Source organism: Callionymus lyra, chromosome 1, assembly GCF_982586985.1.
Source record: "Callionymus lyra chromosome 1, fCalLyr1.hap1.1, whole genome shotgun sequence".
NCBI lineage: Eukaryota > Metazoa > Chordata > Actinopteri > Syngnathiformes > Callionymidae > Callionymus > Callionymus lyra.
In genome coordinates this window covers 7,668,536-8,147,011 of record NC_141818.1, presented here as the reverse complement: position 1 = coordinate 8,147,011, position 478,476 = coordinate 7,668,536, and the positions used below count along the sequence as shown (strand labels likewise).

Here is a 478,476-nt window from a genome sequence, read left to right as displayed (position 1 = left end):
TTCGCTGTTGTTGGTTTTTCAAATTGTTTTTTAATATGTGTATTGTATGTCTTTATATATGTTTGTATGGTAATCATTTTTTTTATGAGCTGCTGCGACCATTTAAAGTGATAGTTAACCCATAATTCAATGTTTTTTTTACTTAGATTAGTTTGATTTACCCTCATGTCGACTAAGATTTGTAATCCGTTCCTTTTTAGAGTTATAGGCAGTTATCTAGAAAAAGTTCAAGACAAAAACAACTGAACTCCAGTTTAAGTTTGATTTATTTTACATTTTTATTTTCGCTTGACGGCCCCTGTATCCATTGTGGCCCCTGAGAAAAAATTGTTTTCCCACGACTGAATTACAACAAAATGTAAAGTACAAGGAACAGAAAATGTGTCAGCAATCGACCATGGAAATGATTATGATTCACCCCCCAAACATTTTTTTCTTAGTCAGAAATAGATCAAATTGATTTGTTGCTTTCTATCACTCATCAATCCGTTAATTTGTTTTTATAATTAAATACACAAATAATATTTTCTAACTTTGTTTTTTGTGACATATGTTGAAATATAATTGTATTTCATTGCAATTTGTGCCTTGTTTTAAAGAAGAAAAAAAAGTGTTTTAACTATCACATTTGCACTGTAATTTGTAGTCTGTGCTTCTATAACACCAACAATTTCCCCCTTTTTAAACAAAAACGTATTTTGTACTTTTTCTTATTCATCAATAGTTAATAGTTGTATTTTTTGCTAATTTTCCTTCTATTTTTTAATTAACATGCATATTTTTGAATTGAAGGAAATATTATTTTAATAATATTTTCTCCCCTTTTTGTGATTTATATTTAACTATATTGATTCTAATCTAATTTCTAGCAATCTGTGAGTGAAAAACATCTAGATAACCACCTGAAAGACTGATATGACCTCCTTGGCAGAGGCAACTATTGCCATGACGGTCACCCATCCATTGGACGAGTTGACTCAAAAGTTGCTGAAGCGCCTTCATTATCGTTTTAAAAGAAAATCAGGTGGGATCAACAATGACGCGCTGCCAGACGGCCCAGTGGGTCCACATGTCATGCCACCCCACTGCTCCACGGGGTCACAGCTGACTAAACGCTGTCATTATGGAATGTGCCGGGCATTATCTGCCGCCGAGCCATTCATCCGGAACCCTTTGTCGACCCGTTCCTTTTTGTTCTGCGGCAATTTCCCGGGGATCTCTGTGTGCACAGCGAAAACTCTGTTCTGCATGGGACGCGAGTGAAAATCAGCATAATTGCTCTAATTGCAGCCAATTTCTCCCTGAATGGCCCCCGCTGTCACGTCTCACAACAAGCTGGGGGACAAGAATATCTCATGGTCCCGCAGACGGAGATGAAAGGAGCGAGCGAAGAGGGGGGAAAACACCCACCGATGTTTGTCCATTCACCGCCCGGGAAGGGCTTGTAATCTTAAAGAAAGAAAAACACAGTTTAAACGTATACACGTTGACCAATCAAGCAACCAGGTCACGAAGGAGCCCCCGAGCGTCAGGGGCCCCACGACGTCTATTCAGAGCCGGAGAATGTCACGCTGTCCTGCGTATGACGGTCTCCTCCGAAGAAGAAGATCGAACCGAGTGAACCCCAACAAAACGTCTTTGTCGTGGGCTGAGAGCAAGAGTGTCAACAGACGGTGAGGGGCATTCCTGAGCCGCCGAAAACTTGGGAAAACTCCAGTGATGCAACACAATTGAGACGAACCCCATTCATGGACACACAGCTGGTTTGGACGGTGAAGCGTCACTCGCTTCTCCTTCGGTTTGACTGTTTTCTCTCTTCCCTGGATTGTTGTTTTTCCATGTTCGATGAACCTAACAGATCTGAGTCTGATTCTGTTGAGGTTTCTGCTTTTCTAAAGCTGTAAAATTGGATCTTGATGGAAAGGGATATAATTTTGAAGGGTGAGTTGGAAGGTTTTAAGGGTTCAAAATGGCTATTTATTTAATTATATATTGCTTTTCATAAGAATAAATGTTTAGCAACGTGTAAACAACAATGAGTGTGTCTTAAATGTTTGTCTCTATTGTATCATCAGTGTCTGTTTGTACAAAACTCTCTTTTCATTGAAATATTAACAATAGAAACGTTTTTTAAGCCCCGCCCACTGACACTGTTTTCCTGGAGTTTGGACCACGCCCACTCTGCTGTGATTGGTTGAACATCGAGATTTCTCACCACAAGTCGTCAATCCCAGAAGTCTCCACCTCCAAGGGACTCATTGTATAAACAAAGTGGGGCATGGTTATAGCAAGCTGGAGGTGGAGTGAAGTCATCATTACATCATAGTGGACTTTACTCTCGTAACCTCTCGTTCGTCCAGATTTCAGACGTACTGTAGATGACCGTCAATAAGTAAATGATTCATTTCTGAACATATTTCTGGATATTAAAGCAAAGATAACTGTAAAAAAAAATTAACAGTAGTTTTGTTGAATGTTACTAATGTCAACATAAAAATAAAGTTGGTGTTTAATGTACAAAGTTGATGAATAAAACTTCATTCTAATGGCTTTAAGTATTTTCTTGAGTTGAAACGTGAACCAAAACTCTCCCCCAGACCCGACGTGTTGTTTCAAACTGGGTGGGCTTTTCTCAAGAGTTTGGGTTCAACCTTTCAACTTCACTTTGACCTCTGACCTTGCAACCCTTCAGTCCTCGCTCTAACACGACAATAGCGCCCGTCACTCACGGATCTCAGTCCAAACTCCCTCTTCATTTTTCCACATACCAGTCGTTTTAATGATGGAAACTCCGGCTCGGACCTGTTTTCTCTTATCTTGAGCAATGAGAAACAGTTCATCTGATGAACGCATCAGCTAAAGGTCGTGGTGATAGAATCCAGTAAAACATGAGTCACTCGTGTGATGTTCAGGTCAAAGTGTGACTGCTTTATGTCGTCTGCGTTTATCTGACACACTTTTACAAGGTGCGTGAAGAGGCGAGACTCTGCCGCCATCTAGTGGTGAACCATGCGCACGCACTGCTCAATCATAACTCAATGTTATTAATCCAACAGGTGTTTAGAATTATTCCAAAACAAACGCTTTAAAATGGTTTCCATTGACAGTGAATCGGTTTTACTCTGGTCTGCTTCCAGTAAACACATCGTTTGATATTTTTTTGCAAACTACGTTGAAAACTAACATTTTCTCGGAAACATTATAGAATCCGATTGATGGGTTGCACAACATTCTCACTGCTATAGCATGAAAACGAAATTAAATACATTTAAAAGTAATAATTAATCAGAACTTTCATACCAAAGTAATTTTCTAGTGAAGAACAGCAAAACCATGCCAATATTTTAATGGAAAATATATCAATGAAAGCAGAATACACTTCAAATAAAAAAAAACCAAGAAGTACCAACTGCTTAGAACCTTTATTTTCAGGGCAATAAGAATTAAAATTAAATTAAAATACAAATTTAGATGCACAGATCTGTCTTTGAAGAGAAGGCTGTAAGCGGGAGACGAGTCTGCCTTTCAGAGAAGAAGATGGAAACGGGTGGAAAATACAGATGGTTATAAAAATGAGGTCTGGAGAATGAAACAGGAAACAAGGTAAAGATACAAATGCAGTTAGTAATAAACCCCACCCCCCCCCCATTTGTAACGTCCTCATGTCGTCAGTGCTAGAAGCTCTCAAAGGTTTTGGTGTCGCCGGGAAGCTTAACGTTTTTTTTTTCTCGCCATCATCGTCCTTTGCTCTCGTTTTTATGTAACATTTAAATCTGTAGTTTTGGAAAAGTAAACAAAAGTCCTTCAAAAATAAAATGTAGCAACCACATTTTAAGGTCTACAGTTACATATACAGTATATATATATATTTATATATATAAATACATACATAAATATCTTACATGTACAACCAATTTTGCAAGGGGGGGCGTGAGAGGACCTAGGGCAGGTGAGGACTTGTGAAGGTGGGGGGAACAGGAGGGCTGCTCGTGATGGTCATGTCGTCTTCAGGGTGTGTAACCGGTTGTGTACATGTGTCGGCGGGTGTTAGAAACATTTCTCAGTTTCCCCAGTAGGGGGAGCTGCCATAGCTGGATTTGCTTCCTTGGGTCTTCTGCTGCATGCTGCTGGACTGGCTCCGCTGGACGCCACCCTGAGGGGACCCAGTCACGGTGAGACACCGGACCCGACCGACGGTAAAACTCTGGGCGCCACACGTACCTGTCCGTCCTGCGTGAGGTGGTGGTGCAGCAGCTGTGAGTGGGGCTGTTGGTGGGGGGGCAAGATGTGGAGGAAGGGCGGGGCGTATCCCGGAGCGCCGCCAGGGTTCATGGGCCCGGTTCCACCGAGGGCGGAGGGCAGGTTGAAGGGAGGCGGTGTGCCCGTGTGGAAACCCTGCTTGTCGAACGACTGCAAAGAAATTAAAGAAACCTTTTAGTTCGTTAAAACCTGATGGCCGTATTTACTTCCAAGGGATAATGATTTGAGTAAATAGTATCTTGAGTTTTCTATCACTTCTATAAGTTGATTATACTTTTCATCCATGATCGTTCGTTCTTTAGGGGTGTTAATACGACCATTTCTATTCCCCCCCCATAATATTGTATCGATATTTGAAAGCAATATATCGATTTCTTTTATTCAAAAATGGGGATTCAAATTTGTTTTACAGCTCAATAAAGTGTTAAAAAATAAAATAAAGATCTCATTTTCTTTTTACAAATATTCAGAGCTGTGTTCATTTTTGTGTTGTAATTAAATGTCCAGTCACTAGATGGCAGCAGTATCACAACGAAACCCCATCAACGACCAAGGACGAGAGGATACAGTGACTCAAGCAGCTATTAAAGCTGATGTTTGGACACAAGTTGGTTTCAAAACCAATCAAAGCAGTTACGACTTCATCAAGAGTCATGTGGTCTGTAAATTTTGCAACACCAGAGTCAAGTACACTATATATCCTTGTTCCTGTATGATGTGTATCGTGTCGCAAGATTCTTGACAATACACACACCTCGTTTGTTCACACCAAACGTGACAATATGTGGCACACTAGGACCAGAATGAAACCAAGTTGTCCTTTCAAATAAAGTTTTTAAGTAGCGATGCACTGATCCGATCCAGTCCCTAGAATTTAGAATGGATATTTAAAAAAATTAAAAAGTACTATCGGCAGATCCGATCCAGGTAAAGTGATTGTTTGGGGGAGAAGTCGCGCAACAATGTTTTACACCATTAACCTAATTTAGAATTTAAATAAGCATCACAAATGAAAAGAACATGAGCAGCTCTAAAAATACAAGAAAGACGAAAGGGAGTAAACTTTGCCGGCTATTCTGCAAAGATGAGAGAAGCTTCAAGACTGTATGAAATCAAACGTTTTTTCTTTTTAAAAAGGGCTCAAATAGTCCTTTACGTGAAAAACTGTTCTCACATTAGAGCAAGTTAATATTTGAAAACTGGTACTGGTTCAATATCAGTCCATACTCAATTAAAGTCGGGGCATCCCTAGTTTTTCCAGAATCAACCGACCTGTGTTTTGCTGTAGATGGATCCACTCATGTCAACTCCTCCTTGGTTCCCCGAGCCTGACAGTCCAGGTGCTGAGACGAGAACGGTGTGAAGGGAGGGAGGAGATGGGAATTGACAAGAGGGGAGAGGCAACAGAAAAAAAAAAAATTGGAGGCAACATGGTTAGATACGAACAATGTTTGAACAACTGCCTCCTAAGTCGAGACCCTAAACTGGTTTTGTTAGTAGAAGGTGAACAGCCAGTGGGAAGGAGCAGTATGAGCAGAAGGAGGCGCACGAGTGTGTCTCTTTCCTGGTCAATAGTTCACTTGGGCTCGCAACAAGTGCAGTCACATACATGCAAATACACACCTTCCTCCAGAACACTGGGCTGCAGAAGCAGCTGACATGTCTGTCATCAACTCCCCCCCACTGAATCACACCCGCCGACCTTCTGTGCGCTTTTTCATTGTGCGTTGATGTGGTGTGTGCATGTACCTTTCCCTGGGCCGCTGCCCGCTGACTTGGCCTGAGACTGGGCAGAGCCTCCGTACCCTCCCTTACTGTACTCCCCACCGTGGGCTTGAGACAGGTCGTCAAAGGCTGAAGTTGGAGCAGTGATAGTGCAGAAGAGGGTAGAAGGCACAGCCAGCAGAGGGAGAGGAAAGAAGGTAAGATGAAAGGAGGAAAAGAGGTGAGAGAAGAGAGTGGGGGCAGGGGAGAGAGAGGCAGTCAGGTAACCTGACTAGTATGGCCATCTGTTTTTTTTGTTTTTTCTTAGCTGTGTCCGAAACTCTGCAGGGGATTTTAGATTTGCATGCAGCACAAGCAAAAACACACAAAGGCCCAATCCCATACACATGCAGCATGTGGAGGAAAAACTCTTAAAGCACTCACTGGTCTTAATCTTAGCAACGAACTATGAGTTTCAATCATTTTTATTGACGCCACAGTTCTGATATTTCTGTTTTCTTGTCACTAGTTCAGAACCAAGAACAGCTAATGAAGTCAAGCCCACAAATAAAAACTAAAGTTATTGTCACGACGAACTAACATCAGAGTTGCTGCTTGTTATCACAATTCCCGATTTTTAGGGGCTACCTTCAACTGGCATTTTAAAACACTCGTCATTGATTTTAACAGCAACAAATGTTCCAAACTAGTATTGTGTTCTGGACAAGTGCTCCAACAACAGTTCATTTCTAGAGTTACTTCATTCAACGATTTAAAGTATGTGTGAGAAGAATCGTCCTCCTTTTTTTTTCATTATGTAAAAGTATAAAAGCTTTTTCATAGTTTGAGACAAATATTTAATTAAAGTCGTTGTTAGAATTGAATTTTTTTCCAAAAGTAAATAAATCTTTCTTTGCTCTTTTAACATTTAAAATCTGGTGAGACAACAACCCTCTGATCACCGTAAAAAAAGGTGTTTAAAATATTCACTTAACCATCAATAATATACCGTGAAAGTTTTTCATTGTTACGCCGAGATCAGGATGATGAGTAGAGTCGTGATCTTACCTGTGCTGTATGCGTGTTGTGCGTAATTGGGCTGATGCTGTTGGTGGTACTGACTGGAAGGGTTAGCCATGCCCATGTTGGGTTGTTTGGCCGAAGCTGGAGGTACGAAAACGGTCGGCCCGTACTGGAAGGCCGATGGAACTCCAGGCATACCAGGGTAGTAGGGCAAACCTGCAGCGCGGAGAGACCATGTTAAGGAACGTGTACCATGGTTGCAATTTAGATCAGAAGGGTCGATCCTTACCAGTGTATCCGTAACTCGGGGGCAGTGGAGGGTTCATGAACGCCTGGTTCTGCGTCTGCTGACCCTGGTTCTGACCTTGGCCTTGACCCTGTGCACCCACCTGTGGTGCTTGCGGTGTCTGCGACTGAACGTTTGCAGACGACAGACTTGTCGGAGGAGCTGGAGACGAGGAGTCATTTCTGCCAAACTTTGTTGCCTCACCTTGACCGCAAAAAGAAGATGGATGATCATGTTGGACGCATGTCAAAGACCCCCCACTCACAAAGGAACATTTATACGAGATATTAAAGTTAAAATATCCTCAGAAACATACCAGCATATAGGTTGCTGGCAAGAGCATCTCTTCCTGGCATGGAAGCTGTATTCCCAGGGAATGGTACACCATAGTACTCCTAAGAAAGGAAAAGGCTCTTTAGAGTCTGGCTTCTGCTGCATTGAAATCTGCAGGTCCAGGCATGTTGACAGACTTACCAGCTGAAGACGAGACAGCATTTGCAGTTCCTCATATCCATAGATCGGCTGTAAGATTTTAAAAATGTACATTTAAAAGGTTGCCAGTAAACAAGGAATATAGCAAATAAAGTCACAATTTCAACTTAGTTACCGGGTAGGCAGGAAGCAAACCGGGCCCCATGATGTACTGGTTCGCAAGAAGAGGAGGAACTCCTTGAGCCAGGTTAGGAGGAGCTTTACCTGTAGACATAATTATTTTAATTCATGTTGAATGTGACTTCATTTTGTCTTTGCTTCTCCGTTTTTAATGAACTCATTTCCAAATCAAAGTAAAAACCAATACATGTTGGAACATACCAGAGTTTGCCATCAGTGGTGCCGCGCGAGCACTTGCAGCTGAAGGTGTGGTGTTTGTGGACATATTTGTGCCGTTGGGATTTAGACCCGGTGCCACGGATGAGTGAGGAACATTGACGTTTGAGCTGATGATGGCTTGAGCCGATGAAAGACCGGGATTGAGAACCTGAGTAGATGATGTGAAAACGGGCAGATTGCTCTCCTCGCTGGTCATCTGAAGAGAGAAGAGGAGAGTTCGCGTTTGTCATTCTACGCCGAGTCAATAACTTTAAGTAGCTTTCAACAGTGGGTTAAACCGTACATACAAAACACACCGTGATTTCAACAGCATATTTTGTGATTATTAAGATTTGTAAAATATGTTTTTAACAAGGCCTTGCAAGCTATTCAAAATATTTCCAAAAGAATACTGACGAACAAAAGTATAGTTTGACCAGTATGTTATCACTTTTCTCTTCCAACAGTCTATAATACATGTATCCAAAACTTACGGGTAAAGAAGAGCTCGTCGTATGGGCCAGTCCAGATGAATGAGACGCAGTAACATGACTGGAATTAACATGAAAAAAAGATACATTAGTCATAAATCACAACACGAGGTAGCAAAGCCTAGAACAATCAGGAGATTCAGTGAAAGATTGTCTACACAGAAAGTTGAGATATGTGCTTGTAAACATCATCATCTTGGGAGAGAAAATCTCAACAACTTTCACAGGCGACTCACCTGGTGAGCGTGGGAATGGATGCAGAGTGTGACGGAGTAACTGCGGGGGAAGGGATGTGGTGAGCAGTGTTGCCCTCACTTGACATAATGGGCGAGTCGTTTTTCAGTGTCTTGGACGATGTAGCCGCTATAAAGCAGAGAGAACTCATGAGTCATGGATAAAATAAGAGTGAGAAAATATTGGATTGTGCTTTTGTAACGAAAAAAAAGGAACATTTTGAATCAACTCCACTTACAGTCTTGTGTGTTCGGCATCTTCATGCCACCGTAGCCATTCTAGATGGTTAGAGAAAACATTTAATAAGTGATGCCTTTTTCAAAAACCTGTTCAGATAATCGTCATCCTTACTGTGAGGGGCACAGAAGTTTGGGCCTCTTTAGTCTGAGGGTAGCTCAGATGAGGCGGCAGGGACCTCTGGAGGCTGCTATCCAGGCGATTTCCAGTAGGAGTCGTGGACAAGGGAGGAGGTGCTGAACTTTGAAGACTCAGGGAAGCAGAAGGTGTAGCACTTGGCAAGCCCAACGATGGTGAAGGGAAGCTAGGATCCGAGACCGATGACTGTAAGCTGTTCATGTGGTCACTGATCAAAGCAGAGGGAGAGAATTAGAAATGCGGTAATTGGTAGCAAAAAACACAAAAACTCAACCTCATAACCTCAATACCTCATTGATCCAGGTTTAGGGAAGAGGCTGCTTTGCAGCTGCTTGGCTGGGACAACAGATGGTACAGACATGGGACCTTGAGTTGGGACTGGGTCCCTGGCCAGATCAGCCTGCATCATTTCTGCCGTTGCAGCCCCCGCCTCAGATCCAAAGTCCAATAGAGCTCCAAACTGAACATTCAGCCCAGATATGTCAGCTGAGCCTGGCATTTCCACGGCTTCAGATGGAATCTGATGATTGACATTGCGGTAACGACATTAGGTGAAACGAATCATTTCATGCCAGCGAAGAGTAAGATAGAAAAGGAACCTTTGACATCGGCGGAACTCTTCGTCTTTGCGTTTTGAGCTGCCTGAGAGGAGGCTCTGTGATGGGAGGTTCCATGTCCGGCAGCTTTACTCCCGGAGAAGGTCCATCTCTTCCAGATGACTCGTGACCTTAGAAGGTAGATTAAAATTAAAACAAGTTTTACACAAGAGCATGAACACCATGTGAGCAAAGTAAAATATATACTTTAATTTGCATTCAATCATACACAGAATTCCATCCTGGTTTTAAATATTTTTTGTCGTTTATAAAATTGACTTAGTGCAAATGTTCTTTAACAAACGTTACCGTTAGCAGAGGTTGAAGGAAAACTCTGCTTTCCTTCAATCACAATAAAACAGTCACGAGAAACAAGCTCTCCTTTAAGGAAATTAGACAGCGCGCTACCTGGAGGTGTAGGAACTTGAGGAGCACGCGGGTGAGTTTGGACTGGAGGCTCTGCGGAGGACATCATTGATGACTGTTGTCTCTGTGCTAGCTGGCTGAGCACAGCTGATGGTTCTGGCTCAAGCTTCATCTCCACTGCAGACAAGAGAAAACGATGAAAAAGAAATCTATATATTTAGCAGCAGTTTAGGCCATGACAGTTACACTTACTGTGTACGTTATTTACGGGTCCGTTCTCAAGCCTTCGGGTCTTGGTTTCCAAAGACTCAGAAGAGGCAGGAGCAGGGCTTTGAAAGGGAGGTGAAACTGATTCTTTGGAAATGTTACTGTTGGTGGCCAGTGGCTGGTGGGTTCTTGGACCAAGACGAGAGCCATTCAGTTGTTCGACTGTCCTGATGTCAGCGGTGGGTGCGGGCTTTGGTGCATTTAGAGACCCAAAATCTGAACCCAAGACTGACGACTAAAAGGAAAAGCATGAATATCAGATAAAGAAAACCAACAAGAAAGACAAGTTATGTCAGTTAATGTACCAGGGCAGCGTTTGCGTATGTTGTCGAAGCAGAGGCGGCATGGGCGTAACTGTTGGCTGTAGCATGTGCATAGCTGTGAGTTGCAGTTCGTCCATTGTGGTGGGAGTTGGTGAATACCAGACTCTGACCCAAGTCCTCTGCAGATGGTCCATCTACAATTGAACTCAGGGCTACTCCAGGCTTTGGCAGTTCAGCACTGAAAAAAAAAAAAAAAAGTTTAGTGAGCTTCAATATAGTAGTATAGTCTGAATTATCAGGTCAATTCCTATCAAAAACGACTCACTTATGTCTGGCTGTGGAGTTTCCTGGAGCAGAAGAGGCGGTGAACACTTTGGTCTCAGACAACTGAAAGTAAAATAAAAGATAAAAGCAAAACGTTGAATTCACCTGTATTATTAAGCAAAAATACATTTAGAACTGCAGAAATAAGTTCAAAAGGTCAAACATACATCTTCATTCCAGTCTTCTGATGCCCAGTCTTCCAGATTGCCACTCCACGCTCCTAAATATCAACGAGAGTTTAACATCAACAACACGCCTGTCTTAAGATATTTAAATAATTTAAAAAAAGCCAACTTCAGTGAATAAATCAATATTTATTTGGATCCAGTTACTTAATCCAATAAAAACACTTTTAAATTAGGATCGAGCAGAACAAATAACAAGAACAATAAAAAATATGCATTAATCAAAACTGGGCTTGCGGGCCAAATATAGAGCATCATCGAATGGCTCATACCTGGTTCATTGCCTTCTCCATCCCAATTCTCATGGCGACCACCAGAGTTAGCCGAATAGTCAGCTGGATTGAAGGTTCTAAATGTGAAGCAAACGTAAGGGGTAAAAATTAGTGAAAGAAATTAAAGAATTGTAAAGGACAAGTAGTTCTGTCAATATGAGGTTCAGACACTTGTTTCCACACGTTTGTTTAAGATATGTGCTTGAATGAACATCACTACCTCAATCTTCACACTTAAAAACTTAGACGTGTTTTTACCCCATGCCTTGGTTGGAAAACCTGTTTCCAACAGCTGCTCTTCCTCTTCCTCGAACCCCAACCCCTGTGCAGACAAAATAGACAGTTTAGGGAAATGTCAAAGTCTGAAGACTGCGTCTTACAAGTTGCTAAAATGTGGAAAGAACGGATTATAGGAAAATAAATGCAGCTAATATTTGTTTAGATTTTTTCCATTCTTGGGATGATAATATTGAATTAAATGTTTGAGACAATGAGCTGATTTTACCTCTTCCCCTTCCTCTCCGTCCACGGTCTCCCCCTCGCTCACCAGGAACCGCTTCAAACCCATTTTCTTCTGAACGACCTATTACACATGATTGTATAGAATTATGTTTATTAAATCATAAGTTACTTAATCATCTCTTTAAAAGGACGATGAGATAATTGTTCACCTTCACGCCCTCTGCTGATTCCTCTGCCTCGCTTGCTGGACCCTCCACGACCACGACCACCTTCCCTCTCAACTCCCTTCTTTTCTCTGCTTTCTTTGATGTCAACTGGGCCACCTTCTTTCCCAATGTTTCGCTTCTTTCCCACCGTCTCCCAGGAGTTCTAAAAGAAACATTTAAACAATATTAAAAGACTAAAAATTGTCATAGTTGTTACATTACTTTCACCAAAATCTTAAGTTGCAAAATTGAGAGGAGTGTGTCAAGTATGTCTCCAAAACCTGTTCACTCGACCTCACTAGTCAGTCACAACTAAATGCTGAGCATCCAAATATTCAGTCCAGAGAGTGCAAAAATGTTCTCTTACGATGTCAGATGTGCTCTCCAGAAGGAAATTGATGGCTCTGTTGACGTCTTCATTGCAGTCATGGAGGGCAACCATGCACTCATCTTGAGTTTTCCCAGTTACCTCTATCAGCTGCAGATGCGAAAGAAAACAAATAGAGATTCATGATTAACAAAAACTAAAAGACAGGAAATTCCACTATTTACATGTAGATGTTGCAACTATACCTGTTTGACCTTGTCTTCAAAGACAGCATCATTTTTGTCATAGGTCACCTGGGCCAAACGAATCTGTTCTGCCGTGGCCTTCATGGTGGAGGACAAAATGTGACGGGGGGGAAAAATACATATATATTTAGAAACTTTCATTACAGTTGTTGGCAAACAAAAAAGGAAAATCTAAAACGAATCACATCACTTTCCCCCAAACAAATATAGAAAAACCCCTACACTTTCACAGTAAGTCCTCTCGTTTTAGGTGGTAAACAGTGTGAGAAATGTTTTAAAAACACTAAATTCTCTGTGCTCAAATGAAAAAAACAAACAACTTAGGCCACTAAGAAATCCATATCTACATTTAAGAACATTGAGATGTTGACACCAACCTGAATCTGTTTCTGTGGTTGTGTTGTTTGTGTGGAAGTGGGCAGCGTTCTGTCCCGGTTTCCCCGGGCTTGATTGCTGACCACAGATGTCATCATATACAGTATATACAAAACAATGTATGTACAAAATAGAAAAAAAATCTGGAAAGGAGAGAGATCACAGAAGTTGTTAATGAAGCTTTTAATGATGTTGAGGGAAAAAAAAACGAAACGCATCAGTGTCCGAGACAAAAGGTACACAAGAGTAGTGAGGTGCGGTGTTTTGAAGTTTTCCATGTAAGACTATAACCCCATCTGTCGCCTTCGTCACTCATGTTAAATTTAGCCGACCGATGGGGGACCATCCAAGTGTCGTCTTACAATCCTCCCAGTGTTACCACCACACAAACACAAGGGTTGAGACACCGGCGGATGTTTATAGAGGCAAAAAACGAATCTAGACCATCCATCACATTTTAACTGTTGAACGCTTTACTTAAAAGATAAAAGAGTCCATTAATAGTATTTGAAAGTAGTTGTTGACATATTTCAGACATGTTGTGTAACACATTAAAAGTGTAAAAAAATTTACAGTTCTACGCAATAGTGTCTCAATATATATGTATATGGCATTTTAACAGTGTGCGCCTGGACAGACAGGTTAGTGATATGTACGCAATAACAAAAAAAAAATATTCGTGGTTCATCGCAGACGAACACTCATAGAATACAGCATTGGTATTGTAGTTTGGATGTACTACGACCAAACATTTTGAACGCTGCGAGTATGAATCCATCGAATTTAACCGAATTCGAAACAAAAACAAATCCACGCAACGGCGACTTTGTTTCGCATTAGCACAAATGCTAACGTTAGCAGGGTTGGCCCCTGCCTGCCTTTTGTTCAGTATACGATTCGCACAACAGACAACCGCGTCCATAAACACTCAAGCGTCTGCGCCACGGTAAACTCGCCACCATTAGACACGTATTCTATGTTTTTCGAGGGAGGATTGGCGGATGTGGCGCAAAATACCCGCTAAGCTAAGTCTAATGTTAGCATTGTGCTAACTGCGCCGGCATGTGAAGCGAAGGCCTTCACGGATACAACGCCAAGTTAGGAGATCTGACGATAAACAACCACAAACACCGCAGCAGGAAGACTAAATACAACGCACGGGTTCATTTTGAACTCATAAACCGATACGTGGATGAATTTCAAACTTTTTCCCCACGAAATGGAGACAAAAGAAGAATGTTTTCGTTTCTTTACCTGCTAACACGCTTCGCTCAGCCAGCAGCAGTCGTCACGTGACCCACCGCGCCGATGTTGAACGATGTGAAGAGCGCACAGCCAATCAGGAGCTCCCAAAAGGGTCAGATGGTTTCGAAGCGCGACTTGAGGCGGGCGCGCGCAGCGAGAGCGCGCACTGCGATGTCAGACGTCAGAGGTAATCGAATATTTATGGTAAAACGTTTTAACCAATTTAAAATATCATTATTCACTTAAAAATGATAGTCGAAGGTAAATCTGTCCATTTTAGTTGTCATTTAACATGTGTTGGCTTTTATTATCTTTAATAAATAAGTTAGTAATTTATATTTGCTTAAATTCGCTCCCTTTCAAAATTATACTGACATATACAGGTTATATATACAAAGTCTTGAACTTGCTTTGATCCTGTAATTTAATTTATTTTAATGTCCAGCCTAACTGTACAAATAAAGGTATACATGGATGATGCTATTATAAAAGGCACATTACTAGGTGAGTATTGGCAAGAATCTGACGATACGATATGTATCACGATACAGAGGCAACGATAGTACTGTAGTTAGTAACAAGGATATATTTGTAGTATAATGTCAGAGTACTTGACTCTCGTGTGGCAAAATGACTGCTTTTACTTGTTTTGAAACCAAGGAATGTTAACACATAGGTTTTAAAAGCTGCTGGAGTCAACTGTATCCTCTCGTCCTCAGTCATCGCCGTGCTGCTGCAAGATTAAATCCTGTGGATTTCAATGTTTATTTATCTGCGGAGGTTATGACTGATTTCATCTAGAGGCCAGAAATGAATCGCCGTGTCTGTGGAGTGTTGATCTTGGATCAGGTTATTGTTGATCGATGATCGACTCATAATTCTTGGTTGATCTTGAACCTTTATTACAATATAAGGAGCATCACTTCAGCTCCTTTCATGTCTCCACATGTGCATCCCAAGCAAACACCCTGACACACCTGGGCAGGTGCATTGTTTTGTTTCTGCTTAATCCAGAGGGCGATCTATCCTTTTAAAATATTTATTGAACATAATAAAGATTGTAATTGTTATAATTCCTTTTTTTGTCCTGTGGTAACGCAATAATCTGCATGTCCGGTACATTATGACCAGCTAAATTACTGCGGTCAACTTATCCCAAGTTCCAATCAGTCTAGAGTAGACTACTATCCTATAAAATATCATTACATTTTAAAGTGGAAAATTAGAGGTATTGATATTTTAATATCCTTTTTTTTTTGCTGTATTGTCAAATATGACAAGTTTGAGAGACTATAAATCAAATAAAAACCAAGTTCCAATCAATGACTGCAATATATTTCTGTTTGCTGTAGATCATAAATACATTTATTTAAAATTTATATAAAGAGAAAATGTTTACAAAAGCAGTAACATGTAGACCTGAAAATCACCTCATTCGTGAACTCCTTTTCCTTGATCAGTGATGATTTTCCTGACCACACCATAGGAACAGAGATGGTTGACAATTGCAGGGGACACTTCACTGGCTCCGCAACAACCCACTTTGTGAAGAGGTCTAACATCGTCATGATGTACTTGTGTTCTCTTGCCGTTTCATGGATCGGGTCGATCAGGTCCAAGCCAACCACATCCCAAGCTTTGTTAACCTAGTGGAATATTGGTCATTATTATTATTATTATAAACATATTTAAACACCTTTATTGAATTTGTTTAGAAAAAAATATGCACACCACCTTGATTGGATGCAACATTGGTGTCTGGATCTTATTGGGGTCGTTGAGAAAACATGAATATTTTCATGTGTTTAAGTTCTTATGTTACATCCTTTTTTAAATGTGTCCAGTAGTAGCCAGCAACAACATCAATTTCCAGTCCCACTTTTCATCCTCGTACAAAATCACCAGACGGAAATATTGCTGATGTCTTCCAGTGTAGAACAACCGACCATCTTTAGAAAGACATACACAAGCTCAATAAACAAAATTAAAAAATAACATTCCACAATCTTAAAAAAAAAAACAAACGAACGAAAATAGTGTACAGTCACGCACACACACTATTGAAATGAGGAGCTTCGCCCCGACCAGACATCACATCCTCGTCAGGCTTGCAACCCTAGAGCTTCAATCCGACCATTAAGTGTATGTACTACATGGTCCATATTACGAGCTTCATTGTCCTTCTGGCTTGTATTACAGTGAACTTTGTCTGTGGCCAGAAAATACAAAAAAAAAGCCAGTTGAATTGCTGATGTGTTACATGCTAGTACAGTGTTTCATCTGGATCCTGCATGAGTTCAAATCTCGCCACACAGTGAAAGAAGCATGAAAAGTTTCTGACAAAAACAAAAACAAAATCTCCTGATTGTTTTCTGGCTGAAGAGATGGAACCACCAATAGTGGCCCCCTTTAACAAGCCCCTGGACTGCTGAAGATTTTTGGGGGGGGTTTCAAGGAACTAGCACAACATTAATTGTTGTAATTGTGTTAAAACTATTTGAATTGTGTCTTCTATCCGAAAATACATGCATTGATAATCGAATAAAAGTGGTTTAAGTTTTTTATTTTTTAGCTTGTGTCTTTTCACAGATGTAAGTAAGGAAGTCTAAACAATTACTGTTAAAGTGGAGCATAGTTCCGCGAACATTGAGGCTGCACCTTTTTTTTGTTGTTGTTTTTTTGGATTGTGACATTTGCTGACTGTTTTTAATTTGTAGTATGTTACTCATATAGTTTGTACTGAATGGATTAATCATTTGGATTGAAATTTGCGGCTGTTTTTGTTTGCATACTGTTTTGATCTCGTCTCATTCTGAGTTTCTACATTATCTATTACGAAAAGTTGTTAAAGCGTTTGTGTCTCAGTCAAATTAATTACTTTGTCTGCCTATGTTTGTATAAATACTTAAACAATATGCTTGAATACATGTTTTTTTTAAATCCCTTTTCATCAACTTAGAGTGTTTATTTGGTTCATATCTCACTCCAGTTTTCTGAATAGAATATGTTTTAATAAATTTAGAAATGCAATAAGTTTGTCTTAACTCATATGTTGCCACTAAATAAGTCAGTCTTTACGGATACTAAACTCAAGCATTTCAGTTTAGAGATTCAGCATTCACACTGCATTACCTTCTGGAAATGCACATTTTCTAATAGTACAAATATATCCTTGTTACTACAGTATCGCAATCTATCGTTACCCCTGTATCGTGATACGTGTCGTATCGCCAGATTCTTGCCAATACTCACCTAGAAATGTGCCTTTTATTATGGCTTTATTCACATATACCTTTATTTGTACAGTTAAGCTGGACATTAAAGAAGTAATTAAATTAAATAATTTACTTATTTATTATTGATAATAAAAGCCAATACATGTTTAATGTCAACTAAAAATGGAAAGATTTAAATTCTACTATTATTTTTAAGTGAATAAATAATAATAAAGTTTTCCATAAATGTTCGATTCAATAGTGCGATTACCTCTTCGCAGTTCGTCTTTCGTGCGCGCGCACTCAAGTCATACTTCGAAACCATCTGACCATTTTAGGAGCTCCTGATTGGCTCTCCGCAGTCCTCGCTTCTTCACAGCGTTGAACAGCGTGATCACTGCTGCTGGCTGAGCGTGTTAGCAGGTAAAGAATTCATCCACGAATCTTTTTAAAGATTTCAAAATGAATAAGTGTGTTGTTTTTAGTCTTCCTGCTGCAGTGTTTGTGGTTTCCAGGTCTCCTAACTTGGCGTTGTAGCCTTCGCTTCCCAATGCTAACATTAGACTTAGCTTAGCTGATATTTTGCCCCACATGGGGCAACCTTTGCTAACGTTAGCATGTGTGCTAATGCGAAAATAAGTCGGAGTTGAGTGGATTTGTTTTTATTTCATATATTCGAATCACTCGCAGCGTACATACGGTTACACTGGTCGTAATATATGCAAACTATAGAAATAATCCTGTGTTTTTCTGTAGTGTTGATCTGCAGTGAACCAGATACAAGTTACAACCATGTGGTTCATGTGTTCTAGGTCGACCAGAAGAAATGGGGTTGATGTGGTTCCTGGTGAGAGAGGGGGAGAGGTAAGATCAGCTCATTGTCTCTAATATTATCTCAGTAATCCTAATCAACTTTGAAAAATTGAAAACGAATATTAGCTGCACTTTATTCTCCTATATTTTTTCCCCACGTGTTAGCAACTTGTAAGACGAGACTTCAGACTTTAACATTTCCCTAAACTGGATATTTTGTCTGCACAGAGGTTGGAGGTCGAGTAAGAGGAACACCTGATGGAAACAGGTTTTCCAACCAAGGCATGGGGTAAAAAAAAACGCATTTCCTCAGTTTTTAAGTGTAAATATTGAGGTAGTGATGTTCATTCAAGCACATATCTTAAACAAACGTGTGGAAACAAGTGTCTGAACCTCATATTGACAGAACTATTTGTCCTTTTATCTTTTAGTTCTTTCGCTAATTTCTACCCCTTATCTTCTCTTCACATTTAGAAACCTTCAATCCAGCTGACTATTCAGCTAACTCTGGTGGTCGCCATGAGAATTGGGATGGAGAAGACATCCCTTATTAAATGTTTTCTCTAACCAACTAGAATGGCTACAGTGGCATGAAGATGCCGAACACACAAGACTGTAAGTGGAGTTGATTCAAAATGTTACAAATGCACAATCCAATATTTTCTCACTCTTATTTTATCGACGACTCATGAGTTCTCTCTGCTTTATAGCGGCTACATCGTCCAAGACACTGAAAAACGACTCGCCCATTATGTCAAGTGACGGCAACACTGCTCACCACATCCCTTCCCCCGCAGTTACTCCGTCACACTCTGCATCCATTCCCACTCTCACCAGGTGAGTCGCCTGTGAAAGTTGTTGAGCTTTTCTCTCCCAAGATGATGATGTTTACAAGCACATATCTCAACTTTCTGTGTAGACAATCTTTGACTGAATCTCCTGATTGTTCTAGGCTTTGCTACCTCGTGTTGTAATTTATGACTAATGTATCTTTTTTTCATGTTAATTCTAGTCATGTTACTGCGTCTCATTCATCTGGACTGGCCCATTCGACAAGCTCTTCTTTACCTGTAAGTTTTGGATAAATGTATTATAGACTGTTGGAAGAGAAAAGTGATAACATACTGCTCGCACTATACTTTTGTTAGCCAGTATTATTTTATAAATGTGTTTAATGGCTTGCTAAGCCATTTTTAAAATATATTTATAGTTCTTAATAAACACAAAATATGCTGTTGAAATCAGGGTGTGGTTGTATGTACAGTTTAACCCACTGTTGAAAGCTACTTAAAGTTATGGACTCTATGTAGAAGGACAAACTTGAACTCTCCTCTTTTCTCTTAAGATGACCAGCAAGGAGAGCAGTGGCAATCGCATCATCTACTCAGGTTCTCAAGCTCTTCACAAGTCACAGCTGAAGACGGCAACATCGAAAAACAGGAAGTCTCCACATGTTGTTGGAGACAATAAATTGTTTTTTTTGTTTTTTGCCACACGTTGTCTCCCCCTCGTCACTTGGTGTATGTGAATTGCCACAGACACTGAAAAAATAATACGATCATTAGAACGTCAAGTTCTCAACAAGAGACGGTGCTCAATTTAAAAAAAAAAAAAAAAAACCACTTCCGAGTCACTCAACTAAACCTTTGACAAATGTTGTCCTGCATCGAAACATTATGAAAGAGTTGAGAGCTATGACGATGTAATTGAATGAATTGATGATCAATAAACATGCCTTTGAAACGGTACCGAGTGACTGTGATAATGATCTCTTCATGATTTCCTCCAGCTTCTCCACGTACAACTGAAATGACTGAAAGTCAAGCAGGAGAACAAGCGTGACTCAGAATGATTCATCGACATTTTAAAATGAAAATTAAACAAGAACTGACTCGGCAACATGTTACAAACCATATTCTCCTGCTGACTCGAGCTTCTCCTCCCTATGACACACAATCTCCATCTCTTTCAACTGCATCATATGAGCCTGGATAATATTGCACCTAAAAAAAGATGTTTTGTAAATATAGTCAGAGACCCCTTAATGTTTGGATTATTTGTGGCAATGATACTCACTGAGCTCGATCCATGGTCGACACATTTCCAAGTTTCTTTTCCTGATTGTCAAGGAATTGAAATAATATTGGAAAGAATCTGGTGATACGATAGGTATCACGGTACAGGGGCAACGACACAATGTATTGCGATACTATAAGGATATATTAGTATTGTTGGAGTACTTTACTCTGAGTACTCTGGTGTTGCAAAATGACTGCTTTTACTTGTGAAACCAAAAAATGTAAAAAATCAGTTTTAAAGGATGCTGGCGTCAAGTGTATCCTCTCGTCCCTAGTCATCACCGTGCTCTTGCAGGATTTAATCCTGAGGATTTCAATGTTCATTTATCTGCTGAGGTCGTAGTAACGACTGCTTCCATCAAGAAGCCGGAAATTAATTGCAACACAAAAATGAACAAACTGCGTGAATATTTGCACGTTAATTGTAATATATACGTATATTTTAAACAATATAACTATAACGAGAACTATTAAAACAAACTATGGCGAAAGGTGCTTTAAAAAATAAAAAATACTTAATTACATAAAATATTATTTGCAAGCCAAAAATAATTAATAATAATTCGTTTTTTTAATACAGCACTGGTGAATATCGATACAGTATCGTGGAAAATAATATTGCGATGTATCGCCAAATGTACAAACATACTGACAACTGCATAAGATGAATGTTGATTGAATTGGCGGCTGGGCATTAAAAAAAAGCATCTTTATTTTAAGTAAACGTCACTTTATTGACTATAGTTCAGTCAAAAACACATGAAGATGAATAATTAAAAATAAATAATGAAATAAATATTCAAATGGGTGAAAATAGGATAAAAAAAAGATCATCCTCCCTTTGGTCTACAGGTATGGCTGCAGCTTGTATCTTATGTCGTGGACACACAGAGCTTTTCTCTTCATGATTTCCTCCAGCTTCTCCACGTACAACTGAAACGACTGGAGCAGGAGGACAAGCGTGACTCAGGATGATTCATCACGTTTTTTAAATGAAGCAACATGTGACGAACCATATTCTCCTGCTGACTCAAGAGCTTCTCCTCACTATGACACAGAATCTCCATCTCTTTCAGCTGCATCACATGAGCCTGGACGATACGCCATCTTTAAAAAAGAGAAAGATGTTTTGTAAATATAGTCAGAGACCACCTAATGTCAGGCTGGATTATTTGTGGCAATGATACTCACTGAGCTCGATCCATGGTCGGCACATATCGAAGTTTCTTTTCCTGATTGTCAAGGTTTGTTTCCAAAGAATGGTTCATGTGAGAAGTTGTAGCAGAGATTCCGGGGCAGAGTTGATGGTTGCTTGAGCTGCAATACTGTGTTGCCTCTGCATCAGTACTAGTCAGGCTTGTTTGTAGAAGACACCCCGAGGACGATTCAGGAACTCGTCTCTGCGATCGCATTATTTTTTCAGCGTCTGATTCACATACATCCTGAGTGACGGGAGTGTGGCGAAACCAAGTCCACGTGTTGTCTCCACCAACACGTGGACTTTGTTCCTGTTTTTGTAATGTTTTTGTCTTCGGCTGTGACTTGGAAAGAGCTTGAAGAGATGAAGAAGCTGCAGGATAAGGTTGTTGAACTGTGTGGCTACTGATGCTTTTGTTGGTGCTGGAAGGTACTGCATGATTATCCTGTGACACACATGTGTCAGATAGATCATATGTCCATCTTTCCTTTTCCTTCTCTGCATCTCGACATGTTATTCCTGCTTCCTTTCCTAGCGATTTCCCATTCATATGCACGTCTCTGTCGACTCCAAACCTCACTTGAACTTCTTTCCAAAGAGCCCTCGGATGTTCTTCCGACCGTTGTTTGTCATCATTTTGTCCATTAAATGACACTATTTCATCGCAATCCATTGCTTTATCTTTTCTGCACGAGGAGGGTCTCCCTGATGAGCTAAGAGAAGACGAGAGTGATGAGTGTGCAGAGCAGGAAGTGGAAGACGACGGGACGAACTGCTGGAGTTGCTGATGATACCATCGCAGATGTTGCTGCTTCTCTTCCTCCGTCTTGTACGCATCCTGTGATTCTTCTTTGATTCCGTATTGTCTCTCAGTTTTCCATCCTTCTCGTCGGAGAGGATTCTCCAGTGAGCCTGCGTTTCGTTGCACCGTTTGTCCTCGTCTTACTTTCCGTCTCTTCAACTCCTTCACCCTGGAACGAGGATGCTTTAAGTCACTTCAGACCTCAGGTAGAACTGGAACTCACCGGTCAGCGTATCTGAGCGTGTTGAGCGTGGGCTCCGTGGCCGACTCTCCGGGGGAAATGTTGGCGATCATGCACGTCATGGCGTCGCCAACAAACGAGTCTTTCAAGACCTTAAAAAGAAAAAAAACAAACTCTTGTCCAACTTCATGTACTGGTCCACACACCCGAGTGTCACCTGAGTGAGTTTGCTCTGTCTGAAGGGTGTGTGCGACAGCTGCTGATCCAGCGACCTGATGCATTCTTTCAGCTGCAGGAGACATGAAGTTGAATTCCACTGTCGCTTTAAGAGAATCTCAGCATTGACTCACAGCCAGGAGACTCTGGTTGATCTCGGCTCCTTCCCTACGACTCCGCTTGTTTGGATCCTTGCTGTCTCTCGCTCTCTCGCTTCCCGCCAAGTCGACAAACCAGATTCTGTAAATGACACACGTTATTAATGCCGGAAGATCTTAAAACTTATTATATAATAAGGAAACAGAAAACGTTCCACAGCATGACATCATCACCATACGTTTGAAGCTCGCTGACAAGAGAAACAGATCTTGTAGATAAAACCAGAAACCTTTGGTATTTAATCAATTAAGACAGAAAACATTATGAAGTGTTGGAAATAGTTTCATCCCGGTGTGGTTGGAATTTAAAATGTGATGTTCTGCTATGAAAATTTAATTATAAAGTGCCAGTTAATGTCTCAAATAAAAGATACTGTTTCCTTTACTAATAAGAACTTTTCAAACCTTAAAAAAAATGAAAACGTTTTGAATCTACTTAAATAGAGGTATTATGTGATGACATTATAAAAACAAATATATACAAAATATTGTATATTATTCCATATGATATACATTTTCTATTAAAATATATTTTAAAAAAAAGGTATTAAATTGCTTTTATGTCTCAATGTGTTTTAATTATGTTTTAAAAGGATCATAACGGTAACCTTGAGTGTCTATAAATGCGGCTTTTAGTGAACACTAGAAGTCCCAAAGAGCAGCCATTTGGCTTTTCTACCTATAAAACCCAAAGGGCAGCCGATCAGCTTGAAACCACCTGTGAACACTCATTTTCTTATGTAAACGATGCGATCACTGTTGCACTATAGGAGGGAACATGGTGAGAGGGAGTGGGCAGGGGAGGGGGTGTGGGAATTATAGAAAAAGTGGTTAAGGTTCAACCTAAATAAGGTCAGGGTTGGGGTTAGGGCTGGGACTAGGGTTAGGTTTAGGTAAATCAAGGGGAGGCTGAGTAAAAAAAAAAAAAGGAAGGTCAGTTACAAAATTGAAACAATACAGCTAAATATTTGAGAAAAGAATATTGTCATAAAATAATAAATGCATATTATTGGGGGGAAAAAGGTTCGGTTCAGGCTGGTCTTGATCCCTTGTCAGGGATGTTGGGGTCTGAGTCTCTATCTGGCGAACCAATTGTGTTGAATGGAAACAAGGTGTAAGAGAGAACAAAATGCTTCCTCCTGTAGTGTGACAATGATCGCTTCGTTTACATAACACAATTAGTGTTCACAGGTACTCTTCGGGTTTTATAGATAGAAAAGCAAAATGGTGGGACCTCTAGTGTTAATTGTATTATAATTATTATTATATACAAAAACGTTTTTTAGTCTAAAAATGAATACATTTGACAGCTTATGCATGGTATTGAAGATAAAAATAACTATTTAGCGGTTGGTTTGTAGCCCTAGAGCAGCTTTAACTCCTGGTCTGTCAACCTTTCATCCTGACAAAAAACACAGAAGTAACAATATACTCTCACCTGCCCTCTGTCTGATGGTTTGGACGTCTAAGCTGAATCTGAAGCAGCGCGTGTGAGCGAGAGGACTGGTTATTCACTCCACTCTCTCCCTGAGTTCGCGACTTTGTGCCGTGAGTGATGACCTGGGAGGCAAGAAAACGGCAAAATATTTTAGTAAAAAAGCAGGAACTAACGTTTTAAGAATCTCTAAGCAAGAGTATGAAAGTCTCAAACCTGCAGCAGAGAGTCCTCCGAGTCGACTCTGACTTGAGCCAGACCTGCAATGTGGACCACATGCTCGCCGTCCTCTCTGGAGAACAACCTGCAGAGGAGGGAAACAATAATCATGGCTTTTGGGGTGAAATGAGGAGAAAGAGCTCCTCTTTCCTTTTACCTTTTCCTGTGATCCAGCAGGTCATACAGGCGACCGCAGTAGATCTCAAAGAAGCTGACGTACACCATCAAAGGACGGGACGCCTGTAGTGTTGAAAGATGAGCGAAGATGTCTCGAGCTGCTAGAGAGTACAAACCCGGGACGCCAGAGGTGGAACCCAACATGGTGTGAGTCTTCCCTGCACCTGTCTGGCCGTAGGCGAAGCAGGTGGACTGACCACTGGAGACACACGGAGAGGAAACAAAACATTGTAAGAATTAAATCAAATCACACTATAAAGACGGAGCCATTCTAACGATTTTTTTATGGCCGATGTTGGATATTTCATTAAAAAACTGTTTTTTTCACAGTTCTGTACAGGGCCGGGTCTAGACAGGCATGTATGAGGGGGCAGCCACAAATCTTGAGGGAGCATTGTGCTGTTACTTACTTAAGTTTGAGGGGGCACAACATTTATTTGAGGGGGCCAGGCCCCCTCTTGCCGCTGCCTAGACCCGGCCCTGGTTCTGTACTGTTTATTGTTGTTTATATATTTGTCATAATTTACTTCATATCGTGCTTATCATCTTATTATTTTATTTTTTATTATCATTGTTATTAGTACTTTATAATTGTAATTTATTATTTTTTTGTTATAACTCTTTTTTTTGTATTGTTTTATTATTCATTTGTTTTCTTATTTTTATCATATGTACTTTTGTGTCTTAATATGTTTGTATGGTCATTATTTTCTCCTAATGTCGGAATTAAAAATGTTGGATACTGGAAAATAAGAAATATTTATGTGTTGGATCATACACTACAAATGTAACATTTATATTCAGTTTTTGTTTGATGTCACTGCATTTCTTCGTTCATTTGGATTTTTCCAGGGTTTTCCTTTTTTAAATCCCTAATTTCTACATCTTAATATTTAATATTTGTATCTATATTTTATATATCTTCAAGCTATAACACTCGTGAAATTAAATGTTGAACATTTCTAGTCAGTGAAGGTTTAGAAAAAATGCTGAGGCATGATAATCAGAAATATATTGGACTGAAAAAGAAACCAAAACTGTTTTTATGAGTCATTGAAACAAAATTATCACTATCTTACCCGCTCAGCGTGTGCTGCACCAGAGGATAAGCTGTTTTCAGATACACGTCCTTGTTGGTGCTTCCATCGCCGAAAACATGGTTAAAATAAAACTTGTGCTGCAAAAATAAACAACCTTAAGATGAAATAATTCTAGATTTTTTGTTGAACTCAAATAAGGACCATTACCTGTTGTAAGTACTGAGTTGAATCAAAAGCTTCTTTGCTCTCATGGACGATCACACAGCCTCCGTTTGCAACCGTCACAACATCTCTCTCTCCTTTCTGACTCTCTTTGTACGGGAGAGGTTTCTTCCTCACACACACTCGTATCCGTGGCTCCCCTGTTCTTCTACAAGGAAAAAACATTTAGGATGAGAAAACGTTACCAAAAAAAATAGAAAACTACGACTTACTTGTTGACAATAGGGACGGCGTGAGGAAGTCCGTAGTTGTACCCAGATGTTGGAGGAGACTTGTGAACCAGTGGTGGGTGACTTTCAGAAGTCATTTTGATGTGATACTTGGTCACGGCTCCTTGTTTCCACAGGATTCTTCTTCTGTATTGAATCGGTGATTTTCCGGATTTCCCGGGAGTTGAACTTCCATCCATTGAGCCTTGTTTGGAGTAAAGATGGTGATGAACATCAGGCTGGTTGTTGTTGTACATCCCATAAAGACCAGGCTGGTATATTTTACTGCACCCTGGCTTTTCCTCCCAATGACTGAATTGAAGACCTTGGTTGAAATACTCACTGCTTGACGATTTCTCCTGAACCTCACGATTGAAGCGTTTCTTCCTTTTCTCTTGATCGTATTGAGGGTTTTCCAAATCCAGGCTCTTGACAAACTGAAGTAAATTGTAAAGGTGAACCCTGTCCTCCATGCTACGTATCCCCAGCATGGGATGGTCGTGTGGGGTCAGCGAAAGATGTGCAGCTCGACAGGCTCCCATGGACGTGAACCTTCAGCAAAACACAGAAGGTGAAGGTTGATAGAAGAAACAGTTTGCATAGTCGGCCTAAAAGTGTGACTTCTTACCTTTTATAACACGGCTGTCAGACAATCGATCAGAACGCCATATCCAACACTGTCTTCTTCTCTCTCTACACTGTCTTTGTAACAGATTTACCTGCAGATTAGAGTTAAAATAACTTCATCTAAAGTAAAGTGCGGTTGTGCAGGTTTCTCTAGAGCCAGAGGTTGGTCACTGTCAGTAACGTCATGCTGCCCTGTAGAAGCCAAAAGCACAACACACTGCTGTGATGCTGAAATCGGACACTCTTTCAGCGCAGAGCCACTGCAGTTGTGACACATATTTCTTGCAAATATATATAGCGTATGCTGGCCAGCAACTGCTGCTACTTAGACTGATGCTGCCATTTGCTTGGCAGCTGAAAGAATCCCATGGAAGGTTAAGCTTTTTTAATTGAAAACAACACAAATGACATAATACTGCTGCACACATGACTCTTGACAAAGTCGTAACTGATTTCCTTTGTTTTTGAACAAAGAACATAGAATGTAGATCAAAATAAGAACATAGATCAAAAGGAAATAACGCAAAGAAAATTATACAAAGATTAAAGAAAAGGAGAAAAAGAAAAAGAAAGAAAACAGACACGCATTATAGGATTGTGTGTTAACTGTTAGACAGACACAAATCAAAATGTCTATACAATTAGTTATAGTTTCATTTAAATTAAACATTAAGTATATTATCACGCAAATTAATTAAACTATTAAAATTTGGTAATAAAGGTTCTATGTGGGACTTTCCAAACAAGCTATCAAATAAACATATTTGCACCTTTTACATTTAAAAACAGGCCTTGATACAATCCAAGAGCTGCACTTTTTAGCTTGAAATTGAGGCCAAGGCAATTTATTTTAATACCTACCGACAACAACGACGTAGGTTGAATATTTATATCATTGTTTGGTGATAAAGAGGTTGAATACACTCATTTTTATCTACGATTCAGTTTCTTTTGCATGTAAAGCTGGACAATGAGGTTTAAAGTCTGACATTTTTAAGATCGTAACCATCGCTTTGATCTTTCACTCCATATTTAACTTTTAGGGTTTGCTTTGGTTTTATTTAATCTTTGTTCAGTGAGTATTCATTTGGTTCTATTAAATAATGTTTCATGTAACATCTTAATCATTACAAATTTAAAAATACCGTACCTTTTCTAGGTCGTGGACAGACACGAAAATAAGCTCTCGATGTGCATCAATATTTAAAATAAAATAACCAACTTCCGTCCACGATCAATCTCCATGACAACATAAACCGTTCGTCACGGTATATAGTTCCGCCTCTGATCAAACAGACAAAAACAGTTGATAAAGTGATACAGTAGCCGAAACCCACTCAGCGAGGCATGAGAAAGGATAATCCCTTGAAAAGCTTAATCCTAAACAAACAAACGAGGCAAAATAAAAGCCCTTCACGACACTTGACCCAGTGAGCACCGACTGACCTGTATTAGATGGAATTTATTTATTTGTTCACTTTTACAAATATAACAGGTCAAGTTGTTTAAAACATGCGACAAGTTCTGTCAAGAGCATCACTATTGACAAGAGAAATTAAACGTATCAGAAAGCGAATATTAAAAAAAAGAAATACACCTTTTATGCGGAGGACTTAAATAAATGCAACACAAAACATTCGCTTGAACTTCCGCATTCAGGCTAAAACACAGGTTGCGTGAAATCGCCTTTAATGGATATAATGGAGGTAAACTCTTCACAGAAGTTGGAACTTGATCTACAGTATCAAGGGAATGTATAGTAGTATTAAGATAAATGTATTATCATTCGCATGAAGACGCGTCACCATGGCAACATACATCTACAGTTTGTATTAAAAGTAAGTAATAATGACGTCACAACGTCGTTGTAAGTAATGATTTGAATACGCGCTTAAGATACTGTTTTATCTCAGTAGTAACACAAATATTGTCTTGTTTTAAGACTCGGAGGATCTACAATACATGGGTTGATGATACTACACTTTGTGACCCTGGTCTGGAAAAGCGCTATACAAATAAAAAATACTTACTTACTTACCAACTATTGAAAAACAACGAAGCTTCTATCTTTACAACTTTTTTATTTGCATGGTTATTGACCTATTAAAGATGTCAAGACATTCTACCATTGTATACCTACCTTTTACACTGTAAGTAATAAAATGAAAAGAGAGGGTTTTACTCTTTCAAATGAACAAATGATTGTCTTTCTTGTGTACAGGAAGTAAGAAGTGGTCAGTATGTCTTCAGAGGAGTCCTCTCAAACCTCCACCTCGCCCCCACCGGATTCTCACTTCATAGGGAAAAAGAAAGATGTCGTACAATCGGGTAGAGTTACCCAATTGGTGAATGGCTGCAGAGATGTACTGGTCCTTTACCACGAGGGTAACTTTCATGCGATGGACAAGCGCTGCTATCGTAAGTTCTCGCTCACTTGTTATTACAATAACGCCATGAAAAATAACATACGTTTACCTGTTGTGTCTTGATTGACACCCACACCTTTTGTCCATAGATGCAGGTGGTGCCCTAGAGTTGGGCGACATTGAGGTAATGCTATGTTGCTTTCATTAGTTAGAGTGAACACATTTAATATATCGCTTTATAAACGGCTCCATGCATTTGTATAGCTGTCTCTTCTGCTGCTGTGGCTGATCTGAAAGTATATTTGAAGTATATGAAATATAAAAAAAGTTTGCAAACATAAGTAGTATTTCTCTTTTATGCAACAACAGGAGTTCAATGGCCGGCAGTGCATCGTGTGTCCGTGGCACAAGTACAAGATCACGCTGGCAGAAGGGGAATGTCTTTACCAAGCGGTGGAGAATCCCACCGCCAGACCCCTGAGAACATACTGGCGCTCAAAGGGCGTCAAGCAGAGGATTCACAAGGTCACAGAGGTCAATGAGGATCTATACGTCACCCTGAGTGACTCCAGTGAAGCCATCGAGTCGGACGGCTACCAGACAGAGAGATACAGGACTGGTTTTCTCAAGGTTGAGTCCAAGACGTAGCTCTTCTATCAAGGATAACGGTTAAAAAAAAAAAATTCAAGATGAATGTGATGGATTGTGATTCAAAAATAAATATGTATTCTTGTTATGTTTGCTTTTTTAAATGTGTTCAAAATGCCTTTTTTATGATGGTTGGACCTCATTCATAACCTAATCCAGGGATAAGGGTTAATGAAAATAAGACCAGAAGATATAATTTAGTGATTATATTTTGTCAAGTGTATATTGGCAAAATGAAGCCACGACCTTCACTGCAAAGCTTAGACGAGCCCAATTCTAAAAAGAAACAAAGCTGATTTCACTTAAAACCATATTTCTCGAGCTGAATTGTAATTTGTGAAAACAAGTGGCAAGTAGTCAAATTTGATTCCTCTTAGAAATTATGATAAAATATGAGGGTAAAAAACAATTATGCACAAATGTTACAATGGAAGAACATCAACAAGCAATGCTACATAAGAAAGGATACACAGACAGAATTATGTGTTTTTGTCTTTGGTACGAGTCAATAAACATGAGACTCAACATTCACGTGAACATTAGACATTATTTATTTTGAACATATTCCAATGTATTTTTCCTTCTGTATCCTTCCGTCTGTAGTTCAAGTACTGCTGACAGGGAGTCGTATCGTGAAAGTCGTGACTCTCTTCCGGGCCTGGCTGTGAGAGAGACTCGCATTAAACCTTCATTTTTAATTTCCAAAACCGACTGTACCGTTAGGGTAGATCCTGGACTCGTCCTCCTCCACAGATCCTGCACCTGCTCCGCCTCCTACAGACACCAAAGCAGACGTAAGTTAAAAATCAAGAACACAAATACATTTAAACATGACCTTCACCCTAAGAGATAACACAAGGGTTAAATGTTGTCATTTTTTTTATTACAATTTTGCACGAATCAAATGACCTTTTTAACTTCTCAGAAACATGTAACCTTTTTTATCTCTGGGTCAAGGTGACCCAAAAACAAATGTGTTTGAGGTATCCCTTGTGTCATCTCTGGGTCAAGGTGAACGACCTCCACCACTACATATTTATTCATGGCAGACAGGGAGGTCGTTCACCTTGACCTAGAGATGACACAAGGGATACCTCAAACAGATTTTTGTTAGGGCCTTTGGGTGACCTTGACCCTGAGATAACAAAAGGGTTAAAACGATTGTTGGCTTTACCTTTACTTATAGATAAAGTCCATGCACTGATCCTTCTTCACGAAAAGCTCTATGACTTGGTTGTAAAAGTCTTCCTTATTTTCTCTTAGCTTCGAGAGTCTCTCCATCTCGATGGATATCAGGGCCAAAGAAGAAAGATGACCTTGATCAGTTCTGTTCCTACTGTATGTTTTCAGTCTTTTCAACGCGGAGGACGACCTCTCCACCGATGCCGCCGTGGCCGGCAGAGTGAGAGCCAGCTGCAGCAACTTCGCCGCCTCCGGAACCGTCTGGATCAGATCCTTCTGGGCCAAAAATCTGAGCAGCAGCGCGGGCGACTGGCACGCGTTCCTGACGGTCCGCGAGCTGTACAGCCCGACCAGATCCGACTTCAGCCTCGCCAGGTCGAAGAACCGCTCGTACTTGGACAGGCTCTGCAGTTTGGCGTCGTCGAAATGTTTGGAAATGTCAGGAAACGTGGCGATGTCCACCAGGCCCAGGAACGACAGCTCGCCGAAGTGGTCGAAGCGAGTGTTCATCTGAGCGCCGACGTTATCCAGGATGTCGTGGTACAGCAGTTTCTTCTCGTCTCGGAGCGACTCCTTACGAACGATGTGCGTCAGGCCGAGCGCCGAGCACTTCTGCTCGTACTGCTCGTGGAAAACATCAAACTCCTGCTTCATGTGTTCGATGACCGAAATGGTGTCGCTGATCCGTGCACAACAGTAGACGATGTTCATGACTTTGTTCTGCAGGACCTCGCACAGGGCATCGGTTTCCATGAAGACGGCCTCGTAGACCATGAGAAGGAAGCAGGTCGAGGGTTTTGAAAGCCACAGATCGTACCCCGAGGCCATCATCAGAGTTTCATGGTCCCAGCCGTCAGGATTTTCCTCCATGACGCGGAACATGACGCGCAGATCCGAGTAGAACGTGCTTATGGTCTGCAGCATCCGGGAGCGTGAGCTCCATCCTCTCGGCAGCCGTCGCTTCACGACATCTTCTAATAAGTGGGTGCGTTTTGAGGAACTGCTGTAAAACAAACCCAGTCCTTCGACGGTCTTAAAGAAAGCTCTGGTCTCGGGCATACACTTGGCCGCATGCATCAGCACCAGGTTCAGATTGTGTGCGTAGCAGTGCGTGAACATGGCCTCGGGTGCCTTCTCCTTGATGGTGTGCACCACCGCGTCCAGCTCTGATGACGTCACGGCGGCGCCGTCGTAAGTCTGAGACACCAACTTCTCGACACAGTTGTATTTCTCCAACACTCCAAGGACATGGGCGGCGATGGTGGGAGCTCGCCTGTCGTCGCCCACTTCATCGAAGCCCAAAAACGCCTCCTTCACTTCATAGCCATCTTTCTCTAAAGTGACATAACGTAGAATGACAGAAATCTGGCTTTTATTGGTGACGTCAGTGGTCTCGTCCACTTCTACGGCAACAAACGAGGCAGCGTTGATCTCCTTCTGAATCTCGTTTCTGATCACATCCGCCACAGCTTCCACCAGATCATCCTGGAACCTCTTGGACGAGCCGGAAAACACGGTGGATATTTCCAAATGTCTGGCTAACGTCTCGTTCTTCTCGGAAAAGGCGCGTAAAAGTTCCACGAAGTTCCCACGATTAGAAGAGTTCTCGTCGTTAGCACGGAATGCTAACCCATGGTTAGCCAGGAAACAGGTCGCGTTGATAAAGTCCTTTAAAACCTCCCGGTTCTCCTTGACCTTGGCGTTGTGGATGCTGATGTTGAGTCTGCGGTGCTCGTCCAGCGCCAGGTCGATCCGTGGGTTCCCGAAGGTCTTCAGGGAGATCTGGCTCTGGATGTGCGTGTTGGAGCGCTCGTGTTTGCAGACGCTCCTCGGCAGGTTCTTCAGGTCGCAGTAGCCAGAGTTGGTCCAGGCGTTGTCAGAAGGTGAGAACAAAAGACAAGGGAAACAGAAGAGTTTGTTTCTGGAGGTGCAGCCGCAGAGCCAGTCCTTGCGTCGGTACCACTCGGTCTGGAAGTACCGGATCGTCTCCTGACCCTTTTGGAACAAACCCTTCAGGTTCGGCGTCGGTCTCCCGTCACGGATCACCTTCTGTTTGGACTCGGAGTCCAGTTTGGAGAAAGTCTTCAGCCTTGGAACACAGTCTTCCATTGTGATGATATCCATGTAAACATCTTCAATCAGTTATTTAGCTTGGCGCCGGGGTCCTATTTTGACGTCACTTCCGCTGTCACGTTCACTTCCGGTACGTGGGTAAAGTAAACTATTGAAGGTTTCTCTCAACAAAAACCCGAAAAGAAGAAACAATAATATCAATGTTAAGATTTGGACACACGAAAATGTTACTAAAATGAAATTCATGTCGGGAAATTGAGAAAAATAAAAAATAAATGGAACGTGTTGTAATTTAATGTCCAACATATGGAAAAAAAAAGGTAAATAAACTAATAATTTAATTTTGGATTATACATTTAGACTTGAAATAAATATTAATAAGACCTTCTAGTGATAAGTGTAACAGTTTGGTACTGCAATATATTAATAGTTTTCTTTTAAATTGTTTAAATCGGTAAATAAAATAAAGGAATATGTAAACCACGAATATAAGTAATAATAGCACGTTTAAATACTTATTTGTAAATTAGCAGAAATTGGATTCCGGTCCACACTCCGTACCAGTAGGTGGCGATAATTCACCTCTACGTTGTTTACCAACTGTCATAAAACGAGAAGAAGATTCTCTCAGACACTCGGACGATTGGAGTTTAAAAAAATAATTTATATAAACTAGTTCGTTACCGAAGGTAAAACCTCTTGGAAACGTCGTTACATAATACCTGCAAAAGTATAAGGAAACGGTAAATAACGTGTGTCGCAGCGTGATGACGCACTACTTTCGGCGTGGAAGCTAACAAAACAAAGAAGTCAGTCCAGAGCCATATTATCTTTTAAGAGTATCAATGAATTGTGTTTTTATTATTAAGGATATTGAAGGAGTCTTGCTGTAGATGAAAAAGAACAAAAAGATTAAAAGCGGCTACGACTCGACATGGCTTCAGGTATTATAAGTTAAAGTTTTTTTTTCATTGCTTATGTTTCTTGGCTGTCAGACGTCATCAACAACAACCTGTTTTCTGCAGATGATGAACTAAATCTGCTGGTCATAGTTGTGGATGTCAATCCAATATGGTGGGGTCAGCAAGCTCAGAGAGAACCAGAGGTAGTACTACACAACTTATCTCTCTTGTCTGAAGTACCATGTTTGTAATCTTAACAACGCTGTCTCTACAGTTCACGCTTTCTAACTGTATGGATGCAGTTCTCGTGTTGGGGAACTCGCACCTGGCTATGAGCAGAACCAACAAACTGGCCGTCATCGCCAGTCACTGTCAGGGCAGGTAAGTCGGATTGAGACGTGTCTGACGTGCGTTCAGTTTTTAACCGCATTGTTTTCGTTTCAGCCACTTTCTTTACCCCACCAAGAACTCTCAAAGCGGCTTGAACGGCGAAGATGCACCGACGAGCGGTGATGGGAAGTACGAACTCTTGTCGGTGGCAAACGACATCATCGCCGAAGAGATCAGGAACCTCATGTCAAATGGTGAGTCATTTAAATGGTTATGTTTATATTATAAATTGAATGTTTGAAGTGGCTGATTGTTTTTTAAATGGCAGTCGAAGTGAGGGGGAATTCCACGGACACGTTGATTGCCGGATCTCTGGCTAAAGCCCTCTGCTGTATCCTTTTGAAAATGTTTAATAGCTTCACTGTTCTTTGTCTGTTTGTGGTTGGCCTGACTTAACAGTTTAATATTCAGACATTAACAGAGTCACAAAGGAAAACGAAGGTACGCACCAGTGTCTGTAAAACCTTATAATAATGACTATTAATTAACTAATACTATTCTAATAATAATCACTATATTCTAATGTTTTTTTTATATAGCTGGTCATGAGATGAAAACAAGGATTTTGGTAGGAATTCATTTTGAAACTTTCAAGGCAAAGCTTTTAAGGGTTTAAAGCTTCATTTTGATTGACAGGTGGTGAAGGCAGCGGATGACTCCGCCCTCCAGTACATGAACTACATGAATGTGATATTTGCCGCACAGAAGAAGGTGAGAGACTTTTGTCTGATGATGTTATTCTCGCACCGTCTATGTTTAACCGGAAATGTCATAATTCTCATCAGAACATACTGATAGATGCGTGTGTGTTGGCCACGGACTCCGGCCTCCTGCAGCAGGTACCATTCATTTTATAAACTAGATCATACAATCAAACACTGAACCATCTTCGCTCTGCACAGGCCTGTGATATAACTGGAGGACTTTACCTGAAGGTCCCCCAGAAAATTGCTCTTGCTCAGTATCTTCTGGTGAGTTTAGAAAAGTTGAGGCTCAGATTTACAGGAATGTTTGGTCTCGAGTGTTTTGTTCTTCGTTCAGTGGATGTTCCTGCCCGACGCGGAGCAGAGGTCACAGCTGGTTCTGCCGCCACCCGTGCACGTGGACTACAGAGCTGCATGTTTCTGTCATCGGAACCTCATTGAAATCGGCTACGTCTGCTCCGTTTGTTTGTCAAGTAAGACACTAAAGCGCAAAACTTGTACATTAAAGAAAACTTTGTGACTTTCTTCTTCTCGTTTGTAGTCTTCTGCAACTTCAGTCCCATCTGCACGACATGCGAGTGAGTAAAGCTACACAAATCTAACTATTGATCAAATGAAGCGATCACCACGGCATCCGTCTAACATCTTCATTTCTTGCAGCACCGTCTTTAAAATCCAGCTTCCTCAAATGGTCAAAGCGAAGAAGAAGAAGCTCAAGATAACGTAGTGCTGTCAGGGAGTTTGATCATGTTTGGTTGATTTGTGCAAAATGAATCAAGATTTTCCCAGAATTTTCTGTATTCAAACATAAAGCGGTATTATGGGTTGTTTTTTTTTTAAACATGCCGATAAAAATATTTTCGTTTTTTCTTTCTGAAATAAATCTGTAAAGAAAGCTCATATGGACATGAATGAACACTTTTTTTTAAAGTAAAGTTTGTCAATATGATGCATCTTAAAATGTTAAACAAAAGAAGAAGCCCAAACTTTTCTTTAGCTCTCTTCCAAATTTTGATTGGATATTTTTTATGAAGTAATAAAATCTTCTTTCTTAAATTTTGCCTCTCTTCATTATTTAGTTTTTTTGTTTCCCCTTCATAGTAACACTTGTAAGGTGGAAACGGATGATTTTACCAATTAGACTTATTGAATAACTGTTCTTTGTAGTGAACAAAAACATATTAAAGCTTGAGAATGCAATGTAAATAGACGATGAAACAGCAAATGGACAAACTGTTTGATGCCAAAAACGGTTTATTTCATGTTTAGATTTCCAACTAAGTATTTCAAAATGCGGTGTTGTCAAGAAATCCTAAATGAAAGCCAAAACCAAAGTGTATACATAATGGTTTAAAAGTGAAACGGGGCAGAGTTGTTTTTTTTTTTACACAAAATGATCACTGAGAGATTGGAACAATGTTGCACCTGAAAGAAAAAAAAAACTGTCAATATTTCCTTGACTAGTTGCTCAGTCCGGTCACTAACTCTACACTCACCCCAGCAGACCTCTGCCGGACCAACGCTGCGGAGTCAAACTCATCTGAGCTTTCTGTCCGTTTCGAATCACTGAGACACGCAGAGGTTTCTGAAACGCAAATCAAAGCTTTTGTTAATGTACCTGATCGTTAAAGACTGCTGGTTACAGAAGGTATTACAATGATTAAAGATTTAAGACAAAAATATTAAACCAAGATGAAGCAAAACCTCTTACCCCTTCACTGTGTTGCACCGCTGAGGCAATGTTCTGGAGATTCTTAAAGTTGTTGGTGGTCACGGAACCAAATTCAATAACTTCATCTCCCACTTTAAGACCCTTTTATACACAACATAACAAATATTAGCATCCAGGCAGATCTAACTACTTAAACAAGCTGAAACCACTCACGGCTCCAGAGGCAGGAGAACCCGGTGTGACGGCGTCCACTCGAGCAAACGGTACGGGAAGAGTGACCTGGATGTCCATGGCTTCGGCCATAGCTTCCACCTCGTCCTGGGCTCGCTTGGCTTTCTCTCTGGCGTGCAGCTGGTGCAGCGCTTCTTCTATCTCCACCATGATGGCTTTGTGGTCATTTTGCAAACCTGAGAAAATTAAAAGATAAATGTTCCATCACCATAAAGAAAGACTAACATTTAGGTAGAAGGTTAGGTAGAACTTTATTGATCACGAAGACTTATTTTTCATTTTATTTATTCATTTGGAATCGGTCTAAGCTTTAGAACTGAAGTTAGGGTTCTAAAGTGTAGGTGTTAATTTGTTCTTACAATTGACAAATCTGTTGCAATTGTTCTTCATTTCCCACAATTTTTTCTCTGGGTATGAATCTTACTTTCCCACAAAAGTAGTGACACAACTATGATAATATTATTCGTGGTTAAGTAAGTAAGTAAGTAATTTTTATTTGTATAGCGCTTATCCAGACCAGGGTCTCAAAGAGCTTAAACAATCAAAACAATATTCAATAAAGTATATACTTTAAAGGGCAAGATAAAACTGATAACACAGGGGCGCATTGGAAAGCACCAGGCTTCTGAAAATGCTTTTCCACCTAAAGACAAGAATAAAATACTAGTACAAACTCTAACTGCTAGTAAACGAGCGAATTAACTAGTCAGATGACTCTCTTGTTGACATGCGCGGCACGTCGGTTACGTGGTAAACAAAACAAAACAACTTACATGAAATATTGTGTCTCGCATTTCGAACTTGGTAAAGGTTGACGTCTGCTCTGGGGAACCCCTCCTCATCCACGAGTGGGGTCTGTAGACCCACACCCTGCTGCTGGATGAGAGTATAAACATTTAAGACAGATAAATAAATAGATCTGATCAATATCATGGAACTCACGTCCTCCAACACATCATGGTAGGCTTTAATTTGCTCTTCGATGTCGTCTTTCTTTTTAATAAGACCTCGAACGTCCTCCATGGTTATTTCTGGAGTTTCTGAACTGTTTTCCCAAATCATCCTCTCGACATCAGGAATCAAAACATCCACCTTACTTCCGGGCTGTCTTCTTCTCCTTCGTTGTCAGCGGTTTCGCTTTCTAGTTCAACAACATAGTATCGCCCCCTGCAGGCAAATGCTCGAACATGACGCCAGTAAACGTTGACTGAATGACGTGGTTGAAGATGATATTGTTTGTTTTCGACCATGATATTGTGGGAATTCACTTTTAAATAGAGGGTTTAAAAGCATCCAATTTCTCATGGTTGCCAAAGAAATGTTTTTCTGATATCTTGGATTTTTCTAACAGGCCAAAATGTGCCTTTGCGACCCTTTGCTAGTTTTGTTTTGGCCCCTATGAAGTAAAACTATAAAACTGTCTAGAAATGTTGATGAGATGAGAACTAGTAATGTTTTTTACTTTATAAAATTATGCAATATTATTTTAATTCTGAATATACTTTCATAAAAATAACAAAACCCCTATTTTTTTCCTATTTCAAGTGTTAATTAATATTAGTTTGAACAACTAATGCTCTGTTTTTGTGTGTGAAAATGTACTGCCCTTCAAAATAAACAATTGTATACAAGTAAGTAAATAAGTGATATTTGTATAGCGCTTTTCTAGACCAAGGTCACAAAGCGCTTAAACAATCAAAACAATACCCAATAAATATATGCTTAAAAGGTCCAGACAATACCGAGACGAACACAGCCTGCACGAATAAAAGTGTTTTAAGATAAGAATTATATGTATTTACACAGATATTTAACAATTACATAAACCCTCACTTGTTTATTAATGTGTGATATTAAATAAAAATGAATATAAAATTAAGTTATTCAAATCAAAAGTTTGTCATTTATTTTATTCCTGTCATCCCCACAGTATGTCAAGGACGACCCAATATGACTTTATACCAAAAAGTCTGGAAAATGTTACAAAAAAAGGATCATGCAAGTCCACAAAAGTACAACACACTACTACAAATTCAAATGAAATTATGACTTTAATATACAATATTTGACATATTCTTTATCTCAGTAAGAAATAGATGTAAACAGAGGGTAACGTTTATAACAAAAATGACATCAATCTTGACTCTTCATTTAAGGCAACACAGCTGTGTTAGTGCGCTCACCACCCTTCATGTAATTTCACAGCATTTTATATTCAAAGGCACGTCATAGTTTTAACATTTAAAAATGCGTATTAAATATGCTTCATGTATAAAGGTAGTGGACCCTGAGCAGCTCAACTTCCAAACAGTCCTTCTCGTTTGAAACGGCCTTCACCCATCAACAAGTGCAAACATTTATAAGTCTTCTTCTAGGTCTCCATGTGACAACTGCTCCTTCACATCCCACCTCACAATAAGCTTGTGCACGAGATGATACAAACGCTTTCTTAAGAAGTTAGTGCCAATCATCTGTAAAAAGGTCAACAGTCTGTTTCATTAGAGCCGTCGTACTGGTCGAGGACAGTCTGTTGCTCGTTCCTCTCTGCAGCCGGCGAGTCTTGATTCGGACGAATGTGTGACAGATTCACTTCCATCTCCTTCTTCACCAGAGAGAACTGAGCGGCGACCTCGTCCAGCTGCACGTGAACGGTCTGGACCCACTTCTGCAGCTGCTTGTTGAGAGCGTCCACGCCCTGGTCCAGCTTCTCCTGCCGACCCGCCAGCTCGTCCAGCGTGCTTTGATTCTCGTTGGCCATTTGCTGCCTCTGGCTCTCGGTGGCCGGACCTCGCTGGCGCGACATGTAGCCCTCGAACTCCTCCGGGCTGAGGTTCAGCGCCGGCCCGTCCAGCTTCTCTATAAAGGCCACGGCACATGACTGCAAGAAAGAGACACAAAAAAAAGAATGAACCTTTCGTCTTTTGCACCCTAAACTTAAAGTGATAGCTCACCCAAAATTCACTCACTTTCTACTCACTCTCACGCGACTAAGGTAGAATTTTAAGAGCAACCTGTGACTATTTGGAGCTACAGATAGTTGTTCATATAATGGTGCTCACTTATGTTCATCAAACAAGACACACTGAAAGGGAAACTGAAACTTAAATAGTAAGTAAGTAAGTAATATTTATTTATATATCGCTTTTCCAGACCAGGGTCACAAAGCGCTTTAACAATCAAAACAATACTCAATAAAGTATATACTTTAAAGATCAAGATAATACTGAGAACAACAAAGGAGTTCCAGAAAAATAGATGTTGGACTCTATAGTATTGTACCTTCTCAGATGCAAAACTAATAGACTCAAGGACTCATTCATTCCTCCGGCTATTATATTGTACAATTCTGAGTTCGGGGGCAGGAGTGGAGTGAAAGTATCTTGACATTCTGTTCTATGTTAATCTCTGTATCCTTTGTCTTTGTTATTTTTCTTTGATCTATGTTCTTTAACTTTAGATTTAGATCGTATCATCTTGTTCTTTCGCTTTATTTCTCTTTGTTCTTATTTTTATTTGTATGAATAATTGCTGTATTGCTGTGTCTAATTGGAAAAAAAACAATTCCCAAAGGAGACCTCCTGAGGGATCAATAAAGTTCTACCTACCTACCTACCTACCTATCATCAGTATGTGTCTGTTTGTACAAAACTCTCTTTTCATTGAAATATTTACTATAGAAAATTATCTTAAGCCCCTCCCACTGAAAACTAAGTTTTCTCAAGATGGAATCTTGTTTACCATAACCACACCCACTCTGCTGTGATTGGTCAATCGGTGTCATCAATCCCGGACGTCTCCACCACCAAGGGACTTGTTATATAAACAAAGCGGGGCGTGATTACAGGTGGCTGGAGGAGGAGTTAAGCCATACTGGACTACGCTCTTATAACCTCTTGTTCGCTGAGATTTCAGATGAAGAAAAACTTTATAAAGTAATAACTTCAAAATATTTTCATGATGAGGAACATTCTGCTTCCTGGAGAGGAAGACTTCAACATTTGAAAGATGATAGAAGAATTAATACCTCCATACTATTGCCTGTTAACATCCATCTTGTATTGAAGCGCAGAGATAAGAAATTCTTTAAATACGTCTTTATTTTGAGATTGTTTTTAGCAGAAGTTCCCAGTCGTTCTGGGTAGAACTCGAGCAGGTTCACTGACACAAGCTTAAAATACAGTTAGACTTATTTAGTGGCTTTTTTCAAAAATCTTTCTAATGTCTATGCTTTAACGCAAGATGGACGTTACAGAAGAGCAGGAGGTATTTGTGTATAAGTGTTTTTTTGGCCAAAGAAAAGCCTCATTCGCGACTATTATATTAAGGACATTCATTTTTCTGCCTGTGACTCCATAAAGACGCAGACAATCCCAACCCTTAGTCAACACGAGTGTGAGGAGAAGATTTGAATTTTTGGCTGCCGTACCACGTCAAGACAACTCACCAGGTTGGTGAAGTAGTAGCCGCTCTCCCCGGCCATGAGGCTGTGAGGGAGTCCGAAACGAATCACGTACTGCATGTTGGAGTGCAGGCGCGGCGGGTTGGCCTTCAGCACCACGTACACCAGCCCCGACAGGAAGTCGTCGGCGTTGGCGGGCTCGCTGGTCGTGCTGGACAGAGCTTCGAACACATGCTGGCTGCACTTGGACACGCACGCCAGCTTGTCCTGAGGCGCTCGCTTGGCATCCATCTCTATTATAGCTTTTTTTTCAAAAGAGCGACAAGATGTCAATGTTACAGAAAAGCAACAGGGATCAGGAGCACCAGTACCTGTTATAGCCGGCAGGAACGGGTCGGCGGTGTCCGAGGTGTTGGTGTCGGGGAAGGGAACGCTGAGCATCAGAGGAGTGATCCAGTTCAAAGATCTGTGGAGACACCAGTCGGTGACCGACGGAGCTTTTTAGCGGCAGTCGTAGAAATCCTACCGTATCCTCCTCTGAAGAGCCAGATCCTTCTCTTCATCGTCGCAGCTGTCGTGGCAGAAAACCCACTTGTGCAGGCGAGTCATTATCAGCTTCTCCACGTGTCCCATCAAGTGATTGATCTGAGGCTCGGGGAGGCCTGAGGGGAGGAGGACACGCCACGAGAGCAACACTGGTCAACACGCAGCTGAAATACCGGAGAGACCGAAGCACTCACTGTGGAAATACTCAGAGAACGACTGATAGAAGTCATGCACCAGATCAGACTGTTTCTGGATGGGCAGGTGCTGAGAGGACACACAAGAAGATTCATCAGCAACAGCATCACTGAGTGAAATAATGGTGGGAAATTTAATCTCCTCAGGGGCCAATATAAAGGAGCCATCAAGCAAAAATAAGGAAGTGAAAAGTATAAAGTCAGGTATAATTCAACCAGATTCCTTAAAAAAAAGAAATAAAACCTTTTAAATGCTACATAGGGCTTGGTATCATTTTTTAATTTTCGGTACTGATACTGATACCTTCGCTTCGACACTGGTTCCTGAACAATACTTTTTCGAAACAAACTTCATGAGATCAATTTGAACAAAACGAAAAAAAAAAGACAAATCTTGAGCTTGAACTTCCACTATAAGCAATTTTCTTACTTAAAAAATAAACAAAACATCATCTCCAGTGCAAAACAAAACTCGCAAGACAGAAAATATAAACAAACAAAAAGGAAACACAATCATTATTTAAAGAACACAACAAGGCGTCCATGAGAGCCACGGAACAAGGTCAAGGACAAGAGCAGGTGTGTGCCGACAGAAGCAGCTCAGCTGGAAACAGACCAAACTGGTTTCATCACAGTCTGATCGACCGAAAACACCTCACAAAATAAATCAATCAGAAGAGAACTTTGTAAGCTGGTTAAATGGGTCGACTTTCGCACTAGTTATATCCCTTTACTCATATTTCTGGAGGGTTAATGACTTGTTGATCTAGTCAAGGCCGGGGCAAAGTCCGGCCCTAGGGCCACATGGGGCCCTTTGACTGTATTTATGCGGCAAAAGTATTTCAACATTTAATAACAGCATAGCATTTTTGTTTTTGGACTAATTTTCCTCCTTTTTCCTTCTCTTTTTTCCCCCAAAATCATTTACAAATAAATTGAAGAAATGTTAATAAAAAACATACCTATTATCAAATTTTACTTTTTATTTATATACATACGTTTTAAATGGAGCTTATACACCCCCTGAGGGATCAATAAAGTTCTATCTATAGGGCTTTGTTTTCATTTTTTCAGTTGTGTTGCTTCTTTCTATTCGCTTGACGGCCCCTTACAACAGTCACATTATATACTGTGGATCCTTGTAAATGTAATTTCCCACTATGGTCTAGTCATTGTTAAATATACCATGTTCTGATCTAAATAAAGAAGCTCAAGATTTCCTTTTCGAATTGCATATTTACTTGCAAAGCAGGTAAGTCCACCTCGGCTACTTGGGATCAGGACAGAGACACCCAGTGCGTCGCCGGATTATCTCTGCATCATTTTGCATTATTTTGTTTAAACAGAAACCTTGTTGAAGATCATGAACATGCAAAGAGTAGCCGAGCTAGAGCTGTCAGGTATACAAGTTTGCTGTTTACCACAGATACACATTCAGCTTGAATGAGATGACACGCTGACTACGTTTAGTTATAAGATTATTGTAATGAAATCACCATCATGTTACATCACTCAATGGAGGAGAGTTATATAACTAATAATTGTGTCAAAAGCTACACTCAACTCATTATTTACATGCTTGAAAACAACCTGAACTCAAAACAAGGAAGCAGGTAGTTCACATGACTGAGCCTTGACGCTAATATTTACATGGTAGGCTTCCATGGTGTTTAGGAACGCTGTGCAGCGGGACTGCATGCGCTGAGACGAGGAACTCCGGAGGATCTTCAGGAAGCCGGTGAAGTCTCCAGGCTCCAGGCTCTGGTAGACCTTCAGCACATTTTGGTGCATTTCGGAGGATTCTGGAGATGAAATTAAGACAGAATTAGTCATAAAAGTCAAGCGGATTGAGGGTCGCTTAACTAAATTGGATTTGTAAAAGTGCAATTTTATCATAATGTGCGAAAACCAAAATACCCTGCGACCATGTGACTGTAGCTGAATTGACCTTTGTACCGCATGTGTTTACTTTCAGCCTCAGCAGTCTGTGGCGCTCTGACGTAATGGTATTAAGAGTCACATGTTTTTGGGGTTAATGTGGTCGTTTTAACACTCAGGCTGTCAGTCAGAGGACTGATGCTGCTGTGAGAGTCCTTCTCATTATTTCAAATTGATTCTTTGCGCGTCTCCTTGCTCTACTTTGCTATTCAAATAAATACAAACTTAAACTCCAAGGAAATCAATTGGATTTCCGTTGAGAATATGGTTTATTTATTCATTAAATACCATGATTTTAATCATCAAACGCAGCTTCAGCATTTCACAATCCTCCCAACCCACTCATCACCACCAACATCCAAGCTAACCACGTGTTGTGCAAACGTCACCAAGCAAACGTATCATCAACCGGTTTTAACCGGCAACATCCTACCTGGTTTGGGAGGAGATGGGGTTCCCCAAAAAAGTCTCCTCATCGTGTTGATACGACGACCCTTCTCGGTATTTTTCTTCTCCTCAAATTTGGAGAAGGTGGGTGGAGTCGCGTCATTACTCGGCCTGTGAGGAGGAAGCACAGCGTTGGCTTGAAGATGACATTGAAGGAACGGACCTTAAGTAGTAGAGGCCAGAAGCATTAGAGGATAATGTGGGTCGGACGAGAAGAAAAGAAAAGGGTTTCGTTGCAGACAGAAAAATGTGACGAAAATACTGAAATATCTTCCCCTACCTGGTGCTTTGTCTCTGAGCTTCAGCCGGACGCGCTCGGTCTCTCCAGCACTTGGAGCAGAAGCCTTGCCACACCGGGTTCCCATAATAACCACAAGCGTTCTTGCAGAGAAGCTCCTCCTGCGTCACTCGGATTCCTCGCTGCTTATCGGCCCACATGGTCGAGCCGGGGCGCACGACTTTTTCCTGTCGGACATGTTTCGGTATCAACCATCAATCGGGAAGAAACAAAGTGTCTCCTCCATCTTTCAGCCATCACTCTCAACAGGAGCCTGAGCTCATACACACTCAAACAACCAAACATTGACACTTCCGTCCCCATCTTTATCTAAGTGTAGCAGTTCCTACAAATAAAGGTTAACGTTACAATAGAGTTGAATTACTGTTTGGTATCTTAATTCTCTTGACTCTTAACAGAAGTTATAGTAGTCGTCACAGAATAAAATACTCAATGACATCCTGTCAAAGATAACTTGTCATCTTTACTCCTCCAAAGAGTGGACGAAAGACATTCAGAAACTGTTTATATTGGAGGATTTAGGGCAATAAAAAAGAAGTTGATAAGAAAAGCTTTAGTGACAAAACTTTTGGCGTCAACAAATCTAGTGTAAACTTTAAATAATTTAAATTTCTATACAACTTTCCGTGGATATTTTATTATTTTTAGTTTCGTAAGTTAACATAATTAAATAACTAAAAAAATATAAAATAAGATACCACTAACTTGTTGTCGAAAATAAATTAAGAGCTAATACGTGTCCGGCAGTAATGACGTCAGCAAAGTCGGATTTAATCTCATTTAAAGGGAATGTGTTGTTATGCAATAAACTGATGTCGCCCATTAACATTTAGCTACTTTTTTTACCCATCATTTCTTACTTTAAATCGCCTCGATAGACAAACATTAAGGGTAAGAAACATTAAATGTTGACAAGAAAAAAGAGTGTTAAATAAAGTATGAGTTCCTCACAGACTGTCAGCTGATCTGTGAACACACCGGCTACTGTTAGCTCACTCGGCTAGCTACTGTTTGTTCACTTATATTTGAATTATTTATATAATTTAATGTACAGAGTTGTCTTGGTATGTTTGGATCAACTTACCCGTATGTAGCGCTCAGAAATAATCCGAACACAGGATGTAAATCGTCGCGTTAAATACTTCCGTAGACTAACGATGAACAAACGTCAAACATCTATAAATAAACTTAGAATGACGATATAAACGAGTTAAAATAAAACTGTTGCTCGACAAAAAAATCAGAGGAAGAAGTGGAACCAGACCTGCGTTGAGTTCAACTTCAAACCCGTGCAACCGGAAAAGCCCGGCGAGGACACGCGTCGTGACGTCAGAATTTCAAAATAAAAGGTTTAAGACTTTAATTAACTTTAATTATTTTCGCACCCAAACAGTCACGTGTCTACATTAAACACGGGCTGCTGCTTAAATTAGAATACGAACAATAACAATGAAAATACTTGATCTTTTTTTTTTTTTTTCATTTTAAAGTTTTCATATTGAAAAACATAACGTACCGCGCCACCCAGTGTTTAATGTCACACACTACAATATTATTATAATGTTTAGGTGGTAAAACTATGGCCTAATTCAAATACTTACAGCAACATTGTGTGTCGAGATCTGCCCTGAACAGAACATTGTTCTCAGTTTGATATTTATCAGTGTCTTACTTGTCACAACATCTTTGCTCCAGACAGAATGTTAAAATGTTGTTTTGTCAATTATTGCCTTTATATGTGATGCTTTTGTTTATACGCGTCTTTGTTTGCTGGTGTATTTAAGCCTTTATGTCTTTAAGTACTTTGTCAATAAACTAAAGGACATATATATTGCTCATTTCAGGCACTGAGTTGACGTTAGATCGGAGTGGTGGATTATAGTAAGTTTATTTAAATTAAATAAACACCAAACATATGTTTTGAGTTATTTGGAGCATAATACAATTTAATTGAATAATACTACAGAGGTCAAAACTATTCAAACGTCATAAACAAGTTGGATAAAAGCAAAAAGGTTTTCAGTTCTCCATGTGATCTCACACAACAAAGGCAGTTATAGATAAAACCAATGTGCTGCTGACAAGTATCACCTTTATCTTTTAACCATCATTCTAAACAGGTACTAAAGCTTGACCCACAGTCAAACTAAACATTTGCACTTCAATCTCCTCTGTTTAGATTTTAGTGAATCCTATAAATAAAGTTATAATTACAATATGTAATTGAATTACTAGTCATGATTGAATAGAATATTAAAAGAAAATGTAACATTTTAACCCCTTTGTATTGTGTGTGCCTACAAGATAACTTGACCTTAAATAAGAGGTCTCTCCAAGTTTTCCGGACACTGACCCTACTTTAAAATGTTTGAAATTACGGTTTTAGTTTTGCACGATGAAACTAGATTAATGTTAGTTAGTATGTATAATGTAGATAGGTTTTCATTGGAATACTTTTTGTTCAACTAAGTTGTTCTCCAAAATACATTTTAAAATTTCAGAGAGCCCCATCAGGATCAGTCTCATAAACATATATATTTTTAACTATGTTATCAAAAGTGTTTTTCGTTTCTAATGTATTTTAATCATTTCACGAACATAAATTCATAAACTTCACTTTCATTTCCTTTAATTGTCCAATTTGCAAAATTAAAATTTTATAAAAAATTAAAAACAATTGAAAATACGTTGTTAATTGATATTGCATATTAAATATTTACAGTATAAGTATTAAAAATGTTGTTCTGCTTTCCTCAAATTGTGCTTTTAGTTTGAAGGAGCGGAATACGCGTTTGTACGACGGTAACTAGGCAACCCAACGACACATACACACAGAACGGATATAATTGTTGGTGTTTTGAACATTTTAAATCACTATCAGCTGATACTTTATTATCCCATCTTGCTTTCATTTGACTTGTTTATTATTCCTTCCAGCAAATACATGACGTCATTGGTCTGAGGTCTCAGCATGTCTGACCCTGAACGTGAGAACCAGGGACCCACAACAAGTTCTCAGATTCTCCTAGCGGTGAAAAAGGAACCACAAGAACCTGAAAACCCAGATGGCGGGGTTGAGGAGGGGCAGAGTGGACCCAGCACTGGCATTAAAGAGGAAAGAGTGAGAACAGACAGCGACTCTCATGTCTACACTGCAACCAGAGACTCGCTCTTCCCGAAGAAGAAAGACCAGCCGAGGACACATGCACTGGTACGTTAACAAGTGTGTGTGTGTGAAGAGATCCAGCACTCTTTGACAAACACCGTCTCCATCACCAGACCCTGGACTGGGTGTTTGGGGTCAACCGTAGTCTCCCTTTCTTCAGCCTTCAAGACCACAACCAGCTGGTGATCCTCTACGCTGCAGCTCATGTCGGGATCATCTTCAATCACACACTCAACTCTCAACACATACTTCAGGTAACATGCGTTGACATGACGACAATTCTTAATTCATATACATGTGTATTTATATACATGTTCTCTTCAGGGTCACAGTTACCCCATCACCTGCATGTGTGTCAGCGAGGACAGACGCTGGATAGCTACAGCGGACCAGGGGCCCCGGAGCATGGTGATGATTTGGGATTCATATTCTGGGTATTTGCAATCCTTGAAAAAGTTTTATTTAATCATTTTAACACTTTGTTTGATGGTTGAATTCTGGGGTTCTTTCAGGATTCCTGTACAAACAATGTTCGACTGCCACCCTGACGGTGGCGTGATGTCAATGGCCTTTTCGAGAGACAGCAAATACCTGGCCACGCTCGGGAACGAAAATCTCCAGGTGGGTCCAGATATACTGTACTGTGTATTTGTTGACTAAATTGTAAATATAATTAGTTTGCATCATCTTTAACAATGCTATAATCTCGTTAATAAACATACTGTCTATGAGGACAGAAAAGGTAAATAATTAGGAAAGCACTGGGGCAGTGCATACCTCTGCCAAGGAGCTCATTTTACATTCAAATCAATAGATCTAACCAAGGATTCAAACGTAGTTGTTGTCCAGTCACATGAATCAAGAAAATAAAAACCAAAAGTATATATTTTTGTTTGGAACTTAATGTATTTTTCTTCTTCTTCTTCCTCTTCTTCTTCTTTTTCTTCTTCTCCTTCTTCTTCAACAAGGGTATTTATAATCAGTTTTCTTCTCCCTCTCCGACCAACAGTGTGTCTGTATTTGGGACTGGACTGATGACGCAGAAGAACCAATGTGGTCCACAGAACTCAGCCCTCAGTGTGGCTTTCAAGTGGGTTTTAACTTTTAAGAACTTCAGTCAAACATGAATTACTTTTTTTTCTCTCCTCAGAGCTACATCTTATTCAGCCCAAAAGACAACACGCAGCTGCTCAGCAATAGCCACAACAAAGTGTTATTATACACCACAGTAGGTTTTATTTTTGCAGCGTTTCTACTTCAAATAAAAAACACGTCTTTTTCTATTTTCAGTCCGATGGAACTTTGAAGTATTATTTCCTGAAGGTTATGAGGGTAAGAGATGTTTATTGTACTTCGATCGAGAGCCTTTTAATGACGAGGATTCTTGTGTTAACCGATACAGGGTTATGACATCACCGTGCCGGGGTTGGACGACACCGAGAACCCTGAGCCGCCACAGGACTTCTACAACATCGTGGCCATGGCCGGAGGCTCCTTCAGCCAGTCGGTGTTTCACTGGAGCAAACCCCAGATCCTGACCGCGTCCGCCGGGGGCAGCATCGTGGTCTGGGACCTGATGGAGGATTTCGCCAGCAACGAGAAACTGACCCGAGCTTGCGTCAACATCATGTCCCTCCAGAACGAGCCCATCACGTTCCTCACCATCACGGACAGGTCAGTGGAGCGACGGGTGTTGATCGTGTGTTTGGAGTTTTGATCGCCTTTCTGACACGACAGCTGCATCGTGACCGGAGACACGAGAGGCTTCATCACCTTCTATGACGAGAACTTCCTGTCGTTGGCTTGGTACGAGAAATTGAACTTGGACGCGATAGTCTCCATCTCCTTCTCCAAAGAGAGCAAAGACGGATGCTTGGACGACTGCACGCTGGAGACGGAACCAAGACCCATCAGGTATGTAAGAAACACATATTTTATCTAAAATATTCACTTGCTTATCTCGTCCACCTGCAGGAATTTTGTCGTGTCGACCATAAGCTCCATAGTCGTGCATGTCAACGCCAAGAAAGGGGTGGCTCAGGTGCTCCTCAACGAGGAGAGCGAGCCGCTCCACACCGTGGCCTGCCACCCTAAGGAGCCCCTGGTGGTCATGGGTGACCAAGGAGGCGTCTTGAAAGTGAGGGATTACAACCGCAAAGTGACGGTCAAGAGTCGGATCTTTGAGGAGGATAAACAGATCGAGTCCGTCGCCTTTGACCCACAAGGTGAGAAATCGGGACCACCCGAACAACCCGAATGTAGTACAAACTAAATGACGAGTGATTTAAAATATTTTCCTGTAGGGTCGTACTTGGCAGTGGGATTCAGTAGCGGAGTTGTTCAGATTTTGAATCCGAACACTTTGGAAAGCAATCCAGATCAGTTTTTCCGTTACACAGAGGAGAGCATCAGCCACGTTGTTTTCTCAGCCGACTCCAAGTATCTTGCCACGGCGGTGAGTTTGCAACCCCGTGATTTATGTCATGTGGTCAACAGTGCAAGTAGCGACTGCTAAGAATGATTGAATCCAAGAACATCTAGAGAAGAAAAGTAAAAATGTAGCATCATGCTGCTCTGGCTCAGTGATCCTTAAAACAGTACTGACAGTGATAATTTCACCAAAATTCAAACTCATTTTCTAACTTACCCTCATGTCGACTATGGGTTGGGAATATATTTATAGCAATCCGTGTCTTTTTGAAGTTACAGGCAAATATGTCTACATGATGGTCGCGAACTGAAGCTCAATTTTCTTTTTGGACGAAGCTAATGGCTACTGTTCGCAACCGTCAAACATTTTTCCCTTCAGCGTATGTTGTTTGTAACACGCAGGACAGCGGAAAAGCAGTGACCGTGTTCTGCCTCCGCGCTCCTGAGAAGGAACCTCCGCGCTGGGAGTACCTGGGAAGAAACCGTGCGCACTACAAGCCCATCATCGACCTTCTCTTCGGCGTTCACGAGGACAGCGAGAAGCCCAGGCTGCTCTCTCTAGGAATGGACCGTGTCTTGGTAGGTCGTCTGAAGACATTCATGGAATGATTGGCATGAAACTTAAAAGAATCCTTGTGTCTGTCAACGCCAATCTAGGTGGAGTACGACCTTGAAAACAGCAAACTGGACGATCTACTCGTGTCAAGCTCAGTGAGGATTGAGCAAAGCGCCGTCCCGACATGCATGACTTGGTACCCGCCGCTGTCCTCAGAGCGCTCCCTTCTGGTCGTCTCGGACCAGTACAAGATCAAGCTCTTCAACAGCACCAGCAAGATGTGCAGGTAAGCCGAGCTCAGATGCTTCCTTTCGTAAGTACTAGTTGACTTTTCTTTTTTGACCGACAGAAACACATTCCTCGGCCCGAAATATGGATCCCCCCTGAATAAAGTAGCTGTCATCCCCGTTTCCAAGGAATGCAGAGAGAACTCTTATTACTTGGCGTACATTACCCGGGAGAAAGTGAGTGACTTCGTCTTTAGATTCCAACATCAAATCACTTCTTTGACTAATGCTTCTTCTTTTTTTCTGGTGACACAAAGCTGGGCCTCCAGATGTTGCCCCTGGATGGAAACCCCTTCAAGTCTATTGCGTTGATCTGCCATCCTGCGGGAGTATCAGCGTTTGCCTGCTCCTACGACGGGCGCTTCGTTTTCACTGCAGGAGGATACGACCCGTCCGTGATGTCGTGGGAGATAAGCCTCAAGTAAAGTTGTACAAAATTTAATAATGATAAATAATAAGGCTTTCAAGACCTCTATTTGAAATTACAGTGCATTGGAAGCAGCGGCGTCTTTAGGAGGAGAAGAGTTGGCACCATTTTATACTCTTTTAGATGGAGGGAGAGAAGGCAAGTTGTTTAAGGTGAGTTGTTGGAAATCTAATGGGATTTAATTTGAATTAAATTCAATGTTATTTCAAGTGTCATATCGTAAAATTATCTCAAGACACTTTAACGTTTAAAGGGATAGTTCAACCAAAATTCAAACTTCACTGATTTTCCACTCACCCTCATATTGACCAAGGTTTTCAGTGTAATCCAATTATTTTTGGAGTTATAGGCAAAAATGTATGTTCATTTGAATGAAGCGAATGACGCGTCAAACACAGTTAAATGCATCCATATACCTCCATAGTGTTAGTCTGTAAAATCCATCTTGTATTGAAGCTTCGACATGAGGATTTGTTCTGATAAAAACTTAAATAAGTCTATATTTAAATCTCCCTTGTAGCAGAAGCTTAAAGAATAACAAGCAATACAGACCAAAAGTACTCCGTGTAAGCTCTCTTAAAAAGTTTTGGTTCAACTATAGCTTTGGGTAAGACTATATTGGAGAAAGAAAAAACAGACCCCAGCATTAAACGAGTGAATCACAGTGAGTGAATCACAGTGGGACAGTGGCGAGGAAAAACTTCCTTTTAGGAGGCAGAAACTTCAAGCAGAACCAGACTCAGTGTTGACGGCCTCCTGCTGTGACCGGCTGGGAGGGTGGATGGGGGGCAGGAAAGAGTGAGGGAGGATACAATGAGAGAAAAGAAGGAAACTTTATTTTAAAAGGCTTCATCACGAAGGTTGAATAAAGCTCTGTTTTTTCCCTTGTAGGAGATGGAAGACTTCTTTTACTACTGCCAGATCCACCATCAAGGCGTGGGCTCTATGGAAACTCGGCAAGTGTCGACCAAGATTCCTCTTACAGAGGTTCCAGCACTCATGCGATCTCTGGCGTACTTCCCTACTGAGGAGGAGGTACCATACATCATTGTCTCCGAGAATTTGAACTTCATATTCCAGTAACTGATCTGGGTTTTTCGTTGTCTAGATAAAGGATATTCACAACGAGGTGAAGTTTAGCAAATATGCTGAGACTGGAGAGTACAACAAAGAAGTGGACCTCGGGGAGTTCATCAAGCTGTATGTCAACCACAGGCCGGCTTTTAACGTCTCCAACGATGTCCTCGCTCAAGCTTTTCAGGTCCTCGGGACATCGGACGGTTCAGAGTTCCCTGCTCTCGACAGGCAAGAGCTGCTGGAGCTGCTTCAAGTGCGAGGTATGTGTGGGGAGTTGAGGTTTTAGTCAACTGTTATACCATATTCGAAGCTTGGCAAAACCACAATTTGAGATTGATTTCTTACAGGAGAACCTATGTCAGCGGACGAAGTGGCAGAGTGTTTCACTTCACTTTTAGGTCTCTGTGAAGAAAATGATGAAACGGAAATCTCAAGAATCCCAAAGGATTATTCACGTATGTTAAAAAAGTAACTGATATCTTTATCTTAATTCTCTCCTGTTTAGATTGTGTTTTCTTTGTGTTTTTTTCAGGTGGGAAACCCGAAGGCTCTCTTCAAAATGTCATCTCAGATAAGATCACGTTAGAGGAATTCATAAATCATATCCTGGGCTTCCCCTTGCCGGCTGAATCGACGACGTCATCATCAACGAGAATGATGAGGACGATGCAAAAGTCTGATGTTGCTTCGTCTTCAGGAACCTCTCGTATCTAAATGCTGTTTTTCTTTCTCTGATAAAACCTCTGTCTCCCAGAATACGTGTATTTTAGTAAAATGATATAATATCATGTTATGTTTCATTGATTCATGAAATTTAATCTATTCATAAGGTTGCGAGGTACTGTCAAACTAGTGGCCCCTGTGACTAATGAAGATGCCAGTCTTTAAAGATAAGGTACTGAGATTATGGATGTCAGAATCACACAGATGTTGAAGTTAACAAACAAACACAGAAATAATTAAGATAAATGGAGCCTTAAAAAATTAAAATACCGTATGAAAGTCACACTCATATTTCCTGTTTGGTAAATATACATTTTATTTGACCTGCAACTTAAAAGATGTTGGCCCCTTGACTTAGAGACACCATTGAACCACTGGAGCTTTTTAGACTCTCGTGAAAATTCACACAAGCAAAGGATACCAGTTTGATACAAACCCAGATTTGCCTAAAATGGATTCCAAAATCTCAATAATAATACAATTATTATTGTTATGAGGGAGAATGAAATTGTTGTCAATAATCATCAAATTTCTAAAAATTAAACTTCAGACAAGAACTTCTTGCTAAGATTGAGGTGAAAATTGAAGATCGAGGGAATGATTAAAGGAAAGTTGGTTTCATAGTCAAAGTTTACAATGTTAAGGTCTCAAGAAATCTCTTACTTATTAGGCTTTCGAACGTTCTGCTCAAACATGGTATATCAGTGCCATCTGAATATTGATTGATTGAATTTAATGTGTCATCAGTTTGTGTCTGTTTGTACAAAACTCTCTTTTATTTAATTATTTACATTAGAAAATGTACTTAAGCCCCGCCCACTGAAAACACTTCACTCTGCTGTGATTAGTCAAGCAAGGTTTGTCAGTGCACGTCATCAATCCCAATCTACCTCCCAGGGACTTGTTCTATAAACAAAATGTGATTAATGGCGTGATTACAGTGAAGCCATTATAACGTCATAATGGACTCCACTCTTGTAACCTCTCGTTTGCCAAGATTTCAGATTTATCAAGTTATAACTCAAGACATGGTCATGATGAGAGACTTACTGGATCTTGGAGAGGAAGACTTCAACCTGTGTTGATGTGAGTGAGTCAGGAGAGTTGGGTTTACACTTTAGTTGACCTCTACAAATATAAATTACTTACTTACGGTTCAGGACCAGCGGAGAGAAATCCTTCCAGGCTGTTGCTCCTAAGCTTTGGAATGATCTTCCTCTCTCTTTGCGCTTGATGGATCTACTGACTCCTTCAAGAAACATCCGAAGACTTTCTTATTTGTGCAGGCTTTTCCCTGACTTTCTTGGACACCTTTGTTTTTCTCTGTGTTATCTTAATCTTTTAAGATAACACCGAGATTGTCTAAGTGCTTTGTAAATATAAATTACGTACTAACTTAAACATGTCAAATGTTAGAAAGATAATCTGATTTAATAATTTCTAAACTGAAAGGTGGAATTAGTTTGTATGAATGATAATCCAATAATTTGTATATCGAATGTGAAAACATCCTCTGGTTAACATGTGCAAACTGACATGTGTTCTCGAGAATTCCACTTCAGTGTGTTTGATTAATATTGTGGGTGGGGCTGTCCTCGACCAATCAGGAACGCGCTCGCTCTGGCACTTCCTGATTCACAGGCTCGCTCTTCGTCAGCTGGTCCGTGTCTCTACGTCAGCTTTCACGCTACACGGCAAAAGTTCACTTCACTTATTCACCCCAACAAGCGACCCTTTTTTTCTGTGTTATGACCGCTCCGGAAAAAAGTCTTCAGGTTATGACAGCGAGCTGCCATTTTTCATCCGACCTGTTTCAACTGTCGTCATGAGTGCGAGAGCGTCTTAGCTTCGGTGGCTAACGTTAGCTATTTGTCTGTGGGGGGGGAAACATGGCTACTACTACAGCCGAGATGTCGGTGCAGCGGTACCGCCGGACCCCGAGCTTGAGGAGGCAGGACCAGGACCAGGACGACGACTCGGATGGAGAGGAGAACCATCTGAGCCCCGCGAAGCCGGACCAGCTGGAGACCCAGATCATCCACAGCGGACACTTCATGGTGTCCTCGCCGCACATCGAGCACCCCTCGAAGAAGGGCTACGACTTCGACACCGTCAACAAACAAACCTGTCTCACGTATCGCTTCGGCAAGACCAGCTCGTCTCACTTCTCCATCGACGCGTCTCTCACCAAACTCTTCGAGTGCATGACGATCGCGTACAGGCGAGTGTTTCCCCTTCTTTCTCTGGGCTTTCTGTGTTGGTTATGTCGCATCAGATAAGAAAAGCAGTAGATAAGCAGTGAAAACTTCCAAAAAACAAACAATTTTTGGAGACAAACATGTTCCATGACTGACTTTAGTGTCATTCAAGTATAAACGAACTTGTGTTTTGCTCAAGACAAAATTAGTTAAAAATAAAAGATACAAATAGTTAAAAATGTATTTATACATATAGAAATATTGCCATTGTTTTAAACACAACATGGGATTTTCTGTGTGTGGTGTCACGTCAGATAAGAACGTCAGAAAAGGAATAGATAAGCAGTGAAAACTTCCAAAAAAACGAACTAAAATAAATCCATTATTTTGAGACAAACATGTTCCATGACTGACTTTATTGCCATTCAAGAATAAACAAACTGTCGTTTTGCTCAAGAGAAAATTAGTTCAAAATAAAAGATACCAAGAGTTAAAAATATATGTACACATATAGAAATATTGTCTTAAACGCAACATGGGATTTTCTGTGTGTGGTGTCAGTACAGAATAAAAGATAGAAATAATATTTAAAAAAAAGGAAGAGAAAAACAGAATCGAGCACCAAGGCAGCCATTCTGTGGCATATATATGTGCCTTGAAATAAATAAATAAATATTAAAGTAATTAAGTAATTTTTATTTGTATAGCGCTTTTCCAGACCAGGGTCACAAAGCGCTTAAACAATCAAAACAATATTCAATAAAGTATATACTATAAAGGTCAAGATAAAACTGATAACACAACAGGAGTTCCAGAAAATCAAGGAAAAGCCTGAACAAATAAAAACGTCTTAAGACTAAAAATAAATAAATAAATCCACCTATAATATGGCCAATGTACGACCAATATGGTCTTGTAGTAGTAGATTTCGATATAGCAAGTGTGTATCCGAGACTGATCAGGGGTCAGTTTCAGTTGAACAGTCTGGATGGAAAGTAAAGCTGTTACAGAAGCTGGTAATTCTGCACCGACATTCTAACCAGAGCCCAACAGGGGAAAAACAGTCCATGGTGAGGGTGAGTGGGATCTTTAACTGCATCTTTGGTCAATTGAATAAAATAAAGTTTATGTGTCTATACTTGATATGGTCTGGTTAGTTATTCTCTTAATTGATCTTACATATTTAGCAGAATATGTAAAATACACAAAAAATGAAGAAGGAAAAAGTACAGTCTTGTACAAATGTAAAATAAATAAAATTAAAAAAAAGGATAAAAATCCGGAGTATAAAATATGAACGAAAACTTGTTGGTGTCCATGGAGCCTTTTTGAAATACAAGCAGCAAAGTTGATACTTCTCTGTCACTACAGAATGTGAAAGATTGGATAAAGCCAAAGGGCACTGCCAGGAATAGTTGGGGGGGTCATGGTTGCTGTTTTTCTGCTCTTTCTTGCTGTTACTTTATAGTTGTTTCTACTTTATTGTCAATGGTTTCATTCACTTAAAGCTGAAAGAACTGAAACATGAAGAGTTTAAATGATCTGCTGGTGTCCGGATAATTGCATTTGATTGAAATAGAAATGTATAAAAATTATCTTTTGGCTCAATACTGCCCTAGTTTGCATGAGTGATGAATAAAAAGTAGTTTGGCACTCCTTCCTTCGCGTTGGGTAAGAGCACAGTCATTCTGGTAAGTCAAGATAGTTTAACCTCCGTCTGTTTCCTGGACAGTTTGTGTCTTGAAGAGAATATTTGAAAATGATTTATCGCTGTTGACATCTTCCGCCTCACGGTCTTGCTATTGTGACGCAAGTTGTTCAAGATGTTTACTTCTTACACGCAGCGACAGAAACCGCTATGAAAGCTTGTGTTTACTTTGGTAAGAGTTTCTTTGGCTCTTGCAAGTCTGGAGATGTTTCGTTCCGTTTGGCTGGCTTTCCTGACGGCCTGGAGAATTTAGGTTCGCGCCGACATTGACAAGTCATTTCTCACCCGCATGTCTTTCATGCCTCTTGAATTTCTGGACTGTAAACTCCCGAAAACACCAACAAAGGTTTATTTGAATTTCTGAATACATTATCACACAAGTTCATTGAGTCTTAAACTGCTCCATTGTTGTAATATTAGTTATAATATAAAAAAAAACATTTATGTGGCTACATAGATTTATCTAAATAATATGTACAGCGTAAGAAAAAACTATTATTATCTAAAACTTATAATGGGTGAATCACAACTTTCGCAGCATCTTCAAATATACATCATAACCTTCCTATGAAAAAATGTTTCAAAATGAACTTTGACCTATTTAGAACTCCTCCTAAAATAGTGTTTCAAAGAGGTCTTTACAAAAAAAAAACAAAGGTGAAACATTAAGGTGAAAATAACCAATAGTACTTCTGTATTACAGTCAAGTCAATCTTCCTAATGGTAATAAACCGATGTATTAGTTTGTGTGTTCGTGCTTCCAGCTGCTCCGAGGATTCCCTCCGACTCTACAAACGGCTCCGGATTCATTTCACTCGTATGACTAATAATAGACCAGGAAAGCTCTGTGTTGTCATTCAAGGAGAAGGTTTTTTATTTGAACAGTCTCAAAGGTTCTTATATAAACAACCCTTATATCACAGCAGAGTGAAGAAAATGTACCTTCAGAGTCGGTTGTGTTCGTTTCTTGAGTAGCTCCAAAAAATGTCTGTTATATTTTTCTACACTTGTTGAGGGCAGTTTTTCTTATTCTGTTATTAATATATTTAGTTTACTCAACTGTTTTTGTTGTTAGATTGGACTGTTATTTTCTACAACTGTTGAGCACAGCTTTTCTTATAGTTATCATCATATTTATTTTATTTAACTTGTTTTATTTTTAAGTGGACTGTTATATTTTTATTCACTTGTTGAGGGCAGTTTTTCCTGATATTATTATCAATTTTTTAATTTATTTAACAGTTTTTGTTGTTAAAGTGGGTTGTTTTTTTTACACTAGTGTTTGATAGAGCCGACTGTTCTATTTCTACACTTGTTCTGCACAGTTTTCTTTTATTATTATTATTATTATGATGATGAAAACTTCCTGAAAAGGAACAAATATTTGTTAAGTGTCAGTAAAATCCTAAAATAAAAAAATACTTTCTATAGTTTTCCTTAAACATGCTTCAATAACTGGCATTTTGAAGAGGATGGACATGACCTCAAATCATACAGTATCCATGATGGATCCTTAGTTCTGTCACATAATTCAAAGAAGGATAGGACGTACCTTCTGGTAAACCACAAGTCTCTATGATGTTTTAACTGAGTCTACTGTGCCTTCAATTTAAGTCACATGGACTTTAGATTCAACAAAGTTACTTCCTGTTTTTCACCTCAAGTTGTCTATTGACTGATGGTTGTTAAATTTCATGTGTGTGCTTTTTTTCTCTCACTTTTTTCCCTGTCAGCTTCCTCTACTGTCATATGTCATCCCTTTAGGACGGATACTCCATTCTTCCATAGTGGGGGAAATATTTGAAAGATGCATCACTTTCTTTCACACATTCTGATTTCACTATCTCTGGTTGTTTTGTCTAAGAAGCTCAATCTAGGTCTTTCTATTGTAGAAATTAAGAAATGTCATGCGTTTGTTTAGAAGATGGTTCAACTGTGGGAATGTTTCTCCGAGCAAAGGAGTCGCTGACAAAATAAATAAGTCCCGAGTCTGTGTTAATGTTCTAATGTTTACGCTTCTCTCGCTCTGTTATCCGTCCAGTGGGAAGCTGGTGTCGCCGAAGTGGAAAAACTTTAAAGGTCTCAAGCTTCTGTGGAGAGACAAGATTCGTCTCAACAACGCCATATGGAGAGCCTGGTACATGCAGTGTAAGAGAATTAATCACTCGTCATTCTATCTAAAAAATGTATATTTACTCATGGCTCTTTTTTTTATTCAGATGTGGAGAGAAGAGAGAATCCTGTGTGTCACTTCGTCACGCCTCTCGACGGCAACATAGACTTCGATGTCAATCGCTCTGCTGAGGTAGAACACGAGCCACGACACTTAAAAAGAAGGAAGTGTCTCGATTATAAACATGTCGTTATATCACTTGCAGATCACCAGTGATGGGAAAAGCTGGAAAAGGAGAATTGAGATTGTGATCCGAGAGTACCACAAGTGGAGGACGTACTTCAAGAAAAGGGTAGGGAATCTTTAATCTATATAAGTTAGGGGTGTCAACGTGTACACATGTAAACGGTTACACATGTAAACAGTTACACATGTAAACGGTTACACATGTAAACGGTTACACATGTAAACGGTTACACATGTAAACAGTTACACATGTAAACGGTTACACAGATATCAAATAATTTGTTTAAAAAACACCTTTTTCCTCTCTTGGACTCTTGGAGTGATACTATGTTGACTTTTGGCAAATACTACGGAGTAATACTATGGTGACTCTTGGAGTACTACTACAGTGACTCTTGGTGTAATACTTTGGTGACTCTTCGAGTAATACTACAGTACTCGTGGAGTAACACTACAGTGACTCCAGGAGTAATATTACAGTACAGTGACTCGTGGAGTAACACTACAGTCAATTGTGGAGTAACACTACAGTCAATCACAGAGTAACACTATGGTGACTCCCGGAGTAATACTACAGTACGGTGACTCACGGACTAACACTACGGCCAATTGCAGAGTAACACTATTGTGACTTGCAAAGTAATACTGCGGTGACTCGCAGAGTAATACTGCGGTGACTCGCAGAGTAATACTGCGGTGACTCGCGGAGTAGCATTAGGCATGAAGTGATATTACGAAAAGAAATACTACAGTGATTTGTGGAGTAATTATACTGTGACATGCTGTGTGTCTTCATAATTTACATTTTGACGGATTTTTTGAGTGCCGTTGAGTGCCGAGTACCAGATAAGATCTGTTCGAAGTCAGTAGGTAAAGCTAAATACATTAAAACATAGGGCGCACTGTCAATTTTTTAAAATAAAATGTAAGCTTTTGAAGTGTGCCATATAGTCAGAAAAATACGGTAAATTAAGTTACGTGGCTATTCCTTATGTTGGCTATAATTCTGTATCTATTTAAAGTGGATCTACAAATATAATTAACTTGTGTATGATAACTACTGGAAGGGCTTTGCTGTAATGTGATTCGAAGGTGTTTAAATGGAGATAGAACTCTCTAGCGGTCATAAAACGCAACTACATGGTTACTAACGGTTACAAGCCTCGACTACACGTGTCGAAAAAATGTATACGGTGACACCCCTTATTTAAACATTTTGGCAAGCAATGTTTGCTCTTAACTTGCTTATCTATGTATATAAAACAAAACATTTCGATTTTATGTGCAAGATTACATGTAAAGGCTTTTCTCTGCACTGCTCAAATCTGTTGCATTTTTTTTACAGCTTCAAAAACACAAGGATGACGACCTCTCCAGCTTACTTAAGGTACCCTGTCTGAATATATTATATATAAGGTATTAAACTAACTACAAGAAGTCACAAAGCAGCGTGCCAATCTATTTAATTAAAAAAAATTTGAGGAGTGTGCACACGATAACCTGCTTAAACTTGTTGGCATGCTTTATCACCAAATTAAATCAAAGTCATTTCTTGGCTTTCCGTCCACATCACAGCATGTCACTAACCTGCTTGCTGGTTGCCTTTTTCTTAACTGCACCAAGGTTCCGGAGGAGCAGTTTACGTTGTTCGGGGAAATCTCTCCAGACATGCTGCGTGTCTCTTTTTGTCAGGATGAGGAAACGACCTTACGTCGACCCGCTCGCAGGAACATGGAGCCGCCGGTGCCCATGGAGATGGATCCTCTCTTCGATATGGACGTTCTGATGTCCGAGTTTTCCGACACGTTGTTCTCCACACTGGTCTCCCACCAGTCCATACCTCTACCCAACCCTCGGGAAATCGGTGAGAGTTTATCTTTTTTATATTGTTGATCAACTTTGCTTCTTCTTAAATGGGCTCTTAATGTCCGACCTGGACCACATCAATGAGAACTTGAGACCCCTTTTCAAGAAGAGGTTTTTCATACATAATTTATTTTATTGTTATTAAGGGGTGTGTGTTACATGTCATGATACAGATGCAACAATACTATATATTTTGATACTGCAGGAACAAGGATATATTTGTAGTATTGTCCGAGTACTTGACTCTGGTGTTTCAGAAAATTTACAGACCACATGACTCTTGATGAAGTCGTAACTACTTTCATTTGTTTTGAAACATAAATATGTCCAAAAATCTACTCAAAAAGCTGCTGGAGTCGACTGTATCCTCTCGTCCTCAGTCATCGTCAAAGGATTTCATTTTTGTTGTCGCAGCGGAACATGTTTGATTCCTGCCATCTGGTGGCCAGGAGTTAGATTGCAACACAACAATGAACAAACGCATTGAATATTTTTCCTTAATTGAAACTAAAATAATATTTGGATGACTTTATCTTAACTCACTTAATGGAAATGTAAACCATACAAGAAGTTTGATTAAAAACTTAATTTGATTTTTCTATTTTCTTTTTGTTTGATACAATGCCCTTTTGTTATCTCAGGGTCAAGGTGACCCCAAAGCCCTTGACCCAGAGACAACACAAGGGATACAACAAACACATTTATTCCTTGACCCTGCGATAAACATAAGGGTTAATAATATATATATATTTATTTTAAACATCCCTTTCGTTCTCGTTGTCGTCTCCAGCGCATGCAGGGAACGCAGACATGATCCAACCCGGACTCATCCCTTTGCAGCCCAACCTGGACTTCATGGATTCCTTTGATCCACTTCAAGGTAGAAACCAGGTTCTCGCTGACGTAGTGTCGCTCGCACACTAATCGTTCACGCAGCTACCCGGAGCCTAACACAGGAGTAGTGTGATTTATTTTACTAACCGTTAGCTAACATAGAAAACTCTTGTTTCAGACTTATTTCACAGCCTCCGTCCGTCCACCTTCTCCTCTGTTCCCCTCTCTGCACCGTCTGTCTCTCCCCTGCCCAGCAGCAGCAGCAGCAGCAGCTCACAGGTAACACCACGGCGTCGTCCCTTCACCAGAGTTTCTACACTTTAACATAATAATAGCAATAACACCACAGCTGGCTGCTTGAGTACTAAAATGAAATACAAGCTCAAAGATGAGGCTAACACAGTAATTATATTTAAATAAATATATTTTTGAACTTTTGATTTCATATGTAGAAATTCCCTTAACTTACAAAAAAAGGGTACTAGGTGAGACATTTAAACCCATCAAAAGTCTACTAGATTATTAATTTCGTTGGTAGTAATTGTAGATCTATAATCCTGACTTTAGTTGAACATCTCAACCAATTCTTTTTTTTTCTACCCTTTATAAAAGCTTGGGGCCATTTGACTGTAGTTTTGTGTGACTCTAATGAGGTCAACTGTCAAGTCGATGATGACAATTGCTTTTTTAATTTTATTTATTTAATATTGATTTCTTGTCTCTAAACATGACAATAGGATTTTTTGTTTCAGGACTTTTGTTCTTTGCTTGTTCTTCATTTTTGTATTTATTGCCTCTCAAACACTTAGATGAAGTAATGATTAATTGAGGATGACATATATATACTGTATATAAATATATTAAATATAATAAAATCATATTTTTTCAAACAATATTTGTCTTAATTGTATTGCTTGAATTTATACTTTTGTCTCCATAAGTTTTGCTTGACGGCCCCTCACAACACTTAACATACGTTGTATTATCTTTTTTGATAATTCAAATAGAAAATGTTTTTTTAATCTTGGGAATATAAATAAAGAGTTTAAAGTAGGGGGTGGGGGGGGGTCACCAGAGGTCAATTGTTGTGGAGAGTCGGCAGCAGAGGTTGGAGTCTTTCATAATTTTTTTTCTTAATGTTTTAGACAAATATGATTTCAATTTTGATGTTGAAAGTTTTATAGATTGTTGTGTGGTTTCACCATGACTTTGGGCCATCGTTGTCTATTTAATGTGTTGTTTTATTTTAGAAATCTGTTCCACCTTCACTGTATATTCAAAGTAGTATAAATAATAACATTTGATGATATATTTATTCCTTTAACAATCTACCGTTGAACATAAATGGGGTCCCTTGCTCTGCCAGTGCTCATAAAACCTTTACAATAAATGGAGGGCCACAGAATATCATGTCAATGGGAATTTAAAAAAGTCGATCACCTAGCTGCTATTTCATAGCATAGCTCCACTTGTTATATTAAATAATGTTGATTTTCTACAGCAAACATAGTTAAAAGTTTTTAAAGGGTTTAGTCGCGACTGAACGTTATCTCAAGATCAGGTCAGTAGATCAACGATGTTGTCCTCCAAACCTAATGTGAGATGTTAATTTTCTTGGGAATTCAAACTGATGATTAAAAATGTTTGCAGTCGCTCTTCCTTTGGAAGTCAATGTCCTGCAGGTCAAGCATGACGTCCGTCCGTGTGTCTCCTGCAGGCTCTTCTAGCGCCCTCTATGCAGCTCGGCAACAACTCGTCTTCCATGTCCCGGGAGTCTGTGGGCGTCTCCGTCGACGCCTCCTACGTCCCCGACTACATGTTTCCTGGGCAGGAGGTCCAAAGCACTCAGGAGCCTTCGGTGTTCCAGCAGTTATCTCACGCCTCGCTCGCTGGACCTAACCTGACCCAGGTGCCTTACGCCCCCTTGACCTTGGACGGCCCATCTGGCCTCGATGAAACGCTGGCCCAGAGCGTGATCACCCACACGGCCTCCTCCTCCACTCCTCCTCCTCCTCCTCCTCCTCGCGCCTCCACCTTCAGTCAGAACCTAGAGTACCCGTCGATAGCTCCTCCATCACAGTTCCAATCCCTGGCCTTGTGTCCCGCCCCCCCCACGCACAGCACCCAGAAGTTTGCCCGTCCCCGGCCTGTGAGGTCGTCCAGCAGTAAATCCCGCTCCATGCCCCGGATCACTCCTGCGAACCCCATCTCTTCACCGCACCTTATCCTGACAGGTCTGTGGTTTCAGGACTAAACACAGAACTATTTCAAACCAATGAATTAACTTGTATTTATTTACAATCGTGAGTAGTATTTTTCGGGGAGTTTAAAAGTGGGGCGTGATAGCTCAGACGGTAAAGTGGTTGACTCGTGGTCTGAGAAGTTGCGGGTTCAACCCCAGCTTTGAAATGATTGTGTCCCTGAGAAAGACACTTTAGCCTGACTGCTCCGTGTTGGTTGATCTGGCGCGCTGCGTCACAGCCTACTCCCATCAGTGTGTAAATGGATGAATGTGTAACTTGGTGTAAAGTGCTTTGGCTGCTAAATCAGCGTAGAAAAGCACTATATAAGTAAGAGCCATTAACCATTTACCTAAATGAGCAAAGGAAATGAATTAATTAATTGTGTATTTGTGTGAATGTTGACTTCAGGTTTTAGTTTTTTCTTATTTTGTATTGTGAAAATGAGTTTTTCATGTATTCTAGTGTGTTTTTATGTTCAAAAACATATTCATTAACATTTTTTATACATCAATTTACAGCTTTGTCATGAAATAAATCATGAATGAAGGTCAATTGTAATTAATCTTGCTAATGAAATTAACATTTAAAAATATGTAATATTTATTTATGGATACTTATTTATTTATTTATTTACATCAACAACTTTATTACTCATTGAGTTTTGATTGTTTAAGTGCTTTGTGATCCTGGTTTGAAAAGTGCTCTAAAAATATAAATTACTTAATTTCTTATGTTTTTTTTTTTTTTTTTTAAAGGTAAGTATTTGATTTAAGTGCAGTTTCTTCATTACGAAGAAAAACCAAGAAAGTTAATCTCAAATTCTCACCACAATAGTAAAAAAGTATTTTAAATTAAAAGATTGATTGGTCTTTACAACTGTTTTTAAAGTCTTTTTCTAAAAAAAAAAAATCATTTTTTTCTTCTTTATGATTTCAGCTCCTTTTCCCGGCAATTCCAACGCGATGATCATGACTCCGGCTCATCTCAACGCAGACGTGGTTCCCAATGCGAGGGTGATGATCTCGTCTTCTCACCTGGGAATGGTATTGATTTAAGCATCTTTCCCGCCGCCTGTCCTGGTAAAACATGTTTCACTTTCGGTTCATTTCAGAGTCCAGGTTTTCATGTCGTGCCTCAGACTTCCAAGTCGCCTCAGGTCATCGCACCCAAAGAAATGCCGTCGTGTCCGAGTCCTCCGAACCTGCAGCCGTCCACAAGCATCGGTAACTTCATTCTCTGAACTCTTGGTTACAGTTTAAAAAACAAACATTGAATTTTGATCTCTTCCCACTAAAGTATCCAATCAGCCGGGATCGGGTCAGGGGTCACCCCTGCCTTTCGATCAAGTCCCAAGTCCGCAGTCCCTGATCAGCAGCAGCGCCATTTTGATCAAGAATGAACCGAAACAGGTATTTTTTTGATCTTTTAAATCATTAATCGACACTTAAATTGAGCTTATTGCTCATTGTTGAGTTGCTGGATCTGTTTTTCCTTTCTCCATGATAGTCTTAATTAAACTGTAAAGTGTCTTGAGATAACTTTGTTATGATAAGACACTTAATTAAAAAAAAGACACTAGAATTGAATTGAAAATTGAATTAAATTGTGATCGAAGCAATACAAATAATATCACAAAATTACAATGGTTTTCACACATTTTGGTCATTGTGTAATACTGGGTAAAATAATGCACCGGTCTTGCTATCTTGCTTGTTTTAAACTGGTTCGGGGGCCCACATTGGCCCTCCAAATCATTTAATGTGGCCCGAGGATGGTAAAGTAGATCAATGTTTAAGTTGATATTTTGACCTCTAAAGATGCCAGTGATTAAGACAGAAGACTGATTATGAGTTTGTTTGAAGGAGAACAAACGCAGAGATAATATTAAGATAAATTGAGGCACATATGATGAAATGACAAAATGAAAATCATGAAAACTTGTAAGATTATTTGTGTTACTTAATTCGATTTTAAAAAATCAATAAGCATGACATTCTCTTTATTTCTCTTTGTATTTTATTTTGATTATTTTTTTATGAAAAATTGCTGTATATGCTTTGGATAATTTGGTAAAAAAAACAATTTAAAGTTCTACCTAATCTATAAAAAGAATGTTATTTTAAGTAATTTTTCAAACTAGTTTTTATGTTTCCTGACTGAACCAAATCCTGGGTCTTGACACGACAAGACTCCTGCGTAAGACTGGGATCTCTTCGAGTTTTGTTTCCATTGACGGTGGTTCCTGTGCTTCAGGGCCGGAGGACGGCGTTCTTCTCCGCCGAGCAGAAGAGACAATCCAACATCAACAGTGGCTTCAAAACTCTCCGAAACCTGGTTCCGTCTCTGAAAGCACAATCCAACGTTGGTTCCTGATTCATGATCAAACAATAGTATTTGATTTCGCTTGGCTTTCTGACCTTCTTTTCGTCATGCGTGTCCAGATAAGCAACGCAGTCACGCTGCAGAAGACGGTGGAGCACATCGAGAGGCTTCAGCAGGAGAGGCAGCAGCTGCAGGAGGAGCTCAAGAGACTCCGAGAGGAGATCGAAGCCAGAAACACGTCCATAAAGTAACTACAGGTCAATTATACATCATGTGGAAATTAATTTAAAAAAAATTTTCTCCAATGCGCAGTCAATATCTGGAACAACTGCCTGCCACAGGAGTTCCAGTCGCTCGGAAAAGCTCTGACCTTGTGCGCGAGAAGTTCACAGACTACGTCCACAAGCAGACGCTTCACGACTGGAAGTTCTGGATCGTATCCTTGAAAGCAAAAACAATAATCAGGACTCAATAAATACAAACTAGTGGTATGATTTAATGATAAAATGAACGTGGTTGACCTTGACCTCCTCGTCTCCAGTTCAGCATCATCATCAAGCCGCTCTTCGAGTCTTTCAACAGGATGGTGTCGACGACCAGCAGAGCAGAACTGTATCAGACCACGCTGCAGTGGCTCGACAAGCACTGCTCACTGCGCGAGCTCAGACCCAGTAAGTAACACTTCATGGTTGTGGCAGAAAGAGCTGATGCCATGTTCCATATATTTATATTTATATTTATATCTATATCTATATTTATATGTATATCTATATCTATATCTATATCTATATTTATATCTATATCTATATCTATATCTATATCTATATCTATAACTATATATTTATATTTATATTTAGGTTAAATAAAATGTTTGAATTGTCTTTTGACAGTTTGCAAAATGTCAAAAAAACAAAGCTTGAACTGTGATTTAATAGTATTTTCGGATGTAATTAATTTCTATTTCTATTTTATTCGTTTATCTTTTTTATTTATTTAACCCTTGTGTTATCTCAGGGTCAAGGTGGCACAAACACAAAGGGATACCTCAAGCACGTTTTTCTTTTTATCCCACTGGGTCACCTTGACCCAGAGATAACACAAGGGTTGCTTAATATTTTTTATTTATTTATAAATATCCATTTTTTTGTATCATTGTGTTGTTTGCTGCTAGATGTAGAGACCACAGAAATAATTGTATTGTCTAGACAATGTTCCTTGACCATAAAGAGATTCTATTCTATTAAATTACTCTAATGATTAATACTTTTTAAAAAAAATTATCTAATAGGTTTATTTCTCTGCCACAACTACCGGGGACCTTATCTTACTTGAAGTACAAAATCCTCCTCCTCCTCCTCCTCCTCCTCTTCTTTTTCTTTTGGCTGCTCCCTTCAGGGGAATCAACCTCCTTCATCTAACTGTCTGCACCAACTATCACTCTCTCACCTCCGGGCACATTCTGCATCCCTTCGTCGACCTCACTCCAGAATGGTTCCTTCTCCTCTAATTCACATCCCACCCGTGGGGCATAGCCACTAATAACGTTTAACATTACACCTTCAATTTCAAGCTTCAGACTCGTCAGTCTATCTGACACTCTTTTCACTCACAGGGTATTCCTAACAAACTCCTCTTTTAGAATAAACCCCTTCTCCATTTCTCCTCCTATCAATACCATAGTAGTACAACTTAAAACCTGCACCTAAGATACTCGCCTTGCTACTTTTCCACCTGGTCTCCTGGACACACAGTATATCCACCTTCCTTTGAAGAAGTACAAAATAAAAACATTAATATTACGAAACACTGAAAAATGCCTACAGAATATGAGCTAATATATCTTTTTTTATGCGTCAAAGGGTCAGTTCTGAGTGATAAACGTTCTTCTTGTTCTACTTCCAGTGGTGTTGAACACACTCTGCCACCTCAGCAAAAGCACATCCATCCTGAGTAACCCCGGTCTGCTGCCGGAAGAAGCCATCCAGGCGATCGCTCACCCCAACCTGCCTCAGCGCCCGCAGGAGAGATGAATCCACAGGATTACTGTCCACTTTTGAAACATATTTTTCTGGTTCATTTGTTGGAAAAAATACAACGCCTTTAATGCAAAAAAACATTTGTGTTCTACTGACACACATTTGTTTAATTTTGAAGACTCTTCTTTGGTGACAATTAAAAATATCGTCACCTGCACTATCTGATGTTTCAAGGTGTCCTGGCGTTACCGCTGGTTACAGCGTGGTAACGTCCATCTTACAATTCACAGCATTTACAGAAGCACGTCAGAAATGAAAGTTTTGATGGGAGAAGATGAAGAATAAAAGTAAATACATTTAAAAGTTAGTGTTTCTAAAGGAGACGTAGCTGTAACGTGTTCATATCTCAGGGTTGAGCTTTTATTAAAAAATATTTGTACTCAATTTTCTTCAGATGAACAGTGTTGTTGTTTTTTTTGTTGTTCGAATCAAAGGAGGAAGTCATTGAATGTTTGATTTGTTTGACTTCATACTGGGCCGTCGGCGAAGCACACGTGTTTACAGTCGATCGTCGATCACTGTGGTCTTTTGACTCAAAGGTTCTTTTGCAGTCGTGGAGCCGCGAGATCCTCCGACAAAACTGTTTACGACAAGCGTGCCTGCAGTCCTACGGTGCTTTGATCAACCTCTTAATGTCTTTCTACATTTCTACAGAACAAAAAATGGATCGTATATCTGTGCACTCGAGAGTTTTGTAGACTGAAGCGACCGGTCATTACAATGTCAATGACTTATTTTTCGACTACTATGTTTGTGAATGTTTGCTCTTGAAAAAACTTCATGGAGATGATTTGTTTGCCGTTTTATTTGCTCGCACCTCCATACAGAAGTAAACAAATATTTGGCATTCTACACTCTTGGCAGTGACATGTGGGTGTTTTATACTGGATGACCGTGGGAGTGTTTTTCTGTCGAACTGTAGCTGTGTGTGTTATTAAATTGTTGTTTCCTTTCGAGTGTGTCTTCGTCCTTAAACCAATTAAATTAATGAAACTACTGAGTTCAGTAGAAAGACAGCCTTAGCCAGTTGAAACTATTATGTACTTATTGATTCAAATATTCAACTGATATAGCAATTACATTTTTTTTAATCGTGTATTTGTGTGAATGTTGACTTCAGGTTTTAGTTTTTTCTTATTTTCTATTGTGAAAATGAGTTTTTCCATGTATCCTAGTGTGTTTTTATGTTCAGAAACATTAATTAACATTTTTTATACATAAATTTACAGCTATTTCATGAAATAAATCATGAATGAAGTTCAATTGTAAATAATCTTGCTAATGAAATTAACATTTAAAAATATGTAATATTTATTTATGGCTATTTATTTATTTATTTATTTACATCAACAACTTTATTACTCATTGAGTTTTGATTGTTTAAGTGCTTTGTGACCCTGGTCTGGAAAGTGCTCTAAAAATATAAACTACTTACTTACGTTTTTTTTTTGTTTTTTTTTAAAAAGGTAAGTATTTGATTTAAGTGCATCATTACGAAGAAAAACCAAGAAAGTTAATCTCAAATTCTCACCACAATAGTAAAAAAGGTTTTATTTCCGTTTTGTTTGAATGTGTAAAAAACAACAAAACTAACATTTCAATGAATAAATTATTTCAATTAAAGTAGACAGTGATTAACAGGCAACAAACCTTTTCACTCAAATAATGAAGTAACAATATAAACGCTATAAATAATAAATATAAATGAGTTTTAAACAGTATAAATAATTCTTTAAATACTAAGAGGTCTGTTGTTATAACAAATATCACCAACAATGAAACGAAATACGGATGCTAAATAAATAAATAAATAAGCAGAATTAAAGTTTTGGTAACTGAAAGTAACAGGTGACCGGGTCATTCAGAAAACACTCCACCCATCGTCGAGTCGAGTAAATGATCTGAAGTCCCAGAACCTTCAACTCATAATTGCCTGAAGCTGAAATGTTTCTGTGACATTCATTCAGCATCGCTGTCCCATGCGTGGCCTTCACCACATTTTTGAACTGACGCTGGAAGGCGCTGGTGTTGGCGATCAGCTCTTGGCTGCGCTCAGTGATGTTCCTGATGATGGGATGGAGGTGGCGGCAAAGGTAGTCGCTGAGGGCGCACATGGAGGCTCGGATCACTGTGGAGTTCCCGGCCGTCAGAACGACCCCCTCGACGGGCTCGAGGCTGTTGTTTTTATACGCCTTCGGTGGGTCGTCACCGAACATGAGCCGCACCTGCAACCAGGGATGTTGTCAGAGACAGAGATGCTGCTATGAGTGGAACAGCCTTAAAAAAAGAAACCCCTTTGCACCCAAACTTAGCTCAGCAGGGCGTCTTTTGTCAACACATCTCTGGTCTTAGATACACTTTTTTTTTTTTGTTTAATGTTGGAGGATTTTTGTGTCGTTTGATCTGTGAATATGGCCAGTTTTTGTCGAATGTTGTGTGTTTTATTCAAAATAAATATTTTGTTTATCCACAGTGTCAGATCTGCTCTGCAGTAATATAAGTGTAATAATGTTAATTCCAGCTTATATAGTTATTATTATGTTTGTGCTTGTTTGATTTTTGTTTATTATTATTTATTATTGTTTTTTGTATTGTCTTATCTTTGTTTCTCTGCAAGAATTGAGTGGAGCGAAAAGATGAGTCTATTCTATGTTAATCATTGTATTCTTTGTCTTTGTTATTTTTTATTGTTCTATGTTCTTTATCTTTAGCACTTTCCTTTTATAGTTCTTGTTCTTTGATAATCTGATCTTTGTCGGTTTTGCCACCGCTGTGTGTGAAAAACAATTTCCCGAAAGAGACCTCCAGAGGGATCAATACAGTTTTATATATATATAGATATATATATAGATATATCTATATATATCTATATATATGTCTCTTATCAAAGCTCTTACATATAGTGTGTTCTTTTGCTTTTTTAAATTACCTAAAGTTTTTGATTATATATAAATAATAAGGTAAGGTAAGGTAAGGTAAAACCATCTGACAAAATACAAAGATGGAGTTTCTTGCTTGTACTGCATAGTACTTATACATCAAATGGAGGACCGTGATAATATCATCTAAGCTGTGTTTTTTAATGGTTGCCAAGCAACAAAATGTTGTTTCCAGTTTCACTGCTGTGTTCTTCTGTGCGATAACAATAAGGAATAAGGAAAGTCTTAAGAGCCGCACATTTGAGCTCCGAGCTACATATAGTCAATCTTACTCCAGGTTGCATTTTTGTGGAAATAAACTTGAGAAAGCTGATGTGTACATTAGAAACATTGTGGTTTACAATACGATAGGATGTCGGAAAAAAATATATACAAATAATACAGTTTCTAGTTATCATTTTCTCTAATCCCCAACATCCCTATTACATGATTACAACTTGAAACGTGGTCTATAATATATGACTGCTTACGCTTTTATTTATTATTATTATTTATTTATTATTATCCTGACTGACTATCTTCAAGATTGTATTTCTACTTGTAAAATCTATGGGGATTTCCATTGGGTACATAAGGAAGTTAACATCAACAGAATTCAAGGATGGAAAAGTTCCGAAAGTCATGCCGATGGTTCAGGTTAAGGTAACACTTTAAAAGTAACGTCCAGAGATACTCACATAGTCCTTTTCTGCGCTCATCAAATTGCAAAGCGACAAACTGAGTCGAGGAATCTCACTGAGAACAGGTCGAGAGGCCACTGTGTACAGGCTGGACAGTGCCGTCCATAGGAGGAGCTCTAGACGAAATGCGAGAGAGTGAATCCACGTTAAAGCGTCTTTTAAATCAACGTACAACAAGTATATACTCGCTTTCTTTATCACTGAAGCAACACAAACTTTTCTTTTTTTTCAATAGAAACTGTGAGACATTTTTCTATTTGACTTATTAGACGTTACTTTTGAGGATTAGTTCAAGGTTAGGTCATGTAAAAATAATCTCAACTTACCTTTCCACAAAGACATCTTCTTGCACCTCTTCAGTGAACACATGCTGATTTGTATTTTTATTCTTGCGTACCTTGAGTTGGCGGATGATGATCTTATCACATTATGAGATTAAAATCTTCTTCCTTGTTACTGTTGCGCAACCCTCCATCACTCTGGTGGAAACCCAGAGTCACGGAGCTTGTGGCCAAAAACGGAAATATTGCTGTAATCTTATCATTACATATAACATCACTTTTAAGAATAGTATTCGTGCACAGAAGGTGATGACGTCACTTTTTAGAAGATAAGCTCTTCTCAGTTTTACTCTAGGGTTGCTGGGAACTTTTTGAGGTACCTTATACTTTCAGAGCAGGTTTTATTTTAGTGTAGGAAAATATGGTATGAGAAAAAAAAACAAAGGAAACAAACACACAAAAACAAAATTATCACACATTCATGCATTTTTATTTTTACAGCTTATTGTAAAATAAACTTATTAAATCAATTATAAAATGTCTTTAATACAACAAAAATGTCACAATTCTGACTTCTTGTGAAGCGCAGATTGAGATAAATCATAAATAACCTTCTGCTTTGAACAAAGAAAACAAAAGTATTTTTTTAGAGAAAAAAGAAAAACACAATAGAAATACTTTCGAAGTGATTTAATGAGAAATAGTTAATAAGAAAAATAACGACGTTGCTATCAATATTAGCCACAAAACGGGAGCTAGCAAAGCGTTAGCCTCGTAGCTTGATTTGTAGCTAGCAAGTTTATAACCATCATGGATTTTGTATTTCTGCTTTTAAATACAATGACATGAATATATATATATATATATATATATATATATATATATATATATATATATATATATATATAAATAAAACAATTCAAATCATTGTTTGTTTTTTAAATTCATAAAACCCGAACAGCAAGCATAAAAACGCCATTAAAACATGAAGACACATTAAAAACATAATTAAAACAAAGTGATTAGGTGCAATAAACAGATTTAAATAAGCGTGTTTTAAGACGTGATTTAAAAAGTGTAATAGAGTCCATATTTCTCAGTTCAAGTGTCAGTGAGTTCCAGAGACGGGGATATAAATATATATTTATTTATTATATATATATATAAATGTGCATTGGAAGACACACATCTTGTATTTAAGTCACAACGTACAGGTAATAGACTAGTTTTATTTTAACACAATATATAGCGATTGAACCTGGAACACAAACATAACGATTACGTCATAAAGTCAAAAGAATGACAAATAAAAGGAAGCTAGTCAATAAAAGCGAGTATAAATAAAACATGTCGTAAAATTGTTACGACGAAGACAATTAAAACAGGTGAATGAAATAATGATTACGGTATCCATTATATTGGGGTTTATGTTTTTGTTTAGACTAAAGTACAAACATCAATAAAAATAAAAAAAAGTTCTACTTAAAGAAGGACAATTAGTTAGTTTACTACTGGATCTTAAACAGTTGTATTTTTTACAGATTAAAACCTTTTTTTTTAGGGAGAATACAAGTTCTCAATACTTTAAAACAGCTTCGGTCTTTTTTGAAACACTAACAAGTGGGGGCGGTTGCTAGGCAACCATAATACACAAAGGATCTCCTGACCGAAGAGAGCTTCAAATGTTCCTCCCGGGGTGGACGGCTCCACAGACGTGATGGCTTCTCGCACCATCACTCTGAGCGATGTGCTGGAGAAACTGATCCGGCGTCTGTGCCTCGGCGACTTCCCGTGTGGATGTGGCAGCTGGGTGAGTTGAACGCTCTCGGTGGTGAAGCCTCCACCGTCTCACACTCTCTCCTCGCTCTCTCAGAAGAAGAACGCCAGGGAGGTCACGGAGGCCACGGAGATGCCGAGCGAGGAGTCCGAGCTCCTGGAGCTGCTGAGATGTCCTCACTCTCCGTGGAGGTCGGACGCGCTGTGGAGTCCCGAGGCCGCCGCGCTCAGGCGTCTGGCGGTGGTTTCGTCCAAACCGCTGGCCGACGCCTTCGTCTACAACTACTTCAAGAAGCTCCGCATCGTGGACAAACACGTGAGCGTGACCTTGAACCCAGTCATGATGTGACACCATGTTAGGATCACAAACCAAGTTTCCTGCAGCCCGTCATCTTCATCTTCATCTTCATCATCTTCATCTTCATCTTCATCTTCATCTTCATCTTCATCTTCATCATCATCATCATCATCATCATCATCATCATCATCATCACCTTCATCTTCATCTTCATCTTCATCTTCATCTTCATCTTCATCTTCATCATCTTCATCATCATCATCATCATCATCATCACCATCATCTTCATCTTCATCTTCATCTTCATCTTCATCTTCATCATCATCTTCATCTTCATCTTCATCATCACCTTCATCTTCGTCTTCATCATCATCATCATCATCATCATCACCATCATCTTCATCGTCATCTTTATCTTCATCATCATCATCATCTTCATCTTCATCTTCATCTTCATCTTCACCTTCATCTTCATCTTCATCTTCATCTTCATCATCATCATCACCATCACCATCACCATCACCATCACCATCACCATCATCTTCATCTTCATCTTCATCTTCAACTTCATCATCATTACTTATGTATAAATGAATGTCAAAATGTATAAATAAATGTATAAATAAATGTATAAATACATAAGAAAATGTATAAATAAATGTTAAATAAATAAATAGCAATTTGTCAAAATGTCCAAATAAATAAATGACTTCTGATTTAATTTTCTTCAAAGAATGGAGCTGATTTACGTATAAATACACATTTTGTCATTTACACATTTGACATTTATTTATACATTTATACATTTTGTTACATATTTATATATTGTGTTACGTATTTATACATTAATACATTTATTTGTATATTTAATTATAAATGTATACATTTATTTTGACATTTATACATTTAATTGACATTTTTTTAATACATTTTGACATTTATTTGTACATTTTGACATTTATTTATACATAAGTCTTTCATCGTCCTTCATACACACCCCCTCCTCTGTTACAAAGTTTGGAGTCACATCACTCAGATGTATTCCACCCCTCATGGAAAATGGCCAAACGATTCATTGTTTGAGGAGAAAATTTAAAGATGAATTTAAATATAATATTTATTTTTATATTAAACAGTATTATTTAAACATTTCTGACATGGATCACATACTTACATTTAAATAGTGCAGGCGAGCTCCCGTGTTAATGTTTATATTTTAGCTTAGTTATTAACACGTTATCTGCAGACGATCAGGGGCTTATTGAAGCGTCTAGAAATGAGTTTAACAGAAAAAAAAGGTGTAAATCAGTAACTTAAAGAGTATTGATGATGAAGAGGATGAAGATGATCTGATCATCTGAGTTTCATATGAATGTGTGGCGTAACACACGCGAGTTCTTATTACGTTTATAAAATAAAAAACGTTTTGTTTACAAATGACAAATGAACAAATCATGTCATTTATGTAGGTGTGTTTTTCAATAGATCGCTGCGATCACGTGATCACGGCTTCAGCTGCTATAATTCTGCGGCTTTACTTTGATCAGACGTAGTTTCACAAAAATCTCCCTGGTCTTGTTAAAAATTGTTGCTTTTGGCAGTTTGATTGTTGACCTTTAAACAAATATTTAGGCCTGCATTGCAAAGGAGGTTGAGGGCTATAGTTGTGACAGTATTATTTATTTTAAATGTTTCTCTATGTTTATTCTCGTCCTAGGTTCAATGTTTAAGCAAAACTAAAATCTCTTTATTGAAAAGGTTTTACATTACATTTCTGAAAAGATGCTGAATTGCAATTTTTCAATATTTATTTCGGCCCGCGACCTTGTCCTAACTTTTATTTTGGCCCACTGTGTATTTGAGTTTGACACCCCTGATCATCATCATCATCATCATCATCACCATCTTCATCAGCTTCATCATCATCATCATCTTCCCCATCATCACCATCTTCATCATCCTCATCCTCATCCTCATCCTCATCCTCATCCTCATCCTCATCCTCATCCTCATCCTCATCCTCATCCTCATCCTCTGCATCTTCATCTTCATCTTCATCTTCATCTTCATCTTCATCTTCATCTTCATCTTCATCCTCATCCTCATCCTCATCCTCTGCATCTTCATCTTCATCTTCATCTTCATCCTCATCCTCATCCTCATCCTCTTCATCTTCATCTTCATCTTCATCTTCATCATCATCATCATCCTCATCCTCATCCTCATCCTCATCCTCTTCATCTTCATCTTCATCTTCATCCTCATCCTCATCCTCATCCTCATCCTCATCTTCATCTTCATCTTCATCTTCATCATCTTCATCTTCATCTTCATCACCTTCATCATCATCATCATCATCACCATCACCATCATCATCATCATCACCACCATCTTCATCTTCATCATCTTCTTCATCATCATCATCATCATCATCATCATCATCGTCATCATCATCATCATCCTCATCCTCATCCTCATCACCATCACCATCACCATCACCATCACCATCACCATCACCATCACCATCTTCATCCTCACCCTCACCCTCATCCTCATCTTCATCTTCATCTTCATCTTCATCTTCATCACCTTCATCATCATCATCATCATCACCATCATCATCACCACCATCTTCATCTTCATCACCTTCATCATCATCATCATCGTCATCATCATCATCATCCTCATCATCCTCATCATCATCATCTTCATCATCATCATCTTCATCTTCATCTTCATCATCATCATCATCATCATCATCATCATCATCATCATCATCATCATCATCACCATCACCATCACCATCATCCTCATCCTCATCCTCATCCTCATCCTCACCCTCATCCTCATCATCATCATCATCTTCATCTTCATCTTCATCTTCATCTTCATCTTCATTATCACCATCTTCATCATCATCATCATCATCATCATCATCATTATATGCAATATTTAAAACGTTATTTATTTATTCTGTTCTACTATATTGCACTATTTTCTAACTTACTTACTAGATATCTCAAATCAAGTCCAGCAGTGTGCCATTAGTAGACTCAGGGAAAAGTGTCTCAGGAAGTGAGAACAAAATAAAACCAAAATAAAAGTGTAACATAACAAATTATAGTCACACTTGTCCAAGCATATTAAGATAAATCAAGACATTATACAACAGTAAATGTTCTTCATTCCTGGACCCATGATTTATATAAAATAAAAATAGTTTTACTTTGGGAGATCACTTGAAATATGGTGACAGTACAAGAACAACTTGACCATTTTAAATTTAAATTTAAAACTCTAGTTTTTGTCCCTCATGCTGTTTTCAGGTGTCGACAATCGATGATGGGTTGTTGAAGTTCTCCAAGCTGGAGCAGTTGATTTTGAGTACCAACAAAATCTCTCATATCCCTGTAGACAACCTTCCTAAGAGTCTCCGGGTGAGTCTTCTTTCTTTTCACAATTCTTGTGTCACTATTATTTCACGAGCTGAAAACTACATTACATGCTATAATTCCAACGTAGCTATAGCTTCTGACCCAAATAGTGTACTTTTAAGTTTGAATTTATGCTCCGCCGATGGTTGTTTTTCCGTCTAAGGTCCTGGATCTTCGTGCAAACCTGCTGTCCGACCTCAGCAGCCTGAGCAGGAGCACCCCTCCACACCTGTACTACCTCGGGCTCGGGTCCAACAGTCTCGGCTCTTCTGACGACATGAAGTATTTCACCAAAGATCTCTGGTCAGAAAACACACAAACATGAATACACATTTAGAATGACCTGATCGGCCGAATAACTTAAAAAACTATTCATCCGTTCCAAAAGTATTTTTCAGGAGAACCGAATGAGTTTTTGAACTCTACTGCCACCATCAGGTCTTGTTAAGATGATATGACATTTTTTATTAATGATATCAATCACTATTAAGGGGATATAATTGTAATAAATGAATATATTATTGGCAGGGACTCTTGAGGACTTTCCTGGTTCACTTCTTAAAAAGCCCATTTACGAAGGGTTCGTTCCACTGTGACATATTTCTTTGAAGATTAACTGACTGTTGATCAGATAAACTGGAAGTTGCCTTTATTTCACTAAAGCTCAGAAACAGGCCAAACTGCATCCGCAGCTTTATGACGTGTTCTACTTTGTCTATGATGTCTCTGCTGAGTCAGCACCTGTGGGTTTCTCATTCGGAGGTAAAGTGAGGTTAGTTTGACCCAAATTTAGCACACATATCTTGAAAAGTGTTAAAGACAAAGGAATTCACTTCCTTTCCGTTGTGTGTCAATCTACCGCCCGCCTCTGTATTAAAGTGATGTCATTGGCCCCTGGGTTATACCAAAATGATAAACCTCTCCCTTTCCACAGGGGTTTTTCCCAATGTATTTATACATGCCATTGTGAAGCCTTTACTCAAAAATCCAGGCTTAGACCCGACTGACCTCAGTCATTTCAGGCCTTATTTTTAAGCTCCCTTTCTTGTCCAAGATCGTTCCTGGATCAGAGCGTCATCCTTGAGAAGTTTCAGTCTGGCTTCCGTAAACATCACTCTACGCTCTACGACAGCTTTACTGAAAGTGTTCAGTGACATCATGATGTTTTTGTTTTTTTTGGCGCAGTTTCAGTTCATTTGCCAATCAAATGAGGTCGGAATCGGCGGATCTGTTGTGTGCAGTCCCTCAAGGTTCTGTTCTGGGTCCTTTATTGTTTTTGCTGTATTTTATTCCCCTCGGTAAAATCATTCAGAGATTTCCTGATGTTTCTTATCACATTTTTACTGATGACATCCAGCTCTGCTGCTCTTTTGATCCAACTGAGCCACAGAGGCTGAGCAGCTCAGTCAATTGTTTGATAGAAATCAATGGCTGAGTGAAAATGGTTTCAAACTTTGGTTATTGCTCCTAAAACGGATAAAACTGGAGTCCGTTTCTGTCGCTCCAACACGACGTCACGTCCGGGCCTTTACTTTGCTTTATGGAGAGAAAAGGTCAATGCAGAGTGTAGCGGATCGTTTATTCGTCGCTTCAAGTCAAACAAAGATACAAACTTTTACGATCGATCGGACACGCTCTTTGCCGGCAGCTCTACAGGTCAATAGCTGCGGGAAAGACGGTCCAGTACTATAGAGCATCGCTATATTTAAGGGAAAGTTTCCTGTCCAGGGGGTCTTCTCTTCCGGGGCAGATGGTTCTTTCTAGTTTGTCCATGTCTCGGGTCACCTGGAGAGCAACTTCCTTGCTTCCCTGTTGCATGGGCGGATGCCTTTGTCTTCCAGCCCCCCTTTTTTGGGTGTGTTCTGCTTCGCTCTTTGTTTCACGCCCCCAGGTGTGACAGATGTTAGAGTATTCGCTGTTATGACTCTACTTCCGCTCCAAGCTTATCTTGAAACAGTCTATCAGTCTGGAGTGAAATGTTGGTTGTGAATGTGTATTCAAACGTTTAAGCTCTTAGATGAAGCTAGTAATTTATACTTTATAATTTGATTATCTTTTAGCATTAATTTAAGTATGGCGTATACGTATAGTGTATAATAATTTTTAATCTAACACTCCTGATGATAAAGCTCTAGGGTTGAGTCAATACTTGGGTGACTTAGGTCAGTCTGTCAAACTGAGCCTGAGAAACCTGGGTGTTGTATTTGATAAAGACATGTCTCTTGTTCAACACTGCAGAAAACTGAACATAAACTGTTTCCTTCAACTAAGAAAAATCACTAAACTTAGGAAAATGTTAATCTTAAGAAACTTTTATTCGTGCAGGCTTTTCCTTGATTCTCTGAGACTCCTGTGTTGGTCTCAGTTTTATCTTGACCTTTAAAGTATATACTTTATTGAATATTGTTTTGATTGTTTAAGCGCATTGTGACCCTGGTCTTGAAAAGCGCTCTATAAATATTAATTACTTACTTACTTACTTACTTACAAATGCCAATCGGAATGTAGTCTGACCTGATGTCAGAGTAGCCTTTTAAGCTTTGCGATTGGATAATTCTTCGAAAAACAATGTCAGCATGACGTTATGTCTGAATAACCACAATAGATTGTGTTCAGAGAAAGGTAGTGAGACATTTAGACTGTTTTGCTTTGATGCCTTGCGTTATCTTGGGGTCAAGGTGACCCAGTGGCCCATTACAAATGTATTTGTGGTATTCCTTTTGTTGACGAGACTATAAGTATAATTGTTGATATCCAAAATCCAGATTCGGTATCTTACCTTAAATCTTTCAAAGGTCACCATGAACATTAATCAACTTTGATTCGATGGGCCACTAAAAAATGGGGGCTGGGCCTTAAGTTTGACTAATGTGTTCTTAAACCTCAGCTGAGAGAGACAAATAAATAACACTGATTTTCATTACCATTACCACGAAAAACATGCTTGTCTTGGATATTTATTATTTCTTTTTTTTTTGCTCAAAATTGGTGAATAAAAACAATACATTTTATAAGTTGAAAAAAGGGGAACAGAGACACACAAATCTCAAACTGAAATCTCAGTGAAAAATAGCCCATTTTAAATATAATGTAAGTGTTTAAGGGAAAACTTAATAATATATAACTTATAATATAACTAAAAAGTTATTCAAGAGGAAAAAAACCTTATGGTTAAATTTGTTTAAAGGGTTAAGTTTTTACTATATCCCTTTAAAATCCACTTGACTTCCTCATTCAATAAATACTTTTACTTGAGAAATAAAATATACACTTAGGAAGTGATTAGACGGTGACATCTTCCCGCCCCCTCTGCGCTCCCCCAGGCTACTGCTAACAGGTTCTTACGAGCCTGAGATCACTTAGACAAACCTTGCAATAACTAGTCATATCCTTTTTTCACAATATGTGATGTTAAGGCCTATTATGACGTGGTCAGGTATTTTCTCACCTTTGGATGAGTCGTGGGAAAACGTGAACAGATTGAAGCTAAAGGGAGTTTTTTTTACTTTAAAATGTAAAAGTGCGTAACATATACTAAATAGTAAAAAAAAACAACACGTATAATATAAATACAATATAATTGTCTTCTTCTTTAACAATAGTGTGTGTTCATACTCTTTCTTTTCTTTGTGACTTCAGGCCTCAGGTTGTGTGTCTGGACCTGGGCGACTGTGAATTCATGGCTCAGCAGGAACTGTTGAAACACTTGTGCAGTCTTCCCCGCCTCAAGTGCCTGATGCTGCAAGGAAACCCTTTCACCTTGAGCCCCTCGTACCCCGGCCTCACTATAGACAGTCTGCCGCACCTGTCCATTCTGGACGCCCTGCAGATCCTACCTGAGACCAGGCAGCGCTTCAAAGGCCTGGCCCAGCGAGCAGGCGAGTCACCGGTGAGCGTGTGCCTCGACACCGGGTATAACTTTGAGTCCTGAGCAGGTCCCATGACGGATCTGGCCTCGGTCACGGTGTGTGTGGGCACCATGAGGGATCTGCCGGATCCTATGATGGATGTGGAGGAGGACGCTCCTGAGTTTCCGGTCATCTCTTACAGCAACTATGTTACCTATAACTTCTTCAACGATGGAACGACAGCTGAGCCGGTAAAGTTGTGTATATTGTTCTCACAAACATAAAAGGGACAAAAAACTTTAAGCAGTCGAAGTCGTAGGACAAATAAAAACAAACAACAATGTATATTTCCCTAACAGGACATAGGAGTGAAATTTTAAAGTCATATTTATCTTCTTTAAGGATTCAGTTTTGTTAATTATCTATAAATAATATAATAATATATAATATAATAATATCTTTGTTTGTGTACTCTAACATTAACAAAGAGACCCAGGAGCCAAGTCAATATTAAAATACAATTTAATACAACAAAAACAGCCGAAAGATATACAACAATCAACATTAAGAATGTCTCCAAATAGCAACAAATAATCAAACGAATGAGGAAGTCAAAACGGGGTGGCATGATCAACTCAAGAAAAATTGAACAAAGAAAGAATAAAATAAAAACGACCAAGGGAGTGAGGGAAGGTTGTGACACCTGGCAGAAGTGCAAAACGAGCCGACGCCGGTCTATGGAAAGTCCTGCGTGTGTATATAGGGCTGGATGACGAGCAGGTTGCCGGCAGCCATTAGGAGGTCCTGCAACACACCGTCTGGAACTGCTCCGTCAACTTCCCACAAAACAATGGCTAACAAAAGACAACACATTAACACTATTATAATAAAGGTGGGAAATGAAATGAAAGTAACTTTACAAATGCCACACACCGAATATAGGTCGGAGAACCTTAGATGAGGAGATTTGTTGCACAGTGAGCTCATCACGTCCATATCTTTAGGATCAAGAGCCTGGCGTTGAAACAGCAGCAGAAGAAGAAGAGAACCAGCAACCGATCGACACGTTTGAAGAACCCTGCCGACTCAGCACTAATGGTAATGACTCGATCACACAAGGGGACAAAAAACTACGAGAATTCTTAGTCGCGGGCCAAACATAATACAAACAGTATTTATGTATTTTCTATTAACAGTAAGTATAAATCCTATGGTGAAATCTCATTCTTGGAGGCTCAATTCATCCTCATTTATGTGTTTTTCCTCCAACAAACACATACAACTCCTTCCCTTTAAGGAAGGACCAGAAACAAACAAGATCATTCACACTTTCAAAGAATAAAACTGATGTTAAATGACGTTTTTATTAATCACCATATCAACATGAACAAGATATGGCCCCCGGGCCATGAGTTCTAAACCGTTTGTTTTAAGAGAGAGAAATAAATAACAATAATATTCCTCAATTAAAAAGGATTTTCTTTGAAAGGTTCGACTAACAAGTAAGATTGTTGTCTTAACTTTTGCCTATTACGATTTAAAGTGCTGTAAAAGCCAAATATTGTAGTGCATTGTGGGTGTAAATTCATACCGGATATGATTAAATCATGTTCTCAACCATGTTTATTTATAGAGTGTACGTGTTTAAGGAAAATATGTAATTTGGTTTTCTGGTTTAATTCTAAATGTTTGTTCTGTAGTTTGTATGTTTTCTAAAAGGAATATCATCATATATCAACATATATCAACATATATCAACATATATCAACATATATATCAACCACACCAACATGAATCATATCTAAGCGAGTGGTTTCAATACATGTTTCTCTAAGTGTCTCCACACAGAACAGAGAAGCTGGCCTGGGCGGAGAGCATGGACTTGAGCGACACCAAGACCTACACCATCTCCGACCTGAGTGGCTTCAAGATGTTCCTCAAACAGAGGCTGGTCCTTGAGATAGTGCAGGAGAAGGTAGGAGACGCTCACAGAGAGACACACAGATGCTTGACCAGACTTGTCTTTATTCAGATAGAGTCTTGGCCGGCGACTCCTGAGGAGGTGGCAGCATCCAAACAGGGCAAACCAGGAGGGAAAGAAGTACGTGATGTTTCCATTAGAATGTATTGATGTGGCCTTTTTTATGGTGTAGACATTTTTCTGACACCTAAGTAAGATTTTTGTCTTATTTTTATTATTTATTATTGTTTTTAGGAGTTAATACACCTTATTATAAATTAATATGTCCTTATGTGAACAAATATATTGAATGTTCTTACATAATGATATATGTACAGTATATGCAACATGTCCATCTTTAAAGGAACAAAATCCCTAAACAACAATTGAAATAATAATCAAATAAAATGTATTATACACTTGCAATATCGATGAGGTTACACTCTTTTCTTTGACCTTTCACCTGGTCTGAGTCGCCCATAAATAAACAGGCAGTGCTTTTTTGTTTTCATTTTTTTTATTCCTGATCCATTAACTTTCTGTTAATATTTTCCTTCTGCAAATCTGAATTCCACATTTTCAGACTCTGATGACTCTGTGGAAAAAGAGTTTTTGTATTAAATATGTCAGAAATCATAACTGTTCAAATAAAATTGATGTTAAATCAAAATATATCGTATTATTTTGTTAGTTCTTATGGGAGATTAGAGGTTCAAGCCCTCAAAATGTAGGATTTTTCTTTTGTCCTTCAAAATGGTTGATAGTCTGTCCCCAAAAATTGTCAATTAAACAAATTAAACCAAGATATTTTGATTTTTGAGTTTCAAAATATCTTCAAGATACTTGAAACAAATGTATTGAAGTTAGTTGCCTTGAAATCCATATGTTTTAAGTTTTGCTGAACATTTTTTATTGTGGTCACCAGGCGTCAAAAGCGCCGAAGGACAAACAAAAGGGAAGGAAGGCCTCGGCCATAGACCTAGTCCCGGGACCCCCCATCACCTCGGTCCTCTGCTCCATCCAAATCCCCCTCCACGACCTGCTCGGTGGAACCCAAAACATCGACACCATCTGTGACTTCGGCATCCTGGATCCGGAGCCCAATGAGGAGAAGAAAGAAGAGAAGGAAGAAGAGGAGGGTGAGGAGGAGGGACCTGAAAAACCTGAACCGGCAAGTGTCAAACTCTTCCATCTCCTCCAAGGTCATCGTCTTATTTTGACTTTTTATCTGAAAGGAAATTAAAGAGGAAGCCAAGAAATCAAAGAAGAAAGGAAAAGCAGAAAAACCGGAGAAGAAAAATGCAGCGAAAGGTAAGAGGACTGTAGATGACAGGAAGAAGAGGTTGACCTGTCGTGGTCTTCAGGCAAACAAAAGGGGCGCAAGGATGCGGTGGAAGCTCCTGCAGAAGACTCTGTGCCCGAGGAGGTGAAGCCGGTGACGGTTGAGTTCAGTGTGGAGCTGCGGAGATGGAGGTCTGCGTCCGAGGCCACCGTCGATCCAACAGAAACGTTGTTCTGTGGTTAATGTTGAGTCAGAGACTTCATTCTAATTCATTTAAACCTGACAGAACCTGAATAAATAAACATAGAAATATTACATGTGGAGAATTTATCGTTATCAGGAGGAAGAAACCTGGAAAGAACCAGACTCAGATCAGGCAGTTAATTGTGAACTTCAATCTAATCTTCATCCAAGATGAGGATCAGCTCCTCTAAATCAGAGAGTTCTCTGTTCAGTTCAGGTTAAAGATTAATTTTAAGATTAAAGTTCTTAAATTAAAATGTTTTCAAATATTATTATAAAAATTGAAGGAAAAATAATTAGATATTATTATTTAATGATTTGTAGTTTGATGTTAGGATGAGAAATAAAAGAGAAAGAACACACTAACCAATGTAAAAATGACATTGAAAACATGATAGTTATGATTGTTCAAAAAAAGATTAAAGTTAAAGTAATATTGAAGGAATGAAGCATACAATGATGATAAAATGATTTCAAGGTTGAGGTTAGATTATAAAAATGAATAAAAAATGTAAACGAATAATGAACTAGATTTTTTTTCTCCTTTGATAAAAAAAACCTTTATTTAAAAATGGCATCTTCAATATTAACATTTGTTTAATGATCTGAAACATCCAATAATAAGACATAAAGTCATACACTTTAAAAGAGCCACAGTAAATGTGAAGCTCATTCCCTGGAACAACAGTCTTGATATCAGAGAAATTATGTTTTTTTTATATTTTAACTCGTCCTTCATCGACACGTTCAAGTCCTGCAGCTCCACGTTCAGCCTCAGCTCTTCTTCGGTGGCACAGTCAAGGTCAGGAAGTCCTCGGCCAGGACCACGTCGACGTCCTCGTCGCCCAGAGCCTCCTCCGCTTGTCTCTTCAGCGCCGACACGTCGTGTTCGTCTCCGTCCTTCACCAGCGAGCCGGGCTTGAACCTCTGGCTGAAGTGGTACAGCACCAGCCGGCGGGCGCCGCAGGCCCGAGCCACCGCCGCCGCCATCTCCGGCGTGCTGTGGCCGTGGTCCACCGCCTTCTCCTTCTGGTCGTCTCCCAGCGTGGCCTCGTGGACCAGGACGTCGGCTCTGCTGCAGACCTTGGCGTAACCGTCGCCCAGCGTGGAGCTGCAGTCGCCGAAAATACACACTTTCCTTCCAGGTATGTTCTCGTCCAGAACCTCCGCAGGCAGGAGGACGCGCCCGCTGTCCAGGGTCACCGACTGACCCGCCTTCAGACGCCCGTACAGCGGACCAGGACTCACACCTGAGAATCATTCATGACATTTGCATCAGATTTTGCTCGTATTTTTACGTGTACTTTCTGCATTTCTTTTTATGTCTTGTTGTTGTTGGTCAAATTGATGGCTTTTAAATTTTTAAATTCTAGTTTATTATCAGCTTTCAAGCCTTATTGTTTATTTTTATATGAACCCAATGTTTTGTCTTTTTGTGTATCTGAGGAGTTTTGAATTTATATTTCTGTATTTCTTATATATATATATATATATATATATATATATACACATTGGAAATGTTTTCTTTATCTCTTTTGTTTCTTAGTGTTCTTACATACGTAGGTATTTAAGTGTTTTCTGGTTTAATTCTTTATCTGCTTTGTTTTTTTGTTTTTCCATTTATTATTTTTTTTTTTTTGTGTTTTTTTTTTTAACAAAATCTTTTATCATTATTCTGAATTATGGGGATTATTTTGTTATAGATTATTTATTTATTTAATCCATCCATGTGGGACAGTTGTTAGTCATCTGTGTGTTTGTCTAATTTGTCATCTAAACTTTATTTATTTTTATTTATTAAGGGTGTATTTTTTCATTAAATTAGGTGTTTTATGGGCAATTTTTCTGTTTATTTACAGGTTTTTTAAGAATTGTTTTTGTAACGTTTTTTTGTCTAATCATGTTTACTTTCCATGTTTGTTCTGTAATGTTTGTACAGCAAGTTATTTTTATTTATTTATATTTACATGTTGTAGGTATTGTAGGTATAATATCCAAACATTTTTAAATTTCTGGTTATCAGTATATTTTAAATGTTGTTTTTTTGTATTTTTTCTGATGTATTCCGAGAATAAAATGCACATAAACATAATCAGGAATAAAAACAACGTCACATCACGTTGAAAAGTAAAGATTCTAATCATTAAACTGGTTCTGACTCCACACAGGGGTCCACTGACCCACCTAGTTCTTTGAGGAGCTCCGTCCTCAGCCTCCCGGGTCGGTCGTGCTCCTGGACGCAGAAACCGAAAGACGGGACTCGGTGGAACAACCTGAAGGCTCGGACCAGGAACTTGTCGTCCTCGAACAGGTGGTAGCAGTCGTCGAACTGGTCCAGAGAGATGGTCCTCCCTGGACCCTCCTGTGGGTGCAGAGGTCCGGTCTCTGTCGTCGCCTGAGAGGAAAAAGAGACCAAACTTGGAGTCACAAAAGGGAAAAGAATATGAAGAAGAGGAATATAACATTTTTAAGCATTTCGTTTTCAACAAATGTAGTATTTTATACATGAAAGCTGAGCTTAAACCATCGCTGACCTGCAGACTGAGCCGTCCCTCTTCAGGACTCTGGTCCAGTGTTGGTTCCAGTTCATGAACTACACAAAACAAACGATAAAAAAAGACGTCGTTATGTTGTCGTTGCTATGGCGACGTAAAGTGGCAGCTCACCTGCGTAAGGGAAGAGCAGCTGAGACCCGGTGAGGCCCAGAGTGACTCGCAGGAAGTGGCGAAGCCCTCGCGGCCCGTAGATGTCCACGCAGTTCAGGCTCTGCTGCTGGTCGGACATGAGACTGACCGTGCAGAGGAGACCAGGAAGTCCAAACAGGTGGTCGCCATGGAGATGAGAGATGAAGACTTTGCTGATTCGACCTGGTAAAAAAAAGTATTTAAGATTGTGGTCAGAGAAAAAAAAGTTGCAACTTATATTTCAAAGTTAGTAAAGGGAGGATAATCGGTTCATTTAAGTTTCATGATAATGTTTTAGGTAAAGATAATTAAGGTAAAGATAATTATAATTTTAAGTTAAGTAAGTAATTATTATTTGAAGAGCGCTTTTCTAGACCAGAGTCACAAAGCGCTTAAACAATCAAAACAAAACCCTTTTATAACCACCGACCATAACAAAAAATGATATTTTAAATTTAAAACATCAGATGCAACCAATTGTTCTTCTATATACACAAACTATTTATCATAGTGACATAGTGAGTCATGTGACCAATGTTCTTACCACCAAATAAATGTCATTTGAAAATGAATGCAGACAAATCCAATAGAAAAAGAAATGACACGTTGATAACATCATAAACTTAATTATTAGTCCATATGTTTAAGTTGGTCGTGAATCCTTGTCAAGTTTAAGATAAGTTTTACATCATAAAAACTTACCGGCTCTGATGTTACTCTTCATCAGCTGCGTCTGAGTTCCTTCGCCGCAGTCGAAGAGCCAACAGTCGCCCTCCGAGCGAAGCACCAGAGCAGAGGCTCCGCGGTGAGGAGACGGATAAGCCGAACCGGTACCGAGGAAGGTTATGTCCATCGTCATGTTGACCCGAGATTGAATGGTTTACAATGATTACTCAGAAGTTCACGTGAGCCGCATGATTAATGGGCGACTGTTTACAGACGCTTGATGATGACGTCACTGGAGTGACGGCGATGACGTCGGCGACTGTCGGCGACTCATTTTTTTAAACGTATAGATTAATTAATTAATATGTCTGTTTAATATATTCTGACCACCCTGGTTCCATTTTTTTTAAATATGAAGTGGCTTCATCGAATTTTGGGTGAGAGAGGTAATAAATTATAAAATAAAAATAACAATGTCAATTTTCAACAGGAAATTCTCCTGTTCATGTATGATGTAAATGTTTGTTATATATTATATAAAATGCTATTACATACGATCGTTTGGAAAAACTATTTGTATTTACAGTGAACAATCCTATGTGTTTACTATTTACAATTGACTTATTTTATATTTATTTTTGCAGAGTTGCATCTTATCTATTGTATTTTTCCTATTATAAAATATAAATGTCACTCGATTTCATGGCTTTTATTAAAAACCAAAAACCACAACTTAAAAATGTTAATTTTTTTAATTAAAAAAATTAAATATAAATAAATTGCCGTTATAAAAACAACGACCTATTCTAGATAAATCACACTGGTGAACATATAATATTTATGTTTATTAATTGTTCTCCGGTCTTATCATATATATCCATAGAGAAAAATGTGTAAAAAAAACCAACGTATTCTTTAACAGCAGGTCAGTCAAGTCAGGGATCAGTAAAAAAAAGTGGAGCTCAGCATACAAACCTTAAGGCATTCTTCTTTATTCTTCACAAAAACACGGCTTAGAAAAACAAACAACATAAAGTACAGTCACATGGGTCGACGTCATAAATATAACCAAATATTTCGAGGTCTGTTCGTAAGTTGAAGCAGAACACGGTGTAAGCTAAAGCTGTGCGAAGACACCAACACTGCAGTCTGTCCTTCAGTAGTACTCATGTACATGATAGATAGATACACTTAATACTTCACGAGGCACTTCAATGCAGCTGCTCACTGCTGACACATTCAACCTAATACACTCATTAGACTGATATTAAAATATCAACAAAGAGCAAGTGTGCAATTGTTGGAAGTGATTTTTAATAAAATACTATTATTATTTGATGAAGTAATGAATAAATAAAAGTTTTTGTTCTATTTCAAATTGTTGTCTTCATTCAAAAATATATAAATTTTCTCTATAGTCACATGATTAGATTTAAACTGCACTAGAGAGAAGGTCCCAGTGTGATAATAGGACGTTTAAAATCTCTGCAACAATAATATGATTTATGTCTAGTTGTAAAATACAGCATTTGAACATATGGAAATAACTATAAGCATCATTATTGTTATTATGGGAAATGAGGGACAAAAGAAGCCACTAAAGGAGTGTTTGTTTAGGAGCTGAAACAGCAACACTGACATCATCGAAGAACATATAAACGGCAACAGAATCAAACAAACGGAGTGAGTACTGAGTAGCTGCAACACTGAGCTTCAAGTACATTTCACAACATGGTCTCTTGGTCGAGTCCAGACGCACAAGCATCTCCTTCCCTTTCTTCCTATTGTTCACAGAGATATCACCTGGTGTTAGAAAGAAGTACTGCACAATGTACTGGTGATTGTAAAAATACAAATGATTAAAGATTAAAGAAAATATTTTTTGGGGTAGCATAAAACATATATTTATATATATTTTAAAAGTTTAAATCAACTAACCATTTAACACTAAAGCGATACATGGATGTGAATTTGAATACATACATTTATTTAATTAATTAATTAATTAACTATGTCCATATTTATAGCGTGAATTTAAATTTAATGGAAACAAGATGATATTTAATGTTGCATGTGAACGACAATGTTCTGTTTAATTTTAATATCAATTAACTTTTAGCAACTTTAAACCGGATGAAAAAGAGAATTCTTTAATAAATTTTCCTTTTATAAAAATTTGCTGTTTCTAAACACCAGGGGGAGCTGTTGTGTAGAAGAGTCGAAAAGAGCTGATTTTTTTCCCCCCTCTGACCAGTCACTGTGCGATCTAAACTTCATCAGTAAAAGGGGGAATCAATACTTCCAAGAATCATTCTTAGAAGAAGCAATGGGGGGGGGGGGTGGATCAGTCGTTCTTAGGGCTGAAGCTGACCCCGGGCCAGTCGTATGTGTCCGGCAGGAAAGAGTCGTACTCTGTGTTCCACACCGTCGCACGGATGACGGCGTCCTTGTCCATCGGCTCAGGGTAACGGAACGCCATCCCGTTAGCGTAGACGAACTCCACCACCTGTGTGGACAACATGGAGGAGCCACCAATGTTTGAGACGGTAACTGGTTTGAGGTCTTTGAACGAACTTCATCAGTCGCCAACTAACATGTTTCTTACACTCACTCGTGAACAAAAGCATCCTTTACACTTAATACAACAACAAACCTGTTTTACACTGGTTTAAACACACTTGTTTGACTGACCTTGACAGCCATCTGCACAGAAACCTCTCTGATGTTGGACAGAGGCGGGTAGAGTCGTCCTTCGTCCAGTTCCGCGTCGGTCAGTTGCTCGGCCAGAGTCTGTGGTGAAGGTGAAATCAGATTTATGTATAGAAGCTCTTCGTTCAGACACGAGGAGCTCGTAGCAGTGGGATCACCGACCTTGGCGGCCTCCAGGAAAACCCTGTCGCTGATGTGTCGAACTCCACTGAGGATGACGGCCAGAGCCACACCTGCAGAGACGGAGCAGCAGGAAACCACAGTCGGAGTTGAAGTGAGAGTCATTTGTGACGTTAATAAACTATTGCAGCAGCAGTTACACCTGAGGCCAATATATTCGCTAACTCGCCACATTATATACTCCGACTCAGGGTCATGGTGACCCGAAAGGCCCGAAAACTAATGTGTTTGTGGTATTCCTTGTGTTGTCTCTGGGTCAAGGTGAACGACCTCCATCATTGTATATGTATTTATAGAAGCCACAGAGGTCATTTACTGTGACCCAGAGACAAAACAAGGGATACCTCAAACACTTTTTTTTGGCCTTCGGGTCACCTTGACCCTGAGATAACAAAAAAGGGTTAAAGATTGTAAAAATAAATCATAATAGAAACAAGGAATTAACATATAGGGGAAAGAAAAAAAAAGGAAAAATAAGTTGAAATATTAAAAAAATGAAAATAATTAAAATGGCAACTTTCAGAAGCATTTCTACACGACCAGCTAGAAGGTTTTACTTGTGAGGGCGCATTTGTAGAGCAGTACTTTACCAATGTCTGAGTTGTACACATTGTGCTGGTGTTATAAGTTACTAAAATCATAAAGGAGAGTAAAACGAGGAAATCCATGAAAGTTCAACTAATGTGAAAACACAACTCTCTTGACTCACTCACGTGTTTCAAATGTCTCCCCAAGATGCAGTAAGTCCCTCATCAGGACCATGTTTTGAACTTATTACTTTATAAAAGTTCTCCCTCGTCTGTAATCTCAGCGAACGAGAGACTACGAGAGTGAAGTCCATTATGACGTAATAATGGCTTCACCCCTCCTCCAGCCAACTGTAATCACACCCCACTTTGTTTATACAACGAGTCCCTTGGAGGTGGAGATATCCTGAATTGATGACGCAAGATGTCCAGAAAAATTAAGAGGTAATTAATGTAAATATTTCAATGAAAAGAGAGTTTTGTACGAACAGACACTGGTGATACAATAGAGTCCAACATCTACTTAAAACACACTTCAATCAACACATTAGTTGAACTTTAAAGCCAGAGAAACGTGCAAAAGTCTTGGCCTCACCTGGAAAGATGTAAGCATTGTTCCCTTGTCCAGGAGTGATGACCCGTCCGTCGGGCAGCGTGACCGGGTCGAACGGACTACCACTGGCGAAGAGACAGCGACCCTGTGACGGAGGGAAGACGGCGGTTTAAGAAAGGATCGTTTTTTCACGGATGAAAGCAGCTCAGCGCGTACATCAGTGAGCGTGTAGGCGTCCTCGGCTGTGCATTCGGCTTTGGTCGTGGGGTTACTGAGCGCGAAGATGATGGGTCGCTGGTTCAGATCCCCCATGGCTTTGATGACATCGTGGGTGAACAATCGTCCTGCTCCTGACACGCCTGGTCACGGAAGAAGGAGATAAAACACATTAGTAAATATGGTCAAAACACACATGATGTGTGTGGAAATGGTTTGATTCGATGAGCACCGATGATGGCTGTGGGTTTGATGGTGTTGACAGCGTCCAGGAAGCTCTGGACGTCGCCTGGACTGTCGTGAACAAAAGCCTCCTGGTTAGAGTCGGTTTCCTGCTCTCTTCCCTAAAATATAACAGGTTTATTCCAGTTAGTTTAAAATTCAGTTTATCATGTTCAATTCAACTGGACCGACCTTCACTAGAAGCCCAAACTTATCGAACATCCAAATGTGCGTCCTGGCCTCCTCCTGACTCATCCCGGTCTCCATCATCGCCATGACGATCAGGTTAGCGATGCCCAGAGCGGCCTGAATGGGGAAAAAGTTTTCACTCAAAGTCCACGACACAACGTCGCCACAGGGGGGCAGCAGCACCACAAACCTCTCCGGCTCCCAGGAAAAGCACCCGGTGTTCGGTGATGGGTTTGCCGATCGCTCTCTGGGCCGACAACAGACCCGCCAGAGCCACGGACGCCGTTCCTGCGACACAAAGGCATCTTTTAACGAACACGCTCCCGTGAACACTGACGTATGTCAATCATCATGTTTATTCAGATAATGTCAATCAAACACTAGGGACGGGAACCACTTATTGTGGCCCGACAAGATGGTTTCCTCAAAGTAGATGAATGTTAATTTTGTGATGAATAAATAAGTATAAATGAGATTAAAAAAACATAGATTATTGACAACTACAATTATACAGAGGCACCCAATAACAGTAAAACTGAGGCAGTTGTTTGGAAAGGTTTGAACAACAAATACGAAGATTAAATTAGTTTTAAATATGAAAAGAAAGTTTTATTTCCTGTTTAGTTAAGTTTGTTTGTCCCAAGACTCACACTTTTAGAATATTTGGGCCCCTTGTGTGATTGACACCTCTGAATTTGAACATCAGCAGTTATTAACGCAGTTTTAAAACTCCAAATAGTCATTCTTGTGGCCCGCAACCACTTTAAACTAGTATAGAATTTTGGTTTTACTCTAAGATACAAACTAGACGACAAATAATGCATGTTCATTTCAGTACCTGTGATATGATGTCGTTCAACAAGTCTTTAGTCAGTGGTGAAAGATTCATTTTGGATCCTGATTTTGTAGTTTTTTTTAAGCCTTTTGACGACAATACTTTTATGTTTGGACAGAGAAGCTAATGCTAAATTAGCCATTGACAGTTAAATAAGACACTGAACTCGTCTGTCTTGTTTCGAGTGTAAGAATTTGGCCCCTTGCTTGATGGGACTTTGACAAAGCACCTTGAATATCGTCGTTGAAGGTGCAGTACTTCTCCCTGTACTTCCTGAGGAAGCGGAAGGCGTTGTGATTCCCAAAGTCTTCGAACTGGATGAGCGTGTCTTGTCCATATTTGTCCACCACAGCCTCCATGAACTCGTCGATCAGGTCGTCGTAGGCCTGGGAGCGGTCTCGTCTCTGGTACAGGCCCATGTACAGCGGGTCCCTCAGGAGCGCCTGGTGCAGAAGGACCATTAACCCCCCCCCCTCTGAATAAAAGTGTCACCCCAGACCACTCGCTTCCTACCTCGTTATCAGTGCCGACGTCGATCACCACCGGCAGACATTTCTCGGGACGGATGCCGGCGCAGGCCGTGTACAGGCAGAGCTTCCCAACAGGGATGCCCATGCCGTAAACTCCCAGGTCCCCGAGTCCTAGAATCCGCTCTCCGTCAGTTACCACGACAGCCTGGGGAAGGGTCAAAGGGTGAAGCATTAGGAAAACCATAACAAAAAGAATATAAAATTATTAAAATCTGGGGTCTCAAACTTGCGCATGATATGCTGCTGCCTCCCTTTAATATTGTTTTGATTGTTTAAGCGCTTTGTGACCCTGGTCTGGAAAAGTGCTATACAAATAAAAATTACTTACTTACTTACTTTTTTGTTGAATTTTACGTTTTTTTTCAAATGTTATCATTTATATATCTTTGATAATATAATTTAAAATGAAGGGTTTTCTAAAATAGAAAAGAACAACAACATGAAAAATAAAATTATGTTTATTATTATAAATATAATAAAATTGGACTCTAAAATAACTTCAAAATCCATAAATCACAACAATACTTTGATACAACTCATTAAAAATAGAAAAAATATATATAAATTAGTATTTAATAAAATAATAAAATATGTATATATTAAAATAATATAATAAAAATACAAATCAAAATGGTTTCAATAAGAAAAAAAAAACTGCTGAAAAACCTTCCAGTCTCCACAAGACTATCCCACCCATAAAACAAAGTTTGTGATTAAACTTGTCATTTCCAGACTCACTGAAACATTGGTCTCGGGCCAGTTGTCCAGAATGGAGCGAACGTGTCCTTTGTCCTGGATGGAGATGAACAAGCCCCTGTGAGGGAGAGAGAGAAGGTGAGTATCGTGGATCTGTTCTGTAACATCTGAGGAAGATACTAACTTCGGTCTTCTGAAAATGTGTCCGTAGTGTGTGCAGGCGAGACCCACTGTGGGCGTGTAGACGATGGGCATCAGCTCCTCTATGTCCTCCATCAACACTCGATAAAACAGCCTCTCGTTTCGCTCCTGGATGCCCATCAAGTATATGTATCTGGTAAAAGGGGGAATTGGTGATGAATTAAACTAAGGAAAAAGTGACAAAGGTAAACTTACTTTTGTAAAGGGTCCGTCATCTTCTTCAGATTGTTTTGAAAACGCATGGCTTGAGTGTCCTGAGTTTCCACTTTCGGAGGTAAAAGACCATGTAAGCCCAAGATCTGACGCTCCTGTAACGTGAAGGCCATTCCCTGGAAGAGAAGACAAATGAGAGGTTTTGAAAAATGTAACGTTGTCACATCTAAACCTCATTCTAAGGGAATATTGGCTCTGGCTAGATGAGTGTCGGGCATTTGTTTTGGAGAATTCCCCGGTGATGATGCCGTGATGACTCCTGGAAAAATCCATTAACACTTGGAGTGGATCCAACAAAGGGGCAGACGCAGGATTCTGTGTCTATTTCTGGCAAAATGTTGCATTTATCACGACTATAATTCCTATAACATAATCAACAAAGTGTCTTTCTAGAGTACTTTTCAGCGACATTTATTATTTCACCCTTTTCTTGGAAAGCTAATCTTTATTTATATATAGTATAACGCTCAAAACAATTCCTTCACTACTTCAACTTAGATATTATTGTTACCACCTACTTGTGAAAAGTTAAAAAATGGTTTAATTAATTCTTAAAAATCAATTTTAGTTGAACGTTATGATCAAGACATATACAACAGGGTGACCTTTCGAACCCACACAATAGAGAGTGGGGGGGGGGGTGTAGTCTGAGGGACGAACCCCCATAAATAAACCAGTTTTACAATCAGAGAAAGGAGAGAAGCTGTTGTGGGAGGCTCTTTCAAGGAGCCAATAAAGTCCAGATAAAGCAGAAACTCCCTCTGGTCCAACATATGGAGATGGAACATCTGCTGTGGAGGGTGAAGGGTCTGTGTACGGGGGGCTCCCCTGGTCTATAAGCTGAGTCATGCTGACGACGCACTTTAATTCACTGAGCTCTGCATCCTGATTCCTCTTCTTCTTCCCGTTTTAAACGTAAACTTGCTGAGTTTAATGAACCATTTTAGACGTTAAAACCAGTTAAAAGATGAAGTGGTTGATGACAATAATTATTTATTTTTTGGACCAAAAGTGAGCTTTTTAGGTATTTGACTTACCTGGTCAAAGTTTAGGTAATTTTGACTATTGGAAAATATATTATTTATACTAGTTAATTAAGTTTAATTCATTAACTGACAGTATTAGCCAAACACTTCCATTAGCAAGAGAAACATTCGAAAGTCTGCTGAATATAACGAAATCGGGTTAAGAAAAAGTTAACAGAAGTCTAGGACTTAAACATTTTAGGTTAAGTTACACTAGTTAAACAAGTAGGTGGTGGAGTTTTGCACCGAGAGTTCATGCGTGGCGCGACAAACCGGAGCAACTTTAAGGTTGGATTTATATTTAGCACAACACATGTTGGTCCAGTCTAAAAAAAGGGCCAAACATGTGAAGTGACCGACCTGTGGCTTGAGACTGAATGACGTTGAGAAAGTTTTCAACAACATTACTCTAGTGTACTATAAAAGTATTGAGGAAGTGAAGGTGTTACTGTATTTGCAATATAACTGTACATATAGTTGAATAAGCAAGGGTTTGTATCAGTTTATTTTCTGTCCATGACTAACAATTATCATGTCATTACCATTCAATTATGTGCTTCAAATTCTTTGGTAATAAAATGTTTTTTTCTTGCAGGTCACACCATAAACTGTGGGTTAAATAAAACATGAACGCTGCATCTATACTGGTGAGCCGAGGAGTTCCTGTGCTTTAACTAGATTAACTTATTTTTGAAGCATAAACAATTCAGAAAGTGGTGAATAAATATGAATTCATGCATTGAATCATTACACTAATCCCTTCACAAAATGAACATTTACATATAAATTGTATAATAAACCAATAAATAAAGGTTTAACTGTAGATTCATAGATAATAAAACAGTCACTAATAAGGGGAACAGTCTCTAGTCTAGATTTAGGTTGTTCTTATTATTTAAACCTATTTAGTGATTACAGATTTAGAAATACTAAGGCATTGTTAATAAGAAAAAATAAAACTTTATACACTATTTATTATAACAATTAAATTGTTTCTTATTTAAAATAGTGCTGGAAATGTAGTTTATTATAGGATGATTTTAATCTCACAAAGGTGGATTTTTATCAAGTTGGTATTTTGGTTCATAATCATCGTTGTAAATAATATATTTTAGGACTTAACAAAGTATTGCTTGATCCGATTGTAAAACAATACGTGTAAACTCTTGTGATGCAGTTTATGCAACAATGAAAACAATCACACACTTGGATTACAGTTTTTGTTTTTGGAATCTTTCTTGTCTGTCGTTCAGGAGAAATCTGCTCTACTGTTATTAGTTTAAACAAATTGGTTTTACTCAAAACAGTTTTGTATCACAATCAACATCATGAACATGCTTAAAACATTCACAACTCAAGCGTAAACTCTCTGGAAACACATTTTTCCCCCACAATAAAACCTCTTTAAAATAAATCATTGGCGACTTCAACCTTTGAAGAATGTCATGGCTTCCCTGTCTCATACATTTTGACACGGCTGCAGGCTATTATTACCTCGGAGTATAAACAGACATATTATCACCTGCAGCAGATAACACAGTTTGTTGCCATAGAGAAGAATGTTTTAAATTGAATTAACTTTATTAATACATGCCATAAAGAGCATCTTATTGAGAGAAACTGTCAAAAACGGTGATCACTCGTTCATCGCTGCATAAACAATAAGGACTTACTTTGTTGGTGCGAGGGTTCAGCATGAGGGGTTTCCCCTTCTCTTTGGTGTGAGCCCACCTGCAGGCGGAGACACAAGGCCTCAGAGAAAGTGTTGTCCTCAACCTGGACAACATGGCGGACGCACGGTTCTCTCGGTGCTGAAGTGGAACTGGAAAGGGGAAAAAAAAAGAAAGACAAGAAGGAAAGATTAGGAAAGACAAACTGTTACTTTCCTGTTTGGTAGATTTAGAGGGATAACGAACGAGTCTGGGAAAGAGAGAACATTATCATGGAAGGGTGTGAGAAACAAAAATTGATACATATAATTATGGCCATTTTTTTGACTATACGTATAAATATTCAACAGCACTGTATTGGTACTTGTTATTATTATGGTTTATATTCAATAAAGTATGTATAGAATAATACAATAGTCATTTTTATGTACAATCAACATGAAAATATTAACGTTGTTTGATTCCTTTTATGTTGCAATTAAACTTAAACATTCCGTCCTTGGCAGCTAAGGGGACTAGGAAACTATGACTGAGGACAAGGGGATACAGCAGACTCCAGCAGCTTTTAAAGATGATGTTTGGACATATTTTGGTTTCAAAATAAAGTATGGTAGTTACAACATCATCAAGAGTCATGTGGTCTGTAAATTCTGCCACACCAGAGTCAAGTACTCAGCAGTACTCAGCAGTACTCAGCAGTACTACACATGTATCCTTGTTACTAAAGCATCACAATATATTGCATATCGCAATGTATCGTATCGTTTCCACTGTATTAAGATACGTATAGTATCACCTGATACTTGCCAATACACACCCATAGAGCACGGACAAGGTAGGAATTTTAAATCTAGGGTAAAAGGTCAATATGTATTTGACATTAAAGGTAAAATACAGGTTCAAGTATAGCCCAATATAGACAATGGACAATATTGAAAAGTAGTGCTAGTAGTGCTAGTAGTGCTAGTAGTGCTAGTAGTGTTAGTAGTGTTAGACTAGAAATAATAATAATAATAATAGAAAAATTATAAAGAGTATACTATGCAAAAAAAACGTAACACACTGGTATAAACTGAGTACATCATCAGAAACGCAACAATGCTTTTGAACGACACGAGTCACGTAGAATCTTGATTGAAGGATTAACAACGACATCAGTCACAAATCCCACGAAGATCCAAGTAAATTGGTGCACGACTTAAAAAAAAACGAAGCTGTGAGAGATTGTTGTAATCCTCTACAGGATGAACTCGCACATGATTAGACACAATGACGGAACGTTACATAACATTCACCCATTTACTCTACGTATTTGTCTGCTCAGCTCAATATTGACCGACAAGACAGAAACACAATTGTAGACGACACACCATGCATGTGATCCGTCTCTGCCGGGTAACATGCATGTATTGTCTACTCAAGGAGAAGGCAGCGGTAAATTAGACAACATTTTTTTATTTGTTTTTAGACACAATTTGTCAGGAGGGTAAACAAGGTTTAAGTTCAGATTTCAACAATAAGCTCCTTAACCAACATACGCCTGTCTATATGATCATCTTTTGTTTTTAAATACACGTTTGAAAATCCTATTATTCTTAATTATTTATAATCATTTCCATAAATAGGACTAGTCAAAGAAACAGTTGTGAGCCTGTTATAAATTAAACCTCTGAGCTGATCAATGAACCTCTTAAATAAACGTTTTCTTATATCTTTCCGTGAGGTCAATGTTCTGTAATTTCACTTGATAAGATAAGCAAGTGACAGAAAATCAAACTCAGGCTCAGATAGTCATTGAAGATGCATTTGGAAGGAGAGGAAAATCGGGGAAATGAAGACAAGCACAAATAAACTGTAAATATAATTTGCTAGTGTTTATTTTCGTAGTGATGAATGGATGATGATAATGTAAGTAAGTAAGTAAGTAATATTTATATAGAACTTTTCCAGACCAAGGTCACAAAGCGCTTAAAACAATCAAAACAATACTCAATAAAATATATATGTAAAAGATCAAGATAACACTGAGAACAACACAGTCAACTTTTGTACAAAACCAGATTGAATCATGTATAATCTACTCAAATGTGAAATGTTAATCTGGCTCTTGGCTGAGAGGAAATGATTTAGACAAATAATAGCTTTATTGACCCAACTGGATGTAACGCAATAAAAAAAAGTTGTAACCAGGAAATGACTCAAAAGTTAACCGAGTAAATGTATTACTCAACATCCTATTCTACTGGCACCATTTGAAATAAAATATACTCTTTACTGTAAGAGTCGAAGCTGCAACCGCTTCAGTGTTTTGATAGTCCTACTATTGTGATGTTTAAATAAATAAATAAATACATTTATAAGAAATTTTCAAAAGTAAATAACATAAAAGCTTACTTATCACTGTTCACTTTTTAAGACTTTAAAACAATTAATTTAGGACACTTTAACGCCAACTAAGGGCCATATTTTTAGATTCATGCATGATATACATTTCAATACTTTTTAAGGATCTGCAGGAAACCCTTGTATCATAAACAAGAATACAGAAGATAATGGTATTGATAATGGCCTTACTCTTGTTACTATCTTTTACATTTATTAAAACACTTGTCACATACAGGATACGTCTTATTGGTAAATCAACATTAATCAAATAATAATTTAAGAGAAACTGTCGATTTATCAAAATAACTTGCACTGTAACCGTTTTTAGATGTAGTTATCATGGTCAGTCAATTCAATAACATAGTAATATTTTCATGTCTTTTTATATACGTTTCAAATGTGTCCTATTGCGTCATGTATTACCAGAAAACAACGGTCAATAATGACGTCACAGTGTCATCCTGGTCTCACACATGATGGTGAAGAAGATCCAGTAATAAGTTGCTGCATCACAGTCATCACAGCAGTCACATGGTTCCATTCTGCAGTGGTTTTCTAAGCTTTCTCAGTAAACTCTTAACGTTTTCAATGATACACTCAATAATAAATCAAAAATATCAACATTAAAGCAGTGCTTTTAGACAGCTAGTAAGTTAGCTTAGCAATTTACGACAAGTGCATTTGTTAACAGGTAGTAAAACTGAATATTACTGTTTATATATGTAGATATATGTAAATATAATAATAAATACGTCACTGACAACACAAATGAATAGAATAGTGAGAGGAATGAATGACAAGATAAAGATGCGCCGCTAACAGGAAGTTCTTCAATGACATTCACAAGGATGAAGAAAACGTGTTTTTATTTACCTGCTCAGGTCTGGAAGGTTCCGGGTCAGCGAGGTGGTCTTTGGTTAGATCCAGGAGAGCTATTTTAAAAACACATTTCTCAGCTTCTCTCCGGCTTCAGCTCTGACTCTGACTCTCCTTCACCGAGGACTCACGAGTGGACGCCGCTCAGCCAATCACAGGCCGGGGTTTCCTTTCGTCTACCGTAAAATATGTAATACGCAAAATGTCGCAGCCGTAGTGACAGCGCAGTTCACTTTTACTAGAATCAAACTCAGACAGACTGAAAATAAGATGCAGATAAAGAAGGAATAAAACGGATTTATATTCCTACTATATATCGAAAATGTACCTTGAAGCGATCGTGGTGATTTCAGTCAGTCAAGGTTTTGAATGTTTTAATTTGTTTGACCTTTATAAAAGTCATAATAAATCACGTGTAACTAATAAGCATCGGATTTAAGAAAAAAAATAATAATAATAATAATAATAATCTCTATTTATATAGCGCCTTTCTAGACCAGGGTCACAATAGCATTTATAACTACAAATGTGTGTTTTTTGAGTGGTAGAGGTCTAACAAAAGAAAGTTGCGGGTTTGAGTCCATCTTCAGGCAACTGAATGTTTTTCTTTTTCTTATGTATTACCTTTATTTAACCAGATAAAAAATACTCTTTGAGATCAAGCGCGACCTGTTTAAGAAAGACAGCCGCACCCATCATAGGTAACCACATTAAGGAAGACAACAACTACAAAACAAAACACTGGAATACAAGAGAGAAACTAGACAAACATAAAGTGCAGGAGTCACAGTAAGAATTTAAAAAACATAGGCTTTGTTCAGTGAATTTAACTTTGTCTGACTTTTAAGATGGAGCTGAAATCTCCCAGTGAAAAAAAAAGTAGTAAAAGCAGTTTTAGTTCAGTGTGGAGAGTTTTCTAAGAAGAAGGGAAACTGAAAGGCATTTTTTTCTGCTGATTTAGCAACTTTTTTTATCAACGTTTGCAAAAGATAAAGCAAATATTTCTCAAATTTTTGAAATTGTGAAACCAAAACCATGAATCATAAATCTAAATTTAGACGTTCAATTCATATTACAATTTTAAATCCATTTTTTAATATATATATATATATTCAAATGTTAAATCTAAATGGTTTTGGTCTCACATTTCTTAACTGTTCTTAATTTTTGACAGACAGACATAAGAACAATGTAGAACAAGGTAACAATGTGGCCGGACGAGGAACGCAGAGACAGAGTCTTTATTGATCAGTGCGTCAGAACAGACACACAATACATTTTTAAACACCCTTGACACACCCTTTCCCACAATCCACTGGGTGAGCGAACCCATCCCTCAGTGCTCGCCACAATATGACCAAATATGAATCTACAGTAAAAAAAAAAAATCTATATATTTAAACGTTTTTTTTGTTTTTATTAGTTTTCCAGAACATAACAATAATTTAATTTTAAGCCAAAAAAAACCCATAGCTGTGTACAAATGCATATAAAAGCTGATAGAACAGTTTCCCTAACGTCCCCTAATGATTATTCAACCAAAACAATAAAGAAACAGTTGAAACAATAGTGATTTAAAAGCCATGCAGGGACAAGAGAAAGATACATTCAGGATCAGCATAGAGTCATACAGAGGCACATTGTCACGTCATAAAAAAACACTTTTACTCAGTAACCACATTACATATGCTTGTGATGTTATTGCTAGAATAACCTTCCCTAGAAAAACATTAAACCAAACGTTTAATTGAGTTCAAAATCCATTCCTGAAACTATTAAAAACACAGATTGTATCTGAAGAGAACATGTGTTTCTATCTGCAAGTCGTGTGCTTTTAGTGTTGGTTGTGAAGGACGTGGCGTGTACCGTGGCTCAGTATTCTTGAGAGTATGGCTCCGGAAACTTTGTACAACCTGATAAACGGTCATTGAGCTTCTTTAACGCCGTATGTATCATTAGAAAGATCCTCTTCTTCTCCCGTCAGCTGGACTTTAATAGCATCGTAACGTGATATGTGTGATATTTACTCGATCGTTGATAGATGTCCAGAGTTATTGCTACATTCTCCACATCATTGATCCTCTGCTGATAGCAATCGATTGGTATTGAGACGCAAATATGCATCACATGATGACCTCGCTTGGTTTATCAGACAGTTGTAAAATATCAAAGCAGTGAAACATTGGAGAGAAATCAAACACATATTCAACTCATAACTCACAGCATCGCACTTCAAATAATATCGTTACTGAAAGCTGTTAATAGAAATAAATATATTTTACAACTATACAAGTTGAAGTTGGAAAGATCAGAAAAGGTAGTTTTTATAAATTCATTGGTAAATACATTCAGGCTGATATTTTTTTGATTATCTGCTGTTGTTAAGATAAGCCTGGAAGACGACTGATTCTTCCGGATGATGAATTCACAGGCATTTCGGAAAGAGGAAAATGCTTGATTTAAAAAGCACTTTGAAATTTCAACTCTTACTAATATGATCATTTTAATAAAGGAAAATCAACTTCTTGCCGTGTTGTGTCAAAATATAGCAGTTTCCTTCTGAGCTGTGAAACATGGATAAACCTTAAGAGTTGGGGGTCTTTGGAGAGGGAGCCCTGTGTTCAGGAAGTCTGGGCACCTTTCTATTAATGCTCATCTGTTTTGCTTCCTCCTTCCAACTTCCCTCTTTTCCTTTCTTCCCGTCTGCTTTGTCCTTATTCTGCCGACACAGTTTGAGAGCTCGAGAGATGAACACGTCCAGGTCGAACAGTCGCTCTTTCTGCTTCACGGGAAGCGACTCCAGGCACTCGACGGGCGTGGGACTCGAGCAGCTGGAGGACAGGGGTGGGGGATGCGATGCAGGTGAGTTGGGGGGTGACGCCGACCGTGGGGGGTGCGGGGAAGAAGGTGATGAAGGGAGGAGAGTCGGGGGAGGATCAGAGGAAGTCAAAGCAGGGATCGGGCTCAGTCGTTCTTTGTCATAGTTGGAGTAGGACTCCTGCACGACCTCCATGAAGTGGAAGACGGGCTGTGAGAGGTCAGTGGGGGAGAGAGGTAGAGGGGGAGACGACGGGTAGCAGGAGGGTGAGAGAGGCTCCAGAGAAGGGATGGAACTGGGTGAGTGAAGCCGATTCTGCGTGCTCTCCACCCAGCGGGTGATCTCTCGGAATAAATCCTCGGTTTCCTCCTCGTCGTCCTCGTCACATTTCAACTCCCCGACGTCCTCCACGCTGCCCTCGAGGGGCTCGGCGGGGGCGGCGAGGTTGTGGGTGTTCTGCTTCCAGTGCGACAGGTCCAGGATCAGCCGGGGTTCGGAGTAGTGCTGCGGCCGCCCTTCTCGCCAGGCTATCTTGTCCAGGTAGGAAGGGGAGCCCACTTTGTAGTCACAGGAGCGACCGCAGTCCAGGTCTCCCGGTCCGTAACCGCAGACCCGGTCCAGCGAGGAGTGGGAGTTCTCCAAGAAGCGCTCGGCGGAGCTACTGTGGGAATACTTCCTCGGATCAACCTGCCGTGGTTTTGCAGGAGATAAAAACAATACACACAATAGAAGCAAAGTATTATTTAGGGATAATATTTAGACAGACCAAAAACAACTTAATAGAACACGGGCAAAGTGCATCCCAGGGGCCACATGCGGCCCTATGACTATATTTATGTGGACCTCATGAGGTCAAAGTAGAACTGATCTGCGTATGTTAAAAAAATATATATTTTTTTTAGTATTTCTTGATCCTCAAAATAAGTTAAGTAAATATTGAGATTTTAGAATTAGAAATGTTTTATTCTTTATCTTCTTAATTTTGTAATGGCTTTAGAAATAACATATTGGCATAGTTGTTTCTTCTTTTTTGTTTTTTAAAAACCTCATCATATTTCGGCTCATCTTTTCTCTTTTCGATGAAAAAAAAGTGTACCTTGGCTCGAAAAAGGTTAAAAAAAAACAACTGAACTACATCATGTTCATATAACGTTTAGCTAAAACAAAATACTACACAAAAAAAAGAAAGAAATCAAACCTTGAATTTAATATGCAAACGATTTACAATTGGATATTGGTATTGGATTAGTTTAGTTTTTTTTTTTTTTTTTTAAACTTATAATAATATAATTAAATAAAAATAATATCAATTAAATATATTATATAGTTAAATCCAATTAAACGTTTCATTTATTTTTTAGTGTAAGATCATTTAAACAAATATTTATGCCTTTGGAGGATCAACACGTCGTGAGCCAAGCACGCCCCATAGTGGTTATAATTAAAATATATATTATTTTTTTAAAGAAAAATTATTTACAGAAAGGATAAAACGTCGCCAATCAGGCAACAGTTTATGCAGTTGTTTGTTTGAAAATGTTGCAAAGTTGAATATTTGTTTTCAGGAATTTTCCAGATCGATATGAAAAGAGCTCACTTGGAAGTCATTCAATTTTGTTGCTAGTCCAGATCACTTATTTTCTTGGCAACTAAGCACCTTGGCAGAGTCATGCACCTTAATAGTGCTTTTTGAGTAATATAAATATACTTCTAATGACCTTATAAACATGCCCTAGTGATAATATTACGTCTCATAATGATTTATTAGTAGTTAACGACAACGATCTACCTGAGCTTCCTCCAACACTGAGGCACAACTGGCCCTGGGGTCCCTCTGCACCTCCTCTTCCTCCGTGGTGTCGTCTACATCCGAGGTATTGTGGCCCGGAGGTGCACAGCGACACCTTCCACCCGACTGCTGCCAGCACATGTCTGTGGACAGACTGCACAAGAGTGTTTAACATCCTCTCTTTGAAGATGAAGGTTTGACGACTCACCTGTCCCAGTGGAGGCTGGAGGCCTGGCTGTTGCTGCTGCTGAGGCCGTGCTCCGTTATCAGGCTGTCCTCCAGCTCGTCCTCGATGTGGAACGGATGCATCGAGGCCGGCTCGTCTTCCGTGCACGAGTACTGCTGGAGGAACGGGTGGCACAGCGCCGCCTCGGCTGTCAGTCGATCCATGGGGTTAAAGGTCAGGATTTGCTCAAGGAAATCCACAGCTGAGAGATCCACGAAAGAAAACAGGTACATATTAAGAATGTGGGTTTAAACAGTGGGTTGGAAAGTACTCATAGAATTAATTGAATCATAATAATAACAATAATAAAAAAAAGTGGGGGGACGCAATGAACAATAAATATTGATCTAGTTTACTCTCTGTTCATTCATAAAACTAATTTAGCACCTTGAATTCTATTGAGAAAGAAAGTTTAAACTTTAAAACCAGCTCCTCACCTTGTGCATCCACTTCAGGAAGCAACTTAGAAAATGGTTTCTTGACCCTCGAAACATGACTGATATAGGAAGGCATTACCTGGGAACACATGGACGAGCATTTTAAACATAAATGTCGGTGATGATTAAACATTCTTTGAGCAGCAACAGGTCAGTCCATGAGGCATCACCTGCAGCAGGTCCCGTCTGTCCTCCTCCCTCAACACTGGCACTGTGTCCAGAATCAGCTGCATCTGCTCCAGCTCATGAGCTCCTGAGGGAGCAACACATAGACAGGGATCACCATCTTGAACTTCAATACAAGAGATAAGAGGGGCCAGAATAATAGCTATTCTTATACAACACAGTACTTAAACAGTACAGCTAATTAAATTTGCCACAATTGCTTCCTGATTAATTTTATGTTGTTACTACCTTCCAGTCCTGTTCTGACTGTTTTTGCTGACAATGGATGATGGAGGTTCCTGACGATGTTCGGCACTCGTCTTGAGCCCACAGCTGTCAGCAATTTGGCAATCTTCACAACCCCACACGCTGTATTTTCTGCTGCCCAGCGTCAGCTTGTTGCTCAATTCCACAAAGTAATATTTGATTCCTCCTTGTACCCCCCGCTGGTTTATTCCTGGGCATCTATGATTCCTGGCAGTTTCACAATCAGCTTCTTTAGTCGCTCTGTTCTTTGGTGAGTTTTTGATTTACTTGGTTCTCTTTGTGTTTATCCCTCAGTGGACCATGTGTCTCGCCAACATCTCATCTGGAATTCCTCTTTTGTGTTGAGATCCACTTTGCCTCCATTTTGTGGATTCTTTGCGGAACTTTGTCTTCGTTGAGCATTTTGTGTTAAATTTGTTGTCTTTTTGTGTCACTTTTGTAAATTCTCTGCACTTCGTTATTTTATTTTAGTAATTTATCGCAAAACGCTAGACATGTGGGCGGCTGTGTGAGAGGTAAGTTACACATCTTCATACTTGTGTCATTATTTTGTATACACTGTAGCTATTAAGTTTCCAGCTCAGTAATATATATAAAAAAAAAAAAGATTAATAGCTGTATATAAGTATTAATCAGTTTGATCTGACAGAAAGTAGATAAATCGATGTACAAATGGAAATGGAAATGGAGCGCTGCGCTTTTATAAACAGCAGGTGGTGCTAGAGTAGCTATAACAAGCAATAGGATGGGTATGTAATGCATTTAAACAAAATGATATTGTGCATTGTTAAAGAATGACTGTGGCCTCCAGCTCTGAGAGCCTCAGTCTGAATCCAGACAAACATCTCAAAAGCCGGATGTTTTACTCAAACGCCGCGACGCCATTGAGCTGATGTGTCCTCACACGGTTGATGGAGTCCAGCTTCAAACTTCATCCAATTTGAAGAGTGACATCATTGTTATTCTCATCACACAAAAACACAGCTCGCGGGACCAAAATAAACAGTCTCTGATGGAGGACAGTCGGCAGACTGTGACCTTCTCTTGACATTTCCTACTGTCAATTACATCCCTCAATGATGAAAAACGCTCCTTCCTGACAGCAGTGATGTCACTGCACTGGGCAGGGAATAGAAAACACCCTTGACAGACACCATTTCACACCTTCCATCTGGATAATATAACCAGCTCTCATTCGTGAATGTGGGAGGACTTTGGAGCAGCAGAGGGCACACAACCTACTGAAGTAGTTTTGTACTTTGTGGTTTGGGTTGATGGGTTTATGTTCAATTAAAATAAATGGTATCAAACAATGGTTCAAACTTGGCTGCACATCATCAGTGTTAGAAATGTTCTGTGGTTAAAACATGTTTTTTGTAGCAGATTTAAATTTAGCATCAATGATCAATAAGTCAAATACATTGTTTGACATCCTTTTATTGAAGTTAAAGATAAAGACTGAAGCTGCATTCTATTTTTGTGACAGTATATAAGGGATCTACCATTAGCAGGGGAAGTTTATGTTACTCTGCAGGACTGTCCGAGATCTGCATTTTTTTTACTTTTTCATTATTGATTTCTTAGCAGTGACACCAGTTATTTATAGATAAGCTGTAGTTATTGATAAAGCTTTTTAACTTTGTTTTCTTTTAATTACTTTTTACACGTTTTCTATATAAATAAAATACAATAATAGTGATATTAATCGTAAAAAAGTATTCATTTTTGTCTTTATTTTGCCTTTGATACATTGTTTTGCCGCATTCCTTTATTTTTCATTGTATTTAAACTAATCATTTTCTTTCTTTTGAATTCAACTTTTTTTTACTTTCTTGATTTTATTTTTAATCTAAATAATAATAAATAATGAAGTAAGTAAGTAAGTTTTATTTCTAAAGCACCTTTCACCGTCTAGTCTTTCACGGTCATATGGCACTTAAACAACAAAACAATACTCTTTTAAAAATACATACAAATTTTAAAACTTTAATAGGTCAAGACAGTATATGTTTTTTGTCTTTTATCTATCATATTGATATTCTTTTCTTATTTCCTAGTATAATGACCATCATCTGGGATTTGTACTTCAGTACTTCTGAATGTATTTTCAACTTTATATTTTCAAGTTAATTTTGTAACCTATTAAGATCTTAATGGATGGTAATATTTGTCTACTTGTAAACATGCACTATTTAAAAATTTGGCAGTGGTATCTTTATTATTATATAGTTGACGTGTTAGCTTTTTTAAAGAAAGTGCCGCTGCAGAACACTAAATGCTTTTACTTAATCATCCATGCTAGTAGTTGCTAATTATGCTAACAGCTAACTCTGCTATTATGGATTAAAAACTCAACAACGCATCTTAAAACATGGTTAAAACTACTTTTAAATATGAAAATATATATTTAATAAATATATATAAGAATCTGCAAAGTCACAACATACCTGCAAACAACATGCGTCCAGTTAGCATCTCAGCTAATATGCAGCCGGCGGCCCACATGTCGATGGCCTTGGTGTAGTTGTTTGGAGAAAGAAGAAGGCGAGGAGAACAGTACCATTTGGTGACCAGACCCTCCGACAAGTGGCCCTGCGGAGCAGAACAACAACAAAAAAAGAGGCATAAACAACTGCTTCCCTTTTACAAGCAAGAGCGTGTGAAGGCAGTTATTTTTGGCATCAAAAAAAAGGGGAAACGGAGTCTCGCTCGGGAACGTTGGAATCAAACCCAGATACGTTTCTTCATTTACTATCAGAATGTGAAATATTCTCCTTAATCTCTGAGAGCGCTTCTGATACTTTGATGCTCAGGATATAGAACGACTTCAGCTTCTCATTAAAACGTCTCTGACACGCTTTTCTTTTTTGTGAATCATCCGCCGCATGAATAATACACACTTGGAGTACAAACCAGTAACAAATATAAACTATTAAAAATGTTGCAGCGAGATCAAGAATCGACACAAACCGAATGATCTCTTCAAAGCTGCGCTCATTATTTTTTATTTCATTACAAAACTACACTGCTGTCGCACAACTTGGCACTTTGTGTGTAATTAATTTTACTGATGTCAATCGCTTCCAAATGATACCGTTTTGGCTCCGACCACGAGCAGCTGTTCTCAAATATCACAGCAGATGTTTGCCAATGATCGTCCAAAAAAAACAAAACAACGCTGTGATCACAAGCATCCTTTCACTGCCCTTCAGTCATCCTTCCTTCACTCCGACAGACCTCTCCAGTGGGCTCTACACAGGGACCACCAGAGGGGATTTTTCATGCTGAATTCCAGACATTGTTTTCCACATTAAGCAAACAGTGAATCCAAAACATTTGGAGCGGCGAGGGAAATGGCTCAGACTCTTTGTTTTTTTCCATTATCTGAACATAAGTCTTGCTCTCATCCTGTCCTGCTGTGTGTCAGCGGATGACGCAGCAGAAACCGATGCTGACGCTCGATTACATTCTGACAAACTCACCTGACTTTGTTCGGAGCTACGTTGTCCGATCAAAGGACGCTGGAATATAAACAAGGCGAAGTGTTGGTGCTTAGAAAAATGAAAACTATCGGCTTCGTCAAAAATAATAATGTTTTATTGAACCAAAGACATGGAATGTGTTGCATTGGGATCACATTTAGTCAGGTTTTAAAGTCTAATTTGTAATTACCTGTTTTTAGCTATATTTTTTATAATAGCTTATATTATTAAAAGGTATATTCATTAATGTTTTTTATCAATGTTTTTTATTTTACTTTGTCAAGATGTGACACAGCATACTAAATTATAGGCTTTAGTTGTGTGTTTGTTTGTGACAGAATAACTAAAAAGAAAAGATAATTTAATACATTTTAAATTAAACATTTTCCTTGTTATTTGCTTACTTGTTTTTTTATTCTTATTAACTTGTACGTCTTCCAGTATGAACAAAACCAAAAATGTTAAACTTTATAAAACAGAGACTTCGGTAAAATCACTAAAATAAATTTTACAAAAATAGTATCAAATGTGTCAGTATTAGTGATTCAAGACTAGTGGTCTGAGAAAATATTGATAAAGCAATATATCGCAAGGTTGTTTTTCATGATACTTTATCAATATTCAACAGCACTTTATCAATTCTTCATTTGGCGTATTTATTAAGTTAAGTTATTGTACGATTTTCATAAAGTGTGTATCAAATGAAATACTATTTTTTTATTAACAATTAACATGTAAATATATACCGATTTTTTTTCATTTTTGTGTTGCAATTAAACCTCCAGCCACTAGATGGTGTCATTACATCAACACCAGAGTCAAGTACTCGACAATACTACAAAAATATCCTTGTTACTTCAGTATTGTATTTGTATCCTATCAGACTCTTGCCAATACACAATCCTATTCCAGATATTGCTGGCTCTGGAATGTAGCAGAGCTAACATCAGTGATGCTAAGCTAAGTGCTGATGTTACTCATCCTGCATCACTTTGACTTTCATCTCCTGAACGTCGACTTTACTTCGGAAAAGTTGAGCCTCCGGAAGTGAACCTGTCGGCGGCTCATCAAACATCATTTTGAAGCACTGCAGTCAAAACAGCGTTTGCACACTGATCACGACAGCGGGAGCAGCAGGGAGTTTCATCTCGTGAGCTATTTCTGAATTTCAATTCCACCCCCAAAATAACCACCAAATTATTTTTTTGCTTTTGCATTATTGACGCAAGAATGGAAGTTACGATTGTTCTTCTCTCTCAGGTGGACACTGGTGGGAGGTCAGATGGAGATCAGATAATTAAATAGATCTTTATATGTCAGTTTCTTCTCAGGTTAAATCAATGTTTAGATGATGAGTGTTCAAGAATGTCACTCAATTCTTCAAACTGTCATTTTTCTCTGCACTTTCCTTCACCTTGTTTAGTCTTTGAAAACTTGATCCTGTTCTGTTCTTTCTCCCAAATCACCCCATGTTCTTTTTCATTTCCAAGCACCCCCGTGAGTGTGTGTGTGTGTGTGTGTGTGTGTGTGTGTGTGTGTGTGTGTGTGTGTGTGTGTGTGTGTGTGTGTGTGTGTGTTGGCAACCAGCTGATCCTGTGTCCTGCACTGTTCCGCACCGACAAGGATCAGCTTTCATCCGAGCTCCTCACATAAGAGGCGTCTAGTGTTACAGCTTCACTGGTGCGACGACAATTTACACGTAATCAGCGAAGGACTAATCTCTCAGCGGGTTTCTAGCTGACACACACACACACACACACACACACACACACACACACACACACACGAACACTCACACACACACACACACACACACAAACACACACACACACACAGACACACACACACACACACACACACAGTGTGAGGTTTAATGAAGCGCGTTAAACCTGTGTGATAACAGATAGAAAGATATATAAAACATATAGACTGAAAACACTATAAAAACAGCAACACTGTAAAAAAAACATCTGCCAAGAAGCTCATTTCACTCCAGTTCATAGGAGCACCAGAACACAATAATAATAAAAACTATTTAAAAATTAAAATCAAATAACAAAAGTAAAATATTAAATTAAAATACATTTTTCAGGAATTTATTTGACTTGATGGAAATTACCGTTTTCTAACTGGGAACAAAATGTTTAACCCCATCACAACCTGGTTATAAATAAAATATGTTGCCAATTAAACCAATTGTAAGTGAAATTTTATGACATAGTTATTATTATGGGCTGCATCGATGTTTGTCACCGTGCCTCATGAATCCCGGAAGTCTCCACCTCCAAGGGACTCGATGGATAAACAAAGCGGGGCGTGATTACAGCTGGGTGGAGAAGGAGTGAAGACATTATTACATCATAATGGACTCCACACTCGTAACCTCTCATTCGCCGAGATTTCAGACAGGGAGGAGTTTATATAGTAATAAGTTCAAAACATGGTCATTATGAGAGACTTAACTGCATCTTGGAGAGACATTTGAAACATGTGAGTGAGTCAGGAGAGTTGGGTTTTGGAGTGAAGCCATGATTACGTCATAATGGACTCCACACTCGTAACCTCTCATTCGTCGAGATTTCAGACAGGGAGGAACTTTATAAAATTTTTAACATGGTCATGATGAGAGATTTACTGCATCTTGGAGAGGAAGATAATGACGTTTGAAACATGTGTTAGTCAGGAGAGTTGGGTTTTCTCATGAGTTGCCCTTGAATGTTCTTAAGTGCACCTCAAAATCCGAGAAAATATGGTAACCGTCAGCATAAATAATCATTAGAAACACTAATAATTAAAAAAAACGATCTTACCTTGTGGGAATAGTGCGGGTCGACCACTCGGGCCAGACCGAAGTCCCCGATCTTGAGCAGGAGCTGGTCGGTGTTGACGAAGATGTTGGCAGGCTTCAGGTCTCTGTGCAGAACGTTGGCGGAGTGGATGAACTTCAGTCCTCGCAGCAGCTGGTAGAACAGCAGCGTGGCGTGACCTGTGGACGCCACAGAGTTACTCGCTTGTTACTCATGAGCTCAAGTAAAGGGAGGCGTTGATGACCCCGGCGGTCACAGCCCACTCCTGCTCTTGAAGCCACTTCAGGTGGAGAAAGAAAGATGGAGAGGAGGAGGAAATAATGAAGGCTCAGGGGCCAAATATGTCCCGCTAAGTAATTTTATGTGGTTTATGGTTGGCTTGAATGAAAGTGGATTATTGTTCATGTTGATATCGTGATGTATTTAGATACTTGTTTTTGTTATCAACAATTATTGGAGACCTTGACTGCTAGAAGATTTTGGGGCTTTGTATAGTTGAGTTTTGACACCCCACGGGGGAGTGGAAGAGTAGATGTAAGGAGGCGAAGAAGAAAAATGAAGAGAAAGAAGATGATCGAAAGAAAGAATAGATATTGGAGAGACAGAAGAAAGGAACGAAGAAGAGGGATGAGAAGGATTTAAAGGAGTAAATGAAGAAAGAAGTTCTTATGTCCGTTGATTCTCTCACCGGTGGACAGCGGTCCCTGCTCCAGCAGCCGGGCCAGGTCCGTCTCCATGCACTCCTGGATGATGTACAGGGCGCTGAGCTGGGCCGGGTCCTGAGGCAGGGGTCGTCCGTACGGCGCCAGCACCTCGTGCACCCGGACCACGTTCTCGTGGCGCAGCCGCCGGGTGATCTTCACCTCCCTCAGGGCGTGCTTCACCGTCACCGGGTCCCTCATCACCAGCTTCTTGATGGCCACGCGCTGCCCGGAGCGCTGGTCCGTGGCCGACAGGACCAGCCCCGTGACGCCCTGGCCCAGGGGTCGGAGGTCGACGAAATGGCCGCCGAGGTCGAAACCGTGCAGGAAGAGAGGGGTGTCTTGCCGGGCCATGATGGCTCGATCTGGAAGCATATGAATTCACGGTGAAACTTCTTTCATAAACTACAGCAAAAGTGAAGAAAAGCGACATAACCTGGTAAATATTTACCATTTTCCTCGTGACACTGGATGAGGAAGTGATTCTCTGCTCCACAGATGTTTGCAGATGTACATTTAATCTCTCGCCATCTTCCTCACGCACATGTAGTCGTGTTAACACTGGTCTGGGCTGGCGTATCCATAGTAACGGCTCTCTGGGAGCGGCGGACTGGCGCGTCGTCGACGACTCATCGGACAGAGGCGGGCGGAACCGACTCACTTCGGCTCGGGTCGGAGGGAGTGGGCGGGGCTAATTGGGGTGGAGATCAATGGGATTCTGTGGGTTCCTCCTCGTCCTCCATGGCAGCAGCAGCTGTCTCATTCAGTCGTACCGTCAGATCCTGAGCAGTGTGTGCAAATGAGTGCATGTGTTTAATCCTCCCGCTAATCCGCTTCCTGTTGCCTTCTCATGAACGGAGGGATTCACCCGGGCAGCATCAGGTCGCCGTGGTCACAATGGATGGATCCTGCTATTAGCTACATCACTCGTCGGCACATCTGCTGCTGCAGGACACACAGGAGACCATGAATGAAAGTCAACAGAGTTTACTGACGGAGATACAGGAGACTTTGTTTGATGATACTGGTGATGGTTCAACACTTGAATCGGAGAGGACCTTTTATAGGCAATTCTTGATGTATAAAAGTATCAATATTGTCTGCTTTTGTTTAACTACTATTGATGACATCATAATGGCTGTTTTGTTTCAAAAAGATAAGACAGCTTTGACATTTAAAGAGAACATGTCTTCCAGAAATACATATGCAGTGGTGGAGGTCGTTCACCTTGACCTAAAGATGACAAAAGGGATACAAAAAATTAGTAATTGTGGGCCTTTTGGTCACATTGACCCTGAGATAACACATGGGTTAAGGTGCTGTCATGTTTCCTGTTAATGGTGCTTTATTTTGTTCGTCATCTTCCTGTTCTGTGTTCATGTTTTACTGTGAGAGTTCAACTGAGGTGCACACAACTGAGATGAGATGTGGTGGTTTCTTCCCCTTCTTAAGGAGCTCAGGAAAAAGAATAAATTGCCAGATGATGGCGTCTCCTGACTAGGTTTGACTCATTTCGACATTTCTTTTTTCTCTTTTAAGTTTGCTGGTGTGAGTCCAGTCTCCTGCTTTTCTGGGTTGTTTTTTTGGGCCAAGTTTGTCCACATTTTTTGCCTGTGTGTATTTTTATTTATTAAAGAAAGTTTTTGACATTACTCATGTTTGTGATTGCTTCTGCTATTGGGACTTTCCACAGCTAAGCAAATTAACTTAAAACTTAGATACAGTTGTAATATAATAATACTACTTTATTGTAATCAAATATCAACAATATTAATTATTAAATAATGATAAACAAACATGTCAATCAGATACGATATGTTAAGGGTTCCATAAATACAGTCAAGTGGCCAGACTTTTTCCCATGTGTTCCAGATTGACTTGAGATTGCATTTTTACTGACTAGCTAAACTACACCTTAGTTAAAATGTTCCTTCTCATTCTGTTAACGTTACACATTATTTGCTTGCTTAAAACCTTGGCTCCTACAGGGGTTTATTGACCATCAGGACGGGAATGAATCAAAATAAATTTTTCATATATGTTTTTAAATAAACAGATATTTAACAAAAGCATAATCTTATCTTGTAAATACTTTATATTTGATTTAAAAAAATTGAATTAGATATATATAGAACTATATATATATATGTTTGGTTACTCTACGTGGTAACACTATGTTTCCCAAATTTCTTGATCAAAATGACTCATTTGTTTAGTATTTATATTAAAAATTCATTTCCGAAGCTGTTTTCGTACCATTTTGATTATTTAAATGGGATTTCAAGCTCCTAAAATATGTCTGACCCGAGAGCAGTAAAAAGTCGTCGCCAGGCAACTATGTTTTAGTGGTGACGCCTGCAATGTCTTAGATAAGTTATGTCAGATATAATTGGTCGTTAAAAGTGCATTTTTAATCTGATCCGAACCAGATATTTGTAGTTGTACGTCAGGCACGTGAAGGTACCACCAGGTGATTGACCACAAATATGGGGAGCAAGCCTTGATGTTCTCCATTAGTCCCTCATTCACGGTACCAGGGTTCCTGGTGTGAGAGGTCCGACCGGTATCTCCGGACCTCAGGCTCATCTGAGTGTGGAGTGTAAGGCGCACAGACAGAAGGAGCTGACTAGTCGGTGGGAGGTGCAGCTCTGGACTGGAGTTGATAAATAATGCATCACCACTGGAGATGGCTCCTCTCACTGCCTTTATCCATCAGCTTATGCAACACGAATCAAATATTTTTGAGAAGATAAAGCCGCGGCTTCTTTGTGAAATATAAATACACGCCTTTGACGGTTATTTTTACCCCGAACAAACAGAAACATTCTCACAGATAATCATAGGTGATAAAAAATATGATTTTCTTTCTCATTCATCCAGGAGACATTGTCAGTATGATATTTGACAAAGGTTGTGAGGGACACAGTTTATAGTTTCATTTTTTTAATTGAATTTTAAAACTTGAAATATGGAGAGAAAAATAAATAATAATAATAAAAATAATACATTAATTATGTAAGGGGACGAATATACATCATATCAAGATTAATTCGGAAATATTTTCTATTTATTTACCAATAATTCTTTCACTATCTTTACAGGAAGTTATTTAACATTAACCCTTTTTAAATGAATTATCTCATACATGTTTGCATTCTCTATGCTATCCTCACAGTTATTCACCTTCTCTTTATTTTTTGTGCATATTTTTCTCATTTTTTCTTACTTCCTCTTCTTTTTTCAATTATTATCTATGTTTTCTATTCTGTCCTTGTATCTAACATGAAGCTTTGATACGAATCTCTTGCAGAGCAATAACCACTATTTATATCTAGATTCAGTTGGACGTTCCAAGAAGCTGCTAATGTATCTCACAACTATGTTGAGGGTCTTGGTTCACATGAATGGAAAGAAGACTCGGAATCAATTCTTAGAAATTACATATTAAAGTCACTATCATTCAAGCCAGTTTCTCTGTCAATATATAAAATAATAAAACACAATGTTAATCTCATTGAATATCACTTGAAAAATACTAAACTAACGACTTTCCTGATTTAACATTTTGAATTTTAGATAATGTGTTAAGTGCCTGAAAACTTCAACAACAAAAATTGTGAAATGAAAAGACGAGTTTATTATTAATTTCTTCAATAGTAGAAAATATGTGTCAGTCTGAAGATAATGAATTCAATAATTAAAATAGTACAATTAACAATACATTTATTAGAACAAGTCAACAATATTGTTTTAATCTTACTAGTATATCCACATATATTGTTCACATGTTGTTGTGTCTAACAGTGTGTGTTCATGGAGTGTGTGTTCATGGAGTGTGTGTTCATGGAGTGTGTGTGTGTGTGCTGGTGCAGCTGCCTTTGTGTTGACACTGTTACGCCCCGCTGACACAACAAAAACACTCGCGAACGAAACATCTTCTCAGAAACAAAGTGAATAAATGTGTAAGGTGTGAAAAGCTTGAACACGACCCTCCATCTGTCTCTATTCTAACTGGAACAAGAAGCTCCGGGACTCACCGGAGATCCGCGGAGATCCAGCCGCGAGCAGGAGAAGGAAAGACTGAGAGGAAAAGTCTCTTCTCTCGCTCCTTTTCTGGGATGTATTGAGAGAGTCTGGACGAGGATCTGTGAAGATGAAGCAGCGGTTGTTATCTGAGCTCCGCTGCTGCTGAGCAGATCTCAGTCTCACACACACACACACACACACACACTGCAGCAGCACCGATGAAGTACCTCCTCGCATCCCCTCTCTCTCTGAAGCCCCCTCCTCTCTTCCACTGCCTCCCAATGGGACACTGACCTCACTGGACCTCCCATCACACCAACTTATTAAGAATAAATAACAATATTGATCATGTTCGACAACATCAGAAATAATTATTATACTCACTTGAAATACATTAAAAAACACCAACAATAAAATGAGGACTTGTTGTTGTGTCTAGAGCTGGGCGGACAAGCAGCAGTTAAAAGAGATACAACTTCCAAAAGAAATATGAATATGTACCTTGTTTTGTTATCATAAAACATTTCTTGAACGTTTAAATAAAACACATTGGATCGTTTTTGTCACAGATTTTTTTTTAAAACAAAAGAAATCTCCTTGGCAGCAGCAACAATAGATGTTGGATGGAGTTTGAAAGTAAAAGGTAAAGGGATTTTGCTGTGATGAATAGATGATTGTTGGATTCATAATCGATGAACTATTTATGGATGGATGAGTTTTTTTCTGGTTGGGAGTCAATTAATGAATTATGGCTGAGCAATGTTTTTCTAGCTTTTCTTTCTAGCCCATTCTTAAATAGTATATTAGGGTCTTGTTCACAGGTGAGGGACGCTTGCGAGTTCAATTTCTTCAAGGGTCACATTATATACAGAGGTTATTACAAGGGGCCGTCAAGCATAAAGAAGAAAGGGACAAAAACTTGGAGAAAAAAAAAGAAAAGAAAAAAAAAAATGAATTAATTATTTGAAATCTGAGTGTATATTACTTCCTTTTTAAAATGTATTTTAATTAAACATTTAAAAAAAGAAGCATATTTCATATATTTATTATTAGATTATTAGATTATATATATATATATATATATATATATATATATTATTATATTTATAACATTTTAGATAAAATACATCAAATGCAAAAAAGCAACATTTTAAAGTGTTATTTAATGACTTTAATTAAAAAAATTACCCATGAAAAGGACAGCTGAAAGGGAAAAAAAGAGTGTTGAACTACTGATAACATTGTAAGAGAACCATCTGAAATATTTACACATGGTCAGTTTAACTGTATTACCTCATGCAGGACACATTCATGAGTCAGACGGTCGCATTTGGCCCCACGGGCCACACATTGTTTAGGTCTGGGTCGGTGCAAGTTCTTTCACTCATAAGGAACAAATGGACAAGTGGTTTCATCTGGGAGGAGGACTTGGTGCAGACCCGGGACAAGAGAGCTTTTGTTGTGACCTTGTTCGACTTAGAGGAAAATTCTGAGGGAAGTTAAGTCCAACAACACAACCTGAGCTGAGAAGAACTACAAACACTTTTTTACACGAGCAGAAGAAAGAAAAACAATTTGATTCAATTTCCTCCCTCGATCAAACCCAACATTCTGCAGACAAACAAGAACAAAAGTCATCTTCGGTCGAGTCGTCTGCTGGTTGGAGTCGAGCGGTTCGTGTCCGCAGGTGTGTTTTCTTGTCGAGTGATTCGTCTCCAGCAGTAAAAGTTCAGCAGGCGAGTCGTTGTTTGTCGACACCGAGGTCGTTCATCATCCTGACTCAGCCTGGATTCCTTCTCCCGGAGGAGAGGATTAATGAATGGAGGCTTTTTTTTGTTTTGTTTTATGAAAGAATGTATATCGATAAAGATGAATTACAATCAACAGGAAGTATCGATGCTGCGCTCAAACTAACAACATCCAGTGATCGATGCTGCGAGGAAATAATAATCCTCTATTCTCCTTCAGTGCAGATACACACCACAGTCATTCATTCATTCATTGAAGCACAAGTATAGAAGTACATCAGTGTCACCAGGATATTGAACATTACAAAAGTTCTAACTTTGCGTTTTTTTTAATTGAAATTTTGCTGTATTTGAATGCATCTAATTATTTAATTAAAGTTGAATTATTTGATCAATTAATTTAAAAATATATATATTTATTCAGAATGAATTATTTATTTTATGCATATAATTTAATATTCTAATTCTAATTACACAAATATTTCTTTTGAATACAATATTTATACACTTGTTGCCTTTATAATTCAATCAAACATGTTGTTATAAAAGTGCCAACAAATAGAGTTTGATATTGTGATTTCAATAACACAACAAAACAATCATATTTCTACATTCAATAAATAAACAATAATTCATTTTCTTTTAAATTCAATCTACAATTGATGGCACAATTATACCAACATTCTATATTGAATTAAAATGAAACCAAATGAATGCCAATGAAACAATGATGAATGCAAAACATGTATTTTTGGAATTACATTATTAAAATCTATGTGTACAAAAAAAATGTTTTTGAATTCGTTCTTTTAGGGGGCAACATTTTAAAAGTTAAATTCAACCATCAATATTCTGTACATTCAACACACGGATACACTTCCATACACGAGTGACATCACAAACACATTTAATTCTCAGTAGATCCAGGTGTGAGAACAATTTTTATTTAATGAAAAAAGTAGAATCTGATGTAAGAAAGTAACATATTATTGAAATAAATGACCCCTGTAAGGTCACGCCCCAGGTTGAGGTGTGTATCTTGGGGTCCGGCGACTGGTACCTCCCTGCTCGTCCAGATGCTCCCCTTGAGATTGAGAGAGAAGCTCCGACATCCAGAGCTCGAAGGGCGACTGGCTAATCAGTTTTTAACCGCGTCCTGCTTCCATCTGTGCAAAACTCCAGCCTCGCAGAGGCAGGAAGAAACAAAGACCCAAACTTAATAAACTCATGATGGAGCACTCTGAGATACTGAGATGGCTTTGGCTCTTCTCTGCCGAGCAAAGTGAGATTTACATTTGTTTTGTAGTATCTGACCTTGAATAGACCCACAGCTTGCTAGGATACTAAGAATTTATACCACTCTGGTTTCCTCCCACAGGCCAAAAACATAAAAATTCATTGCAACTCTAAACGGTGTGTAAGCGTGAGTGTGGATGGTTGTGTTCCCTTAAACAGACACTAGGGGTGTAAGAAAATGTCTAAATGGCGATATATTGCAATATTCTTTTCCACCACAGCACTGTATTGCTCATATATATATCGATATATATATGAGCAATACAGTGCTGTGGTGGAAAAGAATATTCAGTAGACCATCAAAAACAGAGGGAGAGGAAGATCGTTCCAAAGCTTAGGAGCAACAGTCTGGAAGGATTTCTCTCCTCTGGTCCTGATCCGTGTTCAGGAACCATCAGTAGATTCTGATCCACAGACCTCAGAGCCCGAGCTGGGGTGTAAAGCTGGATCAGATCACTGATGTAAGGAGGAGCCTGACCATGAATAGATCTGAAAGTAAGAACCAGAATTTAAAAATTGATCCTGAAAGAAACTGGCAGCCAGTGAAGAGTTTTAAGGATCGGGGAAATGTGAGTTCTTCTACTAGAGCAGGTCAATATTGTCGCTGCAGAGTTTTGTATTAACTGCAGGCGAAACAGCTCCTTCTTGTTTAGACACGAAAATAAACTGTTACAATAGTTGATGTTATTGTGTGGTTTTGGTGCTTTTCGGTGTCATCTTATGTCACGTTATGTGAAGTCTCGGCTGCTGGTCTCGTGACGATTGAGATCCTGCATCTTAATACGCAGAAAAAAAACGCTCGCCCACTAAACTGATGCATTTACTTTCCAGCATTTGATACCATCTCATAAATCTGGACGATGGCTGTAATTTACCAATTAAATTACTTTCAAACATCGCGGCCGCAGCCAAATCTTGATTTATGAGAAGCTAAAGGCAGAGATGAAGTCCTCGTGGGCAGTTCCAGACGTACACTCTGAGATGAAACCATGGCAGCCACTCACATCGGGAGAGACATGGAAGGATATCAACACTGTAAAGACGAACAAACGTAGTTTGTCAAACATCTTATCGTAGGAATCACTTTGTAAAAATGTGTGACAATGCTTAGCATTTCTTTAAATGATGTTTGGATTTAATCCTTTCAGTTGGTCCTGGGTTTTCTGATGGCTCTACTCTGAGTCTCTGATGGCAGCTTAATCCTTAAAATGCCATAATAGCTACAATCTGAAACCTGAAATAAGCATCTGCCGCAGTTATACCTGCTGTACAAGCAGGTTTAAATAGAAATACTGCACTGCTCCAGTTATCTGTGGAGGATTCTTCATCCTTGGATCTGACTAATGGAGACATTTCGTGGTGGGAGGACACACTCACAGAAGCTCGCCAGCAAGTGGTGGTTCCTGGTGGTCATTATTCATGTGTCTGGTCCGAGGAAGGTGGACGTCAGGAAAGAACACAACGGCTTATCTTCAAATAAAAGCAGGTATGTTCGTATATGAAATACCTCGGAGGGCTGCGGACAAGACCAAGGAATCTTGACAACAGTTTCTCATAACAAAAGAGTTGGAAGGGACTGGGGTGGAATTCTAATTCTGCGCAGCATCGCCTCCTCGGATTACCTCAGGGGTATCAGATCCTCCGCCGGGCGGGAGGAGAAATAAATAAATCAGAGGTCAGACGTGGCGACAAAGAAGGGTTTGGACTCGGTGACCTACAAGAACAGTGGAGTGAGACGGAGGAGTGCGACGTGTCTGCCTTATAAAAGGACCAGATAAGACCTTTTTCATCAGTGAGGCGGAGACAGACGAAAAAAATGTTTGTCTCTTTGGTCTCTTGGGAGCTCTGTGGATGTTTTCTGTGAAGGCCATGAGCACGATGAAACATCTTCTTTGACACGGAGATAAAATTCAAGTCGCAGGGTAGATACCAGACGAGCCATCTACCAAAGTGATGCCACTTTTTATGTCTTTCTTTTCAATTATCAAATTTAGATTTGCATCTGTAAATGTTATGATATCAACATGATCCTTCATCTGATTTAATTTTTAATATAAAATTATTGACCCATGTAATGTACATAAAGCAGTTTTTAGACTAAATTCATGTTTTTTTTCAAAGCATTTAATTAATGTTGTTTATTCAAATTTGTTATTTACAGAGTAACAGCAGCTAAGATAACTAAGATAGTAAATATAAATTCTCTCTTCCCTTTTCATTGCAGACAAAACATTAAACTGAAAATATATATATATTAAATTGTGTGGGGTGGTGGCTGTTTAGGACCTCGGCTCCTGCAAGGGTTTAAGTAAAGTCAAAAGAAACTTGGGTGGTACTGGTTGGTGTGTGAAACTGCCGGACAGACGTATGTTATTATCTCAATAATATAAATGAGCGTTTGTATTTTAAAGACCTCGTAGACCAGATTATCAGGAGGATTATTAAATTAATAAAGATTTTGTTAAACATGTGATGTTTTTAATGAATTAAGGTAAGTGGTCATTTCACATCTTTTTGATTAAAATGACTAAAGGTGTGAATTTCTATTTACAATGGCCCTGAAACATGGATTACGTGATTACAAACACTTTATTTAACAGTTTGGAATATTATATTTAAAAATAGAAATGAAATCATCTTAACCAAAAGAACATTTTAATAATGTCAATGGCTAATGTAAGATTGTGCTTAGTTCAAAGTCAAATGAAAAAGTTCGCAGGATTCAAAAGCTGTTGCTCTGCCACTAAACAGTGACAAAGGACGGACGTGATGATGTGAATATGAACAAGGATGAGGGGAAAATAGAAACAGGAGACAGCAGAGAGGAAGAAGACAAGGTTGACAAGGTTATCCTAAAAGGCGTGAATCAGTAATTCTTCTGTGAGAAGCTCGAGCACGTTTAAATCCCCACTCACCTTGGAACCGTGACGCAGCATCACTGACAGTTTCTAATAATGAATAAGTTACACTCTAAACAAACAAACACTTAAATTCTCTTGAACAACTTATTGGATTTTAAAACTGGCAAAGGTGACTCTTTGATATCGATTATCTTCTTAATAAAAAGTGAAACCTTTAGAGGCGAAAACATTCGAAACGAATTCGTTTGCCGCCACCTGCAGGCTATCTTGTGTTACTACGTGCATAGTACAAAACTGAAGGCAGGCACTACAAATAAGTAGTGAGATAGACATTTATATGTTAATAGCCTCTGAGGAAATGGTGACAAAATTTCAAGGTTTCTCTTTGAGTCGGTGTGACCCAGATTTTGTTTACGTTAAGAAATTGGTGACAATGGTTCATTCAGAAGAACCAGTTTCTGCAGCCAATCCTCCCTCAGGTATCTGTGCCCTATTAGAACGCCCTGTTCCAGAGAGATGTCCTAACCGTCAACCAAGTTACATTTCTTATTGTTGGCCCATTGTTTTCATGAACCGACACAAACGCCGGCGAGAAAATGATCTCTTGTGTCGTCCGCATGTGCAGAACTCGTTCTATCAGCAGAGAGTCAGGTGGTGAGCGTGAGATAACGTTGGTCACAATTTGTGTCACGCTCCGAGCGAAACACACCATCTTAAAGAGAAAAAAAAAGAGCAAGATAATCCTGTACTTAAGTCTCTCCCCTGTGTGACTTCTTAAATCGTTCTCCATAGAATCAGATCGACGCCGCAAAGATGTGAAATATTTCACTTTTAATTTAGAAAGACAATAAAAACAACCTGAAAGTCATGGGAATCAGTTCAACTGAGGTGCAAGTCAGGCACTTAAACAACACAAAAGATGTTCTTGTTGGATGAAGACAGTTATGATTACGACTATTTATTAAGTAGAGTCCCACAATTTTTTTGTTCAGAAAGGCTAAAGAATTGACCTACATTCTAAGAGGGAGATCCCCAAGAATCAAGTGAATTTAAATAAAAGCAGTGAAAAGTTTATGAGAGGTTTTCAGGCGTAGAGAGGTTGGTATCCGGTCCTCCGGCTGTTGGAGTTACAGGTTATTACGCAGACGCTCAACATCCCGAAGAACTGGAAGAAGAAATATGGGTCGTTAGACAAACATTTGTAAGTAAGTAAGTAAGTAATTTGTATTTGTATAGCGCTTTTCCGGACCAGGGTCACAAAGCGTTTAAACAATCAAAACAAAATTCAATAAAGTATATACTTTAAAGGTGAAGATAAAACTGATAACACAACAGGAGTTCCAGAAAATCAAGGAAAAGCCTGAACAAATAAAAACGTCTTAAGATGTTTCTTGAAGGAGATAGTCAGTCGTATCTGCATTTATGAGGAATAAAAACTAGATTTTAATAAGGCTAACAATGTGGTGACAGTATTGAGTGTAAAATAAATGCAGTGCAAGAGGGAAAAATCTTGATGCAACATTAATCGAAACCAAGTAAGTGTTTACGACATGAACTTTGACCTTCAGGGTTTTAAACGAATCAATTATTCAAGGTACAGTCAACAGATAATTCCGATGTAATCAAGGACAATAGCACTTCCTGTCGCAGGCCAAATAAAACGCTTTGTCATGTTACAGTTTAACCCATTTCTGAGCGTTTCCAACACAAAGTGTGTCATCAGGATGATGGTCACGGTTACATTCCAGAGCAGCGTCCTTGAGTAACACTGTGAGCTTGTCTTCCTGCGCTGAAGCCACTAAGTGAATTTAGCCATTAAGAGATTTGTTGCTTCGTTTGTCTCTGAAGAGAGTTTTCAAAATGATTAATAAAGCTTTCGCGTGACGGCACGTTCTTGTCCTGGATTAACCGGACACACAGACGATCTTTGGACAACTATTTAACTGACCATTTAGAAGTTTTAAGTGCATTTATTTTATAAAATGTTTAATTCAAAATATCCATTCTTTACCTCAGGGATCCCTAACCCTTTTTGTGGCCATTAAATGCAAACCAACCTTCATATAAAGACATTTTTCCACTAGTTAAGAGGTTCATTTTATCAGTAAACTTGACAGAAATTAGCATCTTGACGTGTCACAGACTAATTTTACTTGATTAGATCAAGGAAAAGGGAGAACAAAGGGGGGCAGAAGACCCCCATAACAACTCAAATACTTTTACATTTTGATTTAGTTTAAAATATATGTATCACATACTTAGTAAGGGAGATTTCAAGAAATTCAGCTCCTTTCTGCAGATGTAATTTAAATAGTATTATCTATATCTTTAAACTTCACTTGAGTCAGCTTTGTTCTCTCGTGGAAGCTACAGGGTCCTACAGAACTCTACAGAGCTCAAAATAGCCGCCATGAACTGATCTTTGTCTGGACCAATGTTTAGTTTTTGGAATTATTTCATTTCTTCGTCTCATTCCAAAGAAGGGTTTGAACTAAATCAGATCTCTGTGGCGCAAATATTTAACAAGTTAAAGCCTTAAATTCTTCAGAATCTATCGTGATTGGACGAAAGTTGAGGCTAGCACATTTCTAAATCCAAGAAAGAAAAGAAAATATTTGGCTTTTGCATCTTCCATTTCAAATATTTTTCCAGGTCCACGCCCAATACTACAGCTAGTAATTAATAAGGATAATTAAATACATTTGTATTGCAGTTGTCTGCGCCAGTAGTGTCATTTACTTCTACATGTGATCAAACGATGAAAAATAAAATACCACTTTTTACCTTATAGGTTAATGATATAATGTTTTTGTTGTTGTGTTTTCGTTTGAACATTATCCATCATATCGGCCTATATTTTAAGATTCCTAGTGTGGACGTTTAAATGAGGAAAATATAATATAAAATGAGTGTATCTGTGCTTCAAATTGTAGGATGATGCAACAAAACACTCGATGAACGTCTCTCCTGGTTACCAAGAGCAACAGTGGCTTTGATGTTACCTTGATGATGGCGAATCCCAGGATGACCATCATGGCGTAGCCCAGCACGTCCTGTAACACCCGCTCCAGTTTGGTCTCGCAGCCCTTGAACATGAATAATAACAATGAGCACAGAGCCATAGAGCATTCATGGGCAACAGCTCATCACCTCCAGGTTGAGCAGGTCCAGCTGGTCCAGTTGTCCCGTGCAGCCCGTCATGTTGCTCTTGCAGCAGGTGACCGGAACCGAGTTGTTGTGGCTGCTGGACCAGGGTGTGGAGCTCCAGCTGGTGTAGTTCTTCACTCCGCAGCACTGCAGCTGTGGCAGGACAGAGACGTGAAGATTTTATGAATGAAAAGTTTCATTTTTGAGCGTCAACTGCTGTGATTTACCACTTGAAATGAAAGAAAAGTCGTTAAAAAGTCGAAAAAATAATTTGTTGTATCATGTTTTTATCTGTATGAAAAGTAGTTTAAGAGAATAAAAGAATAAGAAATAAGACATAAAACCACCCAAAAATTCATTAATAACATTAAATAACAATTACTTGAGACTATGATGCAGAGAAATCAAACTAATATAATAATATTTATTAAATCATATTGTGAATTTAACTATAAAACACAGGATTTTACAGATATTCTGGGAGAATGTAAACACAATGTTTGGAACCATTCTGGGCTGACGTGTATCTGAAGCAAATAATGTTGGTCGCAGGTAAAAAGAAAAAATTGGTACAAACATTTACCTTTAAACTCAGACTACAAGAAAATGTGTGTGTAAAATGGAATTTATATGAAACTAATACTACTAAGTTACTTGTGGATTTTGAATATTAGACATTTGTTTTCTCTCTCCTTTTCATTGGAGATTTAATATTTGAGTTAAGCTTTTTGTTTTTTTTAAAGAAAAAGATTCAGGAGGTTATTAATAAAAAATAATAATATTAATGAAACTAACACAAAAATCGGAATTGTTTATATTTAGAATATTTTTATCCTCATTTATTAGTAGTGATGCGCTGATGAAGCTTCATGAAGCAGTGTCATTATTTTCACAGCCACTAGATGGCGGTCTCTGCATTATTTTCCTTCGTTTTGAACAACTGTTCTAATGAAACATGACGTCGTTTTCAAACTGATGGCGCCACCTACTGACCTCTAAACAACATGACACTGTTTCACGAGGCTTCATGAGGCCCATCACAATTTAAATACCGCTTATAACACATTTAAAAACTTTTATAAATAGTTTTCTTTTCAAACAAGAAGCAGGCTTCCACGATATAATCAAAACGATTGATGTACAATAACACCGTCTACTATTGTGATGTCGATATGACATTTGACAATAAACAAATTTAGATACAGTTCCAGCCTCTTATATATTGCTTTCAAAAGTATTCTTTTTAATAAAAAACAACTAAATATTAAATTTGTAATGAGCTAAAAATAAATATTCTGAGCTTCAATTCTGCATAATAAAGTTTAAAGTTGACTCTCTGCCCCTCACATCATGTGCTTTAAGAAAGAGGAGTTTCACTTCTATAAATATGAACACAAAAAAACGGAAGTGAGAAGAGGCAAAGAAACATGTGACACAGAAGCGATGAAGACGAGTGAAAGCAAACCTGAGTCTGCAGGTAGTCGACGGCGATGGATTCTGCGTTCTGTCCGTCATACTTCTCGAACGTCTGGTTCATGGAAACCTCCAGATCTCCGTTAATCTGTAGAGAGTGAAAAAATTGTGAGGTTAAAAATAAAATAATGAACGTGTTCACGAGATGTGACTCACCTTGCCCTGATAAATGAAGCTCAACACCAGCGCAGCCACCTCCGCAGCAAATATCACCATGATGATCAGGAAGAACTGGAGGGGAAAAACCCGTTAAAATAAATCGAAAGAGTCTGGGTTTTTTTCCACTTACAAAGCTGAGGCCCAGTTTGGACTCTCGGATGGTGGCGCAGCAGCCGACCAGACCGAAGATGAACATCAGCACGCTGACCCCGATGATGATGGCCGCCGGGATCATGGCGTACTTGTCCTGGATGAAGGTTTCAAAGTTCCCATAACTCCTGATCACGTAGGCGCCGACATAAGCCAGCGCCGCCCCTGCTCCCTGCAAACCAACAACCAGAAAAATGTTATTGTTGCGACACAAGCATCTGAGAAGAAGACAATAATATCAATTTGATAAAATAAAATTGAATAAATAACGGTATATAATAAGAGACATAACCATAAAGTGGCATTTCAATGATGAACAATTCACTTGGGTAAAGGATATAACAAATTTATGATGAAAAAACATATGAATATTAATAATTTATCAACTTAACATGAACTCATCATGAAGCTAAACCTTGGATTTGCGAGAACAATCGCTGTGTTTGTCTCTCGTCAGTCTTGAGCAAACATGAAAACAAGGCCAGTTGTTTGCCTTCCTGAGATAGCATGTGATCAACAGGGTCAAAGTTCACTGATGATTTGGATCGGGGATCAATAAAATCTATTAAGTATAGGAGGTTTATTGAAACTCCAAGTCACATTTCATTAAGTTGTTAAAAAAGAGTTTTATGGTTCAGGCCATATAATCGGATGAAAAAAACTGAGGCGACTCGAAAAAAACAAAAGCTCTTTCTTTGTCTGACTTCAAAAGCCACCAGTTTGTGGTAAAAACTATGAATAATTTAAAAAAAAAACAACATGACAGATTGATGTTTTTAATTCTCTACTGTACATGTAAAGGAAGAAGATCTTAAGACTCTCCATCTCTGTGAGGAGCTCAGATATAGATTGGCAACAACTTCAGGAATGTGTTTTTTTTGTGTAATGATTTATCCTCCAGTTGAGCCACATGACTCGCTTCTCTTAATCACACCACAATCACGGGACCCGGAGAACCACCTCTCAATCCTAATCTCTGCACAAACTCTGATCTTGTGCTCATGAAGCAGCACAAAGAGGCTTACAAAGACCGGCGCTCCGCCTCGCTGGAATGTCCGGAACCTTCCGCTGGAGCGCTCTTGAGATGATGGTACGACACAGACCTGGGTCTCCTTAGTGTTCTATAAGTTATCTGACACCAATGATTCCCGAAGACCCTCAAATCAAAAGTAGTTAAGATGTGACATGAATGTGGACGTCAAGTAAATAAAGAATAACAGATAAAAATCTGGGAAATTTTGATTTCTAAATCACCATCTGGATCCACCAAATATTTGAAGGCGAGTCACTCTCAGCAGTGAAAAAAGTTCTTAGTGTTCTGATTGTGTGTGTGTGCGTGTGTGTGTGTGTGCGTGTGTGTGTGTGGGGGGGGGGGGGTGTGTGTGTGTGTGTGTGTGTGTGTGTGTGTGTGTGTGTGTGTGTGTGTGTGTGTGTGTGTGTGTGTGATGAGCTCATTGCCAGTAATGCTAGTTCAAATGCTAAGAAGGTACAATTCTGAGTTCGGGGGCAGGAGTGGAGTGAAAGTATCTGGATGTTCTGTTTTATGTTAGTCTTTGTATCCTTTGTCTTTGTTGTTTTTCTTTGATCTATGTTCTTTATCTTTAGACTTAGATTGTGTCATCTTGTTCTTTCTCTTTATGTTCTTCTTATTATTTTTTTTTTATTTTTTTTTTTTATTGTTTATGAAAAATTGCTGGCTATTGGAAAAAAACAATTTCCCGAAGGAGACCTCCTGAGGGATCAATAAAGTTTTACCTTACCTTACCTTACCTTACCTTAACACATGCTCTAGATAAAAATGGGTAGATATTAGTGGGTTCAAAAAAAGGAAATTACTCTTAAATGCTTTTCTACATTTTGGCCATGCTTGTAAACTAAATAATAAAGTAGTTTTTGAGACAACAAAGCAGTTTATTTTCTTTTTTTAACCTTTTTAATATACCCATTTTAATATTAAAGTCTCTTATTTTATTTTATTTTACAATGAATCCAAAACACCACGAAGAAAAGTCCTGTGTTGTTTGAGCAAAAACTTTGTTCTGATTCTGGAGAACTCGGTCGGTGGAGCAGTTACGGTCAGAAGTGGATGATGTCATAGTTCCAGGAATAAACAAGTGGACAGATTTTGACTCGTCAATCTCTTCACTGCTTTAAATAATAATAATACACACAATTCAAGTAGTTTAAGTTCAAGTGAGTTCAGTTGAAAATGGTTCTTATTTGTTCATTGGATTATTGTTCTTTAGCACGTTTTTCAATGATTAACAACTAAAATACTTTGATTCTGTTTTTTAAATACTATACGGACATGACATGGATTAAACACTATAAAATACTACATTCCTGTGTTGTGTTTACAACACTGGCAATAAACCTGTTCTCTCTCTCTCTCGCCCTCTAAAGACTTCTCAAATATTTATTTTTGATTGTGTTTTTGTTCAAGATTTCTGAGAGTTCTTTTAAAGGCGGCAAACATAAAAGACTAAAGGTTCATGTTTGCACAACAAAGACTGACTGACACTGAAATTAATCTGATTGTACAATACACTCGAAAACAACATTTTTGTCCTGGCTTAAATACATGTATATATATATATATATATATATATATATATATAGAGAGAGAGAGAGAGAGAGAGAGAGAGATGTGTATATATTTATATATAAACATTAGTATTTATTTAGGAAGTTGATTCATTTTCACTGGTGACGCAGAGAATAAGGAGACACTCTGTGTGTCCATTTCAGTTTGTTTGTTTGTTTTCAGGCTGAAAACTGTTTTTTCCGGAGTGATTGAATTAGACTGAAAAGCTTGATTGAATTTATATTCGACAGGGAAATGAAAACAGACTGACGGAACAGAAGAAAAAAAAGGCACCAGTCAAGCTGTGAGAGTCGAGATTGAACTGGACCAGGTCTGATCATATAAAGTACATAAATGAAAGTTCGTCATAAATGGACTCACCCAGAACACCAGGCTGAGGAACAGGAGGACGGTTTTGGACGTGAAGATTCCGCAGTCCATGGTCGGTGTCGGAGGAGAGCAGGATGAGAGGATCGACTCTGTAGATCCGACTTCTTGAGTCTCTCCACTGACGCTGTAGGCGATCACAAGCTCCAGTCGGTGCGTGACGTCACCAGATCACATGTCTGTAGGCGCACGTTCAGCTGACGTTGACCAACGTATATTCGATCATTTCGATATTATCGTTCGAAAGAATACATATAACCAATATTTCTGTGGCTTCAAACTAACCTTCACTGTGTACTTGAAAGAAAGAAGAAATTGGTGTTAAATCTATTTAGAGAAAACACACTCAAAACACAAATATCTGTGTCTTTAAAATGTGTTAACGTTGGTGTGTACAAGAGGAGTATTTATAGTCTATGTAGTATTCATGACGATGACATCATCTAAGGATAGGGTTACTACAGGTAATTCATGTTAAAATGTCCTCAATTGATTTTTTTTTTTATTATTGTATTCGTTTTTGTTTTTTATACTTAATAAGAGATTTACGGGTTTAGATTCCAATCTTCAGAATAATCGTGTGATGTGGACAATCTTAACTTATGAGTTATCAACTAGCTAAACTAGAAAGTTAATAATGCAGTATAACATTGTACTCATCTCCAATAAATGATACTTTCTAAAAAAAAAAGAAACATACAAATACAAAAATAAATAATGTTTATTATTAGGTTTAGAACGAGTTATCATTTTGTTATAATATAATTCTTCAATGCTGAATAAATATATGATTTAAAAAGAAAAATGAATGACTGATAATACTATATAACCTAAGGTTGATAACCTTCAACACTATCCAGTCCACTCTGCTGCAGGACAAACTGACACGGATGCATGTGGACCCTGGTCTGGTCTCCTGGATTACGGATTATCTCACTGATCGACCACAGTATGTCAGGCTGAAGGACATCACGTCTGACACTGTGGTGTGCAGTACAGGAGCACCTCAGGGGACAGTACTGGCCCCTCTCCTCTTCACCATCTACACTTCAGACTTCTGCTACAACTCAGAGCTGAGTCTCGTCCAGAAGTATGCTGACAACACTGCCATTGTTGGATGCATCAGGGACAACAGCGAAGACGAGTATAGGAGTCTGATACGTGACTTTGTGGACTGGAGTGAGAGGAACCACTTGCAGCTGAACACCTCAAAGACCAAGGAGCTGGTCTTGGACTTCGGGAGGTCCAGGACAAAGCCACGTCCAGTGTCCATCAGAGGCGACGAGGTGGAGATAGTTGACCTCGGCGTGTGGATGGACAGTAAACTGGTCCTGCAACACAGACCATGTATATAAGAAGGTTCAGAGTAGACTGTACTTTCTGAGGAGGCTTCGATCATTTAATATCTGCAAGAAGCTCCTCTGCATGTTCTACCAGTCTGTGGTGGCCAGTGTCCTGTTCTATGCTGGTGTGTTGGGGTGGAAATGTGTCCAAGAGGAGTGTCAACAGGTTGGACAGGTTGATCAGGAGGGCTGGCTCTGTGGTTGGAATGAAGCTGGACTCACTGGTGACAGTTGCTGAGAGGAGATCATTGAACAAACTACTGTCCATCATGGATGATGACAGTCATCCTCTAAACACTGTCATCAGTGAGCAGAGAAGCAGATGCAGCACGAATGCTCCTCCCATGATGCAACACTAATAGACTCAGGGACTCATTCATTCCTCGGGCTATTAAATTGTACAATTCTGAGTTCAGGGGCAGGAGTGGAGTGAAAGTATCTGGATGCTCTGTTCTATGTTAGTCTTTGTATCCTTTGTCTTTGTTGTTTTTCTTTGATCTATATTATTTGTCTTTATCTTTAGACTTAGATTGTGTAATTGTGTTCTTTCTCTTTATTTCTCTTGTTCTTATTTTATTTTGATTTGTTTTTTATAAAAAATTGCTGTATGTATTGGCTACTGGAAAAAAACAATTTAATAAAGTTTTACCTTACCTTACCTTACCTCACCTTAATAAAAGCAAATGTGTTATGTTTAAAACATCTTGGAGGTGAATAAAATGTTTCTAAAGAAATTCCATCTTAGTTTTTTTATTACATGTTTTATGTTGACGATTGGAATCAATTAAATAGATTCTGTAAATCTCCAAGTAAGTAAAAAAAACAACTGACATTTTAATCTGAACGATCTGCAGTAACACTATCTTTAGATGATTTCAACATGATAAATAATCCCCAAATCGTTTCAAATTGGTCTTTTACTAGTTTAAAAATCCACTGACACAAACATTTCCTCTTGTACCCAGCATGGTAGGAAGCCATTGCAAATAATTATGGGTATTTACCTTATGGTGGATGTTGACTTTGGTGCTTCTGTGATTTTTAAAACTCAGGTGTTTTTGTTCGTCACTTTTACGTTGATTTATGAAACACTTATGAGGCAAAGTTGAGTCATTTTCTCAAACCAGGTGTTAAACCTGTGAGATTCTCTCTCGCATTAACCGTTGATCACGTTTTCATTCTTCTGACGTTGAACGACAGTGAGAAGATCCGTCTCTGGAGAGAGTCCGCGCGTAATTACGCACCGACGGTGGGTTTCGTCATCGATGACGTCATCCAACCCTCTCCGAAGGAGCGACGCGGGAATGAAAGGACGCGCGTGTCCGTTATGTGCGACATCAAAGGCCGTGCGCGTGTATTTAGCGGATGAATCCGTGGAGAAGAAACTCAAATTGAGCTCGAACCAGAGAAGTGCGCCGCAGCAAGACTGACTCCTCACAGTTCTCACCAGGTCTTCATAAGTTCCACCACCGACCCCCCGCTGAGATAACGGTGCGTGGACTTCAGCTGAGAAGATGTCTTCCGTGGCTCTGCCTCTGTCCCCGACCAGACTCTCGAGGAGGTCCAGCACCACCACGCAGCAGAGAGTCCCAGCCAGGACCAACCTGAACGACCGTATCATGAACGTCATGTCCTCGTGCACGGACCGGACCGGGATGTCTCTGGTGGCCCTGAAGAGGTCCCTGAAAGATGGAGGCTACAACGTGGACACTAACAAGACCAAAATTCGTGGGGCCATCAAGCGCATGCTGGACAATGACTCTTTGGTCCAGACCAAAGGAGCTGGAGCTTCTGGATCCTTCAAGATCAACTCCAACCCGTCCACCTCTGCTGGGAGGAACCGGGCTTCCAAGAAGAACCGCCAGGCGAAGAGTTCCAGGAAGGCCACGAACAGAGCAAGATCTGCCCGGTCCTCCTCGTCGGACAGGTCCCCTGATAGAGGGAACACGGCCTCAAGGAGGTCCAAGAGGCCTGTGTCTTCCAGGAGGGCCACATCTGCAAAGAGGGCCAGGACCTCAACGAGGCCTACAACTTCCAGGAGGGCCACGACCTCGAAGAGGCCTACAACTTCCAGGAGGGCCACGACCTCCAAGAGGCCTGCAGCTGCCAAGAAGCCAAAGAGCAGAGCCAAAGCCAATGTGCCCACCAGGTCCAGGACCAGGTCCACTGCAAAGAAGTGACCACCTACACGCACTGCTGCAACACATACGGACATTGTCTACATTTCACATGAAGAGCTGGACTACAACACACCTCCAGTCCACTATCTAGTCCTGTTGTTTCAGGGTCTTTTCATCTTGTGTTTGTCTGGAACAATAAAATCACATTTCAACACAAATATTGTATTTTTCTTTTAATGTCAAAAAATTAAGAAAAGATTATTATTGTTGTTTCATAAATGTTCTTAACTTAATTTGTTTTTAACTATTTTGGATGAAATAATAAAGCCGTAAAAAAAAAAGAACATTCAGTCCCGAGACTAAAGACAGACTCACAGTCTTTCATTTTTAATAATACATTTATGTAACTTATAATACATTTTCAATCCAATTCACTTTTAACTTTGAATTACAACAAACAGGGAAATGATTCAAAACTATTTATTACATGTTACATTTTTAAAATCCCAAAATTCAAAATTCAAAACTAAAAAAAGAATCTTAACTTAGTGGCTCAACAGCGACGTCTGCCAGGCATGAGGGAGATAAACTGTTGTTGGGCGTAACCAGCTGTGCTCATGTTCTTATCATTTGCCGGAAAAAAAACATTAAGGATGTTTATTTCTCATCCTGTAAACGGTGAACCTTTACATCAATTATTATTAAATTATTAAATAATAGGTTGCAGGAAAGATAAATTCCACCACTACTTTCTTTCCATAAGTCAGACTATTTAATAAAATAATTAGTTTAATGTGTTTTCCTTAATATTGTTTTTAATATTTGTACTTATTTTAATGTAAATCAGAATTTGTAGCCAGTGACAATTTTATCTATTCTAGTTAACTGCTGTTACTACTTAAATGTCCCCAATGTGGTAAATATAGATGTAAATCAATCAGAAATTATCATTTTTTTTGTTTAAGAACTATAATCATGCAAAGACTAGATTGTTTTCATCTACTATGTAGTCTCGGCGTTGCAGATAAATTGTTTATAGCACCCTCTAGCAGATATGATCATTAACTTCATCTGGTAATGTTTTTAAAAGAGGCTTTGGGGGAGTTCTACGTTCCCCTTTTTACATTATGAAGTGAATTATTTATCATATGAAGAAGAAATATCATAACTCTGAAATAAAATACATCAAATTTCGATTAGATTGAAACATACTAAGTCAAGGAGATGTATAACGCCACATTGTAATTGTAAGTGGTCGCAAATGGAGGCAGAAGTTCGAAAAAACAAAAATTAAATTGGTCTAACATCAAATTAATCGAACATATTTAAGACATGTGAAATAAAGAAAATTTCTATCATTTCACAAAGACAAAGTCAGGTATATCAATTATCTTTTTTGATAGAATGGAGGAAAAAACTTTGCATACTTGTCCATTTACTGTTATAAACAATCAGTTTCAATTACTCAAGCTGTTTGAATCTGTCATGACACTGTTATTGACTAGAGTTAACTCAAGATTTTGTGGAACATCTGCACTGATATCATCTCCAGTGCGATCCACACTCTCTTGCTGCACACAGTTGTTAAGAAATCACAAAGATTTGATAGATTTTAACGTTTTTATTTTTTCTGATTTACGAGGAAATCCACTTTATTGTCACAAATAGTGTTGAAATCACAAGAGAAAGACAATTATATATCAAATATGGCTGTCACAGTTTCCAAAAATACGAATACAAAAGCTGCTCTCTCGTCTAAACGTATTGCTGTAAACGCTGTCGCAAACCTGGGCGAGCGGCTCGAGCAAACAGATTTTGGCCTTAAGAAGAAGATATATTGCATTGTTGTTGGAACTATTGTGATCTTCGACAAACAAAAAAATTAAATGTGATTCTCAAATTTCAACATTCAAAGTGAAAACGTCATGCTAAGAACTGGTGATGATCGTCTGTAAGTGACGTCACAGTTTATCGTCGAGGACTTCTAAAAAGACGAGTCTTTCTTCTCGGAACAAATCTATCGGGAGATGACTGAGCCGTGTCGTCGTGGGCCGGAACTCAAACCAAACTGTGACCGCTAGTGTGTGCTTGTTTTGTGTCTTTAGTCGTGGTCTCGCTCTCTATGTATCACTAACACTGTCCACCCATACTAGTTATTTTTTACACTAACTACACAAGAGGCCTTTTGACCCGCTGGACCCGCCGATGCCGTTCACTGGATGATGTGGTAGAGAGTGACGTTATAGATGACCTGGTGACCGTTGTTCCAGGCGTACAGCGACCTGTCCCGAGGGTTGTAGTCCAGCATGGACAGGTGGCTGTACTTGTTGGTCAGAGGAATGTCGATGTATTCATAAGTAGAGGAGTTGGTAGAATATGCATAGTAGACTTTGGTTCCGCCTGAGTATCCGTTGGTGACGTACAGAGTCCCGCAGATCATGAACGCCTCACCTGCGCTGCGTTTGGGGTGGTTGGTGGTCCAGCTCCGGATGATCTGCAAGGTGGTCGGGTTCAGCTGACTCAGGACGATGTTGCCGGCGTTCTGATTGGTGGCGTAGACGGCCCAGAGCCCGCCCTCGTCCACCATGAGGTCGATGTCGGAGTGACCCCCCCAGGCGTAGTGGTACATGTTGTTGTAGCCGGCGAAGTCCAGCTGACGGGAGCGGCTGATGAGCGAAGTGCTGAAGTCGAACTTGATGATGGTGTGACTCTGGAACTTGTTGAAGTAGATGGAGCCGTTGTAGACCACCTGACCGGTGCCGGACCACGGGTGGGGCAGCCGGTGAGACGTGAAGGTGTCCGTGTTCATGAAGTCGTGTACGGACTGGTATTCCCTCACGAAGCGGTTGTTGTGGTAACCGTCCATGTACCACACCTGCGGGTGAAAGGAGAACACTCGCGGTCAAATTGGACTCAAACTTCTCTTTGCTTTCCCAGAAGTAACATGTTTGTAAGGAACGACTCACTCGGTTGTCTCCAGCTGGAGCGAGCGGATCCGTCATCCATGAGCCGAATCTGGATCCAGAAGTCTTGATCGTGATCGGTTCTGATATTCCTGTCAGTTTTCCACACGCTGAAGAGAAAAACAACAGTTGCCGGAAAATAAGTTTATTCAAGTGTACTATGAGTCTAATCATGTCCTACTACTATTTAAGAAGTACCTGAAGTTTACCTTTGACAGCCCTGAGCAGAAACAAGTCTATGGAAGTGTTTAATAAATATACTTTTTTATACTAAAATGGAAGTAGTATACAGTAAGTATACTTTTGACATCCTTAAGCAAAAATAAGTGTATTCAATTTAACTGAGTTGACTTGTTTTTACACTATATTGAAGAAGTATACCTGAAGTTGACACAAAAAACTTCAAAATAGTACACTAATGTATACATATACTCAAGAATACTTAATGAACTTCAAGTACAGTATAAAGCTTTTTCTTCGCGCACCTGTTTTAATGTATACTAGTTTAAAAGTATACTTCTGTGATCTAGACTGTAGACTCAGGGTGTATGTATACAGTAGTACACTGGTATTCTACCAGAGATGAGTAAACTGGAAGGTATACTTCTGTAAACTTGGAATTAAGTACAAATTAAAAAAAAATCAAATTAGCAAACATTCAGTACTTTACAAGAACATATACCTTTGTATACACACTATACTTGTTCTTTTGTATACTTGATCAAATTAAGTTTAGTGTATATAGGGTCAGATGTGTGTGTCCCTCAAACTACACACTTGTGTGAGAGTCGAGTCTTGCTCACCAAGGCGCTGCATACAAGCTCTGAGTCGGTCCTCCAGGTCCAGAACCCTGCTGTGGACCTCCTGATAGTCCAGCCCCCCCAGCTGCTCCTGGAGGGATCCCAGAAGCTCCGTCACGTTCGCCGCCTCCTCTTTGAACTGTCGGACCAGGAGGGCGTCGGCTTTGTAGGACTCCAGGACTGGGATGAGAGGACGCAGCTCCTCCATCTTGGACTTGATGGACTAACAAAAGAGGAGGAGAGGACTTCATTTCATCATCTTCAACTATCAGTAAATCAACTGTCATGACCATGTGCGGTAAATAAAACGTGTCTCCTTCATTATCAAAGACTCCAAGAAGCTTCTGAGGATCTGTGGGAAGAGAGAAGTTTCACACCTTATACTGTCGGGCAATGTTGCTCTCGCGTCCTTCTTCCAGCAGTTTGAAACTGTTCTCCAGGTTCTTGAGCTGAACTTCCATCCTCTCCACGAACTGCAGATCCTTCTGAGTGCGTTGATCCAGAACTTCGATGGACTGACTCATGTTCTGCACCTGTGAAGACATAAACACCGATGAGCAGGTGTATGTAAGTGACCAGGTGTGTGTAGGTGACCAGGTGTGGGTCCATGACTATGTGTGTGTTGAGGACCAGGTGTGGGTCCATGACTATGTGTGTGTTGATGACCAGGTGTGTGTTGATGAATAAAGTAAAGATTTGTCCAATGGTTTATCTGTCCATCACAGATGTTAGAATTGAGGAAAATTTGCTCCGGATTCACGTCTGGATCCATGAATGCTTTGAAGAATTGGTCTCGGTGAAAACAACAACAGCGGCGCGATCTCACTTTCTCGATTGATCCCGCTTTGCTCTCATTAATATATCTAACGCCAAAATATGCGATGAAATCAATTTAATCATGTAGGTCAAGAATTTAAATCATTTCTGATCCCTGAGACCTCAAAGGTTCACGTATTTTCTTCCATCAACTGCTTCATCGGTTATTTGGGATGTAGTCCTAGCTACTTCCAGACATGGGACACCCTGGAAAGGTTGCTAGATTCACAGGCCACTGAGAGAAACTCTAGAATGCTACATGTTTCAAGAACTGGAAACCAACAACAGTTGCTCTCAGCTGGATTCAAACCTGCAACCTTCCTCATCACGACTCCTTTCATGCTGTAGAAGAGAGATCTCAGCAGCAGTCGAGTGTTGATGGTGTGAATATCACATTTCTCTTCTCCTCCACCCCGAGATTGAATCTCTACTTCCCTTGCCGTGGAGGTGTGATGGATGTACCGTGTCTCGTGCTGTGTTCACGGGCAAGAAAGAAGCGAGTCAGACCTTGTCCAGCAGGTGTCTCAGGTGTTTGCTCCGGGCATCCCGGGAGCAGACGGTCTGTTGTGGGGCAACAACCGTACAAACACAGCGACCATCTGTGTCCTGGGCGGAGCTGTAGATCTGCCATCCGTCCCCTGGAACCGTCGGGCCGACCTGTGAGAACCATCGTTAAAAAAAGAGATCCATGCAATCAGAAGGAAATTCAATCTCGCTCCAAAAAAAAAACGAGAAGGTGATGGGGAAGCAGATTCTTGCGTTACATCCTTATGCAGTTACCATGGTGATGTGGCCGGCGAGCAGCAGCAGCAGCAGAGACGTGTTGATGAGATTCTCCTCCGACTCCATCTTCCTCTCTTCTTGTTTGTCCTCTTTAATCTCTGTGGCTGCTTCTGTTCATGGATCCTCTCTCCGTCCTTCGATCTTCTCGTCCTTCTGTCTCCACCCTCCGGCCCTCCCCCGCCTCCACCCCTCTTCTGCTCCGACGCCAAAAATCAGCCGAGTGGAAATAGATTCTTCGTGTGTGTGTGTGTGAGTGGAAGATGAGCTCAGGTCCCGGCTGCTGAATGGATAAGTGGCTGAAGCAAGAGGAGGAGCTGTTTTCTATGTGTGTGTGTGTGTGTGTGTGTGTGCGTGTGTGCGTGTGTATGTGTGTGTGTGTGTGTGTGCGTATTGCAGGGAGCCATTTGTCTTCCGGGCAAGAAAATGTCCGGCTTCGACTCAATATATAGTTTATTCATTCACTTGTGTAGACCCTTCCACACACACATACACACACACACACACACACACACACACACACCCCCACACACAACCATTGTGTAAGAGAATTCAACTGGTTCAAGCCCCAGGAAGCAGACGTGAAGTGATGACCCGTGAGCTCCTTCTACAACATAATATACATTAAATACACATTTATTCGCTGTAATAAATCCAACGCTTCTGGGAAATTACACTTGAATGTTGTTTGTGTTGGTTTGTTTATGTTAGTGTGGGTTAGGGAACAATAATTACATTTTTGCTGAGCATTTTCCTCATATTAGTAAGTTAATTAGTTAGCTAGTTAGGACGGGAAGTATGAAGCCCAAGCGTCTACACAAAAACAATGCTGATGGATGAACAACGATGGCAAAGATGATGCATCAATCTTTTTATTTCAACGAGGTTCTTCAGCGGTTCTGATCGGACTGCACCAGTTACATCAGCGCTGGTCTCCATGGCAACCACAACTCAGCCTCCAGCGAACAATCCTGGCCCGAGTCCAAACGGGCCTGACTCACTAGAACTGAGACACAAAGAGGTGATGGTCTCTATGGAAACCACTGATGAGGATGCGATCGACTTCCTGTCCAACGATGACATCACAGGAACTGGAACTGCTCTAGACGAGTCGACTGGTCTGCACAAAACCTGCAACACACACACACACATTAGTTTAAGTCACACAGAAAAGAACAGATCAAACATATAGACACACACACTAATACATACATACATAATGTGTAAATAAACTGTTGATGTAAATGTCTCAGTTTCTGCACAAGAAGAAGGGGGTTGAAGGTTCTACTCCACCTTTGGCACTGGGCTCCAGGAACACCTTGATATAGGAGGTAGGAACGTATCCTTCCTCCTCCAGGTTGCGACGCACTCTGGTCCAACCGTCTCCTTTATCCTCCTCCACCACAGACAGAACCTCCCCCTCCACCATGGACAGTGTTCCCTCGTTCTGGCCTGCAACACAACACAAGGTATCAGAGTCCAGGGGAGCAGGAAGAGGAGCAGAGGAGTAGAGAAGAGGAACAGAGGAGTAGAGAAGAGGATGAGGAGAAGAGGAGGAGGAAGATGAGCAGAGGAGGGAGAATATAAGCAGAGGAGTAGAGAAGAGGATGAGGATGAGGAAGAGGAGCAGAGGAGGGAAAAGATGAGCAGAGGAGGGAAGAGGAAGAGGAGCAGAGGAGAGAAAAGATGAGCAGAGGAGGGTAGAGGATGAGGAAGAGGAGCATAGGAGGCTGAAAATTAGCAAAGGAAGAAGAGGAGATAAAGAAGGTAAGAGGGGAAAGAAGAGGAGCGGAGGAGAATGAATAGGAGAAAAAGAGAAGAGGAGAAAGAAGAGGGTGAAAGGGAACAGAGGCGGAGAAGAGGAGGAAGAAAAGGAGCAGAGAAGGTAGAAAAGGAAAGAAGAGGAGCAGACGAGGGAGGAGAAAAGAATAACAGAAGGGCAAGAAGAAGAAGAGGAAGAGAGGAGGAAGAAGATGCAGTAGAGTAGTATGAAGGAAGAAGAGCAAGAAAGGTAGAAAGGAGGAGGAGGAGTTGAAGCAGACCTTGGAAGGCGTACAGCGACCTGCAGCTCCCGATCGCTGGTAAAACTTCGTCCTCATCAAAGTCTTCATCAAAGTCTGAACATTTGAAATGAATCTCGGCAGATGGAGCTTCAGTGTAGCTGCCGTCTGGGCTGTACACACACACACACACACACACACACACACACACACACACACACACACATGAAGAGAAGAAGCCTTGAGTCATGCGATCAGGTCTGGAAATATATCACTGATGTGATCACCTTTCTCTACTTGCAGGGCTATTAAGGTGCTTCAGGCTGCAGCTGCTGCTGCTGCCACCAGGTGTCGCTGAAGCACATCCTCCGCTCTGTCGCCGGCTGTTGAGTTCAGTCAGATTTCTTTCTGTCTCTGCCTGCCACAGCTACACACACACAGAACGACGGTCATGTGTGTTTTCCTCTCCGCGGATCCGGGCGAGCGTTCGTACCTGGTTCTTTCTCAGCTCCTCCTCCAGCCTCTGGATGCTGAGGTTCACCTCCTCCAGACGGGGGTCCACGCTGCGGGCGTCCCCCATCTGTGGACTTCTCTCATAAACCTCCTTCATCTTGAGCAGCGCGTCCCTGAAATCACAACCACAGATCCAGCTCCTGCTCTCCTCACCGGTGACTGTGAACTCTCACCTCTGTTCTCTCTCTCGCTGGATCTCCTGCTTGATGTGGTTGACCCGGTTCTCCAGCTTCTTCCACCGCTGGTCCGGAGGCAGGTGGCTACAGTCCGGCGGACCTGAACCCTGAGGAGGAGACCGCACTTAAACCAAGAGTGTTGGATGTGTCCGTTTTAATTAGAGATGGGCAATTGATTGTACGGAACAATGATTCAAAGCTTCAAAGCTTCGAAGAAAGACCGTAACAGATACGATTATAGTAGCCATGAACCTCTTCACAGGTGTCAAACTGGTCCAGAAAAGGGCCGAGACGATCCACGTTTTTGTTCCAACCAGTAAAGGACAAATAAGTTAACGAATCAGGTGTAAGCAGCACCAACTGATTACTGTCTTCAGACGCCTGATTGGTTCAACTATATGTGCTTGACTGGCTGGATCCAAAACCTGCACCGTCTCGGCCCTTCTCTGGACCAGTTTGACGACTGCTAAATGATTCACACATCATTGATTCCAGTTCCAACACAAAAGCAATAAAGTCATTATGAAGCAGTTGTGTCTTCATTCTAAGGCATGAAAGTGTTACTATATACTGTCAACTGACTAGTACAATGTTAAATGTGTAATTGCTTGAAATCAGTTTTATGCAATACAATTATGGTCGGACATCCCAGGATTTGGATAAACCGATCATCATTAAGACCATGATTGTGACGCAACACATAATAACAAAACATTTAAATTTTATTTCCACACACCAGCTCTGGTGAGAATATGAGGCACTGAATCTTAATTGAAAAAAAATATATGAAGTAATATATATAAATGTGATGTGAAAAGTCAAGACAATATGAAGTTAAAAATTTTACAAGCTATATTATAACGTTCATTTGTTGTTTTTATTTGTAACTACTATCTAGCCCCGGGGGCCTCATGCGGCCCTTTGACTTTATTTATGCGGCCCTCGTAATGTCAAAGTATGATCATGTATAAATTGTTTTAATGCATTAACAAATTAATTATTAATTTACATTTTCACATAACACTTCCCTCCAAGGAGACCTCCTGAGGGATCAATAAAGTTCTACCTAACCTAACCTTTTTGTGTGTATTTTTTTGTGTATATATTAATCCCTCAAAACATTTTTTTAAGTTGATTGAAGATATGTTTTGAAAAAAACTCATCTATACAAGAATAAAATTGCAAATGATTTATCTTAATAAATGTCACGGCCTAATGATGCATGTCCTTTTTTTTTTTAGGGATTTTTTCGTCTTTCTTTTTGCTTGACGGCCCCTAACAACCTTCACAGAATTGAATGTGGCCCTTGAAGAATTGTAACTGCCCACCCCTGTGTCAGATGTGTCGTGTGATGTATACTACTGACCAGTTTGAGTGACAGCTGTCATTCCAGACGCAGCATGAAAGAAAGAACATTCAGTTTCTCACTAGCATCAGGAAAACAAATGAGAGAAATAAACAAACAAACGACATAAAAAAACAAAAAAACATTTTTTAAATCAGCGTTCAATAGACAGGAAGTGACATCACAGCGTACCCCTCGTTTCAAGCTGCGGAGACACTGCTTCCTGGTTTTGGATCCGGAGGTCATGAGGTCGTTGAGCCGCTGCGTGATTGGCTCTCGCGACGGCAAGGTGGGGGACAGCGGGCTGTCGCCACCCGGAGAGGGGGAGGTGGGTGGGGGAGGGGGAGGCTGGCGGGGGGAGGAGAGGAGAGTTAGGAGCTGGAGGGAGGGAGAGTCAGGTGGAGGGCAGACAGACAGGTTAGATGAGTGCAGCAGGTGGGGTCAAAGGTCACTCGTGTCACCTTGGTTTTGCGTATGAAGGGCCAGAGCCTGCGTCGGCTGAACCCTTCCGTCCGGTTGTCCAGGTAGCTGGACTCCGAGATGCTCCGCCTCATGGTGGCGCTGTAGTCCTCGAACTGGACGTCGCCGGGAGGGTCGAACCCCGATTTGAAGACCTCCACCACCTGCAGCGTGTCCTGCGGGAACATCAACGGTTCAAGCTCCCGGGGGAGTGTGACCTCACCGGGGGGGGGGTCCTCACCTTGCTAGGCTGGACGCTCACGGCGGCGTCCATCATGGCCTCCAGACAGCAGCTCAGCCCGGGAAGAGTCTTCCTCTCTGCGTCCGACGAGGCCCGCATGGCGTCCCCGACCCTCTGGATCCGACGCTCCTCCATGTCCTGGATCCTCTGGACACACACACGGCGTCGTCAGGATGGAGACAAGCAGGAGAACCAGGGACCTCTTACCTGATAGATGACCGGTACCAGGGTGTGGTAGTGCTGGTGCTGGTCCTGGTTGAACTGGTTCAAGCTTAATAAATATTCTTTTTTGGATTCTTCAGCTGCTAGTTGTTTTTGTTGACTGTTGTGACGAGCCTGAGGAGACAACATCGACCACAAACGACAGTTGATAAGATGATAACGTATCCTTGTAGCCTCATGACTCTTGTGATTGGTTGTTATAATATGTGTTTTCTTTGGTTTAGGTTATGCTTGTTATATGTAATTGTGACCCTTGTAACACATTTTCGTAACATCTCATTATGTTGTTGTTTTATTTTCTGTTTTAAGTAATGATGTTTTGCACGTTTGCAAGTTTTTTACTAGCAGCCTGTCATTATTATGTTTGTAACTTTGTCCTCGGTTTTTTTAATAATATGTTTGTTTAATGTATGTTTGTAACGAGTAGTTACCATTTTTTTAACACTTGTTATGATGTGTTTTCTAATGTTAAGTGCAGTTATGAAGTTGTCACAAGACATGTTCTAACATTTAATTAATATTTGTAAGTAAAAGTGCAGACATGGTGTTGTAACAAGTTGTCAAGATGTTTGTAACGTGTGCCTATGATATTTGTTACATGTTGTCATAGTGTTTTAAACATTTATGATGTTTGTAACATGTTGTTATGATATTTGTAACATGTTGTCATAGTGTTTTAAACATTTATGATGTTTGTAACATGTTGTTATGATATTTGTAACATGTTGTCATTGTGCTTTTAATATTTAATTCATATTAGTAAAGTGCCGGCATGGTGTTCTAACAAGTTTTTACAATGTTTGTAACTTGTCCCTTTGATATTTGTAACATGTTGTCATCGTGTTTTTAACATTTAGTTTTTTTAAAGTGTTAATGTGTTTTAATGTTTGTAACATGATTAATGGTGTTTTAAACATGTTATGATGTTTGTAACGTTTGGCTTTGATGATTGTAACATGTTGTTATATTGATAGTTAACACAGTGACATAGTGACAGTTAATGACAATGTGTCGTTTGTAATGTGTTGCCAAAATGTTTTTAATATAATGTTTGTAACAACTTCTTATGCTTTTTTTAATGTGATATCGTGGTGTTTTGAACATTTAATCATTTATTTAATGTGACTGGAAGATGTTTGAAATGTTTTTTTATAGTGTTTTTAACAATTGTTATGATATGATGTGTTGCTATGATGTTTTTAACATGTTGTGAGTCGTAGTGCTGTCTCATGCTTTGATCTACGAAGTTCCATCTGTGATGATGGTTCTGGTCTCAGACCAGCTATGGTTCTGGCGACACACTTCTGAAGCGACTCCAGAGACAAACCTTCTCTCCGTCCGTCTTGTGGTCCAGGTCCATGCGGTCGGAGATGTGCTGAGCTCGCTCCGCCTCCTTGCAGTTGCGCTCGAACCGTCGCTTGCTCTGAAACACACAGATTAGGGTCACATGGGGCTCACGGGGGGGAAACGAAGGTTGAAGGTCACCGACCGACTCCAGCTGTTTCCAGGAACCCTCCACGTGCTGTTGCGCCCGCCGGCCATCTTGGAAGTGCTGCAATACAACAGCAAGGGTTTAGAGTCATGAGGGTCACGTCAAGATCCAGGTGCAGGTGGACTCGCAGGTGGACTCACCGTCTTCCTCTCCGCCTTCAGGTCCTGGATGTACTTGGTCAGCTCGGACACAACGTTCTGGTTCAGGTCCTCTGCCAGGTCTTCCTTCTGTCCCGCGACCAGGTTCAGCTGCTGCAGTGTCGATGCGAAGGCCAGACACCAGGTGTACCTGCAGCCAGTGACACAGGTGATCATCACAGGACAACCAATCAGGAAGAAGATGATGTCGCTCACCTGTTCTCATCTTCTCGGGCTTTCTTTGGATGGAACTTCTTCGCAAGATTCCTGCAGACAAATGAATAGTTATTTAATCCACAGAAGAGGAGCAACACAGGAGGAGCAAGAGAAGAGGAGCAACACAGGAAGAGCAAGAGAAGAGGAGCAACAGAAGAGGAGTAACAGAAGAGGAGTAACAGAAGAGGAGCAACAGAAGAGGAGCAACAGAAGAGGAGTAACAAATGAGGAGCAACAAAAGAGGAGCAAAAGAAGAAGAGTCAACAGAAGAGGAGCAACAGAAGAGGAGTAATAGAAGAGGAGCAACAGAAGAGGAGTAACAGAAGAGAAGCAAGAGAAGAGAAGCAACAGAAGAGGAGCCACAGAAGAGGAGCAACAGACGAGGAGCCACAGAAGAGGAGCAACAGACAAGGAGTAACAGAAGAGGAGCAAAAGAAGAGTAGCAACAAAAGAAGAGCAACAGATGAGGAGCAAGAGAAGGGCAAAAGAAAAGGAGTAACAGAAGAGGAGCAACAGAAGAGGAGCAACAGAATATGAACAACAGTACAGGAGTAACAGAAGAGAAACAACAGAAGAGGAGCAACAGAAGAGGAACAACAGAAGAGGAGCAACAGAATATGAACAACAGTACAGGAGTAACAGAAGAGAAACAACTGAAGAGTAGAAACAGAAGAGGAGCAACAGAAGAGGAGCAACAGAAGAGGAGTAACAGAAGAGGAGCAAGAGAAGAGGAGCACCTGAGCTGTTTGGCGTAGCTCAGCTCAATCTCGACTCGCTCGCGGACGAACTTGCTGTACTTCTCCAAGAAGTCGATTCCCGAACTGGTGTGTTTCTCCAGATGGTCGAACTGATCCTGGAACAGAACGAGGAGTCAACCAACATCTCTCCTGACAAAGTGACAGTTTCTTGGACCGGCGGCGTGAGGAGGAGCTCCAGTGTCAGAACAACATAGAGCCCCTCGAATGGTGCAGTGGAGCAGAGATGGAGTCACTAATGATAAGTTCTCTCCTCCACATGCGAACATGTTGATGGATGGATTTGGCAAGTTGACAAAAAAAAAACTACTCGCCAACATCCTCGTTATACGAGGTTGGAGGAGAATAAAGTGAGGTCTTCTTCTAGCTACCATGGAGGACAGACTGACACAATTGTGTTGCTATGGGGGACAGACAGTCAAATCGTGTTGCTATGGAGGACACAGAGAGTCAAATCGTGTTGCTATGGAGGACAGACAGTCAAAAACCCTTGTTGCTATGGAGGAGAGACTGTCGAGACCGTGTTGCTATGGAGGACCGAGCTGCCCTCCGCGTGGCACCAGAGGGCCGAGGAGATGCTGCGGTGTGTCTCGGGTGCTGAGGAGGCTCCGGGTTCTTACCCACAGTTCGGTTCCCCAGCTGCCGCTCATGGCTCCGCCGCGATCCCGTCTCTCAGACCGGAGCCGAAGAATCACCGAGAGATGCGTTCACCGAGTAGAAGCATCACTGCCCGTCGCTCGTCTGCTGTTATTGTCCGTCGTCCGTGTGTCCCTTCAGGGCTCCGTGGGGCCTCCTCGTCTTTTCCTGCGGCTCAAGAGAGAACACGTTCACGCGCGGCGCGTTTCCGTCAGCATCCTTTGTGTTCCGCACATGCTCAGACGGCCGACAATAATATCACTGAACATGATCGTTATTTTTTACTTTTCCTCGGTCTCTTGTTAAATCAGCAGGTCCTTCGTCGAATAACCTGCAGTTCACTTGTTTTTCGCTTTGATTAAAAATAAAAAAATGAAAATCACGCCGACCTCTGCGACCAGGAGGGGGCGCCAAGTCCTTGTCCAATAGTCCCGAGGACGCTTGTTTTTTTGTCACATTTTCCTCGGAAATTAATTAACTTTTTCTAAGTGTGTATGTTTAACCGTGATGTAGTATATATGTTCCTTGACAAATACATAATTAGTAGAATCGAATATTTGTTATGCAAATTAAATTTTACATAAAGTGTAATATTCTAATTCCAATAATTAAAAAATAAAATTTCTAAATGGATTTTTCTTTCTTTTTAATTCATAGCCGTTTAAATGTAATATAACAATGTTTTTATAATAATACACAACAGTACAGAGCTACTTTAACCAAATACGCTGGTACTGATAGTGTCTTTGACACTTTTACCAACACTTTTATATTGAATTAAAAAAAGCTATAAATTAAAACATGTTGAATTCAGAACATGTATTTTTTAATTAATAGAATTAGAATAGAAAACTCTAGGTTTATTTAAAGAAATATTCAACATACAAATGACTGATTTACAATATTAAAAAAAATAATTCAATTTTTAAATTCTTAACATTTCAGAAAAAAGTCGAATAAAAAACAGAACTCATCCGTGAAGACATTTTTATTTTCTTCTGTATCAAAGAGCATGCTCACAAACACACACACTCACACACACATCTCATTCACAGACACACCTCTACTCATTCACACACTCAAACGGGTTTCACATGCGGCAGGTGTCGTGGAAAGCCTCCAGCGTTCTGAAGTCTCTCCACGTCGGAGGAAGACCGTCCTGCAGGAAACGACCACAACGCTGACAAGGAGACTGGAAGAGCTTCACGTAGCTGCGCAGCCACGTCTGTGGGTGAGAAGGTCAGGTCAGGTCAGAGGGCAGGTGGGTGAGACGAGTGAGAGGAGACTCACCATAAAGGATCGCACAACGACGTCAGGCATCTGAGGCAGCTGGTAGTGGAGCAGAGCCGTGGTGGCGTGATCCGTCACCTGGTAACAACACGACCAATCAGGGTTCTGAAATCTCAAGGCTACCACCACTCACCTTTTGGAACACCTGGTACTGAGACTTGGTCCAAATGTCCAGCTGCAGACAGACAGACAGGATGCTGGTTACTTGTGTGTTTCTATCTCGTCATTTCCGTATGTCATTGAGGAAGCATCTGTGACCTCTGACCTTTCCATCATCATTGTAAACATTCTCGTTGTATCCTCGGACCAACGTCCGGTCAATGAAAAGTGAGCGCATGACGACTACAGCCTTGAGCACCTTCCCCAGCGTCACCTGGTGAACACACACACACGTCAGTCTTGTGTCTGTGTGTGCGTGCGTGTGCGTCTAGAAATGTGGTACCAGCAGAACCGCAGATGTTCCATTCGGTCTGAAAAGTTCAATAATCATATCCGGAAACATTCTTCCAATTCGATTGATGATGTCGTCGACGTACCTGTGAAGGTAAAACGCAGTTTAAGTGTGTGTGTGTGTGTGTACGTGCATGTTGGAAGCGTGTCCTAGAACTCACTGTGGCGGGAGCACCAGCGTACTGGGCTGGACTTTAGGTCGTCTCTTAGCTGAAGCGCCCATCTGATTGGCTGACCTCTTGAGCGACTGCTGGTTGAGGAGGCTGGAGGCCAAACTAGCATGATACTGCAGCTGCACGTGCAAACACATAAAGACGTCACCATTTTATTCACAAAGCACTTTAAAATAACATACGGTAGCCACTAAGTGCTGTACATAAGTTAATAAAACAAACGATACACAAATAAAAAATACAAATAGAATGTAGAATCATGGGATAAGAAAAATATTGGCCTTAATGTATATTAGAATAAACATACAGTACAAATATATAATATAATAACATTATAATAATATAATAACATAATAAAATAATATTAAATTATTTTATTCTGTATTCTTTTACTCTGTAGTGACACCACAAAAAATATTTTTATTGGCACAAAAGTTTCTGATTATGATATTTAAATTAATAGTTTATCTATGAAAAGCCGGACCACAGTGAGAAGAAACGAGCAGCAATGTGGTTGGATAAAAGATAAAGAGTGTGTTTTAAGAACATCATCGACTCATTCCACTGATGCTTCAGTTTGAACCTACAACAAAAATTACTTCTTCCTTCTGAACTCTTCACTAACATTTGTCAAACTCGGCTGTGGAACACGTGGTCACGGGTTTGCGTCGTCGTCGTCGTCGTCGACGTCGTGACATCATCAGCCTCACCTTGTTGGACCACTTGTATGCCTGCAGCAGCTGAGAGTACAGGGGAGTCTTGTCCTGGACCGGGTCCAGACTCAGGAGTCCGCTGTTGTGTAGAGGGTGAGACTCTGATGGACGACCCACCAGCCCGCTGAGACGCTCCAGCTCACTGTTGGAACATGGCGCGGGTGAGACAAGAAAAAAAAAAACAGGCAACACAACACTTGGGTCGATCCCTTGTACCAGCGACCAGAATTTTTCAAATTCAAACAAAAGTATTTACAAACCTACTGACTTCTTATTTAGCTGTTTACACAGGGTGACGTAAACAGTGTCTTTGAAATGAATGAACTATTATAAGCATCATTAGCAGAGAGATCAACACACACATGAATATATATATATATAAATAAAAATCACTTTTTAAGGGTATTTAAGTAAGATTTCTGGAGTTACCAACAATTAAAGAATATTACAAATTCTCACCAGTCCTTATTATTATTAACATGCTTATTGTTGCATAAGGTTTTAAGCCAAAGAAGCAAGGGAAACTGAATTTATATGCATTTCCAGAGAACTTCACAATTGGTCGCCCATTCAAACGTCAGCATATTTGTGATATAAGATGTGATCTGTCTTATATACCGATGAAAAAAGGAATAAATGTGGGAAACTGGATAATCGGAAGATAAATAGATGGGATTGTATAATTAAGAATTTTAAAAAAAGACACTTTACCGACTATTTCTCACCATTACCATCATTGTTGTTGTTGTGAAACTTAGGCATGAAGATAGAACTCACTTGAGGTCTCTGTTCACCGACTGAAGATGGTCCTGGAACTCGGCGATAAACTGCTTCTCTCGACCTTCCAACGTATCCCGGTTCTTCATCCCATCCTTCAAGAACTCGAAAACGCGGCTCACGCTGGAGCGCAGCGCCTGGATGCCGCTGATGGCGTGACAGAACCCGTCCAGGTTCACTCCGACCGACACCACGTCCGCCATTGTTGGTGTTGTCGGCGCACAATGATGACCTCACTCATTCGCCGTCGCCAGGCGACTACTCGGTAACGCGGGAATTCCGGGCGGAATGATAATATTTACTTATGTTGTATAGCTTTGTATGAGAAGTTCCCTTTTAGTTGGATATTTGGTTTATTATTGGTTTATTTCTTATTGTACAAATATTGTTTAATTTAAGGATGGACCTTAATAATGTTATGTGAATTTAATAAGAGTAATGACCGAAAGCCTTTACCAGCCAAAAGCTTCAAACTTATGGATAAATATTTGTTTCTTTATTACTCAATCAAAATAATTATATTTAATCAAAAATTATTTTTTGTATTGTTTTTTAATTTTATTTAATTTTATTGAAGCAACTGTTTTGGAATTAAATAGTTAAAATAAAAACGTCTTACATAATATGACCCAAAGTGGTCAAACCCTTTTTTGATTTTAATTTACTTTTTTTAATTTAGTCAAAGTAACTTTTTCATTGACTTAAGCTTTTTAATTGTTTTTTTTAAATGATCGTGCTTTTATTTATTTAATTTTTTTTGTCGGAGCAACCCTTTTTAATGAATAATATACAGGTATACCTTCATACAAACCTTTTTTCAGTACACTTTCAAAACGATAGGTGTCCCTAATACCTTTGATACTATGTGACTGTGTTTCAGGAAGAAGTAAAGAGAGCCACAGAACCACAGAAGTGCTGCAGAGTTTTTTCTACTTATCTTTTGGACACAAATGTCATCCCTGGAGACATATATAAAGTTTGGAAGTTAAAAGCGTCTAACAGTTATTTAAGACAATCATTTGGGTCATCGCGTGTCTTTCTCTTAAATATGTGTCTCAATAAGTTAATCACAGTCAGTGACGTCTCAAAAATATCACAGTAAATATTTAATATGCTTATTATCTTCTCTGTCTTGTTGTTGTTGTTTTTTTGCTCATCCTCAGGCACATTCCCACATCCCATAATTCCCAGTGATTCCAGGTGAGGTGATTGGATTGTCCGGGAAAGGGGGGGTGGCAAGAAAAGAGGATGAGATGGAAGATTAAAGAGGAGGAGTTCAGTCGACAGAAGAGCAGCGAGCCTGACACACCTGATGTGTGACCCTGTTCCGGAGCGGGTTTCTATGTCCACGAGGGCCTCTCTCCGTCTGGGCTACAGGTGAATCTGTTGCCATGGTAACGACCATCTGTTACCATGGGGAGCGTCACAGAAGAGAACACCTGAAGGTCCAGAGGGGTGCGTGAAGTTTGGCACACATGTCTCACCTGCCCGTCACCCTCCTGCCCCTCTTGCTGCTGTGGAGGGTCTGTCAGGGACAATACAATGCGTGTCGATCCACTGGAGGGGCCGACACCGGACCAGGACTACGACTGGACCCGGAGGCGGACTTCTTCGCATGCCAGCCACCGCCAGCTAACATGAGAGAAGCGATGCAGATCAGAGTTGACCCTCCTGGCATCACCTGTGGAAACCCACCCGAACGATTCTGCACGCTGGTGAGACTGTCACACACCAACACTGACACCCAAGAGATGTAGCCTGAGATGTGTTTGTGGGTCTGCAGGAGAACCCGTATATGTGCAGTGATGAGTGTGATGCAGCCAGTCCGGACCTGTCTCACCCGCCTCAGCTGATGGGCGACAGGGAAAGAGGCGGGCTCATCACATACTGGCAGACGGTCACCTGGTCCAGCAGATATCCAGAGCCTCTGCTGGCTAACATCACACTTTCATGGAACAAAAGTCTTGAAGTTGTCGACGACATCGTTGTGACCTTTGAGTACGGCCGCCCCACGAGCATGGTGCTGGAGAAGTCTGTGGACAAAGGTGCAGAACCACAAGTGCTCGTACTATGATGAGGATGATGAAGAGTATGTTGTTGATGAGAAAGAAGATTTTGGCAGAGAGGATGAAGGCAATGAAGACCACTGTGATAATGCAGGTAGTGATGATGATGATAATGATGAAGGCAAAGAAGATGATGATGATGATGAAGGCAGAGGAGATGATTATGATAGTGATGATGATGATAATAGTGATGATTAAGGCAAAGACGATGATTATGATAGTGATGATGAAGGCAAAGACGTTGATGGCGATGAAGATGATGAAGAAGAAAAAGATGAGGATAGAGACATTGAAGGCGAAGAAAAAGATGATGAAGGCAAAGAAGATGTTGACGATGCCGATGATGACGGTGTTGAAGATGTTAGAGATGAGGTAATGATGAAGATGATGATGATGATGATGATGATGATGATGATGATGATGTTGACAATGATGCTGATGATGATGATGATGATACTGATGATGATGATGATGTAGACATTGAGGATAAGGTAATGATGATGATGATGATGATGATGATGATGTAGACATTGAGGATAAGGTAATGATGATGATGATGATGATGATGATGTAGACATTGAGGATAAGGTAATGATGATGATGATGATAATGATGATGATGTAGACATTGAGGATAAGGTAATGATGATGATGATGATGATGATGATGATGATGTAGACATTGAGGATAAGGTAATGATGATGATGATGATGATGATGGTGTAGACATTGAGGATAAGGTAATGATGATGATGATGATGATGATGATGATGATGATGATGGAGATGATGGAGATGTTGATGATGATGATGTAGACATTGAGGATAAGGTAATGATGATGATGATGATGATGGAGATGTTGAAGATGATTCTTTCGTCAGGGGTAACATGGCAGCCATTCCAGTTCTACGCCGACGATTGCATGGAGAGTTTTGGTATGACCCCTAAAAGAGTACAAGACCTGGCACCGACTAACGTGACCAGGGTCATCTGCACCGAGCAGTACTCCAGCTGGGTGGGGGCCAAGGTGCGTTCTGACCCTTTCAGTGATCAGTGTGGCACCGATGCAGAACATATCTGAAGTCCATCCCCCCTTATAGGAGGAGAAGAACGTGGTCTTGGAGGTCCGCGCCCGCCTGCAGGTGTTCGCAGGTCCTAAGCTCATCAACATGGAGGCCGTCTACACCCGCATGGAGACCATGAGGGGTCTGAAGGACTTCTTCACCTTCACCAACTTGCGACTGCGTCTTTTGCGGCCCGCGTTGGGGGGGACGTACGTCCAGAGGGACAACCTGCTCAAATACTTCTATGCCATATCCAACATCGGCGTCCCCGCCAGGTACTCACCAGCTTCCGGGTGGCAGTGTGTGTGTTTTGCTAACTCCAAGTGTGTTTCAGGTGTAAGTGCAACCTTCATGCCGCTGAGTGTAAGTTGAGAGACACAACACTCTTTTGTGAGTGTGATCACAACACGGCAGGACAGGACTGTGAGCTCTGCGCCTCGTCGTCCAGCAGCTGGCGGGCCGGGTCGTACCTGCCGCTTCCACGAGGTTCCGCCTACGTCTGTACGCATGAGTGCACGACACACACACACACACCAACATCTGTGTACAGCCGGCGTAATACTTGTGTGTTTCCCCCTCAGGTGATTCGGAGGGAGACCCACAAAGTAAGTGTGTGTGTCTGTGTTTGCCAGTTTAAGAAATGCTGTTGGGCATCAAGGTGGGAAGAGCCTTCAGGTACTAAGTGACAGAAGCACAAGAGCAGATGGAGGATAATCTGAGTTAGTCTGCACTAATCCTTCAACTCACACACATAACCACACACCCGCTCACTCACTCACACTTGAGGAGGTTAAGAGACTAGGGGGTGGGGTGTTAAAGAGTAGGCGACATGGAGGGTCAGAGAAGAGAATCGTGAGGGGTTTCATGACTCAGTATATTTTAGGGTACACAGTTAATATATTTGGGATCACTAGGGGTTTTTTACTGGGTCTATTCAGGAACTACTTGTTGATTTTCAGTTCTCAATTTCTTTCTTTCTTCCAGCAGAGCCTGGAGAAGCTGGTGGATCTGTGACTGCTGCCAACAGTACTTCTATTCCTACTACTGACAGAACTGATAGTACTACTTACAGTCCTGACACCATTCTTTACAGCACTGCACTGACTGACGCTACTGATAGTACTGAGACAATGGGTCCTCAAACAGATCTTTCAGAATCTACCATTGCTACAACTGTAGCTGCTAGTACAAAGCTTACGGTTCCCAAAGCTACTCCCTCTTACAGTATTAGTTCCACCACCAGTCTGTATGATACTACTGAATGGTCTACTACTGACACGTTTGATGGTACAACGAAATCCACTAATACTGACACATTTTATAGTACATCTAAATCCACTTCTACTGTCACATTTGATGGCACAACTAAACTCACTACTACTGACACATTTGATAGTAGATCTAAATCTTCTACTACTGACACATTTGATAGTACATCTAAATCTTCTACTTCTGACACATTTGGTAGTACATCTAAATCCACTACTATTGACACATTTGACGATACATTTAAACCTCCTTCTATTGACACATTGGATAGTACTGCTGAACCCACTACCATTGAAAAAATTGATGCTACTGCTAAACCTACTATTAGTGACACATTTAATAGTAATGCTGAACCCACTACTCCTGGCATGTTAGATGGTACTGCTGAACCCACTACTATTGAAAAAATTAATGGTATTGCTAAACCTACTATAAGTGACACGTTTAATAGTAATGCTGAACCCACTACTCCTGGCACGTTTGATGGTACTGCTGAACCCACTACTATTGAAAAAATTGATGGTACTGCTAAACCTACTATAAGTGACACATTTGATGGTACTGCTGAACCCACTACAACTGACGCATTTGTGGTTACGACTGGACCCACTGATACTGGCATGTTTGAAACCAGTACTTTTGGTTTTGGAATGACTACTTCTACTGAGATTACTACATTGGATGAAACCAAAATTAAAAGTAGTCCTACTGTTGCTACTACAGAATACTCTGAGACGGGACAAGTTGCTAATCTAGCTACTGCTGACAGTAATATTATTGATATTACAGCAGTCGCTACCACTAAGAGTGCTCCAACTACTTTGGCCTGCAGTACTTGTACTGAAAACCCTGAGATGACTATAGACTTCAGCCCCACCAGAACCTCTGACTCTAAAGTATCTGTTTCTGACTCCACCTCCTCACAAGGAATGCCAATTGAGGCAGTACCTGCCAGTCTACCTGATGACAGTCTGACCACTGGGTCATCACCTGCCAGTCCACCTGAAGAAGCACTGCCCATTGAGACAGCACCTGCCAGTCCACCTGAAGAAATGGTTCCTATTGAGCCAGAACCTGCCAATACACCTGAAAAAACATTTCCCATTGAGTCAGCACCTGCCATTCCACCTGAAGAACCTCTTCCCATTGAGTCAGCACCTGCCAGTCCACCTGAAGAACTCTTTCCTATTGAGCCAGAACCTGCCGGTCCACCTGAAAAAACAATTCCTATTGGGTCAGCACCTGCCAGACCACCTGAAGAACCTCCTCCCATCGAGCCAGCACCTGCCGGTCCACCAGAAAAAACGCTTTCTATTGAATCAGCACCTGCCAGTCCACTTGAAGAACCGCTTCCCATTGAGCCAGCACCTGCCAGTCCACCTGAAGAACCGCTTCGCATTGAGCCGGCACCTGCCAGTCCAGTTGAAGAACCGCTTCCCATTGAGCCAGCACTTGCCAGTCCACCTGAAGAAATTCTGACCATTGAGTCAGAAATTTCAATCCAACCTGTTGATAGGTGGCCCAGCAACTTGGAACCAGGAAGTCAACCCGAAGATTCCAAACCCATGGCTACTGTCCCTAATTCTGTATTTCCTGAAACGGCACAAGCTGCACCTTCTCCTGATGTTACAATTCCTGGTATATTTACTCATAACCTTCCTCCTTTTGTATCTCCCCATCTACCCGAACCAGGGTTAAAATTCCTGACCAATCCAGTCTACATGTACCTTCCCCTGTCTCTCTTTGTATTTTACTTTTTCTTAATGGTCGTTGTTAAAGTCTAAACATCGAACAACTGTTCTGTAAATAGCCACTTCAAATTGTCCGTCTCCGTTTTATGTATGTTCTCCTCCCTTTAGTGTACTTTTGTCTGAATGACTTCCTAATTATTGATGTCGCCATTAATCATTATTTGTTTATCTTATTAGAGAAAACCAAGTGGTCAGATTCGACCACAGTTGACGGAGAAGATCTGCAGAAACCTGGACCAGGTTTTGAAGTAGATCCTGTTTCAAATCCAGAAGCCGATTCGAAACCTGTTGATGATCCTCCACCGCCAGATGAGTCCAGCATTTCAGTAGGCGAAGCTTCATCCAATTCTGAGGCTCAAGATTTGCAGCCTGACCCCCCACCAAGTGAGCCAGGGCCAGTGCCTGCTGAAACTGACTGCACAAACTGTGTTCCAACAAAACAGCAGCTTCCTGAGCAGGACACCTCGAGGGCTGAAGATCAACAAGAAAAAATATGTACGTCAAAGTTTCAGCATATTGATATTCCTCAAATCACGCCTGTCTTCTGTGAAGCTGACAGCAATGCATTGTTGAGATTTTTCATTGACAAAATTAAATTTATCAAAGAGAAAATCTCTCCCCCTTTGTTTGGAACCCCTACTGTCTCTGAGCCCCTCTCCTCCTCTTGGTCTTCCTTCAGTGCTGTATCTTTGGGAGATATTTCGGCACTAGTGAACAAGATGAAACCCTCCTCTTGCTCAGATGACATCCTTCCTTGTAGGCTTTTTATCAAAGTATTTGATGTAATTGGCCCCTGGGTTACCAATATGGTGAACCGCTCCCTTTCCACAGGGGTTTTTCCCAATGCATTTAAACATGCCATTGTGGAGCCTCTGCTCAAAAAGCCAGGCTTAGACCCAACTGACTTACAGGCCTATTTCTAAGCTCCCTTTCTTGTCCAATATCTTGGAGAAGGTGGTCTCTGAGCAGCTGTCTTTCTTCCTGGATCAGAGCGACATCCATGAGAAGTTTCAGTCTGGTTTCCGTAAACATCACTCTACGGAGAAAGCTTTACTGAAAGTGTCCAGTGACATCATGATGTCGGCTGACTCGGGTCAACTCACTGTTCTGGTTCTCTTGGATTTGTCCTCAGCCTTTGACACAGTTGATCACCAGATCCTGCTGAGAAGACTGAGGGATGAAGTGGGACTGTCTGGGTCTGTGTTACAATGGTTCTCATCATACCTTTCTTGGCGCAGTTTTAGTGTATCTGCCAATCAAATGAGGTCTAAATCGGCAGATCTGTTGTGTGGAGTCCCTCAAGGTTCTGTTCTGGGTCCTTTATTGTTTTTGCTGTACTTGATTCCCCTCAGTAAAATCATTCAGAGATTTCCTGATGTTTCTTATCACATTTTTTCTGATGACATCCAGCTCTACTGCTCTTTTGATCCAACTGAGCCCCAGAGGCTGAACAGCTTAGTCAATTGTTTGCTAGAAATCAAACAATGGCTGAGTGAAAACACTTTACAGCTAAATGTGGACACAACTGAAACTCTGGTGATTACTCCTGATGATAAGATTCCAGGGTTTAGTCAGTACTTGGATGACTTAGGTCAGTCTGTCAAACTGAGCCTGAGATACCTGGGTGTTGTATTTTATAAAGACATGTCTTTAGTTCAACACTGCAGAAAAATGACCAGACACTGTTTCCTTCAACTGAGAAAAATCTCTTAACTTAGGAAAATGTTGTCACAACATGATCTGGAGATTGTAATCCATGTATTAGTGTCTTCTCGCCTGGACAATTTATTTCATGTCTTAACAAGAAGGAGCTGTCTCGCCTGCAGTGAATACAAAACTCTGCAGCGAGATTTCTGACCCGCTCAAGTAGAAGAACTCACAGTTCTCCGATACTTAAAACTCTTCACTGGCTTCCAGTTTCTTCAGGATCATCTTTAAAATTCTGGTTCTTAATTTCAGATCTATTCATGGTCAGGCTCCTCCTTACATCACTGATCTGATCCAGCCTTACACCCCAGCTCGGGCTCTGAGGTCCGTGGATCAGAATCTACTGATGGTTCCTGAACACGCTTCAGGACCAGAGGAGAGAAATCCTTCCAGGCTGTTGCTCCTGAGCTGTGGAACGATCTTGCTCTCTCTCTTTGCGCTTGATGGATCTACTGACTCTTTCAAGAAACATCTTAAGACGTTTTTATTTGTTCAGGCTTTTCCTTGATTTTCTGGAACTCCTGTTGTGTTATCAGTTTTATCTTGACCTTTAAAGTATATACTCTATTGAATATTGTTTTGATTGTTTAAGCGCTTTGTGACCCTGGTCTGAAAAAGCGTTATATAAATAAAAATTACTTACTTACTTACTTACATATTAGCATCAACAATGTACTGTGCAGTACAGGGCTTTGGCTCAGTGATATCACTCTCTGACCAATCTGTGGTTGGCAGTCTTCTCATGTTACCTTTTTAGTTTGGCTTAGCCCGCTTGGAAACAGATTTAGCAGATACTAAAAATAGTATTTGATTCGTCGTACCGTATAGGTGGAAAAAAAACTGGGTAGCGTTGAGTTGTGTCGAGTAGACCATGGGGTAAGATGAGCCGGTGGGAAAAGGGCATTAGGTAGGATGATATGATAGTGGGGTTGTAGGTTAGGTATGATAGTAGGATGTAGATCAAGCAGGCCCATGTCTGTGTCCGATGTTAAGTAAGCGTATTGTCTCCAGTACAGGATGACGATCCACAAGTCTGTAGTCTACTGGATATCCTGAGTCGCTTTTTGGTCCTTTCCACAGCTGCTGTGCAAGAAGTGGTGGAGGAAAATCAGACGAGTGAAGGACAAAAAGAGCCTGGAAAAGAAAGTAAGAAGGAAACTGGGGACAGAGAAAAAGAGCCGGTGGAGACCGAAGTCGAGGCTCCCGGGAAGGAAACAAAGAAGGAGGTTGAAGGTGAAAAGGAAGAAGAGAAGGGTTATGAGAGAAAAGGTAGGTACATCACAACTATCAGTGGTTTCCATTGTTAAAATCATTGATTTTTGGGCCACAGGAACACAAAAGATTTTGATTCCTGGTGGTCCGAAGTTCAGTCAACTGTCCAAGTTGGCCTACGTGACCTTCGAGGGTAAGACCTACTGTATTAAAATCCACCCACGTCCCGCACGCACACTCATTGTGTGTCTGTTTGTGTGTTTTCAGACTGTGAATGTAATGGTCACTCCAACCGCTGCAGCTACATTGACTTCCTGAACGTCGTCACGTGCATCAGCTGTAAACACAACACACGCGGGCGTCAGTGTCAGTTCTGCCGCCTCGGCTACTACAGAAACACTCTGCTGTCTTTGGACGACGAAGAAGTGTGTTCTGGTCAGTCGAACGCACAGAGGTCATGTGCTCAAGTGATGTTTTTTTCTGATGACGCGATTGTGTTCCCAGAATGTGGATGCAATGCTGTAGGCAGTTTGTCTCCACATTGTTCAGAAGACGGGATGTGTTTGTGCAAAGATGGAGCAACAGGGAGGAGCTGTGATTCCTGTCTTCTTGGATACACCCGGAGAGGTTCTGGCTGCACAGGTACCTGGAGTAGATCCAGCATTTTTAAGATCATAGACCTCACTGAAGAACTTTATGTCCAGAAAACGTCTGTGATGAACAGCGACCTTGTCAGAACGGGGGAACCTGCTTGGACTTTCTGAGCTGCACATGTGCAGAAGGCTTCACAGGTAACCACACTGTGAAAGTAACCCCGCTTCTGTGACCTGATCAGACCATGTTGTGTGTCGCCAGGTGTGTTCTGTGAACAGATCGTGTGTCTCAAGAAGGGAGGATGCCTTGACAACAGTGGATGCTCTTTACCTCCTCTGACTGTAAACCTGCTGACCTTCTGCCTGCTGCTTCACCCCCTGAAGTGGCTGTCGGACACTTTTTTTTCTTAAGATTAGGATTTGTTTTTTTTATTATTTACTCACTGAAAACCAGGGCCCTGGAATTTGAATGAAATAAACAGCCTCTGTTGGAATGTTTGTTGTCGTGCTCTTATCTTCTGTTCATTGTCTTTTCAAGGTCATAATAGCATCTTTCATGTCATTTTATCCTTTTTCAATAAGTTTTGTTTTAAATTTGTTTTGTTCATTACAACAAGTGTTAATTACATTTAAGTAAGTAAGTTTGTATAGCGCTTTTCCAGACCAGGGTCACAAAGTGCTTAAACAATCAAAACAATATTCAATAAAGTATATACTTTAAAGATCAAGATAAAACTGATAACACAACAGGAGTTCCAGAAAACCAAGGAAAAGCCTCAACAAATAAAAACGTCTTAAGATGTTTCTTGAAGGAGTCATTTGTATTTTTTTTTTATGATTTATTTTAATTGGTGTTTGTATTTAAAATGTATTGATTTTATTTTTTGTTTATATTTATTATTTTACTGATTTTACTGAGTAATTATGATATGAAAACGAAAATAATAATAATGACGTTGAACAGCACATTCCCAATTTAGGTTCTTATAATGTCTATTTTTTTTAGAAAATAACAACGTTTTTCGCGTATAAATCGTCTATATTATTTACTAATCCGATAGTTAACAATCGGTAGGTCGCGTCGATGGCGACGTCAGGCCGGTGTGTGTCGTTTCAGTTCCTCGACTAACCATGATGCATTGCGCGTCCCCGAGGGTTATCTCGCCTGAAGATGACTCGATGGTGGAGAACTGGAGCGACCTTGGTGGTGGGAGCGGGGGTCGGAGCATGTCTGACCCGCCTGGTCTCAGGAGGAGACGGAAGCCAGGAGGGTCTGCTCGGTACGCTGCCGGTGGTTCCGATCCCGGCGGTCCAAGCCTCCGAGCTGACGGTATATATTTATGTAACTTTAATAGCCGAATGATAAACGTGATATTTTACAGTGAAACGAACTTAACTTTTAGTCACTCAGTCACGTGACTGTCAACAAAATATATTTACTCCGTAAAACATAATTTTAATCATTAATGACAACAGTTTAGTTACGTTGGAGCAGATCGATTGACACGTTCATCGACTGCTTATGTCTGAGCCGGTAACGCGGGACAATAATAAACTGTACTAAAATGACAATAAATCAAATTTTCTATTGTAAAAATACATTAAACTTTGTTTACTTATACTTCAAAACTATCTGAACATGAAAATGAAGTCAGACCTTTGTCAACTATTGAGTTGTTTTTTTATAAGAATGAATATATAGTGTGCATGATTAACAGTGACATTAATACACTGTACAAAAATGATAATACATCAATATTTCTACAGTAAAAATACATGAAACTTTGTTTACTTATACTTCAAAACTAGCCGAACATGAAAATAAAGTCAAATCTTTGTCAACTATTACGGTTTATTTTTTATAATAAAACACATTGTGCACAAACAGCTTTTGAAGCAAATAGAACGTCATAAGTCAGTACTTAAATTCTTTCAACAACCGTAAATTAATTATTTTTGCAAGAAAACAAAAGAATAAACGGGAATTTATAATGGATAAGCAGAAAATAAAAATTTCATATTTCCACATCTTTTCTTCCAACAGTCCCACACACGTCCGTAGACGCTGGTCTCATCACGCAAGTGTCGCTTAAAATCCAGAACAGAAGTGTCTCCGGAATCTTTTGAGAGAACAGATACTTTAATGTCAGCATATCAGAGTATTTTTGAGAATCTATCAGTGATAGCGTCGTAGATCCTTCCTTCTCTCTCACTACCGTAACACCTTCACAAAAGCGCAAGTTTTTTTAAAGTTGCGGCTGGATCGCTGCTCACTTGACCGCAGTACATGGGATCGGTTGTTTTCAAGTAGTGACGTTTCACGACTCGCATATTACTATGACTGTTTAAAAATATTAAGAGGTAAACCACTTTGATTGACAGCTCCAGGCAAGTTCGGGCTCAGCGGTGATGAAATACGGCTTCCCTTCACTCGCCAACATCAAGTCCAGGGAGTCTTACGTCACCTCTTACGACCCGCGCACCAGAACCGCCGCCTGGGTCATTGAGAAGCTCAACGCTGCGTCCCTGGTGGGAAAATCGGACAGGAATGAGTGCGACTTCAAAGAAGACGACAGGTGAGGCTGGAGACGGGACCAGTCGAAGCTTCAGGTGGTGATGGAGCTGTACTTTTCCCCCAGCATTCATGTTTTCCACCGGGCCACTAAATCGGACTACAAAGGCAGTGGGTTCGACAGAGGTCACATGGCTGCAGCCGCCAATCACAAATGGAGCCCGAAAGCCATGGAGGACACTTTCTACCTCAGTAACATAGCGCCGCAGGTGAGCGATGGCGACATCAGCTGGTGTTTGAAACCTCCTCAACTATGTTTTTCTATTTAGAACCCTCACCTGAACCAGAACTCGTGGAACAACCTGGAGAAGATGTGTCGCTCTCTCACAAAAAGCTACCAGAACGTGTACGTGTGCACCGGCCCACTCTACCTGCCCAGGTGAGTCCGTCTCCTTCAGCAGTGTTCAGACCATGAGTGACCGTTCCTTCAGGCAGGAAGCTGACGGAAAACTGTACGTCCACTATCAAGTCCTGGGTCGAAACCACGTGGCCGTACCGACACATTTCTTCAAGGTGCGTTCACACCTGTGGTGCAATAATCTTGTTCGATACAATATATTGTGATACTGTAGTAAGAAGGTTAAATTTGTAGTATTGTCGAGTACTTGACTCTGGTGTTGCAGAATTTACAGACCACGTGACTCTTGACCAAGTCGTAACTGATTTCATTTGTTTTGAAACTAAAATATGTCCAAACATCAGCTTTGAAAGCTGCTGGAGTCAACTGTATCCTCTCATCCTCAGTCGAAATTTCATAGTTCCTTTAGCTGTGGAGTGGACTTAATGACTGCTTCCATCTAGCGTTTTAATTGCAACAAAAAAAATGAACGAACACTATGACTATTTGCATGTTAAGTGAATATTATTATTTAAAAATTTAATTATTTTATTTGATACACAATTGGTTGAAATATTTCATAAAGGCTAAAAAAAATGTTATTGATTCATTGATGTTCAATATCGATACAGTGTCTGATTGCAATCGATAATTTCTTGCAAACCACCCGCACACACTGACTGGTCGGTCATGTGACCTCCTCAGGTGCTGATCCTGGAGCTGCCAGGAGGTAAGGGGGTGGAGCTCCGTTCGTATGTGATGCCGAACACGCCGGTGGACGTGAAGATTCCTCTGGAGAGTTTTTTGGTCCCGATCGAAACCATCGAGAGGGCGTCCGGACTTCTGTTCGTCCCGAACATCATGAAGCGTGGAGGAAACCTCAAGGCCATTACTTCGGCATGACAACCGAGAGCCGACGCTCGAGCGTCACCTTTTGATGGACTCAAAACTTTCAGTTAAAAAAAAAAAAGCCGTTTATTGACAATGGTGGCTGAAGACTGAACCTCCCTCCTCATGGATTGCTGTTGTCTGAACAGCAGGGGGAGCCCAAACCTCAGTTTTTTTTCCATAAAATCTGAGTTCGTAACAATAAAGTTTGGTTGTCTCAAGCAACACGCCCAGATGCTCATCTGGTGTTGTCCACCTCCATGAAGTCCTGTGAGCTAAAAATGTCAGACAACTGGTACGTCTGGTCCTTCTGTTCCTTATGAGTCCTGATCTGTATGTCCTCCAATTTCTCCTTAAGACGCGGCAGTTCCTTCGCCCACAGGAAGTCGATTATCTCTGAAATAAAAGCCACGTCAGTCTTGATCTCCATCAGAATATTAAATGGTTGAATTTAACATTTATCTTTTTTTGTTTATTTTAATGTTTTGCTAGTTAAATTCCATTTTCTAAATTCTACTTTTTCATTATTTTTTTCTAATTTACAAATTATATTTTTGAATTACAGATATTAGAATTTCAAACTTAAAAAAAAAAAAAAAGATTTGTATTAAAAGAAAACAAATCTTTTAATACAGAACAGCGCTGAGGACTCACCTCCGTACGACAAGCTCATCCAGTGAGGAACCTGGGTCATCTTCATGCGCATGAACATCTTCTGGAGGTATAGTGGAGTCACTTCACTGGAACAACAAATGTTCAAGTTGACCACTGAACCCGTGATGTTGCAGAGATTCAACTCACCCGACGCTCTCTGCCACCTCGCCCCAGTTTATGTCAGCAATATCCTCAATTTGCGAGTTGTACAACCTGAAGTTAAAACACATGTCAAATGACACGCACTCTCCTTGTGGTTGGTCGTCACACTCACGCTTCAATGAGTTTAACTTTGGTCAGGGTTCCTTCTGTACTTCTAGTGTGGACTTGGCTCTTGCGCTTAAGCTTTGCCTGTAGGTGGCCAGACCTGGAAAAAAAAGGGGAACCGGGTCAAAGTGTCTCCTGGACAACGGTCGATTTTGGTGCACCTACCATCTTAACCGACACTTGTTCCAGGAGCGTGTATGCACCTGAAGGCAGATTTTACTCCACGGCAAGTTCTTGTACAGCTGTTCCAGACTCAAACCAGAACCAGTAGGTTCCTGCTTGATTAGAAGTTCAAGGTGGCTCTTAACGGCGTTGAGCAAATTTGAACTCTCTTCGGCAGTCCAGGGTCCGTGTCCTGAGGCTGCACAGAAAGATGTAAAACCAAGAACCAGGATCACATGGCTTTACAAACTGACCTATATCACTGAAGCGTTTCTGCACTGAGAAAACGCTTCGGTCCATCTTTTCTGCTATACGGCGCCAGCTGTTACCATGGAGATTCTGATACTTCACCAATTTGCGTAGCTCATCTTTGGAGTAACTAAGAGAAAAAAATCAAAGATTTAAGCCAATAAATAATAATAACTAAACAATATTTGAAGACCCCCACACCCAAATGGACAAGTCTCTCACATTCCCATATTGCTGTAAGGATCAAAGAGCTTCATGGCTCGCAGTTGAACTTGATGACTCGGCCTTGGAATACCTTCAGCTGAAGTGAGGAACAAGTCAATGTCAACATCAAATAAGTGACAACTCCGTGCATACATATTCTCTCCAAGAAACGGTGTTTTGCGCGCTGCTTGCGGATGTTTGACCCCTCGTCACCGTAGCGCTGAGGGTAGAGTAGGAGGTGGGGTGAGCTGATCCCAGAGAGAACCAGGAAGTCGGCCACATTCTTCCGGACCTGGAGGTTCTCCTCTTCGGAGAAGCGACCTTGACGAACGCTAAGGCCTGAAGATGTGCAGATGTCAGTGGGGCAGCTGTGTTGAAGGCCATGAGAACCAAAGTATCTGCTCACCTTCCTCTTTGAGGAGTCTAAAACGAGCCAGATCGTAGAGCAGAAGCTTACGGATCGTATCCATTGACTTTGTCTCCACATCTGGGATATATTCTTTCAGCTCCATAAGCTCCTTGAAATTGGGGTCGGGCCCAGTAGCGGCCAGGCTGCACATGAGAAACATATTAAGAAGAACCAAAGACAGCTAAGAAATAATATTTTGCTGACTCTGAAGCTCAATAATAATGACATTTAACTGATTCTGAAGCACAATAATAATAATAATAATAACAACATTTAACTGACTCTGAAGCACAATAATAATAATAACATTTAACTGACTCTGAAGCACAATAATAATAATAACATTTAACTGACTCTGAAGCACAATAATAATAATAACATTTAACTGACTCTGAAGCACAATAACAATAATAACATTTAACTGACTCTGAAGCACAATAATAATAATAACATTTAACTGACTCTGAAGCACAATAATAATAATAACATTTAACTGACTCTGAAGCACAATAATAATAATAACATTTAACTGACTCTGAAGCACAATAATAATAATAACATTTAACTGACTCTGAAGCACAATAACAATAATAACATTTAACTGACTCTGAAGCACAATAATAATAATAACATTTAACTGACTCTGAAGCACAATAATAATAATAACATTTAACTGACTCTGAAGCACAATAATAATAATAACATTTAACTGACTCTGAAGCACAATAACAATAATAACATTTAACCGACTATGAAAAAAAATCTAGACTCATCTAGTTATTCTTACTCCTCTTCGTGGTCCTCCATGATATCTTTTCCACTCACTGCACCTTCCATTTCATCTTCATCCCTCTTCTTTTTTTTCTTCTTCTTTGTTTTGTTTGTTTCCGCGGCAGCTGAACATGTGACCTCCTCTACATCAACATCCTGGATCTTTCTCTTCTTCTTCAGTTTGATCATGTCCGATTCAGAGGGAGAGTTATGATGAGGGGGGAGCACTTCCTCTTCTCCCGACTGTGAGACCTTTCCCTTCTTCTTTTTCTTCAGTTTAATCATGTCCGATTCAGAGGGAGAGTCATCCTGAGGGGGAAGCACTTCCTCTTCTCCCGACTGTGAGCTCTTCCTGTTCTTCTTTTTATTTTTCTTCAGTTTAATAATGTTTGAGTCTGAGGGAGAGTCATCATGAGGAGGGAGCACTTCCTCTTCTCCCGAATGTGAGCCCTTCCTCTTCTTCTTCTTTAGTTTAATCATGTTAGAGTCGGAGGGAGAGTCATCATGAGGAGGGAGCACCTCCTCTTCTCCCGACTGTGGGCTCTTCCTCTTCTTCTGAAGTTTAATCATGTTTGAGTCGGAGGGAGAGTCATCATGAGGAGGAAGCACCTCCTCTTCTCCCGACTGTGAGCTCTTCCTCTTCTTTCCCATGTTTGATGCGACAGAAGGGCCACTGCCACACAGAGAGTTGAGATAAATTCAGATACTTTAGGTTCAGAGAAGGTGAAAAATAGGTGGGGAAGGAGGGAAAGCTTAAAATTGGATAAAATATTAAGCAAGTTCTGACATTTTTAAAAGTCGGATTTAACAAAAAGGCCACATCTTAAACATTGAACCCAATTGACTTACTATTAAGCAGGTTGGTCATAAATGAGTGCGTTTCCATTTAATAATCCATAACATGCTTAATGATTACCACAGGAAAGGTCTACTTGCATCACTTGAATCGTCTTTACAAGACCTGCCTGATAATATTGGTTTTATCGAAATCAAAGTTACTACAAGTATACCTAGAGAGAGGCTTGCGACAACATAAACGCGAAAAGCGTGTTTAACATAGACCAAATCGTGACATCACATCCGGAGATTATTAAAAGACGGGTGAGCAATGAAAAAAAAAGAATTTAAAGTGATTTAAAAGAATTTCCAACACGATTTCTTGAGTGTGTTTTACATACCACGCACCACGTTTTGTTTACTTCCGGTACCACTACCGCGGTGCATCCCGGGAGGGGATAACAAAATCATAGCGCAATGCACTATGGTTAACTTTTGACTACTAGGTCCAATTTTTTTTTTGTAATTCAAGTACTAAGCTTTTAAGCTATTAAGTTTTAAATATGCGTATGAATACACGTTACATTTTTACAAAAAAAAAATTGAACAGATGTCTTTGTTGTGTTTGTTCAAAAGTGTGTTCGTCTCTAAATATTGATTTATTTTCTTCCTGAAATTGCACCTTGTTTCTTTTGGTGTAACGTTTTCTTTTCTGCACAAAGTTCTCTGTCCAATTAAAATTAATGTTTTTATAGGTGTGAGAAATGTACTGTACAACATGATAATCAGGGGCATACAGGAAAATAACAAGACTGAGGTCAGAGACGGTCCTGTCATTTATATAACGTACAAATGCCGGACTTTGACGTAAATAACAAAGTTATAAAAACACTCTTCCCCCCTCACACACACATCAACGCCACGAAGACACAAGCCCCCTCTTTGTGGACACATACATTTGTGTAGTTCTGTAATGATTTACAGAGCAGATGAAACTTGTTTTTATTTTGAATACCGTATTTTCCCCAGTATAAGGCAGAGTTGATTATAGGGCGCACTGTTGTTTTTTAGAAAATTAAAGGCTTTTAAGTGCACCTTATAGTCAGGAAAATAAAGTAAAAAGATTCACTGATTTTGAAAATCCTGTTTGTCTTAGTTAAAGCTTCTATTTCCAAAAGCATTTATTTTACCTTGACATCGGTGGCACAAGATATCTTTTACAATAATCGTGAATTTATTTTAAATCCAGAATAATATGAAAAAAAATGTTGTGTCTTTAAAGAGAAGTGAATGATGAACTTATAGTATAAATATTTATGTAGGATTGAGTTTCTTGTCTAATCATCTAAAAAATGTATTTGTCGTATCTAAAAATCACCCTGTTTTCCGAAATTGTAGTCAAATTAGGAACATTGCAGGATGCAGTACCTCACACTTACACTAGAGGCAGCGTTCAAGATTGTACACCAATGAAGTGGGGGGGTCACACTCCATCTGGGTTTTGGGTTAAGTAAACGCAGTGAGCATTGAAGTGTATGTTACTTGAGTTTATCTATGTTGATGTTGAGCTCAGAGGTTCACTTTCTTGAAGTCATTTTTGGTGGTACGCCTCCATAAGCAGTAATACTGGTGGGTTAGAAGGAATGCGGCTGATACAGGCATGAGCAGACCAGACAGAGATGGAGCACTAATCACTGAACAATGGAGAAGTGTCCAGAAGTGGTTCTTATCAGGAGCTGAGGTTCTATTTCCAACTGTGTCCATGTTTGGTCAGACACTTCTGCCTCAGCGTCCTATAAAACCTTCCCCATCGGTTCGGCTGTGCTCTTTCCGTCATGGCTCCCAAAAAGGTGGAACCAAAGAAGACCGAGGTGAAGAAGGTGGAGGCCAAGAAGGAGGAGGCCGTCGCCCCTGCTCCAAAAGCACCAGAACCTGAGCCCGAGCCAGCAGAGGATCTGAAGCGTGTGGTGGTGGAGTTCACGGCTGACCAGATCGAAGAGTTCCGCGATGCCTTTTCTCTGTTTGACGAGACGCCGACCGGAGAGATGAAGATCCGATTCGCTCAATGTGGCGACGTGATGCGGGCCCTGGGACACAACCCGACCAACGACGAGGTTCTGAAGGTCCTGGGCCGACCCAAACCCGAGGAGATGAACGCAAAGTTGCTGGATTTCGACAGCTTCCTGCCGATGCTGCAACATGTGTCTCGGGCCAAAGAGCAAGGCAGCTTCGAGGACTTTGTGGAGGGACTGAGGGTCTTCGACAAGGAAGGGAATGGAACCGTGATGGGGGCGGAGCTGCGCCACGTCCTGTCCACGCTCGGGGAGAAGCTGACGGAGGACGAGGTGGACCGGCTGATGGTGGGACAGGAAGACAGCAACGGTCACATCAACTACACCGAGTTTGTCAAGCATATCCTGGCAGGTTAAGAGTCTGCAACCATCTTGTGTCCGAGTGTTTCAAATAAAAGGTTGTCAAAGATTTGTGGTCACATGATTTATTTTCTTCACATAACAGCTCCACATGTGGTACTTCAGCTAGTGAGCACTTGTCATTCCAGAAATCGAGTCTGCGACTTGGGATGATCTGTGAACCAGAAGGATAGTCACATGACTTATTTTGACCAATCAATATTAACAGATACCTGTCACAGGGGGGGAGGGGCCTGATGACAGTATGGATCCATCCATCCAGGTGAGGGACAGTCCCATCCATGGGTCTGGCATGGAGGGGGGGCGAGCCTAAGGGGTAAAACTGAAGTTGACAGCAGAACCAGGAACAACTGAGTTGGAGATTTTGACACATCAGAGGAAGGTTCTGACCCGGATGAAGGTAGGAAAGCAGAGGCTGTCGACTGGCACGCTGACGTAGTTGGTAGGAAGAGCCGTGGACCAGCAGCGTACACTCCTAGGGAGACTCTGGCAACGACGGACTAGAACCAACAAATTGTCAGTTTTATCCAAATGAACAACGACTGATGAATACAGACCTATCACGCCGTCTGTAGAAGCAGGCGGTCTGGGCTGAAAGGGGGACACATCTGATAGTCAGACTGACGGTTGCCGGGGCTCCAGCACACATGGTTCATGGTTCTGTCCAATATAGTCTTGACCTGCTGCACACTCACCTGGTCGCAGGTTCTTCTTTGGATCACCAGGTGGACCTGAGACGGACATGCCCTGAGAGACAGACAGACGTGAAGAGAACGTTGAAATGTCCGCGCGACAGACTGACCTGATGGTTCTGGCCAGGTCTGTAGCTGTCCAGCAGTCCACAAGAAGTCCGTTCAGCTGCCGAATAACATCCCCCTCGCGAAGACCTGAACATCCAGCTGGACCTCCTGCGTGATCGCAGGAACACCGTTGTTATGGTAACAAGTATAATCATCATCCGTGAAGTCACCGGCTCTCACCAGCGTCGACAGACTGCACTCTGACAGGGGAATCACAGAAGATGGTGAACCCGAAACCCTCCTCCCCCCGGGTGATCTGGACCTGTCAAAAACAAAAAAAGAACCAAAAACCTACGGAGGATGTTGATGAGCCAATGGTACTGCAGCACAGATTTCAACCTGCTGTCCATTTGACCCCAAAGTGACCTCTAACATACTAGTTACTACTTTTTTGTTTTGTTTTTCTCAGAACGGTCCTGACCACCCGAAGACCCTGCTCCATGAATCCAGGGTCCAGGGTCATTGTTCATTGTAGACTCACCTGTGCCAGCGGGCATTTGGTCCAGTCTCCAGTTTCAGCGGGTCCGGACCGGGACCGGATGTCGCTGTACCTTTTCTGAGACTTGGTCCTGGATAAGTTGGTGCTCCCTGAGGTGTTGGTTTTGGTCCGGTCCGGAGTTCTCCATACGTCATCATCGAGCCAGGTCCCGCTGTCCTGATCGTCCCGGTTCCACAACCAGGCAGCAGTTTTCCAAAACATGTCTTTCTCACAAGAGTTGGTTCTGCTGCTATCGAAACCCCGGTGGACCTGTTGCAGTGAGGGGCCGCTCTCTGGACCCCCGAACACTAGACTCCAGCGTAAAAACCGCGGGGGGGCGGAGCCTCAACTGACAGGACGTAAGTCTCCCAAATGTCACGGAATTGTTACGGAGCTTCTCATTGCCATGGAAACCCCTGCAAGATAGTATGTATGCGAGTGTTTTTGTAGGCATATGTATATCACAAGAGTTTTTTTGTGTGTCTTCAAATCAAGTGCTTTGGCTTCAAATCAAGTGCTTTGTATGTGGGTAATGTAAAAGTATGAGACAAAGACACAGGACGTGAGACAGGAGGAGGGAGAATGGGAGACACGAGAGGGACAAGAACAACAGGTGAGACATGACTCGGAAACTATTAGAGAGACATGAGAAGAGTGTGAGACACATAAGTGTGAGGGCATGAGACGGAGACACGAAACGTGAGAGACAAACATGAGACACAAGTGCTGAGACAGGGACAGAAGAACACAGAACGAGAGACTGATGTGAGTGAGGAGGGTGTGGGGGGAGGGAGGAAGGGAGGGAGGGAGAATCAGACAGACGGACTTGAAGAGGGGGAGAGAGACGGGGGAGCTCGGCAGACAGACGTGTGGACAGAAGACAGGTGTCTCCACCGTCATCACTGGAGTGGAAGAGGACGCTGAAGACGAGGCCCCGCCCCTCCACGAAGATGCTGCGCGAGTGGAGGCGCTTTGTCCTGATGCTGCAGTCGTGTGCGGAGACTTGTGAGTATTTGATAACAGCTAGCATGTGGCTACTGCTAACCTAGACGGCTAGAGACGCATCACACCTCACGCACGCGGTGAAGACGACGATGTAAAGATGGTGGTTTAATATCACGATGATGATGATGATGATGATGATGAAGGTAAAGGACGAGGACGGTGATGGCGATGTTGACGGAGGCGATAACGATGACAATAGTGTGGATTGTTTTCTGCTGATAAGGATGATGATGATGATGATGATGATGATGATGGTGATGATGGTGGTGATGATGGTGGTGGGATCTTCCTCACAGGCGTCCACTGAACTTGGCCTCTAAACCTGAACATGGACCAAACAGTGATCATCAAACCCGTCCACTCCTCCCTGCTGGGCCAGGACTACTGCTTCGAGGTACGTGCACGCGCGCGACACACGCATGTTCAAGATACACGCGTATATATGAGACCCACGTATTTAAATATGCACTCACAAATATACATACACTTACACACATATGCATACACTCCCATGCATGCACACACATATAACTTATGGGGACACACAGATATCAATATACACACACAATTATAAATACACTTACACACATATGCATACACCCCATGCATGCACACACATACTACTGATAGGGACACACATATATCAATATACACACACAATTATAAATACACTTACACACATATGCACACACTCCCATGCATGCACACACATATAACTTATAGGGATGCACATATATAAATATACGCACACAATTATAATACACTTACACACATATGCACACACTCCCATGCATGCACACAGAAATAATTTATAGGGACACACGTATATCAATATACACACACAAATATACATACACTCACACACACATGCGTACACCCATATGCATGCACACACATATAACATATAGAGATGCAGACACACATTCATATGAAAACAAATTGACATTAATAGTCACACAATTTAACACACTATAGAACACACATATACAGGCAAGCAATAACACACAGATGGAGACGCGATAAAACACCAGGTAACACAAATATGAAGACAAACACAGTAGAGACACACTAAAATACAATATAAAACCCAACAATACAGTAACACGACAACTCTCAATATTTTATTTAAATGCCTTCGTTTGGACTATAAAGGTCACCACAGACATATATTCACAAATAATGACACCCAAGAACACACAATGCACATATAGTTAAGACACACACACAGTACAGTGACACATTAACACACACAGATACTGAAAACACATATAAAACACACACACACACAACCAGGCAGCTGTTTTCCAAAACATGTCTTCTCACAAGAGTTGGTTCTGCTGCTATCGAACCCCGGTGGACCTGCTGCCGTGAGGGGCGGTGCTCTGGACACACACACAGACACACAATAACAATAACAGATTCTGAACAAACAATCAAACACACACCTAAAGACACACTCACAGTACAGACAAACAATAACACATACTGTACATATACGTAATACACAATAACACACATATAAAGACACCCACAGTACAGGCACACCATAACACATGCATATGCTGAACACACATATAAATACACACACTATAACACACACAGAAAGAGACAGAGAACACACACAGGTAGATACACACAAACACGAGACACAGGGACTCACACAGGCCTCCACAAAACCACTAATAACACACTCCTGGTCTCCTAGGTAACGACGTCTACAGGAAGGAAATGTTTTTCGTGTCGCTCTGCGACCGAGCGCGACAAATGGATGGAGAACCTGAGGCGGGCCGTCCAGCCCAACAAGGACAACATTCGACGTCCCGAGAACATGCTGACCATCTGGGTCCTGGAGGCCAAAGACCTGCCGCCCAAGAAGAGGTACCGGTCCAAAAGAAAACCACATCCTGAGTCTGGTCTTGCCTCTGTTCTGTCCCTGGTTCCCTTTGTCGGTCCTGAACATGGACCTGAGAATGATCCAACTCTGCTCCTGACTAGAGCTGCACGACTGGAAGAATGTGTGAAAAAAATAATTTGATGGACCCATTTGAATATTTAAAAAAATCAATGAAAAAGAATGAATAAAGTTAAGGATTTCAATATTTCTGAAATATATCTAAGATAATTCTTACTATTTAGAGCAGTAAGAAACTAAGAAGATACTTTTTTTGTGACATGCAATTGATTCAATAATTGAAGGATGGTTAATACTTTCCACACTTCGTTGTCTTTCACCCTCTTTTGGGGTGAGCGGGTAAACATCCTTGAATCCTCCTCTCCACGCTCTACTCCAGGTACTTCGTGGAGGTGTGTCTGGACGACTGTCTGTTCGCACGGACGTCCTGTAAGCTGAGGACGGACAGCGTCTACTGGGGGGAGCGCTTCGACTTCAGCGGGCTTCCGTCCGTCGCCACGGTGACGCTACACGTGTACAAGGACAGCGACAGGAAGAGGAAGAAGGACAAGAGCAGCTACGTGGGACTGGTCAACGTCCCCGTTGCCATGGTGACCGGGAGGCAACTGATGGACAAGTGGTACTCTCTGAGCACGCCCAGCAGCAGCAGAGGTCAGTGGCGCCGGGACTCAGGGGTGCCGGACGACATCTCTGACCGTGACCACTGATGTTGCAGGGAAGTCCGGTGGGCCGACGGTCCGCGTCAAAGCCCGGTACCAGAGCATGGTGGTGCTGCCGATGGAGCAGTACAAGGAGTTTGCTGAGTACGTGAGCGCCAACTACCTGCTGCTCTGCACCACTCTGGAGGTTTCTGTTGGACCCAGAGCCAAAGAAGAACTGGCAGCGGCGCTGGTCCACATCCTGCACAGCACGGGCAAAGCCAAGGTACACCCCCCCCAGACTGGACCTTCACATCAGTCTCCTCACACCCACTGTGTCTTCACAGGATTTCCTGACGGATCTGGTTCTGTCTGAGGTGGAACGTTACCATGACAACGAGCAGCTCATCCTCCGAGAAAACAACCTGTCGACGAAGTGTGTCGAAGCATATCTGAGGCTGATCGGACAGAAGTACCTGCAGGACGCACTCGGTATACAACTACACACAACTACACACCTCTCCACACAACACGACTCCACTGTTTCCACACAACCATACGATACAACTACACAACTCCACCAGCCTTCACACAACTATACGATAGAACAACACAACCTCCCCGTATCCACAAAATTATGATTTAATTACACAACTTTACCATTCTCCACACATAAATATGATTCAACTACACAACTACACAAGTCTCCACACAGCTATATGACACAACTCCACCAGTCTACACGCAACTATATGATACAACTACACAACTCCACCAGCCTTAACACAACTATACAATAGAACAACACAACCTCCCTGTATCCACAAAATTATATGATTTAACTACACAACTTTACCATTCTCCACACATAAATATGATTCAACTACACAACTCCACCAGTCTACACATAACTATATGATTCAACTACACAACTGTCTTCGTACAACAACGTGATACAACTACACAAGTCTCCACACAACCATATGACACAACTACACAACTTCCCTGTCTCCACAAAACACAACTGTCTAGTTAAACACGACCATAGGATTCAACTACACAACTCCACCAGTCTCCTCATTATACGATATAACTACACAACTTCCCCGTCTCCACAAAATTATATGATTTAATTACACAACTTTACCATTCTCCACACATAAATGTGATTCAACTACACAACTCCACCAGTCTACACATAACTACATGATTCAACTACACAACTCCACCAGTCTACACATAACTATATGATTCAACAACACAACTCCAACTGTCTTCGTACCACAACGTGATACAACTACACAAGTCTCCACACAACTATATGACACAACTACACAACTTCCCTTTCTCCACAAAACACAACTGTCTAGTTAAACACAACCATAGGATTCAACTACACAACTCCACCAGTCTCCTCATTATACGATACAACTACACAACTTCCCCGTATGCACAAAATAATATGATTTAACTACACAACTTTACCATTCTCCACACATAAATATGATTCAACTACACAACTCCACCAGTCTCCTCATTATACGATACAACTACACAACTTCCCAGTCTCCACAAAATTATATGATTTAACTACACAACTTTGCCATTCTCCACACATAAATATGATTCAACTACACAACTCCACCGGTCTACACATAACTATATGATTCAACTACACATCTCCAACTGTCTTCGTACAACAACGTGATACAACTACACAAGTCTCCACACAACTATATGACACAACTACACAACTTCCCTTTCTCCACAAAACACAACTGTCTAGTTAAACACGACCATAGGATTCAACTACACAACTCCACCAGTCTCCTCACTATATAACACAACTACACAACTTCCCTGTCTCCTCAAAACACAACTGTCTAGTTAAACACGACCATAGGATTCAACTACACAACTCCACCAGTCTCCTCATTATACGATACAACTACACAACTTCCCCTCCTCCACAGAATGATATGATTTTACTACACAACTTTACCAATCTCCACACAACTTTCTGACACTACTTCACCAGTCTTAACACATAAATACGATCAAACTAAATAACTTCATCTGTCTCCACATATGAATAAGAAAAAGCTACACAACTATATGATTCAACTACACAAATCCACCAGTCTCCTCACAACAATGCTTTTTCTCCTACTCCTGCTACTGTCTCACTTTACTTCTACTTGTGTGGCAATATAGTACAAAAGTTGACTGGTTGTGTGTGTGTCTGTGTGCAGGAGAGTTCATCAAAGCCTTGTACGAGTCAGATGAAAACTGTGAGGTCGACCCTTCGCGCTGTCTGACCTCTGACCTTTCAGAACATCAGTCAAACCTCAGGATGTGTTGTGAACTGGCCTTCTGTAAGATCCTGGACTCGTACAGGTACACACACACACACACACACACACACACACACACACACATACACACGTACACACACACACAGCACCTCTCCGTAGCTCACCGATGTCCTCCTCCTCCAGAGTGTTTCCGCGTGAGGTGAAGGAAGTGTTCGCCTCGTGGCGGCAGGAGTGTATTAACCGGGGGTGCGGCGACATGAGCGAGCGACTCGTGAGCGCCTCCTTGTTCCAGCACTTCCTGTGTCCGGCGGTCATGTCGCCTTCACTCTACGAGCTGACGCAGGAGTACCCGGATGAGCGGACGGCCAGGACTCTCACTCTCATCGCCACTGTGATCCGGACCCTCGCCACCTTCAACAGGTCCTGTCAATCACTGCGTCATCCATGTCAATCATCCTCTCGATCCTCTCATCAGTCCTGTCGCTCACTGTGCAACATGTCTCTCGCGCAGGTTTGACAGGCAGGACGATCACCTGTTGTTCATGAACGACTTCCTGGAGCTTCAGGTGGCTTGTCTGCAGCGGTTCCTTCAAGAGGTCTCGAACCCAGAGGGTCTGAACGCCAGCGCCACGTCTGGCTTTGACGGCTACATCGACGTCGGAAGAGAGTTTTCCATCCTGCATTCACTGCTCACAGAAGTGGACCAGGTACCAGTCCGTCTGACGCCGTCTTACTAGGCCCGGCGATGAAAGATGTGACCTTGACCTTCACTGACAGCACCTTGTTGAGCTTGGCTTACCCTCACTGTCTTGACTCCTAAGTGACCTTCACTGATGGAATTCGTGTTGACCTTGACTGACACCACTGTATCGACCCTGGCTGACCTTCACTGGCAGCACCTTGTTGACCTTGACTGACCCTCACGGTATTGACCCTGATGGACCTTCACTCACAGCACCTCGTTTACCTTGACTGACCCCCACTGTATTGACCCTGACAGACCTTCACTGGCAGCACCTTGTTGACCTTGACCGACCCCCACTGTATTGACCCTGACGGACCTTCACTGTAAGCACCTTGTTGACCTTGACTGACACTCACTGTGTTGACCCTGACTGACCTTCATTGATGGAATTTGTGTTGACCTTGACTGACCCTCACTGTGTTGAACCTAACTGACCTTCACTGCCAGCACCTTGTTGACCTTGAGTAACACTCACTGAATTGACCCTGACGGACCTCACTGACAGCACCTTGTTGACCTTGACTTACAATCACTGAATTGACCCTGACGGACCTCACTGACAGCACCTTGTTGACCTTGACTTACAATCACTGAATTGACCCTGACGGACCTCACTGACAGCACCTTGTTGACCTTGACTTACAATCACTGAATTGACCCTGACGGACCTTCATTGACAGCACCTTGTTGACCTTGACTGACCCTCACTGTGTTGACCCTAACTGACCTTCACTTCCAGAACCTTGTTGACCTTCACTGACCCTCACTGTGTTGACCTTGACTAACCTTCACTGTTCTGCTGACTCACAGGGGGTTCTGGCGAAGCTGGGTCCTCTCCCTCGTATCCTAAGAGACGTGTCCATGGCACTTGCTAACCCGGGTGGCATGATGTCGGCGCCGCCACAGGACTCTCACCGCATGGTGTCGCCGCCCCCTCTGTCCCCGCCTCTCTCGCCACCGCTCGCAGCTTGTAATCCCTCGATTGGCCTGCAGGGCGGAGTCGGTCTGGACGGCGGGTCAGTGTTTCACATGTCCAGTTATACTAGCACTGAGTCTGACACGTGTGTGTGTGTGTGTGTGTGTGTGTGTGTGTGTGTGTGTGTGTGTGTGTGTGTGTGTGTGTGTGTGTGTGTCCACAGACTCTCAGACTTCACCAGACTTCCGTCTCCAACTCTTGAGAATAAAAATTTATTTTTCATGACCAAAGGGTCGAGTCTGCAGCCGACCTCAGGTAACCTTTCATGGGCACCCCCGACACTGATCTGAAGTAAACCACTGTGATGTCACTTCCTGCAGTGCTGCGAGGGTCTCCCGCTCCGAGTTCATCGTATTCCGAGCCCAACGAGAACGACGCGGCGTACGATATGTCCGGCGACGGACGCCGCCCCGAGATGACCTCCGAGAGTCGCAGTTTGTCTCTGATGGACCTGCAGGAGACGGAGTGTCTGGACGAGTGTCACTGGCAGCGCCGCACGGGCCTCCTGCCTCTGTCCTTCCAGAACCCCGTCTATCACATGACCTCCAGCTCGCCGCGGCAGCCGCAGCAAACCGACGCCACGCCCTCCGACGGATCCGTGGGGTCGCAGGGAACAGCCGAGGAACGGGTCGCCGTGGCGACCAAACCCACCTTCCTCACGCAGATGTCCGTTGGTGGCAGCGAGAGAGGCGACCGGATGTCCGCCATGTCCAGCAGCAGCAGCGGGGAAGAATATTCCAGGAGGATCACAGAGAACCAGCCAGGTAAGAACACGTTGGTGTCCCCTTTCTGACCCGTCTTACCTGCTGACCCTCTCTGGTTCCAGGCACCACAGCCCCGCTCCGTCAGAACTCTGGTCCACAGAGACGCATAGACCAGCCTCCGCCTCCGACCGCCGTCCCTCCAGGCCCGCCGCGAGGCCGGACTCCCCCGAGCGTGCTGGGCGGAGGTTCTGCATACCCGCCCCGGCCCACCTCGGGCAGCATCGTGTCGTCCAGTCCCGACTGGCCGACCGGCGGTCAGTCTCGTCTCCGACAGACGTCCTCGTCCTCCAAAGGAGAGAGTCCAGAGAAACAGCGGCCGGCCGCCAAGGTAGCTGTTATGCTATAGCTAGCATGATATAGATGCAATGATATGATATATTACAATATACTGTGATTCTGTAGGAACAAGGATATATTTGTAGTATTGTCGAGTACTTGAGTCTGGTGTTGCAGAATTTACAGACCACATGACTCTTGACAAAGTCGTAATTATGACCAAACATCAGCTTTAAAAGCTGCTGGAGTCCACTGTATCCTCTCGTCCTCAGTCACCGCTGAGCTCTCACTGGATTCTATTGTTCCTTTACCGGCGAAGGACGTTATGACTTCTGCCATCAAGTGGCCAGAACTTGAATGGCATCATATAAATGAACAAAAGCCAGTGATATTTGCATGTTAATTAAAAAAATATATATATAATTTTTATTTTATACACACCTTAATTAAATATAAACCGTAAAAGGAACCTTGATTAAATAGATTAAGAAAACTAATTTTCACTCTTTCTTTAATATCGATTCATTGGTTTTAAATATCGATATTATAAATAAATAATAAATAACTATATTATAAATATTGTGATTTTTTTAGTGTTACGATTTTTATCAAACTCCCATATGTCTCAGTGTGTTCAGAGACTGTCGTCTGTTCAGGCTCCGTCCCCCTGCGCCCTGGACCGGACCGCAGCCTGGCTGCTGAACATGAACACCGCCCCCTACAGCGAGCTGGAGGACGAGCGGCAAGATGACGCCCTCACAGAGAAGGTGACGGTGCCGACCAGTTCTGCATGTGTAGCCACTGACCGTGTTTGTGTGTGTTTTTGTAGTACCAGCAGGAGATTTTGTTGCTTCAAGAGAAACTCCGGTTGTCGTCGCTGCGTCAGGAGGAGTGCGAGACTCGACTCATGGTTCAGGAGCAACAGAACCAGCGGATGCTGCAGGAGTACCAGGTAGACATGCACAACACACCTGTGTGTAGAACATGGGTCTCAGGTCACAGTAAGGGACTCCATCTTTGTTTATCGTAAGATGGTTAAGAAATAAATATCATCGCGACAAATTTGACAATACGCTCAGAGACAGGTTGATCTGACTGTCACAGCACATCAGATACCAAATGTTAAGTGTTAAAGCTTTTAGAGACCCCTGGATGTCAAATAAAAGTTGACACATTGTATGGCAAATACGTGTGATTGGCCATTATACCAACATTTTTATATTGAATATAAAAGGCTAATAATTAAAAAAAAAAAAAGGTTTAGTTTAGAAAGCGTATATTTTAATTATTGGAAATCGAAAATAAAACTTGATGTGTAAAAAAAGAAAATTCATTTTGAATATATTAAAAATTATTTTTAATTTAATTATGTAAAAAAATCATATTCCTCATTTCAATATAGAAAATATTGAATCAAATCATTCAATAAAAACAAATGTAACCATTCAATATAGAAATAATTTAATAAAAAAAAAAAAATTCAATAAAAAACAGACAAAAACCATGAAACAATTAAAATCTTTATATAAGTTGTGAGCCCTGGTGGAGAAGGTTCGACATGCTTGTTTGTGTTGAGGCTCGGCTGGAGGACACGGAGGGCAGACTGAGGAGGCTTCAGGACGACAAAGACCTTCAGATGAACAGCATCATCAGCAGGTGTGTGACTCTTTTTGTGTGTACTTTATGTGTGTGTGTGTGGGTGGTAACTCCTGCTACCTTTCAGACTGATGGCTGTGGAGGAGGAGTTGAAAAAGGACCACTCTGACATGCAGACGGTGGTCGACTCCAAACAGAAAATCATAGACGCCCAGGTGAGTTGGTGTGAAGTTTTTTTTAATGTAAATCAGGAATAATTCGGTCATTTTCTTCCCAGGAAAAGCGTATCGCAAGCCTGGACGCCGCCAACAGCCGCCTGATGGTGGCGCTGACACAGCTGAAGGAGCGTTACGGTATGACGTCGCAGAGGAACGGTCTGTCGCCGAGCAGCACGTCGTCGCTGCAGATCACGGAGAACGGAGAATTTCGAAACTCCGGAAATTGCTGATCATCGAAGTGCTGTGTCATAAACTGCTGAGTCATTATAAACTTACGCTTCACGGGTTGCAGAGTCATGTAGAGCAAAACTTAACTTCTGTCACTTAAACTGCTGAGTCATCATATTTAGGATCACTAGCCGCTGAGAGGTTGCCATCAGTTAATCCAACATGAACTGCTGAGTCATCATAAGTTGACGAATATTCATCCGCCATTTCAACGTGAACTGCTGAGTCATCGGACTGGCTCGCCCGCACACGTGTATCCAGCTTTATTTGCATGTCGTCACCATCGTGGGAACTCTTTTCTTGGTCATGTCGTCTCCATGACACTCGACTGTTAGAGCGTCTTTTTTTATCCACCACCAAACACAAGTGTAGACACACATGTTGTATTTATGAGTTTTGAGAAATGTTTGTGAATATTGGAGCCAGTAAAGACAAATATGGTGTTGAGTCTGTCCTCCTCGGTGACATCTCTTGCTGCTGCATCAGCAGTTTTGGCAGAACTATGTTACGTGGTTCACGGGAGTTCAATGCAGCATCCTCCGCAAGATAAAGACCCTCGTGATGGATGTGACGTCACAGACCCTTGTGTCAAAGGAACCCGGGATGAGGACATCTGGACCCCAGGAAAGAGTGTTTTTACCCCTGGTTCTGACTCAATAAAGAAGAATCTCTGACTCCACCTGTGGGTCCACAAATCAAGCTTTGTGGTGCTGCCGGTCTTCAGCTGAAACTGCCCGAGAAACTGGACGAGCCGGGCCGGAGAAAGGTGAAGTGTATGACTGGATTTTGAAGTCCTTTATTGCTCCCCGCAGTTCAATGGCATCACTGACAGTTGATGCTGCTGTTGATCAATTTGTCGCAAATTTGGTCGTACACACTGGCCAAATTGTGAGACACTGTGATTATAATATTATTGTTATATATTTATTATTATGACCACCCCCCAATGAATGTTTGTCATGAATTTGTGTGTGCGTGAGTGCAGGTTTGATTTTAATAATAATTACGACATATATTAGTATTGTTATTAACAAGTCTAATTGCAATACATATATAAAGATTATTATTATCATTATTCAGAATTGTTGTTATTTTTTTTAAATAAAATTATAATATAATCATTATCATGGTTGTTCTTTCAATTAATATAACAAGTATTATATTGTTATTAATATTAATAACATAAATAATCGTTTTATATTCTCACCGTTTTGATTATGATTACAAATGGTGGCTATTGTTTAGGTCGGACCGATCTGTTATGAATCGGTCACGTGACCCAGTCTCCAAGGCAACAGACATGAATGCTGATCTGCTCTCCGATCGACAGACAGTAGTAATCGAGCCAAACATCGACCGGAACCCACACAGGAGGACTTGCCTGACAGGACTGGCTGTCCCAGAACCAGCCTACCGTCGCGCGGTGAGCTTGATAAACTTGTTACGTCATATATATTCGTTATGACATCACGCCCGAGCCGTTAGCTATCTGGCTAGCTAGCAGCTAACAGTTTTGGATGATGAATATTCTGCAGGATAAACGACCACCTGTTGTCAGACACTTGGAAAAATAAACCCGGAATATAGTTTTATTTATTAAATTATTTTGCATCATTTGCTTTGCAATCATCAACTTATTTCCCGTTATTATCAAGGAGTTTTTTTTTTGGAAGAACATTGTTTTAATTGAACTAATATTATTGTTATTATCTTTTGTAGTTTAACTATTGCGAGCAGCGTCAGAGGTTACGACTGACGTCATCATAAAACAAACTACAAACAGAAATCCAGAATCCAGAAAACAGTTAATTCATAATTATTATTTTTGGTTTGCAGTAAGAAAGAGGTCGAAGCCTCCCCTCCCTGTAAACTTGTTCAACTCTTCTTCAATTTACAACATACTACAATTTACAATTTTTATTTGTTTAACAAAGTGGGAAGAAACAAATGACATTTGTTTTTTTGTGTACGTATACTTTTAAAAACTGTGATGTACCTGTACTTTGTTTGGGGTGTTGGACCTTCTGTGTTTCAGAGAAAATAAAAACAAACTGGGGACACGTAATACTGTAAAATATTTGATTGTATTATTTATATACTGGCGTCCTGTCCAAGGTGTCCCCTGCCTCTCGCCCTATGATACTGGGATAGGCTCCAGTCTCCTCGCAACCCCGACCCCGGGATAAAGCAGCGGACAATGAATAAATGAATGAATGTTTACATACGTTAACTGATTAACTCTTACTAAATTAAAAAAGTATTTTTCTCTGCCTAGGTGGGCGTGCGCAGCAGGAAGTGACAGCACCTTCTCCCCTCTGTGTTTGTTACCTGTCCAGGTACGGCAGCTCAACTGAGCTCACGCCATGCTGCAGCTCCCCTTAGTGGTCACAGCTCGAGTGGATCTTCTGCTTCTTCTCGTGACACTGTTGTCTCTGTGGACCAGACTGAGTCAGCTGAACTACCCCAGCGCTGTTGTGTAAGGGTCCCACACTCAGGACAAGATAATGTTTGTCATTTCATATGGTTGTGTAGTTATATCTGTGCGTGTGTTTGTGTGTGTGTTCAGATTCGATGAAGTCTACTATGGACAGTTTGTGTCTCTCTACACAAAGAGAATCTTCTTTGTGGATGACAGCGGGCCCCCACTGGGACACATGATTCTGGCGTTCGGAGGTGTGTTACCACATGAATCCAGTGTGTGTGTGAGTTCACACTCTTGTGTGTGTGTCTGCAGCTTATCTCGGAGGATTCGATGGAAATGTGACGTGGAACAAGATCGGAGCAGGTAAAGATTGTCCTTCAGGTTTTTGATTTGAACTGTTCTGACTAGGAGTTTGTACAATCTGTCGATACGATACGTATCACGACACAGGGAAAATTTATTGCGACCATGTAGGAACAAGGATATATTTGTAGTATTGTCCGAGTACTTGACTCTGGTGTTGCAGAATTTACAGACCACATGACTCTTGACAAAGTTGTATTTTATTTGTTTTGAAACCAAAATATTCTCCAACAGCTGTATAAGCTGGAGTGGACTGTATCCTCTCATCCTCAGTCATTGCAGGGATCTCAAAGGATTTCATTGTTTCTTTTGCTGCGTAGGATGTAATGACTGTTGCCACCTAGTGGCCGGAAGCTTCTTTGCGGCACACGTTTTCAAAACGCTGTCAATATTAACATGCAATGAAATAGAGAATTTTTATTTATTTATTTTATAAACTCTTTATTAAAATATAAGCCAAACATAACTATGATAAAAATAAGATAAGATTTAAGAGGCATTAATATATACTGTAAATCATTTATAAAGTCCTGTTAAACAACAATACAGTATCATGAATAATATTGTATTATTTAAGTGCATCAATATTAACTTGCACGACTATTTCTGACAAAAACATTTGCTTGACTGTGTGTGTGCAGAGTACCCTCCTAGCGTGAGCGTGGCTAGCCTGCGGTTGCTGCCGGCGCTCTGTGGGTCTCTCTGTGTCCCTCTGGTGTACGTGGTGTCCCTGGAGCTCCACCTGTCTCACCTGTCAGCTGTGGGAGCAGCTCTCCTGCTGCTGCTCGGTGAGACATTCGAGCGTCACTGATTTTTCCAAGAGATTGTTTGTGAGAAACTTTTCCCTCTGTGTGCAGAGAACGCTTTGACCGTCCAGTCACGCTTCATGTTGCTGGAGTCTGTGCTCATCTTTTTCCTGCTGCTCGCCTTCTACGGCTATCTGCGCTTCCACAACTCTCCCTCCTGGTGACTCACACTCACACACACACACACACACACTCACACTCACACTCACACTCTGACCCTCCACTGACCGCCTCCTTTCGTGCAGCTCGTGGTCGCGGTACGTCTGGCTCCTCCTCTCTGGCGCGGCTGCAGCAGCAGCTGTTGGGTGAGCATGTTTGTGTTGGTGAAACCACCTGTGAGTGAACTAAGAATGTCTGTTATAAGTTCCTACTGAATGTTGTCGTTCTGCTGTGGTGCAGTGTGAAGTACACCGGCACCTTCTCCTACCTGCTGCTGCTGGCCGTGGCATGTAGGCACACTTGGCAGTTCATTGGAGACAGGACTGTCAGTCATGTGAGTTTGTAGCCTCCAGGGTTTGTATCATGGTTGTAATTGTGTGTGTGTGTGTGTGTGTTTGTGTGCAGCTGAATGTGTTTGTGCAGTGTACTTGTCGAGTTGTGTGTCTTCTGGTCATCCCGGGTCTGCTGTACGTGTTTTGGTTCTTCCTTCATCTGAGTGTCCTGAACCGGAGCGGCCCACATGACCAGCTGATGAGTCCTGCCTTCCAAGCAAGTTTGGAGGTAAAACGCACACATGCACATGCACACGGATGCTCGAAAAGCTATCTGAGGCGTATACAAACGATTTCCCTCAAGCTGATTTCAAGCGGCTGACATCTCCGTTACACTGCAAAAAGGAAATCATATACTATGTCTTAAGTTTTGTTTATGGAATGTGGTAAACTGGCTGATTAATTTGAGTCACAGTTACCTGACAAGTCCAGACAAATGTCTTATTTCAAGAACAAAATGAGACTTGAATGGCTGTTAAATATTCAAAAGAATCTGCCAATACTGGAGAAAAACATACTTTTATTTATTTAATTTTTTTTTAAACTATAATGAGTAATTAAGTCGTCTTTTTTTTCCTAACATAAAACCTTTTTCTGGACTTGTCAGGCAAATCTAGCTCATCATTTAGATTTTTTTTTAAATAGGACATATAAATGCAATATTTATTTCACAAGTCTGTACAGATATTCAACAGCACTGTATCAATCGATTTTTGATTTAAATTGGATTTATTTAATTTTTTTTGCTTTCAAAACATATTTAATTTTTATCGTAGTTTTTTTATTGTCTTTATTTCAATGAAGTGTGTGTAAAATACACATTTTTATTTCTATTTAAAATTAATATGCACATATTTGTTGCGTTTGATTGAATTTTTGTGTTGCAATAAAACTTCTGATAGCTAGATGGCAGCAGTCATTACGCCCTCCACAGCTATAGGAACAATGAAATCCTGTAAGATCCCAGCAATGACTGAGAACAAGAGGATACAGTTGACTACAGCAGCTTTTAAAGCTGATCTTTGGATATATTTTAGTACATTTAAAAAAAAAATTAAAACTGTGAATAGTCTTTAAATTCTGCAACACCAGAGTCAAGTACTCCGACAATACTACAACTATATCCTACTCCTTCCTACAGTATCGTATACGGTATAATATTGTTGGCCCTGTATCGTGATACGCATTGTATCGCCAGATCCTTGCTAATACACAGCCCTATCATTCAACCAGAAAATACACAAGTACACACGTTTTTAAATGTCAATGCTTTTCTAAATTTCTAAATTCTGAAAATGTGTCCAGTTGAAGAGTTTTTATTTTGAATTTCTAAATCAGGTGACTCTTGGTGTGAAGTTGTTGTTCATATCGGGTCACCAAAAATGGCCCGCCCTGAAAAAAAGTTTGGACACCTTGTCTCTTAACTCGTTTGTTTGAATGGTTGATTGACAGGGAGGTCTCTCCAGAATAACTCGGGGTCAACCTTTGGAAGTGGCTTATGGAAGTCAGGTGACTTTACGCAGCTCTGCCTCTCAGCCCCTCCCATGCTGGCTCCACTCTCACAAAGCCAACTACCCAGTCCGGTGAGACGAGCCCCCCAGCCTGATGTGGAGTAACCTTTGAGTAACGACTAGTATTGTTGCAGGTATGAGAGTGGGCGGGGCAGCTCACACCAACAGCAGGTCACATGCTACCCTTACAAAGACGTCAACAACTGGTGGATTGTCAAGGAGCCCGGCAGGTGAGCGGCTGCGACACAATACATGACCAGAGTCGGGGTCTCACACTCTCTGTCTTCGCATTAAAGGAACAGACTGACGGTCTCCAGTCCTCCTCGGGTGGTTCGACATGGGGATGTTGTTCAGCTGGTCCATGGAATGACATCACGCTTCCTCAATAGGTGAGAGCGTGACCTTGACCTGACAGAGCTGTGTAACACTGTTACATGCGTTTTTGTGTTGTTTTTTTCAGTCATGATGTAGCGGCTCCTATGAGTCCTCATGCCCAGGAGGTCTCTGGTTACATCGACTTTAATGTTTCCATGCCAACACAAAATCTCTGGCGAGTGGTGAGACAACTTGCTACAGACTACAGAAAAATTACTATAAGATAACTGTCAGACTACAGCGAGACGAACGTCATGCTACAGTGAGACGAACATCAAACTACAGCGAGACGAACGTCAGATTACAGCGAGACGAACGTCTGATTACAGCGAGAAGAATGTCAGACTACAGCGAGACGAACATCAGACTACAACGAGACGAACGTCAGACTACAGGGAGACGAACATCAGACTACAGCGAGACGAACGTCAGACTACAGCGAGACGAACGTCAGACTACAGTGAGACGAACATCAGATTACAGCGAGACGAACGTCAGACTACAGAAAAATGACTATAAAATAACTGTCAGACTACAGCGAGACGAACGTCAGACTACAGTGAGACGAACATCAGACTACAGCGAGACGAACGTCAGACTACAGTGAGACGAACATCAGATTACAGCGAGACGAACGTCAGACTACAGAAAAATGACTATAAAATAACTGTCAGACTACAGCGAGACGAACGTCAGATTAAAGCGAGCAAAATCAGACTACAGCGAGACAAACATCAGACTACAGCAAGATAAACGTCAGACTACAGCGAGACGAACGTCATGCTACAGTGAGACGAACATCAAACTACAGCGAGACGAACGTCATGCTACAGTGAGACGAACATCAAACTACAGCGAGACGAACGTCAGATTACAGCGAGACGAACGTCTGATTACAGCGAGAAGAATGTCAGACTACAGCGAGACGAACATCAGACTACAACGAGACGAACGTCAGACTACAGTGAGACGAAAATCAGACTACAGCGAGACGAACGTCAGACTACAGCGAGACGAACGTCAGACTACAGTGACACGAACATCAGATTACAGCGAGACGAACGTCAGACTACAGAAAAATGACTATAAAATAACTGTCAGACTACAGCGAGACGAACGTCAGACTACAGTGAGACGAACATCAGACTACAGCGAGACGAACGTCAGACTACAGTGAGACGAACATCAGATTACAGCGAGACGAACGTCAGACTACAGTGAGACGAACATCAGACTACAGCGAGACGAACGTCAGACTACAGCGAGACGAACGTCAGATTAAAGCGAGACGAAATCAGACTACAGCGAGATAAACATCAGACTACAGCAAGATAAACGTAAGACGACAGCGAGACAAGTGTCAGACTACAGCGAGACGAACGTCGGACTACAGCGAAACGAATGTCAGATTACAGCGAGACGAAATCAGACTACAGCGAGACAAACATCAGACTACAGCAAGATAAACGTCAGACGACAGCGAGACGAATATCTGACTACAGCAAGATAAACGTCAGACGACAGCGAGACAAGTGTCAGACTACAGCGAGACGAACGTCATACTACAGCGAGACGAACGTCAGACTACAGAAAAATAACTATAAAATAACTGTCAGACTACAACGAGACGAACGTCAGACTACAGAAAAATAACTATAAGATAACTGTCAGACTACAGCGAGACGAACGTCAGACTACAGCAAGACAAACATCAGACTACAGCGAGATAAACGTCAAACTGCAGCGAGACGAACGTCAGACTGCAGTGAGACAAAAATCAGAATACAGCTAGAAAAACATCAGACTACAGCGAGACGAACGTCAGACTACAGAAAAATAGCTATAAGATAACTGTCAGGCTACAGCGAGACGAACGTCATACTACAGCGAGACGAACATCAGACTACAGCGAGACGAACGTCATACTACAGCAAGACGAACGTCAGACTACAGCGAGACGAACGTCATACTACAGCGAGACGAACGTCAGACTACAGCGAGACGAACGTCATACTACAGCGAGACGAATGTCAGACTATAGCGAGACGAACATCAGACTACAGCGAGACGAACGTCAAACTGCAGCGAGACGAACGTCAGACTTCAGTGAGACAAAAATCAGAATACAGCGAGACGGACGTCAGACTACAGCGAGACAAAAGTCAGACTACTGTGAGACAAACATCAGACTACAGTAAGACATAATATATTTAGATAACTATCAAACTTAATACAGATTATTTTTGGTTTCAGGAAATAAACAACAGAGAATCGGAGTCAGAAGCTTGGAAGACAATCGTGTCTGAAGTGCGACTGGTCCACGTTAACACTTCTGCTTTTCTAGCGGTAACAAAAAACACAAATGTTGTCAGTGTTGTCATGGTAACAATGTCTGGTTTGTGTCCGTCAGTGCACAGGCGTGTATCTTCCAGATTGGGGTTTTCATCAGTTAGAAATTGCAGCAGAAAAAATGCTCAAGTCTTACAGCGGCTGGTCGGTGGAGGAACATCGCTATGGCACCAGTACTGTATCCATGACGACCATGACAACTTCCTGTGACAAGTGGCTAATTGCTGTGGTCATCTGTTAGGTCAGGAGCAGAAGGAGCGGGAGGCGGAGCTTCATTCTCCTGCTTACATCGACGTCAACAGGAAGATTAGCTTTTGGGCTAAGTTTGTGGAGCTGCAGGTGTGACATCATCACGGCGCCGGTCTTTTATCATGTAATGATTCATACGTCATTGCAGTGGAAGATGCTGTCGGTCAAACAGGAGCGCACTGAGCACAAGTACAGCTCCTCCCCGTTGGAATGGATCACCATGGATACCAACATTGTGTACTGGCTGCATCCATCAACTAATGTCGGTCTAACACACAGACACACTCACACACACACAATCACACACACTGGTAGTTAAGCGTGTGTCTGTCCTCACAGGCTCAAATCCATCTGATCGGGAATCCGGCGTCCTGGTTTTTGGCTCACCTTGGCCTTCTGACCTACCATGTTTTAGTGGTTGTGTACCTGCTGAGAAAGAGGCGGGGCTTCAAGGACATACCTGACGGTGCGCTCTCATACATGCACACACACACATACACACACACAAAGACATGCATTCTTAACATCCTCAGATATGTGTTTTGTGTGGCAGATGTGTGGGATCACTTCCAGACTCTGGGTTTTGTGTGTGTCGGCGGGTGGTTGATGAACTTCGCTCCGTTTCTTCTGATGGACAAAACCTTGTTTTTGTACCACTACCTGCCTGCTCTGTGTGCTCTCCACCTGCTGAGCCCCGCCCTGCTGGAGCACACGCACACACACCTGCTCAGGTGACACACACTTCTCTCCATCTTATCGTTACTTTCGATTCCTCAAACAAAAATCTGTCGAGTCTCTGACCGATGCTGTCCTTCTGTCTGCTCACAGGCCCACGCTCAGGTCCTTCGCCCTCACGTGCACTGCGCTGGTTTTTGTCGTCATCTTCGTGTCGTATCTCAAGTTCTGCCCGTTGACCTTTGGGAGTTCAGAACTCACGTCCGAAGAGCTGCAAGATCTAAAGTGGAAGAAGTCCTGGGATATCTTGTACCGCATGAATCGACCAGTCGCATGACCTGCACGAGATCTCATGAACATTTCATAAATAAAATAAAAAATACCACATTGTCCTTGTTCTCACTTCTGTGATCACAAACAGATCATTCCTTGGACCAGCAGCTCCAGGAAACACTTGACAGCTGCTCACTTCTCTTAGGACTCCATCTGTGATGGACTGTGTTTTCATGTTGTTGACTGTCTAAACAAATTACATCATAGTTGTCGCCCCCGAAAATATGTTGGAGAATTGATACTTAAATTGATTCACTTGACTGAGACAGCACACGGTTCAGGACCAGAGGAGAGAAATCCTTTCAGGCTTTTGCTCCTAAGCTTTGGAACGATCTTCCTCTCTCTTTGCGCTTGAAGGAGTCTACTGACTCCTTCAAGCGCAAAGGAGTCAAGTCAGTAGACTTGAAGGAGTCAGTAGACTCCTTCAAGAAACATTTTGGGACTTTCTTATTTGTTCAGGCTTTTCCTAGATTTTCTGGAACCCCTGTGTTGTTCTCAGTGTTATCTTGACCTTTTAATTATATACTTTATTGAATATTGTTTTGATTGTTTAAGCGCTGTGTGACCCTGGTCTGGAAAAGCGCTATATAAATACTAATTTCTTACTTACTTACACTCCATGATGGTCCAGAAGAGCAGAAACTTTTATCACTGATTAATTTGAAATGAATCTTTTTGAATTTTTCTAGTGCCTTACAACTTCGGTAACAGCGCTACTATCTCTTTGTCGAGGTTTGCCTACTTTTAAACGTGTTTGCATTATTTAATATTCAAAATTAGATAAATAAAAAGTAGATGGAGTGATCTATGGTTTTCGGCAGCAGTTCCTCGGTCGACCTATTCGCCATCGCGCCGCTGTACTCAATCGGCGCTAGAGTTCACTCAACGTTCCAAAACCACCAGAGACGAAGAGCAAAGCGGAAACCACGTGACTCGGAAGCGAAATGAAAACGAAAGAAGGACGGTGGCGGGAAACGAGACAAGTAATATTGAATATTAATACTCCGTAATATAGATAAATACTAGAACTACCATATGTATTATTACGACTGTTTCTAATGGTGCTTCTGTCTCTGTGTACTAGTACCACTGCATTCTCCTACTGCACTCACTGTACGAGTCTAGTAATACCTTCTCTGTGTAATACTAGCACTACTTGTATGTACTATTAATGCACTGTGTATTCAGGTACGTCTTTGACGTGCTGCAACTATAGTCTGTGTGTAAACACTGCGGTCTGTTTCCACAGTCATGAATGCGTCACTGTCGGAGGAGAGAGACAGACTGCAGAGACAAGTTGAACAAATAGAACAAAGTTTAGTTGCTGACATCAACCTGCTGAGCAGCGAGACAGGTGTGTATTATGTGTGTCTTTTGTTTGTCATCCTCTATTTCGGTTCTAATGTAACAAACCTTGTTCTGTTTTTTTAGATGAAGACTCAGATGATGATGAAGACGGCGAGGTGAGAAAACATTGAATGTCTTACGACAGTTAATAAAATATACTCTTTAATGTAACAACCGGTGATGATGGTGACAAGCGTGTGTCTGCACAGACGTCTCCTGGTCTCCTGGCTAAAAGAGAGAAGATTCAGAGTGAGATCCAGAACCTGGAGAATGTTCTTGGATCCTACAGCCCCGCCTCGCACTCGGGTATCTGGCGATCATTGTTTGGCGCTGTCATCACAGACATCAGTATATTAACATCTTCTCTTCTTTGTCGGCCCAGACGAAGATGAGGATGACGACGATGGAGACAGCAACAGCGGGGTAAATACAAACAGAAGAAAATTAACTTGATGAATACAAGAAAAATATATTTTGATTCTGTTTGAAAGTAAAGTAATGTCACTGTTTGTTTTTTAGCTTGGTTTGTCCCAATCCGTGGAATCATGCCTGGACATCAACCTGGTTTATCAACAAATTCTTCAAGAGACGTTAAACCAACTAGAGGAACTTCTCTGCCAGAACCAAAAACAACAGGTCAGAACCACAAACACGTTATCAAAAACTAAAAACACATTTATCATTAAGTATATCAGTTCCTTCAGAATATGAAATGGTTGAATTCAACATTTCAAATGTTGAAATGTTGATTTGTCTTTCTTTTTTCTTTTTTTTAATAAAATTTTGGGTTTTGTGTTGAAATGTTTATTTTATAATTAAATAAAAAACATTTTTATATTGTAAGGTTGTATTGGTTTTACTGGATAATTGAATTAAAACATTTTTAAATTAAAATGTTAACTCTGTTTCTAATAATTGAATTAAAAAATGAATATATATATATATATATATATATATATATATATATATATAAAAAATGTAAACTTAACAGAAAAATGTTATTGTAATTCCAATAATTAAAAAATCAATATTTTAATTGTTATTTGTTTTATTAATTTGTAGCCTTTTTCATCCATTCATTTCAAAAAATCTAATTGTAACTTTTGATATAGAAATGTCAGAGTTTCAACATTTACAATTTTTAATTCAACTGTTTAATACTCCAATGCCAGAGGGAAGTGGAGACGTTGTTGAGTGGACCCACCAAGGACCAGACCTCCTCTCCTCATCAACCCACCACAAAGTTGTACCTGGGTCACTTCATGAAGCCGTACTTTAAAGACAGAGTGACGTGTCTTGTGAGTATCTGTGAGGGTCTTTTACATTTACATCGGCCTCTTCCTAACATCCTCCACCCTCAGGGTCCTCCGGCGAACCCGGAGAGTCAGGAGAAAAGCCGACGGACGACAGGTTGTATGGACGAGCGACGACTGAAGGCTAAAAAATGTAAGCAGGAGGGATGGGGTCTCTGTTGGAATGGTCCTGGACTTCGCTCTTTGTGCAGGGGAGACTTGGCAGAAGACCCTGCTGATCCACGCAGTGAGCAGAGACCATCTCAGGCAACTGATTAAGCCCAAGCTGTCCAAGTAAGTCCACCTGGATGAGCCTTTCCCGTCGATCTGCTGCCCTCATGCTCCTCTCTCGCCCTTCAGGGCGGACTACCTGACCCAGAAGATGAACGCTGCTGTGGAGGCGGACCGTCCTCAGTTGAAACTACACATAGAAAGTCTGGAGAGAGAAGTGGAGCAGATCAGGTAGGCATAACTAGAACCATGACTTGAGTCGTGCCAGGATCAGAACTGTGAAACATGGCTCCAGAATTCCAGGCCAGGACCACAACTGAGGGAGTTTGGGGGTCAGTGGGCAGGTCTTGACCCAAATGTCTTACCTGGCAGGCAGCAGAACCAGGATGAGCTGATCGGAGATCGATATTGTGATCATGACTGGCAGAGGATCTCCAACATCGACGTGAGATCTCCTCCCCCTCTATACTCCTCACCCCTCTCTGATCACACCTTTGCTCCTCAGTTCGAAGGCACCCGACAGCCGGAGGACCTGCGTCTGTTCTGGCAGAACTTCCTTCATCCCTCCATCAACAAGAGCAGCTGGAGTCGGGAAGAGTTGCATCAGCTGCGGGAACTCGGTGGGAATTACGAAGAAAGACATTGGGACCAGATCAGCCGGGAACTGGGGGTGAGTCCCTTTGTTGACGTCGAGTGTTCAGCCCTGTCTCACACATCCCTCCACAGAACGGGAGGACGGCCTTCATGTGTCTCCAGACGTTCCAGCGCTTTGTGTCGAACTCACTGAGGAGAGGCGCCTGGACCAAAGAGGAGGACGCCCAACTCGTGGAGCTGGTGGACAAGATGAGGATCGGGAACTTTGTCCCCTACACTCAGAGTAAGAGTCGAGACAGGAAGCTGGTCCCGGTCCATCCGAGCCTCAATGCTCTTCTGTCTCCTAGTCAGCTACTTCATGGTGGGAAGAGACGTCAGCCAGCTGGTCTACAGATGGAACCATGTCCTGGACTCCAACATCAAGAAAGGACCGTGGAGCAAGCATGAGGACCAGGTGAGGCTTTAGTCTGAGGAAGTTTCTTTCCATGGTTCTGGTGGATGCCAACTGTGTGTGTGTGTGGATGCAAAACCACTTTAGTGTTTGTGGTTCTTTGATTGACAGCTGCTGCTCAGTGCCGTGGCGCGTTATGGAGAAAGGAATTGGTGGAAGATCCGGTTTGAAGTTCCTGGACGCACTGACGGGTCTTGCAGGGACAGGTGTGGTTCGGTGAGGCTGTGATGTGGTTCAGGTCTAACTCGTGAAACCAATGTCCGGCAGGTACTATGACACCCTGAAGGAAGGAACCAAGAAAGGGCCGTTTGACCAGAAGGAAAGGGCACTGCTGAGAAAACTCGTAGAGAAACACGGTGTGGGTGAGTGACCTTTGACCCGGTCTGGTTGCTGAGGATCTGGTTGACGAGGGTTCATGTCTGCAGGGCGGTGGGCCAAGATCTCTTTAGAAATCCCCAACAGAAACGATGGTCAGTGTCTGAAAGCCTGGAAGACCATAAACGGAATTCACCCTATTAAGGTATGTCAGTCCCTGACCCATGACTGTCTTGACCCGTCTGACCTTGTCTAACTCGGTCTTCAACAGATCCACAAGGGAGGGAAAACAACTGGGGCAAATATGAAGTCAGGTCGGAAAAAGAGAGGGCTGAAGAGGAGCTTGGAAGAAGAGGAGGAGGAGGAGGAAGAGGTGGTGGAGGAAGTAGAGGAGGATGAGGACGAGGATGAAGATGAAGAGGTACCGTACATGGACAGTGACGATGAGATGAAGAGCAGGAGGGGCCGTAAAAAGAAGGCGGTTGTCAAGGAAGTTCCAGAGGTTCACGATGATCAGGAGATTCAGAAAGAGCCGGACCAGGGTTCCCGTCTCGTGGAGTGGATTCCTCGTGACCCTCCCAAACATCTCTTCCAGCAGGTGGCGATGTCCTCCTCCGGCCCTAGGCGCGTCAGAGGCACACTGGCTGAAAAGTGTGGCCGCTCGGTCCACGTTGGGCCGTGCCCGCAGGAGACAAAGTGGCCCGGGTCCGACTCCACACTGCTGATGATGCTGGCCACTCAGAAACTGCAGGGTCAGCTCTGCTACAGATCCACCCGAGCAGGATCTGGTCAGTACGGCAGACAACAGCGGTTGAAACTGTCCATGCTCATTGGTGTCCTGCCGTGGGTGGGGAACGTGATGTTCCCCCTGAAGACCCGGCTAACCGCTGCAGACCTCCTGAGGGAGGAGATGGGTCCGAACCTTCCCCCCGTCTCCTCCTTCTTCCGGCTCCTCCTGCATGTGATGAGCGTGGACACAATAGGTTGCAAGGAGGTGATCAAACAGAGGACCTCGAACACTGTGCCCCCCATACCACACACACCACCCACCAAGGTGGCCAATCCCAAAACCGTCAGGGGGATGTTGCAGACGAAGAGGTGTCAGGAGGAGGATCAGAGGCAGAAGTTGCCGAATAAATCTCCGGTTTTTGTAAACTTCCCTTCATCTTCTCTTAAGACCTGGATTCTGACTCCTTCAACCGCCCTCCTGCCAGGTCCTCCATCCTCCTCTTTGCCAGTCGTTCAGGGAGCTGCTCTTGTAACATCTTCACTTCCAGCTCCTGCAAAAGCTTCTCCTTCAGGAGAAGGAAAACGCCTCAGAAAAAAGACTCAAAAAGCTTTGGAGTCGCAGGTGAGAAGATCTCTTTACCTCTTGGACTTCCTGGCCTCAGAGTCTGCAGGTGCATTGAGACATGTTGCCAAGGCAGGAAGTCCTCCTCTGATCTTGGGCATGTCTGGGTCTCTTTCCTCTGTAGGTTCTACCCCAGAAGAAAGCATTGAGTCCAAAATGCTCTCCAGGTCCAGCTGTTGGCATCAGAGTCCAGAACCAGCCTGGAAAGGTTCAGAAGATCCTGTCTCGTCCAAACCCAAGCACAATGTTTCAACTTTCTAAAAGTCCAACCGGGCTGGTGACCATGGTTCCCAGCAGTCCAGTCCTGGTCCTGCAGTCTTCGTCCTTGGCTCCCAGACCACACCAGCCTGCTGTCCAGCCTGCTTGTCCACTGAGGGATGGTTTCCAACTTGATCACTCTCTGATGTTCAGCGAGTCCAGAGAGGAGGTGAATGACTGGCTTAGAGGTCAGGAAGGCGTCGTCGTACCTGGACTGGATCGAAGACTCCCCTACATGCCCCCTTGTGTCGGCAGTCTGAACATGCTCAGTGAACTCCTGCGGGCCAGGAAGTCCTTCATCAAATCGTCAACGCAGCTGCTGAGTCACGACACTGGACCGGAGACCACTGGACCGGAGACCACCGGACAGGAGTCGGCACCTGCAACATCAGCTGAAGACCCAGGTACTGAGAACATCTTCTTCATCTTTATTATCGTCATCATCATCATACGGTCTCTACCTGGTGTTTCTCTAGGTGTCCAACGAAATGAGCAGGAGGAGCAGAAGCAGGAGGAAGAGGTTCAGGAGGAAGAGGAGGATCAGGAGGAGTTGGTGCAAGAGATCCGTAGTCTGGTGAAGAAGCGATACGCTGGAAACGCAGCGTACGAGACGTTGAAGGCTCGTGTGTTCTCCTTCCTCACTGTTCCCAGCTTGCTTGCGACGGTGCAGCCCTGCCCAGAGAAGACACTGACGGAGGACGAGCAAGAGGATGAAGAGGTTGGGGAGGGGAGATGAGAACTCACTAGGGCTGCCCAGAAAAATTTTAATTTAATTTTTAAGTATGAAAGTGTTAATTAAAGATTGCACCTGTTGACATTTTCATTGTTCATTGTTGTTTCACAATTTTTTTTTGTCTTTAAAACCAGAATAAATTTGTTCTATGTTTTGAAGACGCCAACATCACAGCTGCTGATATGTGTTGATGTTCATATGCATTCACACATATATTGTCAATATACACACACACAAACACACACACACACATACACATATACAGTTAAGAATGCTATATTTATTAGGGGTTTGTATTTTCAAGAATGCTGATACGATACGTATTCTTGACAATACAACACATTGAGATACTGTAGTATCAAGGCTTTATTTGTAGTATTATTGATTTCTTGACTCTGGTGTTGCAGAATTTACACAACACATGACTCTTGATGAAGTGGAAACTGCTTTAATTTTGTTTGTAACCAAAATGAGTCCAAATCTAAACTGTAAAAGCTGCCGGAGTTTACTGTATCCTCTTGTTCTGTCATTGCCAGGTTCTTGTGGAATTTCATCGTTCTTATGTTTTGCATTGGACATCGGATTAATAACTGCTGTAATCTAGGACCGCAAGGAACATGCAATGTTACATTTGAAATGTAGAAGTCGATCATTTTATTTGGATTTTATATATACTTTATTGAAATATAAACCATAAAATAACTGTGATAAACAGTTATTTAATAGGAACTTAGCAAACCTATAAACTGTTCTGTTTTTATATACAGTGTATATATATATATATATATATATATATATATATATACCTTAAGATGTGAAGTGCAGTAAAAATACAACATTTAAGTCTAATTTAAGCAAGTCTTTTTAATATTCACCAACAAACATAGTCTCACTCGGTCACGTGTCACGTTGTGTTGAAGTAAGAACGCAAACATTAAGCACGTACGTGACCTGGGGTTGGCTTCGGTAAGCGAAGTGGTCAAGCGCTAGTGATGACGTAACTATGACACACGTCAACGAAGAATTCCGTTGGTCCCTGAACCCAGCGGCGCCGTTGTCATGGTGACCGGAAAACACGGACCAACTTCTCACAGCGGCCCCAGCTCTTGTCTGGTCTTCACGAGTTCCGGTGAGTTCTGGTTCCGTATCATGGACGTCCTGTTTCGTTATGTAGGAAATGTGTCGAGTTTATGGTCAAGGTGAGGGAAGAACTCGCAGGTGAAGGGGACGTGACGTCACTGAGGGACGCGCATGACGCAGGCATACACTAAACATGCAAGACACATGCAGAGCATCAGGGACATGTGGCCCATGTTGCTCTTGTCTTTATTCTTACGCAGATGAACTGTCATGTCTTCCTGCATGTCTTCGTCCTCTTGTTTGGATGTGTCGCTGAACGGAGTCCAACGTTGGTCCTGACTCTGATAGTCCAGACGTGGACCAGACAGCTGGTTCTCTGGCTCCAGGTCAAATGACTCCCTCTCTTGAAAACGATGGTCGTCGCTCTCTGATGTACAGCAGTCTCGTTGAAAAGACTCTACAACAACAACGTTGATGCTCTGTGTATCCCGGTTCTGTTGGTCATCAGTTTTCTGGACGGAGTGTTGATCCTCTAGTTGTTGCTCAATGGACTTTTGCTCAACCAACTGTTGTTTATTCGACGATTGCTCCTCCTGTTGCTGCTGAACCGGCGGTTGCTCCAGCCACAGTTGCTCCTCCCGTTGTTGCTTCAGTTGTGAAATTGACATCGGCTTCTCAGATTGTGGCTCGACTGACTGTTGTTCAACCGACTGTTGCTCTTCCAGTTGTTTCTCAACTGTCTGTTGCTCCTCCAGTAGTTGTTCAACCGACTGTTGCTCTTCCAGTTGTTTCTCAACTGTCTGTTGCTCCTCCAGTAGTTGTTCAACTGGCTGTTGCTCCTCCAGTTGTTTCTCAACAGTCTGTTGCTCCTCCAGTTGTTTCTCAAAAGTCTGTTGCTCCTCCAGTTGTTTCTCAACAGTCTGTTGCTCCTCCAATAGTTGTTCAACCGGCGGTTGCTCTTCCAGTAGTTGTTCAACTGGCTGTTGCTCCTCCAGTTGTTGCTCAACAGTCTGTTGCTCCTCCAGTAGTTGTTCAACTGGCTGTTGCTCCTCCAGTTGTTGCTCAACAGTCTGTTGCTCCTCCAGTTGTTGCTCAACAGTCTGTTGCTCCTCCAGTTGTTTCTCAAAAGTCTGTTGCTCCTCCAGTTGTTTCTCAACAGTCTGTTGCTCCTCCAGTAGTTGTTCAACCGGCGGTTGCTCTTCCAGTAGTTGTTCAACTGGCTGTTGCTCCTCCAGTTGTTGCTCAACAGTCTGTTGCTCCTCCAGTAGTTGTTCAACTGGCTGTTGCTCCTCCAGTTGTTGCTCAACAGTCTGTTGCTCCTCCAGTAGTTGTTCAACCGGCGGTTGCTCCTCCAGTAGTTGTTCAACTGGCTGTTGCTCCTCCAGTTGTTGCTCAACAGTCTGTTGCTCCTCCAGTTGTTGCTCAACAGTCTGTTGCTCCTCCAGTAGTTGTTCAACTGGCTGTTGCTCCTCCAGTTGTTTCTCAAAAGTCTGTTGCTCCTCCAGTTGTTTCTCAAGCGACTGAAAGAGCAGTTGTTTTTCAACTGACTGTTGCTCAGTTGAATGATGCTCCTCAATTTCTTGCTCAATTAAATTGTACAGCGGTTGTTGTTGTTCGACCAATTGTTGCTTTTCTAGTTTTTGCCCAACTGTCTGTTGCTTCTGTAATTGTTGCTCAATCGACTGCAGTTTTTGTTCAACTGGTTGTTCCCTCTCAAATTGTTGCTCAACTGAATTTTGCTCATCCAACTGTTGCTCAACTGAATGTTGCTCATCCAACTGTTGCTGTGTCTGTTGCTTCTGCACTTGTTGCTCAATGGAATGAAGAACCTGTTCTTGTTCAATCGACAGTAGATCTTTCAATTCTTGCTCCTCTGAATGTTGGTCCTCCAGGTGTTGCTCAACTGCATGTTGCTCCTGTAGTTGTAGCTCAATTGAATGTAAGAGAAGTTTTTCAACCGATTGTTGCTTTTCCAATTGTTGCTCAACAAAACGTTGTTCCTCTAGTTGCTCAACTGACCTTTGATCATCTAATTGTTGTTGAACCAAATGTTTCTCCTCAAATTGCTCTTGCTCCTCTTCAAATTTCCATTGCTCCTCTCGATCTTGGTCAAGTGATCGTTGCTCAGTCAATTCTTTCTCTACGGGCTTTTGCTGGTCAAATTGTTGCTCAATTGACTCCCGCTCCTCAATCTGTTGTTGAAACGTATGTTGCTCCTCCTGTTGTTGTTCAAGTGACTGTTGTCCAACCCACTGATGCACCGCTAGCTGTTGATCAAATGGCTGTTGCTCCTTCTGTAGATTGTCAAGTGTCTTTTGCTCCTTCATTTGTTGCTTCAATGACTGTGCCTCTAATTGTTGGTCAAATGACGGATGCTCCTCAAACTGTTCCTCAAAGAACTGATGCTCCTCAAACTGTCCCTCAAAGGACTGATGCTTTTCCAACTGTTCCTCAAAATACTGATGCTCCTCCAGTTGTTGCTCAACTGACTGATGCTCTTCCAGTTGTTGCTCAACTGATTGATGCTCCTCCAGTTGTTGCTCAATTGATTGATGCTCCTCCAGTTGTTGCTCAACTGATTGATGCTCCTCCAGTTGTTGCTCAACTGACTGATGCTCCTCCAGTTGTTGCTCAACTGACTGATGCTTCTCCCACTGTTCCTCAAATATCTGATGCTCCTCCAGTTGTTGCTCAACTGACTCATGCTCCTCCAGTTGTTGCTCAACTGACTCATGCCTCTCCCACTGTTCCTCAAATATCTGATGCTTCTCCAACTGTTCCTTGAAATACTGATGATCCTCCAGTTGTTCCTCAACTGACTGATGCTCCTTCAGTTGTTGCTCAACTGACCGATGCTCCTCCAGTTGTTGCTCAACTGACTGATGCTCCTCCAGTTGTTGCTCAACTGATTGATGCTCCTCCAGTTGTTGCTCAACTGACTGATGCTCCTCCAGTTTTTGCTCAACTGCCTGATGCTTCTCCCACTGTTCCTCAAATATCTGATGCTCCTCCAGTTGTTGCTCAACTGACTGATACTCCTCCAGTTGTTGCTCAACTGACTGATGCTCCTCCAGTTGTTGCTCAACTGACTGATGCTCCTCCAGTTGTTGCTCAACTGACTGATGCTCCTCCAGTTGTTGCTCAACTGATTGATGCTCCTCCAGTTGTTGCTCAACTGACTGATGCTCCTCCAGTTTTTGCTCAACTGCCTGATGCTTCTCCCACTGTTCCTCAAATATCTGATGCTCCTCCAGTTGTTGCTCAACTGACTGATACTCCTCCAGTTGTTGCTCAACTGACTGATGCTCCTCCAGTTGTTGCTCAACTGACTGATGCTTCTCCCACTGTTCCTCAAATATCGGATGCTTCTCCAACTGTTCCTCAAAATACTGATGCTCCTCCAGTTGTTGCTCAACTGATTGATGCTCCTCCAGTTGTTGCTCAACTGACTGATGCTTCTCCCACTGTTCCTCAAATATCTGATGCTTCTCCAACTGTTCCTCAAAATACTGATGCTCCTCCAGTTGTTGCTCAACTGACTGATGCTTCTCCCACTGTTCCTCAAATATCTGATGCTTCTCAAACTGTTCCTCAAAATACTGATGCTCCTCCAGTTGTTGCTCAACAGACTGATGTTCCTCCAGTTGTTGCTCAACAGACTGATGTTCCTCAAGTTGTTGCTCAACTGACTGATGCTCCTCCAGTTGTTGCTCTGCCTGCTGCTTTTTTGCATGTTGCATGTTCTCTGATAGTTGTTCAACGGTAAGTTGCTGATTGTCTTGTTGGTAACCCATGTGTCCGTTGCCTTTTTGATGATCATGTGACTGGAGTTCACCCGTCTCACTTTTGTACCGCTTAAGGTTCAGTTTCAGTTCTCTTAAACTTCTTCTCTCAAGACCCTTCTTTCTGATGGAGGCCATGACACCAAGACTTTCGCGGAGCTTCTTGTGTTCACGAGCGACCCAGTGCTTGTGTTCCCGTCGCTCTTCTTCCAGGCCACCCAGTGCCCAGGCCTCAGCGCAGGCTCTCTCTCTCTGAAAGATAGGATGTTCGTCCAGGAAGATCAGATGCTTGAGGTGCATGATTATGGTTTTCCTGTAGTTGGGAATTTTCATTGCCACAGGGTTACCAGTCAGGTACAGGACCTGCAGGTTGGGCATGGACTCCAGCACAGAGAGGGTCTGGTAGTCATCCAGCAGGTTGTGAGACAGATCCAGTACATTGATGGACTGACAGTCCTTCAGGTGTCGCACGTCGTCTACTGTCCGCAGCTTGTTGTGGGCCAGGTTGAGTGTCTTGAGCTCTTGGAGGCCGGAGAGACCTTCCACGGTGCTGATGTTGTTGTTGGCCACGTTCAACGTGCTCAGCTGAAGCAGGTGCTCCAGGTTCTCCAGCTTGCTGATGCGGTTCTCCTGCAGGAACAGACAACGCAACTGTGTCTGCGCGCCCAGGTTCTGGATCCGCAGCAGTCGGTTCCTGTGCAGCCACAGACACTTGAGTCCAGTGAACTCCTCCAGGTTCTCGATGGCCGAGAAGCCTTTGAAGTTCAGATACAAGTTGTCGTTGTGTTGAGGCGTAGAGCAGAGCTTGAACCTGGCACAGTGCTCCTTCAGGAAGCTCTTGGTCAGCTGACGATCAGGAACCTGCGAGCCTCGCGTGTGCTCGCCATCCCCGGCCTCCTTACGAGGTTCCAGGTACGTCTGTGTTTCCGCTCGCGTCTCTGACTCCATCCTGCCTGTCGGCCCGTCTTGTGACACACCAGCACAAAGCTTGACTACGCTTGGCTGTTCATCGGTAAAATGTTCTGCCTCGTCTGCCTTTTCTCAATTTATAGTTTCGCGTTTGTGATGTCTTTGATGTCCTTTTTGTCTTTGAGCAGTAATGTCAGCTGAAGGACTTCAAAGTTATTTTCCTCTAGTTTGTGTCATCGGTGACGTCTGAATAAATGTGGTTCACTGCAGCGACGAGGGTCAGTCAAGAGCTTGTCGGTGTCGCTGCAGTGAGAGAAGGTCTGGACAATAGTTTGTGTGTAGAAAGACACACAGACACACACTGGGTGTGTTGATCAACAATTGTTCGTTACAGGAAATGAGAAAGTGTTTGTCCACCAGGAGACAGGTGAAGCAAGACAACGATGATGTCACCAAACTTCCCGACGCACCAGGTCAGTGTAACTGACAGTAGCTCCTGTCAATCACCGCCTTGCTGATGTGTGCGTCTGTGTGTGTCAGCAGCAGTGGATAGTTCATACATCATTGACCACATTTCCGAGAAAAACAAGAAGAAACATGACGATGCCATCCAGAAACTTGACAAAGAATTGGCAGCTGTCAATCAGGTGAATTGACATTCATGTGACGATGTACAGTAAATATATTAAATGCTGTGTTGTCATGTGTGTGTGTCGGCAGGATCACATGACCCAAGCGGCCTCTGTCAGTCATAAGCTGGTTATGTCTCTGAGAGACGTGGACGACAACTTGAAGTATTTGAGGGACAAACTGGACAAACTTGAAGATGCCAGCCTGGAGGTGTGCCTCTCACTCTCGGGCGTGTGTTCTGTGGACAGGGCGTGTGTGAGACATATGTTCTGTGGACAGAATGTAAACAGGGTGTGTGTTCTGTGGACAGAATGTAAACAGGGAGTGTGTTCTGTGGACAGGGTGTGTGTGAGACATATGTTCCGTGGACAGAATGTAAACGGGGTGTGTGTTCTGTTTCCAGGGTGTGAACGAGGTGTGGGAGCAGCTGTTGAAGGAGTTGACGGTGAAGAAGACGAACATATGTGAATTCCGTCAACATCTTCTGGACAGAGAACGTGTCCATGGTGGACAGGTGAGACGTGTCCAGTCCAAGTCATGTGACGGAGTCAACATCTTCTGTCTGTCTGTAAAGATGAGAGACGTCCTGGCATCGTCCTGCCACCTGCTGGAGAACCTGAGCTTCCTCCCGCCGCTCATCATCCGTAGACTGATCCTGGACAAAGCCATGGTAGACAGACTTCTCACCTATGACCTCTGACCTCTACTGACCGACGTCCCCCCCGCAGGGTGTGAACGCATCCCTGCTGAGGGAACGCAGGTCCTGTGCTCAGCTGGTCCTCCTGCTGCAGGAGGACGTGCTGCAGCAGGAGTCGCAGCTCCGTCTTCAGTGGGAGGACACGCTGAACAGATGGAAGAGCAGACGAGTTCAGCAGGTGATCGACCGGTTCAGGTGAGTCATGGTGGTCGCTCAGGTCTTCCCAGTGATCCATAAAAACCTCTGAGGGGTCCTCCTTGCAGAACATGTTGCCGTGGCGATGACGACGAGATTTTGTCGGCGGAGCAACGGGTGTTCGAGACGATGAGACAGCGCCTGAGTCACCTGACGGAGCGACGCTGCGGCATCATCAACGACATCAGGTCGGTTTTCCTTCGTTTCCTGACCCGCGAACCTCGGACCTCGAACCTCGAACCTCCTCTTCCCTCCAGGTCTCTGGTCCCGCCCTCCTCGGACCTCGTCTCCGATTGGCTGAACAAGATGACGGCCGTCAATCAACAAATTGGTATTGATTGTCTTCATGGTTTACATCTGAAGCACCAGTGTGATAATGAATGTGTTCAGACAGGTTTCACGCTCTCCTCCTGGAGCAGATCCGTGACTGTACTGAGCGCGTGCAGGAGCATCGTCTGGCGAACATCGTTCGTTGCGAGGTAAATAAAACATTGTACACAACAACAAAGTGTATTCATGGCATCATGTATGGACAACTGCACAGGAGGCCCTCTCAGCACTGCAGCTCTCTGCTGAGCAAGTGTCAGAGGTCGTGAACTCGGAGCTCCTCCCTCTGATCGTTCAGAGCCACAAACACGATGAAGAGCGACAGGCGGCGACAGAGGTGAGTAAGACAGTCTCGTCCTCTGAAGCATCTCCTTTAACCTCTGTCACTCGCCCCCTAGGTGTGGCTCAACTGCGTCTCTCGCTCGTCCTTCCGTCTCAGCAACTGTGTGTTCGTGGTGATGCGAGCGGTGGCGTTGCTATGGGAGACGCACAGCGGCAACGTCCAGAGACGAGAGCAGGAGCTTCACCGTCACCTGGACTCTCTCACACACTCGCAGAAACCTGAGATCAAGGTGACTCACCCCTCTGATGACCCGCCTGTCAAATGTCTCACTCCCGCCCCTAATGACTGGAGTCTCACCCCTCTGATGAGTTCTCTATCTAAGAGGCTACCCTTTGATGACTTACACTGATGTCTCACCCCTAAGATGCCTTGCTGATCTAATGTCTCACCCCTCAATTAACTTGCACTGATGTCTCACCCCTAAGATGCCTCGCTGATCTAATGTCTCACCCCTCAAATGACTTGCACTGATGTCTCACCCCTAAGATGCCTCGCTGATCTAATGTCCCACCTCTGAAGTGAATTACCCTGATGTCTCACCCCTCTGATAATTCATGTCTCACCCTTCAAGTGACTTGCATATCTAACATCTCACCCCTCAAATGACTTACCCTGAAAGTCTCTCCCCTCCGAAGACTTGCATATCTAATGTCTCACCCCTCAAATGACTTACCCTGATTGTCTCACCCCTCCGATGACTTGCATATCTAATGTCTCACCCCTCAAATGACTTTCCCCGATTGTCTCACCCCTCTGATGACTTGCACATCTAATGTCTCACCCCTAAAATGACTTACCCCGATTGTCTCTCCCCTCTGAAGACTTGCACATCTACTGTCTCACCCCTCTGATGACTTACTCCGATTGTCTCTTCCCTCTGAAGACTTGCACATCTAATGTCTCACCCCTCAAATGACTTACTCCGATTGTCTCTCCCCTCTGAAGACTTGCACATCTAATGTCTCACCCCTCAAATGACTTACCCCGATTGTCTCTCCCCTCTGAAGAATTGCACATCTAATGTCTCACCCCTCAAATGACTTACCCCGATTGTCTCTCCCCTCTGAAGAATTGCACATCTAATGTCTCACCCCTCAAATGACTTACCCCGATTGTCTCTCCCCTCTGAAGACTTGCACATCTAATGTCTCACCCCTCAAATGACTTACCCCAGTTGTCTCACCCCTCAAATGACTTACCCCGATTGTCTCACCCCTCTGATGACTTGCACATCTAATGTCTCACCCCTCAAATGACTTACTCCAATGTCTCCCCCTTCTGATGACTTGCATATCTAATGTCTCACCCCTCAAATGACTTACCCTGATTGTCTCACCCCTCTGATGACTTGCACATCTAATGTCTCACCCCTAAAATGACTTACCCCGATTGTCTCTCCCCTCTGAAGACTTGCACATCTAATGTCTCACCCCTCTGATGACTTACTCCGATTGTCTCTCCCCTCTGAAGACTTGCACATCTAATGTCTCACCCCTCAAATTACTTACTCCGATTGTCTCTCCCCTCTGAAGACTTGCACATCTAATGTCTCACCCCTCAAATGACTTACCCCGATTGTCTCTCCCCTCTGAAGACTTGCACATCTAATGTCTCACCCCTCAAATGACCTACCCCAGTTGTCTCACCCCTCAAATGACTTACCCCGATTGTCTCACCCCTCTGATGACTTGCACATCTAATGTCTCACCCCTCAAATGACTTACTCCAATGTCTCCCCCTTCTGATGACTTGCATATCTAACATCTCACCCCTCAAATGACTTACCCCGATTGTCTCACCCCTCTGATGACTTGAATATCTAATGTCTCACCCCTCAAATGACTTACCCCGATTGTCTCTCCCCTCTGAAGAATTGCACATCTAATGTCTCACCCCTCAAATGACTTACCCCGATTGTCTCTCCCCTCTGAAGACTTGCACATCTAATGTCTCACCCCTCAAATGACTTACCCCAGTTGTCTCACCCCTCAAATGACTTACCCCGATTGTCTCACCCCTCTGATGGCTTGCACATCTAATGTCTCACCCCTCAAATGACTTACTCCAATGTCTCCCCCTTCTGATGACTTGCATATCTAATGTCTCACCCCTCAAATGACTTACCCTGATTGTCTCACCCCTCTGATGACTTGGACATCTAATGTCTCACCCCTAAAATGACTTACCCTGATTGTCTCTCCCCTCTGAAGACTTGCACATCTAATGTCTCACCCCTCTGATGACTTACTCCGATTGTCTCTCCCCTCTGAAGACTTGCACATCTAATGTCTCACCCCTCAAATTACTTACTCCGATTGTCTCTCCCCTCTGAAGACTTGCACATCTAATGTCTCACCCCTCAAATGACCCTATTGTCTCTCCCCTCTGAAGAATTGCACATCTAATGTCTCACCCCTCAAATGACTTACCCCGATTGTCTCTCCCCTCTGAAGACTTGCACATCTAATGTCTCACCCCTCAAATGACCTACCCCAGTTGTCTCACCCCTCAAATGACTTACCCCGATTGTCTCACCCCTCTGATGACTTGCACATCTAATGTCTCACCCCTCAAATGACTTACTCCAATGTCTCCCCCTTCTGATGACTTGCATATCTAACATCTCACCCCTCAAATGACTTACCCCGATTGTCTCACCCCTCTGATGACTTGAATATCTAATGTCTCACCCCTCAAATGACTTACCCCGATTGTCTCACCCCTCAAATGAATTACTCTGATGGCTCACCCCTCAAATGACTTACTCCGATTGTCTCTCCCCTCTGAAGACTTGCACATCTAATGTCTCACCCCTAAAATGACTTACCCCGATTGTCTCACCCCTCTGATTACTTGAATATCTAATGTCTCACCCCTCAAATGACTTACCCCGATTGGCTCACCCCTCTGATGACTTGAATATCTAATGTCTCACCCCTCAAATGACTTACCCCGATTGTCTCACCCCTCTGATGACTTGAATATCTAATGTCTCACACCTCAAATGACTTACCCCGATTGTCTCACCCCTCTGATGACTTGAATATCTAATGTCTCACCCCTCAAATGACTTACCCATAGTCTCACCCCTTTGATGACTTGCATATCTAATGTCTCACCCCTCAAATGACTTACCCCAATTGTCTCACCCCTCAAACGATTACTCTGATGTCTCACCCCTCAAATGACTTACTCGAATGTCCCCCCCTTCTGATGACTTGCATATCTAACATCTCACCCCTCAAATGACTTACCCCAGTTGTCTCACCCCTCTGAAGACTTGCATATCTAATGTATCACCCCTCAAATGACTTACCCCGATTGTCTCCCTCCTCTGATGACTTGCATTTCTAACATCTCACCCCTCAAATGACTTACCCTGATTGTCTCACCCCTCTGAAGACTTGCATATCTAATGTCTCACCCCTCAAATGACATACCCCGACTGTCTCACCCCTCAAATGAATTACTCTAATGTCTCACCCCTCAAATGACTTACTCCAATGTCTCCCCCTTCTGATGACTTGCTGGTCTAACATCTCACCCCTCAAATGACTTACCCCGATTGTCTCACCCCTCTGATGACTTGAATATCTAATGTCTCACCCCTCACATGACTTACCCCGATTGTCTCACCCCTCAAATGAATTACTCTGATGGCTCACCCCTCAAATGACTTACTCCGATTGTCTCTCCCCTCTGAAGACTTGCACATCTAATGTCTCACCCCTAAAATGACTTACCCCGATTGTCTCACCCCTCTGATTACTTGAATATCTAATGTCTCACCCCTCAAATGACTTACCCCGATTGGCTCACCCCTCTGATGACTTGAATATCTAATGTCTCACCCCTCAAATGACTTACCCCGATTGTCTCACCCCTCTGATGACTTGAATATCTAATGTCTCACACCTCAAATGACTTACCCCGATTGTCTCACCCCTCTGATGACTTGAATATCTAATGTCTCACCCCTCAAATGACTTACCCATAGTCTCACCCCTTTGATGACTTGCATATCTAATGTCTCACCCCTCAAATGACTTACCCCAATTGTCTCACCCCTCAAACGATTACTCTGATGTCTCACCCCTCAAATGACTTACCCCGATTGTCTCCCTCCTCTGATGACTTGCATATCTAACATCTCACCCCTCAAATGACTTACCCTGATTGTCTCACCCCTCTGAAGACTTGCATATCTAATGTCTCACCCCTCAAATGACATACCCCGACTGTCTCACCCCTCAAATGAATGACTCTGATGTCTCACCCCTCAAATGACTTACTCTAATGTCTCCCCCCCTGATGACATGCATATCTAACATCTCACCCCTCAAATGACTTACCCCGATTGTCTCACCCCTCTGATGACTTGCATATCTATTGTCTCTCCCCACTAATGAATCACCATCCTGTGTGCGTGTCTGTCTCTGTGTGTGTGTGTGTGTGTGTGTTTGTGTGTGTGTGTGTGTTTGTGTTTCTGTATTTGTGTGTGTGTGTGTCCTCAGAGGAGATCAACGTACCTGAACACGTTGCTGACAGGACTGCGTCAGGAGAGCAGTGAGGACGTTCTCAGGACGTCTGTGGATCAGATTCTCTACCAGCTGCAGGACGTTCAGCAGAGGTGATCACTGAACTACACACTGCAAACGTGTGCGTCTGACTCCGTGTGCGTCTCAGGGTCTTACAGTGTGTGACGGAGCAGTGCACGGTTCTGGACCGGCTCCCCTGGATCTTCGTGGACGAGCTCTCCACCTACAGTCGCCATCTGGCCACTTTCTTCCGTCTCAGCGACGCCTTCTCACCGGTGAGACTTTACGCTCGCTTAACGCGGGTCACCTGGTTCTGACCCCGACCGTCTTCCGTCCAGAGTCCAGAGGAGCTTCAGAAACTCCGACCGCGGTCCATCGCCAACATCAGCAAGAAGGCGAACAACAAGAACACCCGTACGTACGACCCTAACGATGACCCCCCAGATCATTGATGGTCGTGTTGAAAGTGTCTTCGCTCTTCAGAGGAGGCGACGGACGAGCGCACCCCACGCCGCCAGGAAGAAGATGACCCCTTGACCCACGACTGGCTGATCGAGGTGACCGAACTCTGTGTTCATGTTGGAACAGAACCACCCAGAGACCCACAAACGTCTCGGATCTTTACAGACCTGTTGACCTGTGTGTGTTTGTGTGTGTGTGTGTTTGTGTGTGTGTGTGTCAGGCGGAGTCAAGTCTGCGAGAGATCAGTGACTTCAGTGCGTGGGACACGTTCACTTCGTCGAGGGACGTGGTCTACTCCGGTCCCACCTTCAGGTGTTCTGCCCCGGACATGCCGGACACGGTTCCCCGGGAGACGGACCTGACCGTGTTCGATGTGAACTTACTCACGCAAACACTGAACTGGTGCGTACACAAACACACACACACACAATAAACACACATGCACAGACGTGGTTGTTTGTGTGTGTAGGACTCGCACGTCGTTGTTGGAACACCTGGAAGAGCGCTTCCACGTGGTTCTGAGCTCCGTCGGGTCCATGGTGAAGGAGCGGAAGGAGGCGGTGCGTTTAGACCAGAACCTGCTGATCAAGGAGCTCAAACCGGAACACATCCAGACCCACATTTACGAGCGCCGACTCGGTAACGCACAACTCAAGGCAGAATACACAACAGATGCAAAGCAAACATTGAGTGTGTGTGTGTGTGTAGCGGAGCTGCAGCTGCACCAGCAGTTGTGGGACACGCACAGCCACCAGGTGGCAGAAGAGTTGAATTCGTGCAGCCTGGACCTTCAGAAGCTTCAGCTGTCAATCACCTCCAAGAACGAACTCATCAGTGACACGTTGTCCACTGTGGAGAATGACGTGCTGACAGCCAGGACCAGCCGACGGTCTGTCCGTCCATTTGTCTGTCTGTCCGTGTGTCTTTCTGTCTATTTGCCTTTCTGTCTGTCCGTCTGTCCATTTTTCTTAATGTCCGTCTGTCTGTCCATTTGTCTTTCAGTCTGTCTATTTTTCTTTCTATCCATTTGCCTTTCTGTCTTTCTGTCCGTCCATTTTACTTTATGTCCGTCTGTCCTTCCATTTGTATTTCAGTCTGTTTGCTTTTCTGTCTGTCTGTCCATCGGTCTTTATGCCCGTTTATCTTTCTGTCCATTTTTCTTTCTGTCTTTTTGTCTTTCCGTCCATTTGCCTCTCTGTTCGTCTTTTTGTCCATCTGTTTTTCTGTCTGTCCTGCAGTCTTATCGGTCTGTCTGATTGACTGTCTGTCTGTCGGCAGGTTGTCGGAGCTGAGCTCAGGTCTTCAGGACTCTCTGGACTCTCACATCAGGGACATGCAGAACCACCAGTCCTGCTACAGCGAGTCGGTTCAGGATCGAGTTCGGCACCTGCGAGAGTCGTCCAGCTGCCTGCTGGACTCCTTCAGGTGGAAATACTGTCTCACCTCCTGCCAGCAGCGTCTCAACCGCGTCTCACCCGTGTGTCCGCAGGGTCTTCAAGGAGGGAGGTCACTTCGGTCCGCAGGAGCTGAAGCTCTTCCAGAAGCGCCTGAAGGAGGAGAACCGGAAGATCAAGGAGACGGAGGAGGCGGTCCACGCCCGGCTGGAGGACTTCAGTCGCACCAGCCAGCTGAAGGTGACGACCAGACCCTCGGGTCACCTGCATTTGTGACTTGGGACTCCCCCTGCAGGTTAAAGTGACCTCTGCACGCCTGGAGGAGAAGCTGTCCATCATGCTGTCTGAGGCAGAGTTTCAGGAGAAGGTCCAGGACATCATCACCCGGAGTAGACTTCAGATGAAGGCTGAGGTGTGTGTGTGTGTGAGAGACGTTGTACTTGTGTGCGTGCTGCTAACTCTGGTCGTCATGGTAACAGGAGGCCAGGAGCGTGCAGCAGCAGCTAAGGGTCAGGGGTCGACTGGAGCAGCTGAGGAGCATGAAGGACAACCCGCAGGTGAGCAGCACTGACGTCCGCCTGCAGGGGGCAGCACCAACTCCCTCCGTGTGTTCAGGAGTCCACCGACCAGGTGTGTTCCTTCCTGTCATCCATCATCGACGACTTGAAGTGCCGCCGCGACTACCTGGACCACCCGCTGGTACGTTACGCAGCTCGCGACGCCATCGACGTCCACTCACCGCCGTCTGTCCGTCCAGGACCCGTCCGAAGGCCCCGTGCCCGAGCAGGAGGTCTACATGCCGTTAGCCCCTCCTTCCTGCAAGAAACAGGTGCAGGCAGCGCCCCCCACTGGCTTCCTGCAGCCGTGCAGGTCAGGAGTGACGATGCTGGACGACCCGGTGCTGAGCGTGGTCAAGTCACTCAGCAAAGTTCAGGGTGACAAACTCTCAGCTACAGACCCTGCTATGAGGTCCGAGAACAAGATAGAGACCAGAAGTTCTGAGTCCAGCAAACACAGGTACCGCCGCGCACACACAATCACACACAGAAATACAGACAGACACACACTAAAGAGACACACACACACTGACCACACTTGTGACGTGTGTAGGAGTCACAGGTCCGTAGGTGCTGATAAGAGACTCCAGGTGTTTGGAACCAGACCTGCCCAGGACCTGAACTCAGAGTGAGTAGACGACCCATGTGACCACTGTCTGCTGTGACATCACCACGTGTGTGTTTCAGTTCTTTTGATGCCATCGTGACCTCACTGCTGTGGAGAGCCAATGATGTGTTGATGCAGAAGGCAGAGGTACACACATCTTTCACACAGACTAACACCCTGAAACAGAACCACACTCTCACATCCTCAAACCCTCACACGGACTCACACCCTAACACAGACTCACACCCTCACACAGACTCACACCCTCACACAGACTCACACTCTTACACAGACTCACACAGACTCACACCCTACCACAGACTCACACTCTTACACAGACTCACACTATTACACAGACTCACACCCTGAAAAAGGCTCACACTCTTACACCCTAACACAGACCCCACACCCTGACACAGACTCACACCCTCACACAGACTCACACCATAACACACCCTCACACAGACTCACACAGAATCACACCCTAACACAGACCCACACTCTTACACAGACTCACACCATAACACACCCTCACACCATAACACACCCTCATACAGACTCACACCCTCAAACAGAATCACACCCTAACACAGACCCACACCCTGACACAGACTCACACCCTCACACAGACTCACACCATAACACACCCTCATACAGACTCACACCCTCACACAGACCCACACTCTTACACAGACTCACACCATAACACACCCTCATACAGACTCACACCCTCACACAAACTCACTCCCTCACACAGACTCACACCATAACACACCCTCATACAGACTCACACCCTCACACAAACTCACTCCCTCACACAGACTCACACCATAACACACCCTCATACAGACTCACACCCTCACACAGAAGCACACCCTAACACAGACCCACACTCTTACACAGACTCACACCATAACACACCCTAACACAGAGTCACACCCTCACACAGACTAACACCCTAACACGCCCCCACACAGACTCACAAGCAAGCAGAGGATCACACCCTCACACAAACTCACTCCCTCACACAGACTCACACCATAACACACCCTAACACAGACTCACACCCTAACACAGACTCACACCCTCACACAGACTCACTCCCTCACACACACTCAAACAGACCCTACCCTAACATACAGAGACATGGTAAGACACAACACAGAAACACTGCTGTTCTCGTGTCATCAGGACTTCTATCAGACTGAACGTCGGGGCGAGCTGCGTCTGCTGCCGAACCGTCAGGACCACTGGGCTGAGAACATGCAGCAGAGGCTGCTGGGATACCTGAGTGACGCCAGGACACAACTCAGCACGTGCAGAGAAGGTCTCACTCTTGCTCTTCTTTCCTTGCGTTGTTCTCAGCTTTCTGACCTTTCACCCCCTTCTCAGAGTACGTGCTGCAGGAGTGCGTCCTGGGCGAGATCATGTGTTCACTTCCCGCCATCTTGATCCAGAACCACAAGCGCCAGCGAGGAGAGCTGCTGAGACAGGAAGTGAGTAACGCCAGGCGGGAAGCGGAGTCGTTGGTGAGCGCCAGCGAGAGGATCAAGGTAAGAGTCGCATGACCTCTTCCCGCGTCATCGGACCCAGACCCACTCACCTGGTCGCAGATGTCAAAGGTCAAGCAGTTACGGGCGTGGCTCCGGGGCGACGAGCTGCAGCAACTCATCCAGGCCGAGGACAAGAGGCAGACAGAGCTGCAGAGCGCCATCTGCTGCTCGCACCAGAAGCTGCAGGTGAGCTTCCCTGTGCCCCCTCGGTCACACTTTGACCTCTGCTTGACCTTGTGCTGACCCTACAGGAGAGCGTGACGGTCAGGAGGAAGCAGTTTGTGTCGTCACTGACGGTGCTGACGGAGCAGCTGCTGCGCCACATGGACCAGCTGCTGACGTCGGACGGAACTCCACAGAGCAACGGCGCCACCGTCAGGTTGTAGTGACTCGTGTTTCTCTTGTGTGTGCATATGTGTTTGTGTTCCTCTGTGTGACAATGTGTGTGTGTGTGTGTGTGTGTCAGGGCCTGGTCAACGGTCCCCGTGGGCGTCTCCACCTCAATCACCATGACCAAGTTTGCCATGACGGATTCGAGAGACGCCGCCGTGAAGGTAACACGCTCGCACACGTGGTCCGTACGGTCGCACTAACTTGTGTGCGTTTGTGTGTCTGTCAGGGCTTCGAAGAGTTGTGCAGGTCACTCTTGTCTGACTCGGACTCGGACAAACGAAGACGACTGAACGAACTGGAGAGCTGGAGAAAACACTGGAGACACCAGATACACACTCACACACAGACTTACTGACACACACACACACACACACACTGAGGCTCACTCTTTCACACACACACACAAATTTCCCCAAAACTTAATTTCTGTAATTAAAAACTTTATTAAAAGAATAAATCTGTCAATCACAGTAGTGTCATAGTGTGTTTAGGGTGTTTGTGTCCTATCAGGCAGTGTGTGTTTGTTTTCAGGTGGTGTGTGTATGTGTGGGTTCAGGGTGTGTGTCCGTCTTTTCAGGGTGCGGGTGTGTGTTCAACTCCGAGATCCGGTCGATGGACTGCAGCAGTTGTGAGATCAGATTTAACGACTCGGTTTCATCCTGCAGACGCCTGGAACAAAGGTCAAAGGTCGTCAGCATCCAGATCCACGTGGATTAAAAAGCAGTCAAAGTGTCACTTCTGTCCTAGTCCAAGACTTTTTATCATCAACACAACTTTGGATTTGTTGATGAACACGGAGCTCACCTCAGGGAGGAGTGGGCGTGGCTGGCGGTCTTGTTCAGGTACTCGGAGGCCATGTGTGCGTTGTGTCTCATCGACATGACAACATCAGAGTGTGACGACTTCAGTTGATCGTTTTCCGACTGCAGACACTGAACCTGAGTCTGACGACACCGAGGTGTGAGTCTGTGTTGGTGTGAGTCTGTGTTGGTGTGTGTCTCACCTGCAGCTGCTTCACCTCGTTCTTCAGTTTGGCCACATACGTTTCAGATTTTTTCGCTCTTTTCTATAAAAAGGAATTGAGAAAATCCTCATCGGTCAAACGTGTTGAAGGTTCTGTTGCAAGGTCCTGGCGTCTCACCGTCATCAGGTCCAGGTTCTGCTCCACAGACCGAACCACGTCCTCCAGAAGTCCAGCTTCTTTTTCTTCTCGCTGCTGCTGCTCAGTCAGCTGCTGCGACAGCCGTGCTGCCCTGCAAGGCATCATGGGAGAATCTCATTTACAGAGCTTTACATCGCAGCCACTTCATCTGTCTCACTGTCACCGTCTCACTCTGTCACCATCTCACTCTGTCACCATCTCACTCTGTCACCTTCTCATTCTGTCACCGCCTCACTGTGTCACCGCCTCACTGTGTCACCGCCTCACCGTGTCACCGCCTCAGTCTGTCACCGTCTCATTCTGTCACCGTCTCACTCTGTCACCATCTAATTCTGTCACCGTCTCACTCTGTCACTGTTTCTCTGTAACTTTGTCACCGTCTCACTCTGTAACTATGACACCGTCTCATTCTGTCACCGACTCACTCTGTCACCGTCTCATTCTGTCACCGTCTCACTCTGTCACCGTCTAATTCTGTCACCGTCTCACTCTGTCACCGTTTCTCTGTAACTTTGTCACCGTCTCACTCTGTAACTTTGACACCGTCTCATTCTGTCACCGTCTCACTCTGTCAACATATCTTTGTCACTTCCTCATTCTGTCACCTTCTCACTCTGTCACCGTCTCACTCTGTCACGATCTCACTCTGTCAACATATCTTTGTCACTTTCTAACTCTGTCACCATCTCACTTTGTCACCGTTTCTCTGTTACTTTGACACCGTCTCATTCTGTCACCGTCTCATTCTGTCACCTTCTCACTCTGTCACCTTCTCACTCTGTCACCTTCTCATTCTGTTACTGTATCACTCTGTTACCGTCTCACTCTGTCACCGTTTCTCTGTAACTTTGTCACCGTCTCACTCTGTAACTTTGTCACCGTCTCATTCTGTCACCGTCTCACTCTGTCAACATATCTTTGTCACCTTCTCACTCTGTCACCGTCTCAATCTGTCGCCATCTCACTCTGTCAACATATCTTTGTCACTTTCTAACTTTGTCACCGTCTCCCTTTGTCACCGTTTTTCTGTTACTTTGTCACCATCTCACTCTGTAACTTTGACACCGTCTCATTCTGTCACTGTCTCACTCTGTCATCATTTCTCTGTAACTTTGTCACCGTCTCATTCTGTCACCTTCTCACTCTGTCACCGTCTCATTCTGTCACCTTCTCACTCTGTCACCGTTTCTCTGTAACTTTGTCACCGTATCACTTTGTAACTTTGTCACCGTCTCATTCTGTCACCTTCTCACTCTGTCACCGTCTCACTCGGTCACCGTCTCTCTCTGTAACTTTGTCACCATCTCACTCTGTAACTTTTTCACCGTCTCATTCTGTCACCGTCTCACTCTGTCAACATATCTTTGTCACTGTCTCATTCTGTCACCTTCTCACTCTGTCACCGCCTCACTCTGTCAACATCTTTGTCACTTTCTCACTCTGTCACCGTCTCACTCTGTCACATTTCTCTGTAACTCTGTCACCGTCTCACTCTGTCACCGTTTCTCTGTAACTTTGCCACCGTCTCACTCTGTAACTTTGTCACCGTCTCATTCTGTCAACATATCTTTGTCACTTTCTCACTCTGTCACGTCTCACTCTGTCACCGTTTCTCTGTAACTTTGCCACCGTCTCATTCTGTCAACATATCTTTGTCACTTTCTCACTCTGTCACGTTTCTCTGTAACTTTGTCACCGTCTCACTCTGTAACTTTGTCACCGTCTCATTCTGTCAACATATCTTTGTCACTTTCTCACTCTGTCACCGTCTCTCTGTAACTTTGTCACCGTCTCACTCTGTCACCTTCTCACTCCTTCCTTGTCTCACTCTGTCACTGCTCTAAAGAGAAGGTGATTGAGTGAAGAGTGTGTCTCACCTTTGTTCTTGCTCATGTAACTTCCTCTGTAGATCTGCGACCATGTCTTTCAAAATCCTGTTTTCCTGCTGCACCTACACACACACACACATGAACAGGTGTGTCTGGACCAGAGGGTGTATGTGTGTGTGCTTGGGGGTCACCTGTGTGAACTGGTGCTGCCCACATGACGCGAGTGGTTCTAGTTCTTCTTCCACTGGCTCAGAGAAACTGAAGAAACGTGATTGACAGACGATGACAAGTCCACGAGACCATGTCACTCACCTGCTCGTCTCCCGTTGGAAGTGCGGGGTGTCGAAGCCCCGCCCACTCGACGCCTGATTGGACAGAACATGTTGTTATCGCCGTGAGAAATAGCTATTACTGATGACGTCATAGACGAGGTGTTCCACGCGCCTGATCCTCCAGGGAGAAGACCCGGGATCCTTCCTGATCTGGGTCCTCGTCCGGATCAAGTTCTTTCACGCGCAGGAACTCTTTGAACGAAAACGGGTTGAGGTCCACCTCGTCCTCATCTGAGACAGAACCAGAACCGTCAGTGTGGTGTCGGATCGACGGACGGACTCACTCACCGTCGGCGATGATCAGAGTTTTCCTGGACATGTTAGCATCACAGCGAGCTAACCCGGAAGCTAAGTGAGCAGGTCACATGACCCACTCTGTCAACTCTGCTTGGCCGAAAGTGGCACGTGACGAGGAGGACGACAGATGAGCGCGCGCTCCGAAGATCCTCGTGTTCGCGTCCAGGTGAGCTCAAGTCCGTCTCGTTAACATCCGGTCCAGAGAACAGTCAATGAGACTCGTTCAGAACTTTTATCATGAAAGCGATCTGTCCATCGAAGGTCCTCGCCCCAGGGGTCTGGTTCCGAGTGGACACCTGCGAGTTATGGCGCAACTTTGTTTGACGTCACTGTACGTGAAAAAGTATTCAACTGTTTTTTTTTTGTTGAAGCTCTGAATGAAGCTCTTGTGTTCAGCCGTCAAGATGTCTGACGGGAGTCCGCCCAAGTCTCCGGCCCGGTCCACCCAGTCCCCGACCCAGTCCCCGACCATGTCCACCCAGTCTCCTTCTCAGGTCAAGTCTCACTCCCAGACCGGGTCCAGTTCGTCCAGCGCCCCGACCTCCAGCAGCCAGTCCTCCGGGACCGTGAGCAGCGTGGACACCATCCCCGTCACGCTGCCGTCCGTCCCGGAGGAGCCGGAACCCCAACCGTGGGGTCGACTGCTGCCCATGGCCCGAGGGTTCCGGGCTCTCGGTGAGTCCACCGATGTCCCCGGGAGGGTGTCCAGGTGATTTGACTGACGGTTCTCCTGCAGACTGCCTGGACGAAGAGTATCTGTTTGGACGAGACACCAAGTGTCACTACGTCCTGGGTGACTCGGGGGACCAGGGGTCCAAACGGTTCTTGACCTACAGCAAGAAGCACTTCAGGATCTACAAAGTAAACGCGTCCGTCTCGCCATCGCCTCCTCCTGTCTTTCCGTGTGTCTCACTGAGCGTGTCGCCAGGATGACGGGGAGGTCTTCGTGCAGGACCTGAGCAACAACGGGACGTTCGTGGACGGAGTGAAGGTCGGGAAGAACAAGAAGCTGCCGTTGGTCAACAATGCAGTTCTGGCTCTGTCCGAAGTCAAGAACCGCGGTGAGGTCACGTGACCCCGTGTGTTGTCCGGTCCCTTGACGTGCGTCTGTTCGTTCAGTGTTCGTCTTCATCCACCTGTCGGAGAACGACCAGTCCAGCCTCCCAGCAGACTTGCAGGACAAGTACCTGCTGACTCGACGCATCGGAACGTGAGTGCGACGTCATGTTGTGATGTCACTTTCCTTTGGACTGTGTGCATGTGTGTGTGTAGGGGTGTGTGTGGAGAAGTCAAACTGGCCTTCGAGAGGTCCACGTGTAAGAAGTTTGCTGTGAAAATCATTGAGAAGAAAAACTTCAAGTCTGAGGGGGTGAGTATCACCTGAACCGTGTCTCAGTCTCTGGCCTCACTGACGACATGGGACTTGTGTCTAGACAGCGACGCGTAATGCTGAGACGGAGCTTGAGATCCTGCAGAGGGTCGACCATGTGAGTCCTGACACAAACCAGAACCTGGTCCTGGTGGAGCTGCTGACTTGTCCTGTGTCCTGCAGCCATGTCTCATTAAGACTGAAGACTTCTACCAGACGGACGACTGCTACTTCATCGTTCTAGAGCTGTGAGTCACCTCTGACCTGGTGTCTTGACCTCTGACCTGGTGTCTTGAACCGGTCTTGAGTCCTGTCTTGGTGTCATGACATTTGACCTGGTGTCTTGACGTCTGTCTTGACCCCTAAACTGGTGTTTTGACTCCTATCTTGACCCCTAACCTGGTGTCTTGACATCTGTATTGAACTCTATCCTGGTGTCTTGACCTCTAACCTTGTGTCTTATCTTTTTGCCTTTTTATCTTTTACCATCTTGACTATTGATCACTGTCTTTCCTCTTAACCTCTGACCTGTGTTTTTTTTTTTTTTTTCTGTTGACCTCTGACCTGGTGTCTTTACGTCTGTCTTAATTTCTTGTTCCCTGTCTTGGTATCTTGACCTCTAACATGGTGTTTTTACATCTGTCTTGACCTCTGAGCTGGTGTCTTGACTCCTGTCTTGGTTTCTTGACCTCTGTCTTGGTGTCTTTACATCTGTCTTGACCTCTATCCTGGTGTCTTATCTTTTGTTATCTTGACTATTGATCACTGACCTGTGTGTATTTCCTCTTGACCTGTGACCTTTTTTATTTTATTTTATTCCGTTGACCTCTGACCTGGTGTCTAATGACCTTGGGGAATCTTGTCTCTTGGCAGGATGGAAGGTGGTGAACTCTTCCAGAGGGTCAAGTCGCAACAGCTGCAGGAGCCAATCGCAAAACTTTTCTTTTACCAGATGCTGCGAGCGGTTGAGGTACTTTACACATTTGCACACACACACGCACACAATCGCACAAACATTCACCACGTTTGTGTGTCCAGTACCTTCACAGTCAAGGGATAATCCACAGAGACTTGAAGCCAGAAAACATCCTTCTGTCCTCAAATGACGATGTCTGTCTTATCAAGGTACATGAACTCATCTGTATTTTTGTGTCTATGTATGTGTATGATTATGCATCTGTGTGTGTGTGACTGTATGTGTGTGTTAGCTCACAGACTTCAACCAGTCCAGGATCTTGGACTCGTCGGCCCTCATGAGGACTTTGTGCGGAACTCCCTCCTACCTGGCCCCGGAAGTCTTCACTCACGCCACGACGACGGGCTACAGCGGCGCAGTGGACTGCTGGAGTCTGGGCGTGGTGCTGTTTGTGTGGTGCGTGGCGCCCCCTGCTGGTCCCATGACTCATGACACATTTATCTTCTCTTGTCTGCCTCAGTCTGGGGGGTTACCCGCCTTTCCATGAAAACTTCGGGGAATGTGTGACGGACCAGATCGTGCAAGGCCAGTTCACCATGATCCCGTCCAAGTGGAGACACGTGTCCAAGCAAGGTGCTGACCTTTGACCCCCCCTCAGAACCGTGCCCAGACGCTGACGGCTATGTGTGTGTTGGTTGCAGCGAAGGACGTGGTCAGGAAGCTGCTAGTGGTCGACCCTGACAAAAGGATGACCATCACAGACGCTCTGCAGCACCCGTGGTTGCAGGTGAGAGTCTTACATTGATGATGATCTCAAGGTTACTGAAGGTTCATGTTTGCAGGACCAACAGATGATTGACCAGGCGCATAAGCTGATGTACCAGGAGGAAGCCGCCATGGTGATGACACACACACACACACACACACACACACACACACACACACACACACACACACACACACACACACACAACTTTACAATTTGATTAATGTATTCCCCCTGCAGGACGTAGAGGAAACTGCAGTTTTAAGAAAACGGAAACGAAACCATGACGACGACGAGAGTGAGCGTCCAGCCAAACAAGCCCCTCCCCCTCACATGTTGACTGGCTCTACATGATTTTATACTATTGTGTTTGTGTTCAATAAAAAACAAATTCACTCAAATGATATAAATTTTACTTTATGGCTCATCAGCTTCATCACATCTTTACTCATAACAGGTCATCATAGTGTCACAGTCGTGCACGGCGCCGGTCCCTGACGGCGTACAGAACCGAGTGCGCGCTGTCAAACGCATCGCCGGTGGCCGACATGACCCGGGTCTTCCAGCTCTGCAGCAGGGGGCGCTGCAGCAGGACGTCACGGCCGCCTCCTAGAGGCTGGGGGAAAAAAAAAAAATCAAAGGTGATGCTGCAGCAGGCCCAGACATGACCTTTGACCTCTCACCTGCATGAGCTCACACAAGGCCAGCAGGTCAGCCACCGAGACGTCGTCGCCGCAAAGGAAAGGCTGGCGACGCAGAAAGATGCGTTCAATGTTGTCCAGCGTTTCCTCGAGCTGAGCCAGAGCCGAGTCCAGTCGACCGCGGTCCACCTGAGCGCCCCCTTTACCCGGCAGCAGCACCTGAAGAAGAAGAGATGGCATCATGGCACGTGTCAAGAAGGGACGGCAGCCTGGACCGACCTCTAGGATGAATACTTTGGCGGCGTGCGGGCGTGTATTGGTGTGATGCCACGCCGTGTACTCGTCCACGCGTGCACGTCGCTCCGGGTGTCGCGGGTACCAGTGTTCCGGAACGTTGAAGGTGGACACCAGGTACTTCAAGATGGCGTCACTGCAACAGAACAATGTTCTTTACAGGCGCCTCAAGGAGTCACACAAGAGTGAGCAGCTACAAGACATGAAGTTGTGAGTCACCTCTCGGTCAGCACGAAGTTGCCGTCCACCAGAACCGGGACCTTCATCAGTGGGTTCAGTTTGGTGAATTCTGGACTTCGGTTTTCTCCTGCAAATATTAACCAGCTTAGCTGCTGTGAGTCCGACTGTATCTCGGTTATGTTGCTTCAGACACTACAACGTTTACGTTTAATATTGATTTCTGTATCGACTGAAGAATGTCTCACATTGATTTAAAAAAAACAAAAAAACATTTTATTTCCTTAAAAACATGAAACTAATAAACAACCCTTACTATTGTAATATTACTCATAATAGTCTCATGATTACAGTGTAAAACATGACGATTTTAATTCGTAGTTTTATCACTTTTATGAAAACGCTTAAACGTAAAAAAAACACCTTCAGTCCAAAACTTGTTTTCCCCAAGTAAAAGTTGAGCATTTTCTCAGAGTTTGTGGATATTTGTCAATGATTACACTTTTTATTTACCTAAGAAAAAACGGTTCTTATTAATAATAAAACTTTCCAGAGTAAACATTGCGAAACTCACTCGGGACCAGAGACCTGCTGATTTAGTTTGTAGATGTCAAGCATTGATGGTTAGATGTATCGATAGTATTGATGTTGGTAGAATATTTGAATCAATGTGTGCTTTTTGACTTCAACAACACAACAAAATACTTCAGTCGATTCCAGAAATAAAGATCCAAGCAGCCATGAAAACCCATGAAACATGTGGATATGAGCGTCCAGTAACAGTTACTTCTCTAGTATTTATTTTTTACCGTAATGACTGGAATGCACATTAGGGTCAGAATCCGTGGGTTCACCTGCCCTCACCTTTCCGCAGCGCCACATTCCGGACTCGATGTGGGATGTTGGTCCTGTCCATCAGGATCTTCACGGCCCGGCACGGCTGCGACAGCAGGTCCAGGTAAACGTCCACGACTCTACCCATTGCCATGGTGGATATTTTTGGTTCTGGACACTTGACGAACTTTGTACTCGTTACTTAAAAACAATCAGCAAGCCCCCCGACGTCACATCCGGGCACTCTTCGTAGTGTTGTTGTTATTGGCGTCAGCGGCCCCCGGAACCCCTTTTTCTTGTCTCGGTTTCCACACGAGCTACGCGTCGACGGACCGGAGAGCCGCGAAGGCTTCGAGGACAGTCCAGAATTGACGTACGATTTACGTCATCACTCGCAAGAGCAACTACTTCGAACGTCTCGACAGCGGGAGTTTTTGCACCTGCGCAGGTGAGCTGTTCGTTCACGTGACGTTTTCAGCAGGAATTTTCGTCTCACCTGAGAGTCCAACGCCGTGTTCGACGTAAAAACGACGACAAATGATTTTTCAATTTACGTCATTTGAACTTTACACAATGTTACATTCCACGTGACTCAACAAATAAACGCACCATAACATCAAACATATTCTCCTGCAGGTCACTGTGGACCGTCGGCCAACATGTTCCTCCTGAAGTGGACTTGACCTTTGACCTGAGCGTTAAAGGGTCGATCTATAACGCTCAGGTTCTAGGACCTGTGACATCATGTGTCTCCAGAACTGCTCCAGGTCATCTGGGCCTCCCCTGGATCCTCTTCAGTAACAGCATGTCAGACTCCAGGGAACCATGGCAGAACCTCCCACCCGGTGACGCTGCCGCCGCCCGGCCCCCGCTGGCTGCCAAGGCCCTCTCGGAGCAGTACGGCAGACTCCGGTACCGGGACACGTCTCTGCTCATCTGGCACCAGCAGCAGCAACAAGCCACGCCACCCCCTACTTACCTGAACCGCAGTCAGTCCAGCTGGTACGGTAGCTACGGCAACCAGGCGGTTCTGGTCCGGGACCGCAGTACGCTGGAGGGTTCCGAGAGCCGGTCCAAGATCTGCACGCTTATGTGAGGAGTTTGTTCTTGGAATGAATAAATGTTATCGTTTGATAAACCGGAGTCCAGGGTGTCACTGGAGGTGCAGGTCCGGCAATGAGAGTCCAGTCGTCACTCGACGTGTTTATTTATGAAAAACAAAGTAACTGAGAAAATAAGGATTGATATCAGTAATTACATCAATAATCACGTGGTCTAATGTCGGACAGCTACGGTACAACTAGGTGGCGCTCACACATACGTACGGCCGGAGTGCATGCAGATACACAAAATTACTTTACTTTTTCGTATTAAAATACAAAAATCAACAGTCCATCACAGGCCCGTCCACAGACACACGGTTACCATGGCAACTTCACTCCCTGTGCAACAACAGCTGACCGTCACTGAGGCCGTCTCTGATTGGGCACCATAAGAAGCCCCGCCCCTCTCACAAAAAAACCAAGGTGACTCCCATCACGGACAGCCAACACCCCAACCCTGTGATTTTCCTCCACCAATCGGGAGGGGCGTCGGCCTTGAGGGCGGGGCTGCGATGGGGAGCGGGTGAGGGAAACGTAGTGTTAAGAGCACAAGTTTGAACGGGCCGACTTCCCAGGACCCACCCGACCGGACCAGAAAGAAAAGGGAAAATAAAAAAATAAAATAAAATGATATTCAGTCAGTGACCTTTGACCTGAGAACCAGCCAACACAGGACTTGGCTCTGGTCCAACGCACCCAGCTACTGAGGGAGAGCTGTTGGCATGGCGACCATCAATCAGACCTCCATTGCCTCCTGCTGGTCACAAACTTAAAAAAAAAGTTTTAACCTTTAAAAACAACTTAAAAACATCCTGTCCAGACCCGACTAGTCGACACACCCAGGAGGATGAGGTCCAGCGTCGCTGTGGTCCTCTCCCACGGTGCTCCGGGAATGTGGTCACGGTCAGCTGATCCAGGGGTCAGAGGTCACGTCCCCGAAACAAACTAGAAGCTAAAAACGTTTATTTACATCCAGTCAGAGTGTGTGTGTGTCCGTTCTTCCACATGTCAGCGAGAGTTCAGTCTGTGTCGGAGGATGAGGACGTTCCCGTGGATGAGCTGTCGTCGGACGAAGAGGACGAGCTGCCACTCAGACGACTGGCTCCACCCCCTGAAGCTCCTCCCGCTGCCTTTTCTGGAAAACAAGAGGAGGACGTGAGACGAGTTGGACACGTCTGTGACGTGCACCGGAGACCACACTTACGCAGCAGCTTCCTCTGCTTCTTCTGCAGGCAGGACTTGACGTAGCGCTCCAGCTCTCTGAGGGTGGAAGGCTTCAGCGTCTCGAAGTCGATCTCAATCTCGTCTGGGTTGGAGTCTCTGAGGGACGGCTCTCTAGACTGGATGATGTGGACAACTCGGCCCAGTTTTTCTCCGGGTAGCCTGTTAATGTCCAGACTGAGCTGTCTCTTCTCGTCGTAGGACATGGGCAGGGAGGACTCCTCGCCGTCGTCGCCGTTGGCTGAAGCCCCTCCTGATGTCTTGCCTCCTTTCTTGGTTTGTCTGCAGACGGCGCTCGATTGAGTTGGTCTGATCACATCAACGTCTCGTGGGTGGCGGCGTCGTACGTACCTGGGGGCGGGGACGGTGCTGTTGGCCTTTCTGACCGGCGCCTTCTTCTGGTTGGCCGGCTTGGGCGGCTGAGCGGCCGCCTTCCTCTTCTTCTCCTCTTCGGTCTTTGTCTTGTTGCCCTTCTCCTTCTTCTTGTCCTTGTCTTTCTTCTCCTTCTTCTTCTTGGGTTTATTGACGGGAGCCTGCGAGAGGACGGCCAGCTGCTCGTGCACCGCCTTCAACTGGTGGAGCAACGACACGTCAATAACACGCTCAAAGTTGCCCCTTCACTCCCCCCCCCCCCCTGTAAATCAAGGTCCGGCAGCTTGTCGGATCAGGACCGATGACATGTGTTCACAGACCGGGTCGGCAATGGTGGTCAGACCGCGGGTCCTGGCCGGGTTCAGATCTACTAAAAGCGTCTTCGCCGTATCCTTGACAGATCGTTGATGAGTGACCGCATCAAAAACATATAGTTTATCAGCTTCTTTAGTAAAGTCACTGTGTAACAACACATATATATATATATAAACAACGTGACGATGATTCAGTGTCGATCCGTTTCTAAGATGCCAGTGACACAATCTTTCCAGGAGAACCGAACGCTTTAAACGTACGATCATGTGAATCTCATTAGAGACTTTCTGCACCAGAACTCGAACAGCACAAATGTGTGTATTAACATCTAATGTTTGTGTTTTGCACTCAAAACATTCAACTTTAAATTAAAGTTTTGTTAAAGTAAAGTAAAGTAAATCAAACTATTTACTCATTTGTGACGACTATAGTCGCCACCTAACAAGATGTAAGTGACCTCCAACGGTCTTGATACGCTGATGATACGCTATCGATATCCTCACTCCAGTCGACATGTTCGTCTGGTCAACAAGTTCAGGTGCGGCAAACTTATGAAGGATTAATTGTCTAAACGTCACCACACACACACTAGCACGACCCGGTTGTGTCTCGGCTGATCCGGAGTTACAGTTTGTTTAAGGGTAAAAAAATCAACATTCAATCATCAGGAAAATCAAGAAGAAAACTGGGTGTTGACCTGTGATTGGTCGGCAGCACCAACCTGCTCCTGTAGCTCGGCCAATCGCGTGGCTCGCTCCTCCTCCGAGTCAGACGACTCATCGGAGGAGGAGTTGTTGCTGCTGTCGGAGGAGGCGGTGCTTTTACTGACCACAGGCGTCGTGGATGGAACAGAAGCCTCCAGACCTTCGTCCGGGATTTTAGCAAAACGCATCTCGAAAACGTCCTGCGGAGGGAAGCAACCAATCAGAAGGTCCCACACTCCGCTGACCCGTATGTACTGGTGGTTCTCGTACCTGTAGTTTGCGGGCCATGGCTACCACCTCGTGGTCAGGGGGGTTGTACTTGTAGCAGTTGGAGAACATTAACCGGACATCGGTGGCGAAGCTCTGTGGATCCCCGTACTCGCCCTTGTCCATCTTTTTCTGTGGGAGAAAAGAAGTTTCAGTGAATGCCGCCTGAGATCTCATGGTGGAGAAGAGTGAACTAGAATTACCCGGACGGTACTCAAGTCCATGGGATGCTTGATGATGTCGTGGTAGTCGTGCAGCTCCAGCGCAGCCGCATCCACAGGCTTGTAGAAGGGCCAGGCGTAAGCGGCGTGCTTCTTCGACAGCATCTCTTTCAAGATGGCGTCGCAGTGCTTCATCTGTTCGCCCAGCTTCCCGCTCTTCCTGCCGGCTCCGCCGAGTGCTGCCCCCGCCGCCTCGCTCACGGCCGGCTCCTCTACGGTCTCTCTCCGGGCCTTGGCGGGCCGGGCGGCGGCTTCGCGGCGAGACGAGCCCAGTTTGGCGGGTTTGTTGTCCTGAGCCGTCGGCGAGTCGGCTCGCCCCGCCGAGATGGCGGAAGTGGTCGGCGTGGTGGTGTCAGCTTTCCTCTTCACCCCCTTCTTCTGTTGACAGACGCCAGGTGGGTCAGAGGCAGAAAAAGAGATTGTGAAGGCGTTGTTAAGACAGCGTTACCTTGACGACGGGCTGTGCGGAGGGCATCATGGTGGCAGGTGGCTGTGGGGCGGCAACAGGAGGCGTGACCTGCACGGGCGCCGGTGTCGGTGACAGCACAGGTGTCTGTGAGGGGGACGAGTAGGAAGCAGGGGGGGAGTCCGACGACTCTGCCTGCTGACTCACTAAAGGAACAAAACACAAACGTGAAAATACTTTGCAAAAGGACTCCGGCGCATGTGCGCACGTACCTGTGGTGGCCGCCGCAGGTTGTTTGCTCTTGTTTTTGCCTTTGGGAACAGGAGGCAGCAGAGCTACTTCCTCCTGGGGCATCTGAGCCACTTTCTGCAGGAAGATCTTCTCCAGCGCCTGAGCCATGAGGACGATGTCGTCTGTGGGCTGCACAAATACATCAGAAAGAGTCTTCAGAACCGTGACGCCACCGCAACAGAACCATGAAAGGCCGATTTGCAACGGTGAGACCCATGGAGCCTCTTTTCGCCCTCCAGAACATCAGACTAGTTCTTGTTTTAACCTATAGCATGTTTTTGTTATAGTTCTCTTTTTTTACATTTTCAGACCATTTAAAAAGTTTTTGGTTCTTGGAAGAAAAATATGTGTCTTGTCCGTAAATATGTGACATTTCCATACATTCTTTTGTACATGTACAAATGTTTTTGTTAACGGGGGTTATAAAAATGTATCAACACAATCATCTAAATGTCAAATTTTTTACTTTTCTGGACCAACATTGTGTCATAACTTTTGAAAATGAAAAATGAAAAATACACTTTTGTAAGTGTATTTTTCATCTGAATCCACTTGTTGCATCAACAACTAATTTTCATAAATAAATGTTTTCTCTTCACTTCCACTCCTATTTCAATTTGGAAACATCGGAAGAACTGCACAAAAAATGTTTTTTGGAAAGTTCTGGCTTCACACTAAATGTTAATTATGTTTAAATCCCTTTTTCCTTCATAAAAACAGACTATAAATAAGGATAACTTAAAACATACTGTGGTTTTTGATTTGTGCGTAGTAGTGGTGTCACAAGACAGGTCTGTGTTGTCAAGACTGGGCAGTTTTTTCCAATTGTAACGTTCAACATGAACATTTGACAGGGAGTGAAGTGGTTGATCTACTTTAAAAAAAATGATGTTCCCCAAAATAAACATCCTGAATGTCCCATTAGACAAGTTTTTAAATAGATTCATGGTTCAGTCCTGCATTAACTAGTTTTAGACATGAAGACAACATGAATAGTGTCAGCACCTTGTTGTAGATGTAACAGTTGGTGAACATGGTGTTGAAGTCCTGCATGGCTTCACTGGCGCTCCAGTAGTAGTTGTTCTCCAGACGCTTCTTGATGGTTCCCATGTCCATTGGGTTCTTGATCACTTTGTGGTAGTCCTATGGACCAAACAGAATCCATGTTAGCCCGGGAGCATTGGCGGGAGACCTCGGGTCAGGGAGGGGGACTCACTGCCAGACACAACTTGATGGCGTCCACCGGCTGGTAGAAGGGCCAGGCGAACTGATGCTTCCATAGCGTCTTCACCACGACATTCTGCATGTACTGGAGCTGGTTTGTTTTCCTGAGGGGCCCAACCACAGCTGTAGTACACACGAGCGGCTCATCTCAAACACATATCACAGGAAGTGACTTACCTGCCGGGCTTAGTGGGATTGGTGACCTCAGGGGGGACTGGGTTGGTCACGGTAGGGGGGCTGGGTGGAGCAGCCTCGGGGAGGTCCGACATGGTGGACGTTGACGACGACGCGATGCACCGTGATTTGCTATCCCGGCCTTCGAGTGAAAAAAAAAAAACCCTCCGATGTGAGGGCGTGTGTGTCCGGTGATGCACACAAGCTTGTGTGGGTTCACTTTCTCTTTGGATGGTTTTTCTTTGCCTGGACGACACACGGTCCCATTGCACGACCTGGCAGAGAGAGAGAGCGGTGTTAGCCAGGGCACCAAAACAAAGAAACACCACCATAAGACTAGATGTAAAACTGCACAGCCAACAGGTGTGGATTAATGCCTCGGTTTGAACCTTTAGAGAAACTGAGAAACTAAACTTGCGTTTCCCCCGACTTTGCAGTCCTATCAGCCACTACGACGAAAACAATCACATTGATGCTTCTCACAAAATTGCATTTTAATCGCTTCAATATATACTTTCATTACTTTGAATGACATCCATGCATACCAAGAAGTTCAATTACGATTGACTCTCGAGTCACTAATAGATTATTTTAATCAGTGGCAAGAACAACGTCGCTCCAGCTAGGTTTCATCTGGAACCACAGATTAACTAAACAGTTGACAGAGTTATAGAAGTTTCCGAAAATTCCTAACTTTCCATGTCCTACAGCAAGTGACCGTTGCTGAACACGCAGGAGAAGAGAACCACACAAACCAGCTGGTTAGGTACTTGTTGTTTTTCTTCAAAACAATGTGTTGCAAAACTTTTGCCCAAAGTTCTGGGGTCCGTGTCGATTTTAAAAGTCCAAAAAAAAAAATCATCAACACAGAGCGAGCCAAAACAATATGCTGACCGTGTCTTTATTGGGACTCCATTAGGAACCAATGTTTCACGTTTATCTTAGAAAAAAGTGTTTATTCAGATGTTCTCCCGCACCTCGATTGTAACCTGACACCACGTACAACAAAAAGTCGTTCTGACACAAATCACAGCCTAAAGAAGATACTAAGTTTTAAAGACAAGGGATCGACATCGATGTCCACACGGGCCAGCCCGGAGTAAGAACCCGACTCCGGGTCCTGACTAACTTCAACTCTCCCAGCACCGTCACAGCAAACCCGGAGCGACGCTTCCATGTACTTTGCGTAACATCCAATGTCGGAAGGAAACCATTACACGACTCCCGGAGTGTTTGAGTTCACGGGGAACATGCTCGAGACATTTGCGGGTGGATTGTTTGGTAGCCCGTCCTGGCGGACTACGGTACCAGCCTCCATCTCTCTGGTTGTGAAAAGATGGCGGGCAAGACAAACGCTAAGCTAACGGGGGCTAAGCTACCTAGCCGCGTTTGAAAACAAAATTGAAGTTGGATCGCGGGGACGAGCGGAACCAGAACAATCGGTTACAACAGTCGAGAGTTTCCCGGACGGAGAGTTCGTCGATACTTGACTTTTTCTACGTTCATGCGAATATTCGCGTCGATGTCAGATGCTAACGAGTCGTTAGCTTTATAGCTATTAGCAAATTTACTGAGCTTTGTCTGGGGGCGCCGAGCGGCTACGACTCCGACTCGCAGCCCGTTTCTACTCCGGCCGGTAATTCTGCACCGATCCCCCACATTAGCACAAGTAGAAGAGCGGTTTACTTGGGTTTATGTCCTCGGTGTCCCGCGGTGCTCCGCTTTTCGCTGCAGCTTCTATTTTAGCAGCATAATAGACGAGCTACCAGCTGTCCGTCTGCGCATGCGCATGGAAAGGCAACGTCATAAATGTTGTTGTGATTTTATTGGCAGGCGCAGTCAAGGCCTAGTTCCGGACTGTGTCGGGGTCAAGGATTGGTGGTGGCGGACTCAGCTTCGCTGTGATTGGCTGAGCGTTGAGCAGCGCTGTCGTGATTGGTGGGGTTAGGGAGCGCACACCAACTTGAACCTGCGGTGTAAGGAGAGCTCTTCATCATCTTCTCCTGTATCTTCATCCCCAGGGATTTATTTTAAGATAAAATTGAATAAAATATTTTTTATGAATACAATGTATGGACTTACATTGTATCCAGTAAACCAACTGATCAAGAAATAAATGTAGTTAGTTCCGTGGCACTCGGGTGAGCGAGTACAATTTTTTTTTTGTTCTTTTATTTATTATTATACAATTCAGTAGTCTTTTTTACTTAATTATTGTTATTATTATAAATTATATTTCTTCTTTTTAAGGTAAGGTAAGGTAAGGTAGAACTTGATTGATCCCTCAGGAGGTCTCCTTCGGGAAATTGTTTTTTTCCAATAGCCACAGCAAATACAGCAATTTTTCATAAATTAATAAATAAACATAAAATAAGAACAGAACAAAGAGAAAGAACAATATGATACAATCTAAGTCTAAAGATAAAGATAAAGAACATAGATCAAAGAAAAATAACAAAGACAAAGGATACAAAGACTAACATAGAACAGAACATCCAGATACTTTTACTCCAATCCTGCCCCCGAACTTAGAATTGTACAATTGAATAAGGTAAGGGAAGGTAAAACGTTATTGATCCCTCAGGAGGTCTCCTTCGGGAAATTGTTTTTTTTCCAATAGCCAATACATACAGCAATTTTTAATTAAAAAAAAAAATACATCAAAATAAAATAAGAACAAGAACATGAAGAGAAAGAACAAGATGACACAATCTAAGTCTAAAGATAAAGAACATAGATCAAAGAAAAACAACAAAGACAAAGGATACAAAGACTAACATAGAACAGAACACCCAGATACTTTCACTCCACTCCTGCCCCCGAACTCAGAATTGTACACTTTAATAGCCCGAGGAATGAATGAGTCCTTGAGTCTATTTGTTTTGCACCTGGGAAGGATGGAGCATTCATGCACTCATTCTGCTTCTCTGCTTACTGATGACAGTGCTGAGAGGATGACTGTCCAGTGATATCCTCTCTTGTCACCAGTGAGTCCAGCTTCATTCCAACCACAGAGCCAGCCTGTCTGATCAACCTGTCCAACCTGTTGACACTCCTCTTGGACACATTCCCACCCCAACACACCACGGATGTGATTTTATTATTTTTTCATCAATTATTGTTATTAAACATTTTATATATGTATATATTTTTTTTTAATTGATTATTTTAAATACATTTTTAAATATTAGTACTGTATGTTCTATCTAAAGTGTATCTATTATATATAACTATATAACATTTTTGTTTTATATTCGTTTAATGGAATGTCTTATTTTATTTTGTTCATCTCATTTATATTTATTTCATGCTCTACTGTCATCAATCTGCCCTTAAATGTTCCCAATCAGGATCAGACTTCATTTCCATTAATCTAAGAACCAAACAGGAATGTGGGGAAAACAGAGAAATATCATACGACATATTCTAATTCACCCCCAAAAAATAAGAAGCTTTTGAAATATGAAGAAAGTTCAGACAAAGGAATTTTATTTTGAAGTAAAAACTAGTTATCAGCTCTTTTGTGGAAAATTGTATTAAAGTTTTAATATTGTTTATCTTTATTTTGCCTCTGTGAGAATTGTTACGGACTTGAAGACTCATTTACAGCTCAGAAACCACGTGAAAACAAAACAAATATCCCTTCATCATCTGGTCTAAAGTTCCAACACAAGGTGTAAAGGAAGATCTTCTCCAGGATTGTGGGTTAAATCTTCCAACCCAGCGTTCCAAGTCACATCATGACATTTTATGACTTTATTTCTTCAAATGTACAAACACAACACTGACTGGTAAAAACGTTAGTCACTGAAATAAATACAGTCCAGGACCTCAAAGGTCAGAGGGGCAGGCGGGGTCGCCTCCACCGCCGAGACCTGACCCTGAAGAAGAAGAAGAGCAGGACGATGACAAGGCAGGAGGACACGTAGAGGACGACGCACAGACTCAAGTCCACGCTGGTGAAGCCCAGCAGCCACACGCCTGCACCCTTGCCCCCCCGACCCTCAGTGTCCGTCCTAAGTCCGGGTCCCGGCAGGCGCTTATCCCCAAGTGACCCTGTTCCGTCTTCAGGCTGAACAAGCTGCACCTTCCCGGGGTCTGGACGGGGGTCTTGGAGGCTCGGCGGGGTCAGCAAGTACTTGCGGGAGAGGTTAGAAGCTCCATAGTAGCGACGCAGGAACCCAAGGACCTGCTGGAGGTTCCACTCGTGGACCCCATCCTTCTCCTCGTGGCATGACGGACAGAGCGCGGTGCTGGGCCACGGCGCTTTAGGAAAGGAAGGGTCGTCACTGAGTGAACCTGGGGAGGAAGAAGATAGTATAGGGGGAGGTCAGAAGATCAGTGTGTATTCAAGTATATCAGTGCCATCACAATGTTAAAACTTCTTTATTGAAATGCTGTTGTAGTTTTGAGCATTGAATTATTATTTTAAAAATAATTTTAATAAACATTTGTGTACTACACTGTATGGTTTGATATTCTACTTTCAATAATTAAAAATACAATTTTAATTGTAATGACTTGTTGTCATGGGATCAGCTGTTTGTCGAATAATTGGATAAACATACGATCAAATAGCTCTGTCCTCTTTTGGTTTAGTCTGGTAGCACTATTATAACAATATATTTTTATACTAAATTAAAAGACTATGAATTTAAAAAATATTGAATTTATAAAGTGAATTTCTTAACTTTGGTAATTAATATATAAAACCATTATATTTGAAAACATAAAAAAAAGTTATTCAGTTATTTAAAAAAACAAAAACAATCAATACTTCAATATAATAATTATATAATAAAATTATTCCCCCAAAAATGAAATGCTTCAAAACATCCAAAATAAAAAATAAAATCAGAGTTTCCACTTTGAAATTCAACCATAATGGAACTCAGTCTCGAGGTTTACCGGCCAGGCGTGTGTTGACCAGGTTGTGTTGCTTCCACAGCCACAGCATTTGCTCTTCTTTGTTCTTGATCGTGTTCAGGCTTTCGGCCGCTGACTCAAAATGGCGACCGCACTCGCGACACCCGAAGAAGGTCCGGACGTAGCGGCGCATGACCTGTAGCACGGGAGCGCCGTCGACCTCCAGACCTGCACACAGCCCTCAGGTTAGACTGACATATTTATTTATTTTCCGTTGTTTATATTTTGAGTAAACATGACATAAACAAGCGTCTCACCCGTGTCGTCCAGCGCTGAAGGCACTGCATCGTTCTGGACAGTCAGGACGTGGAACAGCGTCCAAAGGGAGCACGGGTAACCACGGAGACCCGCCCTGCTGCCCTGGCACCCGACCCAGCGAAGCTCCGCCCCCAGAAACACCCCTGAGATCTGAAAAAACAGACTCATAAAACCGCTTCTGGAAAAACAAGTTGTACAAACAAGTCACGAATGTCTTACTCTCATCTTGTTGTCCACCAGGTCCAGAACCGCCTGGTACGGGATCCGCTGCAGCGGCAGACTGAGCAGCCAATCGGAGAGCGTCTCCAACAGCTTGGCCACGGCGCCACCACCTGGATACAACTGGACCCCAAAAATGAGACGCTGGTCCCGGGCAAGAGTTCCACACGTCCTTACCTTTGCCAATACCGTGACCAAGTCCTTGAACACTTTAAGCTCCTCCCCCTCCAGCGACTGACGTGCGGCCATTTCAACTCTCAGCAGGTAGTGAAGGCCGGAGTCCAGGTCCGCCAGATACACTCTGGATCTGCAGGGGTCGCCGGATCAGTTTCTGGCCACGCGGTGTCTACACAACGTGGGTCTTGGCTCACCTGTCGAACTCTCGCCAGGGTTGTGGGCTCGGTTCTGGACCCGGCGCCATCGTGTGTCCCCGTGCCGACGAGAGGGCGGAGCGCCGGTGGACACCGGGCAGCGAGCGCAGCGACGACGAAAAGAAGAACCTGAAGGGCTTCGGGCTGAAACGACCTTCAAGTTAGTCCACCTGTGCAGGTGTGGCTCGCCTCCTTTGCATCTCTGTCTCACCTGTGCAGGTGTGCGTGAGTGGCGTTGGGATGCAGCAGGTACACCGACGGAACACTTGTGATGTTTAGAACCTCCAGCAGGCGGCGGTCCGAGCTGAGCGCTCGCCGGATCTCAACGCCCGAGAACTGCAGCAGATCCAGGATCACCTGACACACACAAAGTGTGTGAGTCAAATGTGTGTGAGTCTGTGTGTGTCTCGAGGTCTCACCTCTCGACCGATGAACGAGCCCGGTTCTTCTACAAAGATGGCCGTGTAGCGATCCGATTTTTGACCCACAAGGGGAAGAAGCTCGACTGAACTACACACACAATCACAAAAGTTAGGAGGTTCTGAAACAGTTCTGATGGGTTCCTCGTCTGGCACCTGCTGGGCTCCAGGTCGGGAAAGTGTTCGGGTCGATCCAGTCCAGTGTGGTTCTGGACAAAATTAATCATCAAGCGACGGACCGACTGGACCTCCCTCTCTGTTCCTGTAGAAACAAGAGTAAGTGGGGAAGCGACAGGTTCCGTTGAGCAGACCAGAAGTGGACCTGACCTCGATAGATGATTCCTTGTTCTGTCTCGGGACGGTGAGCCCGGAAGTACTGGAGGGAAGGATCACGTGATGGATGAGTCAGAGTGTGTATATATACAGTAAGTAAGTAAGTAAGTCATTTTTATTTGTATAGCGCTTTTCCAGACCAGGGTCACAAAGCGCTTAAACAATCAAAACAATATTCAATAAAGTATATACTTTAAAGGTCAAGATAAAACTGATAACACAACAGGTGTTCCAGAAAATCAAGGAAAAGCCTGAACAAATAAAAACGTCTTAAGATGTTTCTTTAAGGAGTCAGTATACATGAGTGTATACACACCGTTTAGCGCATTTTGAACCTGGTCTAGGAAGGCACTTTACAAGTAACTAATACTTACTTTCCTACATGTGTGTTTTAAGAGGTTCATATGAATGCGTTTATGTATATTTATTTATATGACTTGTTGTGTGTACGTATGTATGCATGTATACGTGTGTAACTGTATATGTGTGTGTACATATTTGAGTTTTACGAGGTTTGTATGAGTGCGTTTATGTATATTTATTTATATGACTTGTTGTGTATGTATGCATGTATACGCGTGTAACTGTACATGTGTGTGTACATATTTGAGTTAAGAGGTTTGTATGAGTGTGTGTGTGTATGTATATTTATGTATATGACTTGTTGTGTGTACGTATGTATGCATGTATACGTGTGTAACTGTACATGTCAGTTTACATATTTGAGTTTTAAGAGGTTTGTATGAGTGTGTTTATGTATATTTATTTATATGACTTGTTGTGTGTACGTATGTATGCATGTATACGTGTGTAACTGTACATGTGTGTACATAAGTGTGTTTTAAGAGGTTCATATGAGTGTGTTTATGTATATTTATTTATATGACTTGTGTGTACGTATGTATGCATGTATACGTGTGTTACTATACATGTGTGTACATATTTGAGTTTTAAGAGGTTTATAGGAGTGTGTGTATGTATATTTATTTACATGACTTGTTGTATGTATTTTTATGCATTTGTTTGTGTTTGTTTATCACCTTAAAAGTTGGGTAGAACTTGATTCCAAACTCTTTACAAACATCAAAGTTCTCCTCCTGGGCACAGTCCAGAACCGCCACTTGGATCACAGGTTGCCAGTCTAAAGGACAGAGAGAGACAAAAAGTCTTGAGCGGAACCAGCGACTCTGAATGGACCAGCTGTCGCAGACCGGGGGACACAAAGAGTCTGGCTCTCCCTGCCCCTCCCCCAGAAACTTTTGGTTCGCGAGTATACTTTAAAAAATGGACCTGGTACCTTTAATGTCGTGGGCCAGAGCCTTCCAGGTGCCGGAGTACTGGATGCAGTGTCCGCACCAGGACGAGTAGAACTGGACCAGCCAGGCGCAGGACGAGTTGGTGACAGAGGTCCGGACGCTGCGGCTGCTGAGGATCACCAGCGGGTCCTCCTCCGTGTACAGCCGAGCCGCCGAACCCTCGGAGCCGCGGACCAGACTCAGAACTACAACAGAGCTCAGCCAGAACCGGTACATCGCTGTGAGCGCCCACGCGGAGTCGACTACCCGATCGCCCCAAAAACCCGGATCTGGACCAGCGGTAGATCACAACACAAGCGTTGACGCGTCTTTCAATGAAGCACTTCCGGACCCGACAGAACCGGAAGTACTAACTCTAGGAAATTATATGTTTGGTTTCCATGGAGACCACCGGACAGTGAGCAGGAGCGACATACGTGTCGACATTGGACCTGTATTACGTTTGCTCTTGGTGAAAAAAAAATGAAGAAATTCTCTGACATCACATGTCTGTGACGTCATTGTGGTGGGAAGTTTTTTTTTCGCTGACTACAACCCGGGAGAGGGCGCTCGTTCCTTGAAGATAACTGGTAAAAAAAAAGAAAAAGTACATGCTTTTGGAGGTTCACAAATAAAAGTTATATAAATCTTGTTTGAAATTATCTTAAACATTCTCTGCGTTCGAAGCCACCTGCTGTTGTCAGCAGTCGTTACCATGGTAACGGTGGTCTTAGTTAATTTGTTACCATGGCGATGAGTGTCTGTGTGACGTTTGTGGGTCCATGAGTTGTTTTCAGATGTCGCGATATTGTTTTTAAAGCGGATTCATGAATTCAAAGGCCGATCTCCAAGACAACAGGTCACATGATGACAAACTGTTTCCAGGTGAGATGACGTCACCGAGGTTAGGCGTGGTCAGAGAGTCCATGCTGACCAGACCTTCGCTTATTAAGGTGATGATGAAGATGATGATTGTGATAATGGTGGTGTTTGATAAAGATGATGATGGTGATGATAACAATTAATGTCATCATCTGTGGTTCAAGGCTCCTCTGGGTCAAGCCCGGTCCAGAGGTCTCAGTGTTCCGGGTCCAGACTTCACGTTCGGGTCCAACCACATGTCCCGGGGTGAAGGCGTGGCTGAAGGTGAGGATGAGATGGGTTTCGACAAATGTGCCATGATTGACAGACGGTTCTGGTTAAGCCCTTTCCAGCTGGAGGGTCCAGAACCCTCAGAGACCCACAGCCGTGCCCTCAAAGGTTTTGGACTTTGTTTCTCTGAACCGGGACGCCGTGAGGTCTGGTTTGGTGACCTCAAAGGATCGTCCCAACCCAAGACCATCGGGCCGGTCCAGACAAAACCACAAGACCAGCCGAGCTATCGTGGCCCCAGACATGACATTTGGAACCAAGACCAGGTGAGAGATCCCATCGTGGTGCAGGTTGACCAGAGTCCCGATGATGTCATCTATATACTCGCTAGACCTTCGTCACCCATGGCAGACTTGTTGTCACACCAGTACGCTCAACGCTGGAGGGACCAGCAGCTGGACAATAAACCACGTGACCCACGACCCGGAGACCCACGCATGGTGAGAGGATGATCATGTGACACACCTCACTCTCTAACAGTCGTGCTTGTAGCCGCCCTTTATTCCAGAGACCCGGACAACCCTGCTGAGGAAGAGTGCAGCACTCCAACCTACACACACCTCCGTCACAACGACTCCAGGACGTGAGGTGATTCTCACACACACACCCTTCCTTTCAGACACACATTCACACTGGCTGTATTTCAGGTCCCTCCATCTCTTCAGACCTTCAGGAAGTCCCGGTCCAGGTGAACTTCAGTGACATCATGACTGACGAGTCAAAACATGATTAAACACGTGTTCTCCTTCCACTTTCATTTTTTTATTCAAACTATGACTCGTCGCTAACATAATCAGGCATCGGTTGCGTCTTCTTTTTCCGCCTCTTGGCTCCGCCCTCCAGGCCGCTGGAGAACTCTGACCGCAGCAGCTGCATGTCACGCCGCTTCCCCGTCGCCCTGGCAACCAAACGCGTTAGCACGCTAGCATCAGACACCTTCGTCGACGGTCCACTCACTTGGTCTCCGTGCGCTTCTGTGTCCGGCCCGTGTTCGGAGCCGCTCGACTCTTGTCGTTCTTCCGTCCGGGCTGGTGCTGGCCGGCGGCGCTGAGGCCCGTGGGCGCGTCCCTGAGGCCGAAGCTCTTGGCGCAGTGGCCCAGGTGCAGCGCCCGGATGTGGAAGCAGGTCCGAAGGTGCGGGGGGTACGTGGAGTAGGCCCGCAGGAAGGATTGCAGCGCTGTCACGACATTAAAATGATTACCTCATCCTCCATTTTGATGGGATTGTCAGGGAAAGTTCAAAGGTCAGTCACCTTTCTTGGCTGCCGTCAACGTTTCCTCGGACGAGTGGACATAGTTTTCAAAGTTTGTCTGAAGGACCGTCGCCCGCTCCTTCTTCTCCTGCTCCAGAGCTGCTGCTGAACTCTGACATACATAAACACACGATATAAGTACATAAAAGGTCAAATACAAAAACACATAAATAAATATATACAGTATATACACATTTACACACAATATTAGTATATAAAAGGTAAAATACAAACACACATAAATAAATAATAATACATTTTATGTATGTATATATATATATATATATACATACATACATACATATTTACACACAATATATAAATGCGAAAATAAATAAATATATTTAAACACTATATAAATGCATGTATTCAAGGTATTTTATAAACACACATACACATATACACATATACAAATATACACACACAGACACACAAAAAACATATAAATATAATTAAACCCAGACTAATTTGCCGCATGCACAACAAAACTAAAATATTGTTATAAAAGTATACATATATAGTATTAAGAGCCCACAAGAAACCCAGAACTCTCTCACCTTGCTGTGGTACTTGCCACGCCCCCTATAGGTGTCATCCCGCATCAGGCTGCTCAGGATGTCGGACATCTTCACCTCCGTCAGGCTGGAACACAAACACACAACCCAGTTTTCAACATGTTATACCTTCAAGTGTGTGTGTGTTAGTCATTTCCGCGTCAGTGACTGACCTGATGCTGTGCTTGGCGAGCTCCGAGAGGAAGTTGGTCTCCTCCGGGGTCAAGAAGAGAAGGCTACTTCCTGTTCCTCCGATACGAGCTGTCCGGCCCACGCGGTGCACGTAGTCCACGGCCGCCATGGGAGGAGTAAACTGCACACACACAGCTGTCAGTCAACAGCTCAAGGATGACTCAGCAGTTCTGGCTCACCTGGACAATCCATGTGACCTGAGGCAGGTGAAGTCCTCGCGCAGCCACATCCTGCAGGAGGAAACAGAGAGGTCAACCCCAGGTGCTCCTCGTCTCCATGGCGACGGATTTTACTCACAGTGCAGATCAGAACTCCGGAGCTTGCCGAGCGGAACCGCTGATACACGTCAGAGCGTTCCTGCAGCACAGATGAGGTCAGATCGGGCTGATGCCGATGCCGCCAAAACTCACCCCTTGCTTCATGTTGCCGTGGAGACGCAAGAACTCCAGCGGCGGCTTCTGATTGGTCATAAGGACGGTGCTCAAGAGCTGGTGCAGGAAGTCCACGACCTCGCAGCTGGAGACGAACACGATGACTTTGTTGTCCTGTGAAAACTGAACCGGAACCACTCAGACCAGGACCTCTCATTCACTCAGGCTAATTCACTCACCTTGCACTTGTCCAGGATGAAGGCGGCCAGAACCACCAGGCGGACCTTGCTCGGAACCACGACCACCAACTGACTCAGCTCTTCTGGTACCGCAAAGCCGGAACTGGAGTCCGAGGTCACGGTTGACTCGGTTGGATGAGACATGTTAATGTTGACCGGGTCAGCCAGACAGACGTCCACCAGCCGGGTCACACCTGCGACACACGGTCAGTGAAGAGAACGACCAGAAGGTGGCGCTGCACACAGTACCTTGAGTGAGCGTGGCAGACAGAAGCACGTTCTGTCGGGCCGGTCCGTTTTCATTCAGACTGTTCAGGATGACGGTCAGATCTTTCTCGAAGCCCAGATCCAGGATGCTGCACACAGACACAGTCAGACAAATACACATAGAAACACATGGACGGAGGTGTGGTACCGGTCCGCCTCGTCCAGAACCAGCCAGCGGACGCCGCAGAAGCTGACGTTGAGGGTGTGTTCGATGTGGTCCACGAGACGTCCCGGCGTCGACACCAGGATGTTGATGCCTTTACGGATCCTGAGACCAGAAAAATAATTCAGAGCGATGCGACACGTGGTGTCGTCCCGAAGGGGGCGTGGCCTACCGTGCTTTCTCCGCCTTCCTCTTCTCTCCTCCCATCAGTACTCCAGGAACGATCCAAGTGAAGGGCTGAAACCACACGGGAGTCAGTAACACAACAACTACACAAGTGAGACGGACAGTCTTCACCTTCAGAAGCTTCTGGAATGTCTGGAAGGTCTGCAGAGCCAACTGATGGACGGAAACAAAGACAATAAAATCCTGGCTTCAAGTTGAGCCAGGGGGGGGGGCAGCACAAACCTCTCTTGTGGGGACGATGACGAGAGCCAGGGGCCCGTCTGAGCGCTGGATCTTTGGCTGGACCTCCTGCAGCTTTTGGACCAGAGGAATCGCATAGCACAACGTTTTACCTGCGATGAAGACACAGAGCACATCAACATGTGATACTGGGTCAGTACCGGGTGGGACGACGACGACAGGTGTGACCTGCTGCTCACCTGAGCCGGTCTGGGACCGAACCACAGCATCTCGCCCTGACAGAAGAGGTGGTATAGTCTCCTTCTGAACACTGAGCACAAACACAAACATGTAACACCTTTATAATAATGAGTGTGTGTGTTTCTTAACAAACCTTGTAAGCGTGGAAACATTCAGAACTTTATTCAATGTCGCAACCTAAAGAAGATGAGAAGACAAAGAAATGAGATGCATGTCTGTGCATGTGTGTGTTTCTGTGCAAGTGAGAAAAGGACTGTCCACAAAAATACAAAATCAACCTCACCTGTACAAGTTCTGTGTCGAACGGTTCTTTCAACATAAACATAAGTTGACGCCATTTTTTTTAAGAAGTAAAAAATATGGATCCATGAGGAAAAGGTTTTTGTGTAAACATCGCTGTATTTCCCCCCACAATATTCAAAACACCACTCTATTGATTGAATTGCTTTGGGGTTTGTTTTTTTATAATAAGCATTTACATGCAAATATTCACAGATTTTGTTCATTATTATATAGCAATTAAACTTCTGTGAACAGGGCATGCGTGCGTGTGCGTGTGCGTGTGCGTGTGCGTGTGTGTGTGTGTGCGACCTCGTACCAGGTGAGGATGGATGTTTAGGTCCGAGAAAGAGTCGGAGGAGAAAATCTTCTCCGTGACTTGAGAAACTTCAGGTCTAAAGGATGAGACATCATCAGGAAAAAGAGTAGATCATAGACAGTGTGTGTGTTTGTGTTTGTTTGTGTACCTGCTGATGTCGGGGATATCTGGGTTGTTCTTGAACAGTGAGGAGGTCTTGATGGTGTCACTCTTCTTCCTGTCATTCTACAGATACAAACATAATGAGTTGACATAATTATATTAGTCTGTGTTTATTGGGTTTAAATTACTTTGTTATCAGCTCCAGGTTTCTCTTCCTTCTTCTGTTTGACTACAGGCTCCTCCTTGGTTGGGCTCCGCTTTCTCTTCTTCTGCAAGTCATGCAGCCATCAGTCAGCTGGTAAAAAAAAAATCCTTGGAAGTGAGCGGAGCCTGTTGCTCACCTGACTCCATCGCTCCTGTGGTCGTGAAGGTCGTGTTTCAGGTGGAGAGATGGTGATATTCAGACACAGCTGCTGGTCTTCTGATGACATCATCAAGTGTCGTCGGCTGCAGTTTCACTCCTGTGTTATTACAATCACAGTTATGTGGTTAGAGCGCCACCAGCAGGGGAGTGAGATCAGGACTGTGATGGTCCCGGAGACATGGAAAAACGGTTCTGGTCCAGATGGAACATTTTAACTCCAAATCTTTAAAACTAATGTGACATCCTCTATTTTGTCATGTGTTGCGTTGAATGTTTTTATGTTGCCGTCATGTTGGCATCATTGACACCATCGACGCCTCTCATACAAATGATGGTTACAAAATATATAATATAGGGCTGTGCAGTATAACAGTTCCTACCGAAAATCAAACATACATTTCTATTGTGAGGTGCAATTCTTCTATACTGCTATATCAGTGGTTCCATGTCTGTGGTTTGTTGGCTTCATACGTTTAGACGCGGAACAATGTTTTTCTAATGTGGCAGCAAGCGGTGGCAACACAAGCCATTGCTTCAACACCTGAGGTGACAACACTGTTTGTAGTATCAATTAAAAAAATTAAATCTGCTGCCGAACCACCCACAACTCCATCTTCAGAGAGCACTTAAATGTTGAATTTAATGTACCTAGTAGTTGAGTTTTTTTTAGATTGTATTTCTGGTTGACACATTTAATATGTGATTTTATTATGTGACATTATCACATTGCTTTTTTAGACATTTACTGCCACCATTGCTGAGAATCGAGTTAAATCCTTCAGTAGTACCGAGTATCGAACCATGCATCGTCTCTCATCGCCCCAGTGAGTTTTGGTACCCAAGAGTGATCCAACTTAATAATGTGTGGAAAGACATTGAACATCAGATTAATTTCAAACTTGTGGAACTTTACTGAAGCGGAAAAATTATGTATAATTGTATTTTATTTTGTTAGAATTCATCTCATAAAATTGGCATTGGAAACTCCTTGTTAGCTTTTGACACCTCTTCCACAACCATGGCTTTCCATTCCCTCTTTAATAGATATTAAATATTATACTTTAAACCTTTGTCACTTTTTACCATATTAGATTCTTAAAGATGTCCTGACCTGGACTGGCATCATCGCAACATTTGTTGTTGATATATAAGACACACACTACATTTACATATTTAAACATATATACATATATTATTAATATTTTCTGGGACATCTGCAGTTTCACAATACTTGCCTTTATGAATGACATATTTCCTGGATAATGTCTCCTTATTTAGTGTCTTCATTTTTAATTAAATGGTTTACTCTCTGGGTGCACATGTTTTATTTCACTCAGGTCAAGAAGTAGCGACGCCTGCTGTTGTCATGGTGAATGTGATCTGAGATCAATCGATGATGTCTTTTTCTATCATGCACAATATCCAGAGGAAGTCACTTTAACTTCTTCTTTGACCTGTTTTCTAAAACCACTAAACTCCGGGTACAAGTGTTGGTCAACCCTCAGTTCCGCTTTGACGCAGGGTTTGTTTTGCTTCTGAACAGAAAAGCTAACAGTTAGCACAGCAGCTAACTCGCTTTAAGCTTGACGTTTAAAACCCTCTTACGTAAATAACGCCACAAACTACAAACTTTCACACGTAATAATAACGAAGCGCAGTTTTAACGCAAGTTAACACTGACTACACACACATGTGGACACTCACCAGCTCGTGAACAACACGCTGCTTTTTGGAAATCGTCTGAGTGACGTCATAGCGGCCCGCCCTCGCAGACATGCGCAGATGGTGTCAGTCAGAATCGTCAACCAAACTTTGAAACTTTTTTTTTTTTACTCATTTATTTAAACAGTGTTGTAAGTGACGTCACTTGAGAACTGCTGCGTCAGTTGGTGGTCAGTCGCTGCTCCAGAGTCTCCAACACAGACGCGGGATCCTGGTCAGCGTCGATGCGGATCATGTCTGGAAATGCAGACTATACACACAAACACACACTCATTAAAGCATTGAAGATTTTTTTTTAAATAGTTGAATTAAATAATTTGTACACTGATAGATTGAATTGTTGTTGTTTTTTTAATTGAGTAAAACGTGAGAAGAATATTAGAGTATTTTTTACAAAGAGTTTTTCATTCTAATTCCAAAAATTACTATTTCTAAATGTAATATTTTTTTAATTCGTAGCCTTTTAAATTCAACATGAGAATGTTGGTATAATATATTGTGCCACCAGCTCTTTACAAAAGTGTACAACTTCTACGTTCACGTGATTGTTCTTGGTTTCTAATTCAATAATACATTTTTATCATTTTTTAATTTGAGCTTGGTACTTTTTAGGTATTGATGTATTGAGGAGGGTCTGGTGGCAATATAATAACAAAATTCTACTTTGTATTTAAAAGACTAAGAGTTTAAAAATGTTTAATTTAGAAATTACATTTTTCAATCATTGGAATTAGAGTATCATATTCTATGTGTAACAAAAATATTTCATTAAAAAAAATGTTTTGAATTTAATTATAAAAAAACCCAACAAATTCAAACTTTCAATATAGAAAATAATTGATAAATTATAAATTAATTCAATGCTTAAAAAAACGTTCAATATTTAAAATGTTAAATTCAACATTTAAACAATAACAGTATGATATTATTATGATGATGATGGTAAAAATATACTTCCACATGTTTGTATGTGAGAGAGTGTGTGTACCTGCAGGTCAGCCATGTGCGTCTTAAACTGCTCTAGCAGGCGACTCACAGGCTGGACCTGATCTTCGGGTCGGATCTTCAGTCGGTTCTGGACTTCATCCGTGGGTGCAGGTCGGGTCACGGCATGGTACCTTCAACAGAAACCAATGTCATCCCTCACATCAGGCCTCTCGATGTCGTTGTGCCTCACATGTGTCCGGTGACTGGGTCCGTGGACCTCAGACTGACTCTCTCCAGACACATTTGGTCCTCCAGGTCCAAAAGAAAAACCCTGAAAGACCAAGTGGTTCTGGTCAGCTGTGATGGTACCAGAGCTGGAGTGTTAGAGGGGCGGATTCAAAGCACCTGTTGGGCCGGTGCGGACCCTCCTGCAGCCACCTCAGCTGCTCCAGATCTCGGGGAACACCGTGCAGGATCCAGCCTCGGCTGCTGCAGTCTGCTCTCCTCAGACGCTCCTCCAGGACCTGGAAAAGCAACAAACCTGGAACTACACCAGGCCCCGTGTTACTGACCCGGTTTACAATGATCACATGTGACTGCCTACACACCAGGCTGACCCTCGTCCACATACGCTCGGACCTGCAATCCCAGCGTCGACCCGCCCGCTGCCACCGACCTCAATAGTCGACCAGAACACACTAACAACAGGGAAACATGCCAACATTACTAAAAATATATTTCAATTTTATCATAGTTCTTGTTGTTTCAAGGTGTTATTGAAAAAAAAAATTGGATTTTCAATTACAACTCATATTTTTGTGTTGCGACAAGATAGCTGCGGTCATCACGTCCTCCACCGCTAAGAAACAATTAAATCCTGCGGGCTATGACTGAGGACGAGAGGATACAGTCAACTCCAGCAGCTTTTAAAGCTAATGCTTGGCCATATTTTGGTTTCAGAACAAATGAAAGCAGTGACAACTTCATCAATGTCATGTGGTCTGTAAATTATGCAACACCAGAGTCAAGTACTCGACAATACTACACATGTTCTACATGTTACTACTCACTTGTTACTACAGTATCACAATATAATGTATTATTGACCCTGTGTCGTGATTCGCCTGAGTCTTGTCAATACACACCCTTAATGTGTGTGTGTGTGTCTGTGTGTGTGTGTGTTTGTTTACCGTCCACCATCTTGTATTTATCTGACAACAGCTCCGCCTGAAGACTCTTCCCGGACCCTGGTGGACCCAACAGCAGAACTCTGGGGGTTCTGTTGCAATGAACAGTGCGGATGAAGGTGAGGGCTGTAACACACAAAGAAACACACACATCCTTATGGCTTTTGAATTTTGTCTTCATACTTGGGCTGAAGGTCAGTGACCCCAGACCAGGCCTGTGAGCAGGGTGGTCCTAATACCTTGGTGGTAAAGGTCCAAAGGTGGCACGTCAGCGTTGAAGGTCTTAACCACGTTTTGGTAGGTGGAGCTGAGTCCTGTGACATCACAGCGGTGTCGCCGCAGCTCAGATTCAAGTCTGGTCTCTGGTGGACCCGGCGCCGGAACCAGTCTCTGCACCACAGTGTCGTCTAGCGGTCGCACAAATGTCCGATGGTACACTTCTGTACACAGAGAATAGTTGTAGATCACCATAACTGTCATCATTACACATCAATCATCGTCTCACCTCCTGTCAAAGGATCCTTCATCCGACCACGAATCCTGACCACCAACACGTCAAGAGGAGCGTCCAGAAGCACTGACACACACATACACACACAAAATTAAGTTCTTTGTGTTGTTCTGATTTAAACTAGATATGTTTTTTTTATTTTTTATTAATCACTGATTAATTCACCAGAGCTCTTACACACACATAAACACATGTAAAAAAACACATGCATATACATAAACACACACATACATACATACAGTTCCTGAACACACATGCATAAAAACATACATAAACATATACACCAGACATATACACACACAGAAAAACATAAACACACACACACATAAACGCACAAACACACACAAATACATAAACACACCCACATATATGAAGACACAAACACAATATAAGTTTTATCTTGACCTTTAAAGTATATACTTTATTGAATATTGTTTCGATTATTTAATCACTTTGTGACCCTGGTCTGGAAAAGCGCTATACAAATAAAAAAGTACTTACTTACAATATACACAAACTAATAAACACAAAAAGACACAACAGGCACTAACACACGCACATACATTGACAGACACATACTTTAAAACACACAAACATGACACACACACACATACACAAATACACACATAAAAGCAGATACACTATAACATACACATAAACACACAATCTAAAACAACGGAGTCTCTTCAGTGGTTCAGGGCAGTTTAAAGAAAGTGAGGTTTTGTTGTCACATAAATTCAACACAGTAAACCTACAGACAAACATATTCACCAACATAATCCGGGAGAACGCCGCCCTGCTGGAGACTCAGCACATTGACGCCGTGAAGCACCCAACCCTGCGACACACACACGGAAGAAACTTTAACTTTAAGTGCTGGATATGAAGATGTTCCTGTGTCAGAGTGACCGTCTCACCTTGATGAGGCAGTCCTCCTGAAGTAGTCTGAGGCGTAGTAGAGCCGCCTGCACACACACACACACACACACACACACACAATGTTGGCAGCTGATCATATTCATGTGTGTTTTTGTGTTTACCTGCTCAGAAGAGGTTGACTCTGATTGGTCCACCTGTAAACTCTCCACGCTGACACGGACGGTTCCGAGCTCTGAACACAGCTTTTGGGCCTAAGAAGAAACACTGTCTCACTTATTCATGAACCCCTGTAGGTGGCGCTGTCCATGAACACAACTCACCAGTGTGCGTTTTCCAACGCCGGGAGGGCCAAAGATGACCACCCTGGGGGCTGCACACAGACACACACACACACACAGCTAATACACTTCAGCGCTCAGGTGTGATGACCTCGTGTACCATGTTGTTCCCGCCGCAGCAGAACCAGCAGGTGACTCACGGGGTCCTCGGGTCGGTCCCGCAGGAGGGTGGTCATCAGATTCTGACACACACAGTTTCAATAAGTTACACATCTTAGCTGCGGAGTCACACTGAAGGGGCGGAGTCAACACCTCACCTGCACCAGGTCACGTATTTTAAATCGGTCTGCATAGGTAGACAACTCCCGCACAGTCTCCTCCATCCCAGCAACACACCAACAACACTAAATGTAGCTGGGGAGGTAGGTAAGGTTGGAGTTAGCCAACACGAGCTAGCCGAAGCTGGTAAAGGAAGATCAAGTTCAAATGCTTAAAAGAGTTGTAAAATAAATTAAAAAATGCTAGCATTAGATTCTAACAATACCTGATGAGAAGCTAACATGACTCACCATTAGCTAACAAAATAGGTCTATCTGACACTAAAAAGACCTATACAATTGAAAAATATATATATTACCATGATGACGCTAACAAGAACCTATCATAAGATAACAAGTCAACCAGATGCTAATAAGACAATGACCTAAGATGAAAATCTAATAGATGCTAAAACAAGTTGTTAAATTGCAAAAACAAAAGCAAGTATTAGATGTGAACAAGACAACGATAAGCTAACAAGGCTACCAGATATAACAAACTCCTCAGTATCTAACGAAAGTATTACAAAGAGCTATTACATTGGGGGGAAAAAAGATAGCATTAGATGCTAACAAGAGGCAGTGAAAAGCGAACAAAAGAGTTATTAAATGAAAAAAAATAAAAGAAATAACTAGCATTAGTTGCTAACAAGACCCCATTATAATCTTAAAACACTACCAGATGCTAACAAGACCCATCAGCAGTAACAAAAAAGGAAAATCTATTCGATGCTAAAAAAACAAAAGCTACCATTAGATGCTAAAAATACCCAGTAAGAAGCTAACAAAACTACCAGATGTTACCAAGAACCAGGTGAAGCTTACAAAAAAGGAGTAGCTATAAAATGCTAAAAAGAGTTTTTGAATTAAAAAAACCCACAAAAGCAAGCATTAGATGACAACAAGACTGTATGATAAGCTAACAAGACTCACCAGAAGCTAACAAAAGAGGAAAAGGAATCTGGTACTAGAGAGCTTTATAGTATAAAAAGCTACCATTAGATGCTAACTAGACTCTGAGAATAAAATCTATTAGACGCTCAAATAAAAAGCTGTTAAATTGAAAAAAACAAAAGCTAGCATCAGATGTTAACATGATCCACTAGCAGATCACATGACTAATCAGATACTATCAAGACACATCAAAAGCGAACAAAATTGGACAAACTATCCTATAAAAACTAGCTCACAATGTTGCTGGTTTCTTCAGCGTCCTGGTGCTGCTGTGCATGTTGCCTAGCAACAGTAAACAGCAGAGTTGTGTTGATGTGTTTGAGTGTGTGTGTGTGTACTGTAGGTGTGTGGAGGACACTTCCCGACAAAAACATGTTTTAGTTGAAACAGCCAAGAGCTCAGACAGATGATCGATAGCTTCTGTAGAACTTTATTGACTCAAGTCGGGCACAGTTTAGGGGTCACATCTGGTCGTAGTCCATGAGGCTGAGCTGACGTCTCCTCCCGGGCGGTTTGGGCTCGGTGAGCGACCCGGCTTGACTCAGGTCCTCCTCCAGGTCCAGAGTTGAACTTCCTTCACTTAATCCGAACAGATGACGGGCTTGCTGCTCCAGGTAGGAGCCCACAGGTAGGGGGGAGTCGATGGGGGAGGGGGTGAAAGACTCCACCCCTCCGTTGAGAACGCCGACCGTGGCAGAAGACGGACGCCGCTTGTTGGTAACCCGAGTGACGGGTACGGCAGAACTTCCGCTTCTGGGCCTGAAGCATCGCAGAGACATGAGCACATGATTGACGGCAGACCAGGTGGGCGGAGCTCTACCTGCTGGTGGGAAGGTCCATGTGACTGTACACCTGCAACATCTCCGTTTGCAACGTCTGGACCACCCGACGGAGCGACACACAGGTGCTCTCACATGCCGACAACTCCGCCCTGACACACACACACACACACATAATTGCAGGTAATTAATAAGAGTGTGTGTTTGTGTGTGTGCATGCATGTGTGTCGTGGTCACCTCATCTGGGTCTTGGTATCTTCCAAGAGAGACTTCTGGTCCTGGATCAGTTCATCTTTGGTCTTAAGCTGGTTCTCCAGGTCAGCTGTTCTCTGATTGGCCGCCTCCAGCATCTGTCTGTTCTGTAGCTCCGCCTCCTTCAGAAGCTGCTGCTCTTTCCCCATGATGCATTGCAACATCGATGCCTCCTGTAGCACATTTGTTTTTCTTATTAATCAATCATAAAAAAAAAAACTGCAATAAAAAAGAAAAGTTGTGCTCTAAAAACTTTCAATAACAAAAATTCAATAACAACAAATATTATCTTTTAAAAAGTTGCTTCAAACATATAAAAGGTATTTGAACATTTTTTCTTAATTTAAAACATTTTCTTAGATTATTATTGAATATTAAAATTCAAAAGAGTTAAATAAAAAACAAATATTTCATAACTCTTTTGTAGTTTTTTTTTATGCAACTCTTTTCTATTTTCTATATTTATTTTGTGTATTTTCTGAGAAATGTTGAAAATATTTGTTTAGATTGAAGCATCTTTGTTTGTGTGCGTGCGTGTGTGCGTGCGTGTGTGTCCTCACAGAACACTGGTTCTGGAGCTGCGGTCCAATTCTTCTCAAGTTCTTGTTGGTCTCCTGCATCAGAAGGAGCTGCTGGTTCAGAAGAGTCACCTGCTGCTGCAGCTTCTCGCTGCTGCTCACCTGTCAGTGACATCACCAGTCATGACTGACACACTTTTGCTCACATCTCTGAGAAGCCTCACCTTGATTGACAGCTTGCTCAGCCTGTGCTCAGCGTTGCCGGCCCTGTGATTCGCCTCCTGGAGCTCCGCCTCCAGAAGCCCAACCTTATTTTCGTACTCCAGCAGACGGTCCTGTGTCGACCAATCACAGCAGATCGAGTGTTTGAACGTGGATGTTATGGAAGTGGATCAGTGCCATCAGAATATTTAATTTTATATATATATATATATATATATATATATTGAAAGGTTGATTTTTCTTTTTATTAATTGAATTTAAAAAAAATGGAATATTTTAATGAATACATTTTTTACCCATAAAGTTTGATATTATATTTCCAATAATTAAAAAATAAACTTTCCAATTCATTATTTTATTTAAAGCCTTTTTAAATGAAATATATATATATATATATATATATATATATATATATATATATATAACCAGGGAATTAGGAATTAAACTATAATACTAAATAATTATTTTAAATAAAAACTAAAATAAATCCCATCTTTCAGTATAAAAGTTTTATAAATGTTTTTAAAATCTTTAATGTTAAATTCAACCATTCAATATTCTGAAAGCACTGACATACTTCCATTAAGGGTCAGTAAAAAAGTTGCATTACAATAAATAAATCTATTCTTTAACGTATTTAAACATTTAAAAAGTTAAATTCAACCACTCAATATTCTTCACCGATACATTTCTACACCTGCAAGTGTGTGAGTGAATATACACCTGCAGTCGCTGCATGTTTGTCTGCTGCTCACGTTGTTGTTGCAGCAGCGTCTGCGTCTGCTCGTGCAGCTGCGACGTCTGCAGGTCCGTGTGTCTGCGCAGCTCTCGCGCTCTCCTCTGCTCCTCCTCCAGACTGCTCAGCAGAGTCTGGATCTCCTGGTTCTGGACACTCAACTGGGACCTCTGCGGCAGAAAAAGTTACACTCACATTCACCCACGCCTCCCCACCTGTTGGGCGAGCGTTACCGTGGCGACGGCCTGCTCCTCCAGCGCCGTGCTGTCCAGGACTCTGCGCAGCAGGCGGCGGTTGCGGGCGGCGTGCTGCTGACACTTGAAGCGCTCGAACTGCAGCTGAGCGTGCAGGAGCAGAAGCTGACTCCTGGTCGCCAGCAGCTCCCCCTCCTGGCTCTGTCCTGTTATTACAGCCGTGTCAGCGAGACTCCGGTTACCATGAGGACCCGCTCTTTGGCTCACCTCCGGCGAGAAGGTCCTGGCTCCGGCTCCTGGACGGCCACCTGCACAAGCCATCTTTGAACAAACCTGACAGCGACTCACACGCTTGCATTCAGACGCCTCACTCTCTCAGCTGCTGGTGCGCGTCGTCTCCTCGGATGATCAGCTGGTCCAGAACCTGAAGAGGAGAAACTCCCGGACGGACCTCCTGCACTCGGCCATGTTCCTGCAGGTGATGAGAGCTCAATGATTCATCAGGATATAATGGTTTAATTTAACATTTAAAACTTTTTAATTTACATATTGTTGGGTTTTTTTTAGCATTTATTTTAGTGTTATAATTGAATTAAATAAAGACAATAGTGACATGTAGATTTTTATTAAAAATAATTTAATTTAAATTATTTTTAAAATGACTATCAATTAAAAAATATTAAAATATCATTTTAATTGTTGGAAATAGAACATCAAGTTCTATCTGTAAAGAAAAATATACAAATATATTAAAATTATTGAATCAAATAATTAAATAAAATATATACATAAATACAATTATTATATTATTAAATTAAATGATTTAAAAACGTAATTAAATGCTTTAAAGAAAAATTAAAAAAAGTTTAAAAATGTTCAATATTGTGATGACACCGACATGCTTCCATGAGACCGAGTGAACTCACCGGTGTCTTCAGATGCGGGTTCAGACTACAGGTGTGGTTCCAGCCATACAAGGACGGGGGGGTCTCCACCTGGCTCGAGAGGCTGCCACTGGGGGTGGTACAGCCTCCAGGTGTGGAGGTCATCGGGTGACGGGTAGTGGGGTCGGCGAGTGGAGACGGGCTCCCCCCCTCGCTCGGCCCCTCCCTCTCTGGCACGGGTGATAAATGAGGAGGCAGCTCCGCGGGTTTGTCCTGTGGTGTCCGGCTCACTTCCTGTCTGTCCCAACTCACCTGGACCTCCTCAGTCACTAAGTGAGATTGTTGCTTAAAACCACCGTCTGTGTGTGACCATGTGTGTGTGTGTGTGACAGTACCCGACGCGTTGAGGACCCTGGAGGAGTTCAGAGGTGACTCAGGCGGGGGGGTCGAGAGACCACAATGAAGAGATGGACTCCATGTGACATCAACCTAGAGAGACACACACACACACACAGGAATAAAACACACATCTACATAAACTCATTCATTGTAATCAAGCCGAGTCAACACAACTCCACTGAAAAAGTCACGTGTGCTCAAGAAGGGTGGTGTTCAAAAATATTGAGTCAGTTACCGTGGCAACCCACCCAAAAACTTAAATTTAGTTTTATCATGTTCACGAGTCTGTAAAGGTCACATGACTGAACCCACCTGACACTTGCAGGAGTCTGTCAGTGACACAGAAGCACCTGTAACACACACACACAATGAATGGTTTTGACCTATTGACCTCTGCAGTGTAAGGACACCCTCACCTTCGTCACAGAGGTGCCGGTGTTGGGGCGGGGTCAGCTGCGGGTCTTCGCAGAAAGACTCCAGAGGGTCCAGGGACACCCGAGAACACTCCATGATGATGTCATGAGCCTCGGAACACCTCCACCTGACGGAACGGCGGGCGACACACGTCGGTCAAAGGGGATCATGGGGACGGATGGGGGGGAACACGCTCACCTGGACGGGTCCATCTCGGAGTCTTGACTCCCAGTGATCAGCTCCGGGTGGACTCGGACATGATCCAACATCGGCTGAAGACACAAGACTTGAATCAACTAGACGCGTGTAAACCTTTGATTATTAACATTTTCTGAAAACACCCGAATTAAAACAATATCTGTGAAGTAGTGAACATTTATTTTTGAACTAGATCAAATAAAAACTGTTATTCAACAACATTTAATTTAACTTGTACTTTGGGAAATTGTCCGTAGGTATGAGAGCGTGTGTGAATGGTTGTCTGTCTCTGTGTGCGACAGACTGGCGTCCTGTCCAGGGTGTCCCCTGCCTTTCACCCTATGATACTGGGATAAGCTCCAGTCTCCCCGCGACCCTGACCCCGGGGTTAAAGCGGTAGACAATGAATGTATGAATGAATGAATAATTAAACATGTGAACTTAACATGGCATATTAGGTTCTATCCTTCTCAACAACCCTCTCAGTACCGATGACCTGAACAGATTCCCTGATGCTTTGCCGCCCAGCCAACCAATCACATCTTTAAATCACTCTTGACATAGCAAGAAAGACGCATGAACAAGGTGTGCAAAACAAAAAAAGATGACAGAAGGTGAGCCGCTATAAAGTGTGTGTGATAGTGTGTATGATAGTGTGTGTGATAGTGTGTGTGATAGTGTGTATGATATTGTGTGTGATAGTGTGTGTGACAGTGTGTTACCTGCACCAGCAGCAGGAACGTCTCCTGGTTCTCCTTCATGCTGTAGTGAAGTCGCAGATAGGACAGGAAGCTGCAGGGGAACATTCCGTAGAGCAGCTGGAACAGGGAGTAGAGCGCCGCCTGCAGGTGGACCAGCTGGACCTCTGACGCCTGACCTGGAGAGCACACGGGTCAGAACAGGAGCTGGACCAGGCAGGGAGGAAGGGAGAGAGAGAACGGACCAGCTGGGTTCTTGAGGCTCCAGGCCGTCAGTCGTCCGAACACGTCGAACAAGTCGTAGACCATCTGCTTCCCGGCCTGAGGGATCATGGGTAACAGAGTGACCAGAACCAGAACTCCAGTGACCAGGACCAGCACATCACCGTCAGTCTACCACGACACACACACAGTTGTCAAACATGGCAACATCTCAGAGAGTGTGTAAGACAAACCTTCAGCAACCGAAGCAGCGTCTGCAGCAAAGCGCAGTGAGTCACATGATGAACCCACGGAGGCTGGCGGCTGATCACATGACCCAGCAGACTTATTCCCGCCAGTCGAGTTGACGCTTTGGATAGAACCTCGTTCAACTTCTCCAGTAGAACCTTGAGGTCCAAAACAGTAAAGTAAAGTGTTAATCGGGATACAGCCATCATTTGGCATCAACTTTCTTTTTTACAACTCAGAATTTAGACACCGTCAGAACAGTTTTCAACAACTTTTGTAAAAGTGTAAGTCACTTTATTATATTAGCGCTTGTTGTCATTCTTGTCTGGAGATTCATACTTTTTATGTTGGAATAAAAAATGAATAATTCAGGTGAAGAAAAAAAATTGTCACTTTCCTGTTTTCTTTGCAAAAACAAAACGAATGCTAGTTAGCAAGAAAGCTATTAATAGTTAGCGCCACAGCTAACACTTGTAAGTTGTTTAATTGAATAAGTGGTTGTTATTATTTTTGTTTCTTGTCTGTAGATTCATCATTGTTGCGTCAGAATAGTAAATGGATAATACCAGTTGGAAAAAAAAGTCGCTTTTCCGTTAACTTTTGCAACAACAAAACTATTGCTAGTTGCTAACCAACTAACCAAAGCTATTAATAGTTAGCGCCACAGCTAACACTTAAGGTGTGAATTGTTTAATTGAATGAGTTGTTGTTGTTGCTGTTGTTTTTGTTTCTTGTCTGCCGATTAATCATTGTTGTGTTAGAATAAAAGAGGAATAATTCAGGTTTAAATAAAAATCGTCACTTTCCTGTTTTCTTGGCAACAACTAAACTAATGCTAGTTAGCACCAAAGCTAACGCATGAGTATGTAAGTGTGTTTTACAGCAAATAGTCCACAACTTTTTATTGGGCCACAGACCAGTTTGATGTTGGCAATATTTCAACGGACCAACTTTCTGATAAAAACAGCAGAAAGCAAACATTACGTCTATAAAAAACTCCAATGCTGAATCAGCAAAAGCAAAAAGATAGTCCATATTGAGTTTGTGAGTTTGTAAGTAAGTAAGTAAGTAATTTTTATTTGTATAGCGCTTTTCCAGACCAGGGTCACAAAGCGCTTAAACAATCAAAACAATATTCAATAAAGTATATACTTTAAAGGTCAAGATAAAACTGATAACACAACAGGAGTTCCAGAAAATCAGGGAAAAGCCTGAACAAATAAGAATGTCTTAAGATGTTTCTTGAAGGAGTCAGTAGATCATCAAACACAGAGGGAGAGGAAGATCGTTCCAAAGTTTAGGAGCAACAGCCTGGAAGGATTTCTCTCCTCTGGTCCTGAACCGTGTGCGTGGTAGTCGATTCTGATCCACAGACCTTCTGTTGCTTTTCTCCACTTATTTTTTAATTTAATTTGACAAAATTAGCATATTTTCATCCAAAATATAACACCTTTCAGACAATAATAACCCACATAACAGAAACTATTTAACTTTATGTTCCTGTGCAACCTGATATACTGTATAAAATGCTCCACAGACCAGCTTGAAGGTCTGGTGACAACCATTTTAAAGTTCATGTATGTATATGGTGCGTCACCTTGTGCAGCGGCTCTCTGGTGGATGACAGCAGCAGCAGCACCTGAGGAGACCAGTTGTCCAGGTATCGCTCCACCAGGCTGCAGACGACCGCGCCTCCTCGCTCTGACATCACAAACGGTCGGTCACATGACTGGCGAAGCCGTGCGGACGATGAAAATAAAAAAACGTACCTGAGCTCAGTTGCTGATGGATGGACGCCTTCGCCTGCTCCACCTCCTGCAGCTCGGAGCTGTCAATCAAGAGGAGGAGCTCTCCCAGCGCCTGCTCCCGCGTCATGACCTGAGACATGAAAATGTATAAACAATGAGTTTTGTGTTTGGATTGCATAAGATTGTGCATTTTTTTTGTTTTTTCATTTCAAATGTAACATGCAATATTACTCTGAATACTTGCAGAAATAGTTAGTAAAATAAAAAAATAAAAATAATTTAAAAAAACACCAGAGACTGATGACACGTCTGCGTCCGCTATTGATTACGTCACTCAGTCTTCAATTCATCGGAACCTCCGATGAAGAATTGTCAGTCATTCTCTCACACACACACACACACACACACACAAGTGTGACCATCATTTTGTCGCGACACCGCTGTTGATGTTGTGTGACAGAATAATTTATCCAACACAATATTCGTCGTGACGATCTGAGGGAGAAATCACGTGGTCGCTCTCGTCAACACACACATGTGGTCCAGTCCACTAACACTCGGTTGACACTTGACTGACGTTTGTGTACAAACACTGTTGTCGATCACGTTCCAGCTCTGCCTCGTGCGACGTTAAGGGTCGCGGCGCTCGTGACGTGTTCCACTTCTGTTGCCAGTTGAAGACTCACAAACTTGTATCACACAATCGTGCGCGAACAAACTCCAGCACAACACTTCACACACACACAAACACACACACACACACGGAGCAGCAACAGTGAGTTCGCGAGACTCGCCGCGGAAAGTCACCTGACGTCGAAGCGTCAACGTTCGTCACTGTCGAGTTTGAAAAAGTGTCAGAAGTTTTTTACCTTCAAGACGAGTCCTCCATGTTATATTGCGCAGGCGCAAAGTCTACCAGCGTAACCTGACACCTGACGCTGTCCGTCAAAGTCGCGTTGCGTTCAAAGGAAAACGGGGAAATCTCTTTAAAACTTTTCGGTGACGAATAAATTGTTTGTTTTCTAAAAGTGCAAACAAGAACCATGAACCTTTCCCATATTATAACATCTGGACAGACTAAAAAAATAACTCGCAGAATTGATTGAAATATTTTAAGGTTTGTGAAGAGCAAGTGCAGCAGTGCATTTCTTTTCTGTTCAGAATCACCACAAACATGGAATATAATGCTATATAACACATAATAATCATTAAAATTAACTCCATAACTTAGAACTAACTAATAACAAAAATGAATCATATCACCACATGACATATCAGGACAATCATATCACGACATGACATATCAAGACAATCATATCACCACATGACATATCAGGACAATCATATCACCACATGACATATCAAGACAATCATATCACCACATGACATATCAATACAATCATATCACCACATGACATATCAAGACAATCATATCACCACATGACATATCAAGACAATCATATCACCATATGACATATCAAGACAATCATATCACCACATGACATATCAAGACAATCATATCACCATATGACATATCAAGACAATCATATCACCACATGACATATCAATACAATCATATCACCACATGACATATCAATACAATCATATCACCACATGACATATCAAGACAATCATATCACCACATGACATATCAAGACAATCATATCACCACATGACATATCAATACAATCATATCACCACATGACATATCAAGACAATCATATCACCACATGACATATCAAGACAATCATATCACCATATGACATATCAAGACAATCATATCACCACATGACATATCAATACAATCATATCACCACATGACATATCAAGACAATCATATCACCACATGACATATCAAGACAATCATATCACCACATGATATATCCAGACAATCATATCACCACATTACATATCAATACAATCATATCACCATATGACATATCAAGACAATCATATCACCACATGACATATCAAGACAATCATATCACCACATGACATATCAAGACAATCGTATCACCACATGACATATCAATACAATCATATCACTATATGACATATCAAGACAATCATATCACCACATGACATATCAATACAATCATATCACTATATGACATATCAAGACAATCATATCACCACATGTCATATCAATACAATCATATCACTATATGACATATCAAGACAATCATATCACCATATGACATATCAAGACAATCATATCACCACATGACATATCAAGACAATCATATCCCCATATGAAACATCAAGACAATCATATCACCACATGACATATCAATACAATCATATCACCACATGACACATCAAGACAATCATATCACCATATGACATATCAAGACACAATCATATCACCACATGACATATCAAGACAATCATATCACCACATGAAACATCAAGACACAATCATATCACCATATGACATATCAAGATAATCATATCACCACATGACATATCAAGACAATCATATCACCACATGACATATCAAGACAATCATATCACCACATGACATATCAAGACAATTATATCACCACATGACATATCAATACAATCATATCACCACATGACATATCAAGACAATCATATCACCACATGACATATCAAGACAATCATATCACCACATGACATATCAAGACAATCATATCACCACATGACATATCAAGACAATCATATCACCACATGATATATCAAGACAATCATATCACCACATGACATATCAAGACAATCATATCACCACATGACATATCAATACAATCATATCACCACATGATATATCAAGACACAACCATATCACCACATGACATATCAAGACAACCATATCACCACATGACATATCAAGACAATCATATCACCACATGACATATCAATACAAACATATCACCACATGATATATCAAGACACAATCATATCACCACATGACATATCAAGACAATCATATCACCACATGAAACATCAAGACACAATCATATCACCACATGACATATCAAGACAATCATATCACCACAAGACACATTCGTAACATGACAAATTATTACATCAACACATGACATAAGACACAACCATATTGCCACAGGATTACATAGCATAGCATAGCAAGACATAGCATATCAAATTTGGACACCTATCATGCATTGCATGGTGACTTGAGGCAGCACTTGAGCCTCATGGTTATACAGCTGAACTAGTTTGAACTGGGATCTGGGGTGTGTTTTGAAGTGTTGTTACAAAGTGTTGTACAAGTTGTGAAAGTGTTTTCCGATTTGTTGATTCGTTGTTCACAGATCCTGGGACTTCCATCAGCTGTGTGTACTCAGTGTCACTTCCTACTGCAGATAAAAACTTAATCATTGATTTTTCTGAACAGAATCTAAGCAAACCGTTTCCACGTGGGTATACCTGATGGGTTGTTCTGTTCTCATTTGGACCTTCAAATTGACAAGAACTCCCTTAAGAGAATAAGAATCAGTGACTTTTATAGCCAGTGTTGTGTTGATGTAAAAACATCGTGAAATGTTTTGTGGTGTCAGTACAGATTGGAAGAACGAAATAAGATAACACACAAAATAGGCAATATAAAAACAACCAAGCACCAGCCTGTCTGAGAAACATCGACTTTATCTTGTCTGGCTCTGGGAACAAGGACTTGGTCTGGGTCAAGATTGCTTGAGTAGCAGTGGACAGGTGGGTTGGGTTTTTCAGGAGAAGATAAGAAGTTCCAGCTGAAGCAGATAAAAGCCACACTCGCAGTCAAGGCTTTCACTGATGATGCTGCTTCTGCTGGTGCTGAGTGTCGGACTGGACCTGGTCTTGGCTGCTAAGGTCAGTAAAAGTAAAACTCTTTTTCCAGCAATGTCTTCCTGGCTCGATATAAATTGAACTTGTTGGTGCAGCTGGGTGTGGTCCAAACGGAGAGCGGGGCGGTCCGGGGAGTTAATAAAGGGATGGGATTTTTCCGGAGCGTCGATATCTTCAAAGGGATTCCATTCGCAGATGTTGCAGGCAAATGGGAGAAACCTAAACCTCACCCCGGATGGGATGGTAACACACACACAAATCCGCCACAGAGAAGCTTGTCCATTCAAATGGTCTTGGGTCTTTCAGGAGTTCTAAAGGCCGACAAGTACAGGGAGCGCTGCCTGCAGGTGACGTTGCTACAGACGGAGACACAGGGCAGTGAGGATTGTCTGTACCTGAACATTTTCGTCCCTCAGGGATTCTCATGTGCGTCTCCTCAGACTACAACACACTAGCAGCTGTCCTGGGACTGAAACCATCTACCCCTTGTTTTGCAGTGTCCAAGGACCTTCCTGTCATGGTCTACCTGTTTGGTGGCGCCTTCCTCTTGGGGGCATCCAACGACGTGGCAATCCTTGGGGACTCGCTCTATGATGGGAAGGAGATGGCTGACAGGGGCGAAGTCATCGTGGTCTCGGTCAACTACAGAGTGGGGACGTTGGGCTTCTTGAGCACTGGAGACTCTCGCCTGCCTGGTGAGGAACCAGTGGTCAGAATGCTGTCAGCTGAAGCTCACAAGCTTTTCGGTGGCAGGAAACTATGGTCTGTGGGATCAGCATGCCGCCCTCTCCTGGGTGCGCAGGAACATTGCAGCATTCGGAGGAAACCCTGACAACATCACAGTTTTTGGTCAATCCGCTGGCGCTGTCAGTGTGAACTACCAGGTGAGAAGACTCTTTGGTAAACTCGTCACACTAGATGCTGACGTTTTTGTGCATCAGATGCTGTCCCCCTACAACAAAGGCATGTTCCGCCGAGCCATCTCACAGTGTGGTGTGGCTCTCGCTCCATGGGCGCTTCAGAAGGATCCCATGTCAATCACAAAGAAGGTTTGTTAGGCAGAATGTGGACTATGTTGGACCACATGGTCATGACGATGGTCACTTTAGATAGCTCACAAGGTTGGCTGCTGGAGGAGTAACGAAGACTTGATGCTGGAGTGTCTCAAGATCAGCGACCCGGTTGGCCTCACAATGGCAGGAAAGATCGACATCCTTCAGATTCTTGGCGGTGGGTTGTCGGGTTGCTCAGATCCAGGTAGATGGTCCACCTGTAGATTAATTTTCTTCTGACTCACAGGTGTCGTCATGGACCTCCTGGAACTGTCGCCCGTGGTGGATGGGGACTTCATTCCAGATCACCCTAGTAAACTCTACAACAATGCAGCTCAGTTTGACTACCTGGCGGGCATCAACAGCATGGACGGGCACATCTTTGCGGGCGTGGACGTTCCTTCCATCAACCAGAGGAATGCTAATACCACAGTGTGAGTGCACCTTGGCCCACCTCCTGCTCATTTGCTGACTGCGATGAGGTCATTGCAGGGAGCAGGTGAAACGCTTACTGGGTGGTATGACCAAAGAGAAGGGGAAATCTGCGGTCGAGCCCACCTACAGTCTTTACTCCTCCCACTGGGGATCCAACCCAGACCCGGCAACAGTAAAGAAGACAGTTGCGGACATTGAGACAGACTTCCTGTTCCTGGTTCCTACTCAGATAGCCCTGCAACTTCATGCAAAGCACTCCAGGTGAGGATGAAGCTTTAATGCAACCCCTAGGTTTTAATTGCAGGTTATCTTGTTTAGCCTCAGTGGTGCCCGGACCTTCTCTTACCTGTTCAACATGAAGACCCGAATCCCTGCATTCCCCCGCTGGGTGGAAGCAGAGCACGCTGAGGACCTGCAGTACCTGTTTGGAAAACCCTTCTCCACGCCTCTGGCTTATTTCCCCCGACACAGAGACCTGGCAAAATACATGATAGCTTATTGGACCAACTTTGCTCAAACGGGGTAAGTCTTGAAATTAAGATCAAAACTGGCCTGAACTTGTTTAAGTTTTTTTTCCCAGTAATCCCAGTCAAGGGAACAGTCGAGTCCCTGTTGTGTGGCCCGCTTTCACCAAAGACCACCGTCCCTACTTGACCATCAACAATGACATGGGCAAGACATCTGTCAGGTACTGACTACTTAGCAATGGGTGTTGGTCTCTTCAGGTCTCACCAAGTCTCCTCTGCGTCCTCAGCTATGACTTGAGGAGCGAATATGTCTCGTACTGGAGGGACCAGTACAGCGCCATGCCCACAGCCAAGTCCTAGGATGACTGACATGTCACTGCTGAATTGACACGTGACACATTAATCATACATGACTGGTGATTGACACATGGCAAACATATTTATATGTGACTGAGGTAATGAGAAAACATAACAATAAATATTACCAATATGGATTTTTTTTTTCTTTGTGAGTCTGTGTGTGTAAGAGAAGAATCTACCAGCAGTGGTGAAGATTATGCATCAGGGGACAAACCTCCTCTGAAGCCACATCTATGCTGTCAACTTAAATTTAGAACAATACAGTTTTCCTATTGTTTATTAAAGACTTGTAAACATATCTGCAAACTAGAACAGATTCAGGAAGAAGGAGACTCCTACAAAGGAAGAGAAAGACAGAAGGAGACCATTTGCAGTCTTGTCTTTCACTGACTGGAGCTGGAATCTGCAACATCGTCTTGATGTCATGTGAGTAAAGCAGGTGACACACATCTCAGTAGAAGTCAAGGTCATAGTCCGAGTCCATCGAGTCCACCTCGACCAGAGAAGAGGAGTGGTCATCTGAGGAAACATTGTTGATAATGAGGAAAGAAAAATGAATGATGATGAGGTTTTCGATGATGAAAAAAACATGATGAGGTTGTAGATGATGATGATAATCATAATTGAGATGATGAAGAAGTTGATGGTGAATATCATGAAGATGATGATGGAGGATGAGGATGAGGATGAGGATCAAGATGGTGATGGAGGTGGATATTGAGATGAGGATTATAATAATATCATGTTTTGTTTCTTAAATTATTTGCATGTACAAGAGATATGAAGTAATCCGTGTTAAATAGTCACTGTTCCAGAGAGGAAATTTAAACGTAAGTAAAGCAACATAAATTCTTTAACAAGTGCAGAGACACAACAATAATACAATAACAACAAAAAACTGTGAAACGATGAACATGATGATGATGATGATGAGGAGGAGGAGGATGATGTGGATGATTTAATGATGATGATGAAGGTGATGCAGATGGTGTTGATGATAATAAAGATAATGTGATGTTGGTGATGATGAAGATTATGTGATGATGATGATAACAATGATGATGAAGATGGTGATGATGATAATGAAGATAATGGGATGATGATGATGACAATGATGATGATGATGAAGATGAAGATGGTGATGATGATGTTGATAATGAAGATAATGTGATGATGATGATGAAGATGGTGATAATGATGATTAAGACAGTGTGATGTTGGTGAAGATGATGAAGATGGTGATGATAATGATGAAGATAATGTGATGACGGTGGTGATGATGATGATGAAGATGGTGAAGATGATAATGAAGATAATGTGAAGATGGTGATGATGATGAAGATGGTGATGATGATAATGAAGATAATGTGAAGATGGTGATGATGATGAATATGGTGATAATGAAGATAATGTGATGGTGATGATGATGATGATGATGATGAAGATGGTGAAGATGATAATGAAGATAATGTGAAGATGGTGATGAAGATGGTGATGATGATAATGAAGATAACGTGAAGATGGTGATGATGATGAAGATGGTGATGATAATAATGAAGATAATGTTGATAATAAAGATAACGTGATATTGATGAGGAAGTTGGTGATGACGATCAAGATAATGTGATGTTGGTGATGATGATGAAGATAATGTGACAATGAAGCTGATGATGATGATGGTGATGATGATGATGATGATGATGATGATGATGATGATGATGATGATGATGGTGATGATGATGATGATGATGATGATGATGATGGTGATGATGATGATGATGATGATGATGATGATGATGATGATGGTGATGATGATGATGATGATGATGATGATGATGGTGATGATGATGATGATGATGATGATGATGATGATGATGATGATGATGGTGATGATGATGATGATGATGATGATGGTGATGATGAAGATGATAATGATTATAATGGAGATAATGTGATGATGGTCATAATGATGAAGATAGTGATAATGATAATGAAGATAATGTAATGATGATGATGAAGATAATGATGAAGATGATGATATAATGAAGATAATGTGATGATGATAATGATGATAATGATGATAATGAAGATATTGTGATGATGATGATGATGATGATGATGAAGATGATGATGAAGATAATGTGATGATGATGATGATGAAGATCATGATGATGATCATGATGATCATGATGAAGATGATGATGATGAAGTCGTACCTAGAACTCGGACTTCAAGTTGGGCCACGCTAGAAGTGATGCCGAGATGATTTCGGGCTAAACACTTGTAGGAACCAGAGTCCTGTGGCTTCGCACCCTCGATCTGCAGCCAGCTGGACAGCTCAAACCTCCGGGGTCCACCCCGGGACTATGGAGGACACAAAGGACACCTGACAGCGGTCGGACCTTCAGCTCTCACCGGGTCACATGACCTCACCTGGACAGAAACGTGTGGGTCGTCCCCGGGCAGGACCACGTCGCTGCCCTCCTTCGTCCACTCCACCGCCGCCACGGGGAAGCCAAACACCTCACATAGGAAGACCAGGCTGGCCCCGGGTGGACGGACCTGACGCTCGGGGCGGAGCTTGATGACCGGAACTGGGGGGTCAGAGAAGGACATTTAAACACACGCACGCGCACTCACAACAACACACACACGTGCAGTACCGGTCCTGCAGGGTCCAGATCCAACTTTCTCGAGCTCAGGTCTGGAGAACTTGGTCTGTTTGAACTGACACTCGTTGCTGTAGGTGGTTCCATCTGACCCGCACACCGGGTCCTGGACCTGGCACACGCACACTCTCTCCTCCTCGTCCGGCTCGGATGCTCCGCCTGGTGCCGGGTCCTCCAGCTGGCACCGCATACCGTCCCCGCAGATCCCGAACGAGACGCTGCGGTCTGTGGGGTCACAAGCCTGACCCTCCAGGTTTGCGCATTCCTCGCAGCAGCCGCACTGGTCCGGAACCAGACCAGCCCGGCAGCCGCGAGTTTCGGGACACAAGTCCGGATCACACGGTCCGCAAGACCAGTTTCCACGGCCGAGTTCTTCGTCGAGCTGGTCATAGACGAGTAGTGGGTCGCCGAGGAGCCGGTTCGGAAGAGCGCCGCCGGTCCAAAGAACGAAAGAGAACACCAGCAGGACCTCAACTCTCAGGAGGGACATGGTTGGACCCGGACAGCCGGATTGGGGGCGACACTGAAACCGGGTCTCCGAAGTGACCCACTGCGCCAGAACCCGGGGTTCAAACTTTTTTTTAAAGAACCCTTTTGTAAGAATTCCGCAGTGCACGGCCGGCTTCCGCTCAGCCTTTCACAATAAACGCGCCATTAAGACAATGATGGAGCAAATGGACCAAAACCACACAGAACTTCCGACGAGCAGAATGTTTATTACAGATGATTGAAAACGTACAGTTTTTATTATCATCACCTTCATAATTTAAAGTATCAATATTATGGTCATCATCACTTTACAATATAACACTCATCTTTGTCATATCATTATAAAAATATTTATCAGCATCATTGCTATCATCATCATCTTCTTCCATCATAATAATCTTTTTTGCATCATCATTAATTTCATCTTCATCATCGTCTTCATTTTCCTCAAATCATCGTAACAATTTAATCTGTATCTTCATCATCATCTTCTTCTTCTTCCATCATAAGAATCTTTATTTGCATCGTCATCAATTTCATCATCATCATCGTCTTCATCTTCCTCAAATCATCATAACAATTTTCATCTGCATCTTCATTATTATCTTCTTCTTCTTCCATCATAAGAATCTTTTTTGCATCATCATCAATTTCATCATCATCATCGTCTTCATCTTCCTCAAATCATTATAACAATTTTCATCTGCATCTTCATTGTTATCTCCTTCTTCCATCATAGGAACCTAATCTGCATCATCATTTCACTAAAATCTTCTTTATCTTATCGTCTTCATCTTCATCTTCATTATCATATAACCATCAGCTTCTTCATCATAACATCATAACTATCGTCATCATCATCCTAATGATCATCTTCGTCGGTTGTATACAAACGTCTTCAGTTTTTTAGTATTTACATTAAAAAGTGACATCACAGTTAAAATCTCGTACAAAGTTAAATTTCCTTTTCGGACAGCAGGGGCAGTAGAGAACCATGTTAGCATATGAGTGAAGGTTAGCATAGTGATTGAACATCATCAGCAGATCGACACAGATGATAGCATTACAGTAAAGCTAGCCGGTTCGCAGTGTGAAGATGTAAGAGAAAGAATGCTACATAACAATAGCTACATTAGCACGGTGTGCCAACTTTTCCAGCATTTCAACAATAAATTGACTTTTATACTCTTCAAAATAAAAGTCTGGCCCTGCTGCAGTGTGTCGATCTCTTATGTACAAATGAATATAGATTATCGTAACCTTTGAATCGTCCATTCACCCACAAAATTAAACATCATCACAAAATCTAATGGATACCTTAACGAGTGGGAACCACTCAAATGAATTTTTAAAAATTTCAAAATGACATTTTTATATCAATCTCGGTTTTCAGTCGCAAGTCTTGATCGCACCTTTAGCATTATGCTAGCGGCATGGCAGTGGTCACAGCTGACGCGGTGGCTATCTACAGCCAAGATTCAAATGTGCTCTGTTAGCCAGCAGGCGTGTTTAAAAACAGTTCATAGCATGGCACGCTAATATTAAAAACAACTAGCACGAACTTCTGTAATGCTAAACATAACAAAAACTAAATTCAGAAAGTCACGCTCAGTATCTGGATTCTTAGAGTTAAGCTAAAAATGAGGAACTGAACATGGTTTCACCTTGACGGCACAAGATACGTTTGTACTGAAGACGATATAGTTAGCATTCAAGGTTGTACGCAACAAGGTGTCATGACAGAGTTAGCGTAACATCACAAACGACGTGACCAAAGCGTGCCATTGTAGCAGTGATGCACTAGCAGTTTAAACAGGTGTGGCTAGCAATGACAACTGTAGAGTTAGCGTGAAGTTAGCCACACAGAAAAAACATCTTGTCAAAAGTAACTAAATGTATCACGTCAGCCGCGTAGCCGAGTCATGTGACAAGCCCAAGAGTAAAGAGTTTTCATTAGCCAACGTTGCAGTCTTGGAGGTAGACGGGTCTGACATCAGCGTGGTCCATGACATCATCAGAGAGGACGGAGTGTAGCCAGTCAAATGTTCCTCTGCTCACATTCTTTAAAATAAACGTCTTATGCTGCGATGGTAGTCAAAGTTATTTTTTGACAACAAGAACTGTCGCCAGGAATGGAACCCTCAACTTTTCGATCGCCTCCAGTTGATGGATGACATCAGGTTGTAGCATTGCTTCCTGTCCGGAAGCTCAGGTGACCTCCTCAACAGTCTTGTCAGGACTGGACCCGACAAGACCACTGAGGAGGATCAGCTGGTTCCACAGGCAGGAAGCAGTAAGCTAGTCCAGAGGTTCTGATCAACGTTGAGAGAAAATTAAGGTCCAACATCCAGAGCTACCAAAGTAAAAGCACCGTAAAACATTTCTGTTCCAAAATAAAAGCCTCACTGACTGGAAGCAGCTACAAATGACTAAATATTGTGTGTTTGTGTAAATGTGTGTGTGTGGGGGTGTGGGGGGTCTTTATGTTTCTGTGTGTAAATGTTTGTCAGTGGATCAGACTACGGTGCTGACTGAAGGATCCGACAGGTTCAACTGTCCTGTGATGTCAGTCGGGTACGGCTGCAGGAGACAAAAACACAAATTAAGTTTGTTGAGCTCTTAAACTCCACTTACTTCTCTGTAACTCCACCTCCTCTTTACCTTTCCCACCTTTAAGTACTTTTTCCTACTTTTCTGTACCTGCCTTAACTTGTCTGTACCTCTTCCTACATGTCTGTACCTACTCCTACTTTTATTCACCTACTCGTACTTTGTCCTTCTATGGCTCACCTGCAGGTTCTTCCTCCAGACGTTGACGGCAGCGAAGGCGAGCTGCATCTGCTTCCGTCGCGCGTCTTTGTGTCGTTTGTAGGCGATCTCGATGAAGATGAGGAAGATTCCTGCTACAATTCCTCCAGCAACGAGCATGAACACACCTGTGGCGACACGTAAGCGGGTGAAGGGGAGCGTTCGTCGGCAGAATCCTTCACATGACCATGACTCACCTGCCATGTTCTCGAAGGTCAGTGTGGCCGGGGCATTGCTCCGGGAGTCGCATTCTTGGTATCGGACCCATGTCTTGTCCAGGTCCTCCATGAAGCCGTTCTCGTGTGAGCTGCATATAATACACTCTCGGGTCACATGATCGACCATCGTGATGACATCAGTCAACCGGGCCTCACCTGAGAATGGCCAGCGACACGTTCTGTTTCCACGGACTGTCCTTCCTCATCCCGATTCCAAATCCGGAGCGGAAGAAAAGCTCTCCAGTCGTGACCAGGTCGCACTTCTGCGACGCCTCAAACTCCAGCACGGCGCTGTCCCAGATAAAGGCGTGCAGTTTGCTGCGGGGAGAGGAGCCGCGGTGAGACGGCAGTGCCACGACCAACGGGGGTCAGCAGGGAACCTACTTGTCTCGGACGGCCTGGATGGCCTCAGCGGCGCTCTCGTAGTTGTGTTTCTCCATGTGTCGGTACATTGTGCTCAGTTCCACCTGTCGCCTGAAGTAAATGTCCACCGAGCTCTGCTTCACTGTGGCGTAGATGAACTTGTCTGACGGATTCCGAAGCTAAATCACACAAATACAGACAAAGCCTTAGTATAGCCTGTATACCTGATGATGAGGCTTTAAAGCGGTCGAACAAAAATGTCCTCTAAAGCTTTTGTCTGCATTATTAGACGCGTCACTAAAACCCCTTTATCAAGCACACCTGTCCCAATAAACCATCTAGCTAACTTAAACATGTAAACCTGTAGCTAATACATCTGTAGCTAGCTCATCTTTAGCTATAATACCTAGTGCTAACACATCTATAGTTAGCCCATTTGTACTTAAGAGTTTTATCTTGACCTTTAAAGTATATACTTTGTTGAATATTGTTTTGATTGTTTAAGCGCTTTGTGACCCTGGTCTGGAAAAGCGCTATATAAATAAAAATTACTTACTTACTTACTTACTTACAACTGTAGCCAACATATTTGTATCTACGACATCTACAGCTAGCACAACTGAACTTAAGAAAACTGGAGCTAGCGCAACTGTAGCTAAAATATTTGTAGCTAACACATTTGTACATAAGACGACTGTAGCAAGCAGACTTAAAGAAAACACATCTGTAGTTAGCACACCTGTTGCTAACACAGACTCATATACAACTATCACAAATGTACTTAAAACAACTGTAATTAGCACAACTTCTGCAAACATATTTGTAGCTACACATATATAGCTAGAACTTCTGTACTTTAGACAACTGTAGCTATGAGGCTTGTAGATAAAACACCTGCAGCTAGCATACATGTGGCAAACACATAGCTGGCTATTGCATGTTTGTGTGTATGATTGTGAGTACGGGTTTGTGGTCACCCTGGGGTCGTTGATGCCAGTGATGCGCTCCTCAGGCCGGTCCAGCACCAGGAAGGCTGCCAGGTTGGCGGTATACGAAGCCACGATAATCATGGCGAAACCCGCCCAAACCATTCCTAAAATCCTGGCAGAAAAACTCCGGGGTGCTCCTGCCAATGCAAGCATCGGTCACATGCGATGGGACTTGTATTTCGGGTTTCACGTGACTTACCCTCTCCTATCCCAGAGTTCAGAAGTACTCCCCATGAAAACCACATGGCGGAGGACAGTGTGAGGGCGTCTTCTTCCTCCTCCTCACTGTTAACCTTAAACCTTCCGAACGGGCTGGACACACACAAAGGAGTGTGAGCATGCTTGTGTGTGTCTGTGTGTGTTTGTGTGCGTACCTGAACCGGTCTAGTAGGTAGAGCATCACTGCCACCACGTGGACCGACAGACCGACTAACAGCCACAGTGTGCTCTGGAACGGCTGCATAAACGAATCCAGAGTGCTACGAGGAATTTCCTGCAGAAACAAACGCACGTGAACAGGGAGGACCGACGAGAGAGTAGAGCTACCTGCTGACTATACAGACCTTCTTGACGAGGATGGTGAGTCCCTGGTACTTGAAGGGTTTGGAGAACTCGATGTACTGAGCGCGCTCGTTGTTGATGGTCAGCGGGGCCACGATCATATCGGCCAGACCGCCCAGCAATTCCCCCATCATCCCATTCCACTCCTTCTTGTTGCTGTTGTTCACCTGCCGTGGACACGCAGTTAGCCACGGTTGGGGGGGGGGGGGCTCTCTGATCAATTGTCACTCACTCTCTCCTGAGTCCCGAACTTGCCATCGGCCACCAGATGAACCTCGTAGGTGAAGTTCATGCTCATCGCCAGCTTGATCAGCAGGTCGATGCAGAAGCCGTAGCAACACTGAGGGACGATGGGCTGACCTGCACACACACACACACACACACACGCACACACACGTGTTTACAAGTTAAGTTGTGACACAATGTGTGATGAGAGGTGTAGACATGAACAAGTTTCTTTTAACACAACTCTGAAGAAGAAGTTTTTGTTTGGACACACAGGACTGTGATGTCTAAACCTTTCAGAGAACCCCCTCACCTGGTGTGGTTCCGTTGGGTCCGGTACAGATGACCTTCTTGATGAGCACACCATTGACGGTGTACTCCTCCTTACAGGTGCCGTCTGTCTTGGTGGGTTTGACGTAAACAAACGGCTCCTGGTGTATAGTCACGATCTGATGCGACAACATGAGAGAAATAACATCAAAAGCTATTCAAAGAAAGTGAATGATAAAAAAAACACAAAAATAAAGTAAACATCAACAATAACAACAAAAGTAACTACAACAATACACAAAACGAGAAAATCATGATCAAAAACAACAGAAACAACAACAACAACAACAGGACAAACGTGAAAACAAACAAGAAAAAAAATGACATAATCAAACACAAAATAAACAGAAACAGCCACAAACAAGAAATAAATAACCAAGGAAAATGAAATCAACAACAAAACAATACAAACAAAAAACGAGAAAAACAACAGAAACATCAACAAAATGAACACAAACAAGAAAAAACAACAAATCCAAAACAACATCAACAACAAAATAGACGCAAACAATAAAAACAATAAATCCAAAACAACATCATTAGCATAAACAACAACAGGACAAACATGAAAACAAAGAAGAAATTCAACATAATCAAACACAAGATAAACAAAAACCGACACAAAAAAGAAATAAATAACCAAGGAAAATGAAATCAACAACAAAACAACAAAAAAAACGAGAAAAACAACAGAAACATCAACAAAATGAACACAAACAAGAAAAAACGTCAAAATGAAAAACAAAATAGACACAAACAATAAAAAAAATAATTATCCACAACAACATCATTAACATAAGCAACAACAGGACAACATGTAAACAAACAATAAAAAACAACATAATCGAACACAGAATTAACAAAAACAGAACCAAAAAAGAAATAAATAACGAAGGAAAATGAAATCAACAAAAAAACAATACAAACAAAAAAGAAAACAACAGAAACATCAATAACATTTACACAATAAAAAACATCAAAATGAAAAACAGGTGAACATGAACAAGAAAAACAAAAATAAATGACAGACATAAACGCACCTTTAGTTTCGTTGACATCTGGTATCCAACTGGTTTCTCTGTCTCCCCCCCGGGCCAGATGATCTTCCTCTGAGGGTTCATCACCACCTGACGCACACATGGATGCACAGCTGGTTTAGTGTTGTGGTTCGCTAAAGTGATTGTGTATGCGTGTGGATGACAGTCCGTGTCACACCTGAGACCCGTTGAAGACTCCGACAGGGACCATGCGTCCGATCTTCTGCTGGTAGTTGAGGATAGTGTAGGTGGCGAATCTTCGGTCGCCATCGTCGTTGAACTCGATGCGGCCCGTCAGTCCCTCGGGATACTTGGACGACATCAACACTCTGGGCCAATCAGACGACAGTTGACGCGACGCCATTCCGGGCCCCCCCGACAGGCAGGCACAACTGACCGTTTGAAGAGCGGGCCGGTCCTCCAGATGTTGGTGTTGCCCACACAACCCCGAGGAGGCTCCGTGATGTTCTCCTTCTCCAGCAGCTCCTGCAGCGACTGGGCCACCACGGACACGGCGTCGCTGATGTGCGCCGACTCGTTCTTCCCGTTGATGAGCTGTAGACCCAGTAGACCTACACACGTGCACACACACACATGAAAGCACACGTGCACAAACACGTACACACACACGCATGTGTATGTGCACACACAAACACACACCTGTTAGACTCTGTTTACAAGTAGCAATTGTGTTTATTATCATATATATGTTAAATACACACACTCACAGGCACACACTCACGGGCACACAAACCCTCACACGCACGCCGACACTCACACCCCAAACACACACTCACACAAACACTCAGGCTTCATGCTGAAAGTCATGTGTCGGCTGTTTCATGTCGGAAAACTGAGTCCGGTCACGATGACGAAAAATATCTGCTTCCTCATTACAGCGACTAGCATGTTAGCATCCCCACTCAAACGCCAGCCTGTTCGCTAGCCCACCAGCTAACGTATTAGCAAGCCTCATACAAAGATAAACCCCAGCGCGCTAATGCGTCAGCTAGTTTGTTAGCAGGTTAGCCGACCCTCGATGAGCTGGTGTTTGTTACGATGGGAGACGCTAACACTGTCAGCCGACATGAAAGTCTGCTGAGGCAGCAGAGACTTTGTCGTCCGCGGTGACGCGAATTCTTCTGATGGGTCAATTACGACAAAATCACCAGTTGCACGAAATGTCCCACTACCAGCCAGAAGCGGCTGACTAGCTAGTACCATTCTGTAATATTAATGTTTGACCACCAGGGGGTGGAGTGCACTGCCGGCCTGGTCTTGACTCTGGTTTGGTCCCCAGTGGTCGGATTCAAGTTAATATCCAGTGATCCTGGTGTTTTAGTCCTAAATGACGTTCAGAAAAACAGTTCTCGCACAGAAACAGCGACTTTTGCTACACTTTTGGGGGTGCCGCAGGGGTTTTTTCCCTGTCTGACAGACCACCTTGGAGGCCAGACCACCAAACCTGAGACCTGGTTAAGGTCAAAGTTTGGCAAATTGTCGGTAGTTTTGAGGCATACGGCTCCTGAGCGGTCTAGCCCCGCCCCTTCCATGACATCACTCTGGAGCGGGCGTGGTCTGCACTGTGGACCAATCATCAAGCAGGACACAAGAAGCAGCGACGGAATCTTACCAGTGCTCGTGCCGACAGGCGTCATGGTTACCACGGCAACGCTAGCTGTCTCTCAAAACCACCCCGTCTAACACTACCTCATTAGCATCCCTGAAACTAGCTAGCATGTTAGCATCCCGACTGAAAGGCTAGCTAGACCGAGAGCGATTGGGCGGAGCAGGCGACACACACTAGAGATGAAACACACAAAAATGTTAGACACATTTGTAAACAACAACAGTTACAAACAAGACGGTTTGAACCTTTAAACGTTGTGGTGTTTAAACATTCAACCGCCTAAAGAAAGCTGAGAACGAGAAGAAGAGCGGGAGAATCACGCCGTGATGAAGATGATGGTCCTTCATCACACACTGACAGGCGGCCATGTTTCCATCCCAGTCAGGGTCGCCGTGACAACTGTCTAGAGATGTCACAAACCCTGGACGACAACAAGGCAGCCACACACTCTCCTCCGCACGGACCCATACTCTCTCACACTCACACACATACACACACTTATATACATTCACTTAGACACAAACTTACGCATTCACACATACCCACACATACACACACTAAGATACAAACTAACAAATACATTCACAAATACACACATTAAGATACACATTCAAATACACAACCTCACATAAACAAACTTAAGACATACACTCACACACACTACGATACACACTTAAATATTCACACACACCCTCACATATGAAAACGAAGATACAAATTCACACATTTACACACAAACCCTCACATACACACACTCACATAAACACACTTAAGACATACACGCACACTCACTACGATACACACTTAAATATTCACACACACCCTCACATATGCAAACTAAGATACACATTTACACACAAACCCTCACATACACACTCACATACACTAAGATACACACTCTCACCTACACACACTTAGATAGACACTCACACCGATACACTATCACATACACACAATAAGATACACACTTACTCCCTCACCTACACACACTAAGATACACACTTACACTCTCACCTACACACACTTAGATACACACTCACACCGATACACTATCACGTACACACAATAAGATACACACTTACTCCCTCACCTACACACACTTAGATACACACTCACACCGATACACTATCACGTACACACAATAAGATACACACTTACTCCCTCACCTACACACACTTAGATACACACTCACACCGATACACTATCACATACACACACTAAGATACACACACACAGAGAGACTTTTTTTTGGGCTCTTCGGTTATTTTAGGCGACTTTGATCGTCATGGCGACAGATTCAGGGCGTTGTCACGGCGACTTCCTGGATCTCTGGATGGAATCAGAGCGCCGTGAAGACGGGTGCCGAGGGAGGTACCTACCATCTGGGGCCTCGTTCATGGCTTTGCCTGAGCTCTCCCGCTCCCCCACCAGCCACACGTATCCGGACCCCGTCATGTTGAGCTGCCGAGCCGCCCGGTACACGCCGGCCGCCTCGTCCTCGCTGCAACAACAACCAGCCCTCGTCACCGATTCTGAATCCTGGGTCAGGCCTCTCAGTGGCCCTAGGGGACTAACCTCGCGGACAGGATGATGACTCGGGCCTCCAAGTCTTTGGCCTCCAGCAGCAGGGCCGTCAGGTTGGTGTCCGGGCTGAACAGCAGGACCTTCTCCGCCTGCAGACGACAACAGAGACAGCAGGACAACATCGAGGGACACATGACGTTAGACCTCCTGTCGGTCACTCCCCCCCCTCCCTCCATGAAGACCCCCTCAATCATGCGTCTCACCCAAGGGGGTGGGGGAGAAGGGGTGATGGGAGCTCAGGGGGGGTGGGGGGGTCGCTGAACAGAAATAAAATCAAAGTAAAAGCTCGCAGTCACGGGTGGGAGGGGGGGAAGGCGGTTGTTCGGTGAGGGTCTACGGTCCGGGTCTGTGTCGGGCTCTGGTGTGAGTCTGGGTCTGAAGTGGTGCACGTGGACATGCAGGAGACGCTGTCAAGACTCCAACAACCAGGACGTGCATGTTAGAGAGCGCTGATGCAACTGAAAGAAAGACTTGGGGGGGTCCGGGCAGTCTGGACCAGATACCCGCCGGCTGCATGCAACTATCTGGGGAGGGGGTGCGGGGGGGCGTCTCTCCTTCCACTCCGGATCCAGGTGTAGGATCATGAACTCAAAAGAAGAAATATGGTGGCGAGCGGACCGGACCAGGATAAGAGTCTATCTCTGGAGCCGGGCCAGTGGGGGTACGGGGGGTTCAGGGGGTCTGGTGATCTACACGGCTGCGAGCTCATTGTTGGGCGGCGTGCATCATTTACATGCATGTTGTTGTACCTTCGGTGTTCTCCTGAAGTCATAGTTGTGTTGGTCGCTGTTCTCAAAGTTCCTGTTTTTAGTCTGACGTAACGTGGACACCAGAGGGAGACAAAGATTTAGACACACACACACACACACACTCACACACATAGACACACTTAAACATGAACACAAACTCAAAGAGAGAGGGTGAAACATGGTAAAGAGTAAGAGGGTGATACATGGTAAAGAGTGAGAGGTTGAAACGTGGTGAGAAGTGAGAGGGTGAAATATGATGAGGAGTGAGAGGGTGGGACATGGTGAGGAGTGAGAGGGTGAAACATGTTAAAGAGTGAGAGGGTGAAAAATAGTAAAGAGTGAGAGGGTGAAACATAGTAAAGAATGAGAGGGTGCAACATAGTAAAGAGTGAGAGGGTGAAACGTGGTGAGGAGTGAGAGGGTGAAACATAGTAAAGAGTGAGAGGGTGAAACATAGTAAAGAGTGAGAGGGTGAAATATGATGAGGAGTGAGAGGGTGAAATATGATGAGGAGTGAGAGGGGGGAACATAGTGAGGAGTTAGAGGGTGAAACATGGTAAAGAGTGAGAGGTTGAAACGTGGTGAGAAGAGAGAGGGTAAAATATGATGAGGAGTGAGAGGGTGTAATATAGTGAGGAGTGAGAGGGTGAAACATGGTGAGGAGTGAGAGGGTGTAATATAGTGAGGAGTGAGAGGGTGAAACATGGTAAAGAGTGACAGGGGGAAACATGGTGAGGAGTGAGAGGGTGTAATATAGTGAGGAGTGAGAGTGTGAAACATGGTAAAGAGTGAGAGGGTGAAACATGGTGAGGAGTGAGAGGGTGAAACATAGTAAAGAGTGAGAGGGTGAAACATGGTGAGAAGAGAGAGGGTGAAACATATTAAAGAGTGAGAGGGTGAAACATGGTGAGGAGTGAGAGGGTGAAACATAGTAAAGAGTGAGAGGGTGAAACATAGTAAAGAGTGAGAGGGTGAAATATGATGAGGAGTGAGAGGGTGAAATATGATGAGGAGTGAGAGGGGGGAACATAGTGAGGAGTTAGAGGGTGAAACATGGTAAAGAGTGAGAGGTTGAAACGTGGTGAGAAGAGAGAGGGTAAAATATGATGAGGAGTGAGAGGGTGTAATATAGTGAGGAGTGAGAGGGTGAAACATGGTGAGGAGTGAGAGGGTGTAATATAGTGAGGAGTGAGAGGGTGAAACATGGTAAAGAGTGACAGGGGGAAACATGGTGAGGAGTGAGAGGGTGTAATATAGTGAGGAGTGAGAGTGTGAAACATGGTAAAGAGTGAGAGGGTGAAACATGGTGAGGAGTGAGAGGGTGAAACATAGTAAAGAGTGAGAGGGTGAAACATGGTGAGAAGAGAGAGGGTGAAACATATTAAAGAGTGAGAGGGTGAAACATGGTGAGGAGTGAGAGGGTGAAACATAGTGAGGCGTGAGAAGGTGAATCATGGTGAGGAGTGAGAGGGTGTAACAAAGTGAGGAGTGAGAGGGTGAAACATAGTGAGGAGAGGGTGAAACATGGTAAAGTGTGACAGGGTGTAACATAGTGAGGAGTGAGAGGGTGTAACATAGTGAGGAGTGAGAGGGTGTAACATAGTGAGGAGTGAGAGGGTGTAACATGGTGAGGAGTGAGAGGGTGTAACAAAGTGAGGAGTGAGAGGATGAAACATAGTGAGGAGAGGGTGAAACATGGTAAAGTGTGAGAGGGTGAAACATAGTGAGGAGTGAGAGGGTGTAACATAGTGAGGAGTGAGAGGGTGTAACATAGTGAGGAGTGAGAGGGTGTAATATAGTGAGGAGTGAGAGGGTGAAACATGGTGAGGAGTGAGAGGGTGTAATATAGTGAGGAGTGAGAGGGTGAAACATGGTAAAGAGTGACAGGGGGAAACATGGTGAGGAGTGAGAGGGTGTAATATAGTGAGGAGTGAGAGTGTGAAACATGGTAAAGAGTGAGAGGGTGAAACATGGTGAGGAGTGAGAGGGTGAAACATAGTAAAGAGTGAGAGGGTGAAACATGGTGAGAAGAGAGAGGGTGAAACATATTAAAGAGTGAGAGGGTGAAACATGGTGAGGAGTGAGAGGGTGAAACATAGTAAAGAGTGAGAGGGTGAAACATAGTAAAGAGTGAGAGGGTGAAATATGATGAGGAGTGAGAGGGTGAAATATGATGAGGAGTGAGAGGGGGGAACATAGTGAGGAGTTAGAGGGTGAAACATGGTAAAGAGTGAGAGGTTGAAACGTGGTGAGAAGAGAGAGGGTAAAATATGATGAGGAGTGAGAGGGTGTAATATAGTGAGGAGTGAGAGGGTGAAACATGGTGAGGAGTGAGAGGGTGTAATATAGTGAGGAGTGAGAGGGTGAAACATGGTAAAGAGTGACAGGGGGAAACATGGTGAGGAGTGAGAGGGTGTAATATAGTGAGGAGTGAGAGTGTGAAACATGGTAAAGAGTGAGAGGGTGAAACATGGTGAGGAGTGAGAGGGTGAAACATAGTAAAGAGTGAGAGGGTGAAACATGGTGAGAAGAGAGAGGGTGAAACATATTAAAGAGTGAGAGGGTGAAACATGGTGAGGAGTGAGAGGGTGAAACATAGTGAGGCGTGAGAAGGTGAATCATGGTGAGGAGTGAGAGGGTGTAACAAAGTGAGGAGTGAGAGGGTGAAACATAGTGAGGAGAGGGTGAAACATGGTAAAGTGTGACAGGGTGTAACATAGTGAGGAGTGAGAGGGTGTAACATAGTGAGGAGTGAGAGGGTGTAACATAGTGAGGAGTGAGAGGGTGTAACATGGTGAGGAGTGAGAGGGTGTAACAAAGTGAGGAGTGAGAGGATGAAACATAGTGAGGAGAGGGTGAAACATGGTAAAGTGTGAGAGGGTGAAACATAGTGAGGAGTGAGAGGGTGTAACATAGTGAGGAGTGAGAGGGTGTAACATAGTGAGGAGTGAGAGGGTGTAACATAGTGAGGAGTGAGAGGGTGAAACATAGTGAGGAGTGAGAGGGTGTAACATGGTGAGGAGTGAGAGGGTGAAACAAAGTGAGGAGTGAGAGGGTGTAACATAGTGAGGAGTGAGAGGGTGAAACATAGTGAGGAGTGAGAGGGTGTAACATAGTGAGGAGTGAGAGGGTGTAACATAGTGAGGAGTGAGAGGGTGAAACATAGTGAGGAGTGAGAGGGTGTAACATGGTGAGGAGTGAGAGGGTGAAACAAAGTGAGGAGTGAGAGGATGAAACATAGTGAGGAGAGGGTGAAACATGGTAAAGTGTGAGAGGGTGAAACATAGTGAGGAGTGAGAGGGTGTAACATAGTGAGGAGTGAGAGGGTGTAACACAGTGAGGAGTGAGAGGGTGTAACATAGTGAGGAGTGAGAGGGTGTAACATAGTGAGGAGTGAGAGGGTGTAACATAGTGAGGAGTGAGAGGGGGAAACATGGCGAGGAGTTGAACAGAGCACTATTGATGTAACTGGATCAGACAGTTGAATGCGACTTCCTCCTCTGGTGATGATGAAGAGAAGCGACGGTAGAATGTCCCACTGGTCCCTGAATCTCTCGCTCCAGATAATCTCTTCATTAAAATTAGATCCACAATCTCTGACACACACTCACATACACACAAGTGTTATAGCTCCAGTGTGTGTGTGTGTGTGTGTGTGTGTAGGCGCCTCACCTTGGTCTCTCTCTCCTCCAGAAGGGTCTCCAGTCTCTTCTGGGCGGCTCGGCCTTCGTGGTCGTCGCTCACAATCAGGATGATGTGGTTCCAGCGGAACTCTCTCATCAGGTCAAACCAGACCTGGGCCTGGTGGGCGTACGGTGGGACGGTCCTCAGGAAGGACAGATGGATGCTCTGCAGGGGGGGCACAGCGTGAGGCGGGAGAGTGAACCGGACCTAGGCGGATCCCAGAGCAGTGAGCTCACCTTGTCGGAGTATATGGACATCCGGGTGGTCAGACCCACCACCGGGATCCTGTAGAAGCCGGCGGTGTAAGAGACCGGCGTGGGCGTCAGGTGGTCGTTAGACTGGGGGGGGTGACTGACCAGGATGGCGTAGACCTGCGACAGAGGAAAGCCTTCGTGTCACGACCTTCATGGTTATGATGACATCACAGATCAGCGGGTGTGTCACCTGATTGGATATCAGGTCCTCGCAGACCGACAGCGCCATCTGGATGGCGTTGGGCTTGTGCGTGACGGAGATGGCGTTCATCTTGAACTTGTCGCGGCCGAACACGGCGTTGGCAGTGGCCACCGCCTCCTTGAACACCTGCTCGTAGCGCTTGTGACTCAGAACGGCGCCGATGTTCACCAGGCGAGGCTCGCAGCCACACAGCGCCACCGACAGGCAGTGAAGGAGCGCCAGCAGCACGCCGCGCACCTCCACTAGAGGGCGAGAGAGAGGGACGAGAATGTTGGACGGTTGTAGGAATGTCGATATCAATAACAACAGTCCGCGCACAGTTATAGGTCACAGCAATGAAAGGACCTTTGACCAGAGGTTGAACACTGCGAAGAACTTCAACTGTTACATTAATGAACAAACTCTGTCGAGCCTTAAGTTTGACACCTTAATATGATGATGATGATGATGATGATGATGATGATGATGATCATAATGATGATGATGATGATGATGAAGATGAAGATGAAGATGATGATCACAATGTTGATGAAGATGATGATGATGATGATGATGATGATCACAATGTTGATGATGAGGATGATGATGATGATCATAATGTTGAAGATGATGATAATTATCATAATGTTGATGATGATGAAGATGAAGATGATGATAATGAAGATGAAGATGAAGATGAAGATGAAGATGAAGATGAAGATGAAGACGAAGATGAAGACGAAGATGATGATGATCATAATGTTGATGATGATGAAGATGATGATGATGAAGATGATGATGATGATGATGATGATGATGATAATGATCACAATATTAATGATGATGATGATAATGATCATAATGTTGATGATGATGATGATAATGATCACAATGTTGATGATGATGATTCTCAAAATATAGATGATGATGAAGATGAAGATGAAGATAAAGATGAAGATGAAGATGAAGATGATGATAATAATGTTGATGATGATGAAGATGATGGTGATGACGACGACGATCATAATGTTGATGAAGATGAAGATGAAGATGAAGATGACGACGATGATAATTATCAAAATGTTGATGATGAGGATTATGATGATGATGATGATGATGAAGATGAAGATGAAGATGAAGATGAAGATGAAGATGAAGATGATGATGATGATGATGATCACAATGTTGATGATGATGATCATCATCATAATGTTGTTGATGATGATGAAGATGATGAAGATGAAGATGGAGATGATGATGAAGATGATGATGACGACGATGATAATGATCAAAATGTTGATGATGAGGATTATGATGATGATGATGATCATCATCATAATGTTGATGATGATGAAGATGATGATGATGATAACGATGATGATCATAGTGTTGATGATGATGAAGATGAAGATGAAGATCACAATGTTGATGATGATGATCATCATCATAATGTTGTTGATGATGATGATGATGATGATGATGAAAATGAAAATGAAAATGAAGATGAAGATGATGATGAAGATGATGATGACGACGATAATAATGATCAAAATGTTGATGATGAGGATTATGATGATGATGATGATGATGATGATCATAATGTTGATGATGATCATAATGATCATAATGTTGATGATGATGAAGATGATGATGATGATAATGATGATGATCATAATCTTGAAGATGATTAAGATGAAGATGAAGATCACAATGTTGATGATGATGATGATCATCATAATGTTGTTGATGATGATGATGATTCTCAAAATGATCATAATGGTGATGATGAGGATGATGATGATGATGATCATAATGATCATAATGGTGATGGTGATGATGATGATGATGATCATAATGATCATAATCTTGATGATGATGATGATGATTCTCAAAATATTGATGATGATGAAGATAAAGATGAAGATGAAGATAATGATGAAGATGATGACAATGATCATATTGTTGATGATGATGATAATGATGATAATGTTGATGATGATGATTCTCAAAATATTGATGAAGATGAAGATGAAGATGATGATGATAATGATCACAATGTTGATGATGATGATGATGATGATTCTCAAAATATTGATGATGATGAAGATGAAGATGAATATGATGATGATGATGATGATGATGATGATAATGATCACAATGTTGATGATGATGATGATGATGATTCTCAAAATATTGATGATGATGAAGATGAAGATGAAGATGATGATGATGAATCTAAAACATGATGATGGTGATGATAATGATCACAATGTTGATGATGATGATGATGATGATTCTCAAAATATTGATGATGATGATGATGAAGAAAGATGAATATGTGGATCATAATAATATGATGATGGTTAAACTGGTGAGGATTAGATTTTGATGATGTTGTGAATATGATGATGATGATGAAGTAGGAGAAGATTAGGAGGATAATGATGATGTTATGAATTTGATGATGATGACTATTATTATGATGAAGGTGGCGATGATGACGAAGAAGATGACAACAGGATAACAATGAGGATGATGATGGTGATGAATTTTAAACATGGTGATGAATGTTAAACATGGTGATGAATGTTAAACACGATGAGGATGAAGATGTCGAGGACGGTGAAGGTGAAGATGATGACTCAAGATCAAAGAGCCGCTCACTCTCCAGATTCCGTCACAATGTTCGTCCTTCAAGTCTCCTGTTGATCTCTGAGCGCAGCGGCGACTCGGTTCGGCGCCCCGGGTCAGACGGACCCGAATGTCGGGTCGCGTGCCGGACGGAGGATCTGGCGTCGGTGGTGTCGACTCGCGGCTCAGAACCGCCGAGCGCGTCCGTGTCCTGTTGATCCTCCGCCACCTCGTGACGTCATCAAACGCAACACGGCGAGGGCGAAACACGGATGGACCGTCAGTGCTCGTGTGTCTCCGTCGGTTGTTGTCGGTGACCTGATGATGCGGTGCGTCCTTGATCCGCCGCTCTTCCCTGCGCGTTCACGCTGGGAGGAGAGACAAGCGCGTCCCTCGGCAGCATCCGCGGGCACGCAGCTTCTAATGCGGCGCGTGCGTGCCCCCCCATGCACGAACTCTTATCATTACTGTGTAATATTGGTGACGTCATGTTGCAAAACATGCATGCATGGCATGTTGGTGTAGTGTCTCGTGCACATGGATGTGGAAAAAAATAACGCACGCACGCACGCGCTCACTGACACAAATAAATCCCGCTTGGACAACTTGACGTGACGTCACTGGCGTTGAGCTCAGGCTGTCATGTGACCAACGTGCCATCTTCACACGCACGAATGGAATGTGCACGCGCATGCCGCGATGTCCTATATTTGGAGAAGAAGCCCATTTGATCACTGGTTCAATTCACACGCACACACACATACACACACACACACGCCTGAACCACACACTAATGCGAGAGAAGTAGTACTCTTCTCCGCCAGCAGGAGGTGCCACCCTCCCCTGTCTCCCATGGCGAGCATTAGCATTAGCTTTGTTAGCTCCGGACAGACCCTTGAAATCAGCCCTTAAGCGGAAGTGAACGTCGTCGCTGGTCAGACTTTAGGAGCGCATTTCCGCTGTGACACCTTCACCTGGAGACGAGTCCTCGTCTGACCTGCTGTGACGGTGACGTCATAATGTTTGTTTTGGTCCATCAGACTTTTCTTTATTTTTGAGTTTTGACTTCTGAAACCTGCATCCCACCTGAAAAGGTCAGAGGTTACACTCACGTCAGTGTTATTGTAGCGCAAAATAAATGTCTTAATGTTCGTGCAGTGGTTAGTACCGTCACTCTTGTTGAATTAATGAATCAATCTCTTCTGTGCTGTCAGGACTGGTCCGGAAGTGGCGGGTCCTTGTCCCGGACCAGCCGATGACGTCATTTACGTTCAGATAGCCGTAGACAGCATGTCACGTGGTCAGTCAGGTGAGTTTCACCTCCGGACATGTCCAGAAGTCTCGACTCGACGAAGGTGTGTGTGTGTGCAGAGACTCGTGAGCAGCAGGGGGCAGCAGAGAGCGACGACCGCAGAGCCCAGGTGAGGCCTCAGGTGACCCCTCGAGAGGCCAGAGTCCTGACCTGTGTCTGTCGTCTCAGCTGCAGGGAGCGGGGTCGCTCAAGGTCACCATCCAACACGGCGGTGGAGGTCGTGAGTTCGACAAGCCGCCAGACGCGCAGACGGACGCCTTCCATTGTCACCTGTGCAGAGTCACCTGCGGATCCCTGCAGGTGAGTCTTCTGACCGACTCATGTTCGAGTCCTGCGAGTTAAACGTGTGTGTGTGTGACGTAGTCTTTCCAGGGTCACATGACCGGCCCGACACACCTGAACAGGGTCGATGAAATCGTCAAACGTGTCGGTGTCATGGCGCCGACGCCTCAGAAAAGGTACACACACACTCAAAGGTACACACACACACACACTCAGAAACCTTCACACACACATCTGTACTCACACGTCTCCCTCCACCACCAGGGGGCGTGGCCTTAAGACGCAGCACTGGTGTGACACCTGTCAGAAGAACTTCAGCAGCGATGTCGTCACCCACAGACAGACGACACAACACAAGGTGAGCTGGATGACGTGTAAGTTAGTTTATCAGATTATTGAATGATTAAATAAAATGTAATTTATTTATTGAATCCTTTTGACCTATATTTTAATTTAATGATTGAATATAATAATATTAGGTTCACTATGGTTATTTAAATTATTTTATTAAATATTTAAAATATGAATATCAAAGTCTATACATGAAAAACATTATTCAACTATTTTATTTAAAAATGTATATTTTTAATTAAATATTTAACTTGAACTTAAATTATTGAATTCAATTAGTCAATAAAAACATTTTTTTTTACACTGAATATTAATTTTTAATATTAAAACATATTTGTTTTGTAAGTATTGATATTTACATATATTACATATACAATGAGTGATGTATACTGTATATGCATTTTATGTTTGTTTTTCAAATTAAGTGTTTACATTGAATTAATTTACATTTATTTTACATTTATCCCCCCCCACCAATTAATTGTTTACATTGGAAATTCTTTGTATATTTAATTTTGACAATATTTTTTCTAATTCATTGTTTGCACTAAAAAAACTCATTGGAGTTTTTTTACACTGAATTTTGATATTATTCTATTTTTTATATATAATGAATATGTTTTTATATGCAATTTTAACATTTTTAAATATAAATTATTGAATTCAGTTATTTAAAAATATAAATACTTAAATGTAAAAAAAATACCATTTCAATGAAAAAAGGTAAGGTAAGGTAAAACTTGATTTTTTCCAATAGCCAATACATACAGCAACTTTTTTTAAATAAAAAATAAATCAAAATAAAATAAGAACAAGAACATAAAGGGAAAGAACAAGATGACACAATCTAAGTCTAAGGTCAACCTGATGCCCATAATGTACTTTCATACACATTATGACATCACAAACACACCTGTGTGCAGGTGTGCAAGCGTAGCTCGCGTCCCTTCTGTCCGGTCTGCAGACGTCACTTCAGGACGCCGAGGAAGTTCGTGGAGCACGTCAAGTCTGCGGAGCACAAGCAGCAGGTGAGCAGTTCACGTGCACAGGTGACGTCGCCGCTGACCGCCACTCGTCCGCAGGTGAAGCTGCAGGAGGAGGAGGAGCTCATCACGCTGGACGCGGTCGGCTGCTTCGAGGACGAAGACGGAGGTCTGAGGTGTGAGGAGGAGGATGAAGACGATATGAAGGTAAAGATTGACTTAAACAATTGATGAAGGTGAAGATACTGTATGTAGTGGTGAAAGCGGAGTTGATGATGAAGATTACATTCTGATGTTTCAGGAGTCTGGTTCGTCGACTGGTCAACGAGTTGAAGATTCTCAAGATCTGTCTGAGGGATGACGTCACAGGACGTGTTGTCATGATGGAGGACTTTGGTGTGAGTCCATAACTAGTTCTGACGGAGAGGGACGTGAGCTTCCCTGGCAGACTGGGACAAGTTTACAACATGAGTAGCACAAGTATGCGAGAACTAGTGAAGGTCGTCCGTGACAGATGGAGGTCATGACACAGCGCCAGGCCCGTCGATGGCCGTGTTCTCTCGCCGACGGACTATGACGTCATCAAGTACGCTATGATATCATTGAGCTCTCTGTTCTCAAATGACCTGAGAAACTCAAAGACGACCTGAGGACGCTCGTGCAGCAGTGACGTACACACTCAAACACACACATTCTCTCACTCATACACACTTTTGATGTTGTGAACAAATAAAATACTTGTGTTTACGAGTGTGCAGGTGTTGTTGATGTGCTGTGAATGTGTGTGTGAGAGAGAAATCAGTCCAGGATCAACAACATCCCTGCAAATATCATGGTTATAACAGTAACTTGCAGCAGTGTTTCTACTGACTTTAGCCCCAAACGCCCTCGCTGTTTTTAAACGTGTTTGCGACTACACTTCCACCAACGGACAGCAGATGGCGCTGTTTAATCGGCGCAGGAGACCGACAGTGACAGATCTTCCTTTTTAACATGTAACGAACCAACATGTAATCACCACTTCTGCTAAAATCTAAATTCCTGATCAAACTTTTATTTTTCCTTAAAAAAAATCTTCATCAACCTAAAGTTTTTTTTTGACCCCCTTGAAATATATATAAGCGTGTGTGTGTGTGTGTGTGTGAGAGCTTCGAACACTGCCATATTGAATTGGCATTCAAATAGTATCGGATCAAAAATATCGAATGTAAAGACAACAGTAGACCATAACTTAAATACAGGTGAAACAAAAAAAAAATATAATATTCTTGCAAAGGTTCGTTGGAATCATCTGAAAAAAAGACTCCACTGTTTAAAATCCCATTTCTGTTAATTGTATGTGATAGTCCAATTTTCGGAGAGTTTCAATTTGAGGTTTTCACAATTTTTAAGCCGTAAACATCAAAATGATATCAAATAAAGGCTTGAAATAACTCGAGTTGCATTGTTATGAACCTATATCTTATACATTAGTTCCACCGTGCAAATCTCATTTCAGGAATAAACAAACCTTTGCACGATATTTACATTTTTTGAGCTTCAAGTGTTTATCTATATGTCTATATATTTATATATATTTTGTGTGTTTTGTCCTTCAACTAATGTATTTATTTCAGTGCCATTTTAGCTGGCACTATTCTAATCCCATATGTGTGTTATGTAAGTATGAGAGAAGGATCCTTACACCAGGATCACAAAGCGCTTAAACAATAAAAAAAAAATACTCTAAAAAAATATATACTAAAAAGATCAAGATAACAAAGAGAAAAATACAGGTGTCCCAGAAAATCATGGAAAGGCCTGCATGAATAAGAAATTCTTCAGATGTTTCTTGAAGGAGTCAGTAGATCAAACACAGAGGGAGAGGAAGATCGTTCCAAAGCTTAGGAGCAACAGTCTGGAAGGATTTCTCTCCTCTGGTCCTGAACCGTGTTCAGGAACCAGTAGATTCTGATCCACAGACCTCAGAGCCCGAGCTGGGGTGTAAGTCTGGATCAGATCACTGATGTAAGGAGGAGCCTGACCATGAAAAGATCTGAAAGTAAGAACCAGAATTTTAAAATTGATGGAAGCCAGTGAAGAGTTTCAAGGATCGGAAGAAATGTGAGTTCTTCTACTAGAGCAATGACGAACAGAAACAAGGATGAGAACGCAGACTTTTGTCAAATACAATTCAATATTTTAAAAAAGGAATAACAACAAGATCAACTTCCACTGAAACTGTTTTATTCTCCGTCCACCTGATGGCGCCACACAGAGCTTCGGAAACATTTTTTGACGGCTGTGAGGTTGACGGTTCAACCACCATGAGCGAAAAACAGAAGTCCTTGTGCACTCGTGTCTGGGTACAAACTTTATTTTTCAGTGTTGTTTCAACATACAGTTCGTCAGAGAGTGATGATTGACACCCGTCATCAGGCGTCAATATTACAATACTGTCAGACACAATCTGGTTACGACGCCACATTAAGTGTTTTCCAAAGTGACGACAAGCGAAACAACAACAACAACAAAAGCAGCAACAACGACGAAGGCATTCTGCTGAGTCACCGCAGTAGTCATGTTAGCACCTGTGCTAACGTAACAATTGTGTACATGCTAACATGTAGCTTTCACTTCAACACCAGAGCGCAGAGTCACGTGACCCGGTGAGACATTATGGCGCCGGACCACACGTCAAGCGTTCATGCAAATAACAAAGGGAAGCGTCGGCGACGCTCACAGCACCATGGCGGGGATGTGGTGCACGAGGGACGCGGGGACGGCGGTCATCTGAGGGTGGTGTTGGGGCGACAGCTCCCCCGTCACCACGGCCATCGCCCGGCGGGAGGCGGCGCTGTCTCCGGGCGGCCGGTGCCTGGCGCTCTTCTGGTGCGCCCGCAGGCCGGCGAGCTGCGAGTAGGCGGACTGGCAGACGTGGCACTTGTATGGCCGCTCACCCGTGTGCAGCCGCACGTGGTTCCTGAGCGTGGACGACTGGCTGAAGCGGCGGTTACAGAAGCGACACACGAACGGCTTGTCCAGGGTGTGGATGCGCATGTGCGAGCGCAGGTTGCTGCGCGAGTTAAAGCCGCGATGACAGATGACGCAGCGCATGCGCCCGATGCTGGAGGAGGAGGGAGGCGAGGAGGAAGAGGAGGAGCCTTCGCAGGTGTGGAACTCATCTGTGGACAAGAAAGTCGGTTTCTGACTTGCTCAGGGAAACCAGCGCCTTCAAGAACAACAAAGGTTACCAGTCTTGTTCTTCTTCCCCGAATCTTCGTCGATGCCGGGAATGCCCGGAATCCCAAGGAAGGTGTTGTGAGAGTTTCCGTACCAGACGAGAAGCTCCTGGTCAGGAGGGATAGTCTGTGGAGAGACGGCATACTTGTCTGTGGTGGGTCTGTGTCGGCTGTGCATTCAGGTGTGTTCAAGTGTCTGTGGTGTGTTCACGTGTCTGTGGTGTCTTCATGGATCTCTGCTGTCTTTATGTGTCTGTGGTCTCTTCATGTGTCTGTGGTGTCTTTATGTGTCTGTGGTCTCTTCATGTGTCTGTGGTCTCTTCATGTGTCTGTGGTGTCTTCATGTGTCTGTGGTGTCTTCATGTGTCTGTGATGTCTTCATGTGTCTGTGATGTGTACATGTGTCTGTGGTATGTTCATGTGTCTGTGGTATGTTCATGTGTCTGTGGTGTCTTCATGTGTCTGTGGTGTCTTCATGTGTCTGTGATGTCTTCATGTGTCTGTGGTATGTTCATGTGTCTGTGGTATGTTCATGTGTCTGTGGTGTCCTCATGTGTTTGTGGTGTCTTCATGTGTCTGTGATGTCTTCATGTGTCTGTGATGTGTTCATGTGTCTGTGGTATGTTCATGTGTCTGTGGTGTGTTCATGTGTCTGTGGTATGTTCATGTGTCTGTGGTGTCTTCATGTGACTGTGGTGTCTTCATGTGTCTGTGATGTGTTCATGTGTCTGTGGTATGTTCATGCGTCTGTGGTATGTTCATGTGTCTGTGGTATGTTCATGCGTCTGTGGTATGTTCATGTGTCTGTGGTATGTTCATGTGCCTGTGATGTGTTCATGCGTCTGTGGTATGTTCATGCGTCTGTGATGTGTTCATGCGTCTGTGATGTGTTCATGCGTCTGTGGTATGTTCATGCGTCTGTGGTATGTTCATGCGTCTGTGATGTGTTCATGTGTCTGTGGTATGTTCATGCGTCTGTGGTATATTCATGCGTCTGTGGTATGTTCATGCGTCTGTGGTATGTTCATGCGTCTGTGGTATGTTCATGCGTCTGTGATGTGTTCATGTGTCTGTGATGTGTTCATGCGTCTGTGGTATGTTCATGCGTCTGTGATGTGTTCATGTGTCTGTGATGTGTTCACGTGTCTGTGGTGTGTTCATGTGTCTGTGGTATGTTCATGCGTCTGTGGTATATTCATGCGTCTGTGGTATGTTCATGCGTCTGTGGTATATTCATGCGTCTGTGGTATGTTCATGCGTCTGTGGTATGTTCATGCGTCTGTGGTATGTTCATGCGTCTGTGATGTGTTCATGTGTCTGTGATGTGTTCACGTGTCTGTGATGTGTTCATGTGTCTGTTATGTGTTCATGTGTCTGTGGTATGTTCATGTGTCTGTGATGTGTTCATGTGTCTGTGGTATGTTCATGTGTCTGTGGTGTGTTCATGTGTCTGTGGTGTCTTCACGTGTTCATGTGTCTGTGGTATGTTCATGTGTCTGTGATGTGTTAATGTGTCTGTGGTGTCTTCACGTGTTCATGTGTCTGTGGTATGTTCATGTGTCTGTGCGGTGTTCATGTGTCTGTGGTGTCTTCACGTGTTCATGTGTCTGTAGTATGTTCACGTGTCTGTGGTATGTTCAAGACTCTGTGGTGTGTTCACGTGTATGTGGTATGTTTATGTGTCTGTGGTATGTTTATGTGTATGTGCGGTGTTCATGTGTCTGTGGTGTCTTCACGTGTTCATGTGTCTGTAGTATGTTCACGTGTCTGTGGTATGTTCAAGACTCTGTGGTGTGTTCACGTGTCTGTGGTGTGTGTCTGTGGTATGTGGTATGTTTATGTGTATGTGGTATGTTTATGTGTATGTGGTGTGTTCACGTGTGCGGTGCGTTCACTGACCTCCACAGCCTTGTAGTAGATGGTGCTGCCGATCTGAACCACCTCCAGGTTCTGCTCCTGCTCGTTGCGAGCACACTTGATGTAAGTCATCCAGCTGCGCTGCTCCTCTTGACTGGCGTCCACGAAGAAGCGCACGCTGCCGTCCTCGTTGAACACCTGATGGTGACCACCGCGTTAATGACACCGCGTTAATAACACCTTGTTAACAACAACCTTTTGTGACTAACTTTACATGTTGTTGCTGACATGTCATGACAACAATATTGTGTGAAAGAATTTGATACATTAAGAAAATTTTGTTTTGGTAAGACCCGCCCACCAGTTGTCAGGACTTAAGAGATTTGATTGGACCAACCAGCTGTCAATCAAAGGGACAGGCCCCAGAGAAGTTGTTGTTTGTGTAGAAGAAACTACACTCACCTCCCACATCAGGTTGTTGTTCCGGAATGGGTCGACATGTTCTGGTGACATCAGTCGACCTGTGAAAGGACCCATCTCAGTACCAGCTTTGATCCACGTCTTGGAGAAGATTCCCAAACCCTCACCTGTCACACACACATTGATGTATTATTATCATTATTATTGATGAAACACACACACACACACACACTGACTAAACACACAATGATGACACAGGTGCACACAATGTCTTAAAACCATAGTTTAATATCTAGCGGACCATGTGAACATAAATGTTGAAATTGTTGTTTTCTGAAGTCACTGAATAAAGACGCAAACACACAATGATGAAACACACAACGACTACACAAACACACAGAGGCTTAAAAAACACACAGACACACGCTGATGAAGCACACACTGATGGAATAAACACGCAAACACACAACGATGAAAAAAACACTGACACAAAATGATGAAACACACACACTGACTAAACACACAATGATAAAAACACACACACTGACTACACATGCACAGAGAATAAAAACACACACAGACACACACTGATGAAGCACAGACAGATAGACTAAACACGCAAACACAGCGATGAAACACACACTGACTTAAAACATTAACACACAATGATGAAAAACACACAGACACACTGATGAAGAACATTCAGACTAAACACGCAAATTCACACTGATGAAACACACACACTGACTTCACAAATGCACAGAGACTAAAAACACACACGGACAAATACTGATGAAGCACACACAGATAGACAACACAACGATGAAACACACAATGATGAAACACACACACTGATAAGGATACACACATATTATGGTCAAACACACACAGACAAAAACACTAACTCACAATGATGAAACACGGATTAAACACACACTGACTAAATGCACAATGATGAAAAACACACACCGACCAAACACACACACACACAGTAGACCAGGTACCTGGAACTGAACTCTGAGCGATGACAACTTCACTTGGTAGAACCAGACTGGAGAGTTTCTGAACCTCTGTGAATAAACACACAAACATAAATACATCTGACGCATATATTTACACAAACGAAATTATAGAAAACAGACAAAAAACATAAATAAAACACAAAACACACAAATTAATGAAACAGGTAAATGTATGTAAAAATAAAACACAAATTAACTTCACACACGCAAAGAAATAAAATAAACATATTCATTGAGGAAAAATAATTCAAATTGAGGCGTACACGCACACAAATGAAACACAATCACGAACACATGTAAATAAAACGCACACAAATGAAACACAATCACGAACACATGTAAATAAAACGCACACAAATGAAACAAACACGCGAACAAAAATCACTTGAAAGAACATAAATTAAATCACAAATAACACACATTTAAGCGCAATTAAACAAAAAAAAACCATGGCACAAATACATACACACAAATGAAACACGCAATCACGTCAACACTAACACATTTACAAAAACACGTTTACGCACGTGAATAAAAGAAAATTAAATTAAACACACAAAAAAAATCTACGCATGTAAATAAAAGATACAATAAAAACACGAAACAAGCGCGCGCACCAATTAAACACGCATACAAATGAAACACACATTAACACGCACAGATAAAAAAAACATGCTCATAGACATGAAATAAAAAGTTAATATAACTTAGTATATTTAATAGATAGCTAGATAGATTGTTTTTTGTTTTGTTTTTTGCTGTGCGCGTGTGCGCGCGTGTATAGTCGTGTCAACGCAGCGGGAATTTAACGATCCTCGGAGGTGAAGTTTATCAAAATCACGGCAGGGAAAAAACACAAACTCAAATAAGCGAAATATAAATTATTATTATTATAAAATAAAAAAAATATTTCAATAAATTAATTGAACGATTTTTTTTAAATTAAACGTTCCTGGCGAACCGAACATCGAATAAAACCAAAACCAATAATTGCGGGAATAAACCGAAAAAAGTGATTTTTAAGTGAAGTAAAATACTCACTAAATATTTAAGAAAAAACGAATCGATTATTGATTAAATAAATGATTAAAAAAACGTGAAATCTTCTCTTGGACGTCTCTGTCGAACTAATGTTTGAATGTTGAACTTCTGGCGGCTGGTTCTGGTCCAAAGCGCAGTTTCCGACAGTGATGTCCGAACTTCTATCGAGGTGTTCTGAGGCAGACCGGGTCGACGGGTTCGAACTCCTCGAGGGTTCCGTAACTTGTCCAACAAAATTGAAAATGGAGTGAAACTCGAGCGGGCCGGTCAGCGCCTACAAGATTCACGCTCCTCGAGCCGGTTCCGAAGGAGATTCCCGCGATCAAAACGGGTCAGAGAAAACGAACCCGCGCAGGTATCGTTTTCTGGCTCGACCCGGAGAAAGTATCAGAACATCAGTGAAAGAGAAAATGTGAGAAAAAAAAAGGCGGCCTTCGCTAGAATCCATCCGGACCGAACTTTCCACTGAGCAAGTGTTCGGGTGGTACCGGTCCAAACTTGCGCATTGTTAGAGAACTTACTTTTCACAGGTATCGATCAAAGGACATCACTGACCTCCGGAGAAGGACTGGGCCAGAACCTCGGCGGTGAAGGCGGTCTTCGGGCTCGGTACCGTCCGCTCCTCCAGGTGCGGCTGCAGGTGACGCTCCCCGACCACGTGTCTCCAGCGCCCGTACAAGAAGCTGTGCAGGATGTCAGAGGTGATGACGTCTGCCAGGGACAGCGGCGGCTTCAGGCCCAGAGACGAGCCTGGCAGAACCGAACCCATGACCGGAGGCACTTCAGGGGAGACGAGACCAGCTGATTCACCAGGTCACTTCTTCACCAGGTCAACTCTTCACCAGGTCACCTCTTCACCAGGTCACTTCTTCACCAGGTCAACTCTTCACCTGCAGCCCTGTCTCTGAACTGTCAGAATAATGAGGTAGATCCACATTTATACTTCCCCCTCCTCCTCCTCCTCCTCCTCCTCATCTTCTTCCTCCTCCTCCTCTCACTTCTCCTTCTCCTTCTCCTCCTCTTCCTCCACCTCCTCCTCCACCTTCTTCTCCTCTTCCTCTTGCTTCTCCTTCTCCCCCTCCTCCTCCTCCTCCTCCTCCTCCTCATGCTTCTCCTTCTCCCCCTCCTCCTCCTCCTCATCTTCTTCCTCCTCCTCCTCTCACTTCTCCTTCTCCTTCTCCTCCTCTTCCTCCACCTCCTCCTCCACCTTCTTCTCCTCTTCCTCTTGCTTCTCCTTCTCCTCCTCCTCCTCCTCCTATTCCTCCCACTCCTTCTCCTCCTCTACCTTCCCCTCCTGCTCCCTCTCCTCCTCCTCTTTCTCCTCCTCCTCTTGCTTCTCCTTCTCCTCCTCCTCCTCCTCCTCCTCCTCCTCCACCTTCTTCTCATCCTCCTCTTGCTTCTCCTCTTTTTCCTCCTATTTATCTTTCTCCTCTTCCTCTTCATCATCCTCCTTTTATTTATCCTCCTCTTCATCTACCTTATCATGCATGTGTGTGTCATTATGTGTGTGTGCATGCAGGATTGTGTGCATGTGGGTGTGTGTCTGTGTGTGTGTTTGTGTACGTTGGTGTGTGTAACATTATTTGTGTGTGTGCATGCGGGTGTGTGTCTGTGTGTGTGTTTGTGCATGTTGGTGTGTGTAACATTATTTGTGTGCGTGTTTGCAGGTATGCGTGTGTGTGTATGTGCTTGTGCATGCGGGTGTGTGTAACATTATTTTCGTGTGTATGCCGGTTTGTGTGTGTATATGTGCTTGTGCATGCGGGTATGTGTAATATTATGTGTGTGTGACATTATTTTGGTGTGTGTATGCAGATGTGTGTCTCTATGTGTATGAGCTTGTGCATGCAGGTGTGTGTAACATTATTTGCGTGTGTGTATACCGGATTGTGTGTGTATATCTGCTTGTACATGCGGGTGTGTATCATTATGTGTGTGTGACATTATTTTCGTGTGTATATGTAGATGTGTGTTTCTATGTGTATGTGCTTGTGCATGCATGTGTGTCCCTAGGTGTGTCTGTGTGCTTGCAGGTGTATGTAACATTATGTGTGTGCATGTGTGCGTATGTGTGTGCTTACATGTGTAAGTAACATATGTGTGCATGTGGCTGTGTGTCTCCAAGTCTGTGTGTGTAACATTGTATGTTTGTGACATTAGTTGTGTGTGTGTGTCTATGTGTATTTGTTTATGCAGGTGTGTGTAACATTATGTGTCTGTGTGATGCTATTTGTGTGTTCATGCAGGTGTGTGTTACATTACGCGTCTGTGTGACATTATTTGTGTGTGTGCATGCGGGCGTGCATGTGAGTGTGTTCGCACCTGGGTTCCTATATATGTGGGTGCGTGTGTGTGTGTGTGTGTGTCTGGAGCACAGTGTTACAATACAGCGTTGAAGAGTTTGATTGACGGACAGAGAGCCATTAAGTTCACAGAGGTCAAAGGTCAAGTGTAAGTCAAGGGCCTGTGAGTGTAAGTGTGAACACAAACACACACTCACACTCGTTCATGGACAACATCGTCAGGAGGAAGTCACTCACTCTGCTGCACACTCATTGTCGACCGGCCAACAAAGAGACAACTGTGTGTGTGTGTGTGTGCGTGTGTGTGTCAATTAACACTAATACTATGTGATGAGGATGTTGTTGTTTATACGTCATTATTTTTATTCAACTTTCTTTCTTTCTACGGATGAAAGAATGATTGACAAGGACATAACAAGGACTTTTGTTCTCGAGTGACGTCAAAAACGTCTTTTGTGTTTATCAAATATTTTCGCCGGGAGAGAAGAAACAGTCAAAGTGTGTCATCAACACAAGCTTCAAAAAATGAAAGTGTATATTATTAATTTGAACAAACACAACTGTGTGTGTGTGTGAGCACTGAAATACAACAACAGTAATGGTTGTGCGTCTCTTACTTACCTTTAAACATCACAATGATGTTGTGTTGATGTTGCTCACTCACATGTAGAACTGGACACCGTTTTTTTTTTTGATCGTTGTGTGTCAGTTGAAAGTTCAACACAAGTGTGTTACTGTGTGTTTGGGAAAGTGTGCGTCCTAGTGATATAAGCAAACCAACTTGCAATACTTTCACTGTCCACAGGGAGGGAGTCACTATGTCATCATCATCTTCTTCACCACCTCAATCAACCAAACCTCATCATTATGTTCGTTACAAACACACACTCACACACACATCAACACAAACACACACACACTTGTGGTTGGTGGTTCACTGCTGAGACTCAGGAAACTGGACCCGATCCAGGCCATTAGTTTGATACACACTCGTACTTACAGCTCCTTCCTGTACTTAATGACCACACACACCACAACACACACACACACACACACACACCTTGTGTGTGTTTACAGTAAGTGAATGACAGATGACATCACAGTTGGTCAGCCCATCTGTCTGGACATGAATAAATAATAACACAATTTATCATCAACCTCCTCGTTACACTCACACAAGACTCACTCTCTGACTTGTTCACTCACTCACACATGTGTGTGTGTGTGCATGCATGTGTGTGCGTGTTTGTTAGACTGAGTGATGTCACAAGATTTTGATTGACATTTACAGAGCCATTTAGTTCATGAAGGTCAAAGGTCAAGTGTAAGTGAATGGCCCGTTAGTGTGCGCACACACACCCTCAGACCTAAAAGTTTGTCTCTTCACTGAATTGTCCTTCGTTCACTCTATCGCTCTTAGATTTGTTTGCTCTCTCGCTCATATTGAGCCTTTCGATCTCTACGCACAGGTTCGTTCACTCCCTTTCTCACACACGTTTATCTGCTCTCATTCTCACAAGATCATTTTCGCTCTCACACGCACGCACGGGTTTGCTCGCTCGCACGCACTTTTGCTCATTCTCGTATGCACATGTTTGGTGGCTCTCCCACGCACGTTTGCTCGTTCTAACACGCACATGTTTGCTCGCTCGCACGCACTCACTTTTGCTCATTCTCGTATGCACATGTTTGGTGGCTCTCCCACGCACGTTTGCTCGTTCTAACACGCACGGGTTTGCTCGCTCGCAAGCACGGGTTTGCTCGCTCGCACGCACGCACTTTTGCTCATTCTCGCACGCACATGTTTGGTGGCTCTCACAAGTTAGTTCGCTCTCGCAGGCGCACACACAGGTTTGTTCGCTCTCACAGGTTCAGGTCCTCTTTATTAGGTACATGACAACTGCAGAGCTACAAGAACCAGAAGAGATTCAGAGTGATTTAGTAAAAAACTTTGAGGCTGTTAAAACATTTCTGCGGCACTGAAACACAAACATGCTGTAAAAGTTAACAAAATAAAATACAGATCTTCTCCAGCGTCTTCTGGTAGGAAAATAAAACTAACAAAATAGTTTATAGACTTTTGTTCAAGTCAGCCACAACGCAGCGCCGAAAATCCATCAGGTGGCGTGAAACAGAAGGAAGTTGTGATCAGTTAAATTTGTCTACAAGAAGGAAGCGTTGTGGCGGGAAACGTGTGTCGCCGCACTCGCTGCCATCCCGGACCTTCGGCGCCGCCAGAGCCTCTAGTGGTCCTGAAGGGAACAAACGTTAGCACGGAAACGTCACGTGGCCGTGATAGTCATCGTGACAGCGGGCGACTCACCTGGATCTGTGCCGGGTTCCAAAGGTACGGCTGCTGTCGGTAGTATTCCGCTAACGCGGCACCGTAGTCCGGCACCGAGCTTTGAGACGACTGACCTGCACGTGCACACACACAAAACACGCATGAGCTCGACGCTCTCCGGACCTTACGCCGCCATCGCCACGTTCTCTTCAGTCTCTTGAAGAGTCTTACTTTGTTTCTTGTAGTATTCCTCCCAGGCTTTACTGTAGTCCGTCATTACATTCTGGGGCTGGTTCTGCTGACCTGCGCACACATACACACAGCAGCTATTGTGTTAGTGAACCTTAGTGTGTTGGCACGAGCACGTTTGTACACGAGTGTACCTGGGTCTTGTTGTCCACCGCTCTGCCAGCCGGTCTGGTACGTGTTCGCCCACACGCCGGCCAGGAAAGGCTGACCACTGCCGCAGCTGAACACACACACACACACACACACACACATTTGTGAGACACAAGAGACACAATGAACTGCGAGTTTATCTTACTTCTGGTGTGTTGTGGGTCCCTGGGTGAACGGACTGAAACCAAACCCGCCATTGCTCATGATGCCTGCCCCCTGCAGGAGACACAAGGAATGACACAACAGCGTTATCTCCACTGGCATTTTCCTCATTCCGTGTGTGTGTGTTTGCAAATGTGTGTGTGTGTGTAAATATGGAAGCATGCGTGTACCCCGATCTTGTCATCGATGAGTGTGCGTGCGTGATCCAGCTGCTGTACGGAGCCTCTGATAGTGAACACACGAGTGTTGGGGTCTGTGGACGGAGGAGGATTCCTCTGCAGCTCCACGTGAGCCCCCGACTGCTGGTTGATGCTCTTGATGGTCTCGCCCCCTTCACATGTGGACAAAAGAGTCATGAGACCCCAACTCTGGTCTCTGGACCTCCATGTGTGAATAAAAACACAATCCCAACCTTTGCCGATGACAAGGCCGCACTTGTCTGCTGGGATTGTGTACGTCACTTCCTGTAGAGGACCAGGGGACCCCATTGTCCAGTCTCCCCGACCTCTGACCCGGCTGCTCCTCAACGACGAGCCGAAGCCATCGCGCTCCTGCATCGCACACAAACATGAAACCCGTGACTAAACCTCATTGTGTCTTGATCAACATTTGCGCCTGCTTGTCATGGATGTGTGCGCTTTACAAGTGAGGTTCGGTTCCTAACCCTCGTGTTATCTCAGGGTCAAAGTGACCCGAAAACAAACGTGTTTGTTGTATCCCTTGTGTCGTGTCTGGGTCAAGGTGAATGACCTCCACCACTGCATATGCATTTATGGAAGCCAGGGAGGTTGTTCACCTTGACCCAGAGACAAGACAATGGATACAACAAACACATTTAAAGAACAAAAAATGATATTCTGAAAACATCACTTCAAGTTCACAAAAGAGGCTTTTGTTCCACTTGAGACACATTTCAACTCTTTATTACTCATTAACTATTCTCCCCTCTTTACAAAAAGTAGTGTTCATAACAAAATACTGCAAGTACTGTGCTTAAGTGCTGGAACTCTTTATAAATATTTATATTGAGAACGAGCGTACCTGTGCGGTCTGGATGAGTTCGTTGATGAGGTGAACTGCGTGCTGGCAGCGGTCTGGTTGACCCATCACCATGGCAACACGCTCTGGACTGATGCTGTCATCTGTGAACATGTGGAGTCAGCGTCGTGCATACATGTGCGAGTTATGGAAGTTTATCAGTGTAAAGTAAAAAATAATGAATTTAAAATAAGATATTTTTGAATAATTAGAACAAACAATATTAAACTAAATGTGGGGGGAAAAAACATTCATTTTCAAATAATAAGAAATTCCACCTTTAAATATACAAAATATTGAAGCAAATAAATCAAAGAAATAATTATAAAAACTTTGAAATGGTAAATTCAAACTACCGAGTCACACACCTGCTTTGAACTGGATCCGGACCCCGGCGTCGTTCTGGATCTTCTTGATCATCTCACCGTTTCTCCCGATCACAATTCCCACAGCAAACCTAGGAACCGGAACCTGTGCGGACAAAAAAAGGAGGCAAACCTGAGCTCAGGAGTTGACAAGCGCCGGATGTGTGCGAGCGAGTCCTCACGTCTAGACTGGTGCCTCCTAGCCGGGCACTGAAGTCACTGCGTCCTGAGCGAAAGTCTCCGTCCTTGTCTCGGATTAGTTCCAGAACCAGCTCCCGGGCTGCCTGTCGGACCAGAGACGGTACATGTGTCTACGCACACACTCATACATACAACGGACTACACACACACACCTGAACTTTGTACGGATCCCCTGAGATGCGAAGAGGTTTGTCGGCGCCAGTCGGCATCGGTCCATCCTGAATCATCATCATCTTCACACCCGCTCTCTCCTGACACACAAAGATGTGATGTGAGTTCTTAGTGCGTTTGTGTTCGTGTGAACGAGAGTGTGCGTGCTTGTGTGTGAATATGTGTCAGAGAGTGTGCGTGTTCACCTGAAGTTGTTTGATCGTGTCTCCTCCTCGTCCGATCACTAGTCCAACTTTGCTGGCCGGGATCAGCATCTCCTGCACAGACGCTCCACCCTCTCCGTCACCATGGAAACCGGGACCATTCCTGCAGCGATCCACTATTTGGATGAGCAACCGCTTTGCCTGTCTACACAAACGCACACAGAAGACGACTTGAGCGACAGGTGACAGCAGGAGGACATCATTAGAGAATGTGCAGACTCACTCGATGCTCTCAGGTGATCCAGTGAGGGAACACGGTCGCTCCATCAGACCTCCACTGTCTACACACACACACGCACAAACAAACACACACACACAGCTCAGCATCGTGACAGGATCTCCACACACAGGCAGGAACACTCACCAGCAGCTATCTGAATCTTGCAGCCAGACTCCAGTTGGATCCTGGTGATCTGTTCGCCTCCTCTGCCAATAACTGTCAAACAGAAGCAGACGGTCAGTACCGTCAATCACGAGTCAGAACCGTCAATCACAAGTCAGGCCCTAGAGTCAGGTTCTAGAGTCAGGAGTCAGAACCAACAATCACGAGTCAGCTTCTAGAGTCAGGAGTCAGGCCCTACAGTTACGTGTCAGAACCAACAATCACGAGTCAGGCCCTAGTCATGTTCGGGAGTCGGGTTTGAGATTCAGGATCTAGAGTCAGGTTCTAGAGTCAGGCCCTACAGTTACAAGTCAGAAACAACAATCACGGGCCAGACCCTAGAGTCATGAGTGTGTGTAGTAGAATAGCAGGTCAGGCACTACAGTCATGGGTCAGAACCAACAATTACTGGTCACCCTAGAGTCCCGAGTCAGACCCCAGAGTCCCGAGTCAGACCCCAGAGTCCCGAGTCAGACCCCAGAGTCCCGAGTCAGACCCCAGAGTCCCGAGTCAGACCCCAGAGTCACGAGTCAGACCCCAGAGTCCAGAGCCTAGAATCCCACCCTCAGGAGAAACGGGTCAGGGACTACAGTCATGGGTCAGAACCAACAATTACTGGTCACCCTAGTGTCACAAGTCAGATCCTAATTGTCCCGAGGCAGACCCTAGTGTCCCGTGGGCAGACCCTAGTGTCCCGTGGGCAGACCCTAGTGTCCCGTGGGCAGACCCCAGAGTCCTGAGTCACACCCACAGGAGTCACACCAACAAGTGAGTCTGGTATTTGGCTTCCTGCAGTTAAACAACTCACTGAAGCCCACCATCCGGTCTGGAACCTTGAAGTCCTCCGTGAGAACCCTGTGAACACACATGAGACTCAGTTCTCTGCGCATGTGTGTGCATGTATGCGCGTGTGTGTGTGTGTGTGTGTGTGTGTGTGTACCTCTGATGACCCATGTTCGTCAGTTGGTTTCCTGCAAAAAGACATTTTGTCGTGGGTGAGCAATGGTGTTGAAACGGATGGTTCTGGTGGTTCTTACCTGCATCGTCCCCTGGCCTCTTGGGTCCAGGGTAGTAAAGCGGGTCTACACTTCCTGAGGAGCTGTTGAGGTGGGTCAGCGGTTCTGTTCCCATTTTCCCGACCATCTGACAAGAAAAAACAAGCTGAAACCTGCAAATAGAAACCACCGTGACGAGGACCAGCGACACTGAACAAACGAGCGTGTGCGTGATTGTGTACAGGTGTGCGTCACTCTCAACAGTTGTGAGTCCGCACAGGTGAGCGCGGAAGTCTGTGTGGACGAGCGTTGGCGGCGGGGTGATGTAACCAGACAAAAAGGAAAAACAAGGTCATTATAGTTTATCCATCGATCCCCCCCCCCCAGCATAAAGTTAAGGTGATGTTTGGTCACGTGATACGTGGCCCTCCGTCAGTCCCCGCCCCCTGCGAGTTGACATGGTTGTTACATAAGTATCAACCTACTTTCAAACTTACGGTAAACAGCCAGGTGGGGGTCTCGGGGAAGGGATACCCACTTGAGGGTATGCCCACGCCGTGACTCGGGTTTCGGAGCCCGGTTGTGGGTCCGGAGCCCAACAGGTTGTGTGCAGTGACACGTGTGGCCAAACTTTGGTGCCTCTCTCTCCCCCAGTCCTCCCCCTCTCCTCGCTGGCTGACAGCGCCACAAACTCCCCCAAAAACCCGGTGCTACTCGGGAGCCGGTTACCTTAGAAAGTCCACTAAGCAGAACTTGGGGCGGTGTGTTGCGTTCGAATGTTGCGTGTCAGTGTGTGTTTGTGTTTCACAGAAGTTGGAGCTTCTGCGGGAGAATTCGGTTAAAAGTGCTTCGGCTCGCTGGAAGCGGCCCGGTGCCGGCCCGGACCGTCTGCGCGCGGAACCCCCCAGCAACCAGTGTTACCTGTCGGGCCCTCTGGAGGACGTCAGCCAGGCCGTCCGACTTCAGCCCCGGCGGGTTCATGGAGGCCTGTCCCTGCACCAGCTCCGCCATCGCAGCTAGCTGCTAGCCGTTAGCCTCCAGCAAAGATATGCGAGGAGCAGGAGGTCTCACTCGGACTTCACGACGCCGTGCTTTTTCAGAAGTGCGTTCATGAGGCGTTGTTGACTTCAGAGCGTGTAACGTGTAACCATTGAAGACTACAAAGATACTTTGAGTGTGTTTAAGACTTTACCTCGTTGTTTAGAGAGAATATACTTGAGTCATTCAATGTTAAATGTGGTCGTGAGTCGGTGACAACAGATTCGAGCTCACGGTACCGGGCTGCTCGTCAGAACTGGGTCGTGAACGTCCGGATTTCTGTGATACTTCCTCGCGCACCAGCTCTACACACCGCCTGGTCTGTGAACGAAACGCGGGTCGGAGTGAGACCTCCTCTTCACGCACATCTTTGCTGCTCAGCTGTTGACGACTCCCTTCACCCGCATCCGCTTCCGCATTGAGTCACGTGGTCCGCCAGCTCCACAGGTGGAGCGGTGTCAGTCATCACACACGCTCGCGCCCTCCCTCACCTGCACGCACGCACACACACGTTCAAATGCATATTCAGACAGACACGCAACACTAATACATATGTACACGGACACGCACACATAGGGACACAGTTGCTTACACAGAAAGACACATGGACACTTATAGGCTCAAATACACATACACAAATAATACACATTTATAATATTTATTTAAGTTATTTGTGACTCACACTCATAAAGATACACACATATAAACTCAGTTAGTCACACAACAAGAGATACACATAGACACACATATTTAAACTCATCTATATATGTATATATATATATATATATATATATATATTTATATATATACAGTATGTACACAGACACGCACACATAGAGACACAGTTGCTTACACAGAAAGACACATGGACACTAATAGGCTCATACTCACACACATACACAAATAATACACATATAAACTCAGAGACTCACATTCCTACACATATAAACTCAGATAGTCACACAACAAGAGATACACATAGACACACATTTAAACTTAAATGTGTATCTATCTATCTATAGATACACATATATATGTGTGTGTATATATAAATATATATATATATATATATATATATTTATATATATATATATAAATATATATATATATATACACACATCTATATGTGTTTGTGTGTTTGTACGGCGGAGCAGGTTGCCGGTTCTCATCCAGGTTGGAAAGCAGCCAACTTGTGACATGTTCTGTGTCGATGTTGTATGTTCTCCCCGTGTTGCTTGGGTTTACTCCGGGAACTCCGGTTTCCTCCCACAGTCTTAAAACATACAGAGGTGGATTGGGAACTTGGGGAAATTGTCCGTAGGTATGAGTGTGTGTCTGAATGGTTGTGTGTCTTTGTGTGCCCTGCGTTACACTGGCGTCCTGTCCAGGGTGTCCCCCGCCTCCTCTCGTCCAAAGAAACTGGGATTGGCCCCGAAGACCCCCATAAGGGATTAAGCGGCACAGAAAATGAATGAATGAATGTATAGATATAGCTATATATTGTCACACATAGTCTCACACACATACACACAGACACACACTTGAAGGGAGTGAGAAGTTAGATTCTGCAGAGACTTTAGAAGTGAACTGTACTGATGGAGGGGAGACTCACAGGGGGGGGGGACACCTGGAGAGAGAGAAGATGGAGACGAGTCACGTTAGCAGGTTAATGGTCCGTGAAGTGTGTGTGTGTGTGTAGGAGACAGTCTGTGTGTGTGTGTGCACGTGTATGCAGGAGACAGTCTGTGTGTGTGTGTTCACTTGTGGGGATTATGTTGTGATTGAAAACAAAAATCTATGTCTGTGTGTGTGTGTTGGGTGTGTGTGAGAGAGGGTGTCACTGTGTAAGTGTATTAGACTATATTAGTGTGCGACTGTGTTAGTGAATGAGACTTTATTAGTGTGTGGGTGTGTAAGTGTTTGTGTGGTTGGATATGTGTGTCTGTAAAAGCTCTCAATAGACCATGAATTCTCCTGAAGATTGTGTTGTTGGACATCAACAGGAAACACAAACAGCTCTAAGTGGTGTAGAGTGTGTGTGAGTGCACTTATGTGTGTGTGTGTCCATCTGTGTCTGTGCGTGCGTGTGTGTGTAAGTGCACTTATGAGTGTGTGTGATGTATACAAACAGCAACCTGCTGATTCACAAATACATTTATGAGGAGAGTGTCATGTTTATCTGATGTGATGGCAGGTGTGTGTGTCTGTCTGTGTGTGCCTCAGTCTGTGTGTGTGTCTCTCTTTGTGTGTGTGTGTCTGTGTGTGTGTGTGTGTGAGCTCCTGCTGTGAAGCGTATTCTATCTCTGCAGTCAATCAAAACAACTTTAATGAAACTTCTTTCACCACAGGGAGTCCATTCCTGATACAGGAACCCTGTGTCTCCCATCCTGTCTCTCATTCTGTCTCTCATCCTGTCTCTCATCCTGTCTCTCATCCTGTCTCCCATCCTGCCTCCCATCCTGTCTCTCATTCTGTCTCTCATCCTGTCTCTCATCCTGTTTCTCATCCTGTCTCCCATCATGTCTCCCATCCTGTCTCTCATTCTGTCTCTCATCCTGTCTCTCATCCTGTCTCTCATCCTGTCTCCCATCCTGTCTCCCATCATGTCTCCCATTCTGTCTCCCATCCTGTCTCTCATGCTGTCTCCCATCCTGTCTCTCATCCTGTCACCCATCCTGTCTCTCATCCTGTCTCTCATCCTGTCTCTCATCCTGTCACCCATCGTGTCTCCCATCCTGTCTCCCATCCTGTCTCCTATCCTGTCACCCATCCTGTCTCTCATCCTGTCTCTCATCCTGTCTCTCATCCTGTCTCCCATCATGTCTCCCACCCTGTCTCTCATCCTGTCTCGCACCCTGTCTCTCATCCTGTCACCCATCCTGTCTCTAATTCTGTCTCCCATCCTGTCTCTCATCCTGTCTCCAATCCTGTCTCTCATCCTGTCTACAATTCTGTCTCCCATCCTGTCTCTCATCCTGTCTACAATCCTGTCTCTCATCCTGTCTCTCATCCTGTCTCCCATCATGTCTCCCACCCTGTCTCTCATCCTGTCTCACACCCTGTCTCTCATCCTGTCACCCATCCTGTCTCTAATTCTGTCTCCCATCCTGTCTCTCATCCTGTCTCCAATCCTGTCTCTCATCTTGTCTACAATTCTGTCTCCCATCCTGTCTCCAATCCTGTCTCTCATCCTGTCTCCCGCCCTGTCTCCCATCCTGTCTCCCGTCCTGTCTCTCATCCTGTCTCTCATTCAATTCAATTCATTTACATTTTATTTAAAGTGTCTTATCATAACAAAGTTATCTCAAGACACTTTACAGTTTAAGTAAGACTATGAAAGGAAAAACAGATCCAGCAGCTCAATAATGAGTGAAGCACAGTGTGGCGCTGGCGAGGAAAAACTTCCTTTAAGAAGGCAGAGCCTCCAGAGTCTCCAATCCTGTCTTCCATCCTGTCTCTCCTCCTGCGTGTCCTATTGTCTCCGATCCTGTTAACCACCCTGTCTCCCATACTGTCTTCCATTCTGTCTCCCCTTCTGTCTGGCCTCCTTTCTATCATCTTGGCTGTCCTCCTGTCATTTCTCTTGTCTCTATTATCTGTCCTTCAGTCTCTCCTCCAGCCTAACACACTTATTCATTCACACAAACACACAGACTTGAAAACAAAAGTACACTAAAGAGTCTAACAGGGTGAAGACATTCTTGCATCCTTGTTGCTCTCTGGTCCTCTGGTGCTACTCAAAATATCCTGGACACAAAGACCAGGGTAAACTAAACAACAGCACTGACACACCAACATACAAGCCAACAGACATATTTAAGACGCACACACACGCACACACACACACACACACACACACACACACACACACACACACACACACACACACACACACACACACACACACACACACACACACTTACACACACACCAACACACGCACACGCACACAAGCTTTGTCTTCAGTTGAATGAATGACCCTGACTGTCTCCCTGTTTGTTTGTTGTTGACTGTTCATTAAAATGGTTCCTGTTTTCACTCATTATTACAGCAGCTGTGTTTCTGTGTATGTTTGTGTGTTTATATTTGTGTGTCTGTAAGTGTGTTTTTATCTCTGTGTGGGAGTTTATATTTATGTGTCTCTTTATATGTATCTGTGTGTGTTTATATCAATGTTGTGTGTATTTGGGATGTATGTGTGTTTACATGTATCTGTGTGTGTTTTAATCAATGTCATGTGTATTTGGGATGTATGTGTGTGTTTGGTACGTCTGTGTGCGTTTGGTACATCTGTGTGAGTTTGTGTGTGTGTGTAGGGTAGTGTGTTCTTGTAATCCATGCGTTTGTTTCTTCTCGTCTGGACTATTGTAACAGTTTGTTTTCATGTCTTAACAAGAAGGAGCTGTCTCGCCTGCAGTTGATTCAGAACTCTGCAGCGAGAATTCTGACCCGCTCTAGTAGAAGAACTCACATTTCTCCGGTCCTTAAAACTCTTCACTGGCTTCCAGTTTCTTTCAGGATCAACTTTAAAATTCTGGTTCTTACTTTCAGAGCTATTCATGGTCAGGCTCCTCCTTACATCACTGATCTGATCCAGCCTTACACCCCAGCTCGGGCTCTGAGGTCTGTGGATCAGAATCTACTTATGGTTCCACGCACACGGCTCAGGACCAGAGGAGAGAAATCTTTTCAGGCTGTTGCTCCTAAGCTTTGGAACAATCTTCCTCTCTCTTTGCGCCTGATGGAGTCTACTGACTCCTTTAAGAAACATCTTAAGACGTTTCTATTTGTTCAGGCTTTTCCTTGAATTTCTCGAACTCCTGTGTTGTTCTCGGTGTTGTCTTGATCTTTGAAGTATGTACTGTTTTGAGTATTGTTTTGATTGTTAAAGCGCTTTGTGACCCTCGTCTCGAAAAGCGCTATATAAATATATATTACTTACTTACTTACTTACTAGGGTAAGAGGGGATGGCAGTATGTGTTTTGTCGAAGACATCATGAAAGAACATATTCATATTCAAAACAACAAATAAGAGTTTGACACAACGACACAAACAAGAGACCCACAACAGATCCGGACACACACCAGCCAACTAGGACACAACAACAGTGCTGAGTCTGAGCAGGTGGTTGTGTTGCTGCTCATGTGTGTCGATAATGGTGTTTTTTCATTGAGTGTCTCGAAGCTTCAAGTCTTTGTCGACTTTCAGAGAAAAGAGCATCGAAACAGACCAAGAGAGTCACAACCACCTGCTGCTGATACTCACGACCCCCGACCCGGATGTACTCTGATCACCACTGCTGTGTGAGCCTGTGTGTGTGTGTGAGAGGGTGTATTGTTGGACTCAAGCTCGTGGTTACAACTTGCTAAACTTGTTGAGATCTCAATGAGGACGAATGGTTTAGAAAAGAAAGTAAGATTGAATGAAACTAACCCTTAATAAGGTTTAGTTCAGTATATGCTCCTTTTATTCTCACCTCAAAGCGACCAGATCAGTACTTCAACACCAGTATTCAAGTCTTATATATTAAATATATAATAAAGATTAACTATGAACGAGTATGTGTTTGTGAGAGTGTGTACCTGTGTTTGTGTGTACCTGTTTTTGTGAAAGTGTGTTTTACTGAGAGTTTGTATGTATGTTTGTGAGAGTGTGTACCTGTTTTTGTGAGAGTGTGTACCTGTTTTTGTGAGAGGGTGTACCTGTGTTTGTGTGCACCTGTTTTTGTGAGAGTGTGTACCAGTGTTGGTGAGTGTGTTTTAGTGAGAATTTGTATGTATATTTGTATATTTGTGAGAGTGTGTACCTGTGTTTGTGTGCACCTGTTTTTGTGAGAGTGTGTACGAGTGTTTGTGAGATTGTGTTTTAGTGAGAGTTTGTATGTATGTTTGTGAGAGTGTGTACCTGTGTTTGTGTGTAACTGTGTTTGTGTGTACATGTATTTGTGAGAGTGTGTACCTGTGTTTGTGAGAGTGTGTTTTAATGAGAATTTGTATGTATATTTGTGAGAGTGTGTACCTGTGTTTGTGTGTACATGTATTTGTGAGAGTGTGTACCTGTGTTTGTGAGAGTGTGTACATGTGTTTGTGTGTACCTGTGTTTGTGAGAGTGTGTACCTGTGTGTGTGTGTAACTGTGTTTGTGAGAGTGTGTACCTGTGTCTGTGTGTAAATGTAATTGTGAGAGTGTGTACCTGTGTTTGTGAGTGTGTTTTAGTGAGAGTTTGTACATGTGTGTGTGAGTGTGTAAGTGTGTGTGTATTTGAGAGCGTGTTTACTTGTTTTTCTACCAAATAAGTTGGAGGCTTTTAGAAAGCTGAATCAAGCAAAGTGACTTTGAAGGACAAGTGTGTGTCTGTGTCAGTGTGAGTGCTTTAACATAAATGAGAAGCTCAATCTGGAAAAAAATCATTATTGGTGATGAACAATTATGTCCAAGGCCACATGAGACGACCTTGTTAGCACACACACAAACATGCACACACACACAAACATACACACGCACACACACACACACACACACACACACACACACACACACACACACACACACACACACACACACACACACACACACACACACACACACACACACACACACACACACACATTGAGATGCAGATGAGGCAGCAGGTGCTTTTATCTTCCTAACCCGTGCTGCATTCAGGCAACACAGGAAAACACAAACCTTAATGAACAACATCATGCCAATCACATGACCTCCAGATGGAGTGTTTGTGTGTGTGTGACATGAAAAACTTTACATTAATCCGAGTAAATACATGAAGAAAGAAAACCTAGAAACAATGAGACAGTGAGGATAAAGATAATTCAGATGAAGACCTTGATGATGAAGACGATGATGAATGAAAATAACCCTTAATAAGGTTTTTAATCATTCATGATGATGATGATGATGATGATGATGATGATGATAATGTTGATGACGATGAAGATGAAGATGAAGATGATGATGATGAAGATGAAGATGAAGATGATGATGATGATGATGATGATGAAGATGATGATGATGATGATGATGAAGATGATGATGATGATGACGATGACGATGACGATGACGATGAATATGAATATGATGATGAAGATGAAGATGAAGATGAAGATGATGATGATGATGATGATGATGAAGATGACGAAGAAGATGATGATGATGATCATAATGATGATGATGAAGATGATAAAGATGATGATGATGATGATGATGATGAAGAAGATGATGATGATGATGATGATGATGAAGATGACGAAGAAGATGATGATGATCATAATGATGATGATGAAGATGATAAAGATGATGATGATGATGATGATGAAGAAGATGATGAAGAAGATGATGATGATGATGATGATGATGATGATGATGAAGATGAAGATGAAGATGATGATGAAGATGATGATGATGATGATGATGATGATGATGAAGAAGATGATAAAGATGATGATGATGATGATGATGAAGATGATGATAAAGATGATAAAGATGATGAAGATGAAGATGAAGATGAAAATGATGATGATGATGATGAAGATGATGAAGATGATGAGGATGATGATGGTAATGATGAAGATCCAAGACCGTATGTACACATAGAAACACACACACTGTATACACAGAGACACAAACACACACACTGTATACACAGAGACACAAACACACACATACTGAATACACACAAAAAGTCAGACACACACACAGACACACACATACTGTATACACACAGGCACACACACGTCTTTCATCGCTTCGAGGTCATCGAAAGAAAAGAACCTGCTGCCGTCAGATGACTTATCGATCCAGAGAACACAGGTGTGTTTGTGAAAGTGTGTGTGTTGGTTATTGTGTGTGTAAGTCTATGATCAGCTGATGTTCTTTTGCTTCACCTGCTGGAAGAGCTGCAGAAATAAAGATTTTGGGGCTTTTTTTTCGTCTCAATCATGAGGTTTAGAAAATGAATAAATGGATACATGTTATAACCTCAGGTCCGATCTTGAGGTTTTTGGGGAAGTCAGGGGGTCTGAGTCCCTGCAGAACCTCGTGGTACACACTCTGTCTCCAGCTGATGGACGTGACAGGGAAGAGTAGACTTTCGACTGTATCATCTCTCCTTTCTCCCTCCCTTCTCTCATCAGTCGTTCCTCCTCCACCTAGTCCATCCCATCCCAGCGGCCAGCAGAGGGCAGTCAGACGACAGTTCTGGTCCCAGCCAAACAACCATGATCGACCCAGAGTCAAGATAACAAAGTCCAAGAAACCCCGCGGTTGAGTAAATTCACCTTCGGCCAGCAAACACGCTCTTCTCAGTCAAACACAAATCAGACTTACTCGAATCTGGAGAAGTTCTGTAAAAGTTCTGTCGGAGATCCAGGATGAAGTTCCTGCTCTTCCTGCTCTGTGTGTTCTGTGTGACCCGGAGGTCTGACACCCGCTCCAGCACGTATGTCATTTATGTCTCGTTCTTAACTTAGAACCAGAGGAGGGGTCTGGTGTGAGGTGTCTCTGCATGTGGGTCGTAATGTTGGCTCAGGTCTCACTGGAGGGGACTCTCTGGTCTGGGTGTTCTTCCATTCGGAAGTCCCATCCCTCACAGTCTAGTCCTGGTCCTGCAGGTACCTGATCACGGCGCCTCGCCTGCTCCGGTTGGACGCCGTTGAGTCGGTGCTGGTGCAGCTGTTTGGCTTCTCCGACGATGTCCGAGTCCATGTTTACTTGAAGACCTCCATGGCTCAGGACCATGTGGTCCTGTCTCAGGATGTCGTGACCCTCGGCCGCCAGAACCGGCACCAGGCCGTCGCCAGAGTCCGGGTATGGGAAGATGGTTTTTTGACCCGAGTTTTCCCTGGTTGATGATGTCATTTCCCGGGACCTCCTAGATCCTCCCGGGAAAGCTTCCCCAAGGCGCGAGTCACGTGACCCTTCACGTCCAATCTCCAGCGATCAACCAGCATGTGTCGCTCGCAATTAGTCGCACAAACGGGTTCCTTTTCGTCCAGACCGACAAACCGCTGTACACGCCACGTCAGAGCGGTTAGTCAAACCCAGACTCATGTGTTGTCATGTGACCCTAATGCTGTCATGTCACCTCTCTGCAGTCCAAGTGCGAGCGTTCTCCCTGAATCAGGAGCTCCAGCCCGCAAACCGCAGCGTCTCACTGACCTTCAAGGTGAGTCCCCGGGGCTGAGGGGTCTAGCAAGGGGGCACCAAAAAAGAACGACTCTTCCTGAACAGGACCCTGACCATCAAACCGTCGACATGATCCAGATGATTGACGCCAACAATGGAATCCTGAATCCAGAGAACCCCTTCAAGATCCCTGTCAACCCTAAGTGAGTGTGTGTCTGTGTGTGTATCTGATTGTGTAACCAGTGTGGGTCCAGGTTGGGGGTGTGGAGCGTGGAAGCGGTCTATTCGGGCGAATTCAGCACGTTGGCTCGGTCTGACTTCGAAGTGAAGGAGTACGGTGAGGACAGGTTCACTTAGGTCCAGGAGTCGAAAGTTTGACGTCCAAGTTTTGTCCAGCGGTGCCAAGAATGAACGTGCAGGTGGCACCAGACGTGCACTTTATCAGTTCCAGAAACCTCCACAACTTCCGCTTCACGGTGTTGGCCAGGTGAGTCCTTCGCTGAGGTCAGGTGACCTGCCGGTGCGATGACATTACCTGTCTTAGGTATCTGAACGGGGTTCCTGTGTCCGACGGAGAGGTGCTCCTGCGCTACGGCTACATTAGTGGCCAAGATCCGGTCATTGTTCCAACCTCGTTCACGAACAAGCGAGTCAGTTACACAACTGTACACACGACTGTGTGTTAGTGCCTTTGTGAGTGTGTGTGTTTGTGTGTAGCTGACATCATCAGGTAACCTGATCCTGAGCATCAACGTTGAGGACCTTCTGCTGATGAATCTTGAGGAACTTCTTGGGAAACATCTGTACGTCTCAGTCATGGTGCAGGAGAAAAAAGGTACCACACACGCATATGTAAACACAAGCGCACTCATACGATGACACGTACTAAAACGATCAAAACACGGGGTCGCCTCCGTCGCTCCAACAGGACCTCACTTCCGTCCCAGGTCTTATACTTCGCGTCGTGGAGAAAGATGAACAATCCAGAGTGTGTAACGGGTCGTTTATTCGCCGCTTCGAGTCAAACAAAATACAAGCTTTCAATTACGATCGACTGGACACACTTTCTCCCGGCGACTGTACAGATGAATAGCCCCGGGCAGAAAAGGTGCTGTAGAAACATCGCTGTATTTAGGGCTAACTTCCCGTCCGGGAGGTTGTCTCTTTCCGGCCAAATGGTCCTTTCAAGTTCCCTGTGTCACGATCACCCGCAGAGAGACAATCCTAATTTTTTTTCTTGTAATCTGTCTCTTCCTTTTTTTAGCCCCCCTTTCCCGGGTGTGTCTTGCTTCGTTCTTTGATCTACAATTTAACGTGTGATTTGCAGATAAACAGATGTTTTAAATGACCGGTGTCGTATCTCTGATTCTGATCCAAGCTTGCCTCGAACCAGTGTGAATCAGTCTGAGTGGAATGTTGATTGTAAATGTGTAGTCAAATGTTCCCGTTCTTAGATCAAGCGAGTAATTTATACTTTATATTTTGATTATCTTTTAGCATTAATTTAAGTATACGTATAGTATATAATAATTTTAATCTAACAGTACACAACCGCACACAGAAGCCCACAAATTTGTACACACACACAGAAGCATACAATCCACCCCTGACTGGGCACCTCCCTCAGGTGGGCTCTCTCAGGAGGCGGAGTTGACGTCAGTGAAGTTCGTCAGGACTCCTTTCCGTCTAAGTCTGGTGTCCACGTCCTCCTTCTTCAAGCCGGGTCTGTCCTACAACATCCAGGTGAGCTCTGCCCCCTTGTCCCCTCACAGCCCCTCCCCTCGGGCTGCAGTGTGCTCTCATCCTCTCGGGTCAGGTGTTGGTCAAGGACCACAGGGACCGGCCGATGAGCCAGGTGCCAGTTCGCATGTTGAAGCGGCAGATGTTCAGGGCGTCGGGGGCGAGCGAGGAAATGCCGTGCGGCTCCGAAAGCGTCAGCCAATCAGACGGCGTAGCCGTGTTCACCTGCCACACGGTGACCGACAGTGTTCGAGTGGCCCTGGAGGTGAGTGGAACTCTGCTGTGGAAACATCTCCACCCACTTCACCGTCCGTTCCTTTGGTCAGTTTCAGACCGACAACCTCCCGCCCACCAGTCAGGCCCGGCTCAGTGTGGAGGCGGCAGCTTACCACTCACCCAACCGGCGCTACCTCCTTGTCGACCCGCCTGTGCCCGCCATCCTGTTGGTGGGCCAGCAGGCCTACATCAGTGTGTTTTGGAATATGCCCGACCCGGTGCCCGCTCGGCGCCTGAGTTACCAGGTGCGCGATCGTCACGGGCCACGTTGTCCTTAACCCTTGCCGTTGAGCGTCCGCAGGTGCTGTCCAGGGGAACCGTGGTCCACTTCGGCGCGCTGGACTTCGTCTCCAACTCAGCCCGCAAACTCACCGTCGGGTTCAGGGTGACGGCTGCCATGGTGCCATCGGTGCGCCTGCTGGTCTACATCGTGACGGACACGGGTGAGACGCCCGAGCTGGTGTCCGACTCTGTGCGACTGGATGTTCAACACAAGTGTGTCAACGCACTCCAGGTACACAACCATCACACCCTACAGAGAGGACCATGTCTGACCCAATTGAACCATGTATGTAATGTGTGTATGGTGTATGGTGCATGTGTGTGTGTGTAGACAATAGTGTCTCTTCAGCCCACGACCTACAAACCCAAGGCGGGCCTGCAGTTGGACATCAGCACCAGCCATGAGGGTCTGGTCGCTCTGTCAGCTGTAGACTCAGGGCTCCTCAGTCTGCGCCCCAACTACAGAGACCCGGTCTCCATGGTAACGCCAGCCGTCCTCCTCCATCCTCTCCTCTGGTTTCAATGCATCACATCCGACCCGTCTCGACTACCAACTACATGTGTCACGTTCTTCTGTTCACATGACCTTTGACCGGTCACATGACTTGCAGGTTCTCCGTCACGTCCAGCAGAGTGACCTGGGGTGTGGAGGTGGGGGGGGGCGAGACGCTGCTGATGTCTTACAAATGACAGGACTGACCTTCATCACCAACACCCAAACAAGACCTGCCACCAGTGGTGTGTCTTTGTGGCATTGAGTGTGTCATTATGTGTGTGTGGCATTGAGTTTATCATTGTGTGTGTGTGTGTGTGCGTGTGTGTCTCTTTGTGTGTGTGCTCCCGGATGCCTGCAAATGGTTGTGTGCGTTTGTCTGCTCCAGTGTGTCAGTGCACGAGTATGTGTGTATGCAGGTATCCGTGAATATGTGTTTGTGTGTGAGTTTGTGTGTGTGGAACATAAATATATATATATATATATAAATGAAGTTTGTGTCCAGATGGAGGGTGTCAAGCTGTCATCCGGCGTCGTAGATCTCCGACCCCTGAAGAAATTAAGGCCAAAGGTCACATTCACTCTCCTGTGTTTGAATGAGTTCTATTAATTGTGTGATGTTGACTCTGAGTGTGTGTGTTTGCAGTTGAGACGTATCCCGAAAATTATCAGCCGTGTTGTGAGCGGGGTATGGAGAAAGTGCCCAAATCCATGAATTGCATCATGCTAGCTGAGATAAAGCTTAAAACCCCACCCTTTTGTCGGGTGGCGTTCATTCAGTGCTGCAGGTTCTACAAAGGCAACATAGACAAGCACCTGCAACGACTCGGTAAGAACCCTCAAAACTTACATGTGAACACATGTGGCCCACAGGACACATCTAGTGATAATGATACTCATGATGCTGATGATAAAGATGGTGATGACAATGATGATGATGATGATGATGATGATGAAAATGATGACAATGATGATACTGATATTGATGATGATAGTGATGACGAAGATGGAAATGATGATAGTGATATTGATGATGATGATGCAGATGATGATGATGAAGATAGTAATCATGTTGAAGATAGTGATTTTGATGATGATGAAGATAGTAATGATGGTGAAGTTAGTGATTCTGATGATGAAGATAGTGGTGGTGATGAATATGAAGATAATAATGATGATGTTGAAGATTGTGATGATGATGAAGATAGTAATCATGTTGAAGATAGTGATTTTGATGATGATGATGAAGATGAAGATAGTGATGATGATGAGGATATTGATGATGAAGATGAAGATAGTGATGATGAAAAAGATAGTGATGATGATAGTGAAGATGATGATGATGAAGATAGTAATAATGATGATGAAGATAGTAATGATGATGATGAAGATAGTGATGATGATGATGAAGATAGTGATGATGATAAATGAAGATAGTCATGATGATGATGAAGATAGTGATGATGATGATAGTAATGATGATGATGAAGATAGTGATGGTGATGATGAACATAGTAATCATGTAGAAGATAGTGATTGTGATGATGATGAAGATAGTGATGATGATGATGAAGATAGTGATGACGATAAATGAAGATAGTGATGATGATGAGGATAGTAATGATGATGATGAAGATAGTAATAATGATGATGAAGATAGTAATGATGATGATGATGAAGATAGTGATGATGATGATGATGATGATGATGATGATTATTCAGCCAATCATCAGCTGACAAGTCAGTCATGTGACTCGTGTTGACTGAAAGGTGTGCCGTCCTGACAGATGAACCGGATCTGGACTGGGCCTTGGCCAGCACTTTAGTCCGAAGCTACTTCCCCGAAAGTTGGCTTTGGGAGGTCCAACCAGTCAGGTGATCCTTCCGACCAACCACCTGCTCGGGCCTGTCCAGTTCTGACCATCTGAGTGTGTGTGTGTGTCTGTTTGTGTGTGTGTGTGTGTGTTCAGATCAGGTAAACAGTCATTCATGAGGACACTTCCTGACTCTCTGACTACCTGGGAGATCCGAGCTGTTGGCATGTTCAGCACTGGTCAGTCCTCCTTTCCTTCTGTCCTTCTTTCTTTCTTTCCTTCTGTCCTTCTGTCCTGTGAGTGTGTGTGTGTGTTTCGCAGGTATGTGTGTAGCAGACCCGGTCCATGTTAGGACTCAGCTCCCCCTAAGCCTGGATGTTCCTCTGCCGTACCAAGTGGTCCGGGGGGAGCAGCTGGAGCTACACGGTTCAGTGTACAACCAGCAGGGGGAGTCTGTCAGGGTAACTAATTTCCCACCATCCTTTAGTCCCTACCCTGACTCAGGGTTCGCCATCATGTCCCCAGTACCAAGTGAAACTACTGGTTGGCGCCGCCATCTGTCTGCACGGCTCTCAGCCCGCACAGGATCACGCTGGCTTTAGAACCTCGGCCTCAGACTGGCGACTGCTGCGGTCAGGGTATACGGGCAAGATATCCTTCACCCTGCTGGGTCTTAAGGTCGGAGAACACACGCTGACCTTCACTCTCGGAACTCGCCTTGGCCTCACTGACATCCTGGTGAAGAAGCTACATGTGGTGGTACGTAGCCATTGAGCTAAGCCTTGCCTCGCAGCCTAACAGTGGCGTGTGGTTGCAGCCGGAGGGCGTGCGGCAGGAAGTGTTCACCGGTGGGCGACTAGACCCAACCGGTGTCTTCGGCTCAGAGAAGATGAGGGTGCTGCTGAAGAACGAACGTCCCACCAACATGATTCCAGATAGCGACGTCCAGAGGCTGCTAACCATCAACGGTAAGGCCTCGAGCTGCAACCCCCCCGACCCCCGACATACACCAACACCTGTGTCACAGGACAGATTCTGGGCGACATCGAGTCGGTTCTTCTGGACCAGGAAGGACTGCAGCAGTTGGTCAACCTGCCTCGAGGGTCAGCAGAGGCCGAGCTAGCCCACCTGCAAACACTGGTACAGCTCTACCGCCACCTGGAGGACACCAGGAGCTGGAGCATACTGGGAGGCGACACAATGAAGAAAGCTGCTGACGTCCGCAGAAGAATCCGAGAAGGTGAGGGAGTGAACATTCGAAAAAAACACAAGAATTCAACTTTTCAATATACAAGTTATTGAAATACAGTTTTAGAAAAATTAGAAAAACAGGATTTGAAATTGAAAATTCAATAATTTAATATTCTGACGACTCAAATATTGTGCAATATACTTGAGTATGTGACCTCGACCTGCAGGTCTAGTCAGCATCAGCTCGTTTAGACGAGAAGATTCCAGCTACAGCATGTGGAGGAGAAGAGAAGGAAGTACCTGGTGAGACTCACAGACACACACATAGAAAACAAACGCGCACACACTCTCAGACACTCTCGCACACTCTCACACACACTCACACACTCTCACACACTCTCACACACGCACACACTCTCAGACACTCTCGCACACTCTCACACACACGCACACACTCTCAGACACTCTCGCACACTCTCACACACACGCACACACTCTCACACATACGCACACACTCTCAGGCACTCTCGCACACTCTCACACACTCTCACACACTCTCACACACGCTCACACACACGCACACACACGCACACACTGCTGACCTCCTTGGCGGTCAGGCTGACGGCGTCAGTGATCCGCGTCATGGCGGCAGCCGACCCGGTGGTATCAGTGGACCGACAGGCGCTCTCAGACTCGTTGGCTTGGCTGATCCGGGCCCGTCAGCAGGCGGACGGGTCGTTTGCCGAGAGGTCGACCTTCAGGCCGAACCGCGTGATGGTGAGAACAACGTGCCGACGTTCGACCGTAGATGTGTCACCAACTCCTCTGTGATTGGCTGCAGGCTGGAGGGGCGGAGCCTACAGAGAGATCCGTATACCTCACCGCCTTCGTCTTGACGGCTCTGATTCCATCGACCCGGATAAGGGACCCGATCCTGCAGTTGCAGGTTAGTGGCTTCACCATCACCACGTTATCGTCTTCATCACCCCCCCCCCCCCCTTTAGTTCCATGACAACAGCATCAAGGCAGCAGCCAGCTATGTGTCCCAGCATGCCAGGGCAGTGAAGACCGTGTACGTGCAAGCGGTGGCCGCTTACGCTCTGACCCTACATGACCCGGACAGCGTAACCAGCAACCAGCTGATCACCGGCCTGGAGAAACTGGCTCGCCAGAAAGGTGCGTGAGGGCCAAGGGGGAGGGGCATCACAGTGACGTGTATGTGTGTGTGCAGGGAACCCCGCCGAGCTCAGGTACTGGCAGGAGTCATCTGCCGCCACAGCCGACGGGATCAGACCGGACGAGTCGAGTGGGCTGACGGTGGAGACGACGGCGTATGTCCTGATGACGGTCCTGCTGAAGGTGGCGCTCTTCTGACTGTTACTATGATAACCTGATCCCTGACCGACTCCCTGCTCCATCAGGGCAGCCTCATGTATGCCAACCCTATCCTCACCTGGCTCACCCAAGACAACCGGGGACACACTTCCTACTCCGCCCAGGTGTGCGCTCTCTCTCTCTCTCTCTCTCTCACACTCTCACTCGCTCACCGACTCTCTCTAACCCTGGTTCACTCTTGCAGGACTTGGCGGTCACTCTGGAAGGCATCTCTCAGTACAGGCGACTTGCCCCTCGCGTCGTCCTCCAGCAGGACATCAACATCCGCTACAGCAGAAAAGGGTCACTGGGTCGGGTGCAGTTAACGGAAAGCCGACCAGTGGCCACGCCCATTCAGGTAATCGAGAGACACGGATGGGTCCAGTAGTGAGAGAAGATGAAAGTGATGCAGTGATTGTGTTATCTCTGAAGGTGAAGCAGGACGATGACATCGAGGTGATGACAGGCTACGGGAGTGGAGTGTCGAACGTCAAGGTGGGCACATACACACTTAAAATGATGATGATGTTGATGAGGAGGACAGTGTTGATAATGGTGAAGATAATAATGAAGATGGTGTTTACAGATGAAGACCGTGTTCTATCAGATGACACCGACGACGCACAACTGTCATTTTGACCTGACAACAGACATAAAAGATGCCCCAGGTGTGTGTGTGTGTGTGTTTGTGATGGTTGGCATCTGTGTTATTCCACTGTGTCTCTCTACAGGGTTTGGCTCTTACCTGGAAGCGTGTGTTCGGTCAGTAAGTTTTCTGAAGTGGAATGTTCACAAATATTAATGAGACAATGTCACGGTGCAGGTACAAGCCGCCCATCAATGAGGTGGTGAAAGATTCTGGTCTGACTGTGATGAAGATCCAGCTGCCTACCGGGGTGGACCCCTTTCTGGAGGACCTTGTAGAGGTGACACATGGGTCCAGCTGCCCCCACAGGCAGGATTCATTTCAGAACCGTCTATTGGTTGTGACCCACTTGTGTTGATTTGTTCTCAGTACCGGGACTTCCCGCTTATGGGAAGGGCGACGCCGCTCATCTCACATTTGGAGCTGGAGGGAAACACTCTGACCATCCAGATGGAGTCCGTGAGTTATGACAACTCCACATCCTATTACTGAGTTTCCACTTCTGAGTCAATGCTTCCTGTTGAATGAGCCACGACTTCCTGCTTCTGAGTGACTATTTCCTACTGCCAAGTCATCTCTACTGAGGCTTAGTCACCAGTACACGCTGCTGAGTAACCATTTCCTGCTTACGAGTCACCACAACTGTTGCTGTCAAAACACCACTATTGTTGCTGGGTCCCCACTTCCTGTTGCCTAGTAGGCATTTCCTATTGCCAAGTCACAACTAGTGATGCTGAGTCCCCACTTCCTGTTGCTGAGTAACAATTCCCTGTTGAAGAGTCACCACTACTGTTGTCAAATCACCACTACTATTGCAGGGTCCCTACTTCCTGTTGCTGAGTAACAATTTCCTGTTGCAGAGTCACCCCTACTGTTGTCAAATCACCACTACTATTGCAGGGTCCCTACTTCCTGTTGCTGAGTCACAATTTCCTGTTGCAGAGTCACCACTACTGTTGTCAAATCACCACTACTATTGCAGGGTCCCTACTTCCTGTTGCTGAGTCACAATTTCCTGTTGCAGAGTCACCCCTACTGTTGTCAAATCACCACTACTATTGCAGGGTCCCTACTTCCTGTTGCTGAGTAACAATTTCCTGTTGCAGAGTCACCCCTACTGTTGTCAAATCACCACTACTATTGCAGGGTCCCTACTTCCTGTTGCTGAGTAACAATTTCCTGTTGCAGAGTCACCCCTACTGTTGTCAAATCACCACTACTATTGCAGGGTCCCTACTTCCTGTTGCTGAGTAACAATTTCCTGTTGCAGAGTCACCCCTACTGTTGTCAAATCACCACTACTATTGCAGGGTCCCTACTTCCTGTTGCTGAGTAACAATTACCAGTTGCCAAGTCACAACTACTTTTGCGGAGTAACCATTTCCTGTTGTCGGGTAATCATTACTGTTGCCGAGAGACTAAGACCGTTAAGACACTGTTCCTCGTTGCTGACTCGCTAATTCATGTTGCTGAGTCATCTAGTCACTGTTGCTGAGTTATCACTTCCTGTCTGCGGCAGGTTCAATCTGCAAACTCTTCCTGTTTGGCTTTTCGTTTCCGGACCAGTTTCAAGGTCCAGGGTGCCCGTCAGCCTCTCATCAGTGTTTTTGAGCCCCAGGACAAAGGTCAGCAGGGTCAGGGGTAATCACAGGGGTTAAGGGTGCAACAGTGGACTCACTGTAAGTTTACAGGAAGTATATGCAGCAGCCACTTCTCACTGGAGCAGAATAAGCTGCAGCGCTACTGTGTGGACGCCGACTGTCAGTGCATGACAGGTATTGATTCACGGTTGTGTTATTGTGCTGGTTGTTGTTTCACTTGTTGTTTTTTATAGTCACGTGCGCCACGTTCAGGGGAAACAACGACTCGCAAGTGAGTCTGGAGGAGAGGAGGAAACAAACCTGTCACCCTGCAGTCAAGTATGGTGAGACAGTCTTCACTTTCTGGCTCTGGTCTCTGTCCTTCCTAACTCTGAACAATGTCTTCCTAACTCTTGTCTCTTCCTGACCATGACTTCTGCAGTGTACAGGGTAAAGGTAAACTCCAAAAAAGAAGAGGGCGACTTTGAGACCTTCACCGCATCTGTAGTTGAGGTTCTGCGGTCACTCGGAGGTGAGGCTTCAGGTTCTGTTTTTTGTTCTGTGCTGTATTTGTTGACCTCTGTCATACCTTAAGACTTTGAGGAGGTTCGACGTGATACCGAAGTGGATCTGATCAAGAAGATTACCTGCAGCTTGGTGGACATCCAGAACCAGCAACAGTACTTGATTATCGGCTCGAATGGTTTGAAGCTCAACCATCAGACCGGGTCAGTGTCTAGGTCTTGGTATCAGTCCAACTTGTCTGGCTCTCATGTTAACATGTTTGCAGGTACCGACTAGTCCTAGACTCTGAGGCAGTGGTGGAGGTTTGGCCTGAGGCCAAAGTCTCCGTCCTGGATGACCTGGCTCTGGACCTGCAGCTGCAGAGCTGTTCCTGACCAAAATTGGAAGGACATGTGCGATGAGATGTGAATAAACCTGTCTCGCAACTGGTCTGATTTTGATCCCCAACTCCCAGTCAGAAAGCAAAAACGGTCATATGACAAAATAAGAACATTTTAATTAAATAATTTAGGATTTACAACAAACATGATGATAGACATGAAGGTCATTAGGGGGAACATGAAGCTAGTGAATGTAATTGGGGGGACATGACAGTCATGGATTGGACATGAAGTTCATGGGATGGACGAGAATGTCATTACTATAATGCGGCGGACAACACTGTGATGGGGTGGAACATGAAGGCCATGATAGTCATGGGGTGGGAATTAAGGTCATGGGGTAAGTATGATGGTCATGGGGTGGACAGATGGCCATGACAGTCATGGGGTGTTCAGGTGTAGACATAAAGGTAATCAGTTGGGCATGCAAATCATGGGGTGGACATGAAGGTTACAGGGTGGACATGAAGGTAAAGGGGTGGACATCACAGACCTGCAGCAGCTCTCCCAGCACTAGAACATCTATGTTGTGGATGGTTCTAGTGTCAGGTTAGCAAGATGGAGGATATCTGCTCACCTTCCTCTTCTGAAACAAACTTGTGTGATCCAGAGCAAACATGGAAGGAGTTCTTCTGAGCGATGACGTGCGTCTCAGCAGAGGATTCAGGAGACTCACCTGAGGGGAGCAGCAGGTGTTTACCTTAGCATGTGAAGAGAGAGAGTACGACGTTTACCTGAGCGCGCTCAGTACAGACAGACAGCGACTGTCTGAACCAGGTGGGCTTGCTGGCTGATAGGTTGACCTCTGACCCGGCCCTCTTTACGTCAGTCTTCCTGGTCAGTTCCAGTTTCTGTACGCTCCGCCTCACCTGAGCCCTGCCCCCCCCTAAAAACAAAAAGTGTTAGTGTGTTTTTGTGTGTGTTTGTGTAAGTGGTTTTATTCACCAGACAGGAAGGCGTTGCTGTAGGTCACATGGTCTCTCAAACTAGAGCGATTCAGACCCGAACCCTGGAGAAGAGACACAAGAGTGAGCAAGTGGGAGTCGTAACTAGTGGCCGGAATAAGCTGGTCATGTGACCTGGCTGGCGTTGGAATAGAGGGGCAGGTTTGAATCAGGTCCGCTGTGACGGTTTTTGTCTCCAGTTGGTCCAGTCTGGTCTCCGGCGCCTTCCTGAAGCCGCCTCACCCACTGCTGCTGCTGCTCCACACTTGCTGCCTGAGAGTCACATGATCAGACCCAAGCCCACATGATTAGACCCAAGCCCCGCCCACAGGCTCACCTCCAGCACAGCAAGGGTGTCACCGAGCGTGCTCAGTGTGATCCTGTAGGGTGGATCAGAGTTAGCTGTGACCCGGCACCCTCGGAGCTGGATGGAGTACTGTGCCCGGTCCGCCTCCTCATCGACATCGGCGGCGTACATGCTGAGCCGGCCCGCCTCGACCCGACACTGGAGGCTCTGCCACTGACAGCTCATCAGCACGTTCAAGACGTCCGGGCCCACCAGGTCCAGGTGGTCCGGGCTACTGTGAGAGTGCTGGTCTTCCTCAGAGTCGCTCTGGATGGAACCGGACTAAAGTCAGACCTTTTGTTAGAACACCAAGACTTTACAAGATGTCTGGAGGATGGGAACTGACCCGGCTGGAAGAACCTGAACCAATATCTGCACCTGAGCTGACCTCCTGCAGGACCTGACACACAAACACACAATCTCACACAAGAGTCACGTTTGTGTGTCTTTGTGAACATATGTGTGTGTGTGTCTGTGTATGCGGCTCACGCTTCTCCACTCTTCTGCCTGCTGAGAGTTGCTGAAGCCCAGAACCAGGATTTGAACCGGGGGTCCGGCGAGTGTCAGTTTGAGTTGCTGCTGGATCTTCTTGTTGCTTTTTGACTTCAGGACTAGACGACAGCCTCGCAGGTTTAACTCCATCTGAGGGAGGAGATCTCGTGCGCACCTGTAACACTGACACACGGTCAACACACACACATCATCATCATCATCATCATCATCACCTAGTGTTCATCATGTCCACTTTCCTCAGTGAGATACTTAATTAAAAACATTAGAAAGTTCCATAATGTCTTCTTTTATTAATTTTCTGTGCCACTTGTTCCCTTATGGGGGGTTAACTTAACCTTTAATCTCTATTGACGCGACTGGGCCATTTTGCTTGACTTTCAATCAATCGTGAAGAGCAACACTGCCCTCGTCAGGTAGACGATGGTGTTACAGGAGTGAGGATACCCCTAAAGCTCTGAACATACTCACCAGCAGCATGTCTCTCTGGATGAGGAACCACTCTTTGCTCCACTGAAGCCACCTCCTCCTCCACAGGTACGCACACAGACGAGACCCGGCCGGTGGACCCGGCCGTGAGTCGGTCCAGTAGATGTAGTGAGCTCGGTCTTTCACCTGCTCCTCTTCCTCCTCGTCCTCCCCATATGACTCGTACTCGCTGCACCCTGCACGACTCACGTCAATCTGTGCGTGTGTGTGCGCGTGTGCGTGTGAGTGTTTTACCACTGGTCGTAATGGCATGACAGACGTACGGTTCAGCTTCCTCATAAGTGTCCTCCTCGTCTTCATCTGCTGGTTCTGACCCAGTCTGACCAGGAAAAAGGAATAACGTGAGTGAAACTCAGAGACAAGAAGTTCGACTCGCCACACACCTGAGTCTCTCTTCTCCCAGTCCAGTCCTGCTCCTCAGCTGCACAGTCACATGACAGAGACACACAAATTATAACTACAGACACAGAAGTAAGTAAGTATTATTTTTAAAACGCCTTTCTCAGACCAGGGTCACAAAGAACCTTAAGAGACAGTAGAATGTCAGAGAAAGTAGAGCCTTAAGAGACAGTAGAACGTCAGAGAAGGTAGAACCTTCAGAGAAAGTAGAACCTTAAGAGACAGTAGAATATCAGAGACAAAAAAATCCCAGAGACAGTAGACTGTAATAGACAGTAGAACTACAGAGACAATATAGTCTCAGAAACAGTAGAACATCAGAGAAAGTAGAACCTTCAGAGACAGTAGAATATCAGAGACAGTAGAATGCCAGAGACAGTAGAGTCTCAGAAACAGTTAAACATCAATAGAGCTATAGAGACCGTAGATCGTAGAGGCAGTAGAATTTAAGAAACAGTAGAACTTCAGACACAGTCAAAATTCAGAGAAAATATAACTTTTAAGACACTAGAATCTCAGAGACAGTAGAATCTCAGAGACAGTAGATTTTCAGAGACATTAGTACTTCGGAGACAGTAAAATCTCAGCGAAAGCAGAACTCCAGAGAGTGTAGAACTTTAGAGACCGTAGTTACTCAGACATAGTAGAATCTCAGAGACAGTAGAACTCTAGAGACAGTGGAAGTTCATAGACTGTAGAACTTCAGATAGAGCAAAACGTCAGGGATAGTAGAACTTCAGAGACAGTATAATCTCAGAGACAGTAGAACCTCTGAGACCGTAGAACTTCAGAGACAGTAGAACTTCAGAGATAGTAAATTATCAGAGACAGTAGAATTTAGAACTTCAGAGACTGTAGAACTTCTGAGACAGAAGATTCTCAGAGACCGTAGAAACTCAGAAACAGTAGAATGTCAATAGCAATAGAGCTCCAGAGACAGTAGAACTTTAGAGCCAGTAGAATTTTAGAAACAGTAGAACTTCAGAGATAGTCAAACTTCGGAATATAACTTCAGAGACAGTATAACTTAAGAGACAGTAGATTCTCAGAGACATTAGAATCTCAGAGACATTAGATTCTCAGAGACTGTAGAACTTCAGAGACAGTACAACTATAGATTCAGTAGAATCTCAGAGACAATAGAACGTTAGATACGTTAGAATCTTAGATACGTTAGAATCTCAGAGACAGTAGATTCTCAGACACAGTAGAATCTAAGAAGCAATAGAATGTCAGAGACAGTAGATTTTCAGATTCAGTTGAATCTGAGACAGTAGATTCTCAGAGACAGTAGATTTTCAGAGACAGTATAATCTAAGAAGCAGTAGAATGTCAGAGACAGTAGAACTTCAGAGACAGTAGATTCTCAGACACAGTAGAATATCAGAGACAGTAGAACTTTAGAAACAGTAGAACTTAAGAAATGGTAGATTCTCAGAGACAGTAGAACCTTCACAGAGGAAGCCTGGACTGGCACTTGAAGCAGGTGGTGGGCCGCAAGGGTCAGCAGACGTGTTACCTGTGACAGGTGCAGCGGTCAGGGTGTCGCTCATAGATGATGACGGACAGCTCATAATCATGTACTCGGCGTCTTCGACTGGAACTAGAAGACTGTGAGCAGTCGTGTGGACCAGGTCGGCAGCAGGACTTGCACCCGACGTACCTGCCAACTGGACCAGACCCAGGAGTTCCCATAGCGACTTCTTCTGGGCCTGAGCAATGTAGCTCAAGTTCTCCTGGTCCAGAAGGAGAAGGAAGGCGTGCAGGTCCCGGATCAGTCTGGACAGAACCGGGGACAGAGCTGAGAACACAGTTAGCACAGTTAGACCGGAGAAGCTTTGGTTCTGTTAGTGAGCGACTGGTTCTGGTGTAGAGTCAAACATCAGATTGTAACTGATGACTCAAACCCCACTAAGGTCCTGGACCTCCTGCTCATGCCCTTGTCCTGCAGACCTCAAGAAGAAGAAAAAGTGTGGACTAGATTGTGGTCCAGACTCCATACTCTTAACTCTTCTGCTGGGCCATCAGTAACAGATCGTCTGACGTGACCCGTCTGGACTTCCTGCTCTATGGTGGCTTGTCCCAGAAGAGTCTTATCGGCCTAATTTAACAACACCAGCGGAAGTTTCTGCCCCCTTATCTCCACTTCCTGCTGAGCCCCACCCTAGGGTTGATGGTTCGAATCCGGGACCACAGAGGATGGTGAGGGCAGAGGCGATCACACTATTACATCAGAGGGTAATACTAGACAAACAGCTCAAAATACTACTGATACTATACCAGCTAGTAATACTACAATAACTATAAGTACTATTCCAGCTACTAGTACTAGGACAACTAGTAATATTACACCAGCGAGCAATATTACGACTAGAATAGCTAGTGACACTTACACGACTAGTTGTAGTATTACGAATACTAATACTACAGCTATTAGAACCACATGTAATAGTAAGATAAGGTAAGGTAAGGTAAAACTTTATTGATTGAAATTGTTTTTTTCCAATAGCCAATACATACAGCAATTTTTTTTATAAAAATAAAAAAAATAAAAAATCAAATTAAAATAAGAAGAACAAGAACATAAAAAGAAAGAACAAGAGGACACAATCTAAGTCTAAAGATAAAGACAAAGAACACAGATAAAAGAAAAACAACAAAGACAAAGGATACTAAGACTAACATAGAACAGAACATCCAGATACTTTCACTCCACTCCTGCCCCCGAACTCAGAATTGTAGAACTATACCTGCTAGTTCAGTACAATAACTAGTAGCACTAGACCTGCTAGCTTACTACAATAACTAGTAGTATTAGACCAGCTAGTGATACTACCATAACAAGTAGTAATGCTGATATTAAACAAACTATTATAAGTAAACCAAATAGTAAACTTGTAATTCTAACTAAATACTAGGACAAACAAGCTAATAATAGCCTTCTACCAGAACATAGTAATATTAGGAATACTTATAGTACTCCAACAAGTAGTACCATCACACACATTGATACTACACCATCTGTTAGTATTACTACAATTACTCGTACTAAAGCGACTATCAATACTACCACAACCACTTGTACTACACTAGCAATTAACACTACGACATTGTCTTGTACTACACCAGTTAGTAATACACGCAATAGTAATAATTACTTTGTAGAATTACTATGAATAGTAATTCTACAAAGTATATTACGTTATTGCATAAGAATACTATGAAAGCTAGTATCACTTCTAAAAGTTAAATTCCACAAGCTAGAAATACTACTATTGGTAATACCGTAGTTACTTGTAATACAACAAATAGTAATACTGCATCAACTAAGTACAACTCTACAACTGACTACATCAACTTCTCTACTTTACAACAGTAAATGAAGAATAAAAAGAATAAGAATCTTTACCTCTCCCAGTATCCATCGCTGAATCTGCAGAGATGCAGGGAGTGAGAGTGAGGGAGGTGTGTGTGTGTGTGAACTTCTCTCTTCAGAGGCATCAACTTAAAACACGCCCTTACTATGTGCATGTCAAAGGTCAGACCAAAGACCCTCCCCGAACCTTAGCGACCAACATCCTGTATGCCAGGAGTCTGCCATCTTTCTTTGTGACCATGAACACTTTAATGGCAGCATTTTTTTAAAGACCTTTAAAACTATAACAATAAATCAGCATGACCAGTGCTTGGTGCATGAAAAATACATTTCACCATAACACAATAATTTTCAGCAAAGTAAGCATAATGGAGTCAAAAGCTAATGATAATGTAAAAGTATTTTTAAAGCACTTTTCAGACAGTAATAATCAAAACCAGAGAAACTAGATTTATTTCATTCCGTGAGGACCACGGCCTAGTCGATGTCTGAATAGCAGTAGGCAGTGTGACCTCTAGATGGCGACAAAAACACACTTATAGGTCGGGTTAAAACATTTTTACTGTCCAGGCATTCAAACACAAACATGATACAAAAGTTCATTCAACTCTGCGATGACACGGGTCACAAGGTCGCTCTGCTCTTGGTGGCGGGCTCCTGCTCATACTCAATCTCCACGAACGCTCGCTTCCTCCTCGCTGCTGCACCACCAGCCGGAGATTTGCCCTTTGACCTGGAAGCTGCCGCCGGCTGCTTTTCCTCATCTTCGTCACTGGACTCTTCATCGCTGCTCGTCTTCAGTTTGTTCATCTCCTGAAGATCAAAGTTTAGTCCTCATCAGTATGATGACAATGATGAAGATGATGATGACAATGAACATGATGAAGAGTCACCTCGAAGTCACTCAGGTCGCTCTCCTCTATTTCGTCTTCTGCTACGAACTCCCTCTTGCCCACGTCCTGCAAACCAAGAGTAAGTGATGTCATCAGACAGGCTAACAAAGTGACAAAGGTTCGACTAATGCTAAATGCTAGTTAAAGGCAGGGTTGGGCAAGTTCCTTTAAAGTAGTAACTTTGAACAAAGTTATGGTTACTAGTTACTGCTTTGAAAAGTAATAGGGATAATCTAAGTTACTCATCACTTTCAAAGTAACCAGTTACTATGGAAAGAAACTTTTGAAAGAGAGTGATAAGGGCAAATTTTCCAGGCATACGGGTCAGTGTAAGGTTGGATGATGTGATAAGACCATTCAGACAAAAGGAAAAAACAATAAATGAATTAAACAAACACAAATATGAAATATTTTAGGATTGCAATGATCATAATTTTTGTTGCCGATACAGATCGACGGGTTCAAAAGTCTCAAAAGAACGATACGGATTTTTGCCATGTCCACCCCTAGAAACACAAAAGTAACAAACAACAATAAAAACTAAACTACTAAAACACAAAATGTTCAATAACTTAATAACTAAAATAAGCGCGGACAATAGTGAACTAATCAAACCCAAAATGCAAACATCACAAAAAGGAACATTGAGAAAATAATTTTTATTTCTAATTTATAGATATGGACATATGTTTTCTCGGAGTTCAATTTTCATTGAAGTGATGCAGTGTTTCAAGTTCAGTAGGAAAATATTACCTGTACTTAAACGCACTATAACAATCACATTGAATGCATCATTTGCGTGTGATAAAGAGGTGCAGGAAAGTGATGCATTTCTTTCAGTCCAACTCATTGTTGATGTATTACGTGTAATAACAAAAATCCAAACTATCTATAATCATTAATGAAAGTAATAGTACCTTGCAAAAATAAATAAATATATATATATAATATATATAATACACAGAGGTTGTAAGTCTCAAAACTACTACCTTTATTTTGACTTTCCGCTGCTCTGCCAAGTGAGCTAAATGAATTAAACGATATTACATAAAGTAACGAGTAACAACAAGTTCAAATAGCAGTAATGCAGAATGTAGTTTGTTATTTATATTTATGATTGTAACTGCAGGTACAATGTTTTGTATTAATCTCAGACTGTTTTTTGATAAACATTTGAATAAAACAAATGCGTCACATACATGCGTTTATCTCCGAGCACTGAGCTCACGCACACGCTCTAACTGACGTGCTTAATCTCAATCTGACCCACACTCGCAGCACTTACAATTGACATAAAAAAACTAAATCAACATTAGCGCAACATCACCATGGCGACGGTGACGTTCTAAAGTACTCACCTCGTCATCCTCCTCTTCTTCTTCTTCTTCCTCCCCCTCCTCCTCCTCCTCAGACTCGCTTTCCTCGTCCTGCTGCTCCATTGCTCTGTCAAAGGCGTGGACGGGGAAGTTGTAGATGTCGCCGTACTGAAACACAAACACGAGTCACACTCCGCAGCAGATGCTGAAGCTGTTGCCATGACAACCTACCGTGCCCTGCTTCAGTCGCTCCAGCAGCTCCTTCTCGATGGCGTTGTCCAGCTGAGCTGCGACCAGAGCTTTCTCCTGCAGACACAGTTCAGTGAGGGGGGGGGGGGTGAGATATGGGGAGGGGTGAGGTGTTGAGAGGGGCGAGTAATGAATGTCAACGCACCTCTTTTCTCTTCTCGCGTCGCTCCACCTTCCTGCTGAGTGGCACCAGCTTCCTCCTGAGGACGGCAGAACGTGTGTCACCAGGACCGCCCCTGACCAGGATTACTCAGGGTACTCACCTCCTCTTCAGAACCAGCTTGCGCATGCGGATCAGGTACTGGGTGATCTTGGTGAACCTCTGCTTGCACTTGTGCCTCAGGAAGCGAGGCCAGTAGATGAGGTTGAGGTCTATCTGCTCCAGAGCCTGCTCATAGTTCTTACTGAGCTTCACCTGCAACACGAACACCCGTGTGACCACCTGCGTCGCCGCTGCAGCATCACCACCAGTACGACGCGCTCACCTTCTCCCACAGACGGCCTGGAAACGCTGCCCTCTCGATGACCTTCATGTACAAAAAGCACTGACCTGTGGACACACAGATATCAATTCCATGTCACCCCTATCCCCATGTGCACCCCCCCCTTCCCCCGCATTACCTTTCTCCTCCCTGATGGTGGCATACTGGCTGTTGGAGAGTGGACAGGACGAGCGGTTGCACTGACCCGTGATGTTGAACTCGTTTCGACAAAAGTTCTGAGTCTTGGTCCTTAAAAGTGATGACATAGTGTTAACATTGACAATAAAATGTTTATTTCTGGCACAAAACACAAGGAGGCGATAACGTCACATCAAGATCTTGAACTCACTTGACTTTGTAGGAGCAGAACTGTTTGTTTCCGATGATGTCCCAGATCACCTGCAGACACACAACTTTAGCATGACAACCAACTCTAATACACGACTCTCACACACTTAAGTTTTGTTCTCTAAATAAAACATAACTTTATCTGTCTGAACATAATTCACCCAGACATCTTATTTAAATTAATAAATAAAATAAAAAACGTGGAAGGGAACCAAAAAAGTCTGTTAGCATCTGACGTTAGAATATAGCTTCGGCTAAAATCTTAAATACTCACGTCGTCGTGCTGCATCTTGACTTCCGGTTTGAAGTAAACTGTAGTAAATCGTTAATGGCTTCTTCTGGTCGTAAATAAAATTTGATGGTAGATCAATAACTACAGTTTAAGGCTCTCTTCAATACCGCGTGGACGACACGCGAGCGGCCATTATTGTTTGTAGGAACGAGATCTCGCTCAGAGCAACCGGAAGTGGTAATCGAGGTATCGCGAGAGAACGGAAACGGAATTCTTTAATCTGTAAATATTATTGAACATTAACAGAATATTCTGACACTGATGACTAAATAATCTGAGCGCATGTTGGATGTTTGTTGTAGTAATAGTAGTAGTATTTGTTTATTCGGGCATGTCAGTTTAAATCATCAGCATTTTTTTCATTTCCTTTTGCAGTTTGATAGAACAATTTATTTTACTCGTGTCATTTTGTCGTAACATGTTACGACAAACAGTCTCCTCTTGTAGCCTGTTATGTCACAAGGTCACCAAGTGGTCCATTGGAGTATCTTCCCAGGAGAACTTTGATGACTGGCCTCCAAGGCCAGACGGGGGGAGCCCAGATTAAGATAAGACTTTGTTTAGGAACACTCTGAATTTTTTCACACAGACCTGGAGTCATTCAGTGAAAACACAGCTTACAACTATATTTTTTTCACAGATCATGATTGTCACACATTCATATAAGTGATCAACAGCTTTATATTGTCAATGAATAGATTTATATTGTCAATAAATAGATTTATATTGTCAATGAATAGATTTATATTGACAATGAATAGATTTATATTGACAATGAATAGATTTATATTGTCAATGAATAGATTTATATTGTCAATAAATAGATTTATATTGTCAATGAATAGATTTATATTGACAATGAATAGATTTATATTGACAATGAATAGATTTATATTGACAATGAATAGATTTATATAGGTTAGGACTCATTCGGGGAATTGATTTTTTTTCTAATTAGACACAGCAATACAGCAATTATTTATAAAAATAAAAATAAGAACAAGAACAAAGAGAAATAAAGAGAAAGAACAAGATGATAAAATCTAAGTCTAAAGATAAAGAACATAGATCAAAGAAAAATAACAAAGACAAAGGATACAAAGACTAACATAGAACAGAACATCATGATACCTTCCCTCCGCTCCTGCCCCCGAACTCAGAATTGTACAATATAATAGCCCGAGGAATGCATGAATCCTTGAGTCTATTAGTGTTGCATCATGGGAGGAGCATTCGTGCTCCATCTGCTTCTCTGCTCACTGACGACAGTGTTCAGAGGATGACTGTCATCATACATGATGGACAGTAGTTTGTTCAATGATCTCCTCTCAGCAACTGTCACCAGTGAGTCCAGCTTCATTCCAACCACAGAACCAGCCTTTCTGATCAACCTGTCCAACCTGTTGACACTCCTCTTGGACACATTCCCACCCCAACACACCACAGCATAAAACAGGACACTTATTGTCAATATTGTCAATAAATAGATTTATATTGTCAATGAATAGGGCCTCTTCTCCTTGTACAAGTACAAAGTTATATCTATCCAATCTAACCTATCCAGGAAAAAAGATCTGTGCCTTTAATCCATGTTCCTGGCACCGCAATGATATTGATGGTCTTTCGAAGTGATTAAGGTATTCCTTGATGTGGCCGAAGGTGGTGTATAGACTCCTGCTATAAAGTAAATCACAATGCAGGCGTTTGAAAAGATCTTCAGTGTAGTAGTAACAGTTCTCAGACCTGTTATAGTAGAAGTGATTATCAGCAATCCTTTCAGATAGACCCATCATATTTTCAGTCCGTGTAAAAAAAAACATTGTACTTTCCTGTGCTGTAGTCATGGAGTGTTTGTACGCCATACATCAGTTTTTGTATTTGTCCAAATCTTCCTCATTCCTGATCTGGATTATATTGATTATTATTATTATTGTTGATTCAGTTTTGCCAGTTTTCAGGTGTGTTGTGTCTTGCCACCTGTCTTAAGCTGGCGACCTTTTCTGGTGATGTCTGCGGGGTTTTTTTTGGTCAGGTTCGCATTGATATAAACATCCGATCCTTTGAGCTTTCTTAAGCAGAGCAGACTTGTTATTTCGGCTTCTTCTCTCGCATAACCTGGAGGCCGGATTTTTAGTCCAGTCACAATTACTTGGTTGATTTTTCCCTGCTGGTCCAACTCTTCGACTTTGATCCTCAAAGTGTTTATAAGCAGATCTTTCTTCACGTTGTCCTCCCGGAGCTGATATAGAGGTTCTTTCGGTTCTTTGAGTTCGTTTTTTCATTGCCTTCATTTCTTCTTTCATCCCCTCTTTCATCGCCATCAGGGTTTGGTTTAATGAATCCCATTTTGACTCACTGTCAGAGCTCTCCTCTTGTCTTTGGTTGGTTTTAGATTCAACCATTTTTTCCTCACACGGTACAATCACTCGAGTCTCAGATTAGCTGCAGCAGACAGACTGAGAACTTGATCTTCGAAGAGGAACATTTGTTGCACTTCAGATACAAGAACTTTCTTCTATTATTGGTCAATATTCATTTGTGATAGTTTCAATATGATGTGGATTATGACGCTCGAATGCTATTGTTAGTACTATTGATGTGACTGTTATTTTGTTGATTTATTTAAATTGTTGTGATGTCATTTTACCATTGGTGCTCTTAGTGGGTGAGATTAGGTTATTTTTACTTTTGACTTGATTAAATTGCATACAGTTGCATGTACCTTATTGAGTGGACAATACCCATATGGGAATTGCATTTTTATGTAATATTATATATTTTATTTTTATTTTATAAACACCAGTTGGGATCAGAAGGTTTAAGGCACTGATCGTAACAAGGAAACGGTCGCACCTTCTCACAGAAGACTGTGAACAAACCATTCATCACATCTATGAACGAGAAGAATCATGTTCTGTTACCTGGTGGTGCTTCTGACTTAGAGGTTCAGGACCAGCTACTTCTCTGACGGTCCATTTCCACAACGTCAAAAAAGGAGGACGACTGCCATATTAAGTGGTAAAAGAACTGGACCGTAAACTGGTCCTGCAACACAGACCATGTGTATAATAAGAAAGTTCAGAGTGGATTGATAACATAAGAGGAAAACATATTAATGAGGAGGTGAATATTTATTATACATCTTGTAAAAACAAAAGTACACCAAAAAACAAAGACCACAATAATTATAATTGTTTAAATTACTATCAATATACATGAATATATTCTTATATATTATCACATATATACTTGAGGTAAGGAACTCATTTTTATTTTCCTTTGACATCAGATAAATATTGGTTGATGATCAGAAGGTTTAAGGCACAGATTGTAACAAGGAATCAGTTGCACCTTTTTCACAGAATCCTGTGAAGAAACCATTCATCACTTTATTAACCAGGAAAGATCATTGACTGAATTCTGGTGGCATTTCTGAGTTAGAGTTTGGGACCGAGCTGTTTCTCTGACGGTGCACGACCCCGGCTATGATGTGTTCTCTTGTTCAAGCTGCAGAACAAGATGAAAACATGGAAAAGCTCCACTAATGTGAAAACTCAACTTTCATGACTCACATGTTTCAGATGTTGAAGTCTCTCCAAGATGCTGTAAGTCTCTCATCATGACCATGTTTTTAAGTCATTACTTCATGAAGTTCTCCTTCGAAGTCTAAGAGAACAAGATAATAATGGCTTCAATTCTCCAGCCAGCTGTGATCACACCCTGCTTTGTTTATACAACAAGTCCCTTGTAGGTGTAGATTGAATCACATTAGGTATGTTTCTATATAGTCCTGGTTTTATTCTCCAGACCTGACTACTTTGAGTCTCTGATTCCTGCCAAGACCCTAGTAGTGGTCACTTGAAGACTGATTCTGATCAAGTGGTCCTTAGACTTAACCACATATAAATAATTTACTGGGGCCAAAATCTCTAGTTCTGGTGAAGTCTCTAGACCTGTTCAAGTATCTAGTCCTGGTCCTTTGAACTCATTCAAATGATGTTTTAATATTATACCAACTTATTCAATGTAGTCATTATCAGTGATTTCATTTTCCTTCAACATTAGATAAACATTGGTTGGTGATCAGAAGGTTTGAGGCACAGATTGTAACAAGGAATCAGTTGCACCTTTTTCACAGAAGCCTGTGATTGAACCATTCATCACATGTTCAACCAGGAAAGATCATTAACTTATTTCCAGTGGCATTTATGAATTAGAGTTCAGACCAGGCTGTTTTATGGACGGTGCACTGCAGCAAATCACTGAGGCGTCATCGCGACAACATTACAACAATATTTAAGGCATGTGTTTGTGTCCAGATGCAAAACTAATAGACTCAGGGACTCATTCATTCCTCGGGCTATAAGACTGTACAATTCTGAGTTTGGGGGCAGGAGTATGAAAGTATCTTGACATTCTGTTCTATGTTAATCTTTGTATCTTCTGTCTTTGTTATTTTTCTTTGATCTATGTTCTTTATATTTAGACTTAGATTGTATCATCTTGTTCTTTCTCTTTATTTCTCTTTGTTCTTGTTCTTATTTTTATGAATAATTGCTGTATTGCGGTTAAAACGGCCAAAAAGCGGAGTCCGCTCCGACACTCCGTCACTTCCCGTTCCGGTTCTTAATGCTTCGCTTTGTGGAGAAAGATGGTCAATCAAGAGTGTGTCACGGGTCGTTTATTCGCCGCTTCAAGTCAAACAAAATACAAGCTTTACGATCGATCGGACACTTTCTCCCGGTGACTGTACAGGTCAATAGCCCCGGGAGAAAAGGTCCCGATTTGTAGAAACATCGCTGAAAATAATCCCAATCCTTAGTTGACATTAGAGTGTGTACAAAATTAGTATAGTTTGATTTTTGGGTGAAGTATCGCTTTAAATGTAAAACTGAAAGTTGAGATAAGGTAAGGTAAGGTAAAACTTTATTGATCCCTCAGGAGGATAATATACACAATATATATACTCCAATATTTACACAATATTTAAACAGTAAGAAATAAAATGGGTAGGTTTAGGAACTTTCTTCTATTCTTGGTCATAGTGTGATCGGTTGGATGTGTGTGTAAAACACTGTGTATGGAAATGATGGTTAGACATGTTTTTGAAAACTTAAATGCTACTGTTAGTAGTACTTATTTTAATAGGCATGACGTCATATTGACTCACTAAGTAAGGTCGCTCTATTTATAGTGGGTGAGTTTACTTGATATTCCTACTTGACTGCTGGCGAGTGAGTTTAACCTATTGAATCTAGTTGTAAGTCATTAACCAGGTTAATTTATACAAGTACTTAAGTTGGAATCAGAAGGTTTGAGGCACATCGTAACAAGGAAACGGCTGAGCCTTTCACAGAAGCCTGTGATTGAACCATTCATCACGCTGTTAAACCCAGAAGGATCGACCGAACCGAAGACGTCATTCTGAACTAGAAATTCTGAACCAACTGTTTCAGTGACGGTGACCTGCGTCGACGCACACGAGCTGCGACAGTGACGTACCGCCGCGACACGACATTGAACGTGTGTGATTTCTCGTGTCTTTACCTGCAGAAAAACAGACGAAAAACGTGTTAATAATCGACCGCGGTGCATTGTGGGAGGTGGCGCTGCAGCGGGAGACCACAGCGCACGTCACGTGACAATTATTGGAATCTCCTTATTATGCTGTTTGTCCGCCGACATCGAGGGGGTCACTCGCATCACCACAGGATAGTATCAACTCAAAGTGTTTTATACCCGAAAATGATCCAGTCCTGATAACGTCTGTATCCCTGGTCAAGTGTCTAGTCCTTATCAAGCATCTAGTCCTGGTCAAGTCTCTAGTTACCCTATCAAGTATCTAGTCCTGGTCATGTCTCTAGTTCTGACCAATTTTTTATTGCTGGTCAAGTCTCTACTCCTGATATCGTCTGTACTCCTGGTAAAATGTCTAGTCCTCAACAAGCATCTAGTCCTGGTCACGTCTCTAGTCCTGGTAATGTCTGCATTCCTGGTTAAGTGTCTAGTCCTTATCTAGGTTAGGTAGAATTGTATTGATCCCTCAGGAGGTCTCTTTTGCATCTAGTACTGGTAATGTCTATAGTTCTGACCAAGTGTTAAGTCCTGGACAAGTCTCTAGTCCTGGTCATTTCTCTAGTCCTTATCAAGTATCTAGTCCTGGTCATTGCTCTAGTTCTGACCATGTCTTTAGCCCTGGTCAAGTCTCTGGTCCTTTATCAAGTATCTAGTCCTAGTCAACTCTGTATTCCTGGCCAAATCGGTACTTCTTATCAAGTCTCTTGTTAAGGTCAAGAATCTAGTCCTGGTCCATCTCTTACTCTAGTCAAGCGTCTAGTCCTGGTTGTCTCCATTGCTGGTAAATTCTCTAGTTCTGGTCAAGTGTCTAGTTCAGGTCAGATGTCTGGTCCTGGTCACGTCTCTAATCCTAGGGAAGAGTCCTTTAGTCCTATGTCTCTTGTCCTTGTCAAATCATTAGTCCTGATCAAGTGTCTAGTCGTTATTGTTTACTCCTAATCCTTTCTCTAATCCCGGTCAAGTGTTTAGTCTCTAGTTCTGTTCAGGTATCTGGTCCGGGTCATGTCTCTAATCCTGGTCAAGTCTTTAGTCTTATCCAAATCTGTAGGCTCACATCAACTCTCTGGTCCAGCCTCGACCTCACCTTGATGAGGTCAAAAGTGAGTAAGGTGATCACAGATGAGTCAGGAATGAAAACAGGAAGTGGTCTTTATTTACAACACAAAGTCAGCGCTGGCTTCAACACATCAACAGACTCCGATCCGGTATCAGAGCATTGTCGAGTTGGCGAGGAAACCAAAAAAAATAAAATAAACCCGAAGTTCGCTTTCGGCGGCTAATGCTAGCCTGCGACGGTAGCTAACGCTAGCCACTGTCGGAAGCTGTACTAACCTGCCATGGTGGTTGATGCTAGCCCGCGGCTAACACTAGCCCGCGGCTAACACTAGCCCGCGGCAGCTGTGGTGTGAATAGTCGATGGTTGTTTGTGTCAAAGAGATGTTGAAAGAAACATCAACTGGAGTACAAATGACAACATGAAGGCTCCTCGTCACATGACCAGTCTCTCGTTAAGTTCAATGGACCCCCTCAGACCGACCAGGAGGGGGGGGGGGGTGGCGTTAGTGTGACGAGGGCGACGGACGTCCGGCCTAGGCGGTCTTGACCAGGTCGTACACGTAGATGTGGAAGTCGTCCTGGAACTTGATGAAGTAAACCGAAGGTTTCGCCGCCACCTGGTGGATCACCATGCCGCAGCGCTTCCCTCCGCCCTCGATGGCGTACTCCACCTGCTTCCCCACCAGACTGTCCACCACCTCGCCGGGCTCCCGCTCCACAGCGCCATCGCCTGGACACACATACACACACTCAGACATCTACAGACACACACACTCTTTTCCCGACTCACTGGACTCCTCCATGATCCGCAGGTCTCCCTCCTTGTAGTCGTCCAGCAGCTGGTACATGTACAGAACCGGGTCTTTCTCGTAGGTGATGTAGAACCAAGAGGTCATGATGGGCGCCCGGGCCAGAACCATGCCCCGCCACTCCTCCTTCGGACCCTCCTCCGTCTCAAACATGTGCTCCACCGCCTTCCCGATCATCGAGTCGGCGAGCAGCGCGTCCGACACTCGAGCCGGCGCTGAGGAGACACCGAGTGGTTATAGATCATCTGTGGTGGTTAGTTTGAGAAACAATAGCTTGTAGCAAAATAAATGTCAACTAGAACATAGTTCAAAAATTTCCAAAAGTGACCTTTGAACCGGTTCACATAGAAAGTGAACTTTCCTAACACTGCACACACACACACACACACACACACACACACACACACACACACACACACACACACACACACACACACACACACACACACACACACACACACACACACACACACACACACACACACACACACACACACACACACACACACACGTGTGTACACTCATAAAAACACACACAATTATTTAACAGATAGTTATAAAAATATTTTAGAAATCAATTATTCTATTGAGTGTGTCTGCATGTGTGTCCGTCTCCTCACCGACTCTCTCGGGCAGGACCTGCAGTCCGATGACTCGGGAGTCGTTGAGCAGTTCCAGTCCATAGATGCAGTCGAAGCCGTCGTACTTGATGAGGTAAAGGTCCGGGTTGACCGGGACCTGGTCCAGGACTGTTCCGTTCCACTGGGACGACTTGCCTGCACACACACAAACGTGAAGGAGGTCTTGGGATCAGTTAAGACCTGCTTGGTTGACATACTTCCTTCCTTCCAAATGTGCTGGATCCTAAAGCCCACCAGGTTGCGGTGAGTGGGTCCAGGTAGGTGACTGGGACCAGCCCGGTGCTTCCTGCAGAGTCAAGACGTCAGAGAGGAGTATGAGACAGTGGAGGTGGAGAGACTCACTTGTGGGGGTTCTTCTTCTTCATCAGGTTCACCGACACACCTGGAGGACCTGTAATGCATGAGAAGGTTAACTTCAGATTCCCTTGCACCGTCGCCGTGACAACAGCCTCACCTGCGTCCTCGCGCTGTGGCGCGTCACTTTTAAACGGAGTCTTCATCCCTCCTCCTGGGAGCGGTGGAGGAAAGATTGAGGAGGGGGGTGGGAAGGTCGGGAGAGGGGAGGAAAAGGAGGAGGAGAAAGTGCGGAGGAGCCGCAGGAGTTCAGGACGTCCAAGTGAATCTTCATCCACACCAGGAGGAGCCGATGTTGCTGTGTTACCATGGAAACAAAGTCCTTCAGTGACAGTGAGACGACCGACAGTCGCAGTAAGACAGTACTAGTACCAACAGTACTCTCAGTAAAACAGTACTTATGCCGACAGTCGCAGTACTCTTGGTAAAACAGTACTTATGCAGACAGTCGCAGTAATCTCACTAAAATAGTCATAATACTTACAGTCACAATACAATCAGTAAAACAGTACTTATGCCGACCGTCGCAGTACTCTCGGTAAAACAGTACTTTTACTGACAGTCTCCATATTCAGTCAAATAGTAAATAACACTTACAGTCACAATACACTCAGTAAAACAATACTAATGCAGACATTTGCAGTACACTCAGTTTAATTGTAATAATACTGACAGTAGCAATACTCTCACTAAAACAGTCATAATACTGACATTCGCAGTACTCAGTAAAACAGTACTTATACTGACAGTCTCAATACCTTCAGTTATATAGTAAAAAAAAACACTGACAGTCACAGTACTCTCACTAAAATAGTAATAATACAGACAGTCACAATACACTCAGTAACACACAACTAATGCAGACATTTGCAGTACTCTCGGTAAAACAGTACTTATACTGACAGTCTCAATACTCTCAGTCAAACACTGGTGGTCGAAGTACTCTCACTAAAATAGTAATAATACTTACAGTCACAATACACTATGTAAAACACTACTAATGCAGACATTTGCAGTACTCTCAGTTAGATAGAAATAATACTGACATTCACACTACTCTCACTAAAACAGAAATAATACTGACATTCGCAGTACTCTTAGGAAAACAGTATTAATTCTGACGGTTGCAGTACTCACAGTCAAAAAGTAATAATACTGACATTCGCAGTACACTCCGTTAAATAGTAATAATACTCTCAGTCGCAATCATCTCTTTAAAACATAACAATACTGACAATTTCAGTACTCTCATTGAAACAGTAATAATACTGGCAGTCACAGTACACCCAATAAAACGGTTATAATACTGCCAATACTGATAGCCACAATAGAAACAGTCACAGTAAAAAAAACATAATAGTCACTGTACTCTCAGTAAAACAATAATAACACTGACAGTGACAGTACTCTCAGTTAAACGGTTCCAATACTGCCAGTTATAGTGAATGAGTTTTAGTACATATAGTCACTACTAACAGTACTCTCACTAAAACAATCCTAATGCCGACAGTTGCAGTAAAACAGTATTAGTCATTGTAGTACTCTCAGTAAAACAGTTCATTTACGGAGGCCACAGCAATTATAGTCACATTAAAACATCATTATTACTTATAGCCAAAGTATGATCAGAAAAATAACTGTTATATTGATAGCCACTGCAGTTTTCAGTATCAATATCCACAGTAATCTCAGTTAAACGGTATATGTACCCACAATCAGTACTCCTAATAAACAGCATTGGTGCCAACAGTCGCAACGCTCTCAGTAAACAGTAGTGGTACTCAGAGTCGCAGTATTCCATGGAAAACAGTATGGCAGTATTAGTATATAGAATCGCAGTGTTCCCAGTAAAATATTATTCATGGTCACAATGAAGCACCCGTGCTTACAGTCGCAGTACCGCCAGTAAAGCAGCAGTAGTACTGACAGTCGCAGTACTCGTACGAGCAGACCGAGTATGCTCAGCAAAGCATTACTCCCAGCAGCAGTAATAGTACTCACAGTCTGCAGTCGCAGGCGTGTTTACAAGGACGGGGAGCAGAACAAAGGCAGCGCAGTGTTCCGGACCAAACCCGAGCTAGAACGAATCGCGTGAATGGAGACGGGCCAGAGGTTCGGAGGCTGCAGCCGTTCGTCGGTGGAAACGAGCTCCGGTCACTCGCCGACTCGCAGTCCACAATCTGCGGAAAAATTCCGAACCAGCACCGCGTCCCGAACCATCCGTGCTGCCTTCGTAGAAGAGCGTCAAGCTGGCAGTACCGAGGCCAGAGCGGAAGTAAACACCAGATACCTTCGCAATAAAAGCACCGCGTCAACATCCAGCTGCAGCATCACGTCACACCTCCAGCGACAGACTGTGAAGGGGAATTTTCAAAGAATATATACTTTTATTTATCCTAAAGACGAGTGACGCGTCTTTCAGTTGGTTCAGCACAACTCGCTGTTATCAAACACTCCTAGTGTTTCACGTGACACAAGCGAAACGACGCCGATTAAACAAATGTATTATTTGAACCAAAAAAGAAGGCATTTTGACTTTTCCCAGCGACACATCACTCGCCCCGCCCACTTCCTGTCTGTTGGCGCTGCGGTTGACGCGCCTCGTGGGTTCAGAAGTGAAACAAACATCTCGACTCAGCTGCAGACACTGACTTACATTCACGATATCACCGAAAAACAGCCATTCTTGGAGCGTTCCACGAAAACACAAAAGTTTTTACAGACGGGGAAAAACTGGCGCCCTCCACGCCCACCGGCCTCTCCCGCCCTATTATTTTACGAAATAAAGTTTGACGTAACAAACCTGGTCAGGTGACCCATCATAGACCGCGTCCAAAAAGGTAATAAAGATTAGCCGCCTTGGAGTTATTGTTTATATTCACGGCAGACTCGGCTCGGAGCTGATTCAGGGGAAAGCTAGTACCGGAAGTGGTTTTAATATCTCGTTTAATTCCAGGTGGAGGAAACTTTTGGGCCCTTGGACGACAGACGCCGTTTGTGGAGAAACTAAACGCACCGCAAAGTGCGTTTGTCGCTGAAAGACCTCAAGGCGGGCGGTGTTTGTGTCACATCCTGTACCTTCGGTGAGCACCGCCCGCGCGCACACGGCTGGTGATTAGAGCGGGTCGGCGCTCTGTGTAATCACGTCCCCACAGTTTTTGGGGTGAAACTCTGGAGAGCTGGTCCCGGCCGGAGTTCGGTCTTCCCCGGTCCATGGTGCGCCGACGTCCGACAGGACACCCTGGCACTGACGCGCGGGCCCGCCGAGGATGCTGCGGCACGCGGGCTGGAAGTGAGCGACGGTCCGGAAAGATGTGAGATGGTCCAGGACGGCGCTGCGAACGAGGCCGGCGGCATGTTTTTACGGGGCTCGGTGAGTCTACGACGGTGTGACGTGTGTGTGTGTGTGGGGGGTCACAAACGCGACCCTGAACTGTGACTGATGACGGGTTGGTGACGTCACAGCGGTAGACCGCTAGCTTGGAAAATATTATGCTAACGCTCCCTAGCGCCGCTGCTAACCGACTTTACCAAACTTTCGTGAGCCGATCACGGGTCAGAGGTCACATGTCAAACTCGTTCCCCCCTCTCTGACCCCTTTGGAGGTGGTGGGTGACCGACCTTTGACCCCTGGTGACAAATCCATGTAAAGGGGGTTGTGGTGTGATGACGTCAGAAGAAGTTGTTCTTTCTTTTTGTCATCCAAACACCATTAAAATACAGAACACCTCCATTGATACAATTATAATACAAGTTTGGTTCTTAATAAGATGTTGTTCTCGTCACAGCGCGGCAAAGCCCGAGTGGCTCACGCCGTCGTGGTCATCTTCCTGGAGTTCTTCGCCTGGGGGCTGCTGACCACACCTATGCTGACCGTGAGTTCACACACACCTGTGCCCGAACCACCATCATTCGATCTAGACATGTATCCATGTGTGTGTGTGTGTCCTCCAGGTACTCCATGAGACCTTTCCTCAGCACACCTTCCTGATGAATGGACTGGTCCAGGGAGTGAAGGTGACACTTCTGTACACACATGTGTGTGTGGTCATGCTCACAACAACTTGTGTGTTCTCTCTCTCTCTGTCAGGGCCTCCTGTCGTTTCTGTCGGCTCCTCTCATCGGGGCTCTGTCAGACATCTGGGGCAGAAAGTCCTTCCTGCTCATGACGGTCTGCTTCACCTGCGCCCCCATACCCTTCATGAGACTCAGTCCCTGGTAAGAGTCGGTGTGTGATCGTGAGAGAGTGTTTTGTTTTTGTCGGTGTGAGGCTAAATCCCTAATGTAGCATCATATATATATATATATATATATATATATATATATATATATATATATCACTAGATTTATTTTTCTTCATATTGATTTCATTACTTTTCCATTCTTGATTTTTCTTTCTGTGTGTGTGTGTGTGTGTGTGTGGATGAATGCCCAGTCACATGCGGGTCATGTGAGCCTCAGCTGCTTAAGAGGTTGAGTCAAAACTCCTATTAACGTCTCATCGGGTTAAAACTCAGTGAAGGGGTTTTGAACCTTCAACATGTCAGGTCCAGGTGGTAGGAATGTGTAGCTGCCATGGAAATGTTTATGCCCACATAAAGAAGGAGAGACTTGACAGAACCTCTCATGCTCGCCCCCCTCAGGTGGTACTTCGCCCTCATTTCTGTGTCGGGAATCTTCGCCGTTACCTTCTCCGTCATCTTCGCCTACGTGGCCGACATCACGGAGGAGCACGAGAGGAGCACCGCCTACGGCCTGGTGATTCTCCGCGACCCTCGTCCCCGGGACTGGTCTAGAACCCAATGTGGTCTTCTGGTTTTTCAGGTGTCTGCCACCTTTGCCGCCAGCCTGGTCACCAGTCCGGCCATCGGCGCGTACCTGTCGTCCCACTACGGCGATAGCCTGGTGGTTCTGGTCGCCACGGTGATATCCATTGTGGACATTGGCTTTGTGTTCTTCCTGGTGCCGGAGTCGCTGCCCGACAAGATGCGCTTGACGTCCTGGGGCTTCCCCATCTCCTGGGAGCAGGCGGACCCCTTTGCTGTGAGTGACACCGCGACTTGTGTCGGTGCCGGCGAACCTCTGTCTCACATCATGGTTCTGGTCCTCAGTCACTGCGGCGGGTCGGACAAGACTCCACTGTCCTCCTCATCTGTGTCACCGTCTTCCTGTCCTACCTGCCGGAGGCTGGACAGTACTCCAGCTTCTTCCTGTACCTGAAGCAGGTACCATGTCACTTGTCCACAGTCTCACTCTTACACACATGCTGATACTTGAATACACAAACACTTGGTTACACTCACTCACTCACTCTCTCTCAAATACCCGCACAAATCTACACACATGCTCACCCTCACTCAATGACACTTGGACATTGCGCTCATGCTCACTCTCTAACACTCGCACCTACATTTGCACAAACACACTCACTCACAAACACGCACACTGGCATGAGTGTGTTTACAATCACTCGCATCACACGCATTGTCACTCACGAACGCTTGTACAAACACAATGCTCATACTCACTCACAAACACACACACATACTCGCAAACATTTGCACAATCACTCACATCACACACATTGTCACACTCACAAATGTTTGCACAAACACACAAATGCTTACAATCACTCACATCACACACATGGTCACAAACACTTGTACAAACACACACATATACTCACACTTAATCACAGGCGTTTGCACAAACACACAAATGCTTGCAATCACTCACATCACAAACATTGTCACAAACACTTGCACAAACACACACACATACTCACACTTAATCACAAACATTCACAAAAACACACAAATGCTTACAATCACTCGCATCACACACATGGTCACACTCATAATTGCTTGTAAAAACACAAACACAATGCTCATAATCGCTCACACCCAAACACACCAATTACTTACAAACACTTTCACAAAGTCTCACAATCACTCGCATCACACACACCGTCACACTCAAACACACAGACAGATCAAGTGTCGGTGGTTCACTAACTGGTGTGTGATCAGGTGATCGAGTTCTCTCCTGCGGCGATCGCAGCGTTCATCGCTATGGTGGGAGTTCTGTCCATCATTGCTCAGGTGAGTCGGCAGTAGAGAATATAAACACACACGCTGTGTGTCTGACGTCTTCCTGTGTGTGTGTGTGTGTGTCAGACGGTGTTCCTCGGTGTTCTCATGAGGACCATCGGCAACAAGAACACGGTTCTTCTGGGTCTGAGCTTCCAGCTCTTCCAGCTGGCGTGGTACGCTTTTGGATCAGAACCCTGGTGAGTCCTGGTGCTGGTGTGAGACTGCGCTCAGTGCTCTGGCTCAAACCCTGTGTGTGTGTGTGTGTGTGTGTGTGCAGGATGATGTGGGCTGCAGGGACGGTCGCCGCCATGTCCTCCATCACCTTCCCTGCTGTGTCGGCGCTGGTGTCTCACAGCGCATCACGGGACCAGCAAGGTGAGTCCTGCCTCTTGAGTCCAACACCTGTATGTGTTGCTCACTCGTGTGTGTGTGTGTGTGTGTGCGCAGGTGTGGCCCAGGGCATGATCACAGGGATCAGAGGTCTCTGCAACGGTCTGGGTCCAGCCATGTACGGGTTTATCTTCTACCTGTTCAACGTGGAGCTGAACGACATGGAACCAGTGCCAGGACGCCAGAAAACACAGGTGTGTAGACTCGCACTCACACTCACACACACTCACAGGCCACGGGTGACACGCGTCTCTGTGTGAAGAAGCTGGCGATCCCCGGCCCGCCATTTCTGTTCGGAGCGTGCGCCGTGGTGCTGGCGTTGATGGTGGCGGTCTTCATCCCGGAGCAGCAGCCGGTGTCCGACGTGAAGATGAGCGCCGCCTGCAGGATCGGCGGCTCCGCCCCCTCCCCGCAGCTAGAGGGCGCTCTGGCCCCGCCCACCAGCGACGCCGAGGACATCGAGCCGCTGCTCCAGGACAGCAGCATGTAACCTCCTCGATCTCTGTACCGTGGCGTGAACTGTTACTGAAGGTCACCCTTCCTGTAGGAGTCAAAAGGTCAAGACGTGGCAGCCAAAATGTGGTGACCTGATGGCAGGGGTGGGGTTTTAGAGTTTTTTTTTTACTTTTATTAACTTGAAATGTTTCTCTGGGCGCCCCGGAGAGAAGCTTGTGTACACGACAGGATGTTCCTCTGAGAGAACAATTAAAATCAGCCAACATGTCACTACAGTGTCGTCACTCTTGTTACATGGCCTTCAAACTCACACCAGCAACACAGACATCTTCACTCTCTTCCTACCCCAGTGTCAACAATACATCACTTTTGATACGCCGTCACTCTTTCACTGCACCATCTTTCACTTGTTACTCTACAGTCGACACTCCAGCGTCGTCACTCTAGTGTTGACACTCCATGGTCACTTTGTCACCGTCACTCCAGCTTCTTTTGGTCTCTACTAACATGGGAAATGTAGCTCAAAACAGCAACACGGAAGGAACCGACGTCTCCTCCCAACATCTCCTCCAAAGGTGGTCAGAGCTGGCAGGAGATGGAGATCTTGGTGGTGGAGTAGGGAACCGATTCTGCGGGTGAGAACGGATCAGGTTTACGCATCGGAACCGAGAGTCTGGGTGACGGGTTTGTAGTCCTGACCTCGGTCCTCCAGGGAGCGGACGTAGGCCTCCAGGAACTCCTTCTCCCCCTCGTCCGTCCTCTGCTCCTCCTGACTCCCCTTCTTCGTATCCGTCTTCTGGCTCTTTGCGTGTCCACTTCCATGTTTGTCGTGGAGCCGTATGAACCTGCAGAGAAGCCAGAGACAAAGATGTGTATATGTGTGTGTGTGTGCGTTTGTTAGAGTGTGCGTACTTGATGCTGGGGTTGTAGCACAGTTTGATGGGAACACAGGTGAGGTCTTCTCCATTGACGACGACCATCTTGAGCGTGATGATGTTAGTGAGACAGTGAGGGATGTACGCCACGCTGTTGTTGTGGAGGTAGAGAGACACCAGCTGCTGCAGCCTGTCACGCACACACACACACACACACACCCACACACAGGTAGGTGAGCTGGGCAGGTGAGGGTTCAGTCAGATGACCCACCTGTCCATGTCCTCCGGCAGGTCGGTCAGCCGGTTGTCACTCACGTTGAGGCTCTGCAGACGATCCATCCTCAGGACACACACGGGGATCGAGGCCAGATGATTCTGACACACGTCCAGGTGAGTCATGTTCTTCAAGCTACTGAGCTGCACACACAAGAGGTCACAGGGAGGTCACCTGGAGGGATGATGATGATGAAGAGTAAACTGATGTTATAAAAGATGATGATAATGATAAACATGATGAAGATTTAGAAGAAAATGATGATGATAATGACAAACATGAAGATGTAGAAGATGATGATGGTAAACGTGATGAAGATGTAGACGAAGATGATGATGATAAACAAGATGAAGATGTAGAAGAAGATGAGGATGATGATAAAGATGTAGAAGACGATGATGATAATGATAAACATGATGAAGATTTAGAAGAAAATGATGATGATGATAATGATAAACATGAAGATGTAGAAGATGATGATTATTAACATGAAGATGTAGAAGAAGATGATGATGATGGTAAACGTGATGAAGATGTAGACGAAGATGATGATGATGATAAAGCTGAAGATGATGTAGAAGAAGATGATGATAAACATGATGAAGATGTAGAAGAAGATGATGGTGATGATAAAGCTGAAGATGATGATAATGTAGAAGAAGAAAAAGATAGAGAAGATGAAAATGTAGTGGAAGAAGATGATGATGATAAACATGATGAAGATGTAGAAGAAGATGATGGTGATGATAAAGCTGAAGATGATGATAATGTAGAAGAAGAAGATAGAGAAGATGAAAATGTAGTGGATGATGATGATGATAAACATGATGAAGATGTAGAAGAAGATGAAGATAATGTAGAAGAAGAAGATGGAGAAGATGAAAATGTAGTGAAAGAAGATGATGAAGATGATGATGACCTTGAGGGGCAGTTCTCTCAGTCGGTTCCCCGCCAGGTCCAGTGTCTTCAGGTCCCTGATGATGATGTAGCAAAAGAAGATGAGATGTTGATAATCATAAACATGATAAGGTGAAATGTGGAAGAAGAAGATGATGATGAAGATCATGAAGAGCATTATGAAGATGTAGAAGAAAATAATGAACATGATGAAGCTATAGAAAAAGAAGATGATGAAGATGAAATGAAAATGAAGATTAAAATGTAGAAGAAGAAGATGATGACATAGACGAAGATGAAGATGAAGATGACAACGTAGAAAATGATGATGGAGATGATGAAGATGATGATGTTGATGTTGATGAAGAACATTATAAGGATGTAGAAGAAAATGATGAGCATGATGAAGATGTAGAAAAAGAAGACGATAGAGGATGATGATGACCTCAAAGGGTAGTTCTCTCAGTCGGTTTCCCGCCAGGTCCAGCGTCTTCAGGTCCTCCAGAAGCCCCAGTTCCAGTGGGACAGACGACAGGAGGTTGAAGCTCACATCCAGGTGCTGCAGTTGACTCAGCTTCCCTGTGAACCCACCATCAGGACCAGGCCTGGGTCAGAACACCCCCCGACACACACACTCGGCCCAAAGTCCCCGGCTGACCGATCTCAGGTGGCAGGTCCGTGAAGAGGTTCTTGGGCAGCTGGAGGACTTTCAGCTGAGTGAAGGAGGACAGGAAGTCTGGAAGCTTCCGGATCTTGGTGGCCTTCACATGCCAGTGCTGCAGGTAGGTCTTCCACTGCAGGTCCCTGGGAAAGTCCTGCCGGAGACATGGGTCACAGTCAGCCACGGTAGAGAACGGCAGGTCCAAAGATCTCACCGTCCACTGACACCCTTCCAGCTGAAAGGTCAATCCCTTCTCTGGGTCCTGCTGGCCTGAGACCTTGTCCAGTTCTGACCCACCACAAGTCACCTCTGTGTGTTGACCCAGGTGCTTCTGGTCTATCTTCATGGCCCTGCAGTAGATCCTGTACTGCCACTGCTGCTCGATTCTGACCAGAGGACGAGTCATGTGAGTCACCTTGACCCGCTGACCCCGCTCCTCCTCTTCCTCGCTCACCTGGACAGGGCGCTCCTCTCCTTCCTCTCCTGCTCCCTCTTATGGCGCTGGTTCTGTTTGGTCACTCTGACCTCCCACAGGCCTAGCAGCAAGGACAAGTCGCAGACCGGGACTGGAACCATGACTGAAGACAGCTGGTGGTCTTGTCTGGACACAAACAAACCGAATCCACTAGTGCGACACGCTTGTTTATGTGTCTTCTGCTCGGACCGTCACATGACACCGCTGACCTTTGCTGGCCAGATGCCCTCTGGCTGATGTCATGTCGCTCTGGAAATTTCTATAGTCACGTGACACGCGCGCTGCCCTTGTGTCCACTCGGGGGCGCTGCGGAACAAGCCCTGAGCTCTAGGGAGGGCCCTTCAGTCTGACATGGAGGTAGACGTGTCTCTTTATTATGATTTTTTTTTTTTTAAGTTAATCAAAAACAATCTTGTCAATATAAAAGTTTTCTCAATGTATTCAAATTAAAAATCCTTTTGTGTTTGGGTCATAGAATGACGATGGTGGGACGTGTCTCAGTTGTGCAATCCAAAAATAGTTGCTTTTATCAAGAAATATATTTTCAATCCTTTATTTTTTGCTTTTAATTATTATTTTTTGTTGAAGTGAAAACGGCTTTTAATTTATTTATTTTTGTTGAAGCGGAAACGGTTTTGAATTCGTTTTTTTGTTGAAGTAAAAAAGTGTATCTTTATTATTATTTTTTCTTTTTTTTAAGTCCCAAAAATATTAGGTAAAGTTTTTTCAACTCACAAAATTTTAAACTGTTTTTATAAAGTAGGATCGGATGGGAAATGTGTGTCTTAGTTATTGAATCCCAAAAAGGTTGCTTTAATCAAGAAATATCCTTCCGTTTTGTTTTTAAAATAGAAAACAATTTTCAATTGTTTTTTATTTTGCTGAAGTGAAAGTGGATTTGGTTTTTTTCTGTATAAGTGAAAAAAAAACATTTTTTTGTTTTGTTGTTTTTTACAATTGAATAAGGCAACTTATATTGAAGCAATTTTTTTTTGTACATTTTTAAATAAAAATGAAAAAAACAAATCGACCTCCATAGTCTGAGAAAGTCTACGTTTTTTTTTCCTGAACCTTTATATCTGCTACGACCACTTGGACCTCGGTCTGTCGGGGTTTGGTCAGTTTTAACCTGGCCTGACCTGAAACATTTGTCCTCCACCTGTCTCTCTCCACCTCACTTTCTCCCTCTTACTCTCACTCCGCCCATCTCTATGTCTCTGACTTTCAAGCTGTCTCTCTTTCTGAGTGTGTGTCTCCCCCACTTTCTCATCTTTCTCTAACCTCTCTCTTCCAGTGTTGTTCGTCTCTCACTTATTCTGTCTCTCTCTCCGAATAATTTTCTCCTTCTCTCCTTCCCTCTTTCTACCTCTCTCGCCCTTTCTCTTTTTTGGTCGCTCTCTCTCAGGCTCTCAAACACACACTCGGGTGTTGGCATCTCTCGTGAAGGTCAGTCCCGACTGTCTGTCTATGTGTCTTTCACGTCTGTCTGAGTAAATTTTTCTGGACAGGTGGCGATGGATAGGTGAGACAGGTATGGACGGTCAGTAAGGAGAGAACAAATGGAATAATCTGGAGGTGAGACAGGTCTGGACAGTCAGCTAGAAGAAGAAATGCAATAATCGAGAAGTGAGACAGATGGAGGTTAGACAGGTCTCGACAGTTGTCAGGAAGAACAAATGGAACAATCCAGAGATGACACAGGTCTGGACCGTCGTCAGGGAGAACAAATGGAATAATCCGGAGTAATTGTGACTTCTGTTAGTCCGTGTCGGAGGAGTAACTTTGACTTCTGCAGGTGTTTGAAGAGTAACTGAAACTCCTGCCGAAGTGTGAGGAGTGACTGTAACTCCTGGTGATGTTGTGTCTGAGGAGTAACTGTGACTCCTGGAAATGTCTAAGGAGTAGGTGTGATCCTGTTTGATTGTGTTGGCGGAGTAACTGTGACTCCTGTTTGTTTGTGTTGGACAAGTAGCTGTGGATCCTGTTTGTTTGTGTTGGCGGAGTGACTGATTCCTGGTAATGTCTGAGGAGTAACTATGACTTTTGCTGGTGTCTGAGGAGTAACTTTGACTTCTGGTGATGTTTGAGGAGTAACTTTGACTTATGGTGGTGTCTGAGGAGTAACTATGACTTCTGGTGATGTTTGAGGAGTAACTATGAGTTCTGGTGGTGTCTGAGGAGTAACTTTGACTTCTGGTGATGTTTGAGGAGTAACTATGAGTTCTGGTGATGTCGGAGGAGTAAATTTGACTTCTGCTGGTGTCTGAGGAGTAACTATGACTTCTGCTGGTGTCTGAGGAGTAACTATGAGTTCTGGTGATGTCTGAGGAGTAACTTTGACTTCTGCTGGTGTCTGAGGAGTAACTATGACTTCTGGTGATGTTTGAGGAGTAACTATGAGTTCTGGTGGTGTCTGAGGAGTAACTTTGACTTCTGGTGATGTTTGAGGAGTAACTATGAGTTCTGGTGGTGTCGGAGGAGTAACTTTGACTTCTGCTGGTGTCTTAGGAGTAACTATGACTTCTGGTGATGTCTGAGGAGTAACTATGAGTTCTGGTGATGTCGGAGGAGTAACTTTGACTTCTGGTGATGTTTGAGGAGTAACTTTGACTTCTGGTGATGTTTGAGGAGTAACTATGACTTCTGGTGATATCTGCGGAGTAACTATGAGTTCTAGTGATGTCGGAGGAGTAACTATGACTCCCGGTCCTTCTCAGATGAATGTGGCTCTGATTCACGACAAACTTCACATCAAGAGTTTCTGGGAGTCGAAGGCGGCGGTGGAGCAACAGAATGTGGAGAAAGAGGAGAAGCGAGCGGAGAGCAGCGCCCTGTGCAGGTCAGTGACATCATCACGATCTTGGTCACGAGAATGTGGTTTATAGGCGCTGATCCGGGATCCAGTTCATGACTGGGTCTGATGGTGCTGAACCTGAAACCGTCTAAAAACAGCTGAAGGTCACCGTGGTGACGGGACATGAACTTGGAGAGAGTCCTAGGACCAGAAACCTGTGGTCCAACATCAGCCTGGAGCACCATGGCCTCGGGTGTGGAGGTTCACTGGCCCTGTTGTGTCTGAGGATCAGCAGGAATAAAGGGCTTTATCTGGTTCTGGTTCTGAGTCGGTCGGGATTCTCCACATTAGCGTCCCCTGTTGACCCACACGTCTTCTCTAATCCCCCCTACTCTCCATTACGCCTCCTCTAATCCCGAGCCATCAGGACTGTGTCGCTCTAAATCCCCCCGGCTATCCGTTACCAGGCCTCTCCCACCGCCCGCTAATTGAGGCGCAGCCGTGGGCGGAGTCAGGGAGCGCGTGCTTCCTGGAGAAAATCTCACAGCGATGACACAACGACCCGACAGCTGCTGCCAGTACCGGACAACCAAACATGGCAGTGAGACAGGTGGCGAGATGGAGGAAAGACAAGCGGGGCGGAGAAGATGGTTGGATGGAGGTGAGACAGGTGGCGACGTGGAGGAGAGACAGGCGAAGAGAAGTTTGGTAAGATCGAGGTGAGACAGGTGGCGGCGTGGAGGAGAGACGGGTATTAGGGTGAGACAGGTATGAACAGTCCGTAGGGAGAGAACAAATGGAATTATCTGGAGGTCAGATATGTGGAGGTGAGACAGGTCTGGACAGTCAGCAAGAAGAACAAATTGAATAATCAGGAAGTGAGACGGATGAAGGTGAGACAGTTCTAGACTGTTGTCAGGAAAAACAAATGCATAAACCAGTGGTGAGACAGATGAAGGTGAGACAGTTCTAGACAGTTGTCAGGAAGAACAAATGGAATAAACCAGCCGTGAGACAGATGAAGGTGAGACAGATCTAGACAGTCGTCAGGAAGAACAAATGGAATAAACCAGCGGTGAGACAGATGAAGGTGAGACAGGTCTAAATAGTCGTTAGGAGGAATAAATGGAATAATCAGGAAGTGAGACAGGTCTAGACACTCGTCAGGAAGAACAAATGGAATAATCAGGAAGTAAGACTGATGAAGGTGAGACAGGTCTAGACAGTCGTCAGGAGGAACAAATAGAATAAACCAGCGGTGAGACAGATAAAGGTGAGACAGGTCTAGACAGTTGTCAGAAGGAACAAATGGAATAAACCAGCGGTGAGACAGATGAAGGTGAGACAGGTCTAGACAGTTGTCAGAAGGAACAAATGGAATAAACCAGCGGTGAGACAGATGAAGGTGAGACAGGTCTAAACAGTCGTCAGGAGGAACAAATGGAATAATCAGGAAGTGAGACAGATGAAGGTGAGACAGGTCTAGACACTCGTCAGGAAGAACAAATGGAATAATCAGGAAGTGAGACAGATGAAGGTGAGACAGGTCTAGACATTCGTCAGGAAGAACAAATGGAATAATCAGGAAGTGAGACAGATGAAGGTGAGACAGGTCTAGACAGTTGTCAGAAGGAACAAATGGAATAAACCAGCGGTGAGACAGATGAAGGTGAGACAGGTCTAGACAGTTGTCAGAAGGAACAAATGGAATAAACCAGCGGTGAGACAGATGAAGGTGAGACAGGTCTAAACAGTCATCAGGAGGAACAAATGGAATAATCAGGAAGTGAGACAGATGAAGGTGAGACAGGTCTAGACACTCGTCAGGAAGAACAAATGGAATAATCAGGAAGTGAGACAGATGAAGGTGAGACAGGTCTAGACAGTTGTCAGAAGGAACAAATGGAATAAACCAGCGGTGAGACAGATGAAGGTGAGACAGGTCTAGACAGTTGTCAGAAGGAACAAATGGAATAAACCAGCGGTGAGACAGATGAAGGTGAGACAGGTCTAAACAGTCGTCAGGAGGAACAAATGGAATAATCAGGAAGTGAGACAGATGAAGGTGAGACAGGTCTAGACACTCGTCAGGAAGAACAAATGGAATAATCAGGAAGTGAGACAGATGAAGGTGAGACAGGTCTAGACACTCGTCAGGAAGAACAAATGGAATAATCAGGAAGTGAGACAGATGAAGGTGAGACAGGTCTAGACACTTGTCAGGAAGAACAAATGGAATAATCAGGAAGTGAGACAGATGAAGGTGAGACAGGTCTAGACACTCGTCAGGAAGAACAAATGGAATAATCCCGGGCATGAAGAACAGTGTCAACACTCTCGAGCGTGTCCAGTTACAAGTCCCTAACGAGGACACTCGCTGACCCTCCAGAACTTTCATCCACACAATCAGAACCTGGACCAGGACCAGATCCTGTCTGGCAGACAGGGAGACGCAGCTGTCAGTGAGACAGGATTAACTGTTTGATCATTTGCTGCAGGTCAGCGACATCTGATGAACCGAAACACACAACGAGCACTCTTAATAAATACCCACACACACACACACACACACACACTCGCTCACTCATGCACTTTTGTTCAGCTGTCCAATCGGACGCTAGGAGTTTCCTTTCACTCACACGCCAACATGACCTCACTTCCTGTTGTTCTGCAGGTTACGGGCTCAATGGGTTGTTCGTCTGGAGAATAGAAACAAGCACTTGAAGAAGCTTGACACACGAAAAGTTGAGATAGCCAAGTCACCTGACCAGGAGAACGAGTCACCTGACCAGGAAGTCAAGTCGGCTGACGAGGAAGTTGAATCGGCTGATCGGGAAGTTGAATCGGCTGACCAGGAGAACGAGTCACCTGACCAGGAAGTTGAATTGGCAGACGAGGAAGTTGAATCGGCTGACCAGGAGAACGAGTCACCTGACCAGGAAGTTTAGTCGGCTGACCAGGAGAACCCGACCAGGAAGTTAAATCGATTGAGAGGAAGTAGGAAGAGTCACCTGACCAGGAGAATGATTTATCCTGATCATGAAGATACACATGGTCAGGAGAACGAGTCAGATTACCTGATGTAACAGCATCATGGTGTCACCTGAAATAAAAAACAGTGCCTCTGTTGTTGACTGGCGACTTTTCACAAACACAAGCGAGGCACACATTCAACAACACACAACAAATATTTTACTTTTATTTACAGTCACAAGCACATAAGCTGAAGTCCAGGTTTTACACTGTAAACCAGATCCTGCACTGAAGACCAAGTCAGGCTGTGGACCAGATCCTAGACAGAAAACCAAGTAAGACTGTAGATCAGGTCCTACACTGAAGACAAAGTAAGGCTCTAGACCGGATCCTACACTGAAGTCCAAGTCAGGCTGTAGACCAGATCCTACACTGAAGTCCAAGTCAGGCTCTAGACCAGATCCTACACTGAAGTCCAAGTCAGGTTGTAGACCAGATCCTACACTGAAGACCAAGTCAGGCTCTAGACCAGATCCTACACTGAAGTCCAAATCAGGCTGTAGACCAGATCCTACAACAAAGAACAAGTCAGGCTGTAGACCAGATCCTACACTGAAGACCAAATCAGGCACTAGACCAGATCCTACACTGAAGTCCAAGTCAGGCTCTAGACCAGATCCTACACTGAAGACCAAATCAGGCTGTAGACCAGATCCTATACCGAAGACCAAGTCAGGTTGTAGACCAGCTCCTACACTGAAAAACAAGTCATATGGTAGACCAGGTCCTACAGGGTCAGTAGAGGCTGTGCAGGGGTAACAGGGACATTTGCCTGCCCAGTAACTTTTCCTTGAGCTCTTGCTTCTGGACCTTGTGCCAGAGGTAGCGAGGGTTTTCCAGGGCCGGAGGCTCAGTGTTGGTCCTGGGCTCCAGTTTCTCTCCGTCCTCATTGCGCTGGACATAGTCCGGAACCAGCAACACCAGCGTGTTGAAGCAGACCCCGTCGGTCCGCCCATGCTGCCGACCATTGTGCTGCAGGCTGAAGACGCCCAGAGTGTTGACGTCGTGGTCGTAGTACGCCGACGGCATGGCGTCCTGGACCACCATGTTGGCGGCCCACGTCACCGTGTGAGTCCTCACTGCTGCCCCCGTGGGAAGGTGCAGCTCTGGAGCTACGAGACAGAAACAGTTCAATTACCTTTTGTCACCAAAGTCATAGAGAACAACCAAAAAACATTGTTACAAGGCCGTTAGTGCTGATTCCATTGTAACCATTGTTATATAACTGGTTTACTGTCACCATGGCCACAGCAACTGCCATGGTTACAATAACCATAATTACCCTTGGTTACTGTGATTACCAAGGTTACTGTTGCCACGGTAACTATTGTCATAGTAATCGCAATTGCTACGGTAACTATCATCACTATAGATATTGTCAATGCCACATGTACTTGTTTCACAGTTGCTGTGGTAACCGCCATAGTTATGTTAAATATGATCACCATAGTTGCATTGTTGCAGAGGTTACTTACTTAGTAACAGTTGTCACAGTTGCTATGGTTAGGGTATCTATCATCCCCATGGCTACTGTCATCACCACAACAACCGTTTTCACAGTCGCCATAGTTACCGCCATTGTTATGATGGTTACCGTCATTGCCATGGTTTCTGTCATTGAAATGATCGGTGTCACAGAAGCTGGACTACGTACCACGGACCAACAGGATCCAGAGATCTCCTGCAGTGCTGGTGAAGACCAGGACCAGCCTCTGGACCACATGACGACAACTCAAGTCAATGGGTCGAGTTACAGGGTGCCGGGGGTCCTGTCGGTACCTGCCACAGCGGAGGGAGGTCAGGGGTTACCATAACATGGACAAATAAACAAAGACCCACTTGAGTCCGCATTCAATGAGACTAAGGATGTCTCGCCCTCTCAAATGGAGGGCCGCCTGCTGATCCCACCAGGTGGCCTGCAGCGACTCCTGATCCGCTGCAGACAGAAGCTTGATGCTGCCCCCTGCAGGACACACACACACGCTGATCTAACCCGTGTCCTGTATGTCAGGGACTCCTACCTGTGACTTTGGCGAGGAAGACGAAGCGGATCCACTGAGGTCCTTGTTCCTGTATCAGCAGCAACGTGACCGGCTCACACTCCAACCCTGCCTCCTCCTTCACCTGAACGATGGCCAGTGAGTGCGTGTGTGTGTGTGTGTGTGTACAAGAGTGTGTGTGCCTGTGCTGCACCTCTCTCTTCAGCGCCTCCTCAAAGGTCTCCCCCACCTCCACCCGACCTGCTGGCAGGTACCACTGTTTGTAACAGTCTTGTTTGGCCTCCTGAACCATCAGCACCTGGTTCTGGACACACACACACAAAACTGGTGTACTTGACTGCATGTTGGAGTGAGGTCACAGGTCACAAGGACTCACCTGCTCGTTGAAGATGACCGCACACACGATGTAGGTGACGGTCTTCCTCAGAGCGGCCGGCTTGCTCTGGTCCAGACCGACATCACAGGCTGTGACCTCTAACCCCCGACCGGCAAGCAGCTGCTCCACCTGATCCTCAACCTGCCCATGACCCCGCGACACCTCGCACATGACCTTCCTGACTCTTGACTGACAGATCTGGAGAGAGGAAGATAAAGATCCTGAACATGAAAGACACACAACTATCCATAACACATTTGACAACACAACTGTACCACCACAAATGTAACAACACAATTGAACCACCACAAATGTGACAACACAATTGAACCACCACAAAGTGACACCACAACTGTACCGACACAACATTGTAAACACAAACGTACCTCGACGACGCTGGCAACACAACGGTACCACCAGGAATTTAGCAACACAATCCTACTGATCTCTTCTGGCTCTGTTGTGACACCTGACACGGTGCTAGGAAATACTTCCGGTTTGGGGGCTTCAGAATAAACTTCAAGGGTAAGATTCCTGCTGCACTTTTGATAATTTTTCAGTCACACGTCGATTTCGGGCCTACATTTGCTTTATAGAAAACCACATGTCTCCAAACACGCGCTTTAAAACAAACAAAACTACTGTATGTATACGTTGACTCTTTTGTTTTTACGGGAAGCGGATATGACGCAACATTAGCCCTCGTTATTTCACATGCTAACATCTTTCTCCCTGTTGGGGTGTTTTTGATGTGAGAACACATGTTTGGACGTCAGTGATGAACCATCGAGTCACACAGGTGAGTCAGGTGGTGATGAGAACTGGGGTCAAGTGCGTGAGGTCAGACGAGCACGTGATATCAGATCAGAGGGAGAGAACCAGAGGAGAACTTGAGGTTTGAGGAGAACTTGAGGTCAGGGGGAAAACGATATAATGTACAGAGAGAGCTCTAGCATTTAAATTGCATTATAAGTATATTCTAATAGTTTTATTTATTTGTATATCTTTTTGTTCGTGTATGTCAACTTTCTGTATTTTTTAGATAGATTGATTTTTATTCAAATAAGTCTGTACAAACTGATTTAAAAAAAAAAAAAAAGGTGAACGTGAGGTCAATTAAGACTTAAGAAGTGAATGTGAGAACTTGAGAGGAGAACCTTGGGTTTGAGGAGAACTTGAGAGGAGAATGTGAGGTCAATGGAGAATTTAAGAGGAGAATGTGAGAACTTGAGGAAAACCTTAGGTTTAAGGAGAACGTAAGATCAGGGGAGAACTTAAGAGTAGATCTTGAGGTCAGGGGAAAGGTAAGGTAAGGTAAAACTTTATTGATCACTCCGGAGAGACTTCAGAGGAGAATTTAAGACCAGAGGAGAACCTCAGGAGAAAATGAGGTTAGGCAAGTGGACTAAGTGAGAAGAGCCACCTTCAGTCTTCAGAGGTTCAGGGAACTGAAGGATTCACAGACATTACATGAAACAGGTTCAAGTCCCTGTCCTGACAGTACTGAATGTGTCTTCTCGTCCTCAGGCTGCACAGAGTCGCGTGACCTCATGACCTTGTGAGTTCCTCCAGCGATGTCTCGTCACAGCAAGCTGCAGAAGCAGATTCTGACTCTGTACCGTCGGTTCCTGCGTGCGGGACGAGACAAGCCCGGGTTCATTCCACGCATCCGCGACGAGTTCCGAGAGAACTCTCGCATCCAGAAGACAGACGTGATGCACATCGAGTACTTGTACCGCCGTGCCGAGCGGCAGCTGGAGCAGCTACGTGACGTCAACACCAAACAGCTGGGCTCCTTCAGGAAGAAACCAGATGACCTCTGACCTTAGCCGTTTGGTCTTTGTCCTGAATAAAGAAACAAACGTAACACACATCTACTTTTCTGTAGTACTTGAATGTATCTATCATCCATCCTTGGGCTGAGTTCTTGAAAAATATAGAAGAAAACGTTCAGTATTGAAACAACAGAACATTGATTTCATGATTAAACTGCTGAATGTTTTTCTGGATGATTATCGAGGCTGGTAATCTTTTACTATATACTATAATCTTTCAATATAATGAACACAAATATCTTGTATGTTGTGTTGTTGGTCCAAACTCATGAACTGCCGGATAACAGTCGTCATTCTTGGGTAATGGTTTATTCGCAAGAATAATTTTATGAAATGAAAATGCCTTTTGTCATTTATCTATTACAAGTAGTTTTGTTAATACAATGTTATTTCACATAAAATAAAAGATTTATTGCTTTGACTTTTGTCGCCTTAATTAAAGGTCACTTTCAGCAAATGCATTGTACACATCTCTCCACTGGGGGCGCAAGAGGCACATTCTCTGATGGTGGAAGAAAAAAAAAGACAAACAAGGGAAGTCAGAGGTTTGGACTGATAACAGACGTGTGTGGTTCCGTGAATGATTGTTCCTCTCTTCGTATTCTGATGAATTCTCCGGGAGAAATGACGAGCGGACAGCTGGTGCAGCAGGTGACGTCATCGATGTTTTTCACTCGTTATTACCGAAACTCAGAACAGCGGACCCAGGTTCTGGACGGCGACACCCGTCCGCCCAGAGCGAAACCAGGTCCAAAGTCTCGAGTGTGGGGTTTGTGTTGGAGGGGTTACTGTGGCACAGAAACACACTTGTTAGTTTACTGCCATATCTACTTTGGACTGGACCTTGACTGTGTGTGTGTTTTGTGTGAGGATGTTCCACCAATATCTCGTTCTCCTGCAGGTGGCGCTACTTGAGTGGTTGTCGTCTCAAAGTGATGCGGACCGTCAGGTCCTGACAACAGTGACTGGGCTACAGGTGGCCCAACAGCTGTGGAACCGCGTCACGGGCCAGAACCAGGTGGAAACATACAAGGTAGACACACCATATGGACACACACAGGAACACATCTGCCAACATCATCACGTCAGACGGAACTTTCCTCTGTCTTCAGAACCTTCATGGCTCAGAATCAGAATATATTTCATTGCCAGTGTTGTAAACACAACATAGGATTTTTTGTGGTCGCAGTACATAATAAAATAATGAAATCAAATAACAAACAAATTAGCACTAAAACCAAATCAAGCATGAAGGCAGCCTGATCCTGGTTTAATGTTGGTTCTTGATGTTAAACTTATATTAAATAAACATCGTGTCAACAATGTAAGTATATCAGTAACATCAAAATATTAAATATTTTACTATAACTATTTAGCTATTTTTTATTTTATATATTTACATTTTTTTTGTAAGCATTTACTTGTTTATTGAATAACTTAGTTAAATATGAATCTGAATAAACCTCTTTTATTAAGAAAGTAGATTTTTTGTATTGGATTAAATATTTTTTATATTAAAAATGTTTTTGGAAATAATTGAAATGTGAATTAATGTTTTTTTTACACAGAGTTTAATATTAGAAATCCAATTATTAAACAAAAACAATGTTCTTAATTCAACATTTTTTAATGTATAGCCTTTTAAATGTAACATAACATTTTTGTTATCATAGTTCTATCAGAGGAAAGCTATTGTCTTCCCCAGTTCTTCTGCTTGTTCTTAGACTCTGTAACTCATGTCCTCCATCACTAAATCATCAAGTCTGAACCTGATAAGTGCATTAATCGAGGTCATAGGTGAAATACCCAGTTTTAATCTGTGTGTGTGTGTGTGTGTGTGTGTGTCCATTCAGAGGGAGTGTATCCTCGGGATCGTACAATTCCTGCAACAGAATCCGTCGGCGTCGACAGCAGCCATTAACGCAGAAGTGGAACGTTGTGTCTCGGAGTTTGCCGCACGTGTGAGGGTACTGGAGACCACGCCCATTTTCTGACCTGTCAATCATGACAGCAGGAATCCACTCTGATGTGTCATTCAATAAACAATCTTGTTACTGAAATTGTACTGGTTTGTTCTCTGACCTGCATTGTTTGTTGCTGAAAAGTGGAACTTTAGACCTAAGTCAAAAACATCGAATCTTGAACTCTGAGAAAACTAGACAAATACAAACTTTTAAACATCAACAGTGCAGTGATTTTATGGGCCTCAGTGATCATCCAGGTAGTGCGCATGCGCGCCTCTGTCTGTGTTTTTGCAGCTGATCGTCTGGTCACGTGACAGAAGACTCCCGGATCAGTGTCGCAATAAAGCCCCTGAACAGCACGTTGTTGATACAAACACACATCGACGGATCCCCGGAGAGAAGAAAGACCATGTTTGTTACGTGACGTCAACGCACGTTCGTGGCACGTCACAGGCTGTCCTTAAATGCGCATCCATGTCGACCCAGTTTTCCTCTCTGCGATTTTGTTCTGAAACCCCTCACCGGAAGTGAGTAGTGCCACAGCGGGCTAGACCGAGGATCAGCGACTCGAGCTCGGGGAGAAGGGCAGAACCAGGACAACTTGGAGTAGTGCCCACAGACAACCTTCGATTCTGATCGTCGGCAGGAGCTCAATGAAGTTCTGAACCAGGTCCGGGACTCCAGATGGCTCGACCGTCAGGGCGCGCCTCTCCTGGGGTCACAGCATGAGAAGGTGGAGGGAGTACCCCGAGAGGAAGTGACCGCAGTTGAGGAAAAAGATGATGAGAAATAGACGAATCCCGCTGGACCTCTTCTGCCTGGTTCTGCTGACCGGAACTTCTCTGTGCACAGGTGTGTTTTGTGTGTGTCTATGTCACTTCAAACGTGTTATGTGTGTTGGAGGGTCTCGCCTCGTAAGAGAGTCTCACAATTTTTGGTGAGTCATACAAGAGTATGAGTCAACAAAGAGTATTTCGAGAGTCTCTGAGTTATTACAAAGTGTCAAGGTCTGCATAGAGTAACAAGAGAGTAGTTACAACAAAGTCTCAGAGTCATTAAGTGGTACCAGTCCACGGAGGGACTTCACAGAGTCTTGGAGTTGTTAAAAGGTCTCCGAGTCATAAGAGTCTTTAGAGAGTCCCAGAGTCACAAGTGCATATTTGAGTCAACAGAGAGTCATTCGATTGATTTAGAGTCATGAGAGGGCCGTTAGAGAGTCACAAGAAAGTAACAAGAGAGTGTCAAAGTTGTTTCAAAGGAGTAACAACATGGTCTCAGAGTAAGAGTCCCGAAGTTACAAGAGAGTATTGGAGTCACATGAAAGTCTCAGAGTCACACAAGAGTCTCGGAGACATAAGAGAGTCTCAGCGTCACAAGGGAGTCTCAGAGTCACACAAGAGTCTCAGAGACATAAGAGAGTCTTAATCACAAGAGAATCTCAGATTTGTTAAAAAGTCTTCAAGTTACAACATGGTCTCTGAGTTACAAGAGAGTCTTAGATACATAAGATAGTCTCAAAGTCACACAAGAGTCTCAGAAACATAAGGGAGTCTTAGAGTCACAAGAGAATCTCAGAGTCACGCGAGAGTCTCGGAGACATAAAAGAGTCTCAGCGTCACAAGAGAGTCTCAGCGTCACAAGAGAGTCTCGGAGTCACAAGAGAGTTTCGGAGTCACACAAGAGTCTCAGGGTAACAAGAGAGTCTCTGATTTGTTAAAAAGTTTTCAAGTTACAACATGGTTTCAGAGTAACAAGAGAGTCTTAGATACATAAGATAGTCTCAGAGTAACAAGAGAGTCTTAGAGTCACAAGAGAACCTCAGAGTCACACAAGAGTCGCAGAGACATAAGAGAGTCTCAGAGTTGTTACAAAGTCTCTGAGTAACAAGAGAGTCTCAGCGTCACAAGAGAGTCTCAGAGACATAAGAGAGTCTTAGAGTCACACAAGAGTCTCAGAGACATAAAAGAGTCTTAGAGTCACACAAGAGTCTCAGAGACACAAGAGAGTCCCAGAGTCACAAGAGAGTCTCAGCGTCACAAGAGAGTTTCAGAGTCACACAAGAGTCTCAGAGACATAAGAGAGTCTCAGAGACATAAGAGAGTCTCAGAGACATAAGAGAGTCTTAGAGTCACAAGAGAATCTCAGAGTCACACGAGAGTCTCGGAGACATAAGAGTCTCAGAGTCACAAGTGAGTCTCAGCGTCACAAGAGAGTTTCGGAGTCACAAGTGAGTCTCAGCGTCACAAGAGAGTTTCGGAGTCACACAAGAGTCTCAGAGACATAAAAAAGTCTCAGGGTAACAAGAGAGTCTCAGATTTGTTAAAAAGTTTTTGAGCTACAACATGGTCTCAGAGTCACAAGAGAGTCTCAGAGACATAAGAGAGTCTCAGAGTAACAAGAGAGTCTCAGATTTGTTAAAAAGTCTTCGAGCTACAACATGGTCTCAGAGTCACGAGAGAGTCTCAGATACATAAGATAGTCTCAGCGTCACAAGAGAGTCTCAGAGACATAAGAGAGTCTCAGCGTCACAAGAGAGTCTGAGAGATGTTACAAAGTCTCCCAGTTTTAAGAAGGTCTCAGAGTTTTTGACTGTCTTGTCAATCATGTTGTCTTCAGACCGGCAGACGGAGCATCTGTCCTCCTATCAGCTGATAGTTCCTCGTGCAATCGGTGGACGGCTGCGGAGAAGCGCAGATGGAACTCCGCCTAGTCAAGTGAGTTCTTCTTTCTGCTTCCTGTGTGAGTATTTTTGAGGATATGCACTTTTGACTGGACACAACTTCCTGTCATATCCTGTCAGAGATGCAGAGTCAGTGTTCTACTGATGAGGTCATCAGACACACACTCTCACAAACACAGCTTGTCTGTGAACATCAGTGTGTGTGGAGTCACACTGTGGGTCGACGATTTGTGATGACATCATTTCGGAAAAATGTAAAAAAAAGAAAGAGCACACCCAGTTACCCGTCCAGACCTGCAGGCTAGAGTTGGGTGACACATTAGGAAGAGGAGAACCAATCACAGCTCAGTGGCCCCTGCAGGCAAGAATTCTGCTCTCCCATTTATTAAATGACTTCAGGATTGAGATGGGATTTCTCTTTATTTATCTTAAGCTCCGGGTAAGTCCGTTTCCTGCCTGTTAGAGGCGCCAAAACACTGTTTACACTCATTTAAGGAGCTGTGTTTCAGTGACATCACATCTTCTCATCGCTTATGTTGACAGGGTTTTTAATCACGACCACTTCATCTGGTCCTAACTCAGGGTTGATTAATCTGGTCTGACACTGATCTCTGCCTTTTTTTCTGCAGCTCTCCTACGTGCTTCCTCTGTCAGGTCGTGATCATGTGATCCACCTGAGCAGAAACGGGTCAGTTTGGACACACATGTGCACAGATACATTGCAAACACACACAGACACACACACACACACACAAATACTGACTAAGATATTACACTCGTACACAAACACATACACTAACATACACAAAACTTCATATTGACTGGCAAATTATGATACACACACAGACTCACTCAACTTTATTCATAAAGCACTTTAAAAACAACAGCGGTTGATACAAAGTAAAATAAGCACAAAAGGAAAATAAGTAAAAGGCACTAAAAACAGATAACACACAAACACACACACACACTAACTAAAACACTTACAGACTTATACATTAACACACACACACTAATGAACACACACACATGCAGACAAAAAAATACACACAAACAGACATTAAAAGGCAATCGTGACAATAAACACACAGTAACACACAATAACAATCATGGATGTTTCCAGGGACCTGCTCTCGCCAGATTTCACCGTCTTCACCTACAGTGAGAACGGGTCACTGCTCACACACTCTCCACCTGTCCAGGTAACACAAATATACACACACAAACACACACTCGCATATAAAGTGTGAGGTGGCGCCCTCCGGTGGTCATGACTGTTTGTTTGTTCAGAATCACTGTCAGTATCAAGGCTTCGTCCAGAACTTGGAAGGTTCTATCGTTTCCATGAGCGTGTGTGACGGCCTCAGGTAACACACACATACAGACACACAAACATACGCACACACACTCACATTGGTTTACCTGGATGTGTCCAGAGGAGTTCTTCATCTTCCTGACGATAGTTATGGGATCGAGCCGCTGGACTCGGACCCCCAACAACACATTTTCTACAGTCTAAAGGATGTGAAGTCTCAACCTCGAGGATGTGGAGTACCACACACACATGCACACAACCTGAACCAGAGTCAAGAGGTTCATCATAAACAACACAGTCGGGTAAAGCTCACACACATACTAACATCGACACACACACAGACACACTAACATACATGTTTGCAGGTGAGGCGAGCTGTTCTTTACCGGACTCACTATGTAGAGCTGCTGCTAGTGGTCGACAACGAGAGGGTGAGACACACAAACACACACGCAGACACACACATTCCACTCGCACAAACTCACATCCCTGGTGTGTATTTCAGTTCAGTTTTGTCAACAAAAACGAGACAGCAGTGAGAGAACAGATGATTCTTCTGGCCAACATCATCGATGGAGTGAGTACACAACTCTTACAATCACACACAAAGTTCAGGATTGACCGTGTGTGTGTGTGTGTGTGTGTCTAGATCTACCAGCAGCTGAATGTGCGTGTGGTTCTGGTCGGTTTGGAGATCTGGACTCAGCAGAACAAGATCAGTCTCGAGGGAGGAGCCCAGGATGTCTTGAGCCGCTTCACCCAGTGGAGGGAAAAAGAGCTGCTTCCTCGCCGGCGCCACGACTCGGCCCAGCTCATCCTGTCAGTCAACACTCTCGCCCACACATAGTTTCACTCTCACTGTCTCACCCACGTTTCTCACTCAGTCAATGTCTCACTTACACACTCTCTTCACAGGAAGAAGAGTTTTGGGATCACCGCTGGAATGGCGTTCGTCTCGACCGTGTGCTCGCGGACTCATGGCGGCGGCATCAACACGGTAGGAACTTTCCTGCTGAAGTCACTGTGACATCGTGCACCTCTTTAATCGAACTTGAAAATTCAGAAAAAAAACGCTGCCCTTTGACAAATGAAGATCTCCTGAGTCTGAAGAGACTTTGTCGAAAGACTGAGCGTCTCTGGAAGTCCACTAAACTTGAGGATGGATCTGATGTCTTCTTACAATTAAATGGTAGAAACTGCTAGATCTGATTACATCAGAAAACTCGTAGCAGCAAATAAGAAAAACCCCAAAGTGTTGTTTGACAAGATTAATTCTCTCATGTCTCCTGCTCCTCAAATCAAGCCTGTCTTCTGTGAAACTGACTGAAGATTTTTCATTGACAAAATTAAATTGATCAACGAGAAAATCTCTCCCCCCTTTGTTTGGAACACCTACTCTCTCTGATCCCCTCTCCTCCTCTTGGTCTTCCTTCACTGCTGTATCTTTGGGTGATATTTCGGCACCAGTGAACAAGATGAAACCCCCCTCTTGCTCAGGTGACGTCCTTCCTTGTAGGCTTTTTATCAAAGTATTTGATGTAATTGGCCCCTGGGTTACCAAAATGGCGAACATCTCCCTTTCCACAGGGGTTTTTCCCAATGCATTTAAAAATGCCAGTGTGGAGCCTCTGCTCAAAAAGCCAGGCTTAAACCCAACCGACCTCAGTCATTTCAGGCCTATTTCTAAGCTCCCTTTCTTGTCCAAGATCTTGGAGAAGGTGGTGTCTGAGCAGCTGTCTTTGTTCCTGGATCAGAGCGACATCCATGAGAAGTTTCAGTCTGGCTTCTGTAAACATCACTCTACGGAGACGGCTTTAATGAAAGTGTCCAGTGACATCATGATGTCGGCTGACTCGGGTAAATTCACTGTTCTGGTTCTCTTGGATCTGTCCTCAGCCTTTGACACAGTTGATCACCAGATCACGCTGAGAAGACTGAGGGATGAAGTGGGACTGTCTGGGCGCAGTTTTAGTGTATCTGCCAATCAAATTAGGTCTGAATCAGCAGATCTGTTGTGTGGAGTCCCTCAAGGTTCTGTTCTGAGTCCTTTATTGTTTTTACTGTACTTGATTCCCCTCGGTAAAATCATTCAGAGATTTCCTGATGTTTCTTATCACATTTTTGCTGAAGACATCCAGCTCTACTGCTCATTTGATCAAACTGAGCCCCAGGAGCTGAACAGCTTAGTCAATTGTTTGCTAGAAATCAAACAATGGCTGAGTGAAAACACTTTGCAGCTAAATGTGGACAAAACTGAAACTCTGGTGATCGCTCATGATGATAAGATTTCAGGATCAATTTTAAAATTCTGGTTCTTACTTTCAGAGCTATTCATGATGATGATTGCGATGATGATTCTTTGTGACCCTGGTCTGGAAAAGCACTATACAAATAACAATTACTTACTTACTAACTTACATGTTTGTGGCCTCAGGTGTGTGTAGATCCCTATAGTTGTGTACACACAGAAAATGTTTGAATAGAAAAATAAAAGTGAGCGAAACACTCTTTGACTTCACTTTTAGTCAGAACCTTGAGTTGGGGGAGGAAGTGATGTCATCAATGCTGTTATCTGTGTGTGTCTCAGTTCACCAACCACAACGTCGCAGTGTTCTCCTCCATCGTCGCTCATGAGCTCGGACACAACCTGGGGATGAACCACGACGATGCTCGATCCTGCACATGCCCCTCCCCCTCCTGCATCATGAATTCTGGAGCCACGTGAGGACACACAAACACACACACACAGACACACACAGACACACATTTACACTCACACATTTTCCTTCCTTGTCTCCTTCAGAGGATCCATGAACTTCAGCAGCTGCAGTGCCGATGATTTTGAGAAGTTGGTCTTGTCGAGCAGCGCCTCATGTCTCCTGAATGTGCCGCGGCCCGACGAGGCCTACAGCGCCCCCTTCTGTGGGAATGGACTGGTGGACACCGGAGAAGAGTGTGACTGCGGGTCGCAGAAGGTGGGAGCTTGAGTTGTGCGTTTGTCGGAAAAATTTGTCTAACATGCGTGTGCGTGTGGCAGGAGTGCGAGGACGACCCCTGCTGTGAGTTCAACACCTGCAAACTCACGTCCGGATCTCAGTGTGCCGTCGGAGAGTGTTGCCGCTCCTGCAAGGTAGAGAGAGACCAGCCCGCTGCTGCCGCCAGACGCATGCTGACCGTGTGTGTGTTCAGTTCCTCCCAGGAGGCTCGGTGTGTCGCTCCAGCTCAGACGAGTGTGACCTCCCGGAGTTCTGTAACGGCACGTCGTCGCTGTGCCAGAGTGATGTGTACGTTCAGGTGAGTCATCCCTTCCCTACGTCACTTCCTGTGTTCACCCTGCTGCTGTAACAGGACGGGCAGCCCTGCAGAGGTGGACAAGCGTACTGCTACAACGGGAAGTGTCGACACTATGAGGGGCAATGTCAAACTCTGTTCGGACCCAGTAAGTCCTCCTTCTGTCTCTCTCTTTTTCTTACTCTCCCTCTTCTTCTTTCGGTCTCTTCCTCCCTTTTTCCTGTCTCTAACTCTTTTACTCTGTGTCCGGTCAGAGGCCAAGGCGGCGCCAGACATCTGCTTTGAGGACATCAACAGCATCGGAGACCGTTTCGGGAACTGTGGCTATCACAACTACGGCTACAAGAAGTGCGAGCGAAGGTAAAAGCCAATCCGCGCGCCTTACTTGAGCTCCCCTGGTGACCTCTGTGACCCCTGCAGGAACGCTCTCTGTGGGAAGCTGCAGTGCACCAATGTGAAGGAGGTCCAGGCTTTTGGCATCAAACCCTCCGTCATCACCACGCCCATCGCTGGAGCCACATGCTACGGAGTCGACTTCCGGTTAGGGTCTGACGTTCCCGACCCGGGTATGGTCAACGAGGGGACTAAGTGTGGCGAGGACAAGGTGAGGCACAGAGAAAATGAATAGCTAGTTGGACAGAGAGACATAAGGTGTTTGTCTGGGGTCTCCAGGTGTGCATGAACTTCGAGTGTCGTGGCGTAGACGTCCTGAAGTTTGACTGTGACGCGGCGTCCAAGTGTCACGGTCACGGGGTGAGTGCAGACGGATGATTAAGTCACATGACACGCTGCTGCAGTCGTCTCTGTGTCTCAGGTGTGCAACAGCAACAAGAACTGTCACTGTGACGATGGCTGGGATCCGCCCATCTGCCAGGTGCGGGGCTACGGCGGCAGTGTGGACAGTGGGCCGACCTGGAACGGTACGTTAGGACGTCACGATAAGAGGCCGCGTGATACTGACAACCCTCCCCCCACAGACAAGGACACGTCCCTCAGAGACGGCCTGCTGGTCTTCTTTCTCCTCGTCTGTCCCCTTACTGCCCTCGCCGTCTTCCTCCTGACCAGGAACCAACTCCTCGCCAGACTGAGGCGACACAAGAGACACCAGTGAGACTCACACAGAGAAACACTTTACTGTCGATTAACACACTCACGCGCTTGTGTCCCTCTTTGATGACATCAGGGCTGACGCGCCTTCATCATTGCCAAACAGGGCTCCTCCTCCACATGCCCCTCCTGCCTCTGTTACCCGTGGCAACGGAAACAACAATCTCAGAGATGGAGTGAGTTCTGTCACATGATTTTTAAAGGTTGTGATCGCTTTAAATTTCTTCTTCCGTTTCAGCAAAATGTTCAGCTGCTCCGTCCACAACAACTGGTAAATCACACCCACATGTTCACTCACAAACGCACACACAGACACTCACAAATGCACAATTACTCTCACGCCAACACACTTTGCAACCGTGTAACGCTTTTTCTTCACATCAAGGAGGCGGAGCCCGGTAGGACCACGCCCAGCTTCGCCACCAGGCCACCCCCCCCTCCCTTGTAAGAGTCACTGTTAGAACTTGGGCTACTATTAGCTTCTGAACTTCCTTTAGCTTCTGAACTTTTGAGTTACTGTTAGCTTCTGAACTTCCTTTAGCTTCTGAACTTCTGGGCCACTGTGAGCTTCTGTGCTTCCGTCTTACTGCTATGACAACTGAATGTGTGTTTCTGTTTTTCAGGAAGCCAAAACCGCTGACTCAACCTGTCATGCCTCAGAGACCCGCCCCCCCTCCACCTGTGTAGAACCTGTCCGGCCCGGGTCCGCCTGCACACACACTACTCTGGACTTGAGCCCGCAGCTCAGCACTGAATCATAGGAATGTAACCAAACACAGAGCTAGCTACAGCAGACATGCTTGGAATCGAACTTGCACACCTGTGTCAAATGACACCAGACCTGTTCAGTAGGTGTCCCTCAGGAAGTGCGACATGCCATCACGGAAAGTGCTGTGCACGAGCACCATCCTCGTTGTGGGGACATCGCCACCAATCGACCTTGTGTCTGCGATCACAACCATCTCGCAAACAAAAGATGGCGCTCGAGCTTCCTGTGGATCCACAACTCTGCCTGATCGCTCTTCAGCCTGCATTATGATTGTTGTATGTGATTGTTGAGATGATCTGTCGCTCTAATCTGAGAACATCCTGTCGTCCCAGGTGTTGATTCAAAGGAAATATGTCGGTAATCACTTTTGATAATGAAAGTAATAAAGTTTTGTCCTTCCAATTGATGACATTCACAAGAAGATCTTGCTCAGACTGGGACAGCTCATTGTAGTCTCCATTGTGATGACTAAAGGTACAGTGTTCAATTGTGGCTGTGTGTTGTTTGTGACCCTCTAAATGACCTCTGACAAAGTCATCATATCTTGCATATTTTTCACACAGCACAGTTGACCGTCAACCCCACGTTTGTCTCTGGACACGAGTGGCGGAACAGGGAGTGGGTCAGCTATTTTAACAGGTTTATAGCCACCCGCCCGTTTCGTATGTTGACGGAAAAACGACTGCTGACAGATGTAAGTCCAGGAGATTGGATGACATCTATCGACCTGACCGACGCGTACTTTCACATTCTGATAGTCGAGAGACATCAGAAGTACTTGAGTCTCGCCCTAGAGGATCGAGTGTGTCAATACACTTGACTCCCGTTCGGCTACTCTCTAGCACCCAGGGCCTTCACCAAGTGTGTGGATGCAGCACTGGAACCAATGAGAGCAAATGGGGTGAGGATCTGACCTATTTGGTGACTTGTTGATCCTTGCCAGGTCAGGGGCAGAAAGTCACGCTCACACACAGAAGATGTTGAGCCATTTTGCCAACCTGGGGTTCATGGTGAACCTCAGCAAGAGCGACACTAAGGAGTTAGTTTACCTGGAGGTACTGCTGAATAGGGAGGAAGGATATGCGTGCCTCCCGAACACGAGTATACAGCCCATTCTCCGACTGATAACACAGTTGCTGGCAGCTCGCCGTCATGAAGAAAGAAGGACGACAGCAGGCGCTGTTATGTCCCTCCTGGGGCTCCTGGCAGCAGCTCACACGACAGTGCGGCTGTGCTTGCTGCATATGAGGGAGCTCCAGAGATGGTTTGGTCGTCTCAAGCTACATCCTAAGCGGGCGGAGGTCGAAAAGTGAGCCTTCCCGCTTTGGTTTTGCAGGACATCAAGTTTTTTGGAACTCTCTAACCAACCTCAGAAGGTGAGTTCCATTAGGTTGCATCCTTCATTACAATACACACGTGTTCACAGACGTATCCCTGACAGACCGGTGTACTTCAACTGGCTAGTGTTGAAAGCAATTCACAACGTCCTGCTTCACCTCTCTCTCCCCAACTGTCACAGTCCAACGTCCTAGTGCTATCAGACAGCTCCACCGGTTACGTGAATCGCCAGGGTGGAGTCAGATCCCCAGCCCTTCTGAGTGTGGCAAAGAAGATTTGGCTGTGGGAAGACCGTCACCTGCTCTCTCTCAGAGCTCAGCATGTGCCGGGTGTGCTGAATGTCCGAGCCGTGGCTGCCAAGATGTGGTCTTGGTTCACACGGTGGCGGACCTCTACGCCAAAAAGGAGAACTTCAAATAGACATTTCATTCTCGCTCAGGGCCTCTGATTGCCCCCCACTAGGCGTGGGCGCTTTGGCCCACTTAAGTTGGCTGGCCGGATACTGTTTGCCTTACCTCCTCCGCAGCGACTCCTCCCCTTGTTTCGGGGAGCTAAGCGGGGGAGTCTGAGGTTAATAGTGGTCGGGCCGTACTCCCAGGGCAGGGGGGACTCTGACGGCACCCCTGGTTGTGGGTCTGCCTCTCAAAGTGTGGCTCTTGCATGGGACAAGCTGAGCGGGACTCTGGACCCGGGCATTCTCCAGCGTGGGCCCCCCGTCTAGTACTCACGTAGGCTTATGCCTCCAAATGAGGGATATTCTCTCACTGGTGTGCAGACAGGTCCCTGGACCACAGCCTCTGATTGGTCTCTGCTGTTCTGTTTTTTTCCTGCAGCATTACTGGATAACAGACGGACTGTGGCAACACTGAGTGTTCGCATCAGCCATAGCAACAAGGCACGTCGGGTGCTTCGGCGCATACCTACCCTCTGGTGGTGCATTTCTTGTTGGGGCCTACAGGCTTCAACCTCCGGTGAGGCCTTCCAGCCCTCGGCGGGATCTCCAGCTGGTGCTGGATTCTCTCGCAGACCTGACATTTGAGCCTCTTGACCAAGTCCCACTGGACATTTTGTTTGAGGTCTCGCTCCTTCTTGTACAGACATCCACAAAGAGAGCGAGCGAGCCTCGTGCTCTCTCCATTCGTCCGGTTGACAACACATTTGCTGGACGCTTGACGTCATGTGACGTCAGCAGGCGCTGTGTATCCCCCCTGGGGCTCATGGCAGCAGCTCACAGGAGGCTGGGCTTGCTGCAACTGAGTGACATTTTGTCCTAAGGTGTCACTCCTTCTGGACCTGACATCCATGAAGAGAACGAGTGAGCTTGTGCTCTCCCCATTAGCCCTAAGTGTCTTCCTTGAGTCGAGGAGTCATCAGTGTCATTGCGTCCGATCCCAGCGTTCCGTCGTCCGAAGGTTCAGGTCCTTCCGGGCAACAACTCTCACGCTGCAGGCCTTCCAACCGCTACCCCATTTGGACCCGGGTCAAGATCGTCTTCACCTGTTGTCCTGTGCGGGTTTTGTTTTGCGGCGCCTGGCCTCATTCGGCAGCTCTGATGCCCTATTCTTTGTCACGGTAGATGTTGGCCTGGTGAGCCCGTCTTCCCTCAGAGGTCTCTCATTGGGTGAGATCGGCCATTATCCAGGCCTACCAGGCAGCGGGTGGATCTGCTCCTAGCGAATTAGGGGCTCATTTCACCCGTGGTGTGGCAGTTTCAATGGCTCTTTCGCGGGCTGTTGTCTTGGGAGCCTCTTGGGCATCCACCTCAGCCTTCGCTAGAGCCTATCTCCTCGACATGGCGACAGGATCAGTAGCTCATACTGTTTTTGAGCGATTCCATTCCCTCGAGGCCAGCGGCCCCAATGGATTTGGATCCTGGGCCGGTGGGGCCCTAGTGATGCTGCTGTCAAGAGCGGCGTCTAGCTGGGGGTACATTGATCCCGTCGGGCTTCACCTTAGGTTTAAACCAATAGCGAAGCGGTTAGAGGGCGGAGCACCAATATGAAGTAGAACCCCTGAGTTATCTTCATAATCTCAGGTTCTACAAATTGGTGCGAAGCCCTCTAACCTCGTCGCCCAGCAGCCGCCTTTCTCGCTGAGTTTTCAGTTGGAGGAAGTGTGGCGGGTGTTTCCCGCCTTTATAGGAAGTGGACTGCACCCAGCTGGGTGGCGAGTTCATTAAGCTTTCTCAGAAACGAGGCGGGGCCTCGAGGATAAACCAATAGCGAAGCGGTTAGAGGGCTTCGCACCAATTCGTAGAACCTGAGATTATGATAGATAACTCAGGGATTTTCATCTCATTGAATAAAATCATGTTAGGTGTGATCTGTTGGACCTTTTGATGAAGCCCAGTTGCTGAAAAAAAAAATTTTTTTTTAAAGGGCACCAAATGACCATCATGACAATATAGGCTATTTAGTCATTCTACAGGAGCCTTGTTTTTAAAAGGTACAATAAAAACAATATTGAACTTTCAGCGAGCCCAAGTCCAAGGCAGGTACCTGTCTTGGTGAGTTCAACCTAACCTTGTTGCTTTTTATTGTCAGGGTATTACGGATGTCCATACTGAAAACCAAAACCAATGACTAACTCTATAGGCAACTGTAACCATTAATGTCAAACGATATCAATAACTGTAGTGGAACGTAATGACCACTTGGATGTGCTGTTCTCTTGACATTGATGGATGTGTGTTGAGAGATCGAAGAAGATAATAAACGAACATATTTTGAATCCCGCGGATTTCTGTTAGCGTTCTGTTGTGTGTTCTCACATGAAAATAAATAAAGAGTTGAGCTACAACATTGTACATTTACATCACCTGTAATAGGCGCTTTGGCTTCTTTCGACAGGGCAGAGGGTTGACCATAAAGTGGTTTGAGCAAACAAAAATGTATTTTACGTTCAATAAATCTCACGCCAATGAGCCAACCAATCACAGAGACCGGAGAAAGCTGGTTTCTGATTGGCTGTTTGGTTACCAACGGCAACAAGGTGCCGGGAAAAGTGTTGCATTCATTCAAGTGTTTCTGAACATTAAACAGTTCACTTCGGCCCAGACGGAAAAATTAAAAATGTCGACTGGACAACAAACAGAGCCACAGGTAAGTTGTTTTATGACTTTTATGTGGTCTTTATGCCGCGTCAAGACTTAATAACCCCTCATAATAAGTACTATATTTACCAGGCTAACCAGTGGCTAGACAATAACGTATGTTGCTAACACTAGACTTTTCGCTCCTATTCAGTGGCGGTTCTACACTGAATTACTCCCCGGGCGAGCCTCCCCCAAAGCGCCCCCCGCGCGACAGATATGAGACATGTCACAATATCTTACAGTAACGATGTGTTTTATTACACAAAACAGTATAAACTTTCTGAATGTATTTGTATCTATATACATAAATATTGCAAAATATATCAGATGTATCAATGAAATAAAAAAAAGTATACAAAAAAGAATATACAAATAAAATATACGAACAATATTCTTAATAGCACAAATCCTTCATCACACAAATAACACACTCGAAAAAATATATATATATATTACACTGTTCCAATGAGACCAGAACATGCATGCTAAAAGTGGACCTTTCTGGCCTTCCTTGATGCAAAATCATCAACGTGCAGGAATTATAAACATGTATATATAATATTATGAATGAAACGTGCGTTATATGGAAGACATTCATCGTGTGACTGACTTTACAGTATATTCTTTCTTTTTTATTCCTGAATGAGTCTGGTCATGTTCTTTTGGCTAATTTTATCTCAGATATTTTTTGAGACACCTTTTTTTTTGTTGGTAATTTCATAACTTTTTTTAAAGAATAGAAATTAAAGAAATAACATGAATGTTTATGAAACTTAATGTTTTGTAGATGAATGTTACACTTAAGTAATCTCTTTTTTTTTCTGTCCAACGAAACATTTATTTGTGATTTGTTAAATAATATATTAATAGTTATCTTGATTGAAAACAGTAGAATGTAAAGACATGATGAATTATTTATCTGTTATTTTCCATAAAAATCGACGCTTTGAGTCTCTTATTTAAATAAAGTTGTGTATTTTTAATCCAACGCACATGCGCAAATGGATCCTTGATTCCCCAGATCGTGAACTATATGAGCGTCACGATTCTAGCAGTAGATGGCGCTGTTGTTTCTGTCTTTCTATCTCCTTTTTTAACTTTTGGGTTTATCAGCAATTCATCCATAATTTTCTTTAAAAATGTGAATTAAAATATATGTTTATATCATTTATTTTTATATATAAAATAAGTCAAAATCCCAATTCTTCTCAATCCTAACATTACTTGTACACAAGTCTCAGGGAGTCCAGTTGTGAACTTCTAATGTCTCCAGTTCTCTTCATGTGAGCAACTAAAAAGTGGAAAAAAAATGTCGCTGGACTGAAGTGGACGTCGAGGCGACAATCTCCCTCTTGTTAGCCAAACATTTGTGACACGCTCGACCACAGCTCTGATGTGAGAGGTTGGACTCCAGTCAATCTGCTGGGAGTTGAACCTGAGCAGGTGAAAATCTCTCTCGGGTTGAGCGGAGAAGAGTGATGGACAGCATGTGCCAGTGAAGATCTGTGTGATGGACATGTTTGGGAAAGTTATTTGTTACAGTTTTACACTTTGTTTTAAAAGTGAATTAGGTTTTTTATCGTCGATATTTACACTTAATGTGAATATATACAACATACTTATACCATGATGACTATAGTGCCTGTTTAAATGGGCTTTGAAGAAGAAGAAGATAAAATAATATATTAAAAATTAAATGACACATATCACACACATACATATATATATATTTCTGGTAGTGGGAGTTAAACCTCAGCATATATGTAGATATTAAAATTTTCTAATATAACATGTAAACATCATACAATTACAGTATATATAACAACTATTAAATGCACTATTTAAAACATTATTTATTTGTTCTATTTATATATATGTTGCACTATTTTCTACTTATTTATATTTATATTTATACTTTTATATACATTTATTTAATGCAATATTTCTAACATTCATTTATTCTGTGTATATTATACTGCTCTATTTATAACTTATTAATATTTATATTTATACAATCACCCTATGCTGTGTTTTTTAAACGGTTGCCAAGCAACGAAATTGCGTTGCCAGTTTTTCACTGCTGTGCTCTTCTGTGCAATTACAATAAAGAAAGTCTAAAGTCTAATAACAATAGATTATTATTCGAAAAGAAAGTTAAAGGAAGAATAAGACTTTAAATGAATATAATAAATAAATAATTATTTAACATGGAAACTTCTAGCTTGGTGTAATTTAGAGGAAATAAATGTTCTCAAATGTACTCATATAAGGTCATGTTCAATAATGTCATTTAATATAAAAAACATAAAACAAATGCACACACCTCATACAAAACCGTGTTGCAGAGGCGCATTTAAATTTTTGTTATCAAGCACTCGTGCCGCCCCCCGTATGTCATGAAAAAATGCCGCCCCGGGCGGCTGCCCCGTTCGCCCGTACCTAAAACCGCTACTGCTACTATTACTTACTAAAATGCACTTATAATACGCATAATAACCAATGAGATAAAAGACATTGTGTAAAATGCAATCATTAGACCATGTTTTTGTTAAACTTCTACTAAATAAATGTTTTGTTATAATGGTGTGAAAATTATTTTTATTATCCTCCAAGTTCGGTGCCAAGTGTTTATATTCGGATTCCTAGTTTAAATTCCTGTTTTGCGAACTGGAATAAGAAACTTTGAAACACCAACAGCGAATGTGTTTTCATAACCAAGTTCAGCATTGATGGTGTTCTTCAGCAGTCAGTAGTGTGTCAATACCTGCATCAAGATAATTGTATACATTTTATAAGAGAGTGCAGCATGAACATGGAATAAACACTTCATATGAGTTCATGGAATAATAATAATAATTAAACATTTTTACTCAACTCTAATCACCATGTTGTGTTTCTGTGTTGACAGTGTTATTGAAGATCAGTGTTCCTGTGGATTAGTGGGTATTTTTCCAACCACTTTTCTGGACTGATTTGGAGTATCGACAATTCCGGACCTCTAGGAGAGACAATTCAAAGACTGCTCATGCATCGTTTAAGGACTTGTGCGGCGCGTTTGCGTCCACTCACCACCTCTCAGGTGGCTCAGACTCTTGGTCAACAACGGCCAATCACAGCTGCCCCTTCCAGCAGCACAAGGACGTTTCAGCCTATCAGGTGTTACACTGCGCCGGTGGCCTCGGAACCTTTCCTGAACGGGACCAGCTCCAACTATGTGGAGGAAATGTACTACGCTTGGCTGGAGGACCCCAAGAGTGTCCACAAGGTAGGATTGTTCGCAAGTTATTTGACCTCAAGTGTGACCTCACCAGGGTTCAGTAGGTCTGATATAAAGAGACCAGGGTACTTACTTTTTTCCCACCTGTTGTTCACACTAACACCTGCTCACCCAATCATGCTCATATAAAGAGATATTTGTGATTTTAAGGCGGCTGAACTAAATTGAGAGTAAAACAAGGAGTTAAGAATTGACTTGAATTCCTTTGTTACAAAGATTCAGGTACAATGATTGACAATGAGCTAAATGAAGTTTAATATATACTCGACATAACATTTAGACATTAACAATCGCAAGTCATGAGTATTTAATGAAAAAAAAATTGAACAAAGGTAATAAGGCAGTGCCACCTTTTTGAAAATGACGTCATTTACTTTTGCAAGTTAATAGAAATACATATTCATAGTTGTTTCAATTTAAACACACAAGTTTAATCATAGTTAATTTCATGAATATACTTGATGAAAATATACTATTATTAATATACAACACATTAAGAAACTGTTTCCTTCAACTGAGAAAAATCACTAAACTTAGGAAAATGTTGTCGGAACATGATCTGGAGCTTGCAATCCATGCGTTTGTTTCTTCTCGTCTGGACTATTGTAACAGTTTGTTTTCATGACTTAACAAGAAGGCGCTGTCTCGCCTGCAGTTGATTCAGAACTCTGCAGCGAGAATTCTGACCCGCTCAAGTAGAAGAACTCACATCTCTCCGGTCCTTAAAACTCTTCACTGGCTTCCAGTTTCTTTCAGGATCAACTTTAAAATTCTGGTTCTTACTTTCAGATCTATTCATGGTCAGGCTCCTCCTTACATCACTGATCTGATCCAGCCTTACACCCCAGCTCGGGCTCTGAGGTCTGTGGATCAGAATCTACTTATGATTCCACGCACACGGCTCAGGACCAGAGGAGAGAAATCTTTTCAGGTTGTTGCTCCTAAGCTTTGGAACGATCTTCCTCTCTCTTTGCGCTTGATGGATCTACTGACTCCTTTAAGAAACATCTTAAGACGTTTCTATTTGTTCAGGCTTTTCCTTGAATTTCTCGAACTCCTGTGTTGTTCTCAGTATTATCTTGATCTTTAAAGTATGTACTTTTTTGAGTATTGTTTTGATTGTTTAAGCGCTTTGTGACCCTGGTCTCGAAAAGCGCTATATAAATAAATATTACTTACTTACTTACTTACACACATTTTTCATGTCTGGGTGACGTCAGTTGTGTCAGGGTTCTCTACAGCAGCTGCTTGACTTTTACTTCTGCACTGTCAGTGACTATGTGGAAGATTGTGATCAGTTTAGGTCAGAAGTGAGAACATTGAATATCAGTGTATTTGTGCTGCTGTTTGGTTCTCGTGTGTTCCACTATGAAGACGTCATGAACTAGACGGACACTAACAAGATATTTGCCAAACATTGTAGACGTTAAACAAAGCTGGGTGAAGTCCACGGCCACTCCTGCTTTACCTTTGACCTTAGTGGTATTGACTAGGGTAAATTTACATTATTGAAATCAACAAGTCGACAATATAGATATAATTGAACACTTTATTTTAGGTACAAAAATAACTAATCAGAAATCTAACAGTGACATAAAATGAGCAAAACTGTAGAAAACTGTAAAACAAAACTTTGAGAAAACATGTTTACATAAATATCACAATGTAATGAAAATAACTGTGGTATGCATAATTTAAAAATATTAAAGAAAAAAATGGGACAATAGATGCATCTCCATTCTCCACGTCTCCATATTTATCTTCAGCATCTTAAATCTTCTCTATTTTTAATAGAATCTTCTAAAGGGAAAATAATAAAACAAAAATATGCAATTCAACCTGTCTGAATGAAGCAATTGCCTTTTTAAATAAAAACATTATCGTCATACTACTATTAGTGCCACAGCGGGCTAGACCGAGGATCAGCGACTCGAGATCGGGGAGAAGGGCAGAACCAGGAGAACTTGGAGTAGTGTATATTCTGATCGTCGGCAGAAGCTCAACAAAGTTCTGACCCAGGTCCGGGAGTCCAGATGACTCGACCCACAGGGCACGCCTCTCTTTGGGTCACAGCATGAGAAGGTGGAAGGAGTACCCAAAGAGGAAGTGACCGCAGTTGAGGAAGAAGATGATGAGAAATAGACGAATCCCGCTGGACCTCTTCTGCCTGGTTCTGCTGACCGGAACTTCTCTGTGCACAGGTGTGTTTTGTGTGTGTCTATGTCACAAAGTTACGTGTTTTGGAGGGTCTCGCCTCGTAAGAGAGTCTCACAATTGTTGGTGAGTCATACAAGAGTATGAGTCAAAAAAGAGTATTTCGAGAGTCTCTGAGTTATTACAAAGTAATAGTAGTTAAAGAGAGTAGTTACAACAAAGTCTCAGAGTCATTAAGTGGTACCAGTCCACGGAGGGACTTCACAGAGTCTTGGAGTTGTTAAAAGGTCTCAGAGTCATAAGAGTCTTTAGAGCATATGTGTCAAACTCAAGGCCCGCGGGCCAAATGTGGCCCGCCATGTGATTTTATGTGGCCCGCCTGCCTTACCTTGACCAATGAGCATAAAAAAAAAAAAAAAAAAATTGTCCGACTAACCAATCCCACAACAGACAAAATGGTTTCCCTTATTTTATTCGCGCTGCTTGCTTTCCCTTCTCTGACTCTGACTCGGTCAGGTTTTCATAAGCGCAGGCACGCACGCAATCCATGGCGCAGCAGCGCTGTGGCGGTGCGCTGCAGGGTTGGGGTCTCATTGCCCAGCCTGTTGTAATGAAAGCGGGAGGCGATGGACCATACAGCCTGTCTGTCTGTCGATCTGTCTGTCGGTCTGTCTGGCTCGAATCAACAACATCAGCCCACCCGAGATTGTCATCCACGCTACGTGTTTTCATTAGCGCCGCTGCTTTGGGAAAACCGGCACGCACGCACGCACACACACACACACACACACACAGTCCGTGGCCTGTCAATCGCTCCCTGTCACATGACCGATTTCAGCAGGAAAAAGTGTCGCACAAGTTGCTGGCTGCTGGCTTGTAAAGAAACCTACATTTACCCACAATGCATGCCTACCGGTATTATGTTTCCCACGATTGACGCAACACTAGGCTGCAGCGTCTCCAAATCAATGCCAACAGGTGGAATTGAGAAATACAAATACATCCTCGCAAAATGTCCAAGAAGAGAAAGGTTGATAAGGAGGGAAGGCTATTTCAAGAAAGGTGTGAAGGCGAACACATGTTTGTGCTTCAAGGAGAAAGGCCTGTATGTCTTTTGTGTTATGAGGCAGTGTCGGTTGTCAAAGAGTACAATCTACGCCGGCATTTTGACACCAAACACGGAGCTAAATATGCCACATTTACCCATCAAGAAAAACAACAAATTGCCGAAGAATTAAAAGGCAAACTGCAAGCACAGCAGAATGTGTTCACGAAAGCCACAGCTAAAAATAATGTTATTTTCAGAACATGACCAATGGATGGTGGAGAGGGGATCCACTTGTCGTGTACAGGCATCTACTCATCAACAAGAATTGACAGCCAATATATAAGCTGGGGAACCTAAAAACGTGACCAATAACTGGTTGTGAACTGAGACTTTCTTTCTTGTTGGGACATATAAAGACTCACCAATCTGATTTTCCTGCAATTTATTTATTTTTTCTCTGCTTGAGATGACAAGTGTGATGACACATGTGCATCAACAGCAAAAGCTGCTTGTCAGACTTATTTCAGTTGCAACTTATTAGTCTTGAGCTGTAAGTTTTTACTTATTTTTATGTGTAGCAATATATTTAGTGCACCACATGCAAGGCTGTGTGCAGCCATTTTTATTTTTTTGTAAAATGCTACATCACACATGTTGTTAGCAGCTCACAATTGTTGGTTTTACAGTAGTTATGCCCCCTCTCAAGTAATAAATTCAAAGTCATTTAACATTAAGGAGTAGTTACATTTATTATACATTAGCTTACATTTAGTTACATTTATAAGTTACATCTGGCCCTTTGAGGGCAGCCATTATGATGATGTGGCCCCTGATGAAAACCAGTTTGACACCCCTGCTTTAGAGAGTCCCAGAGTCACAAGTGCATATTTGAGTCAACAGAGAGTCATTAGATTGATTTAGAGTCATAAGAGGGCCGTTAGAGAGTCACAAGAAAGTATCAGGGTACAAAGGAGTAACGACATGATCTCATAGTAACAAGAGAGTCCCAAAGTCGCAAGAGAGTCTTGGAGTTACAAGAGAGTCTTAGAGGCGTAAGAGAGTCTCAGAGACATAAGAGAGTATCAGAGTCACAAGGGAGTCTAGGACATAAGAGAGTCTTTAAGTCACAAGAGAGTCTTAGAGACATAAGAGAGTCTCAGAGTCACACGAGAGTCTCGGAAACATAAGAGAGTCTCAGACTCACAAGGGAGTCTGAGCCACAAGGGAGTCTCAGAGTCATAAGGGAGTCTCAGAGTCACAAGGGAGTCTCAGACATAAGAGAGTCTCCGAGACATAAGAGTCTCAGAGTCACAAGGGAGTCTCAGAGACATAAGAAAGTCGCAGTCACAAGGGATACTCGGAGACATAAGAGAGTCTCAGAGACATAAGAGAGTCTCAGTGTCACAAGAGAGTCTCAGAGATGTTACATAGTCTCCCAGTTTTAAGAAGGTCTCAGAGTTTTTGACTGTCTTGTCAATCATGTTGTCTTCAGACCAGCAGACGGAGCATCTGTCCTCCTATCAGCTGACAGTTCCTCGTGCAATCGGTGGACGGCTGCGGAGAAGCCTAGTCAAGTGAGTTCTTCTTTCTGCTTCTTGAGAATGTTTGAGGATATGACTGGACACAACTTCCTGTCATATCCTGTCAGAGATGCAGAGTCACGGATGAGGTCATCGGACACACTCACAAACACAGCTTGTCTGTGAACATCAGTGTGTGTGGAGTCACACTGTGGGTCGACGATTTGTGATGACATAATTTCGGAAAAATGTAAAAAAAAGAAAGAGCACACCCAGTTACCCGTCCAGACCTGCAGGCTAGAGTTGGGTGACACATTAGGAAGAGGAGAACCAATCACAGCTCAGTGGCCCCTGCAGGCAAGAATTCTGCTCTCCCATTTATTAAATGACTTCAGGATTTAGATGGGATTTCTCTTTATTTATCTTAAGTTCCGGGTAAGTCCGTTTCCTGCCTGTTAGAGGCGCCAAAACACTGTTTACACTCATTTAAGGAGCTGTGTTTCAGTGACATCACATCTTCTCATCACTCATGTTGACAGGGTTTTTAATCACGACCACTTCATCTGGTCCTAACTCAGAGTTGATTGATCTGGTCTGACACTGATCTCTGCCTTTTTTTCTGCAGCTCTCCTACGTGCTTCCTCTGTCAGGTCGTGATCATGTGATCCACCTGAGCAGAAACGGGTCAGTATGGACACACATGTGCACAGATACATTGCAAACACACACACACACACACACAAATACTGACTAAGATATTACACTCGTACTCAAACACACACACATACACTAACATACAAAACACTCACACAAAACTACATATTTACATGGAAATTATGATAGACACACAGACTCACAAAGATACACAAGCACACAACTCAACTTTATTCATAAAGCACTTTAAAAACAACAGCGGTTGATACAAAGTGCTGTACAAGAACATTAAATAACACTAAAATAAGCACTAAGTTTAAAACACTAAGATAAAAAAAATACAAAATAAAAAAAACTAAAACACTTACAGACTTATACATTAAGATGGATGTTTCCAGGGACCTGCTCTCTCCAGATTTCACCGTCTTCACCTACAGTGAGAACGGGTCACTGCTCACACACTCTCCACCTGTCCAGGTAACACACATATACACACACAAACACACACACGCATATAAAGTGTAAGGTGGCGCCCTCTGGTGGTCATGACTGTTTGTTTGTTCAGAATCACTGTCAGTATCAAGGCTTCGTCCAGAACTTGGAAGGTTCTATCGTTTCCATGAGCGTGTGTGACGGCCTCAGGTAACACACACATACAGACACACAAACATATGCACACACACTCACATTGGTTTACCTGGATGTGTCCAGAGGAGTTCTTCATCTTCCTGACGACAGTTATGGGATCGAGCCGCTGGACTCGGACCCCCAACAACACCTTTTCTACAGTCTAAAGGATGTGAAGTCACAACCTCGAGGATGTGGAGTACCACACACACATGCACACAACCTGAACCAGAGTCAAGAGGTTCATCATAAACTACACAGTCGGGTAAAGCTCACACACATACTAACACCGGCACACACACAGACACACTAACATACATGTTTGCAGGTGAGGCGAGCTGTTCTTTACCGGACTCACTATATAGAGCTGATGCTGGTGGTCGACAATGGGAGGGTGAGAAACACACACACACACGCAGACACACACATTCACTCACACAACTTCACATCCCGGTGTGTATTTCAGTTCAGTTTTCTCAAAAAAAACGAGACAGCAGTGAGAGAACAGATGATTCTTCTGGCCAACATGCTCGATGGAGTGAGTACACAACTCTTACAATCACACACAAAGTTCAGGATTGACCATGTGTGTGTGTGTGTGTGTGTGTGTGTGTGTGTGTGTGTGTGTGTGTGTGTCTAGATCTACCAGCAGCTGAATGTGCGTGTGGTTCTGGTCGGTTTGGAGATCTGGACTCAGCAGAACCTGATCAGTCTCGAGGGACGAGCCGGGGATGTCTTGAACCGCTTCACCCAGTGGAAGATAAAAGAGCTGCTTCCTCGCAGGCGCCACGACTCGGCCCAGCTCATCCTGTCAGTCAACACTCTCGCCCACACATAGTTTCACTCTCACTGTCTCACCCACGTTTCTCACTCTCAGTCCGTGTATCACTCTCAGTCAATGTCTCACTTACACACTCTCTTCACAGGAAGAAGGGTTTTGGGGCCATCGCTGGATTGGCGTTCGTCTCGACTGTGTGCTCGCGGAATCGTGGCAGCGCCATCAACGCGGTAGGAACTTTCCTGCTCAAGTCACTGTGACATGTTTGACATCCTCAGGTGTGTGTAGATCGCTGTAGTTGTGTACACACAGAAAAAGTTTAAATAGACAAATAAAAGTGAGCCAAACACTCTTTGACTTCACTTTTAGTCAGAACCTTGAGCTGGGGGAGGAAGTGATGTCATCAATGCTGTCCACTGTCATGTGATGATTATCTGTGTGTGTCTCAGTTCGCCAACCAAAACGTCGCAGCGTTCTCCACCATCGTTGCTCATGAGCTCGGACACAACCTGGGGATGAACCACGATACTCAATCCTGCACTTGCCCCTCCCGCTTCTGCATCATGAATTCTGGAGCCACGTGAGGACACACACACAAACACACACAAACACACACAGACACACATTTACACTCACACATTTTCCTTCCTTGTCTCCTTCAGAGGATCCAAGACCTTTAGCAGCTGCAGTCACGATGCTTTTGAGAAGTTGGTCTTGGCGAGCGGAGCCGCGTGTCTCCTGAATGTGCCGCGGCCCGACGAGGCCTACAGCGCCCCCTTCTGTGGGAACGGACTGGTGGACACTGGAGAAGAGTGTGACTGCGGGTCGCAGAAGGTGGGAGCTCGAGTTGTGCGTTTGCCTGAAAGCTTCATCTAACATGCGGGGTGTGCGTGTGGCAGGAGTGCGAGGACGACCCCTGCTGTGAGTTCAACACCTGCAAACTCACGTCCGGATCTCAGTGTGCCGTCGGAGAGTGTTGCCGCTCCTGCAAGGTAGAGAGAGACCAGCCCGCTGCTGCCGCCATGCTGACCGTGTGTGTGTTCAGTTCCTCCCAGGAGGCTCGGTGTGTCGCTCCAGCTCAGACGAGTGTGACCTCCCGGAGTTCTGTAACGGCACGTCGTCTCAGTGCCAGAGTGATGTGTACGTTCAGGTGAGTCATCCCTTCCCTACGTCACTTCCTGTGTTCACTCTGCTGCTGTAACAGGACGGGCAGCCCTGCAGAGGTGGACAAGCGTACTGCTACAACGGGAAGTGTCGACACTACGAGGGACAATGTCAAACTCTGTTCGGACCCAGTAAGTCCTCCTTCTGTCTCTCTCTTTTTCTTACTCTCCCTCTTCTTCTTTCGGTCTCTTCCTCCCTTCTTCCCGTCTCTAACTCTTCTTCTCTGTGTCCGGTCAGAGGCCAAGGCGGCGCCAGACATCTGCTTTGAGTACATCAACAGCATCGGAGACCGTTTCGGGAACTGTGGCTATCAAAAAAATGGCTACAAGAGGTGCGAGCGAAGGTGAGAGCCAATCCGCGCGCCTTACTTGAGCTCCGCCGATGACCTCTGTGACCCCCGCAGGAACGCTCTCTGTGGGAAGCTGCAGTGCCTCAATGTGAAGGAGGTCCAACCTTTTGGCGTCCTGCCCTCCATCATCACCTCGCCCATCGCTGGAGCCACATGCTACGGAGTCGACTTCCGGTTAGGATCTGACGTTTCCGACCCGGGAATGGTCAACGAGGGGACTAAGTGTGGCGAGGACAAGGTGAGGCACAGAGAAAATTAATAGCTAGTTGGACAGAGAGACATAAGGTGTTTGTATGGGGTCTCCAGGTGTGCATGAACTTCGAGTGTCGCGGCGTGGACGTCCTGAAGTTTGACTGTGACGCAGGGTCCAAGTGTCACGGTCACGGGGTGAGTGCAGAGGGACGATTAAGTCACATGACACGCTGCTGCACTCGTCTCTGTGTCTCAGGTGTGCAACAGCAACAAGAACTGTCACTGTGACGATGGCTGGGATCCGCCCATCTGCCAGGTGCGGGGCTACGGCGGCAGCGTGGACAGTGGGCCGACCTGGAACGGTACGTGCGGACGTCGCGATAAAAGGCTGCGTGATACTGACAACCCTCCCCCCCACAGACAAGGACACGTCCCTCAGAGACGGCCTGCTGGTCTTCTTTCTCCTTGTCTGTCCCCTTACTGCCCTTGCCGTCTTCCTCGTGACCAGGAACCAACTCCTCGCCAGACTGAGGCGACACAAGAGACACCAGTGAGACTCACACAGAGAAACACTTTACTGTCGATTAACACACTCACGCGCTTGTGTCCCTCTTTGATGACATCAGGGCTGACGCGCCTTCATCATTGCCAAAGAGACCTCCTCCTCCACGTGCCCCTCCTGCCTCTGTTACCCGTGGCAACGGAAACATCAATCTCAGAGATGGGGTGAGTTCTGTCACATGATGAACAACTGGTAAATCACTCACAAACACACACACAGACACTCACAAATGCACAATAACTCTCACGCCAACACACTTTGTAACCGTGTAACTCTTTTTCTTCACCTCAAGGAGGCGGAGCCCAGTAGGACCACGCCCAGCTTCGGCACCAGGCCATCCCCCCCTCCCTTGTAAGAGTCACTGTTAGAACCTGGGCTACTATTAGCTTCTGAACTTCCTTTAGCTTCTTAACTTTTGAGTTACTGTTAACTCCTGCACTTCTGTCTTACTGTTAGCTATGACCACTGAACGTGTGTTTCTGTTTTTCAGGAAGCCAAAACCGCTGACTCAACCTGTCATGCTTCAGAGACCCGCCCCCCCTCCAACTGTGTAGAACCTGCCCAGCTTGGGTCCGCCTGCACACACACACACTCCTCTGGACTTGAGCCCGCAGCTCAGCACTGAATCATAGGAATGTAACCAAACACAGAGCTAGCTACAGCAGACATGCTTGGAATCGAACTTGCACACCTGTGTCACATGACACCAGACCTGTTCAATAGGTGTTCCTCAGGAAGTGCGACATGCCATCACGGAAAGTGCTGTGCACGAGCACCATCCTCGTTGTGGGGACGTCGCCCACCAATCGACCTTGTGTCTGCGATCACGACCATCTCGCAAACCAAAGATGGTGCTCGAGCTTCCTGTGGATCCACAACTATGCCTGAACGCTCTGCAGCCTGCATTATGATTGTTGTATGTGATTGTTGTATGTTGAGATGATCTGTCGCTGTAATCTGAGAACATCCTGTCGTCCCAGGTGTTGATTCAAAGGAAATGTGTCGGAGATCACGTTTGATAATGAAAGTAATAAAGTTTTCTCCTTCCAATTGATGACATTCACAAGTAGATCTTGCTCAGACTGGGACAGCTCATTGTAGTCTCCATGGTGATGACTAAAAGGTACAGTGTTCAATTGTGGCCGTGTGTTGTTTGTGACCCTCTAAATGACCTCTGACAAAGTCATCATATCTTGCATATTTTTTTCACACAGCTCAGTTGACCTCTGACCCTTTGTTGGGAGCGTTCCCCCGCCAGGTTATTTAGAGAACACCAGCTGACTTCTCATGTTTCAACAAGTTTCTGTTCCGCATTCAGAGAAAACTAAGCTCGGATTGCACGTCACCAGATGATTGACAGACATTCTCTGCTGGTCACAATGATGTCGCTCAGATAAACACGTCTCCATGGCTAACTCTAGCGCCACTGGTCACAGTGAAAACGTGAATGTATATTTGACAAGTGGGTTAACAAAGAAACACGGTTCTCAAGTAAAAAATGACTCGATGACGTGAGTTTGTCACACACGAGCGTCTTTCACGTTACGTCGTGACGTCAGAGCGCGTCGGTTCCGCAGGCTGCTGGTGTCACCGCCTCTCACCGGGAGCAGCGAGCGAAGGGCGTCCGGACCCGACAAGAGAGTTTCCTATCCGGGTCAGTACTCGCAACTGTGCTTGTGTTTTGTGTGGCAGCCGGGTACGTCGTCTCGCGTGCTGGACTGTATTCTGGCTCCTACGCAACAGTTCCGCGCCTGGAGGTATTTTGTGTATAGACCTGTTAGCATGTTAGCTAGCTAGCTAACACTTCTCGGCAAAGAGGTCGTTGGATGATAAAGTGACTCGGGAGTGTCCGTGTGGACTCTACCGTATATTGTTTAGGTTGTTTAGATACTTGAATACTTCCTGGGCGACAGCTCCTGGTTCGGTCCAGGGCACCCCGCCCGAGTGTAGCCCGCTAACCGGGCATGCTACTGGTCACACAGAAGGTCTCCGCTAATTATATAACCTTGTTTCTCTCAAGCTAACGCTACTGTTAGCATCGCTAACTTCCGCCTTTCTACGACGGTGTTTGGAGCACGGGTGGAGATTATTGACTCCGTTTGAAGAACCAGGACGTGTTTTTGTTTTTTTTAACTTGGAAAGCTGAGAGGAGATAGACTGCCGCACGGGCTAATAGCAGAGCTCCATAATCCGGTCCTCTGGGCGGAATCCTCTCTGAGAGCCAATGGGAGGACGACTTGGGTCAGTGAGGAGAAAACAAGGTCACAACATACCGAGTCACCGCTGGGCACTCTTGGATCTCTCACATGACACCTAAGATGCGGCTTTGACTGAGAACGAGACAACCTAAAACTCCCTGATGTCATCGTGGTGATGATGATGATGATGATGATAATACTACAGGCTGGAAACGAGAACGTCTCTCATGTCGTTGTAGCAGTTGAAACAACATAGTTTTGTGTTACCATCTTTTGTTTGCTGCCATGTGTCCTAACCATTATGGATCAGTATTAGAAATGGAGTATTGATTGATACCTGGACTAGCTTTATGATTCTATTTGAATTGTTCAAAAGTTCATATTCCAATTCCCAGTTTCAATTCCTGTTTTGCAAACTGGAATAAGAACCTCTAAAACACCAACAGCGGATGTGTTTTCATAACCAAGTTCAGCATTGATGGTGTTCTTCAGCAGTCGGTCAAGTGTGTCGCTACCTGCATCAATCTATTTTATAGGAGAGTGCAGGATGAACATGGAATAAACACTTCCTATGAGTTCATGGAACAATAATAATAATTAAACTTTTTTACTCAGCTCTAATCACCATGTTGTGTTTCTGTGTTGACAGTGTTATTGAAGATCGGTGTTCCTGTGGATTAGTGGGTATTTTTCCAACCACTTTTCTGGACTGATTTGGAGTATCGGCAATTCCGGACCTCTAGGAGAGACAATTCAAAGACTGCTTATGCATCGTTTAAGGACTTGTGCGGCGCGTTTGCGTCCACTCACCACCTCTCAGGTGGCTCAGACTCTTGGTCAACAACGGCCAATCACAGCTGCCCCTTCCAGCAGCACAAGGACGTTTCAGCCTATCAGGTGTTACACTGCGCCGGTGGCCTCGGAACCTTTCCTGAACGGGACCAGCTCCAACTATGTGGAGGAAATGTACTACGCTTGGCTGGAGGACCCCAAGAGTGTCCACAAGGTAGGATTGTTCGCAAGTTATTTGACCTCAAGTGTGACCTCACCAGGGTTCAGTAGGTCTGATATAAAGAGACCAGGGTACTTACTTTTTTCCCACCTGTTGTTCACACTAACACCTGCTCACCCGATCATGCTCATATAAAGAGATATTTGTGATTTTAATGCAGCTGAACTAAATTGAGAGTAAAACAAGAAGTTAATAATTTACTTGAATTCCTTTGTTACAAAGATTCAGGTACAATGATTGACAATGAGCTAAATGCAGTTTTAAAATATACTCGACATAACATTTAGACATTAACAATCGCAAGTCATGAGTATTTAATGAAAAAAAATTGAAAAAAGGTAATAAGGCAGTGCCACCTTTTTGAAAATGACATCATTTACTTTTGCAAGTTAATAGAAATACATATTTATAGTTGTTTAAAATCACAAGTTTAATCATAGTTAATTTCATGAATATACTTGATGAAAATATACTATTATTAATATACAAGACGTGAGCGTAAAACAATTACTAGTACACACATTTTTCATGTCTGGGTGACGTCAGTTGTGTCAGGGTTCTCTACAGCAGCTGCTTGACTTTACTTCTGCACTGTCAGTGACTATGTGGAAGATTGTGATCAGTTTAGGTCAGAAGTGAGAACATTGAATATCAGTGCATTTGTGCTGTTTGGTTCTCGTGTGTTCCACTATGAAGACGTCATGAACTAGACGGACACTAACAAGATATTTGCCAAACATTGTAGACGTTAAACAAAGCTGGGTGAAGTCCACGGCCACTCCTGCTTTACCTTTGACCTTAGTGGTATTGACTAGGGTAAATTTACATTATTGAAATCAACAAGTTGACAATATAGATATAATTGAACACTTTATTTTTGGTACAAAAGTAATTTGTTAACAGAAATCTAACAGTGACATAAAATGAGCAAAACTGTAGAAAACTGGAAAACAAAACTTACGTACTAGTAGTATTTCAAACAACATATTTATGCAACAGATCAAATGTAGCTAATGTAGGTCATTTATGAATTGTTTATTGCTCAAACTAAAAACAACTTGTTAGAACACAATGTAACTTTATACTTTCCAATCAGAGTCCCTTGTTTTTGTCTCCTTTGCTGGTTATTCATTCATTCATTACTCGTGATGGTATTTGCAGCACACACTCTCACTTTACATTTCCACTTCTAGATAATAGAACATTTACTTTATTTAGGTTTTACATTCACAGTTACATTTGGTAATAAAACCTATACAATACCAATCCCTTGTTATGAGACCTTAATGCTGTGATGATCTAATCCTTGCTTTCTTTCTCTCTCCAGTCGTGGGACGTGTTCTTCCGTAACGCTAACGCTGGCGCACCTCCAGGTTCTGCCTACCAGTCCCCTCTGGGTCTGTCTGCAGCACCACAGATAACCTCCATGGTGGGAGCTCAGCCCAACGTGGAGAAGCTGGTGGAGGATCACCTGGCTGTCCAGTCCCTGATCAGAGCCTATCAGGTACACGCACGCATTTACACACACACTTTTACTCTTCCACATTTACACAATTGCACTTCCACACTCACACATTTACACGTGCGAATCTCATATTTACACACACCCATTCTTAAATGCTTTTACACACACACACATGCGCATTGCACATTTACACATACATATTTAAAAACACATTTACACATGCACACACAAGTGTGCACAGAATCATTCCGGTTTTGTAATATTGGAGTAACTTGTCTATAATCGTTGATGAGAGGGTGTGCGTGCGTACATGTGGATTTTTTTTGCATACGTGTGGGTGCGTTGCACTTGTGCGTGTGTGTGTTTGTATAGGTGATGGGTCACCACAATGCAGGTCTGGACCCTCTGGGAATCAGCTGTGTGAACTTTGATGATGCTCCAGTCAGTTGTGGATTCCAGGATGTTGGTGAGAATTCTTCCTGAAAGAATTAACGTGGTTTTCTCTTCCCCCTTCACTCCCTTCACCCCCTCCCTACCTCTCACCGCTTGGTTTGCTGACTCTTTTACTGTGCTGCTTGTCTACCATCCTGCTCGCACCTCTTCGTCCTCCCTACACTCCTCCTTCTTCCCCGGCTCTGGTGGGTTCTTTGCTCTCCCTGTAGATCCGAGGGCACCATGTGGCCCAGTTGGACCCGCTCGGCATCATGGACGCAGACCTGGACTCGTGTGTCCCCACTGACATAATCACTTCCTCGGACAAGCTGGGTGAGGATCAAAACTCTGAGGTCCTCTGTCTGCTGTGCTAGCTCCGCCCAGGACTTCTGTTGAGGTCTTGATTGTTGACTCATGGTGGTCCAGTGGCCCTGGGGGTTTACTTGACCCGCTCTGTGCTGCTGTAAGGGTGGTTGGAGGGCTTGAGACCTCGTTGACGTCCCTCAGTGTGTGCCGTCTGGAGTAGTGTCGGGGTTTGTTAACAGCTCTTTTTCCCTCACGCTGCCCTCGTTGGTGACAGACCTCCCTGGGTTCAAGGAGAGACTCCGAGTCCTCACTGTGGGAGGTACGATCAATGCTGCTGTCACGCACGAGCTGCACTTCCTGCTGCCTTAGGTAGTCCCAGGCCCCTGTAGGAGGCGCTACACTGATGAAGAAGACGCCTCTGTGTAGATGCTGTTTCTCTGACTGTGTTTGTTAGCTTGTAGCTTATAGCTGCTCTGTGGCTTTGATCGGAGCTCCACCACGTCCAGGATGCTCACCAAGAACCCCATGGTCAGCCCAGGGTTGCATGGGCGAAGGTCTGATTTTGATCCGATAGTTGACCTTTTACCTGGTCAGTTTTGGTTCTCCACTGACGATTGGGTCTGATCTGGATGGGGAGGATAACTGAACATTCTCATGACAGAGCTGACGTTTGCAGCTTGTTTACATTGACCTCAGCAGACGCAGTTCTGCATGACCAGCGACATGCTCCTTCCCGATTGGTCAATCTGGCTGGTCCTGGTTGATTTCAGCGCTTTCAACGGCTGAGAAGGCTGTCATTCTCTTTGCTTAGCTGTTTGACAGGTGATATTTGACAGATCAACGCCGAAGATCTCAGTGACCCCAACACCCCTTCATCATCCTTATCATCATCATCATCATCACCCCCCCCCCCTCCTACCAAACATGGCCATGAGTGTGTTTGCAGTGTCAAAAACCAAAACCAAAACCTGGTTGGTCAGCATGTGTTCTCATGGTCACCTGGTGTATTTTCTTGTGTTCGGACTAGGTTTTTTTCCAGGGTGAACTAACATATAATTCTTGTTTCTGACCCACAACCCCACATGTCAATCATTTCCCTCATGTCTTCTCCTCTCCCCCACTCACCTCACCCCCCTCCTCCCTCCTTCTGTGACTTGTAGGTTTTTATGGTCTGGACGAGTCTGATCTGGACAAGGTGTTCCGCCTCCCAACCACTACTTTCATCGGCGGGTCAGAGACCGCTCTGCCCCTCAAGGAGATCATCCGACGTCTGGAGGTGAGGTTTTCCTGTGTTGCGTTTTCAACACTGGCAATAAACCTGTTGGGCACCGAAGTACAGATCAGACATGAAACTGGACTTTCTGTATGCATGTGTGTAGATGGCATACTGCCAGCACATCGGGGTGGAGTTTATGTTCATCAACGACCTTGACCAGTGTCAGTGGATCCGGCAGAAGTTTGAGGTTCCTGGTGTGATGCGGTTCGATCACGAGGAGAAGAGGACTCTGCTGGCCCGCATGGTCCGCTCCACCAGGTAGGTCTTTACTCGAACGGGTTATATGACACAAGACCAGGAGCTGTGAAGTGTTTTTCTGTTTCGATTTGTTTTATTGATACAGATTTTCAACTTAAAATAAACTATTTCAAAATCAATAAAGTTCAATAAAGTTCTACCTTAACTCTAAAACAAACCCTCTGTTGCGACTTCCTGTTATGACTCCCTGCTAGGGCTAGGTTTCAATCGAAAACGTTTTATATATACCAGTTCCTAAATGATACCGTTATTTTTACCAATTTTATTAGCTCAATTCTAACAAATCCAAAATTACATAAGACATACAAATCTTGAGTTTAGTTTTCTTCAGCAAATTTCCACTGCAAGCAAGTGACAAAACAATCAAATATTTACTGCCTTCTGATGTCCCTTAAATTAAAGGACAACTTAAGGAAACTTTACTGACTGTCACATTTTCTAGAACTTGATGCAAGTCCCTCATTATTTCTAAGTGCTCCCCTGCCTGAAATCTCGGCAAACGAGAGGTTACGAGAGTGGAGTCCATTATGACCTGATGATGGCCTCCTCCATCCACCTGTTATCACGTCCCACTTTGTTTATACAACGAGTCCTTTGAAGATTGAGACTTCCGGGATTGATGACGAAAGTTTTTCAATGCTTGACCAATCACAGCAGAGCAGGTTATGGTGAATTGGATTTCATCTCCAGAAAAAGTGTTTTCAGTCGGTGGAGCTAATCACATTTTCTAACATTTTAATTAAGAGAGTTTTGTACAAACGGACGCATACTGATGAGTGCAATAGAGATCCTTGCGACGCTTAAATCGACTAGTTGTTCTTTAACATGCTTTCTCGAGACACACCCAATCCTGCTCCTGGCTGGTGGAGTCACCAGCAGTCGACAAAGAAGCCCTTAGATGTCAATGATGTTGAACACATAGATACCGGATTGTCAAGTTTGATAGCTCCACACTGGCTGGCACTGAACCTCACACATCTGGGTCAAAAGCTTCTGTAAATAGAAGATAAACTTTAGTTTGCTCTTTAAATAGTCGGCACAATAAAAATGTGTTTTTGATTTTTGGGATCAGACATTGTTGCCCAACACGGGGACATGATGGCATTTTCTGTACTTGTACCACGTTAGGACGCTCTAACAATGTGTGCATACATGACCAGGTTCGAGGAGTTCCTCCAGAAGAAGTGGTCTGCTGAGAAGCGCTTCGGCCTGGAAGGTTGTGAGTCTCTGATACCTGCTCTGAAAACCATCATTGACAAGTCGTCTGAGAGTGGGGTGGAGCAAGTCATCATGGGCATGCCTCACAGGTGACACTCGTACACACACACAGTGTGTTTTTGTATTTCGATTTGTTTTATTAAAGTGGTGTCATTGTGTATGTGTTTTTGACTTCAGGGGCCGTCTCAACGTTCTGGCCAACGTGATCAGGAAAGAGCTGGAACAGATCTTCTGTCAGTTCGACTCCAAACTGGAATCTGCAGATGAGGTGAGAGAGGGACGGTCACATGACCCGGAGGCCACACTTAACCGCCTCTATCTTGTCAGGGTTCTGGAGACGTCAAGTACCACCTGGGCATGTACCATCGCCGCATCAACCGTGTGACGGATCGGAACATTACGCTGTCCCTGGTGGCCAACCCGTCTCACCTGGAGGCCGCTGACCCTGTCGTGCAGGGCAAGACCAAGGCTGAGCAGTTCTACTGCGGCGACAATGATGGAAAGAGGGTCAGAATCACAACACAGTACCACACAAACATCTGTGAATGCACACCTTGACTGTGTATTTGGGTTCAGGTCATGTCCATCCTGCTTCATGGTGATGCAGCCTTTGCTGGTCAGGGCATCGTCTACGAGACGTTCCACCTGTCGGACCTCCCGTCGTACACGACCCATGGCACCGTGCATGTCGTGGTCAACAACCAGGTTATCGACGTTTGACCTCCAGCTGTTTCAGTGGTGGTTTATGCTGACCTTTGACCTGTCGTCATCAGATCGGCTTCACCACCGATCCTCGCATGTCACGCTCGTCTCCGTACCCGTCTGACGTCGCTCGTGTGGTCAACGCTCCCATCTTCCACGTGAACGCCGACGACCCCGAGGCCGTCATCTATGTGTGCAAGATCGCGGCCGAGTGGAGGGCCACGTTCCACAAGGACGTGGTGGTGGACCTGGTGGGTAACGGACCAGAACACGCCTGTGCACCGCTCCAGGCTCTGACGCGACATGTTTCTCTGTGTGTGTGTGTGTGTGTCCTCAGGTGTGTTACCGCAGGATGGGACACAACGAGATGGACGAGCCAATGTTCACACAGCCGCTCATGTACAAACAGATCAAGAAGCAGAAACCAGTTCTGCAGAAGTATGCCGAGAAACTCATCGCTGATGGAACGGTCACTCGCCAGGAGTACGAGGTCATTACAGACTAGAGCGTATAGATCTACACCATCTCACACAAAGATCCACAGACGCACGTTCCAAAAACATCAAAAGAAAACACACTTACAGATACACACTCTGACCGACCCATGCTATCACATTCCTAGAGACCTTGAATTTAAAGGGTAACTAATGTGAAAACCCAACTCTCCTGACTCACTAACATGTTTAAAACGTTGAAGTCTTTCTCTCCAAGATGCAGAAAGTCCCTCATCATGACCATGTTTTGAGTATTACTTTATAAAGTTCTCGAATGTCAGAAATCTGGGCGAATGAAGTTACGAGAGTGCAGTCCATTATGATGTAATGATGCCATCAGCTGTAATCATGCCTGCTTTGTTTATACAACGTACCCTTGGAGGTGAAGACTTCTGGGATTTATAAGGCGCGGTGACAAACATCGATGCTTGACCAATCACTGCGAATTCACACATGTACTGTAAACACGCTCTCACAGACTTGCACTAGCACTCACAGACATACACACACTATTAAAGATCACACTGTAACACACATGATAGTCATAGATTCCAAAAATAAAACCAGCGCGCTCATAGACACGTTTATCCTCTACTGGCAGGAGGAAATAGCCAAGTACGATAAGATTTGCGAGGAGGCTCATGCTCGCTCCAAAGACGAAAAGATCCTGCACATCAAGCACTGGCTGGACTCTCCCTGGCCAGGTGAGACCATCCGCCCGCTCCACACTGATGTGACACCGACTCTGATGGCATGTGTCTTCTTCTGACGACAGGCTTCTTCACGCTGGACGGACAACCCAAGTCCATGAGCTGCCCCTCCACGGGCCTGACGGAGGAGAACTTGAACCACATTGGGCAGACCGCCTCTTCAGTCCCAGTGGAGGACTTCACCATCCATGGAGGTCCAGCCTGAGTCACGACGATGTCGATTTTGATGCTGATTATGTTATCCTGTGGTCTTGCAGGTCTCAGTCGCATCCTCAAGGGTCGAGCAGAGATGGTTCGGAACCGGACTGTGGACTGGGCCCTAGGGGAGTACATGGCTTTTGGATCTCTGCTGCAGGAGGGTATCCATGTCCGCCTGTCGGGTCAGGATGTGGAGAGGGGAACCTTCAGGTGACGATGGAGCACACTCACTCTCATGAGTACACAAACTCACCCATGTGTCTCCTAACAGTCACCGCCATCACGTTCTTCACGACCAGAACGTTGACAAGCGGATCTGTATTCCTATGAACCACATGTCAACCGACCAGGCGCCATACACGGTCTGCAACAGCTCCCTGTCCGAGTACGGTGTCCTCGGTATGTACTGGACATGGTTAAAGTACTGGCACTGTTGTCTCTGTGACTCGACCTGATGTTTCACTGTTGATGCAGGGTTCGAGCTTGGCTTCGCAATGGCGAGTCCAAACGCTCTTATCCTGTGGGAGGCCCAATTCGGAGACTTCCACAACACGGCCCAGTGCATCATTGACCAGTTCATCTGCCCGGGCCAGGCCAAGTGGGTCCGACAGAACGGTATTGTGCTGCTGCTGCCCCACGGCATGGAGGGCATGGTGAGAAAGCGCATCCTAGAGGACTGGACCGGGTACTGCAGCAGGGCTGACTGACGTTTTTTGTGCAGGGTCCAGAACATTCTTCTGCTCGTCCAGAACGCTTCCTGCAGATGTGCAACGATGACCCAGATGTGCTGCCGGTGAGAAACCCTCAGTCCCTTTCCTGTGAGTGACACGGTGTGTCTGACCTTTGACCTCTAACCTCAGACCATTACGGATGACTTCGCTGTGCGCCAGCTCTACGACTGTAATTGGATCGTGGTCAATTGCTCCAATCCTGGGAATTACTTCCACGTCCTCAGGAGGCAGATCCTGCTGCCCTTCAGAAAGCCTGTGAGCACACGAGTGATGAAATCACCAGGTCACCGATTCAAATCCTCTTAACGGCAACTTCCTGTCCCTGCAGCTCATCATCTTTACACCAAAGTCTCTGCTGCGCCTCCCAGAGGCCAGGTCCAGTTTTGACGTGATGCAGTCAGGTCTGGAGAGTGTGGTTGTTTGTGTGTGTGTGTATACCAGGATGATCTTGGTCCTGGTTTTTAAGTGTCATTAATCAAAGTGTCGCTCCCTGCAGGGACTCACTTCAGGAGGCTGATCCCAGAGGAAGGACTCGCTGCCGAGCGACCGGAGGGCGTGAAGCGTCTGATCTTCTGCACCGGAAAAGTTTACTACGAGCTGATCAAAGAGAGGAAGAGCCGGGGGATGGATGGAGAGGTGGCTGTGGCCCGCATCGAGCAGGTACACTCAGACACACAAATGTACACACTTCAATGCTACACCTCACCGCCCCTCTCTTCTCTCCCAGCTTTCTCCGTTCCCCTTCGACCAGGTGAAGGCCGAGTCGGAGCGCTTCGCTAACGCAGACCTGGTGTGGTGTCAGGAAGAGCACAAGAACCAGGGTTACTACGACTACGTGAAACCCCGGATCAGAACCACCATCCAGAGAGCGAAGCCCGTCTGGTACTTCTCCTTCTCTCTTCCTTTTCATGTTAATCCTCATCATGTGTTCGGAGAGTGACGGTGTGTGTCTCGCAGGTACGCCGGCAGAGACCCGGCTGCTGCTCCTGCCACAGGCAACAAGAACACCCACCTGATGGAGCTGCGGCGCTTCATGGACACGGCCTTTGGCCTGGAGGCTTTTAAAGACCAGCAGTAAACCCCACACTTGGACTCTGTTTAGTTTTAAGTCCACACCAGGTTTTTCTCGGGCTCGTGAGAGGACGAGGAGACATGAAGATTTTAAACTTATCTGCTTCTGCTCGCTGTCGTCTTAGTTTAGAGGTTCATCTTTATTTTGGGGGGGAAAAACTGAAACGCTGCTGAAGTTGATCCAAACCAGGTTTTCTCTTCCTCCGGTGCCAAAAGTGTCTCCGGTTCTGCCTCAGACAAAAGCAACTATTTATTTTCTTAAACGGGGGAAATGCGTTTTTTTTTTGCTCATCAAATAAAGAAAGTTGTTTATCCAAGTGTGTTTTCACTGGCCTGACCTTCCTCGCCGAGCCAAAGTCCCAGACCTCAAGACGCTTCTTTTAGGCGGCAATACTGGATGGAGAACTTCACACTGCTATTTCCTCTACGACCCAGTTTGGTTCTGATGCTGAGAGGAATTTGGTTTGCGTCACTGACGACGTCAGCCGTGACGTCATGCCGTCGACTCTCCTGCTCTCGCCGCCCCGCCCCTCCTCTCCGGAGCCTCGGTCGTCTCGTCACGGTCTTCGCGGCTCATGTCCTCGCTGCGTCGCTGTCTCCTCTCAGTCCCTGGAGCAGCGGGGGATGGTGTTGCCTCTTCAAGCCGGTTAACCCAACCCAGAGGCCGGCAGCAGGAGCCATTCCAGCCTTGGGACTATAGCCCGTTGTTTCTTGGGCGAAGCTCGGCCGCTGCAGGATTCGAACCAGACCCGGTTTCGGGCATTAGCCTGGCTGGGTCAGGGACACATCTGAACGGGGGACTGTGTTCCGATATCCTGGTTAAACGCGTCTGGTCGCCGAGCCTCTGAACTGGACTCGAACCCGGGGTATCCACCGAGGTGAGTGGTGCCGCGAGCTGGTTCGGATCGTGAATGTCGAGTTTGTTGTGGATTAGACGAGCGAGCGATCCTCCATGTTGCTGCACTAGCCGCCGATGCTAACCTGCTAGCATTCCATTGTCACAGAGCGACTGCGAAACTCGCAGATGCTCCACAGCTGTGTGGCCACAAACGTGTTTAATGTCGTGATTCTCGGCGGGTGATGTTGGGTCGACGTCGCGGTCGCGAGTGGTTTCGTGAAATGGATTTACGAGCTCAATGTTGTCTGGTTCTTCACGGTGGCTGGTGCTAGCTAGTGGGGTTAGCATTAGCATTAACCCTTGTAACATATTTTCGTTGACACCTCATCGGGTGTCGGCGGACGACGAACCAGCCTCGGAACTGGAAGACCAGGATGGTTCAGGTCAGAACCAGCTTCGTGTGTGTCGTTGGACTGGGGGAGGGTCGTGACCGCTCCAGACATCCGACTCATATTGGGTTTGCGCGTTTCTTGTGCAAGTCCTGATGCTCTCGCCGCGACCGTCCCTGTTCGATGTCTCCATTTTAAAAGGGATCAATGGAACGATCAGAAGTTTAAAAACCCGTAGTAGAAACCAATCGGTGTCGACCGGAAGTGTCGATCTAGAGACGCTGGAGGTCCAGCCTCGCTGGTTCTGGCGAGCCGCGAACGCTGGTTGGAAGTTTGGGTCGAACTTTATAAAGTTACATTTATCGGCCGTAATACTGGTGGAAGGATGAGTGTTCACTAGATTTAATGATCGATGTTTATTTGATACATTTGTGATGGTTGGATGGAAGGATGAATAGGTGGTTGACGGATGTATACGTGAGTGTTCATAAGGTGAAAGGTGAGTGTAGAATGGAAGGATGAATGTATGGTTAATAGATACTTAATGGACGATAAACACCAAATGAGATTAATAAGCGCCTGCCCTGGTGCCTTGTTCAGTTTTTCTATTGCTTATTTTGTGTGTTATCTTGTTTAATTCTTTTAATCTGCGCAAACACCTCAAAAATCCTGGCAGTAAAATTTTCTGAATGTGTATTGAAATATGGATAGAATGATGATTCGAAGTTTGCGATCATAAAATAAAAAATGGTGGTAGATAGTGACCAATGAACTAACTCGGTATCAAAAGTGGTTAATAATGCCGATTGTACACATTATTGGCGACATGTATTACTCGGGCATCCAGGTGGCATGTTTGGATCTGATATGTGGCCCTCTTTTTCAACTTCCTGTTTGAAACTAAAATTGACATTGCTGTGTTCAGGACAGGAGCTGTCTGAGTGGCCCTCACTCGCTCCTCCCACCATGAACCCCCTCAATCAGATGAAAGCTGGCCTGAACAACAACCCTCACAGGTAAACACCGACTCATACACACAATCACACGCCACATGACTTTAACCGTGTGTTCCTGTCCTTCAGCGAGGCTTCGTACCCATACGACCCGTCCAGCTGGCAGCAGCCCACCAACCAGCCCACGGGGTCTCTGTCTGTGGTCACCACAGTCTGGGGAGTCACCAATCCCTCCGCTAGCCAGGTACACTGTCATGACCCTGGGTCTCTGCCGACCAGTCGTGTGACTGCGTGTTTGTGTGTGTGTTTCAGGGTCTCGGCGGTGGTGTGATGGGCCCCGGAGCAAACCAAGGAGGGGGCCCCATGATGCAAGGTCCTGGGGGTCCGGGGATGGCCGGAGGTCCTGGAGGATACATGGGCCAGCCGGGCTACGCTGAGCCCAACAAGGGTTACATGAACCAGGGCATGTACGGCCGGAGCGGTGGGGGATACGCCCAGGGACCAGGAGGCTACTCGGGCAGGTGTGTGACCCTGAGACGTTCACATCCTGTAATGTGACCTCTGACCATGTGACCCATATGTCTGCAGTTACCCTCCCAACCCGAGCGGCTCCAGGGGTTCTGCCGACTTCACCCAGGCGGCTGCTGCAGCCGTAGCTGCCGCTGCAGCCACCGCAACCGCCACTGCCACGGCAACAGTCGCCGCCATCCAGGAGAAGCAGAATCAGGAAATGAACTACGGACAGGTGAGGGAGGAGGTGGCTGACCCCGACTCAGCAAGGACCAGGTCACTGAAAGATATTGTTCTTCATACAGATGGGGGGTCCAGCCTACAGTAACCAGTTCATGGGCCCTCGAGGGGGTCCCGTCATGACGGCGGGAAATATGGGCGGAGGCCAGGCCCGAGGTCCCCCTTCTATGAACCCCATGTATGGTCCTGGTGGGGGTCCGCAGCGGGTCCCTCAGCACCTCAACTATGGCCCCGGCTCACAACAGGGAGGGCTGAGGCCCCCGCAGGGCCTGAAGCGTCCCTACAACCCTGAGGTGAGCCTAGAGTCTGGTTTGAGCTTTATACAGGAACCGGAAGTGACATCACGTTGGTTTTAGTCGTTCCAGGGAATGTCTCAGCAATACGGCGTTCCCGTCGGCTCCGGCGTGAACATGATGTCGGGTCCAGGCGGAGGTCCAGGGCCAATGCCTGGTTCTGTTGGAGGAGGTCACCCTGGACCCGGGCCGTACCAGGGAGCCAACATGCAGTATCACCAAGGTGAGACGCCCGTTACACCGTTTACCTTTGATGTACTTGTGAGAGTAACCTTTTTACCCCTGCAGGTCCCGGGGGTCCTGTACTCGCCGCCCAACGCTCTGCCTCCTCGCCATCCTACCAGGGTCATAAGATGCCTCTTCCCCAGTACCCCCCATCGGGACCGCCCAACCCACAATACTACAAGGTGAGTCTCCCTCACTGCAACTTCACCAGTGACTTTTCTGAATCCATGGTCTGTGCAGCAGGAGCAGGGGGGCCTGACCAGCGGGGGTCCTGCAGGCGTCTACACCTCCTTTAACCAGCAGTCGGGTGTAAGTGTGTGTCCGTGTGAGGTTCGTGGGTCTACTGGGTGTGTTGTTGAGTCTTTTATGCTTTTATCTCTTAGCCGGGTCGAGGTCTGCCGGGTTACCCAAGCTCTCCGGTCCCGGGGAACCCCACTCCACCCATCACACCGGGCAGCTCCATGGCGCCCCCCTACATGTCGCCCGGCAGCAGCGACATCAAGCCGTCGCCCTCGTCTTTCCTGCCGGACATCAAGCCCAATATGGCAGCCCTGGCACCGCCCGCCCCCACAGGTACATGATCTCACGTCCTGTGAAGCTACAGAAGATCCGCTCAGAGTTGCTGGTTCAATTCTGCCGAGAATACTTTTAGATAACACTGACTGTTTGACAGGTAACCCCAGCGATGACCTCAGGCTGACTTTTCCGGTCCGTGATGGCGTCGTCCTCGAGCCCTTCAGGTTGGAACACAACCTGGCGGTCAGCAACCACGTGTTCCAGCTGAGGGAGTCGGTCTACAAGACCCTGGTGATGAGGTGAGACTCGCTCTTACACAAACAGACTCGCAGTCCTGAACGCAAATACCTTACAAAAAGTGTGTTTGTGTGTGTGTAGGCCAGATTTGGAGCTCCAGTTCAAGTGCTACCACCATGAGGACCGGCAAATGAACACAAACTGGCCCGCCTCGGTCCAGGTGGGTCTCCTGACGCAGCCTCACAACATGATTAGAGGTGTTGAGTTCCTGACGTCTGGTTCGCCCACACAGGTGAGCGTCAACGCCACGCCGCTCAACATCGAGCGCGGCGACAACAAGACGTCCCACAAGCCGCTGTACCTGAAGCAGGTGTGCCAGCCAGGCCGGAACACCATCCAGATCACTGTCACCGCCTGCTGCTGTGTAAGAGTCCGGACCAGACGCCGACGACCCCCCCATCCCAGTTCCATCATCACGTAACCTCTCATCTGTCCCGCAGTCTCACCTGTTCGTGCTGCAGCTGGTCCACCGTCCGTCCGTGCGCTCGGTGCTGCAGGGCCTGATGAAGAAGAGGTTGCTCCCCGCCGAGCACTGCGTCAATAAGAGTGAGTTTTATTTTCTTATCTCTGTCGGGGTCCCACGGTTCCCGCGTCTTACCTGGAACCGTCTCTCCTCAGTCAAGAGGAACTTCAGCAGCGGCTCCATACCCGGGACGCCCGGCATGAACGGAGAGGACGGGGTGGAGCAGACGGCCATCAGGGTCTCCCTGAAGTGTCCCATCACCTTCCGACGCATCCAGCTGCCGGCGCGAGGACATGACTGTCGGCACATCCAGGTCCGGTCAAATTACACATCAGAGCCTCTCACACCATCTCTGATCTCCACTACGAGACAATACAATTGTGATGTTTAATTCTTGCAGTTGTTACTGCTTTCATTCGATTTTAAACTTCCAAACATAAGCTGTATAATCTGGTAGAGTCGACTGTATCCTCTAGTCCTCAGTTATCGACTGCTGCTATTTAGTGTAATTGCACGAAACCAATAAGGATTTCCTTTTATTGTAGCCTTTATTTATTTATATATTTAATGCATTATCTTATTTGAAATTTAGGTTAAATAACTGATTAAAAAAAGTGATTTTTAAACCAAAAATATATATATATTATTTTTTTCTTTTTCCTGATACAGTGTTGTTGAATATAGACGAGGATTCATGGGGGAAAATGTGATTTAAGTTTATCAATCTTATCTTAAACCCCTTATCTCCACAGTGTTTTGATCTGGAGTCGTACCTGCAGCTCAACTGTGAGAGAGGAACATGGAGGTGTCCTGTGTGCAAGTATGTCCTCACACACACACACATATATTCACTCCTACACAAACACACGTACTCACTGTACATGTGTGTGTGTTGCAGTAAAACGGCTCTGCTGGAGGGTCTGGAAGTGGACCAGTACATGCTCGGGATCCTCATCTACGTTCAGAAGTAAGAATCCATCCGTGGGTGAAATGTTGGCTCGTGTGTGTGATGATGATGTCAACCTCCTACTTCCATCAGCTCCGAGTACGAGGAGATCACCATCGACCCGGTCTGCCGGTGGAAGCCGGTGCCGGTGAAGCCCGACATCCACATCAAGGAGGAGTCTGACGGGCCCGTCCTGAAGCGCTGCAGAACCATGAGCCCCAGTCACATGGTGCTGCCCAACGTCATGGAGATGATCGCCTCGCTGGGTCCCGCCCCCTCTGGCTCGGGCTCGGCCCCAATGCTGTTCCCCTCCATGCCCCCAGGTAGCGCCGCTGCGGCAGACTTCCCTGGAGGTCAGTCTGGTCCTGGTCGCCTGCGGTCTGGTGATGGGACTGTGGACTCACGTGACTTTCTGTCCACAGGTTCGTCCTTCCCCGGTCAGAACACGAGTTTCTCGGACTTCGGACCCGGACCAGGAACACCAGGGGGGGAGTTCTCCTCCCCCGGCCCGCCCCCTCTCTCGTATCAGTCGGAGCTATCCAGCGCCCTCCTCACTCCTGATAAGCCCCCCCCTCACCCACTCGGTGCACAGGTACTGGACCTGCTCCTGCTCCCGGCAAATTCAGGTTCTGACGTCTGCTCGTCTCGTCCCACAGATGTCCGGCCGCCTGGACTCCAACTCCCATGGTGCCCCAGTCTCCCAGCAGCAGGGTTCCCATGGCAACAACCAGCTTGGGGGAGGAGGCCAGATGATGCAGCGTAGCAACCAGAACCCTCGTATCCACGGTGACGCCGCCTCCTTTGGTCTTGGTGGGAGCACGGACGTTCCAGAACCTTCTCTGGACGTGAGTCGACCTGTCCTGTCACTTGTCCTCTCGCTCGTTTTTCTCTCACTCATTTTTCTCGCTCGTTTTTCTCTCACTTTATTTTCTCTCACTCATTTTTCTCTCGCTCGTTTTCCTCTCATTCATTTTTCCTCTCACTAAGATATGTCCTCTCACTAATTTATCAACTTGCTCGCACGTCCTCTCGCTTGTATGTCCTCTCGCTCTTTCACGCTGACCTCTCTCTCGCCGTCCTGTCTTCCCTCTCATTGGTTCTCTGGCACATGTCTCCTCGACGATACCTGTCCTCACTGTCACCTGCTCTCTGTCCTCAGCTGCTTCCGGAGCTCACCAACCCGGACGAGCTGCTGTCGTACCTTGGACCTCCGGACCTGCCCAGCAACAACAATGACGACCTGCTGTCTCTGTTCGAGAACAACTGACCCAGACGGACGTCCCTCTTCTCGTGGCTCGCCACCGTCCTGCCTGCTGTCAATCATGTGACCAGACTTCGCCTCCCCGACACCCCCCCACCACCACCTCACCCTGCTTTCGCTCTCTCAATCCAAGACAAGTTTGTTTCTGTTGACGTTGTTGTTGTTGTTTGTTAGTGAATGGAGAACGTTTGTGCCCTGATTGACTTTGTGGAGAACTTACATGCACGGAGACTCCTCGAGTCCCTGAACACGACGCCGACTGGACTCCTGGAGACCCTGAATAGAGCACAGGCTGGACTCTTGGGAAAACCCTGAAGGCAGCACTGACTAGTCTCTCAAAGCTGCACTGTCCCGAGTTCCTGACAGCAGCACAAGCTGGGGTTGCTGGAGTCCCTGAAGGCAACGCTGACTGGACTGGAGTCGTTGGTAGAAGAACACTTGAGACCTTACGAGTCCCGTGTCAGGAGAAACTGACCCGCCAGAAGTGAAGCTGACTCGTATCAGTAAAGATGTGTCATCATGTGATTGAGGAGGAAATGACTTTGATATTAAAGAAGTAATGAACTTTGACCTGGTCACGTGTTGGTGTCGTCATGTGATAAAGGCTTTAATAAAGTCGTACTGTTTTAGCTTCTTCTCTCTGTCCCGCCTCTTCAATGTGACGTCATCGTGTTTGTCCATAAACATGGGTTTTCGCGGATAAATCGGGACGTGACTTTTTTTTCTGACCACGCCTGAATGCGTGCACGCGCACCTACTTCCTCAGTTCGCGGGGGCGCACTGCGGGTTTGCGCGCGGCCGCGGCGAAAACCGCATCCGTGCTGGGTTTGTTCGCGGGCCCGCGCATGTGCCGCACCGCCTAGGCGAGCGCTGATTGGCTCAATCAAGAGTCCGAGGCTCTCTTGGCGTGCAGCGATTGGCTGCGCGTGACGTCACGGCGACCACCGCGTCCTATATAAACCATTTCCCGTCCTGCACCTCTTCCTCGGTTCTTTGTGACCCACCGCTATCTGTCGTTCTAACTCCTCCAGCCTTCAAACCTTGAAGCGATGTCCAGACCCCGAGTGTACTTCGACATCACCGCCGGCGGACAGCCTGTCGGCCGCGTCGTCATCGAGGTGAGAGTCCGAGCGATGCAGGCCGGAAACCGCGGAGAGCGCAGTCCTTCCTGAAGTGGCTTATGTTAGCTTATAATGCTAGTGAATGAAAACCAGTCATTGTCGCTGCTAACGCTGTTAGCACGATGAGCCGGCCTGACGCTGGCGTTGATCATCCGAGACCGTTACTTGGATCAACGCCCGTAATACGAGTTAAGGCCTTTTTTACTCCCCGGCGCTTATCTGCTAAAACCTTTTAATTCATTCAAATGAACACTTTAAAAGTTTAGATTTTTTTTTTTTTTACTTCCCACGTGAGAACATGGCGTCCACATATAGGCGCGTGCACGCTGTTCATTGTGTGCAACCTCGTGACCGCGCGTCGATCGAAAAAAATGTCGCTGGTTCTAGAAAGTTCGTTGCAGGAGGAGGAAGGGGGGGGGCTGCAGTTAAAACGTGGTGGTGTCAATGGTCGGTTCTGACTTAATCCTTATCGATCCGCCTCGTTTGAACTGAACGGAAGCTAACGGTGCTAGTAGTAAAGTAACGGTACCGAGGGTGTGGCGGGAAGTGTTCCGACAGCGGGATGATGCAGCGGTTCTGAAGCGATTTGTCGAATGAAAAAAATAGTTTTTAAGTTTTTGCGCTCGCGCAGCTCCGAGACGATGTGGTGCCGAAGACCGCAGAGAACTTCCGGGCCCTCTGCACCGGAGAGAAGGGCTTCGGCTACAAGGGCTCCATCTTCCACCGTGTCATCCCGGACTTCATGTGCCAGGTGAGTTCCTCCTAGTGACTCGGACCCGGACCGGGGTACTGACGTTTTACTGGCTCCTGCAGGGCGGTGACTTCACAAACCACAATGGAACCGGTGGCAAGTCCATCTATGGCAACAAGTTCCCCGACGAGAACTTCCAGCTGAAGCATACCGGACCTGGAATCCTGTCCATGGCCAACGCCGGGCCCAACACTAACGGATCGCAGTTCTTCATCTGCACCGTCAAGACCACATGGTACGCCTCGACACATCCTCGCTCACACTCTGTTGCTTTGCACGTTGTTGACCCCCGATCTGTGTGTCCAGGCTGGACGGAAAGCACGTGGTCTTCGGCAGCGTGGTCGAGGGACTGGACATCATCAAGAAAGTTGAGTCTTTCGGCTCGCAGGGTGGCAAAACCTCACAGAAGATCGTGGTCGCCGACTGCGGTCAGCTGTGATGAGCAACAACAGCCCTCAAAAAAAAGAACCTCCCTTCTCCCAGTCTACATTCCTGATTCCCTTTCCCCTTTTTGTATTCTGTTTCTGTGACTGAAGTTTCTGTTGTTAACTCACCCACAAGTTTTGTTGAGTCCAGAGATGAATAAACGTAAAGTTGCCTTCAGACTTGCTCTTTACTAGTTTGACTTTAGAAGAATGTGGCCGGGGGTAGTACATCCTCAGATGTTGCTCTTGAATTACCTGAACGTCTCATGAAATCTGAAGCTACCTGCACCTGTCACCCCCACACCCCCTCTTTGAAATGAAAGATCAGCAAAGGTTTCACAGTGAAGATGACTTTATTGACTACTCCAGGTACTTCAGAACTATGTCCAGCAGTAGCTTTTTCATGGTCCGGGTTTTGACGGCGGAAAAGTCTCTGGTCAGCAGATCCTCTCTGCCGTCTTTCTCTTTTTCCCAGAATGCCGGGTCTTCCTCTGTCCTTGTTTTTTGGGGGTGCACACTCCTTGACCTTTGACCCTGCCATTCTCCGACCGCCCAGGGGCCTCGCAGGTGAGGCCAGCGTCGCAGTCGCAGCGGCCGAGCTTCCTCCTGACTTTGGCGGCTCCTCGGGCCAAACACGCGTCGCCCTCGCCGGGGATCCGCTGGCAGCGCCGGCCCGTCAGGTAGCGGGCGCAGCACAGGCCGTCTGCGCAGTCGCGGCTGCGGACGCAGCGGGACATCTCTGCAGCTGCAGGACGTATGCATCAGTGGAGCTGAACGTCACTGTTAAGTCGGTCCACTCACCTCTGGTCCTGACTTTGTCGGAGTCTCCATCTGGTGACTGAGCACATTGGCCCTGCTGGTGGACAAATGAGATGAGTGTTGACCCATGGGTCAGAGGTCAAGGTTAAGATTCTCACCTCGCAGACTCTTGAGGAACACGAGCGTCTTCGGACGGAGTTCTGCACAGAATCGAGTTGCGAGCTGACCTAAGGATCACATGACCAACAAATTGACTCAGTAAAAGTGACAGCCGAGTGCAAGTAGGGGGCGCCGCAGCGTCCATCTCACCGTGGAGTTCGGCTCCCTGGACAAGCTGATTCTGTTGGTTTCCAGCCCCAGAGTGTAGATCAAGGTCACAGACAGCAGAGCCGCACAACGAAGCATCTTCAAGTCGTGGGGAGCCGACGAGTCTTCTAGCTGGTCCTCATGAGTGCTCCTCTTATACTGATCCTCCTCCAGGCCCCTCCCTGAACACCTTTTGAAGTCCACTTGTTCACCTCCGCTCAGGAAGTTTGAAGAGACCACAGAGATTACGACACACCTGTGGAAGTGCATGTGTGATGTGGAACATGAAAGAGGATCAAAGTCATCATGTGGTTCCGTTGAAGACTTCAGACAAGTCAGTTGTGAGGTGGATTCTGGTTCATGTTCAGCTGCTGTTTTTTGTTCTGGCTCACTTTGAGCTCCCCTCAGTCCTGGGAGACAGAAGTGAAGGTCTAGGATGTTGCCATGTAAACGTACGAGCGTGGACTCAACAGCGCCTCCGTGTGGCTCAGTTAGAAATAGAAATGGAAGGCAGAAGATTGAAGACCGAGGTTCACGCTAAAATACTTTTTTGCAGTGAAGGGTTTCACACCATCACGCTGTTTGTAAGATGGGTCAACAATGCTCTGAAGGCCGTGTAGTCTTTTTGTAAAATGAATCTATATAAAGGGATTTAACTTTTTTCGAAAATCACCGGGTAACTTCATGAACCGTTGATATTCGACGAGATCATTAGTATTGAATACGAAATGATACAAAGTAGTGAGTTTGTCATTAATAAGAATAACAAACGAATTATAATGAGATATTCAGAAAAGGGTATTAAAAGAAATCGAAAGAAATGAGACTAATAATCGTGGTAGTTTTGTACCCTTTTCTTCTGGCTTCTCTACTTCTTAAGGTTCTTCATATAAAATATATCGAATGAGGTAAGCAAGATTAACAAGAGCAAAAGGCTTAGAAATTATTTTAACAAGATTATGGAAAGTATTTCAGTACAGTATCGTGTCTGCGCATGTGCGGAGCGTCAACCACATGATGGCGTCATATAATCTGCTATTTTTCAGTCCAAACGATTTCTAATAGACATCTGATATAATCTACCACTGGTCTAAAAAAATTACCTTTTTAGGACGTCTGTGCTCCATTTAATAGTCTCTGTGCCTCGTTTATACTGGGACGTTTAAATAACCAATGTACATTTATAGATGTAAAATCACTGAGAGGTTTAAATAGCCGCAGATATATCTATATACGTTTATTTATAGATGTCTAAAGTTAGACGTTTGCCAGAAGTTTACCTTTAGATAGAAAGATAAACTTTATTGATCCTCCAGAGGGAGCAAAAATTGTTTTTCCAGCGCACAGTAACACAGACGATAGATTCATAAAACAAGAACAAAGTTCAATAAAAAGAAAGTTCAAAATGACTCAATATAAAGTTTAAAGAACATAGATCGAAGAAAAATAAAAAAGAAGAAAAAGGATACAATATCATTTTTTCTCGCTCTATAAATATAAATGAGTTCCTTTAGACTTTAGACTTTCTTTTATCGTCATTGCACAGAAAACACAGCAATGAAATTGGCAACCGTTAAATGAAATGAATGAATGAAACGTGAATGTATATATAAAAGTATAAATAATAATAAGTTAAAAAATATTGCAATATAGTATAAACATAATAAATAAATAACGTTTTAAATATTGCATAGAATTAATGTATTTACAAGTTTAAATATGAATAGGTAAAAAATAGTCCAATATGTTATGAATAGAATAAATACATAATATTTTAAATATTGCATAGAATTAATGTATTTACAAGTTTAAATTTTAATAGATAAAAAATATTCCCCTATGTTATAAATAGAATAAATACATAATATTTGAAATATTGCATAGCTCAAGTTATATTTTATTCAGCAGTCTGATGGCCAGAGGAGAGAAGCTGTTTCTAAATCTTTCTTTTTTTAGGAACTTGGTGCTGTTGACGACCTCCACCGTTGTGCCGCTGATGAGGAGTGGTGCGTGTCTGGGTCGGGATCTTCTGCAGTCTATGATGATTTCTTTGGTCTTGTCGACGTTCAGGAGCATGTTGTTCACCTCACACCAGTCCACCAGGTGTTGCACCTCCTCTCTGTAGGCCAGTTCGTTGTCGTCCTGAATGAGGCCCACGACTGCTGTGTCACCAGCCTGACACAGCCCTGTGGGGAGCCGGTGCTCACAGAGATGACTTTTGAGGTGTTGTTGCCTACATGGACAGACTGGGTTCTGGGGGATAATGGTGTTGAACGCTGAGCTGAAGTTCAGGAACAGCATTCGCTCGTGTGTGTTCTCGTCATCCAAGTGCTCCAGACTCCGGAGAAGAGCAGTGGAGATGACGTCCTCAGCTGAGCGGTTAGGCTGGTACGCAAACTGGAAAGGGTCGAAAGATTTGGGCAGTACAGAGAGGATGTGGTCCCTAACCACCCGCTCGAAGCACTTCATGATGGTCGTTGTTAGTGCAAGCTGAGTCTCTAAGTGTTGCATCTGGGAATCCATAAAAAAATTCAGCCATTAGAATCCATCAAATTATTCACAACAAATCTACATCTACAAGGACATTAAAGTTTACCAGCTTAAATTTTAAATCAGGTTTTCCTAAAAAAAAGGGACCATAATTAACCAGTGACGTTACCTTGATGTGGTTTCAGGATGGCTTGACAATTCATTTATTTTAAGTGTTTTTTTTTTTAATAGGTTTCAGTAACCATTGTCATTTAAATCAAGACATCAACCATCTCAAGCATGAATGTGCATGATAATATACACATTTAATTTTTTTCAACACATTTATAAACATACATTGCGATGAAATGAAAAGAAAATCATCCAATAAAACACAGTTTATAGCATTAAATATAGGCTTAAAACATGTTTTGTTTTATAGTTGTATCACTTTTTCCGACTGTAAGACTGTATATAAAAAAAATAATGAGGAAAAAAAACAAAAGAGGAGAAAACCAGTCTGGACTTAAGTAGGTCCAATGGAAAAATATGAACAAAACTTAGATCTCATCATATCAACCTGTGAGCATCATGACGGACCAATAACAATTTGGCAGTTGAGACCGATTGTACACGTCGTAAAAAAACATCCTGTCCATGTTTCAGGACGTTTTCTGTGTTCAATCATTTGAAACATGACACAATTATTTCGCCTGTGATAAACTGGGAGCTTCCAATATAAAACACCGTTTTGCAGGACAATTGTTTTTTATTACGGTCATCGATACAAACAACTGTGAGCTCACGTCATGTTTTCCTCTAAACTTAAACATGCAACACGTCTTAATAGACATGATGAATTATTTTCCTCTTATCTTCAATAAAATCGATGCTTTGAGACTCTAAGAGACGCTATGTCACCGACTATATAAATAAAGTTGTGTAGTTTGAATGTAACGCGCATGCGCATATGGAGGATGGAATACGATCCGATATCCCAGAAAGTGTTCCACGCGATATTTTTGTCCGAATCTAGTTGCCGTTAAAATAGATTTTAAAAAAAAGAAAAGGGGGAGGATCGAAATATGTCACTGCGCATGCGTTCCAGGATCGCGCAGATTTCCCGGATCGTGTACTGACAGCATCCATTTTGTGTTCCTGAATTCCTGCGTAAACCTCTCAGTGTCTGCTCGTTCTCTGGGGACGAAAAGTTCTGGACTCGAGTCTTTGAAAGATTCCCTGGTTGCCATTTCTCTGAATGTCAATAAAGTGCTCACATATACGTTTATTTGCCTTGAATTTCCACAGTCTGGCTGATGTCTTTAACCATTAAAGTTTAATGTTTGTTCAGTGTCTTATTGAGTTTCGATGATCGGAAATAACACCGCAGTGAAAAGTTTTCTATACGACACATCTCCATTGAGGCTTTTAAAAGTAAAGGAAATAAAGTGGACTTTAACAACACAGTAACGGAGGTGTGTGTGTGGCGAATAAAAAGGCACATGGAGTTTATCTACAGGTAAAGGTAAGATCAGAAACGGTTTTAATTTCAATGAATCGTATAAAAAAAGGGACAAGACTAAGAAAAATACAATGGGATATTTAAAAACCAAATGTTGATCTTAGATAAAATAAATTAAAAATTAAATACATTTTGTTTTACTCACGCTTATATTGACTCGTTTATTACTGACCGTCGCTCGGGATTCTTCACTCTTGAGCCAAATTTAAATCTGGAGAGTTTATTTATGGTAAATTCCCCAAACATTCAGTAGAAGGATATAAACGTTCGACTTTCAAATTAAGAGCATTGGATGAAGTTGCGTCTTCCTTGTAATCCTTTATTATCAGGGTCATACTCTATACTGTTTAAATCCACGTTTGCCAATCCTTTTTTTTAAATTATTTAATAGTTTATTCGTCGTCCTCAGATCATTAAATATGGCAGGTTAATATAGAATATTAAATAAATTGATAATGAAAACTTTATATTTCAGCTATGACTCTTATGTCGTTGTCAAAGATCACAGGTTTATGACGCTATGAATTCATATTTATCCACAATTGATTACTGCCTAGATCTAGAGGATGTAAACTTATATCCCACAAAATATAACAACAATTCAATATAGATTTATTAATTAAATCATGTTTTTTTAAACCTGATTTTTTTAAATCTTCACATGACATCGTCAAAGATGACAGATTTATGCTATAACTGACATGGAGGTGAGGACATCAGTCTTATAAAATCATATAAACCGTCATTTAAGAAGACCAAGACCTAGTGTGTGTGTGTGTGTGATGAGATGTGAAATAACCATTAGCCAATATAATACACTTATTTTAGGTTTATATACTTTTAAAACTGACACTTAGGGAGTCAGTGCCTCACCAACCATGAACCTCACCGCACGTCACTGATGTAAATATATTTAGTTTTTCTTATCTACGGGCTGAAGAACAGTGGTACCGCTCTGTAGATACATCATTTATTAGTGTTACTGTGTTCTGTGTTGTAACTTCCTTCAATGTGTTTCATGAATATTTTTGCTTTGGTCTGTAGCCAGAACCCTCTCACTTCTTCAGTGACAAAGTGTGTTTGTGTTTCTGCAGATGTCCAGCAGCTGCTGGTGAAAGAAGTTTCTACTGATCAGGAGTACAGCTCCAATCATGAGGAACAAGAAAATTTTGACTTCAAAAAAAGGTCCATGAGAAGGTTAAAGATGATGAAGTTAAAGGAAAGTCTCTGACCGGCAGATCAAGTCAACTCAGGAAAACCGAAGCTGATGGTGACACATATGGAGGACCAGAACCAGGTCACTGACTTGGATCCACTTCTTCTCTCTGGCCACCAGAGGACACTGTCTTCTGAATGTGACTACGATGACGGTGAAAGCTGGAGAGAAACCTACAACATTCAGTCAAGCTGAAACTTTGTGGAGAATTTGAAGATTTCTGTCAGCCAAAATAAATATGGCCATAAATCACTGATCTTCCCTGATTGTGGGAGAAAATCTACCCCAAAATCTGGCCTGAAGACACACATGCAGATTCACACTGGAGAAAAACCCTTTATCTGCTCTCAGTGTGGAAGATGTTTTACAACCAGTCGATCCTTGAAGGAACATGTCAGAATTCTCACTGGAGAAAAACCTTACCTCTGCTCTCAATGTGCTAAATGTTTTAGAAACAATGCACAACTGAAGAACCACATGAGGATTCACAATGGAGAAACACATTTCACCTGCTCTCAGTGTGGTCCAGGTTTTCTAAATGGTGGAACACTGAATATCAACATGAGAGTACACCCAGGAGAAAAAACATACACCTGCTCTTGGTGTGGTAAAGTTTTACAGGTAGTGGAAACTTGAGGAAACACGTGAGAATTCACACTGGAGAAAAATTATATGTCTGCTCTTATTGTGGTAAATGTTTTACAAATAGTGGAGCCTTGAAGACACATGTGAGACTTCACACAGGAGAAAAACCTTTCAAATGCTCTCAATGTGGTAAAAGTTCCACAACCAGTGGGGCCTTGAAAAAAACCTATTAAGATTCATATTGGAGAAAGACCTTACATCTGTTCTCATTGTGGTGAAGGTTTTACAAGCATGAAGACATGAAGACACATGTGAGATTTAACACTCGATTGTGTCTTTATTGTGAACTTGTATGTGTTTGTATATTAATGTTTGGAAAGAATAAAAGAAATTGATGGAACAAAAAAATATATAAAAATAGAAACTTTAAAGCAACAGCAATGGTTTATAAACAGTGATTTTCTTTTAGAAATGCTCACTTTCAACCTTCACTTAACTTTAACGTTTTAAAAGCAAATACATTAAATATGTGCTTTATAATTTCCCTTGTTTCATTCGTTCGAAGTGAAAATAAAATAACATGTATATTTTCAATCAGAATATTGAATATATTCATCGAGGTATTTAATAATAATAATAATAATATTGAATTGAATCATCGTGGTGGGAGGTCGGTTTCCCACTTTGAGACAGTTGTTCTTCTCTTCTGTTATCTTGACCTTTAAAGTATATACTTCATTGAATATTATTTTGATTGTTTAAGTGCTTTTTGACCCTGGTTTTGAGATCCCACAAAAGCAGGTAGTGTAATATCACTCTTCAAAGAATATAAATTATGATGTCACTAGTTGTGTGATTTAATCTGCTGATCTACACAGTGATTCCAAGAGGAAATCTTTGCCTTCTAGAGAGAGGACAGCGTTCTTTACAGTTTTACTCGACATGGCCGACAGGACGCAGGAACACGAATGCATTCTGTCTCAGGTGACACGAAAACTTGGTTGTTAGTTAAACATATTTTTACTATCCAATCATAATTTTGACATTTCATAAGGCTTGTCTAGATACACTAGGACGTGTCAATAAATGTACCTTAAATCATAATATTTATTGACCTGTTACATAAACAATATGTTTTAATGTCATTTTAGCCCACCGTCCATTCAAATGTGGTGAAATTCGGAAACCCGTCCTTCATCTCAAATCTCTGCGCTGACATGAGAGACTCGCAAAACCCTAAGGTATTGTATTAGATTATGCTGTACTGATAAGTTTTTTCACCCTTGGTTTGATTTTAAATCATCATGACATGGAACAAATCCTGGGTGTTATTCTGGCGATAGGGGGAGACATAAGAGGTCTCACTTTGCTCTCTATCAGGGACAGACATACAGACATATTATCATTGGTTCTGAATAACAATGTCCTCCTTCCAGGTGCGACAGTCGGCTGCGAGGAGGCTCTTATTTAGAGTGGATGAATTCTGGCAGAAGATAAACCTGAGAGACAGAAAGAGGTTGTTTACTGTATATTTTCAAATGATGAGCCATTTGTTTTCTTGAAAGTGAAATGATCGTCTTTGCAGGCTGAAGACGGTGGTGTTGCAGGTGTACATGCAAGAAACAGTGTAAGTTTACAAAATGATAGTTAAAAATAACTTGTGATGGTTGAAGCTGATTCGGTGTTTCATAGAGGATGGCTGAGGACAGAAGTGTCCCGACTGTGTGCGGTGATGGTCCAACATGAAGCTCATGTCTACTGGCCTGCCCTGATGCAGCTGATTTATCAGGCTATTGAGAGCAGCAAACCCTCATGATAGAGAGGTGCAGAACAACTCTTACACTCAATGACATATTGTTGCATATATGAGTTAGAATAGTGGACATCTAAAATCATTGAGTGACTCTGGGATGGAGGGATACGATTCACGGCTGTCATGAGTCTTTATCGTTTTCTCCTGTAGCTCGGCACCATGCTGGTGAAGGATGTGATTTCTTCGAACCCGAAGCCTTTCCAGCCTCACTTCGGCCGGCTGTGTTGTCTGTTTTGTACGATGTTGCAGGATGAACTCAATCCATTTGCCTTGGGGTCCTGCATCGATACAATTACTCGCTACTCCAGCCTCCTAGACACCGTAAGAGGCTCACAATTTGTGGTCATGTTGATTGAAAATAATTTCAAAAGATTTTCTGGAACGGCAGCACCAGTCGCAAATGATCGCTCCAAGTGTGAAATCTGCTATGAAACATCTGATAAAAGCAAACAAGGTAAAATGCAAAAACAATACTTTCATAGAGACAAAAAAACAGCTCAGCATTTTGTGTTTTTCTCAGTCCCACCTCCACCTGTACCAGCTCACTTCGCTGGTCGCTGCACTGATGGAGCACGAAGAGTCGATCATCGTTCCTCATGTTTTAGAGTTGGTTGACTTGTGTTTGGAGGTAAGATCTGAGTTCTGTTTTTTTTCTAATATTGTAACTATTCAGTTTGATTTGTTAAGGATTTATTGTATTTACTTGCACTGGTGGAGACAAATGGTATCTCTGGAAAAATATTTTTGACGTCACAGATTGATGTTGAATCCATTTCTTTATCTTGTTTTTTTCATCAGTTTTTTATTTTTATTTATATTTATATTCCGCCCCTGAGGAAATGAAGATGCTGCAAATGCATATACTTGGTATGTTATGGTTTGTATCCCGTTTAACTTGGATGACACTGTCCATTCTACTGGAGCTGGTTTCTAATGACTCAACTTGTCAAATGACCACGTGTTTGTAATAAATAGAAGTAGATATCTTAATTTCATTATAACATAAAGCTAGAAATATGTTGTTTTTTTTGTCAGGTATCTTTTCTTGTCCGTACTGTGGGCAAAGATATCTTCAGTCCTCTTGCTGCAGAATATGTCCAGCTGAGCGTCAAACTTCACGAAGACACTGATGACCCCCAAGTGAGATGGTGCATTTATGTGTTCAAAGTTGTGTTGTTAAAAGTCTGGAAAGAATTCAAACGCAAGGAGCTCTGTTTGCTCTCTGTCTCTTGCAGTCGCCACTTGTATTCTGCCTTTTCCACCGTGAGCTCCGACTGACTGACGCCTTACCTGCCTGCCATCATCACACAGTTGACGGCCCTAAAGTCCGATCCAAAAAGAGACATGTATGGAAATGAATGTATCATTCTTGGAGAAATTGCCTACAATCTCGGGTATTCATCCATTTTCTAAAAACTTGTAGTTGCATTTACAGATGATATACGTTACATGTTAATTTAGAACCCAGAAAATGACATTAATTCCCTCCTTTAATATCCGCATCTATAACAATGTCCTTCGTGATCTTGTTTTTCAGAGCCAACTTCCTGCCTTTCCTGGAGTTGAGCTTTCAGTACGTGTGTGACATGAGAAATGTAAGTCTGCCCACAGGATTGGAATTACAAAAAACATCCACCCTTTGTTGAAACGTATTTCACATTTGTTTAAGTAACTGATACATTATTCACAGAAGTTTGGACTGAAATCATTTTAAAACTACAATTTCCATATTAGGTTGAAGGGATGGGCAAGTTTTGCCAAAGTCTCTACAATGTGTGGAAGGAGAACAGCACCGAGGCCAACTATCAAGGTAAAACTGACCACTAGACCTTAAAATAATAATCTCTCTCTTTCCCCCGTTATCTCAGAAATATTTTCGACTGCTAATTTGGCAACTTTTTGTATTTACTAGCAGCAATGCTACCGGTATTGATATGTTGTGGGGCTTATGAAGGACACAGACACAGGAATGAGTTGAAGAGAAAACGCTTGTTTAGTGAAATATTCAAAAGTCAAAAGACAATAGAATGAAAAATATGAAAAGATCTTGCTCTTGGTGGACGGACTGGATCCGTCTGGACGACCAGAAGCAAACATTTGATACAGTTTTATCATGCACTGTGCTCATCTGCTAAGCTTATTTTACAGCAGTTTCACTTGTTCTAAATGCACTTTGTTTTAATCCTGAATCAGCTTCCTGAAAAAAAAATAGTTCTTGTTTGTATTAAGAGGTAAAGGAGCTGTAAGCATTTCAAGGTCTACAAGCTAAACCCTCTCTCTGTTTTCTCTAGCGCTACACAAGCATATCGATGTAGTCTTACCTTGTTTTTTGGATATTGTGAGCACTGAGACTGACCAAGGGCTTGTGGAGAACACCATTTTGGCCATGAACAATATCATCAAGACCTGCAAGGCAGAAGATTTCGAAAACCCTGCATACCTCAACCAACCAGCAATGCTATTCGTGACATTCTGAAGATGGAGGTGAGATGGAAAAAAACATTTTAAAATAAAAGTTAAAATGACAAGAATCGTACCTTTTCTTTGTTGATCAGACTGTATGTCAGGAGACGGGTTATGGTGATGAAAGATGGAAGGTTTGAGATACATTTAAAAAATGCACTTCATGTTGTTTCAATGGGATGTTGTGTTTGCTGTAGTTTAATCTACTAAAAGGAGCCCGCGATGGAATTCCTCTGCTGGCTGCAGCAGTTCCAGCTGAGAGCTTTGCAACCTTCCTCCATGATCTGCTGCCTTTTATCATCTTCAAAACTGTGAGTCTGTATTATGGGTTGTCTCCGTCCTCAGTGTTTTCTCTTTTCGTCTTAAATTGAATATAAAGTGCCAGTTGCATTCATGTACTCCTTCAGTACTACTTCTTTCAGTGTCGTCGTCTGGAGTAAAGTTTAGATGTCAATGCTACTGAATGTTGTTCCAGGTATTCTTCTTGCAGGAATCATTATTCTTTGTGTCTTTTTAGACAACAACGTTTGCAAAAGCAGGAAGATTGTTCTATATTGAAACTATCGGTATAATTCTGGAGGCTCTGGTCGGTGTCACGGGGGGGCGAGACCTCGCAGGCCGGCTGTCCAACCTTTTGCTTCCCGTCCTGATCGCTGGAGCGAAGAACAGTGTCGCCGAAATTCGCCACAAAAGCACTTTCAGTCTCGGGTGTTTGGCAGAAGCAGCAGGTCCCACGATGACCTTGTATCCTTTCAGATGAACTCCAGAACCCCCTGAGAAAAAGTGCTTGTTCCTAAATTGATGCGTTCCAGCGAGTATCCCACGATGCTGTCGGTGCTCTCTGACATGCTGGCGAGAGAGTCCGACCCGCAGGTGATTGACAGCGTGTGTGCTGCTCTCTGCAGAATGATCATCGGCCATGTGGAGATGGTCCCTCTGGAGCAGGTGCATTCAGAGTTGTGTGTAACTGAAGCTGTTTCTGCTCTCAAGTCAACAATGTGTTAACTCGCAGGTGGTTCCAGCCGTGGTCACACGTCTTCCTCTTCAAAAAGACGTGAAGGAGAACAAGACTGTGTTCCGCTGCCTGACGATGCTCTACACACACTTTCCTGCGCTGGTACACACACACACCTACACACAAAATCTACATTTTCTCTGGATTTTCTCCTGTTGCCAGATAGAAAACTGACCAGAAACTATTTCCTTCAACTGAGTAAAATCTCTAAACTTAGGAAACTGATGTCGGAACATGATCTGGAGCTTGTAATCCATCCGTTTGTGTCTTCTCGCCTGGACTATTGCAACAGTTTATTTTCATGTCTTAACAAGAAGGATCTGTCTCGCCTGCAGTTGATTCAGAACTCTGCAGCGAGAATTCTGACCCGTTCAAGTAGAAGAACTCACATTTCTCCGATCCTCAAAACTCTTCACTGGCTTCCAGTTTCGTTCAGGATCAAACTTTAAAATTCTGGTTCTTAATTTAAGATCTATTCATGGTCAGACTCCTCCTTACATCAGTGATCTGATTCAGCCTTACACCCCATCTCGGGCTCTGAGGTCTGTGGATCAGAATCTACTGATGGTTCCTGAACAAGCTTCAGGACCAGAGGAGAGAAATCCTTTCAGGCTGTTGCTCCTAAGCTTTGGAATGATCTTCCTCTCTCTTTGCGCTTGATAGAGTCTACTGACACTTTCAAGAAACATCTTAAGACGTTATTATTTGTTCAGGCTTTTCCTTGATTTTCTGGAAATCCTGTTGTGTTATCAGTTTTATCTTGATCTTTAAAATATATACTTTATTGAATATTGTTTTGATTGTTTAAGCGCTTTGTGACCCTGGTCTGGAAAAGCGCTATACAAATAAAAATTACTTACTTACATTTTTAATTAGTTGTTTAATTGTTTCTCTTTTGATCATATATATTTTTTTTACATCAGTTTAGGGTTGGACTTCAAATGAAAGTTTAACTGTAAATAGTGCTCTTCAGGTTTTTTTTAACTGTCTGCAGAGAAAAATGGATCCGTCACATGTCGCTCCTATTCTTAGATTGTTGGTGGTTAAGATAAAAAGTACAATATAACTTATGTGGTATTTTCCCTTTCAGATCGTGGGCTTGATGAAGTCGGTTATTGCCAGTTCCAGCAGCATTCTGGGAAACAAGGAGGTGGATGAAGGTGCAGTGACGTCAAGATCTTTACTTTGAATCTGTCAGTCGTGTTCAAAGTTTTCCATCCTCTTCTCAGACGCACAGAACATCTTCGCTGAGCTGATGGTCCTGTTCGCTCAGAATCACACCTCTGACTTCCAGGCAGCTGTGACATCACTTCCTGCTCAGCATCAGGCCGAGCTCAGAGTAGCTGTCGGCTCCTCTTAGTTTCCTCTGAAAATAACTTTTTCTTAAATGTATTATAACACGTCATTTTATAGACGTAAAAGACATCTGTCTCTGCACACACTCTAAACACAGGGAATCTGACTCATGTAAAAGTATTACAACACTTGCTTTCACTTAACAAGGCACATGGAGTCAGTGAGAGTACACCAAGTTTTAAAAGATGGGCTAAAACTGCATAGAGTTTAATGTGTTTTATTGTCTCAGGTTTGCTACAGGAGGTACATTAGAATACCTTTACAATATAGTAGAGTAAAATGCTTTTATGTATTGCCTAGTGTAAACAAAATATCAATGCATATAATTTCCATTTCATATATTGATATTTTCTATGTTGTTTATTTTCTTTAATAGTCATTTCCCCTCAAGAAAAACTGTATAAAAAAAGTGCTTGAATCTGAATTTAGTCTTTTTCTTTTATAACCATTTCAACAATAAGGAACCATCAACCCTGGAACTGTATCCAAAAAAAGTACACTGAGCTGCCTTTAGCAAACCTCCCCGCTGAGCTTTCAAAATTAAACTACTACGTTCAAAAAGTGAGAACAACATAATCGGTTCTCTCTTCTTCGGACCACTTTGGAGTCTTTTCACCTGCTGTGTGATCTCCGAAGTCTTTCTCCAAATTGTGACACTACTGGAGTCACACGGTCTCGTTCAGGATCCAGACCGAGATTCCTAAGTTTGTTTCATCAGAGTCGCCGTAGTCATGTCTCGAAATCTGTCGTGTGCGCATGCGTGCAACGCTCTTGGACAAGCTAGGCTAGTTTGTTGTCAAATACTTCTTCGGATCAGATGCTTGTCTAAAGGTATTTGTCTGTTTTTGGTTTATCTTTTGTGCTTTGCGAGATAACAGTAATGGTTTACGTTCACAGGTTCCCTGTTATTCAGTTTATTGGCAACACGCGTCACGTTCACAGCAGAGGAAGTGACAAAAAAAGTAACCAAAAGTCATGTTGCGATTATAGTCACCAACAGTCTGATATATACTATTGTTCCATTTGTGTAGTTCTCCCGAAGACAACTACACACTCGATAAAATGAACATAAAGAAGATATTTATGGTTTTCAGGGTTTGGGTCAGCAGAGCGTTTTATTTATTCAGAATAAAATAACCATTTTTTAATAAACCTTCCTTGCAATTGGGGAGAAATCCTGAAGTGATGCCTAGTGTTGTCTGAGCAGCTTCTCCGCTGGAGGTTCAAATAAAATCCAGATTATGGACAACGGTTGTTTTTTTAACCTAAAAGTTCAGTAGTACCAACAAAATGGGCAGATTTTTTTTCCAATCGTGGTTTTCTTTAGAAACGTGTCTTCTCCTTTTTCTAGCCCCAATGGTAAAGTTGTTTCTTCTGTAGTGGACAACGTTGCTTTTCAGGCTTGTTCAAGGCAATTTTTTAACTGTTCAGAATGTCTTTGTTATCAAAGAGCAACAACAGTTCCGTAGCACGAAATACATGTTATTGGCATTTCACTACTGGCACCAAACCGTACAAAATATGACATTTAAACCATAAATAAATAAATACGATTCAATTGAAATAAAATACAAAATATCAATAAAAAATCCTGTTGTACACAACATCAATTTAAACCCTAAAAATAAATCCATATTTGTCCGACTGTGGAGACAATTGAGTTATTATTTTTTGACACGATTCTTAATGCATTTTGTTGGTTTGATTGTTGCTGTTTTCTCAAGTCATGTGATCTGATGCTTGTGTCCTTTTCAGGTCAACATGAAGCCACGCCCCCTAATCCAGCGAATCACAGAGCTGACGCAGCAGCTGCTAGTTACAGATGCAAAGTGCGTGATCGAACAAGTCGAAGAAGCGTTTCAGTCCGAGGACTTTAATTCGCCGGCCCAAGAGAGAGAGGGGGCGGAGCTACAGGAGGCATACACAGATCTGGTCTGCGCTCTGATTGGCTGTGCCACATTGCCGCCGTGCGAGGATGGTGGCGTCCCCCCGGCTGCTTCAGACTACCGACATGTCCCTGACTTGGCCGCCAGAGTGTGTCGCGCCCTGCGGGCCCTGCTGCCCCCTCCGGACCCCGGGGAGGAGGGCGGAGCCAGAGAGCTGCTCCTTGCTATAGCGCCGCACGTGTGTGTGTTCGCCGTCACACACTTTCAGGTGAGAGAGCCTCAACAACAGGCACGGTTGCCATGGCGACACTTTAACAATTTTTGTTTGCAGGAGCAGCCATGGACTTCATCCTCCTCCAGACAGGAGGCCCGCCTCCTGCAGGGGGCGCTCCTGAAGACGGGCAGCTGGAGAGACTCCGCCCACATGCTGATGGGGGACACGGAGGGTGAAGGTGTGGTGGGAGGAGTTCTGGATGTCTTGCAGCCTCAACTGACCAGGTGAGACACCTGTGGTGTCATTTCCTGCTCACCTGCCCCCCCCTAACTTTGCGTGTGTGTGTCAGAGAGGGTTGGCAGCGTAGTGAAGCGTCGAAGCTGGTCTTTGCCTGGATGCTCCTGCAGGTCAGTTGACAAGTCGTCATAGCAACAACATTTCCGTCTATCTGTGGTCATTTCCTTAATGTTTGATCATGTGACTGTGATGCACGTGTAGCTCTCTGGCTCCTCCCTCTCCTCCCACCTGGCTCGCCTCCTTGGTCCCTCGCTCCTCCTCAACGACCACCACAGACCAGAGAACTGCATGCTGGGAGTTCGCTGTCTTCATCACATTGTGCTAAATACGGTACTCACACACACACACACATGCACACAAAAACTTATGGAAGTAACATCAGAACATAGAATATAATAATTTCTATATTGAAAGTGTCAATATGTTTTTATTAAATAATTTTAATTAAAAAAAATATTACAATATTTTCTTATTTTTTTTTACATATGGAATAAGATATTTTAATACCAATAACTCAAAAATATATTTACTATATTCAATATTTTTTATTTGTAGCCTTTCAGATTCAATGTAAAAATGTATAATCTTGCCAGACTTGCGATTCGAGCACCGAGCTACTCACTCTAACTTTTAAATTCACAACAAGCTGTACTGCTACAGTATACTTTCCAGTCTGCTTATGTGCATAAAAACATGTATTGGAGTACTGTAAAGCTTCAAAGCAATCACTAGCGGTGACTTAAAACAAATCATTATGTTCTTTAAAGCAGTTGAAGTGCGACTAACATCAGATCTTTATCAACTAAATTAATATTTTGTACATATTATTATTTCAGGAAGTCGTTTGTTTTAATTTTTTTGCTCATTCATGACCTTTTTTTGTATTTCTTGGTTTCTAAAGTAGCAAATGAATGATGAACAAAATCTTAAGCTTAATCTACAATATTACTTTTTTAATCTCCATTCTTTGAAAAGAAATGCAACTATAAAACGATCGCTTTGGCTCAATGTGTGAAGTCGAATGTATACAATAAATAGCTGGTTAAAAACGACATGTGTCGTGGATGATGAGATAGAAGACATACTTAAAATCTATATTAGTTGTTGATTCTGTTTGGAATGTTCTTTTGTAAAGTTAGGGAGATTCATGTCTCCTGAATCGATTGCTTTTGCGATGTCTTGCCTCTGCTAGACCCTCGTACTCACAACAACCATTATTTGCAAAAATAAAAGGTTAATAATTGATGCGCCATTGCTTCGACGTCATCACGAGATCGTCTAAGCGTTGCATGATTGGCTGAACTTTCAAGTAGCTTGGTACTATTTTGGTGGTACTTTCATGCCAACATTTTTATATTGAATTTAAAATACTAAAAACATAGAAAATGTGCTTTTAAATGATTGGAATTAGAATATCAAACATTATGTGGGGTAAAAAATGAACAAACTGAAAAAAACTAACTTATTATTTAAGAATATTCAAATGTTTTATTTATTTGTTTCTATTAAAAAACAAAGTCCACATTTTAATATAAAACTTATTGAATTATTCATTCATATTCAACACCATTATAAAAGTCCAACATTTGAAATGTTAAATTGAATCACTCAATATTATGTTCTGATCTACTTCTATAAAACTCTTCTCAAAAGACTCGTTGTGTGTCCTCAGCCTGCGGCAGAACTGCGCCACTTCAACAGAGCAGAGGTTGTTTATCAGGGTGTGTTTAAACACTTGTACACTTCTGAGGCTTCTATCATCCAGGTAACAAACACACACTAAACACATGTGCGAAAACACACATAGTGACCCCTGGTCTCCAGCTGGTCCTGCAGTGTCTTCTGGACCTACTTTTGGTCCTGGAGCGGCCCCCTTCCTCGCTGACATGCACGCCTAGAAAACCGTGTCGCCATGACGACGTGCTGCGTCTCGTTCTGACCCACATGGAGGCGGAACACCAGCTGGCGCTGCGGCGGGTCTACGCCGCTGCACTCCCACCGTTCCTGGAACGCATGGGCGTGACCTTGTGTCGACACCTGCGGCGGCTGGAGCGTGTTCTGTTGGCGTACCTGGAGGTCCCAGATCCACCCGAGGAGACCACCAGACTGAAGATCCTGGAGGGCGTCAAGACCACCATGAGAGTCGTGTGGCCAAGGTACACACAGGAACACTCAAACGCACACATAAATACACACACGTGTATGTGTTTGCAGGTTCGAGGGTCGCACGTGTGTGTTTGTGCGTTCGTTTCTGCGCCTCCTTGTCGACGTGACGTCGGATCAGCAGCTTCCTGAAACAACGAAACATCAATTGAGGATTCAAACCGTCGACTGCCTGAGGTTGCTCGACATCTGCTCGCAGGGGCGGGTGCAGGTGAGGTCAAAGGTCATGGGCGTCGCATGACTCCTTTACTCACTGTCACCTGTGTCTCAGCATCTCCTCTCACAGGTGGACAGCAGCTGCTGCAGCTCAGAGCTGCTCGGTTGCCTAGCAACATTGAGGACAGCCGAGACTGAACGACAGGCTGATGATGATGATGATGATGATGTCACAGCTGTGCCGACATCTGTCTCCTGATAGTCCAGTTTGGTTAAAAAATGAACTTTCCTGATTGGCGGCCAAGTCTCAGGCCCCTGCACCTTTAGGGATCAGCCACGCGGGGGCGCCAGAGTTAAAGAGAATGGAGACGCTATGTCAGTTGTCCTGAACTTATGGCCTGATTCGAAATTCTGCGAACAGGCATTGGTTGTCAAGGTTCTAATGAGTTCAGGTAAAGCATGAGACTTTATTCATGTTTGGTGTCAGATGGTTATGATTGATTATATAGTTATGGTTGGAACACATTTCTAAATTAGAATAACACAAAAACAAGACAATAATGGATGTTAGAACATACATCTAAGACTCCCAGCCTGCTGCCCAGTTTCCACAAGAACTGACAAGAGTTGAGTTGAGACCCCTGCACTATATCCACCACTGTGCTTCATTCCAGCTGCTGACCTTCTTTCAAGGGGAACAAAAGGAGAAACCTAGTGGTGTCCTTGTCCAGGTCGTGGAATTCACTTACAAACATAGGCTGAGATACAACTTTTTCTAGTAAATAAAATGAAGTCGAATCAAACAGCTCGTCTTTCTCCTCCTCTTCCTCCCTCTCTCTGAACTCCTAGTTGGTGTCACCAGAGCTGCATGAAAGTCGTACAGACAAGTCACCAATTTACCTGAAGAAAGTTACCATATTTATACTCTTTGGCATATCAGCTTTTTTCATGTTATTCATTTTTCCTTCCTAAATATAAAATGAAATCGATCTGGAAATAGATAGACATATGCAGGATCGATCGACGTGGAAATCATGTCAAAAACACTTGGCAGAGTAGACTCTCAATAATTAAAAATAATTAATAATGTTTTTAAATAATACATTATTATATCTTTAGCGAAGAATTTCACCACCGATCTTTTAGGAATGTTGTTCACACGTTAAATTACAACGATGGACGGGATTTAGCTCACATTTCTTAAAGTTTAACTTTAACCTGAGACCTTGGAGTAAACATCAACTGTTCTAACAATAGTTTGGAATATCTTTGTAATCTCGGCTATTAGTATCATTAAAAAAAAAAAATAGTCGCATCACCTACTAGTCAATGGCGCTGCAGCGCCCTCTAATGGACAAGCACGAGCTCACACGTAATATAAACGACCCAGACATTTATAACATTGGACATTAAGCAGCTGTTTTATACACATAGAGAAACATCCAGACATTTTCACAAAAGTAACATCTAAAAAAACAAGATTAAATCAATAACATTACTAAACGCTAATGAAAGTAAACGCAGGGCGACATCTTGTATCACACAAATACAAAAAAAAACAACCTGTATCCTCTAATATACATCAACAGAACGACAGGTTCCTTCTTTAAAGAAGGTCCTTAACTAAAAATAAAACAGTGACAGGTGCTTCAGATGTAGTCGGAATCGATCGGCCTTTATTTTGAAATATCCCGGAAAAGCTTTGCAGTGTTTCGGAAGTGCTTCTTCGGGTCAAGTGAGGAGTCGTCGTCTATCTTTGTCCTGCGAGGGAGATGAAACCAGAATGATGACAAAGTCAGAAGGTTAGGACACACACTCACACTTACACGCGGACCATATTCGTAACACCACGTGACACTGGATCGTGTAGTTTATTTTTTCCTGCTCTTTAAGCGCTTACTACGAGGGTCACGTGGTAGTGGACACACAATTTATTGTGTATTTTATCACAGAGCAACACAATGAGTCAAATTTAGCCAGTAATGATTGCGTTATTTTTAGTTGTATGCTATCTTAGTGATCACACACACAGCACTTGCACAGACACATGTATTTCACTGTTGTTGTGAACCAATTTAAACCCACATTTTAAGCAAGTGTTGCATGTGTGTGTCTGCAGTGGTGCGTCAGCTGCAGCTGGACCAGGAGGGAGCAGAACCTGCTGGTGTGAAGGAGGAAGAGGATGAAGTCAGCGGATCTAAGGAGTCGTCGAGCTGCAACCCGGATGACCAGGAACAGGGCAAAAAGTCCGACCCAGAATGTGACACCGATGACGGCAAAGACTGGAGGGAGACCAGCGAGGCCCGGTCAGGTCAGGACGAGTCAACGACCCGCTGCGTCTGTGGCCGGACATGTTCCTCCAGGAGAGGACTAGCTCAGCACAAGAAAACCTGCAAAGGAGGAAAGTCCAACCGGTGCTCCTTCTGCAAGAATACCTTCCCGGACAAAGCGACTCTGGATCGGCACGTGAGGGTTCACACCGGGGAGAAACCTTTCTCATGTTCAGAGTGTGGGAAGTCCTTTTCTCAGGGAGGAAATCTAAAGAAGCACATGGTCAGTCACACTGGAGAGAAGCCCTTCACTTGCTCGATCTGTAGGAAAAGTTTCACTCAGGGAAACTACATGAAGATTCACATGAGGACTCACACAGGAGAGAGACCTTACGGCTGCTCTGTATGTGGTAAGACTTTCCCTACTAAGGCCACTCTTGACCGACATACGACCACTCACACTGAGGAAAAGCGGTTCTGCTGCTCTGTCTGCGGCAAATGTTTCAACCAGAAGACATACCTGAAGGCGCACATGAGAAGCCACACAGGAGAGAAACCGTTCCCCTGCTCCATCTGTGGGAAATGTTACTCCCAAAAAAACAACCTGAACGTCCACATGAGGATCCACACGGGAGAGAAGCCGTTTTGCTGCTCCAAGTGTGAGAGATGTTTTTCTGAGAGTGGTGGTCTGAAGGTTCATATGAGGACTCACACTGGGGAGAAACCCTTCAGCTGCCTGCTGTGTGGGAAGCTGTTCACTGACAGGTCAAGTGTCAAGGCCCACATGAGAAGTCACACGGGAGAAAAACCCTTTAGCTGCTCCGACTGTGGTAAAAGTTTCAGTAAGTCTGGACATTTGACGATTCATCGAAGAATACACACAGGAGAAAAACCGTTCAACTGCCTGACGTGTGGGAGAGGCTTTGCTGAGCATAAAAAACTGAAGCTGCACATGAGGAGTCATACAGGAGAGAAACCATTTACCTGTTCTGAGTGCGGTAGGTGTTTCACTCGGAGTGAGTATCTGAGGGCGCACACTAGGACACATTCGACTGAGTCTCTGGGTCAGGATACTGTTTGATACTCCATGTGGTCCAGGCAGGCTTCCTGCCTTACAGTGTAGCTCCTCCATTTGCCGTCTATATGTTGTCTTATCTATTTTGTCATATGACTAGAGTTCAGCGAATGTAACATTTAAAACTCTTTGACCAGGTCGTTTGGTATCCTTTGGTTAGAGTGTAAAATAAATCTGTCTTACCAAAATTCACATGTCCGTTTGATTACTTTTTTTTTCAAATGTCACTGAACCCGTTAGGACTTAAAAACATATTCAAGATGATTGTTGACTGTGTGTGTGTGAGCTTGTATGCGTGTGAGTCCTCAGAGTGACAAAAGTGGAGCTCCAGTCTGGACCAGCAGGAGGTTCCACACATCAAGGAGGAGAAGGACATGGTGGTTGTGAAGATTGAGGATGATGAAGATGAAGCTCAGTCCTTCCTGCTTCATTAGTCCATGGAGACAGAAGGAGACCTCTGTGGAGGTCCAGTAGCAGGTCTGGACATGGATGCCATTGACAGTGACTGGAGGGATGACGTGAGATGATTTGAAAAGATTAGGCTCGACTCGGGCAAGAAACCATTTGACAGCTCAGGCTGTGGGGTAGGTTTCACAGAGAAAAGAAACTTGGAAAACCATGTGAGACATCACATGTGGGGAACAAACGTTCAGCTTCTCACTCGTGTGGATTTTGTAAAACACGCACACAACTCATTCGTTGGTGAAAAGAGATGTAAAAAAACGCACCTAGGCTTGACAACGCCAAAGCAATCGATTTCAGAAACATTGATCTTGTAAACGTTTTAAATTAAAACTTACCTGTCTATTACTATTACCTTATCATTATTATTTGAGTTTGTACGGTTATTACATTTAGTAGCAAGTAACTTTTAACTGTATAGCCACCACACTTTTTAATTTTTAATACTCAGTGAAGAAGCGGAAGTGACGCGGATTTAGCATTAGCTCCCTCCTGCGAACAGGCCGAAGCTTCCGCTGCGTGCGCAGCTGTCTGTCAGTCCAGGAGACCTGCGTGTGTTTCTGTCGATCGACGAGACTCGAGGAGATGTCCGACACGAGAGGAGGTACGAAGCTACGAGCAACTCTTGATGTCCGAGCGACGCTTCTGTCTGAACTCTGACGTGGATGACATTGTTATTTTAACATGTACAAGTCTGCGTCTGGTGACGTGTCTGGGACTAGTTTAAGATGAACACCTGCTGAGAACTCTGAGAGAACTATTGTGATGTTATTGAACTATTTCCTGTTATGCCAGTGAAGAGAAAGCTTTTAAACTATGAACCGCGTTTTGTCTTGTTTCTGTCGTCAGTGAAGTTCTGTTACATTTCTTTTTTAAGAAAATTGTTTACTCACGTGATCCACTTTTTTAACTTTATTTTTGTTAATGAAAGTAACACGTGGGAGTGATGAAGGAGCTTAAATCTATTTTTGCATCAGTAGCATCAACATGTTCTTCTGTGTTTAGAGGATAGTCAAAAAGAAAAAGTGTCTTCAGAAGGAAACCCTGACTGGCAGCAGAGAGAGTACTACAGTAACAAGTCAAGTGTCAACAGAGAAGTAAGACATTTATTTCGTTTCTGGAAATGTCAACAAAATGGTCTCTCAGTCATGTGAAGACGTTCAGATCTTGTGGTCCAGTGTCAAGTGTGTGACCACGAGTAGTCCTGTAATAGAGTCTGAGGTGGACCCTGACCCTTGTAGTACTGTGGTTGACTGCGCAGGTCCTCCAAGTTACTTGTCTTTGGTGGTCGTTCAGAAGTTGATAAGGTCAAATCAGGTTCCGAAGATCAGTTTCACGGAAATAAACTACATTCTCTTATGTTAGCAGGAGGATGAAGCCTGATGAGCCTCAAAATCGAATTGTTGACCCTGACGTGTGTGTCTGTGTCCATGTCCTTAGAGTGGCAGCAGTGGAGCAGCAGTCTGGACCAGCAGGAAGTTCCACAAGTTAAAGAGGAAGAGGAGGAGGAAGACGTTACCTTCAATGTGGTGGTGGTGAAGAGTGAGGATGATGAAAAGGAAACTCAGTCGTCACAGCTTCATCCGCACATTAATACACAAGGAGACCTATGTGGAGGACCAGAACCAACTGGAAGCTCAGATCTGGATCCATTCTTTAACTCAGACTCTGCTCATGAAACGTCTGACTTGACTGGATCTGACACAGATGACAGTTTGGACTGGATGAGACTCGGGATGACTCGGTCAGGTGACCTGAACAGTGCGTCCACCTCAGGGGCAGAACTGGAGCTCACCTGCGCATTCTGTTGTAAGAGGTTTGTAAGCCAAGCTAGACTAGTGCGACACATGCAGATCCACACTGGAGAAAAACCCTACAGCTGCTCTCAGTGTGGGAAAAGTTTCACTGAGATTGGAAGTTTGAAGATCCACTTAAGAACCCACACCGGAGAGAAACCCTTCAGCTGCAAAGAGTGTGGGAAGCGCTTCACTGAGAGAGGACATTTGAACACTCACATGAGACAACATCACACAAGAGAGAAACCATTCGGCTGCTCCATGTGCGGAAGGCACTTCACTCAAAAAGGAAGTCTAAAGAGACATATGACGATTCACAAGGGGGAAAACCCTTATAACTGCTCAGTGTGTGGCAAGCATTTCACCGAGAGCGAGACTCTGAAGTTGCACATGAGAAGTCACATGGACCAGGAGTCACTGTGCTGCCCAGAGTGTGGGAGGGGCTTTACAGTGAGTGGTGATCTGGAGGCTCACATGGTGTGTCACCCGGGGGTAAAACCTTTCTGGTGCTCTGAATGTGGTAAGTGTTTCACTGTCAGGAGGAGTCTGAAAAGACACATGAGAACTCATGAGGGAGAGAAACCGTACTCTTGTTCAGAGTGTGGGAAATGTTTTAGTGAGAAAGCCAATTTGAAGAGACACATGCGAAGCCACACTGGAGAAAAGCCATTTCACTGCACTGAGTGTGGGAAATATCTGTCGGACAAGGGCAGTCTAAAGATTCACCTGAGGTGCCACACCGGAGAGAAACCTTTTCCCTGCTTGGTTTGTGGGAAGTCCTTCACTCAGAGTGGCAGTCTAAAAATCCACATGCGACGACACACAGGAGAGAAACCGTTCTCTTGCTCTGAATGCGGAAAGTCTTTCACAGAGAGCGGAAATTTGAAGATCCACATGAGGAGTCACACAGGAGAAAAACCGTTTGGCTGCCCTATGTGTGGGAAGTACTTTGCTCTGCGTGGGGACCTGAAGAGACACATGACTATGCACTGCAGCAAGCACCATCAAAAAAAGGGTGACACCTTCACCACAGCAGCACCGACTGGCATGTCTGTTCAGCCCGAGATAGAGTATGTGGTGACAGACAGCATCTGAGACTGTGGCTGCGTTGTTTGATATACGACATGAACGTAACAGTTTATGCAGCTTCTCAATAAAATGTTTGAAGTTTGAAACTTGAATTGAGGAAGTGAAATTGGAGTCCAGAGTATGTGAAAGTGTAAGTGTGAGAGTAAATGTGTTAATTACACCATGAATAGAAGTGAATCACAACTTCAGTGATCCTTAACATCCCTGAAAATAATGTTTGTGTTTCTCTTACCTTTTTTAAACACCAGCCTTCTACTTGTTAAACAATGAACCAATGGGCTTCTTTTCAAAACTAGTGGCTATGGAGCTCCAAAATACCCACTCTCAATCCATGTCAACTAAGTGAATAAATAGTCTTTGTACTTAACTTTGATCCACTGATTTTCTCAATGGAGTCATGATAAGTTGTGGTCCTAGTTGTTTTTCTCTATTTGCCTCGTATCACCTGTCACTCTGACAGTTATGGTAATCTGTAGGTGTAGATGCCATCAGGAGTCTTGGTTCTGATTCCTGCACTCTGAACCCAACAGAGGCTCTTCACTTGGTACTTCCAGGCAAACCTCTTGTCACACACTGCAGCTGAATGGTTATCGCCTGTGTGTGTGGCCGGGCGTGTCTTCAGGTATCGGTTTGATTAAACTTCTTGTCACAGAAGGAGCAGCTAAATGGTTTCACCCGAGTGTGCTGTAATGTGTGCTTTCTAAGGTAAACCTTCTCTGTGAAGCCCTTCTTGGAGCAGCTGAAGGGTTTCTCACCATAGTGGCTCCTAATGTGCTTTGAAACACTATTTCCTGCATTTTGAGGGCCACATTTTGTGAGATAAAGGCAGAGCTTTTTACCTTTTTATACTAGTCTAATTTTTTGTTAATGAATTTGTGAAGGGTCATGAAAATTAGAGGTAGAGAGTTTGGTACAGGACCTTGACAAAATGAGTACTCATAGACACTGTATATGGCAGGAAATAACATTATATTAAAACTTCAAAACCATGCCTCGCACAGACACATTTCCAAAAACGCAATATACCAGTACATTTTTCAGTGAACTTTACAATTACTCGACATTACATGCTAAGCACTAAAAAGGTTAAAAAAAAAGGAACGAGTCCTCGGGTGATATTTATAACAAAGCCCAACTAAGGAGATAAACTCTAACCCAGTATGTGCCAAGTTCCAGCATGAAGAAAAGGGAGGTTTAAATGGAAGTGGTGACACTGAGCCCCCTTTTGCACATGCTGGCCCAATTGTCACAAGCTGAGTCAAAGTTAAACTCCTCAGCATCAGGCCCTTCTATTAGAATCATCAGCAGGTTGTTCAGTCGGTTCCTCAGGGCTGTTGTGACTCTCTTCGTGGTCGAAAAGCTTCTCTCACAGTCTGAAATGATACAGAAGTCAATGGTTTTATCTTGCTATGTCCTAGAAATCTGAGCCCTCATACCTGCTGTAGACACCGGGAGGACTGCAATGGCTGCAGCCAACCTGGCCATGTTAGGCATGGTGTCGGCATGAACCTGCCGCACCTTGCAGAGCACCTCGTTGATGCTGAGGTGGTTGTAGTGTTCCAGCATCAGGGAGGACAACACCTGGTGTTCGCTCCGCACATCCTCCCTGCTGACTTCTGTCCCATAGTGTTCACAGAGCAGCTGGAAAACAACTCACTCAGATGTGTAAGATAAGGTAGGATTCCTGCGAAAAGCCTGGCAAATACAAAGCACACAATTAAGCCAGAAATACAATTGTGAGAACTTCGATATCTATGCTTCAAGTTCAACATACCTCAAGTTTGTTTGACTGATCAAGTTTGTTTGACTGATCGTGGTCAGCCTCAGCAGGGTCAAACACAGTGAAGGAAGACGTCAGGATATTGTCCGTGAATGGGTTGTAGATCTAAAATGGAACATGTTCAGTTTAGCAACATGGACATTTTCCTAAGATTCTTTAAAAAAAAAGATTACAAACCAAACCTTGTCAACCTATTTCTTTGTTATGAGACATGCGTATCTTGACGGAACGTATAATTCTTCTATATCTTTCATCAGCCAATAGAAATGGACTACTTACGTCCTTCACAAACTGCTTCTGTGCAGCTTCGCTGTACTCCATGTTGCACACCTTTGTTTCCTCCATGAAGCTCCTCAGCCCTGCAAAGTGTTCCCCCGGAGTCTCCTTCAGCCGTTGGAGTGCTTTAATGGTGGAGTCGACGTTGATGTCGATGTGGCTGAAGTCCACCTCATGTTTCTGCAAAAATTAAACATTCAATAAATGTATTCATCGATTAAGAACTAAATATGTTCAGTCATCTTGTCGGATAAAAGTAATTTTCATTTTCTTCTAACAAAGCCTACCTGAAAGATTCCTGACAACTTCTCCAGGGGGGCAGGATGTCAGACAGCATGAGGAGGATGGCAGAGAACTGGAACGTCTTGAGGTACGTTGCCAGGCCTCTCACCACTGCCTCGTGCATCTCTGCAGCCTCATCCTCCAGGCTCGTGATCACGGCGGAGAAGGATCTGCGGAGGGCTGTCACGGCCTGGTTGTGAGACAGCCACCTCACATCCTCCGCCTGGCTTAGCTTCATACAGTTGTCCTTTGAGTTCACAATTGCCTGAATAAAGGAGGGCAGGAAAAACACTTTTCATACTTCTACTAACAGTCAACACAAAATATTTACATCCAACAATAACATTTAGTTGGTAGTGATGAAGGACCTGGATTTCCTTCAGTCCGGACATTCTCACTGGCGATTTTTGGTAGAACCGGTACAGCTGGCCCAGCAAGTTATTGAACTTCACCAGGTAAGGAATGCCGATGGCCAACTGTCCAGCCACCTGAGCCATCTTGTGTGCAATACAGTGCACGTTCACCAGCTTTGTATTGTCCCTACTTTGTTGTGTATATTGATCCTTCCAAGCTGGATCAAAGCCTGACTGCTCTTTCTGGAGATTTTCTGACCTCCAGCTTTATCACACACATTGGAGCTGTATGGTTTCTCATGACTGTGACTCTTCACGTGTCTCGTCATGATCTTCTCGTCCAGGAAGGTTTTCTCACACAGGGGGCAGCGGAACCGTTTATTCTCCCGGTGGTACCTCTGGTGCTGTGTGAGGCGTTCTTGCCGCTGGAACTCCTTACCACAGTCAGAGCAACTGAAGGGTTTCTTTAGCGAGTGCTGCTTGACGTGCTTGCCCAGGTACTCTTTCAACGAGAAGCTCTTCCCACAAGTAGAGCAGCTGAATGGTTTCTTCTCTGTGTGGAGCCTGGAGTGCCTTGTTGTACCTGTAGAGTCTGTCCAGGTCTGAAGCTCTACTCGCTTCTCTTCGGCTTCTCTCCAGTCCTCACTGTTGTCGGTGTCAGATCTGGATGCTGGTTCTGCTGTGATGTGTTCAGCTTCCTCCTCTTCTGTTTTCACATGGAACGGCGTGAACCTGTCGACCTCCTCCTCTTGGATGTGGGGATGTACTGGATCCACTCGGTTCGGACTGGAGGTCCATTCGTGCGCTTCTTGCCATCCATCTGGAACACGTACACATGTCAGGTCCGACAGGTCACGACAAGGCATCTCCAAGTCCTTACGAAGCCTCTATGTAGGTCCTGGTCCAGTTTAACATTGAGGTTCTTCTGTCACTACATTTACAAACACTCGCACCAACTAACCTATTAAAAGCGATTTAAAAAAGTTTCCGGTTCGAAAACAAACTTTCAGTTTTCAACTTTTGTCCATTCGTGTTCATTTCCGCAGATAAATCTGGTCCAGAGAAGAAGGCCTGTGATCTTCATGAAACCAAAATAAAGTTGTTGTATGGAACAAGGCGGAACCAACATTCTCTTAAACACGCCGGACTCCTTCAGTGCGACACTTCCTGGATATTTTAAGATGGTGGCGCAGATGGGCCAAAATTCGGTTCACTTCGACTTCTCCACCTCAATCTCCGACCTGGACTCTGGTCCAGAACTTTCGAAGGTTCATGAACGACCACCTGGTCGTAGCTCCGCGATAGATATTCGGCATGTTTGAACAACCAGTCGCGGCGCTGGAGTTGGAAGAAGAAGAACGAGCTTCCGGTGTCTCTCCTTAAACAGGTGAGAAACTCCACCTGCGCGTTTGGACGAGCTGTTGAATAGAATAGAAAGAATAGAAAAGCTTTATTCGAGTGTGACGAGTGTTGTTTATAGTTCCACATTTTAGTGAATTCATCTAAATAGTATTTTCTATTGGATCCATATGCCAAAGACAAGCAGATATTAAAACACTAAATAAAATAAAAAAATAAGATGTTTACATTTTCTATTGATGCAACTAGATTAATTTACATTCTTTGCACTCATTCATGTGTGTTATATTTATATATTGACTATTTTTAGGTCTGTTGTACAGTTTTGTTTTATTTAAGTTTTTTTTTTCTTTAAACGGTTCAAAAGTTAAATAAAGATATTGTATTCAAATAAATGTATGTATCAATCAATACATTTTGTTTCACATTAATGTGCAGGCGTGCCCTCCAGTAAATAATTGCTGTATGATGATATACATGATGTACAATGAATTTAAATGGTCCCAGTATTGCAATAATGTACTTTGCGATGCTCCGATCATTTAACATCTGCAGGAAACTCCTGCATGTTCTATCAGTCAGTGGTCTGTCTTTTTGGCCTTTGCTGGCGCAGTTAATGGAGGTCATTTTGAGCTGTGTAGGACCCCTGAAGCACCCGTGAGAGAACCAAGCTGACTGGCTCAGGACCAGGTCATCGGGAAGAAGTGCGGCACGTGTGGAAAGCGTTCTCATTGAGCAGCTACCTGAAGGTGCACACAGACGAGAAGACGTATGCGAGCGGCTGTACGACTGCGAGAACTTTCTTTTCCCTGGACCACCAGGACCACAACGCTAGACACCCACGTAAAGACGCACAGCACCAGACTTCACACTTGAACTAGGAACTGTTGAAACTTTGAATGTTTTTATTTTTTTAATCATTTAATTATTCGAATAATTTAATTAACTATTTTTTCTATCAAATTAGCTTGTATTGAAAAACTTAATTTAATCCTTTGTATATTAAAAGGTATATATTTTTGTAATGGTTCTATTCACAATTTATTTTTTAAAAATCCAAATGTCTTCAAAATGAATGATTTGTTAGAAAGCTAGATACAACTTTATTGATCCCTCTGGAGGTCTCCTTCGGGAAATAGTTTAATTAAAAAATAAATTCTATATGTTTTAATTCGTAAACCTTTTAAAAAAAAAAAGAAAGAAAAAAAGCGTAGAAATAATAGTTCTATAGAACAACACCAAAATAATACAGGTCTATTTGGTTTAACTTTTATCCAGTCATGCCACGCACAGATGATTTTGTGACGACGTCGAAACACACCATCAATCGATACTTTTTTCATTTATATTTAATGTAAAAGGCCACAAATAAAAATAATTTTTAATTTCATTTGACCATGATTAGAATTTGAACATCAATCTCTAAAAAAATACGTATTTCAATTATTTAATTAAACCTTTCTTTTTTTTTACCATTTAATAAAGAAATGATTGTATTCAATTATTAAAAACAATAATTCAATGATTAATTCACTTCAATAAAACATTATCAACATTAAAAAAGGTTAAACTGAATCTTCTGATGACACTTAAATACTTCCATGCAGGAACAGTTTTTTTTTCAGCTAATGGCGAATTTTGTCTTTCGAATCACAATCGTCGAAAAACCAGGAGTTCAATTGAGGGCCTGACGGTTGTCGTTCTTTTCACAGACACAGGGGGGCAGTAGACGGTGGAGGTTCAGTGTACACAAACACACACACAACGGTTAGCTCAGAGTTGAATTTATTTGACATTTTCATTTTTTAAATAAAGTTAATTAAGTGTTTAGATCTGAAGCTTCTGTATTATTGGTTCTCTGGCCCTGTTAGCATAGTGTGACCGATTCACTGTAATGAAGTTCAACGGAGGACGTGACTATTTTGACCTCTGACAGAAGATCTGTTTGTTTTGAGTTGTGTTTGAGAAACTGTGTGTATCAGTGTGTGTGGTAGAAACTGTGTGTACCAGTGTGTGTGTGTGAGAGACTGTGTGTATCAGTGTGTTTGTGTGAGAGACTTTGTGTATCAGTGTGTGTGTGTGAGAGAGACTGTGTGTATCAGTGTGTGTGTGTGAGAGACTGTGTGTATCAGTGTGTTTGTGTGAGAGACTGTGTGTATCAGTGTGTGTGTGTGAGAGACTGTGTGTATCAGTGTGTTTGTGTGAGAGACTGTGTGTATCAGTGTGTGTGTGTGAGAGAGACTGTGTGTATCAGTGTGTGTGTGAGAGAGAGACCGTGTGTATCAGTGTGTGTGTGTGAGAGAGACTGTGTGTATCAGTGTGTGTGTTTGAGAGACTGTGTGTGAGAAAGACTGTGTATCAGTGTGTGTGTGACAGATTGTGTATCAGTGTGTGTGTGTGTGTGTGTGTGTGAGAGACTGTGTATCAGTGTCTGTGTGTGTGTGTGTGTGTGTGAGAGACTGTGTATCAGTGTGTGTGTGAGAGACTGTGTATCAGTGTGTGTGTGAGAGACTGTGTATCAGTGTGCGTGTGTGTGTGTGTGTGTGTGTGTGTGTGTGAGAGACTGTGTATCAGTGTGTGTGTGTGTGTGTGTGTGTGTGAGAGACTGTGTATCAGTGTGTCTGTGAGAGACTGTGTGTATCAGTGTGTGTGTTTGAGAGACTGTGTGTGAGAAAGACTGTGTATCAGTGTGTGTGTGAGAGACTGTGTATCAGTGTGTGTGTGTGTGTGTGTGTGTGTGAGAGACTGTGTATCAGTGTGTGTGTGAGAGAGACTGTGTATCAGTGTGTGTGTGTGTGTGTGTGTGTGTGAGAGACTGTGTATCAGTGTGTGTGTGTGTGTGTGTGTGTGTGAGAGACTGTGTATCAGTGTGTGTGTGAGAGAGACTGTGTATCAGTGTGTGTGTATCAGTGTGTGTGAGAGAGACTGTGTATCAGTGTGTGTGAGAGACTGTGTATCAGTGTGTGAGAGACTGCATGTGTGGGGAAGCGTGATCGAACAAGATCATCTGTGAGTTCAGGACAGAACAACGTGTTCTGATGAAAACACTCGTGGTCATAATCGTCAGTTCTTGCACGTTGTGATCTTCAATGTTCGAGGATCATGAGTCTCTCGAGATCCAGTCTCTAACTGAGACTCTCGTGGCACCAGTGACTTGTGACTGAAGACCCAGAACCTTCCAAGACCACTTGTATGGAAGTGGATCAGTGCCATAAGAATATTGTTGGTAATTTAACATTTAAAATGTTGAAACGTGAAGCATTGAATTGTTTTTCTGGACTAATTAAATTCAATAACTTCTATATCAAGAGAATGAATTTGTTTTTATCTCATAATAAATATATTCAAATTCGACATAATATTACAAAGAAGCACACGATCAAGTAGCTCGATACTCTTTTGCCTGATGGTACTGTTGTACTAACATTTCTATATTGAATTTAAAACGTTATAAATGACAAAAATGTATTTTTTAATTATTGTAATTAGAAAATCAAACTACATGTTAAACTTTTTTTTAAATTCAATTATTATTAAAAAAAACAAAAACGAATTTAATCTTCTAATATAGAAATGAGGACTATTAAAAATAAATAGTTCAGTGCTTAATAAAACAACATATTTTAGTTAAGAAAGCCTTATTCATATATTGTCAATAAACAAAAAATCCAATGTTAAATTCTACCAGTCAATAATCTGATGCCACTGATGTTCTTCCATAGATGGTCCTGAACCGTCGCTGAGTCCAACAGTCCAGTATCGCCTCCACATCTCAGTGACCTCCTTGAGTGACAACGTGCTGGTCCTCGTGTTCTTATCTCGTCTGATGTGACGTCCATGATGACAACAAGAAAACAAGAGTTTGTTTGGGAACATGAAGATTTGTTTTCCTCTTGAACTCTTGGTTCTGATTCAAGACACGCATCAGAACATCATCTCTGTGGACCCATGACTGCACATCACAAGACCAGCAGCCCCTGAGACCGAGACTTGACACACACAAACATGTACACACAACAGCTGAGTCGTTACATAACCAGGGTGGATTACGTCCGGTCAGTTCAGACACACACACACATGCACACACACAGACACACACACACATGCACACACACACACACACACACACACACATATACATGCACACACACATAACTACATGAGACAAAAATCCAGGTACAGATTATTTTCCTGATTGAAAACCTTTTTTTAGTTGAAGGAATTCTTAATTAAATGTAGCAAATTCTTTCCATTGAACAATAAAAAACAAAACTATTCACACACGACTGGACCCATCTACTGTGGTTCTGAACCCAGAGTAGTGAGGGGACCAGAACCGAAGTCATGTGACACAGACTTCTCTGATCCCACAAGGTTTGGTCCATCTGAACCTGCCGGGCTCCATGAACTGCACCATCTGGCCTCTCTAGTTCCCGTGGGGCCCAGAGTTGGATCAGAACCAGCGGTCCAGAACCCTCGCAGGCCCGGTGGGACGACACGCTGTGATGTCATCAAGCACTTTACGGCTCACAGAACCGCTCCAGGCGACGGTGGTCCTAACAGACCCTCTGAGTGGTTCTGTTACACAAATCCAGGTCTCTGGTCCAGACCGGTTCTGGTTTGTGTGTCTGTGAGTGCATGTTTGTTTTTGCGTGTGTGTGGTCCGAGAGTTGTGCGTCTGAAACAACAGACAACATTCCTCCGAGGTACTCAATGTCACATTCCTCCATTTGTGTGTCTGTTGGGGGGTCTGTGTGTGTGAGAGTGTGTGTCTCTACATGTGCATGTCTGTGTGTGTTTGTAAGTGTTCATGTGAGAGTGTGTATCCACATATGTGTGTTGTTGTGCAAGTATCTGTGTGAGTGTAGGTATTCATGTGTTCATACATGTGTTAATGTATTTGTGTCTGTGTTCATGTGTGTGTTTTCACACATATGAATGTGCCTGTGTGTTCATGTGAGAGTGTGTATTCACACATGTGTGTTCATGTGAGAGTGTGTATTCACACGTGTGTAACTTGTCTGTGTGTTCATGTGAGAGTGTGTATTCACAAATGTGTAACTTGTCTGTGTGTTCATGTGAATGTGTGTAGACAAGTATGTATGGGCCATGAGTTCATCTAATTGTGTGTTTATATGTGTGTCTGTGTTTTGAAATGTGTGTTTTTTGTGTTCATTTGTTTGTTCAGGCGATTATGTCACATGTGTGTGACTTTCTGTTTGTGTGTTCATGTGAGTGTGTTCCTTTGTCAATCAGTTGAGTGTGTGTTGACGTGTGTTTTTTTTATGTGTGTGTAAGTACGTGTGTTTGTGTGTTTTTTTTATGTGTGTAACTTATGCTCTCCCAGCTGGAGGTCCCTGATAAGAAATTCCTGAGATCCTCCGACCTCTCAGAGTCTCATGAACTGGACCTGAATGTTCCGTCGTGTTCCGGAAGAACACAGAGAAAGTCCTGGACCGGTTCCAAACATTCTGGTCTCTCGGAACACACTCATGTAACACTGACCCACATTACATAAACCCCCGGACCATGGATTACATAACGAGTCCGACTCCGGTCCGGTTCGGACTCATCGAAGATGACCCGGTTCAGTGGAGCTGCCCAAAACCAGACAGAGTCCCGTCCAGGTGGGGGGATGAGGATCAGCGCCTCTAAAGCCAGAGAAAGATCCCAGAACCCGCTCCTCCAGAAGAGGAGTCATGACCCGGTTACAGCACACTGACCCAGGAATGTCAGAACGGTCTTTTATTTTGAAGGCCACTCATGAGTGTCGGGGTCAAGTGTTGGTCGCCGACTGCTGTCCTGCAGGATTAACAATTGATTCTGATGTAACCTCAGGTTATGTAACATTAGATTCATCAACGACCATCTGACGCAGGAGCCCGTCGTGAGTCTAGTGATCATGAGCCACAGTTTAGAGTCAGAGCTGGATTCAAACTCATGTTGTTGAAGGAACTTCCTGTTTACACTTTACTCTTGATTATGGTCCAATTAAAAATACATATATTTACTTAAACAACATATTCCTTGTCTGTGTGTTTGAATTTACATTATCAAAAAGATTTTTTTATATATATGTAGTTCTTTATTCTGGATAAAATAAAAAGGGGGCGGGGAAATACTATGGGCGGGGTCAGATTAGAGCTGGTTTCTGATTGGCTCCTCCTCCAACAACAAAGTCTCCTCGCGGTCCTCGGCATCATATAGACCCGCAGCTCTGGTTCTTCTCCAGATGACCTCGATCACACACTCCTGGACAAACGCGCAACAGCACGGATTTAACTTCGCAACTGCGCGATCGAGTTTCCTGTGAACAGATTTTTATTGGGATTTATGTGCGTGTGAACTTGGATTCAGTCTTATCGAGGTGAGTCACGGAACCGCAGGAGATCCACTCGAACAAGAATATTAATGTTTATTTAATGCTATTTATAGCTGGTCTGTGGTTCTGTTGGGTCTGTGGTTCTGACAGCAGCGAAGTGTGAAAAGTGTCTATTTTTAGCTTCGCCTCCTTCTGGCTCACGGGATTTTGGGATCAGGAGGATAATCCTGGTTCTCCTGCTGACGGGATCCAGGTTTACTGGTTTTACTGGAGTTGCCCGCGTGTTCTGTTGCTGGTTCTGAACCAGGAGAAGAAGCTGAAGACTGTGGTCAAGAGTTGATGATCTTCTCACTAGAGCAGAGTCTGACTCCCATCTCTAACCCAACTTAACCTGCACCTGAACGCACCTTCTGTGTGTGGACGACTTGTCTATCGGTGCCATCAAAATATTCCAAAATTCAAACATTTTTAAAAGAAAATATGTTTTTAAAAATGGAGTTTGATTTTCGAAGAATAAAAAATACATGTTTTTAATTCAATATTTTTTACATTTGAAGCCTTTTCAATTCAATATAAACTGTTGGTATGATAGTGACACCAGAAGAGTAAAGAGCTACTTGATCAAACTTTCAGCCAAATGAAAATGAAATAATCCAAAGACTAATCGTTATTAAGGTTTTCTTCGAAGCTCGGTATTCTTTTGGTCTGATGGCACTATCATAGCAAAATGTTAATATTGAATTCAAAAGGCTAGGAATGAAAAAATATTGAATTTAGAATTTATTTGTCAATTATTGGAATTAAAAATATCCAACCTTATTTTTTTTTAACATTGTTAATTATTTATTTTTACCGCAGATATTTTTTTTATATATTCACTCATTTATTTATTTAAATGAATCATTATAGTTGTATTTTTTTTAAACATTATTAAAAATGTTATTTACTTTGTTTTTATCTTTTAATTATTATGCTGTAGAAATGCAAAACGTAATTTTATTGAAAAGCAAAATGTTTTTCTCTTACAATAAAGAGATTCTATTCTATTCACAAAATATCTGAATATAATTTAAATAATTAAACAACATTTGAATTTTAAAAAAAGTTTGAAACGTTCAATTCAGTCATTCATTATTCTGATAACACTGATCTACTTCCTTGGACTCCCCCAGTGACACAAAAACACACAACTGTTGTGTTACCAGGTATTTTCCGTAGTCATGGTAGCAACGGTCGGGAGGAAGTGAACTCATGACTTCCTCCTCCGCAGTCGAAGCAGATTTAGCTCGGAGTGTTTGAGTCAGTGGAAACTGGGCCGACATTGAAGAGCCTATGAGGGAAGTTGAAATGTTCTTCTCTGCCCCGGAGCCGGTCCAGGTCTTCTTGTCCACACCACTGATGTAACACACATACACACAGACGCACATCCAACTGAACTCCTTTTGGACCCACAGATGCCTCAGACTCCGTCCTTCCTCGGCCCGCTGCGACCCGGCCACAACCTGAAGCAGAGGGAGGTGGGATTGTGTTACCGTGACAACAAGCTGGTGTCTGGCTCCATGGAGGCGCTGGTCCGCCACCTGGTCCCGACCCTGGACTACTACCCAGACGTGAGTCGCGTTGGTTGTGTGGTTGATGGCTGTGGTGCTGAACATGTGTGGTCATCCTCAGAGGACCTTCGTCTTCACCTTCCTGCTGAGCTCGCGACTCTTCATCCCTCCAGACCAGCTCCTGACTCGAGTCGCGCACCTGTGCACCGAGTCGCACCCGGACCAGGTGAGGACGACGACCCCCTTCTGGTTCCGCCCGCTGCAGCTCACAACTCTCTCGTTTGCAGGTGAGGACGAAGAAGGTGGCGCCGAAGGTGGTCCAGCTGCTGACCGAGTGGACCGAGACGTTCCCGTACGACTTCAGGGACGAGCGGATGATGAGGACTCTGAAGGAGCTCACGCTGCGTCTGGCGGGCCAGGACGAGGTCAGTCTCGATTTCTGCTGAGTCATGGTTCCCTGTGGTGACTCATCAGGTCCAGCTGCAGTCCTGTTGGGTTCAGTGGGTCAGTCTGGATCGGGTTGTCTTGTGGTCCGGTTTTTTTTGGCCTCTGCGGTCTGGCATAGAACCAAGGATAGGAATAGATCTGACCGAGGATCATGTGGTCCAAACCCACCCTGTCATTATGACCTTGAGAGAGTCTGAACTGGACTCTTTGGGCTCCAGCACCAGAACAGTTACTGAACGCAAAGCCTATTGCGTGTCATTGTAATGAAGTAAGAAGAACCGGACCAGTGGACTGATTGTAGTCTCTCAGGCCCACAGGAGGGATGTGAACCACATGAGTCAGGGTCTGATGCGGAGGTTGGCGGTTCTGAGCCAATACCAGGAGGCCCTTGTCCGGATCAACGCCACAGCAGCCGAGCAGCTGACCTCAATCAAGGCCAAACCACAGCCGAACATCCAGAGAGACCTGCTGACGGTCTGTGGGGATCCTTTCACTGCTGCTCAGCAGCTCACACACATCGAACTGGTGAGTCCCTGAACCCCACTTGGTAACAATGATGATGATGGTGAAGATGTTTATGATGATGAAGATGGTGATGAAGATGGTGATGAAGATGAATATGATGGTCATGATGATGATGATAATGATGAAGATGGAGATGAATATGTTGATGAAGATGAAGATGGTGGTGTTTAAGATGAGGATGATAAATATGGTGATAATGAAGATGTCGATGATGAAAATGATGAATATGATGGTGATGAAGATGAATATGATGGTCATGATGCTGATGATGATGCTGATAAAGATGGTCATGAAGATAATAATGATGAAGATGATGAAGGTGGTGATAAAGATGATAATGATGAAGATGATGACGATGGTCATGATGATGATGATGAAGAGAGAGATGAAGATGATGAAGAGGGAGATGAAGATGATGATGATGAAGGTTTGTTCCAGGAGAGACTGGGTTACATCGGACCTGAAGAATTCGTCCAGGCGTTTGTCCACAAAGAGCCGAACAACAACAACAACAACACGGTGCGTGACTCTTCGCTCTCGTCTTTGACTCACATGACGACTTGCGCTGACTCGGGTCTTGGTTCTGCTCTCAGGTCGAGGACAGCGACTCCACGCCTGCATGTAACCTCAAGTCCTACGTGGACTGGTTCAACAGACTCAGCTACCTGGTGGCAACAGAGATCTGCACGGTGAGTCAAAATGGACTCGCGTTTACACTGACTAGCATTGACACTGACTAGCATTGACATTGAATAGCATTGACATTGACTAGCATTGACATTGAATAGCATTGACACTGACTAGCATTGGCACTGACTAGCATTGACACTGACTAACATTGACATTGAATAGCATTGACATTGACTAGCATTGACATTGAATAGCATTGACACTGACTAGCATTGACATTGACTAGCATTGACACTGACTAGCATTGACACTGACTAGCGTTGACACTGACTAACATTGACACTGACTAACATTGACACTGACTAGCATTGATACTGACTAGCATTGACACTGACTAGCATTGACACTGACTAGCGTTGACACTGACTAGCGTTGACACTGACTAACATTGACACTGACTAACATTGACACTGACTAGCATTGACACTGACTAGCATTGACATTGAATAGCATTGACATTGACTAGCATTGACACTGACTAGCATTGACACTGACTAGAATTGACACTGACTAGCGTTGACACTGACTAACATTGACACTGACTAACATTGACACTGACTAGAATTGACACTGACTAGCATTGACACTGACTAGAATTGACACTGACTAGCATTGACACTGACTCGCATTGACATTGACTAGCATTGAGACTGACTAGCATTGAGACTGACTAGCATTGACACTGACTAGCATTGACACTGACTAGCATTGACACTGACTCACATTGACACTGACTAGCATTGACACTGACTAGCATTGACACTGACTCACATTGACACTGACTAGCATTGACACTGACTAGCATTGACACTGACTAGCATTGACACTGACTAGCATTGACACTGACTAGCATTGACACTGACTAGAATTGACACTGACTAGCATTGACACTGACTCGCATTGACACTGACTCGCATTGACATTGACTCTCATTGACATTGACTAGCATTGAGATTGACTCACTTTGACACTGAGTTCAATTGAATAGACTTGTCATTTGCTGACTTGTGTTGCTAATGACTTTTCATGTGACTGACTCGTGAATACAATTTCTTGCAGCCGGCAAAGAAGAAACACAGAGTCCGAGTCATCGAGTTTTACATCGACGTGGCTCGAGAGTGTTTCAACATCGGCAACTTCAACTCTCTCATGGCCATTATCTGTGAGTTCTGGTTCTGGTCCAGACCTGCAGGGTCTTTGCTCAGGAGAGAGAGGAGCACCTGGTCATTCTGGTCTCACATTGTCTCTGTCCAACAGCCGGACTGAACATGAGTCCGGTGTCCCGCCTGAAGAGGACCTGGAGCAAAGTCAAGACGGACAAGTTCGACGTCCTAGAGGTTCGAATCCCAGATCTGACTCGGCTGGAGCGTCTGTGCTCTCACTGACCCGTCTGCTTCCCACTCCAGCACCAGATGGACCCGTCCGGAAACTTCTACAACTACAGGACGGCGCTGAGAGCAGCCGCGCACAGATCCGCCACCGCTAGCAGCAGCCGCGAGAAGGTGAGTCGCGGATGTTTGACTCCTGACTCAAGAATACAACCGAGTGACTCAGATCAGATTCAAGAGGCTCATGGTATTTGACTCGTGGGTATAGACTCAAGACTCACAAGTATTTGATTAAAGATATTAAAAAAATAGGTTTGAACCCGAGATGTTTGATTCATAATTCATGGGTGTTTGACTCATGATTCAGGGGTGTTTGACTCATGATTCAGGGGTTTTTGACTCAAAATATGTTTTTTAATCAGCTGTGAGTCGATCATGTGGGAGTTTTGTTTAAGGGGGTTATGGGTCTGAGATCCTCTTAGAGATGGCCAGGGGGCCACATGCGGCCCTTTGATTGTATTTATGCGGCCCTCGTAATCTCAAAATATGATCATGTATAAATGGTTCTAATGCATTAAAAAGTGTATTTTGTATTTATTATTCATTTACTTTTCCCCTCCTTTTAGTGTGTAATTTTTTGTATATATATTAATCCCTCAACAATTTTTTTTAAAGTAAGTTGAAGAAATGTTTTTAAAAAAAGTCAAATATACAAGAATAAAATTGCAGCTTATTTATCTTAATAAATGTCACGGCCTAATGACGAATGCAAATCCGTTTTTTTAGGGATTTTCTCGACTTTCTTTTTGCTTGACGGCCCCTAACAACATTCACAGAATTTTATCTGGCCCTTGAAGAATTATAATTGCCCAGGAGAGAAATGGGGGACCTACTTTCACCCTTAGTTCTGGGTCCTTCATGGTCCTTCCTGGTCCAGTTCGAGACTCAGCAGAGCCACAGTGCTAAGTTCAGGTGCTCTAACGGGTTCTTGGTTCTGGTCCGACAGATCGTGGTGCCGTTCTTCAGCCTCCTGATCAAGGACCTGTTCTTCTTGAACGAGTGCTGCTCCAGCCGAATGCACAACGGACACGTCAACTTCCAGGTATTCCGCCCGGCGACGGACGCGTCATGGACGCCTCTCTGACTCTCTGCGTGTGACCTACAGAAATTCTGGGAAGTGGCCAAACAGGTGAGCGAGTTCCTGTCCTGGAGGACGGTGGACTGTCCGTTCCACAAGGAGCGCCGGACCCTGCAGCACCTGCTGACGGCGCCGGTCTACAGCGACGATGGTGAGCGCTCACTTCCTGTCTTACCCCGAGGTTTTTCTCTTTGCGGCTCAACTAAGTGATGTCACTTCCTGTCCCTGTAGCCCTGCAGCTGCTGTCGCTGGAGAACGAAGGGCCGGAGAACAACATGGAGAAGGAACACTGGAGGTCGCTCAGGTGAGGCATCGACGACATGTATAGAAACAATTAACATTTTAAAACTTATTTTTGACATTTAATAATGAATGGTTAAATTTGTTTTCTTTTAATAGTTTCATTTTACATTTTCAATATTGTTAAAATATTTTTTCATATATTTAGATTTGTTTTATGTTCTAATATTAATGTTTAATAAATTTAATTTGTATATTCTTTATCTTTCAATTCATAGATTATTTAATTCAGTATAAAAATACCAAAAGAGGACTGTAAGTGAATTAGTGCCATCACAATATTGGACTGAAATGTTAAAGAATTTAATAATTTTTTCTGAATGATCAAATGTATTACTTTTTAAACCAAAATTGTTTTTATTGAATAATTCAATTAAATGATATTGAAAAGTTTAATTTTTTATTGAATAAATATAAGAAGTTCCTTGTGAAACCACAGGTTGAATGTAATATAAGCTTTTTAAGACCTGAGATGTTGAAAGAAAGTTGTGTGTAGCGTGGTAGTGCTTCTATGTCGTCATGTGATTGTCTGCGCGTCTCATTGGCTGAAAGTAGCTCATTACTTGTTTGGTATTGTTAAGTAAGTAAGTAATTTATATTTATAGCAAAGCGTATATATCACAAAGTGCTTAAACAATAAAAAAAATACCCAATAAAATAAATACTTAAAAGGTCAAGACAACACACTTTTAATATAACTTTTTTTTTAAGGCTACACATAAAAATATATATCATTTAAAAAATGTATTTTTAAATGATAATAATTAGAATATCAAACTCTGTTTGTAAAAAAAATAATTATACAAATATTCACATTTCATTATTCAATAAAAACTAACTCAACCTTTTAATATTCCAACGATTTAATTAAATGGTTAAAAAAAAAAAAAAAACAATTCCTACAACCTTTAAATAAAATTAAAAAAAAGTTTCCTAATATTAAATTGAACCTTTAGTATACTAATGGCTCTTGCATACTTCCATGTACCGAGCTACTTGATCCAGATGTCAGCAAGTCATGTGCCATTAATAAGAAATAATCACATCGATCACATGGTCACATGAATAGAAATGATTGAATTAAAATAAACAAGGCAGTATTCTATGCTTAAATGTTGTTTTTTTTAAACAAATCAAAGTTTCAACATTTGAAATGTCAAATTTGACCATTCCATATTCTGATGTCACTGATATACTGACCATCTGAACGTCCATCTCTTCGCAGGGCGTCGCTACTGGACCGCGCCTGACGTGGATCCTACGGCGAGTGAAGTGACATGTTGGCTGCTGGCGGCTAACTGTCCTGTTGTTGGTGACATTTTGTTGTCCTGCTGACGTCAGCAGGTGTTTTGTGATGTTGTTTTCTGTAATAAAAAATTCATTATTTTTATGTGAAGTGCGTCGCTACAGAGTTTGTTGTGTCATGTCGCCCCCTGCTGGCGCGTCTTGAAACATTTTAAACGTTCTCTTTTACGTGTCAGCGTTTAAGGGCCACTTAAACTGCCCTTTTGGAAGGTCATGATATTTTTGTTTAAACTTACAATGTAAACAATAAATAATCAGATTAAAAATGTGTACAAAGTAGATAACTCCGGTTAACGCATACATAGGCTGTGCAGCTCTCTAGCGGGTCCAATATTGAATCTATTATTACAAATAATAACTAAGCTTAAACTTGCTATAGATAAATAAATAAAAAACTGATGTTGGACAATGGATACATCGCCACAGGATGAACACTATTATATTCTATTCTGTGAATGCTTTTTATCACTGGTGTTGAAGGTTTTTTAATGTCAAAAATAATGAAATAGTAATAACTTATTATTTGGTGCAGGGTTCAGGATCCTTTTATGAACGTCAAGAAGCGTGGAAACACATGACTTATGGTTCTGTGTGAGAGAACAACATTTTCTAACCTTTTTTTTTAAATATTCTCATCCTGTGTAATTTCATTTATTCACAAGTGCAGTTGAATAGTTGTACTTGTGTAATTGAAATAATTAACCTTGAGTTAAACAATATAAAATATTAATGTAAATCTATAAAATAAATATTAAATAATATTTGCATTGCGATCTTTAGCATTGTACTTGTATCGGACGTGCAATCGAATGCTATTATTTTGTCATGAATGTCCATCTTCTGTATTAAACCCCGTCTTCCACCTCACCAGTCCAGGCGGTCATGTGACTCTTGAGCAACTGACTCGGGTCACGTGAACACAGACAGGAAACCAGTTGTGCCGAGAGCCCGTGGCGGAAGAAAGACGTGTTTTGTTGTAAAAGCAGTTGTTACTCTTTAGCAGCTTTCATTGTTAAAGTCAAGTCTGGTCAACAAAAGCCATGTTGGGTCATAATGTTTCTCAGGGTTAAACTGATGTTTCCCGCCACGCAGCGTCTCCTGTAATGAAACAGGAAGTGGGCGTGGCCGCGTCACTTCGACTGTCACTCATGCCCCCCCCTCGCCCCCCACTGTGTCGACCACCGTTCGCCCCCCCACACCCCGAATTCTAAGTTCACGGTCTGCCCACGGATGCCTGGGAGTGGACGCGCAAATCGGCGGCACACAGCTCGCCCCGAGTCCGAGTGAGAGACTCCTAGCGTCGGGTATGAGCCGCTGCATGGCCCCGCCTCCTCCGCAGAGAAGCTAAAGCTAACTAAGCTAACGAGACAACGAGCCGCGACTGAGCTTCCGTCGCCCGCTTGATAGAACTCCCGAGCCCCCTATCGAGGCTCCGCGCCGGTGGACCGGGTCCCAGTCGCGTCTCTCCCTGGACTCGGAACTTCTTCTTCTCCTGCCTCACGCGCGTTAGCAAAGCCCGCCAGCAGCGCTATGTGTCTCTCGAGCTAACGAGCCGGAGGTGACACCCCGGGACCAGCAGGAAGACAGTCCCAGGCGCGAGCTCTCGGACGAGGCCCCGGGGCCCCAACATCTCACCACCGTTGGGGGAGAGAGAGAGAGAGAGAGAGGGAGAGAGAGAGAGGACCGGGGAGCATGCGGGTGGAGAGGCTCAGAAGAGGAAGTAGATAGTTTGGACCCTGAAGCCAGTCGAGATGAAGAAGTTCTCCAGGATGCCGAGGTCCGAGAGCGGAGGACTCGGAGGAGCGTCCGGGTCCAGCTCCGGGGTCAGCAGCTACGTCGGGAAGGTGTTCGCGGTGGGTCGGTACCAGGTGACCGTGGAAGAGCTGGTGGCGGAGGGTGAGTGACGGACACACCCAGAACCACTGGGTTTTAGTTCGACACGTTTGTTTTTATAAACTTCAAACTCTAGTGTTTACTCCGGGTACTCCAGTGACCATCCTGTGTCATGTCAGAAAAGGAAGTTTTTGATATGAACCCTTTGAGTGTCCTTTACTGTTCCACGTCACCTTTGACCTCCAAGTTCTGTACAGCAGGAAACATCTGGGACTTCTGAGGCCCCAGAAACTGAGTGTTGAGGTCACGTGGTCGCTGCAGAACGATGTCAACGTTATAGAGGCTGCTGGTCAGAGACAGCGCCCCCTGGTGTGGGCCTGGTACTCGCTGACCACACGATGGCCCAAGTGGTGACAGTGCAGCGTTCTAAGCAAGGACCGGCTCATCCTGATGATGTCACGGTTAATGTAGGTCAGGGGGCCCCGCTGGGGTCCAGAGAACAATCAGAACCGTCATTGCTGCTGTGACACTGACATGAAGTTTAAACGCTTCACAGTTTTGTCAAGATTATCTGCCTGTTGTTTCTATGTTGAACACACACACACACACACACACACACACACACACACACACACACACACACACACACACACACACACACACATGCACACGTACACACACCTACTTTGCCTTCAGTATTTACTCTTCTCACTTGCCAGACAGGACTGACTGAACCTGGGTCTCCACGTCGTCAATCTGACCCGGAAAGACTAGTTAAACAGAATCTACTTCAGAGTTGCAAAGTAAAGCCCACAGTAAGAACCATCTGCAAGTGTCAGCTGCCAAATAATGAGCCACAACAACAACAGACAAGTGCTGCAGGTTTTTGCTGACTCAGCAAGTTTGTCCAAGTCTTGGCCCGATGATGGACAGATGTCAACATCTGTAGGGAGACTGGAAGAAGGAAGTGAAAAAGAAATTGTCAGTTTCAGTTCTGTTCTTTAGAAAATGTTTTTTGACCTTTATTTATATATATTGTCATCCGATTCGACATTGGTCACCCTGGTTAGCTGGGACACACCTGAAGAAAGTTCTGGTGCTGCAGGTCCACTATTTGTCTTCAATATGACCACTTTCTTTCATGAGCTGCCACCAGCAGTGGTCCTGGTCCTGGTTTCCCAGCTGACGCATCCGTTCTCCCCACAGGGGGGTTCTCGGTGGTCTTCCTGGTCCGGACCCACAGCGGCGTGCCCTGTGCCCTGAAGAGGATGTACGTCAACAACGTGCAGGACTTGAATGTCTACAAGCGAGAGATCACCATCATGGTGAGTGTCGGCTCTGAGCTCGACTCTTCTTGCCTGGCTCGGCTCTGACCTCGACCGCTCTGGTTCTGCAGAAAGAGCTCTCGGGTCACAAGAACATCGTGGGCTACCTCGACTCGGCCGTGGGCGCCGTGTCCGACACCGTGTGGGAGGTCCTGATCCTCATGGAGTACTGCAAAGGTACCAGTGTGGTGTGGCGCCTGAGTGGGGCGGGGTCTAACTGGCGTGTGCTGCAGCGGGTCAGGTGGTGAAGCAGATGAACCAGCGTCTGGACGTGGGCTTCAGCGAGGCGGAGGTCCTCCGGATCTTCTGCGACACCTGCGAGTCCGTGGCCCGCCTGCACCAGTGCAAGACCCCCATCATCCACCGAGACCTGAAGGTGGAGAACATCCTGCTCAACGACCGCGGCAGCTACGTGCTGTGCGACTTCGGCAGCGCCACTCACAAGGTTCTCCAGCCGCACCGGGACGGCGTGAGCGCCGTGGAGGACGAGATCAAGAAGTAAGTCACGTGACCAGAAGTGCTGCTGCCGTCACTGTGGCTTCTACCACGACGGTTACTGTATTATGATCGTGGTACTACATACACGTGTGTAACTGCAGGTACACGACTCTCTCCTATCGAGCTCCTGAGATGATCAATCTCTACGCAGGGAAGTCCATAACTACTAAAGCTGACATCTGGGTGAGTGTGCGGGTGTTTTTGTGTAGATCTCACCAGAGAAGATTCCTAGTCTTGAGGTGACATTTGTGTGTGTGTGTGCGTACGTGTGTGTGTCCGTGTGTGTGTCCACAGGCTCTCGGCTGCCTGTTGTACAAACTGTGTTTCTTCACGCTTCCCTTTGGAGACAGTCAAGTGGCCATTTGTGACGGAACCTTCATCATACCAGACAACTCCAAGTTCTCCTTCCAGCTGCACTGTCTGATCCGTGAGTGTTCCGTGTCATCCCTCCTTTTTTTTTTCCCTCCACTTCCTCTCTTGCTGTCCTCACTACTCCCTCCTTTTTCTGTCTTCCTCCCTCTTTCTCTGTCCTCCTCTACTTTGACCTTTTTCGGTCCTCCTCTTCTTTTTTTCTTCTGTCCTTCTCCTCTCCTTCCTTCTCTGTCCTCCCTCCTTCTCTGTTCCCCTCCTCTCCTGAATTCTCCCCCCTTCCTTCTTCTCTCATCCCTTCTCTACCACTTCGAAAACACTTTCAAACCACAGCATTTAAACGGTTTGAATCTTAGTAAAAGGTTAACTAGATGTTTCTGACCTTTGTTCTTGGTGATTTAATCAACTTTGTTCATGTCAGAATATCCTCTTATCAAACATATCTTCATTTTGTTTATATTTAGGACATTCACATCTCAGTGATGAGCATGCAGTTGTTGTACATGTATAAGAGAGATAATCAAAATAATAATAATAATAATATTGATAATGTTGTTTTAAATGTCGACCTAATTCTTTGGTCTAAATGTAATGTAAAAAAATGATATTTAATGAAGTAACTAGTAAAATCTATGCCTTGTAGTTATTATATCCTACAATAAAAATGTATTTTTTTATTTGTTTTTAACTGAAAACCTAAATTTTTGTAAATAATTTGTATATTCTTAAGATCGTTTTTATTTTATTTTGTATTATCTCTTTTATTATTTCTTTTTCCTTGCACTTTATTTTTTTCAACTGCGCTGTTGTGAAAGTGTGTTTCCCCTCTGGGGATGAATAAAGCTTTTCTATTCTATTCTATTAGTCTGGAGCCCTAATCACTTCCTACTTCTCATCCACTTCCTCTTTTGTCAGTTCTTCCTCAGGAGAGGGTCTAGTCAGGGGTCTACTAATGTCAGCTGACCTGCTGAAGTTGAAGTAACTCGTCCATGTTTGGGTTCTTGTTGGGTCAGAGTATCACATGGTCGCCCTTCCATGTTGTTTGCTGGATCCGCTTTGAACTGGCGCTTATGACATAACTCATGCAGCAGCACCCCCTGGTGGACGAAGAGTAGAACTGCTGCTGAATTATTAGGAACTGGCGTTAAAGTGATTTACTCACTTTAACACAAGAGGGACATGACAAAGGAGCAGCATGGAGCCATTTGGATGTTTTTAAATGTCTTTTTGGACGAAGATAACGGGTTTCAATTTTGGGTGAACTATCCCTTTAAGGGAAAAAGTTAATTAACAAGTGTTTAGAAAAGAGCAACAAACAAGGTCGTAAACAACAAGAACAGATCAGCGACAGTTAAGGACTTGTCTCTGAATCTGGTCTTTTGCAGGATTCATGCTGGAACCAGACCAAGAGAAGAGACCTGACATCTACCAGGTTTCATATGTGGCCTTCAAGTTAGCAGGACGAGAGTGTCCAGTACCAAACCTCTTTGTGAGTCCAGCTGCACTTGAATGTCCGTTGTATGTTCGTCCTTAACCACATTCTGCTTCCCTGCAGAGTTCCTCCATCCCTTCCTCGCTTCCAGAACCTCTGACGGCCAGTGAGGTCGCTGCCAAGAAGAGCATCACCAAAGCCAGGTAACAGTCCAGTCTGGGTCTGAAGACATTAAGTTGAAGAAGACAGTAGCAGGAAGTTGATGGAGACAGGAAGTTTGAAGAAGACAGGAGCAGGAAGTTTGAAGAAGACAGGAGCAGGAAGTTGATGGAGACGGCAAGTCGAAGAGTAAAAGGAGCATGGAGTTGATTAAGAAGAGCAGGAATTTTAAAAAGACTGGTGCAGGAAGTTAATATATACCCGAGCAGGAATTTGATGAAGACCCGAGCAGGAAGTAGATATAGATCCGAGCAGGAAGTTGATGAAGACCGGAGCAGGAAGTTGATTAAGACCGGAGCAGGAAGTTGATATAGACCCGAGCAGGAAGTTGATGAAGACAATTATAGTTATTGTTTTGTTTGTTCTAAGACAAAAAAACACAGAAAAGGTACCTTCATGACTAAAATAATTTAATAAAACATCAAAATATTGTAGCAGAAAGAAGAAAATGAGCAGGAAATTAAAATGAGATAAAAATAAAATTTATTTGTGGTGGACAATATCGAAAGTTGAAGTCTGCTCTTGCGTCCAGGATCAGTGAATCGGTGGGTCCGACAGAAACGTCCATCGCTCCTCGACAGCGACCGAAGGCGGCGAACAGCAACGTGACTCTGCTGCCCAAGATGAGCTCCACTGTGCCCAACAATAGCCAGAAGAGTTTTGTGTCGGCTCAGCCAGCGCCGCAGACTCAGAGCAGCAGCCAGCAGAACCGAGTCCTGCAGCAGCTGCAGCCGGGAGACCTGCGACTCCAGCAGCAGCTTTATCATCATCAGCCTCAGTATCTTCAGGTCGGTACTCGACTGCTTCTGTCTGTTGGAGGAGCTCCAGGGTCACCTTGTGCGTTTGTGCCAGCAGTACCAGCAGCAGTACCAGCAGCAGCTTTTGATGCAGCAACAGATGATGATGCAGCCCATGTACCAGCAGCAGGCGGTCCAGAACCAATACGTCGCCATGGTGAGACCAGCGAGTCGCTAATGGAACGATTAGATTAGAACACATGGAGCCTCAGCAGGAAGTCTCTTCATGAGACGTCAGAAATAAAGTCACGGCGCCACACGCTGGCAGCCTTTAGTCCGGTTCGGCTGCCAAACAGACGTTCAAACTTCCCGCTGACTCGCTCCAAGTCTCTCTGAGACGAACGCAGGTCCGCGGCTCCGATCCTCCGCCGACAGACGACCATCTGCTTCCCTTCAGAGGCGTCTGGTCTGGAGGACGCCGCCCGAGGACGCCGCTCACGGTCCGACATATGAGGCGGGTCGCGGCGCTGCGTTCCTCCGCTCGTACGCAGAAACATTGAAACCCAGAAAATCTGTTACAGTGCTGACCTCTGACCTGCAGCAAATTATCCGTAGAGGCCCAGAACCACGTTGGTTCTGACTGCAAGTCACAGCTTGTTCACCTCCTCTAGACCCGGCTGAGGCTACAGAAGCGTCTCGAGTGCTTCACGTTATCGACCCAGTCCGCGTCTTGTGTTCTGGGTTCAAGCTGTTGTTTATTATTGATGGTTTGTTTGTCTGAGCTGTTGTCACGACGACGGTCCAGGTTCTGGTCAGCGGGTCGACTGTATTTAACTCTCACTACTTCCTCCTCACCCCTCCACTGTCCCAGCTTTCCGACTCCAGAACTGGTTTCTGTCACTATGACGTCACCTCGGCCCTCACCCGTCTCCCCCCTCTGCCCCTCCCCCACAGCTGCAGCAGTATCAGCAGGCCTTCGTCCAGCAGCCGATTTTTACCCCCCCTCTGGACCTCCAGCAGTCCGTCTACACGCCCACCGCCGCCGCACCCAGTCGGCCCGTCGGACCCTTGGACCCCTCCTCCTCCTCCACCGACCTAAGGTAACCTACACACCAGCTAGCTAGGGTGACCCCCTTATGTCCTGACATGGATATCTCTCTGTCCCAGAACCCCCCAGCAGGCCACAGAAAGCTTCACCCCGACGTCTCACGGCAGCAGCAAGGCGCTCAGTCTCCCCCCCGACATGTCGCACTGGAACCCCTTTGGAGACGACTTCAGCAAACTGACCCAAGAAGAGCTGATCGACCGAGAGTTTGACCTCCTCAGAGCAGGTCAGAGACTCACACTTTAATACACACATACTGTATTTTAGGTGCGTGTGTGTCTTGTCAAGAATCAGGCAATACTATACATATCAGGTTATAGATATTATATATTGAGATACTGTAGGAATAAGGATACATTTGTAGTATTTGCAGTACTCTTGACAAAGTTGTAACTGCTTTCATTTGTTTTGCAACCAAAATATGTCCAGACCTCAGCTTTAAAAGCTGCTGGAGTCAACTGTATCCTCTAGTCCTTAGTCATCGCTGGGATCTTGGGGGATATTATTGTTCCTTCCAGGATACAGAGAACGTAATGACTGCTGCAGAATTTTAATTGCAAAATATTATTTTATACACACAAAAACTTTAAATATGGTTTGAAAGCAAATTACATTTAAAAAAAATTAATTTCTTAATGATATCTTATTATGGTATTGTTTTTTTTGTTTTTTGTGTATCCATATATTCTTCGACCTCTTCTGTTTGATCAAGCACTGAACACTGTGTTCTTTGTGTCTCAGGTCGACTGCCTGACAGCAGATCCAGCGTAGACTCGGACCACCAGACCAATGCCAAGTCACCGCCGGAGGACCTGTTTGGCTCCGCCCCCTTCGTGGCAACTGCAGGCAAGTCTTAAAGGTGTCGTTACCACGATGACCAGATTCTGCCGCCCCCAGCCCCCTCCCACCCCCCACCTAAAACCCTCTCTCCTCCACCCTTACCCCGGAAGTCCAATCCGCTCGTCCACTTATGCAACATGAAGCTGTGAAGCAAGGCAGTAGGAGGTTGTCGGTTCTGTTGCTTGTGCGTCATCTTTGTGTTGATCCCTGACAACTCATCGAACGTTCAAGAAACCTCCACGTGTCTCAGCCAAACGTTCCCGCTATGTTATCATGAAGTAGCTTCGTTTATCGGATGCGTTTTTTTACTATGGCAGTCAAACTCGACCAGCAGGGGGCGACAAACGCAAACCATTTCCGCTTCTCTCATATTGAGACTGACGTGTGTGTGTCGTATCATTTCCGGCTCCCTCTGCTGGTGGGTGAGGAAAGTTGCAGAGGTGTACACGAGCAGTCGTCCATTGCCAGTGAGTTTGCTTCTCAAGTGCCTTTGTGTTGCTTCTGTTAGCGACGCTAACACTGCTAGTGATGCTAGCTTTTCTTTAGCTGTGCGACTTGGTGGGAAAACATTGTTTCTCTACGCTTTCGGTCGACAATTTATTCATCTCATGCCTCATTCCGATGACTTCCGTGCACGCTCAGTGGACAACACACACTTACAAACTGACTTAACCCTGCAGGTTCACGTGCACGCTCATTGAACATACCGTGCTCGTGTGCGCTCGTATGGTTTGTGGGATCAATCTTTTCTTTGACATGTTTGTGGCTCTTTTTTAAAAATCTTTTTTCGAGTTTGATTTTCATGAACTCGGATCGAGCCTCCGTCTCTCTTGTTGTTCTTCAGCATCTTTTGTAACAAATGTTTTTTTTTTTTCCATCAAAACTGTTTGATAATAAAAAACATCAAATCAGAACTTCTTCTGCGTCTTTGTGACTCATGGCGGTGGCTTGTCCAGTTCCCGAGAGAGACGAGTTAAGTTTTTACAACCAGTGACGGGTTCAGAGGACAGTGAGTCCAAAGCCACTGGAGGTGGATTTCTAATGTGGGAGTCTCATGTCGGATTGGAGTTCTAACACTCGGCTGGTGCGACCTATTGAACTCCAATCAGAATGGCCCAAATGACGTCTTCTGTTCCATGTTTCAGGTTCTGAAGCAGCATCTTCCGAGGTCAATTCCACCTCAGAGGAACTCGTCAGCAGGACTCATCCGTGCGACAACTCGGAGAGTGACTTCGAGTCGGACCCACCGTCACCGAAAAGCAGCGAAGAAGAAGATGAGGACGAGGTGCCCAACAGCGAGCACGGCGACGACACAGAGCCCGAGAATCTGGGCCAACACCCCCTGCTGATGGACTCTGAGGACGACACGGACGAGGAGTCCGGCAGAGTCAAAGGTCGTCTCAAGAAACAGGCGGCGAAAGTGGTCGCACCTGAAGAAACTACGGCTGGAATGGACATATTCGGAGCGCCGCCCTTCACCAGTGCCAACGTCTTTACCACGGCGGAGCCTGGGCAAGAGCGCCGCCCTGCTGACGACTTTGATGTCTTCATCAAAGCTCCGTTCAGCCGGAACCCGTCCAGGTCTGGCGGAGGCGACGATGCATCGGGCCAGACTCCCCCGATCTCTCCCGACTGCATCGACGCATTTGGCTCCTCCCCTTTCCAGCCGTCCGCGTTGCTCGCCTCGTCCCGGAGCGCCGAGGACGTCTTCCTGTGGAGGGACGGCGGGAGTCCAGGGCAGCAGCGGCTGAAGCAGCGAAGCCTCCAGAAACTGTCGGTCCGGCAGAGGAAGAACAAGCAGGACGTCACGACCGGAGGCGGCGTTGGAAACGGGAAGCGTCATCACGGGACGCCGACCGGCGGCAGGAAGTCCGGGAAACCTTTCCGCACGCCGGAGCGAGTCCGCCGACACAAGCGGGTGGGACGGCGAGACTCGCAGAGCAGCAACGAGCACCTGAGCACGTCGGACGCGAAAGAAAACATCGGCATGGTTGTTGGCCAGAAGGCGGCGTCGACCGACGAACCTCTTCTGGACCCTTTCGGAGAGAAACCATTCCAGCCGCCGGACGTCTCCCGGTTTCAGGCCGAGGTGACGGCCGCCAAATGTTGGACGCCCGACACGCCCGATGAAAAGATGGACGATTTCGGGGCGGTGCCGTTCACTGAACTGGTTGAACCTGAGCCAGTGGAGTTGGACCCGTTTGGAGCGGCGCCGTTCACCTGCAAGCATTGACTCGACCGCTATGCCACAGCACCACAAAAGCCTTAACGACTCCTCGCCACTGTGTCGTCCACTTCCTGTTGTCGGATAATAAAGTCCTGTTTTCAAGAGTTGTTTTTATTGACAAACTCTCTGATGTCATCAGTTATGAGCTGCTTCCACTGCAGGGATTCCGGTTCTGACGTCGCCTCGTGGCAATGATGTCATCACTAAGTTTTTGTCGTTAACTTTCTCGGAGGAAGCGAAGCGGGTCCAGACTGGTGAGGTCCAGTCAGACTGGAGTGTGTGAGTCCTTCTGTCCGTTCAGGACTCGGTCCAGTCACACGTCCGGGAGCGCAGAGTTTCACAGTGAATAAATTTGCACCAACGCCGGGCCCCGCTCGGAACCGGCCCAGAGACTGGAGCTCGCCATGTTCCCGTGCGGAATCTGCGAGTTCTGCTAAATATAAGAGAGTGTTTGTGCGGAGACTTGGCTCGCCCACCGGGCCCCCAGAAGCGCCGCCGCCGCCGCAGTCTTGGCAGCCACGGGGTAGGGGGGCCGGGGGGAGGGGGGACTTGTGAACGTCATATGGTCGCTCGAAGCAGCGACGGAGCGCTCGGCGACCATCTGGTCAGAGCTGGAGAACGTCCCGGCGGCGTTCAGGGGCGAGCGACCGTGGAGCGTCCAAACGCGGGGGCTGGGGACCACAGGGTGGGCAGCCACGTCAGAGTGGGGTCCACCACGAGACTCTTCTGTGGTGTCTCAAGATGACTTGAGTCTTGAGACCAGACTGACTATATTCTTGGACTAGAGGAGGCTGATAATGAAGTGACTACCATCTGACCAGACTGACTAGATTTAATTCGAGTATAAGACTAGTGGATGAAATTACTAAAATATTTTTGGTGACTAAAGACAGTAACTAGACAGGTTCGCGTCTGATACCTGAACGACTGGATACGACTAGATTAGTTTGAAACTGGAGTAACTAGAGGACTGGGACCAAAATGACTAGATATCTTAGACTTGGGTGACTACAATCCAAGACTAACTACAAGAGTTTCTGAGATTAAAATGACTAGAGAAGTCTGAGACTCGACTCATTAGAGTAGTCTGAAACTAGACTGACCTGATTAGAGTCTATGACTCGAATGTGGGACTAGAACAACAAGGGAGGTCTGAAACTAGAGGACTGTCACTAAAATGACTTGAGGAGATATGACTAGAGTCTAGGATCACAAAGACTTGATGACTTATAGTCTATGATGAAAATGTACTACAGTCGAGTCTGAGACTAGACTGACTCGATAAGTCTGGAACGACTAGAGATGATGAGATGTTAGACTAGGGTGACAAGAGTCTAGAACAAAAGTAACTAGAGGACTTGGCCCAGGTTCTGATAAAAAATGTACAACAGAAGAGTCTAGAAGACCTGGAATAAATTGAGATCTTGGAATTCGGTGACTAGAGTCTAAGTCTATAAAGACAAGAGAATGCAATTTGAGGGATCTGAGAATAGGCGGACTTGAGTGTGAGACTAGGAGTCTGAAACTGGAGTAACTACAGGACAAGAACTAAAATGATTCGAGGAGATATTGGACTAGGGTGAGAGGACTAGAACGACAACATTGACTAAAGGACTCAAGGCCCAAACGTACAACACTAGAGTCTGTACGGGAAGGAGTCTGAAACTACACTGACTCAAGGATTATGCGCGAAAATGACTAGTGACAGAAACTGGAGACTCGAGTACACGGAGACTAGAATGGCTGGAGGAGGACTTGGACTAGAAGAGTCCAAGAATAGTGACTAGAGGAGCTCCTATTGTAGATGACGAGTCAAGTCCAAATATAGAAGGAAGCGCCTGCAGAGGGACTCGTTGCCCCACTGTCACCTCCCCCCTCGTCCACCGGGTGGCGCTGTGCGCCTGCGCATCCACCCCGCGCGTCATCCGCAGCACAGAGGGAGCTTGTCAGCTCAGCTCCGTGTTAGCGGCGCCGCGGCGCGACACACGTCCACTCGAGTCCGAGTCCTGCTGCTCTGACGACCCGCGAGTCCAGACTGCTGCTTGCTTGTTGTCTTCAGTCTGTCGCTGGACGTTATTTTAGTATCCCTCGCCCCCCGATGACCCCGATCTCTCCCCCCACACACTGCCATCAGGGGCCATGTTTGACAGTGTCGTTGAAACTGCAGACGTTCCTGGAAACACTCGAGGAGATATCGGGAGGAACCACCTATCGCCCCCTACAGGCGAGATCAGTTCTAAACACTCCGAAAAAAAACTTTCTTCTGCGACACAACAGTGAAACAATAATCTTAATCCTAATCTCACTTTGGTTCTTACTGACACATCTGGACAGCGGAGATTAACACGTGCACACGTGAAGTTTTTGGGGATTATGGACACACTCAAGATTAACTTTCTTCGCAGATTTGAACAGAAAGTGAGATTTTCATTCCAAAAATCTAATCTGAGGAGCAGCAGAGCCGCAGATTAACGTCCAGAGTCGACTCAACACATGTCACAAGTTTGGAGCCGAAATTCCTGCTTTTCCAGATTAAAGATCATTTTGTAGATGAAAAGATAAAGATACACACACTCACACACAAACTCTCTCTCACACACACAAAAACACTCACTTACGCACACGCGGATGTTTGTCAGTTGCAGTCCCTGCGTCCTCCGGCAGAGGTCAGTATGTACCTGCTGTAGCTATGACGATCATTCAATGACGTCATCAAAATGATTCTGTATTATGGACAATTAAAATATTTATGGAGGTAAAAGGAGCTGTGACAGGAAGTCTCATGATCTTCTCTCCCCCATCAGATGATCTTCTCTCCTCCATCAGATGATCTTCTCTCCCCCATCAGATGATCTTCTCTCCCCATCAGATGACCTTCTCTCCCCTATCAGATGATCTTTTCTCCTCTATCAGATGATCTTCTTTCCTCTATCAGGTCCTTTTCTCTCCCCCATCAGATGCTCTTCTTTCCTCCATCAGATGCTCTTCTCTCCTCCATCAGATGCTCTTCTCTCCCCCATCAGATGCTCTTCTCTCCCCCATCAGATGCTCTTCTCTCCTCCATCAGATGCTCTTCTCTCCCCCATCAGATGCTCTTCTCTCCTTCATCAGATGATCTTCTCTCCCCATCAGATGACCTTCTCTCCCCTATCAGATTATCTTTTCTCCCCTATCAGATGATCTTCTCTCCTCTATCAGATGATCTTTTCTCCCAAATCAGGTCCTTTTCTCTCCCCCATCAGATGCTCTTCTCTCCTCCATCAGATGCTCTTCTCTCCCCCATCAGATGCTCTTCTCTCCGCCATCAGATGCTCTTCTCTCCCCCATCAGATGCTCTTCTCTCCTCCATCAGATGCTCTTCTCTCCTCCATCAGATGCTCTTCTCTCCCCCATCAGATGCTCTTCTCTCCTCCATCAGATTATCTTCTCTTCACCATTAGATGGTCTTCTCTCCTCCATTAGATGCTCTTCACTCATCCATCAGATAATATTCTTCGCTCCCCCATCAGATGATCATCTTATTCTTTCCTCCATCAGATAATCTTCTTCTCTCCACCATCAGATGACCTTCTTTTTATCTCCTCCATCAGATGATCATCTTCCTCTCTTCACCTTTGTCCTCCATCCAAAGATCTCCTTTTTCTCTCCTTCATCAAATTATTTTTTCTCTGCCATCAGATGATCTTCTTCTCTCCTCGATCAGATAATCTTCTTCTCTGCTCAATCAGATGAACTTCTTCTTCTCTCCTCCATCAGATGATCTTCTGCTCTCCTCCATCAGATGATCTTCTTTTCTCATCCATCAGATAATATTCTTCTCTCCTCCATCAGATTCAATTATTCTCTGCTCCATCAGACAATATTCTTCTCTCCCCCATAAGATTAACTTTTCTGCTCCATCAGACAATATCTTCAGACTTACACACACATTAAAAAACACTCACACATACATACCCTCACACATTAACATACAAGCACTCACACAACACATACACAAAATGAACAAACACTCTCACAAACACACACAGACTGACTCACACAGACACAGCTAATAACTGGCCAGAGAACGGCGGCCATATTGGCGCTCCATCTGCTGCGAAGGTTTGGGGCTCCAGACGCGGCGTGCTGGACAATAACAGGAAGTAGAGCGGCGGCAACGGCACGCAGACGTTGGCGACTTCACACTTGAGTTTTCGCTCGGTTCCTGCACAGATGTCCAGTCAGCGCGAAGATCTGAGATGTGGTTCTGGTGACGAGCGTCCAGCGAGGGTGTAATTAAATCTGGTGGAGCCGGGTAAATACACTGTTGTGGTTCTCTTGGATCTGTCCTCAGCCTTTGACACAGTTGATCACTAGATCCTGCTGAGAAGACTGAGGAATAAAGTGGGAGTGTCTGGGTCTGTGTTCCAGTGGTTCTCGTCATACCTTTCAGGTCACAGTTTCAGTACACCTGCCAATCAAATCTGTCTGAATCGGCTGATCTGTTGTGTGGAGTCCCTCAAGGTTCTGTTCTGGGTCCTTTATTGTTTTCTGTACCTGATTAAAATCATTCCGAGATTTCCTGATGCTCTTACCACATCTTTGCTGATGACATCCAGCTCTACTGCTCTTTTGATCCAACTGAGCCCCAGAGGCTGAACAGCTTATTTGCTAGAAATCAAACAATGAGTGAAAACACTTTGGTTATTGCTCCTGATGATAAAGCTCCAGGGTTGAGTCAGTACTTGGGTGACTTACGTCAGTCTGTCAAACTGAGCCTGAGATACCTGGGTGTTGTATTTGATAAAGATATGTCTCTTGTTCAACACTGCAGAAAACTGACCAGAAACTGTTTCCTTCAACTGAGAAAAATCTCTAAACTTAGGAGAATGTTTTCAAAGCATGATCTGAATCTTATAATCCATGCGTTTGTGTCTTCTCGTCTGGACTATTGTAACAGTTTGTTTTCATGTCTTAACAAGAAGGAGCTGTCTCTCCTGCAGTTGATACAGAACTATGCAGCGAGAATTCTGACCTGCTCTAGTAGAAGAACTCACATTTCTCCAATACTTAAATCTCTTCACTGGCTGCCAGTTTCTTTCAGGATCAATTTTAAAATTCTGGTTCTTACTTTCAGATCTATTCATGGTCAGGCTCCTCCTTACATCAGTGATCTGATCCAGCCTTACACCCCAGCTCGGGCTCTGAGGTCTGTGGATCAGAATCTACTGATGGTTCCACGCAAACGGTTCAGGACCAGAGGAGAGAAATTCTTCCAGACTGTTGCTCCTAAGCTTTGGAACGATCTTCCTCTCTGTCCGTGTTCGATGGATCTACTGACTCCTACAAGGAACATTTGAAGACACTTTTATTCGTTCAGGCTTTTCCTTGATTCTCTGAGACTCTTGTGTTTGTCTCGGTGGTGTCTTGACCTTTTAAGTATATATTTTATTGAGTATTGTTTTGAATGTGCTTTGTGACCTCGGTGTGGAAAAGCTCTACAAATATTACTTACTTACTCACACCTGGCTAGCTTGACACTCTCATGCGGATCCACGGTCCTCTTTTACACCCTAGAACCGTAACTGGTTCTATATGGAGAGTCCTGAACCTCCTGTCCTGGAATGTCTCACCTGAGAATCTGAGACCTCCTCTCATGAACTTCCTTCACTGTACTTCCTCTACTGGATCTCCTAAACTGGACCTACTCAACTGGACTTCCTCTACTGGACTTCCTTCAATAGATTCCTTCACTAGACTTCCTCTACTGGACTTCCTCTACTGGATCTCCTAAACTGGACCTACTCAACTGGACTTTCTTAACTGGACTTCTTCTACTGGACTTCCTTCACTAGACTTTCTTCACTAGACTTCCTTCACTAGACTTCCTTCACTGGACTTCCTCTACTGAACTTCCTCTACTGGACTTCCTTCACTGGACTTCCTCTACTGGAATTTCCTAAACCGGACCTCCTCAACTGGACCTTCTTAACTGGACCTCCTGAATTGGATTTCCTAAACTGGACCTCCTCAACTGGACCTACTCAACTGGACTTTCTTAACTGGACTTCCTTCAATAGATTCCTTCACTAGACTTCCTCTACTGGACTTCCTCTACTGGATCTCCTAAACTGGACCTACTCAACTGGACTTTCTTAACTGGACTTCTTCTACTGGACTTCCTTCACTAGACTTCCTTCACTAGACTTCCTTCACTGAACTTCCTCTACTGGACTTCCTTCACTGGACTTCCTCTACTGGATCTCCTAAACCGGACCTCCTCAACTGGACCTTCTTAACTGGACCTTCTTAACTGGACCTCCTGAATTGGATTTCCTAAACTGGACCTACTCAACTGGACTTTCTTAACTGGACCTCCTGAATTGGACTTCCTTAACTGGACCTCCTCACCCAGAGTGGAGGACCGGCTCAGGTCCGTCAGGTGGACGGTAACATCTGCCGGCGCCGGCTGGACTTGTCTGACTAATGAACGGTGAAACAATCGGCGCAGCGTTTGTGTTTGGATCTGTAAATATGGCGGCGTACAAGTGCCAGACCGTCGCCGTGCTCCAGCTGGGCCACAGATGGTCTGAGAGGAGGCGCCGCACGAGCTCCCCGACACCCCCACCAGCTCCTCCACTGACAACTATGTCTTCAGCTGCTGGACCTGGAAGGGGGGGGAGGAGGAGGGGGAGATGAAGAGGAGGAGAGAGATGATGATGATGATGATGATGATGCTATTTATAGACGCCGTCGACCTCATTAACCTTCAGACGACCTCGTCAATCACTCAAACATGGCCGCCTCTTATCAGTGTCATGATGGAGTGTTTCCGTGGAGATGCAGAGTAAACAAACACAGACCAACACAAATGTGATGACGGAGCAGGAGGAGGAGGAGGTGGAGGAGTGTCCTTGACGGATATGACCTCAAGTCTTTGCCGCCAAAACATTATGACCACATCACAAACAGGCTTCTTCCTGTTATTGGCTGCAGAGATGTACTTGATATTACTCAGCGGCCCAGCGACACGTTCAGGTCCAGATGAGACCCGGGACTTCCTGACAGCGCCCGTCGGCCCGTCACAACCAGATGTGGATATTTATGTGGTCCGAGGTCCGACGACCGTCCTTGTCCCCGGCAGCGTGACCTCATCAGCGGCCGACACGCCGCGCTACGTTAACCTGCGGCGCCGAGAGCCTTAACTGAGGTGTCAGAAGGAATCAGGCTGGTCACGGATCAGATAAATGTTTATCAGCGCAGAGGAAAAGATCATTTCTGCTCAGAAATTGAAGACGACCTTTCCGGGTAATTCCTCTCCGCCCCTCGCCTCCCCCGCCCCCCCGCTGTCACGGCTGAGAGACCAGAACTGAAGAAAAGCTCATAAACACAGAACCATCAGAACCGGAGCCGCCTCAGTGTCTGGACACCAGGGGAGGCTGGTGTTGATGTTGTACACTCAAACACACACAAATACACACTCACCTAGACATACTGTAGCTAAAGAGACACACAAACACACACATAAATGCACCCTCACCTAGACATACTGTAGATAAAGAGACACACAAACACACACATAAATACACACTCACCTAGACATACTGTAGATAAAGAGACACACAAACACACACATAAATACACACTCACCTAGACATACTGTAGCTAAAGAGACACACAAACACACACATAAATACACCCTCACCTAGACATACTGTAGATAAAGAGACACACAACCACATACATTCAAACTCACACTGGGGAGACACACTTGCATGCATACAGAGACACACACACTTTCACAGAGAAACACACAAAAAACATACATACACAGAGACACACATACACATGTTTACATACACAGAGATACACGCACACAGACAATCAGACGTGCACACACTAACACAGAGAGATACACACACTCTCCCAGATAAACACACAAAAACATAAATACACAGAGATACACGCACACAGACAATCAGACGTGCACACACTAACACAGAGAGATACACACACTCTCCCAGATAAACACACAAAAACATAAATACACAGAGATACACGCACACAGACAATCAGACGTGCACACACTAACACAGAGAGATACACACACTCTCCCAGATAAACACACAAAAACATAAATACGCAGAGACACACATACTCACATACACTAAGACAGACACTCAGAGACACACATAAATCCACTGACACACAGATATACACAAACTAACACAGAGATATACACACACATAGACACACTCACTCTCACAGAGAAACACACAAAAATACATAAACATCAGCAGACACATACACACAGATATAAACACACTCACACATAGAGACACACACATATACAGTATACCTACAAAGACACACTCACAGAGACTTACACTAAGTCAGACACTGAGAGACACGCACACATACATCAGCAGACACACACACACACACACACACACACACAGATATACACACACTCACACATATATACCTACAAAGACACACTCACAGAGACGTACACTAAGTCAGACACTGAGAGACACGCACACATACATCAGCAGACACACACACACACACACACACACACACACACACACACACACACACACACACACACACACACACACACACACACACACACACACACTCACACATATAAGGTAAGGTAAGGTAAAACTTTATTAAGTCACACTCACACACACACACACACACACACACACACACACACACACACACACACACACACACACACACATATATACCTACAAAGAAACACTCACAGAGACATACACACACACAGATCGTCTGTGTTTGTCCGTGTGTGTGCGTGTACTTGTTGTCGAGCTGCTTCTTCTTTTGTTCTTCGTCTTCTTGGACCTGCAGACTGTCCTGCTGTGTTGATACTTCTGCAGAGCAAATGTTGACTTCATTAAGGTTTCCTGTTAAAACAAAGACGTCGGCGGCGCCGCAGAGCTGTCGCAGGATTACCAGCAATCGTGGTCAAACACGTCGCAGCGGGTTCTGCCGACGTCTCCACACCTGAAGCCAGCGATTGCCGGAGAAGTCAAAGGTCACGCCGTCACCGGGAACTTGACTTTAGAGTCAAACTTGCATCAGAATCTGAAGTGAGTGTTGAAGACCTCAGCAGGCGGCGCTGCAACACCATCTCCATGACGACGGGTCACCTGACCAGACGATCTGGCCGTTAGTCACAGTAACGAGCTGTCTTCCCGCCAAACACGCGAGCGTGACAGGATGTGCCGGGCAGAACCCGTAACTGAGGTCTGTCCGGGTCGGGCCGCCGCCCGCGGTTCTGCTCGTCCGTGAGATGAAGACTCAGATGAGCGACGATCAGCGGCGAGACAATTACAGCTGCAGGACATCGTCCACGTCCGGGAACGTTCACGGCCGACCCGGGTCGCTGGCGGCGGCCTGAAGGGGGGGGGGAAACGGCTTCTTGGTTCTGCTTGAACTCTCCTTGAACTGTGCGGACTGGCTCGCGGCTGCTTTTAGCTCCAATTGGTTCCCTAATGAGACGATTACGGAGACGGACGACAGCCTGTGATGGGACCTGGTACCAGCTCGACGAATCAGCGCTGAGCTCGGAGGGATGGATTAAAAAATGAACTCTAGAGCGGCTCTACTCTGAGTCTCAGATGAATGCTCACCTTATGTAGCTTGTTATACTACTGAATACTAACTGACCTTTGACCTATGACAACTGACATCATCGTGCTCGTGTTACTCATGTGTGTGTCTGTTAGTAAGTGTGTATAGGTATGTGTTTATATGTGTGTGTCTGTCTATACACACGCATTCGCCGCTTGCCAGAGAGTCAAGATGGCGTCGTTGCCTAAAGCAGGTCGGGCAGCTTGTCTCTCAGTTCTGGTTCAGCTGATCTTCATCATCGTCTTCATCTGTTACAGAACACGGTCCGGGTCTATGAGCCCTCCGAGGGAAACCTAAGTGTCTGCAGCTGCGACTCCTCCTGATGTGGAAACCAGCGAGTTAATTATTGTCATCATCATGTTTGTGATTATAAAATTACCTCGTTAATCACCTCGTCAGCTGCAACCCAGCAACATCAACAAACAGTTTTCAGATAACCTCCATGACCTTCAGATAACCTCCACGACCTTCAGATAACCTCCAAGACTTTCAGATAACCTCCACGACCTTTAGATGACCTTTATGACCTTCAGATAACCTACAAGGCCTTCAGATAACCTCCATGACCTTCAGATAACCTTCAGGACCTTTTGATGACCTCCATGACCTTCAGATAACCTACAAGACCTTCACATAACCTCCACGACTTTCAGATAACCTACAAGACCTTCAGATAACCTCCAGGACCTTCAGATGACCTCCATGACCTTCAGATAACCTACAAGACCTTCAGATTACCTCCAAGACCGTCAGATAACCTACAAGGCCTTCAGATAACCTTCAGGACCTTCAGATTACCTCCACGACCTTCAGATAACCTCCACAACCTTCAGATGACCTATAAGATCTTCAGATGACCTACACAACCTTCAGATAAACTATCAAACCATCAGATAACCTTCACAACCATTAGATAACCTATAAAACCTTTTACTAACCTCCACAACCTACAGGTTATCTCCACAACCTTCAGATATAATTGAACTACAGGTTATCTCCACGATCTTCAGATATAATTGACCTACAGGTGATCTCCACCACCTTCAAAAACATAAATGACCTACAGTGACATCTACTACAATTGGGTCACATTAATGGCCTTCAGGTGACTTCAATGACCTTAGCAAAACACACAAAACATACAGATAACCTACACAATTCATAGACCTTCAGATAATTAACAGGACCTACTGGTGACCTCCACAACCTTTAAATTAAGTTAATGAACGTCAGTTAACCTCCACAACCTTCATCTGACCTCCAAGTTAT

The 478,476-nt window shown here is 43.6% G+C and overlaps 62 protein-coding genes, 3 long non-coding RNA genes, 2 other non-coding genes and 2 pseudogenes across 104 annotated transcripts; 35 read left to right on the top strand and 34 right to left on the bottom strand.

Moving 5' to 3' along the window:
* Nucleotides 1–3,403: 3,403 nt before the first annotated feature.
* On the bottom strand, nt 3,404–14,468 carry LOC148087834 (ubiquitin-associated protein 2-like). Of its 2 annotated transcripts, XM_087791623.1 has the most exons (29): nt 14,327–14,468; nt 13,075–13,215; nt 12,698–12,775; nt 12,492–12,602; nt 12,128–12,287; nt 11,962–12,039; nt 11,715–11,778; nt 11,457–11,533; nt 11,167–11,219; nt 11,001–11,062; nt 10,718–10,913; nt 10,398–10,647; nt 10,188–10,322; nt 9,783–9,910; nt 9,474–9,703; nt 9,160–9,391; nt 9,047–9,086; nt 8,811–8,937; nt 8,578–8,635; nt 8,087–8,300; nt 7,881–7,969; nt 7,748–7,795; nt 7,590–7,668; nt 7,277–7,477; nt 7,033–7,203; nt 6,010–6,114; nt 5,533–5,603; nt 4,222–4,410; nt 3,404–4,153 (listed from the first exon to the last, which is right to left on the bottom strand). In XM_087791623.1, the coding sequence occupies exons 2-29, from the start codon at nt 13,168–13,170 to the stop codon at nt 4,061–4,063; spliced, it is 3,435 nt and encodes a 1,144-aa protein (XP_087647749.1). In that variant the 5' UTR covers nt 13,171–13,215; nt 14,327–14,468; the 3' UTR covers nt 3,404–4,060. The 2 variants fall into 2 exon arrangements, with proteins under 2 accessions (XP_087647749.1, XP_087647759.1); XM_087791633.1 differs by lacking the exon at nt 6,010–6,114.
* Nucleotides 14,469–17,789: 3,321 nt separating this feature from the next.
* On the top strand, nt 17,790–20,093 carry LOC148087833 (uncharacterized). Its single transcript, XR_015711341.1, has 7 exons — nt 17,790–17,955; nt 18,345–18,396; nt 18,574–18,634; nt 18,820–18,960; nt 19,056–19,182; nt 19,358–19,415; nt 19,691–20,093. It is a non-coding gene; the product is annotated as an uncharacterized LOC148087833 (long non-coding RNA).
* Nucleotides 20,094–21,132: 1,039 nt separating this feature from the next.
* Nucleotides 21,133–28,380, bottom strand: LOC148087832 (uncharacterized). Of its 2 annotated transcripts, none has more exons than XM_087791592.1 (16): nt 28,354–28,380; nt 28,058–28,191; nt 26,909–26,999; nt 26,624–26,832; nt 26,284–26,485; nt 26,057–26,219; nt 25,889–25,986; nt 24,790–25,008; nt 24,630–24,717; nt 24,417–24,538; nt 22,955–23,060; nt 22,822–22,893; nt 22,647–22,756; nt 21,615–22,592; nt 21,437–21,530; nt 21,133–21,365 (listed from the first exon to the last, which is right to left on the bottom strand). In XM_087791592.1, the coding sequence occupies exons 4-16, from the start codon at nt 26,820–26,822 to the stop codon at nt 21,270–21,272; spliced, it is 2,547 nt and encodes an 848-aa protein (XP_087647718.1). In that variant the 5' UTR covers nt 26,823–26,832; nt 26,909–26,999; nt 28,058–28,191; nt 28,354–28,380; the 3' UTR covers nt 21,133–21,269. The 2 variants fall into 2 exon arrangements, with proteins under 2 accessions (XP_087647718.1, XP_087647727.1); XM_087791601.1 differs by lacking the exon at nt 28,354–28,380 and having other exon boundaries at nt 21,615–22,334; nt 22,416–22,592; nt 28,058–28,305.
* Nucleotides 28,381–28,568: 188 nt separating this feature from the next.
* Nucleotides 28,569–30,009, top strand: LOC148087831 (Rieske domain-containing protein-like). Its single transcript, XM_087798033.1, has 4 exons — nt 28,569–28,745; nt 29,129–29,325; nt 29,423–29,457; nt 29,643–30,009. Exons 2-4 carry the CDS (start codon nt 29,148–29,150, stop codon nt 29,919–29,921), a joined length of 492 nt encoding a protein of 163 aa, XP_087654159.1. The 5' UTR covers nt 28,569–28,745; nt 29,129–29,147; the 3' UTR covers nt 29,922–30,009.
* Nucleotides 30,010–30,493: 484 nt separating this feature from the next.
* On the bottom strand, nt 30,494–33,227 carry LOC148087830 (zinc finger MYM-type protein 1). 2 transcript variants are annotated; one of them, XM_087791541.1, is made up of 3 exons: nt 31,096–33,227; nt 30,639–30,695; nt 30,494–30,579 (listed from the first exon to the last, which is right to left on the bottom strand). In XM_087791541.1, the coding sequence occupies exon 1, from the start codon at nt 33,225–33,227 to the stop codon at nt 31,098–31,100; it is 2,130 nt and encodes a 709-aa protein (XP_087647667.1). In that variant the 3' UTR covers nt 30,494–30,579; nt 30,639–30,695; nt 31,096–31,097. The 2 variants fall into 2 exon arrangements, with proteins under 2 accessions (XP_087647667.1, XP_087647659.1); XM_087791533.1 differs by having other exon boundaries at nt 30,501–30,583.
* gtf2h3 (general transcription factor IIH, polypeptide 3) lies at nt 32,920–36,261 on the top strand. 4 transcript variants are annotated; one of them, XM_087791570.1, is made up of 14 exons: nt 32,920–32,986; nt 34,046–34,120; nt 34,202–34,281; nt 34,353–34,459; nt 34,523–34,662; nt 34,737–34,799; nt 34,880–34,909; nt 35,008–35,036; nt 35,105–35,179; nt 35,254–35,307; nt 35,371–35,439; nt 35,510–35,645; nt 35,714–35,750; nt 35,833–36,261. In XM_087791570.1, the coding sequence occupies exons 2-14, from the start codon at nt 34,111–34,113 to the stop codon at nt 35,897–35,899; spliced, it is 897 nt and encodes a 298-aa protein (XP_087647696.1). In that variant the 5' UTR covers nt 32,920–32,986; nt 34,046–34,110; the 3' UTR covers nt 35,900–36,261. The 4 variants fall into 4 exon arrangements, with proteins under 4 accessions (XP_087647696.1, XP_087647704.1, XP_087647687.1 ...); XM_087791578.1 differs by lacking the exon at nt 32,920–32,986 and adding an exon at nt 33,227–33,306; XM_087791561.1 differs by lacking the exon at nt 32,920–32,986 and adding an exon at nt 33,543–33,985.
* A 147-nt stretch (nt 36,262–36,408) lies between these two features.
* Nucleotides 36,409–38,189, bottom strand: psmd9 (proteasome 26S subunit, non-ATPase 9). 2 transcript variants are annotated; one of them, XM_087797828.1, is made up of 6 exons: nt 38,018–38,189; nt 37,849–37,951; nt 37,058–37,251; nt 36,884–36,985; nt 36,669–36,757; nt 36,409–36,597 (listed from the first exon to the last, which is right to left on the bottom strand). In XM_087797828.1, exons 1-6 carry the CDS (start codon nt 38,135–38,137, stop codon nt 36,570–36,572), a joined length of 636 nt encoding a protein of 211 aa, XP_087653954.1. In that variant the 5' UTR covers nt 38,138–38,189; the 3' UTR covers nt 36,409–36,569. The 2 variants fall into 2 exon arrangements, with proteins under 2 accessions (XP_087653954.1, XP_087654038.1); XM_087797912.1 differs by having other exon boundaries at nt 37,849–37,948.
* Nucleotides 38,190–39,101: 912 nt separating this feature from the next.
* Nucleotides 39,102–46,580, bottom strand: LOC148087827 (rab5 GDP/GTP exchange factor-like). Of its 2 annotated transcripts, none has more exons than XM_087791509.1 (9): nt 46,499–46,580; nt 44,880–45,064; nt 44,586–44,710; nt 43,865–44,016; nt 42,215–42,284; nt 42,001–42,136; nt 41,846–41,940; nt 41,520–41,776; nt 39,102–39,953 (listed from the first exon to the last, which is right to left on the bottom strand). In XM_087791509.1, the coding sequence occupies exons 1-9, from the start codon at nt 46,535–46,537 to the stop codon at nt 39,558–39,560; spliced, it is 1,455 nt and encodes a 484-aa protein (XP_087647635.1). In that variant the 5' UTR covers nt 46,538–46,580; the 3' UTR covers nt 39,102–39,557. The 2 variants fall into 2 exon arrangements, with proteins under 2 accessions (XP_087647635.1, XP_087647645.1); XM_087791519.1 differs by lacking the exon at nt 46,499–46,580 and adding an exon at nt 45,982–46,181.
* A 1,143-nt stretch (nt 46,581–47,723) lies between these two features.
* Nucleotides 47,724–53,582, top strand: cfap251 (cilia and flagella associated protein 251). Its single transcript, XM_087797713.1, has 21 exons — nt 47,724–47,745; nt 47,835–48,108; nt 48,177–48,317; nt 48,388–48,497; nt 48,576–48,684; nt 49,073–49,153; nt 49,214–49,291; nt 49,354–49,395; nt 49,466–49,737; nt 49,801–49,977; nt 50,038–50,288; nt 50,367–50,518; nt 50,896–51,072; nt 51,151–51,335; nt 51,399–51,513; nt 51,594–51,757; nt 51,825–51,915; nt 52,655–52,798; nt 52,872–53,100; nt 53,188–53,295; nt 53,373–53,582. Exons 2-21 carry the CDS (start codon nt 47,869–47,871, stop codon nt 53,552–53,554), a joined length of 3,048 nt encoding a protein of 1,015 aa, XP_087653839.1. The 5' UTR covers nt 47,724–47,745; nt 47,835–47,868; the 3' UTR covers nt 53,555–53,582.
* A 1,628-nt stretch (nt 53,583–55,210) lies between these two features.
* On the top strand, nt 55,211–70,082 carry mlxip (MLX interacting protein). 2 transcript variants are annotated; one of them, XM_087791498.1, is made up of 17 exons: nt 55,211–55,784; nt 59,511–59,617; nt 59,689–59,774; nt 59,848–59,934; nt 61,174–61,215; nt 61,521–61,692; nt 62,485–62,574; nt 62,707–62,807; nt 64,246–64,762; nt 65,708–65,814; nt 65,883–65,994; nt 66,068–66,180; nt 67,025–67,132; nt 67,213–67,340; nt 67,406–67,529; nt 67,635–67,764; nt 68,996–70,082. In XM_087791498.1, the coding sequence occupies exons 1-17, from the start codon at nt 55,453–55,455 to the stop codon at nt 69,121–69,123; spliced, it is 2,484 nt and encodes an 827-aa protein (XP_087647624.1). In that variant the 5' UTR covers nt 55,211–55,452; the 3' UTR covers nt 69,124–70,082. The 2 variants fall into 2 exon arrangements, with proteins under 2 accessions (XP_087647624.1, XP_087647615.1); XM_087791489.1 differs by having other exon boundaries at nt 61,452–61,692.
* A 4,664-nt stretch (nt 70,083–74,746) lies between these two features.
* LOC148087824 (leucine-rich repeat-containing protein 43-like) lies at nt 74,747–85,870 on the top strand. The gene is made up of 12 exons (XM_087809599.1): nt 74,747–74,839; nt 74,903–75,121; nt 78,430–78,540; nt 78,701–78,840; nt 82,177–82,415; nt 82,473–82,636; nt 83,390–83,483; nt 84,221–84,360; nt 84,418–84,486; nt 85,271–85,516; nt 85,581–85,656; nt 85,710–85,870. Exons 1-12 carry the CDS (start codon nt 74,747–74,749, stop codon nt 85,868–85,870), a joined length of 1,752 nt encoding a protein of 583 aa, XP_087665725.1.
* A 532-nt stretch (nt 85,871–86,402) lies between these two features.
* On the bottom strand, nt 86,403–89,483 carry elac1 (elaC ribonuclease Z 1). Its single transcript, XM_087791476.1, has 5 exons — nt 89,257–89,483; nt 88,537–88,737; nt 88,405–88,463; nt 88,055–88,265; nt 86,403–87,120 (listed from the first exon to the last, which is right to left on the bottom strand). Exons 1-5 carry the CDS (start codon nt 89,411–89,413, stop codon nt 86,645–86,647), a joined length of 1,104 nt encoding a protein of 367 aa, XP_087647602.1. The 5' UTR covers nt 89,414–89,483; the 3' UTR covers nt 86,403–86,644.
* A 713-nt stretch (nt 89,484–90,196) lies between these two features.
* me2 (malic enzyme 2, NAD(+)-dependent, mitochondrial) lies at nt 90,197–102,372 on the bottom strand. Its single transcript, XM_087791441.1, has 15 exons — nt 102,245–102,372; nt 98,990–99,138; nt 96,274–96,407; nt 96,062–96,211; nt 95,920–95,995; nt 95,165–95,326; nt 94,881–95,094; nt 94,007–94,104; nt 93,820–93,933; nt 93,638–93,749; nt 93,406–93,548; nt 93,232–93,334; nt 92,092–92,162; nt 91,912–92,010; nt 90,197–91,726 (listed from the first exon to the last, which is right to left on the bottom strand). The coding sequence occupies exons 2-15, from the start codon at nt 99,101–99,103 to the stop codon at nt 91,565–91,567; spliced, it is 1,752 nt and encodes a 583-aa protein (XP_087647567.1). The 5' UTR covers nt 99,104–99,138; nt 102,245–102,372; the 3' UTR covers nt 90,197–91,564.
* Nucleotides 102,373–103,541: 1,169 nt separating this feature from the next.
* mapk4 (mitogen-activated protein kinase 4) lies at nt 103,542–119,137 on the bottom strand. The gene is made up of 10 exons (XM_087791408.1): nt 118,977–119,137; nt 115,391–115,884; nt 114,927–115,304; nt 114,242–114,417; nt 110,397–110,541; nt 107,688–107,770; nt 107,518–107,596; nt 107,063–107,282; nt 106,855–107,008; nt 103,542–105,752 (listed from the first exon to the last, which is right to left on the bottom strand). The coding sequence occupies exons 3-10, from the start codon at nt 115,291–115,293 to the stop codon at nt 104,832–104,834; spliced, it is 2,145 nt and encodes a 714-aa protein (XP_087647534.1). The 5' UTR covers nt 115,294–115,304; nt 115,391–115,884; nt 118,977–119,137; the 3' UTR covers nt 103,542–104,831.
* A 6,545-nt stretch (nt 119,138–125,682) lies between these two features.
* On the bottom strand, nt 125,683–132,923 carry tspan36 (tetraspanin 36). Its single transcript, XM_087791464.1, has 7 exons — nt 132,765–132,923; nt 129,780–129,971; nt 129,647–129,721; nt 129,483–129,578; nt 128,021–128,170; nt 127,873–127,956; nt 125,683–126,035 (listed from the first exon to the last, which is right to left on the bottom strand). The coding sequence occupies exons 1-7, from the start codon at nt 132,822–132,824 to the stop codon at nt 125,955–125,957; spliced, it is 738 nt and encodes a 245-aa protein (XP_087647590.1). The 5' UTR covers nt 132,825–132,923; the 3' UTR covers nt 125,683–125,954.
* A 2,517-nt stretch (nt 132,924–135,440) lies between these two features.
* Nucleotides 135,441–136,451, top strand: LOC148087819 (uncharacterized). The gene has a single exon (XM_087797617.1). It carries the CDS (start codon nt 135,628–135,630, stop codon nt 136,291–136,293), a length of 666 nt encoding a protein of 221 aa, XP_087653743.1. The 5' UTR covers nt 135,441–135,627; the 3' UTR covers nt 136,294–136,451.
* A 1,383-nt stretch (nt 136,452–137,834) lies between these two features.
* Nucleotides 137,835–141,757, bottom strand: LOC148087818 (noelin-like). The gene is made up of 6 exons (XM_087791453.1): nt 141,593–141,757; nt 141,320–141,469; nt 140,374–140,529; nt 140,000–140,219; nt 139,200–139,306; nt 137,835–139,108 (listed from the first exon to the last, which is right to left on the bottom strand). The coding sequence occupies exons 1-6, from the start codon at nt 141,659–141,661 to the stop codon at nt 138,446–138,448; spliced, it is 1,365 nt and encodes a 454-aa protein (XP_087647579.1). The 5' UTR covers nt 141,662–141,757; the 3' UTR covers nt 137,835–138,445.
* Nucleotides 141,758–142,448: 691 nt separating this feature from the next.
* On the bottom strand, nt 142,449–150,013 carry LOC148087817 (formin-binding protein 1-like). 2 transcript variants are annotated; one of them, XM_087791429.1, is made up of 17 exons: nt 149,769–150,013; nt 149,131–149,246; nt 148,394–148,444; nt 148,181–148,328; nt 148,038–148,100; nt 147,876–147,971; nt 146,534–146,662; nt 146,327–146,473; nt 146,088–146,261; nt 145,819–145,974; nt 145,648–145,662; nt 144,279–144,388; nt 144,086–144,218; nt 143,880–144,019; nt 143,635–143,765; nt 142,886–143,044; nt 142,449–142,723 (listed from the first exon to the last, which is right to left on the bottom strand). In XM_087791429.1, exons 1-17 carry the CDS (start codon nt 149,796–149,798, stop codon nt 142,695–142,697), a joined length of 1,827 nt encoding a protein of 608 aa, XP_087647555.1. In that variant the 5' UTR covers nt 149,799–150,013; the 3' UTR covers nt 142,449–142,694. The 2 variants fall into 2 exon arrangements, with proteins under 2 accessions (XP_087647555.1, XP_087647547.1); XM_087791421.1 differs by having other exon boundaries at nt 145,819–146,004; nt 149,769–150,010.
* A 741-nt stretch (nt 150,014–150,754) lies between these two features.
* Nucleotides 150,755–153,423, bottom strand: med27 (mediator complex subunit 27). Its single transcript, XM_087797501.1, has 8 exons — nt 153,188–153,423; nt 152,408–152,552; nt 151,686–151,816; nt 151,517–151,610; nt 151,340–151,447; nt 151,208–151,249; nt 151,075–151,152; nt 150,755–151,009 (listed from the first exon to the last, which is right to left on the bottom strand). The coding sequence occupies exons 1-8, from the start codon at nt 153,388–153,390 to the stop codon at nt 150,875–150,877; spliced, it is 936 nt and encodes a 311-aa protein (XP_087653627.1). The 5' UTR covers nt 153,391–153,423; the 3' UTR covers nt 150,755–150,874.
* A 1,159-nt stretch (nt 153,424–154,582) lies between these two features.
* Nucleotides 154,583–163,436, top strand: LOC148087815 (uncharacterized). The gene is made up of 15 exons (XM_087809196.1): nt 154,583–154,902; nt 154,971–155,232; nt 156,133–156,278; nt 156,352–156,590; nt 156,650–156,816; nt 156,897–156,920; nt 157,303–157,962; nt 158,512–159,222; nt 159,606–159,830; nt 162,123–162,311; nt 162,373–162,447; nt 162,522–162,689; nt 162,759–162,896; nt 162,959–163,045; nt 163,110–163,436. Exons 1-15 carry the CDS (start codon nt 154,663–154,665, stop codon nt 163,256–163,258), a joined length of 3,480 nt encoding a protein of 1,159 aa, XP_087665322.1. The 5' UTR covers nt 154,583–154,662; the 3' UTR covers nt 163,259–163,436.
* Nucleotides 163,437–164,006: 570 nt separating this feature from the next.
* endog (endonuclease G) lies at nt 164,007–166,869 on the top strand. Its single transcript, XM_087791397.1, has 6 exons — nt 164,007–164,177; nt 165,230–165,423; nt 165,487–165,628; nt 165,689–165,798; nt 165,851–165,932; nt 166,462–166,869. Exons 1-6 carry the CDS (start codon nt 164,019–164,021, stop codon nt 166,657–166,659), a joined length of 885 nt encoding a protein of 294 aa, XP_087647523.1. The 5' UTR covers nt 164,007–164,018; the 3' UTR covers nt 166,660–166,869.
* A 13-nt stretch (nt 166,870–166,882) lies between these two features.
* LOC148087813 (transcription termination factor 1-like) lies at nt 166,883–170,559 on the bottom strand. The gene is made up of 11 exons (XM_087791383.1): nt 170,546–170,559; nt 169,377–170,033; nt 168,587–168,732; nt 168,334–168,519; nt 168,199–168,277; nt 167,982–168,106; nt 167,731–167,926; nt 167,573–167,665; nt 167,446–167,511; nt 167,299–167,384; nt 166,883–167,040 (listed from the first exon to the last, which is right to left on the bottom strand). Exons 2-11 carry the CDS (start codon nt 170,009–170,011, stop codon nt 166,883–166,885), a joined length of 1,770 nt encoding a protein of 589 aa, XP_087647509.1. The 5' UTR covers nt 170,012–170,033; nt 170,546–170,559.
* A 1,413-nt stretch (nt 170,560–171,972) lies between these two features.
* Nucleotides 171,973–172,566, top strand: LOC148087812 (myosin light polypeptide 6 pseudogene; annotated as a pseudogene).
* Nucleotides 172,567–172,688: 122 nt separating this feature from the next.
* Nucleotides 172,689–174,069, bottom strand: LOC148087811 (membrane-associated guanylate kinase, WW and PDZ domain-containing protein 2-like). The gene is made up of 8 exons (XM_087808431.1): nt 173,851–174,069; nt 173,550–173,631; nt 173,372–173,477; nt 173,217–173,316; nt 173,127–173,160; nt 172,960–173,069; nt 172,782–172,878; nt 172,689–172,723 (listed from the first exon to the last, which is right to left on the bottom strand). Exons 1-8 carry the CDS (start codon nt 174,067–174,069, stop codon nt 172,689–172,691), a joined length of 783 nt encoding a protein of 260 aa, XP_087664557.1.
* A 662-nt stretch (nt 174,070–174,731) lies between these two features.
* LOC148087810 (disabled homolog 2-interacting protein-like) lies at nt 174,732–184,967 on the top strand. Of its 2 annotated transcripts, none has more exons than XM_087791363.1 (18): nt 174,732–174,852; nt 175,149–175,246; nt 176,558–176,730; nt 177,144–177,415; nt 177,480–177,688; nt 177,750–177,894; nt 179,655–179,799; nt 179,901–180,137; nt 180,229–180,424; nt 181,273–181,478; nt 181,602–181,693; nt 181,759–182,202; nt 182,265–182,530; nt 183,135–183,245; nt 183,308–183,430; nt 184,055–184,134; nt 184,202–184,289; nt 184,352–184,967. In XM_087791363.1, the coding sequence occupies exons 2-18, from the start codon at nt 175,181–175,183 to the stop codon at nt 184,520–184,522; spliced, it is 3,024 nt and encodes a 1,007-aa protein (XP_087647489.1). In that variant the 5' UTR covers nt 174,732–174,852; nt 175,149–175,180; the 3' UTR covers nt 184,523–184,967. The 2 variants fall into 2 exon arrangements, with proteins under 2 accessions (XP_087647489.1, XP_087647497.1); XM_087791371.1 differs by lacking the exon at nt 174,732–174,852 and adding an exon at nt 174,980–174,995.
* Nucleotides 184,968–185,039: 72 nt separating this feature from the next.
* Nucleotides 185,040–194,148, top strand: pomt1 (protein-O-mannosyltransferase 1). Of its 2 annotated transcripts, XM_087791351.1 has the most exons (21): nt 185,040–185,286; nt 185,851–185,943; nt 186,857–186,996; nt 187,087–187,193; nt 187,255–187,305; nt 187,947–188,093; nt 188,163–188,271; nt 188,357–188,416; nt 188,511–188,604; nt 188,676–188,831; nt 190,055–190,185; nt 190,248–190,343; nt 190,410–190,502; nt 190,574–190,670; nt 192,742–192,834; nt 192,899–193,010; nt 193,079–193,176; nt 193,235–193,348; nt 193,426–193,552; nt 193,640–193,817; nt 193,915–194,148. In XM_087791351.1, the coding sequence occupies exons 3-21, from the start codon at nt 186,884–186,886 to the stop codon at nt 194,096–194,098; spliced, it is 2,160 nt and encodes a 719-aa protein (XP_087647477.1). In that variant the 5' UTR covers nt 185,040–185,286; nt 185,851–185,943; nt 186,857–186,883; the 3' UTR covers nt 194,099–194,148. The 2 variants fall into 2 exon arrangements, with proteins under 2 accessions (XP_087647477.1, XP_087647469.1); XM_087791343.1 differs by lacking the exon at nt 185,040–185,286 and having other exon boundaries at nt 185,859–185,943; nt 186,796–186,996.
* Nucleotides 194,149–195,015: 867 nt separating this feature from the next.
* snapc4 (small nuclear RNA activating complex, polypeptide 4) lies at nt 195,016–200,803 on the top strand. The gene is made up of 20 exons (XM_087791331.1): nt 195,016–195,077; nt 195,344–195,448; nt 195,526–195,557; nt 195,651–195,747; nt 195,824–195,864; nt 195,961–196,077; nt 196,614–196,739; nt 196,803–196,887; nt 196,946–197,027; nt 197,094–197,195; nt 197,337–197,409; nt 197,470–197,634; nt 197,691–197,841; nt 197,906–198,012; nt 198,121–198,215; nt 198,277–198,371; nt 198,435–198,529; nt 198,596–199,675; nt 199,800–200,337; nt 200,410–200,803. Exons 2-20 carry the CDS (start codon nt 195,346–195,348, stop codon nt 200,667–200,669), a joined length of 3,444 nt encoding a protein of 1,147 aa, XP_087647457.1. The 5' UTR covers nt 195,016–195,077; nt 195,344–195,345; the 3' UTR covers nt 200,670–200,803.
* Nucleotides 200,804–200,971: 168 nt separating this feature from the next.
* Nucleotides 200,972–218,567, top strand: ccdc180 (coiled-coil domain containing 180). Its single transcript, XM_087808318.1, has 34 exons — nt 200,972–200,986; nt 201,713–201,795; nt 206,858–206,910; nt 206,981–207,084; nt 207,158–207,277; nt 207,471–207,581; nt 207,642–207,737; nt 207,796–207,959; nt 208,028–208,147; nt 208,217–208,290; nt 208,350–208,438; nt 208,504–208,623; nt 208,685–208,858; nt 213,144–213,259; nt 213,316–213,442; nt 213,506–213,581; nt 213,651–213,724; nt 213,850–214,031; nt 214,099–214,268; nt 214,338–214,518; nt 214,908–215,054; nt 215,119–215,263; nt 215,319–215,435; nt 215,503–215,580; nt 215,639–215,722; nt 215,781–216,040; nt 216,134–216,208; nt 216,268–216,334; nt 217,379–217,514; nt 217,580–217,740; nt 217,801–217,926; nt 217,992–218,119; nt 218,207–218,294; nt 218,360–218,567. The coding sequence occupies exons 1-34, from the start codon at nt 200,972–200,974 to the stop codon at nt 218,486–218,488; spliced, it is 3,990 nt and encodes a 1,329-aa protein (XP_087664444.1). The 3' UTR covers nt 218,489–218,567.
* On the bottom strand, nt 201,511–206,513 carry LOC148087807 (uncharacterized). The gene has a single exon (XM_087791221.1). The coding sequence runs from the start codon at nt 206,474–206,476 to the stop codon at nt 201,902–201,904; it is 4,575 nt and encodes a 1,524-aa protein (XP_087647347.1). The 5' UTR covers nt 206,477–206,513; the 3' UTR covers nt 201,511–201,901.
* A 29-nt stretch (nt 218,568–218,596) lies between the features above and the next one.
* Nucleotides 218,597–221,830, bottom strand: entr1 (endosome associated trafficking regulator 1). Its single transcript, XM_087791293.1, has 9 exons — nt 221,745–221,830; nt 221,569–221,687; nt 221,437–221,489; nt 221,316–221,382; nt 221,173–221,246; nt 219,275–219,386; nt 219,137–219,199; nt 218,938–219,077; nt 218,597–218,802 (listed from the first exon to the last, which is right to left on the bottom strand). The coding sequence occupies exons 1-9, from the start codon at nt 221,773–221,775 to the stop codon at nt 218,661–218,663; spliced, it is 801 nt and encodes a 266-aa protein (XP_087647419.1). The 5' UTR covers nt 221,776–221,830; the 3' UTR covers nt 218,597–218,660.
* On the top strand, nt 221,813–225,219 carry chek2 (checkpoint kinase 2). Of its 2 annotated transcripts, XM_087791279.1 has the most exons (16): nt 221,839–221,919; nt 222,015–222,084; nt 222,150–222,428; nt 222,490–222,614; nt 222,682–222,814; nt 222,873–222,963; nt 223,026–223,122; nt 223,187–223,240; nt 223,306–223,370; nt 223,996–224,092; nt 224,161–224,247; nt 224,331–224,494; nt 224,559–224,671; nt 224,740–224,825; nt 224,881–224,937; nt 225,045–225,219. In XM_087791279.1, exons 3-16 carry the CDS (start codon nt 222,158–222,160, stop codon nt 225,156–225,158), a joined length of 1,554 nt encoding a protein of 517 aa, XP_087647405.1. In that variant the 5' UTR covers nt 221,839–221,919; nt 222,015–222,084; nt 222,150–222,157; the 3' UTR covers nt 225,159–225,219. The 2 variants fall into 2 exon arrangements, with proteins under 2 accessions (XP_087647396.1, XP_087647405.1); XM_087791270.1 differs by lacking the exon at nt 222,015–222,084 and having other exon boundaries at nt 221,813–221,919.
* On the bottom strand, nt 225,201–227,052 carry gstt2 (glutathione S-transferase theta 2). The gene is made up of 5 exons (XM_087791306.1): nt 226,781–227,052; nt 225,959–226,046; nt 225,725–225,875; nt 225,488–225,664; nt 225,201–225,420 (listed from the first exon to the last, which is right to left on the bottom strand). Exons 1-5 carry the CDS (start codon nt 226,902–226,904, stop codon nt 225,274–225,276), a joined length of 687 nt encoding a protein of 228 aa, XP_087647432.1. The 5' UTR covers nt 226,905–227,052; the 3' UTR covers nt 225,201–225,273.
* On the top strand, nt 227,006–228,143 carry brd3os (BRD3 opposite strand). The gene is made up of 2 exons (XM_087791318.1): nt 227,006–227,198; nt 227,387–228,143. The coding sequence occupies exon 2, from the start codon at nt 227,556–227,558 to the stop codon at nt 227,844–227,846; it is 291 nt and encodes a 96-aa protein (XP_087647444.1). The 5' UTR covers nt 227,006–227,198; nt 227,387–227,555; the 3' UTR covers nt 227,847–228,143.
* LOC148087801 (bromodomain-containing protein 3-like) lies at nt 227,941–234,835 on the bottom strand. Of its 4 annotated transcripts, XM_087791259.1 has the most exons (12): nt 234,735–234,835; nt 233,052–233,323; nt 232,867–232,978; nt 232,656–232,793; nt 231,632–231,779; nt 231,402–231,565; nt 230,936–231,331; nt 230,736–230,864; nt 230,459–230,665; nt 229,426–229,646; nt 229,058–229,356; nt 227,941–228,988 (listed from the first exon to the last, which is right to left on the bottom strand). In XM_087791259.1, exons 2-12 carry the CDS (start codon nt 233,141–233,143, stop codon nt 228,873–228,875), a joined length of 2,022 nt encoding a protein of 673 aa, XP_087647385.1. In that variant the 5' UTR covers nt 233,144–233,323; nt 234,735–234,835; the 3' UTR covers nt 227,941–228,872. The 4 variants fall into 4 exon arrangements, with proteins under 4 accessions (XP_087647385.1, XP_087647367.1, XP_087647376.1 ...); XM_087791241.1 differs by having other exon boundaries at nt 227,941–229,356; XM_087791250.1 differs by having other exon boundaries at nt 227,941–229,356; nt 230,936–231,328.
* A 1,680-nt stretch (nt 234,836–236,515) lies between these two features.
* On the bottom strand, nt 236,516–241,284 carry qsox2 (quiescin Q6 sulfhydryl oxidase 2). Its single transcript, XM_087791171.1, has 12 exons — nt 240,872–241,284; nt 240,615–240,715; nt 239,569–239,617; nt 239,398–239,503; nt 239,242–239,332; nt 239,034–239,179; nt 238,823–238,966; nt 238,629–238,758; nt 238,452–238,574; nt 238,232–238,382; nt 237,957–238,142; nt 236,516–237,347 (listed from the first exon to the last, which is right to left on the bottom strand). The coding sequence occupies exons 1-12, from the start codon at nt 241,104–241,106 to the stop codon at nt 236,887–236,889; spliced, it is 1,923 nt and encodes a 640-aa protein (XP_087647297.1). The 5' UTR covers nt 241,107–241,284; the 3' UTR covers nt 236,516–236,886.
* Nucleotides 241,285–241,316: 32 nt separating this feature from the next.
* Nucleotides 241,317–242,770, top strand: cfap77 (cilia and flagella associated protein 77). Of its 2 annotated transcripts, none has more exons than XR_015711328.1 (7): nt 241,317–241,459; nt 241,755–241,822; nt 241,916–242,015; nt 242,074–242,287; nt 242,390–242,461; nt 242,514–242,609; nt 242,669–242,770. XR_015711328.1 is itself a non-coding variant. In XM_087791207.1 (7 exons), exons 2-7 carry the CDS (start codon nt 241,760–241,762, stop codon nt 242,711–242,713), a joined length of 627 nt encoding a protein of 208 aa, XP_087647333.1. In that variant the 5' UTR covers nt 241,317–241,459; nt 241,755–241,759; the 3' UTR covers nt 242,714–242,770. The 2 variants fall into 2 exon arrangements, 1 of the variants encoding a protein (XP_087647333.1); XM_087791207.1 differs by having other exon boundaries at nt 242,353–242,461.
* ddx31 (DEAD (Asp-Glu-Ala-Asp) box polypeptide 31) lies at nt 242,770–248,495 on the bottom strand. 2 transcript variants are annotated; one of them, XM_087791150.1, is made up of 21 exons: nt 248,434–248,495; nt 246,707–246,826; nt 246,554–246,634; nt 246,412–246,488; nt 246,264–246,339; nt 245,799–245,842; nt 245,665–245,735; nt 245,468–245,577; nt 245,357–245,398; nt 245,232–245,296; nt 245,045–245,164; nt 244,879–244,985; nt 244,630–244,823; nt 244,430–244,573; nt 244,317–244,376; nt 244,199–244,249; nt 244,001–244,140; nt 243,831–243,915; nt 243,274–243,385; nt 242,979–243,198; nt 242,770–242,919 (listed from the first exon to the last, which is right to left on the bottom strand). In XM_087791150.1, the coding sequence occupies exons 2-21, from the start codon at nt 246,797–246,799 to the stop codon at nt 242,793–242,795; spliced, it is 2,019 nt and encodes a 672-aa protein (XP_087647276.1). In that variant the 5' UTR covers nt 246,800–246,826; nt 248,434–248,495; the 3' UTR covers nt 242,770–242,792. The 2 variants fall into 2 exon arrangements, with proteins under 2 accessions (XP_087647276.1, XP_087647284.1); XM_087791158.1 differs by having other exon boundaries at nt 246,554–246,631.
* A 96-nt stretch (nt 248,496–248,591) lies between these two features.
* ak8 (adenylate kinase 8) lies at nt 248,592–253,761 on the bottom strand. 2 transcript variants are annotated; one of them, XM_087791194.1, is made up of 15 exons: nt 253,741–253,761; nt 252,551–252,647; nt 252,394–252,475; nt 252,276–252,325; nt 252,117–252,206; nt 251,994–252,041; nt 251,848–251,914; nt 251,071–251,142; nt 250,805–251,005; nt 250,569–250,691; nt 249,987–250,076; nt 249,784–249,925; nt 249,629–249,709; nt 249,440–249,569; nt 248,592–248,701 (listed from the first exon to the last, which is right to left on the bottom strand). In XM_087791194.1, the coding sequence occupies exons 2-15, from the start codon at nt 252,614–252,616 to the stop codon at nt 248,612–248,614; spliced, it is 1,332 nt and encodes a 443-aa protein (XP_087647320.1). In that variant the 5' UTR covers nt 252,617–252,647; nt 253,741–253,761; the 3' UTR covers nt 248,592–248,611. The 2 variants fall into 2 exon arrangements, with proteins under 2 accessions (XP_087647320.1, XP_087647310.1); XM_087791184.1 differs by lacking the exon at nt 253,741–253,761 and adding an exon at nt 253,484–253,615.
* A 150-nt stretch (nt 253,762–253,911) lies between these two features.
* tsc1a (TSC complex subunit 1a) lies at nt 253,912–261,907 on the bottom strand. 3 transcript variants are annotated; one of them, XM_087797095.1, is made up of 20 exons: nt 261,866–261,907; nt 261,018–261,126; nt 260,846–260,949; nt 259,254–259,406; nt 259,044–259,191; nt 258,823–258,977; nt 258,101–258,174; nt 257,905–258,029; nt 257,801–257,838; nt 257,485–257,578; nt 257,132–257,418; nt 256,577–256,677; nt 256,473–256,513; nt 256,245–256,411; nt 255,999–256,181; nt 255,278–255,388; nt 255,096–255,215; nt 254,521–254,708; nt 254,325–254,435; nt 253,912–254,263 (listed from the first exon to the last, which is right to left on the bottom strand). In XM_087797095.1, the coding sequence occupies exons 2-20, from the start codon at nt 261,121–261,123 to the stop codon at nt 253,966–253,968; spliced, it is 2,604 nt and encodes an 867-aa protein (XP_087653221.1). In that variant the 5' UTR covers nt 261,124–261,126; nt 261,866–261,907; the 3' UTR covers nt 253,912–253,965. The 3 variants fall into 3 exon arrangements, with proteins under 3 accessions (XP_087653221.1, XP_087653300.1, XP_087653381.1); XM_087797174.1 differs by lacking the exon at nt 261,866–261,907 and adding an exon at nt 261,804–261,825; XM_087797255.1 differs by lacking the exon at nt 261,866–261,907 and adding an exon at nt 261,574–261,774.
* A 2,857-nt stretch (nt 261,908–264,764) lies between these two features.
* LOC148087795 (bile salt-activated lipase-like) lies at nt 264,765–267,251 on the top strand. Of its 2 annotated transcripts, none has more exons than XM_087796977.1 (12): nt 264,765–264,827; nt 264,899–265,046; nt 265,110–265,229; nt 265,301–265,498; nt 265,557–265,687; nt 265,745–265,852; nt 265,913–266,033; nt 266,103–266,289; nt 266,348–266,551; nt 266,615–266,812; nt 266,871–266,978; nt 267,045–267,251. In XM_087796977.1, exons 1-12 carry the CDS (start codon nt 264,771–264,773, stop codon nt 267,115–267,117), a joined length of 1,653 nt encoding a protein of 550 aa, XP_087653103.1. In that variant the 5' UTR covers nt 264,765–264,770; the 3' UTR covers nt 267,118–267,251. The 2 variants fall into 2 exon arrangements, with proteins under 2 accessions (XP_087653103.1, XP_087653021.1); XM_087796895.1 differs by having other exon boundaries at nt 264,768–264,827; nt 266,609–266,812.
* A 127-nt stretch (nt 267,252–267,378) lies between these two features.
* On the bottom strand, nt 267,379–270,276 carry kazald3 (Kazal-type serine peptidase inhibitor domain 3). Its single transcript, XM_087807881.1, has 4 exons — nt 269,781–270,276; nt 269,551–269,711; nt 269,334–269,481; nt 267,379–267,636 (listed from the first exon to the last, which is right to left on the bottom strand). Exons 1-4 carry the CDS (start codon nt 270,274–270,276, stop codon nt 267,569–267,571), a joined length of 873 nt encoding a protein of 290 aa, XP_087664007.1. The 3' UTR covers nt 267,379–267,568.
* A 202-nt stretch (nt 270,277–270,478) lies between these two features.
* Nucleotides 270,479–287,843, bottom strand: grin1b (glutamate receptor, ionotropic, N-methyl D-aspartate 1b). 2 transcript variants are annotated; one of them, XM_087791129.1, is made up of 21 exons: nt 287,553–287,843; nt 284,898–285,151; nt 284,690–284,824; nt 284,442–284,618; nt 280,770–280,832; nt 280,012–280,109; nt 279,816–279,937; nt 277,204–277,378; nt 276,985–277,135; nt 276,810–276,896; nt 275,753–275,888; nt 275,447–275,574; nt 275,217–275,381; nt 275,028–275,146; nt 274,853–274,965; nt 274,642–274,790; nt 273,686–273,843; nt 273,458–273,619; nt 273,281–273,390; nt 273,066–273,211; nt 270,479–272,855 (listed from the first exon to the last, which is right to left on the bottom strand). In XM_087791129.1, coding segments are annotated over exons 1-21 (2,715 nt in total). In that variant the 5' UTR covers nt 287,554–287,843; the 3' UTR covers nt 270,479–272,789. The 2 variants fall into 2 exon arrangements, with proteins under 2 accessions (XP_087647255.1, XP_087647263.1); XM_087791137.1 differs by lacking the exon at nt 280,770–280,832.
* Nucleotides 287,844–288,272: 429 nt separating this feature from the next.
* ciz1b (cdkn1a interacting zinc finger protein 1b) lies at nt 288,273–291,152 on the top strand. 2 transcript variants are annotated; one of them, XM_087796766.1, is made up of 9 exons: nt 288,273–288,613; nt 288,734–288,828; nt 288,891–288,940; nt 289,000–289,131; nt 289,195–289,289; nt 289,378–289,471; nt 290,388–290,492; nt 290,547–290,654; nt 290,749–291,152. In XM_087796766.1, exons 2-9 carry the CDS (start codon nt 288,810–288,812, stop codon nt 290,806–290,808), a joined length of 663 nt encoding a protein of 220 aa, XP_087652892.1. In that variant the 5' UTR covers nt 288,273–288,613; nt 288,734–288,809; the 3' UTR covers nt 290,809–291,152. The 2 variants fall into 2 exon arrangements, with proteins under 2 accessions (XP_087652892.1, XP_087652807.1); XM_087796681.1 differs by having other exon boundaries at nt 289,195–289,307.
* A 2,013-nt stretch (nt 291,153–293,165) lies between these two features.
* On the bottom strand, nt 293,166–298,777 carry prdm12b (PR domain containing 12b). Its single transcript, XM_087796570.1, has 6 exons — nt 298,564–298,777; nt 296,950–297,015; nt 295,988–296,112; nt 295,568–295,723; nt 293,681–293,795; nt 293,166–293,611 (listed from the first exon to the last, which is right to left on the bottom strand). Exons 1-6 carry the CDS (start codon nt 298,775–298,777, stop codon nt 293,166–293,168), a joined length of 1,122 nt encoding a protein of 373 aa, XP_087652696.1.
* Nucleotides 298,778–302,174: 3,397 nt separating this feature from the next.
* On the bottom strand, nt 302,175–307,573 carry LOC148087790 (far upstream element-binding protein 3-like). The gene is made up of 18 exons (XM_087791117.1): nt 307,433–307,573; nt 306,554–306,659; nt 306,457–306,487; nt 306,325–306,371; nt 305,499–305,570; nt 305,358–305,415; nt 305,117–305,279; nt 304,913–305,011; nt 304,742–304,843; nt 304,563–304,665; nt 304,198–304,298; nt 303,569–303,707; nt 303,327–303,487; nt 303,140–303,210; nt 302,979–303,064; nt 302,827–302,898; nt 302,635–302,729; nt 302,175–302,563 (listed from the first exon to the last, which is right to left on the bottom strand). The coding sequence occupies exons 1-18, from the start codon at nt 307,520–307,522 to the stop codon at nt 302,555–302,557; spliced, it is 1,605 nt and encodes a 534-aa protein (XP_087647243.1). The 5' UTR covers nt 307,523–307,573; the 3' UTR covers nt 302,175–302,554.
* Nucleotides 307,574–315,869: 8,296 nt separating this feature from the next.
* Nucleotides 315,870–327,041, top strand: c5 (complement component 5). Its single transcript, XM_087791073.1, has 41 exons — nt 315,870–316,005; nt 316,178–316,373; nt 316,442–316,595; nt 316,661–316,731; nt 316,797–316,894; nt 316,946–317,028; nt 317,088–317,178; nt 317,236–317,341; nt 317,409–317,526; nt 318,319–318,434; nt 318,508–318,696; nt 318,758–318,952; nt 319,009–319,221; nt 319,321–319,470; nt 319,601–319,727; nt 319,988–320,053; nt 320,129–320,311; nt 321,270–321,357; nt 321,453–321,535; nt 321,618–321,757; nt 321,822–322,055; nt 322,114–322,264; nt 322,324–322,536; nt 322,715–322,790; nt 323,105–323,264; nt 323,329–323,433; nt 323,492–323,663; nt 323,719–323,846; nt 323,909–323,986; nt 324,067–324,219; nt 324,294–324,356; nt 324,448–324,529; nt 324,593–324,623; nt 324,685–324,787; nt 324,877–324,966; nt 326,027–326,132; nt 326,199–326,282; nt 326,342–326,431; nt 326,530–326,619; nt 326,683–326,815; nt 326,878–327,041. Exons 1-41 carry the CDS (start codon nt 315,938–315,940, stop codon nt 326,984–326,986), a joined length of 4,986 nt encoding a protein of 1,661 aa, XP_087647199.1. The 5' UTR covers nt 315,870–315,937; the 3' UTR covers nt 326,987–327,041.
* A 45-nt stretch (nt 327,042–327,086) lies between these two features.
* Nucleotides 327,087–333,157, bottom strand: LOC148087788 (actin filament-associated protein 1-like 2). 3 transcript variants are annotated; one of them, XM_087791105.1, is made up of 13 exons: nt 333,090–333,157; nt 331,344–331,481; nt 331,200–331,283; nt 329,665–329,702; nt 329,516–329,600; nt 329,264–329,457; nt 328,772–328,957; nt 328,629–328,682; nt 328,274–328,564; nt 328,072–328,209; nt 327,938–328,001; nt 327,727–327,878; nt 327,087–327,668 (listed from the first exon to the last, which is right to left on the bottom strand). In XM_087791105.1, the coding sequence occupies exons 1-13, from the start codon at nt 333,103–333,105 to the stop codon at nt 327,543–327,545; spliced, it is 1,566 nt and encodes a 521-aa protein (XP_087647231.1). In that variant the 5' UTR covers nt 333,106–333,157; the 3' UTR covers nt 327,087–327,542. The 3 variants fall into 3 exon arrangements, with proteins under 3 accessions (XP_087647231.1, XP_087647213.1, XP_087647223.1); XM_087791087.1 differs by having other exon boundaries at nt 331,200–331,481; XM_087791097.1 differs by having other exon boundaries at nt 328,274–328,549; nt 331,200–331,481.
* Nucleotides 333,158–333,599: 442 nt separating this feature from the next.
* On the bottom strand, nt 333,600–336,774 carry mak16 (MAK16 homolog (S. cerevisiae)). The gene is made up of 10 exons (XM_087796558.1): nt 336,619–336,774; nt 336,346–336,395; nt 336,136–336,245; nt 336,000–336,064; nt 335,778–335,929; nt 335,660–335,714; nt 335,497–335,571; nt 335,308–335,433; nt 333,950–334,015; nt 333,600–333,869 (listed from the first exon to the last, which is right to left on the bottom strand). Exons 1-10 carry the CDS (start codon nt 336,631–336,633, stop codon nt 333,681–333,683), a joined length of 903 nt encoding a protein of 300 aa, XP_087652684.1. The 5' UTR covers nt 336,634–336,774; the 3' UTR covers nt 333,600–333,680.
* Nucleotides 336,775–339,443: 2,669 nt separating this feature from the next.
* LOC148087786 (small nucleolar RNA U13) lies at nt 339,444–339,544 on the bottom strand. Its single transcript, XR_015709252.1, has one exon. It is a non-coding gene; the product is annotated as a small nucleolar RNA U13 (small nucleolar RNA).
* A 2,395-nt stretch (nt 339,545–341,939) lies between these two features.
* LOC148087785 (small nucleolar RNA U13) lies at nt 341,940–342,038 on the bottom strand. The gene has a single exon (XR_015709253.1). It is a non-coding gene; the product is annotated as a small nucleolar RNA U13 (small nucleolar RNA).
* Nucleotides 342,039–343,344: 1,306 nt separating this feature from the next.
* On the bottom strand, nt 343,345–347,985 carry LOC148087784 (spindlin-1-like). Of its 3 annotated transcripts, none has more exons than XM_087791052.1 (7): nt 347,877–347,985; nt 345,174–345,371; nt 345,062–345,110; nt 344,917–345,005; nt 344,699–344,854; nt 344,060–344,293; nt 343,345–343,999 (listed from the first exon to the last, which is right to left on the bottom strand). In XM_087791052.1, the coding sequence occupies exons 2-7, from the start codon at nt 345,217–345,219 to the stop codon at nt 343,803–343,805; spliced, it is 771 nt and encodes a 256-aa protein (XP_087647178.1). In that variant the 5' UTR covers nt 345,220–345,371; nt 347,877–347,985; the 3' UTR covers nt 343,345–343,802. The 3 variants fall into 3 exon arrangements, with proteins under 3 accessions (XP_087647178.1, XP_087647187.1, XP_087647170.1); XM_087791061.1 differs by lacking the exon at nt 347,877–347,985 and adding an exon at nt 347,730–347,807; XM_087791044.1 differs by lacking the exon at nt 347,877–347,985 and adding an exon at nt 347,075–347,342.
* A 188-nt stretch (nt 347,986–348,173) lies between these two features.
* On the top strand, nt 348,174–352,281 carry slc71a2b (solute carrier family 71 member 2b). 2 transcript variants are annotated; one of them, XM_087791006.1, is made up of 12 exons: nt 348,174–348,446; nt 348,862–348,948; nt 349,028–349,090; nt 349,164–349,291; nt 349,717–349,831; nt 349,898–350,116; nt 350,185–350,298; nt 351,103–351,174; nt 351,250–351,362; nt 351,443–351,540; nt 351,613–351,749; nt 351,821–352,281. In XM_087791006.1, the coding sequence occupies exons 1-12, from the start codon at nt 348,393–348,395 to the stop codon at nt 352,043–352,045; spliced, it is 1,425 nt and encodes a 474-aa protein (XP_087647132.1). In that variant the 5' UTR covers nt 348,174–348,392; the 3' UTR covers nt 352,046–352,281. The 2 variants fall into 2 exon arrangements, with proteins under 2 accessions (XP_087647132.1, XP_087647124.1); XM_087790998.1 differs by having other exon boundaries at nt 351,818–352,281.
* Nucleotides 352,282–352,423: 142 nt separating this feature from the next.
* LOC148087782 (uncharacterized) lies at nt 352,424–355,447 on the bottom strand. Its single transcript, XM_087791020.1, has 8 exons — nt 355,173–355,447; nt 354,933–355,104; nt 354,716–354,872; nt 354,503–354,636; nt 353,158–353,303; nt 352,924–353,076; nt 352,711–352,856; nt 352,424–352,640 (listed from the first exon to the last, which is right to left on the bottom strand). The coding sequence occupies exons 1-8, from the start codon at nt 355,292–355,294 to the stop codon at nt 352,591–352,593; spliced, it is 1,080 nt and encodes a 359-aa protein (XP_087647146.1). The 5' UTR covers nt 355,295–355,447; the 3' UTR covers nt 352,424–352,590.
* Nucleotides 355,448–356,425: 978 nt separating this feature from the next.
* LOC148087781 (uncharacterized) lies at nt 356,426–361,105 on the top strand. 2 transcript variants are annotated; one of them, XM_087796545.1, is made up of 3 exons: nt 356,426–356,639; nt 357,911–358,032; nt 360,662–361,105. In XM_087796545.1, the coding sequence occupies exons 2-3, from the start codon at nt 357,911–357,913 to the stop codon at nt 360,933–360,935; spliced, it is 396 nt and encodes a 131-aa protein (XP_087652671.1). In that variant the 5' UTR covers nt 356,426–356,639; the 3' UTR covers nt 360,936–361,105. The 2 variants fall into 2 exon arrangements, with proteins under 2 accessions (XP_087652671.1, XP_087652662.1); XM_087796536.1 differs by lacking the exon at nt 356,426–356,639 and adding an exon at nt 356,678–356,894.
* A 51-nt stretch (nt 361,106–361,156) lies between these two features.
* On the bottom strand, nt 361,157–363,850 carry nudt18 (nudix (nucleoside diphosphate linked moiety X)-type motif 18). Its single transcript, XM_087791032.1, has 7 exons — nt 363,783–363,850; nt 363,397–363,594; nt 363,214–363,324; nt 363,042–363,144; nt 362,860–362,983; nt 362,675–362,799; nt 361,157–362,132 (listed from the first exon to the last, which is right to left on the bottom strand). Exons 2-7 carry the CDS (start codon nt 363,565–363,567, stop codon nt 361,756–361,758), a joined length of 1,011 nt encoding a protein of 336 aa, XP_087647158.1. The 5' UTR covers nt 363,568–363,594; nt 363,783–363,850; the 3' UTR covers nt 361,157–361,755.
* A 248-nt stretch (nt 363,851–364,098) lies between these two features.
* On the top strand, nt 364,099–365,267 carry sdhaf1 (succinate dehydrogenase complex assembly factor 1). Its single transcript, XM_087796510.1, has 2 exons — nt 364,099–364,195; nt 364,924–365,267. Exon 2 carries the CDS (start codon nt 364,971–364,973, stop codon nt 365,217–365,219), a length of 249 nt encoding a protein of 82 aa, XP_087652636.1. The 5' UTR covers nt 364,099–364,195; nt 364,924–364,970; the 3' UTR covers nt 365,220–365,267.
* A 473-nt stretch (nt 365,268–365,740) lies between these two features.
* LOC148087778 (uncharacterized) lies at nt 365,741–367,291 on the top strand. The gene is made up of 3 exons (XR_015711879.1): nt 365,741–365,882; nt 366,133–366,264; nt 367,085–367,291. It is a non-coding gene; the product is annotated as an uncharacterized LOC148087778 (long non-coding RNA).
* A 268-nt stretch (nt 367,292–367,559) lies between these two features.
* Nucleotides 367,560–376,763, top strand: LOC148087777 (disintegrin and metalloproteinase domain-containing protein 9-like). The gene is made up of 24 exons (XM_087790973.1): nt 367,560–368,047; nt 369,812–369,909; nt 370,505–370,563; nt 370,999–371,077; nt 371,166–371,242; nt 371,312–371,492; nt 371,556–371,621; nt 371,696–371,767; nt 371,840–372,009; nt 372,106–372,187; nt 373,778–373,911; nt 373,994–374,165; nt 374,228–374,320; nt 374,380–374,484; nt 374,539–374,629; nt 374,736–374,841; nt 374,902–375,085; nt 375,154–375,234; nt 375,296–375,401; nt 375,459–375,588; nt 375,665–375,764; nt 375,827–375,859; nt 375,974–376,032; nt 376,212–376,763. The coding sequence occupies exons 1-24, from the start codon at nt 367,975–367,977 to the stop codon at nt 376,273–376,275; spliced, it is 2,415 nt and encodes an 804-aa protein (XP_087647099.1). The 5' UTR covers nt 367,560–367,974; the 3' UTR covers nt 376,276–376,763.
* A 9,434-nt stretch (nt 376,764–386,197) lies between these two features.
* LOC148087776 (disintegrin and metalloproteinase domain-containing protein 9-like) lies at nt 386,198–393,972 on the top strand. Its single transcript, XM_087790984.1, has 22 exons — nt 386,198–386,267; nt 388,761–388,837; nt 389,414–389,472; nt 389,841–389,919; nt 390,008–390,084; nt 390,154–390,334; nt 390,398–390,607; nt 390,710–390,879; nt 390,996–391,077; nt 391,297–391,427; nt 391,510–391,681; nt 391,747–391,839; nt 391,893–391,997; nt 392,052–392,142; nt 392,249–392,354; nt 392,415–392,598; nt 392,667–392,747; nt 392,809–392,914; nt 392,973–393,102; nt 393,179–393,278; nt 393,407–393,465; nt 393,605–393,972. Exons 1-22 carry the CDS (start codon nt 386,198–386,200, stop codon nt 393,666–393,668), a joined length of 2,427 nt encoding a protein of 808 aa, XP_087647110.1. The 3' UTR covers nt 393,669–393,972.
* A 706-nt stretch (nt 393,973–394,678) lies between these two features.
* ogdha (oxoglutarate dehydrogenase a) lies at nt 394,679–405,502 on the top strand. Of its 4 annotated transcripts, XM_087790899.1 has the most exons (24): nt 394,679–394,768; nt 395,962–396,318; nt 397,652–397,828; nt 398,452–398,554; nt 398,802–398,846; nt 399,688–399,803; nt 399,907–400,061; nt 401,222–401,368; nt 401,457–401,547; nt 401,607–401,786; nt 401,856–401,984; nt 402,053–402,232; nt 402,319–402,471; nt 403,077–403,179; nt 403,251–403,379; nt 403,443–403,593; nt 403,655–403,782; nt 403,858–404,036; nt 404,105–404,176; nt 404,244–404,369; nt 404,443–404,515; nt 404,611–404,774; nt 404,842–404,996; nt 405,072–405,502. In XM_087790899.1, exons 2-24 carry the CDS (start codon nt 396,079–396,081, stop codon nt 405,190–405,192), a joined length of 3,117 nt encoding a protein of 1,038 aa, XP_087647025.1. In that variant the 5' UTR covers nt 394,679–394,768; nt 395,962–396,078; the 3' UTR covers nt 405,193–405,502. The 4 variants fall into 4 exon arrangements, with proteins under 4 accessions (XP_087647025.1, XP_087647001.1, XP_087647018.1 ...); XM_087790875.1 differs by lacking the exon at nt 398,802–398,846; XM_087790892.1 differs by lacking the exons at nt 398,452–398,554; nt 398,802–398,846 and adding an exon at nt 398,162–398,255.
* LOC148087774 (uncharacterized) lies at nt 400,309–410,136 on the bottom strand. Its single transcript, XR_015711323.1, has 3 exons — nt 410,045–410,136; nt 409,893–409,978; nt 400,309–401,054 (listed from the first exon to the last, which is right to left on the bottom strand). It is a non-coding gene; the product is annotated as an uncharacterized LOC148087774 (long non-coding RNA).
* zmiz2 (zinc finger, MIZ-type containing 2) lies at nt 405,716–412,686 on the top strand. Of its 4 annotated transcripts, none has more exons than XM_087790941.1 (21): nt 405,719–406,063; nt 407,338–407,428; nt 407,495–407,609; nt 407,678–407,886; nt 407,954–408,110; nt 408,181–408,408; nt 408,472–408,631; nt 408,697–408,815; nt 408,874–408,942; nt 409,017–409,206; nt 409,307–409,448; nt 409,528–409,606; nt 409,679–409,810; nt 409,887–409,992; nt 410,065–410,222; nt 410,662–410,729; nt 410,808–410,876; nt 410,949–411,178; nt 411,278–411,447; nt 411,512–411,700; nt 412,015–412,686. In XM_087790941.1, exons 2-21 carry the CDS (start codon nt 407,379–407,381, stop codon nt 412,120–412,122), a joined length of 2,748 nt encoding a protein of 915 aa, XP_087647067.1. In that variant the 5' UTR covers nt 405,719–406,063; nt 407,338–407,378; the 3' UTR covers nt 412,123–412,686. The 4 variants fall into 4 exon arrangements, with proteins under 4 accessions (XP_087647038.1, XP_087647048.1, XP_087647067.1 ...); XM_087790932.1 differs by having other exon boundaries at nt 410,949–411,208; XM_087790912.1 differs by having other exon boundaries at nt 405,716–406,063; nt 409,528–409,810; nt 410,949–411,208.
* Nucleotides 412,687–413,075: 389 nt separating this feature from the next.
* ppiaa (peptidylprolyl isomerase Aa (cyclophilin A)) lies at nt 413,076–414,591 on the top strand. Its single transcript, XM_087790953.1, has 4 exons — nt 413,076–413,234; nt 413,869–413,988; nt 414,051–414,223; nt 414,295–414,591. Exons 1-4 carry the CDS (start codon nt 413,166–413,168, stop codon nt 414,425–414,427), a joined length of 495 nt encoding a protein of 164 aa, XP_087647079.1. The 5' UTR covers nt 413,076–413,165; the 3' UTR covers nt 414,428–414,591.
* Nucleotides 414,592–422,212: 7,621 nt separating this feature from the next.
* On the top strand, nt 422,213–427,938 carry LOC148087771 (uncharacterized; annotated as a pseudogene).
* A 716-nt stretch (nt 427,939–428,654) lies between these two features.
* tti2 (TELO2 interacting protein 2) lies at nt 428,655–433,436 on the top strand. The gene is made up of 9 exons (XM_087790352.1): nt 428,655–428,748; nt 429,673–430,071; nt 430,135–430,301; nt 430,367–430,424; nt 430,516–430,644; nt 431,987–432,079; nt 432,139–432,470; nt 432,529–432,688; nt 432,749–433,436. Exons 2-9 carry the CDS (start codon nt 429,679–429,681, stop codon nt 432,890–432,892), a joined length of 1,476 nt encoding a protein of 491 aa, XP_087646478.1. The 5' UTR covers nt 428,655–428,748; nt 429,673–429,678; the 3' UTR covers nt 432,893–433,436.
* Nucleotides 433,437–434,375: 939 nt separating this feature from the next.
* On the top strand, nt 434,376–436,082 carry LOC148087769 (uncharacterized). The gene is made up of 2 exons (XM_087790379.1): nt 434,376–434,435; nt 434,753–436,082. Exons 1-2 carry the CDS (start codon nt 434,417–434,419, stop codon nt 435,982–435,984), a joined length of 1,251 nt encoding a protein of 416 aa, XP_087646505.1. The 5' UTR covers nt 434,376–434,416; the 3' UTR covers nt 435,985–436,082.
* An 861-nt stretch (nt 436,083–436,943) lies between these two features.
* Nucleotides 436,944–439,580, top strand: LOC148087768 (uncharacterized). Of its 2 annotated transcripts, XR_015711308.1 has the most exons (3): nt 436,982–437,044; nt 437,446–437,537; nt 437,881–437,992. XR_015711308.1 is itself a non-coding variant. In XM_087790353.1 (2 exons), the coding sequence occupies exons 1-2, from the start codon at nt 437,026–437,028 to the stop codon at nt 439,329–439,331; spliced, it is 1,470 nt and encodes a 489-aa protein (XP_087646479.1). In that variant the 5' UTR covers nt 436,944–437,025; the 3' UTR covers nt 439,332–439,580. The 2 variants fall into 2 exon arrangements, 1 of the variants encoding a protein (XP_087646479.1); XM_087790353.1 differs by lacking the exon at nt 437,446–437,537 and having other exon boundaries at nt 436,944–437,044; nt 437,881–439,580.
* Nucleotides 439,581–449,595: 10,015 nt separating this feature from the next.
* Nucleotides 449,596–457,065, top strand: rasgef1ba (RasGEF domain family, member 1Ba). The gene is made up of 14 exons (XM_087790362.1): nt 449,596–449,742; nt 451,152–451,307; nt 451,369–451,473; nt 451,535–451,672; nt 452,004–452,219; nt 452,658–452,738; nt 452,813–452,908; nt 453,969–454,071; nt 454,167–454,246; nt 454,316–454,411; nt 455,244–455,339; nt 455,403–455,526; nt 455,607–455,679; nt 456,901–457,065. Exons 2-14 carry the CDS (start codon nt 451,152–451,154, stop codon nt 456,923–456,925), a joined length of 1,389 nt encoding a protein of 462 aa, XP_087646488.1. The 5' UTR covers nt 449,596–449,742; the 3' UTR covers nt 456,926–457,065.
* A 1,087-nt stretch (nt 457,066–458,152) lies between these two features.
* bmp2k (BMP2 inducible kinase) lies at nt 458,153–467,670 on the top strand. Its single transcript, XM_087790319.1, is given in 14 exon segments — nt 458,153–458,876; nt 460,020–460,138; nt 460,210–460,315; nt 460,372–460,636; nt 460,738–460,819; nt 460,931–461,063; nt 462,391–462,494; nt 462,561–462,640; nt 463,189–463,470; nt 463,472–463,610; nt 464,348–464,493; nt 464,561–464,724; nt 465,240–465,344; nt 466,484–467,670. Coding segments are annotated over 14 exon segments (2,958 nt in total). The 5' UTR covers nt 458,153–458,731; the 3' UTR covers nt 467,572–467,670.
* The last annotated feature ends 10,806 nt before the right edge of the window (nt 467,671–478,476 follow it).

Bases quoted from the DNA above. Each gene is read 5' to 3' on its own strand.
- LOC148087834 (XM_087791623.1), bottom strand. From the start codon at position 13,170: ATGATGACATCTGTGGTCAGCAATCAAGCCCGGGGAAACCGGGACAGA. The intron at 10,323-10,397 runs GTAAGTGTAACT...TCTTGTCTGCAG, and splicing joins ACCCGTAAATAACGTACACA to TGGAGATGAAGCTTGAGCCA. The intron at 4,154-4,221 runs GTACGTGTGGCG...GGGTCCCCTCAG, and splicing joins ACCTCACGCAGGACGGACAG to GGTGGCGTCCAGCGGAGCCA.
- LOC148087832 (XM_087791592.1), bottom strand. From the start codon at position 26,822: ATGGGAGCCTGTCGAGCTGCACATCTTTCGCTGACCCCACACGACCAT. The intron at 26,486-26,623 runs GTGAGTATTTCA...ACTCCAAACAAG, and splicing joins TCAGGAGAAATCGTCAAGCA to GCTCAATGGATGGAAGTTCA. The intron at 24,539-24,629 runs GTTTGAGACTTT...CTTGCCTCCCAG, and splicing joins CGGAGGACTCTCTGCTGCAG to GTCATCACTCACGGCACAAA.
- LOC148087831 (XM_087798033.1), top strand. From the start codon at position 29,148: ATGTCTTCAGAGGAGTCCTCTCAAACCTCCACCTCGCCCCCACCGGAT. The intron at 29,326-29,422 runs GTAAGTTCTCGC...TTTTGTCCATAG, and splicing joins GATGGACAAGCGCTGCTATC to ATGCAGGTGGTGCCCTAGAG. The intron at 29,458-29,642 runs GTAATGCTATGT...ATGCAACAACAG, and splicing joins TAGAGTTGGGCGACATTGAG to GAGTTCAATGGCCGGCAGTG.
- LOC148087830 (XM_087791541.1), bottom strand. From the start codon at position 33,227: ATGGATATCATCACAATGGAAGACTGTGTTCCAAGGCTGAAGACTTTC.
- gtf2h3 (XM_087791570.1), top strand. The intron at 35,440-35,509 runs GTGAGTTTAGAA...TTCTTCGTTCAG, and splicing joins CTCTTGCTCAGTATCTTCTG to TGGATGTTCCTGCCCGACGC. The intron at 35,646-35,713 runs GTAAGACACTAA...TCTCGTTTGTAG, and splicing joins CTGCTCCGTTTGTTTGTCAA to TCTTCTGCAACTTCAGTCCC.
- psmd9 (XM_087797828.1), bottom strand. From the start codon at position 38,137: ATGATTTGGGAAAACAGTTCAGAAACTCCAGAAATAACCATGGAGGAC. The intron at 37,952-38,017 runs GTGAGTTCCATG...ACTCTCATCCAG, and splicing joins ACCATGATGTGTTGGAGGAC to CAGCAGGGTGTGGGTCTACA. The intron at 37,252-37,848 runs GTAAGTTGTTTT...TAATTTTCTCAG, and splicing joins TGCGAGACACAATATTTCAT to GTTTGCAAAATGACCACAAA.
- LOC148087827 (XM_087791509.1), bottom strand. From the start codon at position 46,537: ATGTTCTGTTCAGGGCAGATCTCGACACACAATGTTGCT. The intron at 41,941-42,000 runs GTAGGATTTCTA...GTGTCTCCACAG, and splicing joins GCTCTTCAGAGGAGGATACG to ATCTTTGAACTGGATCACTC. The intron at 39,954-41,519 runs GTGAGTTGTCTT...TCTTTCTTGCAG, and splicing joins GCTACTACTTCACCAACCTG to TCATGTGCCGTGGCCTTTAT.
- cfap251 (XM_087797713.1), top strand. From the start codon at position 47,869: ATGTCTGACCCTGAACGTGAGAACCAGGGACCCACAACAAGTTCTCAG. The intron at 49,154-49,213 runs GTGGGTTTTAAC...TTCTCTCCTCAG, and splicing joins GCCCTCAGTGTGGCTTTCAA to AGCTACATCTTATTCAGCCC. The intron at 51,073-51,150 runs GTAGGTCGTCTG...ACGCCAATCTAG, and splicing joins TAGGAATGGACCGTGTCTTG to GTGGAGTACGACCTTGAAAA.
- mlxip (XM_087791489.1), top strand. From the start codon at position 55,453: ATGGCTACTACTACAGCCGAGATGTCGGTGCAGCGGTACCGCCGGACC. The intron at 61,216-61,451 runs GTACCCTGTCTG...AACTGCACCAAG, and splicing joins ACCTCTCCAGCTTACTTAAG to GTTCCGGAGGAGCAGTTTAC. The intron at 67,341-67,405 runs GTAACTACAGGT...TCCAATGCGCAG, and splicing joins GCCAGAAACACGTCCATAAA to TCAATATCTGGAACAACTGC.
- LOC148087824 (XM_087809599.1), top strand. From the start codon at position 74,747: ATGGCTTCTCGCACCATCACTCTGAGCGATGTGCTGGAGAAACTGATC. The intron at 74,840-74,902 runs GTGAGTTGAACG...TCGCTCTCTCAG, and splicing joins CGTGTGGATGTGGCAGCTGG to AAGAAGAACGCCAGGGAGGT. The intron at 84,487-85,270 runs GTACGTGATGTT...TGTGGTCACCAG, and splicing joins GCAAACCAGGAGGGAAAGAA to GCGTCAAAAGCGCCGAAGGA.
- elac1 (XM_087791476.1), bottom strand. From the start codon at position 89,413: ATGACGATGGACATAACCTTCCTCGGTACCGGTTCGGCTTATCCGTCT. The intron at 88,464-88,536 runs GTGAGCTGCCAC...TGTTTTGTGTAG, and splicing joins GCTGCTCTTCCCTTACGCAG to TTCATGAACTGGAACCAACA. The intron at 87,121-88,054 runs GTGGGTCAGTGG...AATGATTCTCAG, and splicing joins GGAGCTCCTCAAAGAACTAG to GTGTGAGTCCTGGTCCGCTG.
- me2 (XM_087791441.1), bottom strand. From the start codon at position 99,103: ATGTTGTCCAGGTTGAGGACAACACTTTCTCTGAGGCCTTGTGTCTCC. The intron at 96,408-98,989 runs GTAAGTCCTTAT...CTTCTCTTCCAG, and splicing joins TGAACCCTCGCACCAACAAA to GGAATGGCCTTCACGTTACA. The intron at 92,011-92,091 runs GTCGGTGATCCC...CCTTCACCACAG, and splicing joins TTTTCCTGGAGGCCGCCAAG to ACTCTGGCCGAGCAACTGAC.
- mapk4 (XM_087791408.1), bottom strand. From the start codon at position 115,293: ATGGCCCGGCAAGACACCCCTCTCTTCCTGCACGGTTTCGACCTCGGC. The intron at 114,418-114,926 runs GTGAGAGAATCA...TGGCGTCCACAG, and splicing joins GCAGGGACCGCTGTCCACCG to GTCACGCCACGCTGCTGTTC. The intron at 107,009-107,062 runs GTGAGTCGTCAA...ACTCTTGTGCAG, and splicing joins TCCAGCCTCCACTGGGACAG to TCTGTCCACAGACATGTGCT.
- tspan36 (XM_087791464.1), bottom strand. From the start codon at position 132,824: ATGGACTGCGGAATCTTCACGTCCAAAACCGTCCTCCTGTTCCTCAGC. The intron at 129,972-132,764 runs GTGAGTCCATTT...GTTGGTTTGCAG, and splicing joins TCCTCAGCCTGGTGTTCTGG to GGAGCAGGGGCGGCGCTGGC. The intron at 129,722-129,779 runs GTAAGTGGAAAA...TTTCCCCTCCAG, and splicing joins CCAAACTGGGCCTCAGCTTT to TTCTTCCTGATCATCATGGT.
- LOC148087819 (XM_087797617.1), top strand. From the start codon at position 135,628: ATGTCTTCCGTGGCTCTGCCTCTGTCCCCGACCAGACTCTCGAGGAGG.
- LOC148087818 (XM_087791453.1), bottom strand. From the start codon at position 141,661: ATGGAGTCGGAGGAGAATCTCATCAACACGTCTCTGCTGCTGCTGCTG. The intron at 141,470-141,592 runs GTAACTGCATAA...TGGTTCTCACAG, and splicing joins TCGCCGGCCACATCACCATG to GTCGGCCCGACGGTTCCAGG. The intron at 140,530-141,319 runs GTCTGACTCGCT...ATGTCTTCACAG, and splicing joins TGAGACACCTGCTGGACAAG to GTGCAGAACATGAGTCAGTC.
- LOC148087817 (XM_087791421.1), bottom strand. From the start codon at position 149,798: ATGAGCGGCAGCTGGGGAACCGAACTGTGG. The intron at 148,329-148,393 runs GTGAGCGACATC...CACTGGCTGCAG, and splicing joins GCCCGAGAAGATGAGAACAG to GTACACCTGGTGTCTGGCCT. The intron at 146,005-146,087 runs GTGACACGAGTG...CCCTCCCTCCAG, and splicing joins CCTTCATACGCAAAACCAAG to CTCCTAACTCTCCTCTCCTC.
- med27 (XM_087797501.1), bottom strand. From the start codon at position 153,390: ATGGCGGACGTGGTGTCGGTCGGAGTGAACCTGGACGGGTTCTGTCAC. The intron at 151,250-151,339 runs GTCAGAGGTCAC...GTCTGTCTGCAG, and splicing joins TTTACAATGATGATGGAAAG to CTGGACATTTGGACCAAGTC. The intron at 151,010-151,074 runs GTGAGTCTCCTC...TCTCACCCACAG, and splicing joins TCGTTGTGCGATCCTTTATG to ACGTGGCTGCGCAGCTACGT.
- LOC148087815 (XM_087809196.1), top strand. From the start codon at position 154,663: ATGTCTCACCTGCCCGTCACCCTCCTGCCCCTCTTGCTGCTGTGGAGG. The intron at 155,233-156,132 runs GTGCAGAACCAC...TTCTTTCGTCAG, and splicing joins GGAGAAGTCTGTGGACAAAG to GGGTAACATGGCAGCCATTC. The intron at 156,279-156,351 runs GTGCGTTCTGAC...CCCCCCTTATAG, and splicing joins CCAGCTGGGTGGGGGCCAAG to GAGGAGAAGAACGTGGTCTT.
- endog (XM_087791397.1), top strand. From the start codon at position 164,019: ATGACTCGATGGTGGAGAACTGGAGCGACCTTGGTGGTGGGAGCGGGG. The intron at 165,629-165,688 runs GTGAGCGATGGC...TTTTCTATTTAG, and splicing joins TCAGTAACATAGCGCCGCAG to AACCCTCACCTGAACCAGAA. The intron at 165,933-166,461 runs GTGCGTTCACAC...TGACCTCCTCAG, and splicing joins TACCGACACATTTCTTCAAG to GTGCTGATCCTGGAGCTGCC.
- LOC148087813 (XM_087791383.1), bottom strand. From the start codon at position 170,011: ATGGGAAAGAAGAGGAAGAGCTCACAGTCGGGAGAAGAGGAGGTGCTT. The intron at 168,278-168,333 runs GTATGCACGGAG...TCCTCACTTCAG, and splicing joins CCGTTTCTTGGAGAGAATAT to CTGAAGGTATTCCAAGGCCG. The intron at 167,927-167,981 runs GTCAGTTTGTAA...CTTTCTGTGCAG, and splicing joins GAAACGCTTCAGTGATATAG to CCTCAGGACACGGACCCTGG.
- LOC148087811 (XM_087808431.1), bottom strand. From the start codon at position 174,069: ATGTTTTGGAAAACTGCTGCCTGGTTGTGGAACCGGGACGATCAGGAC. The intron at 173,632-173,850 runs GTGAGTCTACAA...TGTTTTTGACAG, and splicing joins CCAAATGCCCGCTGGCACAG to GTCCAGATCACCCGGGGGGA. The intron at 173,317-173,371 runs GTCAGTCTGTCG...TCTGTCTCTCAG, and splicing joins GACCTGGCCAGAACCATCAG to GGCATGTCCGTCTCAGGTCC.
- LOC148087810 (XM_087791363.1), top strand. From the start codon at position 175,181: ATGGACCAAACAGTGATCATCAAACCCGTCCACTCCTCCCTGCTGGGC. The intron at 177,416-177,479 runs GTCAGTGGCGCC...CTGATGTTGCAG, and splicing joins CACGCCCAGCAGCAGCAGAG to GGAAGTCCGGTGGGCCGACG. The intron at 184,290-184,351 runs GTGAGTTGGTGT...TTTTCTTCCCAG, and splicing joins AGAAAATCATAGACGCCCAG to GAAAAGCGTATCGCAAGCCT.
- pomt1 (XM_087791351.1), top strand. From the start codon at position 186,884: ATGCTGCAGCTCCCCTTAGTGGTCACAGCTCGAGTGGATCTTCTGCTT. The intron at 190,671-192,741 runs GTGAGACAACTT...TTTTGGTTTCAG, and splicing joins CACAAAATCTCTGGCGAGTG to GAAATAAACAACAGAGAATC. The intron at 193,177-193,234 runs GTGTGACATCAT...ACGTCATTGCAG, and splicing joins CTAAGTTTGTGGAGCTGCAG to TGGAAGATGCTGTCGGTCAA.
- snapc4 (XM_087791331.1), top strand. From the start codon at position 195,346: ATGAATGCGTCACTGTCGGAGGAGAGAGACAGACTGCAGAGACAAGTT. The intron at 197,196-197,336 runs GTAGGCATAACT...CTTACCTGGCAG, and splicing joins AGAGAAGTGGAGCAGATCAG to GCAGCAGAACCAGGATGAGC. The intron at 199,676-199,799 runs GTGAGAAGATCT...TTTCCTCTGTAG, and splicing joins AAAAAGCTTTGGAGTCGCAG to GTTCTACCCCAGAAGAAAGC.
- ccdc180 (XM_087808318.1), top strand. The intron at 208,859-213,143 runs GTGACTCACCCC...GTGTGTCCTCAG, and splicing joins CGCAGAAACCTGAGATCAAG to AGGAGATCAACGTACCTGAA. The intron at 215,055-215,118 runs GTGGAAATACTG...GTGTGTCCGCAG, and splicing joins TGCCTGCTGGACTCCTTCAG to GGTCTTCAAGGAGGGAGGTC.
- LOC148087807 (XM_087791221.1), bottom strand. From the start codon at position 206,476: ATGGAGTCAGAGACGCGAGCGGAAACACAGACGTACCTGGAACCTCGT.
- entr1 (XM_087791293.1), bottom strand. From the start codon at position 221,775: ATGTCCAGGAAAACTCTGATCATCGCCGACG. The intron at 221,490-221,568 runs GCGCGTGGAACA...CTGTCCAATCAG, and splicing joins TCTTCTCCCTGGAGGATCAG to GCGTCGAGTGGGCGGGGCTT. The intron at 218,803-218,937 runs GTGAGCTCCGTG...CCTTTGTTCCAG, and splicing joins CACGCCCACTCCTCCCTGAG to GCGTCTGCAGGATGAAACCG.
- chek2 (XM_087791270.1), top strand. From the start codon at position 222,158: ATGTCTGACGGGAGTCCGCCCAAGTCTCCGGCCCGGTCCACCCAGTCC. The intron at 222,429-222,489 runs GTGAGTCCACCG...GTTCTCCTGCAG, and splicing joins CCGAGGGTTCCGGGCTCTCG to ACTGCCTGGACGAAGAGTAT. The intron at 224,093-224,160 runs GTACTTTACACA...TTGTGTGTCCAG, and splicing joins AGATGCTGCGAGCGGTTGAG to TACCTTCACAGTCAAGGGAT.
- gstt2 (XM_087791306.1), bottom strand. From the start codon at position 226,904: ATGGCAATGGGTAGAGTCGTGGACGTTTACCTGGACCTGCTGTCGCAG. The intron at 225,876-225,958 runs GTGACTCACAAC...GTTCTGTTGCAG, and splicing joins AACTTCGTGCTGACCGAGAG to TGACGCCATCTTGAAGTACC. The intron at 225,665-225,724 runs GTCGGTCCAGGC...CTTCTTCTTCAG, and splicing joins CCAAAGTATTCATCCTAGAG to GTGCTGCTGCCGGGTAAAGG.
- brd3os (XM_087791318.1), top strand. From the start codon at position 227,556: ATGTCAGACTCCAGGGAACCATGGCAGAACCTCCCACCCGGTGACGCT.
- LOC148087801 (XM_087791232.1), bottom strand. From the start codon at position 233,143: ATGTCGGACCTCCCCGAGGCTGCTCCACCCAGCCCCCCTACCGTGACC. The intron at 231,332-231,401 runs GTAACGCTGTCT...GTCTGTCAACAG, and splicing joins CCGCACAGCCCGTCGTCAAG to AAGAAGGGGGTGAAGAGGAA. The intron at 230,666-230,735 runs GTACGAGAACCA...TTCCCTCCGCAG, and splicing joins CCATGGCCCGCAAACTACAG to GACGTTTTCGAGATGCGTTT.
- qsox2 (XM_087791171.1), bottom strand. From the start codon at position 241,106: ATGTACCGGTTCTGGCTGAGCTCTGTTGTAGTTCTGAGTCTGGTCCGC. The intron at 238,383-238,451 runs GTAAGACATTCG...CTGTTTTTTCAG, and splicing joins TGGTGGACAACAAGATGAGA to ATCTCAGGGGTGTTTCTGGG. The intron at 238,143-238,231 runs GTGAGACGCTTG...GGCTGTGTGCAG, and splicing joins TTCAGCGCTGGACGACACGG to GTCTGGAGGTCGACGGCGCT.
- cfap77 (XM_087791207.1), top strand. From the start codon at position 241,760: ATGACGTCACCGAGGTTAGGCGTGGTCAGAGAGTCCATGCTGACCAGA. The intron at 241,823-241,915 runs GTGATGATGAAG...CTGTGGTTCAAG, and splicing joins CCAGACCTTCGCTTATTAAG to GCTCCTCTGGGTCAAGCCCG. The intron at 242,610-242,668 runs GTGATTCTCACA...GCTGTATTTCAG, and splicing joins CAACGACTCCAGGACGTGAG to GTCCCTCCATCTCTTCAGAC.
- ddx31 (XM_087791150.1), bottom strand. From the start codon at position 246,799: ATGATGTCATCAGAAGACCAGCAGCTGTGTCTGAATATCACCATCTCT. The intron at 246,489-246,553 runs GTAATTTAAACC...TTGTATCTGTAG, and splicing joins AACCTGGAGCTGATAACAAA to AATGACAGGAAGAAGAGTGA. The intron at 244,141-244,198 runs GTGAGCCAGAAC...GTGTGTGTGCAG, and splicing joins AGGTCACATGGATTGTCCAG to TTTACTCCTCCCATGGCGGC.
- ak8 (XM_087791194.1), bottom strand. From the start codon at position 252,616: ATGGAGGAGACTGTGCGGGAGTTGTCTACCTATGCAGACCGATTTAAA. The intron at 252,207-252,275 runs GTGAGTTGTGTT...GTTTCTTCTTAG, and splicing joins GCGTTGGAAAACGCACACTG to GCCCAAAAGCTGTGTTCAGA. The intron at 248,702-249,439 runs GTACACACACTC...TTGTGTGTATAG, and splicing joins CGCACATGGCTGACCTGCAG to TCTGCATTTCCAGACATGAT.
- tsc1a (XM_087797095.1), bottom strand. From the start codon at position 261,123: ATGACGCGGGAGCAGGCGCTGGGAGAGCTCCTCCTCTTGATTGACAGC. The intron at 256,514-256,576 runs GTGAGGCGTCTG...TGGCTTGTGCAG, and splicing joins GCGCACCAGCAGCTGAGAGA to GTGGCCGTCCAGGAGCCGGA. The intron at 254,264-254,324 runs GTAGAGCTCCGC...GCGATGCTTCAG, and splicing joins ATGGACCTTCCCACCAGCAG to GCCCAGAAGCGGAAGTTCTG.
- LOC148087795 (XM_087796895.1), top strand. From the start codon at position 264,771: ATGATGCTGCTTCTGCTGGTGCTGAGTGTCGGACTGGACCTGGTCTTG. The intron at 265,047-265,109 runs GTAACACACACA...TGGGTCTTTCAG, and splicing joins ACCTCACCCCGGATGGGATG to GAGTTCTAAAGGCCGACAAG. The intron at 265,499-265,556 runs GTGAGGAACCAG...TTTCGGTGGCAG, and splicing joins TGGAGACTCTCGCCTGCCTG to GAAACTATGGTCTGTGGGAT.
- kazald3 (XM_087807881.1), bottom strand. From the start codon at position 270,276: ATGTCCCTCCTGAGAGTTGAGGTCCTGCTGGTGTTCTCTTTCGTTCTT. The intron at 269,482-269,550 runs GTGAGGTCATGT...TGTCCTCCATAG, and splicing joins ACCCACACGTTTCTGTCCAG to TCCCGGGGTGGACCCCGGAG. The intron at 267,637-269,333 runs GTACGACTTCAT...ATGTTTCCTCAG, and splicing joins ACTTGAAGTCCGAGTTCTAG to ATGACCACTCCTCTTCTCTG.
- grin1b (XM_087791129.1), bottom strand. The intron at 276,897-276,984 runs GTGTGACACGGA...TGTGTGCGTCAG, and splicing joins GAGTCTTCAACGGGTCTCAG to GTGGTGATGAACCCTCAGAG. The intron at 274,966-275,027 runs GTACGCACACAA...GTGTGTGTCCAG, and splicing joins TACCTACTAGACCGGTTCAG to CCCGTTCGGAAGGTTTAAGG.
- ciz1b (XM_087796681.1), top strand. The intron at 289,132-289,194 runs GTGAGTCTTCTG...TGTGTGACGTAG, and splicing joins TCACCTGCGGATCCCTGCAG to TCTTTCCAGGGTCACATGAC. The intron at 290,655-290,748 runs GTAAAGATTGAC...CTGATGTTTCAG, and splicing joins AGGATGAAGACGATATGAAG to GAGTCTGGTTCGTCGACTGG.
- prdm12b (XM_087796570.1), bottom strand. From the start codon at position 298,777: ATGGGTTCGGTTCTGCCAGGCTCGTCTCTGGGCCTGAAGCCGCCGCTG. The intron at 296,113-296,949 runs GTACCTGGTCTA...TGTGTGTGACAG, and splicing joins CGCTCAGAGTTCAGTTCCAG to GTGAGGGTTTGGGAATCTTC. The intron at 293,796-295,567 runs GTCAGTGAACGC...GTCTCTCCACAG, and splicing joins TCTACTACAAGGCTGTGGAG to ACTATCCCTCCTGACCAGGA.
- LOC148087790 (XM_087791117.1), bottom strand. From the start codon at position 307,522: ATGGCGGAGCTGGTGCAGGGACAGGCCTCCATGAACCCGCCGGGGCTG. The intron at 305,416-305,498 runs GTGAGTGTTCCT...GTGTGTGTGTAG, and splicing joins CAAGATTCAGATAGCTGCTG to ACAGTGGAGGTCTGATGGAG. The intron at 304,666-304,741 runs GTGAGGACTCGC...TTGTCCGCACAG, and splicing joins TAGGAGGCACCAGTCTAGAC to GTTCCGGTTCCTAGGTTTGC.
- c5 (XM_087791073.1), top strand. From the start codon at position 315,938: ATGAAGTTCCTGCTCTTCCTGCTCTGTGTGTTCTGTGTGACCCGGAGG. The intron at 321,758-321,821 runs GTAACTAATTTC...TCATGTCCCCAG, and splicing joins AGCAGGGGGAGTCTGTCAGG to TACCAAGTGAAACTACTGGT. The intron at 326,816-326,877 runs GTCAGTGTCTAG...ACATGTTTGCAG, and splicing joins AAGCTCAACCATCAGACCGG to GTACCGACTAGTCCTAGACT.
- LOC148087788 (XM_087791087.1), bottom strand. The intron at 328,210-328,273 runs GTGAGCCTGTGG...TGTGACTCTCAG, and splicing joins ACACCCTTGCTGTGCTGGAG to GCAGCAAGTGTGGAGCAGCA. The intron at 327,879-327,937 runs GTGAATAAAACC...TTTTGTTTTTAG, and splicing joins CAGCAACGCCTTCCTGTCTG to GGGGGGGCAGGGCTCAGGTG.
- mak16 (XM_087796558.1), bottom strand. The intron at 335,715-335,777 runs GTGAGTACCCTG...TGCCGTCCTCAG, and splicing joins AAGCTGGTTCTGAAGAGGAG to GAGGAAGCTGGTGCCACTCA. The intron at 334,016-335,307 runs GTGAGTACTTTA...CTTGGTTTGCAG, and splicing joins AAGAAGAGGAGGATGACGAG to GACGTGGGCAAGAGGGAGTT.
- LOC148087784 (XM_087791052.1), bottom strand. From the start codon at position 345,219: ATGAAGACTCCGTTTAAAAGTGACGCGCCACAGCGCGAGGACGCAG. The intron at 345,006-345,061 runs GTGAGTCTCTCC...TTGACTCTGCAG, and splicing joins AAGAAGAAGAACCCCCACAA to GAAGCACCGGGCTGGTCCCA. The intron at 344,855-344,916 runs GTATGTCAACCA...GTGTGTGTGCAG, and splicing joins GCACATTTGGAAGGAAGGAA to GCAAGTCGTCCCAGTGGAAC.
- slc71a2b (XM_087790998.1), top strand. From the start codon at position 348,393: ATGGTCCAGGACGGCGCTGCGAACGAGGCCGGCGGCATGTTTTTACGG. The intron at 348,447-348,861 runs GTGAGTCTACGA...TTCTCGTCACAG, and splicing joins GCATGTTTTTACGGGGCTCG to CGCGGCAAAGCCCGAGTGGC. The intron at 349,832-349,897 runs GTGATTCTCCGC...CTGGTTTTTCAG, and splicing joins GGAGCACCGCCTACGGCCTG to GTGTCTGCCACCTTTGCCGC.
- LOC148087782 (XM_087791020.1), bottom strand. From the start codon at position 355,294: ATGGTTCCAGTCCCGGTCTGCGACTTGTCCTTGCTGCTAGGCCTGTGG. The intron at 354,637-354,715 runs GTCAGCCGGGGA...GTGGGTTCACAG, and splicing joins GGACCTGCCACCTGAGATCG to GGAAGCTGAGTCAACTGCAG. The intron at 353,077-353,157 runs GTGGGTCATCTG...TGTGCGTGACAG, and splicing joins CTGCCGGAGGACATGGACAG to GCTGCAGCAGCTGGTGTCTC.
- LOC148087781 (XM_087796536.1), top strand. From the start codon at position 356,829: ATGGAGGTTAGACAGGTCTCGACAGTTGTCAGGAAGAACAAATGGAAC. The intron at 356,895-357,910 runs GTCTGGACCGTC...GGTCCTTCTCAG, and splicing joins ACAATCCAGAGATGACACAG to ATGAATGTGGCTCTGATTCA. The intron at 358,033-360,661 runs GTCAGTGACATC...GTTGTTCTGCAG, and splicing joins GAGAGCAGCGCCCTGTGCAG to GTTACGGGCTCAATGGGTTG.
- nudt18 (XM_087791032.1), bottom strand. From the start codon at position 363,567: ATGTGCGAGGTGTCGCGGGGTCATGGGCAGGTTGAGGATCAGGTGGAG. The intron at 362,800-362,859 runs GTGGGTCTTTGT...CCGCTGTGGCAG, and splicing joins CTCATTGAATGCGGACTCAA to GTACCGACAGGACCCCCGGC. The intron at 362,133-362,674 runs GTACGTAGTCCA...TCTGTCTCGTAG, and splicing joins CTGGATCCTGTTGGTCCGTG to CTCCAGAGCTGCACCTTCCC.
- sdhaf1 (XM_087796510.1), top strand. From the start codon at position 364,971: ATGTCTCGTCACAGCAAGCTGCAGAAGCAGATTCTGACTCTGTACCGT.
- LOC148087777 (XM_087790973.1), top strand. From the start codon at position 367,975: ATGATGAGAAATAGACGAATCCCGCTGGACCTCTTCTGCCTGGTTCTG. The intron at 374,166-374,227 runs GTGGGAGCTTGA...TGCGTGTGGCAG, and splicing joins GTGACTGCGGGTCGCAGAAG to GAGTGCGAGGACGACCCCTG. The intron at 374,842-374,901 runs GTAAAAGCCAAT...TGACCCCTGCAG, and splicing joins TACAAGAAGTGCGAGCGAAG to GAACGCTCTCTGTGGGAAGC.
- LOC148087776 (XM_087790984.1), top strand. From the start codon at position 386,198: ATGAGAAATAGACGAATCCCGCTGGACCTCTTCTGCCTGGTTCTGCTG. The intron at 390,608-390,709 runs GTGAGTACACAA...GTGTGTGTCTAG, and splicing joins TGGCCAACATGCTCGATGGA to ATCTACCAGCAGCTGAATGT. The intron at 392,143-392,248 runs GTAAGTCCTCCT...GTGTCCGGTCAG, and splicing joins TCAAACTCTGTTCGGACCCA to AGGCCAAGGCGGCGCCAGAC.
- ogdha (XM_087790899.1), top strand. From the start codon at position 396,079: ATGCATCGTTTAAGGACTTGTGCGGCGCGTTTGCGTCCACTCACCACC. The intron at 397,829-398,451 runs GTACACGCACGC...CTCTCCCTGTAG, and splicing joins CCCTGATCAGAGCCTATCAG to ATCCGAGGGCACCATGTGGC. The intron at 399,804-399,906 runs GTGAGGTTTTCC...GCATGTGTGTAG, and splicing joins AGATCATCCGACGTCTGGAG to ATGGCATACTGCCAGCACAT.
- zmiz2 (XM_087790912.1), top strand. From the start codon at position 407,379: ATGAACCCCCTCAATCAGATGAAAGCTGGCCTGAACAACAACCCTCAC. The intron at 407,887-407,953 runs GTGTGTGACCCT...ATATGTCTGCAG, and splicing joins CCAGGAGGCTACTCGGGCAG to TTACCCTCCCAACCCGAGCG. The intron at 408,943-409,016 runs GTAAGTGTGTGT...TTTATCTCTTAG, and splicing joins CCTTTAACCAGCAGTCGGGT to CCGGGTCGAGGTCTGCCGGG.
- ppiaa (XM_087790953.1), top strand. From the start codon at position 413,166: ATGTCCAGACCCCGAGTGTACTTCGACATCACCGCCGGCGGACAGCCT. The intron at 413,235-413,868 runs GTGAGAGTCCGA...GCGCTCGCGCAG, and splicing joins TCGGCCGCGTCGTCATCGAG to CTCCGAGACGATGTGGTGCC. The intron at 413,989-414,050 runs GTGAGTTCCTCC...TGGCTCCTGCAG, and splicing joins TCCCGGACTTCATGTGCCAG to GGCGGTGACTTCACAAACCA.
- tti2 (XM_087790352.1), top strand. From the start codon at position 429,679: ATGAAGCCACGCCCCCTAATCCAGCGAATCACAGAGCTGACGCAGCAG. The intron at 432,471-432,528 runs GTACACACAGGA...ATGTGTTTGCAG, and splicing joins ATGAGAGTCGTGTGGCCAAG to GTTCGAGGGTCGCACGTGTG. The intron at 432,689-432,748 runs GTGAGGTCAAAG...CCTGTGTCTCAG, and splicing joins GCTCGCAGGGGCGGGTGCAG to CATCTCCTCTCACAGGTGGA.
- rasgef1ba (XM_087790362.1), top strand. From the start codon at position 451,152: ATGCCTCAGACTCCGTCCTTCCTCGGCCCGCTGCGACCCGGCCACAAC. The intron at 451,474-451,534 runs GTGAGGACGACG...TCTCGTTTGCAG, and splicing joins CCGAGTCGCACCCGGACCAG to GTGAGGACGAAGAAGGTGGC. The intron at 454,072-454,166 runs GTGAGTTCTGGT...TCTGTCCAACAG, and splicing joins CTCTCTCATGGCCATTATCT to CCGGACTGAACATGAGTCCG.